At 40.3% G+C, this 552,851-nt stretch overlaps 11 protein-coding genes across 18 annotated transcripts; 5 read left to right on the top strand and 6 right to left on the bottom strand.

Moving 5' to 3' along the window:
* Positions 1-57,389: 57,389 nt before the first annotated feature.
* Positions 57,390-65,369, top strand: SLC24A5 (solute carrier family 24 member 5). Its single transcript, XM_069867024.1, has 8 exons — positions 57,390-57,567; positions 58,989-59,072; positions 59,162-59,265; positions 59,586-59,686; positions 60,483-60,766; positions 61,483-61,689; positions 64,384-64,485; positions 65,047-65,369. Exons 1-8 carry the CDS (start codon positions 57,501-57,503, stop codon positions 65,367-65,369), a joined length of 1,272 nt encoding a protein of 423 aa, XP_069723125.1. The 5' UTR covers positions 57,390-57,500.
* Positions 65,370-65,741: 372 nt separating this feature from the next.
* On the bottom strand, positions 65,742-83,148 carry MYEF2 (myelin expression factor 2). The gene is made up of 17 exons (XM_069867025.1): positions 82,901-83,148; positions 78,148-78,377; positions 76,883-76,935; positions 75,620-75,627; positions 75,408-75,501; positions 74,347-74,538; positions 73,527-73,680; positions 72,986-73,035; positions 72,837-72,900; positions 72,599-72,700; positions 72,343-72,393; positions 72,202-72,270; positions 71,821-71,919; positions 69,641-69,712; positions 68,233-68,441; positions 68,073-68,124; positions 65,742-66,245 (listed from the first exon to the last, which is right to left on the bottom strand). Exons 1-17 carry the CDS (start codon positions 83,086-83,088, stop codon positions 66,082-66,084), a joined length of 1,851 nt encoding a protein of 616 aa, XP_069723126.1. The 5' UTR covers positions 83,089-83,148; the 3' UTR covers positions 65,742-66,081.
* Positions 83,149-90,577: 7,429 nt separating this feature from the next.
* CTXN2 (cortexin 2) lies at positions 90,578-96,247 on the top strand. Of its 4 annotated transcripts, XM_069866959.1 has the most exons (3): positions 90,578-90,817; positions 94,503-94,630; positions 95,812-96,247. In XM_069866959.1, exon 3 carries the CDS (start codon positions 95,866-95,868, stop codon positions 96,112-96,114), a length of 249 nt encoding a protein of 82 aa, XP_069723060.1. In that variant the 5' UTR covers positions 90,578-90,817; positions 94,503-94,630; positions 95,812-95,865; the 3' UTR covers positions 96,115-96,247. The 4 variants fall into 4 exon arrangements, with proteins under 4 accessions (XP_069723060.1, XP_069723057.1, XP_069723058.1 ...); XM_069866956.1 differs by lacking the exon at positions 94,503-94,630; XM_069866957.1 differs by lacking the exon at positions 90,578-90,817 and having other exon boundaries at positions 93,918-94,630.
* On the top strand, positions 91,330-146,559 carry SLC12A1 (solute carrier family 12 member 1). 3 transcript variants are annotated; one of them, XM_069866954.1, is made up of 27 exons: positions 91,330-91,343; positions 101,972-102,556; positions 107,071-107,205; positions 107,419-107,494; positions 112,247-112,342; positions 113,742-113,881; positions 114,335-114,445; positions 115,373-115,484; positions 115,973-116,100; positions 118,958-119,042; positions 120,757-120,908; positions 122,512-122,619; positions 123,406-123,529; positions 124,456-124,557; positions 126,425-126,580; positions 128,298-128,397; positions 128,484-128,595; positions 131,467-131,607; positions 133,488-133,594; positions 134,406-134,488; positions 137,077-137,220; positions 139,147-139,278; positions 139,508-139,619; positions 140,716-140,802; positions 143,152-143,287; positions 145,587-145,654; positions 146,389-146,559. In XM_069866954.1, the coding sequence occupies exons 2-27, from the start codon at positions 102,146-102,148 to the stop codon at positions 146,522-146,524; spliced, it is 3,294 nt and encodes a 1,097-aa protein (XP_069723055.1). In that variant the 5' UTR covers positions 91,330-91,343; positions 101,972-102,145; the 3' UTR covers positions 146,525-146,559. The 3 variants fall into 3 exon arrangements, with proteins under 3 accessions (XP_069723055.1, XP_069723054.1, XP_069723056.1); XM_069866953.1 differs by lacking the exon at positions 91,330-91,343 and adding an exon at positions 98,919-99,082 and having other exon boundaries at positions 101,961-102,556; XM_069866955.1 differs by lacking the exons at positions 91,330-91,343; positions 112,247-112,342 and adding exons at positions 98,919-99,082; positions 112,973-113,068 and having other exon boundaries at positions 101,961-102,556.
* Positions 146,560-153,173: 6,614 nt separating this feature from the next.
* Positions 153,174-161,047, top strand: DUT (deoxyuridine triphosphatase). Of its 2 annotated transcripts, none has more exons than XM_069866431.1 (7): positions 153,174-153,279; positions 153,772-153,919; positions 156,152-156,243; positions 157,295-157,339; positions 159,264-159,338; positions 159,781-159,851; positions 160,300-161,047. In XM_069866431.1, exons 1-7 carry the CDS (start codon positions 153,243-153,245, stop codon positions 160,354-160,356), a joined length of 525 nt encoding a protein of 174 aa, XP_069722532.1. In that variant the 5' UTR covers positions 153,174-153,242; the 3' UTR covers positions 160,357-161,047. The 2 variants fall into 2 exon arrangements, with proteins under 2 accessions (XP_069722532.1, XP_069722531.1); XM_069866430.1 differs by having other exon boundaries at positions 153,210-153,279; positions 153,757-153,919.
* Positions 161,048-186,303: 25,256 nt separating this feature from the next.
* On the bottom strand, positions 186,304-330,401 carry FBN1 (fibrillin 1). The gene is made up of 65 exons (XM_069866952.1): positions 330,224-330,401; positions 315,920-316,002; positions 314,903-315,001; positions 308,026-308,121; positions 306,360-306,455; positions 277,953-278,150; positions 274,571-274,696; positions 270,067-270,192; positions 268,494-268,652; positions 265,008-265,166; positions 263,626-263,766; positions 262,948-263,067; positions 259,598-259,723; positions 257,365-257,487; positions 252,370-252,492; positions 250,929-251,081; positions 250,643-250,696; positions 249,641-249,766; positions 246,570-246,695; positions 245,797-245,916; positions 244,711-244,848; positions 243,585-243,635; positions 240,892-241,017; positions 239,896-240,120; positions 238,067-238,192; positions 237,850-237,978; positions 237,241-237,366; positions 237,008-237,133; positions 236,060-236,182; positions 232,298-232,423; positions 231,367-231,492; positions 223,012-223,134; positions 222,072-222,194; positions 220,203-220,328; positions 218,527-218,649; positions 217,814-217,936; positions 216,790-216,954; positions 216,318-216,386; positions 216,081-216,206; positions 215,582-215,704; positions 214,788-214,946; positions 213,863-213,934; positions 211,759-211,884; positions 211,004-211,126; positions 208,120-208,245; positions 207,258-207,374; positions 206,719-206,847; positions 206,330-206,449; positions 205,752-205,877; positions 203,602-203,751; positions 202,051-202,116; positions 201,194-201,310; positions 200,728-200,847; positions 199,235-199,357; positions 198,685-198,816; positions 197,968-198,093; positions 197,215-197,421; positions 196,505-196,630; positions 196,174-196,296; positions 195,174-195,290; positions 194,258-194,386; positions 193,308-193,427; positions 189,781-190,012; positions 188,639-188,813; positions 186,304-187,581 (listed from the first exon to the last, which is right to left on the bottom strand). Exons 1-65 carry the CDS (start codon positions 330,373-330,375, stop codon positions 187,192-187,194), a joined length of 8,580 nt encoding a protein of 2,859 aa, XP_069723053.1. The 5' UTR covers positions 330,376-330,401; the 3' UTR covers positions 186,304-187,191.
* A 17,189-nt stretch (positions 330,402-347,590) lies between these two features.
* CEP152 (centrosomal protein 152) lies at positions 347,591-371,389 on the bottom strand. The gene is made up of 27 exons (XM_069866692.1): positions 371,362-371,389; positions 369,567-369,689; positions 368,771-368,871; positions 368,451-368,517; positions 367,887-368,231; positions 367,255-367,420; positions 366,377-366,517; positions 365,635-365,774; positions 365,138-365,338; positions 363,559-363,706; positions 362,243-362,334; positions 361,318-361,481; positions 360,693-360,897; positions 359,805-359,918; positions 359,549-359,679; positions 359,234-359,362; positions 358,952-359,087; positions 358,230-358,409; positions 357,434-357,706; positions 356,831-356,962; positions 355,901-356,551; positions 354,173-354,338; positions 350,509-350,590; positions 350,316-350,422; positions 349,396-349,552; positions 349,025-349,128; positions 347,591-348,784 (listed from the first exon to the last, which is right to left on the bottom strand). The coding sequence occupies exons 2-27, from the start codon at positions 369,651-369,653 to the stop codon at positions 348,222-348,224; spliced, it is 4,782 nt and encodes a 1,593-aa protein (XP_069722793.1). The 5' UTR covers positions 369,654-369,689; positions 371,362-371,389; the 3' UTR covers positions 347,591-348,221.
* Positions 371,390-373,935: 2,546 nt separating this feature from the next.
* On the bottom strand, positions 373,936-402,552 carry SHC4 (SHC adaptor protein 4). Its single transcript, XM_069866795.1, has 12 exons — positions 401,956-402,552; positions 394,881-394,951; positions 389,298-389,361; positions 388,314-388,433; positions 386,637-386,690; positions 384,038-384,089; positions 383,509-383,635; positions 381,471-381,648; positions 380,136-380,196; positions 378,592-378,771; positions 376,909-377,162; positions 373,936-376,162 (listed from the first exon to the last, which is right to left on the bottom strand). Exons 1-12 carry the CDS (start codon positions 402,523-402,525, stop codon positions 376,007-376,009), a joined length of 1,887 nt encoding a protein of 628 aa, XP_069722896.1. The 5' UTR covers positions 402,526-402,552; the 3' UTR covers positions 373,936-376,006.
* A 7,485-nt stretch (positions 402,553-410,037) lies between these two features.
* On the bottom strand, positions 410,038-438,648 carry SECISBP2L (SECIS binding protein 2 like). The gene is made up of 18 exons (XM_069867169.1): positions 438,474-438,648; positions 429,206-429,384; positions 427,512-427,836; positions 426,871-427,006; positions 426,343-426,572; positions 426,204-426,228; positions 425,322-425,437; positions 423,575-423,706; positions 422,950-423,033; positions 421,756-421,923; positions 421,475-421,616; positions 419,704-419,873; positions 418,380-418,512; positions 416,712-416,874; positions 415,851-416,071; positions 415,083-415,237; positions 414,249-414,468; positions 410,038-413,294 (listed from the first exon to the last, which is right to left on the bottom strand). The coding sequence occupies exons 1-18, from the start codon at positions 438,489-438,491 to the stop codon at positions 412,621-412,623; spliced, it is 3,291 nt and encodes a 1,096-aa protein (XP_069723270.1). The 5' UTR covers positions 438,492-438,648; the 3' UTR covers positions 410,038-412,620.
* Positions 438,649-446,513: 7,865 nt separating this feature from the next.
* On the bottom strand, positions 446,514-468,711 carry COPS2 (COP9 signalosome subunit 2). 2 transcript variants are annotated; one of them, XM_069867003.1, is made up of 13 exons: positions 468,560-468,711; positions 459,214-459,327; positions 458,059-458,136; positions 457,356-457,481; positions 455,934-456,023; positions 455,738-455,815; positions 454,721-454,895; positions 453,490-453,668; positions 453,308-453,360; positions 450,566-450,663; positions 449,123-449,205; positions 448,046-448,104; positions 446,514-447,268 (listed from the first exon to the last, which is right to left on the bottom strand). In XM_069867003.1, the coding sequence occupies exons 1-13, from the start codon at positions 468,611-468,613 to the stop codon at positions 447,124-447,126; spliced, it is 1,332 nt and encodes a 443-aa protein (XP_069723104.1). In that variant the 5' UTR covers positions 468,614-468,711; the 3' UTR covers positions 446,514-447,123. The 2 variants fall into 2 exon arrangements, with proteins under 2 accessions (XP_069723104.1, XP_069723103.1); XM_069867002.1 differs by having other exon boundaries at positions 455,934-456,044.
* A 1,704-nt stretch (positions 468,712-470,415) lies between these two features.
* Positions 470,416-519,590, top strand: GALK2 (galactokinase 2). Its single transcript, XM_069867001.1, has 10 exons — positions 470,416-470,507; positions 473,608-473,696; positions 475,067-475,190; positions 480,182-480,272; positions 483,082-483,228; positions 495,999-496,097; positions 498,825-498,977; positions 503,878-504,088; positions 512,253-512,454; positions 519,111-519,590. Exons 1-10 carry the CDS (start codon positions 470,470-470,472, stop codon positions 519,316-519,318), a joined length of 1,362 nt encoding a protein of 453 aa, XP_069723102.1. The 5' UTR covers positions 470,416-470,469; the 3' UTR covers positions 519,319-519,590.
* The last annotated feature ends 33,261 nt before the right edge of the window (positions 519,591-552,851 follow it).

A 552,851-nucleotide genomic window follows, 5' to 3' on the forward strand; every position in this document is an offset into this window, starting at 1 on the left:
TTATCATCATATTACTGCCTCCCACCATGACATTCTGCATCACCCAAGTGCTCCTAAACCACATCCATCATTTAGTCTCCATGCTGGAACTCTACGTGATCACGGGATTCCCACCACCCCTGTGTTCACTCTGAAGTCCATCAATGTTTTCCTCGTACCGCTGAGCCCCACATGAATTCCAGTCAATGGGACCGACCACCACCACTGTAATTACTCTGCTCAGCATTGACTTATACCATTTTTTGTTAAGGAATTGCTGGTGTTTTCCCTCACCTGATCAAAGTACAACGTCTGCCACTGTTGGGTTGATCCCATAGTCAGCTCTCACCTCCTTATCCATGGGCTGAATGCTAATTAATTAATGCTCATCTGACTCTCATTTCTGTACTGTTGTGTTTGGGGTATCTACCACAGATACTAAAGCATAAATGGCGTAACTGATGTTTCTTTTCTTCTGTCTCCTCCCCAAACCTAATCTTTTTTCAAATAGCTACTAATCTTACTTGAAGTTCTCCTTTCTCCATCTCATTTCCCCATCTATCTTGTCTTTCCTAAACATTATAACTCACTTTCTGTAGTTTTGTTTCCCATGAAATTTTTTCATTCAGAACAAAATGAAATTTGTGCATTGCCTGTCTTAAGCATAGAATAAATAAGAAACATGCATGTGTTTCACATTAAACTGCTATGAATATTTATTTAGTTATCCATTATAGCAACCCATATCTCTTACTTCCTTAGGTCTCTTATTAACTATCCACTAGAACTGGAGGACTCACTACTTTTCACTGATGAAAATTACGTGTTGTGTCTTAGTGTAGCATTCAGTTCCTGTCTCCCACTCAAATCAGAAACATCAGAAACTATTTTTTACCAGATTTGCAGCACAAGGAAAATTTCAAATGTCTTTGCAAAGCCCAGGATGAGGAGTACAGCTGGTACAGGCAAACCTTTTAGATTTTGCAAAAAGCTTATCAGCTAAGCTGTGATTCTGCAGACTAAAACAGATCTGAAGTCCATTCAGCATAGACAGAATACCCTCTATATTTTCAGATAGCTGGCTCTTATTTGACCCTCTTCTAGATGGAATTATAAGTGTATAAATTACTGAATTGGGTTAAAAAACTAACCTCAACCCACGTCTTCCCCCAGAATTAATCTCAGAGTTTACATGTCTATTTTTCCTGAGACTTTCTTACTGTTCTCATCAGCTTCTTCCTGTGGGGCCTGCAAATACACTCCAGGAAAGAAGCTTGCCAGGATATAAGAGAAATCTCACGAGAAATTCTGTTGCTGGTTCATTTCCAGGGAAAATCTGCAGACTCAACACATGCAAGTAAATTTCTCCAAAATGGGGAGACAATACCTGTGATATCTCCAACAGCAACAGTGATCCCTGAAAGTTGCTCCTAATAGTCTCATTTATCAGACCTCATTTGGTTGTGAAAATGTCATTTCCAGTCTGAGCAGCACAGTCACAACCAAAGCTTCATCTAAAATAATGAATATTCTTTGAGTTCTACAGAGTGCTGCAGATAGGTCACTAGGAATTTAAAGAAAATTAGAGGAAGAAAAGCCTTTTCTGTTCCTCCTTCCCTTATTTTCTTGGGCATAAGACCTAGGTGTTTGTGGGTGTAGCAGAAACTGGTGGTTCTGCTTGGGCCCAAGTCTGTGGTTCTTTGAACCTTTCCTTAGCAACACCATTAACCTAATTAGCTGCTAGGAAGAAGGCATGTCTTCTGAGGCTATGTTTGGGGACAAACAAGGACCTCAGAATGACCACCACACTATAAACAGGGAGCTCTTCAGCATACTCAACTTGAAACTCCAAAGCACCAGCAGAAAGGAAATGGGCATGAGAAGAAGGCAACTAGAATCCAGGAAAGTTTTCCTCAGGACTGAGGCTGAAGTTGGGTATCTCTGTCTGCTTATGATCTGCAGCTCAGAATACTCTTGCAACACCAGAATGCCATACTTCATCTCACCAGGATGTAGTATTTGATAGGAATGGTTGAACTTGATGATCTGGTGGGTCTTTTCCAACCTGGTGATTCTATGATTCTATCTAAAGAAAAAAAAACACAAAAAGAAAACAAAACCCCACCACCTTTAAAATGGGTCACTGGGGCATTACATAAAATTTCCAAGTAGGAACCACAACTCAAGCTTCCCTCATCCTAATACCAAGACACTCTCTGTCCCCTTATGCGCTGTTATTTCACCTAACAAACTAGACCATGCACAGACATCCTTTGCTGGATCCACCTCCATCAAGCATGAGGTTACTGCTCACAGCTGCCTTTACTGCCTTGCCCACTGTCCCAACCTAACACTGTAGATGATACCCGAGACCAATTAGAAAATGCTCCTGTGGGCAGCTCTTAACCTGATTGAGAACTCTCCTGGCTTCCCGAGTGCAGAGACAGAACGCTCAGCAGAGTGCCCAGCGCTCTCACTGTACACCACACATGCTACAAACATCAGCCAAAGTAGGCTGCTCAGCAGAGACAGATGGAGGAATTTCACAGTCTGCTCCTGATCACGTTTGGATAAGTCTCGGGCAGTGGACTGCTCCAATTTGGAGTTTCTAGATGTTTACAGTGCATTTTGAGCAGCTCAGGAATGTCAAGACTAAAAAACACATTCATGGAACCAAGGCAGCTCTAGGGCCAGGTGGAAATTGAGCAGGATCAGAGATTTTTCTTTCTATTTAAATCCAGCTTTAGGCACTGACACCTGTTATAAAAACTAGTCCCAAATCACATACCTTATCTGCTATACTTGGATAAGGTAAGACAAAAGCTTCTTTCTTCAATATTCTTAAGTTATTTGCATAAAATACATGCTAAATAATTCAGAAGACCGATTTGTAAAAGATGAAGTCTTTACAAATAAGAACGTCTAGAAACACATTTCATGGAAAACACTCTAGAGTCCTAGTTCTTCTGCTATTAAGCCTCAAGAACTCTTTTTTTCATCATTACTGTTCAAGGAAGAAAGAGATTTTCATTTCTGAGACAGACACTAATCTTTCAGAACACATCCCTTGGACACACACCTCAATACACCATTAGGCAAACAAGCTCATTTTTTCCATGTAATATTTTCCTTACTTCTACTTAGTGACTTTTGCCCGGTTGCTAGCGCTAAGCGTAATCCATTATTTTACTCTCAGCAGTCCAAACACAGCATTTTGACTCACAGTAAAATTAACATCTGACCTAATGCCCACTGAAGCCACAAGAAAAAGATGCTCTGATTTCAGTGAGGTGGCAAACCAAGCAGACAGCAAAGCGTTGTGCAGCTATTTGTTGACCAAATCCTAGCAGTGTGAAATAAATACAGTTTACTTCAGGGGTTAATTTTATACTGAATCATAGGAGGTTAAACCTTTGACACAATCAAAGAAAGGCAGCATATCCAGATCAATCAAATCAAACAAAAGTTCTGATTTATGAACTGTAAACTAGCACGACCAAAGAGTTTACTGAATTGAAAAAAAATGCCAGCCTTTTACTCTCTTTTAACGTCTTTAAAATGACTTTTTGTTGTTTTATAGTGGGATAACTATTGAGTTCACTGGGTCAGAGACCACATAAAGTTGCCAATCTGACTCTCACTACTGTAGCCCACGGTCACAAACTCATAGTTTCAGCGACTGAAAGCAGTTTGCGTGCGATTCCCGGTGAGAAATTCATCGCGGCTTTGCAGGCCCCCTGCTCTTGGGTGTCTGTAACCTGGATCTCTGCAAAGTGTAGCCATCACACTTCAACAATAAAACTTCTAGGAGTAGTTTGATTTTACACTGCCAGCTACTACTTCATTGCAAATACTTCTGATACATTACGTATTCGTCTGAGAACATTAGCACTTAGATAATTGACTCTTCTGCTGGGTGTCCGGTTTATGCTCTTCAGTGAAAACACACTGCTCCCACGGAGACATGCCTTGCATATAAGCAAATCAAATCCCTAAATCTCTTATGTGGTCTGTAAATTAAAAACTAGGTTGTAGCAGTTAAATGAATTCCTTTTTCCCCTCTTTTTTTTTTTTTTCTTCTGTTTTTGGCACTTTCTAGCAAAACAGTTCACATACAATCATTCAATGGCTGGAAAGTAGGCTTGGCAGAAGGAGCAGAGGCTCAGCATGGCTCCAGTCAAGACAAATGGCTGAATTATTGTGACGTTAGTAAACAGGTAATTAGTTTTGCATGTCATTGTTCACTACCTCAAGCTCATTACCCAAGTCTTACAACACACCCTTTAAAAATTCAGACCTGTTTGACCTGCTACCAGCTACAGTGCATTTCAAGCACTCATGGATAAAGTGCAATCTTGTCAAGCTGAAGACACCTGCTCCCAGCAGGAACACTACTTATGAACTGCCAAGTCTTTTGTTTCAGTACCTTGAGATGCAATGATCTTTCCATCTGGAATAACCAGCAACAACTTGGCTGCAACCACTGTAAAGCAGTCTTTGAATATTTATTAACGCAGGAAGCATATATAGGTATAAAAGCAGGATGTACACAAATACAAAATGAGAGAAGACTATTTTTGCTGTTCGACACACAAGCTTTTGAAATAATTTTTCTTTGGATCGGCTCCTAGAAATAACTTCCAGCTCTTTTTTTCTCTATCACCAGGTCTGCCAGAGTGAAGTTCATCCCTATATATGACTTAGTTCACAACCGACAAATTAACTCAATACGTCTCCCCTTTCTGTTACACATGCTCAAATTTTGTCAACTGTCGCAGATCTAGGAGTGGATAATTCATGCTATGGATTAATCAAGCTCTCTCCTTGTCTTTTCCCCAAAGCTCTTGCTGCAGCCCAGTGCTGTACCCAGCACAGTACGCTGCTTTAGGCTCCTTCTGCCAATGTTGTTAAAAGCTGCCTCTACTCCCTTTTTCACAGCTTTGCAGGGGAGTGTATGCTCAATTATTTCTCTTTGCTCAAGTGTTTGTTTGATCTCATTTCTTCATCTATTTATTCTCCTGGCAGTGGACTGTGTTCCTCAGTTTACCTCTAGATTAACAACCAGTTTCACTCTGTTTTGTTCCAAGAACTTGCATTGGATATTTCTTCCCTTCTTGTCGTTATTTTGTGAGGGTACAAGTGGTAATTTAAGCTAATTACCTTTTAGTACTGCAGTCGTTAAAAAAACAGTAAAAGCAGTTTAGGGCTTGGGTGAGGGTGTCATAGATTTTAGGTTTATTCCCAGCATTTTTTTTTGCTTCAGCACCTTCCACAAGGACAATGAAAAGCCTGATGAGGAGCTCAGTGCTCCAAAGGCAGCTTAATTCAACAACACATTCCTTACTATCTTCTCTGCCCTTAAGAGACCTCAATGAGCAAAGTCCATTCTGTGGCACTTAATCATACATATGCAAATGATGCATTTGGAATTTGGCACCCACTGTGAGCCTATTTTTCTTGAGCTGTTATTTTAAAACACACTTTAAATCAATTTTGCAGTAAACATGGGGTATGTTTCAGTAACAACCATTTTTCTCCTGATTAGTAAATTACTGTTGTTTCCAATGTTTCATTCTAACTACTACTTGCTCAGAGTCACAGGAAAACAGAGCACTTAGTCAAGACAAACTTCCCTTTATTTCCATCTCAGCAAAGCAAGGTCTAGATTACTTTTGGAAAAACAGTTTTCAGCTGACAAAGTGAAAAATGTTGCATAACGGTAAGAAAGTTTTAATAGAAGGATTACCACTTTCTGTTGTAACTAGTTTAAAAGTCCTTTAAGACTTTCTGCTAAGAACAGACGATTATATTTGCAGTATTTATGTAATTTCTATTGGCCGCCTGTGTAATAATTTATGAAAGTTGTGACAGCACAGTGCTTTAATACAGATTAAACTATATTGAGAGAGGAAAACACAGCAAAACGCCAGTGTGCTACACAGAATATCAGTCCCAGGATCACTGAGAATTTTAAAACAATATGGTTTTAAAATATAAATTCTGTTTTCCCATCCATTAGACAATCTCCTTCACGCACGTATTTCTCTGTGTGGGTACGTATTACATCTATCTCTTTTACAAAGCATTAGCTGTATTTCAGTCCTCCATTATATGGGCTTAGGAAGACACGTGTAAGTCACTCATATCATCCCCATGTGGAGAAAATACCTGTCCCTAATGTTATATCCTTGTGAATACAGAATGGGCCACGTGTCCTGAAACTGTGCTAATTGTGTGCATTTCTATTTGTAAGTCTGGGACATCATAATAAAAGTCTTATAGAAAATTGAAGGTTTTAACTTTCTAGTTCACAGCACAACTGTCCCAAACAACTTCAAACGGCCCATACAGAGTGACTGTGATTGTATCAGGTTATCACAGTGTGAAAAGAGCGAGGTCTGTCCTATTGGATACCTAGATCACAATATTTATCAATATCACTGCTGTCATCTACAAGCCTGATAAATAGTGGAAATGGATTTCTCGTGGAGGATTAGCATTTAGGGCAGTAGCTGAAGAATAAGTTAGGTTCTACTTTAGTTTGAGGCTGGTCAAGAATTTTGCGATCCAGGAGATCAGTAAGCAGATCAGTGAGCCGATTGGAAGTAAAACAAATGCAGCCGATGACAAAGATTTCATATTTGTATAACTGTAGATGCACACCAAAAATTACACGCAAGCATACAAAACCTGTCGATCTGCCTTTTGCGTTTGCAAAGTCCCCATTTTAATTAACATCAACTATAATTGTATGGTAAACTAGGCATAATAACAGTAATTAAGACCTTGGCCTCTTAAAACACATCAGACACAAAGAAAGGCAAAATCCAATTTGGAGAAATATATGGAGCATTCAAAGGTCGGTATTGAGATTCTATCTAGGATACCTAAATAAACAGGCGAATCAACCCTAGTTAACAATGAAAGCGTTTTTCTTGAGATCTCAAGAGGATTTCCAATTATTCACAAATGGCTAACCGTGCGCTCCTTCCCCAGAATTATAAACAACTCACCAGAATACAGCAAGTTTGACAAAATTGTCCGACAGCCCATTAACCGTACAACTGTGCTAAATAGCCAGAGACAGGTCTAAATCTGCCAGAACCAGCGTCTCTCGAGTCTGCAGAAATACCCGCTTGTGTCTTGCCACCATCTGGACCTCGCAAACTAAGCACCAAAGCGATGGGCTGGCACGATCCAGCTCAGGAGCGGCCCCTCTCCTTCTTAGGCAAATCTTTAGGGTTAAAGATGCTCGCACTGAAAGGCAGTCAGGCTCGCTTGAGCGAGAGAGATATTTTTAGTCACAAAAAATTTATTTCTTTTATCTCCAAAGTCTATTGCGTATGTAATTCTAAACATTAACTAAACATAAGGACAGTTTTAGTTGTTTTCGGTTAAACCTTCTAAGGCCCAGTGGCTGGGATTTTATGTACGTACAGGGCTACAAATAAATCCACCTCACCGAATTTTGAGTTCATTCGCCCAAATTACATGGCATACAGACCCAAAAAGGTGATCCGGAAATGAGCAAACATTTAAATAAACAAACTGAGCATACTTTTTAAAGGAAAATCTTCAAAACTCGACTGAAGCCTTTCAAAAAAAGCATAACAAATTGGTCAAGTAGCCTCTATTTAAAACATTTCCTTTCTACAAGTGAGGAAGAGGAAAAACACCACACCCCACAACTTTGATTTTTTTGGAAGAAAACTTAACACTGCACACTTTGAGTTAAAGCAATATATGGGAGTGAAAAAAGGGACAAAATGACTACAGCCTATATTAAGAAAATGACTATAAAGGATTTTTTTTAAAAAAAACCCACACTATTGGTTATTTTTAGCACTGCACTTGTTTGCTTTACTAGTATGAAAACAGGATTATGAGGCCATGCTTATCTCCTTTTTGTACTGGCTGAATACAAATACTTCTTTAGATCAGTGATGCACCCTTCAAGCACTGAGTTCTCTGAAGCTTATCCTTTTTGTAATACCCCTAGAGAAAACTAACATACAGAGCATTGTTTTGAGGCTTTGTTGCAGCAACATGACGCACTCTGACTTATAAGTCTGCAAATTGTTTTTTGTTCACCTAACGTAAGATGATTCATAATCAATTATGGTTCTCACAGGAAAGGCTCACAGTTGTCTTCAAACCATCACAGAAAGAGCCATCAGGAGCAGTGCTTAGAGTTCTTCTTTAAAGTCTTATGAAATCAACCTATTTCCACTCATTATCTCCTGAAAAGGCAGAGCGTTCAGCCCGCTTTGAGACTCACGCTTGACACCGACACCAACGAAACACAAAGAAATCCTTCAATTATACCTGAAGTTTCTTCTCAAGCCATCAGAGAAGTCCTACTTAGTATTCAGCTCTGGAGTGAATATCAAACATCACTTATCTCTGCTCTAGCAGGATCATACATAAAAAACGTGGGTCAGGCTTGCAAATTCAGGGTTTTTTTCAGCTACAGAATATCATCCCATGTTTACTTTCTTGAGCACTACAGGTCTTAAGAACAGCCTTTAGAGTACTGGTGATGTTTCTGCATCTGCATTCAGTTATTTACAAACTTGGACTATTGAGCATTCTTTAATCACCTAAATCCATTCACTGCTTCTCTGATCATGACCACCTTATCTCACTAGAAGGATCTGGTTTGTAAATTTAACAGGAACCAAGTTCTAGTTAAATCCACAGGACTAAAAACTCCTGGAAATGGGCCATGGCTTTAAGGTCTATGCATAAGATCCTATACCAGATGACAGGCACTCACACAATGGCTTGTTTATGTGGATTAATCTTTTTCCCAACTTTAAGAAGCATTTCTTTATTTATTGGCAAGTGCTAAGCAGTGATTGAAAGGAACAAATACTGCCCTTTAGGGCCCTTTGGCCTTCCTCCAAAGACATATTACCAATTCCTTTAATTATCCCAGTGACAGGAAAACTTGGTAAAATATTTAAAAAGCAGAGAGAGGAAAACATGTGTTTATGTTCGTTCAGGACCACTTGAAAACAGATTATTCTGAAGATGGAAAAAGAATCATTGGACATCTAAATAATTAATTTCAACAAATCCATTAAATGGGAACCAGTGTAACATTTTGACTGATTCAGCACAACCAGTTTCCACTGATCAGCATCTAAATCGCTATTTCTAAATTGCCACTTACAGGAATTTTGCCATCGCACAGTGTACATCACCAGTCAGTCATGTGCCCCACGCACCAGGCACAGAACTAAAATACAAACAGTCTGGTAACACCCTGGCTATGATAAATTAGATAAAAATCATGCAAATAAACCCAGAACTTCTATCATTTCCATCTCTGCAAGCAGCTCCACTGTTTATAAAATATTAAACCCTGGATATTTATTTTAGATTAAGATTTACAGCAAATTTTCTGACATTGTTGAGCTCTAATAGGTTTCAGTAGTTGAAAAGCAGAAAGCATTATTTCTCAAGTGTTGTTGTTTGGCTAGAAGATGAGAAAATTACAAGCAACAGTCAGGTTAAGATTGCTCTTACTGGTTGCTTTATCAGAGCAACAAGGTGCAATGAGAAGCAGCTTTTGCTGGCTCAGATGAGTCGCATCAACTCTCTGCTGCAGAGAGCATAAGAGTCAAACCCAGGTAGTTGCACAAGATCAAAAGTAAAGACGCAACTTCTTAAACTATTAATTGACATTTCTTCACGCCTATTTTATTTTTCTTGGAGATGAGATGCATTTGTAGAACATTTATTTTTATTTTTTTTAAATGTAAGTGATACCAGACGTACTGCAATCTCTCACGAGTCAGGCTGAGCAAGGTTAAAGAAGGGAGCACCTTCAAAGACGTTGCTGCTGTAAGTGCTCTACACAATCTAGTAAGCAGCACTTTTTTGTCAACAGTATAACACAGGGGTCTGTGATGTTATGCTGACAAACAGGGAGCTGTGATTCCTCTATATGAAACATTATTTAACCTGCATCCCAGCAAATTGCTTCTCCCTAGAGTTGCAATTTCTCACACAAGCCATAAAGGCACTTCTAAGCCTTTAAGTTCAGACCCCAATTCACATAGTACATTGTGTGGGAAAAGAAGCTGCACCTCCCAATTTCCTGTCGGGTCCCAGCTGACGATTACTTTCTCTCCAACTACATTCTCCCAGTATTTTGAGTTTAACATTGTGTTTTCCCATTTTGATTTCTATCACATGTTGGTTAAAGCACCGTTTTGCAGAACACAGTGAAACAAACTTGTCAGAGCTGTTATAGGTTGTTATACTTACAGTTTGCATATTGATTCCTGTAGCACTTTGAGATATTTCAGATACAAGGTTATCACAACATAAAGTTGCTTCATCCGTCATTTAAGGTAACATTAAAAGAGGCAGAGTTCAGTCTGGTTGCTTATCCAAACTTTTCTAAGTCTTAGGTGCCCAGAAATCCAGAAGGAACAGGCTTTTTGAGAGACTTTCAGTACCACTTAATACTAATTCAGACAAACTACCATATCAGCCTGTCACTGCAATCATGTGGGATGCTAATAACATCTATCATTTCTGTAGAACTTCATAAAGATGAATCACCGCAACACAGTCCTTTGCAGTATTATTCCCACTTTATTACTGGGGAAACAAGGTGTCTAATATTACTTTATGCCATTAAGTGACCTGATCTTTTAATTTAAAGAAGAACAGCAATAAAAGATGCAAAAAGTATTACTGTAACTTTCGCAGCTTTTGTTCGATGAAATGCTGTTTAAATATTTAGATCCTACAAATTCTTCTACCGTGATAGCACATCGTTAAAAAAGCAGGCCACTGAATAATCAAAGTGACACTCTGTTTTGACTCTGCTGTGACTTTGCAGCAATGTTTCAATTTACTGCAATTTTGATCATGGTACAAAATTCAGCTGAATGCAAAAACAAAGACACATGTCACTGTTCACTATTTTCTCATGCAGCCTTAAATGTGCAATCCTGTCATTTAGATGAGGCATCAAGTTCTTGAAATCGGAACAATTCCCCAAAGAAAAATAATAATGTATGCATTCACTATGTACGTTTCACAGACTGTAATACAGCCTATTATTTAATCTACAGAAATACTTCCTAACGCCTAGTTTCCATGAAAGGTCAATGGTGTTGGAAAATTTGGGGTTGTTTTTATTTTGATGGGTTATTTCTTCGGGGGGGGGGGGGGGGGGGGGGGGGCATGTTCTTTGGAAAATTCATTACTAATACCATAGGGACTTAACTTTGCGGAAAGCACTGTATGAAAAATATTTTTGTATATCTATCAGGACTCTTAAGGACCTAAGCCCAAAAGATGCTACGTTAACCTTACTAATCACAGATGCCAGAAAGAACAAACCCCATAAGCGCTCAGCACCATCTTGGACTCACTTCCAACGGAACATTTCTATGTCAAATAAACAGCATACAGTTTGGAAAAAAAAATTACACAGTAAAATAGTCTCTGTAGAATTAATTGAGTGCCAGTTTGGCCCTGCAGAGTCATCTAAGGAGAAATTGTTGAAGAAGAACCTGCCACAATCCCACTTCCAACTCCAAGGAGTCTCAACCTAGGACATATCCCAAGATATCTCGGTATCTGTTTCACATTAACTATGTTCTAAATTGTGAAAGATGCAAAGGTTTGCCTATCAACAAAACATATCTTCCAGTCAAACACTGATAGAACCATCACAGTTCCATGATTATCACTGCAGAGTTGGGATTTTCTGGTGACAAGACAAGGACAAACACTATTCTCCCCAAACCTTTATTCTTTTCATCACCAAACAATTGCATCTTTTGCTCTCTACTCAGCACATGTAAGACAAAGTAAGTAGACACAGAATCATAGAATCAACAGCAATTTCAAATAACCATGGGTAATAAGTATATTCATCCTTCAAGACTTATCTGCATGCACACATACTGCTGCTCCAGGACTACTAGGAGCTTTGAAGAATCAAGATAGAGAGGTTGAAGATAAGCCTCTATTAAAGACAACTAGGAGTAATCCATAGTAATGTCTGTTCCTGCTTTCTAGCCTGAATCAGACCATGACAAACTGTAGTTAATCCTACGGAGTCCCAGTGTTGGGCATCTTCACAAAGTTATCCAGTGAACAGATGCATCTTTGCAATGTTACTATAAGAGAACGCTCTGCAGCTCCATTTTTGTAAGGGAGTCATTAAGGTGCCTAGAGGGGTTAGCTTTTGACAGCTGAACTAACATGACAGGATAGAGTTTCAACTTGTCAAGCACCTTTACACTCACCTCACCACCAAACAGGAAAATGAGTACCTCTCGGTTTCTCTTCCATTCTGGAAGAGATATCAACAATCAATCTATGTACAAGAATGAAAAAAAAAAAAAAAATGCCCTGCAATCACAGAGTGAAGCCAATCCTCAAATGCTGCATATGGTACTGTGTTAACTTTGATGTCAATTCTTTGTGGCAGGACACATCCTCACGCGTAATGTACTTTCTAGGCACAACACTAAAACCGGCCAGGGGTATTATTTCAATTTCTAGAGAGGGCAGTTGATACAGATGAGAGTCGCTGCTGTTAGCAGATGAGACAACAGCACTGAGCCACACATTTTAACAAGGATGCAGGATACTTCTGGTAATTCACATAAAAATTACATGCACAAGAGGTGTGGAACTGGGCAGATGATGGCAATTGAACATGAAGACCACAGCAGAACATTTTCAAAGTGTGTTTGGAGACATTAGAATAAGAGGCTTTAAATACATGGATGGTGAGGGAGCTCTTATTTTAATCACCCTCCCAAGGATTCTGCAGTCGTTGTCTGGAGCTAAATTTTGAATCTATAACAGCATAGATTGAGTTGCATTAGACAAAAACTCCTTCTATCCACAACTAGTGTTTTGTCGTGTAACATTCATCTTCCCAGCAGGCACGGTGCTTGAATTTTTTGCTCTGAACCTGTGTCATTGTCACAAATATACAGCCATTTCCTTATAACATGAACAATGCATTTTGGATTGCGATCTTCCACGCTGTTATGAAGGAAGGAGAGTTAGACATCCAAAATTGTGCCATTTCTTAGTTTCATCCAACAGAAGACAAGCTGTGGAGGAAGGTTATGGTTCCTTTGCATGAGAAAGGATACTGTTCACATTCTTTTTAGAAAAGATTTAGTATGTATGATACAATCCCTGGTACAGGTATAGAGAACACACATGGGCCTTCTTTTACAGGGCAATGGGCAAATCTAAAGATGCAGTCTGATATCATTACCAAGATAAGCAGCAGTTACTGGACAGCAGCCAAGCAGATAAAGCTACAGTATTATCCGAAGCAATATTGGTACCGTCCTTCTGGAACAGTGACTTTACCTGCCACCAGCAGAGAAACACAGTAGATTGAGTACTACTTTAGCTGCTTCATTCACTGGAAGGCTGCTCTAATTGTGTAGCTATGAATCCCCCATGAAAAGGGAATCCCTGGGCAGAGAAAACCAATTTAAGAGACATCAGATACCTGTTTCCATCTCTTCCTTGGTAGATTGGTCTTATTGTGAGTGGTCACAGGAACCTGACCCATCCCCTTGGTCTCTGGCCATTGCCTACACTCAGTCCTCTGGTAGACTCAGATTTAAATGCCAGCAGCAGTTGCACTGTGTCTTTGCTGGAAGATGATCCTTATAAGATCAAGATAAGAATGTCTCCCAGTGGTACAAGCGTTACAGAGTCTCCCTTGAGACAAGCTAGAGATCTGACTTGATGCTTTAATGAAAAAGCAGCTTAAGTTTAATAGTAGCTAATGTAGTTACATTTAATAAAAAAAACCACAATAAAGAAAAAAAAAAAACCAGAAAAACCCCAAACCTCATTCCTCGCACAGTATTTTCTAGAACTTGTTCTCTTACTATTCTGATTTCTCCAACTATTTTGCTTGCTCTTGCTCAGTTGGCTTTTTATCTTGCTGGAACAAATTTAAGACTAATTAATTGCTGTTATTAATATTCACATATTAATGCAATGCATTTATTATTCAAGTTGATAACTGCCTCTCTTCTAACAGTCTTATTTTAGAGAATGAAGATCCTAAGAAAATCAGAATGACACTGTTAGAAGTCAAAACGTTACTTGATTTATTTCCAGCTATTTTGGACAATTTCAGTGTCCAAAAACATTCCATGTGTTTGAACAGGAGTAGAAATTACGTTGCTTTCTCAATCCCCATTAATTTCTCTCCCTTACCAAGTTGCCAGTGTGGCATTTCAGAGAGATCTTCTCCAAGTCCCTGCTTCTACCTTCAAATAGAATTTGGACTTTGAAAGTCTGAGAACAGAGTGGATTAAAACACAAGGAGAAAAACTGATGCTGAACCTACGGGAGAAACCATGCTTACAGCAAATGGAGAAAGAGCGAGTCAGCCTGCCAGAGGTATCACACAAGTCCTGCCTCTCTCTTACAAGGTAGAAAAGGAGAACGTTTACCTTCAAGGGGGAGTGGTGGGGAGAGCTTGTGTTGAATTTTATGTTTCCTAATCACACTAGAAACCTGGGGACTGGTCACCACATCCCATAGAACAGGGAGGTGCTGCCACCTAAAGGTGACAGTGCCAGGGAGGCGCAGAACCCAGAGTGACATGGGATTTGCCACGCTGACACTTCATTCTGTTTCTTAACTTTATTTCTTTATTCCTGCTGTTCAGAGAGCAATACAGGTACATAAATCAGCGCCTATTACAAAGAGAAAAAAATAAGAGGTCTTGCTTTGCAGCCTTTAGGAAGCAAGGATGCGCTCAAGGGAACGCCAGACCTCTTCGAAGTCTCGCAGAATAACACGCACATTCCCATGCTGCGAAGAGTAAAGTTATCCTTATAAAAAAGTCCACAAATCCTGATCCAAGACCACCATGTCAAAATTCAGAAGGCTCAAAACACATCGCACTGCTGTGCTTTTGGCTTGAAATTTGCATTTTTAGCTTTATAGGGGGCTGGAGAGCAGGTCTTACGAGGAGCGGCTGAGAGAGCTGGGGGTGTTTAGCCTGGAGAAGAGGAGGCTGAGGGGAGACCTCATTGCTCTCTACAACTACCTGAAAGGAGGTTGTGGAGAGGAGAGAGCTGGGCTCTTCTCCCAAGTGACAGGGGACGGGACAGGAGGGAATGGCCTCAAGCTCCACCAGGGGAGGTTCAGGCTGGACATTAGGAAAAAATTCTTCACAGAAAGGGTCGTTGGGCACTGGCAGAGGCTGCCCAGGGAGGGGGTTGAGTCACCTTCCCTGGAGGTGTTTAAGGGACGGGTGGACAAGGTGCTAAGGGACATGGTTTAGTGTTTGATAGGAATGGTTGGACTCGATGATCCGATGGGTCTCTTCCAACCTGGTTATTCTATGGTTCTATGATTCTTTGTTCCATGGGACATTTATAAGTATTAGCTCTTTATAACAAGAGCTTGAGAATGGGTAAACTGAAAATAGTTCAGAAGAGGCTTGAAACAATATAAAAAGAGCTCAGCAAGGCTGAGGAGGAAAGTAGTCCCCTACCACAGCTCTCAGAACCAAGAGTTTGCCACGTAGTTACCATACTCAGGGAACACATTTGGAAGGGCTTCATCTTACAGAGCTCTCGTTGAACTATGGGAAGTCTCACCTCTTGAGTCTGAACAGTTTACAAGTGTATATTCTCACAACCATGCAATACTAAGAGTAAATACAAAACCAATTTTTTTTTTTAATGCCAACCATAAACACTTTTTGACTAGGGATACAGCAAAGCTACAATATCTGCCAGACCTTAGTCCCTTAAGGCATTAGGTGGTCTCTAGAAAGTAGTTGTGCTCTGAATTTCTCTGTGGGTTCTGTCTGATGAATGGATATTTTACATAACACTAGTAACCATCGCCAGAGTGAAAGAAAATAAAACAATCTATAAATGCAGAGGGCACTTCCTCACATTGCCAGTTCCAAACTAACACAGCCTAATTGCTCTGTTCTGTGTAAATAGTGGCTGAGCTAGGACAGCTACAGGAGTTTAGTCTGCTATAACAGCCTCGTCTTGTGCTCCAGAAGCAAACAAACCCAGCTCTAGTCGTAATTTTTACAGGGGCAGAGAGATGCTCAAGGTTGAATGAGACCTACACGCAAAGGCAACTTGGACTTCACAAGCGCTGCAGAGACTAATGGCATTATCAGCACTCCTGCAGGGAGACAGGCTTGCAGCAGCCAGGTCTGCCCAAAATCCTGCACATGCCTAGAGCACCCTGGAGATTCTCCCCATGGGCGCATCCCTGGGATAGTCTGCGCAAATGCCAGGACAGCAGTTCACAACATAGAATCATAGAATCACCAGGTTGGAAAAGACCCACTGAATCATCGAGTCAAGCTATCCCTATCAAATACTAAACCACGCTCCTCAGCACCTCATCCACCCGTCCCTTAAACACCTCCAGGGAAGATGACTCAACCTTATGCTTACTGGTTTCGGTTCACTACTGCAAAAGATGAAGAAACATTCAATAAAATATGTTTTTTGTCCCACACTTCAGTGTGCTCCTCTGTGCACCGCTTATAAAAATATCTGAGACCAATAGACGATTGTCACCCACATGCAGCACACTAGGGATCTCCATAGCTAAAAGCATGTCATGCACCAACTTGAATAAAGCACGAGGGCTTGCTTCTTAGTGGCTGCAATAATTCACTCCTTCTGGATCAGACACAGAAGATTAGTTAAAATACCAGCAGGTTACACATGCAAATTACGTCTTTCTGGGAAAGGGATTAAACCTACAGTATTTATGGGGTTTTTATACTCATACACAACCTTCATCTGACTGCATTTATCAAGTTCCAGACAAATTCATCAGTGCTTTTAATACACTAGCAAGGTGAATACATGCATCCTACTAGGGGAAAAACAGACATCATGAACCTAACTACTGACAGGTGAACCCTAGATTGAGTCAAACTGCCAGTTGTATTGGCATGAAGCCAAAGAAGAATCAGGCTCAATGCATAGAAATACAGCACATTGAACTTAAGATAACTAGTTCTGCCTTGAAAAATTCAGTGATAGTTTTCTCAAATTAAACACACCTACAATGCATTGGAACAAAACAGCAGCTTGCACAACACCAGTGCTGAAAAGAGCTTGCAAATTTTGGTAAGAAAATTCCTACTTAGATGCCATCCTCACCTTGTCCAGCTGAGCAGAGCTGGAAAGTAGCTTTGCAAACCAAATGCAAGAAAGTGAATCAATTCATCTCAGCAGATATAAAAACGCAGCACTATTACACTGGTCAGAGTTTCCCCCATATGCAACAAGCAATACATTCTATTTTCAACCTAGAAGATTTATTTCCAATTATGAAAGACAAAATGAAAACTACAGTCCCTGATATTGCAAGCAGCTCTGTACAGACAGACCACTGTGTTTGCATAAGTCTCCTGCCAGAACTACAGCCAAAAAAACTGACAGAAAGAGCAAAACCAACTTCAACTTATTCTTAGTCTGAGCTGGGACACCTGGAAAAAGACCATCTCAAGAGACATCCCTGTAAATTCACCTAGCAAAACAACTCCCAGACAAAAAAAAAAAAAAAAACCCACAAACAAAACAGCCTCTCCCCACTCCCCTAAAGAAAGAGATTTTCTTTAGTTTCCACTTCTCCACACACCATGTATTCAGACAGACATAAGAATTCACTGCTGGACCAATTCATTGTCATACATCTCTAAGTGCTTTTATAATTTATAACCAATTGCAGAAAGGAAAACATCCTTGTTTGATTCTTATGGCACCTAGTTTAGCCAAAAATCAATTCTTCTTCATCCCAGCAGCCAGTCAGTGTGTGATCTAAAGCTCCAAAGAGCTTAACCATTCTTGCTTTGTAAGTTCAATGACAGGCACTAAAATATCAAAACTTCTTTATTCTATCATTTAGAACTATTTAATACCATGGGACCATCTAAGCGGTGTTATTGTACTAAAAGATGGCATCAGCGTTTTCCTGTATAGCAATGTCCTATCACTAAGGTCTTACCATTCATCCCCAACTGAGGGGCAAACTTGATGCTTGGTCATGACTGTCCAGGATTCAGTCTCCCCCTTACAGCCTGGCATCTTCCGAAGTACAAGGGAGACAGGCACTTCAAACAAAATCAGAAAACCTCCATTCATCCAAACTTTAGAAATGCTGTTAGGAAGTCTCAGCAGACAGTGCAGTTCTTTTGAGAAGCAAAACCTAGTGCAACCCTAAGCTTTTGGAAATAAGAGGCTGCTGGAGTTGGGTGAGATCTACATGCAGAGACAGATCTGGACATCACAAGCACTGCAACAGCCCACAACACAGCATCAACATTGCTCGTGTGGGAAGATGCACAGATGCACGCATGCCAAACTGACCAGGCAGGAGCTACCTCAGCTCTGAAAATCATTGACACGCGTTCAGGGAGGGTGCACCCAAGTTAAATAACAACAGCTTACAGCTGGTGCTCTCCTTGGACGGCCTGCATAGGAAATCTGCTTCTGCTGCTGAAGAGCAGATCTTTAGTAACTAGAAAGTGTAGGAAGTGATACTATCTTGATTTAGATTGCTTCAATATTTCATCAGTACAGACTAGCCTTGAGAGTCTCAGATAAATAGCCAGAACTTTGGATTTTAAGATCTGGATGCAGCTGAGGGATGGGGGAAGTGTTCCTACATTCTTTTTGTTGGTACTATCAGATACTAAATTTGAGCATTCCTTGTCAGTATCATGCAATGTGTTTCTTCTCATCCCAGCCCACTGTACAAACGGAGCAAAGATGACTCATCTGAATAATCCCACAATTGTGATGGGGAATATTTGTTCTGTATGTACGTTTTGCAACATGACTTGAAGTTTCAATAAATCTGTACATAACATCCATGTCAGCTGGTAAAAGAGTGCTTAGAGGAGAAGAAGCAGCATGAAGAGGGAGACTTTCTGCTTTAATACTTGGATTGTGTCTTGAGGCTTATATTGTCTAAAAGACCTTTTATTTTGGCAGTATGAACCAAGTTAAAACACTACCACATTTTTCAGTGGCCAGAACTAATGCAGCAGACTAAGACACGGCAATACAAAGCAGCTCTGCAGTGGTAAAAGCGAAACTGTGTTATTCACTTCACAGCTATATCTGTAAAACGGGGTAAATTCTGCCCTCGGGTAAAAGGCAGGGAAGATACCGAGGGGTCTCCAGCTGGCTCTAATAGGCCCCCAGGGGAAGTCTTATCTTCAACTCAGTTGAACCATAAAATGGGATGAAATCGGACCAGAAAAGACGACAGATTCCATATCTAAGCAGCTTGTTATGAAATTCTGCTACAAAATTGCAATATCAATTTGGGTGTCAGTATTTTACAAAATAAAAAGAGCTAGAAGGAAGAAAAAAATGCAGCTTGATTGGGATCAGAGAAAAACGGCTTCTTAAAATGAGATATTCTTCACTCATTCATTTCCACAGCCTGACCTTCATTAAAGGTTTTTGAAAAGTTTAAGATTTCAAAAATCAAGTTCAGATACATCATTATCAGTAGCTTTACACTTTTAGTAAAATCTTACTAATGTTAGGAAAGAAAAATAGTTTTACAGGACTTCCATAATCTCCTCACATGAATTTGCTCAAAGTCTTAGATTTCAGGGTCTCGCTTACACGTGCCTCCTCAGGCACAATTTTCCTGTTGGGAATCCAGTGTCAGGTTGCATCGTCTAATATGCTCATCAGGCACTGGAACAGCTGCCCAGGGAGGTGCTTGAATCAACATCCCTGGAGGAATTTAAAAGACAGGTAGACGAGGTGCTCAGGAACATGGCTTAGTGGCAGATTGGAATGGTTGGACTCGATCTAAGAGGTCTTTTCCAACCTAGTGATTCTGCGATTCTATGAATACTGTGCTCTTGCATGCAGGTTACACCTTAAATGGATCTTCCAGGTTAGGTCTTGGCGGGCTAGAATGAAGATATGCCACATGTCCTTCCATTTAAAAGGTAGAGTTGAGGTTTTTCTGATGAAAGCTCAATAGTGGCTTCCCTGTCCGATGCCCTTACCCCATCCACTAAATGATCTTGTTTTCAAATATGCCTGAGCGAATTAATATTTGCGTGAGGAACATAAAATAAATGAAGCTGTCCATTCCAGAATTTGTAATAATGTTACTTCAGAGCTCCAAAATAAAGGACTTAAGCCTCACAATGTATTTAAAAATAGCAGCAATGGAATAGCATTTCAAAATAGAAAAACCTGAAAGCAGTACTTGAGACACTTACAGATGACCCTTTCAGCTATCACCCCTTTGAGACAATACCTGGTGATGCTTTAATGAAGACTACTACTTGGTTGACAAATTACCTATTTATTGTACAACCCACATTAAGTTTTTCACTTTCTGTTCATACTTTTGGAAAGAAAATCTCTTCTGATGCACACAGACATGAAGTAGAAGAATAAGCTAGTACAAACTCTGTCAATAAATACACACTTTGAGAAATGGCTTCCTAGTTTATAGCAGATTTATAGTTCTATCTCAAGTTTCCAAAGTTCATCTGAATCTCCAATGCAGGGAATTTCAATGTATCAGTAAATCTTTTAAAGCACGAAGAAAACTCACTCAAAGAAGCAACGTCCCTTATCAGTGGAAGAAGTGATAAATCTGAAATAATATATAATTCATGATGACACATATCAAGACATTACAGCAAACGCTGACACAAGACCTATTTATGGCTTTGCTTTGCTAAGTGTATTCCCTACAGAACCATCTCCTCTCTTATTCTGAGCCAAACACCTGCTTTGATAATGCACATATCTTCAGAGCTGGGAAAAAAAACAAATCTAATTGAGCAACCATTTCTCATGGTAGAAAACAGGTGGCCCTCAGCCAGCAACATATAAAAGTAAATGAAAATTTAAGTGCAGATCGAAAAGAAATGTGGCACAGTATGGCTACTTCAAAAAATTTATGGCCTCAGACATCAAGCTATCCATAGTCTAAAATATGCTAATATGAACGTTAAACTGTCCTTGACTGGGGAACAAAGTCTTAGTTTGGTTCCTCCACAACCATTTCCTTAGTTCTCATGGTTTAATACATACATGGATTCACAAACTCTGAAGAAATTAGTCTCCTCAAACCTTTCTTATGCGGTCCGAGGAGATGCAGACTAGAAAGGTTTACAGAGAAGTCACACAAGATTGAAGAAGAATAAAACCAGTAATATTCATAGGTAGGTAAACACTACAGTAGTTATATCAAAGTAGTACAACAGGAAGAGCTGTAATATCTACAAACAGGAGTGGAACAATAATTTTATGCATACACACATTTGATGTATACGTACACATGTACTTGTTCAGCTTAATTAGGTTAAGGGCTGACTGAATCTGACAATGCTTCTCCGCCCTTCCACCCCACTCCAAATAACTAAGAAAGCAGAAAAAGATCATTCTCCAAAGACACAAGACTGAAATGCAACAAGCAGTCTGGCAATTCAGCCTGCCTCATTCTATATCAGACTGCCACTGGGAAGGTGAAATTTCACTCATCTTCCTGCTGAAGGCACACGTAAAAACAGCTTAATTTAGAAATTTGCATTCACCAAGCATTCCTGCTCCCCAGTGCCCTGGGCTGCCTTGATGGCCTTTTGCAAGTGAGGAATCAAAAGCTCTGTCGCATCTACTGTAATCCAGTCCAGCTTCCCCTTAAGCTTAGTGGAAGACTGGTTATTTCTGGCAGGCACAAAGTTTGGACATTATGTGCTAAACCAAATCACAAGATATTCATGTCACTGCAGTAAAAAACACCTTGTCAGGGCAACAGAAGCAGACAACCCCTTTCTTCTGTTTGATATTACAAAATGAAGCCAGGCACGAGGGGTCCCTACCAGGTGAGATGGATGTTCCGACATTCACAGACACGTATTCAGGTTCAAGCCCCTGCTCCATCAAAAGATCAGGTTGCTGAGGCCAAGACACTGCTCAGACCACGCACCGAAGGTTCCTCAGTCAACCTTCCACCTGGGACCTACCAGAACTTGGCTCTTTGCTTGCATACAAAAAGCCTAGAGCTTGAAGTTTCAATCACCAACTGCTTTCATGCATTTAAATTCAGTATTAACTGGCATACCTAAACTAGACATATCTATTAGGTGATCTAAACATGGCCCTTAACCCATCAAGTGATCCCGTTTTCCATCTTTATAACAGCAAATGGTAAAAACAGTCCATTAGTAAGCGTGTATCATTTAGATTCTGTGATAATGGAGGTTGTATAATAAAGCTAAGATAAGAAAAGGCTAAGACATATGGCAGCAATGAAACTGTCTCCCTCATTCAGAAGCAGAAAAATCTCTCAGCTAAGTACATCGGATAACTCTCACTATAATAAAAATACCTGCTGATGCAATTTTAACAGTAGATTGCGACCCATCCCCTTCCATTCCCACGTGTTCACAGTTTGAAAGTGGGACAAGATGACATGTATCAGTAGAACCCACTCTACTTTTGTCAATGAACCATGAACAAAAGAGGAACCTTAAACTGTAAAACCAAAAATCAGGCCAGTGTAACTTGTTTGAACCAGCCTGTAACCAACCACAGAGGAGAAAGTGGAACTTGCCTGCATCTCAGCTAATTTTAATGTGTCCCTGGAAAAATTCACCTTACCATCTTCTTATCTAGTCAGTTGAACAATAAAAGGAAATAAAGTTGATCCTGAATAAAATGTGTTCTGTATTTAAGCTGCTTGATATCATATTAGGAATTTTAAACACAAAAGCTATGCATCAGCATATTACAGAATAAAAGGAGCTAGAAAATGAGGGGGAAAAAGTATTTATCTGGCATCTATCAGAACAGAGGATAGAGTGACAGATGGAAAGCGGAATCAGCTCCATACACTGGATAACCTTGTCTGTCACTAGCCTCAGAAGCACGAAATGTAATTAGAGGGTTCTAAACCTTAAAAAAACAAAAAACACAACCAAAACACCCAGTATTAACAAATACAGTTTCGTTGGCAGCAATAATTTCAAGACAAGGACATCATCTAATCTTAGTGATTCTGTTCTTCAGATGCATTATTCTATTCCTTCGCCCCCTTTCCTTATAGAATAAGGAAACTTTTCTTAAGGAGAAAAAAAAAAAAAAGCAAAAGCAACTATTCTCTTGACTTCCCACAACAGAGGATTGTTTCTGGGTTTTTTTTGAGAAAAAAAGAGACAACACACAAAAAACTCAGAATAATTTGGTTAAAATGAAATAATGTCACCACGAAAATGAGTATGACAGATTTGAAGTATAATGCCTCAAACCAGTTTAATTTTCAGCAAACATTGTGCAGATGTTACATAGCTGACACATTTCTTACACCATCATAAAAATGATAAAAGGCCCACAATGGAGGTATTCAAACAAACAATAACACGCGATCACCTTCACCAAAGGCTAGGAAAGACTTTTCTTTTTTTGGATAGTTATTTACATGCAAGGAAATGAACTAAAAACTAATCTGATATGAAATAATTTTGAGATAAGTACAACAATAAACAGTGCAAAGACATTCAAGCTATTTTACTACAGCTTCACTGCCGTGGGATGCTTCTTTCTTATTGACTTCCTTGTCCCTCTGATACAATAGAGCCGCACTAATTCACACTAACGACTGGGAGGCTGATCGCAAATTACCAGACCTTGCAAATTACCAAGTAAGCCAACAAACACTATTAAAAAGCCCAGTCAAGGGTATCGCAGCACATCATTTACTTTGTTCTTCTATTTTTCAGAAGTGTACTTCAGTCTCCCCACACTCCACAGCTCGCCAGTGAGAGCGGCAGGCGGAACCAGCACAAAAGCCCCCCCACCGACAACATCTGTTTATTGTTTTTTGCAACCTTTTCCACTCAGCCTGGTTGAGAAGCTACGTGTGTATTCCAGGGGGCATTCAGGGGTGGTTCCACTGCTGCGTGCAGGAACGTGCATCTATGTGGTGTGGTCACGCTGAACACCTGCAGATGAGTAAGGTGCCTTCCAGCCTACAAGTAGACATCAGGCGCCCTCTTCATAGAATCATAGAATCACCAAGTTGGAAAAGACCTACAGCATCATTGAGTCCAACCATTCCCATCAATCACTAACCCATGTCCCTCAGCACCTCGTCCACCTGTCCCTTAAACACCTCCAGGGAAGGTGACTCAACCCCCTCCCTGGGCAGCCTCTGCCAGTGCCCAATGACCCTTTCTGTGAAAAAAGTTTTCCTAATGTCCAGCCTAAACCTCCCCTGGCGGAGCTTGAGGCCATTCCCTCTCGTCCTGTCCCCTGGCACTTGGGAGAAGAGGCCAGCTCCCTCCTCTCCACAACCTCCTTTCAGGTAGTTGGAGAGAGCAATGAGGTCTCCCCTCAGCCTCCTCTTCTCAGGCTAAACACCCCCAGCTCTCTCAGCCGCTCCTCATAAGGCCTGTTCTCCAACCCCCTCACCAGCTTCGTTGCTCTTCTCTGGACTCGCTCCAGAGCCTCAACATCCTTCTTGTGGTGAGGGGCCCAGAACTGAACACAGGATTCAAGGAGCGGTCTCACCAGCGCCGAGTACAGAGGGAGAAGAACCTCCCTGGACCTGCTGGCCACGCCGTTTCTGATCCAAGCCAAGATGCCATTGGCCTTCTTGGCCACCTGGGCCACTGCTGGCTCATGTTCAGTCGCTGTCAACCAACAGCCCCAGGCCCCTCTCCTCCAGGCACCTTTCCAGCCAGACTTCTCCTAGTCTGTAGCACTGCACAGGGTTGTTGTGCCTCAAGTGCAGGACCTTCAGCCAACAGCAATCAGTATTTACCACAAGCAATTAATTATTGGTAAGGCAGAAGTCACAGCAAAGAGTTTAGACTGTATATGTCACTACAGCTTACCTGTTGATTAAGTCCAACTGTAGCTAAGTCTATAAAAAGGTTAAAAGTCCATTTGCAGATTAATCTGCAGCAGGTTGAATAGGGTGATGGCTAGCTGCATCTCTCCTGTTTTGACACCACTCTAAAGGTAACTATGAAAGTTTTTCTGCATGCAGTTATTATAACTTGTAGAAAATCGGGGCAATACAAGCAAGAAGGGTTGTGAGACCTATCAAGTCTGCAGTTTTGCTGCACTTGTGACACTTTTACAGCATGCATTTTGCATCAAGGATTTAATCTGTACATTTAATTCAAGTAGGTGGGTTTTATTTCTCCTCCCAGCTCTCTGTTGGATTTTGGTAACAGTAAGAAACCATGACATACGTACAATTTCTGGGTTGGTGTGTTTGTCAGCAAGATGGCTTGTACTGCTCAGCCCTAACTGGAGGGAGGTATCTACCGGCAGTGGGTTAAAGCTCAGCTGCATTGAAGCATCACCTCAGAAATCTTTCACCAGCTCTCCCGTAGATGGGATGAAGAAAGAAAGAGTGAGTTTTCTTCTCTTTTGACAAACCTAACAGCTACAACATCCCTTCTAGACATCTAGTCTACCACTGGACACTGGAAATGAGGCTGGTATAAATCAGCCCAGCAAGCAGCAAAAAGGTGCTTTGTGTTGAGGACCTTGGAATTACTAGTTGGCTCTTTCAGAGGCACTGCTCTCAACTTGCATTAGAGCCCAGGGCTCAGCCTCTCCCCTGCCCTACCTTTTACAGCTAACTTGTTCCCCAACAAATTACTATTCTTTGTACTACTTCTTTGTGAAAGGACCACATTAACCTTTCTGCTCTTCTCCACTTCCAACGCAGAGCATCTCACTTGAAGAAACCTACTGCGCACACTTCTCCTTTATGTCTTTCTGTTCCAGGGCCCAGACCAAGACTCCGGCTGTTTTTAAAATTTCTTAGCCCCTCCTAGGCATGTGAGGAGCTTTCTCATCTGTGTTCCAGCTTCAGGAAAGGAAGAAAAAATAACTGAAGCCACAAAGCCAAACTCACTCAATTATTTGCTGTCTCCCTCACTGTTTTGTGGGGTTTTTTTACCTCATTGTATTCTCAACGTGTACTTTTTTCCCCTTTTGACCGTTCCTCTCTTTGACCAGTATAAAAGAAGAGGTATTCTACCATCTTAGTTCTTTCACAACATCCATGCAACTCTGCCTTGCCCGCCTTCTATAGTCCCTATCAGGACAGGCAACTTGCCCTTCACCCATCTTCCTACTGTTTGACTCAAGTTTTTAAGCTCAAGGGGACCACCAGGAGGGCTTGGGAGCCTCAGGTCTCCTGGTCCTTGAATCACGTTGCAGTCCTCTACTAATCTACTGCATAGATGCTAAATACGCTTTAACATCTATTTTTAGAAAAGAAATTTCTGTGACAAGTGCTTCCTTTGTGCCTTCCTTTTCCATCTCCTTAGATACTCCACTTCCATTTGAGTATGTAGCACGAAGATTCAAATTAAAGCATTTTAACACTTATTTCAGCCACTTCCAGCAAAAAATAGCACCTGTAACCTGCCACCCTATGTCCAAAAAGCAAACAAATCTGGGATTTGTAGGACCAGGAGCAACATTGAGAAAGCAGTATAAGGCATTGCCTCAAGCGAATGAAATGAGGGGTAGAGGTTAATCCCTCCCATCAACCCAACCCAGTGGACTAGTCTAAAATTCCCTCTTTTCCAGACTGATAGTATGGCTAGGATACAATTGATATAGCTCTAGGTTTTCTTTTTCTTTCTCCTTCAGGTTGTAGCCTAAAGTAATTTTTTACACTGGATCAGAGTGGGCTGTTAATAGCTAGAAAATCTCTTCCCTAATCTCATTACCCATGAAGTCTGATCACTTTTCCTCTACTCTGAGGTAACTTACAACTAAGCAAAATTGGAAAAATTCAAGAAATATAAAATACTAGTGTTACTTTGGACAAAAAAAATCTCTCCCAGTTCTGTCAAACCCAGAACTTCAGCATCCTTCCCAAGAGATCCTGGAACAGATCTTTATTGTTTGTGTGCTTTAAGATTTGTTTCTTGTCGTTTAAGATTAAGATAAAATTTTCCCAAATATGCTTTAAAATTCAGTCATCTTATGACTTCAAAAATAGCTGTAGAAAAAAAACAAAAATGCAACACCGACAAATCAAAGGGCAAATCCTGTATATTCTAAGAGTTTTTATGGGCGTTCTGTGCCCAAAGTCATCTACACTCAAAGCCAGTCCAGTGAGAAGCCCCTCTTCCCCAGTATCTGGCAGCATATACTTAAAACAAGCTGTCACACATTTCCTATGACATCCCTTTTACAAACGCATTCCTATACACTTGTCACTAAAGCCCTGCACACTTTCAAAACAAAACAGCCCTACATGATTCTGTCAAAGAAATTCTCTTGCTATGATCTTCCAGCAGCTGTTTCCTGTAGGTTGAAAACATCTCCATTTCCTTTATTCCATTATTTTGTTCTGTCGTTTGTTGTATTTTTACATCAACAGCAATATCACAAGGTGCCAACGCTGAACCCAGCTTTCAGGGTGAAAATAGTCTCTTCCTTATTTCTCTTTCTTATATTTTGTTCACCTCAAAAAGAAAAGCCAAGAGACTCCTCTTCTCCTTCACCTCTTCTACAACATCCAGTCCAATCACAGGGGTCCTCATGGGGAGCCAGTAGGGGAACATCCCTAACCTATGTGACACTGCATTCACTACAACTTCAGACAGACACGAAACCTGGTTTTGTTGTTCCTTAAACTCTTAAACCTGTAAGCTTGCAGGCTTTTTTTCCTCAGAAGCCCACCACATGTCAACAGATGACTACTGTTTTCTTCTTAAAATGCAGCCAAGGTCTCTCCTTGGCAGCAAGGACTTTACTAAAGAAGCAGCACTGAGCTATTCCTCTTGCATTGCCACAGCGCTCTGAACTACTACTGCATTTTCATGCAGCTATAAGGGGAATCTGAAACCTCTGGGAACTACGATAATACAGATTAATATCATCATCTATTTACTGCTAACAACATTTAAAATACATATATTTATTCTATTTTTTTAAATAAAATCCTAACAGGGATTCCACTTTATAAATGGGAATTTAAATTACAAGCAGCAGCTTATGAACTTTGCGGTCAGCAGGTTAAACAGTAGACACATGCATTTCTGTAGCAAGTGTTAAAATCAGCGTGGTTTACCATTCCTATTTAATTGGGCCAGATCCTTGGCTGGCATAGTCTAATGCAGCTGTACTGACTTAAATTAGCCTGTGGAAATGGGTGTAGCCTCAGCTATTCCAATGCCAGAAGGTGTCCACTATGCATGTTGAGGTCATTTCTTTTTTACAGCACACGCCTGAGGAGGATACCTATAAATTCCTTCATCAAACCCATTAAAACATTCTTTTTATACTACCCTAGAGTCTGGCTTGCTTGTAAGGGGTATTAAAATCTGGTAAAACAAAAGGAAAATGCACTTTCATAGTTTATACAGCACGCTGCTCGCTATGTCAAACATTCATATCACGGAAGGCAGAAGAGCCAGTGATGGCTCCCAGTCTAATCCTCCCTTTTCTCTCATAACGTTCCCTGTGATACCCACACATCTCCTGCCAGCCACTCCTGAAGAGAGATAAGAGCAGCCTGCCGCAAAAGGAGCCCCAACTGAACAAACCGTGACTTCATTTCACCCTGCAAGCTGCCCAGCAGCAGTGTAGCTGTTGTGCAATTGTCTAGATTGCTTCTTAGGGGATGCCTGTAATAGATATTCTTGTTTAGCCATTTCTGCTTTGTTACACAGTTGGACTTATTCTGAGAGAAGGCTACTGATACCCCAGTGCTGCAAAGGGAAGCTTGGGACGCACAGGCTCTTATAGCCGCCCGACAGCCAAAGCAGGACAATTGGGGTGCAAAGAGAATGATTTCATTCACCTCATAACCTAAACTGAGTCAGGTTTAAGGAGTGGGTTGGTTACTTTTAGAGCAGATGGTTACGAACATAAGAAGGAGATGGAGCTGTGGGAACGGGTCCAGAGGAGGCTACTGGGATGATCCGAGGGCTGGAGCAACTCCCACACGAGGACAGGCTGAGAGAGTTGGGGGTGTTCAGCCTGGAGAAGAGAAGCCTCCAAGGAGACCTTATAGCGACCTTCCAGTGCCTGAAGGGGCTGCAGGAAAGCTGGGGAGGGACGGTTTACAAAGGCTTGTGGTGACAGGACACAGGGTAATGGCTATAAACTGGGGAGGGGCAGATTTAGACTAGACCTAAGGAGGAATTTCTTCACTGTGAGGCTGGTGAGGTGCCGGCCCAGGCTGCCCAGGGAAGCTGTGGCTGCCCCATCCCTGGAGGGGTTCAAGGCCAGGCTGGATGGGGCTTTGGGCAGCCTGGGCTGGTGGGAGGTGTCCCTACCCGTGGCAGGAGGAGTGGAACAGGATGATCTTTAAGGTCCCTTACAACCCAAATTATTCTATGATTCTGTGACAGCGTAGGTCCTACCTGTATGTTAAAGTCTGACCTAAAGTCTTTGCAGCAGTATAACCTTCCAACATCATAACAATACTGAAGTTAACCTGGAAAAGTTTTTTTAAATATATATTGGATTCCTGATATCCTTGAGGAAATTATTTTGACCTTATATTGCTAAAAATTCTCCCATAGTTATACAGCCAGAGCTCCTTCGTGGCATATAAGTTTATTAAAAAAAATGCCTGTTGCAGATTCTCTGATCAGAACCCAGTAATGCAAGTCAGAGGCTTCTGTTTAGCTGATTCAGTGATAGCTCTCTTCAGTAGGGAGAAATTACTTTTGTGTAAGAAGCAATACCCAGCTTGTTTCAAACCTCAGCCTCTGGCAAATCTGTCATAGCAGGAGACATTCCCTGTTTCTTTGACAGATTGGCCTGCGGCTGAAAGTTAATCTAACATGTCAGAGAAAGTACACAGCAGGTAAAGAAAAAAGCCAAGGCTCACCCTCTCAGCATTTTACATCAGGGCATATTTGAAAGAAATGCTCGTTTATAGACAGTAAAAATATAGCTCTAAGGCTTCAAATTAAAAGGAAAAGAAGACAAAGATATGCTAGCAATAAAAAACAAGCATAGGGAATGAATATGCCAGAAGCTGTAACCAACACTAAGGATAAAAAAAAAAAATACCACCACCAGCTAAGATCCAAGACTGCTCATCTTTGTTATTACAGATCAATTTTCTTTCTCCTTATCACTCAGAGAGTTGCGTTAATAACTGGTTTCAACTATCACGATGCCTTAAAGGCAAGAAGTTTGGCTACAGCAACAATCCAGCAAAAAAATAAATAACAATATCACACTTGCCAATGCTATCAATACATAAAACAATGACAACAACAAAGTTAGAGACCACTCCGCTCAGCGGCACAAATTTGCTTCAGTTTCTCTGTCCTTTCTTGCTGATAAGGTCCCAAAGTTATATAAAGCATCATCCTTAGAAAGGCACAAACATGCGAACACACCAAAGCTTTTGCTTTAAACCGTACCCCAGATCTTAGGCAAAGTCGATATAACTGCTGCTGGCTAGCACTAGTCTTATAAAGCCAAAGTGAGCCAGAACTACATTCGCTGCGGGAAATCTAGTTTTATCAACAGTCTAAACATTTTGCAAGAATAATACAATGATTGAACTCCCTTGATGAGTACTGAGGCAAGAATTTTTTTGTTATTTTGTTCAAGCGATTTGATTTTCAGTTGTACCGAAACTGTAAGATTGTATTTATGATCTTACATTAGTAAAATGAAAATACTGAATGCCTGAAAAACTATTTTCCATTCAATGAAAAAACTTATAACTGGGGAGAGAGGGCTGGAGAGAGGAAGGGTCTGATACAGAATGAAAACACATTTAGCAGCTGGAGATTTTCCCAGGGGGTTGTATTTCCAGGCAGCCACATCTAGACCATTAAAATAGGATGAAATACTGCATGCTTATTCCTATTCTAAACATGTAAGGAAAATTTCATAAAAACTTCTTATGTTGCCAGCTTTCTTGGGCAAAGCAATGCTCATCTGTAAAGTGTTTATATTAAATGGCTAAAACTGTGAGAAAGGAGTGTGATAATAGTTCATCTCTATTATATTATAAACTGAAAAGAATACAAAGAATGAAGCAACTCACCAACCAGTCTAAAAATTGTGTTAAGGCTCTAAATCCCCTTTCTCATTGTCACCTGAAGCACCATTTTCCACTTTTCAGCTATTTAACTTTCTATTCCAATACCTTGGTGGTTTTTCTCCTAATCCATTAATGCCAAAATAAGGGCAATTGTTAAAGAAAAGTGTGGTTTGTACCAGACGTCATTTGATGTCGTTTGGTTATATTTCATTCCCTGGTGTGGTGCAATGAAAGGTCAGCTCATCTCTACAGCTCTCCTCCCTACTGGACACTCCTGCACTCACACAGCTATGGATAAAGCACAATTCACGTGGAATTTTGGTTCTCAGCACAAATCGTTATGATGGAACAACAGAAGCAGCAGACCTGGGCTGTATCTGGAAGAAGGCAGCAGAGCCAAGCTGGGAGATGAAGTAGTCAAGAAGGCTAAAGGCAGCAGGAAGTATTGGGAACATCGAGAGGAGAAGGCACGACACCTCAAGCCCCTTTACTGCCTTTTCCATCCATGCACATCCTGGCCAAGTGGCACTTCAAGTTCCTCCTGACCTCACGTGACAAGGTAACTGCCTGTCCCACCTCCTGTCCCTGCTCCTCGGTCCTAAGTGAGAGGAAAACTGCAAAACGAAGAATTGAGTGAGTCTAAACAGTAACAGCGGAATATCTGTGGCTCACACAAGCCTGGGAAGACAAGCCAGACTCCCCACAGAGGTGGGGAATCAGACCAAGCTGGAGGAGGAGCAACACTCAGGAAGAGCATCCCTCTTCTGCAGGGCACCTTCTGCCCCAGACAGTCCTATCAACCACACCACCCCATGCCCTGCCACCTTCTCACAGTTGCTCTTCTACAGTGCATCAGTTGGGCACCTCCCACTGTGTTTATAAGTCTCAAATAAAGATATGAGTGGAGTCAAGGAGAAAGGAAGAAAGTTAAAAATATTTGAGAACCAGTGTCTTACTGGTTTCTACAATGACTAAATAAATATTGAATTCAATGCTTTCCAAATTTTGCTTTAGCATCTCTGAGGATGATTTCATGAAGGGTTGAAAGCACCCTGAAAACATAAAACACTAAGCATTGTTCTTTTTATAATGTACGTTTTGAAAAATCGGCCAGGCTCACATTAATCTAATACATTGCAGTTTTCCAGCCTGATGACTTCATAATGGGTATCTCGGCCTTTTGAGAGCCCCTTTTTTTAATCCTTCAGAGAGTATATAAGTGCCATTGCATGTGAACTACCAGCCTCAGAAAGGAGGAGGTTCCAAAATCATGTTTTGCTGCTAGCAAGCTTCTCCTAATGAATGCACCAATCTTCATCCTTCCCATTATGATTTTTCAGGGGAGTATTTGTCAGCAGGCATGAAGAATCACATCTGCTTTTACGTGCAGTTTGTTCCCCTGAAGCTTTGGAAGACGATACAACATGCAAACTAAAAATCGTGAGATTTCTTCTTCAGATAATATCCATATTTCTCTCTTTTTAAGTTATCCGCCACCATAGTTCCCATAATAGTCATGGAACGAGTTCCACTTGCATACTGTGCGAAACAACTTTCACAAGCTAAGTCCAAGCTTCAAGAGACAGAACTTCACAGGCTTTCATAGCACAAAAAGTCAACTTCAGTGCCTCTTTTAGACTAGTCCTCCTGTGGTGCACTCGTAGTACTGTACTGACAGATGATCTGAACGAGCCTATATCAGAGATTAGGGATTTCTCGAACTTCATTTCATACGACTGCTCAATATAATCGCTGAATATTTTATTCGTACTCCAAGAACGACAGTCTCTAATTTCGACAGTCATCAGCAAGCAACAGGATCACATTATCAGCTAATCGCCCCTGCCAAACTTCACCATCAGACAAGTGAAAATACAGGTGGTTCACATGGAGAGGAGCAGATATTTCACACTAGGCTGAAATCTTTGCTGATGTGCGCGTGTATTCCTCTGCAGCGTACTGCACTAATCTAGGTGGAAGCCACAGCAGGGATAAGCGTGAAAGCTGTTTGAAGAACAGAGGTTTGGTTTCATGAAAAGTTCTGAGCTTTCACACTTAGTACTTTCTGCCAAATCTGAATGGAAATCTATGAGAGAGTTTCCTGTAAAACTACTACAGCTCGATCTAACTGTCTGTTTTTCACTTCAGTTTTACAGTCTACATGCATAAAAAAACCCTTTACAATGAAAAGCTGCTTCTAATTTAGAGAAGGGGGAAAGAGAGAAACACAAAGAAATAACTTCAAATTCCCAAAAGGTAAAATGGGGATGACATCACCAGATGTTTTTCCTAATTTTCTTCCAAAACAATGCCCCCAACCAACCTAATTTGGCAAGACATTTTGGTTCATATGAAACACTTATCTCAGGAAAACCTGCTTCTGTCAGAGTTTTCAACTGGCTTTGGCAGGTCTACCGCTCCCCAGAAAGGCTGCTACACGATTCTAATGAACACTGTGGCTGTTAGTTACTGGAGAGAAGAAACCACGTAAGTTACATAAATCCAAACGAGCAAAAAGAAACTAAAACAAGACCCTTCATCTAGAAGCTCAGTCCGGATGTGATCGTTGGCTGTGCAGCCCTCCTGCCCCACTGGGAGCTTCCAGCCACTGAGTGAGAGGAAAAAGAGAAGTTTTTGGCCAGGGAGCTTCACAGTGTTCACAAATGCTGCAACACAAGGGCACCTCAAGGGGGTAACCACTGAGTGCAACCTCAAAACCTAGTATTTTTAAGCTCTAATCTACTTCAGAATGGACTATAGCCTCTTGCGCTTTATGAACAAGCTGTTATCATTTTACATATCATATATACAATAGGCACAATCTAGTTACTGTGTCTCTCTTCCCCATGTGAGGCAGAGAGTCTAAAACTTCACAAAGGTCCTTGTCCTTTCAATCTGAAATACCATCAGCTTTATAGAAATTGCTGCCAGCTACAAAAACAAGTCAGATTGGCATCAATAGAAATAAAAAAATATTTCCCCTTAGGATACTGTTCCAAACACTCCCAGAAAAAAAAACCTTTTTTTCTTAAGGCTTCTTCTCGGAATGAAACAAATCTAGAGCTTTGTCTTCTGTGGGTTGGTATTTACAGCAAGAGCACAGGGGCTCATATGAGGAGTCCTTTGATTCCAGGGGAACAATCACAGTGCTGTAAGCACTGCACATATGACTTTGCATGTGTCCGAGTAAGAAGAGCGCAACAGACGTGGAAAGATCATTGCAATAGGGAAAGGATCCTGTTTCTCATCTGAATGCACAGAAGATGTCACAGTGCAGCTTGCCCTCTGTCTCAACACTCCTTGATTTTGGTTTCTAACATCACAGGCTAAATCAATTTCCCCCTTCTGGGCCAGAGCTGGAAGAAAACCTTAAGTAAAATGTCTTTGTCATAAAGGATATTACTCCCCTGCAGTGCCAGATGGGTCCACAGACATGCAATTTATCCAATACCAGAAGGTGAATATGAGGTTAGCAAAACCATTTTCTCACTACTCTCTTAAGCCTTTCTTGCTTTTGGTATCCCAAGCTAAGGTTCATGATTTCACACTTTTCTCATATTGCAAGAATTAAAATCCTGAGCAAGTCTACAAGGCAGGAAGTGAGGAGAAACACATGTTGAATATTAACCTGAGTTAGCTTTCAAAACTGAATCGTTAAACAGAGCCTCTCTGCAAACACTCTCAATCGAAAGCAAAAGTATTAACATAGTTGCAATGGGAACTCAGTCAAATTATAACCACTTTGATTCTGAATAAGAAATTAACTAGATTTGCATGAGCTGAGCAGTCCATAACTAGCAGCGGGCAAGCTGGCAATAGGGCATCCAGAGGAACTGGGGGAGGGTTCTCTACACACAAGGAGGAACTCAGTATGGATGCCACATGCAAGGGGTCTGCACCATTCGGAACCTGCCCAGAGGAACCTAGCAGCTTTAGAAGCAGAGCTAGATGTACCTGTAGAGAACAGAGCAGATGGCAACTACAAAGTGCCCCCCTAAGACTTGGCTTGCACTGAAACAGGGAGCAGGCATCGCTTCATCCACAAATATGGGATGGGGATAGAATTCAGATGGGTTATACCAGCCAACGTTACAGCTTGTAACCCAGTCTTCAAAGTATTCAAGCTGGCTGTAGCCTCCACTTCGGGTCATTTAGGAAGAGAGGGAGTTTGCAGAACTTCATGACAGTTAGGAACAAGTAATTTAAGACCAGATCTCTGATTAACTGTTATTCCTCCTTAGCTACACAATTCCCTCTCTATTGATACAGCAGACAATTCTTTTGCTGGAATTTGTTTTGTCCAACTCAAGGGTTTATTATTTTCCAGAATCTGCAGAAGATGGAACATCCACATAAGGGGAAGCATGAAGTCTCAGCAATATCAAAGAATCTGCATTCTCATCTGCACACAGGAAGAACTGCACTGCATACTTCGCAATATCAAGAATTGGAAATAAAAAGATGTCAGAGATTTTATTTAGACTCCCACTGCTTCAACAAGAATACACCATCTACACGGTTCCTAGCCCACCTCACCTTTTTGGCTTCTGAGAGTCAAGTAGCTTAACACCTTTCTCAAGCAGGGAGGCAAGTGTCTTTGTTGTCTAGAGTCTAGAAAATTAAGAGGATAAAGTAAAACTATTCTTTCATTTAAAAACGGCCACATCTAGGGAAATGCCATCAGAGATACAGTAGGAAGAGCCCACTGGGTTATGCTCAGATTTTGCCCAAACCTGGAAGGTGTTTTTGCATGTCTAAGGTGCAGGTGTGTTGCTGTCAGAAAAAACACACATCCTGTGCAGGTAAATAGCACACACCTGAATAAATTTGCTGCTTTTCATCAGCAGGCAAAATGCATTCACCCCAGTTATATTTTCACTGTTTTCCTGCAGTTTTGGAAGAACAGTAAAGAACTAGTGTACGTTCTCTTTAAGCCCTATTGCTTACAGGGCTTACAGTAGTCAGAACATCAGAAGTCTTGACTAACCTAGTCCAGTTCTGCCTAGCCATGACAGGACACTAATTAAATGCAGGACCTTCCCTCCATCCCCTCAAAAAAATATACTACTCACACACAATAAAACGATAAGAGGGAAGGACAGCAGAAAGGAGACAGCTAGGAGCAGGCTACCCCAGCTAAAGAAACACTTCTTTTGCTTACAGATCTCTTCCAAATTATTCTGGGAAGTCGGCCAGATTAATTACCCTGGTAGACCACACACAGCTCATAGGTAAGCAGCCTTTGCCTTGATAAAAATGACTTGAGTAATGAAACTCTCTCTCTTGAAAGCATTGTTAAAGGTGCCAGGCTTGAAAAATAACGCTGCACAACCCCACCTTTCGTTCAGCTGCTCTGTTTTGAATCCTACCAGTTTAGGATGCAGCCTATTGCACCGTGTTAACAGACTGCTGTTGGAGGGGGAGCGCAGAGCTGTAGGAGAAGAATTACAAAACCTAGCCTGCTGGCTGGCTGACTTCCAGAATAGAGTCTCTTTTAATCAGAGACACATGTATGCATTTCCCACCATACTTCGAACCTCCCTGCCAGGTCCACTTTATGAATAAGTAAGGTATTGAGACCAGCAGGAATCCTGCTTTCAGAAGGTCCAGAAACGGGGGAATTCTTGCAAATCTCAAACCCTGCCAGGTAAGGGAAGCCAAGGGACCACACAACGCACACTGGATAAGGGCCAAGGTTACTGTTAACTCAACAAGCTCCTGGGGAGGCAGGATTTGGTCAGTCATTCACTTCAGGGTTGGTTTTCGGAAGCATCCTTTTAATACCACACAAAGGACTACAACTTGACTGTAATGCAAAGCTGTGCTTTCTCTGGGGACTCAAAGTGCTAAATAACCTTGCAAGTATACAAAGCAGCACAGCTGTACTAGCAAGGCCTCCCCAGAGCCTCCCTATGGCAGTGATCCTGTTTCTCAAAGGGAAACAGACAATGGGCACCATTTGATTTGGTTTGGGTTGAAGCTACTTTAAGGTGAACCTCACTGTTCTAACCCTTTGTCCTTACACTAAAGTTCATAGAACACCACATACAACCCAATGTGAAACACACGGATTTGAATTAGTTTGATCTAAAAGTGAGTTCTTCCAAGGTGTTGGACTGTGAAGCAGAGAGGTTGTGTTTCCTTACACCAGCTCTGCTCCAGGAAGACAACCACTAGCAAAGGGACAGTAGCACATCGCTACGGGGCAACGACATCTAAATTGCTGCAGCTCTTGGTTTGGGCACCCAGGAGCCACAGCAGCCAGCCTTGTGTCAGTGAATAGCATGGGTTTGATGACTCTGCAGTGGCCACAGAGAGAGACTGCATCCAGCCACTCCAAGAAAGAGAAATATTAGAAAACATCAGGTAAATTTAGGGTCCAATAAGCAGCTGAGATAAGAGGAAGACATTTAGTCCAAAGCAATAACCTGCAGTCTTCCATTAATAAGAGGACTTAAACATCTTCCAAGGTTGCCTTCTTCAACACAGAAGAGGGTTGCTGCTGGACCACTTCTCATCTTTATTTTCCACACCTTTCAGGAATGATTTCCCCTTGTCTATCCAAATTCATTTTCATGAAGTACTTGACAGTCTAGCACAAGCTTGATATATTTAGTTTAGTTCTTGCTAATTACATCACACCTCAACAATTGATTGTACCCTAGTCAAATAAATCCAGAAAGAAGTTATCTCGGTAAGAAATTGTTTGCAGCAAACCAATGAGTAAAACTTTAAATCAATGTTTGTAATACTTTCCTCACTGCAGGTGAAATTGAAGGCAAATTAATTAAGACTATCTTGTTAAAAGCTGAGAAAAATCCTCTGCCAGACAGGAGGCTTAAGGGTGGGTGGAAGAAAGGACATGATTTATGAAACAGGCAATACTGCTCTTCTGGCTACTTACCATGAGGGGGTAGCAGGTGGTTCAGTGGAACAAATACAAACTTCCTAAGCTTTGTTTCCTAAGGACAAAAACTTTTTCTCATGCCAGAAACATCCTTCAAGAAAGTCTTGCTTAATAAAACTGAAAATGCAGTGAAAGCCCCTCTGGTCTTCCTGACAGGGCAATGAAAGTTTTAACTCAAAGAGTTGCTAGTAAACACTGCAGTGAATCTCAACTGTCAGGAATCGAGTTAAAATAGCCCCCTTCAATCTCAAAACTTGAGTCAAGGTTAACAAAAGCTGAGCAAAAGGCTCAACAAATACAGATCCTTTCTGGAATAAGGGGAAGAGGAAAAAAAAACAAAAAACCAAAACAAAATCATGCCAAAAAACCACCAAGCCAAAACCACAACAGAGGCCAAGCTAAGCAAGATAAGGCTTAACTTGAACCCTGACAACAGTCAGGCACAACCACTAGCAACACTACACACCTTGAACAATAACAGAAGCATTTGGCATCAACCCACCACTCAAGGACCCACTTTCACTGATTTTGAGTGGAAAATCCAGAAGCAATGGAAATATTAGACTCTTGAGCTTCCATCCACAGACAAGACTGAGAAAACCAGTAAAAGCACAACTGAGTACAACAGTTCTAAAATAAGATAAAGATGCAGGCTTACATGATTTGTTGTTGTTAAACATCCTTTTAAGAATATAATAAATCTTTATATTCAGAAGTCACCACCAAATAAAATTCATTTTCTCTCTATATATATTATATATATAAATATACGTACCTACATATAAGCAAATCCCTGTCTTTGATACAGGATAACTTAGAAATGAGAAAGGCAGGTGCATACACAAGAAATTCTGACAGAATCCTGATGCACCCTAACATGACTAAGAACTACACAAAACACAGACCTCGCTGTGCTCTATACAGGTTCAGAGTTCCTCACAAAGCCCTGAATAAGCTAAACCACCAACTCCTCTGCAACACATTGCAGGATTGAGGCCTATTTAAAAAAAAAAATAATAATCTCTAATGAAAAGAGTCTGTACTATAATCTCAACTGGAACCAAAATGAAATCAAATTTAGATCTACATAGTACAAGTACTTTTTTTTAGTCAGAAAAAAAGGCAAGGCTTGGTTACTCATTCAGACATGAGATATATCACTACACATTAATGGTGGAATGAAGGGAAAACATGATATATATACCACCTCTGAGCTCTAGGATTCTAATCTCGCAGTTAACACCTGAATACACACTTTTGTTTGAAACTACCTTTAATTTCACATTGTCTACAGGAGCTAAACCCACCTGAGCTTGTTTCAGAAACAGACACCAGCAGTGAGAAAGACTGGTTTCCTGGTCTACTTGGCCACTGATAGTTAATCTCATTTCCTGCCTTCCCCCCCCTTATTCTCTCAAACCGGGGTTTCAGAGGATGACGGATCATTTAATCGGCTTCGCATTGTTTTCAATACATCATATTAAATGAGTGGCATGTCAAGAACTTAAAAAGATACATTGCGCAACAGAAGCAAGGATGTTTATGCTTTATTGCTACAAGGCTTTCTGTCCAGTTCAGAATTTCTTTCCAAATATTAAAATCTCTGATAGAGCACCAGAGATTATTTGAGAGAAGGCAAAGATGTTTATGAAACACAGCTGATACAGCTGGTGTTTTGAAACAAAATATAGTAAGTGCTTCTAAGTAAATTGCCACAAGTTTACAGCACTCGGTATGTAGCGTTTCAGAGGGGCAATCTGAAAAGCACAAGAGAAATCAGACCAACATTTACATTGCTAGTTACTAATCTCAATAACAAGCCTGCATGGGTTTTCATTAAAAATAAACAAAACCAACAAACCCACACCCCACAAAACCACCACACACAACACAGAAGCTTTAGAGCTGCTTTATCCTACTCAGATAAAGGGTTTGTCAGACTCAGGTAAGACCTTGCAGCAGAGTCAGATTTCTTCCTCAGTCATTTGCAACTGCTATGGAGGAAAATAAGTGAACTGGTACCACTTTGGCCTTTTGTTCAACTTTACAAAAGAAGGAAACTTGTCCATATGTCTGCTGTAAATATTTATACGAGATGAACAGTCCGCAGGCAACAGAAACCAAGCAAGACAATTCTGTAATACACAACTCACTAAGGCTGCACGCACTTTCAAAACAAGATTCTGAGAAAATAACATTTTGGATAGATTTAAAGATATGAACAGGCATTCAACTACTACAATTTATATTACAAGGGAAAAGAAATGCAAGTACAGCAAAATAATTACTTACCAATACTACTGACTGCTTCTGCCTTAAAAATTAATTACCTCTAGGAAAGCGTATTAGGCAATTTCTGTCACATATCCACTGGCCAAATGGGAATTAGCCACAAACAGTCATCTGCATTAAAAGTGGAATTTTTTTTTTTTTTTTTCTCCAAAGGTAAAGCCAACCACATAAAAACTACAGTCACATTTTAGGTAGCAGTACTGCTGCTGCTATTTTGCACCATGAGTTTTTCATCAGTTCTCAGCCACTTCCAACTGTAAAGAATTCATAAGGTGACAGCAAGTGAGACTCCCCTGGACATGTAATTAACAAAGCCCTGGTCCATCTAAGTTACAAATACAGATTGTACAGAACAGAGTGAGAGCATGCGAGAGAAACAGAGGGGGAGAGAGAGAAAGAAAATGAATTATAAATGCATCTAATTTGGCTATAATACAAGCGGCACATGTGGACTGAGAAGAGACCATGGCCCACAGTGTGTGAGCTGTCACCAAATTGCATTTTGTTAATAATTCATATCTGTAGCCAGCAAATTAAGCCAGCCAAAGTGCCATCTTCCCAGGAAGCTACGCTGACTGTGTTCAGATATCAGTTAAACAGCTACAGCTCATTTTTGCTTAATATGTTTTCTTCTAAAATTTTGACAGCTGGTGGAATGCTCTAGCAGTTTTTAGCCAAATTATTGCAAGGTTTCAATTTTCACCTTAAACCCTGCAGACAGGTGTGTAATAATATTATGCTAATAAATAAATAGTGCTTCCAAGGTCAACAGAGAAAAGGGATAATGAAATATATATATCAAAAATATAAAGAGAAATCACAAGTTCTAATTTATTTCACATTGACGCTCAACACTGTTCGTCAAATAAATGCTGTTTTGCTTTCATTTCTGCCATTCATTTCAATATCCTGAGGTATTGTCACCAGCAAGAGAGCAAGATTAGTTGTGATGGAACATTTGCTTTCTGAGCTTTCCAAAATTCCTTTAACGTCACCACTGCAACTTTGGGTATGCAACGGTAGATATACCTGGAGCAAATAAAAACATCAGAAAAACATCATCTCTTTTACATGCACAGCCTTACTGTATAGTCAAGTAAGCTAGTTAGCCAAGATCTAAATATTTAAGAGTATCTGCCTGGGATTGTTTCTCTTTCAAACAGAGTATTAAAGTACACACACAGATAAACTGCTAGATCCACAGTGACCTCAAAACTTAAGTATTTCATTAACAGAGTAGATTACATCCCTCCAGGAGCCGATATGACATCAGAACACAGTTCTTTCTGCTACAAACACACAGGACCCATCATTTCAGTTAAAGGTGGATTGTCTCATAATGTCAGAGCCTATGCCACATGCGTATATCAAGATTCCAGGCAACAGAAGGGAACAGTATTCCCACACTTGTCAGCTTATAAATCATATTATTGTCCAAACTCAAAAAAAAAAAAAAGCTTTACTATCTCTATTAATCCAGTAAGGCTTAAAAAGTCTAGGTTTTTACTACTTAGGCAAAGGAAAAAAAATGGAATAACTACAAATGTTCATAAGCACAGCTGCTGATCGATTAGTAACCACTCTGCTCACACCTGAGACCTGTCTGCAGTTGGATACAGCTCCCAAGCATCTGCATCTCTATTGGCAGATTTGAGATTAAAGACTAAATGTCACCAGGATTTTGTTTGTAAAATTTTCTCTTGTGATATATTATAATTACATAGCACACCAAACGCAGTGCAGGGGAAGAAAATCAAAGTAGGTACTTGAATGCATAAATCTGATAATCTTTTTTTATTCAGTATGTGTGTTCTAGCTCTATAAAAATATATATGTGTAAGCGTCCGTATCTATGTAGATGTAGCTATCATCAACATTGGAACTAAGAGCTTATTTTTTCCTTCGAGCTGATAACAATAATTAAATATCATTTGCACGCTGCACTTTTATGTACTCCAGTAGGAAATGCAGAATGAGGCAGCATGTGACAGCAGCAAGCTTTAGGGAGACAGGGTTACTCCGCTGATAAATCCACCTGGACTTCAACAGATGCCATCGCTTGCCAAAGCTATCAGAAAACACTTGATCATTTGCTCCCGTTTTGTTTGACACACATAGTATAATCAAGAAAATTATTTCTCGAGTAACACTTATCTTTAGACATCACAATTTTTATTGCATAGAACATTGACGCTGTCCTCATTTTAAAGGCTGTAGATATGGGAGGGAATTGCTAAACTCATCCAGCTAGGCACTAGCAGAGCCAACAAACTCTGCTTCCAAGTCCCATCCAGGAACGGTGCATTTGTTCACCACACGACTCGTTGTGCTTTGCGTGGCCACTGTCTCCAGGAGCTGTGAAGTACCTGCCTGCACACGTGTGCAAACTCACACAGCACATGTCTGTGCAGCAGTTGTACAACAAAATACACAAAGTAACAGTAGAGTGAGCTGCCTGAGGGCAAGGAGAACAGATCTGCTCTGGAACAAACAAGACAACACACACGTGCCTGGAGCAAACGCCAAAGGGCTGCGATACACAGCACCGCTTCAGACACCCACCTAACCCCCTTCACTTGCCAAGGGAAGGTTCCTAATAGCACAAACCCTAGAAATCACAGCAGATGTAGAAAAGTCACAAGAAATGGTATGAATAATTATTTCTTCCCCCCTCCCAAATCATCACAAATCTTCAATACAGGAAACTATTCCCATCTTATGAAAGCCAAAGTATACTAGCTACGGTTACCAGAACTTTCACCATACACTGGGGCTTTACCTATCATAAGTCTCTAGTCTCAGCACTGGATTTTGAACATGTGGTTGGCACAACTTCTCAACAAGATCTGGCTGATGATCTTAACACCCTCATTCTGCACGAGTTCCAGCTAAACAGAAACTGCGGCCACTGCTCTCAGCCAAATGGGAGTTGTGCTCATCACACTGAGAGCTTGCTGCGTTGAAAAAGACAAGACTGCAATAACCTTAGGCCTCTAAGACAACAAATACTAATCACCAGCTGACACCAGCAAGTCGTGTTTTCTAGCAAGGGGCTTTCATTTTTGTACATGTCATCTCAAGAATCATCACATTTTTAATTGCTTCATACACTGCAATGATAGTGCCAAGGACCCTTATGTTGAGCTTGTCCATCTTGACCGTGCTATGCAGTAAAATCACAGGGAGATGTTGCTAACTGTGCCTAAACACTACCCACAGTACACCCGTCAGAAAAAAAATTTCAGTTTTTATATAAAGGAAGAACAAATTTATTGTGGAAAAAAAAAGTAAACTGTAGAACTTGATTTCTTCCACGATCATTTTCCATTATCTGATTCTTTCCTGTTTGGCTGCACACCCAACTGCCTATAAACATCAATGGGAAATACATGACAACAACTTAGGGAGAGGAGGAAACAACCTTCACCGACTCACAAACCTTCCAAACAGCTTTTTAAAAAAACCCTCTCTCCCCTTAGTTTTGGACAATCTATGTGGACAGAAGTTATCTAAAAAAAAAAAAAATAGTTCTATGATCAACAGTTTGCACCAAACCACAAACACCTGGATAAGAGATTCTATCAACGCCAGAAAAAAAAAGTGATTACACCCACAAAAACACCCCGAACCAGCAAAGAACAACGCGGTTGTTCTACATATGTATTAGATTCAGCTTGATTTATCACAAGACACCAGAGAAAGGTGGCATCAAAAAATATGGAAATGCACAGTCAGAAATGGGAGAGCAAGCTCTCAGTGGACCACGTCACACAAATGTGCAAGCTGTCATGCAGTTGTGCAAGATAAAAATACACACAGGACACTCCGAGGGAGGATACAGCTCACAGGTGACACTAAGGGCATCCACATCATTGGGAAAACTTTTCCTCAGTGGGTACCATTTCAGATTAATAACACAGGCAGCTATAAACCTCTCTCAGAGTTAGATCTTTTACTTCTCAATCCCAATAAAAATTACACTGTTTCATATCCCTATGACTGATATGGGTTTCACAAGGATCTAATACTCTGAAAGATGTGACAAAGTGGGAAATATCTGAATCACTTTACAAATATTTCACAGAGGTCTTCTTGACTGTTTGAGACAGCTTGCTGTAGGTGAGATCAAAGAGGGGTACACAAGGGATCCGACGGGAAAGAATAACTGTGACCTAGATAAGGAGCATCCCAACAAACATCCAAACTACAAGAGACAGGCTATTAGCTGTGAAGAAACAACCTGCCTGCAGCCAGCAGTTACATGGCTGCTTTTCCAAAGACGAAGGAAGAGATACAAGAAACAAACAAGCATAACAAAATGTTGGTCTGTTAATTGAAGGGGTGACCGTAGCCAACATACTGACACTTTCATAGCACGCAGCAGCCGGCAACCAATCCAGCTTGTGGGAGCTGGAGTCAGCTAGCATGCAAACATCACACAAAGGTCAAAGATGCTGTAAATGCACAGAGGCTCTTCCTTTGGTTGCTTTTTGTTATTGGGTGAAGAAATAAATCAATGTTTTAGGCTCTGCGTGGACAAATCACTTTGCTTACCCAGCTAGGAACAACTGCTTTACCAAGAGACAGCGATGGACCTAGGCAGGCGAGAAAGGTAGCCTTTGATACAGTGCAAGAGCATATTAGCACTAGAGACAGCATCGTATCACATAAGCAACAAGGCTTGTGACCCAGAGGCAGTACAGCCACGCAGAGCTGAGCTCAGCCACAACCAGCGAATGTACTGCCACCAGGCGCACCAAAGCTAGGTGGTGCAAGCCAGTCCAAGCCACAGCACATCCCACGAGCCGGTCAGGAACCAAACCATGGGCATAGGCACCCAGTTGAGTCCTTGTAACTCTCTCCATACCCGCTGTCATAGAAAGGAGAGAGCAATATTTAGCTCATTTCTTAGTCATTTTGAAAGATGTGCAAGAAGCACATAGGTATTGGCTGCTCTCTTCCCTACCTGCTTGCCTCCTGCAATGAAAAACGCTTTATGCAATGACTACTTTGTAGGTCCCTTGGCACAGCAGCAACATGCTACTATTTCACCAACAGGATCAGTCAAACACATCCTAGAAATCTCTGGAGTACTTCTCAGTGCAGCAGAGATTGACTTTTAGCCAGTTTTCTTTGTATGCAAACTTGCATGATACAAATTTTATAAAACAAAGTGTTCCTTTTAAAAAAATATATATATACTGAGTTCTATTGGAATGGACTTCCTTGCCGTGTACCTCCCTTACCATGGTCTTTGCTACTGGGTCCAGGGCCAGAACAGTTCTACTTTCCAGACTCCAATGTTGTTTATCTCTGGATGAATATCAGAGTGAGCAGATTGACAAAGGACAATGCAGTGAAACCCTCCTTAAGAGCGATGAAGGTCACAGCATTGCGTGGCAGCAAGTTTTCTGCTCTGCCAGCAGTACTGGAAACACTATGACATGTTCCGCATAGCTAATGATGGCAGTTAACATTCACAAGTTCACATTTGCAAACACTGTCCCAGTAACATGATGAACCACACATGCGGTTCCTCGCAAGGAGCTATGCTTTGAAAGTTGTCTTCTCTGAACAGCTGGAGGAATGCTGGTGTCCCAGTCCTCAGGCCATAAAACATAAGACTTACTGACAGCCTAAAAAAAAAGCTCTGTTGTGGTACTACTCAACCAAGCCAGCTTCTTACAAGCCATTGCCAGCCCCATGTTGCAGGGAGATTTTTATGCTGTCAACTTAATAATGCAATAAAAGGCAGAGGAGAGCTTTAGTTATAAGTATCAAAATATAAAATTCTACCACAGATAGTGCAAGGAAGATAAAGTCTCTTCTCACAGACTAGAAGTGACAGCCTTGCATTAGAAAGCAGCAGTAGATATTCAAAAGCTCCAGGAAAACCTGTACTAAAGGCACCAAAAATCAAAGTGCAGCTGCTCTTTTTACTGTTTAAATCATTATATATTAGCAACAAATCTTGTTGTTGGCCAACACTCAGAAATGGCATATGGCCAATAAAAGGTTCAGTGGAGTTTTCCATCTGTCACTGAAATCAGCTATGGCTCCAGCTCATACATAGTAAGTTTAGTGTCATAATTATTTGTGTACTAGACGTCAGCCATTGAGTCTAACATAATCATTCGACTGCACGGTTTGCTAAATATACTGCCCAAGCAAAGCAGTACATAACCGCGTAACTGAAACGCACGAGATGCATTTATAGGATATAACACTAGCACTAACAAGAGGTAAGGGTGCTGCCTTGCCACAATAGGTTATGCAAATAAAAACACACCAATGTATCCTCTTGGTATAGAATAAAAAGACAATAAAAGGAACTATGCTCGTATTAAAATCAAAGTCAAATGCATGCAAGATAGCAAGTCGGTGAGCGGTCACATCTTTTTTTGTATCCCTGCTTGCTTATTACAAACAGTAAGCATATGGATTTACTTTATCATCTTCGCTGCCCTGCCAGCACAAGAAGGCTGACAGACTAAGCTTTAAACTATTATGTTTCACTATAGGTTCAGGAAATACCTTAGTAAGAACATTGTCTGAGGGTTTTTTAAATTCTTCCGACAGCATTTTCCATTAGTTTTTAGCAACGATGGAAATAATAATGACATTTTTTCCTCCCTCCCCCAATAGCACTCTTGTGCTATGAATCCTGCACTGATGGGTCTTTAAGGCTGTATTTAGATCTGGATTTTCCAGACACCAGGATTTATATTTCAATCAGCCAAGAGTCACAGTCTGGTTGGCCCCAGATTTGGGTGCAGGCACAAGCATATTTCTATTTTCTATTTCAGGCAGAAAAAAAATAATGTGTAACATTCCCAAACGCCAAATCTTAACAAAGGCGGTGGGGGGGAAGAATTGTTCTAAACTGTGCTGGAAGTCAAAAGCAAGAACATTTCTGCTTGTGAAAGTTTCCAGCAGTACTCCCCCTCTTCCCTAAGCCTCACTGCTTTGCATCTGCTCCAAGAGAACTGCCAAAGTAGTTCAGAGCTACTGGGTCTGACCCATGGCTGGCTTTTAATGCTTAGAACCTGGGAGCATGGTAGAGACAGACATAGAAATTCACTGAAGCTTTTTATAATATTTAACAATCCCTTCGTGTTTTGGTCAGAGCTGGCACAACTTCACAGCCATAAGAAATGGACTTAAGGCTCCAAAGGATGATAGCAGTTCACACAAACAATTTTTTACTGCAAACAATGTCCTATCTGTAAAGCCATTTTTCTCATCAGAACAAGGAGGATAGTAAACACAGATTTCCTTTAAAACACTTAAAGAAATTTAATCTTTTTTTTAAAAAAAAACCTCAAATAATGACAATAAATTCAGTGCTTAACTTAGATGCCTAAACAGTAGTTATATTGATTAGCAGTGGATCATTAGAGTACTCCAGACACTCACGTGAGGCTAGCAGACACCACACATCCTATTTCAAGGTAGCTCACAGAATGCAGATAGGATACCCCCAAGTACCCAAAGGTCAAACATCCGTAATTATGGAACTAGACAGGAGTCTATAACACATTCAAGTTCTTGGACAACAGATATTCTCTTAGGCAGATCCAATATTCAATATCTCAAGGACAATTGAAATTTTTTAAGGTCTGTTTAAATTTGCATAATTTTCTTCATTGCTCCTGTAAAACTAAATGAAATCTTTAAATCAGAAAGCATATGCAAAATAAAAAAAAAATCCAAAGAGGGCTTTTAAAAGTTTTGAGTCTTATATTACAAATTGTTTGTCTTGTCTTGAAGGTTAGAGACAGAGCAAGGTATCTTACCAATAGCATCAACTCATTAGACAGGCAGAGGTTGAAGCTAGAAAAAAGAGTTCAGCAGGAGGCAGCTTAAAAGATCCCAGAAAGGAACTGAAGAATACACAGTTCATGCTCTAAGGACAGTGTCGCCCACCTTACATTGGAAGCGTCTTCAAAACCTGGAACTGTTAAACTCAATAGAAGGGTCAGAGGGGGCATGTTGAATGGTCAGTTCACCAGAAAAGAGGGGAAAAAGCATCCTTCTTCACATAACACATACATAAGTACAACATTCCCTCACAGAATCAAAATAAGAACAGTAGGGATTTTTTTTTTTTTAATATTTAAGGAAAAAAAAAGTTTTTAATTAAAAAAAAAAAAAAGCATCTAAGAAGCGGAAACTGCTAATGACCAGTTCTGGGACAGCTGAATATTGCCAAATACTCTTCTACCCTCCATCCATTAGCAGAATTCAGTTCAGTGCCGCTAAACTCCAGCGGAGCACAGATGTACATATTCAGCTCTCCTCTAGGACACACTACTTGCTCCTTCATATTGACCAGAGGATTGTATTTGATCTCTCAGAGTTTTAACAGGAAAACACAAGAACCCACCTAAAGCCACTCCTTGATTCCAAGTGATTTTGCCTTGGCTTCAGTGGGCTTAAACACCATAAAAGCACAACGATAGGCTCCACACAGTCTTAACCCAGTCAGCTCAAGTTCTTCAAAAGCTTTTTTTTTTTTTTTTAATTTAACTAATACTTTATTTCTATTTAACAAACAAAAATTTGTTTCCAGCTAACAGTATTTATATAGTTGAAGAAAGTTTGTCAATAGTTCACAAAGCTGAAGCTGTCATCACCGCTTCCCTCAAACAGATGAAAAATTATGGTGTAAAAACTCTGTCCATTTAACTACAAATTTCTATGTGGCAGATGAAATTCAGCAGCAACAAACTCAAGAAAGGAAAATACTAGCTTTACATTCAGAGTAACCCCTGAACCAGCTATTCACATTCAAGTTGAGAGTGCAGAGGGCCAGGGGTGGACATAACAGATTTGAGCCAAAGCATGTGAAAACAATTCACTAGATCCATCAGACATCATCCACAGAGTGCCTATTCCATTTCTAGCTAACCTGCTTCCTTATTTTCCCATCCTTTTTTAATCCCTGCTGGTGGCTTCCAGCCCATTATGCTGAATCAGCTAATTCGTTCAGCCAAGTTTGAGCTGAGAAATCTCTGGCAGTGGATTGGAACATCTGAAAATGATCCAGGAAAAGGTAAACCAGGAATTGTTTTTTGAAACTGTTTATCAGCAATCCAGTCAGTACTGAATCAGCTTTCTTGGAAAGCAGGAACAGGAGAGCAGCTGGAGGCTGGGCTGCCATTTCCATCCCTTGCTTCGAAGGAGAATAGACCATGGAAGAAATCATGTAAACTTGAATATATTATGCATATCATCTCCATGATTGCTGATTATGTTAATTAGTGGCAACTGGCGAAGTTGATGGAATTATTCTTCTAGCAGCCAGGGAACAGACACATAAGCTACAAGCTTTTGAAATGGATGAGAAAATCCTAAATTATAGAGTATCCACAGTATGTGAGAATATGAGAAACTAGTTTTAGTGACATAAGGATGTAATAATTGTTCTGTCTTGAGGGAAAGAAGTTTCAGCTCTATCACATCAGTTCCTCTGTCAGCACAACATCCTTCTTGTTAAAGATACAGTATTATCTATATATTCTGTGCTAGCAATTAAGACATCAATACGTTCAGTTTTTAAGGCCTGATAGAAACATAGAAGTTGCCTTAGAACATTAAAGAAATTACATTCCAGCATATACACCAATGACAGAATTACTTTAAAATGTGTGAGCTTTTAAATATTCTCCATTTCACAACAGAGCTTTTTAAAGTTAGCACTGTGGAAGAATAATCAGGAGAAACTTGCCAGCCGTTTATGCAAGTTTGGGAGAAGCTAAATCCTCCGACAAAACACAAACTGCCTTTCTGGTGATGAGATCTCATGAGGAAGCAGTGGGGGACTGCACCAAATCTCTCTAGAGAGAATCTTTCTCATAGTTAGCAAGAATTTTATGCTTCAGTTGTCTGCACTGCTCAGTTTGAGCAGTAATAGTTCTGTCATCTCCTCAACAGAAGCACAGAATTGATTTTGTTCCTTCATCCTCATGTAAAGCTTGCAGTGTTTCCAGAGGAAAGGCAGGCGTCCGCACACATTTATATCTTATATATTAGTCTGGATATAATTTACATTAACTCTACCCAAAGTATAAACTGGGAGAACCAATTTATCAAGAAGTTCCAGCTGAATTCCAGCCAGTTTTCCTAAACTCCAGGTTCACAGAGCTATCTCTGTAGACCTTCTGTTTGGCATGTAGCCGCTCAGCTGCATTTTACCAGTCGTTTCTGCTCTTCAGTTTGTTGCTCTCCCCTTTCCATTGCAGGGGGCACAAACAGGCTTGTGCTCCAGTGTCTAGTCAGGCTGCCACAAACACCCTTGGCTCCAGCTCCTGAGAAAACTCTTCTGCACTCCCCCTTTACCCCTCCTCAGCAAAAACACAGCCAAAAGCAATCAAACTGGGTTTTTTTCCCTGCTGGCCTCACCCCTAAGGCTGCATAGAGGAGAAAGGAGGAAGAGAGAATTTCCAGGAGCACATCACAACATGCACGAAGTAACAAAAGGTTAGCAACACAGATATTGCACTAAAACCTGAAGCTGCTTTAAAATACAGGGAGTCTCTTCTAGACTGATGCACAGTAACAAGCCGTATGGTGCAACACAGTCTTTTAGCAATCAATTTCTGAAACAGAGAAACATCCCCAAATCAAGACCACCTATTACATTGTAAATAACTTAATACATGCTGATGTTAGCTGGTGAAACAGCTTAGTGGCCTATAAGACAGAATTAAACGCATCTCTTCCCCAGTACGTCAATAATAATTATTCTTTTAATGCTTGTTCAGTTGCAGGAATACATGAAAAGAAGCAATTGCACTGGAGAAAACATGATTTGATGCTATTTACATACAGATGCTTACATACGGGGAGTTTGCTTTATCTCCCAAGACATCACTGAGGTTAAAGAACTGGCAGGCAATAACCATAAGAATAATATTATAATCATGAGAATAATAATTTCCATTTTATTTATGTAGAATGTAAATTCCTAAGTACTTGCAAACTCAAGGTCAGCTGAAAGTTGCCAGAGCAGCTAGACTGTTACACTGGCAACACAGTGGAAATAAACAGCAAAACTTTAACAGACCCAGCAGGCTTGCTGAAACCACAGAGGCTTCGACACACAACCTTCAACTCGCATCTTGTCTCCAAAACGGATCAGGAGGGGCACACCAAAAGGCAGGCAGCAGATGAAGCCAAGCCTCAAGACAGGCAGAGTGAGAGCTAAAGTAAAAAAAGCCATAGGAAACACAGACTTGAAAGAGTGGGGGGAAAAACCCAAGCATATACTCCAGTGTCAGTACAAGCACAAGTGTTTGTTGAAGAGGCTGCGTCAACAGGAAGAGGAAAGAAAATACATGGAAGGGAAAGTCAGAGAGACGGACCAGAACTTCTAGCTGCACTCACTCTTAGTAACTGCAACACAGCTGGAGGGAGCCAGACAACACAAGTGAAAAGCTGGAAGCTTCCTGCATTTAGCTCACAGATGCATTAATGTGCAAGTCTAATTACGGACTACGTAGAAACATAGACCATTCACAGCTTCAAGTTGCGATAGAACCATAGAATAGTTTGAGTTGGAAGGGACCTTAAAGCCCATTCAGTTCCAATGCCCCTGCGAGGGACACCTCCCAGCAGACCAGGCTGCTCGAAGCCCCATCCAACCTGGCCTTGAGCCCCTCCAGGGATGGGGCAGCCACAGCTTCCCTGGGCAACCTGGGCTAGTGCCTGACCGCACATGCAAGGTCATGTGGTGCCGTGCATCACACATGCAAGGTCAGAACATAAAGGCCAAGAGCCCTTGAATAAATTTGACTCACAGAGGGTAATGCTGGCTACTATATGCCACTCCTCCACAGCTCAGCAGCTTTCCTGGTTCTCACCAGGGATTGCAGTCGAGTTGTATCTTTCAGTGGTCTTTGCAGCAAGAGCATTAGGTCTTGCATACTTCAGGAAGCTAAAGGTCAGAAATCAAATCTTTCCCTTTGACATTGTTCTAAAGCCATGAATATCACCCCTTCCTCATAAGATGAGTCATGAGATGAGCTTGAAAATAATATCGTCATATGTTTATTTGCCTCCAGCATTAGATGTCCAGATTCCCATTGTCAAGCTTTCTCTACAACTATTTATTTGAAAGAAAGAGAAAGCAAGCTAGGAATCTTCTGTGGGTAACGTACATGAAGCTGATGCTTTAAGAAAAACAGCAGCCGTCATAAGAGCTGGCAATTCTCAAATCGCTGGTTATGGAGGAAAGAATATTAAACAGCTATCATCAATCTACCCAGATCTAGGAAGTGAGCCATGAAATGCTGACAAAGGAGAATATCTGGTCTGACAATGATAGTATATTTATCTTTTAAATGAAGAATAATGGAGTTACACTGAAGAGACTCATTTTAACTTTGCAACAGTAAAGTATCTATCTTATCACCTTAGGCTGATATCTGAGCACCTCAGGGTAAAAGAATTTATTCTACCAGCTCTTTTAGAAACCAGCATTTTACACAGACTGATACTCTAGCCTCCAGAGAAGCCACACGAGCAGCACAAACAGAAGAAAGGGAGTGGGGAAGCCAGCCCTCTGAACAGTGCTAGCAAAGCCTCCAATGGCAGCAGTAGGCTTCTTTTCTGCCAAATAGGGCTAGTACTAAGTTATCACAAGAACATTTGGGTTTGGTTTTTTGTTTGGAGTTTTTTTGGGAGGAGGAGGAGGATGGGGGCTGTTCTGTTTTGGTTGGTTTTTTTTTTTTTTTGAGGATGAAAACATCTTCACTTACTTTTATTCCCCAGCACACCGCGACAGGAAGCATAAGCAGTGAGACATGCACAGACCACCACATGAGAAAAACAGAGCTGTACACAGGGTCCCAAAACACAAAACCACAAAGAAGGGATAACATGAACCCTAAACCATGATTTCAAACAAAAAGTCACAACTTGAGTTCGAGGAAAAACTGCAAGTGCATTTGCAATTAAGAAAGCCAGAAAAACTCAGCATTCCTATACAGGTCCAGACATCTAAACCCAGGCTAGCTGCAGATCCTTTACTAAGATCTTTACCTCCTTTTTGTCCTCCCAGCAAGACTGGATCCCAGCCTACACAAAAACATTGTTTTGTTGCTTTAAGCTGGTCACAGATTCACACTGCTACTCCCATTTCTTTTCTCTCTAAGGGCTAGATCCTGCCAACAAGGACTCACACTTCACACCCCTCTTAGGTTCTGATAAACTCACCTGCTTTTTTTTTCCTCGCTATGTGCTGTCTGCTGACATTACAAAGAAAGTCTGAGAGAAAAGCCTCAAAAAAAAAAAATGCAGTGCTTTTCACAAAATGCCTTCTTAGACTTTCACAGAAGTAGTGAAGTCCTAACCTACTCACAAGGAAATAAGTACCTGCTGGGTGGAGACCCAACAGGTGATCCCAATGCAATTTTCTCCCACCTGCCCCCTAAACAGGATACAGCTGGAGTTAGACCTCTAGACAGCCCAACATCCTTGTGCTTTAAGGGGCAGAAAGTAGCTCCCTGTCCTCGGTGGAATGAGATGTTCAGGTGTATAATAGCCTGTTCGTACCAGAATATGTTCACTAGGAAGGGAGCTACGGCTGTAGTGGTTTGGTGCTATCTCAGCCTTGAAGAAGCTTGTGCTTGGGCAGCTATAAGAGCCCTCTAGCATGTTCCACCAGTGTTAGCAACCTGACTAGCAAACAACCACCCTTCTCTCTCCTTCAGAAGCTCCAAAAAATTTATTTATTATTTTTACTACAAAGGAAAGTAGGGCTTTATCTTAACAGCAGCCAAAATATGCAGAAGACCATGTGAAATCTGCATTATTAGTTGACCCACCTGAGCTTTGCAGAGTGCTCTCTTAGACTGAAACAGCCCAGGCCAGGCAGCCAGCTCTGCTGAGGCCAAAACACACTCAGGCTGTCGGTATTTTGTGCTGGGTCAAGCATGCAGATACGTAGCGCGTGGTTCCTCACGCTGGGGGGACTGTGAGGTTTTTTTTCCATTTGTTGCTCTCTTCGGGGCTTGGCAAGGAGGGTGTGGGCACAGCAACCTCCCTCACAGCTTCTCAGTAAAATAAGTGGGCTTCAATCTTCACTAAAATCAAAGCTCTGGCTTTGCTTCAGCTGTGCATGGAGAGGAGATGCCTACAAAAAGGAATTAGAGCTTGAACACAGAGCAGAACCAGAGCATAGCAAAACCTTCAAATCCTGAAATCATATGACTGAGCTTTCCTAGCTACACAGCAAGCATGTTGCTGTACCAGAGAACCGATTCCCATTAGAACAGCCGGCTTGTGAGTAACTTAAAGCAATAAAGAAGAAGAGTAAGCCATCAAAACATACCTAAATTTAAATGAAGCAGCTGATATTAGAAAAGCGTGCTGAGGTTTTTAAGAGTAGCCAAATGATAAGCTGTAAGGAAGAGAGGCGATGGCAAGGAAGCTGCTTACCTTGATAACAAACCCCTTTCTGTTTACCTATGTAAGGAAAGAGTCACCCCTAATTTAGACTGGAAAGTTCATACTGTTTTACTCCAGTGCAAAGCGGGATTCCGAAGAAAATCCTTAAATCTTTCAAAACCAGACTGATTTACTTTTTCCTGTAAAGCAGGAGAAGCACCAGCTGCCGTAGCTCTGCTGCAGTCTACTTTTCAGAGAGCAGGGAGAGCTTTTGAAAGGTAGTTGTCATCCCTAAACATTTTGACCATTAAAATCATCCTTGTTCTGGTAAAAAGCATTCTTGGCCCCAGAGGGGTCAGAAATAGGCAACATCAGTTCCTGCAACATTTGTTATTCCAGATTTTTTTTCTCTGGGAGCTAGTGTCCATATTCTATTGGTGGCTGTACAATCTGTTTAATTCAACCCAGAGGAAAAATATCTACTTTCCCACCTTATCTCATCTCCTGTATCCTAGAGAGGTTAATCTTGTATTAGCCAAACACCACGGACGCAGGGAACAAGAGGAGTTTAGAGGGATTAAATGCAATGAAGCAAAACACCATTTCGCAGTTTGGACTTCTAAAAATGTGAGCATCAGCCCCGCACCTAGAAAATGATTAGTTATAACGTGGGCACCTCAAAATGTCATTCGGTGTAATGGGGTTGAAAATGGTTATGGAGACGCGCCTGATGGAAACACAGCTCCTTCTTTTCGAGAAACCAGTGACTGGGGAGGAGCAGGGGGAGCAACTTTACAAAGCCATCTTGCTAAAAGACTGTATTTTACCATTTAATCCTCAATTATACACATGACTGCGTTGTGGAAAGGTCACCAGACAAAGGGGTTCAGTGAACGGGGTCTGAAGGGGTGGATTGTGTGGTGGGTCCCAGCCTTGCTCTCGCCGAATCATTCACCAAGACAGCGTGAACACCTCCTGCCTGAGCGAGGGACGAACCCTCTGCTCGCACAGCCTGGCACGGGAACGCCAGGAGATCGGTGGGAAATTGTCACAGAAGGGAAAAAAAAGACATGGGAGAAGGCTTAAGTTCTCCTTCTGCCTCTCCAAACTCCCACAAGGTACCTGGGTGGCTCGGCTTGCACCTAAAGTGCCCTTGTGATGGCCAAAGCCTCGAGGTGGCCAAACTTTCCAGGGGAAAAAAACCTTTGAGGTGGCCAAACCCTCCAGGGGGACAAACCTTTGAGATGGCCAAAGTCTTCAGGTGGCCAAAGCCTCCAGGTAGCTAAACCCTTGAGGTGGCCAAACCTTTGAGCTGGCCAAAGCTTCCAAGTAGACAAAGCCCCCAGGTGGCTAAAACTTTGAGGTGGCCAAACCCTGGGGTGGCCGAACCTTTAAGGTGGCCAAACCTTCAAGGTGGCCAAAGCCTCCAGGTGGCCAAACCTTTGAGCTGGCCAAAGCCTCCAGGTAGCCAAAGCTCCCAGGTGGCTAAACCTTTGAGGTGGCCAAAGTCTCTAGGTGGCCAAAGCCTCCAGGTGGACAAATTTTTGAGGTGGCCAAAGCCTCCAGGTGGACAAACCCTCCAGGTGGCCAAAGCCTCCAGGTAGACAAACCTTTGAAGTGGCCAAACCTTTGAGGTGGCCAAACCCTTGAGGTGGCCAAAGTCTCCAGATGGCCCAGCCTTCAAGGTGGCCAAACTTTTGAGGTGACCAAACTTTGGAGGTGACCAAACTCTCGAGGTGGCCAAAGCCTCCAGGTGGCCAAACCTTCGAGTTGGCCAAACCCTCCAGGTGTCTAAACCTTCAAGGTGGCCAAAGCCTCCAGGTGGCCAAACCTTTGAGATGGCCAAAGCTTCCAGGTGGCCAAACCATCAAGGTGGCTAAACCTTCAAGGTGGCCAAACCCTCGAGGTGGCCAAAGCCTCCAGGTGGACAAACCCTCCGGGTGGCCAAAGCCTCCAGGTGGCCAAACCTTTGAGGTGGCCAAAGCCCCCAGGTGGCTAAATCTTTGAGGTGCCCAAAGCCTCCAGGTGGCCAAACCATCAAGGTGGCTAAACCTTCAAGGTGGCCAAAGCTTCCAGGTGGCCAAATCTTCAAGGCAGCTAAACCCTTGACGTGGCCAAAGCCTCGAGGTGGCCAAAGTCTCCAGGTGGCCAAACCTTTGAGGTGGCCAAAGCCCCCAGGTGGCTAAATCTTTGAGATGGCCAAACCCTCGAGGTGGCCAAACCTTCAAGGCGGCCAAAGCCTCCAGGTGGCCAAACCCTTGATGTGGCCAAAGCCTCGAGGTGGCCAAACCTTTGAGTGCCCAGACCCTGGAGCTGGGCGGGGCCCGGCGCGGGGTTGGGGGGAGAGGGGGGTGGAGCGGGCGCAGCCGCTGCCCCACGTGAGCCGCGGGGTCCTAGCGCCGCCCGCCCGCCGGCCGAGCCGCGCGGTCCTAGCGCCGCCGGCCCGCAGAGCCGCGCTGGGGGAGCGCGATGCGGCCGGCGCTGCTGCCGCTGCTGGCGCTGCTGCTGCTGCGGGCCGGGCGGCCGCGGGCGCAGGTCCCCGCCGCAGGTAGAGGCAGCGGGACCAGGGGCTCCGCCGCAGGTAGAGGCAGCGGGAACCAGGGGCTCCGCCGCTCTCGGCCCCTCCGCGGGGGCCGGGGGCGATGCCAAGGCTGTCGGGGCCCCGAGCGAGCGTCCTCCGCGGGTGGTTGTGACCCCCGCAGCCTGGGGGGTGGGAAGGGATGAGGATGCTCAACGCCTTTGCGCTCCCTTTTCAGAGAACGGGACGGGTTGCGTCTCTTCTTCTTCGTCGGAGTTCCCTGCAGGATTTTTCACGCCGCAGGAGAGAAAGGATGGAGGGATCGTTATCTATTTCCTAATTATACTTTACATGTTTCTGGCCGTGTCCGTCGTGTGCGACGATTACTTTCTCCCGTCTCTGGAGATCATCAGTGAATGTAAGTGCACAGCCTTGTCTTTTCCCTGTAAAACTAAACTCTTGGGCTAGAATATTGTGTTTTAAAAAGCTTCAAAATGGGAGCGCGCTGGAGACAAAGAGTTCAGAGCCTCTGCGCGCAGTTGGACCCAATACAATAATTACTCTGGATCCGTATCGTGTTGATACATTGCATAGACATACTCTGATTACACCCTGCACAGGCGCTCGTTTAAGTTTTGTCTTCCTCGTGCCTAAAGAAAAATGTTAAAACTTCCTCGGTATTAACTAAAGAAACCAACGATAGGATTCAGGGACAGTGGCAACATGGTCAGTAAAAGCTAACTGAAAAAAAGGATGGTGGTGGTCAACACAACAGGAGATGGACAACACAGACCACCCCAACCCAAGAAACTGTAACTCTCCCTGTATCAGAACAAAGAAATTTAGTACCTTGCTCAAGTTTCTCTATTTTCTTCCAAAACGGTGAAATATCAGGATGAGCTACTGTTTACATACTGAAGGTATGACAGAGAAGGGAAAGGAATGCCACAGTTACCACGGTTCTGAGAAATCTAATTAACTTGTAATAACTCCCCGGGCTTCTGCAGACCACAGCATCAAAGGGATGGTCTTGGCTGAGAGTTCGGTTTTTCATTGCCAAGAATTACAAAAAAAATCCTCTAGGGAAACTCATCCCTGAACAATGGAAAACAGTCTCCACACCAAAACACTTGCAGAAAATGTAAGCTTAAACATTGCTGTGGAGTTGGCATTTCTTTTATTGATGAGAAATAAGCATTTGTCAGACTTTTTCCATAGTTAGCCATGCATCCCTGTTCTTAGTGTGCAAAACTTGATCCACAGTGCAAGTTACATTTCAGAAACAGTCAACTTACCAGAACAAAAAATCTCATTTCATTCAAGCAAGACACAGACTCTTAAACTGTCCAAACGAAGTGAAAATTTGATTTTAAGATTGCAGCAGCGTATGAATTTAACTAGTACTTCTGGTATGTGACGACACAGTAGCATCAATTTCCCTGGAAGACAGATAGACTTGACATGGATCATGTAGTAATGTTACACTAGAGTCCAAGGAATTTCCCCACATTTATTACCTGTACGGAACAGAGTTAAAGCCCACATACGTATACCTATTTTACATTTTAGGATCACGCTCAAAGCTTTCGCATTGTCTGTACTTCTTTTGTGATATTTAAACTAATTTCTGTACTAAAGTTAGAAATAAATTAGCTCAATAAATGAGGCTATGTTTTCAATAACCAATTTCAAGTAAATGCATTAACTGTATGAAAATAAGCAAAGTTTATTCTATTAAACTGTAGTAGCTTCTAAAGCTATATACTAACGCAAGTAATGGGTACATACTACTAAAATTTGGTGGTTTTTCCTTAAGTACTTATTTTGTTCTAACCTCAGGCCTTGGCCTCTCTCAGGATGTTGCTGGAGCAACTTTTATGGCTGCTGGAAGCTCTGCTCCAGAGCTCGTCACTGCTTTCCTAGGTAAGCGACGTATGTTTTGACTCCTCAGGATGGAGAATTCCTTTCCTTGCATGCCAAACCGAAACATACCAGTGTCATTTTCCTTATAGGAGTCTTTGTGACAAAGGGAGATATTGGCGTCAGCACCATCCTCGGATCAGCAATTTATAATCTTCTTGGTATTTCTGCAGCTTGTGGGCTGTTTTCCAGCGTGGTATGTAACAACTCGGATAGTTCTGCTCCTAAGAGCCACATGGTTATCCTTTTCTGATTTGCCAACAAAAGCCAAGAGAGACTTACTATGACAACTGTCAAGTTTATTATTTAGTAGCAAAACCAGCATGTATTCAGTTTTCAGATAACTTGCTATGAAAGTTTTTAAAAACACTAACTTGTTAAATATCATACTTAAGTCATTCCTAAGAATCTTATTTTTTTACATAATATAGAAACAACATTGATGCAGCATTTACAGCACTTAGTGAAAGTATAACAGACAAGTTTAAGAAAAGTAAATTAATCTGTGATCCGCAGGTTTCAAGGCTATCCTGTTGGCCGCTGTTTAGAGACTGTCTGGCATATACAATTAGTGCAGCAGCAGTCCTCGCGATGATATCCGACAACACAATTTACTGGTAAGAGCACAAGTAGTGTTGAATTCATGTTGACTGGAGATTAGTGAGGCAGTGCTCTGACAAACAAGCAAAAAAACCACAAACTCCAAACTTCAAGCAGCCTGAACTGCCATTCACTAACAAACATCCTGTTGGCTTTAAAAAAAAACCTAGAAAGTCACAATGCTCGTAAAGATTATTACCTAAACATCCAAACCCTGCATATTTATAAAGTTTGATCTGCATAGGTTTGTCTGTATAGACTTGACAATTTCTATCATAACTGTTCTGGCACAGCTATTAGTCTTCATAGTTTACTCCTTTCGAGCCTTTTCTTTGATAGCATCACTGTTAGGAAAAACATTTGTTTGCCAGAAGCAGATCATGATTTTCCATCAACACTGAAAATCCTGTTGCCTCAACAAGTCAATCAGGTCCAGGACCAAGTCTCTGAAGTTTCCAGCTCAAAATAGCACATACCATCCCTCTCTTTAACCATCACACGAAGAGTCAATTTTGCAAACAGCAAGAAGATTGTTCAATCAGCAGGATGCCCTGGAAAGCACGCAGGTCTACAATACACAAACAAGATTCTGCAGGAGAGGGAAATTAATCAAACTGCTGAAAGACAGAGACACTCATGAACTTCCATGACATCACCCATACAACTGCAAATAGATGCTTTTGTGTGTTTTGCTTTTGCTGCTCATGCAAATTCTCTTTCCTTACACCAGCCCTTTTAATAAGTTAGAGAGGTGGGTGGGTGGAGGGGGGGGTTGTGTTACATGTTATGTAAAATTGTATTTTTTCATTCTAGGTATGAAAGTGCATCCCTATTATTGATTTATGGGTGTTACATTCTGGTACTATGTTTTGACATTAAAATCAACCAATACCTCATGAAAAAGTTCAGTCCCTGCTGTACGTGTTTTACAAAAGCTATGGAAGCAAATGCTGAGCAGCAGCCACTGATTGGATGGAGGGAAGAGAGTGGACCTCTAATTCGTCCACAGTCAAGAACAGATAGTGGCATTTTTCAAGAGGAAGGGGACTACTCTCACCTTTCCACGAGCTTGCATGGGCTTGATGAAATCTCTAAAGGTACAAGTATTACAGCTGTCTCTAGCACTCTGCATGCCTGTCTGCACCAGTTCTAATAGAGCAGATTCTGAGATAGAATTAATATTTTGTTCACAAAAGAATTCCAGCGTAGTAGTTAAGTAAATGATTTATCTTCCACAGAAGAACATTATGCAAAATCAGAGCGGTGGTATTTATATGAAGTTAGTTGTACATTTGTGGCATATCACAACAGCAGACTTCTATCAGTTTTTGCTCTACCCATTTGAAATTTCCCAGCAACACTGCTTGTAAAAAGCAGTATTAGCTAAAAGACACGCTGGTGCTGTACTAATATATACTGCTTGCTTATGAAAACGGCATGTTTATAGCCCAAAATATGCACTGTATCAGAAGGAGTAGCTGTTATGTGGCCATAGATCATCAGTTTCCTCTCTGCTTAGGCAAAACACAGCAGCTGGTACTTACTCTTGGTTAAACACTTTGTGTAAACCTTTCTAGAAAAGTTCATTTTTCATCCACCTCAGTTGCCTCTTACTGACGTGTTAATAAAGAACATTTGATTTCAGAGCTTCTTCCAGTGTGATGTAAGTACTGGATAAGACTACAGCTAGAACTTGAGGAAGTAGTTCTTACCTTTTTTCAGAATTCTCACAAGTAGAGGCCAGTAATAATACCGTATGCTATGGATCTGAACTTAATGCTACAGCTTAAAAAAGTTACTTTTTCTTCAACAGATCATCCAAGTGTCTTCACCATGCCTGAAGCAGATATGAAGAGAATTTTGTGGGTATTATCCCTTCCTATTATTACACTACTCTATTTGACTATACCAGATTGCAGAAGACAGTTTTGGAGGAACTGGTTCATGGTGACATTTTTAATTTCAGCAGCATGGATTTCTGCAATAACTTATGTTCTTGTATGGATGATAACAATAGCAGGTAGGTACCTAAAATGCTGCTGTTAGAATCACTGAAAAAAAATGGTTCTCTCTCAGTGTTTGGCAAAAAAACAAACCAAAACAAAGAAACCCCAAGCCAAACAAAACCAACATAAACTGCTTAAGTTTGCAACTTTCTTCCATCTAATGAAAACCACTCTAGAGTTTAGCTGCTTCAGACTGCTGACCATCACAGCAATAAGAATTCATATGCATACACAAAAACCAGCCTCTATTTAAAGAAAGACAGTTTCTTTAAACGGCTTCGTGAAGTGAAACAATTAGATCCACAGCTATAAACTTGCCTAGCTGAAGTCTGACAAACATGGCTTCCACCAAGACCAGAATTAAATGTTCAGGGTTCTGCAAAAGATCCATTATTTCTCTACCTGTATTTTTCTTGAACAGTAAGAGATTTGGCATTAAATTACTGCCAAAAAAACCCTGCAAATTTGTGTATTATTTTATTAGAACTATAGCACCATGTGTTTATTAAACATTTTTGGTGCACGTGTATGTATCTCTTCCTAATCTCCATCATAAAGTGAAGCGGTAAAAGAATTCATTTAAGTGAGAGAAAGGGTATGAACTAATATTTTTAAACAAATGTTCTTACACACATTAAGGTATTAAAGGTCTCCTCATTTCATTGTTTCTCCAGTCAGCTTGAGAAAAATCCAGGTTTTAATTTTAAGAACAAGCAGAAAACAAATCTCTAACAAAAAGAAAATGTTACAAAGCTTGCCATTTCCACATTATAGCTCACTAATCCTACTCAAGTATTCTGCTAGTTCAGCATCTTAAACTTGTTTTCAACTTAAGTGCAATGAATAACTCCTTGTTCAGTGCAGAAACAGACCTACACATTTCATAAACCTTTGAGAAATTACCAGTAGATCGTTAGATGCAACACCCACCAGGTTCACTCCTTGGTCAAGTAATTTTCCACTTGTATCTAAAGAGCAAGGGTTGGCTGGCTGGACGCTAGAAGCCTTTGAAACAGAATTCAAAGGGAAGTTACGGCTACTCTACTAGACAAAGCACTAACTCATATGAAAGCAGGTACACTGGAGATCCAAACAGTGTATTAGCGTTAGTGCACTTTGAAGAACCATCACAAGCAGTACTGGGCTCTTTGGCCCACTACTTCTAGGTCAAATATGTTCTATGCTAAAAATTACACACACATCTTCAAGTTCAAGTTCTTTCACAAAGGATGACTCAAAAATTCTATCATTGCATAAACAGCCTATCGGGAAGGTATCATAGCTGGGGACTAAATTTTGATGGTCAAGAACAAACCTAACTTAGTATACCTGTTAGTTGCTAGCAAACAGAATTTGACTACTCATAGAAAGATACTGATACACAAAATTAACTAAAGGCTAGAAAAATAAGACCATTCTCTCTCTATGGTCAGTTGCCACAGAAAAGCCCTACGCATTAAAACAGAAGAGAAATCTACCTAATAAAAAGAAAAAACAGATTCACCTGAGTTTAGATTCTATCTTATAACATTCAGAGGGCTACTGTTGGATACATAAGGCTGGTTGATTCATGCTTCATCTTGGTTTGCTTGGTATGAACCCTTATTTTCCAGCCTGACTGGTTTATAAAAGATAATCTTGTTGGTCCCTCATCCGACAAATCTACATTAGGGGCGATGGAAGAATAAACACCAGTACAAATTCTGCAACAGGATCATGTTAGTCCCTCTGAACCATCAAATATTGCAAGTAAGAATTCAGACTTGAACAAAAACAATTAATGTACTCCTTAACAAACAAAAATGTAAGTAAACCTCATTACTTAGTTTGAGCAGAGGTATCAAATACTTCAACATATTCTTGCTTGAGAATAGTACTCTGCTAAAAAAATTTTGAAGATCTGAACCTGTTTTTAATTGAGAAAATAATACGCTGGCAGGACATGTGGGGCTAAAAAAATATAGGGAAATATAAGCTGCTTTTATATTAACAATATAAAATTTTTCTTAATTTAAACCAGTATTTATCTAAAGAAACTCACAGTTCTAAAGGACTGGTTGTACTTAAGTCATAGAAAAATTCTGCATTTTGATTCTTCCAAATCCAACAAAAGAACTTTAATTGAAGTGCAATGGGAAAGCCATGTTGTCAAGATGTTATTACAGTATTGTATTGACCTTAATGACTCAGGATCCTCCCCAAGAAAATTCACATGCTTTTTTCCTCCCCCTTCAAAAAGAGGGTGATTGTAATAGTTATTGCTTCGTGAGATTTTTGAGCACTAATGATGAAATACCCAAAACTACAGAAAACTATTATATTTTCCAGAAATTGGGGGTGGAAGGGAAGGAGTAAACTGTTAAGACACTTCAACTCATACTGTATCTGAAAGAAAAAACTCAGAACTGGTATTGCCTTGACCACTGGAGACTTTTCATTCAGGTCTCTTGAAGAAACTTGTTAAGTAGGATGGTTGCTGTACTACAATTCTCTTTATTTGGTTGAAAAAAGAAAGAAAGAAAAAGGACGTATTCCTTTGTTGTTGTTCTTAACTAAATATGAAGTGTTTGAATTATGAAGTAGTTAAGTCAGCTGACAGATTCCTTTTGAAATCACTATATGATTAGTAAATCCAAAGCAACTTCTTTGGATGCAGCTTAAACTAAAAACATACTTGTATTTTTCTATTGTTAATTTATCAACTGCAGGTGAAACACTGGGAATTCCAGAATCAGTAATGGGTCTCACATTACTGGCAGCAGGAACAAGTGTACCAGATACAGTTGCAAGTGTGCTGGTGGCTCGAAAAGGTAAAGATTTTAGTATTCGGGCTCATTCCAATGGATGTGTTTAAAGGGTACTATGATAAAGAAGAATTCTAGTCAACATTTCCAGAAATCCAAGAAGTAATATCAGATTTTTTTTTTCTCCAGATTCTAGAGCTTAAGTATAGTAATAACAAATAAATAGCTTACCTGAAGAAGCTGTGACATTTTAAAACCTTTTAAAGTATCTCAGAGAAGTATTCTAGATTAGTTTGATTTGTTGTTAATCAAGCATTCTTAGAGTTATACTGCAAATCACAATTGTAGGTCTTGGTACTTTAAACACGACTGGGTTTTCTAATAGCCTGTCTAGCTTATTCTAAGTGCAACTGTGCAGATGCTGGTGATTTAGGGAGTTTTTTTTTTTTTTATGCTTGTGGTACCCAAAACCATGATCTGTACAATCATGACTATAGTTCTCACAATGAAAAGCCTGAAAAGGGTGCTCTGTGAGAAAATGAGGGCTAACATTCTGTTCCTCCAAAACAGTTTGGCAATTTCATATGATACAATTAAGTAGACTTATTTGTATTTCTTCTTTTACAGGAAATGGAGATATGGCCATGTCCAATATTGTAGGATCCAACATATTTGATATGCTCTGTTTGGGGATACCCTGGTTTATAAAAACTGCCTTCATAAGTACAACAGAGCCCATAGAAGTGAACAGCGGTGGTTTGACATACACAGCCATTTCTCTTCTCTGTTCTGTTTTTTTTATTTTTCTAGCAGTTCATCTGAATGGCTGGAAAATAGATAAAAAACTGGGAGCAATTTGTCTTGTACTGTACTTAGTATTTACTACGCTGTCAATTTTATATGAACTTGGCATCATAGGGAACAATCCTACAAGGGTCTGTGGGAACTAGTTTTAATCATTGATTATACTGATGAAAAAAAAAAGCAGGAGAGAAAGTCCAGTTTCTTCATTTAGTCAAAATAAAAGAAATCAAAACTCCCAATGGGCTCTAAATCTTATTTACAGAACTAAGTCATGTCATTAAAGTACTACCAGGTAGAACAAAACATCACAGCCTAATTGGAGCCCTTTCTTTTAGAGTCAAGAATTACAGTAGGACTATAACACATGTATAAAACCAAAGCTCTGAAAAAAAAAAAAATCTAGTTTTTACATTACAATGTTGATACACACTGGGAAAAAAAAATAGAAATCAGAAAACACTGAACAAATCCCACTATGCAATCTTGAGATTAACAGAGAAAATGGCTTATTTTATTAAAAACAGTATAACCATTCATTTAAACTGAATGACTAGAGACACTTGGCCTAATTTTCCAAAGGCGCTGAGCATCCAAAGCTTCCGTGGTCTCGGGGACCTGCAGGTGCTCAGTGCCTCTAAAAAAAACAACAAAAATCAGGCAAATTGTCTTTAAAAACCAAACATAGTAAGATTCGGTTAACAAGTATCACAGTATATTAAACACTATACTGTTAAAGGCTGGTGGGATTTAAAAGTTCCTTTTTACAGCTTTTGTAAGCATACAATGTTACTAAAAATGACTTACTAGGATAGAGAAGCTAAACAGACATAGGAATGTTCCTGAACACACAGTTTTAAATTATGCATTGCGATCCAAGCGTACATCAATTTCTCTGCCACTGATTTTAATGCCGTTCATTATCCTACAGGCCTTTTCAGCAGATTCTGGTGAGTCAAATCTGACTGTTCCACAGCCCTTTGATTTTCCATTCTCCATTTTTATTTCTGCAAACATTACATGACCTGAATAAATAAGTTAAACAGGAGTTATTTCAAGTCTTCAGTACACTAACAACTTAAAGAACTTAGAAGCAATAAAAAGCATTTTAAAATATAATCTAGGGGGACGTATGAAATTAGCACTTCCAAACTGATGGTTTATTCACTTATTCAGGGAAGGTGATACAGGTCAAAACAGCAGTGAATAATCCAAATTAAGATCCACACCCAATCTTTCCTTCACATTAGTTATAGATGAAGTATTTGGCCTCAAGTTTGAAACAAAGTGCCCTATAAGGCTAAGGGAAAGTTCTGCAATTCATTTACCAACACTGCCCAAAGTGTGACTATTGACCAGCATTAACTGAATTACTCTTCAGTCCGGTCCACCACGTTCATCATAGCAACATATCAAAGCACCGCAGCAATAAAGCAATTTTCTAAAGAAATTGCAGAGCAGAATTACATCATTTAAAATATTAAAGCTGCCAACTTAGGAGAGGAAAAGTAGCACGCACTGTTCAATTCCTGCAGCATTTTCCTGAGGTTGGACACTCAGCTCTTAAGGCAATAATTTTATACAGGTGTCTTGGAAGCTCAGAGAATGTTCAATGCTGGAGCTAAAGAGTTTTTGCTGATAGTATGTTGTGAACACACCACTTCTGAGCCCCTAAATGTCACTAGGATTAAGAAACACTTTTCAAAAGTCCATAGCTTTTTCTTTTTAAACATCATATAATAGAAGGTTGGCCCTTCACTGGAAGATATTGAACATACGGAGATATGATCGTTTTATTTCCTTACGCTACTGGCCTGAACACAAGCTGTTGCTTATATTTGCACTTGCAATTCTTAAAAACAATTCAATGTAATTACTTCATCTGTTAGCTGCCAAGGAGATAATGAAAAAAACCTCAGCATTCTGAACTATCTGAAAGTTGCCCAGGCAATCAAGACTTGAAAAGAAAAAGAGAACCTGCTTTGCTACATCCTCCAGCTACAAAAAATAAAAGCCAGAACACCTGAAAATTTTCCACAGTTGAACTGCGAGTTGCAGTTCACATCAAATCTGCAAATTTATGAAGACTGTCTTAGGCAACAGTAGTATGTTTTAAATTACTTGTCTTCTATGCCTCTCAAGAATAAGAAAAGCTACCCTGTAATTCAGTTAAAGCTTTCCACTCTGAAAGTTCATTTTCAAAACAAAACAATTATGTATTTCTACACCCAAGCTTCATTTTTCAATCACTTTCATGAAAAAGATTTTTTCTGAATTCGATAAAAAGAATTATTGGATATTTGTAACAATCCTTTATCTTACATAAAAAAGGCCTTTATTTCTTAACATAAAGGGGAAGCATTGCAGCCTGCAAATATGCTAATCAGGATAAGCTATTTGCATAAAAGCAATCTGCCACTTTGGCAAAATTACTAACTCTGATTTGATGCAGCACCATTTCTGGAAGCAATACATAACCTGGACAGACCCACGCCCTTGCATGCCTTTGTCTCAAAATAAACGCTACATTATATACTCTGTGCTGGCCAGGGATACATAATACCTGCTTCAAAAAGAAAAAGCTCAAAGTTCTTTAAGGAATGGAATGGGTTAAAATTTATAGCAGATGAGCACTCGGAGCCAACATAGGCTACATTGTACCTTGGTCTCATGTTATGCCACACCTAAAAAATATTTATACAACTCAGGAAAGCTGGGGGGTGTAAAGATTAGGCTAACCAGACTCTTCTTCAGGATAAGGCAACAACCTTGTCTTACTGTCCTTATCAGATGAACGCCATTTAAAACATGAATTTGGTGGAACTGAGCAGGGATAAGATTCTTATACATACCACACTGACTGAATTTCTCCTTTAACTTCTGCCAGGTCAAGTCAAAAGGAAGCTAGGATAAAAATGCATTATTAATAACACAATATTACACAGGAAAAAAGCATGTGATTAAACATGCACACAAAGACGGCTCATGGTTTCTGTGTATTCAAATGCTTACATTTCTCACAAATATCTGGTTGCCTTTAGAGCCTAATCTCTCTCTCATGCCACCTCCCATGGGGCCAGGCACAAATCCTCGATCGATATCGATGTTCCTGTCCAGGCCTCCACCCATAGCTGGTCCCATTCGTTCAAAACCAGAACTCATCCGATCCACCCCCATTCCCATTCCTCCAGCCATGCTGTTCATACCACCCATTCCACCACCTACACAGAGAAAGAAGAGGATGATAAAATAAAAATCTCTTTAGTAATAAACACAAAACTATTTAAAAAAAAAAAACTTGCATCAGGAGAAAAAGAACTTTAATGTACTATAAAACAACTTCATACATGCACAACGACTTATCTGGTAACATGGCTAATATTTTAAGGCAAAGTATTAGGAGATACAAAGCATCAGCTCTACAGTAAAAGTAAAAACCAAACTGCACGTGGTAAATTCTTGAAGACAAGAATTAAGATTTAAAGGCTGTCTAGTTCAGTTAATAAAAATCTGATACCCTGTACCAAAAAGAGATCAAGTAAATAACTGTGGCAATGTTAAGATACAAACAATTTACCATGTACACTATTGTTTATTTTGCCTCCTGCATTCACATTCAGCTTTACTTATTGTAGCCACACCCCTACCTAGTAGCACAATGTTCTAGAGAAAGTGTATTTTCCAGAGAACAGATGTTACTGCAAGTACTGTGAAGAACATGGACTTTTCTATGACACATGCAATGAAATATATTAATGTATATCACACAAAGAACTAAGATCAATAGCATTCAAATATACTATTATAATCTTTCTGGATTCATAATGAAAAATTAACGTAAAGCAAAACTATCAAGATCATTCATGTATGTCTCAAGATTGCCACTAGCAAGATATTTCTTTTTATCTGCTCTAGCCTGAGGAACTCAGACATTTGCTGTAATATAAATTTAGTATTATTAAACTCAGTGATAATCTGAAATTCAAGGCCAACATTTTGTTTATTTATATATTTTATTTATATGAGATAGTCTATTCACACGAGATATTACTCGTATAAAAGTTGAAGTTCAGCTTCATGAAGTTACTCACATGAAGTTCAGCTTCATGAAGTTCACACAAATAAGTGTGCCTATTTGTCTTTTTTTTCTGCAGTACAAGTTTTCTCATCATCCCAATCAGAACATAAAATCATTTTAAAACCAAAATTAAGGGCAAGATTGTATCAGCAAGTTTTCCTCTTAACTTTGATGTTAACAGAACAGCTCTAAAAACTATTAAGAGTTCAGTCACATGCAGCAGGAATCTATTTCTTCCAACACTGGCAAGATGCTACACTACAAAGAAATCTACAAACTACAAGTACACCGTATCATTACACTGCCTATGCATTTATACTCTATTAAAACAAGTTAACCTACTCATTCCAGATCTTACTGGGCCCATGCCAGGCGCTCCCATTCCTCCTGCAAAAACACCGATCATTGCACCACCTAAACAGAAGAAAAGTGACCACTGGTTAGTGAGAACAAAGCACTCTGTCAAGGCGCACAGATCTCAATGTTACCCAGCAGTTCCTTTCTACAGAACACTTTAGCCTGTGCCTCTGTTATTCAAACTAATCAGGAAGCATCTAGGAAGTAACATTAGCTCCTCCTACTCTATTACAGGACTTAAGCTACTCTGATTTCTTTCCAGCTTTCTTCCCCCTCTGACAGTCTGCCAGCAGCACAAACATCTTAAAATTAAATGAGCTGTTTCCCCACATTGGGAACAACCTCAAAACTGAAGGGTTCATCTTATTTGAACCTCACAGTACTAAAACAACTTTGTTTCTCTAATTTAAGAAACCTATACAAAAGCTAGGAGCAGCTCTTCAAATGTCTTTCTTGACTGCATATGAAAAGTGAATTGATAGAATTTAGTGGGGAACAGGGGAGAAAAAGGGAATCCATACTTCATAAAGCTATTTGGTATAACCAATGATTCACCAGAACGGTATCAGATACTCATTCTAGAGTGGAGTAAAAATTTTCACTGCAGTGCTAATACTGAGGAAAGTAATCAAAGGGAGCTTCTAGGACCGTAGAAGCCTCAAAAGAACTACATTCCTGCTACTGCAGAACAGGGTGGAACCGTCAGCTGCACTTTTCTTGCTTCGTTTTCATACCTTAAAAAAACAGCTCAGCTTTTATTTATGGTAAAACAGATCAGACCAATAATTATTGTCTTTAGGCTAGACACCATTGTTCTAATACCTAAAAAAAGGTCACTGCTGAGTCTTGTACTAGATTTGTTTCTCCACACAGTTCAAAACAGAGAACTGTGGGAAATACTTGTCTCCTCTCAGACAACATGCTGTCATAGCCATATCAAGACCTCAAAAAATATTGACAAGCTTGTTTAAAAAAACTACTCATTTTCAACACCAGCAGGATTACTCCAAGTACTTCTGCCAACAGTCTGCACGTGAGGAAGATCTTAATACTTCTTCATTAGGCCTCAGAAGGTCTTGCAATGAAACACTGAGTCAAATTTTGAGATTTCTCTTAACGTGACTGGGCTTTGCCCTTAAAAATAATGGTGAAGAAAAAGAAAATTCCCACTTTTACAAAGCCGGAAAAAACTTAGTTGTTTGTGAGTGGATCCCAGTTACATCCACACTATTTTATGGAAAAAGAAGTCTCCTCAACACTTCAAGATGCACTCAAAAAAATCCGACAAAAAAAAGAAAACAAAACACCAAAAGCTCAAATAATCCCAATAAGCAAAATGTCAGCTGTTTCTCACCTTAAGAGGCATCCTTTATTTGTTGGCTTTTCACCAACAAAACATTATAGGCATGGAGATGCCCTATGAATCAACCTTTGATGATATAAAACTGGGAGGAATGGCTGATACCCCAGAAGGTTGTGCTGCCATACAGCGACATCTGGGCAAGCTGAAGAACTGGGTAGAGAGGAACCTAAAGAAGTTCAACAAAGGCAAATGCAGAGTCCTGCACCTAGGGAGCAATAACCTCATGCACCATTTCAGATTAGGGGTTGGTTTGCTAGAAAACAGCTCTACAGAAAAGGACCTGGGAGTCCTGGTGGACAACAAGCTAATCATGAGTCAGCAATGTGCCATCATGGCCAAGAAGGCCAATGGTATCCTGGAGTGCATTAAGAAGAGTGCAGCCAGCACGTTGAGGGAGGTTTTCCTCCCCCTCTACTCTGTCCTAGTCCTGCTACCCGATTCGTAGCATGGATTTGCAAGAGTAGGCTCCCTGAAGTTACAAAGGTGGTACACAGGTAGCTTCAAGAGCACCAGAAGCATATATTTTAACGCCCAAAAGACTTAATACCTCACAAAGTTAACAGCATGAAGCTAAATGCTTTCCTTAAATCATTACTCTGTTTATATTTTACAAATGGAAGAAACGCGTACACTTTAACCTCCCTCCCTAAGCAATGGCTATAATAAGTACTCAGATTACATCATTATAACAATGACTGGGGACAGAGGAAGATGACCAAATGAAACTAAGTCTCCCCTTCTTCTAGTAAAACTCTTTCAATACAATGTTGCAGTTTGCCAAAGAAAATTTAAGTTACAGTACCCATCCTTCCAAAAGAATCTCCAAAACCACGGTTCAGTGGCATGTCACCACGACCGAAATCTCTCTCCATGTTTCCTCCCATTCCACCACGGAACATTTCTGTACAGAACAAAGGAAAAAAAAAGAAATATTCTATTATATACATCTAAATCAACGTTAATGCAATACGTGTTTCACAGTTGCTTGTTTAAAAAGAAGTGTGTTTAACGCACAAGTCAGAGGCATCTATTAAATACGTAACACCTACACCAGCTCCTATGCCTCTACTCATGCATGGACTATTTCCTTCAAACTCATCTACAATACCAATCCGTAAAAGAAGGGCTTTTAATAAATAAAAACTAGCAAACTAGTAAGTGTATGGGAACAGTGTTCACCTACCTCCCATTCGGTTGACTCCAAATCCTCCCATATTAGGCATTCCTTCCATTCCACGGAATCCAGCAAGTCCTATAATATAAGGAAATGTTTTCTACACAATATTAAAAAAATACTTAAGGCAAACAACTTTACTGCACATACCGCCTCCCATTCTATTCATTCCGCCAAATCCTGGACCGTCTATTCCAATACCTTTAAACCAAAAAGAAAACCACCATTTAGAAGACAGACAAGAACCTAATGTCTTTTAAAAATGTGCAGAGACAGAAAACATCTAAAAAGCACTCTACACAAGGCTTGCTTTGTCAAGAGTATGTCATTCTCCCAAACACAGAAATGACTATTCAAAACTTAAAGTTCTGTAAAACTCAAAATAAAATGAAGAATGCCAATTTACCTCCTGGACCCATGCTCCCCATTCCACTACCCATGCTCAACTGTGTTGCACTGATGGGCTGTCCACCTGGTCCAAGTCCCATACCAATGCCACCAAGACCACCTTGAAAACAAAAACAAGTATCACAGAAAGAAAGATTTTCTTCTGTATCATAAAGTGACCAAAGTAAGCAAAAGTACTAAGCCATTACAAGACCCAGTATCAATATATTAAGTAGTAGACAACAGTGTGCACTCACGAGGTAATTGTGAGCTTTTGCTGTCTGCAGCACGGAAGTCTTCATGAGGAACCGATTTGTCATCCTGGTAAAAAACAAGGATGTTACACTATGACCCTTTCAATGTTTTGGCAGAAACATGTAAGGTAGAAAAATTGTAACTAACTTACCATTTTTACATGCATGGGTCTATCAAACAGGAACTGCCCATTGAACATAGCTGAAGAAATACAAGTCAAGGAATTGAACTGCAGAAGACTATTTCAGAAGAATCGCTGCAATAGCTTATATTATTTTGGTACTATTTTTAGGAATCTAATCTTCCCTTACCTAATCTTTGGAACGCCAATTCAAAGGCCAGAAGAGACTATACAAGCCATTGGATATATAAAAGTTAGTTCCGTTCATCATAGTCCCACATATTTCAATCTCATTCAACGTTACTCGGAACACCTTTTTTGAGACCCTAGCAGTAAACTCAGTCGCTATTAAAAAATGTGATTTCATAGAATCATAGAATAACCAGGTTGGAAGAGACCCACCAGATCATCGAGTCCAACCAGTCCTATCAAACACTATTTGCACACTATTACACTCTATTCCCTATATACAAGATAGAAGGCAAATAAACACCATTTGCAAAACTGTGCAACCACGAGCCATAAAAGACTGACCCATACTCAATCAACTACTTTTCAAAACCAAGGATACATATTGCTTGAACAGCTTCAATTGCTTGTTCAAAGGTAACTGTTCCCATTCCTCTGCTCTTGCCATCTTTATCTTCCTTGATGTCAGCTCGCTTTACAGTTCCAGCAATGCTGAATACCTCCTTCAGTTTCTTCCAGCCAACTTTGAAGTCAAGCTTACAAAAAGAAATACATTAATGATTTCAGTGCACATTCCTCTTCTGCCATTACAGTTGGAAGAGTGATTCTGCACTGTTTTAACTCTTCAGCTTTACCAAATGCTTGATGCATGTAAATAGCAAGGACTTTGTAATATACACACTCTGCAATCAAGTCCAATAATATCAACCAAAAGTAACAATGTATACTACAAACACGTATTTTACTTTGATTAACATACTACCATTAAGAAATGGATGGGCTGTTGTCAGGAGCAGCTGTACTCCCACAAGATCCCTTGCAGACATAGTAGTCTTATGCAAATAAAGAACAATCAAAATTCCAACAAATGTAACAGTTTCAATTAGTCTAAAGCAACCAGCGGGACAAACTGAAGTGTATATTTAATCAAAAGAAAAGCAATTTTGAATGGACAGTGAAAAGACGTATACAATATTTTTTCAAATCAACAGACGACTGTGCATTAATTAAAACTGCATGTCAGTGTCAAGAGTGCAATGCGTCTTTTATGTCCAAAATCTGAATATATATACAGCATTTTAGTATAATATAATTATTAATTTATTTCCAATTTCCTCTTTATATTAAAACTGACCTATGCAGAAATAAGATGTTTTACAAAGTTCTAATATTACAGTTGTAAAATACAGTTTTGAACTTACATTAGCAACAAAAATAGTGGACCCAAGCCTGCCCGCCTGCAAGTTACTGATAACCTCAGGAGGAATGTTTGGATTATTGAGAATAGAAGGTGGTAAATTCATTATTCCAGTCGCTACATCAGGTCCATGTCCTCCTGGAAACTGTCCTCCTCCACGCTGTAATGCTCTACGAGCATGATCACCTTCAGGATCCTGGAACATAGGCAAAAATAAAGCCAACTTAACCATCAAGAAGACTTGCAACAAACAAAAAGGCACTATTTGAAATTGTACATAAACCCATCAGAATTATCAATTAATATCCTCATCCATGTCAGAGGGATCAAGAACTGAATTAGCATGGAGACCTAATTCCCTCACCTCTAGAGGTGGGTCCTTTCAGATGAGGGTTGAGGCATATTGGCAAAGCACTTGTTGAGGAAGCGTGCACTGCCACTTCACATGCTGTACCTAGCCTATGGACAAGTAGAAAAGATTTCAATCTAAAGGACTGTCAAGCCTAGAACCTCCTTCCAAGAACTGAATTAATTTAATTAAGTTTTTCTTTACTTATTAATACCATTATTAAAGTCGTAACAGGACAAAAAGAGCTGCATCAGACACTGTCATGTACTGCAATACTACAATGGAAATGTTGACACCAATTTCACTTTCCAGCCAGCACAAGTTCTCTGCCTCCAGCCCCATATTTGTATGTACGTAGTAGTCTGATACTCAGCTCTTTCTCCATCACATTTTGAAGCAGGAAAGCGATGTAAATACAGAATCATTTAGGTTGGAAAAGCCCTGATGACACTAAGCTAAGATATGAAGTTAGAGACAAAGCTGTTTTAAAGAAAAACAGTATTATATTTAGATTTAGGACACACTTTTTGTCAGTTTACTTTGCATGGTATCAAGACCTTCTGCCAATCCAACAGACACTTCAGCACATAAAAAAAAATGTCATTAAAAAAAAATCAAACTAGAAATTACACAGCAAAAATGCTCAAAACACCGTATTGCCATCTCAGCATAGTATCTTCACTACTTCAAATTAAAAACAGCAGTAATAATCATACCTCTTTAATATTCAGGGGTCTTCCACTAAGATCGTATTTATTCATAGTTTCTAATGCTTTCTTAACAAATTCTTCATCTTTGAATTCAACCACACTTAGAGGAGAAAAAAAACAACCACATTTTGAATATTAAAATACAGTTTTAAAATGTTAACATCAACAGAACATTTGGATAGTAGTGTGTTTCTACACACACAGAAAAAGAAACTTACCCACAACCCTACATCCATGATGGTTTGTCATCATATGTAAAGAGAAAAAAAAATAACTCAGTTAGCACATATCAAGAGCATTTAAGATTCCAGTTAAAGATCCCAGCTCACTGTTAATTCAAGTTATTTTCAGCTTCAAAAGCCATAATTCATGTTCTTTACTGGTAGCCAATCTGAATTTCTCCTGCTTTCTCAACATACATACCTTTCAAATGCAAGAGAATTTATTATCTATTATGCTCTTTGAGCCAAACCAGAATTAGAAAAATGCCACACAGATCCATGTAAGGACAACTGGGGAAAGGAGGTAGGGGTAAAAGGGTAGAAAGAAAAAAAACCAAAAACATAGCCAAAACCCAATCAATCAAGACACTAATTGTGTCATTAAAAGCTGCCCACTGACTACAAAATTCCTGCCTACATCAAGAATACCAGTACGATGAACAAGGAGTCTGCACACCTCTTCGGTATTACTAGCATAATTGAGAAATTACTTTGGAAGAAAATAACCTTATTGACTGCACCAGAATCCTTCTAATAAAGCAAAGAGTTGAGGATTGCTTTAAGTAAAGCAAAGCTTGACAGCATGTTTTAGTTTTAACAAGCATTAAAGAAAGTAATTTACAACAATTGATACAACCTCAGAAATGACTCAAACCTGCATTTCTCATGTTCTCACTGCAGGTTCAGAGCTACTATTGGCCAAACTTTTGACTATTCCTAAGAAGACAAAGGAGCTTTAACAATCTTCACTCTTAGTGCCTCATTGCTGGCACTCTGTTGGCTACCAACCATCTCCATCCATTTAGTTTTAAGAAAGCAAATACATGAATCCAGTGTTTAGAGTAGCAACCTTATAAAGCTGTCAAATCAGGCACTTCAAACAGTATATTAGCTAACATTTTATACTTGTTGGCCCCAAGAAGAGAATACTATGCTAACAAAATTGAAATAAAATCAGTGGTTTACTGAACGTCCTTGATAAGAAACAGATTTATACCAAAACAAAGATGTTGGCTAAAAGAAGAATTAAGTAAATGCCATTTGCTAACATTTACAGAAGTATTTTGTCCTTTACAGCCAGCTAGTTTGAGTTGCATGGAAGTGTCAGACTACTTCTAATACAGAATCCTCAAAGCTATCTTAGCGAAAGTCAGTGTAAAAATGAAACTTACTTTCCAATAACTGGTACAAGTATTATACAAAAATAAAACTGCTGAGGAACTTTTAAACCTCTAGCAGATTGTTGCCCACGGCACTTACCCTTGATTTTCCTTCAGCATCCTTAAACAGCTCCACGTATGTAACCTCACCAACTACATAAGACATACAAAGGGAAAATACCAAGAGACAATGCATTTAAACACCAGTATCTTTCTTTTCTGTGTCCCTGTGCACAACTCTACAGAGAAGCACCTATTATTCACCAACAATCAAAACCAGACCAACGTACCTCCTGTCAATGGCTATATAATTTAGCTAATTTTCAGAAATATGCAGCAGCCACATTCACAAAAGCTAAGAACAAACAACTAGATTTAACCTAATTCATGCTACAGATCATATTTTGGCCAGTATGATATAGTTGGTGAACAAATTCAGATATACACAGTCCCTTAACCTAACAAATGAAACGTCAACGTTCACTGGAAAGTGTTACATTTATCATCCTACTCACAACACCTGTTTTAAGGTGACTTTCTACCTGAATGTCTTCAATCATAAGTTTGCCTTCAATAATAACCAAATTTACACATCAAATATTTCACAGCAAGCCACTCACTTTCTAAAGTAGGAAGATTCAATAAATAAACCAATCGAATGGTCACGTCACCTTACAACAGATAAACCAGCAGTTACAGAAAGGGCGTTTTGGCATTTTTCACAGCCTAAAAGCCAAGTGTGCTTTGCATTACTTTTGAAGAATCGACTTTTTCAAGGAAAACACAGAACTTTTTACAGAATCCATATATTAGCATTATTTTTACCCCAAAGTTGAAATAAAACATTCGGGGTAGTAAGATTACTCTATCAGAACTGCAACAATAATAACAAGCTTTTAACACAAATCTCCAGACAAACAGTCATGGCAGTAGTGACAATGCAGACAAAGTTAATTCCACAGCCAAATTCCACCAAAGAAATACAAAACAACTTTTAAAAGACGTCCTTTATTATTCGTGTTAACGCACTAAATGTGTTGCTTAAATACAACAGCCCTTAAAAATAAAAAAATCTACTAAGACTACAACTAGACGAAACACAATCTCTTTAAGAAGGCATGAGGTCATGCATATACTCTCTACTGTCACACCAGAATGGCAGAAGATTGTAAAGCACTTCATTTACCCACCCTACTCTGCAATGCAATTGTCTCAGATGAAAGAGAGGGAAGGGAGATAGATGTACCAAGTAAAGGCCAAAAAAGAAAAAAGTTGTCAAATCAAATCTGTGTGGCTCAAAGGACACTCACATTGTACAGAAGTTCTACCCCTTTCTTGTGAAGTGTATTATAAGGAATAAGTTACCTTTCTCTCTCATAAGATCTTTAATAGCTTGCCATTTCATGTCATATGGGATGTTGCTAATAAAAACTCTATTACGATTAATAGCCTTCTTCTCTCCAGTGCCTGCATTCTTGTCCTTTGAATAGGGGTGAAATCTATTTTTGTTTCCAAGAGAAGGGATTGCCTTCGGTTTTGCAGTATGCTTCTCTTTCACAGGTGCTTTCTCTTCTTTTGCTGCCTCATCATTATCCCTACATTTGAAAACAAAATTAAAAAAAAAATAAATCAGCCTTGAGTTGGATTATCATACCTCATATATTTATATATATGTGTGTGTACCTTCTATGCTATTAGAACTGCTAGGATGTTAAATATTGCTTTTCAAATCAGGAAAAATAAATCTACGTTACCGGCATAACTCTAAATACGTTACTTGATCTAGAACAAAAAACAGTATTATAATAGATTTACTCAGTACTCTAGAAAGCATCTCTTGCTACTTCAGTTACATTTCAATTCCAACATATCTGTCAAGACTCAGCAAGACTGTACTATGAAACTACTACAAATATCAAAATAAGACAACTCAGCTGAAAAATATTCTACAGCATCCATACTTTGGTGCTTCAACCATTTTCACATCAGACTCACTAACTCCCACAGTATTCAGCACAGAAGTGAGAGTTGAAACAGACCAACTTGTGGAACAGTTTAGTATACTTCATTCCATGTAATACTATATAAAAGTCAACTCTAGCAGGTTGTAAATCAAATTACATTCTATTTACCATATAAATAACTTCTACTCACAATTTGTGCCGGACTGCTTTTAGACAAAAATTAAAATTAAATTAAAAACAAAAAAAAGTGATCTTTCATTTTCATTGCTTAATACTACTAGAATTTGAAAACTTGCTAAATATACAGCAAACAGGCATATTAAGACATGCTCTGCATCTAAGAATAAACTGATTTCTGGCCCTCAAGTCTCAAAAATTTAGCAACCACAGCTGCTTTCCTTTTAAAATCTTCTTACTGTTAAAGGAAAACACCGGAAAACTTGCTTCCTCTCCTTAAAAACAGCCCAAATGTCAATTTTGATAAAACTATACCCTTCAAACAGATTAGAGGAAATATCCAATGCTCTAGCACTCTCGAAAGTGTTACAATCATGACGTGATTTTGCAAGCCAACAGAGGATCAAGGTGTCCAAATTAATACTTTAAAAAAGGTGAAACACTGAACTGAAAGAATCCAGCAATAAAGCCACATGAATGTGATCCACTAAACAGACGCTACTTAGAGATCTATAGTAACACCTAATTCAAATCTCACTGTAGTTGTAACAAACTTAAAAAATACTTTTACACAAACATTTATTTTAAAACGCCAGCATCAACCACTCAACAACTACAAGAAGATGTCCTACAGGAGTGACAAAAATGACTGTCCATGCATCCTCTTTCTTGAATTACATCATTTCCTTTACAATTTTTTTCCACCATCCGTAGGGCTTAGTTTTCACCTCATTTTACACTCTGGAAGGTTTCTGATGTAGGATTAGCCAAAACAGGTACTTCCATTTTACCAGCACAACATATGGCAAGATCACCAATTTCGATTAACAGAAATTAGCAACTACACAGGGCACTAAAAACACTAACAAAACAGCAAGCGGCAGTCTTGGGACTCAAGAGCACATGCAAGTAGCCTGTCGTTAAGCTAAACATTTTATCTGCTCAAGCTCAGGCATTTTTCAGGAAGAATAAATTCAAATACATCCATATTTGTCTCAGGATTTTTTCACCAAATTTTGAAGTACTCCTACAATAAGAACTTCATAGCCCATGTGTTTACAACTGGATTAAAAGAGAAACAGCAACTGAGAAATGCAAAGACACTCCTCTGTACTAAGTATTTGGAAAATGCAAAACATTCAAAGTCAACAACGCTTTATCTGGTTCAAGCATCCTTCAGCTTCCCTCTGCACCATCCCTTCTCTACACCATCCTGCCTGTTGTGGCAATAGAATTCCTGTGTGGCTGTGTAATGAAGTAAAATGGGGAGAACAATGCAGGGAACTGGAAGGAACCAGAGGGAGATGGGAGAGAAAGAGCAGAGTATTAGGTTTTCCAGTCATAGAATCACAGAACGGTTTGGGCTGGAAGGGATCTTTAAAGGTCACCTAGTTCAACCTCCCCTGCAGTGAGCTGGGACATCTTCAACTCAATCAGGTTGCTCAGAGCCCCATCTAACTTGCCCTTGAGTGTTTCCAGGGATGGATTAGTTCACTGCAATCCAATCACAAAACCCCCGCCAATAAAAACCCCTAGTAAAATCTGAGTTCTTTCTTAAGTTTTAGGACTAGAGTAATGGATTCTCTTTATCCTATCAAGCTCTTTCCTGCTTAAAGGATTAGGCAACAGCCCCTAGGTACTCAATGTAGTGTACAGGAGAAGTAAACTCTCCAAATATGGAATCCACAGGCTCTGGAAGACCTGACCGTACAAACCAGTAGAGAGCACAGAGGCTACAAGTCTGGCATAAACTCTTAAATCTGGGAAACAAGAATACACTTAACTTACTCTGGGGAACACAGCTAGTCTCTTGAAAATACAGGATTTGTTACAACAAAGCATACTCTCATTGATTAAAAAGAGCAATTTTTACATCTTGATAAAATAATGTCTTTGAACTTCCATAAGTCTTGTAAACAACAAAGTTTCCATATATAAATACAAAACTAGAAGCCTAAAAAATACTAAGCAATAGATAAAACAACATAGAAGCCTTAAAATCTGATTTTTTTTTACAGAAACTTCTACTCCTCTGCTCAAGCGTCCATACAAATACTAAGATCAGCAGAGACAGAAATGCAAGAAGCTCACAACATGCAACTTAAGTACACAGGACAGTTTAGCTTTGTTGCACAGTTGAGCAGTTCCACTGCTCAATAAATACAGGGAAGTGTACAAGCTGAGACCATGAATCCTCTCCAATTTAATCTAAGCACCAAGCATACCTGGTTGCTGAAATACATTTCAACTGCACACTGACAGCTTAATCCTTTGTACAGGTATTTTGAAGAAGACTAGAAACCGTATGTCAAAGATTAAGATCTGAAACTCTATTACCAAGATTTCTGTGTTATTTTCAAACTTAAAAGGTGCAATTTCTACCACGCAGAAAGCCCAAGAGTTTGCATTTGCTTCTGATTAGTTTTGGAGGGAAAAGAAAATTGCTGTCAGAAGGAGGGATATAGAGAAATTAAGTCATAATTTTAACATTAGCAACCTCAAAAGGCAATAAAGTGTTACATGCCTCAAAGGTGTACAGGGGCTACAATCCTCCAGTGAAAATTCAATCATAATTTTTGTAGTTTAGAAGCTGAGGTCCAGCTTCAGGAAAAAAAAACAAACCGCTGTTTTAAAGTAATGTGAAACTTACAACCCGTAAACTATTCGAATTTCACAGGGAGTCAAGTAAAGGCATGAAGCATGCCTTTGTTCCTCCAGCTTCATATTTAACTTCATCCCATGTGTATTTTTTAAACACAACAGCATCAGACCTGGGCTGCTTAGAACATGTCAAAACTTCACAGAACTCAACAGCTTTGATATGCTGCAACACCAGGTCTACTATAAATGTGTTTTCCCTCCAAGATGTGAACGAGACAAGAAGAGTTATTGAAATTCCAATGACAAGAGGTCAAAACCTAGTTCATGTGAAGAATGATGACCCTCAAAGCCTGACATCAAGAATAGGCAAACCTGTAAAAGCTTATTCACAGAATTATGCCAGACAGCTGGCACATCTGGCTGCCTTACACAATGTTCCTCTTGGACCTACTATATAAGGCACAGTTTACATATTTGGTATAGAATCATAAATTCACTAGGTTGGGAAAGATCTTTGAGATCATCAAGCCCAACCCACTACTACCCACTAAGTCCACTACTTAATCATATCCCTGAGCACTTCACCTACCCATCTTTTAAACACCTCCACAGATGGTGACTCCACCACCTCCATGGGCAGCTGTTCCAGTGCCTGAGAACCCTTTTGGTAAAGAAATTTTTCCTAATGTCCAATCTGAACCTGCCCTGGCACAGCTTGAAGCCATTTCCTCTCATCCTTTCACCTAGGAGAAGAGACCAGCACCCACCTCTCTGCAACCTCCAATTCAGACAGCTGAATGTACATAAATAATATTAATGCTACTATTTACAGGAAGAGTTTGTGCATGTACGGGGGGGAGGGGTTGGGGGGTGTGTGTAAATCACTATCTGGCTGCCTTACCATTCTCACGTAAACAAAGATTAGTAGATTAGATTCTCATGTAAACAAAGATTAGTTCCCTGGAGGTGTCCAAGGCCAGGCTGGATGGGACCCTGGGCAGCCTGATCTAGCAGGATGCCCCTGCCCACGGCAGGAGGGTTGGAACTAAATGATCTTTAAGGTCCTTTCCAACCCAAACTATTCTATGATTCAAAGGCCTTACAGAACACACCACTACGGCGAGCACCGCAAAGCCGAACACCCCACAAGGCCCCGGAGCCGCTGCAGCAGCTGAGGGGCAGCTCTCCCCCGCCTCAGCCCAGACCGCGGCCTCCTCCGCCTCCTCCGGGAGCCCCGCGGGAGCCCCCGCCGCCCCGGCCCCGAGGAGAAGGAGAAGCCGCCCCAGCAGCCCCGCACCCCTCGCCGGGCCAAAGGGAAGAAGGGGGAGGAAAAGCCGCCCAAGCCCCCGCGCCGCCCGCCCCGGCCCCGGACACACGTTTTGACGCCATTGGCGCTGCCCCCGCCGCTTTGGGCCGCCGCCTCCCCCTCCCGCGGCGCCGGCTGCTGCTGCTGCTGCTGCTGCGCTGGCGGTTGTGGCAGCGGCTGCGGGTGGCTGCCGGCGGGCTCCTGGGCTGCGCGCTGAGGCGCGGCGGCCGCGGGCTCCGGCTTGTCGCTCTCCGCCATTTCGTGCCGGGCCGCGGCCCTTCGAAACGGGCCCCGAGCGCCTCGGCCGCGCCGGCCAAATCTCGCGAGAGCGCGGGGGCGGGCGCGCGGGCGGGAGGGGGAACGCGTTGCCATGGCGACGCCGGAGCGTTGCTAGGCCAGCGGCCGCCATGGCCGCCTCTGGGGCGGGGCGGGAGGCGCTGCTCAGCGCTGGGCTGCTCAGCCCTTCGCTGTTCCCATAGCTTCCTGAACTTCCCACGTGCAGCAATAAGCATACCTCTTTCATATAGAATCATAGAATAGTTTGGGTTGGAAGGGACCTTAAAGCCCATCCTGTTCCAGCCCTGCCCTGGGCAGGGACACCTCCCACCAGCCCAGGCTGCCCAAGGCCCATCCAGCCTGGCCTTGAACCCCTCCAGGGATGGGGCAGCCACAGCTTCCCTGGGCAACCTGGGCCAGCGCCTCAGCACCCTCACAGTGAAGAAATTCCTCCTTAGGTCTAGTCTAAATCTGCCCCTCTCCTGTTTATACCCACTGCCCCTCATCCTATCACTCCAAGACTTTTTGAACAGCCCCTCCTCAGCTTTCTTGTAGCCCCTTCAGGTACTGGAAGTTGCTCTAAGATCTCCTTGGAGCCTTCTTTTCTCCAGGCTGAACAACTCCCTCAGCCTGTCCTCACAAGGGAGCTGCTCCAGCCCTCACGTCATCCTTACAGCCTCCTCTGGACCCGTTCCAACAGCTCCATCTCCTTATGTTGAGAGGTCCTCCAGGGGTCTCCCACTAATTTGTTGATAGTTTCTAGTGCGTCCTTAATAAATTCTTCATCTTTGAATTCAACCACACTGAGAGGGGAAAAAACTAACCACATTTTGAGTATTAAGCTACTTAAAGAGTATTAAAATACAGTTTAAAACATTAACATTGTAAATTTGAAAACAAAATTTGCCTAGCATTTCCCCACATTTATAGTCTCCTTGTTCCTTCAAAATTCAGCGTAGTCACAAGTAAAGTTCTCCTCCTGCCTATAAGACGTTGTAGGATCTTTTCCAAACGTTTCGGTACCTCCAGCATTATTAAGATCCTCACATTCAAGAGGAAATGAAGACTCCTATATTCTGTGGACCCAAATCACCCCTCAACCTGTGTTCAAATAGCTTGCAGACCAAACGTAGGGACAACTCTTATACCAAACCTGCTGAGGGGTGCTGGGACGCTCTTCTAGTATTGGCTAGAAAGCTATCAGCTTGTGCTTAAATTCTCCTCCAACCACAGATGTCTGATTATCTGTAAACATATAAAGCTTTTGGGGCAGGTAAAGCTGTAAGTTCCATTATAGTTAGACCACTGGAAACATCTAGATGGACATTTGTGTTCTTAAATACAAATAACAATTAAATATGAATAGTTGTAACCCTACTATAAAATTTCAAAATTATGCAGGTCCACACCATAGACACACAACACTAAACATTTTTTCTTCTCTATCACTCATCCTGAAAGAGATAGAATCTGTGACATTCCTCTCAGTCTTCTGTGTCTTCTTTAATCCCAATTTCTTTCTGTCACTTGTGGCCAAAAATAGGTTTTAAGCAATATTTTTAAAAGAAAAAAAAAATCAATCACCAAACAGCATATCAACATTTATGTAGGGAAAATGATTCACTCCTCTGCAGTGAATTTAGATCAGCGGCTTCTGGCTCCTGACCCAAAGGATCCATGAACTTCTTTTAAGAAAACCATAAATGGAGGTTAAGAACACCTGACCAGTACAGAGGCTCCACATCTCTATTGGCGTGTGTTTCTGGCAACAGACAGTTAAGAATCACTGACCTGTACAAGTGTGATTTTTGGAAGTAAACTCCTTATGAGCCGCTGGGGCCCTCTTTTGTCCAACTGTCCTCATGACTGTTAAACCAAGTGTTGGTAACACCTGGGATTTTGGAGAAAGCCTGAAGATACCATGAAACACCCTAATAACCACCATCCCAGATGAAGGTAGAAAGACATGTCTTAGAGTCTGATAAGAGGTGTAATAACTTCTGTTCACACATTAACCATAATTAGAGAAATAACTTGATATTTGTGATAATAATCATCACTGAAATGGTTAATGTTTACTTGAAATTGCCGTCATTACATTTTACAGCTCTCACTTCTACAGGATGAAAGGAAATAATTCTCATGTTCAGATTTCTCAACCCTATTACCAGACCTCTGTTCAATTGTGCTTTGCAGAGCGCATCTCAAATATTGGAATCCTATACTTCCTAATCCAGTATTATAGCACCAAGCAGCTGCCACTGAATTCCTATGCCCATGGATGTTAATAACAACAAGAATTATTGACTTTCTTATACACGTTTTGCCTACTTGTTCTGAATAATCTACTGCCCATTTCAACTGTTACCATCTCCAGTTTGTATGCCTTTTTGGCCCAGCGTACACACAGTTTTGTACCAGCGAAATTTGTTGTCACTCAATGTGTTTTGTAATAAATAATGATACCAGTACAATCCCTACAGCGACACACTGTATGGATGTTTTTTACTAGAGTTTCACAGGGGCACAGCTTAGCTTAAAGCCTGGAGGAGTGCTCCTAGCTTTACCCTGTCCCCCTCACACCACAGCTCCTATATATAGCGTTCTGCTTACCTCAGTTGCCTGTTTCAAGATCTTTATGGGAGTCTCGCATCCCTTTTTAGATGTCTCACATATAATCACTAAGTATTTCTGTATTCAGTATTTCTGTCTTCAAAGAACAATAATAAAAATGAGAGAGCAATGCCACAAAGAGCTGGTAGGGAGCTGACGGGTGAATTGGGATTACAAAGTGATTCTTTGGTCTACAAAACTGTGTTGAAAAAGGTTTAAGTTTTTCCCTGGGAAGATTTCTGTGTATAAAATGATTACAATTAAAATTTAAAAAAATCTACTTGGCACATCAAGTGTAAAAAGGAAAAATGGTATCCTTCTATGCTTGTATTTGTGCTGTGAATGTCTCCTTTGTTACACATCACTGGTTCCTCCTGAGAATATTTTAAAACTAGCTTTTGATACACAGGTTTCCAACATCTCTTCCGCTGCTGTTCATGTCCTGCCAGAAGACAAACGTGCTCTCTGAGAAATGTTCCTGTTACAGGGGGATCCCTCATTTAGTAGAAAACTGTTAAAAGTGTTCTTGGCAAGCAGAGAGTTGACAGCACTAATTTACATGGGGAGTTAAGATAATGGAATATTATTAGTGTTCCTGCATGTCTATGTAAGTAGAAGCAACTGTAAAGGAACTACTCTTGGAAGTCTCTTGTACAAATAGTTACAGAGTTAAAATAATTACATGCGTTTTAAGTATCAGCATTCTTTTCAATACAGTATTTCTCCAGTAAATTCAAGTGTCAACTTCACCAAGAAATAGGTCAGTGCTCTCAATTTGCTAATGATCAGATAGGTATAACCATCGTTTTAGAAAGGAGCATTTTAGTTGGTATTTGCAATATTGTTTTTAATTTTATTTCCAGTTAAGTCATGATCAAGAGCGTGCACGTATTTGTCCCATAACAGGACAGGCTGAGAGAGTTGGGGTTGTTCAGCCTGGAGAAGAGAAGACTCCAAGGAGACCTTGTAGCGACCTTCCAATACCTGAAAGGGGCCTACAAGAAAGCTGGGAAGGGACTCTTTATGAAGGCTTGTAGTGACAGGACAAGGGGGAATGGCTTTAAATTGGAGAGGGGAAGATTCAAACTAGGTGTTCAAGGCGAGGTAGAATGGGGCTTTGAGCAGCCTGGTCTGGTGGGATGTGTCCATGCCCATCACAGGAGGGTTGGAACTGGATGGTCTTTGAGGTCCCTTCCAACCCAAATTGTTCTGTTCTATTTTTCCTGGTTTGTTTGCTATGGCACCTAAATGTGCTTGGCATTTTCTAGTCCCTGTCTCTTCTCTAGAAAGCCCTTAGTATAGCTGGAGAAAGGTTGCTTTAACAACAGATTTGCTTTGTAAATCATTTGACTTTTACAGCTCATTTAAAGATTCCTTTTTGCACAGCCACAAGTGTTTCCAAACCAGTCTGCCTTGCCTGAGGCTGCACCCAACCTGCTTTACTTTGTTCTAAAAAGAATTAACCCTACTCTGCAACTGATACCCTCTTTTGCACAGCTGTAGTGGACCTGAAGTAAAGCAAATATTATCTTCCCCAAATGCTCTCTTTGCAATTAAACAGTAACTTTCCAGTCTGAGAAAAGTGCTGTTTGGTTTTTTTTTAACTTTGGAAAACAAAACACTTTATACTTCAAAAGGGCAAACTATCAAATGTAACAGCCTGTCTGCTGGCATCTTCCAGAATCACTGCAGCAGAGCTCAGCCATTTCACAACTAAAGCCCACCTAGTGCACAGACCTTCACACCTGCAGCTGCGGTGCTGATTGCCTCTTCCACTTGCTCCCATGTCCTTTCAACACCTTCTCTGTCTTCTTGTTCTCCTTCTGCCATCCTGAATAAGTCTTCAACAGCACTAACTGGCTCAGACACCACCACATCCTCCAGTTAAAACATTGTGTAGATGCCTGCTGAGGCAATGAACTGTGTTGAGGCATTTGTTCTGGTTGTTGTATATTGGTAATGAGAAAAACTATGCAGCATCCTATGCCCACAACATGGGATCAGTCACATAAGAGACCGGCTCTACTTGATCTGCAGAGATCTAAACTCCTTTTTCCCCACTAAAGGCTTAAATGTCCCTAATTCTCATAAAAGTGGGCTTTTTTGTGTCATGCAACCCTTGACCACAGTTTAAGAGCCTCAAACTTAATCGTGTATTTTTTTACCCCTGCATAACACCAGAGTTCTGGTAGCATTTTTACTGGTCCTATATTGAAACAAATCACATTACCCTCTCTTCTCCCAAATCATTACTCTACCTGCTGAAGTACAAAATAAAATTAACTGAGCAACCTGGGTGCATTTTGGTCCTTCCTTCCATAACACGTGGTCCCTAATGACAGGCTGAGTGCTCCTAACGTACCCACCTCCTTTCAGAGTGAGGAAGTAAACACATACCTCTTGCAGGTCTACAGAGAAACCAGCCCATCTAAGGCCTTAGGAGCTCTCTCCTTGTTGGCCAGGGTCTTGCCCCAGCCCCAAGGTGGAAGAGCTGGGGACACCTGCTCTCCTCATGGACCAAGTCTCCTGTCACACTCACACCAGGTGGCACTGTTGGTTTTCACACTATGCATGCACTCTTCCACCTCCCCAAGACTAACACTGATGTCTTGAGGGCTTCAAAGCCGTGATTTTCAACCTTTGTCCCTTTTTGAATGCCTCAACTTCTTCTGTTTAAAGAGTGGGCCTATTCAGATATTTAACATGGGGAGACTGCTTTGTAGAACTTGTTTTTCTGCCTCATTCCTGGCAGTCTCCAGAGGAGTACCCTATGGACCCCAGGACTGCAGACCACACATTTAAGCCACTGGTAAAGTCAGTACCTACTAAAAGCATGGCATTTAGACAATCCCAAAGAGAGATTCAGATATTTTAAAACTACAGAAAAAGAAGGTGTTCATCCCTTTTCAGTCGCTGAATTAAATTTCATGAAATAATTCCTTCTTGCAACTCCGATTGAGACATAAATTAATATATAATCCTTCTTTGAGTATGCCCCTCTTACTGTTTTTATCTTCCCCGTATACTACTGCCTTCTGATGGTGCACATTCTCATGAACTTCATTAGACTTGCTTAGATGTGCTTAGGAGGGGAGTTTCTACTCAATCTGTTTCTTCCGTGCACAATATTCTTCACTGTCTCTACCCTCATCAGCCCATTCTAAATTTCTAGCAATGGAAAAGAGAGTTTGTTTGCGAAGGACCACTCAAAGAGCTGTTTAAAGCTAAACTGAAAAACAAGTTACAATGGAGTTAGTTATCCCTCAAAATGTTTACATTTTCTTAACCTTCACCACTCAAATGATTCTTAAACATCAAAAAGTACTAACCAGCTAGTAGCTCTAAGAGTTCCCTATTGCCTTTTGCTCATTGGCACCCACCTGGCTTTAAATGTCTTGCCTAACTTTAAATTAGCCCAGTTGAATTTGCAAGGTATACATACCAAATAACTAGATAATTATAAAACCACTAATTCCGGTCAAGGGCTCTCATTTGAGGACACACAACACTCCTAAAATAAGCATCTAATCAATGGGAAATACAATTGAAGCCAAATGGAAGTAAAAGTTATTGCTCTGTTGAATACAAAGAAGTGGAGCCTGATAAAGAAATGGAAAGTGAAAACTAGTCCTCGCCCCATTTGTCCATGTATCCAGAACAGCCACATGTCCACTGCTATTCCTGTGTAAGAGCAAAGCTAGTGACTTTCAAGTGAAAAATCAATGAAATACAGGAAAACACCTCCAGGGATGGGGCAGCCACAGCTTCCCTGGGCAACCTGGGCCAGCGCCTCCCCTGGTGGAGCTTGAGGCCATTTCCTCTTGTCCTGTCCTCTGTCACTTGAATCATAGAATTATAGAATAACCAGGTTGGAAGAGACCCACGGGATCATCGAGTCCAACCATTCCCACCAATCTCTAAACCATGCCCCTCAGTACCTCATCCACCCGTCCCTTAAACACCTCCAGGGAAGGTGACTCAACCACCTCCCTGGGCAGACCATTCCATTGCCTAATGACCCTTTCTGTGAAGAATTTTTTCCTTATGTCAAGCCTGAACCTCCCCTGGTGGAGCTTGAGGCCATTCCCTCTCGTCCTGTCCCCTGGCACTTGGGAGAAGAGCCCAGCTCCCTCCCCTCCACAACCTCCTTTCAGGGAGTTGTAGAGAGCAATGAGGTCACCCCTCAGCCTCCTCTTCTCCAGGATAAACACCCCCAGCTCTCTCAGCCGTTCCTCATCAGGCCTGTTCTCCAGCCCCTTCACCAGCTTTGTTGCTCTTCTCTGGACTCGCTCCAGAGCCTCAACATCCTTCTTGTGGTGAGGGGCCCAGAACTGAACACAGGATTCGAGGAGCGGTCTCACCAGTGCCGAGCACAGAGGGAGAAGAACCTCCCTGGACCTGCTGGTCACGCCGTTTCTGATCCAAGCCAAGATGCCATTGGCCTTCTTGGCCACCTGGGCCACTGCTGGCTCATGGTCAGTCGCTGTCAACCAACACCCCCAGGTCCCTCTCCTCCAGTCAGCTTTCCAGCCAGACTCCTCCTAGTCTGTAGCTGCCCAGGGTTGTTGTGCCCCAACACACGTTCTATGCTTTAATAATAACTGCTATTAGAGCTGCCGGGAGCAACCGAGGCCACGCCGAGGCTTGGAGCCGTCGGGACCGAGCGAACGGCATCCCTGTGGCCGGGGACCCGCTCGGGAGCGGGAGGGGAGCGGCGGGCGGCTCCGCAGCGGCCCCGTTACCGATGCGCCGCACGTAGAGGGTTTTGCAGGAAGTTTCCACTCCCCTGTTCGATCCGTGCGAAGGAGGAGGGAGAGGAGCTGAATAGCGATGGAAAGGGGCGGGCAGGGGAGAGGAGGAGGCGGTAGCCGCCGCGGCCGTGTTTAATTTTTTTTTTTTTAATGAGAGCGCTTTGAGCATCACCCGGTGCGGACGGCGAGGGGAGCCCCGGCCGAGCCACCCCCGCCGCCCGGGACGCGTCCCCTGGAGCCGTGCGAGCCGTCGGGGCTCTGAGCGGGGCTTCGGAGAGCCGAGGGAGCGAGCCCGGAGCTGCGGGAAGCTGCGCGCTCCGCCAGCATGGGCAGCGCGGAGGAGCAGGGTTGGTACCGCGGGCGGCGGGGCTGACCTTGCGGGACACCCGCACCCCCTGCGGGGACACCGAACCCCTAGCGGGACACTTGAACCCCCTGCGGGACACGGACACCGGGGGGCAGAGGGAGGGCAAAGCCCCATCCGCATCCCAGGGATGCGGGGATGCTGCTGGGCGCGCCATCCTGCAGCAACAATTGCTTTGCGGGTGCTCGGTCTCCATCCCCCGGGAAGCAGGCGACGCTTCTCCACGTTCACCAGTTAAGGGTGATGCTAATGAGCGTTTGATTTTCCTGCGTCTGTGTAGTATCCAAATCTAGACCACGTATATAAAAGTCACAGCACAGGGGCTCTTGGCCAGTGGAGATTTCCAGGCTTGTGTATTTACTAAGGATAAAAATCTCATTTCTGCAATTCATTGCATGACTGAAGGTTGGAAATGTCACTGCCCAGCTGCTGCTGCTCTGCAGGGAATGTCGTTTGTGTGAAAAAGTGTTGCCTTCATCCTGAGTTACCATGCTGTGGAAACACTGCATGTTTTTGTGGGGCGGCTTCACTATCCTTGCAAAACAGGTAGCCATGCCTTCATTTGCTGGGAATCCATGCCCTGGCCTTCCCACCTTACACCTCCCTGTATGCTGTCCTAGAAACCTTACCCTGAAGGGAGTCTTCTCCCCAGCTGTTTAGAGGATAGAGGCATGCGATGCGCGTGTGCACCTGACAGGTCAGCTGCGTGGTCACAGAGCTGATCCTGCAGCATTTCTGGCCGTGTGCTGGTAACTCAGATAGCTCAGACGCTTTGGAGAATTCTAAATTCACGCTGATTTTTATTTCATTAGCTCTCCTCCCTTGCTAATCCTTTCACCCTGCCACCTCATATGCCCAATTCCTGGGATAGCATTCCTGGAATATAGTCCAGTTTCCTCGACCAGATAGTTAAGTGCAGATGAGGTGCTTCTGAAACTCCCAGAGGATGCTTATTTATGTCCCTAACCACACCAACACCTTTTCATGTCAAGTTTGCTGTCACTCAAACACAAGCCTGGGACTGAAGCTGTTTGAAGTACCTTCAGAATGACCAGACCCATGAACCAGCAGCTGGGCAGCAGACATCCAAAAGGAGAACAGATGGCAACTGATTTAGTCCATTTTGTTACGTGCTATCGTTTATGAAGTGAGTTCTCAGGCACCTGAGGTTTAATCATGCCGGAAGACTGAATGCTCCCAGCTTGAGCAGACATTAAAGGTACTCATTTCCAGTACTGAGCCACTAAAAAAAAAACCCTATAGGGGGTTCTTGGAGAGAAGGACTGAAACCTGAATTATGAGGATTATTGAGGAAGTCTTTATGTAACATACTGGCTACTTTCTTAATCTTCTCATTATGTCTGAAAACATGAAGGTGAAGGCTAAGTCCGAAAGAAGTGACACCCAAACCACCAAAAAGCTGGGTCTGGGATCTTCAATCCACACCAAACACCAGCACAGTTGGGCTGGTGATGCTGGACTAAGAACAGGGCTACAAAGATGATCAGAGGGCTGGAGTACCTCTGCTATGAGCATAGGCCAAAAGAGTTGGGGTTGTTCAGCCTGGAGAAATGAAGGCTCCAGGGAGACCTTAAAGTGACCTTCCAGTACTTGAAGGGGCTACAGGAAACCTGGGGAGGGGCCGTTTTACAAGGGCATGTAGTGACAGGACAAGGGGGAACGGCTTTGAATTGGAGAGGAGAAGATTTAAACTAGACACTAGGAAGAAATTCTTCATGATGAGGGTGCTGAGGCCCTGGCCCAGGTTGCCCAGGGAAGCTGTGGCTGCCCCATCCCTGGAGGGGTTCAAGGCCAGGCTGGATGGGCCTTGGGCAGCCTGATCTAGTGGGAGGTGTCCCTGCCCATGGCAGGGGAGTGGAACAAGATGATCTTTACAGTCCCTTCCAACCCAAATCATTCTATGATTCTAAGAATGTCAACACCTTTCTTCTAGCTGCCTCACAATGCTTAGTGCCCACGGTGTTCCCCTTCACCCCCAACAGGTGCAGCCAGTACCTCTGCCTCATACCTCCATTCTCCTTACCTCAGTGGTCTATGTGCTGAGCCATTTTGCTTATTCCTGTTTTCTCTAGGACTATGATTGTTTCTTTTGGCCTCACAAGGGCTTCAATGGCCTTTTATTTCACAGGAGGATGTTAAGGAGCCTTTCTTTGTGTCAGTCTTCTTATATGGGCAATGAATCGAAGGATGAGCAGTGTCTTGACCTATAAAAAAGTCAGGAGAGATCAGTCCGAGGTCAGCCCCTATGAAATGACTCTGCAGATTCTAACTGATAGAATGCCTGCCCCCATCATACTGCCCTGAGGGTTATCTTCAAGGATTTTTGGATCCAGGCCATGTTAGTTAATATTCACAGTCTTCTGACTCACAGCTTGACACATACACTGCAGCAAATGGAAGGATATCTGACTGACTGGGAACGGACATCTAACCTGTATGCAGCACTGAATTGTGAAAACAGCAAAAAGGCACTAAAGGTACCACAGTTCTAAGGATACATAATCAGAGCAAAATGTTCGTGAACTTTAAGGCTTCAATTACAATTTCTGAAATTCAGGACATGGAAGAGAAGAATACAAAGCTGCATGTTAAGAGTTTCCCAGAACCGATTCCCACCCCCGCCAAGCAAAACATCCACCGTGATCTTGTATAGCTGTTTCAATCAAAGCTAAGATACCTGCTTCTTACCACTCCAGGTTTTGTCAGTCAGCTTTTTCACAGAGATCTGTCCCATAACATCTCACAAGCACATAATGTACAAACAAGTACCACTAATTCTAGCGTGTAACCTGCAAAATTGATAAGACTGGAAATCATGTTCTTACAATATGACTCTGTGGTGAAGAAACGTCACCACAAATACACCCATGTTTTTCTAGATTGAGCTTATATGCGGTGTTCTCCATGGCCAGCCTATTCCTCAGATTTCTCTCCATGCCTTCTCCAAGGTAGCAACTAAGTTATTTGAGTCTGGTTTTCCTGGGTAGTGTCTACATGTCATTTTCACATAATTTTATTAACCCAGTCTCCTAGAAATTCTGGAAGTTAATTTTTTTCCTTGACTGGGTCTTGTTCAACTGATTTGTGACATAAATTCTGATATTGAACTTCCTGTGGTTTTTTTTCGTACATGAGGTCTAACTTAACAGAAAAATTGGAAGTATGCCCAATGAAAATCTGCACAGCCGGTGGGCTTTATCTGTGATATATGTTCAGAAAATAAATACTGAATGTTGTTGATATTACTTCTAATTTCTACAAGCTACATCTGGATCTTTTCTCCAACTTAACAGAAATTAAAACAGCATGACCCAAAGAGCAGAATATCATTCAATACGATGAGGTATCTCATATACAGCTCTATAGAATAAACAGACCATTGGTTGCTGTGCTCTGGCAAATGTGGACAGACTGTACTAGGAAACCATGTTATTTAATACCTGCTATATTGAGGGTTATCACAGAAAGACAGGCTTGTGCCTTGCCTTTCTAATCCTTGTTTTAAAATGTTTATTCTTTAGGATAATACTCCAAAATCCCACAAATTTTGCTGTGAGAAAGGAGGCACCATACCAAATAAAAGTTCTGTCCATTTCTGTTTTCTCAAGAATACCAAATCTTATTTTTACTTTCTCTGTTGTTATTAGTTGCAGGCTGACTCAGGATATGGCCAGTTTCAGCTACAACTGCAGTGCCGAGTACAGATGCTGGAGCTCCCTTTAAACTGGCAAGCAGGCAGGTACCTGAAGCAGTGTAGCCATGGCAGCACAGAGCTGTGAGTGGCCTAATTACTCGCTGAAAAAAAATAAATGGATACTGGGAATTCCCTGGGGGAAAAGACAGTTGAATTGGTAACCGAAAAAGTTTTCCCCTGAGGTGAGTTAGTTAAATAGGTGTTAACAAGAGCCAAAACCCCCCAGGCTCCAACCTTAGAGTAAAAATGTCTTTGTCCTTTGGCACTTCTGATGTCTCAGTCCTTCCAATTCTCCTGCTGCCTACAGAGACAAAAGAAAGATGATTTTAATATCTGATCAAAAACCTGATATAGAGCAAAATTATTCCCACCCCTAACTAAAATCTGTACAGAAGATCTTCTTAAAAAGTTAAAAATGAAAGTCTCTCCTGGCTGGAAACACACAGAGCTTTCCTGGTGGCAATGCTCAATAGGACACACATTAGGGTGAGTCCCAAACTCCATGAGGAGCATGTTCAGACCTTGCCTGTAAAAATGACAGGATGCGTATGTATTTAATGGGAAAGACTAAGGAGAAGAAAGAAATGAGAGCAAGATTTAGGGAAAGGGAATTCTATTATCTCTTCTCCCACCAATCTTTCCTAATACACAAGAGTGGACACGTAGAGAGGAAGGCAAGGGGCAGTTTTACCAATACGCTCACTTTCTTACTAGCTCAGAATGCACACAGCATTTTTCTGAGCCCAAGACTTCACTAAAATTCCACACACAAGGCTTTATTTGCCCAGTTGAATCTGTTTATTTAGACTTATAAACTAAACTACACAAGCAAAATCCATGTTATTTGGCTGTAACTCTCTTTGAGGTCAATGTGAGTTTAACTAGTTTAAGGACTGAGGTGTAAAGCCATTTCAGAAAACAACACGGTTTCTCCAGGTGGAGTCTTTGGTGAGTATTGCCTAATCAGGATCTGTAGGCTTGTGCCCAGTCTGACAGAATGCTGTTTGCAACAGGCATGTGCTGAAATTGCTCTGTTTTGAGGAGTAAGAAACCCAGAAAATTGCGAGTTCGCTGTCTCATAACGGTTAGTGGATGGTGCGTATAGGCTAAAAGTCACAATTTTATCACATTAATTTAAATGTGAAGAAACAACGGGACACTACTAAAATCCAAGCTGGTTTTCATTTCCAAATGTTCACACGCTACAGTTCAGATACACACGCCCCATTTAGACCTAATCAAGATTCTACTTTTCTATGCAGGCAAAGAAGCAACAGAGGTGAAAATCCCACAGAGTCGCCAGGATGTGAGGCCCAATGATGAGCAGTAATTACTGCAGCAACACTTCAGCCAGCATGAGTGTCAACGAAATGTCTGCCTTCCCTCTGACATTAGAGCAAAAAACTGGCTTTGCCTTTGTGGGGATTTTGTGTGTTTTCTTGGGACTTCTAATTATCAGATGCTTCAAAATCTTGCTAGACCCCTACAGCAGTATGCCTTCTTCTACGTGGGAGGATGAAGTTGAGGGGTTGGATAAAGGAACATTTGAATATGCTCTTGCATGAAAACTCACAGAATACCCTGCCTTAAATTTGATGTTGATTTCATTTTGGAAACCAACTGTTCTTACATTTGTTATACATACCTGCGTTTTGGAGATATGTTGGTGGCATCCATTTTGTTAAATAAATATTTGTTGCAAACTCAAAAGGTATTTCGAGTTGCTTTTATTTGAGGAAGGGTGGAATGGCAGATAAGAAACGGTTAACAGCACAGAAATACTACAATAAACAATTCACTATGAAGTTATCATGACCAGAAAGTATTTTCACAATCACATTATACCTGCCTCTTCAGGAAGAATCTCATTTCTACTGTGTCTCACGAGAGGCTGGAGAGAAAAGTGAAGAACTAAAACAGGCTCATGAATGGTGCATGCTGAAGCGGTAACTCCTTCCCCTCCTCATCTGCCACAATTTTCTGAAGCTCATACACTGTGCTTGTACACTGAGAATACAAAAGTGGAGGGCAACAAATGGTTGTAGCCCCAAGGAGGCGCCTGCAAGAGGTGTGTGTTTGTGTTGCTGAGATGAGAGTAACAAGGGTTGGGCTGTGCACTACCAATAACAGGGAACCAATGGGAAAAGATAAAGATCACATCAATTACTAACTCACCTCTCACTTTCCAAGAAGAGCAGGTGCTGTACCTCTGACTGTCTTTATAAGGAAAGCGTATGTTGCTTCTCCCGTGTGAAACTTTATGTGGTCCTCTGCAAACAGCGTGTAGTTCTATTTCTTCCTGCTCAGACAAGGGGTTTTTTTTATAGGCCTCCCTTCTCCTACCCTACAGCAACAGAAAGCCAAGCAGAATTAGTGGAAGGGAAACAAACATCGTTAAGGAAATTTTTGATTCTACAAACACTCAGCAATACAAAATAAATCAGCTGCTCAGAACTCCAGTCTGAACTTAGTCCACCACAGTTCCAGCCCACTAGTGTCTCACATATTGTTAAAAATTGTAGGTGAAAATTAGAAGTAAACGTTAAGTACTCAGTCTTACAGTCTAGCTGAACTGGTCGAGGCATGCCAATTTTTTACTCCACTTCAAGGAAGACTCAGTTCAAATTGGAACATAAACTGTCTCATTAACGACTCCCGGCAGTAATTACACCAGTTTGGCAAGGCCAAAGCAGAGACAGCTACGCTACGTACCCATTCGAACCCAGGCCCTGGAAGAGACGGAGATCAAAAGCCAACTGGAGATCTCTGTACTCTCCAGCCCTTCTCCGCAGCTCATTCTTCTGTTTGTGCTCCTGCAGCAGTGCACAGGGTATGACCCAGAATGTTCAAGTGAAGAATTGGTCATAGGAGATCCTATCAAGGCAGGAGAACTCACAGTGAAAGCAGAGACTCAAATCTGGATATTCAAGGTCACCCTCATCTACACAGCTGTTTAGCAAGTGTGACAGTACTTGACAGACATTCAATTCCATTTTTAAGAAGGCTGGCATCAGAATTTTAAGCACTGTCACTTTTGCTAAACAGCTCTGTTCGCAATGAGGAGCAAAGACAAGGAGATCAGTTACAGCAGTTGGTTCCTTTTGCATGTATTCAGAAAAATACATGTTGTCCCTTTTGCCCTATATACCAGGCAGAGGCAGCCAGTGGAACAGCAGACCTCAAGTGCCATTTGGGACATGAAATACTTGATTACACAGGGAAGGACATGGATCTGCTGTCTGAAGAATATAAAAGAGGAACAGCCGACACTAATCTACACTGGTCACCTGAATTATAAAACATGAACAATATTGTGAATGTAAGAGCTTTTAAACTGCTTCAGATTCTGCATAAGAAAAAATGCCACACCCTTGGAGATTCAGTATGTTGCTTTTATCCTCGTTAATTTAACCACAAAATCAAAGGTAGATACCAATACACAGATTCATGTGATCTGTTATTGCTGGATAGGATCACCCACTGCAGAGAACTGACACTGTCATTCTTTTTACGTAAACCTAATCAGCTGAGCTCTGTGCTTTCAGGTTAGAGTGCTGAAGGTACTGAAGTTATCTGGGTTACGTATAGTTTAGTTATCTCTGAACTACACGGCAAACATACCCAAAGAACCCAAATACTGTCTTACTTCTTTTGTTCTTGACCCAATCTATTGCTGGAAGCAGTTATCAAATTCCCTTATGATTACAAAGCTTCATGGACTCAATCTTAAAGGCCTTTTCCAAGCTAAACAATTCTGTGATTCTGTAATTTCCTGCCCAGTGTCCTCTGCACCCCTAAAAGTCAAGGCAGTTGCCCTTCCCAGAAAGAATACACAGAATGTAATTTTTCAAAGGTTTGCCTTGAATATACAGAGTAAAATTCCAAGAAGGGTTAGAAGCAAATGGTTCAAAAATGCATGCAGGACAAGAGGACCCACCCATGACTGATCCTGGTGACTCCATTGGAATTTTTTTCCTGCATGAAATCCACTGAGCAGAAGCCTGAACTCTTGTTATCTCTGTTACTATACACGCAGAACTGAAAAATAGAGAGATCATGATCTGTGCACAGAATCAGGCATAGCTGGGAAATGGAGATAACAAAAGTATTTTCAGGCCCCCTTAGAAATTTTGCAATGCCATAAACCCAGTAATTGTAATGGATAGGTACATTTGCTGGTTAATAGTTAACAAGCTAGAAAGCTTCTCTAAATCACCATCTAGAAATGTTTTGAAAGAGAGGGATTGGATGGTCTATTCTGTATATTAAGCAGGAGAAAAGCCTGGCCAATAAGGCAGAGTCTGTAATGCCTCAAAGAGAGTGACACCCAATATGCATGAATAAAAGAGTCAGATCATCCTTCCCTAAAAACACAGACTGAGTGGTAAGTTAAATTATCCTGAATAAGGTAAACTTGATTATTTGTGCACAACACTAGAATACTAAATGCAAAATTAATGGCAAATAACAGTTGAGAGACCTCTGGAAATCCACTGTGAAAATCAGTGTCTTATTTTCAAGAACAGCAGAAAGGTAAGAGACTTTTCTTTTCCTAGGAAAGTAGTAATATTATGGAAATGAGGCAGCGAAATTACAGAATAATTTTTATTTAGTAGCAAAAGTCTCACTCTCATCAAAGACTCAGGGTTTTATTCCGTCATGGAGATGGAAATAAACCTAGTTTCACTGACCTTAATGACAAAAGATTTGGTTTTGCTCCTTCATGCCTGAAGATGAAACACTTCCTTACAACATTAAAAGGCCAAAGGAAGCAAAATGTTATCTATGATCAGAAAGGTGTAATGTGCAATAATAATAGTAATATTGATCATCCAAAACCAGTAGAAGAAAAATAAACTAAACAAACGTAACATGTTGCTGTGAAGCTTACAAAACATTAAGCAGGAAAACCAACATATATATGAGGAGGTTATAAAGTAGTAACATAGCAGAGAGGTGACAGCAGGAAATTATCTATAGCTGATGAAAGATGTGAGAAAATATGCTTTAGCTATATCTCATACTGAAGATGGAGGACATTTGATTATCAGCTCTTCAAATTACAATTTTGATATGTGATTTTAGAGAAAATTTACATTGCTGAGGTATAAATATGGATGTGGTATTTTATCTTTCAGTGCCAAAGGGCCAAATGCATTTCACAAAATCTTTGAGAAATTTAAATTGGAAAAAAATCTCCAGAGGTCATCTAGTCCAACCTCTTGTGAAAGCACAGAAGAGTAAAAAATGCATCTAATGGGCTTACTTACCCAGATTTTCAGTTTATATATATTCCTTTATGTAGACGTATTTTGTTTTTAAGCTCTCTGCTTTTACATACACTTGTGGAGTTTCAGTGTCTAAGCACAGTCTGCTTTAGTCACTGTGAACAGACCTGGACTCCTACTAAATTATAAAAGTCTTTGCAATCACGCTTCCTTATCTCCTTAGAAGTATGTTTCTAGATATATGGATTGCCATTGTTTCAATAGCTCATCTTAGGGAAATCTAGACCATTTAATTTGCTGCAAAGGTACTTAATCCACTAAAGGCCTTAAATATAAGTGCCCCTTTTGCTTGTTGGGTATTTGGTTGGTTGGTTTTTTTGAGGGGATCTGTGTGGGAAAGTGGAGGAAGGAAGCAGATTGTACAGCTATCCTATATTCACTTCTCTATAGTCTCAGAGGGACCTAGACAGGCTAGAGGAATGTATCAACGGGAATCTCATGACATTCAACAAGGACAAATGCAAATCCTGCACCTCAGACAGACTAAAACCCTGCACGGCACAGGCTGGGGCCTCACTGGCAGGGAGCAATTCTGGAAGGGACCTGGTGAGCAGCAGGCTACAGAGGAGTAAGCTCCGTGCCCTGGGAGAACGAGGGTGAGCAGTGTCCGGGGCTGTGGTAACAAGAACATAGGCAGCAGATCAAGCAACGTGATCATTCCCCTCTATTCACTGCTCATCAGACTTTACCTGGAACCCAGTCTCTAGGTCTGTCTACCTGTCCCCCTGACCGACCCATATCAGAAAGATGTTGATAAACATAGTAATTTATTTCCTCCATTATAATTTAGGAAACCCAATGCTATTTTTGGATCCGTTTCAGTTGTCTATTTATTCCTTCATATTACATTAATTTTATTTACATGAAACCTGACAGTTTTCTATATCTTAATTGCCTATAGACTGTTGCCATCCTGAAACTACTGAAAATGTAAAGTCTAGATTTTGTAGTTAATTTTAAAACATGTATTTGATTCAAGCTTTTCATGCAAATTTAATTCTAGACTATGAAAGAAATATACATGGTATCGTAACACTTAAGTGGAACCTAAAGAGTAAATGGACATGGAATCTTGTGTCACATCTCTTGTGCTGCCTATACTTTCAATGGCTTCAATTAAACATTGCGTTATTAAAAGAAATGCTGTATTTCAAAATCAGTTTTAGGTTCTTAGAACCTAATCCAAAGACGAATTTATAGAGATGGTGTTGTGAATCCTGATTTAAGACCGTGCTGACGATGCCAATTTATTGCAAATAGGTGATTTATATTGCTTAAAGAATCACTGTAAAAGGTATTAGCAAAAGTGGTTTTAATATGATGTTGTGAATGTGTGGCTTAACAAAGTTCAGTGGCAAGGTTCACTCTATTACTGTACAGCACAATCTTTTCAACAACGATTCAAAACTATCAGGGCAGAAATCAAAGCCACTCAGACAAAATCAGAGTTTCCATACTACAATGGTCTGCACAATACCAGTTTGCCTACCAAAGATCTGACATTGCTAAAAGGTCTCTCTGCCTCGAGGAGCAACCTTGAGAGGTGTCCCAGTGCAAGGGGAGATCACCGCCATGAAGCCACACTGCTCAGCCCAAGGAGCAAAAAGAAGGTTCACTTAGGCTGTCGTATTTATGGAATAAAGCAATTTGCTTGTAGGCAAATGACATGCAATGGAAAAAGTACACATGACACTTCTTGAGCCCACAACTCTCTTCGTTCCTTGATAAATGAATCTTGGAGAAAACACCTGCTATTCATGTGTTAATAACGTGATGGGTGTTCTAAGCTCATAGGCACCAATGTTCTGTGTATCGCTCTGTTTCTTTGTGGGTTTTCACAGAACAGATTGAAACCAGAGGAGTTCGTGGCCCATGTATAGCTTAGGTTCTTACCTCCTCTGGAGCCTGTACCAAACCCCTGCTCGCTTAGTTAAGGAATTAAGCACATCCCTCACAGACTGAAACATCCCCACAAACTCAGCCTTCAATTCAAATATTTTTTCATGCCATAAGTCATAGGATGACTATCTCATGGGTATGTGGTGAGGTGAGGGAGAGCTTATAGCGGAAAATTCATCTAACTGTGCAACTTTATAGAAATGCTTTTTTTTTTTTTACAGCAGAAACGTAATAGACAACACTGGGATGGTTGCTTAGACATTTCAAGAAAAAATTCAGAACTTTGTTACTCTAAGAGCAAAGATTTCATATGCAACAGCACTAAGTCCTTTGCTGTAGCTACAGCTTACTAGCTGCAGCCACAGGAGAGTAAACGGATCAGTGATCTGAGTCAATATCATCCCTGAAGATGTCAATGAATAATTCGCCAAATGTATTCTTGGATCCAAATGCAAATAGGTTTCAAGTTAACATAATTAATGAAAGCCATGACAACAATGAAACACCCCAAGAGGATGTGGTCTCTGACCCACCGCATTACGAAGAAACGTCTTTTACTGACGAAGCACATAACAGACTGAGAATCAGCTACAGACCAGGAAAAAGAGAATTGTACGACAATTTCTTACAAAATGGGGAGAAAACAGAAGCTAGTTTACATCCCTATGATACTCACCCTAAAATGTATTATCTACAAACTTTTGGCCATAACACGATGGATCCAGTTCCCAAAATTGATTATTATAGAAACACTGGCAGCGTCAGCGGGAATAAGCTCAGCAGACCAAGCTTATTAGAAATTCATGAACAACTGGCAAAGGTAAGTGGAAAGGAAAGATACAAATTTTCTCTATTCCATTTGCCGGCTGTTAATTCTGATTATTAATATGAGAAAGTTCTTAAATTCATGGACCTTGCCCAAGAGAGAAAGTAGAAGTAATCACTTACCATATTTCCTTTGGTAGCTGCAGTATGTTTTCTGCCCTGCTTAAAGCAAAGATTTTTATTAAAAGCTGACAGTAATGTACTTGATTAGCAGAAAAAACATACCTTAATCTTGTCTAAGAGTATAAAACTATTGAATCTCTTCTGTTTCCCTTTAAGAGTTGGGATGGCAGATGATGAATGTCAATTCATAATTTAACCAAGCTACACAATTCACTCTTACTCTAGATTTGAATTGAACATCAATGCATAATTAAGTTTCACAGATTCCTTTGTTGTATTCATTAATATGTATCTTTAAGTATATATGGGAGGCTGGAGCACGTCCCACAAGAGGACAGGCTGAGAGTTGGGGCTGTTCAGCCTAGAGAAGGCTCCGAGGAGACCTTATAGTGACCTTCTAGTACCTGAAGGGGCTACAGGAAAGCTGTAAAACACTGGAATAAGATGATACTCTGCTGACTATGGTAAATTTAGACTGTTCCCCCTTAAGCCACAATATGAAGTCTTCTGTAAAAAGCAGAGGAGAGACATAGGATACACCTACTTACAGAATTAAAATTAAACATTTCTTGAGATTCCTAATTGTGCACTTGTCAGGGTAGGGCTGGAAAGAAAGAAATCACCTCTATAGTCAAACTCAGACTACAAGTGTCAATATGAAGCCAAAAAAGTCTATTCTTTTTCTGTGCTGAGCAACAGTGAAATGAGAAATCTCCAGAGAAAACATGCTCTCATCACCATTCCGCTCAGTTCTACATAATTCTGAGGTCTGAATAATTTGGACCAGCATCTGCTTTTTCGATGCTGATCCAGATCTTCCTCAAGCTCCAGTTCTCTGGAGATTCACCTGTCCTAAGGAGAATTAATATAAAGTAAATGAAATCAAGGAAAAAAATAGCCATTAGGAAATTAGGACCTTATTCTTTAGGATCTTATTAAGACAGCTTCATAGCTTTGGCCTGACTTATTTAAATTAAGGTCTCCACAGGCTTACATAGAAAGGCAAAACAGGCTACCTGGGTCATCATTTATTTCCAAAAATGAATGCAAAGTGGATGTGACAAGGAAAGAATATGAATTTGGTATCCCTACTCATTTGCTGATGCGTAAGCTGCTACTCAAGGGACTAAACATATTTCCATTCCCAGAAGAAACTTCCACCTATAAAAATAGATTTTATATATATATATTATAACATTACATTATATAAAGCTGAATGAACATTTACTGAACATGATCATATTAAGGGATTTTCTGTTTTGACCATTACCAGAATATTCAGGGGGTTTTGCTGTTGCATCTCTCAATGGTTTGTTTATTTTAAGCAAAATTAGATTAATTTGCTTAGAGGTTTTTTAAGGCTTTCAATTAGAGAAGACTAAAAAGAAGGCAGATTCCATCTCAGAATAAAATGAAGGGAAAATTGCTTCACAGGTTAGGACTGATAGGGAAGAAAAAAAGAGCATCATCTAGCTTGATCGTTCCCAGGCTTTTTTCAGTATCTAGCTTACAGAAGGATAAGCTTATGCCTCTCAAAATAAGAAGGTGAATGTCAGAAGTAATGGGATTTTTGTTATGCTGGCAAACTGCTGTGCCCTTATGAGAGTTGTGGCCCTGGTCTGGGAGCCACTAACCATAGCACTGGAACAAACGACCTGCCATTAGCATGGCTGGAGTGTATTCCTGGCTGTCCCACTTTATGACCTTGGACAAATCACTTCAGTCTACAGAGCTTGTTCTGAAGAATAAACAAACACAAAGTCATCAAATAGTAGATTAGTAGAGAAGAGAATTAAGGTGATATGAAAAGGCTGAGCTCCTATCAGGAGGCAAAAGCAGTCTGTGTGGCTGGATGAGGTGACCATCCACCAGCCCCAGCAGGCTCTCCAGCCACCAGTAAGGAGGGGATGGAATGCCACGTTGAGTGTGTATGAGGATTAGACTAATAGCCTAAGATGCAGTTCTGGAGAAGATGCTTTATTCCTATTTACTTTAACACTAAAACCTGGGCTTACCACTCCACTGCCCGAGAGGTTCCCAACCTGCGCACCCCCAGCTTTTTTGAAACCCAAATTACTGAAGTCAACTGTCCTGTCAAAGCCCACTGCCAGATTCTGATAAGAAGTGACACGTTTGACTTCAAATTTCTAAACATCACCTTATGCTTTGATGCTGGGTTTAGCATTAGAAGACAAATATTAATATTTAATACTCTTTCTTAATATGCAATTTTTCAAACGTCAAAATGTAAGGCAGGCTGAAAGAAACTTCAAATATCTAGTTCCCACACTGCTGGAGTCAATGTGTGTCATCTTTTAGCAAGACGTGTCAGGTTTTGCACACATTAAGCCACAAAACGCCAATTAAAATCCTAAAAAAATAGTCTAAGTGCTATTTCACAGCTGATGGCTGGTGATAATTACTTGGGCTTAATATTTACCCTACATAAGAAATCATCCAACCTTTCTTCATCTTGGCTATTCTCCATACTTGTTATGGAGACTTGATGAGCTCATCATCTTTAGCCCCAGAGGAGATGAAGACTGAACTATTCTGAAACAAGGAAAGGAATTTTTTTTTTTTTTTAAAAGCAGTTAAATTTTTATTTTGGTAGCTTCTCAAAACATTCTGTCACTTTTATTCCACATCCTTAATGCATGAGTAGCACAGGTACAGCTACTTGGTAAATAACCAATCATTCACTAAAGCACTCCAATTTAAAATGCATTTATGGAAGGTTTAAGGCCATAATTTATGATAATGGCACAGAGAGCCCAAATTAATTCAAAGTACATAAGAAACAACTTGTTTCAAGTACAAAGACCAAACCCTTTTACTTTTTTTGTCTTTGAAATTCTAACCATTGTAGCAAAAAAACCCCTCATATTATTCTGCTAATCTCCCTTAACTCACTTTAATCATTTACTGTATTTTGAGCAAACACACCTATTATTATTTTAGGGTAAGAATGGTCAAAATTATCTAAGTAACTCAGGAGCTCAAAGTCACAGGCTTTCAATAGATCTTGTACTCCCACTTCATCTGAGGCCAAAAGGGCCACAGGCACCAAGTTTAATCCACGTCGAAATGTATTATCCAGTCACTTATTTCTCATTTGTGAGCACGGTCCTGGATTTACCGTGTCAAAGGCATCTACAACCTTACATCGTTGTGGCTAGAGCCCCCAGCCATGTGGGGGAAAACCAAACTTAGCGCAAGTGTCACATACAGTTGATCTTTATGTCTGTTTTGGGTTTGTTTGTTGGGTTTCTTTGAGTCCATGGACTAAATACAGAAATAGTCTTGAAGCTTAAGCAAGATGCAAAAACCTCATATGTTTCACAAAATTGCAGATATTTCCTTTCCTTGACCTTTTTAGTCAATCTGGAAATATTTTCATCCCCCTCCAAACCCTAAAACATCTTGATTCCTCTCTAGAAGTGACACATGCTGCTGTGGCAAGGTACATGGTCCTTCCTGAAGGTCTTTGCAGAGGACCCAGATGATACCTGGCAATAGTTAACCTAATGCCAACTCCTCACAAAATCAGTCACAACTTTGAATAAAAAAAAAAAAAAAGAAAAGAAACAAAGCAGGAATGACGAGTATACACCTCAGTACCATGACTAATTCCTATTCAAGTCACAAGACATATCACAATGCTAAATTGCTTCAAAAATTCCAGGGCAGAAGCACTGAAGAGATAAAATACAGATTTATGTCTGTAACTGGATGTGAACAATCTAAAATTCTGGGCTATTTATTCTGGTAACATGGCAATTCCTAATCCTATCTACTATGGTTAGACCGGGGCTGGCTAAACCACATAAAAGATTATTCATTTACTGCATTATTTACTGCATTTGCTGGCATTTCTCTGACTGCTTTCAAGAATATGTTACGTATTTGCTGTGGCAATTATGTTTGTGCTTTATCCAACAGAAACCACCACAGTTCAACACATAACTTTGCCATGCAGCACTCAGCTAGGTCTGTTTTCACCAGTGACCAATTATCCCTGTTTCTACACTTAGCATTATTCATAAATTGTTGCAGCAACACACAGAGGCCAGCCACGAGACCTTCATTATGTTAGACAATTTACTAACACATCAACACAACATATATATATTGAATACACCTTACAATAAAAGCAATTTAGTATCCAATAACAACGTATTTACTCTGCTTAAGCAATTCTTTCATATTTTCTCACGGTTAGCAAGCCCACCTGCTGATGCCTGGTGTAAGCAGAATGCTGCACTCTATTCCAGAGACAGTAAACCCAGACCTTCTTTGGAATTCTTTTATTCCAAATCTCTCTTACGGAGCCAGGTGTCCTCTGCTCGGCACAAAAATGTATTTGTTTTCTGTTTGATCCTTCAGAACATAGCCGTGAGCACTGGCTCAGTCGAGAGAGTGGCTAATGGAGAAAGCGCCACTGGAGATGAGACAGCAGTTGGCAAGGAAGAAGAAAACAAAACAGGATTTGTCAAGTTTGGATGGGTGAAGGGGGTCCTGGTGAGAAACTTTTCTGCATTTCTGTAAAAAAAAAAATAAAAGAAAAATAATTTTAAGATTAGTTCTGTAACACTAAGGTCTTTGAAGAAATGTGAGATGAAGGTGGGTGTTTGGGATGCCTTTTAAAAGCCTGTAATATACACTATCACCCTCCTGGTCGTTAACACTATTTTCAACGTTGCACTAATGCAGTCCTTTTTGTTTAAAACCTAGGTAAGATGTATGCTCAATATTTGGGGTGTGATGCTTTTTATTCGCCTTTCCTGGATTGTAGGTCAAGCAGGAATTGGTATGTATCTTATTTAATATCATTTTCAACAGTGAAAGGGATAAAAAGTATAAACTATACATGATCATGATTAATCTATAATCTGAGATGTGCATTTGCATGTTGAACTAAATAATGTTTTCAAATGCTTGCCAGGGTAAAAGATGTTAATCCTCAAAACTATTGGAATTTTCCAGACTTGCAGCCAAATTACTGCTTAGAGGCACAGATCTGTTAACTATGCATACGATCATCACATTTGAGTATTTCTAAGCTTTAGTGGAATTTGTATTTAGATCCTGTAACAGATGTAAACTTCATGACTCGGGCCAATTTCTAATATGTGTGCACAGAGTTAACCTTTAAGAGTTCACACTTTGCTTATCTGTGAATCCCAAACCTTGTCATCTACATATTAAAAACAACGCTTCTTCACACTTCTCTGCAAAGATGAAAACAGAACTGGAAGGAGGTCTCGTCTCATCAGGATTTTGTTATTTTTAACTACAGCACAGCAGTAGATACCAGTGTACTATGAAACCCTAAGTTTTAAAAACTCTGCTACAGCTTTCATGTAAATTAACTAAGTGCACTTCATTGTGAGCTGTATCTTTACTTCTTTGTTGTGCGATTTAATTCATCGAAATTCCAGATCCCAGTCCTGGGAGACTGGGCCCCGAGGCCTCTATCCAGGATGTTGTGGAGTGTTCAATGAAACCAGTGAGAGAGGAATGTGCTCACAACAGCAAGAACATCCAACTGGAAGAGGAGCTCTTATTGAGCTGCAATGGATCAACCTCTTATTGAGGTGCAATGGATCAATAGTGGTTGTGTGGTACAACTCCCTCTGTAGAGCTGCTGCTCTGGGGAAGAACAGAAATATGAACTGTGATGGCAGTGTCCCTGCGTGCTACGTGACCATACAGTCTAGAATAACGGGGCCCTAACCTTTGACTGGCCCCCAGGTGTCATAAAAAAACCAGCAAGCCAAAAGGTGGATGGGCAAGTGTTAGGTTGACAGTTGGACTCAATGATCTTAAAGGTCCTTTCCAACCTAAGAGTCTATGATTCTATCATTCTCACAGAATGGAAAGTAGATACGAGCTAAAGTCCAAATACTGGCCTCGGGGCATCAGCTCTCCTGGTCTTGGATAAAAGTGAGAGCTCAAATTCAGACTGAATATAAATATTAATCTCTTCCTTGTTAATGGAAATAAAATGAAACACTGAATCAAAACATGTCCAAAACTTTGCATGGCTGAAGTCTCATTTCCAACAAAACACACTAACCTCACAGAAGTTTCACTTAAGCAAGACTGAGCTTTTAAGAGAGAAACAAACGGAATGCTTATCAAGAAAAAAAATCCAGCCACAAACCTGCAGAGACACAAATAGGAAAAAAAAACCACAGAACCAAAATAAACTAAAAAAAACCCAATAAAAGTTCCAGAAGTAAGCGGAAGAACTTTACCTACTTTTGCCATGCTCCATGCGTGGCTCCAGCACTGTGCCTGACAAAGGGGCGCTTGCTGATTTTATGATGCATACCAAATGAGAGCGTACAGCCCAGGGCGCTCATAAGGATATGCCTTGCCATGAAAATTCTGCATCTTAATATTGCCAAGACTTTGCTCTGGGGTTTCATGCAAAATTAGTTTTTAAGGGCAGTTTAGTAACTTATTGAGATCATCAAGAAGTATTACTTTGTTTTGAGGTGTGAGAATAGCCATAGGCAAGAGTAATTCATTTTAGAACAACTTACTTAGCAGCCATATGCCTGGGTTTCAATCTAAACTTTAATCAGATTTTAACATTAATTTGCACGAACATCAGTTACAGCCTTTCTGCTTTCACATTTAATTTTACCATTTTAATTCATTGATAAGCTGAGCCTCTTCTTATGGTTTATTTCTCTGCTGTTGCTTTTTAAAATTGCATGCCTTATGTAAGGGGGTTAGTTCTGAAAATGAGACATCAAATTCCATTTGAATAATTTCTCAATGCATTTTCTGAATGTCTTATAAGCAATGAGCTTTAAGTCCCTAGCCAAGCTGCTTAAGGAGAACAGTGATGGAAGCTCATCATCACCAAGGCTCGGGGATTTGACTGGGTACTGCTGCTAACATGGAAATTAAATGAGTCAGTTAAACCACCATCTGAGCACCATTTATATCCCTATCATTAGAGGGCCGAAGAGAGAAAACCCAATTATTTCCATATCTTGATGGGCTGTCTTGGGCAAAAGCTCTTACAGGGAAAAAATATAACATTCCAATAAGGTTCTCTGTTTATCACCAGCTGGGGAAAAAAGGGCCAGTATGGTGCTGACAAGGTTCCAGATCCAAAACTAGACTGGTATTTCCACCTAACATCTGGGGACTCCCCAAAGTCTGTATATGTACCTACATATGAAATGGTTAGCCAAAGGCAGGGAAAAACAACTTAACTGAAAACCTGGCCTCGAATCTTACAAATATATTACATTACGTTATGTTACAATGATATTTCGTCTGAGTCACTTTATTTTATGCACTTCTTAAATGTTAAAATATTTTTTTAAATCAACATTCAAGACTTTCTAAACAGATATTACTCACAAAATAAATTACTCACAAAATAAATTACTCATCAAATAAATATCTGACCCTGTTTACCATATACATGTTAACAACATAAATCATGAAACTCGATGATCCAGTGGGTCTCTTCCAACCTGATTATTCTATGATTCTATGATTCTATAATACAATAGAAACCCTGGAAAAATACTCCTTAGGATGCACGTGCACTTCCTAAATAACTTTAAGACTACTTTAAAAATAATATGTCTAACTTATTCAATTTAATAATTAATAGCTGATTAGAAGTCACATTCAGGCACTTCTCAGGCACAAAATTTGCATGGTTTAACAATATCCTTCTATATAATGGAAGCTGACCAAAAGGAATGACCGTTTGGATTTTTTTTATACAGACCTGCATACAAAATGGGTGCACAACTAGTTATAGTAAGAGTTCAGAAATCAATTGGATAAACATGATTTAATAGAGTCTCAAATCACTTTAAATATCCTATGCTACGTTATATGTCATTTATATCACACACATGACATTGCTCTGTCTTAGGGGATTATGATAACTTGCCTGTAATTTAAGCAGCAAAGAACATTCATTCAGATATTGGAAGTCTATAAGCATCCAGTATGAACTAAAGTCAAGAATCTGATCTGGAAGCAAGAAAGTAGAAATACAGCAGATAAATCAATATGTTTGTAGTACTTCTAGCTAGACGTCAGTTGTAGGATCCAAGTTTCAATTTGAACAAGCCCTGGTCAATAAACATTGCTTCAAGTCAGGTATAATCTTCAGTTCCACACTGAAGACCAATGTACTTTATGGAAAGAGAGCCATTGCATAAGCTTTAGCAAGTTTAGATAAAACTAAGAAAACGGATTCCACGTTTGGCACCAAACCGTAATAGTTTCTTTTTTTTCCACTTTTTCCCCTCCTCTCATAGATACAAATGGAAATAGAATCAACAAAGTTAAGAGAAAATGTCGGATAATTTATTTACTTGGCTTGAAACAAGAAAGTATTCTGGAACTAGAGAGCCAAACCCTTCCTGGTAGTACCAGAAAATATAACAAAAGCAATGACCACAACTGTAGCTTGGGAGGTCCAGTCTGTACACAAAGAAAAACTTCTTTGCTCTGCAGGTGCTCTAGCCCTGGAACAAATAGTCTGTGGGATCTTTGTCCATGGAGGTTTTCAAGACCCAGCTAGCCAAAGCCATCGCTGATTTAATTCCGTACTGGCAATAGTTCTGCTATGACTGGGAGGCAGTTACAGACCTTCAGAAGTCACTTTCAACCAACGTTTTCTGACTCTAAATTGCACTAGACACCTCCTACTCGTATAGTTTCTAGTTTCTAGCACAGTTTCACAAAGTTAACAGAAACCTGACCATCTGGCCAAAGATTGGAAACAGACTTCAGAGGAGGCTTACTCAAACTGAAACCCAGTTCACCCATCACTAATCACCTATCACTGATCTTCAGATGTTTGATTATATAATTTTGTGATATCAACTGAAAAATAAAAAAAAGATTGTAAGTTTTGTAAGTTCACTTACCTTACATCGGGCACCTGTTAAAGCAAATGGCATCTAAAAAGCAATATTTTGATTTTCAAGTGTTTGCCCTGTGTTAGGGTAAAAGTACTTTTAGCAGGGAAAGAGGGAGACAAGGAGAGAATGGCGAAGCGCAGCACTCACTAGCTTGGCAAGTAAGGATCTAGAAGGCTCGCACTCAGATCTTCTCTTTCTACCTGTGGCCTGGTGTGCTATGAAGTTATACAGCCAGACTTTCTGTGATTCAGCATTTAATTAACTGGTGAAAGACAGCAGTATTCTTACCAGAGTTCTGGTTAATGTATCGATCTCTTCGCTTAAACAGCTAGAATGTATATTAAGGGCAGATATAAGCATCCATGACAAGGGACATTTGTCTGCTCATTTCCTTCAGCCTTTCAAAATCATGAGAGTTTCTGGCCAGGGTACTCCTATCAGAAAGAATCACTGCTTGAAGACTGATGGGAACAATTTACTACCATGACATGAACAGTTTGGAAATGTTCTGCAAACTGCAAGTGGTCAGCAAACCGTCTTTTCAGTTTATTGCTCTGATTCTGGCCTGAAAATTCAATTTAAAGAGAGAATGATTTGTAGAAATCATGGAACATGAGTAAAATATTTTATCTTCTTATTACTGACAGGTCTTGGAGTAATCATAATTCTTCTCGCCACGATGGTAACCTCAATTACTGGGTTGTCAACTTCTGCAATAGCAACTAATGGGTTTGTCCGTGGAGGTAAAAATCTTAGGGTTACTAATGCTTTCAAGCCCAAAAAGGTCTTTATGTATTATTTTCGTATGAGGCAAACCAGAGGGACAATAAACCAAGTGGTACATCTAAAGGAACTGGAAGGTAACAATTCTAGCCACGTCTAATCACAATTTATAGCATTTTTGAGTTATGACTTTTAATAAATCCCAGATTTCAGTTCAGTCTGTGGAGTACATTTCAGATGTTCCTGCGTAATGCTGAACCAGGGATGGCATCTGGATTCTCATGGAGTTCTTCTGCTACCTTCCAGCAGGTCTTTCTTATTCAGAGCATTACAGGTTGGATATCCTTGGACAAACTGACAATGAGGCATCTCTTCTTCTCATTTTAAAGACCGACGCAGATCAGTGGATATCTTCTATTTAATATCTTCTTTATAAAGCTCCTTACTTTTCAGCCACTCCTTGGAAGATGAGTAAATAATTTTGCTGGAAAAGTGCACGTCAGGTATTTTATGAAATAAAGATTCAGTGCATTTCAGAGTCTTAAAGTTGTAACTGGCCTGCTCTAACCTCTGTGGAAAATGGCAAGTTCTTTCTACGTCATTTAAGCAGAACAGGTAATTGAATACACTCTCTTTTTCGGATCTTTCAGGTCTTGGAATCATAGTTATTGCTCTGAGTGTAGTAGTAACAACATTAACAGGTATCTCCATGTCTGCCATTTGCACTAATGGAGTAGTGAGAGGAGGTAAGTGAATACGATCTCATGAAAAATACAGAAATCAGCAGATTTAGAGTAGAAAAAAAAAAAGTGGAATTGAGATAACTGTCATAAGCAAATCAATAATAAATAAATATATTTGGAGCGATTTCTCTCAATGGATCAACAGTAAATTAAAATGTATAAAATCCTAAACACTTCCTCACAATAAATATTAAGTGCCAGTGAGATGAGATGAGATGAAATAATTAACTGACAAAGTAATATGCTCCATTTATAGTGATGTGAAAAAAAGATTAAAGAAACACTCCATCACTATGCAGGAGCTTTAATGATGTACCACAGAATATGATCTTCCGTGCTAACACTGGGATAGATCCAAGTGAGTCAGAACCTGTCTGGAAGCGAGGTTCTCTCTGCTCAGTGTTACTACATTATGTATCATGAAAAATTATTTGCAATTTGAGTTTTGCATGCTAATATGCACTAAAAAGATTTCTGCAACAGAAAGAAAAAAAAGTCTGAAGGCAGAACCAGTACAAAGCACTTTTTTTTTTTCTTGGTGTCCTCTATTAATATAGAGCAAATACTGATTTTGTTAGGCTAAAAATAATACCGCAGGAATCTCTGCTTATGTGAGAAAAATGAGCAAAAACTGAACATATAATTGTGCTGAAATAACAATCGTGTCTGTCTGCAGGTGGAGCATACTATCTTATCTCGAGAAGTCTGGGCCCAGAGTTTGGTGGATCTATAGGACTTATCTTTGCTTTTGCGAATGCAGTAGCAGTTGCTATGTATGTAGTTGGATTTGCTGAAACAGTCGTAGAACTTCTTAAGGTAAATGTAGATGTTTATATGGTACAATTGGTTTGGGGTTTTTTTGTTTTGTGGGTGTGGTGTTGTTGGGTTTGGTTTGGGTGTTTTGTTTGTTTGTTTTGTATGTTTGTGTCAGTGATGATACTTTTTAGCAGAGGTTTGAGAGACACGTTTAGCAGAGAAGCAGCTGGTCTGTCTAAACGTGCCATAGAGTGCTTCTCCACTGTTTCTACCTTATGAATATAATGCATACATTTCTCAACAAGAATCTCAAAACCAGAGAAGGAACAGACATCTAATTAAAGAGCCAAATAACCTCAACTACAAAGAGCCAGCTGGAACATGAAACACATATTTGGTCTCACAAATCTCTGAAACTTTGACAGTTCACTGCTCTTTATTTCACCTTGTTACCTAATCCCATTAGTTGGGCAAAGAAAGCCTGGTTCTAATTCCATTTCTTACTGCTTTCAGGAGAGTGATACGCTGATGGTAGATGAGTCCAATGACATCAGAATAATAGGAACCATAACTGTTGTGTGTCTTCTTGGCATCTCTGTTGCTGGCATGGAATGGGAAGCAAAGGTAAACCTTTAAAAGAACACAAAGCAAGCAGTATATTAGACCACCATACAGCATTTGTGCACAGCATGCTACAGAGCAGGTGGAATTTTCAAAAGGACTCAGTTTCAGTTTAATCTTTCTAAAAGCAATAGCAGTTTAATCATTACATTCAATGAAAGCACAATGACTCCATGCTTTTCCAAGAACGTACATTTAAAAGGGAAGAGGAAGTTTGTTCTGCAGCTTGATTACATTGATTCGAGTAATTCATGGCATCATTTAGAGCCTCGGATAAGTGCCCCTTTTGCCCTGATTTTTGATGCAGCTAGACAGAATGAACAGTAGTAAAAATAGTATATGTTTTTATCACAGTACTCTCTCAAGTCCTACTCAGCAGAACAGCTTTAGTTGCTATCCATTCCTTAATTTCTAATTATTTTGGCTATTCCTTCACCTGTAAAAAACAGTTCAAAATGTAAATTCAAATGGAAATACTTTTGAGGGTGGAATATAGCTATTGAAATCAAGTCCAGACTAGCACCCTTATTTTTACATTCTGCTGTGATGGAGACTAGAACCACTTGTAAAAGAGATCAGGAAAACAATTAGATATTATAACCTTGAAGTGACAACCACTGCAACTAAACAAATTTTATAACAACATAAAAACCTCTTATACTTGATATTAATGCATTAGCTGTTCTATTTTGCCTTTTCTTGTAAAGAAACTAACATAAAAGTAAATTATAACTATATATTTCATAATCCCCTTAGTAAAAACTATCTGCTGTTGTTATCAGCTGATTCAGCTATCTTGATTCTTGGTATTTTTAAACACAATCAGTAATCTGCCGTAGGGAACACAGACAGATAACTTACTATATAGCCATCTCCACAGCCAATGCAAATTAAAATCATCAGGAAAAATCTTTTTGTTTCTATTAACAGGCTCAAGTTATTCTTCTAATTGTTCTCCTTATTGCCATTGTGAACTTCTTTATTGGGACAGTCATTCCTACCAACAATGAAAAGAAGGCAAGAGGCTTTTTTAATTACCAAGGCAAGTAACCCTGCTCTCTATTGTAAAATAACACATTTGTATTCATTTTGGCTTCATAGTGATTCCACAGAAAAAAAGGTCACAAGATCAGGACCCTCCACTCAAGTTTAAGCAAGCTTGCAAACCAAGAGAATTTATTTCATCTGTAATTTTGAGTCTGTCTCTCTGCTGCTGAAGCTGACAGCACAGTTAGCTGCAGCTTGAGTAATTTATATATCAGCAGAGCACAGACAAACCTTTACACAGAGCTAAGTGCAACTGCTGTAGTGACACTCCTGTCACTTCAATATGGATCTGTAGCTCTGAGATGCAGACAGGCACGTCCTGCTGGGGACCAGACTAAGGAAATCAAACTCACGTTGCTTATGATACGAGACAGATACAAACCCAGTTGTCCAAATGTGAAAGACTAACTTATTCACCTCCTTCATTAAGTAACTTTGGAATCAAATCCTGGTGGTATGTTTCATTTTCACCTGTATTTGCAGCATCAATATTTGCAGAAAACTTCGGACCAGATTTCAGGAGTGGAGAAGGATTTTTCTCGGTGTTTGCCATTTTTTTCCCAGCTGCCACTGGCATTCTTGCAGGAGCCAATATCTCAGGAGATCTGGAAGTACGTATTTCATTAACTTCATAATACTAGCTGCAGGCTGGAAAGAAGAATGGGAAAACAAATTATGAATCAGCACTGTATTCTGCTTTAGATATCTGCTTAATATTTGAAACCATCAGTTGACCTTTTCTCATAATGTATTATGGCTATTTACAGAAATTACTGCATTCAGGTTTGGGTTGCTATATAATTTAAAAGCATATTTCAATAATTTGTAATAATATATCACCAATGGTCCATTAGTAGCACATGGCATGAGAGAAATTACATGTGTATCTCTTGGTGCTCTTCTTTTGCATAACCTCCTAAAATTTCGTCCCTAAAAGCTCACCTGTAAAGCTCATGTTTGTATTCACAGGAATAGGTGGAGATCGCCTCTTTCTGTTCAGGGTCATAGCAAGGGCAGAACAAACAGATCATTTAATGAAAGCAAGTATGTCCCAATCCCATGTCACTACTGCTGCTCAAAGGAAAAGCTGCAGGTTTGCAGCTGTGAAAGAAAAAAACAAGTCTGAAAAGAAAGAGAAGGGGGCCCAAAGGTGCCCAGTTGTCTTGCTGTGGCCATTCTCTCAGGTCCCCACTTTCCTCTTGCAGTGTAACAGTTGTACGAGATGATATTTCCAGTGTCTAAACATACTGGTATGTTAGAGACAGGAATTTAGTTTTGAGTGCCCTCTAGTTTTCATAACTTTGCAGTGTGTTTTTAATGCAAAAAGTGTTTAAAGCTAAACATAAAGACGAAGTAATTCAAAGCTCAGCAAAACGTTTGGTTAAACATCTCTAGTAAGTGTGAAGCAATGCAGTACTTCATAATATTACAAGAAATTCAGAAATGCACCCAGGGTATCTGTAGCACAAGTCTTGCAATCTAATATGGAAAAAAACCCAACAACAAAACCCAAATGAAAACCCGCAAACCACCAAAAAAACCACCCCAAAACTAAAAAGAGGGGTAAAAAGTCAACAGAAAGATGTGGCTCACACCTTGATAACCTTTTTTGGCTTTATCATATAGATCCATTGTCTCCTATACCTAAGGATTCAGACAAAGGTCTGTTATTTCTGTATTGGCACAGAAGTCACAATTTCACCAGATCCTACCAACCCTGACATGCAGCCCCATTCCCACACCCCCCCCCCAGCCCCGAGTTGCATGCCTCATCTCCTTTGTTTTCAGAGGACTGCTTTAGAAGCCAAGCACAGAGAGAAATACGTAGAAACTGAGCCGCTAATAGAGTCTATGAGATTCCATTTTTAATTAAAAACCCAAAAATCATTGTACTTCTGTCCACTGAGACTGAATCAGCCTCACGCAATCTCCATCCTTTTATCAAACAAAAATAATTCCTTTGCCATACACGTTGCTCTCTATACATGGCAAGCTCCTAAAGCAGCAGCACTTCTTTCACAAGCTATTTGAAAGAGTCTGAGCAGACCAAGGGAAGCAGTTCTCCCATTGGCTCTCCGCAGTTGTTTCCGTCTGGCAATAAGCAGATTTCCATAACCAAGTCCTCCAGGCTGCAGATTCCCTACTGAGCACGTTTAGAGGCATCAGACAGGTCTAATTAAATTAACCAGCCTCTGCAGAAGCCCAAGAGCCAAGCTAAGAAGTATTTAAGAGGTGTAAATTTGACCAAACTTACTTTGGAATTTGTGGCAAATGCCTACGCACGTGCTTCTGTAGCTGCTACTCACTCAACCATTGGCCTACTCCAAAGCCTACTTGCAGAAGCAGCTTGTCTTCTGAGTGACTTCAGTGGGGTTTAAGGCAGATCCTAGAGTGCTAACAGCATATTAAATGTGTTTAATTATTGATAAAAATTAAAAGTAAGAAGCTTTAGTGCTAAGATTTAAGGTTACGGTGCTTAAGACTGCAGCATGTGGCTGCAAAAAACAATGACCTAAGACATGCACATCAGAACCGTATAAATTAAAGTAACCGTGATCCGAGGGCAAAAGGTCTTATGCAGCTGAAGTGACTTCGCAATTATTTTTCAGCTCAATAAATCCTTAACTCATTTAAAAATTGTATTAATTATTAACACAGTTAAGTCATTCATCCGTGTTTCACATGACACTCCAAATCTGTATTTTGTTTTGCTTCCCATGCAATGAGCATAGCTATAAAAATATAAAAGTCTGTGGCTTAAAATGTATTCCATGCATCTTTGATTTAAACAACCTTGCTAAACTAACTAGTATTAAAATCCCCTTTAAAATTACAACGTATAAAGCAGATCTTTGGGCTCTTTCTTACAGTGGCACGATCAAAGCTGACATTATTGTGAGGCAGTCTATAAGCATTATAACCCAGCCTTATTAAATTATCTAAATTAAAAGTCAAAACAATGAAAGGAAGTAGGCTGTTTTCAAGACACAACTAACAATTACTAATGGTTAATCACAAAAGGATTGTATTCTGTACAGAGTGACCATCTGCATCCATCCTACCAACGAACCAAAACTGGTCCAGTCCTGTCATCCACAGGAGTTCGATGGTTAGCTCATTAACTGTTTGCCCATTATATCATTAAACGTCAAATGAATCCCATAGCAATGCAAAGAGAGTTTGGAGCTCCCAGAAATCCAGAGCTCGCAACTCTAGTGCTGCTATTAATGTGACCTCTGTTCTTGCTAAGTGTCCATCACTATGTCCACGATAGGATCGCGGCACCACAGAACGACTTCACTATCTACATGCCAGCTCAGGAAAAGCTGGTGCAGGTCTAAGTGACAAAAATCTACCCTCTAAAGGGATTTTCATAGCACAGTGTGGCAGGACTCCCCAGCACACAACTGCAATCAGAGTGCAGTACACGAACTCACAGTGTTTTTTGGGTCACTGCTTTCTTTTAAGGATCCACAAGGTGCAATACCCAAAGGAACGATGCTGGCCATTCTAATTACAACAATTGCTTACATTGGCGTTGCAATATGCGCAGGTAAGTACAGAACCTCTGCTTTGTGTCTTAATTTACACAGTTAAAGTTTTCAAGCCTGATGTGCAAATGAATGATTAACCTCCCTGCTTTGTTATCCTGAAGATTTATTATGTAGAGATAGTTGGTTTGATTTTACTGTATGCAAAAAACACAGGGGAAAAAACCCAGCAATCAACAGAAACAAAGGTCTCTGTCTGGCAGCTGGATTTTCATATAATTTGTATGGTTACTTTTGCATTTGATTCAGTAACAAATGCCACTAGCGTACGGTATCGATGAGCATGGTAAAGATTAAAGGAAGCTCTGATCAATCTACTGATCTTTTGTTCCTCATTCACATTGAAATTTTGCATGGCTTCTACTTGCTCTCACCATTCCTACTGAGCACTCATGAGTACCAGGTAACACACACATTTTTTACGTTATATGTCAAAGACAGAAATCAATTGCCTGTCACAAAGAAGATGCACTACGTGACTAGGTGCTCTACAATATTGGAAGGTGAGGTAACAAAACGGACACAAGATAAAAAGGAGCTCTGTACCAAAGGCATGAACTGTGATGGAGGAATATGCAATTAAATTCTCATTATAAGGATGTAATAAATCTCTGCTCAAGAAAAAGATTTTTCTCGTTCTATTTTAATAGTATTATAAGAACAAATGTTGTAAATGATGCTCTTCCTTATGAGCAAATACCTCAATGCTGCATGAAAGTCCTGCGGGCATACTCTCTTTTCTGGGAGACAAATCTCAAATCTTTCTGACTTTTGCAGTTCTTTTACTTTTCGCAAAAGGCAGAACACTCAGCTCAAGCTGCAGCTCAGATTATTGCATTATTTGGATCTAAATTTCCCCTGCAATTACAGTTGAAGCAGTTGTTCTTTACTTTCTATTATAAATCCGTGTTAGTGCGTTGTTCTGTTCTCACAAGCAATAGCTGTAATTCGATTTCAGAGCTGTCTGCTTTTCAGTGCAATACCTTTTATTTTCTTTCTGTTTGCATATTGGTTTGCTAAATAGATAATGGCTACTCTGAGACTCTCAATAACAATGGTTTTTATATATTTGAAGATAATATACAAACTTAGATCTTGGTCGCTAAAGATGTTTACATCAGCGCTCTAAGTTAACTCCATATGTTTATTTCTATTTCTGAGGGCAGAAAGAAAAAGACAGTATAAATATTAATAGAAACCAAAAAAGCTTCTCCTGTTGGAAGATTTTCTCACTACATTGGTATCAGGAGGGCTATGATAATTTGAACAGCTGAGAATCTGGGTCTCTAAAGCAATTGTGTATCCTTGTTAAACGAAAAAAAAAAAAGTGTATAGTAGACCCAAGACCCTCACTGACCCATTTCCTTTGAATACCAGCACTTGTAAAAGTGGTCACAGGCATACAATATACTTCTAAGTTAGTTGATTTATTGTTGATCTCCATCTGGTTATCTACTCTCAGAAAAACGCTCATCCTTATTAGTCAATTGGCTGATTATTTTAAAAGTAACAGAAGTAAATCTTTGCATAAAGACAACATGAGAAATTAAGCCACCATGCAGGGAAGTAATGTCTGCTCAATGAAACATCGCTCTTTGGGATAAAACTAAGGCAGCAGTTGTGCAAAATGTGTGCAGTCTAAGAGTTGAAGCCTGGCAAGAACATTTTTCCAGTGTCACAATGAAAGAAAATAATAATATATCATTATTTCCACAGCCTCCTGTGTTGTACGAGATGCCACTGGGAACATCAATGATACAGTTGTACCTGGAATGAGCTGCAATGGATCATCTGCCTGTGGCCTAGGCTATGATTTTTCCAGATGTGCAAGTCAGCCATGTGATTATGGGCTGATGAATAATTTCCAGGTTTTAATGAGATACTATGTATAATCCTAAGAAACGTATAAATACATAAGTACGAACATGCAAAATCATTATTTGCTGACAACAAACTGCAACAGGACTTCCACTTTTACATAAAAAAAAAAAGTAAAAAGCTGTAGGAGTAACGAAAGGGAAAAATCCCCTGCCTTCCATATTACCTTCACCCTGCCCGTCACGAGGGTTCTCAGCACTCTGGTGAGGTATTTGACTCCTTTCAACAAGTACCACGAAGCAGTATGAGCTGTAACATCTTCAGGCTCAAAATCTAGACTTAACAGAGACCTCAGGAACTCCTGCCAGATGAGCAACTCATCTCATTGCTCTTGACACACAGATGCAGTTTTACCCCAGGTGTGCTGTGCTCACTCTTAAAGGTTTGTGTCACAGCACAATAAAAACAGAGTTCTGACTTCTTTAAAAGAAGCTCTCAAAAACAGTTGAGTGAAAAATCAAGTGAGAAGTAATGGGGACTTTCTCCTAGGCCGCCAGAGAAAGACTGTCTACCATTTTTATTCTTCAAAATAAAGCTTAGGCAAAGCATCAAAGTAAAGCTGTTCTTCTGCAGCCTCGCAACCACAGCTCCCAGATGTCTGTTCAGCCCCCATGCTCCACGCTCTGTGAGAGGAGCTCACCACCCACCTGCGCTGCTTTTCAACTCGTCATTCCTAGCTTTTAAAGTCACTTGCTTTCTTCCCAGCTGGCTCTGCTAAATGACAGGGCTGGGTAACCACCTTAAAAGAGATATGCTGTCCCTGCCACAGACTACTTTTCCTTCCTTTCTTGATCGTTTGCCATCCTCACTCCCATCTCAGTTCAGCTGCCCAGGCCCAGGGTAACCCTTAAAATCAGTGACCTCTACAACAATAAACAGAGCTTCACTCCCTGCATTTATCTTTCCCAGACTGAAGTCAGAAAAAAACCCCATCTCTTTATCTGTCAAATCTCCAGAATGAACTGGTTTCTTTCTGGAGTACTTCCTACACACTGAAAAGCAACTGCATTGGTCTAATTCATCTTTCAGCTTCCTTGTCTGATGCTTCTCAACAGCCCTTTTGTTTCTGCGGTCGGAGAGGCCAGTGGAGCACCTCAGGGAGGGCTGACAGTAACCACCAGTACAGTTTGCAGCTCCACTGTTATACCAGCACAATTAGGCATTTTCTCCTTTTAGCCGTATTAAGTAATTAAGGAAGAAAAAACCCAACCCAAACCAAAGAATATGCCTCCAACTACATTTCATACTTTGGTACTTATTCTCGCCTTTCCTATTTTCCCTTCTTGCTACAAGCTGACTTAGGCATCAAGTAGAGGCTGTTACAGCAACAAGTTGGTAAAGCAGGTGAGAAAATCACCCAGAGCACTCACCTGCCACTGCAGACAGCTGCATACTTGTGTAACAATCTGGCTATATCTCCATTTCTTTTTACTAAAATAGGAGTAAGAGTATTCACTTACTTCATGGATGGTTTGTAGTATATTGAATTGAGAACCCTGAAAAGCAGAGACACATATAAACAGAGCACTTAAATGGGTCTGTGATCCAAAAGTGTATCCAAATGCAAGCATGACTATTTTTTTTTTCCTAAAGGTGATGAGCATGGTGTCGGGCTTCGGTCCTCTCATCACAGCTGGCATCTTTTCTGCTACTCTGTCATCAGCTCTAGCGTCTCTCGTCAGCGCACCCAAAGTTTTCCAGGTAAAATTAAACTATCCATTTCCTTATACCCTTTTTTACTCCGAAGACATAGAATTGAGTTGAACTCTGGGTGCTGGATGTGATATACATTTAAACAACACTGAAACATGTGGGAAGAAGAGGCAGGTAAAAGAGTACGCAAAGTGTGTTTCAACAGAAATAGGCACATCATACAGGGGTGAGCACTTTAGAATCACAACGTTCCCTTGGTCAGCGCTCAGCTTTGCTGCAGGAGCAGGGGCTATACATATGCATGGTATAGATAGCTCCGAGGCTCCCTTCAGGGCCGCTTCTATCTCCTTACAGAAAACCAACCTGTAAGTACAGGGTTGCTAGGAATATGCAAGAGCCCTCAGGACCATGAGATTTAGATGCTGGTAAGTGTGTCTCCAGAAGCTGTCTGGGCAGCAGCAATGAAGGCAGAATAGGAACAGAGGGCGTAGAACAGAAAGAAAACCTGTATAACTTACACCAAGCCATTGATTTGTGCTGCAGTTTCCTCCAATTTAGATTCTATTTAGCTATTCGACTGATTTTTTTTTTACAAGCATTGAATAAGTATTAAATGCCTGCGATTCTGTTTTCTGGCTCTATAATAATAGAGTAAGATATTGGCTTATCACCTTATTTGAATGTTTATGTGCCATAGCGGCAGAGGTACTTGAAGCATGAAGATAGATTTAAATTTTGCTTAGCAAAAGCCTAGCAAGTTGTCACTTAGAGACGGTGAACTTCTGATGCAAGAAAGCACTGCTTAACAGAATTCAATTCTGATTTCTCTACCAGGCTCTTTGCAAGGACAACGTCTACAAAGGGCTCCACTTTTTTGCCAAAGGATACGGAAAAAACAACGAGCCCATCAGGGGATACGTTCTCACTTTTGTGATTGCAATGGCATTCATTTTGATTGGTTTGTATATTGTTCCACAACTGCTACAATCTCATCTTCTGAAATTACATAAACTGATATTTTAATGCAATTATTAGCTATGGTTGGAAAAACTTCCAGCCAAGTAAGCTCTGACAAAAGCCCAAGCATACTCAAAGCCCTGGTGGCAAGTCTGTTATTCTTAAAGAAGGCAAAAAGAAACCCGCAGGGACTCTAGTAGCATCTCTGTGCCACTGCAGCTTAGTTTTCAAAGACATGGGGTAGGTGCAGCTCCTGTTCACTCTGCTGGAAGAGGGCAGCTCTTAGAACTGTATCAAATAAGGCAAAGTCACTTTGAAAATCGTTTTCCAGTTCATATTGCACATAGCTCTGAGGTAATTTTGAGATAATTAGAAAGTTCACTCTGCCAAGCCTTCCTCACAGTCAGCTCCAGAGCAAACACCAGTTTGCCAGCATTGGTTGCAAAAAATGCCAGCGATCACATTTAGGAATGGGGGGATTTCTACATCGTTTTATCCAAGAGTTGAAATTCCAGCTAAGTAAATGGGAACTTTAGTAGAGTGAATTCAGATTGTCATTTTAAAAGCAAAAAAAAATGCATTTTAGCTGTAAGTCATTTGTGAAAAGCATCTGTCCTCTCAATTATGCATTTAAAATACTGAAATTTACACCAGATCTACATCATTAGGAGACAGTCTGCAGAATCAGAGATCAAGTAAAATCTTGCATAGCACATAATATTATTAACACCAGCATCAGCAGACACTACTTAATATGAATGAAGGTATATCAAGGTGGCCTTAAATTAGTACCACAGGAAAATCCCCAGGCTCTCCCTGGATGACAAATGCAGGCAGTGTCCAGATTTAATGCATTGTGAGCAAAAGGCTATCCGACAATCTAGGAAATTGGTGCCTGTGTCTGACTTGTGTGTGTGTGTCTTGCAGCTGAACTGAATACCATCGCTCCCATCATCTCCAATTTCTTCCTGGCTTCATATGCTTTGATTAATTTCTCCTGCTTTCATGCCTCATACGCAAAATCTCCAGGTGAGTCTGCATTCACCAGTGATTTAAACGTGGGCTTCACAGCCTGCTTTCTGCAAGTTTTTGACTGTATGTGAGAGAAACCCGCAGTACTTGTAAAATATCTAATCTATGTGACCTGAGGTTTTATTGCTTCCATTGAATATGATGACATTTTATTTATCTCCAAAAGATAAAAATAATGGCTCTAGTCCTTACATTCCCTACAGTTGTACAGGATAAAAAAGACTTTGGTCGATCCCACTGGAGCAGTAAAACTCCTCCTCAGGTTGTTTTTCTCCCCTCACTAGCACACAGCATGGGTGAATAAAAACCTATGCAAACTCTAGGCACATAAAGTAAGGAAGGTGTAGTGGGGAGCCATTATGCCCTTCTCCTCCACATCTACCATGAAAATAACAGGAAAGATCGTAAGAACAGGAATTGTGTTAGAAGTGATAAAGCCTGGAAGTGAACATGTAGACCAAGAACAGCTCCACCAAACTGCAGCAACACAGCTCTGCAGTGGCGGGTCTCCGAACTGTAGGGCAAAACGCAATGAAGTCCAGCTCAAGGATTACTTGAGAGCCCCTGTCTATGTTTGTGCAGCAAAGGAACATACTGTCTTTCAGACTTGTGTTTTGCCACGGCAGAAACATTCTCATCATCTTCAAGAATGAAGGGGTGACACCCGAAGGACCAAAGTCAATCAGCTGAGCAGCACTGCTTTTGGTACACTGGAAAGATAATTTCCTGCTCCTGTGAATCAATTACACAATTCAAGAAGCAAGGAATACATTTTTGATTTCCATTGTGAAGAAACTGCAGTAGTGACATAAATGCCTGCACCAACTTCCTTCCTGTAGATCTGCATGGTGCGATTTGTTCAGAGGGCAGAAAAGAGGAGCGCTCTGCTAATTACCTGCACAGCTGAACAAATGCAGATCTACACTACAAGGCCTTGGAGCTGAGTAAAAATTACCTCTACAGACTTTACATGCATGCATTCGATGCTACTCTGCCACTACTTAACATTTCAGACCAAACTGCAGCCATTTTTCTTTTCTCGTTTTCTCCAATTCATTTCTGCCAATTCACAGTGATAGACTACAATAATTGCAAGGCTGCAGGACAGCTAATTTCTTCACAGCAGGACCTTACCATTCCCTCATGACAAAGATGATCCAAGATAGGGTTGCTCAGCCTCTTCTCGTATCTTCCGTGCTTTTTCCCTCTCTAAAGTAGCTGCTCCGAAGAACACCTGGCAGAGACCTGCAGACCATGGAGGCTCACTGCTTGCTTCATCATTTTAATTGCTAGCAGGGGGTGGATTCAGTATCGCAGCTGAAAAGCAGCAGGAATAATATCTTTTTAAAGTCAATTGCAAATGATTTTATTTTTCTGTAGTGAGGCCAGGCAATTTTCAAGTTAAAGACAGGTGCACTTAGAGCATGGGGATAAACTCTCTGCTCAGTAAGTGTTTAGCTTCCATTAGTAAGTTTTATGTATATGCATCAAAAGGACACAGTAGCCAATTACCTAGAATTAAAGGAAAATCTAATTTCAGTTCTGAACCAGTGAGCTTTAATTTGGCAAAAATACATATGAACAGAATGGCTACTCAAAGCCAGGCTGGACAAAGCAGTAGGAAAGGGTTTGCAGTAAAAGGCTTGTAAGAGCCAGTAGTCTATAGGCATGGAAATCTACACCAGCCAACATCTGAAAGCATTGTTGATAGTCATGATGCCTGAGGAACTGCACATATCATTCCCACTCCTTGTGACAGAGCCTAAACTAATTGCCCATGGCTTTGGATGCACAAAGTCAGTGCATCACCATTTGATCAATATATTTTATGTTCTTTCAATTTCCTCAATTCTCTTTTAAACAGGTTGGAGACCTGCATTCAGATATTATAATATGTGGGTGTCACTTTTTGGAGCCTTTTTGTGCTGCGGTGTCATGTTTGTCATCAACTGGTGGGCAGCACTCATCACTTATGCCATTGAGCTCTTTCTATATATTTATGTAACATACAAGAAGCCAGGTAAGGCCACAAAACACTATTATTTTGTGCATATGCTATGCAGCCAGGCTGCGTTTTATAGGAATTAATTCTGCTTATAGAATTAGACATTACTTTTTCTCTGATACCTTTCTTTAGAGGGAAGACTGGAACGTCCCATTAAATCTCACTCTATATAATACAGATTAAGATGATAGTCTGGTGAATTTTTACATGTTTAACAAACACTTCAAGCACGGTCAGGGATTTGTGTAAACATGCCAGCACACCAGTTTATTCTTACCGTGTCTTTACTACATTTGGGCTTTTGCTTGAGTATCACTGATTTTTTTTTTTCCATCCACACAAAAGCTTACCTGAATTTTGCTGTGCTCTTACATGACTCATCTGGGGTCTTCATTTAAAATTTAAACCCGCTGCCCGTTATACAGTTAAAATGCAAGCTGAATTACTCATGAACTGATCACCCTCCAGCACCTCCCTGCAATTCCTCAGCAAATTGAGAAAGATGGGCACATTTTTCTGCTGGAAAAAAACTGCTTAGTAGCTCAGCAAATCACAGGAGCTGTCCTCAGAAATCTCTCTGCTAATACAATGCAGCACCAGTATGAAGCTACAATAGTCTGGTTATCTATACCCAGGACAAAACTAAGCCAGGTCCAGATTTCCACGCTAACCACCTGAACTACTTCTGCTGTAGAAAAGAAAAATGCAAGTAAAAGAGGCAAGTTCCCCAGCAGGAGATGTGTTTTCATTGCGGCTCACTTGGGATAGCAACACCTGGTCTGAGCCTATGTTATTCTTTTTTGTGTATGTCGCTGCACTGTTGTGTGTCCTCCCTACCTGTGCTCTCACACCCACTGGGGTGGTCCATGGTTCTCTTTCTGTAAATACCATCAGCTGTAGGAGAACACATCTGTCACAAGACAGTTGTCAAAAGCATGTGAGGATTTCTGCCCTAGTCTATTACCGATGTCCTTGCTGCAAAGCACCAGCTTAAAGTTTGTTTAAATTCACTGAAGACACCGTACAAATGCTATTTATCTCCTGCTCTCTAAAAGAGGGACTGGTTCAGCATGTATTTACCAGCAGCTGAAGGGTTCAGAAATGATTGATATTCCTTAGAAAAAAAGACCTTCACATAAAACCTCCACTTAATTGCACTAAGCATTAGCTTTTTGTCCTGGCATAACACGACTTGATCTGCATTCATGTAGATCTCAAAGTGCTGAAAGCTGTTTCTTATCTGTTCCCATCCACCAAACAGCTGCATAATAACACGAAATGATGTATATGCCAAAATTGGTTTTGGAGGACAATTTTTGACCTATATAGTAGAACAGAGCTAATTGCAGCTAGCAATGTTCCTTCCTAATGATTTAATTTGAACTTCCTGAAATTCCACACCAAATCCATGAGTCAGAGCTTTCCATTTTATACATGAGAAAAGGATACAAAGTTAATGGAACAGAGAAGAAAACAGTTTTTAAGCAGAGGAAGTACATTCCCTGCAATGTTTGTATAAAGAATGAGATTATTTATTTGCATGTTTGTTTTTGCATCACATTAGCAAGACCTGTTCTATGATGAAGCACAAAGTATGATAGCTCTGTATCTACTAAGCATGAGAGATTATAACCTGCTTTGGTTCACAGATAACATGATTGCTGACCTTTGCAATACAACACAGCAAAAAGCTCACGGTTTAATACGCATTATTTGTCTTTATTATATGCAGAAGTAAATTGGGGCTCTTCTACACAGGCTCTTTACTATATTAACGCCTTAGACAGTGCTCTGGCATTAACTACAGTGGAAGACCACGTGAAAAACTTCAGGTAAGATTTCCAGTGAACAGTAGAATGGCTTATTCTAAATAAATACATCACCCAGTTAAATACAACCTCGTTTTTCCTCCTAACAGACCCCAGTGCATAGCATTAACAGGAGCTCCCATGATCAGACCTGCTCTGCTAGACATCACACATACTTTCACAAAGAACAACGGGCTGTGCATCTGTTGTGAAGTGTACACGGTAAGGTCAACTCATAGAAATCTGAAAATTCAGCACCAGTAGGTGCTGCAGATCTCCAGTACATATTGCACTTTCACTCAGCACACAATGTTCCCATTGGTGCTGACGGGCATCTGTGCAGACCACGAAAGAGCTTTGCACTGAGAATGAATTTTGTCATAAGTCTTGACAAGAAAGCAATCGGCTGATAGAGAGCCTGCTGGCAAATGCCTCATTGAGATGCATTTCAGAGTTCACAGTGGACAGACCAAAAAATGGCTTGAAAAAATAAAGCATTACAGGAGAAAGATTTTATTTTTTAACACAAACAGCAAGGCTTAAAAAAAAAAAGAAAAAAAAAAAGAAAAAACCAAAACACACACAAACAACAACAAAAAAAAGCCAAAAACCAACTTGAAGGATTATAGTGCAAGAGTCAAATTACCTAGGCACTTTCTTCATCTTTGTCACAGATTTGCAGGGTTGGGGTTTGGCAAGTAATTCAGCTCTCTTTGCAGTGGTTTCTCCAACACTGTAACAATGTTAATTTTGAGGATAAACATGTTCTTCTGAGATCTAAAGAGAGGAGCAAAGTAAATTTCTAGTTATAAATACACAGGAAATCACGTATCTTAAAGGATGAAGATGTAGTCTCTCATTAGAACAGAACAAAAATAGATGGCATTGTAGTGTAGAGGATAAAACGTATTTTAAATATTACAATGACCTTTTAATTTTGAAAGGGGAAAAAAAAACCCAGCTCATGGCACCAAATGGGGCTGCAGAATCTAACTAATAGAGTCAGTCCAGGCAAGATAATGTATTCCCCTACAGGAGCATAGGAATAATTCATTTGATGCTGCCACATTGCAGAAAGGGAGTCGAGAAGATCTATGTGTGATTCTTCCCAAACCAAATGAATCTATAAAGAGTGAATGGTCCTAATTCTTCTCTACTGTAACTATTGTTAGCTTTCCCATTGCATTCAGTAAGTGTAGAACCAACCCCAACAAGATTCTGAGACTATGCAGCTTCCTAAAGTTGAGTTTCAGCAAGTTTTCTGAATTCCTAGGTGTTTCTCTAATATTAGTACTTTCTATGGAGAACTGAGATTTCATTCTTGTCTATACTAAGTCTGTTTTCCTAATGTAAGCATATTAATTTTTTTTTTCTTTCATTATTATTTCTTCAGCAACTTAAGCTCAATTTAATATGATTGGTAATAGAAGTGTGAGACAGTGAACCTTTGTGATTTCCAAAATTGTGGTAGAAATTAGATGATAAAATTCCTAAGGCCTACATTGAAAAGCATTCTACAATATACATCATAACAAATACAGTAAGACTATTTAGCCACAGATGCATATTTTGCCTCAAAAGCTGACAATGCTGAGACATCATGCCAGACAGAATATATTCCATTCCTTTTTCCCAAAGGGCAGCAGGAAAATTCCCAGGGACATGGTGACAGATAGTTCAGAGATGGGCAAAATAAATAAGGCAACAGAACATAAAGATGATTTAAAAGTTATTTGTCTCTGAGGTTGTGGCTGCATGTTGGCTCAAACAGCCAGAGTTTCTAGTAAAAAGAGCTATTCTGGTTTTACTCCCTGCCTGCACTTAAATATTTTACAAGGTTAGTCTTCATTAAGTCTGCAAATTCACTGGACTCCTTGTACAATTGCACAAACAGCAACACTGCTGCAGAGCAGGAGCAAGGAAGGACACAGAAAGGCTATCGTCTGATAGAAGGGTGGGACTGTTCCCTTGGCCAGCAGAAACACATTGTGCAAGCCAGTTGTGAAACTATCCTCAGGTGCTCTCCTTAGAGAGTCGGGAAAGACGGGTAAGGCATTTTTTTCTTCTCTCCTTGCCCACAAGGGAACTTCAATCTTATTGTTCTACTTATTATTCCCAGCTCTTCATGCTACTCGTCCAACAGCCAGACTCAAACTTTTCTCAAATTACACCAATTAAATCCAAACAAACTCCAGTATAATTAAGATCACCAAAGAACGCAGCACAATCTCATTAAAGGAAGATCACATGGACTCCTCCATCCTTCCCCTTGTATTTTCCAAATAGCCATCAGGAGTTCAGAAACATACAAAAGGGACAACACCTGGGTGAGCATCAACCCACACTACTTTTGATCAGCTTCCTAAAGATAACAGGAAAGGGAAGAAACAAAGCCTAGCAAACCTTAAACTCAAACTTCAGAGCACTGATTTCTGAAATTCTTGTCTGGTTTTTTCAGATACATGTTTCCCAAACTTATCTCAATCTTTCTAAAGGCCACACTTGCAAACCTCATGCTCCCCATGGGCTTAACCTTCTGGGGACCCAGTGCCAGCCCATTCTCTGCCGCCAAGTCAGTGTATCATGTCTTATAACTTGGATATACACATGGGTTTTGTCTCATTAAATTACCAGACAGCCACCAGAAGAACCTGGTGGCAAAGGCATTTTTATCTTTAATTGTATGGCAACAACCTTTCCTCTTAGAATTAGCAGACAGGAGCTTAACCGTGTATATTTAGATCTGCTGAGACTTGTTTACATAGTCAAGTCAGGGAGGAACTTTATTCACGCTGAGATGCTTCATCATACCTTAGATATTTTTCTAAGATGTTACAATCCAAACTAGTCCTTCTTTCTGTCAGAATCACTATATTTAAGTAGCATTAACAGCTTCAGCCCTCTCGAACAGAATGTGAATTATGTTAGCTGCACAGTTCTTTTCAAAGGGCTGAATCTCTGTGGATCCTTTCTGGAGATGTATTTTTCTGACTCTCTCGGTTCTCTCCCATAGCAGACTAGGTAACTCCTTCAAAATCACTGTGTGGTGTATAATACAAAGCCCTCTTAATAATATTTTATTGTATCATGCAGGGACCACGCAAGCTGTGTGTTAAGGAGATGAACAGTGGAATGGCAAAAAAGCAGGCCTGGCTCACAAAGAACAAAAGAAAAGCCTTTTATGCAGCAGTGGCAGCTGACAGCTTCAGAGATGGAGTCAAAAGTCTACTTCAAGTAAGTGTTTTGTTTACAGAACACGTAGAAGAGCGTTACATCAAAGCATCCCTTTATGTAAAGCATTGCTGTTTACTTCTTAAGAAGCCCCATGTATATATGGATAGTGTTATAAACACAAAGGGCCTTCTACGGGTACATGTATTTATATTACAGGTTATTTCATAAAGAGATCTAGTTCTGGGCTATTGAATTGCAAGACAAGGCAGCCTGATTCTCTCCTAAATGAACAAGACATCATTATAAAAAAAAAGGCATCTACAGGGCAATGTATGAATGTCTATGCAGTAAACACTTGATACACTTAAAATCAATTCTACTGTTTGGTATTATACTGTATAGTAAATATCTGAGACTATTTTTGCATTCATTGAAAACTGCATAACATACATTTTCTCAAAAATAGAAAGAATGCCATCTAAATAAGAGAGACTGCAATATTTTTCTATTACTCTAAGAAAACAGCAGATCATTTCCAACAGTCCATTTAAAATGGCCTTAATGAAGGCACAGAGGCACTGTTTTCATATTTCTCATCTTCCTCTCTCTCACACATATATGAATATTTAAACATACAGGTTCTGAGACAAAAATGTAGAGAAAATTCCCATTCTTTGCACAAAATACACTGTTGAAATGACATCAGTTCAAACTGAGGAGAGAATTGACTAAAATACTCTGGGTAACAGTCACCCACTGGTAGCCTATGAGGGCTCTTTGTACACTTGCTGAATAGACGGTACAATTGAGCAAGATAAGATATTATTAATAAAGATCCCTTTGTTCTATCAAAGAATCACAAAGACATTTCATCTTGGGTTTATACATTGTCTCAGTAGGAGATCCTTCCGCTGCTTTTGAGAACATTTACAGTCTGATGATCTCTTCTTTTCCATTAACTACTGAAGCACTGTTGCCAAATTCAACTACTGGACCACAAATAATTCCCTTCCAGCCAACAGAAGGATAACCATATCATCATTTTAACCTAGGAGCATATGCGTTCCTTTGCCAAACAATTACTCATTTCAATGTAAATACTGCAGATCTATCAGTGCTACTCAAAAAAAACTCCAAACAAATCCACCAAGGTTCCAACAATTTTTATCTATTTTCTTTTTGGTAGTAGTAAAAATTGTCAAATGTAACAACTTGACAAGCTGGTGTATTTGTGGGTCCTTTCCCAAAGGTTCCCAATACATTGAGTGTTTAGATTTCTATAAAAGTTAGGTTAGCTGAATCTAGATCTGACAACCCTCATTTATTCAGGTTTTAGTATCCAGGACTACTTTTGGAGGCAATCCAATATTTTGGCAAACCGTTTGTTCTTCCTGCTTATAAACTGTAATTTTTTCTATAAAGCATGCTCATTTAATTTGGGATTACCTCTTGGAAAAATTACAGCAAACAGAACAGTGACATTTTCTAAGTTTAAGGCAAAAAATTATTCTTGAGAGAACATGCCTGTTCTGCATATCTGAGGTGCTTTGAGAGTCTTCAGACCCAGTTCATCTATCGAGCATTCCAAATCTGATAAAAGCTTTACGCTATTATGTTAGAATGAGCATACAAACAGTGCTTGAACTCTCTCTTGATTCCAAGTTATTGAACCATTTTAATGAGAGCATGTCAGAAGAAATGCAAATGAATGCTAATTTAGCAAAACTACATTTCTGTCATCTAAAATCATTTATAGTTGGAATGATTTAGAGCTAATCTTTCTGCTTTATACACGGGTATGAGCATGAAGGACATTCACGGAATGCAATCTAGTTTTAAGTGTCTCCAGAACATTACTTCAGTTATCTTTTGCCGTTATTTTTCATTTACAGTAAAAGCATGCGTGTGTACCTTCTCATGCAGTGTTTTAATATTTTTAGGCCTCAGGCTTGGGTAGAATGAAACCAAATACCTTGGTGATTGGATTTAAGAAGGACTGGAGAAACGCCACTGCCACGCAGGTTGAAAACTACGTGGGCGTTATACAGTAAGTCAGAGTTCAGCATCTCCTTTTTCACTCCTCTTATTCCATACAGAATTTGATGTGTAGGAACAATGTAAGAAAACACCTACAAATCTGTGCTCGCACATGCAAGCTCTGTAACAGAAGTTTCTACCCATTAAAAAAGGCACCTTGGCTCACACACCCCTAGTAAGATCCGCTTAGCCAACATTGAGCTAATGTGAATTGACAATGGTACATAAAGAAGCTTCCTTGCTGCCAGCAGTGCTTTTGCAGAACTCCATTTTCCCAGTTTTAGCAGGCAGGAGCTCAGAGAAAAACAACCCTAACGTATATACTTGGGGAATAAGAGAACATTGTGGAATTCTTCTTTCAAGCCTAGGAGACAGAGCAAGAGCCTTGCTTCAAATCTCATGTGTGTCCAAGGCTCAGTGGCTCTGTGGGTTGGGATTTAGCCAAGAAACAGTCATTTAGAAACAGGCTTCTCACAGATTCTTGTTCAAAATTCACCTGTTAAGCTGAAGTGTGTTAAAGGACAACAAAATCCACCCCTAGCTTTATTATTTCCTCAGAGAAAGGGGAAAAATTACCCAACAGCAACCCAGTTCCTAAAATGTGTTGTTGGAAAGACCCATTTCAGGAATAGACTATCTGTTCCCATGCTCAATGATAATCTTGGGCAATTCCTTCTGCAATTTTACCTAGAGCAGCCTAGTACATGGCAATAACACCTTCCTATGAGCGCTAGTGCTTTTCCTGATCTGCTCAAATTAGCTTTCCTCCTTGACATGCATGACGTGAAAGCATATTTATTCTTCTTTTTCTTGCTTTTCAGTGATGCTTTTGATTTTGAGCTCGGCATGATTATTGTTAGAATTAGCCAAGGATTTGATATATCTCAGGTTCTCCAGGTTCAAGGTATGTGATGACTCAATAGCTGAATGCTGCTTACATGCCCAGCACAAGAAGGAATGTAATCGATACTCTTAGACTCACCATCTGGTTTCTAGGTTAGTTCCTACACCCGTAACTTCTACAGTTCCTCCTCATTCTGCAGTTTCAATCCTGCCTGAAATCCTTGCTGGCAGTGACAGGAGACCAAGCCTCACACATTAAGGGGCTCTATACGCCAGAGAACTCAATGCTCAAAGAACTTCCAGCCCGGGACTCGACTAACGCAGCAAAATCAGCTGTGCCACAGCAACATCAGCTGTGCCACAGCAACCACTAATTCTGTGGCGCGTTTTCTTCCTGTTCTTGGCCCACTTTCCTCCTCCTTCCTACCTGCCGTCTCTGGGATTGGTGGGAATCAAAGCTGCATTTTTGGTGCCACCTCTGTGGGATCATAGAATCATGGAATAACCAGGTTGGAAGAGACCCACCGGATCTCTGGGGCCCAGAGAGTTCGTATCAATGCAAAAATGTGGAACCTGCAGTTTTCACACTTTGTTCATTCTTCCTTAGGTTAGCGCTGCATATCTCGGGAGGAAAGGGAAAACCCTCCAGCATAGCACAACTGTTCAGGGAGACATGCTACCTAGGTGGAAAAGGCAGAGGGAGGCAGAGCATGCAGGCAGTTGCACCTAAATGAAGGGCTTCCAAGAGCTACATACAACAGTAGCCTTCATTTTTCCTTTTCCTCTTTAGTACACAGACATCTCACCGGTTTTCTTAGGTACCCTGGGGAGGGAATGACTTCATATACAAACCCCATCAGAACAATTTGCCAGGTTTTCAATCAATTTTCTCACTCCTTGTTAGTTTGAGCAGACAGATACAGCCTAAGCCTGGACGTTGTTCCTAGAGTCGCTTTCCCTCCACGCCAGACAAATTTTTTTGTGTTCTAAATGAATTAGACATCACACAATCCATAAACCAGGAACACAGGCTGGGATGGAGAGACTGGCAACTCTTTGCTGCCGCCTGCTGTAAATCTGCCTCCTCCTCTAGTTTCCCAGAGACACAGACCATGCTCAGGGACTGCAGGGCACAAGAACACACAGAAAGGGCACGAGTAGCTTAGCTAATTAAAAACAAAATTAGCACCCTATTAAAGAGGACGGATTCTAGGATGAGGCAACCCTCAAAAGCAAAGCACCTCTCAGAATTAAAAGGCACCAGAGACTCCTTTAAGAAACAAAGGTAGATGATTACTCACCCCGCAGACTCTCTGTCACCTTGATGTGCATGAGAGCTACAGCACAAAACTAAAAAATCCAAACTAATCAGGCTTTTTTTTCTCCCCCCGTTGATACCTCCAAGAGATCTGCCTGTTTCTTTGCTTGCTGTAAGTCGGAAACCAACTACTTCGAAATCACAGTCATTAGAACATCAGTGAAATGACAGCAAATACCAAACAGCTTTGCAATCTTACAAACTAAAAAATCCCTCAAACCCGCAGAAATGTTTTGAAGCAGATATAAAATCTCTGTAGTGGGGAGAAAAAAAAACCAAAAGACCATTGTATTCTATTGTATTCCATGCTACAGCTTTCCCTTTAATGGAAAAGCTGAAATTTTAGTTTTGAATAACCATTAAGTTAGTGGCTATCACCATGTCTAATAACCAGAAGCACAAGGCTGCCATGGATTCTAAAGTAAAAGAAATTATATTCTTTTCTGCTGGCAATTGAGAGTGCAAAGAGCTAATAATGTCTAGCTAGTAAGGGTTTGGGGCTTTTTTAAACACATAGTCTTAAATGAATTTACCTCATACTTAGCCCAGGTATTATTCAAATAGAAATTTTCTTCATGAAAAACGCTTTCTGCAGGCAAATGCCTGTATCATATTAATTAGCGTCTCACCATAATATATTCTGCAATAACATGTGGTACCTTTTTCTCAGCAAAAGTCTAATATTGCTGAGATGAAATTGTTCTTTTATATTACTGAATTTACAGAACTGGACAGCTAAACCTTACATCTTTGTGGCAAATGCTAAAAAAAAATAAAAATGCTAACAATATTTCAGCATAGAAACTGACGGCATATTCAGGCCCCTTATATATTTCTCAGAATTTCAAAGTCCAAAGCCATGTGACCTTGTTCTTAGAATAGAGACCCAAGGGCAAGAACTCCATACATCAGCTTTTCACTTTAGGAAAACAGCTCTACTAATGTGTTTTCAAATTCTTGAGTAAAGAAACCAAACAAACCCACCCACAAACATAACTCAAGAAATAGAATCTCCTGTAACTAGAAAACATAGTAAGACTGACTTTGATCTGGAAGAGGAAATCTGAGAGCAGCTGCTTAGCACTTTAGTATACACCATGGCTGTAGGCATGGGCACCGTAAGTTAGGGCTTATAGAGATTAATTCAGCTTCCTCCTCCCTGCTGGTTTGCGAGGAAAAATCTTCTAAAAGCTTTTCCTCCCAGCAGCTTTACATTATGTACAAAGTACCACAACAGCAATTCCATCACCACTGATATAATTTCAGTAAATTATTTCATTTAAAATAAAAAGTGATGTGTTACCAGTTCCTTTACTTCTCCCAATATACAGAGGAATTAGAGAAGCTGGAGCAGGAAAGATTGGCACTGGAAGCTACTATTAAAGAAAATGATTTCGAAGAAGGGAAAAGTGGCATCTGTGGATTATTCAAAAAAGCCACCACGCTCACTATCACAAAACGTGAAACAAAAAAGGGTAAGTTCCAAGATGACAACGTCTCCCTGACCCTTCAATGCATCCCATTTTCGCCAATATGCAAACTGGACTCCAAGACCAAAACTCCTGAGCCACACAAAAGCCCCTGGCAAACCTGCCCCAGCTGCCAGAACAATGCAATGGAGAAAGGAGTGAGCATCTTCTGCTGGTAGGACACACAGTCTCATACAACACAACTACCTGCTTTCCTCCCTCATTTGCTAGACGAGTTGCTCAGCTCAGCTGATGCTGAATTCTGTTTGTCAAGAATAGCACCATGGTTAGTAAAGTCTGAGGAATACAGAACAAGCTGGGGGTTGTTTTGTTGGTTTCTTTTGAGCGAGCACTTTCATTTTTTTTTACACAGAGGCCTTTTTTCTCCTCTCTAAAGAAAACAGGAACAAATGCACAATACTCAGGGAACAAGTAATCTCACGTTATTCAACATACACACACAAATCCAGTATCCAGCTGAAAATCAGGTAAAAATAGCACTGCTGCTCTATATTCTATGCGTAATTTCATAAAAACGCACAAATGAAGGTGGTAAAAGTACTGAAAGTACATATACAGCATGCTGTCAAATAACTAATTAACCCATAATTTGAATATATAGGGGATGAAGAGAAAATTACATTTCAGATAGAGTAAAAAGATGTATATATACAGACAGAATTAAAGGTCTCATTTCACAATTGCTAGGCTGCAATGATAATGATCCACCTGAAGCCATGATTGTACGCAGACAAGTATTTTCAGAATTTTCACCTGCAGAGACCATTACATCTGGCTGTGCATGCAGCTCCTACAGGTATCAAGAAGATCTACAAACTGGAAACATAAAATGTCGTTATTCTTTACTTGGCAGACTTCAGTTCACTTTGCAGGCTTCAGTAAATATATTTTTATAACAAATACCACAAAAATGTGCATCCCTCTTTCAACTACCCTTTTCAATTTAGTCCAGAAAGGCATAAAGGAAATACATATTACACGCTTCAGCTCTATATACCAGACAGATGATGTTAATAAATACCCCCACCTCTCCATTTTGCTTATACATTCATCCTCCCAGAGCTGTTGCATCTTCCAACATAGACGCTATTAACTATAGAGGAAAGCCGATAACTGCTTTAGAACCGTCCTGTACACGCTCTAGAAAGAGAGGAAAACCAAACAAAGCATTTTCAGAACCTAGCAGATCAGAGTAAAAACCTCTAAAAAAGCCTGCTCCATTTAAAGTACTGTTGTGACACCGTCTCTTTGAAATCATTGAAAGAGAGGTAGTAATAAAGCCACAGGCTTCAAAAGATGAAATGAGAAAATACATTTTTAGTACATAGGCAAGACTTTACACTTTAAAGCCAGTCAAGCAAACAGCAAGAAATAATGTTTATTTTCAATTAACAAGGACCCTCTCAAGCATAGGGAAGTTGCCATTTCTACTTACGTTTCCCGTTTTCCAGTCTTGGCTCCACCTGTGCTCTCGTTGTACCCTGTTACCTCTTTGTCCACTGTTACTGTGCATTTCAGGGTGCCCTGTATTTTACAACAGCCCACTGAGCTTGTACGTGGTGTGGCATGATGCCATTTATTCCCAAAAATCTATCAGGTATTTCCCAACTGCTGTTTAAGGCCTCAGTGAATTTTAGGTTAACTAAAAAGATCCAGAGAACAAATTATCAGATAACTCTTTTGAAAATGTTATAAGTGAGGGACAAAGTATTACAGAAGCTTTAGTTTCTGTGTTTATTAAAAGTCCATAGCACCTGCACTATACATTTTTTTAGATCTAAAGGATAGAAATATCAGAAACAGTTGATTTTCCCAAAGCTTTCTTGAAGCTTTCTCTCTACGCGGCCCCCTAAAGCTATTCGTTGCCTCACTTATCAGAAATCCTTCCACACTTTGTCTTTCTCTTTCCAGAGCACACCATTAACACAATACAGTCAATGCACGTGGGTGAATTCAATCAGAAGCTGTTAGAAGCCAGCACTCAATTTAAAAAGAAGCAAGGAAAAGGTACAATTGACATCTGGTGGCTGTTCGATGACGGAGGTAAGGAATTTGAGGAAAAAATCTCAGAGAGGGAGATTTTTGTGTTACCAAATACAAATATAGACTTGGGAACTTGCACGAGACAGTTTTCTTTTAAATTATGTAGTCACTTTTCTGTCTGGCTTAAATGTTTTAAGATTAATTTACATCACACCCTTCTCTCAAGGATGGAATTTTTACCACACAATGTACTAATTTGATCTTCCTGCAACTTTATGTGTTCTTCTAGGTCTAACAATCCTCATTCCTTACATTCTAACTATCAGGAAGAAGTGGAAAAATTGCAAATTAAGGATCTTCACTGGAGGAAAAGTCAATAGGATTGAAGAAGAAAAACTAGTGTAAATATGACTATATTTGTCTCACTTTTTAGAGTTTGAGTTGACGCTGAATATAATGAATGTGCAGCAGGAATCTGGGAATTCCTCAGCACAACTGGCTTGTATGATGGGCATCACGAAAAAAGAAACGTACTTGATAGAAAGGTGTTGAGCTTATGGCATAGCCCTCAAGGTTCAGTGTAAATGGTGATTACCAAACGAAACTCACATCCAGCATTTTCTCCCATTAATAGTTCATATTCCCTACACTAAGAGCAGCCTGCACTCTGCAATAAGAATATGATCATTTTTATGGGATTTACAAGAAATTGTCCAGTTAAGAGTAAGTGAAATAGCGTATGAAGCTTCTCATATGTGAATACTATAGACACACCTCACATAAATGTGATTAATCATGGTAAAATGTAAAGAAATAAAAGAGAAAGTTAATCAACTTTAAGACTAAGTCGACTTGACTTAGCTTTTTAAAGAAATTCTAGATTTCATAATCATCATCTAAGTTCCCATCGATGCTTTACCCAAAGGCAAAATTGACCTAACAACACCTCTCTAATTTTAGCACACACATAAAGCCATAAATTATTCCTCCTGCCAACTGGAGGTGAAAATCAAAGTATTGTCTTTTATGAAAATACGTAAAGAAAACATGTGAGTAGATTGATATAAATTCAGAAATGAAAAAGATTGTTTAAGTATTGCAGGATTTTACACACTCCATGCACAGAATTTATATAAGAAACCTTCTCTAAGTATCAGAGAATTCTGTCCAACTGTATTTTGAATATTTTGTCTTTATAATTCAAGCCTTTCCAAATACAAAGTACCATTTTTTTCCCAAAATGTAAACACCTTTCCCTCTGCTATTCATTTACCTTTTTTGTGGTTTTCATCAATCATCAGTTAAATGATCATACTACAGCAATCACATCAATCCAGTTCTGTAATTGGAAACTGAAACATTACAGCATTTAAAGTAATTTGTCATATAGTTAAAGATAATGAGACAACTGTGTTTCATATCTTAACTCATTTATAAGTGCTCTTTGATGCAAGGCACTCAAATAGAGTGATAAAATATTCTCTGTTTTGTTTTCAGGATGGCTTCACTTCTAAGCAAATTCAGAATAAAATTCGCTGATATTAATATCATTTGTGATATCAATATAAAACCCAACAAAGAGAGGTAAGAAATATTATCCAAACCCATTACTTAGCAGCAGGCCTTTATCAGAAGCTTGTTTCTTTTATGTTTAGCATAAAAAAAACCCAAAACACGCCACAAAGTATAACACCGTCACTTTATTGCAATCATTTTCCAAGTACCTGGAGCAGGAAAAAGAACCTTTTAACAACCACTACTGAAAGGGTCAAAACTAGAGGCAGCCTTTTTCTTTATGTTGTAATAATAAGACTAATGAGACACCACACTTATGAACCACTAAATTTAATAGGCATGTTATGATGGCTTTTCATATCTATTTAGGTTGCAATAGTCATCACTTCATATTATTCAGTCACAGTTCTTTTGTAAACTCACTATCTCTGCCAACTCACCCGTCTGGGTTTTACCATGATTTCATAAACTTAACATTTTTCTGGCCAAATACAAGCATACTTACCCTTTCCCAGAAGGACAATATTATAATACTTCCTTATCACTCAAATGCAATGAATGTTTAATGTTTTTAAAAATTAACTTATCTACAGAATTGATGTTCATAGCCAGATGTTAAGAAGTTGGTAAAATTGTGCTCAGGAAGCTCCACCTCCAACTATTTTAGTTAAAAAAAAAATAATCTTCAAGTCCTTGCTTTCTAAAACATTTGTCTATAGAAATCACCCATTTCTTCTGCTCTATGTAGACAAAAGTAGTTTGCTCAGGGAATAACAGAATCCTAACTCAGTTCACAATATTGTTCTTGGTCTTAAAGATCCTCTGAAAATATTCTCACCCTGTTATGCTCTCTTCCATCCCTTCCCTTCCTCATTTCTTGATAGGTCTATAGCTATTCTGTAATCAAAGGGCTCCTTTCACACTCAAAGCCCCTCCTGAGTTCAACTGCAAACCCAGGTTAGTCTCTTAATCCTTCTATGTCCATTTTCTACACACACACATAACTTTGCAAAAATATTAGATTTACCAGTGTTAATACAGTGCATTGGAGATTTTTACTTAAGAAATGCAATTAAAGAATATAAAGATTTTATTACTAGATATCTAAAGTCACTTATTAGTGCCCTATGATCTCTCAGTTAACATTTTGTAATTATATAAAAGAACTGTGCAGAATACTTCTTTTTTCCAGTACTATGCAGTGATTTTACTTAAATAAAACTATAAAAAGAATCATATCTGGCATTAACGTAAAAATTAAACACATTTGCTGCATCAAGACTATCTGAACAGAACAAATGAATATCGTGCCAGATGCTTGCTACACCACTGTATCTCTCCCAGCTGGCATCCCATTTATTTCACTAACAATTAGAGGACTATCACTATTTTACATACTGAAACAGACACCAAGGATGTTTACATACTGTGGCAATTTAGCGAGAGCAACATGAAATGCTGCATGTCACAGCCTTGAACCCATCTCTTGACCTCCTGGCCACACAACGAAGTCCAGCCTGTGCCCAGTCTCCTGTTTCACTGCTCAGTGAGGGCTGTCAGCGTAAGGTGCTCATAGAGACACACGATAATACATAAAAAACTCCCTGAGGCCTCTCTGGGATGATAGAAACTTTCAATAAACAGGCAAGCAGGGAAGTACAGAAGGATGATAAGCTTCTCCAGACAATGACAGTCAAAAGCTCCAAAAAACCAAATTGAAATTTAGAGAGAAAATCTGTGGAAAAGTGAAGTGAATACAAATCTCATATCCCATACAGCAAAAAAAACCAAACTCTATAGCCATTTCCTTCACCTCCTTACTACAGGAGTTTTATATCACCTGTTTCTCTGTTTTATTAGAACTGTAACAGTAAAACTGTATCAGTCAGGTGATTGTCCCAGTTAATGCTAAAACCATAATGAAAGCTCTGTATATATGAGGAGACCCATATTCATTGTTAATGTTAGTAACCAATATACTGTAGTTTGAAATTGCTTGGAGGCATTCAAGGCCAGGTTGGATGGGGCTTTGAGCAACCTGATAGAGTGGAAGGCAATCCTGCCCATTACAGGGGGTTGGAACTGCATGATCTTTAAGGCCCCTTCTGATCCAAACCATTCTATGGTTCTATGAACCCATTTTTGCTACAACCAGAATATGCAGAAAATTCTCTGCAACTCTAATAGGCCAAATGTAGTGTTTACTGATCCTCAAACTTTGAATTCTCCTCAAATAACCCCAACATTTTGAAGTGGCAGAGATATAATTTGGGGCACAAAGTAGCAAAGAACAGTTAAAGGTTTTGCATGTTTTTCAGCTACAATTATATCAGTGGGTCCTGCCATAAACAGTGTCTGTGAAATAAGTTAGTGGGTTCGTACCCTGCAGCAAGTCCTCCTTTGTAATTCCTGTTTCAGCTGGAAATTCTTTGAAGAGATGATTGAACCATTTCGCCTCCATGAAAGCTGCAAAGATATAACAACTGCTGAGAAATTAAAGCGAGAGACTCCATGGAAAATTACAGATGCAGAGCTGGAAGCATTCAAGGAGAAGGTAAAGCCTTGCCTACCTTTCTATTATACATCTGTACTTTTTCTTGCACTCCAGATGTTTGAAGTGATTAGTAAGAAAATGTGAAATACCAGATACAGAATTAAAAACATGACATGTACAAACCTGGTTTTGATATTTACAAATCGGATTTACATTGTAAACACTGCAGAGGTGTGTTATGATTGCATTATTCAGCACTTTGTAAGACTTTGGCATGTTTACACAGTATTTACCATGCTGAGGAGAAGCTCTACCTACACTAGAACCAGCCTGATGAAAATTACCTCTGAACCAAAAGACACATAGTACTGTGCTGAGCCTGAGCTAATAAGATCTCCTTGGAGGTTTATTAAATGGGTCCACTGTTTTTAGAGCTTGAACCTCTTAAAAAGAGTGCAGTGCCAAACATTCACCATTTCAGAAATCTAGAACTGTATCCAGAGCCTACAACTGGCTCTAGGAATTTTTCCAAAGGCAAGATTTAACATGGATTCTTATCGCAAAAGTAGAGTGAAGACTCAACTTGTCCACAACGCAGGAGCCATCCCATGGTTCAGAGGCACTAAGGTTGATGTTGGCTGATCCACTGGGTGAATTATAGCCAGGCTGCTCTTTAATTTTGTCGGAACACACCTTTTTATCAATGAACTGTCAGGCTTCATCAGGCCAGTGCCAAAAGGATACTGGAAACCCTTCCATCTTTGAGACAAGTTCTCCTGTTACTCACAAAGAATTGATCTAGCAATCCTATTTATGGTTCCTGTTGGATTAACCTTAGTGCACTGAGAGTTTAGTTACCTCCACTTTATGGTGTTGGTTACTTCCTCAGCAGAGCAAGGATTGTGAGTCTGTGCTCAGAGCTGCCAGAGGTCACAGCCCGACTTATTAACATAAGCTGAAATCAATGGTGATAACACACTATACTACCAACTGCAGCAGCTGGGAAGCAGACTGACTGCTCACTGTATGACCCTCTTCGTAGATTTGATAACCAGCATAGAGCTTTGATAGTCAGCTGTGGGCACAAAACTCCTGAAGTATTCTCTGCATAAATGATCAAAATTTGGGAGTCAGAGCTTTTATAACACCTCAGTATAAAAGACAAAGGGTATATAATCCCAGGTACACACAATTGTGTGCAGAACCAGTGAGGTACAACAGGAAAAAAATACATGATTAAGCTTAGCCTTGTCTAAGTCACCAACTAAAGAACCAGGAAAAAAAAACCTCAGGTTGAAAGCAGTTAGCAATATAAAAATGCCAAATCTCTCTGTAAAATAAGAACTGCAACAACAACTCTAGCTTACACACTGGGAAAGACATGCCCCTTATCTTCAGAAGTAAGACAGTTCTGGGAATTTTATGGAGGACATTAGAACATATTTAAAATTCAAAAGAAAAACCTGGCAGTGCAGATAAAGGGTGATGTTACAGGATGACTCTCATGAGATAACAGCTAGCTAAATTATGAGGATTCTTTCTTATATAACATGTGTAAAAGAACAGCAAAATTTCTGTAGAGAAGGAAAAATTAAGGTCTGAATGGAGAAAAACCAGCTTTTTACCTTCTCCAGGGAAAGAGAGAATAATTTATCAGACTAGTTAAGATGCATCTATCTCCCCTGCTGCAATCTCCCTATACACAAACCTGTCCTGGTCTCTTGTTCCCTATGACTTGTTTAAAGTTCTAAAAGCTTTCAGGGCCTGAGCCTGACCAGAAAGTAATCTTGGGTGAATCTCTAAATAACAGCCATTTATGCAATTTGTAAAAGTTCATACAAATATGAAATACAGAAAGCAGCTAAGTCTCACTCCAGACTCCTGGTCTTTTGTTTAAAAGGTGAATTTTTGGCAAGATGCTCATTTACACATGGATGTTCAGTCCTACTGGCACAGCAGCTAGACATAGAAAAGAGATTAATTAATACATTAAACACCACCAAATAATAGCACTAAGGAGTCTCTGCACACTTCCCAAACACCTATACTCCATAGCCAAAGAAATACTTGAGTACTATGGCAGGTACTGTCAGTACAAAAATAATACCTATCCCCAGGAAATCTCACAACGGTGAACAGTGCTGGCCCCAGGTGACTATAGTCAAGGAGCACGACTTAGCCTCACATTTTACCATCTCTAGCACTCTGAACCACAGAGAAATCCTGACTTTCAATGCTGCCAAAGCAACTGCAGCAAGTCCTGTGGGCAATGGGTAGTGTAGAAGTCTGTAAGGCACCAGAACTGAGCATCACTGACCTAATCGATTTTTCCTTTTCCCTCTGTTTTTCTTTTAATCAGAGTTACCGCCAAGTCCGTCTGAATGAACTCTTACAAGAGCATTCAAGGGCAGCTAACCTCATTGTCCTGTGAGTTGCAAGATTTTGGTTCTAACTTAAGAGAATAATCTAATGTGTAAAGGGATTCTGAACTAGAGCAACAGAACATTTGTGTTACTTCATTGAAGGCAAAAATAATCTCTATAATGCCTTTTGAAGGACTTGCATCTGGACTGACACTTCTCTGGGACTACACTGAATATTAATCTTTTCTAGTAATTCTTCATAGCTTAAAACAAAGTTCTACTCACAAAAAGGTGACAAAAATGTAATCTTCACATCCAAATCTACATGTTGAGTATTACATCTGCTTACTCAACTGCAGAAAACATACATTTTCCTTTTGTTTCCCCCAACTATTAACAACTCAAAGTTAGAAAAATTATTCTCTTGGTCTGCACATAATAAATGGGGTTGTCAGCCAAGATCTACTTGGAACTATGTCAAACTGAATAAGAATGATGCATTTGTATAAGAAAAAGAGGCCACTGATAAAATTAAAAAGGGAAGCGAGAAGCAGCCACCTTCAGAATAAATTTTAAGTTAGAGCCACGTTTTTATATACAACTTCAATAAATTAATACTTGTGACTTGCAGAAAAACATCTTTAGCTCTATTAATAAAAAAGTAGCTAATCAGGTAATGTTTATCATAACTGACTCATACTTTAACACTCCCATCTAACAGTATTTAGTGAGATGCATATTATCAGGACTACCTCTGTTTTCATAATGTTAATTTTAATTTTCTCTTTGTCTAAACAGGAGCCTCCCCGTGGCAAGGAAAGGAGTAGTGTCTGATTACCTGTATATGGCTTGGCTAGAAATTCTCTCTAAGAATCTTCCTCCAGTCTTAATGGTCAGGGGCAACCACAAAAATGTACTGACTTTCTATTCTTAGAAAAAGATCAGTGCCTAGAATATCCCTTGCTTGATCTCAATGGCAGTGACTTACGAAAGACTAATTTATTTATCACAGAACTAAAACTTAACTAATTGACAGAAAATTTGTCAAAAATACAAAGCAACACAGTGAAGAATTAGCCAAAAAAAAAATGCGATTGGTCCTTGCTGGTGACACACCCCAGTACAGGCAAAAGAAAGGAAATGCACCTACATATATATATATATATATATATGTGAGAGATATATATATAGATCACATGAGATGGCAAATATTTTGAATGCACAAAGAAGAAACTCCACTGATTTTATAAGGTATCTAAAATGCCTTAGACATTTACCTTAGAAAGCCAAAATTAAAATCTACAATACAGAAAGCATTAAATCTGTAAGTAAATTCTTATCTCAAATTGTCTCAAATTCAGCTGTCATAGTTGCTAATAGACACAGAGAAGGATCAAAATCAAGTGCGCCAACTTGGGAGAGAGCTAAAAACCTGTATGGCATCCATCAGGTCAAAGCCATAAACTGATACAATGCAAGTAGAATACCTGTGATGCCATTTAATTATAATATTGCCTAAATATATGCCTACAGCAGGTGCTTTTACTTAAATTGTTCTGCTAATTTATATTAATTCAAATGCTTCTAATTAATTGAAAACCAAAAAAGTTACATATATAAAAGGTAGACTTGAGATATATATATCTATATACACTTGATAAGAACAAGACAAGACTTGATAATGAACGTTCAAGCTCTGAACATGGTATGGAATGTATGATTGCAATAATTAAATGTGATAAGTAAATTTGACAAATAAATTAGTGAAATACTACATATTCTGACAACTTTTGCTACGTTATGGGTTAATACAATCTGACATTATACTTTCGGATAATATGTACATTGATTTATATGATTAGAAAACAAAATAAAATCAATTAATGCCTTATTTTTTACTTACATAAAATATTTATTTTTAGACTTTCTAAATAATATTAATTATAAACTAACTTGAAATAAAGGAAATCCATTCAGTCGTATAATTTCTCTACCTTCTATTCTGCGGCATTATAGTATTTTATCATTTCAGCTATCTGTAAAAGCAGCTTCTCTTTTTAATGAGGGAAGCTATAACCTAGGTGTAAGCATTTTTAAAATTAAAGACCATTAAGAGGTGCAGCTAACTTAATTACTGTAGTTCTGCAACTCCTTTGCAAAGAGCAACTGAAATCTAAGACACAGAAAAGCCAGGGACCTTGAATTTCACTAAATGTTTCTTTTAAAGCAGGCCTCAGATACCATCTTTGCTTGACTTATTAGTCTTGAACTTGTGGAGGATCTAGCACTCTATCTCCAAAAATGATGAATATTTGATATTCACATTTTTTCCAAGTTCAACAGCAGCAATTCAGCAGAACATGGTAATGTAGCCCAATAATCCATGTTTTATTTCCTCCATCTATTAAAGGCAGGACATGAAATACTGATATTTTCTCATAATGTTCTTACTCCACTCCCTCTTACACATTTACAACCAGCTTGAAGGATCACTTTGCAGTTTAACTGCATGACACAGATATACAAGTTTCCTGGATACACTTAGCCTTCCCGCACAGCTCTGAGCAAACCAAACCAAGCCTCACATTTTGCACCTGCAAAACAGGGAGATTATTCTCATCCTTTGCAGAGACGATACAGTAATACAGGAGCTTGTTACACGCTGTCAGGTCATTCCGCCTTTGTAGAATTGCCACGGCCACCACACTTTCCACCTCACTTCAGACACCAAGTAGGTATGATCTGCATAAGGTACCCAAACAATCATCAGAGATAAAAAGAGCTTTTAGGGAGGCTCCACTTAGGCCTTCTGTAAGTGGGTTTCTTATCACAATCTATGGAAGGACCTGGAGGAATTACACACCTGCATTAAGCCCTTCGATTACATACACAAGTGGGGATTGTTTCCTAAATGTTCCAAGTATTTTAATTCTCAGTCTACAGGGAACATGGACCAAAACTGATCCAGGGGACCTAAGATGATTTATTATCAGTTTTACTATGAGCAGCACAAGCTCTAGATGCAATAATGCTTACCTGTCTGGAAGTAAAATTATATTTCCATGAATTCACACAGATAATTTCAACACAGCAGTTTCCTAGGAGCTCCTGTTTCTTGTTCCTCACCACAATTTCTGAAGCGTGTACACAACCAATTTGAGGAGGATACTAATTATGGACTATAAAACTGCAATTTCAATTGCAAAATTTTATTAGTCCACCTACCTCCTTTCCCACTCTGTAACAGATATGTCCTCTTCTGCATACATTATGCATATAACAACTGCTGAATTTTAATCACCATGTTAATAACTGAATTCTAATAACAAGTTTGACATCTCCAGAAAAAACATGGCTCTAAAGCTGTCTAGCACATATTGAGCATACATCACACTACCAACTCTGCAGGTTTATATAATCTAGGGTTGATTTGATCAACCATGACAAAAGCAACATAGATGGGGTGACCAGGGACATTAAAGCGTGAAAACACCGTTGCTATGAAGGAAGAATATTTTGAGTTTCCCTCAGAAGTCTAGGCATCCTGCACAGCTAAGCTTGTGCCTAAGTGCCTGTTAAAATGATCCACTAATGCTCCCTCTTTCTCATAAGTGAATCTTACCTTTCCCTCAAAACCTTAATGGAGCTCGAGCACATATGAAAGGCAGCATTTTGTCATAATTCAGAGAATTCATTCTCTTTTAAGTGTTTTTTACAACCATTGGCAAGTTGCCCATCTTGATCACATACCCCCAGGGCATGATATTCCATAACAGGAATAGGTGTCTCCACCTAGTGCTCCATCCAGAACAGCAGGCTTCCAACCTGTCTTTCACTATATTCTTCAGTCCCCAGCAGATCAGTTTTTGTTTGAGGATTTTGTTTTGGTTTTGTCTTTTTCATTAATTTTATTTTTAAATCAGCAACTCAATAGTGCGAGTAGAAAAGCTACATAACCAAAAAGACACCACATTCTGAGGATAAACACTGGCAACTGCTCAAGCCACACTGTGCAAAGAGGATGCTGCTATCATACCTCACACCCAAAGGAGTTCTCCACTAAATTATCATAAATACAAGGCTCCAACCACCTGCACAGTAAATCTCACCCATCTTAAATAGCTATAATTTTCATTACATCTTTGAAAAGTCCTACCAAAAGCCTTTCTGGCTAGGCAAAATATGACAAGCTGCCCCTCATTCTCAGAAATGAGAATTTCACCTTCCTCGGAGGTGTTTAAGGGACAAGTGGACGAGGTGCTGAGGGACATGGTTTAGTGTTTGATAGGAATGGTTGGACTCAATGATCCAGTGGGTCTTTTCCAACCTAGTGATTCTATGATTCCTCATCCTTGCCTCTTTTTTCTGCGATTCCACATGCTATCTCAAGACCTTCTTAAAGGCAAAAGCAGTTTCAACAACTGATTAGCAGTCTACAAGTACCACGCACTGGCAACAGGTAACATGATTAGCACTGCAGGTGCACACATAGGGCAAAGAGCTAAAGTTTTAGCTATTACTGCCTCATTTATCTCCCCATATCTGTTTGCTACCTCCTCACTGGACTTTAATAAACTGGATGAGGATCATTCCTGATCCTGTTCTCTCTCCTCTGCTACCTGACAGTTATGTTTGTCAGACAGGCAATAAACCCTTGAAGTGCTGCAGCTGTTTGCCAAATAAGCAACTCGGCCCCTTAGTGAGAGGTGAAGAAAATCAAGGGTTTGTAACAATGTGGTTCAGCATATATCAGACCACACTTCAAACATCTTTTCTGGTACCTGGTTGGCACTGCCCCTTGGTAGCCATGCAGGCCATCAAGGCTGCGTGGCCAGTGCTGATGAGGGAACACCTCACACTGGCCTTGACTCTGCTAGGGAAAACATAGCTGACCTAGTGCAACAACAAAAAAACACGGCAAGTTTTAGCTCACATTCTCCACAAAGAACAAGAGCAATAACCCACAGTCACACCATTGCTGGAACTTCATCAGAGGAAACTCATTTTCAGACAAAATAAAGCACTGAGGTTGTTCTGGAACAGAGTAAAAAGCAATGGCAAAATTCCACTGCCCCCCGCACTGCAAAACAAACGAGCAGAAATAGACCTTAATTATAAATAAACACCCTCACAGCAGCCTTTTAAATCGCAAACCTTCATCACTGTGAGAGAGACAGCTGTTCTTGGTGAGACTGGGGTTGGGAATCCCTCTTTTAAAGCCACGACTTTCTTCTTATAAAAATGCTCATTCCAACATCAAGATTTCAGTGAGAAGAATTTTATGGATTATTATCCCTGAAAGAAACTCTTATGTTTCTGTACACAACAAAGCAGCCTCCACTCCTAATCTCAGCAAAAGGCAGATAATTTCAGTTTACCTCACTATTGTTTTTCAAAGTCAAGAGGAAATCTCCAAAGGAGAGCAGCACTAATCAGTAATCAGGACTGCAGGAATGTTGACAGAGCAAACAGCACATTCCCAGGACCAAGGCAAACTAACTTGCCCAGCCCTTAAGTACAGCTTTTTCTTTTTTTCCCCTCTGGTAATGATCTGGGGAAAACGGCATCAATTGGTTGAGAGCTTTCTCCTTCTTAATAAGTTTGGATGAGTCCAACTATTCATAGGCTTCCAGGCTAGCTTAGACATAGTGTAGAACCCAGCCAGGCCATTCTTCAAATCAGTCTTTTTCTACACTATAATGCAGGAAGTTCTCCATTTATCATTAAGTATTCATTTGATACAATCTAAATTCAGAAGTCATGAAATATTCTAAGTAGCTTTTTTACACGGCTCTATGCGACATACACATTCTCACGCCAACAGCGCATGCCATTAAGACAACGTGCTGAACAGAGCTAAAAGAAACCCCAAATTGGGGCATCCTTCAAAATACTTTTCACAATTGGACTGCAACGTGCAGCGATGGTTTCACTGCCATCTGTCAGCATTTAAAAAATTTAACATAGCAAGGAGACAACCATGTAAGCTTTGATCTTTTAAAAAAAAAGGTCACAAAGAACAGTTGTTCAATAAAACTTAGACTAGCATACAGAACTCCTACAGGCTGCAGCAATTTTGCAGAGAGAAAAATCCATCCACCAGCACGGTCAAGCCCAAACCTTGCACCCATGAACCCAACAGATACTCAGCACGAGCACAGAGAACTACAGAAGAATTTAGGGATGTGTTTCATAGATGGGATGGGAAAAAGAGGGCTAAATAACACAGCTTGGCTGAGAAGGAGTCATCCAATTATGAACTGTCGGTCTTTAGCTAAACCAATCGTGCATGGACGCGCAGCACGGGAAGGGGTATAAAAAGTCTTGTAAAATCAATAAAGATGGTCTTTTGGCCCACAACTTCTACGTGTCATGGATTGCCCCGACCGCGACATCTGGCGACCCTCGATGTGATCGCGGCACTTGGACCATAGACGGTGGACTGGAGACCTGTGAGGACTTGGACAACGGATCTGCAGAGCCATGAGTACCCAGAGAAGCTGAGTGGTAGAGGAGGGGGGCTCTGGAGCTGCAAGCTGAGCGGCGAAGGAAGACAGTTTCCAACGCTGCCGGCTGACCGGTGGGGGAGAGTCTCCAGAGCTGTTTGCAGAAGAAAGCACCTGGACTGAGGTGAGCTGCTGGGAAATACGGGTACTTCCTTAAGTAAGGAGGAGACAACGATGGTTTCCATGTGGAAAAACGATCCAGCAAAAATGGGGTGTTAAGTTAGAAGAGTCGGACTTGCGAAAAACGCTCCTATGGAGTAAAGAACAGGGATATGAAGCAACTACTGTAACTTCCTTTAAAGTTACTATCTGGAAGGAGGCAGGCGATAAACCAGACCAAACCTCCCCTGGTGGAGCTTGAGGCCCTTCCCTTTCATCCTGTCCCCTGTCACCTGGGAGAAGAGCCCAGCTCCCTCCTCTCCACAACCTCCTTTCAGGTAGCTGGAGAGAGCAATGAGGTCTCCCCTCAGCCCCCTCTTCTCCAGGCTAAACACCCCCAGCTCTCTCAGCCGCTGCTCATAAGGCCTGTTCTCCAGCCCCCTCACCAACTTCATTGCTCTTCTCTGGACTCGCTCCAGAGCCTCAACATCCTTCTTGTGGTGAGGGGCCCAGAACTGAACACAGGATTCGAGGAGCGGTCTCACCAGTGCCGAGCACAGAGGGAGAAGAACCTCCCTGGACCTGCTGGTCACGCAGTTTCTGATCCAAGCCCAGATGCCATTGGCCTTCTTGGCCACCTGGGCCACTGCTGGCTCACGTTCAGTCGCTGTCAACCAACACCCCCAGGTCCCTCTCCTCCAGGCAGCTTTCTAGACAGACTCCTCCTAGTCTGTAGCTGCACAGGGTTGTTGTGCCTCAAGCGCAGGACCCGGCATTTGGTCTTGTTATACGATTACTGAGAAGCAGCTTAACTCCCCTTTAGCTTAAATCAAAAACTACCCCCCTTTTTGTCACAGCGCCCCCTTCCTCTGTCAGAACGGGGCGCTCCCAGCACGACACCAACACCCCCCGGGCAGGGGAAGGGGGGAGGGAAAAACGGGGGTGGCCGTGTCTCCCCGGCTCCGCCCGCCGTGCAACCACAATCGCGTCCCCCGGCAGAGCGGGGAGCTCGGCTGGAAGGACCAGGAGGACCGAGGCCACAGCGCGATGCTGCCCCGGCGGCTGCCGCGGCCCCGCGGGCTCAGTAAGGGCCGGGCCCGAGCGCTGCGGGTGGGGGGAGATAAGGAGGGGCCGGGCGAGCCCATCTCACCCACGGAGGGGGGGGGGGGAGATGAGGAGGGGCCGGGGGAGTCCATCTCACCCGCGGAGGGGGGGGGAGATGAGGAGGGGCTGGGCGAAGCCATCTCACCTGGGGAGGGCTTTCATGCCATCATGAAGTCTTAGAATGGTTTGGATCACAAGGGACCTTAGAGATCATCCAGTTCCAACCCCCCCCCGCCGTCCCACTAGGTGGGTTGTACGGGGCCTTGGGCAGCCCGACCTAGTGGGCTTTGGGGAGGGGTCCGGGCGACACCATCTCACCCGCGGGGGAGACTGTGGGTTGGGCCCAGTCTGCTCCCTCCCACTCGCGAGGAGCGCGGGCGCGCACCCCCCCCCCAGTCCCGCCGGCAGTGGGCCGTGCCGGTTTGCGCGGGCTTTTTCCTCTCCCCTCACGGCTCAGCGATGCCCGCGCCAGAGGCCGTCCTGCAGCCGTCCCCTAGCAAGAGGCAGAAGAGCTTCGGGCCCGGGGCACCTGATGAGCGGCTCCGCTTCGCCAAGCTGTCCGAGAACGCCTTCACCCCCTCCAGGGGTTCTGCTCGGGCCGCGGGCTACGATCTCTACAGGTGAGGGCTCCTCGGCCCGGGTCGGCGCGGCCCTGTGCGAGGCGGGTCCTGTCACTGAGCGATGTGATCAGTTTTGCTGAAGCTGGTTTGTCTGTTTAATTATCTTGTCCTATAAATCTATCTCGTATCAAGAGATAATATGCAGACAATCTTCAGACATGGATAAATAACCGGAAAGAATAAGCACTCTCTTACCGTTGCAAGAATTTATTGATATAGAATCATCGAATAACCAGGTTAGAAGGGACCCACCGGATCATCGAGTCCAACCATTCCTATCAAACACTAAACCATGTCCTTCAGCATCTCGTCCACCCGACCCTTAAACACCTCCAGGGAAGGTGACTTGACCACCTCCCCGGGCAGCCTGTTCCAGTGCCTAATGACCCTTTCTGTGAAAGTTTTTTTCCTAATGTCCAGCCTAAACCTCCCCTGGCGGAGCTTGAGGCCATTCCCTTTTGTCCTGTCCCCTGGCACGAGGGGAAGAGCCCAGCTCCCTCCTCTCCACAACCTCCTTTCAGGTAGTTGGAGAGAGCAATGAGGTCTCCCCTCAGCCTCCTCTTCTCCAGGCTAAACACCCCCAGCTCTCTCAGCCGCTCCTCATAAGGCCTGTTCTCCAGCCCCTTCACCAGCTTTGTTGCTGTTCTCTGGACTCGCTCCATTTATATGGTTCTTTGTCTAAAACTAGTATATATGCCTACTGCTTCTGTAAGATGCTATGCCCTTTTTAGAAGGGCATCCAATTCAGCGCTGAATTGTAAAATAAAAATATTATTGCTTTTGCTTCAAAGACTTTGTCCTTTTCAATATTTTACCAGTGAATGAGTGTTTCTCACAGCGAGGCCCCACAAGATGCCCCCTAGAAGAGGAGGCAAAGAGGTTCTGAAATATCTGCAGCTAGGCTGTGGTTTGCATACTGCTTCTGAGATCAAATGCCATCACTACTTATATCTGAATTCCACTGTGACCTCTCTACCTTCTTTTTTTTTTTTGTGTTACTTAGCATAATCAGCCTGTTTTTCCTCTTCCTTCACCTATCTGACTTCCTTCCTGAAGCTTTGCTTAACTGCACTTGACACTTTTTCTTTGTATTCCTTCTGTCATATCAGGTTTGGTGTTGTTGTTCACTATATGCCTGGGAAAAGTCCCCCTGATAAAAAACAGAATCACAGAATCACAGAATAACCAGGTTGGAAGAGACCCACCGGATCATCGAGTCCAACCATTCCCAACAAACACTAAACCATATCCCTCAGCACCTCATCCACCCGTGCCTTAAACACCTCCAGGGAAGGTGAATCAACCACCTCCCTGGGCAGCCTGTTCCAGTGCCCAGTGACCCTTTCTGTAAAGAACTTTTTCCTAACGTCTAGCCTAAACCTCCCCTGGCGGAGCTTGAGGCCATTCCCTCTTGTCCTGTCCCCTGTCACTTGGGAGAAGAGGCCAGCACCCTCCTCTCTACAACGTCCTTTCAGGTAGTTGTAGAGAGCAATGAGGTCTCCCCTCAGCCTCCTCTTCTCCAGGCTAAACAACCCCAGCTCTCTCAGCCGCTCCTCATAAGGCCTGTTCTCTTTCAGTCTTTCCCAGTGTTTAAAAATCAGTTCTTCATCAAGGTCAAGATATGTTTGCCTTAAACAAGTAGAGCAGTGTCCTTGTGGTATCGTCACCCCTGCTTTTCATTAAGCTTCCTGTTGGGTAGTTTCAGAAAGTTCTTAAAATGTCTCTAGTTTGCACTTCCCAGCAGAATCATGCTATCAGTGAACTTCTGACCTGCTCAGAAAAGACAATATTGTTGTCTAAAGTTTAGCTTTATAGATTACCTTTTTTCATTTCAACTAGTTCATCTTCTGTAGAAAGCTAATCAGAAGAGTGTATTATCCTTAAAGTTTCTGCTTTGCACACAGGCTGCACAACCCCATACAACCAGTGGTTAATGTAAAGTGAAATCTGTATTTTTTGTCTGTCTTAGGAGTTAAAAGCCGCTTTAAACTAGCAATCCTCAGACTATGCTGTTCAAGTGACATGACTGAAATCTTAACCTAGTACCATCGAAATGTGATAATCTGGTGGTTTAGAATCTGTTTTAGAGTTTTGCTAATCTGTAAATATTTTTATATGAATTCCACGGTATAAATTCCCAGTAAGAATGATGGACTAATTTTGTATCTTAAGTGACAGAGAAGAAAATTTTCAAGATATTCTATGTAAACTAATGTTTCTTTTTTAATGTAGTGCTTATGACTGTGTGATACCACCCATGGAAAAGGCTGTAGTCAAAACAGACATTCAAATTGCACTTCCTTCTGGATGCTATGGCCGAGTAGGTAAGTCAACAGGCTATAAAAAGGCTGCAGAGTCATTGCAGAACAGGTCTGACACCATCTTCATGTTTAGATTCTGCCTAAAGCTTTGAGAAGTATTGTCACATAGTTGCATGATTTATTAAGCTTCATAATAGATGTTTCTTATCAAATACACTTGAGGTTTGGTGTATATCAAGTGACAAAAAATGATTAGCAAAAATTTTCATAATCTTATATGCACTTTTATGGGTTATTTAATAGTACATTATTTCTCTGGAGTTTGAGAACTCGAATCACAAAGACCAATAGGTAATGGGCATACAGAAAATACACCCCTGGGTGCTTAAAAATTAACCCTAAGGTGAGAGTATTTGTGTTGTAGAATCTGACCGTGTTTTGTGGTAGAACCTGTGCGAGATATTTTGTTAATTTTTGCGCATTCTTTTTCTGAACTGCATATAAATTCTTAAAGAAAAAAAACAATAGCCACTCCAATGGAAGAGCATGATCAGAGCTCATCTAGAAGAATGTGTGTGCATTTCTCTTTTGCCAGACAAAGAACATTTTGAAGAGAGAAATATTATAGCATTTCAAAGTAGGCTACAATAAGTTTAAAAAAAAAAAACCAAACAACTGCACGTAAGTTAATTTATCTCTGTATAATATTTCTTAGTAAATTGATTGCCAAATACTGCTTTTCTATCCTAACTTGAACAGATTGACCTAATAATCTTGAATTACTCCAGATCACCGGTAGCTACCAAAAGTATACCTAGATTAGATATTTGTCGTCTGCTCCAGCTGCCTTTCTTAGAGAAACCTACTCTGTAATTGGTGGTCTAAAAGATATGCTTATATCATTTAAAGATTGCAATTTCATTGTAGCCTGTAGCAGCTGTTACTTTGTTTAGTATATGTTAACATACACAATAGTTCCTGTAAAGTCATGTTTAATTAGAAAGAATGTGGAAACCATTCTTGCTGCCATGACTGTGCAAACACTGACAAATATTGTGTAAGATTTTTAAAAGAAGTACATCATTATACTTACAAAAAAATTCTTGTTTTCTAGCACCGCGTTCTGGTTTAGCTGCAAAGCACTTCATAGACGTTGGTGGTAAGATTTTTATTCTTTTTACTAAGACCTTATAAATCTTGATTGCAGAATTGCTTCAACTTCAAATTATAATACATGTAAATTAATAATGCTAGCTGCATTGGCAGTCTGGCAAAAGGAGATAACTGGGTAATACCTCTGAGAACCAGTGCATCATAATTATTTTAAAACCCGCTAAATTATAAAAATTACTGATTTTTTCTTTAAATAACCACTTTGTACTTTTGTAGGCAACGCCTGATACAAAAGGGTTTTTTTTATTTAGGCTTTAAAGCTGACAACTTGTGCTCCTCTTTCTCCATTTTGACTAAACACTTGTGGTTTTTTCAGTCTAGTATAGGCTCTGAATTCCCTACCCCGCCATGACTGTTGTATACGTGGTCTACTACAGTGTAGTCCTTTAAAGTGACACCTCTAAAAAATTTTTTGTTCTTTATATGAAAAAATACAAACACAAGAAGACAATTTACTGGAAGCGCTCAGCAGGGTGACCTAGGATCAGATTTTAAAGCTGACAATTGACAAATTGTGAGTAACATCTATTACTAACAGCTAGTGGCATACTTCTTATTAAAAAGCAAAACAAACCCAAAGTAATTGTTACACAAATTTAACTTGTCCTGCAGAAGTACTTTTGTCACAGTAAGAGTATTATCTATTTAAGGAAAAATAAATTGCCAGAACTCCTAAGGGTCATGCAGAAAAATTGGGATTGTGCAAGAATATGTTCAGAATTCACATCTGCGAGGTGTGGATGCTTTCCCAGCAACTGACACGCCAAACTTCTGACAGTAAGACAGAATGTCAGACTGCCGATTCCAATGCATGTTGTTTTCCAAAAATGTCTTTGATTATTTCCACCCAATACACATAATTTATAAAACTGCTTTAGTGCTCAGCAACACATATAATTATTGCAACTTGCTGTTCCAGAACAACAGAATGCTAAGGTTGTTAACATGTTTTGTCAGCACACATGGTTACATAGAGTGAGTTTGTGACCCTATACAGAAGGAAAACTGTTCAGGTCTTCCCAGATCATATTTTCCTGGATCCTCCAAGGATCCTGTATTCTTTGCTATAAATATTAGAGTTCGAACTCAGAATCCACACACTGGTTAGACTGAGTAAGGCTGTATCAGTGGAGGTGTGATACATTTAAAGAGAAAATTATTGGTAGTACTTTGTATGCAGGAGCCTGGAGATGTCTCAGAATGACATGTAATTTTAGTATTTGAATTATTTCTACAAGTAGACTTCAAAACACATGCTTTGGTCCGCAAGGAAGCCTGAACTCCAGTTTTTCTACTGGAGATGTGCTTTCTGTTTCTGAAAACCCCCAAAGGAGGAGAATATGGTTATTTTAATGTGTATTGGTAGATAGTGTTCTGAACTATTTGGTTAATGAAGTAATGTAAAATTTAAGATCAGACTTGTTTTATGGTATTTATAATTGAATGTAGCTGAATGACAATGAGTTCCTTAAAGATTTACTTCTGTTACCCTGCTCAACATACAGGATTTGGATCTGTGCAAATCCATAGCTTTCAAATTAAGTTAAGTTAAAGTTAAGAACAGATTTCTGCTTAACACTCAAAAGAGCTGAAGTTAGCAGAACATACGGAGGCTGAGTTTAGTCCAGCTGTCTTGATTTCAGCAAAAGCATTACAACTAAAATTAGTGGTACAGTGGCAAAACACTTGTTGATATGCAATAGTGGTTTTCATTTCTTTTTGCAAGACTGATGAGCATTTTTATATATTTCAGTATTTTCTTATGTATTGTTTAATTGTGCATGAGTGGTATAAAGGATGTCAAAATGAGATGCTGCAATCATCTACTAATTTAAATCTTATCTAATCTATTTCTCTAATCTGGCAACAGTTATTAACTGAATATCCCTCTTAACTCTTTCTTATGACAGCTGGTGTAATTGATGAAGATTATAGGGGAAATGTTGGTGTGGTACTCTTCAACTTTGGCAAGGAAGCTTTTCAAGGTAAGTGTTAGGCTTCACAGAGGCTGTTTTCAGCCACCTCACTGGAAATGGAAACCTAATTTTTCTTTAAAAGTCTGTGAAGAGTTAAAATTAGTAGAAAACATTTTTCTACTTAAAATTAACTAAAACATGGAAACTTAATCTCCATCTCTGCATTTATACATATTTATCTCAGTATTTAAACATAAAGACACTTAGGATGCCACAGCAGGAATGAGAGGAGATGACTTGAGCAGGTACTGCTGCTCAAACGTCATGTTAAAAGGACCAAGCACAAGTTCACCTTCTTCTGTGTTTTTCTGGGACTAGTAATATCTGCTTAACTAAGTTTCAACTAAGTGTTTACACTTCAGTACATTCTGATACTCTCGAAAGGGGACTTTCTAAACTTCGTATTGATTGTTCACTTTTTTGAAGGAACTAATATTTTAATCCATTGCAGTTAAAAAAGGGGACAGGATTGCCCAGCTCATCTGTGAACGCATTTTCTATCCGGAGCTGGAAGAAGTTCAAGTAAGTTGCAGAAAGAAAATATTTCTGCTATTTTTGATAATTAATAGTTTAAGATAAGTGTATATTAAGCCCAAGTTTATGGTACAGATAAATACTTAGCTACTTAAAAGCTTTAAAGTTACATCAAGTGTTTAATCTGCATTGCTACCTGAATAAAAACCTTGATGCTTTACATGCATTTACATGGGATTTTTTGTGTGGTTTCCAGAGTTAACAGGTACTTGAGAAACACTTCAGTATATACTAGAAACAGTTGTGTCACAGTGTGGGGTATGTTTAAACTTGAACAAAAGAGTATTCTAAAAAGTCTCAAAAAAATTTTGTTTAGTTTCTCAATTACAGCTATTGTTACGAGTAAGCGTACCTTCCTCTGTGACAGACAATACCTGTTGTATAGAAACAAAAGCAATTTAAGACACTAAACCAATTTATTATTTATGTCTTTCAGGCTCTAGATGATACAGAACGTGGTGAAGGTGGCTTTGGTTCTACTGGAAAGAACTGAAAATTATTTGAATACGATTTCTGTATTTTTTGTTGTGCTACTTAAATTTTCATTAGAAGTAGGATTTTTGAGAATGTAAAAAGTTTTATTCAGACTTCTCTCCATCTGTTCTGTCTAGTTCTACAGACAGTGAATTCATCCACATTATGGGGAAGATGTTCACGACTGACCTGATTGATTAGTTGATGGAGTATTTCTTATTTTTACACGTTCAGTCCTCACTAGCAAGAACTTCATTGTTTATGTACTAATTATGCCCTAATAAATTAAAAGAAAAATAATGTAGTGATTTGATATTATCTTACTCACCTGAACCAAAATGGTCGATTGTTCCCTCGAAAGTTAGTGTTAATCCTCTGAAAGCTGTCTCACCTGTAGCTCAGTATTTCATGGCAAGAGCCTGTTTCACACAGAGTTGGTGATAATGCAGGTATTGATAGGACTTCTGCCTCTGACCCCTAGATCAGAATAAGACAAAGACATTTCATATTGCATCTTCTGTAACCTGTCAAAATACTTGTGCTTCTGTTGAAAGCTCAAGTTCTGTCTTTGATCCCAAGCTGATCCTCATACAGCCGATTTCTCAGTCCTATTTAAAGAGTAGGCAATACAGTGTTTAAACTAAATAACACAGCTTATCTGGAAATAGCTTCTATGTAGTAAATAAATGCCATGAAATATGTTGTTGAAATATTTGTTGACAGATTTGTTAAGAAACTGTATGGAAGAAAAATTCTGACTTACTAAAATAGTGCAAAAAGTGCTTTTTCCAGTTCTGTTTTGACCAGTTAAAGTAGAACTCCTGGAATCTGTCTCAAATTGTAATGCTTCTTTAAGTGTGGGAATCTTAAATGACTCAAGCTTTCAGGTGAAAGAACATGCTCACAAGAGAAAGGACAAAAAGGAATTTTGCCACTTCACAGAAAAGATTTAGAAAAGGCTGTGAGGCTCTAAGATGTTTTTTTTCTCCGCATCTGTCTGTATTCTCTGTTTTGGTTTTCTTAGCTGAAAGGTCACAGGTCTGAAATACTGTGATTAAGTAGTGTCTCAGCAGTGGAAAGCTAGGCCCTCAGGTAGACTAAAACGTTTGCACCATTCTTCTCTTTGGCAATCTCAGATCATAATAAACCTTGTCTATGACTAACCATTGCCAGGGAAGCAGGCCCATAATGTTGCACAGTTTATATATTTTACCTTCCCCAAGGAGCTGGGAAAAGTGTAATATGACAGCAGTCAGATGACTTCATTCACAGGATAGTCGTTACACTGACTTGGCAGTGCTGAAACAATAGGTATATTCATCCCCAAAGGAAAAAAAAAAACTAAAAGCCACTGCAGGGGATGCACCAGCACGAGTCCTTTTAAAAAGATACTACAGCGTGACCTCACTTGGAATAGCAACCTACAAGATAAAAGTTTTGTTGATACTTATCATTTGTTGTACCTGTTGGAAACTGATGTACTGGAGAAGCATGAATTGACAGGACCATGCCAGCTGCAAGCTGCAAGCTGGCATCATCTTAGATCTAAGTGTCGCTACCAAAAAGAGCTCACTCAGTTTGAAAATTGCTATAGTCGAGGTCCTTCTCACTGTTTCTCCATACTTGCCTAGAGAAGCATCTAACGAGTTTAAAATTACTGCGAGGCTCTTCCCTGTAGGACCTTATAAAGTCTGTCTTGCCTGAAACAAGGGAAGTGCTTTCAAGTTCACCTCTGCACTTAACTCTCCCTGTGCATCAAACCATTGCACTAGGGTAACAAATTCTGATGTGGTTTTGCTTCAATGTGAGCAGCAGATCTATAGAAGACAAACCTTAACCAGGTGATAAGTTGCACACCAGGGTATTGGAAGTTCCTGAGTTGATACTTGCTACTGCAGAGCAGGACCTGTATTGAAACCTGTAGAAACTTTTTGGTTTGGTGGTGAGCAGAGAATTCTCGTGGCAGTATTTGCTTATTTCTGGTTCAAACCATGCAGCCTATATATCTTCTCCCTTGCTTTTTTTTTTTCTTGAAGAAAGTCCTGTGATTTCATTCATATGAAAAGCAAACCCTCCAAATTACTACTTACGCTACAGAAGTATTTTACCTTGGTATCTGGTAAATGTACACAGGAGGCATAGAACAGTACCTGTTGCAGAACTTAGTTTTTAACTTCCCCTGGCTCCTACACATACAACTTGCCCCCTCCATATAAGTGAGGAGAAGACATTAGACTGGCACTTCTTCAGCAAGTTTTAAATAACCCTCTTCATAAGGTATATTTTAAGCTTTAGTTGGCACATTTGATCCTCTTTTAAGCAAAAATCAGTATGTTTACAAATTTGTGTATCAGCAAAAGAAAGAGAGGACTGCAAAACATGTTGATTTTATTTATCACTTTATCTGAGAACTGTCCTGCCTAAATTAGCTAGTTGTAAATTCGTTTTGTACTCAATTAAAAACTAAGCGTTTCATTGACTGAACAACACGCGTGAGCAAGTAACCTCATGAGAGGCTAGACATTTACATGCATCGGTCTCCTTTCTTGATAGGTTCATGGCTCCAGGACCTGCTACACAGGCGTGATTCATAATCTATAACAGAAAATGGCTTTTAGAGGAAAAGGACATTACTAACAATTTGCTTCCTTTCTTTTAGAAATGGATCTTACTTGTTTCAAATAGAGAAAATCCAGCCTTGAACTCCAGGTGAATTGGGAGGAGAATGCTAACTTTTAAATTAAAGTGCTTGGCTCCAGATTCACTCCCATGGTTTGGGTTCTATTTTGAGATCTGAAAGGGTTTGGGTTTCTGCTAGACTGAAATACTGACAACGAATTTTATTTCCTTGGCAAGGCAGAAGCTGAAATGGGTCTTGAAGGAAGAGATGATCACTATTATTTGGACTCTCCTCTTACAGACAAAAACCTTACAAGCAAAATTACGGTAATGATACCATTGGTCTTTAGTCCTTTTCTTGGTTCCTCAAAGCATTAACCTGGTCTGTAATGACTGTGAATTTAAGCCCTGCTTCCTCAGTTCAGCTACAGCTATGTTACTCCATGGCATGTTAAGAATGTTTTGGATCCATTTAGTGTTTTCAGTAGCTCAGCCACTAGATGGCACTTAAAGTTTGCTTTCTTTTCCGCTGTTTTTCCAGAAGTATTTTTCAAAGATCTGTTCATCTGTAATTAAGAGTTGATGACTCCCATTGGGACTATGTTGGCGGAAAGCAAGATGCAGCAATATTTGAGTGAAAGCAGGCAAAAGTATAACCATTAAAGGGGGAACAATGACTATAATTTAAATAAGATTTGGGTGGTTGCAGTGTTTGCATAATCCCTTCTGGCATGCAAGAGCAGAAGAGAAGCCTGTGGCTTTGCTCTCCTGCTGCGTTTTAGCAAAAATGGAAAATTGCAATGAACAGCAACATTTTTCCTATCTTTCATATTCACTTTCTTCTTGCTCCCCCTTCCTCCATTCTTTCAAGCAGAATGCAGGCTGCTAAAGGATTGCATTGTAATGAAAGTAATCTATAGCTTGGTAAACTCTGCAGTGGATTCTCCAAATCAGATTCTTCTTGCTGCATGTTCAGCAGGATAAAAACTAAAATTTTCTTAATCTGTGTTAACCCAGTAAAGGCAGGTACAGTAACCGGAATTATGTGAATTTTTATTAAGGTTCCCTAGTTTCCGTGTTGGTTGCTACTCCTGTAATAGTGGAGTTCGGTGTTCTTGTGTTTGTCTTCCTTCCTCACCCACCTCCCCCCCCCCCAACTTTTCCTAATTTATTTTTTTTTAAATAACTATCATTGTATTTTGGCTTAAATATGGTTAAATAAGTTTTGGTATTAAGCAAACTTCTGTGACCCTGCCTATTTCCTGTCCTGTCAAACCTTTCCTTGTAAGAATAACAGTGTCCTTTTATTTGGTGGAGTGTAGCATGATGTTTTTGGCAGGCCCAACATTTTTGACTTGCATAAATTTGTGACCTCAAGTGCAAGAAAAATGAATGCTTGCTTCAGTGCCTCATGGTTTCTGCCTAAGAAGAAAAGTGTCCACATCACTAACCATTACAATTTCTGAAGGAAAATTATCAGCACACTTATTCCACCTGAATGCACATGACTGCACTTCCAAAGAAAAGAATCTGAATTAAAAATAAGTATTTTGCACCCAGTTATGTAAGGTACCAAAAGTCTGAAAATATGGGGCAGACAGTACTGCCTTTCTGGTTTCTAGAATTGGCACACATGGCACTTCCTTCACTAACAGCTATTTGGAAATCTCCTCCTCAGCAAGGATGTGATTCTGCAGAGGGTAAATTCGGCTCTGCTGCTGGGCAAAGAATTTCATTGCATAATTAAAGGTTGCAGGATCGGGTCTGAAGTGAAATAACGTAATTATTTTCCTAAACTTTCCCTCCAGTAACAGGATGGTTCTTTAGCTCTTTACCACTAAAGTGATGCTTTTCACCTACTGTGTTAGAATACAGTGAGGAAACCTTTTACCCTGCCAAGTCTGAAAACTTGACAGATTAATTTTATAATCTGAGAGCCCTCATCCAGAAAGTAACTGTTGTATTAGTGCGTCCAATATGCTTACATAAACAAATGTGAGCTCTATATGCATACTTAGACTTTGATGTTTCTTTTCATTGTGCCACAGAACTGTAATACTAATTACTGGCTTTTCAGAAAACATTGTAACAGAAATTTTGTATTAATTACTATTGCTTGCAGCCTTAACATTTAAAGCCAACATCCTTCAACTGAAGTTATCCTCTGACCACTATTGATTACAGCAAAGGAATGTTTGATTTTGTTTTGTAATAGGAAAAGGAAAAGCCAGTCATGAATGTAGTATCTTTGGCCAGATTCTTTTAATGTGAGTATTTTGTGGTTTATGGATTTCTAGTCCGAAAGGTTGTCTCCAAGCTTCCAAGACAAAATAACTATTCGTCCTAGTTGGACTGTTTTCCTTTGCAGCTAAGCTGGTTGTGCCATGCCTAGCAAGCAAGGCAACGTGTTGAATCCAGTGCTGCCCTGCTAACACACCTCAGTCCTAAACAAAACCTTCCTGCTTGTACTCGCTTGCACTCTGGTCACTGCCAAGATACAGGTTTTCACAGCAGCAAACGTAAAACACCAGTCTCCTTTTCCTACATTTCCATCCAGAAGTTACTTCTGGCAGTGAGGCAAACTGTCAGCTTTACAGGTAATTCAAGCTGTTTAAATTCTGCAAGAATAATGTGTTTTTCTTCCATCCTGCCCTACGACAGCGCGTCAGCCACACACAGGCTGGCAGCAGTGAAAGAAAAGGAGGAGGTCTTTCATTAAGGAAGAAAGTAGGATAAGTCTTGTTCTTACCTTTCTTCTCAACTTGCATTAAGGCATCAGCAATGAGAGAAAACCACAAAAGGACTTGTGACATTACAGCAAACCATGGATTCAGCAACAGAGAACTCTTTGCCCTCCCTGGACATGAAGAGGAGACGACAGCTGAGTCAGATCTGAATAAGAGCTCCCACTTCAGCATCTTGCTGAGGTTTTTTTGGTTTGGGGTGGGCATTTTTATTTTATTATTAATCATATCAATTACACTATTAAAAGTTCTCCAGGAACAACTGGATAAACCTCACTGCCTGCAAGACTGCTAACAAATGAAAAGGCAAACTGCTGCTCCAGGGAGGCAGCAAGGTACTGGCATTTTTGTCGGATCATCATTCCTCACCCAAGTGCAGCACTCTAGAACTTGCTCTCAATTTCCACCCAAGAGAGGCTTTAAGAGCAGCTTTAAAGAGGGCTTCACGTATCTGGAAGGATCATATATGTTGTGTCTCATCTCAGGTCACCTGCACAGAACCTCCTGACTGCTGTTAACTTTCCCCAAGTGCCAGCTGAGCAAGACTGACTAATAGTCAAGCCAGACAAGCTTACTCCATAGTACCTTAAGGCTGGAAGTCTGCTGTGTGGGAGAAGTAGCCTCTGTTTGCATGTACTTTATGTGACCTTCAAGGTGCTTAACATTTTTGAGAGAGCCTAGACTGAGCAGAAAAACACAGCTCAGGCACTTCCGAGTAGTTTGGTTCCTACAAAAGATTCTGGATTTTTCAGTCCTGTCTGCTCCAGGGCACCTGCTTGCCAGCATGACCTGCTTATTTATTTCTATGTTATTACTTTCTTCTAATAAAGTTGATTTTTAAACTATGAGAACCTGCATTAATAACAATAATAACAAATGGGACTGCACCTCTGTCCCCCTGCTCCTGAAGTTTGCTATTTAAAAGTTTGGAGCATGTGTTGCAGGCACAGCTATGGATGTTTTAAAATATGCAAGTGATCACTGATGCCAGGACTGCATACAAGCTAAAGAAAAATTATTACTCATTTGCAATTATTCCAAGAAATTTTGAGTAGCTGCCAAAATAACGGGATAGCTGGTTGAGGAAAGGTATAGGGTCTTTGAGCTGGCACTCAGGGTGAAGACGTTCACGCAAAGCCACAGCCATGGTTGTCTAGAAGAGTCAGCTTTATTCTGGTGTTGGGCTTCTGTGCAACAACCTGCACTGCTAAAGCAGTGTACTAATGGCCTCTGCCCAGCAAATGGGTGACTCCTTCAGCTTCCATTTTATTTAAGCTATTGGAGGACAGCAGGTATCTCTAGAGCCGCAAATCAACAAAACCAACGCGACATCGAAACCAAGGATGTCTGGCTGTGGTAAGATTGTTAGGCATGACTTACTGGTAGTTGAGAGATAACTTATTGGTGCTAACCCAGTTTGGGAGTGATACTGGGGTTTATAAGAAATACTTCAACTGTGCAAACAGGATTGATGAGGAGAAAGCAAAGGCTTACCTCAAATCTTAGGGTCACTTAAGGTTTCCCTCAATAAAAGCTTTCCCCTTCATGGCTTTGCTCATTGATCTCTACCATCTAATTTGCCAAACTTTCATTTTTCAGGTGTGCCATGAGCTAGCAGGCAATAGTAGGAGTGATTAAATAAATAGCTGAAAGAATAATGTGAAACTTGCTCACTTCTAATGAACAGTAGAGAAGCAATTTAAGCTCTCTTTAACTGGCACAAAGAAAAAGTGCTTATGAATTATGCGTTATAATAAAAATTAGACCTAAGAGCAAAACTCATGGTTTAGTAAACAAAAGCATATGCCAATAGCCCAGGAAGCTCCAACTCCACTCTAAGTCTGTTGAGTTGCCTCTTCTACTGCTGTCCTGTGATAAAAGTGCATTACATAGTCTCACTGGCCTGGGCACATTCCTAAAGTCTGGTGCTGTTGCTGGCAAAGTTGCATTGTATTCCTGCATTACACAAAGCACTGTGCAAATGCTAAACAAAAGAAAATTACATCCAACTGCTAACAAAGACGTGCTGGGTATTCAGATTCCCCCATTTTCCCCATAGCCAAAGTGGCAGTCAGACAAAGTCTTCTTCTGAGTTCTTGCTCATTTTGTGAAGCGCAACCCAAAAATCACAAAAAGTACTAATCATGCCATTCCATAGATCTACAACTAATATTTTTGAAGTTATCCTGCATGCTCAACACAATTTTCAGTGGCTGAGAACTGTGAACCATTATAACTCTCAGTAGAATGCTAGGGGTACCAGCACTGCCTTAAAATTATCTCCATAGTCAACGCTAACATAGATCTTCAACAAAAGTTTGAGAACTGCATGCTTTAATACCTATGGAAGTACTTTATTCCTTATGACAAAAATAATTAGATTCATGTTTGTTAATGCGTAATACCCAAGGTCAAAAAGCACATTCCTGTATTTGGCCAGAAACTTTTTCTTGCATGATGTCAGAAAGTTGTGATTGATCAACAGTAGGTGCCAAGGGATTTGAATGAAAACATTTGGAAGACTTAAATCAATAGCTGGGAAGAGTCCTATCTATAAATGCAGTTGTTTTTAGTAAACATCTGTCGAGTGTTTTTAATTCACCTAAAGAAAATATGCTGGAATTAATTTTTATGGGTTTCTGGGACATGAGAACGCTAATTGCCAAAGAACTTCAGCACAATAAAATGAGTGAGAGTAAGACAGAACACTTCAAACACTAGTGAGAGCAAATCCTGAATGTTTGCAGAATGAAATGCAATTGTTCAGAGTTTGTGCACTAGTTAGTATTGAAAGATGAGAAAATCTGTCTAAGGAGTAATTACTGAAAGAGACAGCTGTGGGGTGGGACATACTGTTAGCCTCATATAATCTGTATCAAGAAGTGATTCATATAGAATTACATCCGAGACAGATAAAGTATGGTTGTAAGGCTCTGTCTTCTTCTCTCAGCTCTCCTTTTCTCCATCAAAAAGAAACTTAGAATGCTTCTGTTATTTCACAGACTGAAAAGTTGTTCCTAAGGGCAAGAACTAATCAGCTATGTCACAGTGTCCCCAGGGAAGCTGTGGAAACTGCTTTGGCTTGATGCAGACAAAGCAGCACACCACAGAGAATAATCCTGCATCGGCAGATGGGTTGAGTAGATGACCTAACGGGTCTTTTCCATCTGTAATTTTTTTCTGTGGCTTTGATGCTGAAGGCCCTGCTGACATCCACAGTGCTATTGCTTTCCTGGAAGCTTTAATAAAGATCTGGTTTGGAACTCGGAATAACTAACACCACTGAGCAAATAACTCTAGTATGGGGTGACAGGCAATGAGAATGCCTAGGGGAACGTGCCCCATCACACTGCTTGGGTTTATTCTGGCCCTTAACACCAGGATTCCCCGAAATATTTGCATCAATATATAGGAACTGCAATGGATGTCAGCGTGGTGCTTACTTCAATGCAGAAGAAATATAGCGCATGGTCACTTACTGTACTGATTACCCAAGATATTATTTGGGTTTATAAGCTTCCATTTCTGGCCCAAAGACTTCAGTTCCATAGGAAATGCAGGAATTCATCTGGAGATCCTCAGCCATCAACAATTGTGTCAGTATTTCTTCTCCCTTCTTCATCTAAACTGTTACTATCAGAAGCCTGCTTCCTCTTCACTACAGCATATCCTTACGTTAAGATTGGTACAAGCTCACAAGAGCCACTTTGTCACATTTATTCTTCACCTGAAAGACCAGACTTTCTACTTCACCCCACTGGAGCTACTTCTGGGACAGACACAGTTACAGTTCTATCTCAAAGATTGCAAAGATTTGCAATCTCTCTTGACACCCAAAACTCGAGCAAAGTGACAAGGCTCAATTTTCCCATGAGTTACATCACTAGCATCTAAGGCAGAACCAGTTTGTGCAGAGTTTCTTTTGGTCCACAGAGGAGAGCTCCTCAGCCAGCAGTCAGTTTTCAAACAGTCTGCAAAGTCTAAGGATATTTTGCCAGTGCAGTAACTAAATGAAACACGGTAGAATGTAGCCTGTGGCAGCCCAGATCCGAATCTACAAATCTAGCCTAAGGAGCCATGGTGGTACGAGAGGAATATTATGACTCAGCTGGAGCAACTTCTCAGATCTGAAAGAAACTTTGCCCAATGGGAAATCACAGCAGGTCACAGCTCCATTTCTCATGAAGTTGACTACATCTGTTCCCTTTTATGCAAGAGAATCACTTCATTAGGACCCTATGTAACCTTCTGTTGGGCAATACTGGGCACTCCTGGTTTCATCAAATGATGAATCAGTGGGTCCCGTAATTGGGACAGTAAAGTTTTGGGTGTGTTCTTGAACAGGAATCTTGGCTCCAAAGGACGTGTTTGATAGGATAGCCTTAGCCACAGCCATACATAAATCCAAATACTTCTTACAAAGTGTACGTGTTTACTTACATCAAGAAGCATAAAATTAAAGCCATCTCTTTTGCTGTTGTATGAAACAAAATAACCTCAACACCATTATATCTCTTGGAATTCAAGGGGACCCACCCTTCCAAACACGCACGGATCTCACTATGTGGCTCGGGAGGGTATCTTAGATTCCAGACCTTCCCAGCTGCTGCAGCCCTGTGAAGAAACCTTCTCCAGAGCTGAAAGCTGATTGCAAGGGGTCCATACAGGCTAGTATCCCCAATATTTAATGAATCGAACTGCACAGGTATGCAAGGCAGAGCAGAATTTGGCACTTAGTAACAAGCACTTTTGGGCACTGGAACAGGCTGCCCAGGGAGGGGGTTGAGTCACCTTCCCTGGAGGTGTTTAAGGCACGGGTGGACGAGGTGCTAAGGGGAATGGTTTAGTGTTTGATAGGAATGGTTGGACTCGATGATCCGGTGGGTCTCTTCCAACCTGGTTATTCTATGATTCTATGATTCTATGAAATAAGTTGCTAATTTTAAAAGTCACGCTGGTATCGTTTTGTATTACTTCACCAAGTTATTACTAGGCTTTATCACAGTCCAGTTTTCTTTCTTTCTAATTTCCAGAGTAAATTTGAAGTGTGAATGCATTAGAAAGCATGAAGAAGCACTAGACTGTTCTGTTAGTACTGAAGGTAGCTACAAGTTTCAAAATTACTGTGGGAGAGTCAGGCCTGAGGTCAGTGGCATTCAGACTGGGATTTAACAACAAAACTATTTTTAGAGTGAATGAACAGAGAGCAATATTTTGAGTCTTGGGTCCTCAGATGTCACCCTTCTCCTTCCTTCAGTCTGGATTGACATGGGGATGTTGGGCTGAGATTCTGGTAGTTAGGGTAGACTAAATCCAGCGCTAGTGTAAGAGGACACCAGGACTAAGAATTACTTCTGCTGTGAGTCAGGATTAGTTTCTTTTACTCATTATCCCACAACAATGAAATCATCTTTTCCAGTGACCTGTTCTGTGTCCTGTATAACTTCTAAGCATAGAGTTGAAGGTACAGACTGGGCAGTTGATCAGCACAAATCCACTTTCAGACTTATCCCACCTAAACCTAAACTAGGCATTAGTAAACAGGTAATTGAACATAGTGTCAACAGAAATCTTGTTTAACTCATCAGTCTCTCACTACAGAGTAAAATTCTTAGTGGAGAAATAGTTCCATTTGTTCCCATTCTTACTTTAATGTAATATGGCTGATGTATTTTGTCCTTCAGAAAGCACTAGAGACTATGGCTTCACAGCATTTTCTTTCCGCTAAGTGCCTCACACAGATGACACACCCTAGCAGTGCTCAGCCTGAGCTTGGGAACATTAGGCTGTTCCAAAAACCAGAGTTCCCACATAACTACATAATTCGCTGCTATCGAGTTACTGGGCTAGCCACAAATTGACTAATGTAATACTCACTAAGGATCAGGAGGCTGTAGCACGAGTGTTTAATTTCCAGGGCAGGGTGGTTTGTCCTTTAGTATCACAAACACTTTAATTATCAACACACAAATAAGTACTAAATCGCCATCTGGCAGCCACGTGCAGTACAAAAAGAAAAGGGAATCTGCACCCTTTAACGTGCAATGATGTACCTAAACGTTAGGACCCTCTGAAATTTGTTAGCCAAGTTCATGCCACTGATGCTTCCCTAGCTGTAAGGAACAGGCCAAGGGCAGGAGAGCAGCTGAGACTCAACGCTACAGAGCATTGCTGCCCTTAGTATGACTGAAGAATATCATTCTCAATTTATTTCTATTTAACACCTCTGCCTTTCTCCCACTTTGCAATTACCTCTAAACGTCAGAGCTACCAGCAAGATCTAGTTCATACAGTTGCTCAAATACACTATTTAGTTATTTAAGCTCCTCAAGTGCCAGAAGCATATCTCACCTTTTCCCACCCCTGTATGTGGCATCTCCAGACGTTCACTGTTTTCTGTCTTCATAGCCCGAAGATCAGGTGAGACTAAAAAGTCAAACCAGGTCCCAGAGCAGCTGCAGACACAAGGTCTCTTCCTGCCAGCTCTGCAAAGGAGAAGCAGCAAGTGCCTTTTGGTTTGTGTTTGTACTAAACCATGCAGCGGTGAGAGTTAATAGATCACTTTACATTTCTATCCTTCCTGGAAAGAAATTTGGCTTTATGCCACCTACTTCCTCTGACCTGAAGGGACCAGGTACTATGGAAAAGGATGAAGGAGTTTACCGGCTGGGCTAGGTGGCATAATTTGGGGCACGATTTCATTCCCTAAAGCAATAATTCTGATGCCATGTAACCGTCAGGAAACAGTATGTGAAATTACTGTAAAAAGCAAAAACTGTGCATTTAAAGGAGCAAAATGGAGATAAAAATAATGCATTGATTTTCAGAGTCCAACCTGAGATGTATCTAGCTCTACATAAAAACCTCTGTGGCATCACAGCGCAAAGTGGTTGAAGGACTCTGTTTTTTTTACAGCACTTTAGATTAAAAAAAAATAATAAAAGTAAGAAACACTTTCCTAATTAGCTTCTCTAATAAGAGGGAGGAGTGGAAAGGAACCCCTGGTACAGCATTGATTGAAATTGTGTCAAGTGCTGCATAGCTGGACTCTTTCATGGTGACTATAAGCCATAAGGTAAGTTTGATACTCACCTAAATGACATCCAGTAAAAGTGCAAAGCCACTGGGCAGCTTCAGCCAGGCTGAACCAAGCGATAAATGTCTAACAGCTGCTGAATTCACAGATGCCTTTCAGGAATGGAGTCAGTGAAGCAGAAGCTGGATCGGTTGCCACTCAACTGAAAGGATGCAGCACGAGCTTCACCTGCGTTAGACCACAGCAAATGAGAAGGAGCTGCTGCATCTGTGTGTGAGGACTAAACCTGAATGAACCTTGGCTCTTCCGAGACATCAAAAAACTCCATGTATAATCCATACCTTTAGGGTGCCAGACTGCTCTTATTTCAGATTTCAACTCCTACCTCATAATCAGTGTTGGAAGAGCTCCGAGTATCAGCGATCCCACAGTGTAGTTTGGAGATAAGCTCACCTGTGATCAGTGGCAGGGCCTCTCTGAAGTAACTGTCAAAGAAAAAAAGTTGCTTGAACTTGTTGGTTTTCTCCAAAAATGGAGAAAAACTTTTTGGTCAGCTTAGCACATGGTAAGATATGGGGAGAGTTGGCAAAACAAGAAGAAACTGGTGAAATAGCTGTTAAATAACAATTACGTTCCATAGCTCTGTTTTCTGGAATAAAATGCTGATCTTACTTGTTCATTTACTCAGGTAGATGGGAAAATATAGTCACTAGAGGTCATATGTGCTGGGAAAGCATATAAGCAGGAAACAATTAAATGGCTTTAAAAGAGTTGGACAGAATATGACATAATGAACCAAGTCCAACTCATGAACCTGTTTGAATTTATAGCTGGTTAAAACCTGTTAAATTATGGGTCATTTGAGTTCTCAAGTGACAGGTCAGACCTGTGGAGTGGCAAGCGTAGCATCATTATTGAAATAAGTGTTGGCAAGTATTATAAGTCTGCCCTTATGTTTAATAACGTTTAATTTTATAAGCAGTTCTGGATGATATCAAGTAGCTATTCAGTCAATCAAATGCACAGGGAGAGGTGACTATAGGGGCTGGATTACTGGCGCAGGGTCAAGGCACTCCTGAGCCAGTGGGACATCTCTCCATCCGTAGAAATTCTCATTTCTTTGTTACTTATCCTCTGGCTCAGGGCAAAACTCTGCAGAGCTATGAATTTCTGCTTCAGTGCCAAAGTATCTCCGTCAGCCTCCCCAGCTGCACAGCACCTACCTCGCACCCAGCCTCGTCCGTACGGCCCAAGCGACACTCCCAGCACATCTGTCCGAGCAGGACCCAGGGCTCTGGTCTGTGCTCTGCTTTCCTCTCCCCCGCTGGACCTACAGGTGGCTGTGCTGAGCCTGGGTGAGCTCCCAGGGGCGCTTTGGGAAGTCTGGGCTGAAATCTTGTCCCAGTGAAATCCACGGCAGCTTTGCCATTGACTTTGGTGGGGCCGGACTTCATTCATAAAGTGTTGACTGTTCTAATGGATTTACCAGCCCCACAGGCAGCCCATGCGGAAGGGTAATAGATCTAACGCCCTTGCCTCTTCGTGAATTCCCTGGCTCAGGCTGAGGTCTGCGGAGAGCAGCGTCCCCGGGCCAAGCCCTTTATCTGGGAAACCTACCCGGTCCTCGGCTGTAACCCCGCGGCTGAGCGGGGCTGACTCGTGTCTCCGCTGCGGGAGGACAGGCTCGTGCTGACGTGCCGTCCAGCTCTGGGAAAAGCCAAAAGCCCCGTGGAAGCGTGGCCTGGGTGGCTCCGCATCCCGGCGAGCTGGTCCCTCGAGCAATAACAGCAAAGGCAGAATTTACCGGCTTCCACCGTGGCCAAACTGGCCCTTGGCAGCGTTGGCACAGAGGTGACCCAAGTCACCATCTGAGCCAGTGTCCGAGCAAGAAAAGGGATGAAGTCTGGCCCTTTCCAGGGCAGGGAAGCTGCTGCAGTGGCCAGCACTAACCCCACGCTGCCGAGGGGACCGTGGTCTGAGTGCTGCCTGCCATGTGAGCTGCCCTGGCGGGGTGTTCACTTGATTTAAAAAGAATAAAAGAGGGAGAGAGAGAGAGAGGGAATCCTGCTCCATTGTCCTACTGCAAGTCGAAAAGGGCTCGAACTAATTCAAACCAAACTCAGAACAGAAACTCCTCCCAGGCAGGGACATTTTTCTGTCAAGTCTCTTCCCTGGGAGAATTTTTACAGCTGAGCAATAAACTCTTGAAACAGAAGTTAAGGGCCTCGCTAGCTCCAGGCTTCTAATAGAAGGAGCAGCACAGAGCACCGGGCACTGTAATCTGTAGGAATGTGTCAGGCTAGCAGGAAGCTGGAGGTACCGGGGGATGGAAGGGGTTAATCACCACAATTGCCCAACAAACATTTCCTAATATTGTCACTTTTTACCCACAAGTTGCGATTTCTCCGTTACTATAGAAGCAAGATGTTGATACTGGATTCATTTTCTGGGTTTTATTCCTTTTTGTCATTTTTCCCATGAACTAATAAGCCACAGTGGATTTGAAAGTATGAGCAAATGTGAACACTATACAAAGCACTTTTATGTTCTATTGACATTTTCTTCCCACCCTAATAATTTAGAGCTGTTAACATAAAAAAAAAAATAAGATGATCATACTTCCCATCACTTTCATTTCCCAAGTTTATGAAGGGTGAATCATGAGTAATTTCCCATAGTTATTGTTTGCAGCACACACATGGTCTCAATTACCAGGATAAGAAACATAGAGACGGTATTGGTGAGGATAAATGATTTATCTGTGCATTTCTTTCAAAATTCATTTTGCATGCCATAGTTTATATTGCTCTGATCAACCATCATCTTTCTTATTTCATCCTCTAAACATAATCCAACCATTCTGAGCAGGACCCTGGGTCGCGAGAGATCAGTTTGCTGACATATTTTTGGAGCGGAGAAGCACACACAGCGTGACCCCTCCACCCAACCTACTTGCCACTGAAGGTATCGACCCACAAAGGGCAGATCCGGACAAATCTAGGCTAACAGGACACAAAATAACTGCTGGCTTTCACTCTTATCCTCACTTCCAAGGAAACAAAAAGAGGCATCAACTAGTATCAGGATCCATGTCAGCATAGAACATAACTGCTCCTCGAATCCTGTGTTCAGTTCTGGGCCCCTCACCACAAGAAGGATGTTGAGGCTCTGGAGCGAGTCCAGAGAAGAGCAACAAAGCTGGTGAAGGGGCTGGAGAACAGGCCTGATGAGGAACGGCTGAGAGAGCTGGGGGTGTTTAGCCTGGAGAAGAGGAGGCTGAGGGGAGACCTCATTGCTCTCTACAACTACCTGAAAGGAGGGTGTGGAGAGGAGGGTGCTGGCCCCTTCTCCCAAGTGACAGGGGACAGGACAAGAGGGAATGGCCTCAAGCTCCGCCGGGGGAGGTTCAGGCTGGACATTAGGAAAAAAATTTTCATGGAAAGGGTCATTGGGCACTGGAACAGGCTCCCAGGGAGGGGGTTGAGTCACCTTCCCTGGAGGTGTTTAAGGCACGGGTGGACGAGGTGCTGAGGGGCATGGGTTAGTGTTTGATGGGAATGGTTGGACTCAATGATCCGGTGGGTCTCTTCCAACCTGGTTATTCTATGATCATCGTCTCTATTTCCCTGGTAAGGAAAACCAGCAACAATGTTGGCTTTACCTTAGAGGTGGCTGCAGAATGAATGATGCATTTCTAGCGTGGCACTGACACACCGAGCTCTCCTCCACGTACCCTTCAATTGCTACAGGCAGCTCCGCAACAAAGCCAGCTCATCCTCATCAAGGAAAGTCAAAAAATGCACTCTGCGGTTCTTATGCTCTAGAGATTTGTCCGTGACCACCCAAGGCTGGTTTAGAACTCCTGAAGAGTCTAGTGAGACTCCTGAGAGTCTCCTGAAGAGATCCAGTGAGTCTTTTCCAACCTGGTGATTCTATGATAATTCTGTGCATTAATAGGTATTTTCTTTCTAGCAGGTGGAGGTACCTCACTTGCTGGCCTGGCTGGGATGGGCTGGTGGCACCGCTGAGACTCGCAGCAAACAGAGCGTGGCTACTTGCAGATTTTGGAGCAGTGAGGGTTTAGCTGAAAACAAAGCGGCATTTCTTTCCCTTTTGCCTGTCTCCCCATCTGGTGGTTGAAGCACAATGTTTGGCTGCATCTCCCACGGGACTGCTCCTGCTCAGAGATGATGCGGGACATGAAGTATTTAATGCTCAGGAGGCTGGTGGAGCGGTTCCCCTGCGTAAATCCTTTACCAATTCTGTATTCTTAAAATGAATTCCAGGCTGGTCTGTGGGGAACAGAAGACTGTGCTGTTCTTTAGCACAAATGAGCCCAATACAAATAATCGGTCTTTCTCACCAGAGGATTATGCAACTCCTGCCAGACTTGGCCTTCAACCTGGGTCTGGTGGTCATGTTGGACCCACAATTTCCTCCCATGGTTTTATCCGTGCTGTCATTGTGGAGCAGAAAACACTCTTGTTCCCAGCATATTCTGGGAGTCTGTAGCAGGCATACGTATGGGTGACAACATGATCTTTAATAAAATCAGTCTTCTAAATGACAGAATCTAATTATGGAGCAAATTCATAATGGGCAAGTTCACGTGGAGGTGGCTTAGTTGAAGAGCAAATCTTTCAAATGCAGTTCTGCTTCCTGTTATGCAGCATCCTTCCTTTGCTCCAAGAACATGTGGAGTGAATAGTTTTCAGTCTTTTTTTTCTCTCTTTCATTTCATTGCTGTGTGCTGCTTATGGTCTTAATCCATGCAACGCAGAGATGATACAATATTTAAAAGTGAAGACCAGGTCTCAGGACCTACGCCCATCCCTCACTCAAGCTCTGCTGTCATGGCTTGAGTCTCCACTTGGAGTTCTTCGTGTGGTATCATGCCAAGAGGAGAAACCATCGCTGGTCTAACACGGGGCAGCATCTCACTTCTGGTGCTTTGATGTAAGACCTCTGCTCACAGATAGAGGGTCTCGGAGCTTTATATCTTTTGTCACAGCTACTTCTTCCCAGAGCTGCGAGGACATTGGGAACTTGAAAAAATACTGGGACATATTTTGCAGGAGTGGATTTGAGAATTGGAGACAAACCCTTGATAATGAAAACTTTTAGTGAAGGAGATTTATGCCTTTGGCAAGTACAGCTTAAACACGTGGAACGGGAAATCTGTTAAACTCTTCATCTGTTAGTTACCTGGGGCTTTTTTCAGATTCAGTAAAAGAGGAATTGCCTTTAAGGGATTATTAATCTACACTCAATACTTGCTAAACTCTCATATTGTTCCGGTCCCTACAGGCCTTAGGTTTTTTTCTGTTTGGTTTATTTTGTAACTACTTACCTGCCAAAGTCCCGTGGCCATCCTTACCGTTGTTCTTCAAGTGCTGGTTGGCTCGGGAGCGTCAGCTGATGGAGAAGACTTTTCACCAGGGCCAGTAGCTTTGTGGAGTTGGCTACTGAGAGGGCGGGTGGCTGTCGATTCACATCAAAAAGTCTTTCGAGCAGCTGCCCTGCAGAGCCAGCGTTGCTGAGGCGCTCGCTCCCTTTCTCCTCTCCTCCAGTTTCCTGTTGTTTCAGCTTCGCACTGATGTGAATACAGATTGACAGGGCAGTTCCCTTCATATTCCTCGTCTGCTCGGTGCTGGCACCTTCCTCCTCTCTTCCTGCCCATCCCTCCTGTGTTTCTCAAAGCAGCAGCAACTTGTGCTCTCACCTTCTCCTCTGGACTCCGTACTTATATTCCCAGTTCAGTTGTTCATATTTTGCCCGATAGTTGAAGCCAGCTCCTGCTCAAATATTTTCCATCTCCAGTTTATGTTTGGCACAGAAAGAATCTCATGACCAAGGGGTTTGGTGATGATGTGTATTTTTTTATTTAAAAAGACAAGTTTATGTCTGGAGATCCCTTTAAAGTGCCTGAATGAATCTAAAGAAATCTGCATAAGAACTATTTTCAGCCTTTTTCCAAAACCTGGAACCCTGTTAGGCACCTCTAGGCTGGAGAACTGGCACCACATGGCTCTGAATCTCAGTAATTCAGGTAGGATGTCCGCTTCCCCACTCTGTGGTTGGATGTGGGTCATATTTAAATGCAACATAGGGATGAGAACCATGGGCCTTGTTCCTCTGTGTAAGTTCCTTAGCTGAATTTACCCCTCAAAATGTAAACGTGCAGTATGGAGTGGATCTTGGGACTCACCTCTTTGCTCTCACTGCTTGATTTTTACGGTCAGCCTTCAAAATCAAAGTGAAACTCAGCCAAAGTGCCGAGATTTCCTGGTTACAGGTTGAAACCAAGCAAAGAGTCCACGGTTTGTATGGTTTCAACCTAAGATCATAAATCATCCGTTATTCACCTAAAATTTGTTCCAAATCTAGTCAAAACTTGGCCTAGATTTGCCTGAAAGTTGGCCCAGGATGGCTTGAAACTAAGCCCAGCTTGAGAGGAAGGTTCATGAACCTCAACAAACCTGGCCTGAGCCTTGTGATTGTAATGAAACCCAAAACCAGGGGAGTTTCACCTGGTTTGGGTTTGGTTACAGACATTTCTCACGGCTCTAGTATTCATTATGATTACAATAACAACACATTTATACAGAGCTGCAAGCATACCCACAACACTGCAAACTGAAAACATCCAGACAGCTTTACTGGCTGAATAACCTACTGCACTACAGCTACAGTCAAATTCAGTCCCACATGGGCTGCTCAAAAAAAAAAAATCATTTATCCTGGGTTGTCAAAGACAAAAAAAAAACACACAAAAAAAAACCACATTAAAAAAAGATCACCCTGGAGCACCTCACACAGAAATGATAGGAATAAAGAATCAACCTCCAAAGAAAACTAAGCAGTAGCCTTGTTTTCCTGGCTGGTTCAATCCAGCAGCCTCAGAGACGAGCCGGGGGAGCTGGCAGAGCCCAGACCTTCCTCACCAGCTGTGTCACTTTTGATTATCTCCACACAACCTGCTGACCTGGATACCTACCCAAAATCTTTTTCCAGCAGAAAAATCCCGGGCACTGCCCCTCTGCATTTCTTTTAACCGGTGCTGCTGCATCCATAGTGGCAGCATCCTTGGTGGGGAACCTACAGGGAAGGTCACTCCAGGGGTGTGGAGCATGGGGATGTGACCCTGGCTTTCTGAAGAGTGTGGGGAGTAGCCAGGGCTCCTCCAGGCTCTGTCTGGACCATGTTTTAGTGCAGAGGGGCAGTTGCCACATTTTCACGCCTGCCAGGGCTGTCACGGCTCATGAGCCCACGTGGTTCCTTATCATTCTCTCCAGGGATACCTCAGCATTTCAGGGCTGCTCCTGGCAGAATGGCCATTGCCTATGGGCTCTCCCAAACAAAAACATCTGGTTCTTGATTTCTGCCCTGCAGAACAAAGATGACAAACACATCCTGACCTCACAAGGGTGTAGCAAGGCTCAATAAGCACGTCTGCGAGGCGCTCACATCCTACAGTCCTGGGAGTCATAGAGAAGCTCATAAACAAACAAACCTGAAGAAAGCTGAGGTATTTGACGATTTTTTTTGTCTCAGCCTTCACCAACAAGGGCTCAAGCCACACCACCCAAGACTGAGAAGGCAAAAGGAGGGACTGGAGAATGAAGAACCAACCACTGCGGGAGGAGATTGGGTTTGAGACCATCTAAGGAACCTTAAGGTGCACAAGTCCATGGGACCCGATGAGGTGCATCTGCAGGTCCTGAAAGAACGGGCAGATGAAGTTGCTAAACCACTGCCCACCACACTGGAGGATTTGTGGTAGGTCAATGATATTCCAACTGACTGGAAAAGGGGAAAAAACAGAACCCTCAGTTTTTGAAAAGCGAAATAAAGAAGATGCAGGGAACTACAGACCAGTCAGTCTCACTTCTATGTCTGGCAAGATCATGAAGCAGATCCTCCTGTAAACTATGCTGAGGCACATGGCAAACAAGGAGGCGACTGATGGCAGCCAACGTGGCTTCACAAAGGGCAAATCATGCCTGACGAATTTGATGGCTTCTACCATGGGGTTACGGAGGTAGTACATGAGGGAAGAGTTACGGATGTCGTCTACCTGGACTTATGCAAAGCATTTTATACTGTCCCACATTATATCCTTGTCCCTAAATTGGAGAGACACAGATTCAACAGATAGACCATGCAGCAAATAAGGAACTGCCTGGATGGACTCACTCCAAGGGTTGTGACAAACAGCTTGATGTGCAAGTGGAGACCAGTGACAAGTGGTTCTCCTCAGGGGTTGGTATCGGGACCAGTGCTTCTTAACATCTTTGTTGGTGACATGGACAGTGGGATAGACCCCACCCTCGCATTTTGGCAAGTTTGCTGATGACACCCTGGAGGAACGGGATCCCATCCAGAGGGACCTTGGTGCAAGGTCCTGCACCTGGGTCAGGGCAAACCCTGGTGTCAGTACGGGCTGAGGGATGAAGGGATTGAGAGCAGCCTTGCTCAGAGGGACTTGGAGGTACTGGTTGATGAAAAGCTTGACATGAGCTGGCAGTGTATGCTCACAGCCCTGAAAGCCAACCATATCCTGAGCTGCATCAGTAGAAGGGTGGCCAGCAGGCTGAGGGAGGCGACTCTGTCCCTCTACTCAACTCTCATGAGATCCCACCTGAATTACTGTGTCCAGCTCTGAAGCCCTCAGCACAGGAAAGATGTGAACCTGTTGGAGCAAGTCCAGAGGAGGCCACAAAGATGATGGGAGGGCAAGAGCACCTCTCCTATGAGGACAGGCTGAGAGAGCTGGGGTTGTTTAGCTTGGAGAAGGCTCCGGGGAGACCTCATAGCAGCCTTCCAGTATCTGAAGGGGGCCTACAAGAAATCTGGAGAGGGACTATTTACAAAGGCATGTAGTGACAAGATGAGGTGTAATGGCTTTAAATTGGAAGAGATTTAAATTAGACATAAGGAGAAAATTCTTTACAGTGAGTGTGGTGAGCACTGGCCCAGGTTGCCCAGAGAAGTCACGGAAGCCCCATCCCTGGAGGTGTTCAAGGCCAGGTTGGATGGGGCTTTGAGCAACCTGATCCAGTGGGAGGTGCTGCTGGCCATGGCAGTGGGGTTGGAACTGGGTGATCTTCCAACTCAAAACATTCTATGATTCCATATGAGAGCCAAGCTGGGGCAAGGGCTGAGCCTGCGCTGCCACCATGTGCAAAGGAACGGTCCAGCCCAAGAGACAGGAGAAGCAGCCCTTCCTGGGTACTTAACAAAGGTTTGGCACAGTGTGACTTCAGCCTAGAAACACCGAGATACATTTACCTGTCTAGAATCCTCAGAAAAAAAAAATACACCGATTCCTACATACACACGTGAGCGTGGGTCTAAGCACGCGGAGGACTCGGCTGTGCACCAACAAGCACCAACAGGACACGCTCAGCTGGCAGAGGTCAACACAGGCCTGCAGCCCAGCTTTGCCTCCACCACTGCGCCGCTCAGGGGCATCTTAGAAATAGAAAGGAAAGCCTAAAATACAAACCCAAACACTTTGCTGACCTCTCTGGCCTCAAGGTTCCTCTGCTGAAGTCAATGGGAAGCTCCTAATTGAGGAGTTGGCTTAGGCGCAATATTCCTCAAAAGCATTTGTTACGAGGGTGTGAAATATTTGGCAAGTTTTAAGGACAGCACAAGTAGATTGTTGGAATTTGTCAGGGCTGAAGTCATCGGCATCTTCATGGATTTTGCTGCACAGGAAGATGGTCTTATCTTCAGGCGAACCAAAGCACGTGGTACATTTCAAAGGGACCAGGCATGGCCCTCTAAGTCTTTCCAGGGGCACCAAGGACCTTGGTTACGTGTATACTGAATGCAGCAGCGCTGCAGAACCCTGCTGCTGACCTCCTCCACCTTCCCAGCACCAGCAGTGCCTTTGCCTGCTCTGAAAGCAGCGGCGGTTCGTCTCCCTCTGCAGGGACAGCTGCTGGCGACCGCAGTGCCTGCACGGGTCCTGTGAGTGACGGCACAAGGCACCAGAGCTGGTGCAGGACCAGCATCTGCGAGTGAAGCAGAAGCCACGCGCGTTGGAGCATCTGGGGCCACCGAACAAGTGCAGCTTTCTACACCCTCCCCTTTTCTTTCCTTCTTGCTACTGCTGCAACCTCTGCAACCATTGCATTTTCATTGTTGTAAATGATGGCACGCCTTTCTCCAAATTACAGCTGTCTGCTTGTCCTGTCTTACATTTTCATAGAATCCCAGAATCATAGAATCACCAGGTTGGAAGAGACCCACCAGATCATCGAGCCCAACCATTCCTATCAAACACTAAACCATGCCCCTCAGTGCCTCATCCACCTGTCCCTTAAACCCCTCCAGGGAAGGGGACTCAACCCCCTCCCTGGGCAGCCTCTGCCAGTGCCCAACGAGCCTTTCTGTGAAAAATTTTTTCCTAATGTTCAGCCTAAACCTCCCCTGGCAGAGCTTGAGGCCATTCCCTCTCGTCCTGTCCCCTGTCGCTTGGGAGAAGAGGCCAGCACCCTCCTCTCCAGCGTCCAAAACCTGATCCCACAGGTTAATGTGACACCTAGGACTAACGCTGCTGACATGGACTGCATGGGCTTAAGCAGGCATCCAACACGCTCAGCCCACAGGCAACAACTAGAAGCTCTGGGATTTTCTGAACACAGGAGTTTTAGCCAAGTGGTCTTCTGCCAAGATTGTGATAATATGAGGGTTTGCTCCGAGCGAATATTCTGGTAGGACACTGCCAACCTGGATTTACTGGATTAACCTGCTGTATATCTTGTGTTGGCCTTAGCCGCTGGCCACTCCCACAAACACGAAGCCAACGAAAGCAGAAAAGCTTGAAAACTTGTTCCAGGGAGAGGGTGAAGTAAGCAAAAACCTAGGCCCAGTTGTCCCAGCTTTGGGAAGCTGGTGTGTCCTCCTAGCTCCTGTCCTACCTGGTGCAGGACTGCTGGAGGACACTGGGAGGGGTACACACAGCTCCTGAACACTGGCTTCCTCTCTAGAACTCAAAATACAAAATTTTCCTGTCACAGCAGTGAAGTTGAAAGAAGAGAAGCTGCCTCCTTTTTGATTGATGCCTACTCAGGAAGTAACAGCACTGAACGCAACGGAAGCTGTACACCTTACTCATTTTGGCAGAAGCCATCAGATCCGTGAGAGCACTGTGAGGCTTTAACAGTTCAAGCCCAGCATCAGTTTAAAGGAAGAATCCTAAAAATTCCTTCACAGCAAATGTCAATTTTTAAAAGCCGGGGGAGGTGGTTGAGTCACCTTCCCTGGAGGTGTTTAAGGCACGGGTGGACGAGGTGCTAAGGGGCATGGGTTAGTGTTTGATAGGAATGGTTGGACTCGATGATCCGGTGGGTCTCTTCCAACCTGGTTATTCTATGATTCTATGATTCTATGCCAGGTGCCAGCCCCAGCCCCCTGTACCACACTTACCTGTTGTGATGCTGCTGGCAGAGACTGGAGGTGCCCAGACTCGGTCCCAGGAAGGAGCAGGCAGCGGTCATGGCAACGGCCACGGCATCTTGCTCTTCAAACAGCTCAAGGTTGCCCGTGCTTGACCAGATTAGCTCTTCCAAAGCACAAAGCTGAACTTGAATCGCAGCGTAGAAAATTTATCTTAGAGAAAACTTGAGCTTGACCCTTCGTGACCTGCCGTTAGAAAGCAAACACTTTGGGTCCTTTGAAAGACAGCTTAAAAGGGAGACTGTACAAACAGTCATGTCCTGCTAAAACAGGTCAGCTGTCAAGCTTACAAGACACTGTTACAACAACCAGAGAATGATTCTATATGCACAGCAACAAACCATCTTTGTTAAACTCCATTAGCCAAAAATTATATTTATTATCCATGCATGTACCTATGCCGAGTCAACTACAATGGAGGGAAGCCAGGCTGGTATTACAATTAAGGACTTCATCATTTCCTTCAATTTGAACAATATCCTTTAATTGCAACATGATACATGTTCATAAAGACCTCTACTTCAGCCTGTCTAGTGCTTGGAGTCATTCCAGGATCCCACCATCAAATCGAATACAGGAAGTTATTTTACATCACACTGTAGGTCACAAACCACTTTTTAATTTTAGGCTATCACACAACCTTTGGGCTTCACTGAGACTTCAAGGAAACTACAGAAATTCAACCTAATGTAAATAATTGCACAAATACAGCAACGAAAACTGACAGGCAAAAACTACGCACCAGTTAAAGGGCACTGCTGCAAAGAGACAGACGAATAATTGCACAACAAAACAGACTCTCCTGTGCAGATCAGTACAGCAAGACTGGATTTGCCATTTTTAAATCACTAAGAGAGATGCTGTCAAGATTTCTTGTTTCTGCAGCATAAGAAAGGTGACGTGCAGAACTGTGCAGGAAACACTGAGACTGCTGGAAAAGGCAAGGAACCTTTGGCACGATAAGGTGTTTAACAGAAGCTTAAGCGCTAACGCAACTCTACCAGACAGAGTCCTGACAGCTCTTTCTGAAATCCTTCTTCTCACTTCCGCTCAGTGTTTAAGGGCTGGAGAGAAAATACTCAAACCATACACTTAACTACAAACCATACGGTCTTGTGTACTGCCTTGGCATTAAAAATCACCCCCAACCTGCTGAAATTAAGAATGCCATTTACAACTGTAAAGCTCTATTTCGCCCCAGTTACGCAACATGCGGAAAAAACAGTGTTAAACATTTTGGCTCACTAATAAAATCCACACACGATCTATCAAAATTTCCATGTAACCCTCTGCCCAAGCTCCTTTTTATATAGTTATATTTGTTATGCAAAAGAAATCAAAGATAGCTGAAATCTAATCACAGAAAATAATACAATTTGGGGAGAATTATACAGTACATGTCCTTTCCAAAGCTGTCAGAGCTCAATATACGTTCCCTCTGTCAACTACAGCACTGTCCAATCAGCAGTTTCAGCACCACTGCTTGCTTCATTTTTTTCTTCCAGATTTTATAGCATGACACCTCAGTACAATGTTCTGCTGCTGCTACAAGATCCACCACGACACTTAGTTACACGAGAACACCCACATCATCAAATAATTTATTTGATACTACAATCCGGCTACAAGTTGTGATGGCTTTGTTATTGGTTTATCCCTTTGTTATCAGTCTTGGATTATTTGACAAGAGCTGTTGACGTGGGTGTGAAAGAATGGAGTATCTTAAGTCAAGGCAGTTTCAGCACAAATAACTTCAAATAAATCAAATGAGTTTTCTGTATAACACTTTAACATCCACTTCTGCATGTTTTGGCTATCAAAGATAGTTATTGGCAGGATTATTCAGGTCAAGACACTGGAAATGCTCTAATGCTTTCTGGAGCTACACAATGATTTGGCAGAGGTCCACTGCTGTCTAGATTTGAGAAGGTTGCTTTGTTTCTTCCGGTCTTCCTCTGTATGCCGAATGAACAAATGGCAGCACACCTTCAAGGAGAAATCACCTCCACACACAGATTTACAACCAACCCTGCTGACAATGCCTGGAACACAAGAGCTCAGTTTATCACACTTTCAGCAAGAACACAAGGGCACAGAATAAACTAAAAAAAAAACTGTTTTATTGTGACATTTATGACATTGAACCCTTGTTGATATGAATGACTACGGGTACTCTTGACACGTTACATAATGTCATGGTGTAGGATGGCACTGATTGTCATCTGACTTTTGAGCATGTTTAATGGTCCCTACTGACCTCAGTGCATTTTGGCAAGTCACAGAAACTCCTTCATCAGGTTTGTGTATACAGTTAACAAGTAGTTGGTCTTATAAGCACCATTACAAACCCTCACATTAAGGGTATTATTAATCTAGTTTACAAATGCTTCATTGATAAAAATAGCATGATTACAGTATACACACACTTAATTTACATGTTATGTATTATAGGCATAACTGAGATAAACTACTGAGCTAACTTTGGTTGATTGAAGTATTTAGACTGAATAATGGCAATTTTGGCTTCTAAGTTGTGTAAATATTACAGTGCATTTATAAATCTAGGTTGAAAATTTACTAGCACCAAATGGATATCATAAATGGCTGACCTAGTAAGTTGTAGTTGGAGAAGCGAAGTTTAAGAATTACAAAAATAGAGCTGTCCATCAGTTGAAAGCACGTTCTTGTACCTCTGCTGAAATGATGACGTGTCTCAGCATCAGTGGCCAACTTCCAATGATAAAAGTCCCAGTTTTCAAGATTCAACATATCAAGGTAGCTCAGCTACACTTAAAAGCCTGAGAAAGTGGTTGTTCTGAGCTAGGGTATTCATCCTGTACCTTGTTTATGTAATAATATTATAGTGCTCATTCATACAAATGTACTCATGTGAGATTGTACCTATGATATGGAGAATCTGATTGGGAGGAATATTCAGTCCTACCTATCTATCTTTGGTTTAATTATTTGGTCTTTGGTTGATGAATTAATGAAGCAATATCTGAATTTTCATTTTCAGATTATCTCCCAGCTCACCACAGAGGTAGTCTTTGTCATGTTTCTCTTCAAGCTGGTTAAGTTCCTTCTTTTTATAGAGCGGAATACTACTGATATGTAATGAATAGTTTCCAGGCACTGGCTTCTTCTTTGTGAAATGAAGGTAACTTATTCCGTCCTTCTTATTGATTCTAAAGAAACCATCTTCATTTCCGGAGTCAATTAAATATCGGTTGTGATTTGTCAGTGTTGTGAGGGCAGGAAGCAGTTCCAGGATGCGATCTTTGTTACTGAGATCCGAGATGTTGATGGAGAAGACTGCTGCTTTCTCAACATCCCAGCTGGCGAGACTGATGGGCGGCTCCAGCTCTTGCTCATCCTGCACAAGAACAAACGACGTTAGTTGGCTTTGTCAGAGAGCATTCCACCTGTGCCTACAGGTATGTGTTTCTTACCCAGCTCGTTCATTAGTAATGACTGGGTGAAGAAGTGAGAAGTCAGAAGTGAGAAGAGCACAAGACAACTGTGCACTCGGTGACATTTTTCCTACAAGCTGTTCACACTTTGTTGAAGTCTGAATATTATTAAGGTGAGTGATAAGGGTTAAATGCAGTGTCTTGTGCTGGATGTTGGCTTGGATGACCAGACTGGGCAATTCTGATTTTATATTGCAAAAAGTTGAAAGTAGCCAACATGAGACTCTCCAGGTAAGGCAAGGAGTTTGAATTTTGCACAAGAGGGACTACAGTAACATTACACGTTACAAGATCATGCTTCTACCACAACGTCTGCACTCACACTGACAGGTGTGGTGCTGAAAGCCCAGCTGAAGAACAAACAGAACTGCAACCACCTCCATCCCACTGTCTCTCACTTTTGTGATCAATTCAGAACAAACCCCACCAGAGGGAGTTTGGTGAAGGATTTACTTTAATGCATTTTTTATGAAACATTTGCTAAGCACTAAAGACCTCCCCCAAGGATGAGTGAAAAAGGATGTCTGTCCTTTGCAAAATGTGTCACACAGCAGGCTAGTTTACATGTAAATGTAAGTGCTGAAACCACTTACTAATATGTGGTTAATAAATAAAAGCCAGTGACAACAGCCAGGAAGAAGCGGAGTTGTGTGGGCATCACCGTAGATAAGCACAGGCCTGCTTTGCTGGTGAGGGGACTGCTCTCTAAACAAGATTTTAGTGTTTGAAGTGATATAGACATTAGGTATGCAGGGGCTTCAGAGGACTTTGCCTAGTGATGGTGAATGATTTCAGAAAGCCTCCTCCCTCCCCAGAGTACTTGATGTCCAAGACCAGCTCTTTGGTCTACTTTGGGGTGTACATTTTTCCTGTGGGATCATCTCCGGGCACACCTCCTTCTGAAACTGGCTTTCACAAGACAACCACAAATCCATCCCCCCCCCAAAAAGGGTCAATTACCTCTGTTTCATTTGCAGTTTCATTAGTGCTTCTGCGCTTCCTTCCTCTCTTGTGATAGCCATTGATTTTACATTCATAACAAGCTTCTGGAGAGAGGGAGTTGTCATCTACTTCTCCACTGAGCGAAAGCTCTTGTCCTTGACCTTTGCCTAGCCCCACTCCAGAAACACAGTGTCTGAGGAAGGAAGAAATTAAAAATTAATTCCGATTAGGCACAGAGCTTATCAAAAGCTGAAATTGGGGGATTGTGAACAAAAATGATAAAGCACTTATGTTGCACTCATTTCCTAGGAAAAATTGTCACTGAATCATGATGCAGCTACCTCTGATTTCAAGAATCTGGCTCCACGAGCCAATATTTAACAGTTTTAAAAACACAAGCTTAAGCTCTGCAAGTTGTTAGTAATTTCTGTTAACCAACCTGGAACTCATTAACAGACCCATTTTCAGAAACTGCTGAAAAATCTGAAAAGCAAGGTCTTTCATAATGTGTCTCAAAGATTTCAGACACTTCTAAAATTTAAGCACAATCCTTCTGCTTTTCATTTGAGTTGCTTGTTCCTACATGATGCACAGCCTTAACACTCCCAGTGGGGCAGGTGAAAATTTGTTTTCTTGATAAAGCATACATTTATTTAAAAAATTATTCATTTGAAACACAGAACAATACGGAACATAGAAGAACATAAGAGCAAACAGATATGTTATTCCAACCAGTTGGTGAAGCCACTTGTGTATCATTTGTCTTTGGAGCTGGGGGGTGTGGTGAGGGTTTTATGCTTTTTTTTTTTTAAGGGAGAGAAGCCATACACCACAAATCATGGTGAGGGGGGTGAGCTCCCATGTGGCAAGCTCAGAGAACTTGGCCAGGTGCTGGGGTGTGCAGGAGAGAGGGGAAAGCAGTAGCTTAAAAGACATAATTAAACCTGGTAGCTCTGACCAAATCTCATTAGGCATTAAAACCACGTCACTCCCTCCCTTTGGTTTCCTTTCCCCTCCAGCATCCACCTCTTAAGCACCTCCAAAATCCTATCCCTCTTTCATTGATGACAATCTCCCCTGGTTCTGCAGCTCCTCACTACAGAGAAGGGAGCGGATTATGTCCCCTTTAGGTCTGTTAGTTTAAAATCAGAATCCCTTACCCTTGTCCTATTCTGAAGTAACCAGGTGGACATCCACAGACGTAGCCACCTTCAGTATTTGAACAACCATAACTGCATGGGGCTTGTGCAGAACCGCATTCATTGATATCTTGGCAACCTCCACTAAACTGTTCATACTGAAATCCGGTAGGGCACATACATTTATAGCTTCCCAAAGTATTGTGGCAAGATGCTCCTCCACAAATGTGTGCACTGAGACATTCATTTTCATCTGGAAAAGAAGCAGAACAGAGCACGTTAATTTTTACTCTCAGGTCTAGTCCAAAACTCCCCTTTGGTTGTGCCTGACTATTGCTAAACATGCTGCTAGATCAGACAGACAGAAATGGAGAACAGGGCTTGGCTTCACCCTTGGCTAAGGCAGCTGTCATCAGAAGATGACTACAACCATAAAGGAGCAACATTTGGGCTACTCTGCAGATGATGTTTCATGCCAGGTCAGCTCTGGAGAGCAGAGAAGCAGAGGAGGCAACTTATTTTTTTTGTTCCAGAAACAACTGAGAAGAATAAAACTTTGTACAGTCAACAATTTGTTCCAGTAATCCTGTGTTCATAATACTATTCAACATTAAAGGAAAAAGAGTAAGGAATCAAAGTAAGGAATCAAGCTCTGACACCATTTCCAGTCACTGAAAATCTTTCCCTACGCACATTTAAATATTAGGCACAGGAACAAGCAGTAAAGTAAAAATTAAATCAGCGCTAGATATGAAAAAAAAGACTGTCACATTCTGAGCCAGCCTCTTTCTAAACTTCTAAGTGCAGCACTGTAGGAGTTCGAGGTCAATCCAGGCTTGTTTACTGTAAATGATTGGTTTTTATAAAAGTAGATGGTTTCTTTTTTTTGTCTGCTGTGGCAAACGGCTTTGAAACATTCTGAATGCTATTGTTACTTGCCTTCTGTGATAAAGTAACTGCACATGCACATTGCGTGTGTGCACACGTGTGAGAAATGCCATCTGGACACTCTATGGATAAAACGTGAAGCACAGAGCAGCATCTCTGACTACAGCATCCAGGTTACAGGAGAGTAAATCCTAGCCCAGAACATGACCATCCTTTTTTCCAAACACATATTCTTTGTCTAAAAGCAATGCATTTACTTCTTGCAGCCTGATTTACAGCACGGTGCAGTACAAAATTGCCTGGGCAGGGGATGCAGTCACACACAGCACAGGACATGGGAGGAACCAAAGCATTCTTCAGCGATTATCTAAATATGTGTTGTAGCAACATCAAAAGTCCCTGAACACTTCATTAAATAAGCTAAAAAAGACAAACTGTTTGCAGAGCTGCGATTGCCAAGGAATATAAAGGAATTGTCACGGAAAATCCTATTACATGTATTCTTCCCCTGTGCTACACCCAGGAGATCAAGATAAGTATCTTAAGCATATACAGTTAGAGACCTTACAATGTGAACATGTGGAGACCACAAGGTATTAAAAACTGGGGCTGAATTCTGTGTTACCAAAGCCTGTAGGAGGTTCACCATTAACTCAGAGCGATGTTTCAATGTTTGTCATACTTAACATGGCAAAAGCATCAACATCATAAAATGCATGTTTGGGCCACAGAAAGGTACTGCCCCAAGAGGAGAGACAATTGCTTCACCTTGCTTCACAGCAGCAAGAGCATGGACACTAGTGATGCTAGTTCCCATATTTTAGGGGATTGTTAGAGCAAAATACGAAGAAAAGTGAAAAAAACATTTACAGGAACCTCGGACTCTGCACAAACTGTAGTGTCAGGCACCAGCCTTGCTCTCCCCTGTCTGTGCTCTGCAATACACAGCTCCATCACGCTCAGCTTCAACGGGATGACAGATGCCATAAGGATGGAGGAAACCAAGCCTCCTTCCCTGCACTTTTACTTTCCTGCCTGGAATGCCCCATGTCCAAGAAGGTGGAAGTGCTAGCAGAGTCTTCCCTCCGTTGTGGCTCTCAGTGTAACTTTCCCTAGTGAAGTTTCTGGTGATCAGTATTTGTGGTGCCAAGGTTGGAGCCTTTTTTATCAATGAGGGAAATAATAGTGCTTGCACATTTTGAAACCGATATTCCCTGTATAAAAGCTAAATGGCCTCAAAAGATGGACTAACAGTGTACACCTGTTTGGAAATAGGCTTAGTTAAATGCTCTCACCCAGGGAGACTCGGAAACACCCAAGATACTTAGCAAATCTGAGAGCTGCACTTATTCATATTCTACAATGTCCTCCAGCAGCCAGACCTGGTAGTGCTGGGTTGTTTTTCTGTCATCCTCCTACAGATGAAATTCTAATTTAACCCTAACCTCTGCTAATTTAATTAATATTCAAACCCATGATGTGTTTCTACTCCCACCCTGTTCTCCTGTATGTAACAGGCATAGAAGCAGAAGCAAGCAAATTGCAAGGATTGCATAAAATGTCAGGAGGTTTGCTAAGTATAATTAAAAGCAGAGACCTCCCTAGAGCACCACAGTGATAACAAGCAAAGGCATTTTTATGTTTCTGAAAGAAAAGAAAGCTAAACAAAGTTATGTAGCCCTTTGTTCCCAAAGAGGTCATCAAACCCATCTCTGGGTATCCACACAAGGCTAGCTTGTACAAAGCCCACTAAATGTGACTAAAACTACACATAACACACGAGAGAAAAAAGGTTCGTGTTTCTCTTGTTTGAATATGCTACATGCTACACTGCTGAAACATGCAGAGATTTTCCCCAAAACTTCTGCAGAGGACCCAGTTCTGTCTGCTCAAGTCATATCCAGCACCGATGCTCTGCACACACAACCACAGTTATGAGGGCTCAGAGACTTGGGACAGAACCAAAGTTTAGATAGGGAAGAAATAAGTACTTAATTCACCAGTGTATTCACGTCTTAACATAAAGAGCACTAGCACTTGTTATTTTATAAGCAGAATTTTCCTGTAAGTACTTGATATAAACCATATCCCAAAGCTGCAAGAAGCATCTTTAGGCAGACAGCAGCCGCTTCGCTCAAATACGACAAATGGTCAATTCTGTATAAAGAGAAGGCTTAAACACAACAGCTTTCCTGTAGGCAATGTAAGAATGATAAAAGCACAGATCAAGTAGGGTTTTAATAGAATTCTAGTTGCTTTGAGCCAGAAGATTAACTTTACAATTTAGCAATCCAAACTTGTAGTTCTGAGTCTGCCAGGATCAACCCACCATCTGCCCTCAGACAGGACCCATGTCTGAGCAAGAGGCTGAGTAAAACTTGCTTTGTTCAGACCACAAAACACACAAGTAGCACAAGTTCCCTCAAAGTCAAGACAACTTCTAGGACCGACAAGGACAATTTTGTGCTTGAACACTTGCCAAACCAGGACATTGGCTAGTGGGTACTCCACATCCACTCCGCTTTCCACCAGAGCACACGTTTGTAACTCCACTGAACTTACCAAATTATAATCAGAAAAAGAAAATATAGCAAACTGCACTATCGCCCTTCACCTCTTGCTGCTAATAAATGCAGTATGTATTTTAAAAAGGGACTTGCCAACACATTGGTTCCATTGGTAATGCTGGAGATATCCTTGTGGGCAGCTACACCTGTATCCTCCGATTATATTTTGGCAGCCATGCTGACACCGGTGGTTTCCATCACATTCATCAACATCTAAAAAGGTGAAATAGACTGAGTTTTGGGAGAGAAACTCAAAAGAGGCTGTATTTGAAAATTATGTTACAAATAATCATACATATTCATATATACAGATCTATATTTCAGAAGCTTCTGAAAAACCTGACCAGTGATCGGAGACCACTTTGGACCTTTTGGATTTGGATTTCTGGCTCCACAGCAAGTAACTTTGGGCTGAAAACCACTGAAAACTCAAATTCAGCCACAATTTTCAGAGTTTCTGCATCCTGCTATGGAGCAGACAGTAGACAGCTGTTTGTATACGGGCCCCACAAAGCTTTCCTAAGGTTCCCAGCTTCAAAGCAGACAGTCCATTGCTTTTACCCAAGCATCCAATCCAGGAATTCCAGCGTATCTCTTCTCAAAGCAAATCAAACTATCCCAAGAGAAGGCTCTAGAGCATCTAGGGGTCCAGAGGAAAAATATCTGTAACCTGTAAACTCCCTTTTTAGCAGGTTGCCTCGGAGATGCAAGACTGTGTCCCTGGTAGGTCCATCAGAAATCCATGTGGGATTCAACAGCAGTCACTGAACTTAGAACACTTAAAATAAGATATTTCAGGGTAAACTAAAGTCTCCTCAGAAAATATCTCCTCAGAAAACGTTCAGCTCTTTAGCATCATGAAATACATCTATTTATTCAGGCCTATGGAGAGAAATATTGCCTTGTTGCTGAGTTTCCATACCCCACTCCCCTTCAATCTACACGTTTACTCCATAGCTTCCTCCTTGGATGACAGTACAGCTGAGAGAAGACGAAGGAAAGCTAGAGAAGGCCCCGGTAAAGGCACTGCGTGTTGTACTTACCTTCACAGCTAAGCCCAGTCTGATCGAGTGAGAAGCCACGTTGACACTCGCAAACAAAACTTCCTGGTGTATTCTGGCAAATGCCCTTTGGCCCACATAAATTGATTTCAGTAGCACACTCGTTATTATCTGAAGGAAACCAAAGCCTGAGTGTTACTTTTTTCCCCCTTGTTGTGAAGATGATCACTTAGCAATGCTAACAATGAACAGCTTGTGACAAGGGATAAGGAAACATCAGTAGCGTAGCTGTCCTACTGCCCTCTATTTTTAAGTTTGGACTACAGAAGAACTTACATTACCTTCTTTTTCATTTGAAAAATCTATCTATCTATCTACTATGGGAAGGGAAACACCCCTTTTCTACACCAAGGATATGGAGCTTGATGATCTAGACTTCAAATATCCCCAGACTCACATCAATACCATAGGATCATCAGACTGCCACAAGCAAGATCCAACTTGCAGATCAGAAAGAGTGTTTTGGAGGAAGTAGTTCTGTTTAACATTTCCACAGACAAAAAGCTGGGGGGAGTGTTTAAAGGACAACTGCAGAAACTTATAGTTCACGTGTACTCTTTCAAGAAGCTTTGACGTGACCTCTAACGTGCATCCTGCAATGAACTACAAAAATGGAAATACAACTCTCTTTTTGCTCAATGAGCAAGAAAGGGTAAGGTGAGAATTACAAATTGGTGTTTTCACTGTCTGATTCTTGCAAGGGCAAAGTTCAAAGACGCAGATTAGGAAAACAAGGGAAAGCAGGAGAGAGGGCCTCACTTCATCTGCTCTGGTGGGACTGGGATCAGAACCTGCCCTATGTTTCCATTTGATTTCTCAGGAAGCTCAGTTCACTTCCTTGCTACTTTGCTTCTGGAAGAAGAGTCAGTAATAAACCCCAAATGCCCATGACACTTACCAATGCAGGCTGTATGGTGCTGAGTGAATCCAGGAGGACATTTACAAGTGAAACCTCCAATAGTGTTCACACAAAGGAACTGGCAGTTGTGCTGTTTGGTTGCACATTCATCAAGATCTAAAAAAAACCCAAGAAACCATCTTTCACTAATGCTCCCTGAGGAGGATCTGACAGTTCAGCTAGACTCAGAGAGAAGCGATTGCAAGTAAATAACATATCAAATAAAGCCCCACATGTAATGAATGGAACTTTGGAGCTACAGTAGCATCCATGCTAATGCTGGACTACAAACACCACTCTAAATTAGTCTGAAAGATGCTGCTAAATAATAAATGTCTGCTTTCACTGCAGGCAATAAATGGGAATTCAGAATCTTTACGAGAAGCAGTAGCAGACTGCAAAACAGTATCACACTGACACATTCTATTACTCCAAAAGAAATATTTAAGTGCTAACAACAGAGTACACTGTCATTTCCCATGCCCAGCTTAGAACTGCTGCTCTAACTTGCGTGGTTTCAGTCAGAACTTTGCTACCAAGATATGTAACTAAATGAAATAATTAACATTTCAAAACCTCTCCTGTGCTGCTGTTCCATATTCTGTGTGCTCCAGAGGTGGCAGGTAAAACTCTGTTGATGCTGGACAATGCACTACAAATCATGCTCACCTTTGCATTCACTAAGATACATTTATCACTGAAAAACATGGCTTAAACCAATGTGCTTACCAAAATAAGACCAATCATAAATACTATTTGTTACAAAATCTCTTAGGATAGCTGCCACCAGCATGCAAAAGCTCCTGTGGATCTACAATTCATTTAGATTATGAAAAACCTGGAACACCAGCTCCATCCTGTGCAGGCCACTTCCACCATCTTTAGTGGAAACATTCACATGAATCATGAAGACAGATTTACAGCATTTAAATGCCCTTGGATTGATATTTGCCTGTGAAAGACTGAGTTTCTGTAGTAAATTCTTTTACTTGATTTTTACCTTTGCAGCTTCTTCCATCTTCTTGCAGGATGTACCCCTTAGGACACGAACACTGGAAGCTCCCCTCTGTGTTTTTGCATATGAAATTGCAAGGTTTTGGAGACTCGTTACATTCATTCAGATCTAGAAGAAGCAAAACCAGACACCTCAGTGCTGATTCGTGATACTGCTTTTCAAAATGCTCAGGAGATATCAGAAGGAAATAAAAATCCCGAAAGCATTGTAACAAATGACATTTTCCTTTCTCATTTTGAAAATCTTTGTATTTCCTTCTTCAAGTCACTGCTTTAGCAATAAACTTTATATACATACACCACTGCAAAAAACCTACCTATACAAAGAGTGCCCGTTATATCTGTAGTATAGCCAAGGTTGCAATGACAACGATAAGATCCCCTCTCATTGATGCATTCTCCGTTGCGGCAGACATCATGAATAACCTTGCACTCATCAATATCTGCAACCAAATGAGTGTTAGTTCACAAAGGAACAAGAACTGATTTTATGCAGCATCAACAGATTCTTGTGACCTGACTTGAAAAAACCCACACTCTACATAAAATAAAAAAAATTACATAACATAATGAAATATTGCACAGATTAGGATAAATATTAAGTGGAAAAATATGGAATGGAGCATTAATCTAACTTTCAAGTGCAATAAACAGCAGAAGCAAAAAACGGGAGCTGATCATGTATTAGTCTCCATAAATCAAAGACCACTTTGCCTTCACACACACAAATAGCTCTTAATGTGTACCTACAGCACACTCTAATGTGAGACTGCAAATTCCTATTCAAGCACGCGTCAGTCAACCAGCATGCAAAATAAGTATCTGCCGAGTTGGGATGGATGCCCCTGGCTATGCACCCTCCTCCCAAAGGGCTGTATTCTCTCATTGTGAAAACTCTCAGAAAATTTTGACTGATACCCAAAATATTTAGAGCCTCACAGTGTTCAAATATGCAAAAGGAAAGAGTCTATAATTTATCACTGAATTTGTCATTGCCTAAGAGGGTCTTTAATAGAGAAGTCAGTACCTGCTCCATTAGACATGTATCCTCGGCCATGAGGACACAGCTTCTTGAAGGCTACGGTGCCTGGGAAGGGGCAGACCTCACAGTTTTGCCCCCAGCCTCGGCCACCATCGCAGCAGCATTCAGACTTGGTGACAGCGTTCCTGTTGCTTGATCCGATTTGACACATACTTTGTAAGACTTCAGTGAAGCAGTAGCCCTCCCTGTTGTCTGGAAGACAAATCATGCATCACAGAGAATCCTAATGGTGACGACCTCCAGAGGGTCATGAGATACTAGGAATTTAGTCAGAAAAATAAAAGAAAGGGCATACTTGACCCTGGGACTGTGGAACTGAGAATGAAAGAGTACCAGCAGTAAGAAAGAGAGCACGATGTCTAAAGGAAACAAAGATGACAGGAAATTTAGCAAAAAGTGGAAGACAAATTACATTGTGCTTATAAAAATATGATTCTGTTTGAACACAGAGAAAAAGGACTGGCTGAAAACCAGCACCAAAGAAAAGGCAGAGTAATTCCAGGCTGATTCAAACCACCAAACAGTCAGCTTCATAGCAAGGCAACCCAACTGGACTGACTGAAGCAGACAGCACGGGAAGAGTGAACTTGTGGGAGAGCACCAACTTACAAGGGTCCTTCCCCAAAAGGCATGTGATTTCAAGAGCACATTTACTCACTATATATTTCAAAGTTTAAGTTCAATCACAATTTCATCTGTCAAAGTCATAGTTCATTAGGGTGTTAATGTGCCACTTACCAAGACATTCATTCTGGGCATCGCTGACGGTGAATCCCTCGTTGCATTCACATCTGTAACTTCCCACTGTGTTCACACAACGGCCATTCTCGCAAAGCCCAGGCTTGGTCTGACATTCATTCTCATCTGTATTTTTGAAATTATATGACAAAAATCGAGTCCATTAAGTGGATTAATGCAGGTTAGAGAAGTTTCTATGGAGTTCTTAAGCTGTGCATTTTACCCTGTTAAAGCAGGTTGCTTTTGGGTTTTTTTTAATAAAAAGTGTATTTCATTCAATTTTCAGAGGAAAGATGACCACCTAGCTTACAATATTATCTATTTTCCTACTATCTTTTCTCTGCAATATATTCCTCATAGGTTTTCAAAACTTTTCACAGTTCTAGCTGCACTCCTGAACACCAGCCAAAGTTTAAAAACAATTCGGATCTACTCCCATTTGTGCTAACAGAGATAAATGGTTCCAATTCTCTGCTTTCTTCACTCCAAGCAATTCAGCAGCAGCAGTAAAAACTGCTTGCAAAGACAGCCATACTTGCTACCCACATGTGTGCACACCTTAACAACTAAGCAAAACTTGCACAGCACCAGTAGATTCATTAAACAGATAGTCCTGTAAATCTTCCTCCAAGTTTCTTAACACTTCCTTAAATCCAAAATCTTCAGCTCTGCTGAGGAGCTCTGTCTCAAGAGCTTCAACACTTGAGCATCACTTACCCATACAGCCTTCCCCATCGGGCCGGCGCTGATAACCTGGTCCACAGATACACATATAGGTGCCAATTAGGTTTTTGCACTCCATCTGTTTTGAGTCACAGTCATGAACTCCGTCTTCACACTCATTCTGATCTAAAACACAAGGTTTAGACATAGAGACATGTTCCTGGAAATTCACAATAGTAAATTCAGACTTTGGAATTTCAACTGTAGTCAAACTCTACACGTATTTTTATTGTGCTAAACTAATCATAAGATACACTAGCCTAGAGCAAATTGATTTCTCCCAAATGCCCATTTCCAGGGCAAACCAAAACCATTTCATCTGATATGACCTCACTTTATGCAGATGTATAAGTTTATGGGCAGGACAGGGATAATACACTCAACTGCATAATGCAAACCACAGAATTTCATTCTGAATTCTTTCTGACTCAGTTACTTCCTGGGATTAAAACTCTGGCCCAATAGTGCAGTGAGTCAGAGCCCTGTCCCTGCAGGAACTTGAAATCATTATCTCATAACTGTCAGAGTCTGGTAGGAGCTTTACCTCTGCACATTCTCCGATCCTCTCGCAGAACGTACCCCGCGGGGCACTTGCATTCGTAAGATCCAAAGGTATTCACGCAGCGGAAAGCGCAGAGCAGAGGGTTCTGAATGCACTCGTTGACATCTGGATTTAGAGCGACAAAGATCGTTGGGGAAGTGAAACATGCTTGTATAGAACTCTGTAAGCCTGAGTAGGCAGGTTTTAGGTACAGGCAATATCCTAGATCCCACTTTAGCCAGGACTAAACTTTAATAGTTGGGGGACCCATGGCTCTACTGATTACAGATTTCTGTATAGAGGCAGGCACCAGACATGCCAGGATGTTTGCACAGCTACCTGTGTAATAAGTTTCAATAACTTCAATGGCAAGCAGCCAATGGAAATAATTTCCAGACCCATGTTGCCAAAACACTGTCTGAGTTAAAACTGTATCTTTTCGACATCTAGGCTTAGTTTTTATGATTGGTTATTTTTAAATTCTAGATGAAATTATTCAGCTTCTTCATACACTGAATTCCATCAATGTCCTTACCAGAAACATTATTTTGAAGTGCATTTACATATGCTTGGGGCTACTTGAGTAATTACTGCTATATAACGATGTTTGTGCACTCTGCTAACTCTTCCTCTGCAATTTGAGGTTTCACCCAGATTCCACAGGGAAGTGAATGAAGCTCTAACTGTATATAAAACTAACGCAAGCTGATGCAGAAGTAGAAGGCTTCTTTTGTATGGGCTCACAAACAAACAGACTGTGGCAGATAATTTAAGAACAACTATGTCAGGTCAGAAGAGTGTGTCAGAATGTCCTAGGACATTCTCCTCTCTCTGGCTGTAACAGAAGGAGAAGAGTATTTAAAACAACCACACCACGTACGCAGAGATCCTTCCCCTGATACAGCCCCTCAGTTTCAAGGACTTCCACAGCCAAAAGCCACAACCAACCTGTCAAGCTTAATTTCCACTGATGGATTCCCACATAAATTTGTACAATCTCTTTCTGGGTCAATTTATACTTGTGGTCTCAGTAATATTTTGCAGCAGAGAGTTCTACAACTTAGGTAAGTATTATGCATATAAAAATGTTTGCTTTGGTTGTCTGACATATTCCCTCTATTTTTGGTACCTTTACCAATTGTGGCTTTATAAATTTAAACCACGTATCTCTTCAAACACATTTTCCATGCTGAAGAACTCTAGTCTAATTAATTTCCCGTGTATCCCTCCTATAACTCTTATCTTTCTCACCCCTCCCGTGTTGGTGTATTTTCAAATTTTTATTTTTTAAATGAGACACCAAAGCATGAAAAATATCCAGCGTGTGGGTACCATGGTAACTGTCTAGTACTGTATTTATATTTTCTATTTTGCTCCCTGTTTCTTCCCTAACAAACCCAGGCACCCATTTTCTGTTGTTTTTTATTGTTTCCAAAATCAGGAAATTGTTTTGGCACACAAGTACAATGACAGCCCTGAATACAGGGGAATATCACCTTCACAGGTCATCATTGGTCCAGGCTCAAATCCCTCGACGCAGGTGCACTCAAAACCTCCCACCACATTCCTGCAAGTTCCATTTCCACACGGGTTTCCAACAGCACATTCATCAGTATCTGCAATCAGTTAAATGAAGGGAAGAATACATGGTTATACTCAATCAAAAAGGTATAAAACCCATGTTGTTGATGTACAACCAAAAAAAAAACGAAGTAGATGATCCAGGAACTCACTCACACTACTGAATTTATCTCACAGACTCCTAGCATAATTTGGGATCACTAAAAGTTATCTGCGTCAACCACCCAGCCAGAACAGGGTCAACTTGGAGCCACTGGCAGGTTTTAAACACCTGCAGGGATGGAGACTCCATCCAGAATAACACAACCCCACTACATCTTACTGCCATACTTAGCAATTCGGGAGATTCTTTGGAATGGAAGATGAAACAGCGACACTTACCCACACACTGAGCTCCTTCCAGGATGTAACCATAGGGACATTCACAGCGAAAAGACCCATCTGTGTTGATACACTGCCCAAATTTACAGTTGTCTGGATCAAGGCACTCATCCACATCTTAACCAGAAAAACAAACAACACGGTAAGTGCAATTGACTTCAAGTGCTTTTAGACTTCTCTCAAAGAACAAGTGTTGTTCTGGCAAGAAATAGTCCCAAGATCACAAAAGAAATACTGATATTTGAATTTTATTATCTATTAGGATGAACACACAGAATGTGTATTGCAGGCCAGCTTTCAGAATGCAGAAAAACACCCCGATTCTAAATGTCAGATAAAAAAAACTCTGACTGGGAATATAGAGAGAGGAGTAGATATGAAAAGCAGTAGTCATCCAGCACTCCTTAAATGAAAACTTTTGCCAATAAGCCTAAAGTGCTGTTTTTCTTGGGAGAGAACAGAATGTACTGAAGGGATCTAGGAAACTGTGGTTTGCACTTCTGGAGTGTTAAAAACATTTACTGTAAATAGGCTACACATATTGTATAAGACAAGACAGGTATACTGTGCAATCCATTCTCTAGATCCTACATAAGTTTCCTAGCAAGTCTGCTCAGCATAAATTAAAAAGCCAAATATGCTACTCAAGAAGAAGTTTACTTTTTGATACATGAGGTATTCCACCTTGAATTTAAAATTGTTATGAATAATTGAGAAAAAATACACAGAGGTTTCCACAATTCATGGCTTTGGGAAATAGTTGTAAAGGTATCATTCTCAAACGAAAGGGAGAAAGGCTTAAGGGTAGAAAATAGCACACTGATATGACAACAGCATCGTGCAGTTCATGTGCTTACCCAGTCTTGCATCACCAGGTCCAACAAGGATGCCAATTCCAAACGGACAAATTTGTCTGAATGCCTCTGTAAGAAAAAAGAATAAATCCAACCGTAAATTAAATTCTACCTTGGCAATCAGCATTACCCGTGAGCTCCACAAGTAACTGCTGATACCAGTTCATCATCCTCGTGTTCGGGTCCAAAACTACAGCGTGTAGTCGTATAAACTTATAATTTAATCTTCTATTCATGTAAAAACTGTATGCTCGCTTTCCATTTCATCTGATCTCGTGTATGTATAGATCAGTGAGAAACTCAGCCCTGTGCAGCTGGACAGCACAGAACTTGCCTGTTGCTCAGGTCTTCAGAAGGAGACTCAGGCATCACATGTGCTTGAGCTTACCAGCATGCACTCAGGTAGCACACAATGGAGAATGTGCATGAGATACCAATTGAGCATCTCTTTTAATAAAAAGAAACAATTCCACCATCCATGACATGCCAAGACAAACTTCCCAGAGACCGATATCTTAAAGCTATGTCTTTTTTAAAAGTTAAGAAAAATGGCCTTGATATCATCCTTTGAGAACACTTTGGACTGTGAAAAACATATGTGCTGACACTTCAAGGAAATGCTGCTGTGTATAACATGCTTCTCCACTGACTTTGGTTCAAATGCTCCAGGGCAACAGAACGCAACGTGCATCGGCAATAGGCCTAGGAGGAATTCTCTTGTCTTCCCTTGGCTTTGGTAAGTATTGCGTGCAAAATATCTCCATGACTTACTAATGAAACGAACTGTATTAATGTATTGCTGAAACCAATGATGCTGTTAACCACATTTGTCAGCATGAATTAAAGTCCATTCAGCAAACTCCACCATGATGGCACAAAAGCCTGTTGGCTTGCTGGATGCCTAGTTACTCAGACTTACGAAGGACCCTAACAAAGCAAAGTGTTTCTTTTGCAACAGTCTAGGGAGGCTTTCCTTCATCAAGGCCAGCACTTTGTCATTCCCTGCTCTTTTTGCAAGTCGCTCACATTGATAAGATTGCAAATTTAAGTTTTCTTAATAGCAAAATGCAGTCATAAAATGTAACAGGGCGATTCAGACGTAGACCTGGTTCACCTGTTTGTTTGGAGGGGTTTTTGAGTGGTTTTTGTTTTGTTGGGGCTTTTTCCCTTCCTATCCCTATTTACAATCAGATTAATTCCATTTGTGTCTTTCCACTCACAGCCCATCAAGGACCTACTTACTCCTTTCCACTTTCTGCATGCGACACCTCCAGAGGAAAATACTCAGCACCTAATCACACTAACAAATAACAAATTCACCTAATCATACTAGCAAAAACCTAAGCAAACAAGGAATATGCTTGAAACTGGACTATAAAAGGACTAAGTTTTTTAAGACTGAAACGGCATCTCATTTATAGAGAGCAGTGACAGCTGTTAGGGTTAAACATCTCTAGAAAAAATATTTTTCCTAATTCCTTTTATATGAATTACAATCTTCTTTCAGCTCTGAGAGGCCATCATGACAGTAATGTAATCTCGTTAATAACGCACCATCCGCTTCCTCCGGGCAGAGTTCACAGGGATCTCCCCATCCCTGTCCCTTTAAGGCGCAGCAGCACTCTTGTTTGGAGTGGTTACGGGACTTTGGCACAGAACACTTTCCATCTTCAAATTTGGTAAAGCAGTAACTTACTCTCAGATCTGCAAAGACAAAAACTTGTTATGAGCAGGGTGACTTCAGCACAGTTTTCACTTAGAGGTGTTAATTGCAAAATTACACGAGCACCCCACAGCAAAACACCCAACTTCCACTGAATCTACCAAGAAGGACCATTATTGCCTCTGGGGAAGATCTGAAGAGGCGCCCTATTCCAGTAAAGGAAAGATAAGGGATAGTGTGTCCTACTACAGCCATGGAAAAAGGAGGAGTTTTTCTCCTTTGCCCAACAGAAGTGGAAGGGCTGTACTTCCCTCTAATCCTCACTCCTCACTGTAAAAACTGAATATTGATTTATTTATATTTTATTAGTAGTAAGAATCACTTGACTCAAAAGATTTTAAACAACTTTCAACTGTAATACTGTGTAGCATTAAAATGAGAGGCAATTTACAGCAGTGCTTTTCTTACTTCTTCTTCCCTGAGGTACACGCGAAGAACACTGCCCCAGTGACACTACATTCTACTCTCCTAAGCTGGTTAACCAGGACACTGGAGCAGAGCTGAGCTCACAGACCACAAAGATCCAGCAGGCAGAGAGCTGGCACCTCCCTGTGTTGACAGGGGAACAGCAATAGGGCAGTTGTGGAAGCAGCTGCTCATCCAGTTTTACAGCTGCAGCATCAATGCTGGGCAATCTCCAGATTTTACAGGAGTCCTAGTTAATGGGGTGTTTTAAACAAAACTTCGTTTGGCCTGAGATACTTGAAAAAAAAGAAAAAAGAAACAAACAGTTGTCTTCAGGGGATGGGGAGAAACAGACTTGAAGTTCGTACACACAAGTGTACATTTTCCTCTGATATTATGATTGAAACAACTGTCTGTCTTCATAAAGGAGCGAGATGATTAGACTGCATTCTTCCTTACGATTTTGTTTCTTTGTGATTTTTTTCTTCCTTACCGGAAGACTTAGACTGAATAAACCTCAAAAGCACAGCTAAAAAGGCCATGCTGCTTTTTTGAAGTTGAGTGAAGTAACTATGCCAAACTGCATGGTGGTTTGGAGACTTGGATGAATGTTTCAATGCAGGTTGGATTCATTTTTACCAAAACCACAGTTTCATTTAGCCCACTGTGAAGTGAAGAACTCACTATGGTGTCAACAAGCATCACTGTTCTGTGCCAAGCATAACTACAGAGGTCCTTATAAAGGTCTTAATCACCAGTAGTTCCCACTATGCACACCGTGTATAGGACATTTAATGGTGTATCTATTTAATAATTTCCAAAGTCTATAAACATGTTCCCTAATTTGCTGCGCTTGTTATTTATCCACAAAATACATTAACTTGTGGTTTTCCTTACTAGTTGATCAGCTTTTAGCATCTGATCTCTGTCTTAATGTCCATGTTTCGCCTCTGAACGGTGTATATGCTAACCTAGAAGGCAAAAGATGCTCCAGACTTTTCTAAGCAGATAGGTACTTATCGTCCACCCAACACTGTACACATTTTTTTTAGATTTTTCTTTTTAGATATTATTTTCTCTTCATGTTGCTCAATGTTTTTTCCACCCACACATCTGCGGAGAGAAATAGCATATAACAAGTGTTTTGGAGAATTTGGTAAGTCCTAGGAACAGCCTTATTCCTGGAAATGCTGCCTTTAGCGGTGCACTGCAGTAGTCTCCTGTCCGTGTTTGTGCTCCGTCTATGTTAGATATGTCACTGTCTATACAGAATCCAGGTAGCCTCAACAATTCTTCCAGGGGTGCAAGAAAGGGCTGCAGGGCAACATAATTTCCTCACTTAAGCTGGTCCATTTAACGCTATCTTCATCCCTTTTATTGCAACGTTCTCTTTAATGACAAACAGATGTTAGGGCAAGACAGAATCTGGCCTCAACTACAGAATTATCACGTTTTCCTTGCGAAAAACACTGTTCAAGTCCAGAGTTTTCTCAATATATTAGAAACAGGCAGCTAATAAGGCTTTCATAAAACAGCAAACAAATTTTGAAATGCCAGAAAGCAGGAATGAACGTACCTTGGCATCGCCTTCCTGTGGAAGACAACACAAAGCCTTCTGGACACAGACATTTGAAACTGCCTGGAGTGTTGCTACATGTGCCCAGGGCACAAATTTCTGGCTGTTCCACACACTCATCAATGTCTGTAAAAAAAGCAATTAAAACGATGAGAAATAAAAAAGTCTGCACTGGCAGCTGCACTACAGAAAAAGTAACCTTACATCATCACTGATATAAAACAGATTTGAAAAACAAAAAGGTCAAAACAGAACACACAGAATGAGGAACAAGAAATCCAGGTGCAAAATCTAGCGTTAGTTTTCAAATCCTCATGCAGTGGGCAAAGCTCAGCAACACGCAATCAACCAAACAACCTAGGATTTGATTTTTCTTGGGAGCAGATCAGCGAGTTCTGGTTCAAACAAAAGTTGGTGAAACATTTTCTGGGAAGTAAGTGACTTATTAGTGGCTCGAGTTCAGAACTGTGCACCGCCACAAAAGACTAAACATTACTCAGGTTTAAATGCAGAGGAACGTGGTAACGACTGTGAGTAGCTAGGAAACAGGATAGAAGAAGGATCGGCTCTATACACACCTTCACATTTGTCATTCTGCAGGATGTATCCAGGAGGACAAATACATCTGAACGACCCATCCAAGTTCTGACATGTGCCTGGTGAACATTTTCCAGGATCCAGTGCACACTCATTGACATCTAAAAGAAAAGAAAGACAATGCATTTGGGATAATTGCTGTTATCTCACTAAATCTGTGGCTGAGGCTGCTTTAATCCTGATTCCATCAAACTGATAATGAAACTTCCCAGGAGCAGGAGGAGAGTCCTCTTCTCATTCTCTCATCATTGTTTTTGCTCTGCTAGTTACACTGATGACCTTGTGATGATTCTATCTGACATCATCTACTGCTTTACTGTTTAGTCAAGGTTTGTTGTACATTTTTTCTACTCTAAAAGAAAACACTCACCAATGCATGTCCTTCCATCCAGAGCCACCTCATAGCCATCATTGCAAAGACACTGGAAGGACCCAATTGTGTTTACACACTGACCATTCCTGCAGAGCATTCCATTTCCACTTGCACACTCGTCCACATCTAAGAAAAATAACATTGAACGCTATGTCAGAAACACCTGCAACAAGTGAAATTGGTTATGTGAGATTTCTGTTTCCACTCTATTGGGACAGGAACTTCTAATATGTAAATAATCCCCCTTTTCAAAAGTAAGTGAGGAGAAACATCAATATTGGCCTATGCTGTATAGCTGTCAAAGCAAGAGTAAAAAGAGGAACAGTATATATGACATGCAAACATTTAAGCAGCTACAGAAAAGTAAGGAGCATGTAATCAAAGAGGCCTTTTCAGACTGAAGAAACCTGGTTTTGTCTTTATGATACAGATCATGCAAGGTGCAATCCTAATTCAATACAGAAAATGGTTTTAATGGTACTTCCATTACAAGCAGACAGTCTCAGAAACACACAACTAGGCTCAGCACTCCTTACCTATGCAGTCATTGTTGTGTGAGAGGATGAACCCCAAATTGCAGCGGCAGTTGAAAGAGCCAATGGTATTTCTGCAGGTTCCGTTCCCGCAGGCATCTCTCTCACACTCATTAATATCTACAAATGAGAAAAAACAAGCAGTAAAAATTTAAACACTGATGGGGAAAGGAAAGCCTGTAGCTATCCCACAGGCATGAGAAAAAAATCCACTGCCAACAGAGTGAATAGAAGGAAAAAGATTTTACATAGCTTACATTTACAAAAGTAATCGAGGATCCAAAAATCATTTTTCCTACTGTGGCTCCTATCTCACCCTTCCCAAAGGAATTTTAACCTATCTTGAATCATAAGCATTCTGAAATCTCATTAACTTGCTCAGAAAACAGACACTACACTAACAGCTGTGAATGGGTTAAACACAGAACTTCCTTCTTTATGAAGATGACAATGTCTTAACACAATTCTCTGGAAAGAAACCTACCCTTCACTTACTCAGTTAATAAGCAAGCTGTATATAATTGCCTCATTGCAATAGTCATCTATTAAATTCCCTGCCTTAAGGAATAAATGGGACAAATGCTCCACAGATTCTAAGAATGGAACATTTTTCTGAAAAATGAAATCATCAGCAGTTAGCTTGACAGGATATAAATTCTTAAAGGTTCAGTCTCCACAATGAGCTGTTCTTCATTTATTATCATCTTCCTAATTGCCAGCTCTGGTTTTTTTGCACCTTTGCTTTGTGGTAAATGGTTCACAATCTCAGTTCTTGTAAAGCATATCTGTCTACTTATGACAGAGACAAGAGACTTATTAACTGTAGTAATGGAAGCCTGAGTACAGCTTCATTTCATATACTTGCCTATACACATTGTTCTGTCATCGTTGGTCTTGAATCCATTGTGACAAATGCAGTAGAAGCTTCCAACGGTGTCAATACACTGCCCGTGGCTGCAGATATTGGGAATTTCTTGACATTCATTCCGATCTGAAAACAAAGGTACACAGTGAAAGTTAAGGCCTCTAAACTATAGGGCTGGAAAGATGCCTTAGCAGCAACCATGACAGTGAGAATTCAGCGCACAGCCCTAACTTAAAGTAGTATTTTTAATTTCTTAATGACAAAAAAGTATTAGTAAGTAAATCTCAGAAAAGGGGCTATTTGCTTGTAAATTACCTGTTCCAACTTTTGTGGAGTCGATTAAAAATTTAGTGTAAAAATTAAATTTACTAAACAAACTCTTGCTGGAGAGAAAGCATATCACCATGGCTTTGAAAAGCAAAAATTAATGTCATGAAGTTGTACAAGGAGATTTCCAAGTGCTCTGGCACTGACTACGCAGCGGACAGGCAAGCCGCATATAAATCACAGCTTGTATCCTTTTTGTGGAAGTAGCTACCTGCTATTAGCTACCCTTGATTAGCTCACAGAAGTCATACAAAACAGAAAGGGAGATGAATCCCAGACTTCTCTCTAAGCTTACAGAGACATAAAATGCATTGTAGATTTATCTGCTCATTGAGTAGAGATAAAATGGGTACATGTACACAAACGTGTTGTAGCATCCATGCCTCATGCATGCGATGATCCTGTAAAGCAGACAAAGCTCTAACAGCAAGAACAGCCACTGCTCTGTGGGGTTAGAAAATATTTTGCCAACAGCAGCAAACACTCAACTGCGCGATTCTGCAGAGAGAAAGCAGGAGGCAACTCCTGCCAGCACGCGATATGCTGCCTTACAATAGCAGGGCATCTCTTACACTAGTTCAGCAGCTCACTGCTTCCCTGCTACTCTGGTTACAAATTATTTCAGGCAGAATCCGGGATTTTAACAATAGTAAGTGGAATAAAATGTCAAAGAACAAAATGTTTACTGTCCAGTACATTTTTTTTCCATAACGGATCAGAAGCATGAATCAAATGAGGTCTTTCTGTTGATCTCATAACCAGCAAGAGCTGGTTTGATTGAATATACTTCCTGGGGGTTTGCCCACTGCAGCTCCAAAACAGAAGAGCTGAGATGCTGCCATAAGCTTGTAATAGAATCTATCAGACTTTAGGGTTCAGTGATTTTTATTCTACATGCAATCTAAGCACAGCAGACACATTTTCTTACCAAACCATCATTCAAACTTCATTGCAAAACTATGATTCAAGTTGTTCCTAACTGCAAAGACTTTAATGTACTAAATCTTGTTTCCCTGCCTCCCCTGTCCCTTTTCTACTCTCCAATTACCATATGTATAATCCAAATAGCCCCCATCCCTGTGATTACTGTATATCAGCTGCAGCCACTCGTCATTTTGGGTAGGTGTTCACTGAGGACCAATGCTACTAATGATCCTGCGGCTAATTAGAGTCTAAAGGAGGCAGAAAGGAAATCATGCTGTCTTAAGAACTCCTAATCTTCTCATCTCAGGAGAGCAAAGACAAAAGAAAAACTATGACTCTCTTTGGTGCTCTGTGGGCAAAGGAATAGTGAATTAAAGTCCCAGGGAAGTCACTTCTTTGGGGGTAAACAGAGAACACTGTAACTTTTTAAAAAAAAATGGGAGGCAGAACTGTCTTCAGTGCCAAAAAAAAGAATTTAAATGAAATATGATTTATTATACCACAACAGATTGCACCAGAAGAACGCTATTTTGACAGTAAGATAAATGCAGTACTCCCAGTGCTAGTGTCTGTGATACATCAGTTTTCATTCAATAGCACATAAACTATTGGGATGTGATCATTTTCCATGCAGTAGCACGACTGATCCAATACTGCAAGGTGCTTAGTACTCTCCGCTCTCAGCAGAGCAGTTGGGAATTTCCTTCCTTTGCTGGATCAAATACTTTATCAACCACTTTATTTTGACTCTAATCGTGTAACTTTATTTTCACTAAATACAAAGTAAGAGTAAAATACAGGGAAGTATCACTGCTTGTGCCAATTCACATTGGGTATTGTAACCCATATCAGAACCTTCCCTGGCTCTTCCTGTACTGCTGTAACGAAGCCAGAACAATAATTACATTAGGAACATATTGAATATTTACATGTGCCACTGCATGGCTTAACAAAAGAAAGTTTTAGTTCTCATAGTAGTGTTCTGGTTGTTCGTACACCTTTTTCCCTCAAGGGTCACATGAAACAATGAAAAACAGCACTGTAGGGAAAAGGCTACTTCCTAAAACTCATGTACTTAGAAGCAAAACCCAAGGAAAAACGTTATCAGTTTCCTTTGTAATTATTATTTTGTTTGGAAATGTATATAATATTTAGAGCTGCTTGGCTCACATCAGTCTTTAAAATCTGTACAATCCTTCAAGTAATCAAGATAACATGAATGCCTCTCTGGGCTATGATATTAGAAGAGCAAATAGATTAGAGAACTGTAGTCCTATTCAAAAAGTATTTTAAAATAATATTCAAGGGCCTGTTGAAATCCACAAAAAAAGCTAGGAAGTTTAACAATAAGCTTAAGTTAGTTACTGCATATGGCCTAGCAGATAAGTCCACATTATCTGCAGAGACCTCGGCAAGCAGTGATTTATTTGTAAAAATACAAGTGGCAAATAAAGTGCTAAATCGTATCTAGCAAATTATAATGAAAAGCAAAAGAATTCATGCAGAAGAAGGTCCCTGTCAGAGGACTTGATCCAGTTGGAAAATACTCAGGAAAGAGTTTGTTATTTTAGAATTTTTTTAAATTTTACTACTTTTTGCAGACCCTCACAACAAACAAGCCAGAAATACTCACCTACACAGCGGCCAGTTGATGTAAACCTGTAGCCAGGTTTACAGTCACAACGGTAGCTACCAGCTGTGTTGACACATTCTGCATTTTGCTGACACACTGGTCCATTTTGGCATTCATCAATATCTGCCAATACAAAAAGGGGAATTTCACTGTTATGGTAAGCTGGCACTAGAAAGATGTCAAACCTACTTTGGTTTTAGTTTTCTTTCTCATCATGAAAAAATAAATTTACTGATGGAAGTAGGTGTTTGGTCACATCAAGGTATCTCCAAGTAATGATCCTAAACCCAAACGCCTCATTTGTAAAATTCATTCCTATCAAACTCATATCGTTGTCTTCAGTTTCTCTATTAAACTGAATAATACAATGTCAGGAAATGTTTAAATTGGAAAAAAAGTATCATGTGTTTATATTTACAGAAATCTTTGTTCCAACAGAAAATAATTTTGGATTAAAAAAATTGTGCTCGTGATCTGACTGAAGACTGCTACTCTTTTCTTGGCTTTACTGTCAAATGTGAAAAACAATTTCTTTCCATGACTGACTCATACTCCTTCAAGGCCTTGGACATCTGATGGAAAATCTGCTATTTTCTACGCAGAAGAATTCAACATGTCTTAATTAGTGCAGACTTATTACATTAATACCAGATTTTTTTCCTCATTAAGGATGACTTGCAAGCATATCAGATTTGCCAGCGTCTGGATTGCCATCTGGCTAAATCCCATTTCTCTGAATAAGACCAACGCTGTACCTTCACAGATCAGTAGCTTGTCATTGTAGAAGAAACCCACAGGACACTCGCATCGGAAGCTGCCAACCATGTTTATACAGATCCCATTTTCACACACTCCAGGAATCTCTCGGCATTCATCAATATCTGTAAGAAGAAATTTTTTTCGAGTACTTGTGAACAGCACTTCATGAACTCTTCCTCTACAGAATATGTCCTTACGCTTTTTTCCTGAAGAGAACTATCAAATACATAACGTGAGCATCAGAATGTGCCCAACGACAATAGACAGTGAGTCATTCCAAACTGTGGAAATGTAGGTAGCTCCTATTTCATCAGGTTCTGACTTTTCACTGTAGCCAAGACAAATCCTGCCACACAGGAACATGAAGAGTAGAGCATGTCTCTCTCCATGTCTCCCACCTACAGCCCTGATGAACCTCCTCACTCTCACTGTAGTGACTGGGAAAAGCCAAAAAGAGAGAATTCAACTGTCTTTGGTTTAATTCAGAAAAGCATGACTGAATGCAAACAGTTGTCAGAATTAGTTTTGCACTGTTTCACCCGTGTTAATTTGAAGAGACTTTCATGGTTTTATGTAACAGTTTGAAAAGTGCCCATGCCAGTGCTGCCAAGGTGCTATTAATTAGATTGATTAAGCCAGGCAGCCAGGGTTTGCCAATGCTGTATATACACCTGGGTTAAGTAACAGATTTTGGCAGCTAATAATCCCAGCTGCTATTACAATTATGTGTCTTGCCTACTGGGTCCTTAAGTTACGCGTCTTTTAATATTCTGAGAACAAGAAAGAGTTCAGAGACTCCTCCAAAGCCAAGCCCTTTAGTAAAAATTGCCACATGCATTGATGTACACAAGACACAGAATACAGTCGGAAACCGTCATCTAATTTGAGTTTCCATCAGATAATGTATTTTATGGTTTTTATTTTGCTGCTGGATCAAACCATTCTTTCCTACATTAGATTCTGTAATTCGGAGTCCTCTGATTATATAAGGGAAAAGTAAAAGTAGAACTGCTTCTATTTCTGAAACAACCACCTGGAGTAAATATATGGAACTTTAATGCAAACAGAAAAGTAACATCATGCAAGGGCTGTAAACTAAATATTACAGGGTACACAGACAGAAGGGACAGAAGCAACTCCTGTGCAAAAGCAGCAGGCTGAGTGCTACAACCTAGTGAGCCCTGCCAAGACCCCAAAGTGGCAGGGAGAGCCTGTGATCTGTACAGGTTCCCATGATCCGAGGTCTCCCTGCTGATGCTGATAAATGGCACAATTACCTCGAGTAGACTCAGCAACAACCTGGGCTAATGCTAACAGCTAGAAGGGGGAATTTTGCTTCTCAGAAATGACCTGGTCAATAATAAATAGTGTACATTTCTGTAACTTACTTAAAAATTACATTCCCCACTCTACTAGAAATATTTCCATCTAACTAGCTGAACACTGCATCACAGCAACAGCTGAACATTAAAGCACCTGGTTACTGCCTATATGCTGCCTCTCTCCATTACAGGGCACATTATCTGCTTCTTATTTGCATTTTTGTGTGAATAAAACCAAAAGGAAGTCCCACCAGGGATTTAATCAACTCCTTGTCTTAGAACTCTTCATTCTCTCCCTCTTTTTGTTTTGCAATTTGTTACCCATGATTCAAATGTTACACACAATAACATATGTGTGAAATATTCCAGCTGAGCAGAAAAAAGGATTTTTGTGTCAAACCAATACGCAGGGGACTGATGTGAAATGTCAGATTACATTGCTGCTTTAGTCTGAAGGAAAGACACCTAATTTCTCTCAGACCAAATGCTGGTTGGCGCCACTCCCAGACCTCTTATTCTTGGTATCTGTGCCCTCCTCATTTAGTCCCAATTAGAGTTTCTTTGGAGCTTTATGCTGCCTTGATTACAAGCAGCAGTTTTTACTGTTGCCAGCTAGGAGGAGCTAGGCAGAAAGTTTGCAGGCTCAGACTTAAATGGAAGGCTGAACTCCATTACATTTTAGTTCCTCCCATGAAAAAAAAATTGGGAAAACAAACCTCTTCTCTCCCCGGCATAGAGGTAGCAAGAAATTCAGTTCAAAATAGAAATTACAACTCACCAACTGGTAATCCTGTATAAATGTCAATGAAGAAGCCAGGCCTTTGACTTCCACAGAGTGTGGAGAATTCATCTGCAACAGGATAACAAAGCAGGGATTCTAGTATTTGGAATTAAGCAGCAGTCAAAAACTCATTACATCCTTTGCCCAAGAAAATTCTTTTTCTACTCTTTCAGCAGCTGCAGGGCACACAGAGGTAAGTAGACCCTTCCCCAGGGCCCACAGAGGTAAGTAGACCCTTCCCCAGGGCCCACCATGTGTTGTGCTTAGTATGGGTTCTCAGTCAACGACCCCTGAAATTACCAAATAAAAAGATGTAGAGGCCTCAGATCACACGTTGATTTTCCTTTGCATATGCTTATCTCTGTGCATTACAGTTCTTCTGTATGAGTCCAGATTTGACTTTTAAAAACCTGAACTGTAAGTTGGGATTTATTCTAATAAGTGTCTAGAAAGTTTGTTCTTGAAGCAAACCACCCTGAAGCACAGTGAGATGTCCTGGGGTCAAGTCTGAAGAGTCTTACCTAGTGTAGTGACCTGTGTGTCTATACGCTAGCCCAGAAACTCCTACCTCTTACATTTAACTGCTTGATATGGATCATTCTCAGAGGAGACCAAGGTACCTCTACAAACCCACGGCTACCACAAATGCCGTTTGTGGCAATCAGCAGCTGAGACACAGCACAGCAGACAACATATTGTTGGAGCCATGCCAATAAAACCTTGGTCCAGGCCACAAGACTTGATCAAGAAGCATTTGCAAAGACATAGTTTAATCAATATAGAGCATGAAGTCTCACAGACAGGGAAACTATCCCAAAGGAGGCATAGTCCAGCACTATGAACACGAACCACTCCACACAGGCCTTCCTTGTAACTAGGGCTGATCACCTTTAGACAAAAAAAAAGGTAATTAAAAACGTACCAGTGCTCGGGATAGGACACTGTTCACAAGGCTTATTCCACGCACGTCCAATGTTGTACGAACAGCAGCACATTTTCTTGGTCATATTAAAGAGCAGCTCACCATCACAGGTTTGATTGTCAGCATAGTAATTTCTGTAACACAGACTTCTTCTCATGTCTGGGAAAATGGAGAAGAACCCAGGGCAATGCATTAGCAACTCTTCTGAAAGATGATCTACTTGATGGGTTTAGGAGATATTTCCTTCAGATATGTATTTTTAGACCCCTCTCAAGCAGATGCTGCAGCACTGTAGACTACTACAGAACAGCCTGTCCCTAGAAGATGTCCCTAAAAGTAAGAAAATGTGTTTGCTATACAAATATTCAAGAGCAACCAACACTGCTGTAACACTAATTGAACTCATCAAAGGATTCAATATTAGCCTTTTGCCCAACACTGAAAACTATGAGCTTGTTTATAGTTCTGTACGCAGATTGCGACTTCATTCTGTGAAGCCTGAGGAATTTTAATAGCATTTAACATGTAGAAGCTTTTAAAGATGAAGTGAAACTTGGAATGGTTGAACGTAAACAGTATCAAGTTAAAGGAGAAATTCTGAAGAGGCATTGCAAGATCTGTATTAAAATTGATCTGCCTTGCTTTCTTTAATAAAAATGATGAAAGAAGCTTGATCTTTCATTTAACTAATTCTTGTATAACTAAATTAAGAGAAACAGTTCTGATTTGTGCCCAGTAACACCCTGGCCCAAAGCACTAAACTAAAGATTTAAGAAACACAAAACATCCCATACCCATACAGTTGTTTCCTCCATTGACCTGCATGTAATCAGGAGGACAGATGCAGGTGTAGTTCCCAACCGTATTGTAGCACGTGCCAGGTCCACAAATACCAGGTGTATCACACTCATTCACATCTAGAAGAGAACAAAAAGGCAGTGCCACAGAAGCTTTAGTGATGAGTACTTTCCTCAGACACACCGCTAAGGAAAATTAAAGGGGTAGCTTTCTCTTAGCTTGCCAAATAGCTATTTTTTATAGCTGGTTGGTAAATTATGTTTTATTTAAAGAAAATTGTTGGGGTTCCTGATTTTGATGAAAATCTGACCATTTTAAACAGAAATTTGCATATATTTCAACACAGTTAAGAAGGAATTTTCTCTCAGTGCAAGACTTCAACTTCTTCCACCACCAAGCTTTACACTGCTTGGACAGATTCATTCTTCTGCATATTGACCTGTCATCATTTTCTAAGAATAAAGGCAGAAGACTAGTTGAGTGAAGGCTACGTACCATCGCACACTCGAGTCTCTTCATTCAAGTAGTACCCTGATGGACACTGACACTGGAAGCTACCAAATGTATTAATGCATTTTCCTCCTTGGCAAAGTCCAGGCAGTTCTTGACATTCATCAATATCTGTTCAAACAAAACCACAAACATTTCATTTAAGCTTTTCCATGAAAACCAATGCTTACTAAAGAGTTTCAAAATTTTAGATGTGTAAGTATAGGAAAATGCAATTATTACCTTCTAATATAACTGTAATAGGGTTCGGTCGGAATCCTTCCCCTCCAGGGCAAAGAACCTTATATTCAGCTGAAAACAAAATAGATTTATGAACCTAAGATAGTAGAAACACTTTCAGCACAATTATTTTTGAAAATGAATCAGATTATTACACATAATTTAAATGTAAAGTAAAAAAGTAATCAGATACAAACATCAGGTTTTACCCTGTAAAATCAAGTGCCATTGTATTTCATAATGTAGTTTTTTGTGTAAAAGCAAACTTGCTCAAAAGTGATAATAATATTCTAAATAAATAATCTTTTTGAAAGACTAGTAAAGTTGTTGGTTAAGACCAGAGGAAACCTGTCCAATGCAGATATACATCAAACGATTACATTGGTATTTGAGTTATCTGCCTAAATTAGAAGAAAAAAAAATAATCTAACAAACACATTGATTATTTGTGTTTAACTTAGGAAAGGTGACTTACTTGTGTTCACAAGTGGGCAATGTTCACAGGGAACTCCCCAAGCTTTGCCCAGGGAGCAGCAACAGGAGGCCTTGGAAACACCCACTCCGATTTCATTGCTGCAGAAGGTGCCACCGTTATCTCCACGAGTTTTAATGTCCAGGTAACAGTTGCCAGATCGTGTATCTATTCAGAATGCACATAATGACAAACCCATCTTATGAGAGAGGAAAACACAACACATCATCTCAGGATAAGAGATACTTTCAGGTGGCTCTTGTTTCTTGTAGAACAGCCGAAGAAAGTAACCTGCTGTCCAGGAGGGCCCAACTTTTCCCACTTAGATAGGATGGTTCTGCCTCATCCCTTGGCTTTGCTAGACTTTTCACAGAATAGGGAATTTATTCTGCCTGAATAACTGCAGTTCAGCCAGGCCTTTTCTCGTTTTGATTCACATTTTCACCTACATTTGTACATCCTTCCAGTTCCAGGAACCCACTCCTTTCTCCTCAAGGTTAACAAGCATGCAAATGTCTACCAACTGTTAGAAATTTCAAATACATTTGCATCCTCTCAAACAAACAACCGCCCCCGCTCCCAAATATCAGAGAATTACTAAGCAGTTAGAGCTTAATACAAGAGCATTTCCATCAGTTGTGAAGCTGCAGCAAGGCAATCCAAGCTCAATGCTCCGAGAGCACGCGTGGCTTTTTGCTGCAACTTCATTCGTCTGCGATCTTGGGGCCAGCTCTACATTGGCTTAAGCTTCTTGAAATTTAGAATTGTCTTATGCCTGCTGTAAATCGTGGGCAGCTGTAAGAATGCCCAAGATGTTGGTTCTGGCAGCTGGGCACTTCTGGCACACTACATCACACTGGACGTACTTCCACTGCACTATCACAACTTCTAAGCTAGGGTCAGTGGGGTGAGAGTTGGAGAGCCTGTTCCAGCCCTCGTACATGACTTCAGGCTTTATTCATAAGCTCTTAGCCTTGCAGTCTTTCTGTGCATCTTCACTTGTAAAAAAAAATGAGTGGTCGCTTACCAACGCAGCCAACTCGGGTGGGATTCAGTTCAAAATCTGGAGGGCACTCACAGGTGTAACTACCAGCAGTATTGATACACGTGCCACTAATGCAGGTTGTGGGATCTGCACATTCGTTAACGTCTGCAAGAAAAACAAGCACATGGTAAACAAATACTTGAGGACAGTGGAAACCATCAAAATACTATATGCTGACCATCAAAAACCCACTAGTCATGAGATGCTGATCTCCAGAAAACTCTAAAAAGTACACACACATTTGAGAAGAACTGAGATGAATTCATCATTTTATAGGGGAGGGAGGGAAGCGTTTTCCCTGGAAACCAATCTATGAAGTAAAATTCACATTAAAATACTACTAAAATACTTCAGGGAACATAGATGGCAAGGCCATAGCTTACCATCCAGTAGTGTGAATGGCAACTACAAGGCACAACACATCTTCACCTGGGAGATACAGACAGACAGACGCATTCTCTCTGCTCTGTTTCTCCCCTTCTTCTCTTAAGCCAATGAGATATCAGAGGTTGACAAAGAAGAGGAAAGAGGATTGTACAAAAGGCAAGAAGTAGAATCCTGTGCTATCCAGTAGGGAGGTCTATATTTTCCTACATCCAGTCTGATTGGTATAGCTGTTTAAAAGAACCTCCTAAAGAGCTGACCACGACGCTAACAGAAAATTAGAAAAGCATGTTGTTCAAAACCATCTTTACCTGTGCAGTTACCACCGCTTCTGTCCAACTCGTAGCCCACTTCACACTCGCATCGGAAAAGTCCAGGGAGATTATGACAAGTACCGTAGACACATATGTTAGGAAGTGAGCACTCATCAATATCTGATAGAGGAACAGGAGGGGAGAAATATGAGGCTTCCTTATCTTCTTTAGATATAGACAGAGATGCAAATAGCCTCAGAAAATACAGCAGCCAACTGTTCCCATATACCATGTAACACCAGGAAAAATAACACGCAAGATTTATGTTTGGAGCCTATAGAACCTAATCCGTAACTTCTTTTTATGCAAAAGACTCTCTTAAATATTTTTGGAAGCCATGCCAGAAACAATCTAAGCTTATTAGTGAGCTAATCTGACAAGTAGCAAGATTAAACATGGCAGGAAATATGCTTTAAAAACTGAAGTTTACTCTAAATCAGCAGTCATCTGCAGAAAGGTGGACATCAGCAAAGGAAAAGCTTGTGCCCAAAGATGAACTTAACGTTCGTCTTTAAGTTTCTGTACGTGGCAGATCTGAAGTTTGGCAAGCGGAGCTCCCTTTTGTGCAAATCACTGCACCTGATTCAGTATTAGCTGAATTCCATACACACTGCACAGAGAACAACCAATCTGATAATCGGATACAATAAAAAAGCGCGAGTTTACAAAGGACCTTAAAATACTACATTTAGTGTACACATCTGAGACATCAAGGAAAGTCTGTTTTAGCAACAGCATCTAGGCTCTACATAAGCTATTTAAAGTTAGCTACAAAGGCTTGAAAGTAAATTGTTTCATGAAACATTCTGAAACTTAATATTGTTTTAGTTTACACAAAAATTCACTCTCATAAATTATTTCTTTTGGAAGATTACTAAAAAAAACCTACACAGAATTCTTTTCAGTGGAAAAAAATCCTATTTATAGTCATGTACTTCTGAACTCCATCTAATACCAGTTCTATGAGTTATTACTATGTCAGATGATAAGGCTGCTTCTTCTTGACCAACTTAACTTATTAGCTTTATAACAGCTGAGGATTTCAAATGTTACAATCAAATATATGACCTTAATCATGGTGGTAACATTTTATTATTTGATTTTTGTGAATCTTTGCATATGCAAGGCTCTTCTCAGCAAGTTGTGAACAGTTAACTGACAACCCGCTTTCAAATCTCAACAAATATTCATGCTTTGTTTGTTTGGATTTTTTTTTGTAGCAGTATAAACTTTCTGCAAGGCTTTAAGCTCTGATTCTGCACCTCACAGAAGCCCTGCAAGCAAATTTGCTTTATTTATTAGCTACCAAATAGGTGGTTTTCAGTTTCACATACCCCAAGGCAAAGTATTTTTTTTCCTTTTTTTTTTTTCTTTTTCCTGTTTAACTGTTATGAATAAAATGAAGATCTGGGTACAAATGACCACGACGAAATGGCAGCTGACATTGCCATTTGGATCACCAACCACAGCCACAAATAACATGTCTTAAGATAAGCTCTGAAAAGCTGTTCTCTCTCTATACAATAGGTAGGTGAACACTTAGAAGCCCATAACAAATGTATAAACCGAAAAAAACCCAACTCTTAATTTTCATGCAGTTCTCAATACTACAACAACAACTGCAACCAACTGTAAAATTTTTCAAACATAAAGTGCTATTAAGGCAGAATTACCTTCACATGCTTTCCCATCTGGACTTGGCAGAAAACCCATATCACATTCACAGCGGTATCCTCCAGGGGCATTGAGGCACTGCCCATTCTCACAGAGATTCAAGTTTTCTGAGCATTCATCGAGGTCTGTAAAAGGAAGAGAAATTGCAGTTTTATAGTAAACATGCTTCTCTCACCAATAGTTGTTCCAGCTGAAGCACAGCCTGCTCCAAGGATTTTAGTTATTATATTAGCTCTGAACACTTGCAGAAGACACTGCAATCTAGTTATGTGCAGAGGTCATTACGTGTAACAGCTTGGTGTATTTCTGACATGTTGAAAATACAGCTTCTAATCATAAGGAAAATCAGAGAGGCACAAACCCCCTAAAGCAGCTAAAGTTAACAACAATTGGAGGCAGTGCACAGGGTTAACTTTAGACTCAGAATGAGCAGGTGAATTTTATTATAGCTACTGTTTCCACTACAGCAAAGCCTAGAGGCAGCAACTGAAAAAGAGGTTTACTGTGCAATGAGCAAACATATGGTAACAGGCAGTTGCCATGCCAAACACATACAACACGGACAAGAAGTGGCACTGGGGTGAAAATAACTTGATCAAAATTAAACTGCATGTTAACCGCTGATGAGAAAAACAGCCTTGCCACTGGACTACACTGCTCATCAGATAGATCCAGGCCCTTACTCTCTAGCTGAAATGTTATACATTGCAAAAAAACACCCGACTTGTTGTAGCAGAGTCTGGCTAGAAGTTTGAGCTTGTAAAATCCAAAAAAAATCAAAAGTAGTAACTATCAAGGTGAGCGTTGCGTGCTTTGGCAGAGGGCTTACAGAACACTTGTGTGCCCTAGTTTGAGTCCCAGCCACCTTTTGAATCCATGAACAATAATGTATCCAAATTAAATTTACTGACTGCTGGAAATCATCATATGGGAAATTAACAAAAAGCACTAGGTTATGAAGGCCACCAAGGAAGTTGAATCGGATTCAAGGGTAAATTATATGCAGAGAATTAAACAGAATCCTAGGGTCCATTTATAATTCAGAATTATTCAAATTCAGCCTTAAACCTGCTGAGCCAGACCCTCAGATGCCATAAAATCCTGCTGGAGTTGATAAGAGTGGTGTTGATTTGCACTAGCTCAAAACCTGGCCCACTAGCTGTCTATCACGTGGCTTTACTCCAAACAGGGTCCCCCTCCACGCAGCATCACCAGCAACACTGACATCCTTAGTGTAACAGCAGGGCTCCTGAGGACTAAGGTTGCATAAGGTTTCACCAAATAACCTGTTCTTCAGAGCGGTGGCGGGGAGGGGGAAAACAACTCTCTAGGAATGTCTGATAATCACATTTGCAGTTCATAAAATGAGGTTTCAGAAGCAGCTACTACCTGCATTTTACACATCAGCACTGCATCCTGACACCATCTCAGAATGATGCAGTACGGGGCAGACAGCACACATTCACTTGTGGGAAGAACGAACATTTTTAGGCAATTTTATGAAGTAATTTTAATGCATCTGCCCCATTATTTAAATGTTAAGGTGGGAAGCCAATGGACTGGTTTACTAACTAGCCAAATTACATGACCAAGCACTGTTTTAATACTTTTGCCACCCACTCCAATCAACAAGAAAAGCTCAATGGAAACTTGTATTCATCAAGTGAAAAAAGCGACTGCTTTAGACTAGGTACAGTACACACTATTTCTTTCAAGTTATGGCAACTTAGGCTAAGACAACAACAGAAGATGACATTTTAGGGAAGAATTTCAAGTGATCCAAGTTATTTTTGTGTACTGACTCGTGGATTAACTTAGGTTGCAGGGGACCACTGGGGGTCATACAATGCTTGCCTACGAAACCTCACCTGTGCAAGTGAAGCCATCCCCAGTATAACCTTCTTTACACAGGCAGCGGTAAGAGCCCATCGTATTCTTGCAGTCAGCATGTGGACTGCACATGTGGGTTCCATTGGAGCACTCATCCAGATCTTTAAAATAATAAAAAAAGGAAGAAGTAACATTAGTTAAAAAAAAACACACCATGTATACAAACTTGAAATAGAGTGTGCCACACAGAAGCTCTACTTTAAATAACCTCCTGTAATAGAACACACACACATGTGGGGCCATCTGACCAGAAAGGCAGGCACAGCTTATTTGCATCTCAACAAAGAAGTGTGACAAGGTAACTGTGAATGAGGAAGCTGCAGGGCATTCTCAAAACTAAGACCTGTATCCCACTTTCACAAGGAGAACCAAGACATCTCTCATTGGCTGTAAACTGGAGAGGGGCAGATTTGGACTAGACATAAGAAAGAATTTCTTACCCATGAGAGAGGTGAGACACTGGCCCAGGTTGCCCAGGGAAGCTGTGGCTGCCCCATCCCTGGAGGGGTTCAAGGCCAGGCTGGATGGGGCTTAAGGCAGCCTGGACTCGTGGGAGGTGTCCCTGCCCGTAGCAGGGGGGTTGGAACTGCATGATCTTGAATGTCCCTTCCAACCCAAACTATTCTATGATTCTGCCCTCTATCAACTGCCTTCAAGGACACAGCATGCCTCTCCATGATCCAGTCTGTTTTCACCATCTCACAAGTCAAACACGAAATAACACTGATTTCATAGTTAACCATGGCAGAGAATTTGTCCTCCAATAGATCATGTCAAACCAACCTAACAAGTTCGATAATGATTTGTCTTTTCACTGTGTAGGTGTGGTACTGCTTTTGGGTTGGTTTTTTTTTCAGAATTGCTAGGACCCAGTTTTGGTCTGACTTACAAATAAATACAAATGCATACGACTCTTACCTGTGCACTTGATACCATTTCCAACCCAGCCAGGGCTGCAGCTACATTTGAAACTTCCTGCTGTGTTTGTACATATGGCGTGTCTATCGCAATTATGGGCTCCAATTTCACACTCATTGATATCTGTAAAAACACAGAGATGTTTGAAGTGCTCATGGATCAAACTTTCTCACATCCAGATAACCAATACTGGAATTTCTCAAGACAGATAATGGGAACATGAAAACAAACCTGCATTTCTTTATAACATGAGATTAAAAAATTAAGCAGAAGAGAAGTAAAATCACAACAAAGAAAAGCAAAAGAAACATGTAGCATATTTTAAACGTGGGCTGCCCTACTATCCATTTTTCTGATGGGCATATAAAGCAGTACTCCTGCAGTTCACTCCAAAGCCTGGTAACTTATATTCAAGATGGAACACAGTAACTCAGGTTTTCTTCTTTTTCTAATTGGTACATTCACAAAGAATGTGAAGCCATAGGGAAGAGAATGATCAACGTCCATAAAGATTATCCCTGCAGGTGTTCATCATCCTGGGATGTATGTTCGTCAAGCAGCTCTGCAATAGAGGTCAAATTTGATGACTAAGAGCTGGTGTGAAGACCTGTGCTCCCCTGACAATAGAGGTTCACCACTACAACAAACTGGCTTGCTTCTTGACCATACCTTAACACGACCAAGGGAAAGACTACAGTTCTTCTGTCCTGCAGTCTGCAGAGGGGGACTCGGGTGGTTCTACACTGCATGGTTTGCTAAAAGTGGTAACTTTGCTGCCCAGGAACTCCTGGAATGCAGCAGTCCCACAGCCATCATCCTATCTGCAAGAATGCTGATGAACACCAGCAGGGCAGCACCTGCAAACTCCTCCTACCGTTATCCCAGGGCAGTTAATGAAGCCAGGTTCTGTTGTGCCAGGTTCTGGGTTTGGGAGGTGGAGGATGCACTGTAAAACAGGGCAGCTAATGGACACAAAGCTCCCCAGGCATGCAGTTCATTAATAACTCAGGAAACCTAATACAGTGAAAAAAAGTCAGCATCCTTGGAGATACGAGGCAGCAAGTTATCCAGTCCTCAACATATGGATTCATGCCAGCACATTGTATTTCAGTACTTGCTAGTTTCACCTTATTTTCATTCTTGGGCATTCTCTGGCAATGTCAAAACGTATAGACATAAAAAAACAAATTGAACACCATTTTTCCTTGTCAGAAAACATTATTAATGTCCCATATAAGTACTTGAGAAATGTATAAACTCAAAGGCAAAGTTTTCAGAAATTACTATTGGTAACTGAAACAAAAGTGGCAGGAATTCTCTTACACAACTGAGCTATGGATTTTACAGTGCTTTCTGTAACTGAACTCTCTCTAACTGTGCTTTATTTCCATGCAGGATGTAAATTATCTAGAATTCACATCAAACTATTTAATATTTATACCCATTTTTTCACACTCCTAGGTGCCTCTCCTTTTGCAGTAAGCCAAATCATTTCATAGTGTACAATAGCTGATGGAAAGGGAAAAGTCTGCATGATTCCACACACAAAAACTGAGCTCAGACCCTTCTTGAGAACACAATTAGCAAAAGCATAAGCCATCAACCATGTAACAACCTTTGCAGTTCTCAGCCACAGACTTCAGTTTCCCTACCATTGCACCTAAAACCAATTAGCGCTTAAAAGAGGGCAAGAGAGCAAAGCCAGTGGAGAAAGTGTCCAGGTACCATCTTAATAATTCCCTTTGTAACTGCTTCTTAGGTATTTCTGTTCACCCTTCTTTAGACAAAAAGCTCTTTCCTCTCTCTATGCCTTATACATTTGTTTTGTCTTTTCACAAAGGCTACACGTGACTAAGAGCAGAAAATATACGTCTGGTATCCTACAATTAAATACTCAAGTCCAGAAATTGCTCAAACCCATTGTTGGTTTGGGGTTTTTTGGTTGGTTGGTTTTGTGTTTGGAGTTGGGGTTTTTTCATTTTGTTTTGGTTTTTTAAAGCCTATACAGTGGAATTGCACCCATTCTGGGTTTTCTTTCTAAAAAAGGCATTGCTCTGAATCAAAACTCCAGACATGAGTATTCCCATAATCTGGATACTTAAGTCTAGATATAGATCTAAATCTGGCAGCTGGAATCTACTATTAATGAATGTTGACTGCACCAGAAAGTCTGAAAACATGCAAATGGACACTTACTTTTTATAGCTTAAAAAAAGGGTCAGGAGTAGATAATCTCAGAGCATATTCGCCTTTAGCATGTGCAAAAACTCACATGAAGATAGCATCACCCTAAACAGGAAACTAGTGTCTGTCAAAAATCTTAAGGGTGGTCAGAAAAAAAACCTTGTTTTGGCTTGGACTGAAGGGAAAGAAAGAGGAATTTCGAAAGGTCAGCTACAGTGTACAATGACATAAAAAAGCTGAGGCAAATACTCTGTATTTTAACCTTTACATGCTTTTAAACCGCAAACTGTTAATCCACTGCTAACATTAAGATTGCACTGTATTTGATTATTTGATGCTTTGAAACGTACAAACAATCACATGCTTCCTTATACACTGCAGAGCACAACAAAACAACACAAAAAGCATCATCAGTGGAGAGATTTCTGCCAAGAAGTCTTTTAAACCACCAGCAAACAAACAGAAACTTGCATGCAACAGCTACACCGCATTGAAGTCGTGCTCAGGCTCAAATTTAAGGGAATCCAAACAAAAATTTTCAGCTCTACATAAAGCAACTGTGAACTCCATCCCATCCCACATCACACTCGCCCAGTAACACTTTGCACACCTGAGAGCCCCTACTAACATCTCTCAGTGGAACAGCAGCGCCACAACACTCGTGCTCTTGCACTGGACACTTGTTCCTCTGTCAGCTGTTTGACACACACACTAGAAAGCTTGGAATCTTCTGCAGGATGTAAGCATAAACCTATATCCAAACATGGGTACTTATTATGGGATCCACTGAAGTGCCATTCCACTTGCTCTGAACAAAATCCTTAAGTCCTTTGCAGCTTTATTTTCCCCCAGGAAAAGAATTCAATAGATTTTAATGCCTTTTGCCTAGGGAATGCAAAATATATTTTCCAATACCATCTTCCCTTAAAGAATCGTCACAGAGCTTATTTCATGAATGCATGGAAAGGTTTTCATACATTTAAACAAAAGGTGATAGAGGCACATAAAATACCACCACTGGTTTCATTCCAGATTCTACTTATTTTCTAAGCTATCTGCACTTAACTCAGATGATGTTTTGCTATAATCCCTACTCTCTCCTTTCATTGCACAGTTGAGTTATAAGCCTAAATTTATTGCACTGCAATTATTTCCAAGGCAAAAGAGATCTCAGACCAAACACGGTCCTGTGTAAACGGTGCAGTGAAATCAGTGGAATTTATGCCTGCTTATACTGGAGCTTAATATGGATTTATGTTGCCATAAGTATTGAATTATGGCTTCACAGAATGAAACAAAAAGGAGAAGTTGAGCTCTGTAGGGGAAAAATTAACTCAATATAAATATCTTTAATAAGACCAAGAGTCCAGATTGTGCTGTCTGCATGGCAGTACAAACAGTACTACACTCTTCAAATACTCCAACTATTTTTGTATAATTGTTTGAAGAGAAAGGCATTACTCAGTCTGAGTAAAGGTACCGTGACCCAAAGAGCACACAGGAGGACGCTCCTCAAGTCAGTGTTTCACACAATGATAGCCTATTCCCATCGACTTCAGGGGGATTTTCACTAAAGAGTAACAGAGTGAGTCACCGATTTATATCAACCTCCTCCTTATGTCTCCAGTATAAGGCTGTGACAAGCCAAGGAAAATAAAGACTTTCCAATCGGAGACTGACACTGCATCCTCAGCCGGTCCCATTGTGCCCCAGTCCTGCTGCACACATGTTCTCAGCTTTGTAATTGCACAACTCCCAGTAATACTAAGGGAGTTGTCTGCCTAGAACAGATGCGAATACGCATGATAAATAATATGCAGATCTGACATCATAACAATCCCAAGTACTCTGGGGAAAAAATCTGTCAGTCACCCTATTTTGTTGGCCCCTACAGTTCTCTTCTCTGGACAAGATTTTTTCTCTCGAGCCTTTGGCAAATAATAAAGCATCTCTCATTAATCACAGAAGCACAAATTTGTAGGGTTGTGGATGTGCAGGAAAAATACACATCACATATACCTGTCATGTTGGCACTATACTTGCAAATGCAGCAATAAAGGGAAAGGAACAGCTAGCCAGTATCTGCACAGTCTGGAACTGGATCATTAAACTCAGTCAGAGAGGAGCACGGGGATACATCACTATGTTCTCACCTATACTCTGGAAACACTCAACTCATTCCTCTGTGTTTGAACAGAATGAGAGTGAACTTTAACCAACAAAATTCCACACGTTCGTCACAGGGTACAAGATCCTCAAGGTACTCTGTGTACCACTCACATCTTATGTAAAGTGTCACCAGGGCTTCAATAGTCTATAAGGATTCTTAGTAAAGCATGAATTTAATTCAGCCTCTGTGTATAAATCATTACTGTTTGTCAGGAATTGTGCAAATCACAGAATCACTAGGTTGGAAAAGACCCACAGGATCATCGAGTCCAACCATTAATTAAACCCCTTAAGCATTTTCTGACTTTTTAATTTTTTTGGCACCCTCAGCTTATCTGTGCATTTTATCGCACTGATGTTTCCCTGGTATTTCAAGCCTGGGCCCGATTCCCACAGGGCCAGTCGTCTGGTGGAAGTCACAAGGCATTTCCTCCTCCTGGGTCGCTGCCCACGTAATCAGGTAGGTAAAAGAGAAGGCTTTTCAGAAGGAGAAAACTGTGACTTTCAACTTAGCACTCACACAAGTAGAAAAATACATGGAAAAAAATCCTCTATTCTCATCCTTGTACCTGTCAAATTGTTTTCTCTTTTGGAATCACTCTTGGATTTTATTCAGCATCCTGGATCATAAGCAGCTCTACGAGTTTCACATGGGGCAGTTCAGTTCTTGCCTGCTATCCACCCTTACAGCATCAGCCTGGGGCACAGCGTGTTATTGCTGGACAGATGCCTACTCACAATACGCTCCTTCTGTTAATACCCCCATTTGGCGGGCAGTGCCGTAATATTATTATCTTCTGGTATTTGGCCTCACACAGCCAGCTCCCAGATTCATAAGGGGAAATGTATTTGTTTCACTGATACCAGAACTCTCTTGTGCCATCAAGACTGAAACACACTGTATTATTAGTGGCCAGAAGCCAAAAGCAGGGGAGAGAGGCAAGCACATTGTACAAGCAACAAAACTTTATGGACCTATTTTTGAGGGCAACTAACAGGGCTCACCTCTTCCTTTCACCATATCAGGTGTCCTTCTCTTTATAGCTCTACTATCATCAGTCACGTAAGCACGGGGTGGGCACTCACTCCTCCTTTACCCATTATCATCATCATTACTGAATGATAGCAAGGAACGTTCAAGACCAAACTCTGTAAGCTCATGCCCTGCCCCAAGGCGCAGCTGAACATCCTCCACTAGCCTTTCTCCAAACAGCACCAGCATGGCCCTTGCATAGTCAGGGTCTGGTCTCAGCCCTCCAAATCCCTGAGTCTGCTATGCAGACTTTTAGAGCGCATTTATTTTTGATCTGATGACTGTCTCAGGCAACTTCTGTCCCCAGGTTCACCTCGTTTACTTTGACTTTGCGAAGAGGAAGAGCACCCTAAGCCTTAGCAAGCACGACTCCACCAAGGAAGGTCCGTACCTGGCAAGGATGGATGGGAAAGAGTCATAGAGAGTTTGTTCCTCTGTGAAAATATCAAAGCAAGGAAACCTCCACACCAACAAGGAAATATTGCCAATTTACAGGCAATATTCCAGAGTGGTGATGAATCACAAAACACAAATGCAAGGGCCAACACATCTCTGCACAAGTACACGTATATTTTACTGACAGAAAAAGCAGAGGCAAGGTATTTGTCACAAAGCTGGGCAATCTCAAAGCAGAACAGGTGAAAATGCTGCATTCTTTTCTCTTGTACCTACGTACCATTGCCTGCCTAGAAAAATCTAAAACTAACTGCTCTATGTCAGTCTTGCCACAGTTTGCCATGTGGATGGAAATCAAACCATTTGTAGCACTTTACCTAGGAAACCTGCATCCAAGATGTTTGGGGTTTTTTTGCATTTTTTTAATTTAGATTTTTGTTACTAAATTGTCGACGTTCTTGCTGAGAATCAAGGAGGGAAGGACCTAACATCTGTGTGGGATGGGAATGTAAGTCAGTGGGTGGATTCAGAATACTGTTAAATGATTGGGGAAAAAACATGTTTATTTGTTAAAATGGAAACAATCAGTAATGACAAAGGAGCTGAAATATTTAGACAAAACTGTAATGGAACCCAGAGGACATTATTTAGTTGTTCTCATAAAACAGAGAACCTCTAATTCAAAGCATTGTACAGATCATTGTATTTTCTTTCACAGAGGAGTTCCTAAAAACTGTGGATGCTTTTGAGCTATTTGTAAGACAAGAATTGAATCCTGTGGTCAAGGTGCTGTTGGCAAGGTCCCTCCAGCAGACGTCTTGAAGGATGCTCTCATGGTCTGCACTACCTGAGACTGGGAACTTCAGCTCTGCTCTAATACTGTACAAACATTAGGTGGGAAATTCAAAGGTCTCCACCAGTAAATATGACTTTTTAAAAAACAGAATGTGAGGACATGCACACTGTAGTCACAAGGGACCTGCATTCACTCGCTCTTTTCAGAATGAAAACAACCTAGAAAGTTCTTGCTCTACTTCCTCCCATTTTATTTAAATCCAAAAAATTTTGATGATTTATTTTGAGTGTGGTCCCGTCTCAGCTGTATCTGCATAACTCACAACTAACACCACTGACCTCTCTCAAATTACTGAGCCCCTCGACAGCATCTATTGTAATGAAGGCACCCTGGTGATTTTCCTGGTGAGTGCCATCCTCCTCGGGACACTGGCATATAAGCAAAAGCAGCAAAGGAGTGGCTGAGGGAAAGATAAATATGTGCAAGGAAAAGCCCACATGGCAGGCAGCGGCCATCCAGAAGGCTGGACTTGGCTGGAAGCAGGAGGGAGGGAGGGATTTCCCTGCCTCTCCATTAACAAAAGATTATTGTTTGGGACATTTGCCACTACCCTGCATCACCACCACCATGGTGGCTATTTCCAGGCACTCCCCCAGAAGCGATACTTCAGATTCCTCCCCTGCCTGCCTGACCTTTCTGTGTCTTTTGCCTTCTAGTTGCTTCATTTTCCCTGACTGCTCCTGCTGATCCTTCATTACGCTGGGAGGGATGGCTGTGCCATGTGTAACTGAGCAGCACAAGGGTTTTCAGGTCCACAGTACTGAAGGTCTTCGTATAATTTAGCACAGAAAGAGAGAACATCGAAATGTCGGTCCACGGGGGACAATTTGGGATTTCTTGGATTTAGATCAGTTCATGTGTAAGTCAAAGGCAGCTGTTACTAATGCACAACTATTCACCCACAGTCCAATATGCAAAGTACAACTCCAACCCTCAGATTGTTCCATGAAGGCTGTAAAGAAACAGCTTCATTTATTTGGGGCACTACAGAAGTATATTATTAACTAACTCTGTACAATAAGGGCAGACTAAGAATAAAAGTTTGTTTCAAAGACATTGCCAGAAATGTGCTTAGTCCAAGTCTACATTAAAAATTACATTAAACATATGTTTGCATTTGTATTTGGGCAGAGCCTAAGACTCTCAACACCTTGGCTTGAGACACCATCACTGGGATTATTAATACCATGCCCTCAGAGACTGTATATTTGAATCTCATTTCTGTTTGCTGGCAATACATGAAATAATGCAAATTCCGATTTCGCTGATACAATGTAGTTGAGTAGCTGTATTGTTGCCACTTTGTAAAAGCTGAAAATTTATTTTAGCACATATTCCAAGCCATCTGTGTTTGCCAAAATAATGCTTGGAACAGATACCTGTTATTTGCATGCATAGTATACAATTAACTAATCCAAATGCACTGAGGTCCTTGGGAGTCTGTTGAAGCACAGGCAATGGCATCTTCTATTCTTTTAGACCAACAACAATGCAGGAATAAGCCCATTTATGTTTCCAGTGTAGTACATTTTGTCACTTGTTTCAGCAGAAATGGCATCACGCTGAAGTTCAGCAGAACTCAAGCTCAGGAAATTTGGATAAGAGATAAAAAATTTAGCACAAATAAGTGAAAAGAACAACAGTGAGAGGAGCTTTTGATCACTAGAGAAAGGGACAGGCAGACTCATGAGTTTATTCAAGTCAGTAACTAACTTACCCGTGCAACCAGTTGTGCCTTTCTTGCCTGAATATCCCATATCACAATGACAGATAAATGAGCCTTTTGTATTCTCACAGGTTCCACTGAGACAGATATTTGGATGCAGATCACACTCATTAACATCTGAAAAAAAAACCACGAATTCAGATTTACTAAGTAAAATTATTAGAAAGTAACTGACAAAATTTGTTGAGATATGATGTTTCGGCACAAAATGGATCTACGTGTGTAAACACAAAACTGCTTAGGTTAACTGTTCTTTACCAAGTGTACACTTCAAGATCTGGTTTAACACTGCTATTACCGCATCTGTATTAACACACTTTCAATTTCCTTAAAATAGAGACTAAGATTCAGCATATCATCCAAAGAATGACTGTGATTCTTAATTAATGCTTTCTATATATATGTGCGTGCGCATAGAGATTTATATTTGCATGCATAAATTATCTAGTTTTGTACAAACATTTCTCCTCAAATATGCTCCAGATTTTTATTTTAAACATGAAAATTTGGTTTTGGACAGACACTGTTTCACGACTTTGTTCTGCCAAGGTACAGCACTTGCACATTGTTTTCTCTGAGAGACAGCACCAGCGATTTATCTTGCTAGAATTTTTCCACGGTGTCATCCACCAGCACTTGGTTTCTGAAAGCATTTTTTCACCTGAGCTATACAAAACCCTCACTGGAAAATGACCCAGAAATATAACGCTCTAGATCATCAAGTTTGCATCCCAGTCTACAGGGATACAGATACCTGCATTTGATAAACAGCTTGTGCAATAGGGCTGGTCCTATGATCTGGTGGCCAAAATTAGAGCATAAGAGCAACACTCTAAATATTGTCTGCCTACTTGGAAATAGTGCCTTAATAAATAATCTTTCCCTAGTTAATGCAGATTGGAAAATTTGTACTTTCACTTACCTATGCAAGTCTTCATGTCTTCAGATGCCATAAATCCATCGTAGCAAAGACACCTGTATTCTCCCGGGATGTTTGTACACTGTCCTCCATCACAGATGTTAGGATTGTCTTCACACTCATCGATATCTACAGGGGAAAAATCAAGATTAAAATATGCTACCTTTATGCAATGCAACCAACAATAATCATGGCAAGCAAACATTTTAATCCTCTGATAAACATGATGAAGATTGAATCCATGCAAGTACTGGAATAGTACATTGCAAAATTGTCCTGATCGGCAAATTTCTCATCTCCAGATAAAGTCAGTGGCAAACATTCTGCTCTTACTCCAATGGGAACAGGACCCAACTCCGTAGGTAAAAACAAGTCATTGACAAAAAAAAAAAGACAGAACCTTTGTCACACTACATACATAAATGGAAATTATTGGATTTCCACCATTGTTGAAGTCAATGAAAGCTCTAAAGTCAAATTCAATGACAAAAATATTGGACTTCAAAGAGCTAATAAAAGCCATCATACACTCAGAATACCTCTGCAAGTCTCTAGAGTGATGACCAACTGGAAATAGAGCCAAACTTGCGATGGGAGAAGTTACAGTACATACATCTATTTCACTAAGAGATTTTATGGGTTTTTTTTAGCTTTTCAGTTGACTGGGCAGGCCAGCCATATAGTTACATCCTCTAGCATGTAAGTTCTTTTCTCATTTCATGAAATTGGCCATCACTGATTGGGGCCAAGCTGCAGAAGCAGACACTTTATTATATTAATGCAGCCATGCTAAGGTCTGGAATCTTTCAGAGTCCCTGGGGTTATATTAGTGCTCCTTGTAAAAATCCCTAGAATCTCCCTGTGTCAGCACCAATGCAGAGCAGCAAGAGCAAAAATCAGAAACTCTGCATAGTGATACCATGGGAAAAAAATCAGCACAAAAAGGACAAGATTCAGGAACCCGCTCCAATAGGAAGGGTGTAACTCATTACCAGACCAGTCTATTGTGGATTGCAGTAATTATGCAGCTGCAGAAAATGAACTCACTTTAACTTAAAATATTATGTTCATTATTCTTCTGTATTTCTAGCAGCGAGTGCTTGTGTGGACACCCAGCTTCTGCAAGGAAGAAGGCTGACCAGTCCCTGTTCATCGTAACAAGCAAATAATGTTGGCATGGACATTAGCCTGGAAATGTTAATTTGGGATGGAATTTGAATTAACATGCAAAACTAACCTCTAGAAATGGGGATAATAATGACAGAAATAAAGAACTTTATTTACTAACCTGTCATTGTACTGATTTCACAGTTGGGAGAAAATCAGCTGACAATGAACCTGTTGTTTCTCTTAATTGAGCTGATTATTTATGCATAACCTCACCAATTCAAATGTGACCTGCTACTGAACTGAACAGCATTCTTACCAGCTCAATTATCAAGAAATATATTCCATAATGGCTTCTAGCTTTGTGTGATGTTAAAGATAAAAGACACATTCACACAGAGAGCAAACTGAAAATGTAAAATAGGTGCTTCGCATACTCAGGTCACAGTGCTACTATGTCTTGTACCATGCATAAATACCTAACACAGTAAAAACAGATATGCAGCACAATGAGTAAAAAAGTCACAAAATATATTTTTGCAATTTTTTCACTCAGTTTGAGAAGAGGTAAAATTTATTCAGCAGCCATTTATACATGTAATTAACATCTCGTCAAGAAGAAGCGGAAGCCTTTTTAGATACTAAAAGGGTGGTGAAGGTGATCCCTCACATCTCTGCATATTTTGTCTTGACATCTAAAGGTCTGGTGTTTCTGGTATTTAGAGCTTTTTAGGTGTTGCCTATTGCATTCAAGTCTTTTTTAATGAAAATAAATACCTAATAGCTATTACTGGCTAGCCTATGAATGAAATTCTACTTTTCAGAGTCAAGGCTGAATACAACTATGCAAAAACTCACAACTAACATCAGATGGTTTTTTATTCCTCACCCAGGCTAAGATCCGACTACAAACTTCTGTGGACACGTTTAAAGTCAAGTTAATGTGTGGATTACTGAGAATCCCTCCCCCATAGCAAAAGCAACTGTTTCCTCGCTTTTTGATTCTGTGAAGGGAAAGACAATCATTTTCTACTCCAAAGTTTAATTTAATACGCAGGAAGGTGCCGTAATGATCCACTCTGGTTCTGAGTTTAGAGATGTCTTTGGGTGGCAAAGGTAAAGCACAGAACTGTTTCTAGCCAGAAGAGTTGAGATCCCTGAGACTGTCCAAGTATAAACTTGGGACAAGTGGTCCCCAGTCAAGACAAAAAGATGAAAACAGAAAAGTGGCTCAGAGAGCCATGCTCCCAGCCTCCTCCCTTCCCTTTCATGTCCCTCTGATCCTGTCGCTTGGGTTTAGATTTTGGCTGAGGCATAATTTTCATCAACTGGTTTTACTTCTGCATTGAAAAAGTGCTCCGAACATCAATGTCTGGGCAAGGCTTTGTACAAACTTGCCTTTTATAGAATATCGACCTAAAGCAAACTACTTCTAATGTAAATATTTTAGGTTTTGATATACTTAATTTCAGGGTCAGTCAAATTTGCACTTTCTCTAGTTGATTTCTTTCTTTGAACAAGGACCCGATGCTTGCTGAAGGCTGGCTACTTTACATCTTTCTGACAGTATTAACCACAATTCGAGGGAAAACTGCATGTAACTATGCTCTAAAATGCTTTTATCCTTTAGAATGGTGGCAAGTGGCCTCAGGATAACTGAGACCCTGGGTCAGGGGTCTATAAATATTTAACCATTTTAAATGTGTGCTCTCTCTGTTCAGTATAGAATAATCTTCATTATTTTCACTATACAGGCAATTCCAGTCTGAGGGATTAACCCTGTTCTATTTCTCATGCTCTTCAAGGAGCTCTTGGATGGAATTGGCAAACAGCTGGCAAATATCCACATGCCCCAGTGGGCCAGTGGTTGTGCAGCAAGAAGAGAAGTGTAGGGGAGAATCAGTTTCCAGTAACTTATGTGGAAATCACTGAGTACAATTCACTTACTGAAATTACGACTCTGAGACTCCCAAAGGAGAACACTCGGCCATTACAGACCTCTGAAAATTTTCTCACAAACCCTGTTTAGAGTGCAACAGAGCTGTTTCCTAAGAAAGAGTCATACTATTCAAATTTCAGTTTGTCTGAAAGCCATTCAGTTTTGAAGCAATGCAGTATCCTTGCATTTGGTTAAACAAAGAATTAAAAATAGGAATTTTCTTGCTTGCTTAAGAGCAAATACCACACAACCACAGAACAGGGCAATTACCTCTGTTTATAGCATTTCTGTCTATTCTTTCTCCAATATAACCACACAATACACATGCACACTATTTTTGCTTGTGTTTATGATGACTCTTTCCATTGACCTCAATACATTTTGGATTTGGATTTAATATACCTTAAGAGAGAAAATTTATCTCCCTTAAGGGGAGATATTGAAGTATTTAGAGGGTTTTGTTAGTATATTCAGAATGAATTTGTACACTTTCTGAAATTATGAAGAATCAATTCCACTCAAAGCAACTCAGTCTGCAGTTGTCCAATTCCAATACTTTTGAGATGTTTACTTTAGAAAAAGAACTTCACTTTCCATGCATTAATTACTTTTTTTTTACAGTATTTTTGCTACAATAGCTTCAATCTTAAAAACAATTTCTATTTTTAAACTATTGAAATAAACCACTCCAGTGGAAAAGTTCCCAAAACCTCTCTTACCAGTGCACGTCCTGTGATCTGGCATGAGTGCAAAGCCTTGTTTACAGCTACATTCATAGCTGCCCTCTGAGTTTGTGCAGAAGTTCTCACAGCCACCGTTCATTATACTGCACTCATCGATATCTAAAAAGGAGAAAGTTACAGTTAAAGCCCACAACACTTTTCCTCTAAAGCATATTTAAAGGACACACTTCGAGTCATCTTTCCCAAACAGCATTACTTCCAGAATCTACATTTGATATTTCAACACATCTTAAATATTCAAGCGTTTGCATATATAGGCATTGGGATGGACCATGGACGGAAAAAGCTGTTATCTAACTGCATTTGTAAATACCTCTCCAGTTCTCTTTCTACATATAAAAATACCACCGTTAGGCCACCACAGAGTGATGAAGGCAACAAAGTCTTCATAAAGATCAAGGGAAAAAATTATCCAATAGGCAGAATTAAAGCCAGTGGATTTTTCACGTATTTCTAGGCTAATATAAAGTGTTTGCATATGAAAGTGTGCACAATATGTGGTTTAAGCTAAATGTCACTTACAAACTGTGGCCTTAAGGAAACAGTTAATGGAAAGACCCTATGTTCAAGACAACTGCAGATTAAAATTGTAAAAACTCAACCACTCCATCCAACTGATCCTAGTCTATGTTTTGTCAGTAACACTGATTTTTAATAAATATAGAACTCAGGGTTTACAAGGTATTTCCTCTTAATGATCAAACTTTGAAGTCTTAGGCTATTTTATGCATCATGATTGATTAACTAAAGAAAATAACTGTTACACAGTTAACTGTACAGCTACTGTAATCTCATTCATTCCTCAACTTTGACAGACTCAGTAGATTCTTGAATCACAGATAAAAATGTCTTTCTACATCTACTAAAAATGAAATGTTTTATCTTTCCTATTCACTAAAGATTCCGTGGAGAGTTTGTCCTTACCAACACAGTATAACTTGTCAGGTGTGGACTGGTATCCAGGGTTGCAAGCACACTGATACTTTCCAATGAGGTTGACACAACGTCCGTTTCGGCACAGGTTAGTGCTTAATTCACATTCATTAATGTCTGTTGCAAAAGAAAAGAGGAACATGTTTTAGGTATGAATGAAAGCATGCACCACGACAGCAGTATGAAAAGCTGTGCGCAATACTCATTTTTCTCCCATGTCTCACCTATACACGCAGAGATATTTGGTGATATCTGATGGCCTGGAGGACAATCACACCGAAAACTTCCCTCTGTGTTGATGCAGGTGCCACCTCGGCAGAGAAGGGGATTGCGCTGGCACTCATCGATGTCTGTGGGGAGAAGAGAAGGCACATGACTGCAGGGGACAGCACTGCCACAGCGGCAGCCCACCCCTCTCCATCATCTGCTGCCTAGATTGGCTCTGGAGCCTCTTCTACAGCAAATCATCCCTTACACCACATCGCAGCTAAAAAAATAACAGAAAATAAATGCATAAAAGCTTCTAAATTTTAACTTACTCTAACCCTGAAGTTCAGGATGGTGTCCCACTTAGCAAAATGGGGAATATGGGGATAAATCTAATATCCTAAAATCCTGAAACTTGTTATTTATGCTTTGGCATCCTGTAAAAAAGTAGTCACATTTGGGGTGAAAATCAAGCTAAAGTGAGCTTTAATAAGACTCTCAAAATGAGAGGGGCCTAAACACAGGCACAGTCGAACCTTCACGAAAATAAAAATATAAACAAAAAACCAAACTATTTATAGCATACTAGGACTATTGGACATCTATGGTCTATAAAAAAAACATACCCATGCAGTTTTTCATCATCATAAATCCACTTTCATAGCCTTCGAAGCATTCACATTCAAAATCTCCAGGAGTATTGACACAGATGCCTTGGCCACAAAGATCGGGAGAGATGCGGCATTCATCAATGTCTGTAACAAAACACATTCACAGTATTTTCAAAGGAGTTCAGTTTGTCCTTTACAAATCAAAATTAAGAGAGACATCCGTGCGGTTTACCTGTGCAATTCCTCTCTTCAGAATCAAGGGCAAATCCACTGTCACATCTACACTTAAAACTGCCAATGGTGTTCCTGCATTTTCCATGGGTACAAAGACTGGGGACCATTTTACACTCATTGATATCTAAAAATGAAACAGGAAAAAGACATATGATATTATGACTTCATACAAAAGCAGCATGAAAAAGAACAATACTAACTTCGGAGTTCATCCTTTCTCATGATAGTGACCCCTCCTTCTGGGGAAACTGGAGACCACACGACATAAACTGATATTGATTTCCACTCAGCCCAACAACATAAACTCTCTGCACTGGAACTACCAAGAGCACCGTCAGCCATAAAATGGTATCACTCTTCCTTTTTGTCCTGCAGGATCTGATCTGCAGCTCACTGAACTCAATAGTAAGATGTCAGTGGGCAGAGGATCAAACCTACAAGGGCAAAGGCTGCTTCCTGAAGAACCGCTCTGTCTTCTGGCTTCTGAGAAAAATCTGTTACTTCCATGAGTCACAGAAAACATAACGAGCATAAATAAAAGCACATGTCACTTTTCTTTATGGACAATTAATTGCTTAGTAACTGCTTATAAAACTAAGGCTGAAACTAACAAGAGCAATTGTCATTGATAGATACTTTCCCCTCCTTTCAGACTTCATAATGCTTAATGTTTGGGTAACCGGCTTTATTTATAAACATATTCACATCCACTTAGGCTTCTGACATGGTCCAGCTTAACCTCACAAGTAACTCTGGACAGACGGCTTTCAATACATGATGCTAGGGTGTCACTGTGTGATTCCCATTTAATGCTTGAAGCTATTAACAACAGTCATCAGAACATTTGGTTTACAGTGAGTTAAATTCTACTAATTTGAGCTACCATCCTGGAAACATTGTCCTCTACTTCTCCAAGCATCTCCACAAGAAACTCCCAAAATTATTCATCCTCCCTTGCTTGTTCCACATTCGAATTAAAGTTATTGCAACCTGCCCAGGTAAGAAGGATTGCTTTTTCAATACATCCAAGACTAACTGCTCAGTTTGTTCCAGTTCTTGTAATATGAGTTGTCAGTCACAATTTAACCTCTCTAGTGGAGATGAATCTAGTGTTTTGAAGCTGCAGTATTACGTGGTATTTAATGCTCTATGACTAAATGATCACAGAATCACAGAATCGTTTGGATTGGAAGGGACCTTAAAGATCACCCTGTTCCACCCCCTGCCATGGGTAGGGACATCTCCCACCAGACCAGGCTGCCCAAAGCCCATCCAGCCTGGCCTTGAACCCCTCCAGGGATGGGGCAGCCACAGCTTTCCTGGGCAACCTGGGCCAGGGCCTCACCACCCTCACAGTGAAGAAATTCCTCCTTATGTCTAGTCTAAACCTGCCCCTCTCCAGTTTATACCCATTGCCCCTCATCCTATCACTACAAGCCTTTGTAAAAAGTCCCTCCCCAGCTTTCCTGCAGCCCCATCAGGTACTGGAAGGTTGCTCCAAGGTGTCCTCAAAGCCTTCTCTTCTCCAGGCTGAACAACCCAAACTCTCTCAGCCTGTCCTCATATGGGAGGTGCTCCAGCCCTCGGATCGTGCTTATAGCCTCCTCTGGACCCATTCCAAGAGCTTCATATCCTTCTTATGCAATCTTATGTTATACTCTGGCTTTAATTTCTATGAAATCTAACTAGATTTTCAAATGTGCCTTAAGGTAATTAAGATGCCCGACTACCACTGAACTCTTCAGACCCACAGGAATTGTCCAAGAGAAGAGTAAAAGGAAAAGCCAGCAGGATTTGCTGGCAATGAACCATAAACAGATCACATACCTTTTGAGAAAGGTTTCCCAGTTATCTCTATCTTCGTAGAGAACCCAGATCCTCTTGGACAAAGAGCTTCAAATTCAGGTGACCCCTTCAGAGGACACTCCTCACAGTCAAAGCCCCACGCTGCCCCCACTGAACAGCAGCAAGCATCCATTCGGTGTCGGCCTGGTATTTGTCCAGTGCATTGCTCATCTTCATGCTGCAGGTAGCAACTCTCCAAGCGAATGTCTGTTGGGCAATTGAACAATATGTTGAGAGAGAAAGAGAAAATTTAGTTCACTGCAGAGGAATTCTTTTCCAGGACCCCTTCAAAGGACAGTTTGCTCCATGTTTTTATGGAATCAGAGGAGCACAACAAGTACATTGCATAATTTCTGACAGCAAATTATTAATGCGGAACTCTGAACTTATGAGTTGAAGTAAGTTTAAAGCACCATTCTGAAAAATGGCACAGAACGTGTGAAGTAAATTTTGGATAAGAAGAGGATTTTAAGCATTCCAGTTTACCATGCCTATATAAGACCTTTTAATTGCTACAAGCTATGCCTTATTCTGAAACAAATCTTAGGCATTTAACTGTCACAAAGCAACAAAGGTGCTTTGGATGAACAGCATACAAAACTTCAATATTCTGTTGCACCCTCCATTAAGATATACAGTGTGGCTAGGAACATCACATCTCTCCTCGGACGCTCCAATCCCAGCCCATAATCATCCCCACAACCACTCTTCCAACCTTGGTGATTTCAGTGTGGCTACCAGTGAAGTCTGCTAAAAGCACCACTGATCTGTAGGGAACTAAATTAATACTATTCACCAGCTAGCAGATGGTGATGGGTTTTAGCTACCACCATTGGAATCTGTTCTTATTCCAGCTGAAACAAGTTCATGTCCCTGATTGATTCCATTTGAAAACGGAAGAAAACATGCAGTGCAAACATTGCTCTCCACATCAACTTGTTTTTCCCTAGCAGACCTGTAAATGAAATTAATACCTACCAAGACATGTCCGTCCAGAAGCATCTAAAGTCATTCCATTGGGGCACTGGCAAACAAACGATCCCAAGGTATTGACACATTGCCCATTTGTGCAGACTCCAGGAAACACCTCACATTCATTTACATCTATTTCCAAACAAAATGTGAATAAAAGTAATTACTAGCACGCTAAACATCAACAAACAAAAAACATACGAGCATTCAAATGTTTTGGGTTTTAGAATAAAATATAAAATCACAGCAGTTTCCATGGCCGGATAAAATTCCAAATATTTAGGATTTCGTTGCATGTTAGCCAGAACCAATTAATTAAGGAAACTGCTGATGATTAGAAATAATGTATGTTGCTATTTGCCATTCCTACATAGACTGAAATCAAACTCAAAAGTAACAAAAGGTTAAATCAATTTAAAAATTGATATCAATTTTCATACTCACTGTGCGCCAGATTTCTGAAGCAAACGGGCAAAAAAGACAAAGGTGAATGCATAATGAGACGATGCGTTATTCCAACTAGATTAAATTATGCTGTATTTTTTTAATGTCTTTTTAAAATTATTTTCTTTTTTATGTTTGTGTCCTACCAGGCACACCTCTGCATGTCTGGAGACTACAATTGCATTTGAAATTTGGCCCTATGACTTTGTCACCAAGTAGTAACTTTACACAGATTAAAATAAATTCCTTATGACTCCTCACTTAGTTCATTAAACAAAGATTATATTTCTATATTTAAGTGGCAAATTTAGCACTTTTGGGCAAGCACAATTTAATTAACTGTGTTAGCTTGGTCTAAGCATAAATAAATGTTCAGTAATCTAAGCGTGGGGTCCTCTCACTAATGTCCTTTGTGAAAAGCACAACTGCTTTTAGGAAAAAGCCTCCAGTATTAAATGTGGCCCAAGATGAAGCGTAACAATTGTTAAGACATAAGAGGATAGGAACAAGAAATGAGAAAAACTATAGCTGAGCTGAATACTTATCTAGAGAATGACCAAGAAGGGGGTAGGCTGAACTCACTAAGCCTCCAGACAAAACTCCTGGTGCAAACCAAGTGCAGCTCTCAAAGTGCATGGAGCAGGGGGAGAGGATAAACGTGGGGTGGGTATCAGTGGCCTCTGCCCTTGAACAGATATTGTAAGTAAAAGGTCCATATTGACTAGAAAGCAGAAAGTAAAGCCAGTGGACTATTAAAAACCATTAAAACACAGTTCACAGCCTGTAAGCCGTATTCCAGCTGACAATTCCAGGGCTCACCCGTAAACTAGAAGAACACTGCCAAATTATTTTGCTTATTTCCTTGCACAAGGTCCATTACTCATTTTACATGGGCTGCGTATGGGAAAACTGAGTATCACCTTTTGGGAACTAAACTTACTCCCTTGTCCTGCCTCTCACTTGCCAGTAAATTTCCTAGAGATCTTCCCCTGTCTTGAAAAATGCTTATATTGGTTGAAACCTAAATATGGCTTCAATATACTAAAAGCAGGGGAAACTACTCCGAATAATCTGGGGCTATCTAGGTCCCACTGAAATGACAAAGATTAAAGCATGTAATAGATGTAATCCAAAGTGCTGGTAAAGGAAATGCTGAAAACAGTTATGTCTACATCTTGGAAGCATAAACTTTCCACCCCAGCAGTGTTAACTATGTTCTAAGACTTTCCTTGTGAAGAAAGATAGGTGGGGCCACTTGTTTTGGGTTTTTTTTCCCCTTTTCTTTCACTTACTCCAGAAAGTGTTGCTGAGGTCAGATAAGTTATGTACAGTGGGTCTGCAGCACAGACATGCCAAGGTATTCAGTCATCATTTGGAAAGAAAAGAATATGTGTGAGGGTGTTCCTCTATTTTTTTTGTTTGTTTTATTTTATTTTTTGTTACAGGAAAAAACAATGTTTCTTTATGGAAGCTACATAAGGGAGTAATTTTTAAAGAATATTTTAACTGCAGTGTCATGTCAGATGTTGTCAGTCAGGATGACCCACAGCAGTCTGAGACTCTCTGAGCTTCTGCATATTATGGAAATATGCAGTACTTTGCCAGGGTTTCAAAACAATTCAAATGTAGATGAAATAGGGTGGGATCTTAAATTCTCACAGAATAACATAGAATCATCTCATACCAGGCAAAAAGCTACACATGTAAAAAAATCTTCAACCGTTCCTTTAGTCAAAATTTAACTGTGTCCTGATGTCTTTTTGGTTTTTTTTTTAAAGAAGACAATAAAACTATGCTTTGGAACATATCTGATTTCATATAATGTTGCATGGAAGACGGCCAAGTTAAGGAAAAAAACCTTTCATTAAATATAGTCTTCAAACATTCTTTTTCTAAAGCATAGTAATGGCTTGTCATACTATTGCATCAATAACACCATGTTTTATAAAACATATAGGATGCATATTTTGCCCTAATAGGTTACTCGGTTAACATCATTTGAAGAGAGAGAACCATCTCCTTATCGTGGAAGACACTATATTTGCAAGTGTGTACTTTGAGATAAACTGTGAGTATGCAGGAATGTTAAACAAACTGAAACCAACTTCATCCCTGACATAACTCTAATGAAGTCAATGGAACTACACGAGGTAAGAATTTGGCACAGTGCTCCCTCATGCTAAATTAACCACTTAAATCAAAACACAGGCATTTTCCATTCAAGCTCTGATTTATGTTAAGGCAACAATAAATACCTTCACACAATGTTCCTCTTATTCTTGAATATCCCCTTTGACATATTGGGTCTGTAAAACAAACAGAAGTGAACTTTTAGAATGCTATAGTCCAAAACTCGCCATTAACTTATTGTGCAAAACTGATCATGTGAAATACAACCTAGAGCTTATTGCTATGAGAAGTCTGAGTGCTTAGTATTTTCTGAAATAATAAAGAGAGAAGATGAGGCTACTACTTAAACTATATACAGTATCAGCCACTATCCTTTTTTGCTTCCCACGTGTCTTAGCTAGCTAGCCCAGAAGTGGTTGTATGATTCCTGCTTCACTCAAAACAATTAATTCATTTAACCTGATCACAGCACATTACAGCCGTATTTACCACGGATGGATGAGGATGAATTCTGCTAAGATATACAGGATGAATTTAACTAAAGATTTGAGCAAACTAGCAGCTTTCAGCATACAGAAATAACAACCCACACACATTTCTGCGTTCATCAGCTCATCCCTGAGTTCCCAACTCATCCCACAGTTCAGCCTAATTATCAAGGGAATATGCAGAGACCTCAACTCATTTCTTGATCAACTGTATGATTTTCTGGGCCACCAGTTACTCTACAAAGTATAATAACAAGGGCTGCTCCCTCTTCTTCCCCCTTACCACACCAAAGACCCATTTGTTGGGAACATTTTCTTGAGAGCTCTGGGGAGTATGTATCTATTGCCACCTCATTAGGAACTTAAGATCACTAATCATGACAAACCATGCTCAAGTAATGCTGCAAGTTACAGACTGTAGGTGTGGTCCCTTCCCTTCAGAACTGAAACTTGTAAAATGTTTACTATAAAATCAAAAGTTAGACTCCTCTATAGCTTTTTCTATATAGCTTCTTCTACGTATATATCTTCTTATATGTTTATATATATAGGTTTTTATACAGCTGCTTCTTCTTCTACAGCTACATACGATACCTCTCAAACATTGACTTCCCTTTTTCCGACTGAATAAGGAATGAGTACTTGATAACAGAACAAGTAAAAGTTATTTGTCCAGCCTGTGCCCAAATTTCTATGACAATAATCTGGACCAAACACAGAACAGAAAAAATCCTAGGTTCCTGAGGAAAATTAATTCTGTTACCTCGTTCACATGGCGTACACGGGCTTCCCCAAGCAGCCCCTAGTGAGGAACAGCACTGGGACTTCAGAGTTGCTCCATTGATATTTATTTCACATCTTCCATTCACTATGTTCTGCCAACAGGTACCCTTAACAGTTTCTGTTTGGAAAAAAAAACCCAATATATTGTCAGGCATATTTTTTAGCATTATATATTAATATATTTGCAAACACACTTGAATTTAACCATGAAAAAGAACCATCCTTTCATTATAACTTACCACATCACATCTAAATTTATTGTAAAAGCTATTAATGTATCCTTCTCCTTGATGGACTATAGCCTGAAATCAGCCCAGTAAACAGTCCTCGCAAATGCTTATTGACCTTAACAGTGAATACCTCAACACTATCAAGATCCAAGTCATTGTATTTATTATGACTCAGACTAGTGGCACATGCAGAAGAAAGGCATAGATAAGAACCCTTTCTAGATCTTCCATTAATGTATTAGATACCCTAGTCTGAATATCTGATCTTCTCACATAGGGAGTGGCAGGAGGGAGCTAAGGATCAGACACAGCTTTAGTTCCAGTGCTCCTCACTGACTAGGTAACAGCTATAAATTAGTGTCCCTCCAGAACAGGTAAGGGAAATCATGAGTCCACAGAGTATCTGAATCACAGCACTGTCTGTGGCTGCTATTAAGCTGCTCTGTACACAATTTGGTCATGCTCCATGTCAAACAGAAAACTGGCCTTTGCAGAGGGTAGTTCTTAACGAGACCACGTGCACCTCTCCTGCAGGAAGAATAAGTGGGTGAGCATAGTCCTGAAGAAGTATTCTTAGTATTTCTTTATTTGTTACAAAAAAATTTCATCTATCTCAAATTTGACATGGAAGCACATTGTGCTCCCAAGTGCTGGTCACACCTTATGTATCCACAGTGATGGTAAAAACAAACACTTTCTGAACATTGTTTCTGTAACATTTTCCACTAAATTTATCTACACAAGTTATTTTAAAATATTTTCTAAGCTTGGTATACAATGCTTGTATGTCACCGGACATTTTCAACCAGCAAACATAAAATCTTCAGAATAAATACCTATGCAGATGGTTTTGGTTGTATCCAAAGTACTTTCAGGAGAACACTCACAAACAAAAGAGCCTGCCGTGTTTTTGCACACCCCATTAACGCAGGGGTTAGATTCGCACTCATCAATATCTAGAAGAGAAACACACTGCAGTTAGTGCCAGGAAGAGTTAAGAAAAATACATATAGTCTTTTTCAGCTTAGGAAAAATGGAAGAAGCTTTCCTCATGACCAGTTTTCCTGATACTCTGTTTCTCTACTACGAACTTCTTCATAATAAACTCATGATGCATGTGTCCTAAACACACACACATCAGAACATTAAAACATTAAGCTTTGAAGTAGCATCTCATTTTTCAGTGATATTCAGCTACTGCCCTGCTTTGTGCTGATGGACTCTGTTGTTTAAATGATCTGATACACATCCTGTCTATGGCTCAGAAACAGTTCAAACCAGGACCCATCTGGCCCTGTTCTCCATACAAGATAACAGATTTGTAAAACAAGGTTCTTCTCAAGTTTTTCTCACCCTTGGCACACTGTGGATCCACTGGTAGCAGCCATTAAGGAGATGCTAGTACAGACCTCCTACAGGCTATTCCATGAGCATCTAATGCTTTCATTTTGGCCTTGTCTCTCCTCATTCTCATGCTTCCCAATACAATTTCTTTATTATTTTTTAGATCTACACATCATACTGTCATCGAAGTTCAAAGTATTTCTCGCACAACCTGAAAACAATCTAAATAAATCAAACTAGGATGAAATACAGTTTTATCAATTACCTTCACACGTCTTTAGGTCAGGAGTGTATACAAATCCTTTTGGACAGGTGCAGGTGAAACTTCCAGGGGTATTTCTGCATTGCCCGTTGTCACAAAGCAACATGTTCAGTGCACATTCATCAATGTCTATATGGAAAATCAAGAACTTTTTAAGAAAGAAAATATTTCTGCAGTAGAAGCCAGGACAGAATCTTCTTCCCAGCAGCCACATTCCATTACATTTTGCATATGTGAAAAGAAGGACACAAATGGGAGAGAGACAGAGAATACGCACACACATGACTCGCAGTGTTTTTCAAAGACATTTAAAAGATTTCTAGACTCTTTCGGCAGACTTGGAATTATTCAAAATAGAAATGACCATTCCAAATAAACTAACACCAAAGATCCCACTTACTGCACCTTCCTTCTTTATGAAAACTATCATTAAAATAATGGAAGCAATAATAGTCATATGCATGCAAAGCACACAAATATTACACAGAAAAAAAATTAAATGTTTTATTTTGCTTTTTAAATAGGGAAAAATGAAAAGAAAAAAACCTTCTCTGTATGTTTTTGTTGACTTGTTTCCTGAGCTTTATTCTTCAGCGGGCTGCATTGCTTTTATAAGAGCTCGTACTTCATTTCTACACATACTCCTAGTATGTGACAGCCACAGCATCATGGTTCAAAATAAAGCTGGGAGTCACAGTTTCATCTTGCCTGCACTGTGGAACAGGTCTATGCAGTCTCTGATTCCCTGCACAGCAGCCCCCACAGTCATGAAAGAATTGAGGAGATGATTGGTTTGGAAAATTCTGCTGGTCATCTTGGTCTTTACATCACCATATTTTCCAAGCTGGCTCTGACTGTCATAGCTGTTAAGGTTAACAAGGCCAATGCAGGTCTACAGTTGCTTCAGAGGTGAAAAATTTAAACAGAAATGCTAGTGCTAAATTTCAACAGCCCTTAGGAAATCTTGGAAGAGCTGTGATCATTACAGAGAAGTTGCAAGAAGGTAGCAACGGGCCATGAATGGCAGGTGAAGACCAAGAGAGACCCCAAGAGCAGACAGGAAGGATTGGCTAAGTCAGACAGGGCTCAGAAAGTGTTGAGAGAAGTTGGGAAGACTCAGAGGGCCAGTGCAGCAGCTGGGAGCAGCAAAAGTGCTAGGAAAAGCAGGAGATTTGCAGAATAAAACAGACCATGTGGGAAGCTTCACAGGAGTTCAAAAAAATTGAGAGAGGGCCAGGTGGAACATTATGGAAGAATGGGAAACAGCTGTGATGGAGCAGGGATGTGGGCCGCAACAGGGTGGGCTGGGAGCAGCTGGAAAACTCACAGATGGATGGGGAGAAGAGACAGGATACCATAAGCTAAGGGCAGACACTGCAATGGGACATGGATAATTAAAGCCAAAGAAACAAATGGGAAAATGGGATGAATTACAGCATGACTTTTATCAAGGAGAGATCAACTCTTATTTTTTTAAGAATAAGACAGTGGATAGTTTAGACTGGGATAACACAGATGACTTAAGCTATTTAGGTTTAAACAGAGAATATAGAACCCAAATAAAATTATTACGTAAGCTGGAGATAACAGGAAGGAATTAAAGTACTTTAAGGTTGTATCAGAGCTGGCGGAAGGAAAGATTACAGTAGGGTATATTAAACAGGGGAGTAATCATGATGGAGAGAGGATATTAGCAATGCATTTCAGGGATCAGACTTGGGACTGGTCCTATAAAATATTCATTGCAATGCAGAAATAAAAAATGAATGGGATCAAAAACTGTGGACAAGACTTATCTGGAAGTTACTACCAATACAGAGAATCGTGTATGATTAAATTAATCTTGACAATGTGAATGAGAGAAATAAGACAAAATATAATCATCCAAGTTCAATCACTTGCAATTAGGGACCAATAATAATAATATGCTGTAAACCAGAACTCATCAGTTAAAGGCAATTGAGAAAGCTTGGGATAGAACTCCCAATTAGAGGTTGATTTTGATCTCAAAGTATAACATGTGTTTGGGAAAAGACTAATGCACTCTAGTATCAGTTTAGGCAGGATATTTGTTGGGGCAATGGAGAATTGCTGGCCCCACAGTACAAGGCACTGGTTAGACTTTATCAGAAGCCTGCAGACTGGTCAGATCAGTTGTGCTCAGAAGGCAGCAGCCTCTGCTTTTTTGAAGACTGAGAGTGTGGATTTAGATAGTTTAGCCAACAGAGATTGAGAAAGCATATGATGATTCTTTATAAATACTTTGGGGATAGGTGCTGACATGGTGCTACGTCAAAGGATAATATTACTACAGCATCAACTAGCTGCAAAATGGTCACAAATAAATTCTAACAGGAAACCAGAAGAAATTTCTAATCAGTTGTGCAAAAGAGGTCTGGAACAATGTACCAACGCAGGAGTGGAATAAAGGAATCCAAAAACATATAAGTTATGGGCTTTTGACAGGACTGTATGATGGAACAAGAAAATTACCAGAATTAAAATTTGTAACAGGAGTCTGCAAGCATCTGATGGCTTTTTTTCACATCCCAGATAGTGTGCGAAGGAACTGCACTGCTACTTATTTGAATTCTTTTTATCCCATGCCACAGTGCTTTCACTGGCCACCTTTACGGAGCAAAAATAACTTATTTCTCCTTTTCTATGATGAAGAATTTGACTTTAGATTCTTTTCACCTGTATATGACAGGAAATCAGCCCTAGCTAGGGACACCATGCCACTGGATTCTGCTGCCGCTTCTAGTGACAATAAATATTCCTGTGTCTGGCCAGTACACTTAACACAGTTAAGCCAATAGCCCTGTCTGGAAGCTGAAAGGGAATTTTCCTCAAAGTCAGAATTGGGAGAAACTATCTAAGCCTTCTGTAGCATGTGGGATGCTTATCTTCTTATGATCAGTTAGGAGTTTTATTTAAATAAAACAAGAATTCAGCAAAAATATCCAGAAATATCCGAAGAGCAGCTAGCGGATCTGATGAAACCCTGAAAAAATAGGTGAAGGAGGATAAAATTAAGCACCAAACTTGAAAATTAAAAATGGGATGTTTCATACCAATGCAGTTTTTCCCAGTTGAATCCACTTCATATCCAGGGTCACACAGACATTTGTATGTTCCATGCAGGTTCTCACACCTTCCATTTGGACAGAGATCAGTATCCAGTAAGCATTCATTAATATCTACATAAAGGTAAAAAAAACCAAACCAACAAAAATAAAAACCCAAAGTCAGTCGTTGAAAGGTTGTGGAGGGTAACTCTCCAAACCAGAAAAAGATATAATTTCAATATCACTAACATTGTCTCCTCTGAATTAACACCTAAATATTCACACTCCAGAAAAAAAGCACCCCTTTCACACTGATGTAGGACCATCTCCAGCCCAAGAGACTTGGAATTGTAGATAAGAATTTGGATATTAAACTGGGGTCTTGTATTTATAGATGTGCATGTACTAATACCCCTCCTGATTCACAGCGTTTCCAGAGGGCATCACTCTCCAAAGCATGAACATCCCCAACCGTTCTAAATGTTCATCCCCCTCTGTTGCTGGCCAATCTACTAGTGACCACTGGCTGACAGAGAGTGCAGTTTCACAGTTTTCAACAACCAGGCTTTTATTGCAATCATTTGCTCCTTTTCTTTAATTAACGAAACTGCCAGCCTGGCCTTTTTGACAGATGAAAACGTGTGGGGATTCTCAGTGCTCAAAATGACTGAAATCATCCTAAAGAATAAAGCCAAAACGTGCAAATATGACACACGCATGATTTCTAAGTCGTATAGCTAATAACATTTCTCACAAATTTTCCATTATTTTATAACAGCACTCACATACATTCCATGGTGTAAAACAGAGAGAGTGCACTGGTGAGATGGCACGTTCCACTCATTCCATCCTAAATTATTGTAATGTATTGCAAGCAGCCATTTGAATAAGCCTTCCTCGCAGTCTTTTCTGCCATCACCCACACCAACAAGTCTAACAAATCAAGGATATAAAGGTAACGCTCTTAACCAGAACTGCTTTAGAACGAATTACATGAGGTGATCTTACCATTTCCTCCTGCAGTCATGCCCGTTCCACTGCTGCAGAGAGCCTGATATTCAGCTGGAAAAATATTAAAATACTTACTTGAATAATCTTTCTTAGCTCATTGCTTTCAGCACACTCTTCCAACATACAAATTAGCAAAGTCCTCAAAATATATAACATGTTATACAACAACCTAACCATCCTGATTCAAGGTGCAATGTTAATACAAAACTCTATTATGCCTTTCTAAAAACAGTTTATCAACATAAAGCTTAGAGTAGAATATGTACCGGTAAATACGCCGTACCTGAGTTTTGTGCTGGGCAGGGCTGGCAAGGCTCCCCAAAGGCATAGTCAGTGCTGGCACAACAGCACTCGGATTTTGTAACTGCGCCAGTTAATGGTCTCACACATTGTCCTCTCTTGTAGCCACCATAGCACGTGCTTCGCATATGCGTATCTGAGAAAAGAAATCTCTCTTAATCCTGACACAGCCAACTATTCAGCTATAAATTACAACAAGTATTAAATCTATCTCGGGTGTCATAAACACTGTCAAAATAGCTGTCAAAACAAAACATGTTTCACCATTTCCCTACAGTTTTCATCCACCTATACCCTCACTCTATTCAGGACAGGAAATTCTTCTTCCACATGGTCCTAAGAGTTCAGACAGAGACTGCTGCACTTAATGACATAAAACACATTAGTGAACTACTAGAGGAACAACCAATACTTAACCTTGAACTAGCAAGAAGCCATGGGGAAAAGGGACAGAGTCTTTGCCATGTGACAGGGTCATTACACACTTGTAACTTGACTGGGTCAGTGGCAGGATCTCAGAGCCAGGACCAAGTACATCTCAAAACTTCCAAAGAAAATCAGAACTGTTTACTTTATTCTAAGAGTTGGAGGTCTGATTTCATTTTAACAAGCTCCCTCTCCCCCTCTCTCAACCTTGTTTACTGTCTCTGATTCATCAAGGCTAAAATCACCACTGGTGCAACACCCTGGATTAGAGCCACACTAAAAGTTTCGTTTTCATTTTATGCCTGAAAAAAAGGGAGAATGTGAGAAAAACTTGCATCAGATCACAAAATATGTTGTCGTTACAAAAACCTTTCTTTGCTTGTAAAAAACAGTCAGTAATGACACTCCAGTGGTAAGATACAAATTACTTATCTTCTCAGGGATGACACTGCTCACTTTTTACAAACTGGCTCACAATGGCTGTCAGACATGAGAATTTTAAAATCAAACACCTCAAACATCTGTCACTTGTAGAGAAAAAGGCATAAGTGGGAAATCTGATATGTCCCACTTTAAAAAGAGGTGAAACTGTAATTAAATCTTTAAGCTTAGTGACAAATGAAGAATTTTACACCAAAAGGAATGGAGCAAATTCTCCATTAATCACAACTGACACAGCACTTCTCGCCTCCAACAGCACTACACTGTAGAGACTACCTGACTTTGTGATTTGGCCCATACATTTTTTATCTTTAAATGCAAAGGAAAAGAAAAAAAAGAGCAAAATGGACGATTATAGTACATAGCCTGAGCTGTTAGTGTACACTATGTCAGTGTTTCACTTGGGATTATGAGGGCACCTTTCTGTTCCCTATCCCTGTTTTCCAGCTCAGGGAGCTGAGTATCCAGAAATCAAGAGGTCTTACTATTAAAGATTGAGGCAAAGGAGGCATTAACATTGGTTAATTGTGATTCATCATAAATTAAGCTGGTCTTACCAACACACACGCGTCCATCAAGTCCTACTGCAAGGCCAGGGAAGCATTCACATCTGAAAGAGCCATCAGTGTTCACACAGCGCCCATTCATGCATATTCCAGCTGTCTCACACTCATCGATGTCTGTTGGAGAACAGGATGAGCTTTATTAGAAATTAAATTAAAGAGTGTTTGATGCTTGGCTGAAACTTGCGTTTGCGCAGCTTATTTTCAATGTATCCTATAGAAAAATATCAAGTGTAAATGGAAACTAGTTCAAATAAAGGTTTTATTAAGAGTAACTACCAATTCATCCTGTGAAATGGAAGAAGAAAATGCAAAATTCAGGACAAACAGAACGAAATCATTTCTCTCTCCTTAGAGAAGTAAAATGGACATTTTCCTAAGTGGTTCCCAAGAGGTACATATTCCAATTTAAGAGTCATTCAGGCACAAACATTGCTGGAGAAAAGAGGAAATTGTGACTGCTAAGACAAAGGATTTCTGCGGTGTGTAACAGGGCATTCCCTTTCTGGTTTAAGAGTTAGTTTATGCTGTACGAAATCAGTCCAGATAGCAAACTGAATCTTTCAAACCACACCCTCCCCCAAGATACCTTCCCAGGGCCACCAAAGAATTTCCCTTCCTCCTGCTGCAGGTTCAGTTTTTGGAAGTACATCTGAATATCCACCCTGCCTCCACATAGTGTTTGTCTGTTTAATTTGCATAACAATTGGGTTTTCCTATCAGATGCTCATTACAGCCCGTCTTATAAACTTTCAATGCACAGACTGCACTCCAGCCTTGAAAGGAATTTGTTAATGATTTGAGCCTTGAGCAATAGCAGAGCACAAGCTACCATCTTTGCCCAACAATAGTACATTGAACAATAAGGCCCTTAGGAATGAAATGCAAGAATGAAGCCTTATAATACTACACTACCACAAAGGGATGTCAAATTAGTAAAAAATTTATATAGGCTGCCTATCCTGTTCATAGTAAAATCATTCTCTAGACACAGAGAGCATGCCACTATTTTATAAGTGATTAAGAAGTGCCTAAAATACTGTTTGGAAGTATGTATAACCTTTATGAAATAATCACTTCGTAACAGCTCCCCATAATATATACAAGAGACAGCGTGTGTGACAATATCCTTTTTTCTGACCTTAAAAGGGCAAATTGAGAGTGAAACACCTCTGTGTTTTACTTAGTTTGTGTTGTTTGGCATAAAACGTGGTTTGCATGATCCAAGATTCCTTTTTCAAACTGCATTTTAAAATAGAAGTTAAGTACATGGGTTTAATTCATTTCTACTTCATCCTGCGGGCTTTGTTCTGTTTCAGGCAAATCTTAAATGCTTTTCCCGCTTTAAATTTAGTCCTTACTCAGTGTGAGTAAACAGAGCTGGGAATACAAAATGTGCCCACACTGTTTAATAGCGTAAATAGCTATTTTGACAGACAACACTGAACTTCAACAGATAAAAGTTCTCCTAAAAAAACAAACAAACAAAAAAAAAATCAACCCCCAAACACTTTCCTTTTTTAAGGTTAGCTATAGAAGCAGAAAGGCAAAGTTACTGTTTGCTTGTCTTCATTTCCCTGTAGGTAATTTTTTTTTCAAATATTTTGTAAGCTAATAATAGGTGAAATGTGAAATCCATTTTCTTTTGCACCAGTATATGAATATATTGAAAATACTGTTATAGATGTTTCATAGAAAGGTAAAGTGGGTCACTTAGAATTGCACAGATAGCTGAAAATGTTGCTCCATAAAAGAGGGGGCAAGATGCCTCTGCTTTTACCAAGGCTGAGATTTTGCCCAGTAAATCAACTACACACACAGGCACAGAGTCCAAAGTTCTAACCTTGACAAGGCTCTGCTGTCTCCTGTGGCATCACTGGGACAACTTCAAAAAGACTCACCTTTCTTATTTTTGCCAGAATACCTCAACCTGGTCCTCGAAAACCACCCAATGGACTCATTCTCCATATCCAATGAATTTTTAAATTTTCTGCTTAGCTGCTCAGCAGTGCCAGCTGGGTACACTAACTCCTCTAATTTTAACCAGGAAAAATTTACTCAAGACTACTAAACTGCTGCTTTCGGTTGCTTTGCAATAGCTTTCAACTTGGGGAATTCCTGTCTGGTCTAAATATGAAGCAATGTATGGACCAGAAACCATGCTTTAAACCCCTGCCTGCCCGATGGAAGTATTTCTGAAAAATCGTTAGCGAATCATCAGCAAAAGAAGCAAATAGTGAATAGGTTCAGCATGTCTTGCATTACGGGGAATGCACAAGACTATGGTGTAACATTCTTTTTTGGCACTTTACTTCATAAAGCCAGAGCGGAATATTTTACCAGACAGCCAAACATATGCCCTGTACTTACACTGAAATTCCAGTTCTTCAGAAGTAAGTGTCATTTACAGTACCCCCAACTTTGGATTAGAAATACTTCTTCATCAAAATTCAGTTTAAGCACATCAAATGAGGTTTACAGGACCAACATGTTGCACACTGCAATTCTTATATTCCTTTGTGGATCTCCGAAAGAGTTTGGCAAGAACACATGTTCAAGTTCATATCAAAATTGCTCAGGCAGGTAGCCAATTTGCTACAGAAATGTCAGTTTGTGCACACACACACTCCCAATATGCCTGAGCACTAAATGCATGCGCAAGCATGAGCTTAGGAGTTTAAGCTTGCATAAGTTCAACGCATTCACTTCACAAATAAATTCAGGCTATGCAGCGCGAACAATGAGTGTTTCAAAGGCTAACTGTTCTGCAGGACAGAAGTTATTTACTCCGTACACGTGGTGTGCACAGAAAATACTCAATAAGGATAAACATTAAAATGTACAGGAAAAGAAATTAATAAAGATCAGTCTTTTAAACTTTTAATAACGTGACTAGAGACATTTACCAGAGAGTTGTGCTCTCTCTAGCCACTACATTCCTAGGAATTATTTCATGATACTTCTGGCAAGTGGAAGAAAGGAGACAAATATATAGTTGGGGAAAAAGTGTAATTTGGGTGTCAAGGTCTCAAAATGTGGTTTGATTTTGACCCAATAGCAATTTTAACACATAATGAATGCTTGCACACTTATTCATCAAGAACAGGGCTTACTGTAAGTGTTGAAAAGCAGTGGGAGAAATCCTTCATTTTACCGTAAGATCTGTTTCAACCTTCAGCAGACATCAGTTGATTTGCCTGCAATTTTGGATAATTTTCAAACATTCTCCCTTTGATGCACAGAAGTAACATTTCTCTAGGGCCAGAAACCCCTTTCTGGCTGTATCCACGCTCATGTTTAGCCAGGAGGCATGTAACAGAGGCTATGGAGCCGAGTATCACTGTTTTTTAAGTAGTCTGAAGCAATTTACAGACAATCTTCTTGGATAGCATTTCAGCGCACATACTGATGGGAAAAAAAGCCCCAAAACGAAAGCCACCCCCCGCCCCCGCAAAAAAAGAAATAAGTACCAGAAGATGCTTAAGACAAAAATCAAGACAAGCATTTGGGCTGAGCTTGCATCAGTGAGTCACATCCCTGATAATGACACACGGAGCAGCCTTAGGAACATGATTGGCTGATGTGCCAAGGTGTGATGGGCATCGAGTCTGAGATGAAGTCAAATTGCTGTCCCACACACAGGCCGGCTGGAAAATAAGTTTTGGAAAAGCACATACATATACCTACCACTCGGAAAACAGCTAAGAATGGAAATAAAGCTGATTGCTCTAAGTGTGTGAAGGCTGCAGCCAACACAGCAGGTAGTGTTAAGACAAGGAGACACTTGTATGGATCTGTATATTTGTTCATTTGAGAAACTAAAGAACAATCCACTCTCCCAATGAAAAAAAGCTGTTACAAAGCAAGAATGGAGTCATTTCTCATTAGCAACACACGGTTCCCCCACCTGAAGGGTGCATAGCACTGCCCTACTGCAAAAGTTATAAAATGCAAGAGAGGTTCAGGATATTTTACTGGATTTATTGGCCTGGTTCGGATCTGAAAGTCTAAACCTAGACACCATGAAATTCAGGTCTGAGATGTTCAAGAAGCAACAGGATCCAAATTAATTCACCTTTCATGTCAGTAACTCTCAAAACCAAATTACTTATTCAAACATTTACTTTTATTATTGGTCCACAACAAGATGCTGCTGTGCAATCCAGTGTGACTTTTCTTAAAATCTGCCAAACTGTAAGCAAGCACTTCTGCTCTGCCTTCATTCCAAGAGTTAAGAGATTTTAAATTTTTCAAAAGAAAAATTCTAAGTAACTTGGCCCAGCATTTGTTTATTCCTTATTTCAACTTCTGCTTTGGCCTATAAAACTTGTTGAAACATGAAGATTTATACACACAAAACCTCCAGTTCCTGACGAGACTGAACGGAAACTCTGATGACATAACTAGCAACCAGAACGCTGCAGTGTCTCCCACAGGGGGTATTGCTGAGCTAGTGCAGCAAATTGAAAAGACAATATTGCTGTAGTGCACACGACTGTCTCTTAGTAACACAGGGTGCTGGGCATTCCTTGGAGGTGGCATATTGACTAGGAACACCCAGACGGGAATGGGGGTAAGACCCAAAGAAGGCAATGGCCCAAAATGTTTGGGTGGCCAAAGGCAGAAAACTTTAAAAAGCCAAACACAAAAAGTCAGATATACTGGAGCCAAACTGTTGAAGACCTCATAGGCCAAAAAAAAAATTAAAAAAATAAAAAAAGGAGTTTAACTAGGTCAGATCACACAGTTCTTGATCAAAGAATATTTTCCACTGGCTGGTGAGGGCAGTTGCTCAACACTGTGGAGAAGACTGAGTGCTGTTTTGCACAATGACAAATCATTCTAGCTGATTAAGCAAGCATATCTGATGAGAAATCTGCCCAACATTTCTTGTCCCCAAGGATCACTGTAAGGAAATAAGGCAATTCTTGAAGTTACCAGAGGGACGTGACTCACAAGCTCTGGGAACCTGTAATCTATTGTGCCTACCTCTGCAATAGCGTCCATCAGATGCTAATTGGAAGCCTGGTTTACAAATGCATTTAAAACTGCCGTCTTCATTGATGCACATCCCATTGAGGCACATGTTCCTTATGCTGCATTCATCCATATCTGAAAATGTACACAATAAATGTAATGATTGTAATGTTTAAGAAAAATAACTCCTACTTGTTATAGCCAAAAGAAAAATATAAATTCCTCTATTAGTTGTTAGAGTTATATGATAATCAGAAACATACATCAGGACATACTGCAATGATTTTTTTGTTTTTACAATGAATCATCGACACATAAAGCTACGTATCCAAAAAGAGCGAAGAATGAAAAATATATGAGAAACTGGACAGCTTAAGAACTGCCAGTTGGTAAAAACCCTTACAAAGTGAGAATCATCTGTAACTGAGGAGGATTTGCAATCTTGATGTAAATAGGAGCCAGGTTAGAAGCAGTCTCCCATTTGAAAGGGAAAACACAATATTATGTCACTAAGAACACCTAACAGGGGAAGAGTGGGCATTTGTGAAAACTTTCATAACCTCCATTGGATGAGTCTAAGATTTATGATGTGGGAGACTTACTAGCACTGTGCTCAAGTGTGCATTCTATGGGCACTTCCATCATCAACTTTCATTTAAAATAAAACCTACCTCTTCCCTGGATTCTGTGTGACAGGTCACATAAGAGGGTACTTACTAATCATAGCTTCATATGAGCACTATTCACCCTCTGATCTAATGGCGTAGCATGAAGGACTCAACTAGGAAAAAGTGGAGGTCCCACACACAGCTTTTCTGAACCCTGCAGTTACTCACACCAAAAAAAAACAACCCAGGAGGCAAGTAGAGAGAATTCTACACTTCTACACTTGATTTAAGTAAGCTCTTGTATCGTCTTAAGTCTTTATTTCATCCTGGAGCAAATGACATCAGTTTTGGATGTTACATCCAAAAAAAATCAGCACTATTTACCAGTTTCCTTTAAAGGACTACAGATAGTTACATTAAGTCATGGCACAATGCCATGGGCTCTACTGATTAGTGTGTGTGCATATGTATTCCTAAGAACAAAGCTCAATGCATTACAATGCCAGAGATGAAACCGTTTCATAAGTGGATGCAACAGACATTCTGGCAACGTATGCAATGGAATTAAAAATGTTTTACCAGACTGCCGATGTCCTGGTTCTTATTACTATTAGCACACGGTATTTGGTGGGAAAGGAATAAATCAGAATCGAGTTTTTTTCCAAAATATAGTCATTTCCAAACGTATTTAGTCAATACAGTTCCATAATAAGATATATTTTAAAAGCAGCTTATAGTGCTAAACTGTATTTAAAAAAGAGTTGGGAAAAACAGAGTCTTAAAATGTCTGTCTCTACCAAGGATTAGCAGAATCACTACTAGCACATAAAATCACTGGATCATAATGACATTACAATATATTCAGAATTGTGCTTTTTCCTTAATATTGCAGCTGTCTTGGACAGAAATTACACTTCTAGACATGGTGTGTTTTCTTTTTACTTACAGGCTAAGTCAGACAAAAATAATTTATGATTTAGAAAAAAAAAGTCATGTATCTATCCCAACCAGGAATTTTGGCATTAAGACTTTGAGCTGAATCACTGAGATAATATTCTGCCAAAAATGTTTCTAAGAACAGTGCTTGAAATTCCTTTAACGTATGAATAGATCATTGGGAACCCTCCCAAGGACCTTGGGAAGCATGATAAAGAGCATTCTTCTTTTCACCCCCTATAGTAAAGGTCTGGGAGGTAGGAACACATCAATTATGTTTACAAATTTTTCTTAAAACAGTTTTTATGGGTCAGACCAGACTGCATCTACATAAAACACATTGCTAGTCACCCAGCAAGATCCCGCAAAGCATGCCGTTAAACACGCTGTAAAAGCAGGCAGCATGTGACTTGAGCTCCGTTTAAAAATGTACCACTCCCATCAAAGAAACTGCATTTTGCGATAGTGGTATGTGCTGTTTCTCCTGCTGGACAGACATCCCGTTGAGGATTGCCAAGCCAAGGCTCCAGAACTGGCTGCAACAGTTTACTCGCCCTCCCAGATACAGCAAAAGGTATTTAGAAATTTGATTCCTTGCTCCTTTCCTTCCCCCCCACCAGAGGGCCTTTTCTTTTTCATTGACATGAATAACCTCTTGCAACTGTAATTACTGACACAGAGTAACTTCAGAAAAGCCTTACCTTCACAGTTTTTCCCATCAGCTGCCACTTGAAAGCCAGCGTTACACACACAGTGAAAACTGCCATCAGTATTTATGCATCGTCCATTATTACAGATACGACCATTCTGTAAACATTCATCAATGTCTGCAAGCCAAGAGAAGAAAAATAACGTTTTGGGGTCTTTCATTTTACATACTCATGAGGAATTTTCCCCATTCCTCTAGGTTTTTAACCCTTCAGGGAAACTATTTTCATAACTGAACATTACGGATCTGGAAAATGTCCATCAGCTAGAAATTCCAAGTTGCTATTGAAAGAATTTCAGTGAACGCTACCCAGCTTGCTCAAACAAGAATCAGACCCTTTCAATTGTTTGGGTGTTTTTTGCATTTTTGTTCATCGTGAAAATATTTTCACTGAAGTTTAACTTAACAATAGCTAACTACCGAAGGAAAGACGGAAGAAGCTTGTCTTTTGCTGCTGTTTTGTAAGATAACAGGAAAGTTTGAGATTTTCCCACCTCAGAAGATATTTCTCCTGCTTATTTTGTATTTGAACCATCAGCTCTTCATTTCCCTGTCCCTGCAGGAGATGCCTGGCAAGTGCTTTGGAGGACCTGAACAGTGATATCGCACGAGGCTGGCAGCTCTCCCTCTCCTCCAAACGAGGGGAGAGGAGATGCTGAGACAGACTGTCTAGACATTTTTCAGATTGCTCAGTGTTCTCCATCAAGGCCTGGACCATCTCCCAGAGATTCCTGCACACAGGGGACTCTGCTCACAGCAATCTCGACCAGCCCATGCAGACCTATCTATCGTGCAACCACACGGTCTTCCCAAATATCCTTGGGGTGCCCTTCCCCAGGCCCTCTCTGCAGAAGGACATTGCTGCACTTCAGGAAAAGGCAGAGCAAAGGGCACCTTCCCAAATGCCCCTGCTTTCCAGACACCTGCCTGAGAGCAAACTCATGCCTCTTGAAACTGTAGACCTACACATGCCTTCTTAGCAGCACAGTAGTTCTGGGAAGCTGTTAGGAAACTCCTGAAAATAACTGTTTTACGTGATAAACCTCCCCTCATTTGATAACAAGCATCATTGGTTGTCAGGGCATAAAAATGAGTTTTCTCTCTGCTCAGTCCCTTTCCCTCACTTTTGAGGCACTCAGTTGTACCTGAGCCCAGCTTCAGCTACTCCACCAGCTTTCTTCCTTAGGACAGGCAGAAATGCAAACTATCTCAAGATTTTTCTGGCTTTTTAGAGTTCATTAGGAGTTGTACTTTTATGCATCTGATGCCGTCTAAATCACAGTGCAGAAAATCACAGATTTAGCACAACATTGTGGATTATTCCCTCCAAACCCCAGAGAAACTTACAAAAATCAAAGCTTCCCTCACGCTGAAATGACCATTTATTGCTGCCATCTCCACCTAAGGTCTGACCTCATCCTCTCAGAAACATCAGCTGGTTTACAGTAAGCACTTCACTTTCAAAGCTTTGACTCCCATACGTTCATAGCTAATCACTCTAAAATTTCACCTGTTTTGAGATCCATTTTACATCCCCGCTTCTGCAATTGAAAAGTAGTTTTTGTTTTGATCACTAATCATAATGCAACAACCTTATTCATCCATCTCAAATTAACAGATTCATTCAGCCAAAGTCCTATTAGAATGATAAGGGATCCTAGTAATAGTTGAATCAGTAGCTTGTGATACAGACTGCGATGTTCAATCACCTATGAGATTTATCATGCAGAGCAAGGAACATCTGGTCTTTATGGACACTTCATTTTTCAAGAATGGATGTAAGGAATACCTTTGCAAAAGCGTATCAGCAGACACAATTGTTTACGCAAAAAAACAAATCCTCAACAAGCAGTCATGCAAAGTAATTTTACAGCAAATGCTGATTTTGGCAGGCACCATACGCTATATGCATATTTTGCCAAACGCACCCTGCTAGCCTTTCCCTTTTCCCTAAACTGGTCCTGAAAATTCCTTCAGAAAACAAAGATTCTGCTCATCGTAGCATTTTCTGAACAGCCTGTCAGGCAAGCACAGTTCCCATCAACTGCAAAAGAACTGCTAAGTGACCACACTTTAATGCCATTAAGCTACTGGGCTTCTGACAACCATGTGTTTGTGTAATGAATCAGTCAAATTAAAAGCGTGTGACAAAAATGACTCATGACTAAATTCATCACTGCTCAGACTCCACTTCAGCACTCCTTCACCACTAGTCATCTCAACTATGAAGATGCTTCCGCAACATGGCTGTTTGGCAGCAATTAGGTCAAATGCTCCCAGCAACACGCTGCAGTGGTGCTGGCTCTGCATCTCCTCCTGGATGGGAGTAAGCCTCTGTACCACAAATACCTTTCTGATTCACAAAAGGAAGGGGAAAAAAGTATTAAACACTGATACAGATAGCTTTCTGGCTATTTAGAAAGTCTGTGCTTTAGAATGAGTGCATGCTCAAGGAACCCTCCTCTTTATGCATAAAGCAAAATATGAAGACAAGCTGGGACTCCGAGCATTGAAACATCCTGTTTCACTCAGATGTTTTATTTCTTACGGAATATCAAAGTAGTCATTCATTCTCCTGCCAGAAGTTTCTCATATGACTTAACTATAAAGGATTGCATCCACCTTTACAGTCAAATTCCCACGCCAGGATGGTCTGAGAGCCACTGAACCCTGACAGAGCGCTGATCAACTGAGGAGCTACATATTTCCCACTGCCATAGGAAGGTAGGATGAAGACCATCAGAACCATTGTTGAGTCTGGTCTTCAAAACATCAGTAACAGGGATTCTACAGCTTCCTCACTTAGACCTTCCTAGTGCTTCACAACTTCTCCATACCTAATTTAAAGTTTTCATCGCTGTAATTTACGTCTCTTTCTGACAGTGAGCAGGGACAACATGCAGGCACTGCACTCGTTTACCCACTGGAAGGCTTATCTGGGCCCTCACCTCCCTTAGTCTTTTATCAGCCTTCTATAGGTAAAGGATTGCTCTAAAGAAACAATGTTTAATTGTCCTTGAGGTCCTCAAGAAGCAAAAGAAAAAATGTCTCAATACTTTAAAAAAAAACAACAAATAAATGAAAATATGTTTCTTCCACTTCAAAGACACAAATGGTGCCAAGATACTTTCAGCACAAGACAAAACGTCTTTCTTCATAACTTAGTCTGTGAACAGCCAGCTCAGGCAGGTTAATCATGTTTACGGCCCCATATCTGATTTTTCATTTTTTTTTTTATAAAGACCCTCATATTTACCAGATCCATAAAGTTTTGCTTAAAAACTATTTTCACTCCTGGTGTGTATAAAATAGTAGAGATACGGCTGTAAAACCACGATTTACCTCGGCACTCTGTCCTAGTTGCTGTGCTCTGATACCCTACACGACACTGGCATATGTAAGATCCCTGGGTGTTCACACAGTCTCCACTGATGCATGGACTCTTCTCACACTCATCAACATCTGTAAAACACAGACAATGTATTTTTATTAAGACGTTGGTTAAAAGGCATTTGGGTGTATGGGGGGAAAAACATATGCTTCAATCTGAAAGTAAAAGGGACACCAGACCCTAACGAGATACTCCCAATGAGCTGAAAGAGGACTTGTAAATCTTATTGTACATATATAAAGACTGCTTTTATATTTTTTCCTTTCCCTTTTTGTTACAATACATCATCTGCATTCTCAGAGAGTCGGCAGTACTTTAAAGAGGTCATTTTCAATCACTAATAAACAAATCACAGTCACAGGTTAATAAAATAAGAAATCCTTCTGTATAATTTCGTGGACTTTACAAGATTAGTTGAATACTATCTTAAAGGTAAAACTGCTGTAAAATTAAGTCTGCAGTTGAAAGCAATTAGTTCTTGGAAGTCTTATTTCCTGGGTGGGTTTGGTTTTTTTTTGAGGGAGGGCTGTTTCATTTAAGAGCTCAGACTTATTACATTGTGTGGAAAATAATTTTTTTTCTTTAAAATAAAACTCCCCCCTTGCAATTTACAGCAGAAAACCACGTACCAATGCATTCTCCTCTAACATCCAGTTGGAATCCTTTGTTGCACTCGCAGCGGTAGCTCCCAGGAGTGGGAACACAGCGTCCGTTAAGGCAGAGATGTCGGAACAGTTGGCAATAGTCAGTGAAGTTCACCGGCAAGATCACTGAAATCACAACAAATATTTTAATAGCTCGTCATAATCATTTTGGGTAACTTGTCCAGCGTTTTCTATGAAAACTCAACTTTACCTTCCATTATAATGTGTATTACACAGTAAAATCAGAACTGGGAGAGAGAAAGCAGCACTCAGACTCTTGGAGATTTGTCTGAAAACAGCTAGCAACCACTGATTTTTTCCATTGTGGCGAGGCTGATCCCATTTTCCTCTTTTTCAAGACAAAAGAGGACTGAGTCTGCTCACACCTAGTGGTAAAGCGGGTATGTGGCACTTCATGGACTCTACTAAAAGCCTAGAGCAGCAAAGAGCTGGCAGACCGGTCAGTTATCTCTATTTTCATAGACAGCAAAGTGAAAGGAGGGCAGGGATAACCCTGGAAGGTATGCCTATACGGTCCTTGGCAGGCAGACGTGAGCTGGCTCTGTACATGCTCACAGTTAACATACTTTGCCTCTTAGGCTTATTAGCTCAGCTTGGTGCTGAACCAAGACTAAATAGTTTCAGCTGGTGCCAGTGCAAGCAGAGCCTGCTTGCATCTGCACAGACAATGGGTGAAATGAGCTTGTGTTGACTTGCAAAAGAGTATGTGGCTTTGCCATATGATTTCAAGTGGCATCCGCCTACTGCAGACTATACAGGCATGTAGCAAATTCCCTAAGGAAGGGACAGAATAAGGAATATATCAGTATTCTGCTCTGGCAAAATACTGGATCTAGAAAAACCTAACCTATGCCATGCATAACACTGAAAAAGTCCTTTCTTCGCATTGAATGAGCCTCAGTGTCCAGCAGACCGTATTTTTATCAGTGTGTTTCCTACTTGATCAAGCAAGAGTGAGGAAAACAACATGAAAGAAGCTGCTTTCTCACAGCCAGGCTGTTTAATGTTAAGTAACTTTCACAGCTTAGTCAGAACACTATTCACATTCCCCAACGTTGACATGCAGCAAAGTTCACAATAGCTTTAAAATAACAGTAATGTAACTACTACAACACGTGGGCCTCAGTATAGACACTGGGGAAGTAATTTTTGAGTCCTGTCTTGACAGGGAAAACAGTACCAATGATGTACACACTTGCTCTAAGATACACAGTAACCAGGTTATGATTACGAAGGATAACCAGAGACAAAATACCAACAGCTGAAGGGAGCACATTGCTCCCAAGAACCACATTTTTAGCGAAGCTAAATGCAAATGCAGCAAGGAAAGATTATTTCTTTCTTACCATGAGATGGTGGTACCCGAGATGGGTAAACAATTTCTGGCTGTTGCGGAGGGTAAACAGCAGGAACGCGTGGTGGAGGGATGATATCAGGACGGCCTGGAGGAAGGTCAGGTTGGCCTGGCAACAGAGCAGCTACTGTGCACAATTTGCGATACTCATCTGAAACAACAAAACATGCTCTTTTAGACCCTTGTAGCCTATTTAATCCACCTCTCCTCCTTCTCACAGTGTTTCAGAATGGCAAAAACAAACCTTAAATAATCTGGAAAATCTGAGCTTATGTGTTTTCTTCATAGTAACAAGCTTTCGTCTGTGAATCAAGTCATTAATCCACTGGAGGATATCAATACTACCTGTCAGAAGGCTGCCAGTAAAAAGATAACATAACTGACATTTGGGATATGAAACTGAACAGTGAAGCAGGGACTTGATCTTAATCTATTCCGTCTTCTTCCAGGCAAAATCTTTGATGAACTCAGTGGGAAGTTTACCTAACGAAGCACTTTTGGAGTTGATTCCAAGTTAATTTAATACAAAGCTTGCCTCAGAGTTAGAAAAATACTGAACAGGGAAAAAAGCCCAGTTTCAACTGGATTTCTTAAAAGTTTGCCTCCTAAAGCAAGAAATATAAATATAAGCAATGAGGCAAAACCAATTAGAGAATGAATGCACTAACACTATTTCCCTGTGAAAATGAAGTTTGCCAATAAAAGCAGAAACCAAATGAGGTGCAGTCGAAGGAATATACGAAGAAAAACTGAGTCAGATCCACACCGAGTTCATCCTTCCCCAGACGATGGGAAAATGATCGGTTTCACTGTAAGAACAGTTTATGCTGAGTATTACACGTTCTCTTATTGTTTATCACTATGAGTGGCACCTGCCCTACTGCCCCACTTCTCCTCCTGCCCTCCAATCTTTTGTCTTCAGGGTGCGTGGATTTGCGACTCGCGATCCAAAGAATGCACACAGAGTATCACAATTAAAGACTGCATTTCCAGCTGACCTAATTCATGTCCACAATTCGGGAGTACACAAGTGGCTATTTGTGCAGCCGATACCTTTGAACTCCAAAATCTTAAAGTTTATGGCACAACAGGGGAGAAGAATTATATAATGAAAACGAAATGCTAGAGATGCATGAATTCCTGAAACAATATAAAAAATGAGAGCTGAAAAGTAAACTCAGTGTTGCGTGAACTAAGCTGGATATTTCAGCCTTCAACACTAGCATCTCACTTGTATTGCCACCTGTGAAACACATTAGAAGCTCTTCCCGAATCACAGATGATTTGTTAAATAAACACGGCAGCCTAAATTTCTGCTTTTCCTGATTATGATCTTTGCATTTATTTTAACATTCTTTCATGTGTCACTGCATTTCCCTCTATTGTTGCTTAGAGTGATTTTAATCTTTAAACCATTCATAAGAAAGTGCTATTGTATTATATGTTATATTTTGCCTATTTGGTTTTTTCCTAGATTTCTATTTTGCCTATTCATACGTAAGCTGAATCTGCTCTCAATCAGTGACCTAACTGTGATAAAACAGAGACATTCAGAAAAATAAGTGTGTGTATGCACATACACACATTCCAATATGCAAATACCTGTTAGCACTGGTGGTTTTAATTGTCAATTCCCTAATCACCCATTCTCTACTACCCAATTATGAGTCTTTGCCAAAGAATCTATACTATAATTCCTTTTTACTCTAGATTGGTGATACCCAATTATCCAAAGCCAATCCAACAGGAGCCTAGGCCTCCCATGCAAAAAGAAGTCACGGCCTTGGAGCGCATTGGTTGAATGCAATTAGCACATATTAAGAGATTGCTGAGGTGAGAACAGACACACACAGCTGGATGCCCAAGATACCACTTTTAAAGTATTTATGGTGTCAGTGGTGAAGCCTGTCATTCCACATAAACAATTATTGTTGTGTTATACAAAGGAATACAGCATAAGCCTTTTTTATTACGACTTTAATCTCCGTGCATAATTTCTAGCAATAAACAGTCTATTTTATAGTAACATCTGGGTCTGCTGCCCACATTGAAAGTGCAACCATTTGGTCACATTATGCAGATAGCGTTCCACTTTACACTGCAGTAAATTTCCATTTCAGAGCTAGAAAGACCTTGGGTCATCGACAGCTCTAAATTCCTCATCTTGCTTTCTCAGTATACATTAAGGAGTAACTGAACTTTATTAAATAATTACAGTAATACTCAACACACATGTAAGGCCTTTGAAATAATTTCAAAGCACTTCTGAAAAGATTAATTTACAGCCTCAGTTTATACCTCAAGTTGGAAGCATGGGGTGAAGAAAAAAAAGGAACAAAAAAAAAAAAACAAGTAGCACATAACCATGACCTGGAAGACTTTGCATGGATTTATGAGTCAGGAAGTCCCAGGTTCTAGCTCCTTTCCACCACGTCTCAGCCTGCAGCCTTGGCCAAATTACTTCACTTTTCCACCCAGTTTGTTCACCAGTTAGATATGAATAATTAGAAAGCATGTAAAGAAAACAGGGACTGTATTAATACTGAAACCTTTCTCCTTGTCTTCCTATTTCAGATGAGCATCAGTAGATTACATTAGTTTGTTTGCATTTTTCTAGTCAGTCTTGGACATTTAACATGTTTAAATATTATTAATGAGATAGTGACAGAACCAGGAAGAGTCTTCCAAGACTTCTGATCATAGATCTTTGCTATGCTATTATGTGGTTTCACTCAAAGGATTAAAAACAAGAATAACAAACACTCCCATACACAACCTCAGACAATTTCTTCAGAGTTAACTGCTACAGTGTCACGACCCCATTCCTCCCTAATCTCTGCACCTCCACTAACCTCCTCCTAACGTTTCTTAAGCTTTTTGTGTTCTGCTTTTCTAAAGCATTTCATTGGGTCTCCGGTACTAAACAAGATCAAAAACATCTTCCCTCTACTCCCTCACACTTAGCTTCACAATCTGCTCACCATCTTCTCTAAACTCAAACCTCAAATTATCCGGGGATCTCAATACACAGGGAGGCGATAAAGTATAGTGCATTTTGGTAGCAGACAGAAATCATGTTCTCTGTCAAACTTCATGAAATAAGCGGTAGCTCAAAAAGCTAGATATCTAAGAAGAAGAAAATCACATTTTTCCATTGAGAATGAACTTCCAGAGAGAATCGGCATCTATTAGAAGGCTCTGGAGGAAGTAACTTGAGCCTGAAGAGGATGTTGAAAACAAAATCTGCATCAGGTAAGGTCAAAATAACCAGGCTACAAAACATTCATTAGCAACAGATACAATCCTTTGTTTATGTCTGCTTGCTCCTGGGGTCCTGAGCAACCTGCCATGATCCCTTCCAGCCTCCACCATTCTGTGTAGCTCTTTAAAGAGAACATTACTGATTGAAAAAAAAAAAAAATAAAGGATGCCTATTGAGTCTGCAACCGCGCTCATAAGAACACAGGTGGATTCATACCAGTGGATCTGATGGGGCACATTTCAGGAGCGGTGGCTGGACTGGACGACCAGCACCGGCCGCTGTCACAGCAACACTGCATCTTGGACAAAGGCTGGGGGAGCTGATTGCCACAGCGCCCGTTGGTCAGAGAAGAGAAGCAGTATCCAGGACGCACATCTACCAAGAGAAAGAAATAGATATCATCAGTCGAATAAGGAAGGTGACTTTCGCTAAAGGGAAAGGTCAAATTTTTCTTAGTTGATTATGTTATTGATGACATAGAGCTTGCAACATTTCAACAATCAGAAAACAAGAGGCAGAAAACCAGAAAAATCCAGGTGATATCTGGGCCGCTTTGGATAAAGTTGTTAACACCTCCTGTGAGAAAGCTGAAGGGGAATATGGAACAGGAATGAATAAATAGAGGCAAAACTAGAACAGAATTCTGCATTGAGTAGTTAATAAAACGTGCCTCTGCGCTACCAAAGAAAAATTGCAGTCATCTCTTTTAAAGACAGTGGCAGATCAATTCTGTTTAAACTCTGATTTGAAAGCCACTGATGCACAGCAATAAACACACAGCATTACAGCTCGCAAAGCTTCAATTCATTTTTCATTAGTCATGGCTTCCCCAGCTGAAGTATGTAGTGATTTGACAAGATACAGCCTTGCAAGCAAGAAAGAGCAACACAGCTTTAACTGGTGCCATCGCTTTGTTTATGGAGATGGGCTGGCTTATTGTCTGAAAGGGTAAGCACGTGCTGTACGAAGAACGTCTTGTACCCAGATTTCATATGCTCAGCTCCAACAACGTTGCACAGAGATTCCCCAGTTCAGAGAAGGGAGAGAAAACATGGATATAAATAAATAAATAAATATTTTTAAAATCTTGTGATGCAATCTGAAGCTCCGAGCAATTGTTTCACAATATGTCACATCATGTTAATCTTAATGTAAGCTGTGGTGTGATTTGATGCTGCACAACAAACTAGACCAAGTTTTTTTTCTAAAGAAACAGTATCTCAGTTATCCAGGGCATAATGGTTTCATCGGTTTAGTAACAGCGCTTTCCAGAGTTTACTAGCTATTCCAGTGGACATTAGAAAAAGCAGTGGAGTTTCTTATTATTTGGAGGAAGTTGATAAACAGTGATTATGTTGGGAGATCCTGTGATGGTTCTACCTTTTATTAGGTGGAACCCTGAACATGGAAGGGAAAAGCTCTTTAGGGTGATTACCTTCTTTCTCAAGTCTATTTGCTTTTCTAAATGACTGCTGAATTTAACATGAGCAAGAGTATCAAGGAGATCCACTGAAGTTCTGTGCCTTTTAAGACAATAAACATGGCATAACAGAAAATCTGATATTAAATAAGAAAAACGAAAGGGAAGGTCACAACAGAAAGGGAAGAGAAAACACATCCTACAAAGGGAAAACTCATTTCAGAATACATATGTAGGCACATGAGGTACTTCTAAGTAAAAGGATTTCAAAATCCCAAGCTGAAATACATTTCGGATACATTACCCATTTTCGACATTCAGAATGGTCATGACAACCTACTATCTTATTATTTACAGGATTCTACTCACCTATGCACTTTAAGCCATCAGGAGCTGTATAAAACCCTGGAGGACACTTGCAGAAGTAACTGCCAACTGTGTTTGAACACTCTCCTCCATCACAGATTCCAGGAACGGTGCTGCACTCATCAATATCTTCAAGGCAGAAAAAGAGAAGCAGGGCCAGGTTAGCTAAATTAGTTCTGCCATGAGAAGAGGCATTTTATAGTTACTATTAATGACCAAATTCAGTGTGGCCTGAGAACCTTCCTAACTTATGTGCTAGGGGCATCATCAGCAGTTTTGAATCAGGATCTCCTGTTAGGCATCTTATAAACACAAGTGAAACAGAACCTAAGAAAACACTGTATCTGTAAATCACAAAAAAAAACCAGAGAGCTTGTTTACCGCTTAATAATGATGGATCAAAATCTTAAACTGCAGAGGGGATTTACTAACTGCAAGTAAACAGTAACCTCTCCAGATTGAATTCTGAACACTAGAAGAAAACTGTCATGGGATCTGTAATGACTATTGCGATCAGGGGTTTAACCATTGTTATCTCCAGCAGCACAGCATCTCCTGGCATCACACTGAGGCAACAGTTCAATAACAACTCAAAGAGAAGTGTAGCACCTACTGAATTGTCCAACCTTCTTACTGCATTTTGTTTTTTCTTGGAATTCCCTCATATAAAAGCACTGTGCAGCTCGGCATTGCTCAGTTAAGGCAACCCAACAGGTTTATAGCTCAAAGCAGGATGACTGCAGGCAACAAAAATTACCTTCCCTGTCTTTCTCCACTAAGCGAAGTTCTGACGTTTCAACAGATTTCTAGACAGAAACTGCAATACCTACTGCCAAAGTCAGGCAATGTCCAGAATTCACCTTAATTTTTGTCAGTGATTTTAGAATAGAAGTCTATGTTGTGATTTTCTTCACTAACAAATCTCAATTCATACACTAACACATCATCATAGATCCAATGCCAAAAAGATTTTCAAAGTCTGCAGAAAAACTAACAACTATTTTCTTATACCTGGTCATAGCCACACACAGGAACAAAGGGAACTTAAAGGGCTTCTTCCACAGCCAGCAGTTCGTTACCTATGGTCATGTGAATAACAACCTATGCCAGCCCAAACTGCTCCTTAACTACCATCAGTAGCCTGCCTGTGATGTGTATTTATTTACTTTCCCCCTGATTTCCAGTGACTGTCTTAACAATGCAGCTGTGTCTGCTTAGCACTGCACTCATCTAGGAACCTGGAGTCCAGCTGAGATTAAAAACAGCTCGCCTTTTTTTTCCATAGTACCTACAAGAAGAATCAGCAAAGCAAAGCAGAAATGAAGGTTATCCTCCAGTGATCGATGACAACTGCTTGTCACAACCATCTACAATCACCCCGTTGCTCTCCTGACAAGGAGAATTCAGCCAGAAGTAATGGCATCATAGGACTCTATCCAACCTCTCCTCCAGAGATCTACGCACAGATAGACACGTGGCTGTAATAATGATTTCACCAACCACAAAAAATTTCTGAGGAAAAATACTGCAGCACCACCCAACTGCCAAGGCAAGGAGTGAACAATACTCCAGTCATTAAAAACGATTGGAGGAATTTAAATGTAATGCCTGAATTGGGATCTGGCCCCAACAGATGGGGGAAACACCCAAACTCCCACAGGACCATAAATGAGTATTTCAGCAAGTAGAGAGGAGCTCAGTTCTACTTCTCCTGTGAAGATGGTAATACAAAAATTCAGTAATATAAAAAAAATCTCAATTCGTCTTCCCCTAGGAAAGTATTGGATGCTCCTGTATCTTTGTGGGCTGTTGCCTTTGCAGGGAAGAGGTGGAGGGACTGGAGTGGCATATAGATAACCAGACCTCACAGACTGACCCACCCTAAGCAGCGAGGGGCCTTGAGTCCCCTGTGCACACATTCTTCCCCAGCATCTTGCAAGCTGTCGTGATGCGGGTCACATTCCTCACTTGGGTGTGTGAGAGGGGTGTGACTTCTTGTTCAGTGCTACTTCAAGGGTGTTGCCAAATCCTCGAGTCCGAGTGCCCTGGGAGCACTGCTAAGAGATTTCTGGCTTCTGCTCCAGGATTATACTCCACAGGAGTCGCAAAAGTCTCAGTGACAAAAAATGTGGAAATTGAATTTTGGTCTGAATAGGGCCCTTAATTAACAGAGAAAAATACAGTCGTACATGGATCAGACTCAAGCATTTTCTGACTCAAATTCACCAATGTTTATCTTAAAGTCAATGTTGACACTGTTTATATAGAGTCTGACCTTTTTAAAAGCAAAATCATCACTCTTTATTTTAGGGTTGAGCCTAACCCAAACAGTATTTCACTATTTATATTAGTGCTGACATTCACATAAGCAATATTACCATTGTTAAGTATGCACGTCTTACAAAGGTAAGAATACTCTACGTACTTGCAGACCTAAGCGTCGCTCCAGAAAAAAAACACTCCCTACAATCACCACAAGGAAGTATTTACCTCAGCATTAGTGCAACTGGAAGAGCAATGGTGACATGAAGCAGTGACATAATGTAACACTTAAAATGTAATTTTCCACCAGCTATGCTGATAAAGAGAAATTTGGCCAACACACTTCATTTTCCATCTTGTGTTGTCTCATGGTACCCAATGATTTCTATCATGATCTTACTTTAATGGGTACCCGCTGAAGAAACAGTACTGGTGATTCAGCACGTAGCTCTCAGTTCTACTAAATCCGTGATCTAGGACACATTACACGTGCCAGAAGTCCTACCTGCTAGATAGGAAGCTAAACAATGCAGATTATCAGACGTCAATTCCTATGTAACGGAATTAATTTGCTATAAGGAAAATACCTTTAAACTCAGAGGAGTAATTTTAAACAGCAGAATGGATATTCTGTTGTTAGGTGGCTACACTTTTAAATGTTGAATCCCTATCCTATTTCATGCAACTGGCATAAGGATGCTGCTTTTCATTTTTTTAGTTGTATTAACACCTACACAGCTCTAACAAAAACTGTTTGGTGCATGCAAAATGAAGATGTACGAAATTATGTCTCCGTATCCCGAGGTTCAAAAATTTCCAGGTATGGAATTAACAACAGGAAGCTTCATCCTATCTTTGCAGCTAGGCAATCAATCCAAACAGATTTCACAAGATGGGGTAGAAAATTTGTGGCAGGATTTGAGAATGAACCAAGCAATCCCAGATTCAGTGGGGGATTTGTTCTTTGTTTGGGCTTTTTGTTTGACTTATTTACATGATTCAGCAATCAAGAAATACCAGGGGAATGTTTATACAATGCAGCCTATGTAAGCCTACAGTTCCCAGTTTTTTAAAGGCATACATTTGGTCCTTCTCATTCACTACCTTGGTACTTCATCCACAGAAAGCAACACCTGCAACATTGTCCTCCCATAAAGCTGAGTTACATTAATTCCTGCTAAGACCACTGTCAGTCAATATGAAAACCATGCTGCGTACGATCTCTTCTGAAATTGCCTTACCTAACCTCCACTTAAATTATAAGCTTTTGCTTGAAATAGGGATTTTTCTTTTGAAAGTGTAAGTTTTAATTCTTCCAAAATTACAAAAAAATTTGAGTGCTTCCTTAAAAGCACCTAATGCAAGAAAGGATGGTGCATGCACACCTTACTCTCACAGTCACCCACCTTTGTGATATTGAAAGCTGGCACTCCAAAATCAGTAACCATTTATGAAACTTGCCTGCTCAAATTAATTTAATTTTTGTCTAATGACTGAAAGGAGAATCAGATGTAAGAGTTTAAAAATTGTCCAGACTTCACTGTAAAGAAGATAAATCAAAACTGTGCAATTGACACATTTGAGTACTACGTTCCTTACGCATACCAAATTCTCTTAAAGCAAAGGAGGCATCTGTGCCTGATTATTCTATTACAAAGAGAAAAAATACTATGATTTCAAACTTAAAAATTAGTAAGATTCCATAATCACGCACTGCAAATTTACACACTAATATCTAACACCTGTTGTACTTCAATAAGGAAAGATAAAATGTTTGTGCCTCTTTAATACCTGCAACTGTCAGATGAGTTTAGAGCCCAATCCTGCTGTCTTTGCACAGCAGTGTCAAGCTCCCATTAACATTAAATACAATTTACCTGAGCAGGGGGCAATGTGCTGAACCTTCCAGCTGCGTACACTTTTTGGTTAAAAGATACATATTGAGACTTCTGCCTCAAGTTAAAAATTATTTTTAGTTTTAATGTTAAATTTGTTTCAGATGTACCTTTAAGTCTGCAAAGTGTTACACAAATAAAAGGCTGGAAAAAGCTGCAGGGCCAATATTTAAGATTCTCTGGTTTAGAAGGAGAAAGGACCGTTATTTGTATTTGTTGTGAAGAACGCTATTTGCATATTCGAGGCAAGGGAGACTGGAAAGTTTATTACAAACTTCTAAACAAAGTTGGTCATAGAAAGAAGACTTCCCTCCCCTTTACTTTCAGAATAAAGTTCTAAAAGTTCTTACCATCACATTTCTGTGTCACTTCATTAAACTTGTGTCCAGCTGGGCATTTGCACTCAAAAGATCCAACAGTATTAATGCAATTTCCCCCTTGACAGATCCCAGGGATGGCTTGGCATTCATCCACATCTATCATATGAAAAGGGAAAAAAACACCCACTTTTAATTCATTTCTCAAAAACAGCCATAATAATATGTCTACACAGAAATTAAAATATGCCTAAATCCATCCTTCACCCATCCTAATATTATGATACTTGCTTGCAAAGACAGACACTAATTTCGTAATTACTCTACGCAAAGTATGATTAAGTACAGTACTCTGAATCTTTTTTCTGCAAGCAATCACATGGTTATTATTGTTACAGACATTAAGCATCTAACTGCTATTGCTTTATTTTTCCAAAACATCTGGGGAATGCTGTACAGAGAACACAGCCTGCCAAAACCCAGGTTCCTTTAAGTATCTGGAGCTGGGCACTGAAAATTACTTGCCCCTTTGAAAATCTTGGCAACTCTGTAGAGCCCAGCAGCACAGAGATGCAGGAGTGCAGAGGAGCAGTGTGCGATGGGCATGGAGAGGCATGGGGAACTGCACAGTCATTATTGATGGAAATTATTAACTCTTCAATCCAGTAAGATCAGCACCAATGACCTTAACCAATGGTTAGGACTTAATTCAAGGAGTTTCATAGCCATAATTAATGTGTCAGGAGGAATTACTAATGACTTGCTTAGGCGCTGATAAATTTGGAAGGGTTTTTCCCCCTTTATGTCTCTCTCTTTGCTTTTTATTTTTTTCATTCCAGAGAATGAAAGAACAAAGATGATATCACAGGCTAGGTAGGGAGCTCAAGACAAACATTTTCAAGAGGCCCCAGTTTTTGGCTTCATGGTTATTTTAGCACAACAACATGTGTGTCGTCACTTAGCTGCAAAAAGTGTTTCTATGGCTTAGTAAGAGCTAGAGAAAAGACACTAACAGGGGAGGAGCAGCACTGCAATAGGAGACACTGGAGGTCTGGCTCGCAGTCCCTAGGGGCTGCCCTGTGTCTGCTGCTGCCTTTCCTTCAGCAGCAAATTGAGCACTCCCTACGCTCCAAGTGAAATGCCTGCGTTTCCCCCTCTTCCCCAAGAAGTGGGTGCTGGTAAAACCCCATTTCTTGAACTCTTGGGCTTCACACTAGGCTCGGTTTCAATGCAGGGACACAAGCTGAAGGAGACGATGCTTTCAAATCTCCTCTTATAAATCCCAGAGAGACAGCTGCAATGTGTCTTGTAGTCTGAAAAGCGAAGTATTATGTCTGTACAAAAGGCCAAGAGGCAATTTCCCTGGGAGCCACAAGTAGGAAGTTTCAGTAACGCCAAGGGGCATATCTGTCCCGCATCGCAGAGCGTTACGTAAAGATCCCCGGGCTGGGGGTGCAGCAGCCGAGCCGCAGCAGTGCTGTGCCCCAGCTAAACCCTGCGCTGGGAGGTATGAAGAGCTAGCACAGCCCCAGCCCCCTTTACACCATCACATCGCTGCTGGGACTCGAGCTACAGCAAGCAATACTCTGCTTTAATAGCAGCAATCAGCCAGACTTCACGGCATTGCATTTAAAAAACAATTGAAAAAAATAGAAGTCATGCTCCTGAGTCACGATGTCTGTTTCAAAATCCCACCTTTTGGCCTTCACTTTCCTCCTCTGTAAGTTTAAAAACCTCAGCTGTGATATTAACTTAACTTTCAGCCAGACAGACAAAGTGTGGGCAGTGATATTCTATTTACTTTTTAAAATAAACTTGCCCCCCCGCCCCCATTTCATATTTTCTGACTTCCCCACACAATAATAATGGTTCCTTTTCCTCTTCAGAGAACCTGGATTTTATTTAACCTGCTTTCCTTTATTTAGATTGAATATGGATGTGAAATCCCTGAAATGTCTTCAGTCTGAATGGATGTTATCTGATTTCAAAAGGCCTGGATTTGGTACAATTGCATGAAAAATAAAGCTAATACGTGGTTCCATAGAAAATCTGTTGAAATTATGAACACATTACAAGAGAAGGGAAAACTGGAAAGTACAAGTCAAGCATACAGGGCCAAAACTGTGTTGGCACCACAAACAGATCAGCATAAATGTAGCTGTATGCTAAGAAATGTGCAGCAGGCAGAAGCAGCCTTACTCTGAACTGCACAAACACGTTGGAGAGGTCACTGCAGCTTTCTGTGACACAAACATTAGGGATATAACTAGGTGTGGCAGGAGCTCAGGGGTGTGGGCCACATATTTATGCACATAAGATATCAGAAGGATCCAGAATCTCAATTCACAGATTTCTGCACAATTTACTTCTGACCTTCAGGGAGGAACAGAAAGGTTGAGGTCAAAATATGCACATATTAGTCAGCATACACAAACACGCTCCTCTTGAAGTTCATCGTGCCTGTCTGCAGGCACCAACCAGAACTTGGCCTGTGACAGAGGATATCTATATTTTTTAATGCAATGGAATGCCTTGAAGTCCTTTGTAGGAATTTTATTCTTAAATAAAATTACTCATAGATTCATAAACTTTATCTTCCCTATTTTCAAAGATATTGTAACTAATTAGAAAACGTTAGACAGATTGAAATAAACTAGCCCCAAAGATATGGTCCTGGGAATTTATAATCCACATCAGTTTAATACATAGCTGCCCCTGTTAACTTTCTCCTGTTTCCTGCCAGACATCCAGACAATAAAAGAATTTATACAGCTGGAAGTATTAGAATAAAAGCCAAAAGCAGTGTAAGGACTTTCTATGGTAAGGCGTGTTCAGAAAAAAAGTAAGCAACATCTGGGAGGATTTTACAATTTGAAACAAATGCAAACGCATTTCCAAAATTGTATAAAATATATAATAGGGCATTTCAAATGGCACGACATGCACTTTCCTCCAGGTCGGAGCAGGGTAGCTCAAGCGATAAGACACCCCAGATGAATCCAAAATCAACAGTTTTTAGCTAAAAAAATCCCACAGTGGATAAATGGAGCCATATTGTCACAGATTGATTTTTACGTGTTTTGAGTGCTTTTTTGAAACAGAATAAACTCCTCCACAGAATGATCGAGTGCTACACTCAGAAATACACCATTACAGAACCAAGGGCAAGGGCTGCTGGCAGCGAGAAATTCATTAAGACGCTGGCTGCTCTCACATGACCTAAGTTACTAATGTACTCACTTGAACATCAGGCACTCACTGAATCATGAAGTAATGCTTCTGACAAGGTTTTTCCATCCTTCACACGTATAGCTGAGAATGGCTTAGGACAGGTTTTTCACAGCAGTGTAACTCAATTAAGATTAAACCAGTAACAATTTCAGCAGCTCTCGGGGAAGCTTTGCCGCTAACTTACCTTGACAGGCGCCAGTTCGGATGTTTGGAATGAAACCCCTGCGGCAGGGATGCGGCTGGGCAGGACACATTTCACAGGGGTGGCCCCACGCCCTCCCGACTGTGGCACAGCAAAGGGTTTTTGTGCAGACGATTCCACTGAGCTGTCCCTGGCACATCTGGTTGGTTATCAAAGTGAAGCAAGGGCCAGTCCTGTAATCTGCACCAAAGACAGGAAACCTAATCAGCATGACAATAAAAACACGCCACAAAACTCATAACAAAGCAAAACAACAGCACGTTTAGGCAAGTCTTCTGCACATACACTGCCCACCAGCCCAACAATTTTACTTAGGAGTGACCTGCAGAGGCTTTTTCTCAAGTTTTCTTCTCATTCAGATCCACTGAAAATAAGCAGCTCTATAAAAACATCGTGACTATCTTACCAGGAGCTTAATGTACCTAAGATTCTGCAGGTCCCCTCTGCTGCTTGGTTTAACCTCCAGTCCTACTCTTTGGGAGGTCTTTTCATCATTTTGTTTTAAATATTCAGTGCATTAATTAAAATAATAATGATAAAAGGGTTAGGATATGTTTATTTCCACAAGTGTTGTTCTTGAATGAGTCTCAAGGGAAGAGAATACAGACTGCAGGAAGTTTTTTAAGAACAGTTTTCACTGTTATTCAGACATAGGCTGTACCAGATATGTGGGTATGTTTGCCTACAGCTGAATGGAGGGCATGTGGAACACATCTGCTTTGATTTGTTTATGGGAGGACAGGCCACTTAACCAACAGACAGAATTAAACTAAGATGTTAATAAAATACTAGTAGGCTTTATTTTGTTCCATTCTCCAAGGGCAACAACCAAACAGTGGTACTGCCAACTCCTGCTGTCTCCTGGACATCCGGGGTGCACACTCCAGTTAATTCTTCACAAGTGACCCTAAAACGTTTTGTTTGGTTTTTTTTTTTTGCTATGGTGCAGCAGGACAGAGACCAGCATCCTGTAAGCACAACCTGCAAATTATGAACCTGATGCTTGCCTATACTGGAAGAGTTACCAGATGCCTCAGCCAAGGTCACTAAGTAATTCACACTGCCTTATAGTCACGACATTATAAATCCCTCCAATTTTCACGCCACTTCCAAGCTTTGTTAACAATAATGTTTCCACTAAACCATTGACAATCAATGTTAAACAGGGCAGAAGTAAGAACTGATGTCTTTTCCATCTTCCCTGTCTCTCCTCACCAGGTGCACCCTGAAATCTATCATTTAACCCATCTTCATTTCAATCCAGGGTTCTAGGTCTATATGCTATAATTCTGCTGATCAATCAAGCTGCTTTTTGATATAATAATTAAAAGGGATTACAGAAGTCCTGGAAAATGAACAGTAGCACTACATTGTTACTATTACCTTCATCAGTTATATGTTTTTGCTCTCAGAAAGGATATCAAGCTAGTTTGAAAGACCTACTTCTGATAATCTTGTACTGAATGGCAGTAAATACCATGTACTCTTCATTCATGTATTACAACCTATAAGTGCTATTTTATCTTTAACAGGTCTGTTTAACAGACCTATAATCACCCAGATCATCTCTCTTCCTTTTATTGGAACAACAATAACTTTCTTCTAGTCTCTGGAAACTTGTCCTGTATTTCCATACTTATGGAGAAATAACCTGCATGATATGAGAACCCTTCACCTCACTTTTTTTCAGTCCCCCTGGTTCTTGCTAGCTGGACTAGCTGCAAAAAATATGTAAATTAATGATATTTACTGCCATCCTTAAATGCTATCAGACTGCAAATATGCAATTTCTGTTCTATCCCCTCCAAACAGTACAGCTTCATTTACTGAACTCTTCTGCTTTCTCTTCCATAGCAATTCTGTGAGCCTCATCGTGAAATGGGTCAGAATCCTGATAATATCCTAAGATTAACTTTGTTACTTAACCACTTTTCATGGTCTTAACATTGTTGGCTTAGTATTTCTCATTGTGTCCCTTCACTTCCCATATTAGTTCTCTGCTCTGCAGCTTCTATCAGGTTTTTTTCCCATTTTTAAGCATTTTTGTAGCTGCTTGCATCTTCCTACTTTTGTTAAAACTTACACTGCCCTCTTGTCATTGTAGAAATGCAGCTTTGAAAGCATGTAGTACAAAACCAAATATTACCAGCTTGATCTTATTTCTTCAGCACACAAATGAATACAAATACGTCATGATCAGTTATATCTATCAATTAAAAAAATATAGTTCTTAAGATTGATTCTTTAGCCTTGAACAAAATGACACCTAAGAGAACTACCTACTTTACTGTAGGCAAAACTCCAAATATCAGAACTCCTCATATAAAACCAATAGATGACAATTTCTTTAGAAACACCACAGCTTTGTGTCGCCAGCAGGAAATGGCCAGTGTACCTCCTCAGAATGAAATCCCTCATTGTAGACTGTCTCTATCCCATTTATATATAGACAGTTTAAAAAGAAGTCATTTTGTCCTCTGTCACAGCGGGAAGCGTGCGCCAGACAGTAGTGAATAACCCATCTTATGGTAGAATATGAAAGGATCAGCATTTACAATTGTTTGCTTTCAGGCTATAAATGACTTAGCAGTGCTAATACAACTTAGAAATATGGTGAGCCTAATGAAGTTAACTTAATAATCTTTCCACAAGGTTTCAGTAACAAGAAGTAGGTCAAATATGCACTCAAAACCAAGAAAATCCAGCTCCTATTTGTTATCCAAGTTCATAGCAATTTAGTATGGAGAATTATACTTTATTTTTCCCTAATCCTTTGCCTTGACAAATTTTATTCTTAATATTCAGTTTTCTGCTGAGTAGAGTTTTTCTTGTATTTTCTTAAATAGAATCTTTCACCTTTTCTTAAGTAAGGTTTTTTTGTGTTCTTTACGAAAAATTCTAAAGGCCAGGAAATGCATAAGAAAAAGATCATTTGTACGTACGAGCTGACCTACGGCCACGTAGAACACACTTCAAGAGACTTAATAAAAAGAGCTCTAAAATTGAAGCATTCTTAATAGTGAGTTTAAGATTTTTTTTATTTATCACATGACAAAGGCCTATAAGAACTAAAGGGAACTGGGATCCCATTAGCACAATGGGAAAACAAAAGGAATGGTAACACATGTAAAGAGATTTCCTTGAGTTACAGCATTTCCTTGAAGGTGTTCAATTTTATGAATTAAGCTTATTTCAGAAGATGCAATAAACCCTAGGGTCTATGCTACAAGGCACTGACTTGGGATATGAGCTTAAAATTCCAATCTTCATTATATAACAGCAATGTTTCCTTATACGTTGATCTCATTTGCAATTATTTAAACTATTTCAATGAGTAAAGCTCAAACAGTAGGGTCCAAGTGATCAGTCAGTAGTTGAAAAATATAGCCAGCAAAGCAATTACACAGTTTGGTTTTTTCCCAGAGGTAATTTCATTTTAACTGGAGAATGTTGAGACTTCAAATTATTTTAGTAAAATGATTTTTAAAGATCTGCAACTGATAATTCAAATGTTTTAACTCACTTCTAATGCAAATTTCAGCATGTGCAAGCAGTTTTCAGTAAGGCATTACTCACTGTTATCTAACAACTTTATCTGCTTCTTCACACACTTCTTAGCTATTTTGATAAGGAATAATTCCACAGAGAGCCTCAGACAACTGAAAAGACGGCAGAAACTGTAAAACCACATTGAGTTCATACACCATCAAAAAGAAGGCAACAGAATGAGGCTGGTTTACACCATGCAAGAAACCCAGCTTATTAAGCCCCCAGGAAAGAATCAAGATGCATTTTGATCTAGAGCTTGTTCCTTTTTCAGCCACAATCATGAAATAATTTCAGTTATCTTCTCAAAAGATCCTTTATGTTCCTAAAAGCACTGGAGAGGCTACTGAAATATGTAGTACTGGCAGGCTTTGATCAAAACCAAGCATAGCAATAAATAAACATAATTGTTCCAAGTGATGCTGGACAGCACCAGAGACTCGGAGCACCAGGATAATGCAAGACTTTCAACACCGGATAGACAGCTTAAGCCCTCAGTTCATGTTAACCTCCGCTTTCAAGCACAATGTAGATTTTACTGTAAAAATACAATTTAAAAAAAAATTGAACTAACGGAACCCAGATTAAAAAATTTTGCTAGTGCAAGAATGCTGGATGAAATTCTGGTCACTTTTTCCTCCAAGCTTCACTCCTTATGAATCTCCTATAAAGATTCTTTATGTTTCAATTTAACAGCCTGATAGGCACCTGCTAGGGAGGCTGACAGACTCTGACACACTTGTTAAAATAAATGGAAACTGAATGGGTGCAAAGGTTGAAGGATGGGACCCTCACAAGCCAGCATTTATCTTACAGTGCTCAAGAACTCAGTACTGAAAACACGAAGAAGCCATTTCTTGACATCATCAAGAAATGGATAACAACAAAAGGAGTGCTGCTTTTCCAGTACTCAGCAGACAACATGCACAGCTCACAGTGCTGCATGCTGGCTGAGGAGCAAACCCAGAACGTTCCTTGAAGGGAGGAAGCATCCATACAACGTCCTGAGATGTAAGGGACCCACAAGGATCATCAAGTCCCACTCCTGTCCCTGCACAGGACAAACCCAAAATTCACAGAACGTGTCTGAAAGTGTTGTCCAAATGCTTCCTCTTCACAGGGGTAAATTCTGCATGAACCCCCAAATCCAGCCAAGACTGCTGTGCAACTGAAACCACCCTTAGCAATGAAAACTGGCAAGTTTCCCTTTCTTTAGTACAGAGGAAAGAAAGGAATATTCCATTATCACACAAAGAATGAAAGAAAGGTCAGAAAGGGCTCTAAGGCAAGTGAAGTACCTTTAAAGCTGATCTTTATTACAACTTACTTTCCTGCCTAGCAGCATTTTTGTTTTGTGGGTTAGTTGTTCAGGAGTTTTTTGCCAGCTGGGGATAAAAAAGAACATTGGAAGTGAGACCACACAGGGTAGAAACAGAGTCTTGTGTCTGCGAAGCCCATGCAGCGCTGCTCACGTGTGACCCGCTGTACTTGCTAGCTTATTCCAGCCATCAGAAAAGAGAATTGCAACCAGTTGCACCTGAGAATGCTCTTCTGGAAACTGGACTCACATGGCCAAAGAATAACTCTAGCTAAAAGGTTGGCAGTCTGAGTTTCAAGTAGCAGAAGTCTTTTAACGCAGTATATGACTTCAGGCAATTCTCAAACATCCAAAATGTGTATTTGTAATGGGGAAAAAAAAGAAAAGAATTTTTAGCAATTCTGTTTTTCAATGGCACTCCTAAAATGCAAAGAGAAATTCTAAATAATGACAGAACTAGTAACTAGGCGGTTACAAGCTGAAAAAAAATACTTGGTAATTAAAATGCAACACAGAACAGTATGAGAAAACAAGCTTCCATCTTTCCCTGGCCTGGAAGGGCAGGTGCTGAGAATGCTATTGATAAGAAAAGATATCACACCTCTGCTACAGTGGGGGAAAATATGCCTTAAACACAACTTTTAAATTAGCAAAAGTAGGATTAGAAAAACAGATGATAGGATTTCCAAAGGAGTTTCCAAAAATGTCTGATGGCTGGACACTTAGATATAGGAAAAATTAAGGGGGGGATATATTGACTTAAGCATCACCAATAAGAATGATATGAGAATAACATCCAAGCAAATTATGGTTTTGGAACGAGTATAAAGAGAGTGTTTTAAGAAATCAGCTTTCACTGGGCCATGAATGAAGACTCTTAAATGAATCCTAAAAATACACAAATATAATCATATTTACCTAAGCTGATTCAGATGTTCTTGCACAAACAAAACCCCTATCACCCTCCTTGAGTTTAAAAAACAGGAATGGAAGAAATACATATCAGATATTCTGATATAAAATCTGAAATATTGTATTATAATAAATGGTGACACAATGGCAGCATAGCTATGATAAGAAAAGCCAACTCTTAAAATTTTAGTTCTTTGAGAAAGCCATGTTTCTTGACACAACTGGAAACCACCCGACATGTCTCACTTCACAAACAACTGTGCTGTTAATGGAAAAATACAGTTTCCATCAGTATGTTTCATTGTACCTCAATTATTTCACTCTCTCCAGAGAAACCAGCAATACATTTCAAGATGATGGAGAAAACCATTATGTGCTTCATGTCAGGAGGCAGAATGTTCTGTGCCTAAAATGAGAATCTTTGCAGTGAAATCCCAAGAATTACAGACAATTTCAGAGCAAGGCATGGCCAAGCTGACTGGAGCAGTAAGCACCACCATAGCACAGTTACAAAACACGAAGCTTTGGCATTTCAGGCTCAATTTCCAACTGCCCCTCAAAGTTTCCCCTCAAAGATTCCAAGTATTTTCAGACATACTAAAATCTCCTGATAAGGACAAAGAGAACAAGCAGAATGCTTTACACACATACCCCTCCAAAAAAACTAGTGCAAATCTCTGTGTCACTGTACCAGAGAAACAGGGAAGGGCAATGCACTCATAACTCCATTTTCACCTGCAAAATGTTCCTTTCAGTTGCTTGTACGCTGTCATGTAATCATGTTTTGCATACAGAACTTCATGACTTCTAAGTGCTGGTCATAAAAGTGAACGACCACGCTCAGGAACCTATGAGATAACTGTCGTCTATCTCATCTATCCTAACAGGGGACATGTTGCACTTCTTGGTTCACCGACTAAACCAAGACCAGACACACAACACAATATTCCCATGTTAGCTCACTGCACTGACTTCCAACCATTTAAAAACTCCGACACAACAATTCTCCATCCACAGGTGACACTGCAATGCCAGTTGATAAACGCATCCAATCACAACACTCTCTTTTCCACAGGGGCCATTTCCTTAAATAATTACTCACTATTAAGCACTCCTTGTCCTCTCCTCCCCCAGCCAGACACTATTACTCATCCCAGTCAGATCCCAATGTGTCATCATTGGAAAGTACATGGCAAAGATATCAGAGGGTGTTCAGAAGGAAAGAAAATAAAACTTTATAAATATTTTAGAGCTTATTTCCTATGATGTCTAACACTTCTTACCAATGAGGTTTGGTAGGTTTAACTGTGGTATGTGAAGAAATTATCACCATGCCACTTCTGTCTGCTCCCTTCCAGTGCCAGAGATGGCTTAACATATTCACAGGACCCCTTCTCAGCTGCTTCAGCATTCGGTGCAGCACGGAGCTCAAATTGCTTAAGATTTAACGCTGGCTAGTCCTAAGATGCACTGGAACTAGGGAATCCAAGTGCAACCATTCAGGCAGTGTTTCTGGCAGGGGTGTAAATCTGGCAGCAGAAATGTCTCAAAATACCACAGCTGTGCTGCGGACAGATCACAGCTCCAAGTTGCCTCTCGTTATTTTAACAAGAGTAAAAAACATCCATGGAAGCATATCTAACACTTGCAATAACTACGTTCCATTGGTATCATAACTCCTCATTCTGTATTAGTCAGCCACAAAAGTTAGTTAATGCCTCACATACTCCAGACCCAGGAATATTACCCTCTAATTCGTGATTCCGAAGACCCCGTTTCTGCATGTCTTCCTCACCTTTGCTTGTTGCAAATTGTTCTCATATACTGACTTGCTGGCACACTTCAGCCTAAATTTATTTTCCATTCCGTAAGCTGCTTCACAAACCCATTTCTGCAGAGATGATCTGTTTAACATGTCTATCTAGCAAATATTATCTAGTCTTCCTACGACAGTGGTTAAAGAACAGGGCTTTTAAATAACAGCTTACTAACCATGTGAGACTAACATTATCAGCCGTATTTCATGTACAGAACAATACAGACTGACCATTTTCAAAAGTATTTTGGCAATCCATTTTCCAGAACAAATATACAACTATTTTCATGCCAATTTTGTTCTTGCAACTGACCCAGTTCTCGAAGTCTCTAACTGAAAAGTAATGACATTACAGTAATAAAATAAAAAAAATAATGTTCAAAAAATTATTACATTGGAGTGATTTGTTGCATACATTTTAATCCAACATGCAGACTAAGCATTTCACCAAAATCAAGGCTTTAGCTCTGTTGTTCCCAATTATATGCGGCAGCAGTCCAAATACAGAAAATTGTTACCACATTTTATTCTTTTCCATGATGAACAAAACAGTAAGCAATGCAGCTAAATGCAGAATAACTTCTCATTTCAGAATAATCGGTTACCTGACAAACTCTAACCCACCCTAGTTTGCTGTATAAGCAACAAAGGAACATTTCTTTGCAGATTTTAATTTTTCCAATTTCTTCCACAGGCTAGCAACAATGAACTAAAATTCTGAGTTGACTTTCATCTCTCTTTTTGCAAAAAACTAACTAACGTTGGTGACATATTTATTGTCAAGACCAGATGATTATTAAGGAGAACGGATTCAATTGAAGAACTCTGGAAGTTTCACTTAAAAAGAGCAAGTTGGCTGAGGTTTATTACTACTTTTTAAAAAGAGTTCTTAAGAAGTGCCACGTTAGAGAAACTCTCTTAACATACCACAAAGTATTAACTATTAAATAGCAAGGTAAGGACAAAGCTAGCAGACGAGTTCTCTCTATTTTTTATTCTTTGGCTCCAGAAGAAGCTGACTATAAAATAACTGAGACTACCCAAAGGTAGTGCGAACTGGGAAAGAAAAATAGATCCTAATGACTTACAGTATATGAAATAGATCAATATCCAAAGAAAGGGAAAATGCTTTCAGATAATGCAACACACTGGATTTAAAGAGAGAGTGCTCACATTTAAAAAGGGGTGGTACAGTACATTAGAAATAACCTTTTTTTTTTTTCCCCCTAAAATATATATGTTCCTCTGCAGTGTCATGAAACACAATACTATTGCAGAGCACTGGAATCAAACTCAGTCCAGACCTCAAAACAGGTTATAAATAAAAAGGGGAGGTGCGAGGGAGGAAAGGACCCAACTTCAGTGCTTCAGCTAAGTGAAATACAAGCAAACATACAGCAGGAATGGAGAGGAGTCCACTTACTTTCAGTGTGGATCACTTAAAGGGAAGGCAGTAAATGCAATAATGATGTTTTGGGTGTTGGTAAGTACATATTATCATAATGACACATGGACAAATAAATTTCGTAGTCAACAGAATGCAGAACTCCTACAGTCCTGGCAGCTCTTTAAGAAGGTAATTAAGGCAATCAACAACGTATCACAGCTGCCAGGAGTCATCTGGCTTGTTGTAAGCAAGCTCCCTCTTTGCCGTAACCCAAAAGGACCAGCACTGAGAAATTATGGTGGTGGCAAACTTCCACCAAAGGAAAGCAAGGGCCATGCAGGCTGCATTCCCGTAAAGACTCTTCTCCAGATGGCAGGCAGCTCCCTCACCAAATTTCTTCAGCCAGGCACTTGCCCAGGTTTTTATATGCTCAGGATTTCTCATATACATAGATTTTCAGTGATATAATTTAGTTATGACAGATCTTATATAATGTAAATACTGATTTTATTTTTTTTTCAACCTGGAGCCTTTGGAATAACTAATACTATTCTTTTTGAGAACAGGGTCAAGTTCTCTTCACACTTGCATGCTGCAGACAAGAAGAGTGAAAGGTCTTCACTGACTCGCCTGTTAAAAAGTGCACTTCATTACATCACTATTTTATTTTTTAACTTAAGATATTGGTTGAGAGTAATTACAAATTCTTATAGAGGATTGCTAATTACCACAAATGCCTTAGGCAAACATGGGAAACTTCCTGTGCTTTTACTCAAAACACAAGCAGCTCCATATTCTTAGCACATTGTTTAACATTTCTTAATAGCACCTGTGCTGATGCCTTTGTCCTTTTCTTATTCATCTCACTTGCTGTGTATACATTAGTGCAGTGTAACAGGTATTGCAGATGATTTATTTTTACTTCAGCACTGAAAACTGGCATCTCTTCTACTCATTGTTGGGAATGTCAGGTCCTAAGATTTCATTTGCCTTCACAAATGGAGCAAATAATTAAAACTTTGGACACAGTCACAAACTGGAGTGCCTTGAACATGAACAATCAAGCCCCAAGACCGAATTCCTAATAGATTTCTGCTTCCTCCCTATCAGACAAGGCTTGTTGGTTTTGTAGGTGTCCAAACACGGATATCCAGCGTGAAGTCCAGGTCACAGCTACAAGAAAAGGGTTAGACTGATTGACTTTGATGAGAGAATAACAATTCCTCGGGGAATCCCGTTGCCTGTGACTACATGCACACACCCACACACAGAAAACCACCAGCACCGAGGGGGGGGTGAAGGAAAAAGAGAGATCCACCCAGCTTCAGAGGTCTCTTTCCAAAAGCTGGGCCATACGGGCTCAACCAAAAGTGACACACTCCAATTGTATTTTACTAATTATATGCTCATGGGGAATAGCATCAGAATCTTGGAAACCATATTTGTACTGAACGGTCCACTACACCGATTGCCACATAGTTTTGGATGTTCCCTCACTACTTATTTTAGAGATTCTGGGTCAAGAAAACAAGGTTTCTCTCACCTCTCTGCCACATAAATCTTAATGGTCCTTCAAAGCTGATTTTTTTGTTTTGTTTTGTTTTGCCATGACAATCACAATTTTTATTTGGGGCATGTGGGAGAAAGGAATTGAGGTTCAGCAAATGAACCACGTGTCTGTCAACAGCTAACGAGGGCACCGAGGGGAACGAACAGGTCCAGCCCCTTCTTCACAGTAATGCAGATTTCATACAAAAATAGGAGATCCCAGTCGAAGGGGGATACGTGCAAATATATCCCCACATAGTTGCACTCCCTTTTTTTTTTTTCCTCTTCCATCTGAAGTACAAAAGATTAAAACACAAGTTTCCTCATGCTCTGGCTTATACAGAGATTCTCCAAAAGATAAGGAAATACTCCACACAATAGGAATCACTCAAATTTAGGTCAGCAAACTGCAAGCCTCACTAACTCCCAATACAGGAGTACTTAACCTTTGAGTAACACGGGTGCGTTAGCCTGTCATGCGACCCGAGCCTCCCTTTCTCAGTTTACACCGCATGGTGTAACACGCTACATAGCTACGCATCACTGCTAATGCATCATGACATATGAGTAGTACCAGAACCTAAAACATGTGAAAATTAGAGAGCCACAGAATGCAGAAGACCTTTAAATATATTTTCCATTCTTAAAAAAAAAATCATTAAAATGCCTTGAAATTAAGTGTTGTATTTATAGGTTTAACTATGCTCTTTATAGATAAAAGAATAATTTATGTATAATTTTCAAAGCCCTGATACATTTGGCTTCTGTTTACAGATAAAAGTATCTGCAGAAACTGCTGTTGATCCAGATGCCTGTCTAATACATAATACTTCACGGCCTTACAAAATGCTGCGTATAAAAGGATGGAAAGTGCTTTTTGGCCTACTTTCTACACTGACATACTGACGAGGGATAGTCTTGTGGTTGAGACACTTGGCTGGGACTGAGATGACCTGGGTTCAGTTTCAGACTCCGACGCAGACTCCCTGTACGTCCTTACAGAACTGAATTTAATTTCCCTCTATATTCGCTCCCCACATGTAACGCTGGGCTGCCAATACTGGATGCTGTTGGGTTGGTTTTTTTTTTTCTTCTTCAGACTATGCTGCCCTTGGGACACAGGCTTGTGTGTTTTGTGAACGATAAAGGGAGCCTCAAGCTGAGTTCAGGCCTCTTGGCATTACTGTAATAAAACGAGAAAATATCATTCATGTAATGCTTTTTGTGTTAAGACCCTTCGAGGTGTCTTTTGGTGTTTCGGGGTATTTTTTGTTTTGTTTTGTTTGTTTTAATGTTCTATTAATTGTCAGTTTCTAGTAGAAGACTAAAGGAATTAGCTCCTGAGATTTTCTGTGCTGGGTGAGTGCAACAGCACCAGAACACATTCCACAGAGGAACTCATGCACAATCAATTAGGTCGCCTAATTAATTTTCCAACTCAATAGATGCTATGAACTATTTTTTTAATTTTTTTATTTTTCTGCAGAAGTATATCTATACCTACTACACATGTGTAAAAGCAATCCAAAAACTTTTAAACTCTTAGAGGAGAAAGGACAGATGATATTCACTTGAAGGGAATGGGCTGCTACGTGGGAACAATTCCCTCTCACGTGGGATTCATATTTCTGTCATGAAAGGAGAAAACACATACAAGGGGAGAACAGTATTTTCTAGTTGACAAGGTTGTGTAGTTACCGTTAAGGACTGACTTGTTAATCAGTATTTAGAGTGATTTGTGATACTAGATACCCCATAATTAGGGAGAATGAAAATGTTTGCTATGTGAAAAGTAAAAGAAGCACTTAGAAAATAAGATTTGAATTAAACAAAGACACAAGGTATTTGCTGGGATTTTAACGACAGATGACATGAGGTACACTACAGCATCTAACAACAGAGATCTGTTTCTCTAGTCTTAACTCAGACAAAACTACAATTGGCATCAGCAGGAATTGTGTCTGATGAAGGACACTGGAACAAACAGTGAAACAAGCAGGAGAATAACTACAGAATTCTGTGTCTGCTCTCACAGAGCGTTCAGCAGCAAATTTTCAACTGTCATGAATTTTCCCTGCATTCCTTGAATTTTCCCTGCATTCCTTTCCTGTCATTGTGATCACCAGGAGGACTCGTTGCACACTAACATAATGAAGTGGTTGTGAGGCTATAGTTGTAATTTTGATGTCTGGATTAAAACAGTGAGTTGTGACATTTGTAACAGTCCGAAGGGAGATGACAATGAGTTATAGAGAATACACAGATACTCGATAATCCACAATTATGGGAAGGATGACAGAGAAGCATGACAAAAAGTGCTTCAGTTGGGATTTTATCTCAGCCATTTCTATATAAGCAAAGACTAGATTTCTAAGGGAACTTATGAAAATGCCAATAGGAAATAAAAAGTTATAAACGTAACCATTTCTCCAACCTATAGTACTAACTGGTATTCTGTTATTAACTTTTTCAAATAGCGTGGTTGCTACATCAGATGAATGAACAAAACCAAGACAGCAAACTCTGGAAAAGTTGCCTGTAGGTAGGGGAAAGCCAGAGCAGAAAGCCTTAAGGGAACAAGTGTGAAGGAAACAAGGATACAAAGAAGCAAAACAGCAAAAGAGCAGAGGGAAGAAAAACAGGAAGGCAGCAAAGGCAGGATGGATCAAAGAGAATCTAACAGTTGAGTGGGAGGCACAGAGACACAGAGAGATAAACACTGGGAGCCAGCAGACAGCATCTGTGAGAAGGAGAGACAAGGAAGGGGAAAGGCTGTCCAGCCAGACCAAGAGCTTTACCAGCCAACTAGGAGAGGACGGTTTGCCAGGACAGGCCAGCCAACTAACTAGGTAAAGATGAGGTCCAGAGAGCCAACTAGGAGAGAGCAGCCAGGCAGACAACGCGATTCCAGGAGAGGAATCCACACAGCGGTAGCAGTCCTGGCTCCACCTGGGAGCTGGGTGACCTGCAGCAAGCAGCATGCTTTGTAGGTGGGGAAAGGGCATTAGCAACGCCCACCTTCATCTCTGAGAACCAAAAGATGTCTGAGAACATCACAGCAATGTGATGAGCATCTTACTGACCCAGCAGACCACTGTATCCCACCTGGCTACGCAGCCTAAAATATAATCCATGAGCTAGCACACTAAGTATGAATAAACAATGATTACACTCCATTTCCCAAAAGGTGTTTTCCTCCCATCTGTAGAGTTGATTTCCATACTCTTATTCTGCTTTGACATTTTCAAGTTGATAAAGTACAAATTATGCACCCCGATAATATTTGTATAGATTAATGTCATAATCCTAAATCTGGAAAAACAAACAGCAAGCCAATGATAAACAAGGATGTGAGTCAAAGGGGGTTACAAACCACATGAAGAATGGCCTCATCCAGCACTGACAACATACTGCCTGTTGGTTAAATTAGGCAGCTCTTACCTATCCATCCATCTCAGAGAAATAAATTTAAGTCTATAGGATAAGGATTTCTAATAGATAGTAAATACTTGTGCTGCCTACTGAAATATTTTTTACATGAAAAGAAAAACAGACAAGTGATTGGAGCATATTAAACCATGGCAACACCTAAGTGTGTTCACATCATTAGACTTAAAACTCATCTTTAAAAAATAGAAAATAAATGAGCAGTAAAAGATACTTATTTAAATTATTTCTGAGAAGAACAAACTCCATTTCACTGTCACTAGACTGTTAACAGCATCCTGTTCACCATACAGCTACTGAGGTGGTCCCGTCAAGAAATCAGGACTCGCAGAAAAAACAGAAGTGAGATAATCCGTGTGTGAGCAATGCTCACGTTACCCTTCTGGATACAGGATCTGAACCACACTGCTGAAACTCTTGAGTATCTTTTTCCTTCTAACTTCACGGGACTTTGAATGAAGTACTGAGCCACTAAGAAGCTAGTAGTCCAAATCAACTTTGCCCCCTTAAGCCTAAAGCAGATTCACAGCTGAGACAACGGATACTTCAGGAATTAAGTCAACTTGTGCTTGGGACTGAGTGCAAGAGAACGATCTGTGACAGGCAGCATCCTGGAGTTCCCACAACTGTTAAGAGGAGAGAGAGGAAGGGAAACGGGAGGGAGCTCCCATCTACTGCTGAGGAGCAGCAAAGATTTAAGAGGGATAAGCATATAGAGTATGACATAATACAGTTTAAAAGTTCCTTTGTGGGAGCTCTGACATCTGTCTAAGCTACAAGGTTTAGCAAATACAGTGCCAATTTAAACTCGTACTTAAAAGTAGAGGAAATATTTTAAGTTTTTAATAGAACAGGTACATTTAGGAATCAAGGTGGTCACCAATGCACATGTGCATCACTCTCAGCAACGATAATGGAATAACAGTCTGCTCTGAGTGGTGTCTAAAGTTTCAGCTGTTCGTAAACCAGCATTGAGGGGAAAACTTCCAGGTGACATTAAAAAAAAAAAAAAAAAAATCTCATAAACCAGGAGAAAGCTCATCATTTAAAACAATCCAGCGGAAGAGAAAACTTCCTCCTGCTTATCAGAGGTATTTTGCACTATATCCAAAAGGCAAATAAGATTTCTCCCAGAAATTGTGTCTTTTATCCACTGACAAGATTTGATCATGTCAACTCTGACTCCCAATTCAAAGCCTACTGAAGTCTTTGGGATTTCCCTTTCTTTGATGCGAGTAGGTTTTGGATCACATCTAAGGTTGCTGAGGAGTTTGACCCAGGCTTCACTTCTCTGAACAGTACAAAACTCTACCTTTGAGTTTAAAATATTGCCCAAATGTTTGAATATACAACCAATACACACAGGCACACGTGTGTGAAATGCATGTATAACCTACCCACTGGACGTAGAAAAACGAAGGGTTGTAGAAAAAACACAAGCTATTCCTTGCAGGGTTTTGGCAATAGTTTACAACAAATGGCAAATCATCACTGCTTTTGATTTTCACTGTAAAGTTACCCATCTTGAACTCTTTTGGTATTTCCTTAGATGCAACGGGCAGCTGCCCAGGAATTTAATTTGTGGCACTTAAAGTAGAGTCACTACATAATATTTTATAAGATCACCCAAGTATTTATTAACAGGGAATAGACGTTGCATGTGCGTAACCACAAAACTCATCTAGTTTGTTTATATCATTTCAGACACTAAAAACACACAATTCTCATATCAAAAATTCTGTCAACAGGCAAACATGAAGAACAGCGGCAGTCTCTAAGTAGTGGGAGACGTCAGTAAAAGCTCCTGTAGTTGCAGTCCAGACAACTAAAATTTAAGTGTCAAAACCATCTCAAGTCTTCTGAGTAAGTCTCTCCTCCATTATATGGAATTCAAAGGAAGTGTTACCATGTATTTCAAACAGGATCAGGATACCACTCCTGTTATGTTTTGGGGATAACCAAATCGTTGCAACAGCAGCAAGACTTTGCATCAGAGTAACAAAGAGAAATTCCTCCCAGCTTGAGACTGAAGCGAACTTCAACAACATAGGCTGAAGAAAGTTGTTATTTCTATTCAAAATTCTAAACAGCTGTTTTCAAGACAGATTAAAAGATTTTCCAATGTTTGGATTCAACTCAAGAGCTTTATCTAATGCATACTTTGCATTTGAGTATTTGTTGAATTAGAAATTTAATAGAGCAGCTGAGTATTTTAAAATCTTTTGGAAGATGTGAAAAAGGGATGTGAACTCTAGCACACCCTGTAAAACATAAATTTCTTACCAAAAGAATATGTTATTCATGTGCTCTGTACATTAGGTCAATTATTACTCACTTTCTTTGGAGAACAACCAAGTGCCTCCACCCTTTATAACAGAGCACTATAATCAACTGTAGTAAGAATAGCAGAATTCTTCTAATACACATTGGTGGCTCAGGCCTTAGCTCAAGAAGGCTTTAACAGTAAGGGACTAATAATATGGATTTGCCATCATCTTTACTTTTTTTAATTTTTTTTTAAGAGGGTAAGAAATTGGTATTTTCTTGAATAATTTAGTAAATAATTTCAATTTCATTAAATGGGAAAAAATATAAAAAGGAATACTTTAAATTGAGCCTCCAATTTAAATGCTTCTGTTATTTAATGATAAATTCCATAAACATTTTGATACCAATACTTCTTCCACCACACGCCTTTCATTTCTGCTAACCCAGTTTAACCTCTCATATTCCTTGCAGTCAGCAGCTGTACAAAGCATTTTTTTTGTACTGACATCAGCGAGTGACTGAAGTGCTAGTGCTAGATTTAAAACGCCTTCTAAAAACATGACTTCTTGTATTGAATTTGGAACGGAATTTGATACAACTTGTACTGTTAGTTTAATATAGTATCACCTTTCCCAGAGCCATATCTCGTTGGGTTCCTGCTGGGCCCTGAGAGCTGAAACAGCACAAGGTTTAATGCATGGCACTTCATTTTGCCCAGCCTGGCTCAGGCCAAGAGAAGCATTTCAAATTATTTAGATAACCACACAGATTAAATACCCAGCAAGATAGCTTGCTAAGTCGTTTATCATTTGCCATTCCTGGCCTGTGCTTGTGTCTAGTAATGTTTTTACTAGAAGAGCCATTCAGATGAATGGAATGCACATCTCCGTTGGGTTTCCCCTGCTCAAGCAGCAGTCTAAACTTCGCAGCCTGCCTGCCTTCAACACTCTCTTCCTGAGATGCAGGAAAACTATTTGGCTAGATTCCCTCTGACATCATCTTTCCACCTATCTTCCCCCTCACCTGTTTCACTTGCTTTTTCTCCATAAGCCACTTGTACATCTACCCAATTCAAGTGTATTTAAACATGACCCTCTCTTTATTTCAGTCCCTCAAATTGTCCTCTTATTACTCTTCACTCCCCACCTCAAGAACCAAGTAACTAGAATGATTCACACCGGGTGGTGCAATTCAATTACAGACACAGTATCTGCAACGTTAAATTATATCTTATCTTAAAGGTTACTGGAGCCCAAGTAATCTAACAGTGACTCTCTTTCCGCACCTATCTACCACTTACCTCTTTTTGAACAGCCCGTTTCAATCACAGGTCTTTTTGCCTTCAAAGCCTGCAGTCTGGAAGTCATTTTTGACCCTGTGGTTTCTTTTGAAGCCAGTATTAATCTGACTGTAAAGCTGTCATACTACAATTTTACGAATCTCTCCAAGTTACCACCCATACTGTCCCACTGGGACACGAAGATTCTCATAAAGGCTTTCATCGTATCCCAGCAGGACAATTACAATTCATTGCTCACTGGTTTTACTATTACTTCTTATAAACATTTCAAGCTCAAGTAGTATTCTGTCACTGCACTGCTCAACTGAACTAAGACGTCTGGACATATTACTCTGGCACAGAGACTAGTCCAATGGCCCTTGAAGAAGCAATTCAAGGTGTCCCACTTCCACTGCACTTGAAAGAAAGTGCACAGCCTGCTCTTTCCGCTGTATATTTGCTGCTTCTCGTCTTGATGCAGTTCTCAGAAACTTAAGCAAGAAAAGCAGCTTTTGAGATCCTAAAATCTCCCATCACTGAGGGATCAAATTTCCTCCTAAATCAGGTGAAATTATCAGTCAAGTAGCTAATGTGTCTCCCCATCTTTTTGTTTTAATTGACAAGCAGGTAAGTACAGCCAGTGCCAGGTACAAATAGGCAGATTCCCCTGACAGTGTGTCCATAGCTACTAGTCTTACTAGGAGTTAAAACCATTCCCTATCCCACCCCTCACAAATCACTGTAATTCTGACAGCTCATTTTGTATTTTTAAACTAACTGTTCCATTTTTAGAATTTTATTAGGCAAGCACATTAGAAATTATCAGCATACTGTGAAACATCATTTCACAGTACTGAACCAATTGCTGCCACAGGACAAACGCCTCTGGATAGTAGGACACAATTAGCAGAAAAAACAAGACATCCAAGCCCATGCAGGCTTTGACAATGTTAGGACTGGATTTTCCTTAAATGGCTAGCAGGTCTGAATGATACAGTCGGAGGCATTATAAATCACAGACTAACATATATTATAATACATTTTCTAGAAGGTGGCTGGACACAGTCCTAGGCAACTTGCTCTAGCTGATCCTTCTTGAGCAAAGGGGTTGGAATAGGTGATCTCAAGAAGTTCATTCCACCCTAAGCAATTCTGTAAGCTGAACCACTGTTAGAAACTATTCTCTCTCCCCTGCAATTCCTATGGCTTTATTTTTAAACAAATGAAAATACATTATTTGATAGAGAGGAGTCATTCTACCAAATAGTAGATGTGCATCTTACTGTGCTGCTTTTGCTGGAGATAAATTGATATCCCCAGCTTTGCTGAAAACTCATCTATCAATAGATCCAACCAATAGATTGTAAGCAGTGAGACCAATGTAAATGGAATCTGGGGAAAACCTGATGGCTTAAACTCGAGACCAAAAAGCACCAGCATGTTACTGTAAAAAAAATGCTAAATCTATTAAAATACCACTGAATTTATTACCACTGCTGCAATGCCAGTGAGGACCCTTCTACTGCATCAGCACAGTGGAGCAGGGGCTTTGTCCCATGCTGTGTGTAATGGTGCAGGATGAAAGCACCAGCCACCACTTCCCCAAGGACGCAAGAGCTGTGAGCATAAAGGATTCCACTAAAAAGGATTCTGCTAAGCTCCTGCTTCCCTATGGCTCTCAGCAACTCTGTGTTGGAAGAAAAAGCATCAGAGGGTCACAGCAGAAGATTCAGCCCAAAGAGTAAGGAGGAAATGAGGATAGTACTGAAAACTCCTGGTGAGGACAGGGCCAGCATAAAACTTGACCAAGATCATTTGGTAAGCCAGGCTTACCTGAGTTAAATGCTTTTTAAAAATAGAGCCACACACTGTGCAGAGGCCACTTTATCAGGACAGGACCTCTAAACTGAATTACACCACCACAAAAAGTAATTAAGGCTGTGGCACAGAAGACTGCAGTTAGGTTAACCTACCCATGCTAGTTTAGCCAGGATAATACCCACAACAGACACACTGTAAATGCTTAAGATCACAATCAAAAATCAGGTGCTTGCAAGAGTTCATATTTCTTTTCTTAAAATATAAAACCATATGTGTTTACATGTGCGTACACACACACATGCACTTTTAATAAATGACATGCTTTTTTAAAATTACATATCCCTAGCCTTTACACATCTTCTTACAAAGAGAAGTATTGAATCTCGGTTTCTTTACATAAGGAAATTCTGCCTTTTTCCAAAAGGAGGTTTTTTTCTGGATAAGAAGTGCAAAGCTAGGCTCTGTTTTACAGCAGAGCAGAATTTGGAGAGTGATCTTTCTTAGGGCTCCTTTCTTTTCAGACCTTATTTAGGCCTCTTCTTTTCCTACAGCGTTTCTCCAGAGTGCCAAACCGTACAAGCTGTCACCGAAAAAAAAATAGAAAAACCACTCAGCCATTATTTGTGAACTTCTCAAGGCCAATTGGAAGTGTGAATGTGACCATCTTCGCAGCTGCTCTTAGGTAGTTGTTTCCCCACAACTTTTTGCAGCTTTGATGCTGAGATAGGAAAGGAGATACCTTACTAAATGTTAGTTTACTTCAGAAAAGCTATATTCTTAACAGAGATTTCATCAAGTCCGTTGTAAGTTGCAAGGAAACTTATATGTGAGAAAAGAGTCACACTGACCATTTTGAGCACCTCTGCTTAAGATGTATTTTCATTAGTATTTCGCAGCTGACCTACATAAAAGAAATGTTTTGCTTGGAAATGCCCTCCTCAGTTTATCCTTGCATTAGGTATGATCTATGATGTTTTTAAAAGGGGTTCTCTTTGCTTTGCTAGCGCTGACCATCGTGAAAGTTTTAGATCACTTTAAAAAACAAGGAAACAATAAACAAAGAAAAAATTAAGTCTGCAATACAAAACTGACTTGAGGTATCATACATACTGATATTTGATTTTTTTCTCTTGCAACTGACAAAAGTTTTGAGCTTACCACCTCAATAAGAAAAAAAAAAAGTAGTAATATAAAATATTCATATAAAATTTCAGGGTGATTCACAAGGAAAACATCTGTTTTCACTGTAACAAATGAAAGAATTTCAGGTAGCTGTGGTTGCTTATACCAAAATATATTCCAGCACAGAGAAAGAGGAATATATTTCTCTATGAAAGGCTAAGAGGGCACTGTTAGATAAGTTCTCAGCTGCATTTACTCATTCCTTGTATCATGTTCCACGCCAGGAGTCAATGTTTTGAAAGCACCTTTTCTACGGAAAGCCCCATTGGAAATTAGTCATGCTCAACTGTTTTTATGTTCTACAAGTTCTGTAATGTCCCAGGAATCGGAGGATGGCCAAAATTAGAAAAATAGGTCTGTTACAATGGTAGTAAGAGAGCAAGAATGCTTTGAAGACACTCGTCCTGAAGGCCTCAAATGCAACGCTGTACTGCAATGACAACCAAAATCAATAAAAGCCGACTCAATCTTTTCATGCACAAAAAAATACAGCTTGCACCATACATCAGACTGATTCTTCCCAGTTCTCCCTGGAGCTCTGCCGAGAGCACAGGTCTAGCACTGCAGGTCGCTCAGGGAAGTTATATCTTTCAACTGCCTGCATTATGTATATAAAAGTCATATATGTAGTAACAATATCCCATAACCAAGCAAACAGACATCTCTCTGTGTATATAACTTCAACAAAACCTCTTGATGAAAGCACAGGCTTCTACTCTTCATTCCTTAAAGCATTGTAAGGCAGATCACAAGTACCACATGCAAGCAAAGCCAGCACAAGGTTCAGCCCATCTGTAATGAAAGCAGAAATGAATTTCTTGCACAGCAAACACGTTGCAGGCTGCCAGTACACCTGGAGGTAGGCGCCAGGTTCAACAACAAAGCTGTCTGCAGTACCAGAAGTCTCAGTGATTCTCATGTGAGCCCCTTCAATGCCCTACATGCAAGAAGCAAGTCTTACACATTAGAGCAACGCGGCTATTTCATTCAAATGTTTGTGTTTAAATTATACTAAAATAGGGGCTCTTCAATTTGTGTTTAAATTTGTATGCATCTCCACTGCTACAACTAAAAACAAATCAAAACAAAATAAATTATGTGATTGAGAGCAACTCTGCAAAGAAGGACTGGAGGGTGCTGGTTGCTGAGAAGCTCAACATCAGCCGGCAACATGCGCTCGCAACTCAGGCCAACCGTGTCCTGGGCTGCATCAAACGAAGCGTGGCCAAGAGGGCGAGGGAGGGGATTCTGCCCCTCTGTTCCTCTCTTGTGAGACCCCATCTGGAGTACTGTATCCAGTTCTGGAATCCTCAACATAAGAAGGAGATGAAGCTGTTGGAACGGGTCCAGAGGAGGGCTACAGAGATAATGAAAGGAATGGTGCACCTTCCCTATGAGGACAGGCTGGGAGAGTTGGGGTTGTTCAGCCTGGAGAAGAGAAGGCTCATAGGAGACCTTATAGCGACCTTCCAGTACCTGAAGCGGCTACAAGAAAGCTGGGGAGGGGCTGTTCACAAAGGCTTGTGGTGATAGGATGAGGGGCAATGGGTGTAAACTGGACAGGGGCAGATTTAGACTAGACATAAGGAGGAATTTCTCCACCACGCGAGTGGTGAGGCCCTGGCCCACGTTGCCCAGGGAAGCTGTGGCTGCCCCATCCCTGGAGGGGTTCAAGGCCAGGCTGGATGGGGCTTTGGGCAGCCTGGTCTGGTGGGAGGTGTCCCTGCCCATGGCAGGGGTGGAACTGGATGGGCTTTAAGGTCCCTTCCAACCCAAACTATTCTATGATTCTAATACCTTACTGCACATCTAAAGGTCAGTGCCCTCAGCAGCCAATCAAGAAGGCATGGAAACAGAGAAAAGGCTGCTAAATAGTTGATTGAAAACTTTGGATTTGTTTGAGTGGAATCAAAACTCATTTGGAATAAAATGTAAATGCTCAGCTTCACGTACAAAAGTTGGAGCCCCCACATCTCACAAGAGACCTAAGCCCATATGTACTGAATCATTTCTGGATCTTGATTAAGCTTTAAGAATAAATCCAAAGAAACATTTTATAATTTTCTATATTTTGAGATACACAAAGCATACAGCAAGCAGCACAGGACCATTTTTATATATATATATATATGTATGTATATATTTGCAAGGAGCAGAACAATGGATAAAAGCCTTCGCATACTCAACATACTAAAAATGCTTTTTGGCATTAAATAACAGCCTGAGCTTAGTACTGAGTTGTGATCCAGAGATCTATTGATGATATTGTTAAGTATTATAAACCACCCTAAATCACACACAGTAATCCTGCAGAGACTGACTTCTCTACCATTAAGCTGCAGCCTCAGTTCTATCAATTAAAAAACTCCTCATGCCTTTATCTCAATATCTTTTATAGAAAAGATAATCCAAGACACTAATATTGAATTTTTGTTTTAAAACTGAAAGATGTCAAGAGCAACAACACACTAAATTATTAAAGACAGTAAAACACCACTCTGTTATGGAATATATTTATCTTCCGACTGAAGTAATTTTTCCTAATGTTTTTGGTGGAAATCGGTGTGCAAGAATCCTTATTCCAGGCCTTCAATCTTCACCATCCTCTAGTTTGCTGCTATAACACTGTACATGCATTCATGTTACAGGGTTGCAGAAACTACATGTCTATGTCAACAGATGTGATTCTTGGAAGACAGCTTCAGAAATCGAGTTTATTCAAATGTTTGCCAGCTACCATATGCTGCAATACTACTTTAAATGCAACATAAGGCTTTGGGAACATACTTTCACTGCTATCTACACTTTGTTATTTACTTTCTATTTAAACTAAATACCAGGGATGGGGCACACGAAGGGGTGCAGTGTCTTCTGTGTGAAAACATTCTACCCGTTGTAATATTTTGAAAGAAAAAAAACATACACAGCTCTACACTACTCTAGATCACTTTCAACGGCTGCACTTTCTTAGAGAGGCTCTGGGAAAGATATTTTTACATATGGCATTAATTCTGGGAACTTTTAATAATAGCCAAATATAATTAAAAATTATGCAAAAATTCCTGCCATGAAGGGAGCAGGACAGAAACGACTCTGTTTGAAGAAAAAGCAATCATTTGCTCATATTCTGAGTCCAGAAAAAAAAAAACAAAACACACGTGGTACATTTTTAATATTTGAACTACATCAGGCCCGATTCTGCTCCTATGCGAAGCGAGTGGCAAAACTCCAAAATGCAGCAGGATTGAGCCCTTAATGTTGTCACAAGCATTCAAATAAACAAACAGGGCTGTAACACAATCTAAGCTTCCACTGTGTTCCTCTAAACAGATCAAGACAGAAAAAGAAAAGCACGTTTCACTGCACTTTTGCAATACAAGGATAACAACAGTGTATGATTTTATATTATATAGAATTGACCCTCTTGAGGTATAATCATCTAAATATCCAAAGAGAAACAGATTCCAAGAGTCAAGTAAGCTCTTATGCACAAGTTTGGAGGACACAGTTGTACCAAAGCTGACAGAGATGTCTGATCTCTCAGAGCTTCCAAGAACACTTCTTCCTCTGGACTTAATAAGTGCACGACGTTGGGATGTTTTCACATGACCCAAACGTGGGCATCTCACATAGCCAGCTAAATCCCCTGGGCTCTTTTACAGACAATAAAAAGCATTGTTAAGGTTGACGTTCTGAATCATCCTCAGGGGAATATAAGCTAAGTCTCTGCTCTCATCAGAGACTCTAAATGGAACTGCTGAATCTGTAGCTCACTCGAGTTATCCAGCATTAAAAGTCAAATAGCGTAAAGGCAGCACCCCGTTTTCAAGCAGCAGCAGAAGTTTTGCTTTGCTTGCATCTTCATTTTGTTACCCGAGATTCACTTTCATTAACAATATGACTACATTATATGCTAAAAGCTGAGTCTTAACCAACTCTGAAAGCTTGGGCCAAAATCCAGCAAGGCCCTTAAGCGCTTGTGTAATTTTAAGCACACTGACATCTCAGGTTTGAATTTAAATGCATGTCAAAAAGCCTATCACTGGATCACAGCCAGAGAACTCAGCACCTTCCACAAGGAATCCTTGACGTTTCAGTCTTACTGAGCCAATGTCCATGAAATATTTTCCTTTCTGGACTATGTATTTTAAATGTGTCTTAAATTGCTATAGGAAGCATTTCCAACTCAACTACACTTTCCCTGTTGAATTTATGTCAAGTTCACCTTTTTGATTAATAATATCCCATATAAAAGCCAGGACTGTCATACTTATGATCACCTGCATATACTTGACAGTACACGTGAGTGTCTTCCCCTGCTCTGGAAAGGTGGAAAACACCATAAACAACAGTTTAGGAGCTACTGATACATGGATACCCCTTCTGACCATGCTACAGTTATCAACCCATCTCTGACTTTGTAGCATGTCAGAAGGAACTCCATCACCAGTGATGGAGTTATGGAGTTACCAGCCAGTGATGGAGCTCCTCCATTGATTATAATGAAGCTAAAAATTCCTTTAGCTCATGTTTATAGTATTTTATACTATTACTAACACTTCTAAGACACACAAAAAGCAATTTGTGTGCCAAAACTGTCCAAAGCCAGCTGCCACCCTCTCAAAGAATGACTGAATAAATATATGAAAATGCTCATGCCACGAATTTAATGAAGTTTGCTGCATCAGGAAAGCAGCAGGTCTTCCTACCAGATAACACGCTTTCATTGCGCATGTATTTGAAGCTGTTGATCTACACAGAAGTCTCGTAGATCTTACATTAACAATCATATGGTCAGCTAATTGGTATCAGATGAAATTTATGGAAAAAACTACTTAAAAGTCGAGACGCAGAACTACACAACTTCCCTCTGGATGTAAGAAACTGACTCTAAATTTGCTACAGCCACCTGCAACATTTTAATTGTTTTCCGTATCAGATTATTGGAATAACCCCCAAGAATCTGGTTGCTTCAGCATCGTTTTATTCAAGACAGTTGTAAGCTATGACATATGCAGCAAAGGCTGAAATATTCTCTGGGCTGTGTCATACGTGCCACAAGCAGTCGGTGACTGTTACTATTAGTTGACGCTTGTAGAGAAAAGCACTGCATGATACACAGCAGTAAATTACTTAGATCACTGTTAGCTTGTGGCATGGCATAACCTAGAAGTCAAACCTCAGCCAAACAGATGGAGAATGTGCATGCCACAAAACCATACCACTTCACATTACATTTGTAGCCAGAAATGGTGTTCCCAAAACTATTTGCCTCTCCAGAAACAGCATAGTTTAAGAGACTATTTCTCTTGAGTTATTTCCTCCTCCTGCCCCTCCATGCTTTGTGTTTGTTTTTTCTTTCTAATAACGACACAGTTTTACTCTACAAGGCATGAATCTTTCGCTTTACTGGAAAACATCCATCCACATATATATCAGAAGCCCACCAGGGAGTGTCACAAATCCACATAACTTTCCAGACCTACATTCAAAATACGGACCTCTTACTTAGCTGACAGATGTGTAAAATCATATGGAGCCAGACAACTCCCAGATGACCACACAGGTGCATGCGCTGAACAATGCAAGTTATTCTGACTAAGACCAACATTAGCTTATACTTGAAAAGCTATCTTCAGAAAAAGCTTTTCTGATGGAATAATGTGATTCTGGAACCACAAACCACCACACCCTTTTTAGAGAAGAACATATTAGCTCAGCTAGGTAGAGAGGCTGCAGGAAATCTCTGTGAACGAAGCCAAATTTCAGAGGTTTTCTAGGAAGATATGACTATCATTTGGCCTCGATACTGCAGTAAACATTAGTCAGCTCATTAATGTCTATTTTCTCCTGTATACTACAAGATCAAATGTTATGTTCCAAGTAAATACTGCCTAAGGACGAGGCATATAAGTTATAGATCTCCACCTCAATTGTGCTCAGGAACATGCACTTGGTGACAGCATGATTTGGCTCAAATGGCTCTGTGTCACCAGTTTCTCACTCCACCCGACACAAGGCAGGAGCCCTCAGGGATAGGACTGAAGCTGTCAACAGGATTCAGCCTTGCAACTGGCCTGAATGAGGTTGAGGCAAACTGGTCCCAGATAAGGCAACATAAAAGCAGCACTGAAAAACCCTATTCTGAACTTGCACTTTACATCGCCTCACCAGACTGAAGGTTCAAACCACTCACCCATGGAGAACAAGCTCAAAATTCAAAGCCCTTACAGTAATATTCAGCACATTCTTTACCTATAAAGCCTTTATTCTCTTCAAACTTTGGATTTTTATCCTAATTTTCCATTCATCTTACACTTCTCCAGCAGTGAGATCCCAAGATGCAGCAAAGAGGCACTTTTCAGAAAAACTTCACCATCATTTTGAACTACTTTTACAACATGTGAGTGGACACCTGGCAAGACTTCACACAGTGCCAATGCAGCGATTTTATCAGCTGTAGCGTGTGCAGGAAATACTTGCTTCATCCTACCGTCTGCTCTAGCATAGAATGAAAAGCTTTTATCCCCTAAGATTTCTTGTTCTGCATCACCCACGTATGCTGCCCAAACGAAAAAAAAAACCACCAACCGTAACTCCAAGTGCAGCACGGACAGAAGTGATTATCTGACACACTCCCTGACAGAAATTTAATGTGCTGAGCACATCCCCTACACGCAAACCCAAAATGATGTTACTGATGTCTTTTCTATTCCAGGTCCATAGTTATGTAATGCAACCTATTGTATGAGTGGTACGTATGAATTTACAACTAAAAAGATCAATTAATAGCCCTAACAAATGAAAATGTTTTATTTTTAATATTAAAAAAAAATCAACAGAAGGATTATAACTGAATATTGTTGACTATATCTTTCTCGAATGAAACAATAAATTGGTTTAATAAACCTAAAAAAATCCATATGTGAGAGAAAACATTTGGTATAGCTGTGCTTTCATCTGGAAACAGCTGTGATTATCACTATGGATACACAAACAAAAAGATAAAATTGATAACGACAGATCTCTGCAAAATGGGAAGAAGAAATTAACCAACTCTGCCAAAACAAAACATGCCAAAGACAGCGACAAGATGCTGCTTATCACTGGTAAGCAAATGTACCAGAGAAACAAAGAGCTTTTCTGATGACTTAGAAACTGAACTGAACTTCTGAATAAAAACACTTAACAGTATTTTTTATTTGCCACTTCTTCCATTGGATTGTTTTCATAGCAAAAATGTAAGGAAAAGAAAGGATTAATCAGTTGCACGTGTGTTTCAACCTGGCCTCCATCCTTATGAAGCTCACAGATTACTAAAAACGCTACTTAAAACTTACTTCTAGTCTTGACTCTAACAAAAATAGATCAAATTAATTCAGCTATGGATTAGAACAGGTATGCCTTGAAAACCCTACTGTTACAGTACATAAAGGGGGATTTTTGCCCCTGGAAAAGAAAACGATGCTTGGTAAACCTACTGTGAAATGAAGAACTAATCATTAAAATCATACCAAACAACACTTGTGATACGTTAAAAAAAAAATTCACAGAAGAAGATAAGATTGAATGCTTGTTTTTAAACCAATGCTAAAGTGGTTTTTTTTCTCATTAAAAATGCCTAAAGGGAAAGTTGTTACCACTTAAGTTCATGCAGTTCCATAACTAGTATCTCCACAATCTTCTTAGACTGGAGTTTTCCTTTCTGGAAAGCTTCCTTACACCGCTAAGAACATTAGTTCTATTTTACCTTATTCATAGACTGCAATAAAATATTACTAGTTCACATTACTATTGAAGTATTTTTAAAGCTACTGTTAAGCAAGCTGGAACATCAATTTTTCCCCACTATTTTAGGAACATACCTCTTTCACACTGGGGTCCAGTAAAGCCATACGTGCAAGCACATCGGTTCGGAGCCACACATCTTCCTCCATTCAGACATCCGTTTTCACAGACAGCTGTATCAGAGGGAAGGCAAAATTAATCTTTATTGAGCTATTTCCAGAAAGACATTAAGGTATGTACTCGACCAGCTCAAGCAGACTGGTAAAAATGGTAAACATAACAGTGCAGAGCCTACTTCTGATCTTTTTCTATTTCCTGGCCTCATTAGTATCACAAATTTATCTTTCCAAGGGAGTATAATATAAACACAGTAACAATTACAGTTTTTCTGACCTCTCAGAACCTTTCTCTTCAGAACTGCTAGACAATTTCATAACTTCAAAACAATATCTCTTCCAAATTTCAGCAAAGAAACACTGAAATAGTAGAGATTGCAGACAGAAGGTGTAGAAGGAAAATTTCATCTCTGAATCCTCAAAATCTTTCCCTATTAAGAAGCAAATTTTAAATGTATTTATTCCATCTACCATAAGGGAAAAAAATAACCCAGTATAAAAAGGCAATTTGCTGATGTAAAATGATTTTTGCTGTCAACTAGGATAGCAAACTGTAATCAGTACCTGTTTTGACTAAGTCAATCCAAGGTATCCTTCCTCTCTACAATGCTGTCACTAGATTCAGAACCTGATTTTCATCATAATAAACTCCAAAAGCAGAAGTTCTCAAAAAAAAAACCCAAACAAAAATAATATCCACATGAAGAAAGGGCTTTTAAATACAATTTGATGTTCATTGAGTAATATTATTCTTTGTTCCGTTTCACATGCACTTCACTAGAACGAAGGTTTCCATTTATCCTCTTTTATCCACTTGATATTTCACAGAGAAGTCAGAAATACAGTTCTTAATCCTTTCACCATGTGATCCTCTTCCAGATTATTAGGGTAAATTCCTAGTCCCACTGAAGTTCATGTGAAGTGTGCCATTGATTTTGACAGAGCACAAAAGGTTTTCATTAAATGAGCTAAATACATTTTCTCTGTCAGACCAAGAGTTCAGTAGATAGCAACACGACAGCCTTGGTTAAAGGCAGTGTCTACATCCTTATTAGAGTTTCTTCACACCATTCCAGCCAAGAAGAGCAAGAGACCACCAGAGACAGCTTGGGAAAGATTTCAAGCAGTGGATCCAGGAACGCTGTTGGCTCGGGATCGATTGAGGAAGTCAAAAATATGTCAATCACCCCTAATAAGACAACATCAAAATGAGCAGAATTCCTGAAGCATAATAGCTAAATATGAAGCAAACCCCTGAAATTAAAACAAGACTTTGTATTAAAAAGCCTAACTTTCTATATAAGATGAAAACGGAATCCCACGTAAATTCTAAATGCACAGCCTGTTGCTGTAGTGAGTGGTAAAGCCCTAGAGGTCAATGGGAATTGTGGTAGTGTGAGAACTACAGGATCAAGTTATATCCAATTATTATGAATTCACATGATGTTTATTTTAATAGTCCTGATCAGAAAGAATTCACTCAGCATTCATTACAGTCATGTGTTTTCCTGTAAAATTCCACTGTACCTGATCAAAAACAAGCTCAACATCAGCTGAAATTCGGTGCTAAATGGTGCCAAATCCACACATCCCATATTCGTGTCTACATGAATAAAAGTGAACTTACGCTGTCCGCAGTGTGTTCCTGTGTATCCCTTCTGGCAGAGGCAATGGTCATCACTGCAGCTACCTCCGTTCATGCACCGGATGTTACAGTGTTGTACTTGAAAGGAAAAAAGATTTTCCTCAGTTAAACTAGTCAGAAACATTCAACTGTCTGCTAAGGGATGGGGTGTTCTTTAGAGATTGAGTCAATTAACTAGAAACCAGTATTAGAAACTAATTATGCATATTTTAGGACATATACTTAAAATGTACAGAATAAACAGTACAGAAAACAACACTGATTTACAATTCCTAAAGAATATAGAACATGGTGCAAGAATTTGATTCTACTCATGTTCACTGAAGTCAAAAGCATTTCACAAGAGCATAAATCCACAGAATTTGTCTCCTAGTTTGCAATGACAAGAAAAGGCTGTCAGTAAGGTGAAAGTACTAAACTTCTGGCAGATACCACCAAGAAGAAAGGGAGTCTTACCATCTGGGCAACACGGGATGGAAGTATTGAAGCGAAGCACTTAAAGAAGCTCCTTAAGACAGCCCAGTTCTGCCAACACACACAATACCAGAAGCTGATCTGCCCCAGTAGGGCACAGACAGCACTTCCACAGCACCAACAACCTTCCCCTACAAGGAGCATGGGCAGGGGAGCAGCATGCCCTTGAGGCTTGCAACTGGATGATCTTTAAGGTTCCTTCCAACCCAAACTATTCTATGATTCTACGATTCCTCACCCACAGCCCCATTTATGATGATTAACATGACGCTTAAGTCCTATGTCAGTAAAGCGTAAAAGTCTGTGCTGCCTTTTTCTAGTAATACAGAAAAATATATTTTTTAACTAGAGGACAGGAACAACTTGGAAGTATGTCACGCTCTTCGTCAGGCACAGAGAAGCAGGCAGGGCTTCTGACAAAGTGAAGTCCTCTGTAGAGGTCCTGCGGTCCAACACAGCTGGGAACTAGGGCAGGCACTCCAGTACGTAGCTGGGAAATTCTCTTAACAGGAACCACATGAAAGGCTCCTCCTCATAGGATTATGGTCAGATCAGCATTTCAGCAGATTGTGATGGAGCACTGGATACCTACACCACGCTGTCTGAAACGCTGAAAACTGAAAAACAGAAATTGCATGTCCCGCCAGAGCCTGTTGCTAACAGGTGCCATGCCAACCACTGATTTTTTTCCTGTTGCACAAAGCCCTTAAGCATCATTTGGCTTTTTACAGTTGAGAAGTATGTGAATGGAATTTTATTTTTATTTTCCAGTAGAAATAATAATCTTAACTGTATTGCCTTCTATAGCAATATGAATCCACAAAACAGAAGTTAAATATGCAACTGGAGAAAGGGTTTAAAGCAATCTAGCATTTAAAAGAGTACTACTCTAATTCTTCAATTATAAAGATAAAAAAAATCTTACATTTCTTAAGATTTTTAATAGTTACAACACATCTTTGTTCTGCTTTGGATGTACTTCAGTACTTCAGGCAACAAAAATGTACTAACATTCCTCAACAAAAAATAAAATTGTCTGCAAATACAGAGTGAATATCTGGTGAAGATTTTTGGACAATGTCCTAAGTAGGTCAGAAAAAGGTGCGTAGTTACTTTAAAATGTGTAGTTCAACTTAGCTTTATACAATCTTAGAAAAACAGAGGGGATTACAAAAAGCATAGGAAATTATATCATCCGTCAAGCAGGGAAGGATCACAAACTGATTTCAATTAGAGCAAGCTATGCCAAGAGCTAATTTCCATTCCCACATGAAGACCAAAGCCATTTAAATAGTTTGAACTACATTCGAGATAAAAAGGTTAACAGTAACATATATGATGGTTTTCATATTATTTGTTCAAATATAAGAAAGTGTATTTCCCCATTTTGGGATAAGGAGTGGTTTTACACATCACACATGCACACACACAAAGTTTCCATAATTTGTCTTACTGCTTCTTAAAGGAACGTTTCCAAGGTAAAATATTTCTTCCTCCTTTTTAAACTAAAATCTTTATGGGAGACTGCTGGGACAACCAGTCACCTTATTAAAATGAGCCACTTAAATCAGTGAGCTTTCTCCTTTATTACCACGTAAGAAAATCTGTGAGATACAGTCAGTAAACTAATTATCTACTTTCTGCCTTCTTTTGAGGGAATGTTGAAAACAGTATTTCCAAAACCACACAGACTACTCTGAAATATTACCCTTCCAAAAGTTTATAGAAACACATACAAAGGCTGTCTGGAGCGCAGATGATGATTTTAAGATTGCATTTTTGAAAAGTAGCATATTAACGCAGGTCCAAAGTCTCTTTTCTCAGCTATATCAACAATTCCATTAATGTCAGCAGAGATATTCCAGTAAATGAAATAACCTGTTCCAAGGTATCACACTGACAGAGAGTCAAGGAAAAGCACAGGAATTGCCATAAGGCTGGTCAATTAATGCGTATAACCTTACCTTATCTCAGCAGGCATAGGAAATGTTAACAACATTAATAATTGATTAAAAGCCAGAATTTATCAATTCTCTTTCAGGTCCAATTTGTAAACACTCTGCACTGAAAACTCCTGAAGTCAAAACAGGAATAACTGCAGGAACACAACTCTCTAAACCGGCGAAAGAGCCAGCGAGACCAAACGCATCCACACGTGCTTCGTGTGTGGGCAACGTTTGCGTTGTTTATCAAAATGAAACAACAAGCTCCGTGCTTAAGCGTAACAGTTCCTGACTTTCTCAATAAACCTCCGCGAAACCAAATAAAGACTTGGTCACCCCAAGAGCACTATCGCACCGCAGCCGCTCACGAAACGTTGAGGAGCTCACCGAGCAGCGATCCCAAGCGCAGAGACGTGCGGCGTGAGGGTCTGCGATGCTCGGGTGGGTCAGGCAGCAGAGCCGCTCGCCCACGGGCGCTGCGCGGGGCTGGCCGGTGGGCAGGGGAAGGAGAGGCTGCCTCTCGTCTCTCTGTGCCCCAGCTGAGGAAACACTCCCAACCCAGGCCCTGCATGACGCAGGGTTCTGCCTGCCAGCAGCTGTAAACAAGGAATGACGGTCTCATCGCATCCCAGATGCTCAGCGTGCTTCCTCTGTCGAGTGACTGCCTCGGGAGGGACATGGCACACGAGCCTGCAGCCCCACGCAGGGCACCGACAAAACCCACAGCAGCCTCGAAAACTCTGGAAACGAGTCAAATTCGAGACCTTGAACCACCTCTGGCAGCAGAGTCAGGGAAGGATGTAAGGGAATGGGTTGTATGATGTAGAATGTAAGGGAAGGGGTTGAGCTCCGTGTTTTACTGCCTTTTTACTGGATGTCTCCCACACTACCCCAAGGACTGGGGTCCAGCTTCCCCCACCACAGCACGTGGTCCCTTGAAGAAGACCTTGGTCCTCGGGTGGTGGCTCTGAAGCTGCGAGCAGGGGGAGTGGAGCAGGACCCACGCTTCACTCAGGCAGCATAACCAGCCTGCTGGGGGACACAGGCACCTGTACCCACCAGCTGCCACCCCCAGCACCCACCACAGCTCCCGCTGCCTCTGCCACAGCTCCCTTCCTTCAGACACAGCCCCACCAGCAAACGCCTTCCCCGTCAACGCCAACCCAAGCCATTCCAACTGAAACAGGTGGGAAGCAAAGCCAGCAGCTGTGCTGAGAGACACATCTGACCCACAACCCCGGGGGCAGCGGGGTTTGCCTGATGCTGAAGCAGAGATCCTTCTCCTCCTTCACCCGCCCTGTTCCATAGGGGCCGAGTGGGAACTCCAAAAACACAGCAGGATCAAAGATTGATCCAAAGCATGAACAACCGAGGCCAAACCAGCCATGTGCCAGGTAGCAGCGGAGCAGCCACCACAGAAGTGGTGCAGCACAGGCTCTAGGGCATCACCCTACGTGTGCACCTGCACCAGCAGAGCCACTGGGGGGGATGCTACACACACAGCAATCTTATCTCCAAGCCTACTCTAAGCATACCCAAAAATTCACTAATTACACAGAAATAACCACTACTCTGCTAGCAAGTTCATTGATGTCACAAAAATCCTTGCTGAGAAAACCACCAGCTGATCTTTTCAACCACAAATCAGATTCCTGAAGCTGACTCGCAACCAGAAACGTCCCAACAACTGACCTGCATAAGAATCAAACTTGAAGGCTTTATTTTGCTTTCCAATTTACGTGCTTTCCAATCTGCATTACTTGATTCTGGCAGATAACCAGACTTTAAGAGCCACCGTGAATTTGGGTTCTGTCTATGGTTGTACATGCTATAAAACCTGTGCCCACTACTGATTCCTTAAGTCCTAGATTCACACATAGCTTACAATACCCAAAAGACAACTCAGACACACCTCGTACATCAGAAGCTATACATTAATCCTGAGAAATCATGGTATTTTCACTCATATTCGTTACACATATTTTGAATGTGACAAACTTGCGTCATCTCCTTTTGATTTTTTTTTATTATTTTAATAAGAGTTTCTTCTCATGTGTTAAAACATATAATTAAAATAGTTTTGTCAATGTATATTCTGACAAAATGTTAATTGTTACCAATGGGAGTTGAGAGTAACCTGTTGATGAAAAAATGTGGTTCTTATTTGTGTTCACTTAGCTCCCTAATAGCAGATCTAAGCCATTGTGGTCTTCTGTGTAAGTACATGTTCATGGATTTTGTCTAGTGTCAACAGAGAAAATTACTTATAGGAAGTGTACGCTCCAAGTCCTAATGATGTATGGGGTCATTAGCATTGCCCAACAAGAGTGTACAGAGGCCCTTTTCTCTCTACAACAACTCAAGACACTTCTGCTTTTAGATTTGGCTTGTTTTAATAGATAAAGGTGATGTGACCACACATACAAAATGAATCTTAAATTTTTGCACTGATGAAACAAGATATAAGCAGGATCTTTAAGCCAGTGGCTAAGTCTGTTTGTGAAGCGTTAATACTTATAGCCTGTACAGAAAAGTAACATTTAAAAGTGGGCAAACCTATGGAGCAATTGATGGAAAATAATGTCTGCGCTGATTAAAGTGTGTGATTCGTAGAATATTCATACCTAGGGGAAGTAATTGTCAACAGCCAAAACATCTGTGTCACCTAGGCTTTAGAAACTGGTTGATTAAGACCTGTAGTAAAGTCCTTCTACACCCAATTATCTGTGCAACTCCAATGAAGGCTAAAAGTATGGAGATCAACGGCAGGATATTTCAGAAAAGGAACCAAAAGAACTGTAACTTTAGTCATACTCTGTTTTTCTTTTAAATCTTGACTCATAAAATACTTCAGTGTGGCCTAAGAAAAAAAAATGAGGTAATACTAAAGCCCACTCATTCCTGCTTTTTACAAAGGTGCCAAAACATGTAACAGATGTAGGGATATATCTTTCCTTCTGTAGCCTGAAGGGGACTAGGGAGAAGGTCATACTTTCCTTTACTGGCTTACAGGATTAAGGCGCATGCACCTGGTAAAACAGTAGCTGCAAACTATGGCAGGAAGGCAACAACACACACGTTTGTGCAGCATTTTGCACCCTTCCTCCTCCCAGTCCTCTCTGGCATCTCCAGAGCTCCATACCTTCCTTGTGCTGGCCCCTCCCTAACAGACATCACACGAGCCTGAGAAAGGGGTTGAACCACAAAGAACAATATTTACCATTTTAGTACATGCCATTCGGTTACATTCCACAGTTGTTATTGTTTTCCCACTGTTATTGCATGGAAAGGATGCTAAAGCCACAAGCTGGAGTGGTCAGCTATGTGGGAAAACTCTTATCAACTAGGACAGCAAAAAAAATGACAAGGTAAAAAATACAGGGGCAAAGTAGACCACCCACTGAGTCTGGAAAGATATTCAGAATTAAAATTTGATCACTTTGCATAATATTACAGACCTCAGATGAGTGCACCCTCCACTGAATTCAGTTAAGACATTGTTTGGATAGTTAGAGGCATTTGGAGGAGCAAGTTTCCTCCAAGATTCTTCCAGAAACTTCATATTTTAAATAAAAATCAAAACTTTCTATGTTCTAAGAGACAAGAATATACTGAAACGAAAATACAGTGGAGATTACAGCTGGCATCTCAGATATGAACTGAGATACCACCCCAAGCAGAATCCTACTTCATATAAGATACTCTACCCATGATTAGCCATTAAGCTATCTGGTTTGCTGAATTAATTTTATTTTACTTTTTTTTTTTCTGGATCTGGGGAACCTTTCTTGGAAACCTGAAATCCAAGTGTTTCTAGGAAAAGTCCTCTCCCTGAAAAGTTTCATTTCTAAAGCATCTGTTTTTTTTCTGATGAAAACCTGTTCCACTTAAAGACCTACACCTGAACACCACCTGAATAAGGTCAGCAACGTCAGGTTCAGAAGACGCGTACTGAGCCTAGCAAGGAAATGCCACAAAGCTTGTAGGTCTCTGTATGTAAAATACAGCATCTGGCTTAGTAACCTCCAAAATGAGGGCAGAATTACAAAACAAGTCAGATTCAGTGAATTGTCAACAGTCTTCTCTCTATCATTACAACTTTTGCAATGTAGATGTGCGCGTGTCTAGTACTGAATAGAGATAAAGCATTTTCCAGAAAGCAAGAAAAACAGGAATTGGTGTAATATAAGCTGGCAAATGAACACAGTTTTCAATAAAACTAATTTTGTTTTCATTAAGCAGAAAAAGAGCATCCCCAATAGCTAGTGCCTGAGTCATCCTTCAGTTTCATCACAGGAGGCTATGCTTTTTCCTGTGGCAAACGTATGTCTAGTGACTCAGAGGTTATTTGTCTTAAATATTCACCGCTGAACTATCTTACATACCTTAGTAGCTTCACAGACTCAAAAGAGCAATATCAAAGACAGAGAAGAAATACTTACTTGATTTTGAACCACAGGAGGGGGCTATCTGACCATTTGGGCACGTGCACATGTTTGGTCTAGAGCAAAATCCATCCCCACAGGAATGTCTGCAGATTGCTATAAAGAAAACATAAATGACTTTAAAATGCGTTTCAAAAACCCCAAACATAAAAAAAACACCTGACAGAAAATATCCATTCAGCGTCATTACATAAGGACTTACAAACTCATTAAGTTGCATACAACAGATTCCAAAACAGTTCATACTGTTCATCCGCATCTTTACAGGGAACAGCTGAAAGCTGGACCTTCACCATCTCTTATGGAAAGGTCCAGGAATGTGCCACAGGCCACACTAGATACAGGGTGATTTCCTTGGAAAAGTGAAGCTGTGGTCCATTTCACCAGCTTAGAGGAAAGCTGGCACTGAGGCAGCATTACAATGCTCCTGTTATTTCCACACCAGACATGCACAAGTGTACTAATTCCCATCTGACAGCACATCGCTTCAGTATCTCTGGAGAGGGTCTTATCAGCCTTAAGCAAAGCTCCCTTAACAATTATTTCTAGTACACTGCAGTGTTACACATGAATATGCTTACAGCACTATAATGTATCCATGTATATAGTTATATTCCTAAATATATATTTCAGAGATGTGACCCAAACAAGCAGAGCAAATGCACTTGTTTGACCTATGGTGTCGCCTCCTCCCATTTACTTTAATATTTTAACATATTCCACAGCAACTCGCTCCTGAGAGTCCACGCATCCCTTGGATCCCTTTAGCACAGACTTAAGCAGAACACAAGGATGAGATTAATCCTCTGTTAAATGCTGGTAACACATCACTATATCACCACCCACAAAACTTTGAATACTAGCTTAATATATTTAAAATGGTAAAGAAATGCTGTACAGCTGCTACTGAAACCATATAGAAACATATTTCAGTTCCAGCACACAATTAAAAATACCCTGACATTGAGGGACAAAGCTAAACCTCAGTCACAACTCGTAGCTGGATTAACTTACGGACTATGCATTGGTTTCCACCAGGTAAAGTTTTCCATCCAGGGCAACAGTAAGCATTGTAACGTGATCCACATACATTTGGTCTGGAAAGAAAAAAAAAAGATGAATTCTTATTTTTACTCAGAAATATGTTATAAAAGCAGAGGCATAAAAATGGAAAACGTAAATCACTGCAATATGCACTTCAATAATTAAATCTAGAAGCGCTGAATTTTTTTTAGAACTGTGTGCCTCTAGTTGCTGGGTTTTTAGGTAACATATGCTTTTACAAATTGGAGATTACATTATAAACACGAAATCAAATCAGTAACATCTGAAAAACAGGAACAGAAGAGGTAAGCTTTGTCCCCTATCACTCCATATCTGGAAAAGCAGCACATGGGTTTTGAGGAAAACTTCCATTTAAATACAAAATCAGGGTTCACAGCCATCATCATTAGTGAACACTGAGGAAAATTTTAACAACCTCTATTAATATTGCAAGCAGCTACTCAACAGACTAATACAAGTGAAGTTATCTATAACTTTTTAGAAGCCACTTTCTTGAAATACTGCATACAGATTAGAGACAGATTTAAAGTGTTTATTGTTTTAAGAAGGGGTTTCTATTATTATTTTGTCCTTGGTCTTTCAGAAAGTTCTTCATCCCTAGTATTGCAATGTCTAAGTAAACAACAGTTACCTCATATGGTGAGGCAATTTAAGACAAACAATCTCGATATATACAAACATTTCTTTACGCACATTTTCCAACCAACAAGACTTTAATACTATATTTATTCAGAGATCTGCATTGTTGATGCCATTTCAAGTATTCCGATTACACCCGCTTCAGTGACACCTAGTCCTTTCATTAAGTGCTTGGCCAGAAACTCCTTCAGTCAAAGGGAACGCTACCCTCACCTTCCCCTGGTTTTAATTATAGAGCGGTAACCAAGATGAACACGAGCAACACAACTAGACTCGTTGCAGGGTCCTTTTCCCTTCCTGAAACTGGTGTTATAGGCTCAAAGTCTTATTCATATAATTCCAATGTATTCAGTTTTAGTAACGTCAGCTACTTCCCTGCAGGGCTATAACCATGTAACTTTCCTAGAGTTCCCTGTTCATCAATGCCAAATGTTGCTCCACAATCATCTGCCAAGTTAAGACTGGCGAGCAGACAAGTGAGATTGCTTTTCACCTTCTCCAGTTAGAAGAAATAATGGAACTTATTAAGACAGACAGAATGGGTTTGTTGCTACCTGTTACAAGCCCCAGGCATAAACCACCAATTTCCAAAATCTAGGTTGGTAAGAATCTAGAAACAACTGACCATAAAGTAATGTTTAGGTACTCTGTCAAATTCCAGTTTCAGCAAGTATGCAGCTTTGGGGACGACCTGGTCCAAGTTAAGAGTTAGAAGCAGGTTTTTGTGCCACGGGGAAACCCGATTTTTAAAATGTGTTTCCAAAATGGGGCTTTGGAAAGCCTAGATGTGCCAGCAACCAATGAAGCCAGAGACCTCGGGAGCCTTGAGGCTTCCACAGGGTAGGCCAAGCCGTACACCCAAGAAGCTCCGACTCGGATGTGGCATGTTTAGCTTTAAAAAAAAAAAAAAAAGTAGCCATCAAACTGTACTTCCATGGAACAGTTTGAGCCTGACAAGTGCATTTTCCAGTGGAACACTTTTTCATCAGAAAGCCGCTGTCTAGCTTATAAAAGAAACCTATATTAAAGTCTGGACGCTACTTCTTTGAGAGGGAGGAAGTGTTCTTTACTGGTGCCTATTTGTAAAATATCTTTAATAGTAATTAATCTTGAAGGTTAAATTCATTTATATTTTTGAGGTGATCAGATACAACAGCAATAGGTCCCCATAAACAAACAAATAAAAAAATAACTAAATAAAGTATTCAAGGGAATAACATTTTACCTTCTGTGAAATCATGGAAGCCATCAATCACATTGTAAAGGGTTCTATTGTGGTACTTACTTTAAGCAGTTACTCACTGTTTTGTTTAATAGAGCATATTTTCCTGCTGATATTATAGGCTATGAACACTAGAGAACTATTTTACATTCTTATAAAGCTGCTTTCCTGAACAGCACTACAAACAGAGTTCAGTTATAAAATCCTGTTTGCAATGGTAAAATAAGCAAAAATGCATCTATACAGCCCAGAGGAGGGAGAAAGCATCTCGGGAAGAAAGTTGTTTCCACTGCAGTTTTAAAAAGACAAGCCTTTCATTTTATTTTAGAGCCACTTACAAACTCATGAAGTAGAAAGGGATTTCTGTAATGGTATGGTGCTCAGACACAGCATGAATGATGCCCAGAGTTTCATCAAAGATGTCCAACATAAACAAGAAATTATGTCTTCAATTAATGATATGCAAGTATAAATTCAGAAGCAAAATGAGTCGAGTAATTATCAAAAGACGTTAGTCATCAACTAGAAAAGTCTCAGAACAGCACAGAGAAAAATGATCCTCTGGAAATAACTTATGCTTGAGAGTGATAGATCTGGCTGACAGCACCTGTGTGCACCAGATGAGAAGATAATTCTTCTTCGGGAACAATCGCACGGAACCTCCACTCCTGTTATGAAGTGCCAAGGTGCTGAGGGGCACAGTTTAATGGTTGATAGGAATGGTTGATAGGACTCAATGGTCCTGGGGGTCTTTTCCAACCTAGCAATTCTGTGAAGTAAAGCTTGGTCGGTCCTTTCCAGCCACAGCCTGGGCAGGACTGCAGCATCAGCTCCTTTGGAGGCTCTCCCAAACTGCACGCCATGACCCAGCCACTGGAAGCAGATTTGTAGAGCAGGAACGCCACTGTAAAATGATGCCAAATCACAATAAGCACAGCAGTGCCTTCTCTCCAAAGGGATCTGAACAGGCTGGACTGTTGGGCTGAGACCAATGGGATGAGGTTTAACGAGGCCAAATGCCGGGTCCTGCACTTGGGGCACAACAACCCTGGGCAGCTACAGACTAGGAGAAGTCTGGCTGGAAAGCTGCCTGGAGGAGAGGGACCTGGGGGTGTTGGTTGACAGCGACTGAACATGAGCCAGCAGGGGCCCAGGTGGCCAAGAAGGCCAATGGCATCTTGGCTTGGATCAGAAACGGCGTGACCAGCAGGACCAGGGAGGTTCTTCTCCCTCTGTACTCGGCACTGGTGAGACCGCTCCTCGAATCCTGTGTTCAGTTCTGGGCCCCTCACCACAAGAAGGATGTTGAGGCTCTGGAGCGAGTCCAGAGAAGAGCAACAAAGCTGGTGAGGGGGCTGGAGAACAGGCCTTATGAGGAGCGGCTGAGAGAGCTGGGGGTGTTTAGCCTGGAGAAGAGGAGGCTGAGGGGAGACCTCATTGCTCTCTACAACTACCTGAAAGGAGGTTGTGGAGAGGAGGGTTCTGGCTTGTTCTCCCAAGTGACAGGGGACAAGACCAGAGGGAATGAACTCAGGCTCCACCAGGGAAGGTTTAGGCTGAACATTAGGAAAAAATTCTTCACAGAAAGGGTCATTGGGCACTGGAACAGGCTGCCCAGGGAGGGGGTTGAGTCACCTTCCCTGGAGGTATTTAAGGGACGGGTGGACGAGGTGCTGAGGGACACGGTTTAGTGATTGATGGGAATGGTTGGACTCGATGATCTGATGGGTCTTTTCTAACCTGGTGATTCTATGATTCCATGATCAGGTAGTGAGGGTACGTGACAGCCAGAGAAGTGAGGAAGATGCTCAAAAGCCTTGTATGAAGCTGGCAGCGGGGAACACCACCCAGCCCAGGACAGCAGGGGCACCTCCAGCATCGTGGTTGTCCTCTCCGGGACAGACACACAGCCAGAGCCCCTGCTGCAGCCCGCCTGGGGCTGTGCCAATTCTGTACATTCCTGTCCTGCCCTGCCTGTGACCCCTCAAGGAAATTACAGCCCTCTCCCGAAGAAAGCGTTGCCCGTCTGCAGCTCCCACGGGAGGAAGAGTTTTTGGCACCGCTACGAGCAAGACTTCAGGCGGAAATTTTGTCAGCAGCGCTGTCAGGCACCGGCCAACGCTGGCGTAACCCAGGCTGAATCAAACCCAAAGCGTGGGTCTCGAATACATTAAACAGGGAGACCAGACAGAGTGGGCAGAGAGAGCGGCTGAGAGAGCAAGAGAGACAGCTGATCACCACTTACAGCTGCCCTGAGACGCAGGGATACCGGGAAGGGTTTCCAACCCCTCCCTCACTCCCTTTTCCTCTCCCTAGGAAAACACACAGGGACTCTTCCTTGCAAGAAAATGTTTAATGAAGGACCTGTATTAACTATTTTGGCTGCAGCAGCTAGCATCTGTTTAACATAATGTAGAGACCCAATTTTCTGGCAGAATTACATAATTTAAAGGAACATCCTCAGCCAACAGTTATTTTTAGAGAATCCTCTGCCTGTTTTTCTTCTTACACGGGTGGTACCTGCGAAAACTCTACCCAGAATTATTCCCTGATCATCTCCACACAGAATTGGAGTGGTGATTCCATGCTTGCACTGGGAGTTAAGACGAACAAACTGCACCTAAAAAAATGGTAGGCTGGTGTTAAAAATACAGTTGTCCAAGTCTGAATATAACCAGCACACTAAGAAATAGTAGCTATGGCTCCAGAAATTGAAGAGGAATAGCTTTTACTAGTCGTTTTCCAGAGACACATAATCAGATCTATACCTTTTGCTGTAAAACAGCTTTATGTACCTTCCTAAACTCCTCAGCATCTCAGAGTAAATGCTAAAAGCATAGAGTAGCCTAGCTCTGCTGACTCCACTGGAGCTTTACTCCACTCTCCCACTGAATCAAGAATTTCCATTGTTAGAGAAACTTCAAACCTGAGTGGACATGGCTGCAAGCAGACTGATTTCAGCTCACCTTGCTCAGAGCAGCGTTTGGACCGCATGGCCTTCCGAGGCATCTCTCCACCTAGATGACAGACGCCAGGTACTTCGTGCACAAATTTGAGGTGAATACAGGACTGGCGCCCACTCCTCCTCCAAGGAGCAGCAGGCATGCCATAAGCATCCTCCCCAAGCCACCTGCCATCTTGAAACACACCACTCTGAGAGCCCAGACAAGGAGCCGTGTTGTCCTCTGACCTCACCACTTCCAGCGAGCACAGCCAAAATCTATGAAATTTAACTATGTGGATGGGATAGAGCAAAAAACACAGACACAGGTCTGCATCTAACATGCATAAGCCTCATTTCCAGGTACCCCAAAAACTTTAAACAGGGGTTGCTTCTCCGTTGTTTAGCTAAATATTATATTAGCTCTTTTTCATCGCCCAGTGAAGATTATTTAAAGGACTCTTGAAGCTATTTATTTCAACCCTATCAAAGAAAAAACTCAGAAACAATACTAGACTCTGAAAACAAACACAAAATTAATCTTCTATTATTCTACGAAAGATAAAGCACGCAGTTTTCTGCTTTTTACAGACAAAGGTTTACATCCAATATACTCATTTTTACCATGCAATAAGTAAGCCTCCGTGTTTGTGCCACGCAGAGAGTCTAACACGATAACTATTTCTCACTTTGACAGTAAGGATACCGCTGTCCCAGAACCCTGGCTCAGTTCAACTAAAAAAATAACATGCTGAGCAGCTCTACGGGTGCCTTTGGCTCCAGCCTATGAGCAAGTCAAGAGTTCAAAATGACATGCAAGTTTCCTGCAGCAATACTGAACACTTTTCTAACCCTAACTTCCATCACACTGTGACAGCTAAATACAGCAATCCAACAACAGCATTTGACATTAAGTGAATTCTTCCGCACTTGCTCTGAAAATCTGCCCATGCCTTTTGCAGGGACAGACTCATCTAACCTGACAGCCAGGCATTGTTTGCATTCATAGCCAGGGACAGATGTGTTTCTGGCATGCATCCCCTCATTGTTCCACTTGAGAATGTCAATGGATCCCATTCAACACCCAATTTACATGGCTGTATAAGACATGTAAAGTAGAAATATGTCACCACAAAAACCTATCTGCTAGGTCTCCAGCAGGTACTTTCTTAAAAGTAAAAAAATAGGAAAAAAAGAAAGAAAAAAATTCAGCATACAAGAAATCATAGCCTAAATGGCATGCCGTGGAAAATAAATGTAACTGAGGGCTAGGGCAACGTTTAGCTCTCCAGATATCACTTCCACCAGGAGAACAGAGAGAGACAAGGTTATACCTCCCACACCACTGCCCACAGCCCCCATGTACCTGCTCATGGCTATCGGTGCAGGTAAACCTCTAACATAATCCCTCAAGAGATAGCACACAGGCAAGCTCAGGACCTCCTCCAGCCTTCGCTGTGCACCGAGCCTGGGGCCAGTCAAGCCCCAAGGTTATCCAGCCCCTCGCCAAGGCCTTCTCAGAGGCTGGGGGATGAGTTGGTGCTACCCACCTTCCCTATCTTGGAGCAAACGCAAACACTTGGGGAGAGAGTCGCATAAATCTGACACTTCTATCAATACTTGTCAGTGAACGCTCTTAGGTGTTAAGCAATGCCATTAACTTGTGTTTTAAAGCACTCTCCCTTAAGCTACTGGAAGATTTATTTTAGGGGAGATAGTAGCATTTCTCCTCCTAGCTTCACAACCCGCTGCATCCTCCCCTTTGCCTCTCTCCTTGTTGGGACAGTGACACTATTTTCAAAGGTCAACTACTACCTGCGTGTCTGCCGTACGGCAACAGGAAAATCCTGACAATATGGACCATACTTCTTCACTTCACTTTGTTCGTAGCAGCCAGGGAAGAGTAAAAGATGAAATATCAGAGGGAAAAACAAAGGAGAAAATAGAGAGGAAAAACATGTTCCTGAAAGCAAAAAAAATTTTAGTTTGAAACCTCAGTTGAAGATCACTGGATATTCTGATGTCCTCCAGCAAAATAAGAGAGAGAGGGAAGCTTGAAAAAGAGGATGAAAATGATTAAGACTGTAGACAAAAGAACTGTGGCTTTCATTTGGTATTTCTGAGGCTTTAATGGTCATGAATCATTCCATAAAATGAGAAGTAGAAAGGAAAACAACAGATTCTCCAGCAAGTCAACACTGAAAATATTCTTCCAGATAAAAGCTAGAACTCCATCCTATTTCAGTGAAGATCTATAAGCAAAACCAGAAGGCAGGCTACATTTTACTTCCCAATGTACATCCCAAAGAAGAGCCCAACTTCACTAAACTGTCACAAAAAGAGAAAAGTATTCTTCTCATGCATATCAACCTCAGCATGAACGAGGCTGTTCAGTAGGTCAGAAATCCTTTAAAACAAACAAAAACCCTTAAACAAGCAAACAAAAGAAAACCCTGAGGTGGGAAAGTCCTAATCGATGAGAAAACAACCAAAGGAGACATCCATAATACAAGACCGAAGAACTACAAATATATTTTCCAGCACAGTGCAATGGTCAGTCAGAAACACTCCAGGCCACAATTGTTCCATTCTACAAAAATATTTCTGACTCTAGAGAGTAAGACCAAAGTGACACACATGCATCTATATCCCTTCATCTTTAAGGCTCAACAGGGGGGTGAAGAAGAGCAGCGAGATGGAAAGTGATCCTAGGGTAAAGCAAATAAGCTAATAATTAATTTCTTACTATTTCTGTATGTACACATCCAAGGATCCCTAGCTCCTAAAGTCTTGTTTAAGAAGAGATGGCCTCCCATCAGCCAACGTCTACTACATTTCCATCTAGAGGAAGATTTCCTGGCGATACACGTGGCTAAATCATTTGGACCTTGCATTTTGGGTAGTACTATTCTGATAACTATTTTGCTGAGTCCATGATTGTATTTAAAGCGACCCTTGTCAAAACTTCAAAACTTGTACTGAAGTTCATATATATAACACTCAACTTTGCAGGATGGAAGATGAAAAACAATGAAAAAGACTGTCCTAAGTGCACAGCACTGCTGAACAATGCACCACAGGAAAGGAAAATCAACATACAGGAAAACAGAAGCTGCAATTTTATTCAATAAGGATCACTGTAAATGAAGCAGACAGATGGATGGTCCCTGCCAAACCCTAACCCAGTGATCCTCCCGTTGCTCCCAAATAAACTGAGAGCAGCCCTACTCTTATTGCAAGTCTTCATCCTCAAGCCCAGGAGAGCCCCAAAGGTTCTGGCACAGCAGCGTCAAGTTACACATAGAGTAGCTTGTCCAGTTAACAAGGCAAACTTCTCCAGACTGAATCTGGTGAACAACATGTGGAACCATCACTACACACAAAAGGTATTCTGTGCTGGCTAAAAACAGGAGAGAAGACTACTTCTATAAACTGTAAGTGGGCTCTTGATTGAGGAAAGTGCAGCTGTGGTTAGCAAACCAGCCACGTGCCGGATTCTTCTTCTGCCTCCTCCCAACAATTCCCTCTGGAAACCCACACTGCATCTTGCAAATTACTGTGCACCACTGCAAACAGATGCACGCTGTGCAGGTGCTCTTCTCCCCTCTAATACTTTATGCCTCCACTTTCTAAAGGCTGAACAACACTCTTCCTCCCCCAATAGAAGCTCGACGGATGACCAACAAACCGACATCAGAAAAAGTCTCCAGAAAGACAACACCACACAAAAGATTAGACAATTCACAAATCCACGGAAGAAAATTATTACCTGGAACACAAGAAACAAAGTACAATTTATAACATCTCTTGTTTTCTGAGCAAAAGCTGCAGCATAAAGTCTGTTTCTAACCTGCTGAGCAATTGTCGTAGCCACAATCAGCCTTACACAGGAGCCTTCAGGATGGAAGACAGCAATGTACCTTCCTATGATGGGACATGAAGTGGCAAACCCAAGGTGAAACTCTCCACTCACTGTACACAAAGTACAAACCCATCACAGGCCAGCTACTACTCATCCTGCAGCATGTGGGTCAGTGTATTGGGGTAGCCTGATATAGCTCAGCACTACGCAGATATACATAAATAAATCACAGAATCATAGAATCATCAGGTTGGAAAAGACCCATTGGATCATTGAGTCCAACCATTCCTATCAAATACTAAACCATGCCCCTCAGCACCTCGTCCACCCATCCCTTAAACACCTCCAGGGAAGGTGACTCAACCACCTCCCTGGGCAGTATTAAAAAATACAAGAGGGGAAATAAGGGAAATAACTACATCCAATCCTACCTCTCTGACCTTCAGCGCGTATCTTTGGCAAAGTTGTGCCTGGTGATAGAAAACTTCCTTCATCTGCGTCTCCCTCAATTTTACAATATTTCCAACACAATCGTGTTTCACACAGTATGTCAAGAATGCTGCGATACTGTTCAGTGTAGCCCTATTTATGACTTACTACCATCAAATAGAAAAAAAGTATTTCTCTAACATATTTGGGGCTATAGTAGTGATCTCCAATTCAAATTTCAAACAACAGACACACGGCACTTCAAAAATCATTTGTGTCCAGCTACGATACGAGAAAAGATGGCAAAGAGGAAGATGAGCTAAGCGGCTGGTAACGGGATCGCACGTGCTTAAGACACTTTCCGGACTACAACAGTACCCATCAACAGCTTTAACCACAGGATTAAGGCCATGCCTTTTAAAGAGATGCTGTCTGAATGACACGATAGGGAAATTTAAGCGGAGAGCAAAAGGACTGCACAGGCTTGGAGATTATTTACTTTTTACTGTTTTCCTTCAGGCTGAAGAACAACATGGAACTATAACAAGAATGCTAGCATGGGAGCTTCGCCTTGCTACTGGTTCTGGATAAAGCAACCCAGGGCACGCTACTGTCAGACTGCTTGCATTAAATGCATTTAAAAATTTACATATAGTATGTAAATATACTCCAAAATGCAATTAAAATCTACTGTATCAGCCAGGGGAAGGCATATGTATCATCACAACAGAAAATAACATGTTATTCCCCTCTTTAAATATTACCCCTTTAACAAGTGTTAGTAACAGCTATTGCCAGCCACAAAATAGATTCAGTGCTGGCTTTTTGCCTGGTTCTGTCACCTTTCCCTACTCCTCACCCATAAATCCTGCTCCCCAAAGAAAGTCACACCTACACAGAATTGCATCATGCAGTCCTACTGAAAGAAAGGAAGCAGGTACATGAGACACAGTGCCAAGATCTACGAACTCATCTCACTCTAGAATTAGATTTCCAAGGATAATTTAATAACCAAACAATAGTACCACAACCACTGGCACGTAAATTCAGAGAGGCGCAAAATCTTAACACTGCGTGTAGTTGTCAAGGACTTCGGGTTTTACATTAGGATGCACTGGCATAAGAATTCTTCATCGTCCATACAGGCTTTACCCCTGTCTCTGACATGTCTCAGACATGTCTCTGCCCATCGCAGAGGGGTGGATGATCTTTAAGGTCCCTTCCAACCCAAGCTATTTCATAATTCCACGATTGTATGATTCTACCCCGCAAGTCGCCAAGGACTGGAAGGAGGTCGGTCGTGCTGCCCCTGTATTTTTAATCAAGATTTTTATTTCCAAGTATTCAGGCTGCCTCCTGCTCACAAAGTGACACTGACAAGGTGTTGCACCAGCAGCCGGCCAGAGGCATGCAAGCCAAAAGTGGTAAGAAAAATGTTTGAGGTTTTACAGTATAAACCAATATTTACTGGTATGGAAAGTCTGCTTAGCTTCAGCGGGCATTTAGTGGTAAATATTGGTTTAAAACGAAAACCAGAAGCCTTAATTATATAGTTGAATACTGGAATTATGTTATAGATTTATAAGATCTATTTTATTTCAAGAAGCAGCGATGCACAAAAAAGGGTCAAATCCAATGGAGTTTACTCAAGCAAGTGTAAACCAGTGGACTTCATTTTGGAATATCAAAAGAAATTGGTAGAAAAAAAACTCAATCCCTGTTGAATAGCTTTAATCCAAGAGTTTTGTGAATCATTTTGGAGCCAACTGTTCCATTCTGCAAGATTCACTATCATTTCAACTTAATAAAACCACAGAAATCATTCTTGCGCAAACGCATTTAACTAGTGTCTTAATCAGTCACATCCCAATTCAGCTATCTTGAAGAAATTTTAGTACTACAATTTCTGCTGAGCTGTTTGTTAAGCAAATAATTGCTTTCTTCAGCCCTTATACGGATGAGAGACTGATAAACATGATAAACCTGGCTTAAAATACTATTAAAAACTGATTGATTCTCATTACAGTTCGTCATCTTTGTCCAGCATCATCAGAAAATGGGAAATCCTAATCCAAATCACCAGTAAATCACTTCTAACTTTATATTCTAATGACTGAAACACATTTAAATGGTTGACTGAAAGTATTACATTGCTCTAGAAAAACCTTCCCATCGTGGAGAGTTTTTCTATTTCTTCAGAAGTTGGTGTTACATTCTTAGGTGCTTAAGGAACAGCAGAATAATGGCTTGATGCCTTATAATTCAATACATCATCATTTGTGTTAAGGTTTTGGAGATCCAGAGGATAAAAGCATCCGAGTAACAGCTTATTACTTTAAATTGCTGAATCACAGCGGATTCCAGCAACGTTTCCATGAATGGAGAACCCACTTATATTTTGAAATAATTACTGCCTTTGTTCCGATTGCTTTCTGATCACTTCAAGGCACCAGGTACGAGCACAAACACGCTGCCTTAGATCAGACACTGAAGGCACTATAAGGACTTCACTGCCACTACTTTTGTAGCTGGACCAATTCAAGCTACATGACCAGCAACTTTAAAGTCTTAAAATGAGTACATAAGAAGCATTTCCAAATAATCTGTAATTATTAAAGTTAAAATCTACTTCTAGAATCATATTATATGTTCAGACAGCTCACTGGCACAAACAATGAGGCAAATGTCACAAGGACTAACAGCAAACATCTCCTGCAATCAACAGCCTGCAGTAAAAACATCATGAGAACTGAAACAGATCTCAGAATTCCTCGTTTTAATATACAAGACCAGTATTCACACAGAGACTAACCTCAATATTTTTAAAAGCTAAGATTTTCAATAGTCATTATCATCAAACGCACAAAAAGTCTAAATGTAAAGGGTTTTCTCCAAAAATGTATCCCCATGCTCCAACAATCAGAGCAGGAGTTCAGTGCAAAAAGAAGAAAAAAAAAGTCTGTCAACTACAATAAAATGGAAATAAAGTTTCCCAGCATCTGTTATGACTTGGGTTACAACTCTCAGATTCCCAAATGTATTTGCACTGATGAACAAGTTAAAAAAATAGTATGTCTTCTTGTAAAATCACATTTAGTGTTTTAGTCCTTCAATAACAATGAACTCTCCTTGTCTAATGTATATACAGTTCCTGTACATTCAAAATATGTTTTCCATCTGGCTTTCCAAAGAATTAGATCCAACCTTGTCTGTTAAAATGACAGGCGCTTTTATTCAAACTGTACAGTCCAGTCCCACACCTAAGGAAGTGCTCACAATTTCTAAAGTGTAAATATCCATCAGGATTCACCCAACAATGATAAACATGACTGTGCCTTAATAACCACCTTCAAGCGATTTGGGGACTCTACACTCAGCCTCAAGTGAGAGTTAAAGAAAAAGGTCTAACAAGCAACCAAGCTGTTAATTTTATTTTCTCCTTACTGTATCTCAGATCGTCTGGCAAATTATTATATTCTTGTTCAGAACCTGCTTCCCAAGGGGATTCATTCAGGTGTGTAATATTCCAACTAACTAAGCAAGATAAAAAAATACCTAAAACTGATATTGCCATTATCTCTAGATTTACAAATGACTAAGTAGATATGAAACTCAGCAATAAACAATAAAAGAAAGAATCATTGCAAAACAAATAATCAATTGAAGGCTCCAGTTAAACCTAAGAGTCAACTCACATGACTAAATATTTATCCTAACCCATTTTGGCTTAAAACAAAAATTTACGCTTGAAATATCACCTTTTGAGGCACTATTATTACCTAAACAGCACAGCTTTAGAGCAACAGCTACATAGTCAAGGATAAAATCTCTCCACTAAATATGCCTCTAACTCCCACCAAGTCCATCAAGTCAGCAGACCTGCTAGATGGGACACAGAAAATAAAATAATAAAATAAAATATTATGCGTCGGTTTGGTACTAACTCAGAACTCTACCACGAGAAAGTTTTTTAAAACATCCTGAAGAATAAGGGTTCTTTCTAAAAAAGACTGCTTATAATCTTTTATTGCTTGCAGTTAGTCCTACTTACCCACTTACTAATATCCTCACCCCCTAGAATAGTTTTTGTCACAGGAAGGATCTACTTTGTCCATTTCTCTTGTGACGAGATATAAAGAAAATAAATAAGTGAGTCTGGCCCTACATAATCAGATCCTTGAAAGACACAGGGATAACTTGCACCCGTTTCTGCAGCTTGGGGTCTAAAAACATCAACCTATTCCAATCAAGCACTAAAGAGTAAATAAAGTAAATATGAATTTAAATAAAAATACTAAACAAGTATGAGGAATTACAGCATATTCATCAAGGCCTCTAAAAATAAAGTTTGCTAGAGAAAACCAGGAAAAGAAAGAAAATATCTTGCATCCCTTACTGGAGCATAACAATCCCCATATAATTTTTGCTGCATGTGCCCTCTGCCTGATGAGTGAAAAATCTGGCTACGGGCTGAAAAAGGAAACCACTTTTTTCTTCCAATATCACAAGGCTTTTCACCTTTACAGCAAACTAAATTTTCAGCTGCGCACACACAACGCCTTTCAGCTGACTTGACGATTATTTTTGCAAGGTAAAGGTGCTCCCTTAGAACTTGGAAAAGGGTTTGCCTGACACAGATTCACCCTGCAAAAAAAAAAAAACCTCAGCAGAGCATGTACCACCATGTTTCGTAACGATTTTGAGGTCCTGTACGCTCGGGCTGCCTGAGAGCAGTCCTGGAGAACTCTGATACCCAAAAATGTTGCTTTATTCTTGCCTGGAGCCGCTCGCAGGTCACCAGAACGCCGGGAAAACCAGAGCGCAAAGGATGCTCATCCTAAAAAGTTTAAAGTGGGGACAGGGCAGCGGACGGAAAGGGCACGGGCTGGTCTCCGGGCCCCGTCGCTTTGCTGATTTTTAAGCAAAGCAGAAATTTGGGGCGAGAGAGGAAGGCACAAGCCCTTTTAATCCGGAGCCGCCCCAGCTCCGCGGCTCATCCTCCCGGAGCATCCCGGAGCATCCCGCAGCCGGGAGCATCCCACAACCTACTCCCCCCTCCTCGGCAGGGGCACCGGGGGGCCTCTCCCACGCTGAAGAAGGACGGACAAGGGCGCACAGACACACGGACACACGTCGAAGCCGCTTATTCCCCGCACCTACCCTTTGAGCGCATCGTGCCCGCCGCCCTGCCCTCGCCGCTTGGCCCGGCTGGCTCGGCTCTCCTTGGCGCTCCCCGCTTCGGCAGCGCCCGGCTGGGATGCCCAGAGCACCGCAACCCCCAGGGCGAGCCCCAGCAGCCGCCCCCGCCACATCGCGTCCCCCGAGCGGCCGCCGCCTCCTCCTCCTCCTCGTCCTCCTCCTCCTCCTCCTCTCCGCCGGTCCCCGCTCCTGCGAGGGGAATAAGGGGGAAAAAGGGATTAAAGGAGGGAAAAAAGGGGACTAAAGGAGGAAAATAAGGGATGAAAGAGGAAAATAAGGGATTAAAGAAGGGAAAGAAGGGATTAAAGGAGGAAAATAAGGCATTAAAGGAGGAAGGGAGAGATGGAAAGCGGGCGCGGCCGCCCCCCCGCTCGCCCGGGGGATGTGGAGGGGCTGCCCCGGCTCCCCCTTCCCTCCCCCGGCACCCACGGCCGGAGCCGCTCCGGGGCTGGATGCGCCTCCTTCCTCCCCACCCCCCCAGGCACGAAGAGACCCTCCTCCCCCTCCCAGCCCGGCTCGCAGCCCCGGGAGAAGCCCCCGCGGCGAGGGTCGCACCCGCTGGAGCCGCCGCTGCCGCTCCCGCTGCGCCTCCAGCTGCGGCCGCTGCACCCACCGCCGATCCAGCTGCGGAGCCAGATGCCCCCTCCCTCCTCCTCCTCCTCCTCCTTCTTTTTCCCCTCCTCTCTTCCCACCCTCTACCCCCCCCTCCTCTTCAAGTATCGCCCGCGCTGCACTTTCTCGCGAGAGAGAGGGGGGAATAAAAGCGTCCCCCCACCCCCGAACGCCGCCCTGGGGGCTCGGGGCGCACCGGGGGATCCCGGGGGGACCGCGGGGTATGGGGGGGTCCCAGCGGGGTGCGAGGGACCCGGAGGGATGCGGGTTCCCGGGGCGAGATGCGCGGTCGCAGTGGGATGCGGGGGGACCGCGGGGGGCGGGGGGTCCCGGAGGGATGGGGGGCGGGGGGGGGTCCCGGGGCGGGATACGAGGGGACCGGAGGGATGCAGGGGACCCGGAGGGATGCGGGTTCCCGGGGCGAGGTGCGCGGTCCCAGTGGGATGCGGGTTCCCGCGGTGAGATGCGCGGCCCCTGCGGGATGCGGAGTGCCAGGGTGGGATGTAGGGGGTACCCGGAGGGATGCGGGGTTCCCGGCGGGATGGGAGGGATGCGCGGGGTCCCGGGGGTGGGGGCGCAGGGTCCTGGAGGGCTGTGCAGTCCCAGCGGGATGCGGGGGGGCCCGGAGAAATGCTGGGACCCGAGAGGCACCCCAGCCTGGAATGCTGCACGGGACTGGGGGGACCAAAAGAAGTGGAAGCCTCTACCTCCAGCTAAAAATAAATATATATATATATATGTCCTAGGGGTGCAGCGTTTTGCATCTGTGTAGCAGCTCAAGAAACAACATCATGGAAATGGCCTCAAGCTCCGCCGGGGGAGGTTCAGGCTGGACATTAGGAAAAAAATTTTCACGGAAAGGGTCACTGGGCACTGGCAGAGGCTGCCCGGGGAGGGGGTTGAGTCACCTTCCCTGGAGGTGTTTAAGGCACGGGTGGGCGAGGTCCTGAGGGACATGGTTTAGTGTTTGATGGGAATGGTTGGACTCAATGATCCGGTGGGTCTCTTCCAACCTGGTTATTCTATGATCATCGTCTCTATTTCCCTGGTAAGGAAAACCAGCAACAATGTTGGCTTTACCTTAGAGGTGGCTGCAGAATGAATGATGCATTTCTAGCATGGCACTGACACACCGAGCTCTCCTCCACGTACCCTTCAATTGCTACAGGCAGCTCCGCAACAAAGCCATCAAGGAAAGTCAAAAAATGCACTCTGCGGTTCTTATGCTCTAGAGATTTGTCCGTGACCACCCAAGGCTGGTTTAGAACTCCTGAAGAGTAACAAACCAGTACAAGCCTTTAAAAGATAGAAAGTATTAATACTGAAATAATTTGGGGTGCGGGAGGCACAGTTAATAGAGTTCTGGCCCAGGTTGTACTCTCCAGTCAAATAGGTCTATAATGCCACAACCCCATTTCCACACACCCAGAAAATATAAAACCAAAAAAACAGCAAACTTTGTAAACTGGAAGTAAATTACATTTATGCATTCTGATGCTTCTCACATAAATATCTTGGCAGAAGTGTTGGATTTCCTAATTTTGCAGGCATTCTCGATTAGTCTAAGGCAGGTACTGATGGTGACTGGTTCTGGGATTATTGAATTGATGTTGCAAAAGCTCAGCCGCACAATTTTACAAGCAAGAAGCTGACCACTCACCCACAGCAGCTGCCAAACCACCCTGCCCAAAGATGACTGGATGGTTTATCATGCACCACTAACCTACTATTAGGGAAAAGATTTCCTAGTACCAATCTCTGTTTATAGCTGAAATATAATGATGACACAAAATGAGATAGATGCTGTTTGAAATACATAGTTTAAATCAGTTTATAGTACTTTTCATATCGTGCATATAAATATGTGTTATCCTTCTAAACATACCGAAGTATTTAAACAAGCACAGGAGAGGCTGTATTTGTGTGTGCTCACCACAATAACAGCATTCTAATCCTTTTGGCTGATTCTTATCATCCAGGAAAGTGATGGATTCTGCAAATTACAAAACAGGGGTTTGATTTTGGCTGTTCCAATGTCACTGATTAACAGTTTAGCATGAAAACTTGCAGGCAAACAGTTAAAATACAGGTGAGATGTAGATGTGTGGTGAAATACCATGATTTGTTGGCCCAAGAAATCAGTAAGGGGTTCAGAGTATGTCTGAATTAGGCCCAACCTTACTTCACTAGCTTGTAACGTGTACAAAATTAATCAAGGGAATTAATTCTGGATGCAGAATGTTACTGCTGTGTGGCTTGCGCCACAGAGGTAGAAATTAGGGGTTTCAATGCATGTGAAATATTGACTTTCCTGTTACAATCCACATGGATAAATAGGAATTTGGTTTTTTTGAAAGTATTTCTTGTTTCTCTGCCACCTAGGCAGAGAAAGGTAGGGCTTTTCTATGTCTATGCTCATTGAAAAGACAACATAGAGTTGTGTAAAGGATTTTGTTTGTCTTTTGCAGTAGCAAAGTAAAATATGCTCAAAAGACAGACCAGGACAAGGGTGGTAGTAACTGTCTCTACTCTTAAGAAATCCAGGACACAGAGTACATTGGTATGCAATACTCTTTCCTCACTCTCATCTATGTGTACAGCAAAATTTAAACATTTATATAGTGAATATAGAAGGTAAGTACGTTTAAACCAAAGCACTGCAAAAAATCTTGTCAGCTATTTACTAATTATGTTTATAATGCAAAGACACAATTTACTAGTAAACAAAAGTGAGTTATGAAAGGAATTCTGGGTTACTATTTACTCAAACATTCTTTCCGTTTCAACATTTTCTGTTTCAACCACTTTAATTTTCTGGATAAGCTACCAGAAAAATATCTACTCTATGTCACAGGTTAACGGGAGGATTTTTGTATATCTTCTAGGGCATTTTATGATGTATTATTTGGTATCTTGCAGAAATGTGGATTACACTATATGAAGTAATGTTACATGATATGTGAGCTGTCCGTTCATTAATCTAGTGAAATATGCAGCACATCATCAGCTTCTGGTGTGTCATTGTAAGGAACATGCTTATATATCAGAAGAATTTAAATTATTGACAGCTTTAAAATAGTGCCCACCTGGGTTCCCAAACCACTAGAAAAATACACTGTTAGGAGCAGAAGACTTAAAACAGATTGGTCTCTGCTGCTGAGCAGGGCTACTAGTAAGGGTGACACACACGCTTTGCTGCAGCCACTTGAGCCTCTGCAAACATTTGGACTCTGAAGAGCATCTGGACAAACAGATTCCTCTATGGCCTTCAAAGCACTTGTCATCCACTCAGAAGTTTCACTCAAGAAGCAAAACAAAGAAGCAATTCTGATCACCCAGCCGATCGCTGTCTCCCATGACAAACAAAAAGCTGAACTCCCGGATCAACCGAGAGCAAGAAGCTCGGTGATATTTCAGCTCCTTGATCAAACCCAGGAAGAAAAGACACCAGGAACAAGGCATCAAACAATTGCTACACGCACAATGGGATTTGCCATAACACATAAACAACTGTTTTCCCACGGTGTTGACCCTTCCAGATAATTTTGAGGATCTTAGACCTGTATCTTGGAGGATGTAGATGGCATCAATTGTGGGAAGATCAGGGGAAGGTAATTATAGGTAATTATATCAGGGAATAATAGAAAACACATAGACTACCTTTTGCATTTAGATAGCAGCTTGGAAGCAGTGATCCTAAATATTTACATAAACATACACACACTTTAAATCAAGGCTTACCTGCCCGTGCATCAAACACACAAATCATTTCATACAGTGGTTTAACTATTAAAATTTAACCGATTGTCAGAAATACCTGTTTGTCCTGCTCTTTGGTTTTCATAACAAAATAGAACTGAAGTTTTCAGTGCTGCTGATCTTGGCGTTCAGTGATGCAAAGTGCTGGTCTCCCTCCTTCCTGGCCTTCACCTTTTCATCTCGCACAAACATTCTTCCCTCTCATCCTGTAGGGTGCTTATCAGAATTTTCATATTTTAGACAATTGACTCGTTTTGAACTGTAGCAAACAAAAAGAAATCTCACCATATGGAAGCACTGTGATAGAGTTTGAGAGTTTATTTCAGTTAGGGTTTTTTATTATAATTTATGTGAACTTGTGGAGTAATTCTATTTTTTGATCTGCACATTCACTCCAACCCAAATGAGCAAAAAAAAAGTACATTCATCTTACATATTTCTTAATAAAGAAAGCCTTGATTACGCCAATGAAAACAAATAGTGTGGGAAAGTTTTGGTGTGTGTATTTTTTTAAGTACATGACAAACACAAACAGTAATTACATCCAGACAACCAATTAACCAGTTTAAATCTAAAAAAAAAAGAAATACGTAACTCAAAATAAAACAAACTATAATGCATTTTCCTTAATACTGTTTGGTCAGAAAAGCTGTGATAACTAGCTATGAAATCCATTAATGATAGCTTTTAGGGAACAAATTCCACTTAAGATTTATTTCATTTTTACAAATGGTTTGATTTTATCTTTTTCATCTATCAGCTGATCTTATAATGATGGAGGAAGAAATCCAAGCCACATTAGAATAGAAATCCAGAATTTGTGATACTGCGCAAAGTGTTGAGGTAGTATTTCTGTAATATTATAAGAATTAAAGGAAAAGTCTCTCTTGCCTTAAACAATATCAGCCTACGTGCTTCTGGGAAAAAATCCAGCGTTTTATCTCAATTGTATTCTAGATGACCATGAATCTATTACATTTTATACAGATTGAGAATATCTCTCCTATTTATACATGTAGGGAATAGTTTTAGCACAGAATTTACGTTCTTTTAAACAAAACAATCCCTTCAATTTACAAGAACAAGGCAAATTTTGGTAGCACCCCACCAAAAATTTCAGGAGTTAAACAATAACTGGATTTGTCATTACTAAGATCTCAATGTTCTTACTCTAAAACACCTGGATTCTTCAGTATCAGTGACAAAAAAAGCACAAGGAAATTTGAGCAATTCCCTAAGTCAGACACACCCTTCTCGGTACCATTTTTAGAGAAGTTCTGTACCAGTCATACATTGGCAAATGTAACACTATATGTACAGATAGAAAAAACAAAGTTTGACAATAGCAATTGTTTTTATTTACATATAAAAAGTTAATCCAGCCTCAGTACAGGAGAAGGAAATAGAGATACTACTACTTTCTGTCAGCTGTAACCCTGGCAGACTTAACAGGAACGTTGCCAGAGCAGCAATTTCATGCTGAGTTTCCTCAATCTTACATTTGTCCCAGATGACCACTTAAATCCCACCTGTCCTCTTGAATCCCACCTGTAAGCTCAGAAGCAAAGTGGAACAAATTTAATGGCTTAGCGAGACATGCCAACCGCCGGGTAAATTTTCAGGCTAAGACGTTGAGCAAAACGGATACAACTTTTTATTAGTACATTCCAAGTGGGTGGAAATCAGTAACTAGGAGTCTCTTCTTGTAGTTCTCATTTATGCAGAACTCCCTACTGACTCGAACAAAGAAAGCTGAATCAGGCCCCACATTCCTTCAGACATTGTGTCAGCAAGGGATTGGAGCGTCTCTGCCTCTGTTTTCCATCCCAGTGTTCCTCTAGCTAGGAGATGTCTTGGTTGATAGGGAGTTGCCCCATGATGCATTTGAAATAATAAAATAGGTAATAAGAGACCAGGGATTAGACCCTGAACCCAACACATTCCATTTGCAAGGCCCTTCCTCTGAGAAATAACACTATGACAGCATTGCATACAGCTTTCATAGAATCAGTGACGAATTAAGGTTGGAAGGGAGTCGTGGAGGTCATTTGGTCCAGTCCCCTGCTCGGAGCAGGATTAACCTAAGAGTAGGCTGCTCAGGGCCTCACCAGTCGAGTTTCTCCAGGGATGGACAGTCGCGTTTCTAGAGTAACCTACTCCATTGTTTTATAACCTTCATTGTGATTATTTTTTCTTAATAATTAGTAGGAATTTCCCTTATTAGAACGTGTCTGTTGCCTCCCATCTAGAAGAGTCAGCTCTGTCTCTCCTATATCCCGAAGACAGCAGGAAGATCCTCCTTAACCTTTTCTTCTTAAGTGAACCCTTGGAGAGCGTCGCTTTAGCCTCTAACCATCCTGGTGGCCCTTTGCCAGGCCTACTCCACTCATCAATGGTTGGGCCTTTTTTGTCTTGGTTTTGGGTTTTTTTTCTGTACCAGGGAGCCCAGAGCTCGATACAATATTGGAGAAGCAGTTTCTCAAGTACTAAGGGAGGAGAAGAATCCCTTCCTTCCACTGTCTAGTCACGCCCCACAAATGCGGCCCCGTATGCAGCCGCCAACCTCCACTGCAAGGGTGCACGACTGACTCACATATGAGCATGAGTAGTCTCCAGCTAGTCAGTAGCTCAGAACAGCTTTGATCTGCACTTCTCTTGATTCAGTAACTTCCCAAAGGCTGAATTCATTTCTTAAAGTTTTTTTAGATGCCAGTAAATTGAGACAGTCTCATCTAGAATCTGGGATTTCTTACTGGGTACAAAATCATTTCGGGACTTTTTCCCTCCCTGGCTGTTGAAAGTATGAAAATTTACTGAGAATTACCAGGGCGCTGTTTTATCAAGTTCATGAGGCTCAGCAGCTGGTCTTCATTGCCTCAAAAAGCCCATCAGGTCTCTTATACACAACACTGGATGGAACACGATCCATTTCATAGTGCGTACATCTTCAATCATAGAATCCTGGAATAGTTTGGGTCAGAAGGGACCTTAAAGCCCATCCAGTTCCACCCCGCCATGGGCAGGGACACCTCCCACCAGACCAGGCTGCCCAAAGCCCCATCCAACCTGGCCTTGAACCCCTCCAGGGATGGGGCAGCCACAGCTTCCCCAGGGTCCTCACCAGCCTCATGGTGAAGAAATTCCTCCCTATGTCCAATCTAAATCTGCCCCTCTCCAGTTTATACCCATTCCCCTATGTCCTATCACTACAAGCCTTTGCAAAATACTGCCTATCAAATATTCCTGATGGCTTGCAAATTATCAACACCAGATCCACCCAAAATTGCTATTGAAATGGGTGATGAATGGGGTGGAATTCAAAAGAGGTTGATCTGCTCCATTTCTTTTTTGAAGGGGCAGGTTTTGACACTTTAGGTATTGTAAATAAAAATCTTGAAAACTGTTTTTAGCTTTGTGGACTTTCAATATCCTCCCAAAAATATCACATAACTTTAGACAAATAAGAAAAGAGGTCGAACAGGCACAGCCAGCAGAGGAAATGTCATCTTACAGCTGTAGGGAAGAGCCAAGGAAAAACACTCATGGGCAGGAGATGCTTGGGAAAAAGGACATCTCTATCTATCTATCTATCTATAGATATCTGGATATATAGCAAGGCTGACTTTTCCCACTCGTGTTCATCAGTAGAAGGAAGGAAGCCTAATTTTATGGATGAAACAGTGGGTGATGTAAATAAGGAGATTCATGCAGCCTTTTCAAGATAAGGAAATCTTTCAGTGGCTCCAGTCTGGACGCATTTTATGATAAACTATTGGGAAAATAGGGTTTCTGTGCACTGCAATGATCTGGAGAAACTTCATTTGGCACTACAAGCTGAGTCCAAAACATGAGATAATTTTCTTCCCTCTGCTTATTTCAGTGGACTTGGGAGCATGCCCTGACTTCAGTGTGGTGAACGCTATCCCATCAGCTACGCTGAGCTAGAGAAGGGAATTTTCTGGAAAGAGTGTATTACATGGATCCTGATATGTTAGGGAGAACTGGAAACAACCCCTTCCCTTCAACTGGCTACAAAGTCTTTCCTCCTTTTCAAAATACACAGTCCTCCCCACTCTTTGGTCTGTACACAAGGCTCTTTGCCTACCTGAGTTTGCTCCAAACAGTAAAGCAGCAACAGGTCTGTGCAGTCTTGCTGACTAAACAGCTGGTCTTGCATAGGGAAAATACAAAGAGAAATCTTGGCAGTGTGGTCTAAAACAAAACAAAACAAAAAAAGCCTTTTGAATTTACTCCAACTTGTAAAAATAATAAGTCTTTCGAATTCACATATGTATCACGCTCTAATACACATGTTCAATGGTGACAAATTCAGAGCTAAATACATTACAAAATCAACTGCACCATTATATTATTTCAGTGGATCAGTGATATGCATGTGCTGACAGCAGTCATTCCCCACGGAATCCTGGGAAAAGTTGCTTTTTCTAGGGCAACTCAGCATTCAAAAAGCTTAGGTCTAGTCTAAATCTGCCCCTCTCCATTCTATACCCACTGCCCCTTGTCCTGTCACCACAAGCCTTTGTCAACAGTCCCTCCCCAGCTTTTCTGCAGCCCCTTCAGGTACTGGAAGCTCCCTATAAGGTCTCCTCTGAGCTTTCTCTTCTCCAGGCTGAACAACCCCAACTCTCTCAGCCTGTCCTTTTACGGGACGTGCTCCAGCCCTCTGATCATCTTTGTAAATGAGATATTTTTAAGAAAATAGTGGTAATTATGCCACTGACTAAACCCCATAAAATAGGAAAGGTTAGCCTTGTGCTTAGTCAAATCCCATCCTCGAGAAGAGAGCTCTTCCAACACATTTAGAACTATATTGTGTGTTCTGCTAACTGTGATGGAAGGGTCAGAGTAGAAAGAAAGTCTTAAGAACTTCTTGCACTCATGTAGAACGCAGATGGGATTTAACCCAGGATGATGCTGGGAAGTACAACGGTGTGTTAATCTGCAAATCCCAGCTATAAACCTATCTGAGCCTGCACTGTTCAGCTCTGATCCTGAGCTACCAGCAAACAGCCTTTTTTTTTTCTTTTTGAGAAAAAGCTGTCTGACAGCTGCCAGGTGTAGAAGTTGCTGGTCTTCAGATGATCAGCAAAAATATGCTTGCTCCACAGTTGCCAGTACTTCTGCAAGAAAGCACTCAGCAGACAGCGTGGGGATTTAATTTATAAGGTTGTTCATATTCCAGAAGCCCTCAGAAACCCCAAGTGAGATTGTGGCTCTATTGCGCTGTACTAACAGCACAGCAAGCAAGTTTCCATTAGCCATTGCAATTCGATTCTGGGTCTCAGCAAACTGTAGCCGAGGTGGAAAGACACTACGACAACAAGGCAGAAACATGTCACCTATAGGATGACTCCAGAACTTCATTTACCATACCTAGATCTCACACCTTTCAAATATGACAACTTGCATAGTCGTTTCTAAGACCTATTTTCCTTGTGAACAGTCTGATTTTTACAAAACTACAAAAAGGGATGAGAATAACTATGGGGGGGTGCAGCAAATATTTCTTCTCAATCCTACCATTTCTTCTGGTAGTAACAACGGTGACCTTCCTAATAGAAATGAAGAGCCGACATCGTGCAGTGTTTTAGTGCCCTGTCATGTCCTGCAATCCTCAGGAAGCTCCAGAGCTCCTCGCTGACCTCAGCCACTCTGTGTTTCTGTGCTCTGACAAGCAGGGTTACAGGGATCACGAGCTTCACAGTAGAATCTATTCAGTATCTTCTCTGATACTTCTACTGAGGCACAATGTTTCAATAGATTTTCTCTGTTTCAGGGACCTAGAATCATTTAGTCTGAATCCATACTGGCCAAGGGCCCTGTTCTCCTAAGCACGAGAACCCACAAGTCCTACTTTCACTCACGTGTTAAGCTGCAGAGCTCTTAAACCACCACACGTGCATCTTGGAGGGAGGTACAGGACCACATGCATGCCTGAAATTGCAATGTTCAGGGACCACTAAATAGACTTGATGCAGAGAACTCACAAAACTGAACCTGCAGAGAAGAATAAGAGCAATACGACCAAAGGAGGCAGGAAAACTTGTTCCAGCCATCAAACTCCAGCACTGCAGTGCTGGAGTGGCAGAGCTGTGGAATTCCCAGGTAGAACATCCCCATCGGATCCTTCCCTTCCCAGGCCCACGTGTTCCCAAAGGCAGAGCCCGCCAGCTCATTTGTGTAAAGAAATCCCTGCACTGCCTGCCTGCTTTTTCTAGCTCTACAGATCATTTTATTTCCACATTACGCATTCTACCTGCCTCCTGCACGTGTACATGTGAATGATTTTGATTGTTTGACTGTCGACGCTGCTGTTCAAGAGAAGAGTTAAGAACAAGTAAAACTCCCTGGCTCATGAATTGGACACAACTTCCCACGGGGACTGCTCAGACATCCGCAATGATAAATAGAGTCAAGGCCTCTACTGGCTTAGCTCATGTTTATTAGAACTATCTGCTAATGACCTAAAGGGAACAATCTTGAGAAACGTAGGAAATAGTTTCCCCAGCTATTGGTTATTATAACACGCATCGCTGACACAGGCAAATAATCTCTTGTAAGAGCACTGCAGGAAGACAGGAGTTACATTTTAGGAAGGATTTTACTTTTCACATTTGGTTTCCTTCCAGCTTGGAAGGAAAGTGAGATACTTAAGTTTTCCACAGAAGAAAAATCATGCGGAAAAAAGGCCAGATTGGTTTCATTTAAATTTTTACTTTTGAGAGTCACAAAAGTTTACAAATGAAGATTCATTTTAGAACAAAAAGCTTCACTCAAATAGTGTTAAAATGTTTTGTTTCTTGGAACGTTTCCATTTTTTTTTCATAACTAAACATGAAGACAAACACAATTTGAAAGGTATTTTAATAGAACTGTATTTTCAAATGGAAAACTATCAACATCTTCTGTATTTACTTTTTATCCCTCTTATTCCCTTTCCTTTTCTTTCAAATATTATTCCAAGGCACTCTAGAAGAAAATGGAAAAGCTATGAGTGCGTAGTTAGAAAAGAGCAGAAAGGGAATCCTCTATCCTTATTTTTCTTAATATCCTCTCTCTGAGCAGAAGGAGGAGGATACAAGCATTTTAGGAGGTGCCCTATCTTCTCCCCATTAACAAGTCATTTCAAAACTTCTAAAATACAGACTTTGGGAAGCAAATTAACATTTAGCCAGGAACTTACCCATTAACGCTTGATAAACGAAGCTCGCACTGCACACCTACATAGCACCAATTACAACATCTTGAGAAAAGAAACCCACAGGATTACTGGAAAAAGGAGAAATTTCCATTATGAACCTACAGGTTCTCATCTCTCATGTGCTGATTTTAAAGCTGGGGGTGCAGTTCAGCCTTTAATTTAAGTTAACATACAAAGAACACTTTTTCTTAGAGTTACATTGGTAAGAATCCCAGTGACTGAACTGGTTTCTCTATCGAAAGAGATGATGAGCAGAAAAAAGGAGAAGATACCAGTAAACTTATGGGTTTTTACAGAATATTAACACCATCCTTAAATCTATTGTGACTGAGTTATGTAAAAGTATATATGGTGTAAGACCACTAGAGGGGAGTAAAGTAACTTAAAAGTGAATGTTTCCTCTACTTGGCTTTGCTGTACAAATTGCATTTGTACATGTTAATTAACAGCTATAGTAAAACCAGAGCATTAAAGAATGGCATTTGCTTAACATTCTAAGAAAATTTGATTAGATAATTACAGTATTTCTGTACCATTGTCCCCTCTCACTAGGCTGCAGGCTGACAGGGAACATTCGTCATGTGGATGAAGCCAGAACACCAGGGATGGCGTTCGGCCAGAACATTTGGCAATAAACACAAATTTCTTTACTTGTATTCAGATTTCCGAAGAAGCAATGCTATATGATGGAAAAAGATTCATTTTATCACGTGTGAAAAAGGCACTGGGCTTAAAAACTTGCTTGGTAGGTAAGGACATACAAGAGACAGGAAAACAAGAGCCTTGGTTCTCACATAGATCACTTCCCAAGTCTACACAAGAGTGAAACATTTACCCAAGCAACAAGAACAGAGAGAAAAGCATGATTAATTTGGAAGTGTGAAGGACTCTGCATCAGAATGCTGGGTGAAATCTCACTACAGCTGCAAGTAATGTGCTCCTGTAGCACTGCCAGGTTACCATCGTCTCCATTGTAACCCATCTACGCCGTGGGAGACGAGACCGCGCAGGGAATCTGCACAAAAGAGCAAACGTTTAAAATAAATTTCAATGGGAAATCTTAGCAACTCCCACAGAACAAAGGGAAACATGAGAACAGAGTTCCAACAGCAGAAGAATGGCTTTGACAGCAAATTTTAAGGATGAATGACCGAAATATATATACATTACTGTGTATCTCGATACTTCTGGGAAGTATACCCAGCTTGAGATGTTATGGGAAAAGGGACATTCGACAGCACTAAGTAGATCTCCAAATTCCAGTGGCAAGTACCAGCTACAGAAGTAAAATAAGAGGCAAGGGGGTAACAAGATAAGAAATCCTAAAGCAAGCCAGAGCTCTCCTTAGTCGCATATCCACAGGCTAAGTTGGACTTAATCACAGCAGTCCTGAAAGGCATTTGCAGTCACCAACAAGATGTTTTGCAAAGACAGTAATTCTGTAGAAGAAGGGACAACCACTTGAACCTGTCTGAAAATTATCAAGCGCGGTAGATCCAAGGCTGGTTTAATTTTTTTCCATTTACCATTTGCTGTCCTTTAGACTCCTTCCACTTTTACACGCAACAAGAGACCTATAAATCTTAAAAGGTGACTCATGCAAAAAAGATTGAAAGAAGTGGTGTTATGAGAGAAAACTGAGAAAGAAAATAGTTTTTAAGCATGACATCAAAGAAATCCTTGTTCTGTGTTTTTAGTACACTGGAGAAGCACTAATGAGCTTAAACTGCAGCAAAAGATGTTAAGGTAAGACATAAGGGGAATGGAGAGACAGTCTTCCAGCAGCAAGGATCATACTGGATTTGTCTGGGTAGTTGTAGGATCTCCATTCCTGGAGATCTATGAGAAGACATTGGACAAACATCAGCATAGCTGGTTCTGCCTTGCAGCAAGAAAAAGGACTGAATACATTTTTTAGAAAGGTAAGGGTGGAGAAGAACTGTGATATTATGTAAACTGTAATTTATTAATATAATGTAATATCATAAATAGGAAAACACAAGGAAAAATAGTATCTGCCACTCCAGAGAAGAAAATTATAAATATTAATCTATTCCCCGCCTCCAGCAAAGGCTGAACAAGAGGATGACAGGAGCCACACACAATTCTTAACACAGTTCAAACAAAGAAAAATGAAAAAAAAAAAACCATGCAAAGCAAAAGGGCAAGAGAGTTCAAGATTAAAATTGGGAGGGAGAAGGAGGGAGAAGGAGGGAGAAGGAGGGAGAAGGAGGGAGAAGGAGGGAGAAGGAGGGAGAAGGAGGGAGAAGGAGGGAGAAGGAGGGAGAAGGAGGGAGAAGGAGGGAGAAGGAGGGAGAAGGAGGGAGAAGGAGGGAGAAGGAGGGAGAAGGAGGGAGAAGGAGGGAGAAGGAGGGAGAAGGAGGGAGAAGGAGGGAGAAGGAGGGAGAAGGAGGGAGAAGGAGGGAGAAGGAGGGAGAAGCCAGAGGAAAACCTGACCAATATAAAGAGAACATTTAAAACAAGTACAAGGGAATAAATTAGACTAGAAAAGAGGAATCAAAGAAGCGTATAACAGTAAAGCCATCAAGTAGAAAGAAAAGGTAATTTAGTAGTTGAAGTACTAGCCTAGGATTTTAAAGACTTTTTTTTCATTCCTGTTCAGGCTTCCTAACTTTCTGAACAAGCTACCTATCTTCCCATGGCCTCAGATTAGTTACTCACATAATTATTCTTGTGCATAGCAGCTTGCTATAATAGTAGACAAGGTTTCAGACGTGTCTACCAAAAATAAGGAATGTGGGAATTGCAATCTACTCCACGCAAGACCTCCTCTTCTTTTTTTTTAATTAATAGCTACAGTTGTTGCTTATTCCAACTGAAAGAGGCCATTGAAGAGACAAACTGAAACACTAGAACCTGACATTAATGTATTAGCTCAAAAACATCCTGTGCATTCCTGTTCCGTGCATCACATATAAGCATCTTATACACACTTACCTATGCAAAAGATGTTTAAGAGGTACATAAAATATAAATTTTATTTACAATTTAAACATAGTGAGAAAAAGTCATCTCGGAAATAGCTTTCACCATATCTCTATTCCAGTACAAAATACAGTGATGCACTTTTACAGATAGGTTGTTCTAAGCAGGCATGTGCAGACACATTATACCTGCAAGATAAATCAGCTAAAGAAAATATAAAGAAACATCCAGCAAGGAGAATAATACAATTGCATTCTGCTATTTTGCGGATGGAGGTGGAGTGTGGTTAAACAATGTTTAAGCTAAATAGTGCCAAAGTGCAACATCACTAGAATAAAATCAGGTCTGGCTCCTATAAATGCAGTATTAACACAAGGAATCACCTGAATCAAAAAGACATAACAGGTTATTAATTTTTGATTAAAATAAGCAGGTCCTTTCAGCAGTTTAAGTTAGTGGGTGAAAATACATGGCAAACATTTTAAGAGATTCACTTACATTTACATTCTGTTACAATCTTGGCTAAGCTATGCAAGTCCAACCACGACATCCCCCTTTCCACCTGGTGTTGACCATCCACTTCCAGGAGCTGCCACCCCTGTGCTAGTGTGTTATTGCTTCATTCTTTCCTACTGATGTTAGGTGGAGGGCTGAGGGATGTTTTTGACTAGGAGTTGTTGATTCTTGGGTTAAATATCTCCTTGTTCCTCAAACTTTACTCACCAGGGAATGGTTGCTGCCATTTGGGTATGGATCTTCCCTCCAGGCCACTGCAGTCGATTCTCATTAAGGAAAATATAAAATCCCATTGGTAGCTCTGGACCGTTGTAGAGTTCTCAGTGCAACAAGACACACAATAAACATTAGGTGAGCAAGGATTTCACTTACCTACATTCACATTCTTGCATGGATTCCTATTTTGGTCACTGAAGTTGTCTGGCACTGTGAAGTGAACTGAAACAGCAACAAAATCTGGTTGGGCAACAAATATCCATTTTTAAATAGTCTCCCTTTTACGAGCCAAGACTGGAAAGATTCCCACCCCCCCTTATTTTTCCCCATCTATGTAACGTCCTCCTGCTCCATAAGGGAGGAAGGAACACCTGGAAGAGCTATAGAGCCTGCTGAAGAAAACTCCCCTGGTTGCCTCACTGTAGCTGGGATCTGCTGCACCTTCAGATTTTGCCACAGCAGTCAACAATGCAGAAGATGCCTCCTCATCAGTGTGGGATTGCAGCTTCTAAATCAAACACGTTAAAATCATCAGCTGGTTTAAAGCTTTACCAGGACTAGGATCATTCTGCACAGAAAACACTGAGCTTTTAAACACAGGAATATTTTTTTTAGAGGTACAGAGAAACATCAGTAAGAGTTCTGCGTACAAACAACACGGAACAAGGCAACAGAAATAAAATTAAACTTACCGCGAAGTTACATTTTAGAAGATTTTCAAAGCAGTTTGCACATTGGCACCAAGTGTGGCATTTGGGAGACCAACTACAGAGCTCTTAAACCCACCTTGGAGGAGGGATTACTTGGAGAAGTATATTTGGTGCACGCCAATGAGATGAGGAGTCCTCAGCTGCTCTGTCTGAATGGTCAGAGATGTCCTACAGGGCAGCTACATGGTTGGCTTTACAGATATAGGCTTTCTTCATCTGGTGAAGGTTTCTGGACTAGCCCAAGGAGCAAATTAATCTAACATATTGGTTTAAACACTTGTACAAGTACCTCTTACACGGGAATAAATGTGCTTCTTTTTCTACCTTATGCAATTTGGGAAAACATTTAGGCTAACCAAAAAAAATCTCCACGTGAGGCTTAGAGGACAACTAGTAAAAACTTTCCCCTGCAGACAAGGCCACAGCTATTTCCTCAGCTAAGAGCTCGGAATTTGGCCCTTGAACTCAACCGCTGCCCATGTTTGTTTAGGCACAAGCAGTCTCTCGTGGCCTCAGTTTGCTCCTACTAACGATGATAAACCCACCTTCACTGAAAAGGAAGTGGGGTTGGATTTATGGGCAACATTAAACACCACCAAGAAATTCAGAAGTCTCTCATTAGAGCGCCTGAGAAAGTCTTGAGTCACAAACCTGTCCTGCATACCAAGAGCTGTAATGCATTCTGCATTGCCAGTTGGCCTGAAACATAAACAGGCAGGATGTTTCTCTAAAAAGAAGTTAAACACATTTTTCTTCAGAAGGGTTCTGTGGAATCTTGTACTATTTTCCTCTTAAAACTGAAAAGATTCTCAGACTAGACAGTGCTGTTCGATTCTGAGAGACCAAATGAAAACCCTTATAGCAGTTAAATATTGTTATATGAAAGGCATACATATCATCTTTGAGAGAATACTCAGTCTTTTTTCTTCTAATATCACAGAGTAATAGTAAGAATAACCTTTCAGTCTTCTGTATTACTGTTGATATGAATTGCTGGCCCACAACCACATATATTAATCAAAAGATGTATGATTTAATCCCACCCTGCGTAACCAAACAACAGAACATCTCTTTTCCTTCCAGTATCACCAGAAATGAAATGCCATTCCAAATAAACCAAAAAGCCTAGGAAAAAAAGATACATTTTATAATTCTCTTCAAAAATGTGAGTAGGCCTTTAAAGTAGAAGTTTTCTAAGCACCATGGAGACCATTACTACATCTTCTTTTTACATCACTAACTCGTGCTATTTAAGAAACACCTGCAAAATGGGGTTATTCTAATTTATACATTTCTTCGGCCAGTTCAAGCTATTTTGCTGTACGAAAGGGACAAATACATTAAACGTGATTTGTTAAAATAATTTATTGAAAAAAAAAACTTGTAAAGGTTTTTGCAAGCTGAAGGACACAGGAAAATGGAGGCTGTCCTTGAAAGACCTTGGCCGAGAGAAGAAGCAGCATGAAGAAGTCGTGAACAGTTAATTCTTAGCCAATTGTATAACACCACTCTTGCTAGTTAGCGTATATAAAGGAGCCGTTAAGCCTAAATAGAGGTCTTCTGCTCATCAGGCAGTAGTCAGTGCATCAGTCCCCTCAAAAACTCAAGTATTTTTGCTTTTATTACGGACACAGGAACAAAGGTTTACAGAGGGCCCTTCAAAGACAATTAAAACACTTCAAACAAATCCTAAAACATCTCTAACTGAGCTCTGAAGGGATTTCCATAACTATTTAAAAAGACTACCACAAGTTACAGTGGCTTTGCCTTAGATGAACACTGCACACATCTGTATATACATCTGTATATACAGATGTGTGCATAGAATTTATTTTTATATTAAGTTTAGCTTTGTTGAGGATGCAAGAAAGGCCTATCACCACGTTCCAGATGCAGGCTTCCATTCACAGAACTCCATTCACTGCAACTTCCTTCATCCCTTTCTGGAGTTTCTTAAAAACAAAATTCCTGAGCTCTTTTAGATTTGGTTTTCCATTTTCCACGTGACTGGATACATTTTATCTTCTTTCAAGACCATCCTTTCATTCTTGCTCTTAACTCTGTGATGAGTTGGCCCAGAGACGTTATGGCCATTCGTAGAGCTGGGTGTACATGTATCTTCTAATGTTACTTGAAAAACAGATGGAAGAGTATTCTGATGTGCCATATTACTAGCAGCACACAGGAGTCCTTCGTCTACATTTACAGTGGGGCCATATTTTTCTCTTTTTCCACCTTTGTTTGAATACAACTCTGACAGAACATCATCTCTTGAAGCACCATCCAGATGTAGGGAATTTTTCCTGTTCTGAATATCTGAAGTCTCTGTTTCATGAAGTGTATGTTGAGTTTCAGTCTGCATTGCATCAAACTGCTCTCTCAAGTCATATGGTACGTGTTTTGGAACCACTTTATCATTGGCTTTCCTGGTAACGCTTTCACTACATGATTTGCTTTCCATGTAGTTTGACCTAGTCTGAAGCGTGCGATCTGTTTTTGAGTACTCAGCTCCAGGTGGTAGCTCAGAATTCAAGAGGAGAGCTAGGAGAGGAAGGGAGAAAATAGATTAATGAGGAAAACATCAATTTTAGAAGAAAAACTAGGTTCTTTTGTTTGTTTGTTTTAAAGAAGAATTGTAAGCATTGTCAAAATAAGCAGCATATATTTACATTTCTACTGGCAAGCTTATAAATAAGTAGTACTTAACTTTCCACCTGCATTTTCATTACTACTTGCATTAAATCAATATGATCAAAAGAACAACTACAGATTCCAAAATACCTGAGCGGGCATATTTGCTATGGGGAATGTGTCGAAGAGGCGTTTCAAGTCCTTTAGCCATTGTAGCAAGCTTACTGGCAGCATTCATTATTTTCTTTTCAGCTCTGCCAAGAATTGCATAACATGGAAAAAAAGAAAATAAAGTTTAAGGGTAATTCCTTTTCAATTCTGCATTTTTCTTCAAGGTACTGTCAGCGAGAGTTAAAGGATACTGAGAAGCCAGACTGCTCAGCAGTGACTCCACACCAGTCTAAGCAGACTGGCAAAACTTCAGCTCAGACACCATTTGCTTCAAGGTGGACAAACACCTGACCAATGTCTACACGTCTCTTTGAAATCCAACAGTAATTTCCAAACATAGTTGAACTTACCCTTCATATGTCCCATTATCAGTAAGAAGTTGTTGAAGGCAGGTCAAATAGTATTTGCGCATTTTCCGTGCAGTTTCTTGGCGCTCTCTTAAAACCTCTGATTTAATCATTTCAGCGGCTCGCTCCTTACTTTCACGGATATAACAAAGCATATCACCTACAAACACACTTCATTAGTACCAGTTTTCCCTTAGAGGGAGAAAAAGCCAATACCACAAACTGGGATTGTCTAGAAGACCTGAAGCAAGTCAGCAAGGGCCTGGATTTACTTGCCAACATTCCAGGCAAATCCTCATGCCAAGCGTTGCCTACTGGATAAATGCCACTGAAGACGAGAGAAGGGCAATACGAAGCATCAGACAGGGATTTAGCTGTCCAATTCTGCATCTTCAGCAGCAACAGAAAACACTAGGCACAGGGATTTGGGAGGAATGTTGGCTGGTAAAATGTGGGTCTAGGAATTTTGATGGCTGTGCAGCAGACGTTTGGGGACCTGCTGCACTCAAGTAAGACGTGGCACTACACTTAACTCTCTCTCCTCGGCCAGAAGGTTACTGATTAAGCCAGAGGCAGGATACAGCACAAGAGAAAAGCAGATTCTACCTCTGAACAAGCTGCAGGGAAGGTGCGTTTTTTGCTGGAGACACAAGAGCAGATCTCAAAATACACCTTACCACTTTAGAAGACATAATACAGTGCAACAAAGCAAGGATGGCATCACAAGGCTTCACTCATCTCAACTGATCTTGGCTAAGATTACCGTGACAAATCTATTTCTCACATTGATTCTAGTAAGAAGGGAAAATGTACTTCTCACACAATGTGGCTATGAGATTCCCGTGCAAGTTGGCCGAAGGAGGACAAAGTGACCAAGTAAATTATTTTGCTCTCCTAACTTTAGCTAAGATTTTAGTACTTACACTTAATCTTGCTCACAGTTTTCATGTACTGAGCACGCATTTCTTCCAGCCCTTTCAGAGAGTCACAGGATGTACAAGGTTTTGAGACGCCTCCCTTTGACAGTGACCTGAAATGCACGTAAGTCACACTGCACAAGAAAAGCAGCCTGTATCTTAAAAAAAAAAAAAAAATTGGCTCATCTAATTTAAATACCTTGATGGTGTTCCCAGGTCTTTCAGTCTAGTCTTCACCTCTGAGTTTTCTGCAGTTAGAGCTTCTAGAACCTTCTCATTTCCTACAAAAAAAATAGATGCACCATAATTCACTGCACTTCTCTAAATTCAACTTGATTTCACCAGAAGTTATTACATAAACTGTCGTCTCTGGTATAAGAGCTCAATGTCACAAAGTGTCATCAGCAAACGCAGAGTTATTGTGGTAACAAGCACAGAGGAATTGATCACAATATGCTTCAGTGAAGCCTGAATAAAAAAGTCATCTCATATGGTAATTAAATAAGATTAAAGTCCTCATATGCCATTACTAACATCATGCTGGAGGCAAAGCTTGAGAGATAATGTAGTAATGTAAAAACCAAGCCACCATCCTGAAGTATAGAGAGAAACAAGTCATGGCCTTCAGAGATCCTCAGTTTGAGGTCCAAAACTCATTTTGAGCATTTGAGAGCTGTATCCGTGATGATCTTCACAACAGCAGTAGCCTCTGTTTTCATTTACAGACAACTTATTATGCTTCAATCTTTCCTCCAGTCCCCAAGGAAGTTTACATGCTATATAGTTGCAACAAAAGAGCACAGAATAACATTATGCAAATCTGTGCAACTTAACTCACCTGGTCTTGCTCATACATCTGCGAGCTGGCAATAACCTTTCCTTTACAAACATAGAGCATTTTACTCATCTCACTGAGCACAAAATTTATTACAGCAGGCAACAGATTCTTCATTAAAAAAAAAAAAAAAAAAAACAAAAACCTACCCCACACAACACACGCAAACCACAGCCTTTAAGAAGTCACCTACTACCTCCCAACTCTTCTCTCCAAGTTGACCATTTGCCAAACCTGCTTACCGTGTCCCCAGTGACCTTTTGCTGAGGCGTGCTCGAACAATTCTACAGGTCTACTGACCCTCGGGACACAGTTTGAGACCTGTCCTGAACCAGGGCCGTCAACAAGTCCAATCACTGCCATGCTCTAAGGAGAGCCTAAAAAAATTCTGTGAACGCTATTGTGTACAGCTTCAACTGATTAAAACACTCCAGGGAGGATTATTTTCTTGCACAGTCACCGGCATGCTTTCCTTCAGAGAAAAATAATTCTCTCTGTTCTGCTGCTTGAAACAAAGACCTCTGCTGGCTTCAGTACAGCTGAATAAGGGGACAGAGTTCCTCAGTTAGCAGCTGAATGGGAACTGTGCTCAATATGGCATGTTATACTCAAATAGGAAAGAAAAAGTTCCTGAGTACAGGAACAAAGCAGAGCAAGCTTTCCTCCTACAAATCCTCTCAGAAATTCTTATTCCTACCAGAGACAGATGAATCAATATGAACTCTGGGTGAAAAGCCTACATGCAGGGCCCATAAAGAGACTCAAGTGCACGAGTAGTGACAGGTATGGCAAAGGAGTTTAATATGCCTTTGATTTTGATACATTTTACTGCAAGGTTTCATCCTCATTTGTCCAGATTTTACTATGGCCAGAGACTTCTACAAAGTTAAATAAAGTTATAAAGGATGGAAGCTATTATCCTGAAAGGACAACAGAGGTATATAACGCTGCAGCATCCACAATAAAACAAGTATCAATATCAAGTCAGATAATATTGCAAATTGAATAAACTTGCAGCTAAGTCTCAGGGGAAGTTCAGTGTTCACAGGAGGTGATATGGATTTTGGGGCCACCCTGCTCTAGAGGCAGTACAGCTCCAAAGGAGACAGCTAAAGACCTCTGTGGCTTGTACACACATGTAAGTATACGTGTCTATGTGCACACACATGCTTTATCTGTATAAACCTCACAGGCAACAGGATCCACATGTACCCATATTCAAAGAGTATCTGCTACGTGTTCAGTTTTCTTCTAGTCTTTTCCTGATACACACAAGAGTACTAAGGCAATAATAAATGTTTAAAGCCAAGAGAGTTGGAAGAGTTTCTCAGGGAAGGGAAGATCAGTTTGTTGATTTTTTTTTTTTTTTTGGTTGCGGGGGTTGGGGGGGGCTGTTTTGGGCTTTTTTAAGTAAACACACACCTCCCTTCTATCCACTGAAAACTAAATGATGCAACAGCCAGCAAGGCAGATCTACTCAGTTTTATTTGATGACTAACAATGCTAACCTTGGTTTTGCTCTGCTGTAACTTCATTGTCCCTCACAGCAAGCTGAAGATGTTTGAGGGCTATCTGCAGCTTTCTTTTCAAGTGCTCCTGGAAATAGCGTTCACAGCAAAAACCTTCCTGAGACCCAAGGTTCGTTTTTGCATGTTTCTAACCTGTAACAGTCATTGCTAAAAGTTATACATCAACCACCGGACCAAAAAAGGAATCAAGCCCTACCCTACTATTTCCAGTGCTCTACTTAATCTCTCTCTTGCTAGGAAAGCATACAACAGATTAATTAAAATAATCACAAGAGGCTGAAACCCTGTTACAGAAGTGCAGCAACATCTTAACAACTCGTTGGGCCCTCACAGTCTCAATGCACTTGTATCAGTGATGATTTGAGTTTCCAGTCAGTGACACAAGACTTGTAGGTTGAATATTTTTTTCCCCTTGAAAAAAAATGCAACAGTCAAGCTGAGTGTTTTTGAGTCAGCTGAGAGAGACTCTTCCAGCTGGGAAGCCCCACATGTGGCTGAGTATAGTTAAGTTAAAAAATTCACAAAGACTGGGCTACTTCCAGGCGAGCAATGGCTGCTCTCTGTAGCCACGACTGGCAGCTCTAGAGACAGAAGAGCTCTGCTGCCTGTATTGTTTTGTGTTAATAAATGGTTTGTTATTTTGGTGTTGAAGGAATTCAAGCCACACTACAGGCATAGAGCCAAACACTCTCTTGGGTTTTCTTGCTTTATGTTTTTCGGTTGCGTAAGAACTCAAACTAAACAGAAGGCCCCAGAGATTTCTCTGCCTCCCATGAAGTTCTTACCCAGTTACAATGCCTCCAGCTTTGCCATCGTGCATGTGACAATTTTGGGAAGAGCTACAATGCTCAAGTAAATCACCCAGTGACTCACATTTTTTCAACTACATTCTTGATCCAAAGAATCAGAGAAAATACCATGCCAGGTGAGGTATAACCCTTGATGCAAGAATATCTTTTACATGAATGCAGACTTCCTTGTCTTGTCTAATATCAAGAGCAAGTTGTATAACTATAATCAAAGCCCTGACTTAGCATCTTCCGTATACAAGACAGTTTAAAACATACCCAGCTCATCATGATCAACACTGGGTTGCTTATGAGCTATTACACCTGAGGTATTAGTGTTCACATCCACAACACCCACAGAGTATTTACACCTGCAGCACATACAGCAGCTTTCTTCACTCTTGAAGAACGGCTTTCAAAAGCAGAAAGCTACTAGCACTTAATAAAATCAAACCTCAGAGCCTAGCATCAAATCAGTAAGCTGAAGACCAGTACCTTTTGTTGCATGGTTTGTGACTTTAACATACTACAATCTTGTGCAACATCAAATGACCTCACAGTCAGAAGAAATGCATCTTCCTTTATCACCCAAATATTCACTAATTAACTAACTTTGTATTAGAATCATCTGTCAGACATCTACTAAAGACTGCTACTAAGAAGATTAATTTGATGGCACACAATCTCCTAGATTAAAAACAAACCGAATACCTTTGTCTGTTCCAGTTTCCTGCAAGGGTGGCTGCCTTCTTAGCACTTCTGACAGGTGTCCAACGTTGTGCACAGCAGGTCTTGCCCTGTCTCCAGCTTCTCCTTCACCACACTGCAGGCAACAGTATGCTGCTTTATTCACATTAGTTAGTAGCGCTTCGTATTTCTGCAATTGAAAAACAGTTCCTGAAAACCCAATGCATAGCAAAAAATGGTGTTCCACACTATCCTAAAGTAATAAGTAAAAACAAGCAACCCTGGCCACCAAGTAGCTTTAGAAGTTGTAACACAGCTGCTTTAAACTCACAAAAGAACTGTAGATTGCAGTTCAAAGTGGAAGGAAAACATGTACGCTAGCATAGAGAAGTTTTACCTTGTGTACTTCACTGCAGCAGAATCCCTGGCTACCTTAAATTTTATTCTGGAAATGTCAGTATCCTTTAAGATTACTGAACTAAACAGCATCTGTGAATAGTTGGAGGTAAGTTGTTTTCTAAAAGGCATATATAACCAGCAGAAAATGGGCTTGGACCCATTTAGAGCTTCTGCGCTACTATGGGTAGCAGAGGAACAGAAACTTCATCTAGAAAAATTTAACTCCTATTTTGTTATTATGGTAGCATAAGAGAGGACACTACTAGAAATTACAAAGATTTCACTAAATTAGGTGCTTCAAGCCAACCAACATTTTGGAGTTCAAAGGCATATTAAAAACAGTTTACTGAGGGACATTCATCTATTACAGAAGGTGCATTAGGCATAAGAAAAAAACTTCTGATTCTCTTTACCACAGCAATACTAGTTTAAAAGATCACTTCCTGAACAGAAACATATTACCACTAAAAAAAAAAAAAAGTGTGACATTGTCATAAGAAATCACTTCATACTAATTTTTCCCCATCACACTTTTTCTTGAAAAATGAGACAGTTTCTTTCTCTGTTCTGTTCTTGGATAATTCCCCAGCTGCTAAACGATGGGTGGCAGTGCCACTTCCAGTGGGATCCTCTCTATAACAAAACCTTAGATTGCATTGCACTGCAAAAAGAGTAACTTGTCAAAAAAACCCAGAAACAGAAGCTTTTGGACAGAATTCTACATAGCCCCTAAACTCCTCTAAGAGAGGGTACATTGTTTCCCCTCATTGGGCAGATGAGTTAAAAAGGATTTCCTAGAGCCGTAAGTTAAGCAGAAGTATTATTCCCAAGATGGATCAATTTATCATTTATTCAGTTCTACTACAGATAATCTGCAAAAAAGGATTGACTGTTTTCATCTTTATTTTTATCAGAAGGGGAATGAAACTGAGTAACGTGATCCATGATTCCTGTCTAATCACATTACAAACAAAAAGCAACTATGCAAAAATCTACGTTGGGTCTTAATGATACAAGCCACCCAAGAAGTCACAAGGAGCCTTCAACAGGCTCCCAAACTTATGATGGTGGATTCATTTATTTAATTTACAAATCTTGGCATAAAGAATGACTCCTAACCTTGCTTTCTCCTCTTTAAAGATGTCAAGGTGTCAAAGCCACACCTATCCTTTCCCTTTTCACTTGCTAATGGCAGATTGAGCCCTCTTTGACAGTTTTAGATAACTGTTGTTACAAAAGAACCCAAAAGTTGGATTCTCCTAGATACATATTTTATCCTAGGAGAAGACAGGTATGAGCCTGACTTCTCAAATCCCTTTTTGGGTTGGCAGTTAAAATTCACAGAAATATTACCTCTTTCCATTCTTGCTCTTTATTTTCCAGAATTGTGTAAACTGTGGTTCTGTAGGCCTTTTGTAAGCAAGCCTTCAGTTTGTCTTTGCACTGAGGGTTTAATTCAACACGAGTGTCAAAACACTCATCCTTCCAAGAATGCTTACGATGTGTGCACTTGACTAGTTCTTCGTGGATCTCACACAACAAGTACTGGAGCTCAGTCAGAGTCTTCTCCTCATACAGATTAATTTCATCCTGCAGTCTCTTTGTTTCCTGAGCTTCCCATTCTCGCTGCTTTTGATCTAGCAATATCTTTATTTCTGCCTCTTTCTGAATGGAGAGATCATTCTTCTGCTTTGCAAGATCCTCCTTCGCTGTTGCAAGTACCTCTTTAATTCTGTTTTTATGATCATCTAAGAAAGATCGGTAGTCTCTTTCATTTTGCTCCTGTATCTGCAGGATTTCTTCTTGCTTTTCTTTGTTCCACTGAGCACGAGCTTTTGCTAGTTCAGCTTTGATAGCTGCAGGGATTTCTTCTTTCTTTAGCTCCAATTCCCTCTTGAGAGAAACTACCTTTTCTTCAAGTTCTTTAATTCTTGGTCCAGATTTCTCTGTACTCTCATGTTCTTTTTTCCATTTCTCTTCAGCAACTGAGAGAACTAGGGCTAACTGGTGAGTATAGAACACAGTCACTAGGAATATATACATACATTTATATATACATAAAATATAACCATGGGTCATTATCAATCTACTGGAGATGACTTGCAAATTATTTAATAAAATATAAATCTGCATAAGTAAAAAGCCCCTATCAGAACTAGGGTACACTAGAAACATTTCTCCCTAATGATTCCCCACCTATGCCTGCATTCATTCCTCAGCAATATATGGGATCTGGGAGACTGAAGAGTTTATCAATACTTATATAAAAGTATTTTGGGCTACCTGCTTTGCTGCAGTCTTTTCGTGTTCTTTTTCCCATTTTTCTTGTTCTATCTTTAGATTTACTTTGTATTCTTTGAGATCTGTTAATTCTTGCAACCACCTGGCACGAGCTTGGGTTAAAGCTGCATCTACCTATAAGAACATAAAAAGCCCCTACTTCAGTCACCACCACCGAATACATTTTTATTACTATTTTTATGTAGTAGTGAAAGAACAGACTTTAGCTTGTCTGCTTATGTTTAAAGAAATTAAAATAATCAGACAGCAGTGTCTGATGCATTTAATAATGCAAAAATGATACCAAAATGATGAATATTAAATTTATTTTTCTTAACAAAACGGTATCAACTCTAAATAATTTCTGCTCAGCTCTGTTTAAAATGACTGCAAAACTTGTCCAACTGTGTTAAAAATTAATAGCTAGAAAACACAATGCTATGGCTTATTCAGAACATTTTTTTTTTTTTTACAAAAATATTTCTCATATAGCAAATGTCAACCACTAAGCAGAAAGTTAGTGGAAGAGAATACATTTTTTTCAGGTGACTTAGTTGCACATGGCTGTTTTACAGGCTCCAGGCAGACAGAACAATTATTTGTTACCTGGCTGGTAAGATTTTTACGGTATTTATTTTCCAGTTCTATTTCAAACTCTTTAAAGGCCTCCTCAGAGGCCATTTTTTCTTTCAGAGCCTTCTGGATCTGCAGCCTCTGGTCTTCAATAATCCGTTCTAACTCTGTAGCTGAAGCTTCATCCACAACTGTCACTTGGTCAGTTTGGCTGCTGCAGTCATTATATTCAACTACAGTTCTTCTAATTTCTTCCAGCCTACTTTGCCATTCTCTTTCTATTTTTGCAAAGACTTGTTCTTTGTTCTAGGGAAAAAAAATATTTTTTAAGAAAATTTCCCTAGTGTCTAAATAGCTCGAATTTCACTGGTATTTAACAAACAAAACTCTATTTACAACAATAATCTCCTCTAACAGGAAAACAGAAAATCTATGCTTAGAGAGCAGTTTGCTGGAGAACAAGTTGTTTTTCCTTAACATCACAGATTTCTTCTATGGGATAGGATACACACAGAACTTTTATACGATAATATAAACAACAGAAAGCATAACCACTCATTCAGGTATCAGAGTGGAAAACTCCAGCATATTACCAGCTTCAACATACAGGACATTCTGCATGTCACTTAACAACAGGGGGGTGTCCAAAACCTTAAGCATGTGCAATACATACTGACTCCTTCAGAGGTTCCTAAAGTGACAGATCGTTAAAAGCCACCCCAAAGGGCAGAATAAGAGTTTATAAGTCTGTTTTCAGAAGGAGAACTTCCATGTAGAAAAACAGACGAAGAAAAAAAAATTTGAACCTGCCCTGGTCTATATTCCACACCTCTTTTTCTTCCTTCTCCCAACGAACTTTGGCTAGTGCAATTTCCTCTTCAACCTGCTGTTCTTTTTCTTTCAACCACCGCCTCTTTGCTGCCATCATAGAATTACTGTGCTTCTCTTCAAGTTCAGTCCTCAGAAGCTTAAGAGAGTTTTCTTTTTCTTCTAGTAGCTGTTTCTTGAGCTAGGAAAAATAAATAAATAAATGTAATATATTCTCCGAAGGATAATAAAGTGGTCTGGTACAAAGTGACAAGAATACATGAATCACCATCCCTGGACGTGTTTAAAAGACATGCAGATGTGATTAGGGGCATGGTTTAGTGGTGGACTTGGCAGTGTTAGATTTATAGTTGGACTTGATGATCCTAAAGGTCTTTTCCAACCTAAACGATTCTGTGAAGAAAGCTTGTATTGTCATTGAGGTTTTTGGAAAATGTCTCACAAATAAAACCTCACACTGCTGACTGGACAGTTATCAAGAGTCAAAATTAGGAAGTTGACTATGTGAAAGTGAATAGCTATTGGAAATATTCTACAATATTTTAAACCCCAGAATACAACAGCAGGTTAATTTAACAACCAATAGGTCACATTCCTTTTCTAATACAGCTGCCATCTCTTCCAAGTACCTTCCCCCTAACATCTACAAAGTTAAATGCTTATGCATATTACATCTTAAAAACAGTCTGAAATGATACGGTTTACAGGCATTTCCGTTAGTACCTTTTCTTCTTTCAGCTGCTGCTCTTGCTCAAATTTCTGCCTTAAAGTAGCTTCCAAGGCATCCTTCTCCCCACAGACTCCAATGTAACATTCCTTCACCGTAGTCATCTCTCTGTTCAGCTCCTCTATGTTAGCCCTTCACAGGACAGATTATTTATTATCAATCAGTCTTTACATTCACAGGACAGCAAGTCTGTTCTACAAAAGAAGTGTAACTAGCACTGAGGGCCAGAGATGAAATACAAAACTTTAGGCAAAAGTGGAAAAAATGGTAAGTCTTACTTTAACTGCGACATTGTCTCTTCATAAGCTTGAATAAGCTGCTGTTTTTCTGCAGCACATCTCTCCATAAGATCTTTCTCAAAATGTGCTTTTGTATCCTCATGATGTTGCTGATAAGTCCTTTCACACCTAAAATTTCAAGAAAGGAAAAGAATGCCTAGGTTTCTTCCATTTTTTTAAAGGGGGTTCAACTCTTCCGTAAGTAAGAAACTAGGTTTCTAATGCTGACCTCTTCTTGTACCAGATAGCTGGTACAGGATCATAAGTGCAGGCTAAAATTTCACAAATAGAACTAAATTGAGTTAACAAACTTACCTGTCAATGGCTTCTTGTTTATCCTGATCAAAATCCTGAACCATCATTCTCATCTGAGAACAGAGATCTTGATTTAAACTTTTCAGTTTTTCCTCATTTTCTTTCAGTTCTTTAATAGTCAAACTATGGTTCTGGACAAACAAAGGTAAAGTAATAGGCGGGTTGTACACAATCTTTTCTAGTTGCAAGTTTTAGCACAGAGGGGTTTTTTTTGTGGTGTTTTTTTTCCCAGGGATAAGCACCATCTCTGTCTTACCTCAACTTCTTGCAGCAAAGCTTCATTAGCCTTTCTGAGTCTCAAAACTTCTTCCTTAAGAGTCTCAGAGGCTGAAGGACTGGCCACCATACTATCATTCCAATTTGTGACAGGCTAAAAGTAAACAAGAGTAAGATGTTAAAGCTGTCAAAAAAATTTGTACTTGAAAAAAAAAAACAAACCACAAAACACAAAGGAAATTATTGCACTGTTATTCTAGATGAATTCTTGAAACTCATATCATCATGAAGGATTAAATCAGCACACACACGATGTGTTTGCAAGCTGAATTACTATTATCGTCAGAGAGAGCACACTTCTCAACCATATTATATTCCTCTCCCACATCCAAGTCACAGTGTATAGATTACAAGAGCAGATGCTACAAGTCTGATGAATTTATAGAGCTAAGGTGGAGAGAGAGGCAATATCAGATATTCCTTGTTGATCAAATTACATAGTGAATGCTCTCTGACGGCGATCTGTTTAACCTTCCATTTGTATAACCTAATGATAATATCAGCTTTCTCAGCAAAATTACAAGGTCATTTTGGCTAAAGAAAACCTACTTTCCGCAATCAAATTTACTTCTGAGAAATACAGAATGGCCATTACGTGCTATCAAGCAAGTAAGCACCCTATCAGAACTCACCTAGTAACACTCACGCTGCCCAAGTTCTGCTGTTCTGTTTGTTTCTTTTTCAAAGATACAAACAATGGATCATCCAAGTTACCTTCCTTAACATCAAAGACAGATCTATGTAGCTGCTATGAATACTTAGCTGTGAGAAAATTCTTTGGTCCATTTTCATAAGAAATATAAATGTTGGTTTCATTCACCAAAATCTAGTGCATCTTTACTTTTAAAAAAAGTATAAAAGAACAAACCTCTGACCCTTTCGATGCTTTTTCTGCTTTCAACAACTGTTTGTATTCTTCTAATGTCTTCTGGCAATCTTTAAGATCATTTTGTAATCGAGTAATCTGGCTTCTCTTCATTTTATTACTGCTCAACAAACGTTCCAACTCAGCTTTTAATTCTGCAATTATTTCATCTTTAGAGAGCTCTTTAACGATGTCTCTGTTCAGTTCACTGTTAGGGAAGACATAACCAGTTCAATAGTTAAAAGACAACAAACATTTATCTGAAAGGTGGCATCAGCAAAGAGAAGAGCAACTAATGCTCAAAAATACAGATGTATAAGAGGTACCAGTAAAAAGAAGAGAACACTAATACAAAAGCCATATGCTTTTTCATCAAGTTGCAATTAATGTACAGAAAATAATCCAAGGAACAGCAACACAGTCCCTATAAAATCTGAAGATCATCTAAGCAGCTATTAGGCATCCAATTTATGGTATCAGTTGTTTCCCAGATTACCTGGCAATACAAACAGTATTTCCAATCTCTACCGAATACTACATGTTGATCCAGTAAGATCATCTTTTACACATCACCTGTATAATTTCCTGAGGATTTTAGATTTTTCTTTCAGTAAGAATCACTCAATACCTGCAGAACTTTGGTTTCTTCCCACTGATTTTCTTAATTCCCAAATCGACATAGGAATCACTCAGATTTGCATGCAGCTCTCCACCTGCATCATTCAAAAATACTCCAAGCTTGGCAGCAGATTCATACAAAGAGATTTCTTCCTTCAGTTCCATTAATTCTTCCTTGAAGAGATAAAAATATTAAACTAAGCAGAGAAACTTCAAGCAAACTAATCAGGCCCATGACAACTCTTCCAAAGAAAACAAATACACAGAACTGTTATTTCTAAATATAGTTGTATTTAGCTATACTTACTTGAATAATCTGGCATTAGTTTTATTTATTTACACTATCACTATTGATACCTCCAGCAAAGCATATGTTAAAACTACAAATTATTTTCTCTTGTTCAGTATATTCTATTCTTCATATTATAGTTCACATATGAAGTATTATTTCTTTTGTTTTTACTTCTTTTCTCCTGCTGCTCTTGTATAGTAAAATGGATGACAACAGAAAAGTGCATAGAAGGAAAAATAGCCTATTACATTAGCACTCATCAGGATGCATAATTTCCAAGATTACTTAAGCAGTTTGAGTCAAATATATTCCATTCCCTTTTGCCGATAAAAGGCAAATTTCAGAACACATCTCCAACTATCCCTGTAGTCTAAGTTATGAAATACCCAGCAGATAGAATTTACGTTTTTCATTTTCTATAAGCAGGTTAGATAGATGTGTATCAGATTTGTGCCAATACATATAACTCACTGTGTTTTAAAGAGGGGAAAAAACAAGTCCAACATACAACACTGGGGGATGAAATAGTGAAAGAAGATGAGCTTGTTTCATCAACAAATAGTTTCAACTAAGCAACCTCTTAGCTATAATGCCCACCCCCTCTAAAACCAAAACAGTAAAATATTTAATGAAATAAGTTTACCTGCAAAGCCTTGTTCATGTTATTGCTTATCAGGTGTGCAGACTGAGCCTGTTGCAATTGAAATCGTAACTGATTTGTCTCCTGCATGGAGCCTATTGCAGGAAAGAAAAGGGAGACAAGAGGAAGTCATAAATATGCAAGAAAGAGTATGCAATCTGAAAAAAAAAAGATCACTGTTCAAAATAGCAATGTAGATTCTGATAATAGGCTTTAGTTTTGTTTCTATTTCCCTGATATCATAACAGAAAATAAAAAAAAAAAGGGAGGCAAGAATACTTTTGCGTGAACTGAGTTGGTGAAAAACACTACAGGTCTCCAAATCAAACTGGAGTTTGTTTTAAAGTTTGGCGGCTTTATCTTTTTCAGAATTTTTATTAGTGGCTTTAAAATAAACACCATAAGGAGCAAGATGTGCAAAGAGTTTGTTTTTCTTGTAGCTCACCAGAAATAAAAATGGGCTTGTGCAATTGTGCCAGAAGTTTAGCAGGAACAGGACCACCTTCCTCCCCAGGTGAAACATTTACCTTCATCAGCTTACCAGCTTATTACTGATTTAAGACATTTGATGAATATAGCACAGAAAAAAAATGGCATTTCTTAAACTGGCAGGTGCACTTCTTAAAATTTATAATTACTTGTTTACCACAGAACACAGATTCAATATGGTTTTTTGCGTTCTCTATCCTGACACTCAGAATCTCTAGAGAAATTTTTCTTCCAGACTACTTCAGTTCTCAAACAGAACATGTTCTTAAATTATGATCCAGGAAGACAGACATTTTGTTCAGTTAAGATGTTTGGATTCCATGAAAATAATTCAATGTGTAAAGGTAGGCACAAATCAAATACATAAAGAGCAGAGTATTTCACATGCTTTTCCTCCAGATATACCAGTTCCCAGTCACAAAAACAATTATTTTCTTATGGAGATTTTGATTTAGGATGGTAATTCAAGTCAAACGCCTAACAAAAATAAGCAGCCTGCTCATAAAGGCCATTATTTAGTCCAAACCTAAGTTTACACAGCACAAAATTAATATAAAAATAGTTTAATCACTGTTGTTCGGGGTTTTGAGGGTGGTTTTTTTTAGGTGGGGCAGAGAGGTATGACTTATTTTATTTTTACTGGTTTTTTACACTTCAGCCTAGGCAACTAAGCTTCATTAGGTCTGACTAATACACTGCATAGGAAACAGTGTAGTACACATTCAGCTTGATGTTGACTCCATTTCAACAGGAATTTAGATGCGCAATTACATACTTAAAAAAGTTGGAGCCATTTCTGCAAGAAAAGAAAGTATGAGTTAAAGGCTGACCTGTTTGTAGTAAGTTAGCACACTGCTTTTGGCTTTCTTCTAGGCTTCTTGTCAGTCGATTGATTATTTCAGTTTTTTCACATTTTGTTTCTTCCAGCATTTTTTCAAGTTGCTTAACATGCTCTCCTAGATTTTTGCAAAGCTCTTTCTAGGAAGAGAGATTATTTTTACTCATGTTACAAACACCCAGCCATCTAGGACAGCTTTGAATATAGAAGGACTCAATATGTACAAGAGGGAGGAGAAAAAGAATCAGAAACCTAAAGAGGTAGAGGCCAGCTACATGAATTACTGTACAAATACTACCCTTGGTTGAGAAGTCATCTCTCTCAACGAAGTTATCACCAGGAAACAGTAAGTATACTTGTATAGAAACATATATGGATGTGAACCATTTCATACTTCCTCGGGCAGTTAGTTTTCAGCACATCAGACTACCCCCTGTAATTAATCACAGTCTCCTGAAGCAAAATCAAGCCTCCATAATTTATATTAAGGCTGAGCTTAACTCAATATGGTTTAAGTAGGCTTAAGCCAAGCTAGCACTTTCCAATGCTCTGCAAAAGGGGAACTGTACTTTTTTCACATGCTGTACAAAGCACACCTTCATATGGCATTAGTCAGTCACCTACACAGACCCAGGAGCACTGTATCTCGCGTCTTTACACCTTTTAAATTTTCTATTTTCTCTCAAAAACAGATCTATCCCTAAATACTCTAAACACACTATCACAAAACTTTTTTTGCAGTAGAGGCAAAGCTGTGTTGCAGTACTAATAGACAGAAATTTAGCAGTGCATTCTTGTTTCCAAGCAAGAGCTAGTTACCTCTGCAAGCATACAACTCATTTTTTATGCATATTTGAGACAAGAATTATAGGCTCAGAATTAAAGTAATTTTAATTCCATTTCCTTTATGTGAAAGAAGGGGATAATTTATTAAGGTTGCCTAGACTACACTGCTTGAATACTTCCAGTACAGTAACAGACTCTTATTACATATCAGGTAGAATAATTAAAATAAGCTCTATAACCTTATGACACAATCCATATCAACCTCCATCTTAAAGCCAGACTTTTTTCCCCTTCTCCCTCCTTTTAAATCTGTACTTCTAAAATAAAGTGATTGCTCAGCAGTTAGGAGTCCTTGATCATTTTAAGACTAAAGCCTGGTGACAGACTGTTTAATAAACAGCTTTTCTTGCAGAAAAAATATCACATAATTTCTGAATTACTTCTTTTTCTTTTCCCCTCAGATTTATTTGCCAGTACTCTTTCAAAAAGAGGTTGCACACAGAATGAAAGCTCAAGAGAGAAACTAAGACAATGAATTCCTGCCTCCTCTGCATCTGTTATGAACACACACACACAATCTGAGCTCACAACTGCCTGGAGATATTTATAAAAACATACCACGTCTGCCTCATAATATTGAGGTTCATGTAGCATTTCCTGTCTTTTTGCTTAGCACTTCCAGAAGGAGCTATGAGAATTATATGTCAAGAAGTGCAGTTTAAGAAACATGGGGAGCTCTACAGCCTCTCCAATACAGCACTTAACATCCTAAAAGAATCCCTCACCTCGTCTCGGAGTGCAGATGTTGTAGTATCAAGTTTCTGCTCTAATGACAATACTTGCTTTTCATACTTCTGCTTAAGCGCTGAAACAATGGCCTCGTGTTGTTCCCTGGCTCGCTGAAGGGCATCTGATCTCTGAAGTTCTAACAGCTGCTTCTGCATGCTTTCCATGGCTACCTCTGCCACTTTGGATTGCTTCAATATCTGCAGGAACAGTATTAGAGTAGCTCCCAGTTACATACATTTCACTTTAGTTTCCATATTCTGTATATCAGTTCAGCATTTTTTGTGCAAAAGCTGCTAAAAATCTCCAGATAATGCCTGGATTCCAATGCAAGCTATTTTCCACCAATGCATCCTATTCATTCATTACATATTCAGCTTCTGCAATGATCATGAACAGTGTTTCAAGAGACTGCCATTTATGTTTAATGCAAATGCACCACAAATATAACTGTGGAGATCTTCTAGAGCTAACAGGTTAAATACATTTAGAGTACCTGCTCCTCATTGGTAGTAAGAGTCTGAATCCGAGTTTCAAGGGCCTTTATTTGACCTTCAAGATGCACTTCCCGTTCCTTTCCATCCTGGTAGAGTTTCTGAGACTCATGAAGACTAACAGCCAAACCATCCTTTTCATCTTGAGAAAGACATAATAATTGTGTGAGACAAATGGCCAGCCACCCAACAACTTCATGGAACGTGACTGTTGAGGTCCCCTGCGCTACAGAACCATTCGCTATGGGCTCGCTGTCTCATACTCAGACACAGCAAAAACATTCAGTGAAAACAAGCCCCATTCTGTCAGCACTAGGAAGCAGCATCATCCCTTACACCACTTAAAGAGAGAAACAAAATAATTCCCCTGGAGGAAGACCCAAAACACAGCAAAATGGCAGACAGTTGAAGTTTTCCACCTCCTTTGCTCCTTTTGCATTCTAAATTCTTTCAGCTCACAACTCCTTTTTGTGTGTTTTTAATGGCTGGCACATGGGGACTCTGGAATAAAATGGTGGTCTTGACAATGCAACAGAAGTTAAGACAGTTATGCAGTCAGGCACTGATTCAGAGAATTTTCTTTAAAACAATGTTGAGGGACAGTTAGGTCTGCATAATCCCAGATCAAGTTTATAAACGTGATCATTACTTACCAAGACACCACCTAAAGCAAAGTTTCAGAATAAAAATTTGCCACATATGAATAAAATATAAGAACTGGAGATCTGTACAAAAACATTTTACCTTTGATCATTGAAAGCTGATGATTCAGATACCTAATCTGCTGTGCACTCTTTTCTAGCTTTTCGTTAAGTTCTTCCAATTGTCTCTCTCTTGCTTTATTTAGAACTTGAAGCTGAAGAATCTGCATATTTTCTGAAGCATCTGCCAAATTTCAAATAGCATACAGACAAGTCAGCACAGTCAATTAACCAAGACAGTCATGGTTGTAAGCAATTCCTGCCTCAAGACACTTCTTTCATACAGTGCCAAATTCACTGTTAGTTCACAAAATCACATAGTCTCTAATTCATGTTTGATTCACATCACTTGAGCTGCTCTGGTAGCAATGGCTGAAGAATTGTAGAAACTACCAATGCAATTCAAACCTAACAGCAAGCCCAGACAAGCGTTTACGTGTTGTGAATTCACACAGTCTTGTGGCAACTATAAATTTTCAAGACGCCTAACAAGCAAAGTAGTTATGTTATTTGAAATGTACCTAACAGAAAAGCCCAACATGGCACCAAGCAAAGTATGTTTCCTAAGATAGAGCTAGTCATTATCTTCCACTATCAGAAATGATACAAAGTGCAAGCAAGACTTAAGATCAAGCCTTCAGAAATAATTTTGTTCGGTCTCACCAGTCAAAACTGCATTATTAATAGCCTGAAACTCATATACATCAACCAAATGAGAGCTGATTTCTAGATAAAGTGGAAAATAAAAAAACCAAACCAAACTAAAATGTAAGCTTGGAGCAAAACAAAAGATCATAGACATCAACATATTTTTAACTGTCCTCTTACTGAAAATCTACGGAAATCAACAGTTTTTCTGTCGCTGTTTTCCAGTGGACTTCTCACACAAACTTATTACAAGCCTAATCAGCAAACGCTTACTTTCATTACCGCCCAAGAATTCCTGTTCCGAGTCTTCAAACACCTCATTTCTCCTGGCTCCTTCTTGCATCGCTGGAATTTTTTGATTAATGCCATTTTGGTATGGTTTATAAGTTACTTTGTAAGACTCTGGTGACTGGCCACGCACATCAGTTGCAACAAACTGCTGTTGTGACAATACACACATAAGAGGAAATAAATTAAAATTATAATTGTAGTCTTGTTTGACAAAAATATTTTTTGTTTCACAGGCTGACAGTGAGAGCTCCAAGAGCTCTTCATTTTCAGGCTTGAATCCAGCACACCCTTTAAGTGTAACAAATTTTCATGAAAGCTTCCACTTTAGGAGTAGAGTAAGCACACACTGAAGTGAACAACCACCATTTTACCTCATGGAATTCTACCTAGCAAACAAGAGCTAAATTAAAAAACCCCGAAACCATGCACATATGAAAATCCAGTTATTTAACACTCTGTTGTTTTAGCATGCAAAATAAGACTACAGAAGCCTCCCATCACTGTTTAAACAGATCATAAAAGACTGAAAGCATTTAGAAATATTACTACCAATAGTTAAAGATCTGTGAAAATTTTTCCAAAAGAGGCAGAAATCACATCAGCATCTGAAATACCTTAACGTGTTCCTTTGGAGCATCTGGAAAATTTAGTATTTTACTTTGTTGACTGTTAAATTCTGATTTATGGCCATTTGTATATGGCATGAAGTTTTCTGGAAGATGATAGACATTGTTCTGTTGGTAGCAACTTGGAGCATTAAACTCATCTCCACCAAGATACACATCATCAGGATCCCCTTGACTGTTCTGGCCATAGTAATCTTCTTTAATGTCATATAAATGTCTCTCCTCTTCACCATTACGTAGGCCATTCCAATTCTTTCCGTGTTTTTCAACACGATCACTTTGCTGGTCATGCAAGAATTGTTCAGGGTACAGATTTTGCTCTTGTTCATAACCCTATGAATGGATAAGACATTCAGAATTGCTCACTCAAAACACAGATTTTTCCCCCTCATCCTTCCCTTTTCTCAGGTTACCATCCCTCAAATCAGAAATACTTCAAATGAATAGCAAAACACATCACCTACATGAAAAATATTTCTCTAATGAATTTAAATAATATTTAGCATGTTATTACAAACAAGCACATCCTACTGATTACATCACTGCTCTCACATTTTGAGGATCACTTAGCAATGGATGATCATTCCACCTTCCATCATGATTCCCAGGTTCATGGGATCTGGAGAAAGACAAACAGCGTAACTACGTACTTAAAATTTCAGGGGGATTAAAAAAACAAACAAACAAACAAAAAAACCCCATCTCTTTGTTAAATAAAGTGACACCTGGTTTGTTTCTTATGGAACACAAACCATACTGCAAACTGCACTACAGCTCCCCTTGGATTGCTTTTACACACTTTATCAGATCAAATTTCGCTCTGTTCTCAAAAGCACAACATAAACAATTAAAAGTGGTGCAAAATGCCTTACTGCTCTTCAGTCTCGTGAATGCTACAGTCTGAATAGCTGGAGAGCTGGTCTCCACTGTCCTCTAGCATATCATGGGGAAGGTCTGTCAATAGTTGTTGCAACTGTAACAGAACAAACAACATTCATTATATCCTTTTTCAAAAGAATGCATACAAGTTCAGTCCAAAGAGAGGGACGGGTGAAACCAGCCCCTTGCACAAAAACCTGTTTTTCTTCCTCCATTGAAAAGTTTACAACACCAGAATTCACAGAGAGTTATACCACAGAATGCTTAACAGATTAGAGTAACAACCTAACGATTTTTCTGGCAAACCCTTCTTAACAAAACAGCTGTACCAAAAAAGGAAAGGGAAATTCTACCAGACAGACATGTCCCAGCACAGACTGCTTTTGAAGAATGATTTGCAAACTAATCATGCCAAGTTTTTTCCTCCATAAATCCCAGGCAAGAGAGGTCTGAACATTCAAAACTTTCAAATGAAAGAGAACTATTGCTTTCCAAGTATTTGCAATAAGCGAGAAAGCTGTCAAGAAATAAAAGACATCAGCCTTTTGCATATCATCTACCATATCAGCAAGGAATAACAGTCTTCCAGACACCACACACAATGTTGCAAGACTCTTAAGACACAGCATGTCAGTACCTCTTCACTTTTTATACCACTCTAGCAAAGCACAGTCTGTACTCTGTTCTGCTCCTACAAAGACATCATAATTTTTATAAAAAAATTTAAAAAGAAAAGTGGAAGAAGACAGATATACAAGCGTTCAGATTAAATAATTTGTTCTTTTTCACCTCTTGTTCTCTTGCATAATCCTCTTGATCATAGTCTTCATCTTCATGTTGAGTTTGTAGAGCTCCACTATCAAAGTCAATGGACATTGTTTTCTAATGAGGTTTTTGAATATCCAGCAAAACCTACCACAAGACAGGAAAGCATCACACATGAAGAAAAGCAGGGAGGGGACCAAAAAGTACCACCCTCTGTATTGAATTAAGTAACCAAACATACACAAAAAAATATTTTTTGAAACAAATATTGCACATTATCTATATAATTCACTTGAGCTCTTGTTTATTAGCATATTCAATGCTACTCATTTCTAAGAGGTTAGCATTTAAAACAGATCATTTGTGCTTTTCATAAGCAGACATTATGAAATCATTGTCACTTACAACCACACGTTATTTTCAAGTTCTATCACTGTATGCTATACAAAGACTGATACGTACTAATAATTACATCCACTTCTAAATCTTGCTTCATTTATTTCTGCAGTATAACTATATTTTGCCCTAAATACTGAAAGTATGCTGCTGCTTGTGCATTTAGATAAGGCTGTGATAAGAAAATAGGGTAAGTGTCATGGAAACAGGAGAAGCATCATGTCGGTTTCACATTTAACCACTTAATGAAGAGGCTCAGACTTGTCTGCACCGAGTTCACAGTAAGCTACGGTGCATAAACGCTGGCCCACATTTATTTGCAAGGTAAGTTACTCCCTGATGAAGGGATACACCCAACAGGCAGGTGTGAATGGGAAAGGACTGATTTTACAGAGTCTGAGCGTGCAGGTGCAGCACCTGCTGGAGCCTTCACTCAGTATCAGGCAAGTTTCACAAGGGCATTGTCCCCAAGTTAAGAAACATAACATGTCATATACTTTCCTGTCTTTACAGAACCCACCTGCCCATGGACACTCAAGGCTGGTGGGAATCATAGAATCACCAGGTTGGAAAAGACTCACTGGATCATCGAGTCCAACCATTCCTATCAAACACTAAACCATGCCCCTCAGCACCTCATCCACCCATGCCTCCAGGGAAGGTGAATCAACCACCTCCCTGGGCAGCCTCTGCGAGTGCCCAATGACCCTTTCTGTGAAGAATTTTTTCCTAATGTCCAGCCTAAACCTCCCCTGGTGGAGCTTGAGGCCATTCCCTCTTGTCCTGTCCCCTGTCACTTGAGAGAAGAGCCCAAGTCCCTCCTCTCCACAACCTCCTTTCAGGTAGTTATAGAGAGCAACGAGGCCTCCCCTCAGCCTCCTCTTCTCCAGGCTAAACACCCCCAGCTCTCTCAACCGCTCCTCATAAGACTTTTCTGCAGGTTGGAAGGGACCTTAAAGATCACCTAGTTCCAACCCCCTGCCATGGGCAGGGACACCTCCCACCAGACCAGGCTGCCCAAGGCCCCATCCAGCCTGGCCTTGAACCCCTCCAGGGATGGGGCAGCCACAGCTTCCCTGGGCAGCCTGGGCCAGGGCCTCAGCACCCTCATAGTGAAGAAATCCCTCCTCGGGTCTAGTCTAAATCTGCCCCTCTTCAGTTTAGACCCATTCCCCCTCGTCCTATTACTACAAGCCTTTGTAAACAACCCCTCCCCAGCGTTCCTGCAGCCCCTTCAGGCACTGGAAGGCGGCTCTACGGTCTCTTCGGAGCCTTCTCTTCTCCAGGCTGAACAACCCCAACCCCTAACACCGCAACCACGCGCCCGTGCAGCCCGCGAACAGCGCCTGCGGGGGGGGGGGGGGGGGGGAAGGGGGAGAGGAAGAGAGGAGACGGGAGCAGAGCGCGGCCCCCCGAGCCTCACCTGAGCCGCCTCCTCCCCCCACGGCTCCTCCGCGTGGGCCCCGGGCGCGCGCCCGCCGCTCGTTCGAACGCGAGCGCGCGCGGCCGCGGGAACGCGCCCGGCCCTCCGATTGGCTGAGGGCGCGACGCCACGGCGGTGCCTCCCCCCCCCCCCGCCCCACTTCCGGCGCAGCCGGAAGTGGGGCGGGGGGGGGGGAGGCACCGCCAAGGCGGTTGCTTGGCAACGCGCGCAGAGACGCTCTGGGGAGGTCAAGGCTGGGCCTCACGGCCGCGAAAGCTGGAGCGTGTACCAGCATCTCCCCAGTGGCCTCAGGCTGCGCTAGGGAGGGGTCAGAGTGTGTATCAGGAAAAAGTTTTTCGCAGAAAGGGTCATCGGGCGCCGGAAGAGGCTGCCCAGGGAGGTGGTCCTGCACTTGGGGCACAACAACCCTGTGCAGTGCTACAGGCTAGGAGAAGTCTATCTAGAAAGCTGCCTGGAGGAGAGGGACCTGCGGGTGTTGGTTGACAGCGACTGAACATGAGCCAGCAGTGGCCCAGGAGACCTCATTGCTCTCTACAACTACCTGAAAGGAGGTTATGGAGAGGAGGGTGCTGGCCTCTTCTCCCAAGTTACAGGGGACAGGACAAGAGGGAATGGCCTCAAGCTCCGCCAGGGGAGATTTAGGCTGGACATTAGGAAAAAATTCTTCACAGAAAGGGTCATTGGGCACTGGCAGATGCTGCCCAGGGAGGTGGTTGATTCACCTTCCCTGGAGGTGTTTAAGGCACAGGTGGACAAGGTGCTAAGGGGAATGGTTTAGTGTTTGATAGGAATGGTTGGACTCGATGATCCAGTGGGTCTCTCCCAACCTGGTTATTCTATGATTCTACGGTGGAGCAACCATCCCTGGGGGTGTTTAAAAGACAGGTCGATGAGGCGCTCAGGGAAATGGTTTAGGGGCAGATAGGAATGGTTGGACTCGATGGTCCAAGATGTCTTTTCTAACCTGCTGATTCTATGATTCTATATTGAAGTGAAGTGGTTGACAGGGGAGTTACCAGCCCTCGCCTCCCTGCAGCGAGGCCCCTCATGCTCACCAGTGCTCGCCGTGCTGGTGGCACACAGTGCCCAGGGCTGGGCTGCACAAAGGAAACTCTTCAAGGGATACAGCTTTTGGCCAGTGAAGGCACACGGACTTAGAGGTGCTGCCAGGCTGCACACAGGCAGCCTTCCCTGGGGCACCCAGGGATCTACAGCGCACAGGCAGCCTTCCGTGAGTGACATCCAGGGATCTACAGCACACAGGCAGCCTTCCCTGGGACACCCAGGGATCTACCAGTGCACAGGCAGCCTTCCCGGGGTGACCTAGGGATCTACAGCGCACAGGCAGCCTTCCTGGGGTGACCCAGGGATCTACAGCGCACAGGCAGCCTTCCCTGGGGCACCCAGGGATCTACAGTGCACAGGCAGCCTTCTCCAAGTTGCCCAAGGGAATCAAGAGTGCACAGGCAGCCTTCCCTGGGGGGCTCATGGAGCTAACAGCACCCAGGCAGCCTTCCCTGGGGGCTCATGGAACCACAGCACACAGGTAGCCTTTCCTGGGCCACCCAGGGAACCACAGCGCCCCAGGCACCCAGCTCGGGGACCCCCAGAGAACCACAGCACCCAGGCAGCCTTCCCTGGGGCGCCTAGGGTTTCAAGGAGTTGCTTTAATCTGTTTAGAAGTTTCTCCTGAAACTTCTTCCACAGAACTGCCTGTAGCAAGCATTCAAACAATACAACAGAAAAGGAAATCAGAAAGGTTTTTGGAAGTGTTTCTTCAGTGCTGAGGCAGATGTGTAGCAGCTCCGTCTGGTGACACGCACCTCAGCGGTTGCACATGACATTATAGGCAAAATTAGCTTATTTTCCAGGGGTTTCTAGTAAGAGTTAGAACAGAGATTAACAATTATTCTCAGTATTTTCACAGGCATGAAACAATTTTTTGTTAAAAACTGTCTAAATGTACCCGTCAATTCACATCAACTGTCTCAAGAACAATACTTTGGAAAACTTTCTAAAATTCAGATAACTTTGAGGGTTTCTTCTAGCATAGCTACTTTTTCTAAGGCTTCCATACAGAAGACGATAGTGTACTTCATCTGAGACAGATGGTCCCCAGAGGCTAAACCAGAATTAACAGCTAAGTGAAAGCACATAAATGTTAGAAACCAAAACCTGACTTCCTAGATCTAGCTCCAGAAGAATGGATGGAATTTATTGTAGGAAAATGGCTGTTGTCCATAATGCATGGGTGTGTTGTGTTTTAATTGCATCTGTAAATAGGTGGATTCTTTGCTTTCTCTCACATCAAGAGATTCTGAAATGCTTGTTTATTGCACTAGCACCCAATTATCTCCCCTTTTCCTTCACGCCTTTGCTACAGACACATACAAAATATGCAGGAACAACAAAACAAAGATTCTGGTCTTACTTTTGTTAGTGATATTCAAAGGGGAAGACTTAGACCATGTCATACTGCCATCCAAACATCACATGCCGACTCTGGATGTTTTTATGCATTGGTAAAGTGAAAACTGGTGAAGTGGAAAAAGCCCCCAAGTCAGTATTTTGCCTGGCAAACTCATGTAATGTTGACCTCATACTATCACAACTCCATAAATGATTATTCTAGTCCCAAGTAACTTTGATTTGTACTAAGAATGGAGTTCTGCCCATTTGCCTTCTGTGACCCATCATAAAACTCAGCTTTGATGCAAAAATCAAACCCGCCTTGTGCGGTTCTTTCTCTGTGCTCAACACGCCACAAAAATAGTTATTTTTGTCTCATTGTTTGCTCAATAAAGTCATGTGAAATACATTATGAAGTTTGGCAAGACGTAAGAATAGAAAGGATACCACGCAGGGATTTAATACTCCAGTTACAGGTTCTTGCCTAGTATCCTTGCAGTGGTACAAAGCTTGAGCATGAACTCTTGCTGGGGGCCTTTTCACAGGTGAAAACCTTGCATAGGGTAGAACTCACATAAGCTTGAGATTTGAGTCTGAAGGATTGAGGTATCGATAATGCCAGACTATTAGCAAGGAAATCAGGTACTAACATTTTAGACTTCTCACTGCTTCAGTATATGTAATTGAGTATTTTAATCATGTTATTACCAAAGAATTAAATACATGTTATGCCTGTTGGCTGAGGATAAGAATAAAGATATTTTTTTTCAGCTCTGTGCAGGTCGCAACTTATTTTCCCCTTCAAGAAAGCTTAATGTCTTCAATAATCTTATGTGTATATGACTCCTCCTGTTTCCTAGAGAAAAGAGCTCTTACTATAGTGTCCCACTGAGCATGAACACAGGCAAAAAAACCAGAATGTATTTTTTTATAGTCAAGTCTTCCAGCAGCTGCTGAACTCTACAATTGTCTGCCTTATGGAACAGAGCTGGTGGGCTGGGAGACAAAGGGAATGTCCCTGCTCATTCCACAATACATTATCTTAAAGAGACCCCTTTCTCAGGCTCTCGGCCAGATTACCAGTTCATTCCCCAAATTCCCCCCTGCCTTTCTTCAGGTACTTATTAAATCACTGTTCACTCTGAATATAGGAGTGTTCATATTTAGAGTATTTATTGTGGCAAAACAATTAATACGTTTTCTTTAAAAGACTTTTTTCCATGTTTAGGAACAAATGGACTCTACGTGAAGAAAGGGAAAACCGTATCTTGTTTTGGAAAGAACATTGAAGAATGGCACATGCAAAGTTTAAACAGTCTTTTAAATAGTTTTCTTTCAAAACGTTATTATTGTTCATAGGTTGTAAACAACTATGCAATCAATGAAAATATATTTAGCCTACCTTTAAAAAGAGATGTCTCCAGTATTAATCGGTAATAATAGTAAAATCATATGCAAGACGAAAAATATTAGGATCTAGCATGCTTGTCCTTTAACAAGTTCGATTCCAAAATTATATTACATATATTAATTTCAACTTTGTAAATGTTGCATAATCTCAAGTCTTTGAGTAGTCAGTGATAAAAAATGATTAAGAAACGGACAACCTTTCCATATTGTGAACGCTATTCATTTCAAATATTACTTGCTAGTAAAGTGCTGTTACAAGCAAAATGAAACTGTTAGTGTCTATCGAAAGCAGGTGACATTTTAGTAGTATTCAAATTGTATTTGTTTTGGCAAATAGTTAAAAGCTTAGACATGTTTGTTTAACCACCCAAAACTAATTCAGTATAAATAATATTAGTTTCCAATAATTCTATGCTAAAAGGCACATACTAATGTTCCAGCAGTTCATTCAAGTGAGCTTTTGCATGTAGAGGTTTAATTGTGCTTTTAAATAGTTACTGATTCAGTATGACCTTGAAAGTGACATTTGTGCATGTCTAAAATACCTTCTCACAAATGAATCTCACACTCCAAAGGTGTAATTTTGTTAAGATTATATATATCTATATAACTATGCTTGTTGATCTCTATAGATCTACATAGATATACACATATACATATATTCATACATACACACACAAAAGGGTATCTCCTGTAACAGCAGCAGAAAGTGCAGTCTATACTTTTTTGAATTGTCTTCATAAGAGAAAGTTCTCAGTACAGTTTTCAGATATGAATTGTCTTGGGATTTGTGAGATCCAAGGGATTATTTGTGATATTGCATGTGTCCCACATAGCTCTCTTTCCTTACAGGCTGCTTCAAGCTCACTTCACTTCCAGAGGAGATGATTGGCAAATTATTTTCCATGTGATACTGAATAAGATGACCCACACTATCAAATATATGGTCTTTGGTTCTCACCTAGTGGAAGAAGCAAAAGAATATATTTATGGTTAGATAGTTCTTATGGTTGGTGGGACATGAGCCTAGTGCATTAAAAGCAAAAGGCATTTAAGCTACGAGGAACACACTGCAGCAGGATCGTTAGGCTGTAGAGAGTGATTTAGACCTATCCTTTGACCTACCCTTACGCTGATATGAAAAGCAGATCACTAAGTTAAAAAGACTGCATGTAGAACTTGGCTGAAGCTGCTAAGGGAAATTAAATAACCATTCTTCTTTCTCCACAGAAGAGTGATAGTTTTCCCTAAACCCCCCCAAGGATTATTTTTCTGATTTATACTCTCCTCTGAGAGATGTCACTCAAGAATGCTCTTCGGGGCCTGAGAAGAAGCAAGGAGAACTGAAGTGACAACAAACCAGCTCTACCTTTTCTGTATCCAGAAGTGTTTTACTAATCAAATTCATTATTTAACGTTAGGGTTATTTTCCTAGCAATGTAATAACAACTCATATGACATATTAAGTGTCTGCAGTAATTATCAGCTCCTGGACTAACAACAATATTTAAGTACCTCACTTCTGTTCCCATGATATTTGGGTGCTTATAAGTTCTTGAATGTAACTTCCAAACCTACTGAAGTCACTGACTAAACTTAAATTAGCCTGGATGGAATCAGATCAGTTCCACCTCCTGGAATGCACCCATGTATTTTGACTGGAATATCTGAGCAGCCCTGAAATTTCAGTATATGAAATGTTCATACCTTGCCCTCAGGATCCACCAGGAGCAGATGCTTTGCTTGCCCTCCCTGAAGTCCACTGAGGACATACTGGCCGGGTGACGTTGTGCTCTCTCGCACCAGAAAATCTCCATCGTTGACTAAGAGGCTCTCTGCTGCTTTCCTGTTTAATTTGCCATGGTAACAATCTTCATTCCTTAGCTGCTGCTTTATTTGTGGCAGAACGCAGAGACCAGCTGTGTTGCTTGTAGTGCTCTGCTGAACAGCTTCCGGTAACTCTAAAATGAAATGAAAGGGAATGCATTGGACACTTCATGTAGAACTTCATCCTAAAAGGATGTGAGATAATATTTTTTATAGCTTATAAAAAATTCATATGTCTCAGTCTTGAAGCTGTGATCAAACTAACCTTACAGACTGTAATAATATGCACACGTGAATGCTCACAACTCTCCAGTGCATTAGGTAAAATTATCACACTATCTCCTCCCATACCTTAGATGGGAAAGCCTTGGGTCGCTAAGCAACAGGGATTGCAAAGAGGAATTTTTCTGATCCTCTGCTAGCAGTTTTGGGTTTCTATTTCTTTGGTTGTATTAAAAAGTCAAATCTTCTCTGTAAAAACAAGATTTTTGTTGGGTTTTTTTTAGCCACTTTTTTTTTTTTTTAAGATCTAGTTTTTAATTCTTCCTTAAAAAGCTCTGAAGAGATTGCCATGGATCATTCGTGGAGTCACGTTGAGTGGCTCCGGCTATGTGCAGGAATGTAAGACAACGTGGCCAACGTAGCCAGAAGGGAAGGATTACCGCATGGTGCATCTGCTGTGAAAAAATGAACAGTTACTGAATGTACTAACAAAACTGGGTGGTTTGGGATATAGCCGGTCCGACTGCAAATGATTCACAGGCAAGATTTTCTAAGGAAAATAAGAGGATACCACTTCTTCAATGGAATTGTGCAACCTAAGGCTCCTCAGGATACAGCCAGTTCCTTTTAGAGCATAATACAGCCCTGGGCTGGAAATGCCTCAATGGTCACAGTTTTCTTTTACTGTAGTTCTGTCACTTTCTTGTGTCAAGTCAACTCTGACAGAGAAAACACTCAGTGGCAAAGCATAAAAGGCAAAGCTAATGAAGTATTTTCAATAATGAGGACAATCAGCAGCAACTATACAGTTGTTTAAAAGAAATCTACAACTTTGTGTCTGTAAATCAAGACAACCTGACATACATGTAGTAGATACTACTGATCAGTTTAATTCACAAATTATTGGATGACATTCAATGGTTGCTTATGGAAGAATTTAGAAAAGATGGTCATAACGACCCCACTGTGACCTTGCACGCTACCACCTGTGAAGCAAAGGCATCTGAGGCCACTTTCACCTTAGAGTGGTTAAAATCTTCAGCATAAAGGAAAACCCTCTTCCTTGAGGTAGGTGCAGTCCCAAACTTCAATACGACCTTAAAGACTTGTTTATTATTACTTGTGGAACGCTACTGTCATCAATCAGCTACAGAAGACAAAAGGTTATTCTGCTTGCTTATCGTCCCTTCTTTTACTCTTGAATTTAAGAAGCAAAAAACTAACCACCCCGTCTTTTCTATATTCCTTATAGAGAAACCAAAACCTTTCTCCATTCACACAGATGACAAGACCCCCTCTTTCCAAAGCTTAGAAAGATATGGTATTGCAAAGGGAACCTACTGGCCTGACGCAGCGGGCTCCCGTGGATCGGTGTTGTTCCTGCACCATGGGCCGTACCGACTGTGGACTGCAGGGTCTGTGTGTTGATGTAACACGGATCATCAAAAAGATCTGTTTTGTAGGCAGGCTTCAACAACGTTGCCTCTTTTTTGGTCTTCTGCGATCTTTCACCACAATTACCTGCAATTAGTATATAGTATTCAGAGATTTCTTGCTTTCTTTTTTTCAACTCAAATTAAAATAACTGTAAAGGCCCAAATATGAACATTGTTGTTCTTACATACCCCACTAAAGTCTTTCAGAAAGAAAAGAAAAATTGGCAGACAAAGTCATTTTTCCTTAGGGCTAGAAGGCACAAGATACACTATCCAAAATGAGTTAGAATGAGGTTTTCAAAAATGTTCTGCGCTGGTTCAATTCTGCTTCGATCAATGTCAGCAGTAAACCCCCCACTGACTGAAAAGAAATAAACATATTTGACTCTGCGGAGATACAAACCATATACATTGTTTGTTGCAAAACCCTTTCCTTCCCTTCTGCACCACAAAAAAGGCTTGTGGGAAACAGAACAATTCTCTCTCTTGCTGTTCTGGTGGAGCAGGGATGATAGAGGAGGTTGGCTCTTTGTGGCTCTGCCTGGAGAGCCAAAGCCACATATGTCAGGTTAGGATCCAAGCCTAGGAAGAGGCTAACAAAATATCCCCTGCAGGGTATGAAAATAATAGCACTTCAGCTAGCCAAATAACACGCATACTTTTGCTCTTTAGCAAACGTTTTATTCATAGATAGATCTATTCATTCATTCTTTTATTTGTTCACCCGCTTCTTGTAGAAACCATTTGATTCTCCTTTCCTTAAATCAGAAATAACACAAGAAGCTGAACTATCCCCTGCCGACAGGGTAATGGATCGCTTTAGGGTGGTGCAGGTGGGAATTCAAAGAGGATCTCCCTGGGCAACAACAGAGATGAGCTGAGGAAATGTGCACAGGGCATCAGCTGTGGCAAGGGACGTCCAGAAAAGGATGGAGGCTGGCGATCTCCTGGGTTGCAGAGAGCAGGTTTTGCTGAAGATTTATCAATCCTGGTCACAAAGCCGCACAAGGCAGGGGAAGGGTAGAGTCACCCCGTGTACCAACCATCACAGGCTCCCTTGGAACAACCCTGATGCTGACAGTTCGAGTCTCGAATTTGTAGGGGGAAGGGGTATTTTCAGAGACTGGTAAGCAATAAAGTAGCTTCCTTTTTCAAAGGGTATGAAAGGGAATAAAACAACAAAGAGTATGAAAGAGAATAGAAAAAACAAAGAGCCACTGTACAGTATCATGACAAGTAAAATGAGTAAGTCTGCCGGCAGACATGAAGATAGATTAGTGGCCTTTAGAAAAGCTGTAAGGCTTTTTTGTCTGCCCTTCATCTGGGAAACTAGAAAGGACCCACTAAGAATACTTTTCACCATTGTATCTAAAACCAAAAGGCAGCTCTTCCAGGCAGTTTGCCTCAGTTAATTCTGCATATGCATGAGAAGGAAAGCAGAGCACATACCCGCAGATTTGTTCTCTTCTGGGCAATTTTCATATATACTTATGAAAGTCGAGCTGCCTGCCTGCAGAACAATTGTAAAAACAGTCACATAAAACAGTCCCTTAGAAACATCAGGTAATCATACAACATCCATGCTCCAGTTAGTTAGGATAAAGATAACTAAATGTATCTTCTTCACCAAAAAATGCCCATCTCCTCAAATATAATTTCATGCTGGCACTCTTCTTTCTACAGGGCATCACAAATTCCCAGAGAGACTGTTAACTGCCCAGTTACTTAGCTAGGATTCAGTATGCACAGAATAACTCCTAAGTAATAATGTTAAAATTTTTCTTTTGATGTTCCTTGCAATAAAAACAAGGAAAAATAACTACAGACATCATGGTGTGAAACAGTCACCAAGTTGCCCTGGTGGAAATAAAGCCTTTGCATTTACTTGTTGCAGGGTAAATCCTTGCAACAACTCCTAAGAGCTTTGAATGTAAACTTGGGATATACTCAAACACCTTTTCAGAGTAATGCTGGGAAGGCAGAGTCCACCGGCCCACAGCTGAGATGTGGAGTATGGTTGAAATTACCCAAGCAAAAAAAAATGGATGGAGCAGTAGCACAGGAACGCACAGGAACCTGGGATCAGCAACTTTTTAGCCAGCATCAACTGGATTCCAGTGGCGCGTGCGAGTGCACTCCCTCTGAGCCAAGCGGTGGTACCTGCTTCCCCAAGTGAGGAAATGCTGGTGCTTCCAAGAACTCACACAGCAGACTTTGAAGTCTGGGCAGCGAGTCTGAACTCACTGGTTTTACTCCCTGAGTGGTTTTTATTCCCCATTATCCCAGAGAAGAGCCGCAGATACATGCATGTTTTGCTGCTGTGGCCGATTTAACAGAGACTCTCGGAACTCTCCAAGGGTAATTAATGTTGCATATACATTGCAATCACTTAATGTTGTATGTATAGGTTGTAGAGCTTAATGGACAGGATGAAATATTTATCAGATCACAGAATCAGGAGCCAGGAGGTCCCAGATTTTGCAAATGTTCTCTCAGACAAGTCATTTAAAGCTGTATCTATTTCCTTCTCACAGCTAATGATTGAACGAGGGAATATTACTTGGTCTCCTAAAAGTACTCTAAGGACAAACCAGTTAATATTCAGAAAGTGCTTTGGGATTCAATTATGTACTAAGCATCATTAAATCTAGCCTAAAAAAAACCCTTTCCCAGGATAATCAGGGCCTGGCTGTGATGTTAATGCCGTACTTTACATCACAGAAACACTATTATTCATTCACATAATAGGCAGTGGATAGTTATCCCAGAAGATGATGTACTTACTGAGCAATACTGCTTTTTGCACTGTAAAAGACAGTTCGTTCTTTGGTCTGTTTGCACTTTCATTCGCATGTCTAACACTCCACCAGTGGGAGGCTCTTTCCCTGGAATTTCATTGTAATATTCATGATCCTCCCTCTCCTGTGAATTCCCAGCTGATCCATTAGTGTTTGCTGCCTCACTGAAAAAATATGGAGAGAAAAAAAAAAAAAAAAGCAACTGATGTAATCAACTGCTTTCTAGTGTAGGAAAACATCCCCAGTGTTTGCACTTCGCACAGTACGCACAGTACACAGATTAGCCATACGGAGGCTGTAAAGGGCTTTGAGTCTGAACTTTCAGAGCTGTTTCTTTTTCTAGTTACTTCTTCCCGAATTACAAATGGAGTCATCACTGGCATTTTCTTAGTACCAGGCAGCCCAGATCCCTTATCTTTGCCTTGAAAATGTAAGAGCCACCTACTGAAGCTTTAAGAAAATAATCTCAATGCACTGATCGTTAAGGCGTCCCAAATATATACCATAAAACCAATTCCTCTGGCTTCTTGTGTCAACTGTATAAATCTAGGGATTGCTAGGAGAGACACTTACAAGAGAAAAGTAAAACCTTATGGCGACTGTTTTAGAAAATCAAATATTGCCACAAAAAAAAAATATAGTTTTCCTGAGTGGAATGTACCATGATTTTAATAACTATAATCCATGTAACTGTTCTGTTTCAGCTTGTATAGAAGAGAGTGACACAAGGGAGAATGCCCAGTGTTTTCCTTGAGCTAAACCAGAATGATGATAGTTTAAATGTCCATCTGATACGCTGCAAAACAACTAGGTGCTTCCTGTGCTGTCTCCGGTCCCAAAGTAAAAAGCTCATCTGAAATCTTACTTCTCTGTTTAACAAGAATATAATTGAATAAAAGACCTCGAGCAGGAAAGAGATAAAGTTCAAGTAGTTGATTATGTGATATGCAGTGCAAGTATTTGATTATATGATTCATAGTTGTTTGGAAGCGGGTGACTCATTCACACAGCAATATCCGACTTCTCTGCCCGGGGACCATTCTCTGAGGCCGACTGTGGGTTAGGCTCAAGGAGGGAATCCAATTAGCCTCTTACATCTCTCTTTGCTCCAATGTACTTGTGGTACAACCTAGCAGAGTTTCATAGGAAAGCCTCTTCCTCTGTTTATTGCCCCCAGGGAAAACAGACCAGTATTAGCAGTGCAATAGCTTGAAGCACTATATATATACGACGACATAAATATAAACTGGAGCTGGGGCTGCAGTTCAGCAATAAAACTTGTTCTATTGCATCGCGTCACGTGCTGTACCAGCGACGCTGCCCGGACAGCGACTCCCGGTGCTCAGGATGCAGCTAAGTGACATTACAGCTTTAACTACTCATGGGAGGTAGCAAATGATCAAATTTGACATTATGGTAAAGAAAAGACTGAGAAAAATAGGCACGGCTAACCTGTGAGGAGAGCCATAAATTAGAGCAAGAATTGTGTTTTCAGGGCAATGGGAAAAGGGTAGCTGAAATGCAGAATTGTGGCTCGAAAATCAGTCTAGGCCCTGTATTTTAAGCAACGTGCAGGATGTGAGCAGAACAGCAGGAAGGTGAATTACAAGTGTTTTTTTCCCATCACAGACTTTCCACAACTGCAGCGAGCTTCAGCTTGGCATGGGTCAGGGCAGAGCTCAGTGTGTGTCTGTGCCGGATTTATAGAGCACAACTCACTTGAGCCAAATAATTTGAACATTCGTTCGACTTCCTTGCATCATTTAAGATGAGGCTGTATTAGCAAAGGAGCGATTCTATGGTGTTACGGTTGTACAAGTGTCACTGAAATCAGTGGAGTCTATCGGAATAAGCTAATTCTTGTTTATTATACTCTGTACATTCAGCATGTACTACATTTAGCCTATGTCCAGAAAGCATATCAAAAGCATCTTATTTATGGATCGGTCTTCAGAGTATATTGTTTTCCGGAAAAGTACTAAGGAGAACAAAACTGCCAGCTAGGTGGCTAAGAATGTACTGACCTTTCATTAGACGTAACCAGGCTGGCTGGGTTCTTCAGGTACTGTTTGAACCGGAGCTCAAATGCCTGCCCTATGGTGTTTATCACCTCCTGCGCCATCCCATTGGGGCATTCCAGTATGTGGCATGCTGCAAAGAGACACTTGGTTTTAATTAAGTAAATGCACTTTCTACCAGAAAACAATGCCACAAGCTCTATTGCTTACAGCAGAAAAGCTAGGCATGAAATTATGTATCTCCATAGATTTAGGACATTATAGAGACTGAGATTTTTGACATGTTAAAGAAATTGCCCTAGGTGTTTTTTAATCATAGAATCAGCTTTAGACCTGCAGATTCTCACTTGTTTGCTCAAAGAATACGACGTTTAAAGCCACAGGCTGCATCCCATCACCCATATCCATACAAGGGAGTCAGAAATTGTACAGAATATTCAGCTGCTCAGTGGCTTTCTTATTTTAAAAATCAATTACTTGGTACGGATAAAGCAATCATATAAATATGAATACAACCTCAAAATTGTTTCCATACCTCTCTGATTAACAGGATCTTTCGCTACATATGCAACATAGTCCATTGTATCCTGCAGGAAAGAAGATGACAAATGTCATTACAAACAACCCTACCACCACAACAAAGCAGCTGAAAGAGACATATTTTTAGCATTTAAAATCATACTTCTTTCAGAGAAAACAACCAGAGGTGCTAGCAAAGTGGGCTAAGGGAAAGACTGGTGATGCACTGGCAGCTGTCGACACAGTAATTGCACTGGAACCTTTTTCTTGTAACAAATGCACTAGAACATTTGGCGTTCTTGGGTTTTCATTAAAACGTGTTTTCAATTCCAAACTCTGCAACAGGAGTAGAAGCACAACTGGTGCCTCGTCAGCAGGCATCGCTGTGCTCTTCTGCTGCTCCCACAGAGCTCAAAACCTCCCCTGTGTAATGCACTAAGGCTACGAGACTGCCAGTCACAGCTTTTAGCTGGACAGCCCTTATCGATATTAGCAGAAGATAAAACAGTGCTAATATACTGCAAAGGACAAGCTAGAATCTTCCAAATTTGTAGCATGAAGATTGAGTTTCAAAGGCATCTTAGAGAAAAGCTGATCTTTAAAATATTGCATAATACAATAGGTATCTGACCTCAGTTGCTGGTGCCTGATTTTAGTCTGGCTACGATCAGGTTAAATCACTCTGGATCTCAAGGCTGCTGCTGACATCAGACAACCTCAGTATAATCAGCTGTCTGTTTCAGATTCTCTTTCCAGCCAACAGTGAAATAATCCTTTTTTTTAGGGAAACTGAAAAGGGAACTGGAATAGAAAAATTAACATTTCTAGTCATACTGCAAAAGCAAAGAGTCGCTTGATAATTCAGTGTTATAGCAAAAATGGTGAGGTAATGAATAACATTCTTTTAATTATTAAAGATGCATTTTGTTATTTTGGATCTTTAAGGCAGGATGGGGAAAATGCAATTCGCAGCTTAAAGGCGTATGGCTCTCTTGGGGGAAGATGCAATCAGCTGGCAGGAAACAAGCCCCCCTTTTGCAATATGCACAAGAACAACCATTTAATAATTCACAATGAATGACATGAGAGGCAGGTCTTAGGGCCAGCAGAACTTGTCCTAGATAATTTTTTTTTAAATCTCCTAAGTTAACAACATTAAAACAAAGCAAGCTAAACATTTCTTATGCATTTGTGAACTTGATTTCCTTCCTTTTCCTTTCAGTTTTTTTTTAAAGTTCATAAATATTTTAGGACACGCTTTTAAAATAGATCTAGAGAGCAACTAGAAACTGAAGTAACTGGAGCAGTACCTGCTATTTTTAAATCTTTGTAATGTTTATGTACATCCATGGATGACTTCGCTTTAAAATAAAGCCAGAATAGGTTTTATCCTCAGGCAGAATATTGCTACTCCTTTACAGCACAGAGCAACACTGAACTGCGCTTAGACCTTGAACGTGGGAGCAAGTGGAGAGACAAGTCCTGTGGAAACCATCACCCATTTCAGATGTAAAGGGAATTTTGGAAAAAATTACCTGAACAAGCTGCCAAAACTGCCCGTTATGGGAAGTGCCAGTAGCTTTATAGTTACCACTGCTAAGCAAGCTCCATTTTACATATTCTCCCAGTAAGAAAAGTGTCACCAGCTGCATCACCAAGGCAGCTTCCTGCAGTACATCCGTGCGCAGGCACATCTCCTGGTGGCCCTGCCATTAAGCACTGACCAGACCCAGCCCTGTGTAGCCTGTGAGATCTGATGGGATTATTTTACAAGACTAATGCAGAACAATAACATCAAAACCCAAACTAATAAAGGTAAACAAGCCTTAGAGAATTACTCATCCAACTCGCTGAGCAGAGGTCTGGAACCACGTTTTTCCAGGCTGGAAATGTTACGTTATGACAAACCAGACAGCCAGCATCTAGGACACGGTATGTGCTTCAAAACAAGGCAGCTTGAGCACATATTTAAATTGTTTAACTATCAAGAAAACTGGGATTTGGAAATGAAGCATGGTGTTGGAGTGTGAAATTCAGAATGCTGGCAGGGCTGGACTTGCTTAGATTTGAAGAGGAAATAGGGCACATTTATGAATGACAATTACAATCATTGCAATAAAGAATTTGAAAGAGAATCCAAAACCTCTTGCTTGAAAACATTCATGACTCCATGACTATGATACTAGAAGAAAACAACATATCTGCAGGAAGAAGGTGGTTATGCCACATCTGCCTCGTAGGAACTGTTTGACTCAAAACTGGTCTAAAATTGAGAGGTGCCAGGGCTGACCACTTCAGTCACCGGTATTGGATTCCAGGGACCACAGAACCAATGCAGTTCCTATATTTGTGTGTTCTTATTTCCAGTTACCAAATCTGAGGGCTTTTGAATGAACTGAGACTCACTGATGGGCAACAAGAAAGTTAACTCTATTCCATGTCTCCTTCCCAGTCTCAGTCCCTCAGTTTTCTTATATTACTGGTAATGATCCAGAAGAGCGGCGCACTCTGTGATTGTGGATAGGAAGGGATGAAGCAAAGTGTTTGCAGGTATTTTTATTCTCATAATAATTTCATTATACCTGCGGAAGTACATCTTATAAATCAATACTTACTGGGTCACCTCCAGAAGCAAATGAGATGGACTGCATGTGATGGTTGGCAATAATCTGAAAAGCATGACAAAGTAGTTAAACATGCTCATGGGCCACACATTTAGAAAACAGCAGGGCATATATCTTCATAGCGCAAGCAATTAAGTTCTGGACAGCCCACTCCATTAATACATGCAGATATCATTTGCGAAGGAAGGAGATAAAAGTAGGAACATTTTTGAGACTATCCATTCATGTTCGGTAATGTCTAGATCCCTGAGTAATCTTCCTCAAAGGGTTTTCAGAATGAATTCAACCGCCAGCTTCTAACCTGGCCTGTATGAAGCTAAAGGAGACTTTGAAAGGGGAAGAACTGGAGATAACGGATACGCTTACGAAGTCTTGAGATATTTATTCATTTTAAAATTACCAACGATTTTATTAAAATATTTGGTGTATATAATGGTGGTGGTTTTACAAACAGGCCCCACGGATACTCTCATCATATTCCCTCTCACCACTAGCACTGAACCTTAGGAATTACCTGGTAGAAATTCCACTAGCCAGATCAAGCATCAACTTTTCTCATTTCCAAACACTACCTCATCTCTGGAGATAAACTGTTCTTTATTACAAAAATCACGTTAAAAGGATCATACAGGTATGAACACAGTGAAAGGTGGTGGCCGCGCAAGAAGAGAATAAATATGATTTTCCATTTGCAAAGGTCTAGCAATAAAAGATGTAGAAAAAAATTCAAGATAGTGCCCTGCACACCCATGGGTGCGGTTGCTGGGCACATCAATGCATTTGGAAGCAGGTCTTTCCAGACAGTTTTGAGTCCTGTTACAACCAGGAACAGGTTCAAAGGACCATAGTCCAGCTGCCAGCCTGCTGGAGGGAAGCCCTTTGCTGCTGTACCTGAGAGGAAAGGAAACCTAGTGCCATAAACCCTCACTCCTCCTATCACAGAGGTTCTAGGGACAGGAGACCTCTGTGCAGGCAAAGCCCTAAGAGCTGCTTGAGGCATCAGCTCAGTGCAGTAACTCCTCAGAGCCAGTAAGCCAAAATTACCTCCCTGATGTTCTCCAGCTCCAGCTGGAGCAAAACCTGCTGCTTGCCCTGGGAGGGATCACGCTGATGAAGGAATTAGTGAGGAAGAGTTTTGTGCTGCCTGCCACCTGCCAAGAAGGGAGCACACCCCAGTTCCAGGGCTCCCACGAACACGTCTCGATGGAGCCCAGAGGCTTTGTATATCATAACTGATTATGCACATAGATTTCCCAGCTGTAAGATAACTTTGAATGATGCCAAAGCCAAGCTCTGACTCATTATTTATATCAATTTTTTTCCCTTAGGACTTGTCAAAAACTCCAGTCAAGACTAGTGCTTTGTTTATGAGGCACCATACAGGCAGACACACACACACAGAGAAACAGTTTGCCAAGTGCTTAAGGAACCCTCCCCATGAACGACACCATCAGAACCAAGAAGGGCATGCACTGCACGTCCAGTTCCTCCAAAATGCTTCTCCTTCTTAAATTCAGAGGCATCGTATAATTCAGCTTTACCATGCATGCACAAGAAGCTGAAGGGTGCTGCTTTCCCTTTGAAGCCCCCAGCCTTTCTTTCAGAAGCCACAAAAGGAGGAGAATACAGTAGCACGGAGAAAAGGACAACGATTTACATGTATCCTACCTGCTGCGTGTCAACATTAATTAAAGTGAGGCTGCTTGTTGAAACGGTCAACGTTATTTTCATGCCAGAAAACTGAAGGTTACTTTTGCCAAGTACAGAAGACAGAAACTTCACTGGAGGCTTAGAACAAAGAAACAAAAGAAAGAGGCTGTCGGTTGAGTCTGTCAGGGGCAGAAACATACCAAAGTCAAGTAAATTTTACAATATCTTATTAAGAATTTCAGTGGAGCAAGGATAGTGGCTTGGTCAAATGCAAAGAGATCATCTCACAAGTATCAGCTTTGAATATAATACTTGTATGCATGGGTTTTATGGCAATTATGGGGAAAAGGTTTTAAATAAAAAAAATTCCAGTGAGCTAAATGTTATAGCTTAGTAATTGAGTATGTGTAATTTTCCTGTTGAACTCGTTACCTGGGGATGAAGCATTTCTTAGTAAATCAAGACATTCTCTCCTGCTTTCATTTTTCAAGACCAAGTTCATTCCTCCTGATCACCACAGTTACAGAAAGGAATCAGTAACTTCCACTGGACACACCCAGCAGCAGCCACTGACATTGTCCCTCACTCTGTCCCAGTTATTTAGTAAGTGATCAGCCCACTAAACTGCCATTTTAGTTGTGTTTCATTTTTTATATATATAAACAACATCCCTTGACCCCTTTTGCAATCAAAACCAAAAACAACCTCTGACATTTTACCAGCCAGAACCTAAAAATTCTAAAGCACCAACCACTGCAAAGGCTGATAGGAGCAGGAACTCTGGGCAAAGCATTCATCCTGAAAAAAATAAGGTATCTCACAGCACTGGCCCCAAACCAAGCAGGCTAAACACCCTGCTATGAGCACTTTCAAGTTAGACCGAGTTCAGATGGATTAACGTGCACTAACCCCAGCATGGACTGAAGCCTGTTAAGGAGTCATGTCTCCAGCTTATGAAAAGCTGCTATGGAAAATCAATCATTCAGCTAAATCAGTATTTACCTTTCGCTTTTTTATAGCTCCATTTGTACCCGATACAGCTTCACACAGTCTGCTTATTGCTTCCCTGAAAATAGAGAAACACAGCACAAAGCGTCGGATCATTTCACATGCATCACCTGTAACAGGGCCAGTAACCCTGCAATTTATTGCATCATCCCACTTATGAACACCTAAATCTTCTGGAAGGTCTTTCACAGTTGTTTTTCTTTCTTCTTTCCTCCACTGTTTAAAAAAAAACAACACCCTTTTTAACAAAATACAGTGATTCAGCAGCCTGGTTTGGGTTGATTCTCTCTCTTCATAAAACACATTCATTTCACCTAATGAAAATCAACTAACCCCCCCGAAACTCAAACAATCTAATGCCTTCAAATCTTTTTTCTCAGTAACGTTGACAGGTAAGAAGCCTTCCCTGCCTTAATCCCTCTTGTTCCGAGCAGCAGGAGGGGCGTGCTGAGCGAGCCCAGCTGGGTGCCTCGATTGCCTTCCTGGTGTTTGGGGCTTCTCTGTTTTTTAAAAAAAATAGTGAGGAAAAAGAAAAAAAGGAGGTGCAACCAGCTTCTCCAGTTCAAATCTGAGTTCTCAGTTCATATCTTCCCATCTCTGGCAGGTATTTCCCAAACTAGACGTCCTTTCCCAGCCACCCACTATTCCTTATGGGTGTCTCCCAGTTAGAGGAGCAGAAAGGTGAGGTATAATGCAATTTATTAGTCTATACCAAAGACAGCTAAATTATTATTACATAGTGGCGCCCTGTGCCTGTTTTCCACACTTGAGCAAGACATTCCAATGTACGCTCAGGCAGGTGCCTGGTTTAGACACAGAGTGAAGTCAATAAAAAAACAGTGACTTATTGGGCTGGGATGTGCTTAGCAGGTTTGCTTAATCTTGCCTGGACATCCCGGACTGGCTTCGGTTCCCCCACTGGGTGATTCCATTTTGAGGCTGTAATCTCAGCCTTTCTCTCATGGCCGAGTCCAGACTTCTGGGTTTTCAAAGGTTGGGATTTTGTTTTGATTTTTAATGGGAAGGGAACGAGTTGGTTTAATTATTTGTTTACATTATTGGATTATTATCCAAAGAGCTAATTAGGAAATGAGGTCGTTAGGTAGTCTGTTTTCAGATCCTGGCACATGCGTGGGAGGAACACACCACTGGGCTTCATTTCCTGAGAAAGTTTTGGTTTAGAAAGGCTAAGAAATATCAGGACATCACACAACAGTGAGAGGCTCCAGCCAGATAAGTCCCATGAAGCAGAGGTGCCCTGGTAAGGAGCGTGGTCCTCCCAGGACCCTGCATCGTGCCCGAGGAGCTGATCGAACTGAAGGTAACACCAGCACAGCGCCCGTGAACCACAGCATCCCTGCTGCCTCCTGCTCAGTGCCCCACGAACACTGCTACGTACTTAAAGCACTGAAGATGAGTGATGCTACATCAAGAATTCCTGTGAGAGAACATCCTGAGAAATTAAACCTGGAGACCATCAAATGAATGGAGGCCTCACCCACGGCAAAATAATAGAAATGTAATTAATATGTTCTGAGTGAAAATAGCTAGGAAGAAGAGGAGCCTCATTGTGGGCCATGCAATATAGACCAGGAACACAGCCTTTCAAACACTGCCTTTATTTTAGCGTTTTAAAGAAAAGCACTGCCCTTTCCACAGCTGAGAATATGCTTTTGAAGCAGATTCCTGATATCCTTCTTGTTTAGCTTCTTTTTTATTTAGGTGTTACCAGTAGAAAAGCCAAAACTTATATGGGAAAGGCATCCTGCAGGATGATTTTGCAGATTCCAATTATTAGCTTGGAAAATGACAGCTTATCTTCTCATTCAATATTAAAGAAAATGAAAATCAGAGCCAGGACATGAAGGCTACCTGGAGCCTTCAAGTCTAGCTCTACCTAGGAAGAAAACCAGATACAGAACAAATTGGAAAAACAGGGAAGTCGTCTCTTTGGGTGATAAATGAGTTCTCACACTCTTCAGGCAAGCCATGTGGAAGTCTCTGCTTTCAGATCTTTGGTCACGCAATCAATCAGCTTGTTCCTGGACGAATGTGCAACCTCAAAGGTTCCAGCATTTGCTTGTCCATCTGAGATCTTCCAAATCTGAGGCAGCAGCAGCAAATGTGGCCTTGTTATTCCAGTCATGTCGCTGTTTTTTGCTTTCTCCTTCCTTGTCATTCATCCCAAAGCAAAATACTTTGTGGGTTGTTTTGTTTGTTTGTTTGTTTTTCTTCTAAATCACCCTGAATGAGAGTAACTCCACCTGCGTGCGCTGCAACAGCTCTTCTCAAGCCTCAGAGCCACAGAATGAAGTCGGGAGAGCTGTGAAGAATTTCAATTGTTCTTGTAGTTCAAGGCAAAGAAAATCTTGCTCCTCAACTGCTGAGGCATCTTCTGCCATTTGAAGCGCACTGTCTGGGGGCCTGCAGTGCCCACACGATTACATAAAACGGCCATTGTTTCATTGACACAGATTTCACTTTCTGTAGTGAATGAGGGAGAACTGGGTCAGCTCTTTTCACCATCCTGAAAAATATTGCTCTGAAGCCCTTTGGTCCCCTGGGCTGTCTCCAGCAGCAGACCTACCGCAGAGGCAGAGCTCCCACTCCCGGCCCCAGCAGATGCCCATCCATGGCAGGGGGAGTTTTCCAGAGGTTGTCCTGCTGGGCACCAACTCAGTGAGGATCAAGGCTGTGGGATCCAGGAGGAGAGGTGGGGAAGCAAGACTATGCCTCTTTGACTGGGACATCAGGGCTCCTGAGCCATAGGCAGCTCCCTGCTTTCTGGGCTCGGATGCACCGAACCAGGACAGCGCTGCAGCTGAATGCTGTGAGAGCTGATGGCACAGGGAATTTCTGGTTGATCTTCAAAAGGGCTGATGCAGCCCCCCAGGGCACTGCTACCTCTGCCTGCTGGGCTACCAGGCAGTCACCTGGCCAGGCCACTCGGCAAGGGCTTGGCAAGCTCTGGGACAAGAGCGAGTGACAAGGATAGTGCCATTTCTGCCATCCATCAGCTTTTTGATCAGCTCAGCAGTTCAGTCCACAGGTTTGCTCTGGGTCTGCGCCTCTGGAGCGAAACCCACAGCAGATCCTCCTCCCAAAGAGCGCACATGTGGGAGAGCATCGCGCTGGCAGTAACACTGAGCCACTTTGTCTATTGTTCCCCCAAATGAGAGTGAAAAACAAGAGATGGGCTGATGTAAGCAAGTAAGCATGCTGCTGAAGATTTGCTTTTAAGCATCTAGGGCTCTGCCTACACTATCTAACAGAAAGGGATTGTGTGTCTCAACAAAGTTGAAATTAATCTTCCAAACAAAGTCAGCCTTCTTCCAGCTTCAGATGCCCTTCGCTGTCGGACCATTTTCAAGTTTGCAAGTTAATGCCCTGGTCTGCAATACAATACCCTTCTCCCCGCAAATGCTCAAATATAATGATTAATAATAAGCTTGATTTAACAGAAGTGGGAGACACTTGAAAGGGAAAGAGCTAAAGGATCGGATAAAGTGTCTGTCAGGGTCCACACTCATGTGATGTAGGTAAATAGTATCTGTGATTTTAGAAATCAGAAGGCTGATAATGCAAATACACATAAAGCAAGGCAGGGAGCAGATATAATTAGAGACCCTTTCAAGATTGCTCTAAACCAGAAGATGCTTCTTTGTTTAGCGAAATGCCATCAGAGTAAAAATACTTTTTACCTCCAGTACACTAAACAGAGATGATTAAAATGGGATCATTTCCAATAACTCCTTGGTTGGTACATTGTGTATGCCGTCTATAAAATTACTCCCCCGGGAGAACAATAGAGGAATAATCAATGTTATCTTCGCTCCAGTCAGCTTGTAATTGATCGAACTTTAAAGTTTGCATGCATGAGCTCAGCACTTCAGCATCTGGTTTGCAAACAGTATAAGTTTTGAGTTTCTCATGCACAAAAGAGCCCGTTAAGGTCAGCAGTGGCATTTTTATATAGGTGATGGAAGTATTTCCATTGTTAAGTTTTCACATAGCTCTGGTTAACAAAACTTTACTACTGGGGCCAAATTTAAGCTGGCAAGCTCTGGTCACACAGTAATTCGTATTCATTCTTTTCCAGACCTCCATCCAAACCTCTGTTCCGTTAAGTGCAGCAGCACGTGTCCCGCGAACAGGAGATAACCTCGCTCTTTGGCCAAAGCTGTTGAAGAATACGGTGGCTTGATCTGAGCGTGCCGGTGTGATGGCTTTGAGCCAAGTGTACTACATGGTTCTTTTTGATCGATAAACTACTAGGAAGTATATCTGTATCTCAACCACTTCTTCATGTGCACATGCAGGAACTGGGTGAGTGCGTGCTTATGCTGATTATAAATGTCAACAACCACTGATTCTGAATATAAAACAAATCAGGCAGGTTTCAAGTGTGGTACATAGGCATTCATGGACCCAAGTTTTTCAGTTCTTTCCTTATAGCTGATTAATGTTACATTTCTACCTATTGGTTTCCAGACTTATCTCTTCACGTTCCGTTGTTTTCCCCAGGATCTCTGATGCAAACACTTGAAGAAGCAAAAGAGCATCTGTAAATCACCCACCAGTAGGAAGGAAGAGAGGGGCAGGCTCAGGAAGCTTTAACCACACTCCTGGCATCCTCAACATGAGCCAAGCCAGAAAAATAGCTGAGGGGAGGAGGGAACATAGAATCATAGAATCACCAGGTTGGAAAAGACCCACCGGATCATCGAGTCCAACCGTTCCCATCAATCACTAAACCATGTCCCTCAGCACCTCATCCACCTGTCCCTTAAACACCTCCAGGGAAGGTGACTCAACCCCCTCCCTGGGCAGCCCATTCCAGTGCCCAATGACCCTTTCCGTGAAAAATTTTTTCCTAATGTCCAGCCTGACCCTCCCCTGGCAGAGCTTGAGGCCATTCCCTCTCGTCCTGTCCCCTGTCACTTGGGAGAAGAGCCCAGCACCCTCCTCTCCACAACCTCCTTTCAGGTAGTTGTAGAGAGCAATGAGGTCTCCCCTCAGCCTCCTCTTAAGTGGCTGTATTTCAACATTTCCCTTGTGACTCCATTTCCACCTCAGCCTGGTCTTGGTGAGAATGGGGCCAAGCGATGTCATTCATCTGATAAAAATTCACTAAATCGCCTTGCTAGAGTGAGGGACGGATGGCACTTTCAGCATCAGGTGTGAAGCAGGGAGCATCCAGCCTCAGTGCACCAGCAGATTTACGCCGTGTCTCGGGTGAGCAGTGCAGGCAGCGCTGAGCCCACGTGCCCAGCCTGGCTACTGCAAAGTCCTCTCCGAGCTGAGGGTGTCTGTGCTGTGTGTGCCTGCAAGGGGAGGCTCTCTGCACCCAGAACAAGAACTGGGAGAGAAATTCAGTCTGTTTTCCAAACAGACTATTGTAATGCCTATTGTAACGATCAATAATTCAAATCATCGTTTCAGAAAAACAAAACAAAACACGCAAACTCCTATTCAGAATTGTCTCAGAGCTTGGCACACCCCCTGGGCTTTATGCAGAAATTGATTAGCACTCGGGCTTTTCATTCTTGGGCTGAATTTCAGTCTGATATCACCTACCTGGTGACTTGTGTTCGCATGCCGAAGTCCAGGGACCTCATTGACTGCAGCACTTCAATACAGCCCATGTACTGGGGAAGAGAGAGGGAAAGGAGGACTATGTTAATATTTAGCAGATAGGTATGAGGAGGATCATAGAAGGAAGCAAAGGTGATTTTAGTTCACTACGTATATGCAGAACCATAACCTAAATGGAAAATCACATCAGTCATACTAAAGCTGCTTCCTAAACAGATCTTGTGCTCCTGAAAAGTGTAGAGAAGAGGAATAAAGGTACCAGTGGCTTCAACAACATAGCACAAAAAAAAAAAAGGTAAAGCACTCTGGGGACAAAAAAATCTAATCTTTCCCCTTTTTCCAGTTCTGCTTATTATCACTGATTAGCCTGCAGCACTAAGCTGGGAGGAATACATGAACATCGGAGGGAGATTCCCCGGGAGCAGAGGGGCTCTGCAAGCCCCATGAGACCAACGCCCTCAGAGCCCCCACAGAGAAGAGCTCAATGTCCCCCATAGCAGCAGGAGGCATTACGAGGCACGAGGAAAACCACTGGCTCCACGCTGCCCCACGTTTGATGACAAATAACCTCTGCAGGAGATGAAGTAGGCAGAGTTGCAGTTCCAGCTCTTAAGAGCCTGCACTACAAACCGACCTGCTTTAACTGAGAGGCTGGCTCCTACTCTTCAGTTGTTTAGGGCAGAGCTAGGGGCTTTTTCAGTACTCATTTGGGATTTGCATAGGTCTAATTTTCAGGAACAACAGGAACATGACGGCGTGTCAGCCCATAGATTCCTTTGGCGTTACATACAAACCTATGGAACATTTTCATCTCAATGAAGTGCACTAGGCTAAGAATATCCACTGAGTTTCCCTCTCCCAAAACATATCGTACTAATTCCTTCAGCATTTCTGTTCATATCCATCCCTCTACTGCTGAAGCACTCCAACATCCCCAATTCACAAGGCTGGCATCAGTCGGGGTCTCTCAGTTTCCATCCTCTGTTCCACAATGAATTCTCCTGGAGGGAAAAGAGCTTTCAGGAGCATCCCGCAGTGCTCCGTGGGCTGCAGCGGCAGCCTGCCTGCGGAGACCTCTCCTGCAGAAAGTCAGGATGTTCTGAATGGATGGAGGAAGCACTCTTTGTGCAGAAAAAGGGACCATATTTACCTCTTCTGCTTCCCTTGGCCTCTGAATCAATTTTTCTGCTGGGCCATTTGAGGGGGGTGGGGTGGATTTAGGTATCTGTTTCAGCTTTGGAGACTCACACAAATGAACGCGTGTGTGCAGTCAAGCAGGGATTCCACAACAATTGTATTATCCCCGTTTTGGTTTCTTTCCAGATAGCGATGCAACCCTTGGGAGAACTCCAGAATTAGGTCAGGGCCCTGGAAGGACATCAATAAGAATCTGAAGGGTTAGCAGAACTGCTTCCCCCTAATGAACATTTAATGACTTTGTAAAGGACTCTGAGAACTATCCTACTTGTTAAAGATACTCCTGCTTAACAGCAACAAAGCAAATGTGGAAAATGCATCTAGAGCCTCAGCTTGTACCACAGTGCAGACCTCTGATCCTAGAGAATAAGGTCAAACATCCTGTGAGCTGGTTGGCTGCTCCTCCATCCTTTAGAAAAGAAAGATTTAGAGGAGTAGGTGAGTCATATGCTGATAAGTGAGTCCCCACTGCATCCTGAACAGATGCGTGGGAAGCTACTCTAAGCAAAGATGAAAAATCAATATTAGGTTTTTGCATAAGTGACCCTGAGTGAAGCTGAAGTTATCAATGATTCACAAAAAGACCTTTTTTTTTTTTTCCTTTAAAAGCCTGAGGAGGGAAGTACATTAACATGGCACCTCACCACATCTCTCATTTATTTTAGCTGCCGTTGGTTATCTAAACCAAGCACAATTAGTAATGGCTGAAGCTCCAGATCTCAGCAGGAGAGCACAAAGAACCAGCAGAGCCCCAGGCAGCGGGACACCCGGGACTGGGGGAGAGAAAGTCGGGGTTACAAAGCTGGGGAGAAGCCCATGGAGCACATGAAAGGACAATGTGATACCAGAAGCCTATTCAGGAAAACAAAAGGCACCCTCTGAGGAATAAAAAATAATTAACAAATAAACAAGGAAAATAGTAACTCCTCCATAGCTGCATCCAACAAGCAGCATGACCAGTGCATGAGAGAAAGGGAAAGGTAGGAGACAAGACAAACGCCTGTATCGGAGACTTCTCCTGCACCTGTTCAGGTGTCGCCCTGCTCCTCATCCTGTACACCCCAAACAGCATCTCCCACAAAAAGCTAATGGGCTCGCCCCAGCCCAAACTACCCACCAGCTGGTTTTGTAACATGAAAATAGCAGCGCTGGGGGTTCAAAGCTGGTGTCCAAGGAAGAGGGTTCCTCTTCCAAAGCCCCATAAAAGCGTGGCTCAGCTTCATTGAGCTGCTAAGGGCAAGCCAGAGGAGGCTGGACACGGGCACAAGGCTGCTGCATCCAGCCCCGGGGCAAGGGACACAGATATAACGGCAGATTTCAGCTACCTGCAGAAAAATAAGATGCCAATCCCAAAACAAGCCAGGCACTAAAGATCTGACATCACCAATGAAAGCAGATGCTGAACCCACTGATCTGTCAGCAGCAGGATGGAGAGCTCTTGCTAGAATGAGCAACAGCTGGAGGGGAGAGGGGAGAGAAAGGGAGAGGAGAGGGGAGAGGAGAGGGGAGAGGAGAGGGGAGAGGAGAGGGGAGAGGAGAGGGGAGAGGAGAGGTAAGAGGAGAGAAGAGGGGAGAGGAGAGAAGAGGGGAGAGGAGAGAAGAGGGGAGAGGAGAGAAGAGGGGAGAGGAGAGAAGAGGGGAGAGGAGAGAAGAGGGGAGAGGAGAGAAGAGGGGAGAGGAGAGGGGAGGAGAAGGGAGAGAGCTTGCTGGCCCGTGCTGGAAACGGAACATCTTGTCTAATGGCAATGTGTGCGAAGCTGTCCCCATTTCCCTGCAAAGTGCCAGGGAGAGCAATGGTGCTGGAGGAGCTTCATCTGTCAGTGTTTGAATCCACAGGGTGACCTGGTGCTGGCTGCTGTTGCCCCAGCCGCAGGGACGGCGGGGGAGGTGGAGGGGAGAGGAGGGTGGTTACTGAAGACATACACATCTTTTCACATCTGTTTACAAGAGATGATGAAGAGTGACTGCAAACAGGATGAGGGACTGTGTGGGAGTAGATGTGAAGGCACTAGGCAGGGCCTGTGTGAATAAGCTTTTCAGGCACCCTCTAATCCAGACCCACGTCTCATTTCATTCTCTGCCATAAGGCAGTTAGTGGCTCCAGCTCCAGCATGAATGACAGCCGGTGATTCACACGCGGGAATGATACAGGGAGCAGCTCATGGAGCTCCTAATCAAACAACACAGCTGCAGCTTTGCAATTTTACCTATCAGTTAACAGGCATTAATGCACGTCTAATGCCAAGAGCAGCTCCTACAGATTCCATGGCTGCCTAACAAAGAATCCCAGGGACAGGATTTGCTCGCAGGGGCAGTCATGTAACATGCTGCTGCTAAACAGCCCTTGTCCCTGCAAGGAAATCCTGTCACCTTCTCACCATCCTCTTACCTTGCAGGCAGGACACCAGGGTGGGTGCTGCTTGCAGAGGAGCTGCAGCTCTGCCAGGGCAGGCAGCGGCAGAGCAGGAGAGTTTCCCTTTGATTTGCTGGAATAACTCACCTCTAGCTTGCAATGGATTTGGCAGGAAGGGAGGCTGGGTAGAAGCAAGCACTGGAGTTATAAGGAGACAGGCCTTTGCCTTTTACACCAAGGAAAAACAGCCTGTGACAGCTGCAGTGTTGCCCTCCGTGGGGCTGGCTGCCAGGCTGGGGGACGCTTTCTCACACGTTGATTTCAGATGCTCCTATTTTTACCCCACCAGGAAGGCTAAGTGCTGGCTTTCCTCTCCATGGACAACACCGGGAGCCAGGCAGGGTGGCAGGGAAGGAGCAACACACACATCACTAGCTTTGGTGGGCAAGTTTTCTCAGCCTTTTATGCTGCCTGTGGTAGCTTTGGGGTTGAAAAGCCACTGTGTTCGCTGGGAAGCAGAGGCCACCGCAGCTACTCTGGCAGCGGCGCCGCATCCCTGCCAGCTCACAGGTTGGTCCACGCAGCCGACCAGCCAGCCAGCTTGGCTGCTCAACCTGCACCACCCAGCAAAGTTTTGCCAGGCTGGGGTCAGTGCTGTGTAATGCTGTTACAGCCACCAGCCAGCCTGCTAATTAAGAGCTCTGGCCCGGGTTTGCACCCTGCAAGAGAGCTGAGCAGCTCATTCATCAGCCTGAACTGCATCGGCTTCCTCCAGCAAACACCAACTCCTTTCAGAGATGAAAGCCAAGCCAGCAGAGCCTGGTCTCCCATCCCTCCCAAGAGGAGCAGAGAGGCAAAGGCAGCCCATGCCCCACCGCAGGCATGAGTCCCCCCAGAACACCTGCCAGGGAGCACAAAACCCAGGGAGAACACGCTGGAAAACAGACTGGACTCCTTCATGGAAGAAAAATGACTATTAAACACAAAAAAAAACCCCACTAGTGTTTTTTTCAGTACCAGCCTAAGACCCTGCACAGCTCTTTTCTGGAAAACGCAGCACCTGGAGCTGTAGTGACCCTTGCACTGTCACAGCAAGTCACACCTTACGTACTCATTCATCTAGTTTAGCCACTTGCTGATGTCAAAGTGTCAACTGCTCATGTTAACACTAGGATTTAAAGAAAAGTATTACACATAAAAGGACATGTATTAGTGTGATGAAAGAGTGTGTGTCCTCCCCTCCACCCGGAGTGAATGTCCAAGGGTCTCCTGCAGCTCCACTCACCGCAGCAAGCGCTGTGTGGGGATGCTATTGCCTTTCAGTCAACACAGAATCATAGAATCACAGAATCACCAGGTTGGAAAAGACCCATTAGATCATCGAGTCCAATCATTCCTATCAAACACTAAACCATGTCCCTCAGCACCTCGTCCACCCGTCCCTTAAACACCTACAGGGAAGGTGACTCAACCCCCTCCCTGGGCAGCCCATTCCAGTGCTCAGTGACCCTTCCTGTGAAAAAATTTTTCCTAATGTCCAGCCTAAACTTCTCCTGGGGGAGCTTGAGGCCATTCCCTCTCGTCCTGTCCCCTGCCACCTGGGAGAAGAGCCCAGCTCCCTCCTCTCCACAACCTCCTTTCAGGCAGTTGTAGAGAGCAATGAGGTCTCCCCTCAGCCTCCTCTTCTCCAGGCTAAACACCCCCAGCTCTCTCAGCTGCTCCTCATAAGGCCTGTTCTCCAGCCCCCTCACCAGTTTCTCATCAAACATCTCATCAAACCCGCCGTGCTGCCACTGCTGGACTTCAGGCAGACTCCCCATTCTTGTTTAGAGGAAGGTGAACACGGCTACTTCCCCGCGTTGCTCTTCTCCCCTCTAACTTGCCTGCCCTCCCGCTACAATTAGAAAAGGATTGATTTTTCTTGACCTTGCCCCTGTCTTTAGGCTTTTCTGCTTGTGAAACATCACAAGACACGAATTTTGCGTGGCTTATGGCTTTTTCACTCCTTCTGGCACTTTTTGATACCTCCTGCACACCAAACTGAGTGCTTTACACACACACTCTCTCTCTCAGCTCCTTGCCCGCAGCCCACCAGGAGGAACAGATGCACCCGAGGTGCTCCTTGAATGTCAGGGACAGGCACAAGGGCTGCAAAAGCCACAGGAGTCCCTGGCCACCTGGCCATTATGTAATTACATGAGCCATTTCTCAAGCAGGTTTAGATTGCTTTCTCTGCCATTTCCCTGTGGTCTGCACCCACCGGGCTATAGAGTGGTGTCTGATTTTCTTGGTAACGACAGTGTACAGAAAAAACTGGTTATTTCTCAAGAAGATAGCTTAGAATAGTCTTTCTGAGTATTTTTCATATATGACACAAACCAATCCATCCACAATACAAAAAATACCAAGAAAACCAGACACAACCCTATAGCATCAAAGGAGGAGGGCGGCTGCTGCATCCTGCCCGCTCACCTCCCAGGGCACGAGGCACAGGAGAGAGGCAGCAGTGGTCCCAGCAGCTCTCCCACACCCTCCGTGATCAATACATTGATAACATAAGCCAGCACGCAGCCAGTACCTGGGATTCTATGATTCTATGAAGCCGTTTTCGTGGGCCTCCTTTCCTCCAACGTGCATCTCATGCCAAACCAAGCCCTGTTTGAAATGCAGCTCAGCTGGCCTCCTCAGAAAGCCTAAAGATAGTCTTTTGGAAATGGATGTTGTGTTACCTCTGGGAGCGGCTGTGGTCTTTTTAACTCCCTCAGTTCGATACCACAGCCCTACACGCATCAAGAGACAGGAAATATCACAGAATCAGTAGGTTAGAAAAGACCCACCGGATCATTGAGTCCAACCGTTCCTATCAATCACCAATGTCAACAACCACTGATTCTGAATATAAAACAAATCAGGCAGGTTTCAAGTGTGGTACATAGGCATTCGTGGACCCAAGTTTTTCAGTTTCTTCCTTACAGCTGATTAATGTTACATTTCTACCTATTGGTTTCCAGACTTATCTCTTCACGTTCCGTTGTTTTCCCCAGGATCTCTGATGCAAACACTTGAAGAAGCAAAAGAGCATCTGTAAATCACCCACCAGTAGGAAGGAAGAGAGGGGCAGGCTCAGGAAGCTTTAACCATACTCCTGGCATCCTCAGCATGAGCCAAGCCAGAAAAACAGCTGAGGGGAGGAGGGAACATAAAATCATAGAATCACCAGGTTGGAAAAGACCCACCGGATCATCGAGTCCAACCATTCCCATCAAACACTAAACCATGTCCCTCAGCACCTCATCCACCTGTCCCTTAAACACCTCCAGGGAAGGTGACTCAACCCCATCCCTGGGCAGCCTCTCCCAGTGCCCAATGACCCTTCCTGTGAAAGCTATATGAGAGAAGCCAGTGGTTTGGGGCACTGGCTCCAAGAGGGGGAACGCGGCGGTCACCCTGCATCCACCTGCGCAATTTGCTTTGTCAGAGACTGGATCCCGTGTGAGACGCACTCACCCGCACGCCGTAGGTTGTCCCTGGCTCCCAGACGCTCTCAGTGCTCTGCACGAGGCTCCTGTCGTGCCTGCCCACAGCAGAGGCCTCCTCAGCCCCCGGCTCCGCGCACAGCGGGGTTAGGGCCAGCTTGGCCAGCTCAGGCTGCGGGTAAGAGGCTGCGAGGCAGCTGATCTCAGGCGAGGTTGGGCTGCTCGGGATGGTCACGCACTCGGCGAGTTTAATCCTCGGCACCTCTTTGGTCCCCAGGCAGAAGCTTTTCAAGCCCGGCAGGTTGGAGGGGTTGGCAAGTTTGATGTTGGCCATGCGGGGGATCAGGGCGCACAGGCTGCTGCAGGTGTCCTGCGGCCCCAAGGCCGCATCGTCCCTCAGCAAATTCGGCGGCGTCGAAGCACGGGAAGAGGAGGGAGAACCCTTGATGTTTAAAGACGGATTTTGCGCCCCTTCCTCGAAGGACGTGATGGAATCGTTCCTGAAGCGGCTGTACTTGGCCCTGTGCAGCATCCCTGGGGGGCTGAACAACCCGACATGCAGGACGCGTCCGGCGAGGCTCCGCAGGCTCCGCTCTCTCATAGCCCTGGCACGCCTGGAACTGGACGCTCTCTCATAAATCGGCTCTCGGAGACAAATGACACGGTCAGCAAGCAAATTGAACCATTTTAAAACCAGAAACCTACGGGATAGTTCTGCTGGTTCCTTCCCGAGAGGTTTATTTGCAACGGACGAGGCTTAAACCCGCTCGGACAGGCGGGAACCGGCGAGCAGCGATCCAGGCGGCATCCAGGGCAGCTCCCGCAGCTCCAGCCCCGCACCCGAGCTCCCACACTCACCGCGGGGTCCAGGCACCTACGAGCTTAAAACCCTTTTTTTTTTCCAGCCCGGCACGAAGCCCGCCAGCCGCCCGGCTCTCTCCATTTCCAAGGAGCAGAGCAGCCCGTATTTTACGTCCGACCCCGCGAATTCCAGCTGGGAAAACCCTCAATCCAGCCCCCGCTGCCTCTCGCTGCGCAGCGCCCCAGCCCCGCGGATTTTTATGAATGAACTTTAGTGGGTCTCTTTTTTTTTTTTTTTTTTATGAATGAGGCCGGGCGCGCGCGCGCAGCGCTGTGAATGGCGGCGGGGGGGGAGGGGGGAGAGGGCGCCTCGCAGCCAATCGCCGCCCGCCGCCGGCTCACGTGACACCCCCCCCCCTTCGCGCGCGCGGGCGGCGGGGCGGGAACCGCGGGGAGGGTCGTGAGGGGGAACCGAGGCGCCGCCATGAAACCCCCCGCACACGCTGTGTCCCCGCAGGGCCCGGCCTCGCTCCTCGCCCTCCTGCCGCTCAGCCCCCCTGGGAAACGCACCTGCTGCGGGAGGAGTGGACACGGAGGGCGGGTGTTGCGGCAGGAGTGGGATGGGGCCGCCCCTCGAGCTGGAGGAGCTGCGTGAACCTCCCTGAGGTTCAACAAGAGTGACCTGCCAGTGCCTGAAGGGGCTGCAGGAGAGCTGGGGAGGGACTGTTCACAAAGGGTTGTGGTGGCAACGGGTATAAACTGGAGAGGGGCAGATTTAGACTAGACAGAAGGAGGAATTTCTTCCCCATGAGGGTGCTGAGGCCCTGGCCCAGGTTGCCCAGGGAAGCTGTGGCTGCCCCATCCCTGGAGATGTTCAAGGCCAGGCTGGATGGGCCTTGGGCAGCCTGAAGGGTTTTCCTGCTTTACAGCAGCTCCTCAGCTGCTGCGTAGCTCGGCGATGAGGATGCTTTCCCACACCTTGGTTCAGGTAGAGACTAGTTCATGGCCATGAGCTACCTCAGGCCCCTGCTGGTTCTCGGGCCTCTCATCAGCCGCTGCAGGAAGAGGGGCAAAATAACTTCCCTGTGTCTTTCTGGGGCAGCAGGTGGTGGGTGGGCACCAAGCTTAGGGCAGCTTCCCAGGCCCTGAGCACCGGGGGCAACTGGGAACTCGAGCTGTGAGCAAGAAACACAGGCTCCTTTTAGGTGGTAGGCAAGGCTGGAGGCTCAGTTTCAGCAGCGCTTAAGGGAGCTTTGTTCTCAGTGCTGGTTAGAGGCCGATTTCCCAGTAGCTAAACAGAAATCTTGAGTTTAGCCTTGAGAAAAAAAGCTTTTTAATTTACAAAGGCATGGCATATTTCTTGTCTCTCCTCCCCCTTCCCACAATGGCTAATATTCCTTGGACAATGCCGCTCTTTGCTGTGTTCTGCTCTCGAGCTTGTCGTTCTTGCTCACTGCTGAAAACAGAGCTTGTCACAATTGCGTTTTTCTCTGGAACTTGCTGTAAAACACCAGCTATTCTTCACCTCCCACACTGTAACTGCACTTGGGGTGTGTGAGCCAAGAAGCGCCAGTTAATGGACTGACCTCCCTCACCTTCCTAGGAAACAGCATCCTCTCCCAAACCCTCACCAGCACTGGGGAGGGCAGTGGTGCTTTGGCCCCAGGACAGCAGGTGTTGCTGCCACGCGGGGCTGGAGAAACCAGCTCTTGGGTGATGAGTGAAAAACAAACTATTCTGGGATTGGGGGGTGTGGGATCACTGCTCCAGCAGGCTGCTCACAGCGTGGGGGCCACGGGAGGCAGATGCCAGGACATACACACAAGGTGCTCGCTAGCAACGGGAGAGCTCGAGGCAAATTGGGAGCCAGTTGAGGAAGAGAGCAACCAGCTCAACAGTCTCGCGCCGGGAGGGTGCGTGGAGTGTGGGGAGAAGCTGTCACCCACCCCCAGAGCACACCTGACACACAGCTGCACTCTTGCAGGAGCCCAGAGGAAGCTGTTCCGCACTTCTTGCATCTGGCATGACAGCGCTCAGTGTTTCCGTTTGAATTCAGAGTAAATGGGGGATTTTTTTCCCCCCCTGTATAAATAGCAACAGCAGAATTAATTCATGCTAAGGTGCACCGAGCTGGTCCGCCCTCCTTCCTCCTTGACACGCCTGGCTGACACTGGCAGAAATCAGCAAAGTGTTACAGAACAGCAGGAAAAACCCATAACCAGCAAGGGGGTGGCAGGGGCCTTTGGGAAGCCCTGGAGCACACTTATTGGCACTAGCAAAAGTCCTGCACAGCCACTGTTCCATTTCAATCGAGAAATGTGTTTTCCTATGGATTGATTCACTGTTTTACCTCCTACAGATACCTTCTTGTTCTGAATGAGTCAAAACAAGGCGTATTCAGCAACTGCAGCCCACCTCTTGCTTTTTAGGAGAGTCAGAGGGGTTTTGCAGGGGCTGAGGATGCAGAGCTGAGAGCTAATATGTTTGAGGAAGACAGAGGCACAGCCACTGCCATGTCCCTGGATAAAAACCTCAGGGATTAGACTGTCATTGCTGTTCTCCTGTTCTAGCTCTGAAGGATCCAACAGCGCTAATCCCAGAAAACGAGGGGAAAATTTACAGACAAGTTGCAATTTTCCTTCTTGGGAATGACACTGTTTCACTCAGCCCAATTTAACGACTCACAGCAACGTCACATTGTCCAAAACCACAGCTAGAAGACAGCAAGACCGCTGTGGGATAAGATAACAGAATTTGGATAAGACAGCAGAAGGCAGGGCTGCTCTGCTTGGGCCAAGGGAATGCAAAGATAACACCCCCCCCCCGTGCCTCAGGCTGTCGACAGCACTGGCGATGAGGTGAGAGCTGAACAGATAAGGAGAGCAGAGTGTGGGGAACCTGGGCCACAGCCTTCCCCCTTCTGTGAGGAGGAAGATGCCAGCCTCTGCAGGCTTGACAAGGACATACTAAACACATCAGAACTACAGTCAGAGCCACTGCAAGGCATCAGGAAACAACATGCTGCCCTAACACCACTGCTTTCTGGAAGGAGATCTGCACCCCAAGAGCTCAAAGATACCTTCAGTAGCACTTATTGGCCTGCTTCAGAACTTCTTGCACAGAGAACAAATGGCTGTGAGCAAAACCCAGCATCATGTTTGTTGTCCCACAAAATCCTGAAAGCAATAGCAGATCAAGCATCTAGTGCCTGGCTCTGGCTGTAAGCGCAGCCCTGCAGCAGGGGAGATACAAGGGCAAATTTCACCCAGAGTAGCCGAAGCTTCCTCTCCGCAGACTTACCCATGAAATAATTTCCTGCAACAGCACCGCAGAACTACAGTCAGCTCGGATAGAAGCTGGAAGCAGTCTTGCTGCAGTAGTAGCACAGGGCTTGGCATCCACATCGTAGCAGGCAGGGAACATCCTTCCTGCAGTTCAGCTGAAAGCTGTACTTTTTGTAGAGCAATCTACTAGCACATCAGTGGAAAGAAGAAAGCCTGTGACACAGCTGAACTACTCCCAGCGGCTCCTCAGCTTCAGAAACACCAAAGGACATACCCTCACTCAGCATCTCCCACTTCCAAACTTGCATGGTTGCCTTTAACTTGGCTGTAGTAAATCAGAAAGGGAACTGTGATATCAGGACACTTCTGATTGCTTTATTTTCATTAATTTGCTCTCTTCCTCTATGATGGACACTCCTCCCCAAGGAATGTTTTGCAAGAGCTTCTTACAGTTGTTGCTACCCACAGCTGTTTTGCCAGACATCCTCACCTCTTCAGTGCTCACCTCCTCCTCAAGACAGTCAATGGCAGAAGGGGTGCTTATCTTCTCAACTTCAGCTGGAAAATCCCCAGGAGTTTGGAACAACACTCTCAGGGAAGAGCCAATCTGAAGATACCCTTCCCTTGAAAAGTTTCATGAAGCTTCAGTGCTCTAAATAACTTCCCTTTAGGGTTTGTGTTTGGTTTTAACACGTAAAAGCTTCACCAAGTTCAGAGCATGGATATTTATCATCGCTTTACAACTCCGCAAGAAATGAGAAGCCTACTGTGTCATACAAAGCCTTACAGAAGCACAGTTGGTTTAAATTTGGTGTGGACACACATCAGCTTTCCCCATAAACACGGCCCGAGCTGCTGCCTGCGTGCATGGTGCTGCTGCAGCCTCCACAGGAACCTGAGCACAAACAGAGCTGCCACACCAACTGCAGAAAATGCAGTTTACTCTGTGCCCCCCTCTCTCATTTCCCTTTATATAAAGAGAGAGTCTGTTATCAGTGGTATACGATTACTAAATTCCTCTTTACTCATGAAAGTACTGTCCTTGGAAAACAACAGATAGCTGGGTGTTCAAGATAGCGTCCAGATGGACACCCACACACATCCGCCTTGCAAAAGCTCCTCAAAGCACCAGTGGAAAACTGTGATTTAGCAGCTACGAGCATAGTGGAGGCCCATAGCTGTTGCCAAAAAGCACATTCCAGCTTAGGTTTCCCTGCATTTTGTACTGTTTGCTAACTCATAAAAGACCCCAAAAATTAAAACAAGCTTCAGCTGCATCTCCTTAAGGGTTTGTTGTGGGGTTTTTTTAAGCAGTATGGAACAAAAACATTTGAAAGAAAATATATTACTGCCCCCACTTTTTGTACCCAGGGATCCTAAAAGCCAAAGCGAATCCGAAGAGCAAACTCTGTTGCATAAATAGCACAACTGGACTGAGTGGGATCTTCCCACACATTATGGACATGCAGATTCCCAAGCTCCCAGCCCTGTCACTAGAAACTTGGTATTTAAGAGCTGGGGCTGCTCGCGGGGAGCAGATGGTGCTCAGGCTGCTTGTAGGAACTTTAATGAAACAACAGCAGAAAATTTTATTCTAATGTTTCTTCTGTGTTTGCAGCAACGCGAACCAAGTGCCACCTATAGAGTTATTAAAATTCTCAATAGAGGCAAGGAACTTTCCTCGAGGGAACTACGAAGCGGTTAGCATTTTTAAAGTGGTGAAGAAATAGGAAAAATCAGTTTGTAAAGCTGTGCGGTAATGAATTTTCTTGTCACTTCCACAGTGCAAATCACGTGGTGCCACCTACTTTATTTTTGTACTTGCCAAAATTCCTATCAGGTTGAGCAGATGCAGGCAAAACCCAGACGTGAGGAGAAATTTTGACAGCAAGTGATGGCACCTACAAGGTAAGGTTTAGAACAGAAGCACTGTCAGCAGAAGACAACTGCAATAACAGAGTTGAAACATGAAGTTAAAGCACGTAAATAGAAAAGGCAAAATTACAGGATGAACCTGTGTCCTTTTGGAATTGCTACAAATATTCTTACACGTGGGCGTTGCAAAACCAGTTAATGACACTGCTACTAGATACACGGAAGCGTGAGCAGTTACCAGTGAGTCACTGGAGAACAGGGGACAACACACTGAGAATTTTGTGTTATTTTCAAAAGGTGACTTCATGCACCAGTATAACAATAAATGCAGGTCAACTTAAATTCTAACACATTAGCAGCATGCAAGAAATCCTCGGTTTTGGAGGCATCTGTGGTTATTCTTACTCATTTATTCTTAATAACATGTGATTTCTACCTCAATATTCTGGACCTAGTTCAGCCCAATGGTCTCTGAAAAATGGTAATGTCTATTTTTCTGGTCAATGAGATTATGGAGTCCACAATCCACTGGAGTCCAGTCCATAGAGTCACATAGACTATGCGGAGTCCACATAGTCTGCACTATGTGAAAAATCCTCACCTATTCCCATTTTGCTCTTCAGCCTTTCTGCCAGTGACCATTCCTTCAGGCTGGGTGCCCAGAGGGGTCCAGCTCCCTGTGCTGCTGCGATCCCTGAGCTGGGACCCAGGGTGCCACCAGCCAGAGGTGAGGAGCTACCACGTGGCTTCTCCACTCTGTGGCCAAGCACGGTGTGATGCAGCCCTCCATCTCCCGTGGTGCCAGGGCAGCATTTGCAAACACAGACTCAGGATAAAGTAGTTGCAAATGAAAAATATCGTGGTCCTAAAGCCATAAATTTCTACAATATTTTTTATTAGTTATGGAATAATTCCCACTAGTATTTACATAGTGCAAAAAAGCTGTTATTACTCCAAAAAGTACGGTAGACAGAACAATTATCCTTCATACAGCAAAAAAGAAACAGAACAAACCCCTTCATATTGTATTTCATGATGATTTTTCTACTGCTTTAACCTAAGTGTTACTATAAATTTTAAGATATTAAAGATTAAACAGCTTTCCTTATTAGAATCTATTTAAAAGTAAAATATATGAACTATTTATGAACATTTAGAAGGTGGGCTGTGCCAACTGGGTTTCTACTTTCAGTGTTACCATTCACTGGCATGGAAGTTTCAGGTTAGACATTCTCACATTTCTGTGTGTGTGGCAGGGTGGGTAGAAACCCCACATGAACTGTTTCTATGACTTGTTTTGGCTGGTTTTGTTTCCTTAACAAATTGTCACACCTTATTTTTAAACGGCAAACGTCAGAATCGACTCAATAGTTTCATTAGTTGGCACAACTTCACAGGAAATACTTAATGACAGTTTCAGCAAACAGCAGCTTTTCAAACAATAATACTTTTTTACATACGTATTTAAAGTAACATCATTAAAATTTAAGCTTGTGTTAAAGAACCGGACAGAACCCCACATTGTGTAAGCTCCCACCCACCCAAAAGAGCATAAAGACACCTCTTACCTTTACCAGAAGAACACCAACAAGTGCATTACTGAACATTTCTATAATGAATTTTTAAAACACAGGTCAGTACCCTCTGCCACTGTTTAGCTCCAATCCTACAACTACCTGCACACAACTTAAGCTGATAAACAGGCCACCAACTGAAGCCAGTGGAACTAACGCTTCTGAGCGTGTGTTTGCAGGACCAGGTCCTTAACCTCACTCAGACATTTTCACTTGGTCCAGCTAAGGACAAAAGTTCTTCAGTTTTACGTATCTGCAATCCACATTTTGTTATTATTTTGACAGACACTTAAAGTATTTATATAAATAGGTTGTATACATAGCCACCGCTATCACTTTTAAAGATCCCTACCCCTACCACAGATACGTTATGCTTTATTTTACCAGATAAATTAAGTGGTGAAATCATTTCTATAAAGAATGTCTTAAGAAAAGTAGAGTTTTCTGAATAATAATTTCCACAACAAAAATATCTATATACCTATAACTACAGAAACATCTTTTCTTGGGGACAGTAATAACCTGAATAACAAACTGCATACTTTTATACCGCAATAGAAATACAGCTACTTGTTTAAAAAAAAAATCACGGTATTGTAAAACATTTGTATGCTTTCCTTTTAAATTCTGGTGATAATAGAATCAAAATTACCACAGTGAAATACTCTCCTCAAGTGCTCTAAGTGGCAAGGAACGTCCCTAACTTTAGATGCAAATGGCTCACTCCCAGGAGAACTGCAATTCAATTTCATTCTCACAATTATTGCTCATTCCCAGCTTATCAAAAAGGAAGCACTGAAATCACTTTCCTTTGCTCGGTTTCAGTTTGCTCCTCTAAGGGTGATCTGCCACGTTTTAAAAAGAGACTAGTTCCTCATTTGCTGGCAAATTGAGAGATATTAGAAGTGCTGTATCACCTTCAAGAATTCTATTAAACCTGTAGCAAAATTGCAGTTAAATAGTGGGCTTAATATTACAAGACTTTTGATATAAATGTCAGAAAACTTTAAAATGACAGTCAGAGTTCAGAAAAGACATATAAAAAGATGCGCCTTTGATGTTAATACTTCAAGATCAAAAGTTATTTGAATCACCGGCACTGAAAAAGCAAAAGGAAGAACTACAAACACCTTGTTTTTTTGATGTTCTGGTGAAGCTTTGCCCTCAGTGTACACACTGATCTCAGCTGGCGTGGAGACGTGCTTACACATCCAAGGGCAAGTTTTGCTTGTCAGCAGTTCAAACACCTATCATTTCCTAAAGCAAACACTCTTTCAAAAGAGACAGTAGAAATCTGCCATACGTAAAAAGTTTTAACATTCAGGAGGCATCATTCTTAGTCTTTGTTTTCCTACAAAATGCCTGTTCTAACATCTAGGAAGATTACATTAAGGAACTAAGAACGTGACAGAACAGCCAGTTGTCCTAGCAGCTCTCTATACTGCTTATCTACATAGCATTTGCTATGCCTACATCTATCAAAGCGTTATTTACATAATACACAGTTTCTATTATTCTCATTAGCATCTAAGAAAACCCAGGGGTAGATGTCTTTTAAATCTGGAGTCATATTTTCCCAGTGCAACTTAAAATGCCAGCGTCCCTAGTGCTAGAAGTGTTGGTCCCATATCAATACGTGGTGAACTGAATACCTAGGCTATCAGTTTCTCGTGTTTTTCAGTGTTTTGATAAAAGTGGTCAAGAAAAATCAAGCAGAATTAAAAGAAACATGTTAACTGTAAAAGTGTTACTCATGTGAGTTATTCTTTGGCTACTCTTTGTAGTGAAGCTCCTGCTGCTGGCAGTTTGAGTACATCCCTTGCAAAAGGGCAAAGATGGAAAATGGACTCCTTAGATGCAACGTTTAGACACATACTCCATCTTCAATCCGAAATGAATTCATCATCAGTTAATGGACTTTGTTTCAATATTCAGAAGAAAACACAGAACAATTCTCTAGCAACATGTATTCAGGAAAGGCATATTTTTGTTTCTTTTACCTCTGAACCACTCAAATACTTCCCCACACTACAGGGCACTTCCCTTTTCCTGGAATAACTACTTCCTTATCAACTCTAGGGGTCAGCTCCTAAATGCTGCTACAACTGTGAGGATCGACAGAAAGAGGTCACTTTTTGAGCAGGAATTGTTAGGCTACATCCTGAACTCAGCATGAGGGTGGCCAGGATCAAAGCACATAGATATGCTGAACCACTACGTCATCCACATTTGCTGTTAAGCAATTATTCTTGCTCTTTGCATTGTTATGTAGATTACAATATGCAAAGCAGCATTCCTGAGGTAAGTGACAAGAAAGAAGAAGTCATCAGGTTACCAAGAGCAGGGAGAGGGATCACGGTTAGTGATTCATTTAATGTGGTTTGGGCAGACAGCAACTGTGGAGAATATGGGGAATTCTTGTTTTCTTTCCCATTTTTTTATGTGATATTTCCACCTTGTAAAAAGACACGCCCAAAATTATATTGTTAATTATTTCCCTCTGGTTTAAAGGTCTTCTGGAATGAAAGTTGTTATAGCTTAATATCATAACCATCTCAACTATCAGCAGCTTTTTAACAATGCATTCACTAAGATCTACTAAAAAGCTGCGTTTACCTTTGCGCAAGAAACACAGATTTCTCTACTATTTACTTTTCATTAAGACTGCAAATGGGGTTTTGTAGCTTTTTGTGGAAGAGAACCAAAATTTTACTTCTATTTCTAGATGGAACTAGAAGAATCACAGCCAAATACACTGACGTGCCTGACATAACACCAAAACACCAACTGAAAGTGTTGATAATTTGTCAGCCTTAACACAGGTGATCTGTTTGAAAACGAGCAAAATAGTCACACATTAAAAGAATTTTGCTGGTCAGTTACAAGATGCTTCCTTTTACAAAAGGCTAAATGAATACTTACACTGTCAGATTTTCCACACAGTTTCTGTTCTGGGAAATAGACACTGATTAAAAGCTAAGTTAGTTTTTAAATCAAACAAAGAACAAGACAGCTACAAAAATATTGTTGTGAATTAAATACACATATTAAATGTTTAACAGTGCAAAATGCTGAGATGAAGCATATGAAATAATGGCTGCAACCTTTTCAACAGTTAGTTTTAATATAATTTCTAAAAAGTTCCTGAGTTCCTGCTTATTTTTACGGCATGTAGATAGAATCTGTGTGTTCTTTATTCAAAGAACTGCAGATGACGGGTTTATGTTGAGTGTTACTTGCATGCTTATCATTTGTCCATTCCTCACCATCAGTGACCGGATCAGCCTGCTCCGAAGTCTCTATTTCCTCCTCTTCACTTGGTTCTGCATTGTCTTCTTCGGCACCACTAAGGGTCTTCCCGAGCTGAAGAGTTTCCATAGTTCTCTGGGTCTCTGAAACCCAAGATTCAATTCTGCTGTTAAGCTGAACCTCTACAGAAATTGGTTCATGGGCATAATCCTCCTCCTCTTCGTCTTCGTCCTCCTCCTCCTCTTCTAGCATTCCTGGTACAAGAGTACTGGTGGTGCTAGTCATGGAGGAATTCAAAAGGTCTCGGCAGCTGCCATCCAGTGATCCTGTCTCTGTACTCTGCTGTGAGGCCCACTCCAGATTGTCATCTGGTTTCACCTCATCTTTGTCACCTGGGGTGGATTTTCCATGATTTGTTGCTGAGGTAGTGCCAGTCGTAGCCAGAAGTGGTTGTTTATTAAGAGTGGCTTTTTCACTTTGACCATTACCAGCTTTTTCTGGTGCGGCAGTTTTGCATGAAGATTCTCTCTCATTTTCAGAGGTTTCTAACCCATCGGATGTTTCCACCATATTTCTCCAGTTTGTTTCTGTAAGTTTCAAAAAGAAGGAGAACATACTACACTCTTTCTATATAACAACACTTCTGGACATCCCAGATCTGTTTAAATACATATAGAAACTAATAATTTTGATATTATGCTTGCTAGAAAAATTCCAATTAGAAAAAGGGAGAAGAGAGGAAATGGACAGACAACAAAGCCATGAATAACTGAGTTTTTACATTATCCTGAGCCTGACAGTTTAAAGTCTGTGCACTTAGTTTCCTGTGTAAACTGTGGAAGCACCAAACATAACAGAGCATAGTCAAAGAAATTACTCTCAAGTATAAATCAAAAGCAGAAAACTGCCACTGTATTATGTCATATGTTCAAGGGTTTTTTGAGAAACTCTTAACAAATGAAATGTTTGAGACACTACAAAAAGAACTGACTAAAACAAAAATAATACCTTTTCTAATTCACCATAATAAAAAAAACAAGTAGTCTTTTGACTTCAAACAAGCATTCTCCCTCTTATCTCCTCTGTTATCTGGGCTTAAGCAACCAGATAAATTTGCCCTTTTATTCCTCATTCTATAATAATTCAGTGCCACCTCAAGTTTCAAAATTTAAGCTACACGTCCTATTGTCAGAGACCTCAATCATTTAGTTCCTACCCACTGTCCTTCGTTCTTCCTCAATCATATGACCAATTGGGTTTACTACCAGCTCAACCTAACTGGAAAAGCCACCTCTGCTGATACAAGTTACGTAACTAACGCTCTAGAGAATTAGAAATTAAAATTATTTTCTATGTAATTCAGGAAAGAAAAGTATCTTTAAAAAAAGCCTTAAATAACTTAAGACTAATTTTTCTTACCCCTGAAAATTATAGAATACTGTAAATTATGAAGAAATTACTACTTTTAGCTACGTTGTGCAATAAGCAGCATTTGAAGAACTCCAGCTTCTAGTCATGAAAATAAGTTTTAACATGCTTACCATATTCTTTCTCATTCACTTCAGATATGGGTTCGGAAATAACACTACAGAAGGAGATAGCACTTGCTGCAGAGGGGTTACGAGAATGACCCATATGATGGGGGGCTTTCTTGACGTTCTTCAAGGCTTCTTCTGCCTGTTCCTGTTCCATTGCAGCAACCATATCTCTGTAGGCTTTTCTGGCCTCTTCAGTCAGTGACACCAGCTTATTAAATAGGTCCTAAGTATGAAGGTAGTTTTTACAATCAGTAGTTCTTACTAGTAATTTTCACTTTCAGTTACACCTTTTAATCAAAGAATCATAGAATAACCAGGTTGGAAGAGACCCACCGGATCATCGAGTCCAACCATAAGGCATTTAAGGCATGCTGATACTTCTATGCCTGCTACTTCCTCCCTGGGAAATTGGCCTTCCCAAAATTTCACTCACCTTGGAGTATTTTGGCAGAAGTTAGCAGACACGCTTTAAAAATGTGTCTACTTTTCATCCTACATAGTGAGCCTTAAACTCATTAATGCCAAATACTTCTACTTCAATCAAAAATTAGTTCTCTGTATTAAATAAAACACCATTCTGTTTATGCAGCTTTGAGGAGTTGTACTTAAAGATACTGTTTTCCCTACAGTCTTCAGCCTCCCAGAGAATTTCAGATGGCATTTTAGTCTATTTGAAAGCCACAGAGATGTGACCGAAGTGTTTCACCACAGTCTCTCAGTTCTTTAAATACTGAATTTCAAAGAAAACCATACCCTAACATAGATGCTCTCTGTGCCAAAACAATTCTTAACCGCAAAGTGTTTACTCCAGACATTTAGGTGAATGGAATTACTCACCTCAGCACCCGAGTAGTTGAAGATACCCACTACACTAACAGGAACCAGCTTATTCACACAGCGGCCAAGAGCTTTACGTCCAAGAGCAAAAACAAAAGGAATTTCTTGTTCCCGTGCCATGGCTATCACGTTATATAGAGCCTCATCTAGCCCACCTTGAAGAAAACAGTTTTAAATACACATCTACTCAGTTACAAGTCATAGTATTGCTTTCAGTTAGTGAAACTTCAATACATACAAGCACCAGCTACTATGTTCTACAGGATAACAAGCTCCACATTTCAAATACAGTGAGTGAGTATAGATCAAGGCAGCGTTTTGTATTCTCTATTAGTCCTTCACACACATTAAACCAGAATTTCACTAGCTACTGAGCAGAGCTTTGCTCTTCTCATATCTCAGGAAGCCATTTCTGGTTGTGGCAAAATGCATTGTTTGGCCAACTAGCCCACTCATATTCCTCTTAGGGAATCCTCCTTAAGAGTACCCAGAGCTCAGGACTCCAGGTGTATCAAAGGCTGAATAGAATAAAGCTGAAGTCTATTGCACATACTATAATATCTATTATTATTCTTTATGTTATTCACCCCCCATGAGTAAGTTTCTTCCAGAACAGAGTAGAAGAGAATGAACATGGAGTGTCAATTGCACAATTCACTCTGGAACTGTTATACCATGCACAGTAACTTAAAAATGCTTCTACGCTTGCTAATCAGCACTTTTAATCAACACAAGAAAACTGTACACCACTTGTTTTACCATTTGTACCTTTTGACTGGATTTTTTCACAGTTGGGAGATATGATGACACACTTGATCTTGTTGAGTTTCATATGCTTAGTAACCTCTCGCAACCCCATAACAAGCCTTCTCTTTGCTTTAGCTCTCATGGGATCCTTTTGATAAATCCGTTCCTGGAAGCTGACAAGCTCTTGCAGTAAGAGTGTCACACACTCATCTATTTCTTTACTTAGAACTTGGTTGCAATATCTGTCAATTAGAAAACCCAAATTTTAACATAGTACATAACATTATTTCATTGAACCTCCTTTTTTACCAAATACTGTTTTGTTTCCTCAGAAAAGTCGTTGAATTGTTAAAATTACTAAAAGGGTTTAGAAATTAGCCTATATACTCCAAGTTAAAAATACATGTTGAAGACATTTAGATTTCCAGTAACATTCCTTACCTCAAAAATATTTAAAAAAAAAGAAAAAAAACCCTCCAATAAATGCCCCAAGCAACCGTTCATTTGGTGCTCCATAAAAATAGGTCAATAAAAGTTATGTATCAAGATTAACACAGTACTTCCAGCATTTTAAAGTATTCTTCCCTTCCCACCCAAAGCATACGTAGCCCTCCTTTAAAATACTTTTTTAGAGGATACTTCCATCTAGCTTATTTGTTGCAGCAACTAGACAAAATCCAGAGTATATACACATTTGCGTATATACATATAAATAGATAAACAGCAATCCATCTGTGGCAAAAAAGCAAATACTTGCAGCAACTTCTATTGGTGAAAGGGTAGCTTATGTTTGGTAAGCTCCTCCTAAGTCTACCAACAGTAAAAGACAGGGTTGACTGAAGTGTAAGCCTTGAATTTGCATTAATAATGCAGAACTCTTACTCTCTGAATCTCTTGCTGTGAATTTTGGTTATTGCAGAAGATGCCATCGGACTGCCTATTCCAGAACTAGCAGGTGACCCTTGTGACACTGGCGTCATGCAGTACGGAGAATTCTGACTTGCTGGTGAAAGGGAAGTATCACTGGGCATACTCAGTCCAGTTTCTGAAAGACAATTTTGAAACATTATAAAATGCAAAGATTTTCCCTTAAGAGAAACACTTCTTACGCATCTCTCCTTTGCTTTTTCTGAAAGCAAAAGAAATTACTTTCTGGAATTGTTAAACAGTATTTTTCCCTGGAGGGGTAGAAACAAAGAAAAAGAGGAAACAGCATATACCCACTCTGCATGGGTTGGGCAAATATGCAGTATTTGAATGCTCATTAAATAACATCCAAAGCTTAGTTTGGGAAAGGGACAGAACAGAAGGGAAAATAAATGCTGCCTAAATGCTACAATTACTTCCAGTAATTCTTTACTCTTTTTATATATATATGTGTGTGTGCGTGCGTGTACACTTTCTGGTTTGAGCTAAAGTAGAATCAGTTTTCTAACAGCTAAAACTCATCTGAGTAACTACTTTCTGAAAGTTCACTGCACGTTTTTCAGACAGTGTTTTTCTCTAGAAGTGATAACTCCTAACATCCCAAGCGGGCACTGGGATCCAGATAGGCCATTGATTATACTTATTCCTACAGAAACCAAGGTCGTTCTCCAGCTGGTGGAGTGTTGCTAGAGATAAAAAGGGTCGCACCTGCAGGAAGGGGCAGACAAGGCAGATGACCCCAAATTGACCACAGTATTCCATTATATATACATAATAGCCTGTTTAAAACTGAGGAATTGCAAGGGTCGTTCTCTCTACTTCCTCTTCCCTTGAAAATACACAATATTATATTTTACTATTTCACTAAAGCTGTTTTAGTTTTCAACTTGCAAGACTGCTCTCTTTTCCCTTTCCCTGAGAGGAGGGCATAGGGAGCCCTTTTGCTCATGTTGCGGCTGCCAATCAAGCTGGGCTGGGGCTAAGCCATGACAACAGAATATTTAACTAATTTATTCCTTGGATATTCAAGATATAAACACTTATTTTTAGCCAGGTGAAGCCAAGCAGGCAGTTAAGTTCTAAAGCAGTACATCTAGAATCTTGATAAGACACACAGATCCCCCACCACCCCACTAAAACACGTCAAAAAACTTTGGCATTTCCCAGTTGCTCAGAGCTGTTGCTGCTCATTGACAGTCCAGACACTGCAGCTGATTGACAGGTGTATGACAAACCTGAAAGCCTTAATTTACAGATTGCATCTTTTCAGATAACTTTCAGTTTGTTCATCATTAAAAAGCATTGGGAACAACATAGCATTACCAAAACCAGGTCACTTTGTCTGCTTATCAAAAATGCTATCAACTCTGACACGTCCTGGTAACATCCACTCAAGAGAAATGAGCTAAAAGGCTGCATGGAGGTTATGGACTTGGAACCCATACTGCACTGAGCCTTCCACAACTGATGGAAAGGCATTTTAGAAAAGGAGGGGTCTAAATTCTAGTATTCCAAGTAAAAGTTAAAAGATAACATCAATAACTTGCGTGGCATAAAACAAGACGGGCAACATTAAAGTAAGCAGATAAGGGGAGAAGGAAAAGGGACTAGAGAGAGACCAACCTTCCTGAGAGGCCAGCTCCTGAGATTGATCAGCAGTCAAGTTTATATGAACTTCTTTCTGATCATCAGATCCCAAAAGGCTATGGTCAGCTGATAAACGACCTTTCTTTTCTTCCCTCTCTTTCAAAATAACCTAGGATCAAAAACAACAGCTATCAGCATCTGAAAATGAGAGATACTTCTAAAGAAAAGCATTCATTTGACTGAACACAATACAAACTAACATTAACCAAGTTGTTGTGAACCTTCCTACTTGGTCCAGGATAGAAAGCCCTGAAATTGTTTCCTCTTTGACCACAACCTGTACTTCATTCTGTCATTGTACAGATGGCATGCTTCGTACTCTTACTTTTACAAAAATAGTAGAACAGTTGACAGTTTAAGAATTAAGTACTATGACAGCTTCTTTCCAATATGTAACACTCACTAATTAACAACTCCTTATCCCCATCCCTGTAAAAACACCTTATGCAAGAATACCAGTCACCTTTCTGATGCACCACAATACACAGAAACCCTTCTTTTACAGAGGGAAGTGCAAAAATAAGTAGCCATGAATATACTGGTATTGCTATGACGAGTAATAACAACATAAAGGCCTTGACCACAGGGAGTTCAGAAGACTTTTTTGAACAGGCAGCTATGAATCTCTCCAACTCAAGCAGATCACAGTGAAAAAAAGCTTGCTAGGGGTCTGGGGGATGACAACTTGGCCAAAGCTAAACTGTGTACAAACACAGCTTCATCCGATTCAAACACTTTCTTTTTTAAAGCTATGGTTTTTTGTATTTTACCTCCTGATTTCCATACATACTGTATCCTCTGTATAAACCTACTTTATGCATGCATGTATATAGATACCTACTTTATTAGGTATATACTACATATTTATTTATACTTTATTGTATTTATACTATTCTTTCTTAACTTACTCAAAATTTGTGGATTTACTTCAAGTTCTATATCTATCTCAAAAAAGAGTAGGAAAATTCAAGGTTAGCATCCTACACTGCATTACAAACTAGGATTCAACAACATGGAAAAAACTAAGCGAGTTTGCCCATATGTTCTAGTGCTTATAGCTAAAAAAATTCTTGCAATCTGTATTGAAATAGACTTGTACCACCCTCCACAAATTACAGGGGTGGGGAAGTTACATGCCTAGATCCAAGGGACAGGACATCAGCGTAGCAGGAGCCAGAGGAAGAAGTCCAGGACTCCCTTCCACTACCTTCATGGTCAGCAGTTCTCGAGTAGGAAAATAGCAATTTCTATTTTCGAAATACAATTGCAGATCAAGACACTCCAGGGTTGACACATTTACCTTTTTAAGTGCTGTAGGGCGTTTCAGTTTTGCAATCTCTCTTTCTTTTCCTCTTTTCACTTTTGGGGCAGTCGAATCCAAAGGATTAAGGCAACCCATAGATGGCTGTCCTTTTGTTAAGGACTTTCTGTTGACAGATTCTTTGGTATGAAAGGGAGCGGCACTGCCAACTAAATAGAAGAAAGATATTAGCTTTCCCAAAAGACATGTCAGCTTCATTTCAACACCACTTTCAGAATTTCCACTGATGAGTTCTCAAAATACATTTTCCTTCCTTGGAAAAATGCAGTTCATAATGACAGGAAAATTACGTCAGACATTGTCGCTCCCAGATGGTTTTAAGCTTTCTGCAACTTAGCCTCATGTTTTACAAAGCTATGGATTTCAGGAAAGGGATTAATTTAATACTGGTAAGGGATCTCTCAAATGACTACAGGTAGCTTTGTTAGTAAGATAAGCTGCAAATATTTATCCCAACATTGATTCTTAGTTGTCCAAGACTTGATTGGTTGACAGGACAAAACAGAGGAGAGCGCAGCATGTAGTTAAAGTATCTCCTGCAAGAAAGAGTAAAACAAATGCAGTCTCCAATGGAAATGCTAACTGTTCTTTGCTGAGCTTTGTTTGATATAACATTGTCAGCTTGAATTAATGTTTGAACATGGCTGAAACTCAAAGTAGGTAAATGAAGCAACATGCAAGAAGCAAAATGGTAACTATGTGCATAAGGGACTCTAGGCTACGTACTACTGCGCAGGAATGAGATTCACAGGTTATAATAGATAACTACAAAAATGTCAATTTTGTATTCAGCATTCAGCAGCAAGCATTAAAAAACCTAATTTAATGTTAAGTGTTGCTAAAGAGAGAGAGATCAAAAAAGCACAACTAAGCCACTGTATGCATTCATGATGGAACTATAACTTAAAATTCCGTGCATATTTGATCCTCTTTATTTTAAAAAAGCAACAGCAGAACTACAAGAAGGAAAAGAGAAAGTGATATGGATTATAAGAAAAGGCACGATTTCACAATGGAATAACTAAAAAGACTAGGATCCTTCAGACTAGAAGAGAGATAACAGAACTAAGAGTGACAGAGGACAGCAGGGAACGATTGCTTAGTCTGTGTAACAGAAAGGCTATGAAAGCTAACAAAATTATGAGTGGGGCATAAAAGACCCCTTACCCCCACTCTAAAGAAAAAAAAAAAAAAACAAACACTGTAGGAAGAGCTTCTCCACACATTATGGAAGGTAGAATCATGACAGAAGTCATGGATAGTTTAAGAAACAAATGTTTTTAGACAGGGATGGGTCAGCAGGTCCTCAACCATAACCAGCAGAGGCAGGAAGAATATCCTGGAGAGGTATCCCTCTGTAACACAGTCAGAGGTATCCTCTCTAAGCTTTCAAAGAGAATTCTGCAATATCCATAGTAGAAGTTTGGTTAGACCCAATACAGTTCTTATATATTCATTTCAGCACTGAACTACTCTCAAGATGTGAATCCTGAGGTTTGAATATTAGGCCTTATAAGAGAAGTTTGTCTTCAGTTGTACATGGACTTTCAGTATTGCACGCTGCAATACTGAGGAAGATAGCACAGCTGAATTATTCAAGAAATGAATTACAAGTCTTCCAAGGTTTTTATTATGTTGATAGTCAAAGAATAAAAGTTGACAGAAAAAGCATATTTAAGATGCTCAGATTGATCATTTCTATATTGTCACAAACTGCATTTGTAGCAATAGTCAAGCACATTAAAAATACCTGTGTACGAAAGAGGCCGGGTGTTGGTGATCTGACGAGCTTTCATTGCTTGTTGCTGCTTTTCAAGGGCTGCTAACATGTCACCTAAGTCTAACTGAACAGGGGTCTTGCTCTTCTTTCCAGCTGCTTTTGATAAAGCCTCCTATAATGTGAACATGACATGCTGATGAACACAAAAAAATAGCACCTGCAAAACATTCTTTACTCCTGCTATTATAGAATAAAGAGGAGGAACAACTAACTGATACTCCTCTTGGTAACTACTACTGGGGGAGACACACCTGAAGTTTTTTCTGTTCCATGCTTATTTCTGAATACTCTTGAGCTGTTGCAAGTGCTGCTGCCAAAGCTTTCTTCTTCTGACTTTTTGCACGCTTTGGTACAGAGGTTGTAATGGGAATTGGAGTTTGGACTATATTGATTGGAGAGTTCTCTGGTAAGTCATCCAACTAGGATTTTACACAAAATGCAAAAATACACAATGAAAGACTTTTCTCTCAAGACCATAGGAAAACACAGCACTTCAGTAACAGAACAAACCATTGATCTGGCTCCCAATTACTGTCTCTTCTACCTGTAATAAGCTAATAAATCTAGAAACATGTATATTTCATTTTTGTATGGGAAAACCATTAAATTTATCCCCAATTTTGCCTTCAGAAGGTTCCTCAGTATGATTGCTAAATAAGGGAGTGTTTTTCCCCCCACGAAGATTTCACGTAGGACTTAACTTTCCTGGAAAGCGGCCATGTAAAGTAGTCTATATGTGAGGTTTTGCAACAAAGTATTTAAGTAGATCACATATTACAAGCACATCTTTCCAACAGCTCTTCGTATAGCCTTAAAGCAGACAAAGCTTAGCTTATTTTCATTTCAAAATAAACTACACAAACTACAGTTATTTTGAAAAATTGACACCATTCCTACACATCTGCAGATTTAAAAATTTGAAATAAAGCTTTATCAAAGCATCAATACGGATGCAAGTCCTTTGAGTCAGAATGGGTAACAAGGACGCTGTACTAACACAAAGAAAGCTCAATAATCCTGAACACTAATTTTAATTTCAAAAATCCGTTTCCATCTACTGTCCATCCAAAATTCAGCATGCGACTTCAAAAATCACAGAACTAATGAGAAATTATCAGTGAGATAGATAAGGTAGGAGCTGTGATGATCCTTATGGGTCCCTTCCAACTTGTGACCGGCACTTAGAATCACAGTTCATCACATGCATCTTACAGTTTCACCTGTTAACAACCTTATTATCTTAGAAAAGGCTACTGGATTTTTTTTATCTGCTGGCTTCTCTGCATGACTTATTTTAATTGGCATTTCTTTAGCATTCAAAACTTGTAACACAAATACCCCAAGAATATCAAGTATTGTAGTGGAGATTAATAAAAAACTTAAAGAAATTAAGTAGTCTCAAAACAATTTAACTAAAAAATGCTTTGCAAAACAAAATTACTTACTACTTTGGGTGAAATCTTTTGCTGGATGTTACTACTTTTGCTGCTGCCATTGTCACTGTTTAGCTCTGGGAATTCATCTTCATCCTAAACAACACATGAAGTAAGGACGAAGAGAATGGAACCAGAAGTCACATGAAAAGCATCAACTGAAACAGCTGAAGCTAGAATTGAATCCTCAAGCCCCACATAAGCTAGAAGGGCTTCAAAGTGACACAAACAGAAAATTATGAAATAGTAATAAAGTCTTTCTGCATCTTAGTAAACTTTTTTATAAAAAGGGAAAGAGCAATTTATTCATGTTTTACACAGAAGAAATCCAATTATAATTAGGGGAGGAAGAGGATAAACCAGAGAACAGTAATTTTTTTGCAAGGGAGCAGAAAAAGTTACTTGAAAGTTGCTCATCTCATTTGCTCTTCATGAATAGTTCAAAATCCTTGCACTTTCCACAACATCCAAAGCTTTGTACACATAGTATGAAAACATCATATAATAATTAAAACTGTACACTGTATTGTACAACTCTTGGAGACAGGTGTTTTGCAACTTCTCCCTGTTGGGAGCATCACTTATTCTACACACAACTTGCATCACTATAATGCAGAAAGTTTTCATACGACGCTACCTCAAAATACAGAGGTTCAGGACTCTGCTCTGTCCTACTGCACTGGCTTGTAGTCAGAGGTTTTTCATGTCGTTTCTGCAAATTCTGCCTTCTTTCTGAAGATGTGCTGTGATCTCTGCATCTGAAACCCAACTGAAGATAATGAACATTATTGGCATTTTGCAATTTCAGTTTTTCAAGATGTGTGTGCACACATGGAATACGTTCTCGTGTTTTGTGGGTTGTTTTTTTTAAACTATCTCAAACACATTCCACAGACAGAATCAAATTATTCACCCTCCCTCAAGCCAAATGCAGTACCTCTATACATTCATCTCAATATTTCCAATTTAAAAAAATAGCATCCTCTTGGTCAAACATTAAGAAAGCCACTTGAGTTGCTGGTGACTCTACGAACTCAAACATCAACCAACATCAATCCTGAGGAACTGCCTGCAACCCTGATCAATCAAAAGAACTTTCTCCCACTACATAATTATTCTGCAAGCAGTTACTGACTTTTCAACATGCAAAGGCAGAGAGTTCCTTAAGGACTGGAGACCTCAGTGTGAAGGTATTAAACACCCTGCTATTTATTACATGGCAGCTTGGTGGCAGCCCACATGCAAGACTGGTTAGCTGAAAGTAATGCCCGATTTGAGTCTGAAATTCTGGACCTCCCATACTTATATATTTCTTAAGATTTCCTGCAGACCTGGTACAAATATAGCTTCAAAAGAAAATAGTTTCTAGGACAATTCTGCCTTGAGGTACAGTAAATCTGGCTGGCAAAACCTCATTTACAACTCTGTGCCAGCTTTGTTTTTAAATACCCAAAATAATTTTTTTAAAGTCTAAACCGCAACTGGATGAAAGGAAATCTGGTTCTTCCTACCCTCCCAATGCCATAAACCACAAATAGGGGTTTTAAAAGCTCAATTTGACTACAAGTTACAGAAAAATTCAGAACTGCTACAGTGGCAGATACAAGCATCAACAAGCTTCTTCATGTAATAAATGCAGAGATCCCAAATGGGAATACTCAAGACACCAATAATTCCATCTAAAAAAACAAGGCAGGACAAGCTAGCTATGTATCTATGCATACAAGCAAGTCTATAATAAAGATACCACTTAAAGCTCAGCTATTCCTGTCTGCAATAACTGAATTCAAGCAAAACCTATGTTTAAGCAAAAGCAGATAGTTCAGTCTTCTGTCTCCCTCCGCAGACACACCATGCTCTCCAATAAAAGTAGACTACCAAAATTTGGAAGGCCACCTTCTCCTCACGTTACCAATTACAGAAATCCTGTCCCCCTTAAAGGAGGTTTCACAGAAACATATTCAAGTTTTAGCATAAAACAATTCATTTATTAATCACAAAAATGCTAAATAATACAGTGTGCAAATACAAATTTTAAAAAGAAAGTTTCAAAGAAAACAGGAGAACAGAAGATTCTAGTTCACTAACACATCAGAAGTTTTCTTTAGAAGAAAGAAAAAACATCACAAGCCTTCTAAAGTGTGACTAGGTCAAAAATTGAACTAACTAGCCAAGTATATGAAAGTACATGACCTTTTATATATATATGACAGTGCTAGGCAAGTAGAAATGTGCACCCGGACTTTCGGGTTGAGTTTCTACACTTTTCATTTAGTTTTCATTTACTATTATTTATATGTTGATTTCATAATCTATTTCAAATTCCTTAGTTTCATACATTACAAGAAACAGAATACTTAAAGTCAGAATCATTTACAATATACCTGGGAACTATTTCTTTGCTCAGCTTGTCTTCCACCTCTAGAAAACGTCTGAGGTTTTTCAATCCAAGGCTTTTTTTGAGTTGCCTGGGAATTTACACTCGTCCAACTTACACCAGCTGAAAGAAAGAGCCATCTATGAAAAAATGAACTTGTGTGACAGAACGCATCATAATAATACATGTCACCAGAGCCAGGAACACAATTTTGATATAAATGAAGTTATCTGAGAAAGTCCAGTTCTTCTCTGACAACATTTACTTCTGTAGCTATTTCTACAAAAGCAAAATTGCCTTTAGTGAAGAGTTAAGAGGGCAGACAGTCAAATTGCCAACAAGTGATCATCAGGAAGTAGTCAGACAGAAGAAATTGCAGGTTTGCATCCATAACAATTTCAGTCCAGTCATAAATAACAGCCACTACCATTACCCACTATTACCAAACTAATCAAAATATTTGTTCACGCTACAGCACAACTTTAAAGTTTCAAAAAAAGCATTAGTACTTCTCAAATAGAAAAAGAGAATTCTTTGGCTCTGTTACTACCCAGTTACGAACTGCAGTCCAACAGGGGAAGGAAGCTTAAGAATAAAATACAATAGAAACAGCTTTGTCTGAAAGCTTCCAATGGAGCCTCTGGCTTTTTTAATCCTTTAATGAAATGTAGCTGCTGATCATTAGCAAAAGCTACTTATATACTTGTTCATTCGACAAGTTAAGTGGGTCTTGATGGAAATCACAGTAAAGACATATTCAGAAGTCTGATCAGTTAAGAGTAGCATGCTGGAAGTAGATCAAGAGATGGTTCCTAGCAAAATGTAAAGCAAAAATACAAAACTGACCCAGCCAAATCTTAAACAGCTCACCAGCTAAGACAATGCTTACTTGTATTTACTGATGGCTCTACAACCTAAAAAGGGAAAAAAAAAAAAAATTTAGTCACTTTTATTAGTCTGTATCCTACAGACTTTTATTAGTCTGTAGGATACAAATACAGTGAAGTTATTCAGTTATGTTTACATACATTCATTGCACAAGAATCTGTATTTCTTGAAGCCATGGCTGCAGCCTGGTTATTGCCATGCTTAGGACTACAATAGCCGCTGTCACTGTCAATGTCTGCTTCACTTGCACCCTGTTCGCTAGAGGACTCTGCAGCAGGGTGCGAAGCTCTTCTGCGCCTGCCTTTTGATTTCCAAAGCATTGTTGAGGCGCTCTCAGAAAGCGATTTATTAGCTATATCTGAAGGAAAGTCTGCAAGACAATAAAAACATAACTTGTGCAGGAATTGAGACAAAAACCTAAACATCACTAAAAAAATTAAAAACTCAACAAAGCTAAAGTCTTTGCACATGACAACCATTTCCTTTTAATAAGTATAAAGTCAGTGCTGAAACTGAAATAGCGTCTAGGTCCAACTATTAATAATAATTAAGTCTTTCAAGAATAGTCTGGTTTTGACAGTAGTGAGGTCCACCTTCCTTTAGGAAAGATGGCAACCGACACATAGTCCTGGTTATTTCATACACTCACAACACAAGAAAGAAATTACCTGTTTGCTGTGATGCATCAACCAACAAAACAATCTTTGATCTGTTCTCAGGACCTGATGAACTGGTCTCCTTTTGAGTGGCAACATTTTTCACCGGAGGACATTTATTTTTTATGTGTGTCTGTAACTGCTGCTGCTGTTTTAAGAGATTAGGCACACATAAGTCATATGATTGGACTTCATAGTTGTAATCAAGCAATTACAAGTTCTAATGCTCTCTACAGAAGCCACATCTTTTAAGGGATCAAGGGAACTACTCAAAAAGTATTTCATCCATTAGTCTCTAAGCAGTATTTCCTGCATAAAATTTGCATTACAACATGGAAGTAAAAAAAAAACAGGGATAAAGAAAGTATGGGTTTACCTCCTTTATTCTCTAAAGAAGTAATTCTAAGCTCAGACCAAACAAGCAGAGAGGCAGCAGAAGAGAGCTTCCTATGTTACGCCTGCAGCTTTATAAACTTACCAAGTACATTTTGCGGTATAAGAGTTGTGCTACTCTCCGATTAACACCTATTCTGCCCACCTTTCCTTCCACTGATACTACTGACATAGCTGTTCTTGCTCAAAATGAGATGCATGCCTCCTGTGCAAAGATATTTACTCCATGCAGTTCTGCATATCCTATTAAGCAGACTTACTTTTTGTAGGACTGGTCCCCTGTTACTGCTCCTGCTCCGCTGACTGGGTAATGGAAAAGCCTGCCCTGACGGATTGGGACGCTCAGTGCATTCTGTCGTAACTGTATTTACAGCATTTGCTGCTTGAAAAGGTGCAGAATAGGGTGTAGGGAAAGGATGATAGAAGCCCATGACCTGAGCACATGGTGCTGGCATCAGCTGATAGTAAGTGTATTCTGTAGAAACAGGTGGTTGCGCAGATATTATAGGATAAGCAAGGTACGGTCCTGCAGGATTTGGGTTGGGTTGCTGCCATCTGATGTCATTGTTGTATAATGGAAACTGTCTGTAAAAAAAAAACAAAGGAAAGAGAACTGCTCAGTAAATTTTTCCCTCTCAAGGAAATCCAGACTTCTACAATCCACTTATAAAAACCCCTAAGCAACAAACAAGCAAATGACCACGACTCCTAGCTTTTAATAACTGAAATTAAATTTAATCAGAACTTCTTAGAGATGCCAATTAAACAATTCAAAAACTCAAATTACATTCAAGTGCAAAATAAATATATTTCTTGATCTCAGCATTTGTATAAACTTATTAATTTCCAAATATTAAGCTTAGAAACTAAATGCAGGCATTTTCTTTGTCAAGTCCTTCGAACTCATTACAATGCAATTACTTCAGAAAACACGTACAACCTAAGCAGATACCTAAGGTTGCACAATATAAACTAGCAGATATGTGGAATAATGATAATTAAAAGCTAACTCAGGGCCAAAGTACTTCAGTATATTAAGCTGCCAACTCAATCTTGTTCAAAATTCCTATGAAAATGCAGGCCTTAAGAAGTACACATGAAAACAGGCATTTACAAATTTGCTACTGAAACCAAGTGTGGAGACTCATTCCTGTGTTTACTGGTGATGCAACATACCCCCTCGGAAACTATGAACCCAATTCTCTTTCTCTTCAAACCCCCAAGGGACCAGGAGACCAGATACATGGAAAAAGCAGAGGCCCAAATATTAGAGAAAAAGAATACGAAAAATAAAGACTCAGATTATTTTTACAGATCTGCAGCAGGCAGTTGTTAAAGGATCATTTTTGTTCTTTCCTCTTCAAGTACCACAGCACTATACTGCTGTCCTAAGCAAACATGGGGTGCGTTTTTCAAAACCAATCAGCAATCATTATTTATACCTTCAATATAAAATAATCAACACTGAAGTTGGGCATTCAGAGAACACCACCTTTGAGCTGAAGAGTTCTTAAACTCAGTATTATACCTATTTATGCAAAGAAAACTGGATACAGCTACACCCAAAACAAGTACCAGCTGCATACTGTTTCACCATGGCAGGATCCAAGCTGGACACCTGGAGCCTTGCTTCAGCACCAAAGATTCAGACACAGACCTCCTGGGTGCCCTGAAAGAGCACAGCAGGTGACTTGGAGAAGGATTTGTATCAGACCTCTGTAGCCAGGGAAAGAAAAGCAGCAAATAATATGAATAGAGAAGAGCAGGGGGAAAGAAATAAAGTACACAAAGATAGCAGACAGAGAAACGCCATCCTCACCCGTGAAAGGTCAGAAGATTAAACGTGGTAAACAAAACGAATACACAACCAGCAGTCACTAACTCCTCAAGCCTACCAGAAGTTTAAACTCATTAACAGATAGATCACCTTCCATGAACACAACCACTTTATTACCTATTGGATTGATTTTCCTGTACAAACGGATAACAAGTGATCAGGTAGCTGGGGATAGGAGTTGGTTCCATGCCATTAACTCCTCCGCTGTCGTTAGGAAGTGCCATTGGTATCATTAATGTTTCTGGACCCTTCTTCTGAGGAATAAATGGTTCTACTTCAGCTGACAGCTTGACATTCTTAAAGAGAAAAGAAACAATGTCTTCATTAAGTACAACCGTAAACAGTTTGGAAAAAACTCAAGTTCATAGGGTTGTATGGTAATTACCACCAACAGCAGGCAAACGGATGACAAGACTACAGGATTTCTGCACTAAACTGAAAGGCGCAAAACAGTTGGCAAGTGCTTGCTACATCCTTCCAATCAACACAGAGTATACTACAGATTAACAACATTTAGCATATTAACCTTTACATTTTCAAAGTGCAATACAAACACTAATTAATTCAAAAGGGACTGAAGTTCAGATCTTGCAGAGGATATACCAGTCTGAGCACAGAAAGAAATCAAATTAGTGCTGTAGGTGGAGCACAGTTGTGTAGGTTCTCATAAGTGAAACCAACATATGGCAGATGTAGCACTGCCTGGCATGCTCTACAAAACTGACCACATTCCTAGGCAATTATAAGAAAAAGTTTTTTTCACCAGTAAACCACAGGCTTAGCATACCATAGTTAACGTACCACAGAGGAATCCCACAGGTACAACACATCTGCACAATTTTAACGTATTTTAAGTGTTAAAAATGTGATTAAATCTTGCCATGAAGAAGGAATCAAAGACTGCTTATTCTAAGTTTTAAACTGTGCTTTCAAAGAAAAGTATCTCCTTTGATCCTGAGGGTGCCCTCAAAAGTTTCTTTATATATGACATTTTTACCCACACTTTTTCTCTAATACAGAATAGCTGGATCTTACACTCAAACAATGAAAAATGCTCTATTCAATAAGACAACTGCAGTTCCCAAGTACCCTTAAATTCTATATTTCATTATATTACTTTCAGAAAAAAAGCTTCTTTACTGTACAAAGACTTCAGCTTAAGTATACTTGGCTCACATTAGTATCTCACAGAATACTAACTTCTAAGAAGATTCTCTCTAAAGCAGGCAAGGACTCCAAAGACTTCTCCTACCATTTATCCAAGAAAGAATCCCAAAGGCAACACAAAACCTGTATGAGTACAAGCTCTTATTTTACAAAAAGGAGAGCCTGAAGATTTGATGTGCTGAGGGACAGTATTAATCCTTGCTACTACCTGAGTGCATCCACATCAGCAAAAGAGTTAAAAAATGAGAGCTCTCAAAACATCACAGCAAGGATTCTCACATTGAGCACGTACTTCTCAGACCATGTCCTTGCTCTGTATCAACCCCACAGTGCATCCAGAGACAGCCTCACTGTCCAATATCTCTATCTATAAACTTATTTAGAAAGCTCTCAAAATATATTTCTTAAAATAAGCTCTCCCCTTGTTTAGCAGGGCGGGTGTGGAGGAGGTGGGTGGGGCAAGCCCAAAAACATTTTGAAAATACAATTGCCCCAGTCAGAAAGAAAAGCTACTTTTACTTGATGAGTAGGTGCTGTAATGATCAGACTGAACTAGAAAAAGTGAGGTCAAGACCCACTCATGTAGAGCACTGGATCTTTGTAGTCTGACACACTTACATATGAGAAAATTTAATTACTGAGCAAAAGGCAGAATCATCATCAAGTAAATTACTAAGACTGTGAGTTACACTGTAATTCTCCAAACAAGTTGAAAACCAATTGGTATACAAGTACTTAGCTGTCACATACTCTTACAAAGAGGAGAGAAGAAAAAAACCAAACAAACCACAGTTGAGACTGTAAAAGCTTCCTAACTTTCATGTAAGTATTATATTCAATATTAACCCCTAACTACCAGTGACTGACATTATATTTTTATAATACAGAATTATTTTCAATAAGTATTATTTGAGTGCAATAACAGAATTCCCCAACAAGTTCAAAAAAAGAAACTAAAGATTATGCTCAATGCACTCTTTGATTCCAAATATGACGTTCAAACTAAGTAATTGTGAGGCCAATAATTCTGTAACAGCTATTTGAGTAACTTCTACAAATGGAATCCCGGTTTTCCTACAAAAAGGATTATCATACACCAAGCGTCTGCCTGTGTTTTTACTTTACCTTTCCATTATAAAATTTGATAACTCATACTTCTTTAATGCGATTTTATCCAGTATTAGCCCTAATTTTACCATTAGCCTTTTCCTGTAAGCACCAGTTCACCAAATAATTTCTACTTAAGCATCACTCATTTTTTCCTAATACTGTGCACCTCACTAAAAATGAACTTCTACAAAAACACAGGAGGAAGCTTCCTAAGTGAAACACTGTTTACGACAGGAGACTGTTCTCCGAACAGTGTCTGCAAGCACTGACCTGAGATCCAAGTTACATGCTTAGCAACTCTGATGTTAGGACATTCCATAAGTCTTGGTGACCAAGACTAACACTTACTTAGAATTAAACTGATAATTTAAAAAAATAGATACAAAAAGAGAGGTGAGAGCAAAAGTTGAAGTATACAATCCATGATTATTTTCAACCATTTCCCAGAAGGTTCTCTGCCCCTGGACTTATCAAACCGTGCGGGGAAAGCAGAAGCAACCCTTCCAACAAAACAAGCCTTTGCTTTGATATGCATTTTAGTAAGAACATCAGTCATTCACAGATAAAATTGTAGCACAAAGACCAGATGTTTTAACTGCAATCAAAAGAAGGAAAACAAAACATCAAAACACCCATAAATATAAGGATAAAAGTCCTCAGGTGCCAGGTGACTCGCACACCCCCTGCAAAGCTCTACGGCCACCCCCTCACCGCACAGCATCATACAGATAAACACTTTTAAGTTTTTTAAAAAAAAGTTAATCCTCTTCCCTGCATGGCTGCCTGCTCTTTCCCTTGGTTACCTGGGGAAACTGATGTGGATATACAAAAATCATTCCTCAATGCCATGTCACTTGCAGAATGGTCTCATTGCAATGACTTTTGGGATATTGTCTTACATCATATTTCATTTTTAGTACCGTGAGAGAACAGTTTATCACATCAAGTATTAAAAAAGGAGATGTAGCTGATCAAAGCAGGAACCAGATTACTCCCCATCAGCAAGGCTGCCACAGCGAAGTGCTTCTCGTCAGTTTGCAAAGATAATCCCTACCTTAGTTTTCCATCCAAGTATTTTTGATAAAATTTGACTTAACTAAATCTTTCCAGTAAAAATATGATTTCACATGTTAAGTTTTGGGGGTTTTATTAGTCTTATTAAAAATACAACAGAAAACATGCTGTTATGTCATTTGACTAATTTAGGAAAATTTAATTTGAATTATTCTGCTCAATTTTGCTAGGCTCAAAAAACTCAGATGCCCAAACTAGAAAGACAACTTCAACATTTCCTTTCCTGCTGCCCAGTCTCTTATAGAGGTAATGATTAACTACTGCTATGACAAAGCAATTGGCTGATACATTTAATTACCGTTCTCTGTACAGCTCACAACATATTCAGGTTACCTATAGAGGTAAAATAAAGATACAGCATATCCTGCAATCATAAACACATATGGGTGTATTTGCAAGTTAAATATCTACACAACTTTAATAGTGCTTGCTATTTAATGGAATCAAAACCACATTTCAGAAATCTTTTACATACGTTATAACTTAAACATTGGTTTCTTGTGCAACTTCATCTGTACCTACAGGTTTGTTTGGTTTGTGAAGTTTTTTTTTAATGCTTCCAAGAAACTTGTTTCACCAAGAAGAACTTTGGGTAAACCTCTGTTTTTAAATCTTGTATGTGCATATATACATTGGCTACAGAACCAAATACATCTATCTACACACACTAACTCACCAGAATGGTAACTGAAAACTTGAAAACCTCAATACAGCCATTTGAAAACATTGTGCAGGCAGAATACAAGCGGACCTCAGCACAACTGATAGATTTCAAGGCCCCATTTCCACTTCAGGGTAGAAAACAGCTCAAAGTGTACTGCCACCTGAACAAAATTAACTTCCTTACAGTATTTTCCCAGTCCCGCTAAAATACTTAAAAGTTCCTTTTTCCATAGGATGTTTCTTCAGATGAGGACACTAAACTTGAAGCAAAAAGGGGAAACAAATGCCCTAAGTTAGATAGATCAGCCTGCTGACCAAACCAAAACATCAACAGATACGAATCTATCACATGATTATCCAGACCTTTCAGCACATTTCACAGATGGCCTGTGGTTTCACTTGACACGTGAGCGAAATGAATAACAAGCCCAAGTAGTTTGCTCAAAGTTATCTTAGCAGAGTTTTTAAAACTATGGTTTTCTCAGCTAGGAGGAAGGGCTGGTAACGATAAGAATTATTTTGCAGTCCAACTCTTCTTTTTAATAAATGGCTTTTTAGGTCTCCTGGCTCCCAATACATTGTCAGAACAACATGACATTCCCTCAATAGTCTAAGATGAAAAAGTAAAACAAAAAGAAAAAAATATCAATTCATTAGTAAGTAAAGGTCCTGCTAATATCTCACTGCACTGGATAAACAAAAAATATCACCAACTGAGACTTACTACTCAGGCTCTGTAACTCTTAACAGGTTGTCTCTTGTGCTTCTTTGGCCAGAAACAAATAATAATGTCAAATAAAACAGTTTGGGTTTGTTGTTTTTCTTACTATAAATATCACATTGACAAGCTTAGGACTCAGTAGAAAATGCAACCAATGACAACTGAAAAACTCCAGAATAAGAGATGAGACCCTTTTTAAAACAGCATTTTATTTCAGAAATAAATCAAAGTGCATTCAAATATGTATGAATGCAAACCCTCAGAGACTTCATCCACCCAGCACAACTGGAGTGACAAGCGCAGATGAAAAGAACAGGACTGACCATGCCACTAGTTTGCAACAAGCGAAAAGAGTTAGATGAGAAAGACTTGTCAAATGTTAAAGAATTTGAGGGAAGGTTCTTACACTTCTCCTAATTCTTACAACAGGGCATTTGTGGTACTAATTTATGCACTAATTACTCTTACAGAATTGAGATTTACTGAAGCCTGCATCCACTCAAAAACTAATACTTTACCACTGACATCAATAAACACAGAGTCAGACCCTAAACAGTTAACAACATAATATATGGTTTTGATCAGGCAATCTAAAGACAAACATTACAAGTATTGCAAGACTAAGCAACTTCATTTTGGAGTGCAACTTTTTCATGTTTATTCAACCTTGCACATCACACCCCTAGACAGAGCCTTACTGAAACTGGCCTCTGATAACCAAACCTGATTCTAAATATAAATTTAAGTCCTGCTGAAACATCAGATTTTCAATCAGTTGCCTATTAATGGAAGCACATTCCTTCAAAAGACACCATGATTTATACAAAAGTCTCTTTTGTAGATAACTCTAGTTTCAATTTACGAAATGCTTTGCAGTGGGTCATTATATATTTCAGTCCAACAATTACAACTCTTTCAAGACAGCGTATATACTGAAGCGATCCTTTGTTTCCTATATAAAAGCTACTGTAGTCACCAACAGCTGCAAAGACAGAAGATGACACAAGCAGGAACAGACTGGTAAACTTTGTCCTATAGTTATAGCACTGTATGTTTAATCTTAGAAAAGTTTTTGTTCATTGTAGCTTAACGTCATTCAGCATTTTCCATTAAATAGGATCTCTGTCAGCTTGCTCTCTTGGAAGAGAACACTTGGATATCAATCTTACTATTTTCAGGGTGAGAAAATAGACACAGATGCCACATTTCAGAGAACTATAATCAAATCAGCTGGTTTACTGTCTCAAAATCTGGAAACAAGAAGTCTCATCATTAATAAGATAAAAACATAGCTCAAATAACTATTTTTTATTAGAAAAATAATCCTGCTTCTGATTTTTGGATTCATAATTTAAGTCATTTCAGTAGTTGGACAGGTCACATTTCATCTATTTTAAGAGAAACTTTACAAATATGGAAGTCATTGCTTCTATAATTAGTTGCTTCCAAGTGGCAGATACTTCAGGAATGGTAAATATGCAGTCCAACTGGAAACACAAGCAGCAGGCCATTTAACAAAGCACAACATTTAATCCTCCCTGTTTAGATTAAATATAGTAATTTCAATGCAATACTTAAAGCAAATACACTACAAAGCCAGTCTTTTCATTTTCCCTCAGCTCATAAGGGAGCCATGCTTAGTTCTCATTCCTTTCACAGAAGAAAGTACCACGCTCAGAATGTAACACAGCTAAGAATTAAAATTGTTCACTTATATGTAGAAAACAGGTGACACAACATGACAAGCTGGCATTTTTAAACTTAAATCCAGAATATTATAGGAAAAGAAGGAGGGAAATAAGATTTAAAATATAATTTAAAATAAAACTTAATATTTATACTTACAAACTTTGTCCAAAGATAAAAAGCTACCAAAAGCTTCACCGATCTGGTTTACAGGATTCAGCAGTACATACAAACTTCTAAACTAGGCTACAATGCAATCAAATATTACTACTGATAGCATACGTACTAAAAGTCTTAATACAAGCCATTAAAGTAAATCAGCTTCCTCATCTCTACAAACTAGTCAAAATAACTTGTTCATCACAAACTTAAGATGTTCATATATCATACCAATAACATGTAAACCTACTAAAGAACATATGCTATAATAAGGTAATAAATAAAACCACAAACCCTGAATTCTGCACTTTCAAGGTTCAAGAGAAAGAAACACGTAAAACATACAGCACAAAAAAACCTGACCTTTTCCAGTCTGTTTCAGGTGGAAATTCTGCCACTGAAGAAACACTGAAGGAAAACCATAAGCATAAAGAGCACAAAACCTTGATTTAGATCTACAGTGAGCATGTTATCAGGCCACTGTTGAACGGTCAAGAAGAGCAGAGACCAGCAGAACAGGCTGCCTTTAAGCAACACTAACACAAAGCTCAGGTCACTGATTTCGCAACTTCACCTGATTTCTTACCCACAATAATGGAACCAAATGTCTTAAGCACAGGGCAACGCAAATATACAACACTTGGAAAAATCAAAGCACAGCAGAACCTTTGAGAGGGGAAGTTGTTTCTCTTTAGTTTTCTACCACAAACAGCTTCAGGTGAAAGAGTGCCAGAGGTCACATGCAGAGTTTTATCTGTTGTAGGAAAACAACCTACACTTAACTGCTGAGACACATACACTTTTTAATGGGAACAGTTTCAGCTCCAATGCAGACAGAAGTACACTCCCACACCCAATACAAGAAGTATAACACGGCCCACCACAAAATAATTGTTTTTAAACAGCTTTTTTTCATTTTTTTTTTCCTATGGCGGCTGCCAAAACATCACTGAGCATACTCTAACAACTGAAGTCATACCAGATTTAAGCAACAGAAACCTGAAAGGCTATCTACAAGTGACACCTTTTTATTATTTAGGTGTCCAAATGCTAAGATACTATTCTGGAGGAAAGGGGAGAAGAGATTAAGTACTGTTAACACACATCTGTATGCTTTAATATTCATTTATCATGTACTGTGCAACACAGCTACAGAAAGGAACATAAAGAGAGAGCAGCACCAAAACTGATGCAACCTTACTAAACACTTAAACTGGTAAAGATGATTGCATTCAACTCTTAAAGCACAAAAGATTCAAACCCAAAGCATTTAGAGATCTCCTAATCAAGATGCTACAGTATAATAAGACAAAAGCAACAAGATAACTGAATAATTTAAAAACCTCATCAGGTATTGATTATTTGTCTGCCTTGAAGCCTAACAAGTGGATAAAGAACCAACAAGACCAGATACGCTGCAAACAGAATAAACAAGAATATGGTTCCTCCTTCTAAGGGCTTAACTGCACCTCCAAGTCAAAAATATTACACTTAAGATAATCACACAGGCAGAGTCAACACTTTACAGGGTGAATAACAAAATCATTCTCAGCTTTTATGAGTTGTTTACAACAAAACAGAAAAGGAGCGTGTGAACCTCCAGTAATGGTAAGCTCCAGCAACAAGGAACAAAGTATTTCACAAGTGCACTGCAGTACTAACTACTGGGGGAAAAAAAAAAAAACAAAAAACCCCAAACCCAAAACAAACCCGCACCAACACCTAAAATTTTAAAGCAAAAGGTAAAACATATTAGACTAATATAAGATATCTTTACTGGATAAGGTCAGCTTTTCTACATATAGATAAATATAAGAGCACAGAAAAAGTGAATTTAAAGTCATAACCACACCACAAAACCCAGTAAGACAAACACAGTGAGAGGTATTTCCTAAGAAGATAAACTCTTCACAGCCTTATATATATGTACAAAACGAAGAGTAGTATCTTTACAAAGAGCATTATTACACAGATCTACTCTGCTTCAACAACTTACATTATTTTATTAACCCTACTATTAGAACCTCTGGAGATACCAAAGCTGGCAACTACAAAAGAAAAAAAAAAAACAAGCAATATTCAACATATCCTGCTGAAACAAAAGCTTAAATCAGGTTATGGATGGAAACACTCATTTCAGATCTATCTTTCAGACGTCCTGAGGGTGAAACACTTTATTACAAATACGTAACAAATCACACCAACTCCTCAGTCCCAGACTGAACTTCTTCATACCGACACCTCGAAGGGTCCTAAAGGACGGTGCAAACCGATTCCCCTGACAAAGCCAAGAAAACGAACGGCGGCTGATGGAACCGGCAGCTCTGCCCCAGCCCCTCGCCCCCACCTGAGGCCGCCAGCCGCGTCCTAACACCGAGGGCTCCAACCTGAACCCTTCTACTTACAGTATTTCAAGAACAGCGACACAGCCCTCACGCCACAAAGTTCTCAAGACGCCCCTAAAAGCCTCCGGTGACCGGGCGGGTTTAAATTAAGCGTCAATAGCCGCAGCCCTTCCAAAAGCCCGGAGGAACGAGGGGAAGGGGAGGGAAGGGGAGAGAGGGGAGAAGGCCAAAGCGGAGCCTCGCCCCGCGGGGCCGGGGACGGGCAGGGCCCGGCCAGCGCCCACCCGGCCCCGCCCCGGCCGAGGCCTCGGGGGGCCGCGACGCCGGGGAGCGACGGAACCTTCCCCGCACCCCCGCCAGGCCCCGCACCGAGCGGCTCGGGCCCCGCCGCCGCCGCCGCCGCCTCAGGGGAGCCCGGCCCCCGCCGCTTACGGCGTCTCCTCGGCCCGGCCCCTCGCACCTTGTCGGCTTTGTCCATGGCCGCGGCGGCTCCGGGCGGCGGCTCTAATGAGGCCGGGCCCGCGCGCGCGCCGCGCCCCCCATGGCGCCCGGCGGGGCCCCGCACGCACCGCGCGCCGCCGAAGCCGAGCCCGGCTGCGCCACGGGCGGGGGCGGCTGGACGGCGGCCGGGAGGGGCCGCGCCGCGCAGAGACTTCGCGGGGCGGGGCCGGGGCGGGGCGGGGGCGCGGAGGCGGCGGGGGGGAGAGGGAGGGGGAGCGGCGGGGGCGCGGGGGCTGGGCGGGCTGTTAATCATAGAATCATAGAATCAGAGAATAACCAGGTTGGAAGAGACCCACGGGATCATCGAGTCCAACCCTTGCTGTCAAACACTAACCCATGTCCCTCAGCACCTCGTCCACCCGTGCCTTAAACCCCTCCAGGGAAGGGGACTCAACCCCCTCCCTGGGCAGCCTCTGCCAGTGCCCAATGACCCTTTCTGTGAAGAATTTTTTCCTAATGTCCAGCCTAAACCTCCCCTGGCGGAGCTTGAGGCCATTCCCTCTCGTCCTGTCCCCTGTCACCTGGGAGAAGAGCCCAGCTCCCTCCTCTCCACAACCTCCTTTCAGGTAGTTGGAGAGAGCGATGAGGTCTCTCCTCAGCCTCCTCTTCTCCAGGCTAAGCAACCCCAGCTCCCTCACACCATTTACCACCACATAAAGGCGTGTGGGAAGGGGACCAGCGGCTACGGGTATAAACTGGAGAGGGGCAGATTTAGACTAGACCTAAGGAGGAATTTCTTCACTATGAGAGTGCTGAGACCCTGGCCCAGGTTGCCCAGGGAAGCTGTGGCTGCCCCATCCCTGGAGGGGTTCAAGGCCAGGCTGGATGGGGCTCTGAGCACCCTGACCCAGTGGGAGGTGTCCCTGCCCATGGCTGGGGGTGGAACGGGATGATCTTTGAAGTCCCTTCCAACCCAAACTATGACTCTATATGTCAGAGGTGCAGCCCCTGAGATGCAGCTTTTGTTTGTTTAGAAATACAAGAACATATTTCAAAAGAACACAACGAAAGAACACAAGAAAGCACACAGGAAAGCTGGGAAGGGACTTTACAAGGTCATGGGGTGACAGGATGAGGGGAATCGGTTTAAAGTGGAATGGGGGGAAGATGCAGATTAGACATTAGGAAGAATTTCTTCAATGTGAGGGTGCTGAGGCCCTGGCCCAGGTTGCCCAGGGAAGCTGTGGCTGCCCCATCCCTGGAGGGGTTCAAGGCCAGGTTGGATGGGGCTCTGAGCACCCTGACCCAGCGGGAGGTTGGAACCCCCCCTGCCCATGGCAGGGGGTTGGAACTTTATGATCTTTAAGGTCCTTTGAGACCCAAACTATTCTGTGATTGTACTTTGCTGCCCTGGTTTTGATTCGTGTTTGATTATCGAGAGCGATGCCAGCCCAGTCCATGAGACGGTGTTCACCCCTGAGGCTGCTCACTGCAAGGGTGGGAAAGCAGCGTGGGTGCTGCCTAACAATGAAAGCTCCCACACGCCTCTTCAATGCGGAATATTCCTACATCTCATTAAGCTAACACACGTCTGTTGCCCTGGGTTTAATGGAAATCAAACACGGTTTATTTACAACTTGGTTGATAATATTTTATCATCATTCCTAAACCATGGGAAGGGGGAGGAAAAAGGTAGAACTACACTAAGTACCTTTGTAAAAAAAGAAAAAACAAAAACCCAAACCAAAACCTGCAAATATTCTGGAGCAGACTCTTGAACATTTCCGGGTAAAATACATTTGTAAAACATATTAAAATGTATTAATACAAGAAGCAGATTTCTGCTTGATAGAGGTTCTTGTGAGAAATAAATGGCAGAGTTAAGAGGAAAAGTAAGTGAACCGGTATCTGAATCTGAGATAAAAAAATGTCTCTGTGGAGATAGCTTGCTAGAGCTTCCTAGATTTAACCTTTATGTTATTATTTAATTATTTAACCTTTCCAGATTAATGTTCATTAAAGAATCATCGAATCGCCAGGTTGGAAAAGACCCATCGGATCATTGAGTCCAACCATAATTATGATATGTAACAATTTGTTCAACTTTCTGAAAATTTTATTTCTTGGATTAATCCACATAATCCCTTTGTATTTTCTCAAGAGTTGCTCTTCACCATTCAAGCTTCATACGTAATGTATAGTATTATGAAGATGGCTATTCTATTGCACAGTAAGATCTCGTCTTGCAAACAGATGACACAGGGAACTTGTGCAGACTGTCACAGCCTTCTGTGCTATTCAGTTGACACCAGCGGGATCACCCTCTGACTGTAACTCCTGCCTAGATGTCTGCAACATTATGTATGTTCTGTGACTTGTTTTCATGGGGTTGCAGCCAATAAAATCATAAGTCCAATGGAGAGTCATATGGAAAGGGTGAAGTCGTGATCCCAATTAAATTTAACTGTAGGATTTCTATTAACATCAGTGAGGGTCGTGTTTTGCTACAAATGAGGAGAACAGGAGGGCTGCTGCAGCACCCTAATTGATACAGAACCTCACCTTAACTAGAGAAGCTGCAGCATTTGTGCACCTAGGAGCACTTCTGCATCTTGGCCCTTTGCTTGTTGAGATTAAATGGTCAGCAGAACTAACACGAGTGTTCATAACCCTAGGAAACCATTTCAAGGCAGTAACACAGATAAATTTAAGGTTATGATGTTATGTTCCCAGGGGCTTTTACACAATCGTATTTGTTACTTCAGCGCAAGAAGTCATGAAAGTAAAACCGCAGATTAAGCTCATTATAGCAAGAGCTTTCAGCTGATGCAATGGAACAGCATTTCATCAGTCATTGATGAACTTAAATACGAGATGTAAACCTACAGATAAATAATTACAAAACATAAAATAAGCCACCTAATCTCCATAAATCAAACAATAAATATCTACCCAGTGAAATGTATTTTATTCCCCACAGTTGAGTGTGTTACGCATATTTGTGCAAAATTAGCTTGACTTATTTAAAACCTAGTGACTTTTCAGCTTCCAAGTAACGTGGGAGAACTTGCCTGACTGGACAGAAAACAGTGAAAAAAATCCCACTGAAACAAGTGGAACAATTGTTGTCTTGTAGTAGCACACTAGCATTTTCGTGTGGAATGAAGCTTAATTTGTCCAAATTGGTGCTGACCACGGCATATATATTATGGCATTTGCTTAAGATAGTTGCTGTATTTTTAAAAAATAATGACTCATTATGGCAATGCTGTTCATTATGAAATCCTTTTTTTGTTCCCAAGATACATACCAACAGAAAGGTCACACTTGAAAGGGCTGTTATGCATACTTAAACAACAATAACAAGAAGTTCTAAGATCTAAATTGGGCGGTGATTAAACAGACATCAGATCTACATAAATGTATACAATATACATAATACAGAAAGTCACGCTGTGTGACCTGAGTGGCCACTCAGGTGAAAAGAAACTCAAGTCTCCCATAAAATTTAACTTTGTATTATCACCAAAAACATACCCAGGCACTCGGAACCCATTATCTTAGATCCTCTCTCCACAGCTATCGCAACTATGCCAGGGTATCTGCTTACATCATCGTCTTTATCGAGTGTTGTGAAAGAGAACTCAACAGTGTTACAGGCCATAAGGAGGCCACAGACAATATCTTTAGAACTCGTGTTCAAATTAAACACACTGGTAATTGCAGGAGTTTTGAATATTCAGTCCTAAGGTCCAGTTCTCAATGCTGGCAGCTTGTAAACAATTATTTCTATTTTTATATCGTTACATGGAGTATAAGTGAATAATTTGGAAGAAAACAGGATGCTTGAACTTAGCAGGTGCTGACTGCAGTTTTACTAGTAAATGGTTGGTTTTATTGCTACATCTGCTGGATAGTGGAGACATCCTTCCTGAGTACAGTGGAGGACATCGGCTAAACCAAGAAAATCTAGGTCAACACAAAAATAAAACATGGAGTCTAAACCAGAATATCTCAGCAGTATGGAAAGGCACTTGAGAACTACTGTATTCAGAAATCAAATCACAGGATTAGAAGAAATCGAACAGCCCATGAGACTACTCATGCTCTCTGCTTACATAGACTCTATTTACATCTTGTGGGTGTGAAGCCCAACAAAACACGTAAGGATGCGATTAAGCACATCTCGTTGAAGTCACGGCAGCTTCTTAGACTGCAAGTTGAACATACGTGTAAGTTTAATTGCACTGGCTCAGTGATGCCCCCATGGTCCAAGCAGGCTGAGACCGAGCTCCAGGGCAGCACATCTGAACGCAGACCACAACCGCGCCAGCGGCTTCAGAGGCTGCCACAGTGAGAAGGTAGGAGAGGCAGCCGGAACGAAGCCGACTCCAACAGCACAGCACGGTTTTACAGACAAGCACAGAAAGTAAAGGCCACCTTGGCAAGTAACCGTGTGTCTGACGTGGGGAGATAACGACATGTAGCATCCTGCACAGGCAGCGAAGGGGAGATGCAACAGGGAGCAGACCGCAACCGAAGTGGGAACGTGAACTGGGAACTAGTCCACGAATTGGAGAAACACGATTGTGGTATCAACACGCAATTATTACCTGGCAGCAGCTAGAGCGGGCCGAGCACTCCCACTGAGAGCAGCTGTGAAGTGGCAGTAGAGCCAACTGGGACAGATCCTGCCTTGCAACTCTCTTTAATACTGCCAGGGTGGGATTAGCCTTTACTCTTGCTGTAATGCTTAGTTATTACATCTAAAATGCAGTGCTAATTATGCAATTATTATACTGCAGATGCAGTTTGCAATCTATCTTTCCACAGATTTAGAAGCATTTAAGGTAGTGATAATCCCTTCTGTCAATACCTTAATTAACACTGAACTGTGACTAGCTGCAATGTAGTATTTTACCTAGTTCTCTCGTCTGGTTCTAAAACATACCTTTAGCACTTCAAAAATAATAAAGTAACAACTATACTTTTATTTTAAAAGTCGGTATTAACATCTTTATATTGAAATTTAGTTCAAATAACTGCTGTATTTTCAAGAAAGCCAGGGGTACTGTCCATAGCGATGTCATTTTACTCTTAATCTATACATCCACAGTTCCTGCTCAAGGAAATTAATTTGCCACTCCTCAAAAACCAAAAAAAAAGTAAACATAAACCCACAGTCTTTAAATGCAGACATGTTTTATAGCTGACAATGACTGAGCAATTACAAAAATCACAGCGTTTATCAACAGACTACAATTCAAATACCTTCATTATATTATTCTGACAGGCGCATTTCAGCTGCCTTGCCTTTTTTCTGTTTTCTTTTTTTTTTCCCCCAATATATTCCTAAGCCTATTTAAAATGAAAGGAAAATTAAATCCTCACTACATCATGGTTTCAGATCCAATCCAAAGAACTTTGAGAGGAGAAAAGAATGCATTCCTCCAATGTTTGATCAATAACAATAAAAAAAAAATCTAAAATATATGCAGACATAGCAGCCACATCCTCCCAGATTTCATTTGCCTGATGTTCAGTTTTAATGCATAAGCTGCCAGCAACTTAGAAGAAGGGTTTATATATACATAGCTCAATCACTTTGTAATCTTACATAAGATTACAACAGCCATTAAAATGTTCTGTTGCAAACAGTGTTATTGGCACTAGCCAAGGTGTCTGTTAGCCTTGTACCAACGGCAACTAGAGGTGCATAGAAACATCTAAGAAGTTGTGACGTGTAGCTCTGAATTAATGACAATTGCAGAAATTTAATGTTTGGAACAGAGATTGGAGAATGCAGTGAGGCTGCTTAGCGCTTCTTCAACAACCTGCAGTGCAGTAATGTTATTTTAAAAATTATTCACCCTCGTCTTTCAACTGTTTCTTCACTTTTCCTGAGGAGCTAGAAATGACACCGGAGACAGATAGAGCTACCAGGGTCAAAGTGGGCTACAGCAACCAGTAGCAATGCCTGCTGCAGTTGTACGACAACACAGCTCCTGTGGATTTCCCCCTAGAGAATTCGATCTTCCAGGTTAAGAACTATGAGAACTCGGAGAAGGGGCAGAATCCCTTAGGGATTACATAACTCTTCATTATGCGCCTAGAACACAGATGCTAAGGCACTCTATGCATCAGTAAGAACTAAAGTATGCCAAAACACACCATAATTTATTAGAGGTAGACTGACGCTTTGTTTTGTCTAAAAACACATTGCTAGCCCTCACTACTCAAACTAATAGTCCTTCACTAGTTGGACTTATCTTACTACAACTAGTCCTTCACAACAAAAATATAAAACAAGGGGGCTAGATGGATAGGACAAGATTTGCTGCAGCATTCCCATTTCCTCCCTGAAAAATCCAAGCATGCCTCCCTAACAGCCACTGCTGGGAAGGGAAAGGTTACAACAGAGTCAAGAATGCCTTTTTTTTTTTTTCCTGAAAGTTATACTAAGTTTATGCACAGTTCTTGTTTTCCCTCCTTTAGCAAAGAGTAGTTGTTGTTCCTTCCCACAGCAAGGGTGGCAGGAAATGGCAGGGAAAGGAATCATACTGAAATAGCTGTCACTGTCCCCTGTCCCCATGGCAAGGAGAACCTTGCAAGATTGATTGTCCAAATTAAAGTCTCTGAATCTGTAGCTAAGGGTCCCACTTACTATGCATTAAGTTCAACTTCACATCACCAGGTCTTAGTGGAATTTTCAAAGTAAAAATTCTGTTATACATCACAGTTCTGTAAGGAAACCAAATACACTTTGGTAAATGTTATCTACAGATTTTATGAAGGAAAAACCCTTACCTTTGTTTAAAATCTAAGTTCAATTTATATTAACATTTTACCGTTATTTTAGGTAAGCTGATAAACACCTTCTGGTAAAAATTGCCATCCATGAGAGAGGAACACTCACCCAAGATTCAGCACCTCGCTACTCAGGCAGCACGTTAAGTTTTACTGTATAAACACTTGGAAAAAAATCACTTGCTTTGACAACTGCAGAGCAACATCATTTTCTAAGGGACAAAACCATCCGTCAGATAAAGTTATTTTTATCCCATTTAATTATATACTGTTAGCAATTTAAACCCTGTACTAGAACACTTAAGTTTACCACACTGTCTCACATGAATGTGATGGATGTGTGTCATTTATCGGTGGTCTTCATTATTTCTGGGGTGGTGGTAATTGCTCTACATACATATTTTTCCTTCTACTATAACAATGACTGTGTGTGGCACTGCTTTGTGCACCGTTACACCATACTTTCAGGTTTAAAACAGAGCATTTGCCGCTATGGAAGAAGTGACCCTACAAAATGTCCTCTATTTTCCTGAGAGCTACAGGAGAATTTTTCCATCATGCCCAGACAAGGCGATACAGGAAGACAAGTTGCTGTGGTCAATACTGCAGCTCTATGTTTTATACGGGTATGATGATCCCAAAAATCTCAGGACATGAAAGGCACGTGCCAACTATGTGATAGGACGTCAGGACTTGAACAGCAGCTCTGAAGGGACTCCAAAACAATCAAACATTTCAACAGATTCCATTATTACTGAGGTCACTGTACTAGGTCCCCACTCTATACAGAGTCATCTTATATATACTCGATTTGGTCAAAAAGATCACAAATTAGGCAATGATATAGCAATCAGGGTCTGCATTTGTATTCCCAGGGTACCACTTGGCAAACCTGTATTCTTAAAGTACCCAAATAAAAACCAAGCATATTCCTGAGAAATTCCAAATACCCACCAACATCAATTAGACTGGACTTATAATAGTTTGGTACCTTGCAAGACAGAAGTCAGTTAGTAAGACTGCTAAATGTTTGCTTTAAAACTCTTTGGTATTTACATTTAGTTATGCCAAGGGGGCGAAGGGAAGGGAAAAAACCCAAATTAAAATTAACAGCACACATACCGAGGTCTGGACTTAAAATCTCCTTATTGTCCTTTATAAGTGAGGCAAGAATGAAGTAGTATCTATTTTTTCTTTTAAAAATAACAAAGTAAAAATCAAGTATAATAAAAGCACATCAAGAAACAAACTGTACCATTTCTGAACTGCACTGTTTATTTTGCTGCTTGAAACCTAAGTGACAGTATGCCACTATAATTATGGGGTTTCTTCTAAACCTTTACTACACTGCAGGTACAGAAATATACGGACACATTTTTGGAGAATTGACATTTTGCAAAATGCAGCAAACATTTCAATTTATACATGAGAAAAGGAAGTGTTCAAAAGGGTATGCATTTCAAGTTATTGCAGGTTATTTCTGTGAGAGAATTTCTGCAGGTAAAACATGTTTAAATTTAACCAACAGTAAGGTGTCAGTGTATTTAAAATGACAAAAATCTTCTCTCTGTTCATTCATTGCCCTTTGACAAATTACTGGGATGTTGGATGTTTAGGGCAAGATGTCAACACAGCATAAATCCCGTAGCATTTTGGTTTTCTTCTGGAGATTAAAGCTGTTTTTTTTTCTTGGGATAAATGCAGCAGCAAAACACAAACCAGCTGATCAAAAAAGCACTTCTGCCATAACTCCAGTAATTTCAGGGCACACCAACCGACAGTAGTTTTGCCATTCCCAGTTCTTTTAAGGTTTACATCACTGCACTGTTGCCTTAAGTACGTTTGTAAAAGCTTGTATTCTGTTAGGCCAGCTTGCTGACTACGGCCTGGTTGAGAGAATTTAGTTGGTTGGTCCATTTATCTAATGCAGTATACCGTGCGCCACCTCTTTTCTGATGATCCAGTTCTAGGAGCTGGTTGACTTGATCAATTCGGCCATGTATAGTGCTAGGAGTAGATAAGTAAATAAATATAAATTGTTAATGCACAGGCAAACAGGAGCTAACAATAAATCAAAGGTAAAACAAGAGGTCTTCTTACAGAAGAGAGACAAAGCCTGTTTCAGAATTCAGCACTTTTATAATACATTGTCTTGGGTGGCATTGCCTGTTTAGCTGTCATCACAATTGGAAATGAAATGAACAAATTAATTGGGCAATGCATATCTTCTCTCCCTAGCTATGACCCACATATGAAGTCTGAAGCAATATGAGGTAAGCAGTTCTTAAAAGGCAAGGAATCATGAGATATGAAAATTTATGTAAAAAGAAATTAAAATATAACCCCATTTAAGGATTATATTTTCCTGGTAGATACGAGTTACCCTCCAAAAAAAGATTTTACAAATTGTAGTTAGTTTTTTCCAGTCAAGGAGAGCAGACTACTACATTTTTCAACTTGAAAACGTACTCAAAAATATACATAGGTATAAGCAGCGATCATGAAGGATAACATTCTTCATAATTTCATAATAGTTCAAGTGATTTATTACGTAACTCAAAAGTAAAGTAAAAACATGCCACTCAATCTCTTTTGATAATTTTCTTGGCTCACGTCTGTCTTTACTGCTCATAAGCCAAGCAAATCCAAACAAAGTCAGCACCATTACCTTTCAGTTCTAAAATAACTCAGTATTGTCACAATGCACAAAAACTTTATTTCTTCTTGTACGCATTGATTATTTTAAAGTAATCAAAGATCAGTAATCAAAAATAAAGTACATACTTATCCAATATGCACTGCACAAGCAAGCTTTCGACATCAGCTACATCTATGTTTAATTCCTAAAAGAAAAAAAAAACTCATTATGCTGCTACTCTGTTTTGTAACATTAAATTCTTCCAATCTTTGTTTTCATATACAGAATTTAGTTTCATTTCTGTTTCTTACTGTTCAAAAGTATCAAATCAAGAATTATCTATTAAGCAAAAGAACTCCACCTGAAGTATTTATGGCTGATTATCAAGAGGTCGCTGACCTCGCAGAAGAGGCTGAGAGGCTAAAGCAAGATTTTTGGAAGCTTCGGAAATGAGCTCCATTGCTGACTTAATGAAAAAAAAAAACCCCAAACCAAAACAAACCACCACAAAACCCCCAGGAAATGAAATGAGACAGTAATTATCCGAAAAGAATGGGTCTGTACTCAAAACCATTTAGAGGGCTGATTGCATCTTCTGGCTCAAGTGAGTTCTACAAACGTTAAGGCTAACTTGAAATAAAAAGCATAGAGATTTCTAAGGAGAATTTAAGCATAAAAATTGTGCATCTCTAATACTTCATGACACGTGTGGGAATGCTGTGAATTTTTGCAAGAAAAATCACAGACAGTAGAAGGGAAGAGTCTTCTATTGTCACTGGGTTTTGATTTTGTTCTTTACAGATTAGGGAACAAAATCAGTGATTCTAGTATAACAGTTAGCTTGTTCTATTACCACAGTTCTGTAACTCCTAACACAGCCATTTAAAGATAATCTTCTGAACAAACAATTTGGATTTTTATGTTCGTAGAATTTTATGAATTTCATTTTTATATTTCTCTCCAGAAAAGTGCTTTTCTGCTCAAAGTAGAATATGGTAATTGAATATTTTTGAAGTATAATCGTAGCTCATCTAAAAAGCATTGGAACGACACTTGAAATTTACATTTTCACACTGCAAAGCTGTCAGCAGTGCATCAGTACTACTTTGTGGTTTAGATCATACTTCAGACGTTCCATTTCTGGAAGCATTATACTTGTTTAAGAGCTTTTATTTACAATTATTAATTTACTTAAACAAATGCAAGGCTCCAATGACACATACCTTAGAAATAAAAGGAATATGTATTCTTGTGTAAGGCTTAATTAATTTTATAAGCACTTGTGTTCTGATGTTTCGCAAAAGCTCTGTGAGGGAAGAAAAAATACATAGTGTAAGAACAACTGTACTGAAATAAAGATGCAATACAGCTCCATATGGAAATTATACCCTAAATACCATGACCTTTTAAGTTAATAATTTAGTGAGGTGGGGAAGCACAGTAATATAAAGGGACCCTCGTTTTCCAGGGATCCAAGCAATCTGCAGCTCTGGAGATTAACAGATTAAGAGTTGAAAACTGTTTAAATATGGAGCAACATATTGCCTGGTGAAAATCCAAATTATTCAAACTAACTGGATAAATCATACAGCTTATTGCATGGTATGTCTGCCCCTCTAATTTATGGCAACAGTGCTTGCCTTGTACAGCAGTGAAAAGAGTTATTCTTAAGGCTCTGAAACTTAAGTCTGCATGCATTTAATTTCAGGGATAATATTCACAATTTAAGTTGAAAGATCAAGGCCTAGTAGTATAATTACGATGAGGAACTGAAGGAGTAATATAAAATGGACTCTGCTGATTTTGCTTAGATAAGATCCTGCAGCAATTGTTTTAGAAATTTTTACATTATTAAAGAAAACTTGGATAAATATAAGTATAAACTACTATTGTAAATTAACAGAAAGAGCCAGAACCACTTTTACCTAACTACTTACACAAGCACTGTTTATATAATGAAAACTGACACTGACAACCAGATAATGTATCTCAATAAAACTAAGGAGACTAAAACAATGAATTAAAGTATGTAAACCTTGCAACCACAGACATTCCAGATCACTACAGGCTGACAAAGAGGAGAAACGTATTTTTTTATTTTTTTTTTCCCCCCTGGATGTCACCATCATATAAAGGGTGAAACTCAAATTCTCTTCAATCTTTTGATTTTTGTCCTCCTTCTCTTGCTTTCCAGTTGTCATACTTTCCTCCATAAGATCCATCTCTCTAATCTTACAAAGTCTCCCTACGAGACTTTGAAGCTTACCAGTAGTCGACAAGTAACAGCAGTAGAGGGGTTATATTTAGTTTCCCCTGCTGTTTGCCATGTTCTCTTTTACAAAAAAGAAGTGTGAGAAAACCAGGTCTCTGGATTTAACTCTTTTCTTTCACGTAACTACGCAGCTAAATGATCTTGCAGTGCCACGGTAAGCCTACTCTTGGCAAAAACAGTAGTTATGCGAAAAACTGGACACTACATTCAAGTAAAGAGACTCTGAAATTCCCAGATATGTGACAAACACAGGGGGTAACTTGATTTTGTCATGATAGCAGAACAGAAGGGCATGAGTTGGTGTGTTCCCCTGTTTTATTAAGTATAGGAACCCCAAAACCTAGCAGCTTACCAAGCAGAGCAAAAAAAAGACTAAAACAGCCTGGAAAAATACCTTCAATGTGCTCCCTTATGAAGGGATCGTCCATGATGTTGCTGTGATTTGTTTTCAGAATCTTCTCAAACTCAGTGATGTCATTATTCTGATAGGCACTTCAGAAAAGACAAGAGACTGAATTATTATTTTAAAAAGTTAATTAGACTCCTAAGACTGTGTTCTACATCTTCTAAAAAATGTATTAAGTGTTGGTGGCAAATAATTATATTCTGAACGTTTAAAAGGAAAAACTATTTCAAGATGAGATGTAACAGAAATGACCTTTCTTCTATTTAAATTTTGGCAGCATTTACGGAAGTTTAGTGTGAACATTTAGTTATTCCCAAGGGTATTCTAGTTTCAGAAGTGTTGTACTTTAAGAAGTTATTCTTTTAAAAAGCCTAGACCCTAAAAATAGCCAAGTTTGGAAAGTATCATTATTTGAATTTCAACTTCATGAAACTATACTTTATGGAACCAATAAGAGCTCAGAAGAGTTTAGAGGACTGCTTCTGTTCCTACAATGTCTGTCTTAAGCTGACTTCTAAAAATACTGGAAGATGTAAGAAATCCTGACTTCTAGAATTAACCATCAGTAATTCTGGCTTAACGTTACCTTTTAGATTTTATTTATAGCTTTTTTTATGGTGTATATTTTTTAACCAGTCACTCTTGTTATCTGAGAGAGTATTACAGAAAGAGGGTGGGTTTAGACACTCACTGTTCAGTAGTGGCACCACAGCGTCATTTCAGGTAAGAGCTGAAACCACTGACACAAGACCTTTTTCTTTAAACATAATGGTTTTCCTCTTCAAATCTATCGTACTTTCTTACAGGAACAGTCAGCTGTAATAGGGACTGCCTACCAACTAATCAAACTGACACAGTAATTTAGTTATTTTAAGCTACAGGCTACCAATATTGAACCTAAAAGAGAGTGTTCAACACACAGTTTTAACTTCTGTTTAATCATAACATCAAAAATTTTAAAACCAACATCCTTTCTTTTTCTATAGTCTCTCTACATTTTCAAATTGTTTTCAAACTGGTCAAAAAATCAACATCCTTTATTATCAGTAAGGGGGGCAAAAAATATCATAAGATCATAAAATCATAGAACAATTTGGGTTGGAAGGGACCTTAAAGCCCATCCAGTTCCCCCTCTGCCATGGGCAGGTACACCTCCCACCAGACCAGGCTGCCCAAAGCCCCCTCCAACCTGGCCTTGAACACCTCCAGGGTTGGGGCAGCCACAGCTTCCCTGGGCAACCTGGGCCAGCACCTCACTGCTCTTATAGTGAAGAAATTCCTCTTTATATCTAGTCTAAATCTGCCCCTCTGCAGTTCATACCCATTGTCCCTCATCCTATCGCCACAAGCCTTTGTAAAAAGTTGCTCCCCAGCTTTCCTGCAGCCCCTTCAGGTACTGGAAGGCCACTATAAGATCTCCTCAGAGCCTTGTCTTCTCCAGGCTGAACACCCCCAACTCTCTCAGCCTGTCCTTGTAGGGGACGTGTCCTTATTGGGAAGGGGGTCCACTTTCATGACCCTCTCCGGGACTCACTCCAACAGATCTATGTCCTTCCTGTGTGCAGGACTCCAGAACAGAATGCAGCACTCCAGGTGAGGTTTTATGAGAGAAGAGCAGAGGGGCGGAACTTTAGGAGTTTATAAATGGAGTTTGTATGAGTGGAATGGACTGCACCACATGAAAGCAGTAATTTTACTCCACAATTAAAAGGAATTTCAGTTAAGTATTTTTTTTTTTATTCTAGAAGTCTCTTTTTACCATATATAAAACACTCAAGTTCCCAATGTAGAGAAAAGGAAGAATTAAAAATATAATTGTAATCTTTGGAAATTATTTTATCTTCTGCATATTTCTTATCTACACTGCTTTAATTGCATTATTAATTTTAAAGAAGCAGTTATACTCAAATGTCAGGATAAAAGATATAAATTAGGAATATGAATAAAATCATATCGGCTAAGGCCATCTGGAGTTCCTTCTGTCTCAAAATTCACATGAAACTATGACAGGGAACCATGACAGTGAAGCAGAAAAGACATGTTTAAAACGGAACTATTGGAAATAGTCCCTTTATAAACTGCCAAATCATTTATTCATCATTATGTCAATAATGGACGAACTTCTTCACTTTCCAAAGCAATTTCTCTGTGTGCAGTGGTGCAGCACCATAGCAGTATCAGAGTAAGGTTTGTTCCAACACTGTGTCAATCGCATATTTCTAGATCTGAGCAGGCATTACTTCTTGTATAATGAAAAGACAGAAAAAGTTCTTATGCATTGTTCATTTTTCAAGTTGGTAAAGCAAAGGCAGAACAGAGTGTAAGGAACTGGTTAGCCTCACAGCACACTAAACAAAAACTGCTTCAGTTCAGTTTATTTTGCCCAATGATTTTATTACCCTACAAGTTCTCACATCACAGTTGCTTCAAAGAGGTAAAGAAGCATTCTTTTGATTTTTACTTATGTTTGACGGGTAGGGGAGATGACTTGAGAGTTCAGTTTCATATTCCTAAATTATGAAAATACTCCAGTAATCATGACATATCCATGCATCTAATTATTCTGTTGGCTTTGGTATATGATGCCAGTCATCTCAGTTTCTCATGTATTTATGAAATAACTGTATTAGCTGTGCAGAGAAAAGCCATCTCTAAAAACACTCCACTTCTGCTTTGGATACTACACCTTTTTAGTTTTTGTTGTCTTCTCCAGAAAAATTAAAATCTTACCTTACTAAATTCGTCATTGCTAGAATCTCCGGATCATTTTTGTATGGTTTAGCCTACACAAAAAAGAAAGCAGAAAATGAATGTTGAGATTTTAATATTTCTTTTTAATTAATTTTGTCTTTTGGGTAATTTCCCTATCAATCCAGAAAAGTTGGGGGGGAAGAAAATGCAATAAAAAATACCTCCTGAGAGTCAAATGGATTTATTCCAGATTTCATAAGCATGTTTGCTAAGACCAAGTATTTTAAGCAAGTAGTTCTTCTGGGGCTCCCTGATTCATCATAATTCTTGAATGCTTCAAAAAAGTCAGTATGTGCCTTTTCAAACTCTCCTTCTCTTAAGTGCATTTTGCCTCCACATTCTGAAAAGACAAACACAGATGAAGAGAAAAGGAACACTGCGTGCTTGTTGCTGAGTACAATAATTGTACTCAAAAGTTCCACGCTTTCTAAATAGATTACTGAAATATTTTCAGGAGCCTTTTCATTTTATGATATCGCTAGAAAAAAAAGAAAGCATTAGGGCCTTCACATACAGCACTGCCATTTGAATAAACCATTCCAAAGAAGAAAAGAACTCTACCCACACCACAAATCTAAAAGAACACTAAGCCTCATTGACAATTATTATTTAACCTTATATTAAAATACTGTAAAAACCTGGAACAGAATTTATCTCCATTTCAAGGGCAACAGGCTTCGTATATTTATGATTTTTTGCCCCAGTCCATTGAGCAAGCCACACAGAGAAATCGAGAAATACTCTACATCTTTTATTTCTGAAGTACCCACTGTTGTGCAAGTGCCTACTCCAGTGGAAGGGGAGAGGCACAACGATATTCTGGAGGAAGTTTTTTTTCAACATGGCCTGTTTCCACTAGAATTCATGATTATGGAAAATAAATAATAGTTTCAAACACATCCTAAAGCCCTTCAGTTCCTGATGAATTTTAGAGAGGTGAGACACCAAGCACAAACTTACAAAAGGGGATTATAGCAATAGCAGTCCCTTCCACTAGCAGTCCTGTCAAGCCTTTGCTTTTATCCTTTGCAAATGCCTTTCCATTTATCCTTTGGTGCCTGCCATGGTGCCAAACAACTCAAGTCTTTCTCTTTCTCTTGCTCTGCTATTGCCTCTCTCCTACACTACGTATAGCAAACTGTCCTGCCCTTCTGACCAGTGCACCTGCTGCTTAGGCACCAGACCAGCAAAGCTAAGATCTACAGGAGGCAAACATGAAGTAATGAGACTGCAGCTCCCACAGTAATAGTCCTTTATTCACATACAGTTTGACTGTATCTGAATCTACAGGATACTGCATCTTTACAGTCAGAACTGAAAAAAACGTTAGCAGAATTTCATAAAACTAATCTATGCAACAGAAGCGAAATGAAAAATACAAGATGAACTTGCCTCTGATAACTCCCATGATCAGTGGATGAGGAATGGCTGATTTGATGTGCAATGACTGTTCGTATAGTGCTTTAAGTTTTTTGTTATTTTTCTGTGCTGTGTACATTTGAATTTCCAAAGCATAGATTTCCAACAGTTGAGTACCTTTTTTCAGATCATCTTCCCCATCATCAGTCTAGGATAGATTAAATAAGAAATACTGTGAAATTTTAAGAAAACAGTGATTTCAGTTTTACAATAGAAAAAACTTATTACTAAGTATTCTCAGTAGTTTCCTGTCAGAAATAAGGATATTCCTGAAACTTCAACATTGTGATGTAACTATTAACACAAAACATAATACTCAAAGAACTTATCACAGGCCAAGTTATGAAGCCCTTTATTTAAAAAGTCAGTATTTTTATTTAGTTAAGGTTCTCCTTACAACATTGAATAACTTGCAAAACTTTGCTCTTTATTCTTTTCCACTTTCCTTGAACCACATTCTCTCAGTACAGAAGCATATGCAATGATTGACACATACATATATAAATATATATATAAAAAATACATGTGACTCTTCTGCTGCCTATTACAGAACCGTACCCCAGATGTTTGTAACCTATTTCCACGCTGGAAGAAGAAAAAAGAGGACACAAACAAGCACAGCAGGCTGCATGGCTAATTTTTTTCTCCATCCAAATGGGAAAGTAACAGCTGTACTTTCAGATTTGAGTAAAGCTCACTTGGAATCTTCACTATATTTTAAAATAATTGCCTGTGCATTATAGATTATTCAGATGTGCTTCTCATTCGCGTGTAGCTGACTAAAGGAAAACTTAATCAGCAGTTGTCGATTTTTTAAAAATCATCTTTTAGCAAGGAATAACACATCATTTTTCGTTCATGCTATCAAACAGATAGCAAATAAAAGCAGGCAGAGTATTTCTTCCCTCTACAGCATGCCTCAAAGGCCAACCACAGATGTTAAGAAAAAAATAAATCAATGAGCTACAGCAATTTGGAATTTAAAGGTACCTGGCATGACTGATGCAGCTGACGCAAAATCTTCTGTAACTTTCCATATTCTTCTCTTTCTAAATATAATTTGCCAAGCTGTAATGAAAAAAAAAATGAAGTACTAAGGTCTATTAAGCTTTCACAATAATAATTTATAAGCGTTAGCTGAAGGTGTCACAAACAAAAGCAAAAACCAGCAAGATATATATTTTACCTTTGTATTTGTCTTAAACCATAATCTATCATTCTTGGCATCTTTCAGAGCTTCAAGCGTTGTTTCATAGAATTCCTGAAGCAAATCCATCTGACATAAAAAATCAGAATTCTATAATTGTAAACAGCAAATTTGTACCTGTTAATAAAGTCAGTCTGAACAAACTAGAAGTGCATGCTTGAACTTCAAAATAAGAAAGCTATCTGCATCTTATTTAATGTTTGCTTTAAAACTGCAAAGATCTTCTAAAGTAACAGAACTAAGCACATTTACTTTTCTTACATGGAATAGATATAATTAAAAAGTATTCAGATTTTAGGATTTGCAACCATCTATTGTGGTAGTGAAAAATGAAAGGCATCTTATACAAGTCCACCTTATATAACCAAGTAAAAAATGCTTATGTTGCGTAACAAAAGACAAACACTAACAGGCAACATTGTTCCTGCTTAAAAAAAGAAAAACAAAAATAATTCACATATCAAGAAGAAAATATGATTTACAAAGAGAAATCACCACGGGAAAAGATGCTTTCTCCTTTCTATACCACCAATTCTGTGTGAAGGAAAGCTCTTGACCACATCAAACTGTTTCTTTTCATGAAATCCAAAAATACAACATCCAAAACAGAAATTGAAGTGCTGAGATTGCATTAGTATTGTTTGTGACCACTGCTGTTGTGAGGATAACAGATCTGTGACTATACATCAAGTTAAGATACCTAGTTTGTCCCTCCAGCTCTGGCTCCTCTGCCAATAAGGCATAGTCTAAGACAATCCTTTAGACCTTTGAGAGTAAACCATCATTCAACTGTTAAACTTTCATTTCCTATGAGTGGCAAGACAATATGGACTGTGATAATGACAGAGGAGTCATCACTGAAGACCAGTGATCCTCCATACGCAGGTGCTACTTCTAGGCAGTCAGTTAGGGGACCTTTCTACTCCATGTAAAGCTTCTGCAACATCACCAAAGAAAAGGAGCTGGCCTGTGTATCTAAGAACACGAGGCTAGCTTGAGCAGCACAGGCAGTATTTAACACAAACACGTCCTTGCAAAGTTTTTTAAAAGTTCCCCTTTCCCCCTGCAGTAAACACAAGTATTGTTCAATTACAAATGGTATTTGAGAAGGCATTCATAGTCTGTACCTACTATGCTAAAAATTAAAAAGTATTTACTTATTACCATAGAAATCTCAGGTAAATATTGCCAAAACCAGACAATTTGCTGAAAAGTTGTGTATGCTGACAGAATCCATTAAATGTGGGAAACACATTTTAACATACAACAACAAATTAATACCGCAAGTGTTCCCTATTAAGATAAAATAACCCAAAGTCAACAGGCTACCATGCACTAAAAAGTCCACAGTTAAAAATGCAAAAACGAAAACCATGAAGATGAAAGAACTGATGATCTAACCTGTTTGGAAGTAGAGATATAATCAAGAATAGAATTGATGGATTTTTCAGAGTAATTCCTCGTAACTGCACTCCGTATGTAGGTCAATAGCTGTTTATATCTGTTCATCATTTCAGGAAAGTTGGTCTAAAAGAAAAACAAAATTACTCTTTAGTTTCAATGATTAAAAAAAAAGTCATATCTTGCAAATATTCATACAGCAAAGAAAGCATAACAAACACTATGCAGTAGTGATTGTTCTTAGGAACTTTTACATCACCACTTTATTCATAAGCAGCAGAATATGAAATAACTTCAGCAAGACTGCGTGGAACAGACACTCAAAATACTTAATGAAGAATACAGAACTGGCTATGTAATTATTTGGAATGGTTGCACATGTAACAAATTTTTCACTGATTTGTTCTACACACATGTAGAAACATTACTGGTTTCAATGCTACGACACCTCAGGATAGCAAGGACTGAGCCTCAGACTTTCACAGTGCATCAGCTGACTACAGCAGCTATTTTGCATCCATCTTGCCTTTGACTTGCAACCACCACATAATTTCCCTGCCATGTCTGTAGAAGCCATTTAAGGCCGCAAAAGACAAGTCCTGGCAGACTTAATTGTCATAGACATCACTTAGAGTAACTTAAGATCTCTGGATCAAACCCATTTTTACACCATTTACTTTCAAGTGACAACAGTAATTCCTACCAATTTAAAGTTTATTTTAATCATCTGTTTCAGCGCTTTGAATCCCCATTCTCCTTTTTCACCTTCGAGTTCCAAAACCTGAAATAGAAGTTTTTAAACAATACTTAGAAAAGCTTTCAGATTTCAATTGATCTGTATCGTTTAAAACATGCATATCCCATACATGCCTTTTCCCCCTGCTTTGTTCCTCACAAAGTAACGTTTCACTCTGCCCTGTTCTTCAATTTTACTCTTCCCAGATATTACTGAGGAAGTTACTGAAGGGTGTATTTCTTACTAGTTTTCACAACTTAGCTGATGTAGGGAGGGTGAATTGTTATTTACAAACTTTGTTGTTGTTGTCTAACACCAAACACTATGCTTTAATGCCACTCTGTAATTATATATACATACATACATACACCAAAAAGAGAAACTAACACCGCCTGCAAAACTGACTCAACCCACCCCTTGACTAAATTAGCCAAAAATTTATACTTCTGAATCATTATAGTTTCTTCACATACCAGAAAGGCTTCTAGGCTACCATGCAACGTAGCTAAGAGAATGTTTTTTAAGTAAAAATTTTGGAAAGTTTTTTAAGTCATGTATATAATACTGATACCCACGACAAAACCATGACAACTATAAATAAGCCAAGAAACGCAAAAATCTATTTTTTTTATTTATTTAAAACATTACATTTAACATATTCGTTTCTGGTGGCAGTGTTCAAACAACAAAAATTTAAAACTGGCATGAGGGAAAGAAACTCCATATCACCCAGTATTCATACATTTAAAGCTCTGGAGTCAGACAGAAATCCAAATACTATACATTAGGTGAGACACTCGGGAAAATGCCATCTCATTTAAAAAACCAAATGGATCTGGCTTCTAAAATTTAGAGATGAAAACATATTTCAGAATGTTTGATTTAAAAACTCAATTTTGTGATAAAATAGGACCACTCCACATTCTATTTATACTCCCTATGAATGACCCTGAAAGGCAGTCTGGCCAGGAGTCTAAGTTGTCCAATGATAAACTTAACACATTAATAAGTTAAAATATAAACATTACTCTTAAAATTCCAGAACACAACTCAAATGGTAAGCATATACTTTAAAATGTAAATTAATATAAAAATAAGTGATAGAATGTAAAGACAGCAAACCTTCTGAAAACTGCTTAATGCTGCTTTGGGATCATCTTCCTTCAAAGCTTTGGAATTGTAGTATTGATTTTCCAGATCCACATTTGGTTCAGAATTACTGTCCTCGGAATATTCCTAGATTTTAAGGAAAAAAGAAAAATACAAACCAAAAATTAGAGAAAAAAGGATGGTTCAGAACATCTAAAATGCTGTTGAAAACGGATAAAACATAGTACAACAAATTGCTCACGCTGACAGGGAATGCTTGTATAATCAATAGAAAATATTCAGTTTTAGAGCATGTAACATTTATGGACTGTAATGGTGACTATCTCCTTCCCATTACTAGGCCAGCCTCACCATCCACCAACACTTGCCCATCAACAGATCTCTTTCTGGACTAATGAACTCATTACTGTACCAACTTTGTCTCTATGACAAGTACAGGCTGTATTATTAAAATCCCACCAACTTTGGCATTTAAGGCCAGGTGCCTAATAACATGTGTCATTTCTGTATGGGGAAAGAACATGCTGGCCACTGGTCTTCAAAAGGTACTCTATTACATGACCTTTGCTGTGCACAGAAAAGACTGGCTGAGCTGCCACACGAGTAATGATTGAGCAACAGAAGATATAAAATGCTCCCATGAATCTCTTTCTAGTCTGCCTTTTCATGCTGTAACGATTCATACTTGTCTACAGAAATTAAAAAAAAGAATAACAACGGTAACAGCAGCTGCTTCTGTGCTGAGAAGCAGGAGATGATTGAGAAAATGCTAAACATACTGCCAAAGAGGGTGGGGCATAGGCACAATAGTTTAATCAAATAATTACCCATCATGTACACCAAACAACCTGAAGAATTTACTTCTACCAATTATTATTCTTTTTTAAAAAGTACTCTGAGGCTTTTTCCAATTAAAAAATGTAAGCACTTTATCTTCTTTTGCTGAAGGCCTGTGTTGCATGTCTGAATCACAAAACTGTTTGAGAACCCAAATAATAAGTTTCAGTTGAGGTGTTCACAAGTAAAAAATATTTCATATCTCTGCATTCTCCAGCCAACCTCTCTCAAGAGAGTGCTTAGCTATTGGGAGATGCACTGTTTAATAGAACCTGTTTAAATCTCAGAGTTACCGTCATCAGAGTAATCCTCCTTTGTAACGACATAAACAATGCATAGCCAGGTGCCCTTCTTTAAGTTGGAATTTCTTTTTTTACTGTACTTCCTCATCAAGCACTTACTCTTTTGTTCATTCCCACACTGCTAATATTAATGGACTACTTCAAAACCATGGGAAGAAATAAAAAAAAGATGAGGCAAAAAAGGAGTGTTAAATTAAGTCTCTCTTCCCTACAGTGCAAACTTTCAGTTTTCTGAAGTTCTAATGGAAAAATTAATTATGGGAGCTCACAGTTGGCCCAAATCTTATTGAACATGGTCCTCGAGACATTTATCCTTCAACTTGCTAATGTTTGTTTCTTATAAGCAGGTGAGTCATTCATCTATGTATTTACTTATACTCACACAAAGTATTAGTATTTAGTAAGAATCAATGGACTGAAAAGCCTAGTGAATTCCACAACTCTGGTTCCTGAATTCCCATAAAACTATGAAACTTAATATTGAAAGCTGCAAAGACAAAAGGAAGCAAGTGTCTTATTTCACTGGGCAGGCTTTCATTTTGGTTAGCTTGTTTTTGTAAATTCTTTACCCTATCGATCCAACATTGATGGAGCAGCTACAAGAACATGCACCTGATGTCAACAGCTGTAAGTGTATCAGCCACCTTATGAAGACACAGGCTGCCAAAGCTTGAACAATATGGCATTTATGATACATGTAATTAGCAGACATCTTGTTTATACTAAACTTGAACAATGGGGAATATTTTTGGCAGAAGTATCTATTTGTAAAGATAAAAGGAGAGCAAACTAAATTAATTCATTTTAGGAAGCGATGTGTGCTGTTAGTCTAAAGCCAGAGACATCCGAGTTTTCATCTGGCAGTGATTCTGGGTGTGGACTCATGCAGGAAGCCTTCTTTTCACATCAATTTTCACAGTGCTACTTAAATATCCCACAAAGCTATTTTCAGAATAATATTAATACATAATAAAGAACAAGTGTTAAGTCTAGAGATCATTTTATTCTAATGGAATCACTTTGAAATGCATCAAAGGCAGTGCTTTATATTTATTTGCTTCACATAAAATGTAGGATGTTGATATGGATTCAAAGGTGTAAGGGAGATTGGGCCTTCCTACTTCTGGAAAAATGTAGTGTAAGGTGCTTACTTTAAAAGACATATTGAGACTGTGAAAAAAACTTCAGAACCATGAACTAACCATGAGACGATACTGTGAATCTGTAGACAATCAAAAAATACCATCAGTACAAATGAAAAAAAACTGAAGTGTGAGTACACAGCACCTATCTTCGAAATCCATCTAGTTTTCCCTTCCCAAGAGAATCAAATCTGAGAAGTAAGGGTTGTTTTTTATAACACAAGAAATTAGAAAGCCTTGACACAGTTTTAACAAATACGTAGTTTAAAAAAACAGTGAAGACATTATTTAAGCATTGCTCCACTGAAAATCTGCACTTTCTAAATGCAGTCAGTTATAAACAGTCCCCTTTTTAGGGGGAAAAAAAATTACCAGTCTAGCTCAACTATAACGGAGATAAAACCTCTGATGTAGCTTATTCTGCCTGGAACATAGTTCTTTCAAATAATTTTAATAGACATTAAATTAGTACCAAGGAACCAATTTCATTTACAAGCCTTTATTACATTATATATAAAGTCTTCACAAAATTCATTTCATCTAATAAACAGCTTTAGAACACTATGCCTCAGCTTCTAAAACAAACACAAGCAGAAGACAATTCACTCCAGTCAGCTTTAAGCATTCCTTCTAGGGCAAGGAACCATTTGCAGTTACTCCAGCTGCAAAGGCAGGTTAAGAGCATCTAGCACTCACTGACCCTCTCAGTTAATCTCTGGTCCTAGCATCCCCTTTCCCCTTCACTGCAGTGATTCAATATTTTATGCCATGAGTCCTTGATGACGGCTGATCCTGCTTAGGTTGAAAGAACAGGCCCACCAGATGCACTTCTGAGGCTGGTGAGCTACGGCACAGGAGCAGGTGAGCCAGCAGGTTAAGAAAACCAGCTGTGGTTTCAGAAAATTAGCAGGAGCCTTAGTCAATGTGGTCTTAAAAGATTATATAGAGCTGTTGAAACACGGCACCTCTCCTGACAGACAGACTAAGGGTCATGAACTCAGAGATCATAACTCTATAGCAGTGACATTTAACATTAGATTTGTGGTATTCTAGCATATTGGAGCCGTACGTTAACCCAGTAAAGTTAAACAAACACAAACCCATAAATATTTTGTGAAAACTACCATTGCTGAGTTACTAATTTTCTCATCTCCTCTCCTGCCTAAAGTACCTTTCTAACCACTAAACCAAAAGTGAAGCGACTATCTAAACTTTTGCTTCTCTGAGTATCATTCTCTAAGCTGCACAGAAACGCAACTCCTACTTTGCAAACCTTTAGAAAGTAGCTATACAGAGGATAGCTTTCCAGACAAAAGACACAATACAAAGAGTTCTATTTCTGCAGAAATCTACCCTTCAAGGACATTCTTAACAATACTTACCACTGCCAATTTTCAATTGCTGGTAATTTTACAAAATTTCTACCACTGCGTTGAGTAAAACTATTTTTTTTTTATTTTTATGAAGTGCAATCATTTCCGAGAATAAGCCTAGTACAAATGTGATTTTATTTCAGCTAACTCTGTTCTATAACCACAGCATTCAGGAGGTCTGCTAACTCCAGGATTTGGAGTGAAGACCTGATATTTTACAAGAGCTCTAGTGATGGGGCTTTCGGGGTGGTGGAGTGTGGGGGCGTGTGTTTGTACATATGTGCATGCACATGTGTGTGTGAAAAACAACACAAGAATGCCCAAAGGAGGCCAACTGAAAAAATCTGCAAATAATTCCTTGCTATATAAATATACATCCTTGCCACCTGAATTTCTAAAATATTTCACCTTCAACAAACACTCTTCACAGCTCACATGAACAGGCTGCAAAAGCGACCAACCCAATGCCATCCTGGCACCAAGTACAACTTTCCTTGCATTTGCTCTTCCTGGACCACTGGCCCCCAGGCACCAGGACAAAAAGCAAACAACAGTTTCTATGTGCATTTGCCAGTGGTATCCAGGCACATAAATATAAAAAAAGCAATCAGACTGGAATGCAAAAAAAGTAAGGGGGGGAAGAACAGAGACAAACAAGACTGAAAAGCACAAGAGTGTGATTTGTATAAAAAGTCTGCAGCCATTCAACCGTGCATTGAGAGTCCTGGTTTTCTTTTCCACGTTCCAGGTCTCTCTGCTCTTGTGCTCCTACTCATGACTCTGCAAGTCATCTAGTGCCTGCTGGCTCACACCATGAATAAGAAGTCTGTGACGCCAGCTATTTGCAATGGGGTCGGTACAGTTCCACAGAAAGACAGCCCTCTGCCTGTTTTATTTTTTTTTTTTAAGCAGAAGTTCAAAGATGCACAGAAATTAGACAGGAGGCAGTAGAAAGAAAACACTAGTATATGACATGTTAAAGAGTATAGAAAAGAAGTGCCTCTTCTTTCTACCTCTATCACGTAGCTCCCCTATAGTTACAGTCATCCCTTTAGAAAAGTACAGTTTTTAGCATAACCCAGATCTAATTTACTTTTGTTTAACACCAAAAAGCATATCAGATTCCAGGGAACTCTGTTTTGAACAGAGTGTTAAATAACACTCCCCCTCAAAAAAACCAAACAAACAAAACAAAGCAAACAAACAAAACAAACACATCCAACTCAACCAAAAAAACAAAAACCAGAACTCACTGACACTTATCAGTGCCCAGACAGGTAAAAAAAAATGACTAATTATTTTTGTGCTTTTTGCATCAATACCTCCTTCTGAGACACGATGGCAATGAACAAAATAAGCCCCAATTCTATTAACTCCATGTTTAAAGATTATTCTGAAGAGAATGCAGAAAATAAAATATCAGGACACACACTGAATCCATATAGAGCATGAAATAGTAATTAATTTGAAGAACAGTATATCCTATGTCAACATAACAAAGAAACAGAAGAAGGTAAAGTGGATCTGCTTGATTTGCTATCTCTCTAGCTCTAAATGCTTGTTTTTGCAGCATTATCACTTTGTTGTTTGCAATATATATGTATTTTTTTAAATGATGGATATACTGAAACATAAAGAGTTGGGAAGAAGTGACAGCATCTGCACGAAATGTCACATGTATCTTTTAAAAATGCATCAATATAAGGTCAGAAAACATCCCTGTCTACTGATGAGATTGCTTATCTTATATAGAAATACAGATAAAATCCTTTTGAAATAGACTGTATTTCTTCCTGTTGAAAAGAAAAGAGCAAACCAACTTATGTCTACTAAGCTACCTTTCTGGTAGCTTAAAATAAAAAGGCCTCCTATTCCCCATTACCAACTCGGCCTGAAAAGGGAAACCCTGAGCAATCTAAAAATACGCTCCCCGTATTTGAGCCACAACAACCCTCATGAACCTGTAGCTGCCTCACTGGGCGGCTAGCTCTTCACTGAACTGAATACAGTTCTTCTACTAAAGTCACTAAAACAATATGACTCCATACCATAGAAAGACATGTTGCTCAGCAAACATCTATCCTAATCCTCAGATTAATTTTAAAATTGAATTTCATAACACAATATCTCATTAAGAACACCACTGATGAATTCCCTATTTATTTAAAGCAAAACAAAAAAAATCGAGTAGATGTATTACAACAACTGTCAATGTGCTGTCATTGTGCCTGGAACCATTAGTTTCTGAAGAAAGGATGAGTTTAGTCTCAATGTCAATTCTAAACATAGCTTTTTGTATAAGACCAAAAACAAAAATGGAATTTACAATGGTTCTTTCCTCTTCCTCAGGCTGAAACTAGTAAAAAGAACCTGGACTGAAATAACATAAGGCACTTAACGGCATCAAACTAGAAATTAAAACCAAGTGGTTTTCATAACGACCAGTAAACATTATTCTGTTTACTGAAGCATGAAGTGGAATAATCCATGTTATAATCAAGGCTGTCACTGCACATTACTGGCAAATTGTGAATCTAGGTCCATCCACCCACAAATATAAACAGCATTTTTTCCCCTGATATCAAGACCTCCAACAGATGAAGTTAACTTCTACAGGAGCGGCTCAGGTCATTTACATGCAAAACCTTGAATTTTAACTCAATGAAAAACTAAGCAGAAACAGCCAACTATAATAATCTGCGAAGTGGTAGTCTGCAGTTGTTTAACAGTGCAGTAATTACTCTACTTATACAAAAATTTATAGTGAAGCTGGGAAAGAGCTGGACTTTCCGAATACCTGTTCACATTTCAGTCCAAGTGCAAAACGTTTGCTTATCTGAAGAAATGTACCTGACTGCTTCTACATTATCAGCAGGTCAAGAGCACATTTAAAGAGGAACAGCCATAATAACTTCTAATAAAAGCTTACAAAATGAAAACTTTTTGGGGAGACATCTTCTCACTACGCTTCTTACACTAGTAACTACCCAGGGGGACCTGAATCTACTTTCATCATAGTGTATCAGTAATTGTTTCTACCTCTCCTATTCAGTACCAAAAATATTCACCAACATTCACAGGTGCATTTTTATTTTCAACTCTGTATTTATCAGAGTATTTTGTCTGTACCATTTTTTTTTGTTTCAAACCCTCCTGCAGCAGCCTTAACACTGAACTTGAGAACCACCTTAAGGTCTTCTAAATTAACTAGATTTACATCAACATAAAAGGAAGAAATTGGGCCCTGTCTTCAGAGCTATCCACTATCTTCCAAAACAATTTTGCAGAGCACTGCAATTACAGTCTGAGGCATATTTGAAAACAACATCCAATCACGGTTTGTTAGTCTAAGAACGCTGAAACTAGTCTAGCTGGAGTATCTTTATTCTTAATTCTGGGTTTATTTTTCCATCAGTTATAAAACCAAATTAAGTTTTTTAAAGTGTTTTATTTGAAGACACAGCTTAAGCATTATTTGATGCTTTACATGGGAGTTACTGAAAAATACATACTGATAAGAAAAAAATAACCTGCTCCTCATTATTACAAGCACTATTTTTAAATTTTTGAAAGTCTGGGCTAGTGGTAATTAATGATGATGAAATGTTCCAGGAACAGTAACTACAGTCAGAGGCTGAAATTTGTCATAAGCAAGAAGTTTCAGGAAGGTTTTCCCAATGAATAAGAAAGTATTTCGGAAAAAGAAACAAAAGAGAAAGAAAACATTAGACCAGCAAATCACTCTTGGTAAAAAAATGACATACGGCATCATGAGCTTTGAGCCGCCCTCCTAAATTTATATGTAGCAGCTGCATTTAAAGATTAAAAAATGCAATTCCAATGGATTCTCTGTATAATCAGCTCTCGTGACAGATATTCAGCATGAATTCCGCTCTGTTTAGTATCCCCTTTGATTGTATGGTATGGGAAAATAAAGACAGCATTTTAAAACGGAGCACAGGTTTCAGTGTTTATGAAAATGAATGGAAATTGATCTTGGAACAAACTGGATCAACAAAATATTTTTAATAGAATAATCTATTTCCTTCAGAAAGCTTATTTCTAAAACTTTGTGAAAATCATTCACGAAATGAAGCGGAAGGTAAACAGTTCTTGGAGCACAGACACAAGCAGCTCAAAAGGTTAATATGACAACACCTATCAAACAAACACTCTTACATGAATTTAGAAGATTCAAAACAACATCCAGATGCTTTCATTCTATATCCAATGTCATCCAACCATTCTGAGTAGCTCATATCAAAATTGGCCCAGAAACTACTTCAAACAAAATCAGTCAGGTGTTTTAGGTGAATTTATAGGTAGAAACACTTATCAAATACTTTGTTAGAAAGCAATTCTTGCAAGAGCAAGTGTTCTTTCAGGGGAACTGCAGTGCTGTACATACAGGTTGAGCTGAAATGAATGAAATAAACTTTCAAACACAAACCACACACAGCTTTTTTTAAAAACATCTCTGTTCTAAAATCCTTTCCAAAGTTCAGAAAAGCAGAAAAAAAATCCAAACAAACAACAAACCAGATCTCAAGCTCCAATATAAGATAATGGCAATAGAAACACAGCACAGGAAACATATTTGGTTTCAAATATGACAGGCTGAGAGAGTTGGGGTTGTTCAGCCTGGAGAAGGCTCTGAAGAGATCTTACAGCTAACTTCCAGTACCTGAAAGGGGCTACAGGAAAGATGGGGACGGACTGTTTACAAAGGCTTGTAGTGATAGGATGAGAAGAAACAAGTATAAACTGGAGAAGGGCAAATTTAGACAGGACATAAGGAAGAATTTTTTCACCATGAGGGTGGTGAGGTGCTGGAAGTGCTTTCCCAGGGAAGCTGTGGCTGCCCCATCCCTGGAGGGGTTCAAGGCCAGGTTGGAGGGGGCTTTGGGCAGCCTGGTCTGGTGGGAGGTGTCCCTGCCCATGGCAGGGGGTGGAACTTTATGATCCTTGAGGTCCCTTCTGTCCCAAACTATTCTATGTCTCCCTGATTCAGTCTACCACCCTCCTCCAAGGTGGTTTTACTCACCGTAAAACCCGTTTTTAAGAATTTAAAGGAGATTCGCTACAACAAATCCCCATTGCTTTACCCATTTCCCAAAAGGCGACTGGCAAAGAAGAAAAACCTCAACCGCTGCTCTGAGCTCCGCCAAAGGCAGCAGACTCGCTGGGATCATAGAATCATAGAATCACCAGGTTGGAAGAGACCCACCGGATCATCGAGTCCAACCATTCCCATCAAACACTAAACCATATCCCTCAGCACCTCGTCCACCCGTGCCTTAAACACCTACAGAGAAGGAGACTCAACCACCTCCCTGGGCAGCCTGTTCCAGTGCCCAATGACCCTTTCCGTGAAAAAGGTTTTCCTAATGTCCAGCCTGAACCTCCCCTGGCGGAGCTTGAGGCCATTCCCTCTTGTCCTGTGCCCTGTCACTTGGGAGAAGAGGCCAGCACCCTCCCCTCTACAACCCCCTTTCAGAGAGCTCCCGGCGAGCCGCCGGCTGTGCCCGCTGCCCCTTCCCCTCTCCCGCACGCTCCATCCCGGGGCCCCTCGGAACAACTTCGGCCGCGGCGCCCGCCTTCCCCCTCCTCACCCCCCCTCCCACCCACCACCCCCCCGCCTCTGCCGGGCGGCGACGGGCCCCGGCGGCTGCCCGGGCTGCGCTGCTCCCCGCGGGCGCCTCACCAGGTCGTAGTCCTCCTCGTCGTCGCACATGAAATCGTCCTCCATGTCAGACATCTTGGCCGGAGGGCGCGGGGAGGCGGCGGGGCGGCCCCTGCTCCCACAACCCCGCGCGCCGCCGCCCAATGGCGGCCCGCGCCGCGCGCCCCGCCCCGCGCGCGAGGGGCCCGGCGGGGGCGGGGCCGGGACAGGAAGGGGCGGGGCCCGCTTGGCGGCGGGCGGGGCCGGGAGGGGGCGGAGCCTCGGGAGCTCCTGCCTCATGGAAACCAGTGAAACGGATAAACAGAAAAGACCTTGTTCTGGGATGTTTAAGGAATCGGGGCAATGAAGGATGCAGCAGGCCAGCACTTCAGGAGCCAAAAAAAAGATGGGAGGTCAAGAGAACCTTTATTTAACATCTAAGGGAACTTTTCACACCTCCTAAGGGAACTTCCGAGGCGGCAGGTGCCAACAAAATAGGGAGGGCTGCTTTGCAGACCTCAGACTTGATAAAGGACTGTGGGGAGCACGTGCGAGGGGAGGGCTCCTGGTGTTATTAGTATTGGGAAATGTGAGTAATATGCAGAATTTTACAGGACTATAAAATATCTATATAGAATCATAGAATCAGCAGGTTGGAAAAGACCCATTAGATCATCGAGTCCAACCATTCCCATCAAACACTAAACCATGTCCCTCAGCACCTCGTCCACCCGTCCCTTAAATACCTCCAGGGAAGGTGACTCAACCACCTCCCTGGGCAGCCTCTGCCAGTGCCCAATGACCCTTTCTGTGAAATTTTTTTTCCAAATGTTCAGCCTAAACCTCCCCTGGTGGAGCTTGAGGCCATTGCCTCTCGTCCTGTCCCCTGTCACTTGGGAGAAGAGGCCAGCACCCTCCTCTCCAAACCTCCTTTCAGGTAGTTGGAGAGAGCAATGAGGTCTCCCCTCAGCCTCCTCTTCTCCAGGCTAAACACCCCCAGCTCTCTCAGCCGCTCCTCATAAGGCCTGTTCTCCAGCCCCTTCACCAGCTTCGTTGCTCTTCTCTGGACTCACTCCAGAGCCTCAACATCCTTCTTGTGGTGAGGGGCCCAGAACTGAACACAGGATTCGAGGAGCGGTCTCACCAGTGCCGAGTCCAGAGGGAGAAGAACCTCCCTGGCCCTGCTGGTCACGCCGTTTCTGATCCAAGCCAAGATGCCATTGGCCTTCTTGGCCACCTGGGCCACTGCTGGCTCATGTTCAGTCGCTGTCAACCAACACACCGAGGTCCCTCTCCTCCAGGCAGCTTTCTAGACAGACTTCTCCTAGTCTGTAGCTGCCCAGGGTTGTTGTGCCCCAGGTGCAGGACCTGGCACTTGGTCTTGTTAAACCTCATGCCGTTGGACTCAGCCCAGCGGTCCAGCCTGTTCAGATCCCTTTGGAGAGCCTCCCATCCAACCTGGCCTTGAACACCTCCAGGGATGGGGCAGCCACAGCTTCCCTGGGAAAGCACTTCCAGCACCTCACCACCCTCATGGTGAAGAAATTCCTCCTCAGGTCTAGTCTAAATCTGTCTCTCTCCATTTACACCCATTCCCCCTCATCCTATCGCCACAGGCCTCTGCAAACACTCCCCCCCCCCCAGCTTTCCTGCAGACCCTTCAGGTACTGGAAGGTCGCTCTAAGGTCTCCTCGGAGCCTTCTCTTCTCCAGGCTGAACACCCCCAACCCTCTCAGCCTGGCATATTTGAAACAAAATCTGTTTCCCGTGCTGTATTTCTCCTGCTACCCTGCAGCGCTGCAGCCCAGCCCCCTCTCTCGGCCTGTCTCCAGCCCCGGAGGAAGCCCCACTCCCCGCCCTCTCGCCGCCGCCTCCCCGCCCGGAAGGACGGCGTCTGCCTGTGTCCGTCTGTCTGTGTCCGTCTGTCCGTCCCGTGACCGCGGGGAGCGGCCATGGCAGCGCCCGGGCCCGGCACGGTGGAGCCGCGCAGGTGGGAACGAGCCGCGCTCCGACCCGCATCTCCGCTCGCCCCAGCGCTCCCTCGTCCCGCAGCCCTCGACCTGCAGCCCCTCGACCTGCAGCCCCTTGTCCTGCAGCCCCTCGACCTGCAGCCTCCTGTCCTGCAGCCCCCTGTCTTGCAGCCCCTCGTCCTGCAGCCCGCTGTCCTGCAGCCCCCTGTCCTGCAGCCCCCTCGACCTGCAGCCCCCTCATCCTGCAGCCCCCTCGTCCTGCAGCCCCCTGTCCTGCAGCCCCCTGTCCTGCAGCCCCTCGTCCTGCAGCCTCCTGTCCTGCAGACCCTCGACCTGCAGCCCCCTGTCCTGCAGCCCCTCGTCCTGCAGCCCCTCGTCCTGCAGCCCCCTGTCCTGCAGCCCCTTGTTCTGCAGCCCCCTGTCCTGCAGCCCCTCGACCTGCAGCCCCCTGTCCTGCAGCCCCCTCGACCTGCAGCCCCCTGTCCTGCAGCCCCCTGTCCTGCAGCCCCTTGTTCTGCAGCCCCCTGTCCTGCAGACCCTCGACCTGCAGCCCCCTGTCCTGCAGCCCCTCGTCCTGCAGCCCCTCGTCCTGCAGCCCCCTGTGCTGCAGCCCCTTGTCCCACAGCCCTTCTCCTGCACCCCTTCTCCTGCACTACCCTCGACCTGCAGCCCCCTGTCCTGCAGCCCCTTGACCTGCAGCCCCTTGTCCCGCAGCCCTTCTCCTGCGCCCCTTATCCTGCACTACCCTCATCCCACAGCCCTTGTCCTGCGCCCCTCGTCCCGCAGCCCCCTGTCCCGCAGCCCCTCATCCCACACCTCTTGCCCTACACTACCTTTGTCCCTCAGTCCTTGTCTCTCAGTCCTCGTCCCGCAGCCCCTCGTCCCGCAGCCCCTTGTCCCCCAGTGCACTCATCCCGCAGCCCTCATCCCGCAGCCGCTGGGTCACTGCTGGTCCCTTTGGCCTCGCCAGCCATACAGCTGCTCGCTCCGTTCCTCTGTGGCAGGAGGGGCAGTCATTCATTCATTTTCTCTCCTAACTTTTTTTCTTTTTCTAGAATTTTGGGGATGCTGAGTATCCTTTTATCTCTTTGGCTATAAAAGAAATGCCTGTGTGATTGCTGTGCCCTTTCCCCAGGGAGTCCACACTGGGATGTGGAACTAGGGTGCACAAAGGAACCTCTTTAACCGTGTTAGCACCAGAGAAGGGTCACGTTCTTAAACTTCTGTTACTTGCTTTTGATTGCACTGTTTAAGTGTAAGTCACATGGAAAGGATGAGTCTGGCGTTTCCAGACTTGGATGTGTGAAGTCGCGAGGGATGCCTTTGCTTAAGGCTTGGGACGATCATCTTTGATGTAGGTGCTTAAAATGCATCATGCGAGTTGCAACATCAAGGCCAAAGCCTGTAAATAGCCTTTCATCAGGGCTGCTTGTAAAACCCGCATTAAAAACCGAGCTCAGTCAGTGCTTAGATAAACATGCCCCGTGACTGCACTGTTTGTCCACAGTCTCTTGGTACCAACACCACTATAAAAATATCTGTGAAACAAAGAAGCGTTCTAATACAGCAAGGAATAAAGTTAACACATAGAATCCTGCCAGCAGATCCCCCCCATGGACTAGAGTATTATCAATGTGATCTAGAAAAGGGGATTGTACAGTGAAATGCAGAAATTGCTCCTGCTAATTGGAAGAGTCACTCCACGGGAGATTACAAGAAGGGGAAATTATAGAGGGGCCTCATACGGCTGTGTTACTGGGCACCGAAAAGAAGAAGTACAGAAGAATCTGTTAAAACAAGTCACAAGAAATGATACTTTGTAGCTTTCCATCTAAAGGAATCTTACAAAACCTTTTAATATATGTAGTTGGACAGTAAGGCAGCTTTTACAAAGAAGTACAAACTAAATAATTGACTGTGAAATTTTGTAACATCTGTTTCTTGTTGCTGTGTTCTTGCTTGCTTACTTACTGTCTTTGCATTAACTAGGATTCCAGTTCTAGTTTTAGACTAAATGTGGAAACCTTAGCAGGATTCCTGTTAGTGGATTTTTGCTAGTAGACCAAAAACCAAAAAAAGAAAATTTAATTGACCACATACTTTAAAGGCAACAGAGTATGCTGGTGAAGTATTCTAAGTCCCATTTTAAAGATTATATTTTCTTGTATTCTTACTGCTTTTTCATCATTTTAGCGTGTTGCTTGCATTAATGAGAGTTAACAGGTTAGTGTGCAGCCTAAATTGCTATAAGGAAGTTTTGAAGTGAATCACTGTCAAATTTCTTATGCTTCACTAAGATAATGGCTTAATCTCTTCTCAGTCTTTTTTTACCCAGTGTTCTGTCGTGACACATTAAAGCATCTCAATTTTGCAAACGCAGGGCAGAAGCTAGATACCCTTACAGTCTTAGGAAATAAAGCAACCTGCCAAATTTTTCTTTGCGTTGGAATTTTCAGGAGCACGTCTAGTACCTGCAAATGGACAAACTGAGCTGTTGCTGTAAACCTGTAGAATAAATACAGTCTAAATAAGTGACAGGGATAATGTGAGGTTTGGAATTTTAGTTCTCTGTATATACATTTGTACAAAAATGGGGTAGTGTCTGATATGGGGCTTGAAAAAAAATCAAAACTTAGAAGAAAATGAATTTACTCAGGCCTGGTGCGGTCAGATGTGACTCTGAAAGGAGTGCCTCTGTGTGTGTATGTGACAAATCCTGGTCCACGTTGCCAGATTCTTCCTCATTGGCAAACAGTTTGACAGAGCTGTGGCGTAGGAGAGGTGGGTGGAGGCTGTGATGTTTGTTACCCATGGCAACTGCCTTCCCTGCTTCTGTCTAGAACCAGCCTAGACAGAGCGCTTAAGTAAAATAAGGCTCCTTCTGTCTTTTTCAAGTGGACATATACATTTCTTATTAATTAGAATATTCTATATAATTGTCACAGTTAATGTTATGTGAACAGCAAAAATAAGCAGTTTAATGTCGCTCCTGATGTAACGGAGAAAACTACATGCTTCAAAAAGTTGAATCAAATTTACTCCAAGAAACATTATAGACCATAGAATTCCTGCCTTTTCTACAAATATAGCACTTTTAAATGTTTCTAACCTGCCTTTCAGATTGCAGAAGCTGAAGGAGATGTTTATATCAAAATTTGGATCAGCTCCAAAGTTTTATGTTCGTGCACCAGGGCGAGTCAACTTAATAGGTAAAAGAGAACTATTAATCGTCTTTTATTTTATTTTATCTGCCATCATGGAAGCCTAGTAGTTTAAAACATAGCATCCTAATAATATTGATCTTGCTTAAATATTTTGCAGAGAAGTTGCATGTGATAAATGAAAAAGAGAATATAATACTTTACTGGCTTTTACTACACCTCAATATAAACAACTGCACGCTCAAGTATCAGTTTTAGAAAAACCATTTATGGACAGTAGTGATGGTTTTGAAAATTGGAGTAACTTGCCGGTTTATGATTGGATACTTTTTTTTGAAAGGCTTTGGAAATCTAATCTAAAGCAGCTCATGAACAGCGCATCCACAAATTAAATCAGTATATTGTTTTCCCTCTTCCATTATAATTTAAGTTACAAAATACAACCAGGCACACAGCTGTGCATGTGATAAAGCATTAAATGATTCTACTATGAGCTCCTCTTCTTTACTCTGCCATAGAGGTGTGTGCACAGAGCTTAGAACAGTTGGTTGCGATTCATTGGCAGGCTGCAGAGATGCAATTATTTCTTGATTTAGGACTTGTATTTCTGTGGCAGCCTTTCTTTGAGATTTTTCCATCTTAGCATTGTGCTCTCTCTAGATCTCAATTTCTTGAGTATTCGTAAAGTAACCCCATGCATTTGAAGATATTGTAGGTAAAAGGATCCTGCAAAATGGAGCTGTAAAAATTAATTAGTCCGTTGTGCGATTAATGATGTGTCATACAGATTAAATAGACAGCATATGCTAACTGGGAGCTGTTCCTAAGAGAGAGGATGTTTACTACATACATTTTATATTTGAATGTTACTTTATGTGTTCTAAGTAACTGTATTAATGATTATTTAAATATATGGATTATCTTCTTGGAAAAAAAGTCCAGAAATTTTATGAAAAAAGCATTACAAAATTTCCCCCACAAGGCTTATCTGGTGGCTAATGAGTCACCCGTGTGAGTGGAGGAAATCACATAACGGGGAGTCATGTGTGGCCTTTATCTCTTCCAGTCATCAGTTAAATATGACTGATTTCACCTAAGTTTTTTGTATTGTGACAACTGTGTACAAATACTGCGGCCATCATCATTGCTGGACAATATCCTATGTAGTGTTTTTAAAATTTTTTTAAGTGGAGGTTTGTAAACAGATGCAACAGATAAAATCACCAGAGAAAGAAAACATTCTTGTGTAGTAATATGAAATGGAAGAAATGCACCTTGAACTTTAAATAATCAGTGTTGAGGCTATACTCAGAAATCGTCTTACACAATAAGCAATGCTGAACTCCTCTAGAAGCCCTGTTACTGCTGTTCTAGAAACAATGACTCCAAAATATTTTAATTGTTTGTTTTGTTGGTAGGAGAACATATAGACTACTGTGGTTACGCTGTGCTCCCTATGGCCATAGAGCAGGATATACTGATTGCAGTAGAACCCGTGAAAACTCAAGTTGTGCAACTGGCAAATACCAATTCTTCATACTTGTAAGTAATTTACTATTTTTTCACTAATTTTTAGGAACCTCTCTATGCAATTGCAATACTGGTTAACTTTTCAGAGATCTGACAAATTTCCATTGCAATATAGAGTTTAATTGTGTAAGATGAACGATAAAAGCAGATGGAATCCCATTAACGCTATGCTGTGCATATTAGTTTAGAGCAATAGGTTTGCTGCTTCTGCCTCCCACCTGTTTGTTTATATTTCTCTTATGAGGCCTCTGTTTTTTCAGTCTTTCTAAAAGTGCAATCCTGTCTTCCCTTCTTTTAGCTCATCTTTCTTGATATAATCCCCACAAACTGGCAGCAGTTCAGTTTCTCCTGGAGAAGGGAGTGAAGTGTTTTGCAATCAATTGCTGCACATGCAAGCTAACCCTCCCCTGCTCTGGAGAACCTGGGGCTGTATTTTCACAACACCATAGCTTTAGCAACAATCCTGGCACAAAGGGCCTGCATTCCCTCTTTTTCACTTCCTCCACAGCTGCTTCTTCATGGAATCAGAAATTTATATTGGAAGGGACCTTTGGGGATCCCTTGTAACTGTCTTGATGGCCTTCTGTTGGACTCCCTGCAGTTTGACAACTCTTGTATTGGGAAACCCCAAAACTGGACACAGTATTCCAGCTCCGGTCTCATAAGTGCTGAACGTAGGGAAACAATCCTGCCATTCTTATCAACTCTAGCCATGTTTTAATACCTCCTTCCTTGTAACAAGACTGATATTTGTGTGGTTGCTTGGCAGTTCAAGTCAGGTCACTCATTGATATGAAATTTTGTGGGCATTTTGCAGAAATCAGAATCAGCACAAGCTTCGTTTATTCTCATTAAGCCATTGGTTTAAGGCAATGGTAGATTACTCCCTGGAAGCACAGTGAATGACTGAACAGGGACAGGAACATATTGCCAGAACTATTGAAGCACATATTCCTACTTAAAGCTCAGTTTGTTATACAAACATGTTCTGAGCTGCTGCGTGCTACTAAGGCAGTGGAAAGGAATTTTTACTTCCATTGTGTTTTTCACTCACTGTGTGGTGCGTGTTTTCACATTATAGTTGGGCTGAATTAAGAGATTGCTGCTGCCAAAAGGCGATGGTTTGCTTCTTTTACCCCTAGTCTCCCTGTCTCTGCTTCTAACATCGATTCAGCCTCCCTTTTTCCTTGTTAATTTTCTGTTATTTTAGTGAACTAAAGTGCGGTGCACTCAGTGCTAAAGCTCACCTGGGTTAAACAGTGGGAACAAGTGGTGTTGAGCAGAGGGAAAAGAAATGAAAAACATGAGTGAGATCTTTCCATTTCTTTAATAGCAACCTATACAACAGGAATTAAGCTGTATGGCCAAGCCGTTCTGCAAAAGGCAACAGTTCCAGAATTATAATAGCTTTGATTAGGAAAAGTTGTTATAACGGATGCTAAATAAAGCAGTAACCAAAAAGTAAACATTTTCGCTTGGTCTTTAAGCTTTGGCACATGACATTGCAATGGAAATGGCCTTGTCCTAAGGTACATGCAGTTCCTACGAAATCTATAATTACAGTCTTTGAGATAAAATTGCATACACAGTCACTATATTTTTATATCTGCCCTGGTTTCAGTTCAAAATTACATTTTGTGATAAACATAAATGAAGAAGAGATCTCAAAATACAGTATTAAGCATCTCTGTTTTGTTGAGGCACTCTTGCTTGCAAACAAAGCTGAAACATGCCTGTAATTTCATAACAAAGAAATATTTTTCAACACTTTGACTGTTATACCACATAACGAAACTGTTGACAGTATATCTTTTTTCCCCCGCCTGTTACAGTGAGAGATTTATGTCTGTGGTGAATGCATATATATACAGGCCTTTGGTGAACAAGGACCGTAACCTCCATAAAATCACTATTTCCTATTTCATTCTTGTTTTGTGAACAAATAAAACGAGTAAGAGTTTTGTAGCCTACTTCCACCCTGATAGTTCCTATTAATTTTTAGGATAAACAGGACAGCAAATGTGTTTTTCATCATAAAACATCCCAACTGATCATATGCTTTTAATGTTATTTGGGGTAAAATGGTATTCAAAAGTTAGTCTTTTGAAGTTCCTGACACATCTCTTTCACATAATATCTTCATAATTGAGAAGTATGTATACAGAGATTAATTGACATGGTACTTCTCAAAATGCCTTTAGGAATACCAGAGGATGGTAATTATCAGTTAGTTTCCATCTCGTGGCAAAACCTGAAAATCTTGTTTTAAAAATCAGATTTTTTTTACAGAGGATTCAAATAGATAAACTGACAGATTGACAGGACAATGATGTTCTGTGAGAAAAAGCCAAACTGGCCCTCCAAAAATAAGGATGAGTTACTACATAAGCAGTAAAAAACACCTCAACCACATGGTTTTTTTTCCACAATAGTCAGAAAGCTGACCTTTTCTAATTATACGAAAGAATTGGTAAGCTTACGTCTAAGCCTTGTAGGAGGGACAAGCTTTCCCAAGAATCACTGAAAACAAAAAGTCTGGAACAAACATTATCAGAGTATTTTTATTTTATTTTATTTTATTTTATTTTATTTTATTTTATTTTATTTTATTTTATTTTATTTTATTTTATTTTATTTTATTTTATTTTATTTTTCTAATATCAAATTGCCTACCTTCCAGTAGGAAGATCGAAGGCAAGACTGAAAATTTACTGATATAAGATAAAATTTGTGCATTTAGGAAATTGGTTTTTGTATCAAATTGAATCTGATAACAAAAAAAAACAGGCTTAAGGATTCTGGGGATCTTGACGGTCCCACATTCTGTGTTTGTTAATTATGTCCATATGATACATGCCAAAATAAAAGCTAGGTTTTTTGTTTTCATTTTCTATGTGAGAATATTGCAGAAATAAGCAAATTGCATTTTTAAGAGGCCATTATTTTAATTTATCTTGAGAACCAGCAAATATGATCATTGTATATGTCTTCTTCATTGAAGTTTTACTTTGTCTGATTCTATAAAAAGAACTCTCTTTTTAAGGAAAGAAGACTTAAAATTTGTTTTCTGTTACTGACTTTTACACACTGATTTCCATCAACCTTGCTTTTTTACAATAATAATTTAGAAGTATTTTAGAAAGCAAGCATAAGCAAACACAGGATTTTTTAAAAGCTTTATGACTTTTGACCAGTATTTTGTATTTTACAAGCACTTCTGGGTTTTTTATTACATTCAAAAGCCATAAGCAAAATGGTGTTTTGTTCTCTGGGAAATTGTTCCAGATACATATGAATCTCATATTGGAAGAATTTACAGCTATTCTCAAACTTTCCTTGTATTGTAATCTTGAAACTTCCTTTCAGATATTTTGTGTTACTCTGTAAACCCCAGTAATACTGAACACTAACTTTATATAATTCTTTGATACCGTGTTGTTGATTAATTCCTGTATGTGGCACTATTTTGAACAGTTCACATTGAAAGACAGAAGCTTATATGTTAAACTATATACCAGTTTCTGATACTTGTTCACTGTATTGAATGTTGACATTGAATGTATAACTGACAAAATGGTAATTCTAGGTTGATATTTAAATTGTAAGATCTGTCGTGTAATGTTGAGCTTGGAATAAGTTGTAGACTGGTAATACAAGCATAGCAGCTCGCTTCAGCATAGCTAGTGTGAGACCATAGGAGGAAGAAGCTTGTGGGTCTGTTTTTACACTGGTCATCAGGTTTGAGGGTTGTGCAACAGGAAAATTGCAGCCTGTAATTGCACCAGAATAAAATGTTCAGGCACCATTTGAAGGTAGTTATATAATTATAAAGATGCTTTCTACTAGCGTGTTTCTCCATAGGCAACAGAATACAGATAAAAAACACCTTCACATTGGTATTCACTACAGATATTAACTAGAGATAGTAATTTGGATAAAAATAGAAACAGCACATCACTAACCTAGAGAGTTTATGGATACAGACTGGGACTAGCACGAGAAAAAATCCATCCTCTTAGGAGTTGCAGATTGTTCCTTGCTGTTATAACTTCTTGAGATTTTTTTTTTTTATTATTCCCACTAAACCTAAATATTTGGAAGGAATTCAGCTGCCTCTGTTCACAGTGTTTGGCAGACCTTCCCTTGTAAAGCACATCTTAGCCTGCAACTTTTGCATAATTTTTGTTAGCTTTTCTTTATATTCGCAATGCCTTTTCTCTTTCTATGGTGGGCAGCTGTTGTCATGACATCAAGCAGATATAATTATTGGGCACTCAACAGTATAGGCTAATAAACAATCTGCATTTCTTGGTCATCAATGCATGCTTCTCTGAGGTCTGTGTGCATCACACCAGGCTCATTCTGACAGCACCAATCTGTAGCATTAGTTTCTTCAGGAACATTCAGGATTACCATCTTTATTGTTTGAAATGAAGGTGGAGTAGGAAAACCATTATCAGAATTATCCTGGAGGAAACAGAGAAACTATTTTAAACTAAATTATTTCCATTTTTTTTTATAACATACATAGTATAATTTGGCTGCATTAGGCTTGTTTTAGTGAAATGCCATTCAGAGCAAAAAAAAAAAGAAGATGACTTTCTGAGCAGGGATTTCCAGAGCCTGAAGCGTATTTAGCTCTATTCTGGGTTTGACAGATGCAGTTAATTTAGGTTTTCACTTCTCTAAGTGATCAAGAGAATGTAGACTTAGAAGGTCGAAGGCATGCTACCTTAATTAAGGAAAGGCAAGTTTAATTTTGAAATTAGTTTAATAAATTTCATAACTTAAGCGAAAGTTCTTATGCTTCCATTTAGCATATCCTCATAGAATCGATTGATAAAGATGTGTAAAAAAAAAACCAAAAAAAGGCCAAACCATTGCACTGAAAAAAATGAACATGAAATGGTTTTGTTCATCAGCAGGTGGCAGTGATCAGCCATGTTTTTTCCAATCTAAATTTACTGACAAGTTGAAGCCTCAAGGTTTTTCTGTTTTTGCAGGGATTTCAGTAGTAGTGTTAATAACATTCAGATTAACAAAACCAAACCTCAGTGGCATAACTACTTCCTGTGTGGACTGAAGGGTATTCAGGTAAGCCAAATCCATTTAACTTATGAATTTAAGGTAGAAGTAAAATACGACATGTATATCCACCCTCAAAATACTTCCCTGCATTCCATAGCTCTTCTTGAAATGCAGTTAAGTAATTTTATGTAAAGATTTGAAGAGTAAATGTGAGCAGGTTTGTTTTAACATATTTGCAGCGTGCTATTTTATTTTTTAATAAATGAATCACAATAGCAAATATTTACATATTTAGTAAAAGCATTAACAAAGTCATTATCCAGATGACATTTCTGTGTTTCTGATGTTAAAAAGAATGCTTTCCAGTTGAATCACCTAATTAAAATTTGCCTTTAAAAAGGTTTGGAAGGTTGTCTGCCAGAAACAAAGATCATAGTTTAGTCCTTTTCTTCCTAAGAAAACATTTTTATAAATGTGAATTTCTATTAATGTTGGAAAGCTGCAACTTGTGGCACAACAACTGAGTGAGTCTGACTTATACGGTAGGCAAAAGAAAACATAAAAAGTAGGTAAATAGTGCACAGAAGAAATATTCCAGTAAGAACTATTACTTATCTAGACTTTCAGTGTGTGGAATTTGAATGGGATTTTCAAAATTTCCTGAGTTAAGAGCACAGCTCTGCAGGAAACAGCAAACTTACGGTAAAGGCAGGAACTCTGACTAGACAGACATTTTCTTGTCTGCTCATTTGAGCTTTATCTTCTCCTTTGTGGGCTAGCCCGTCTCCAGACTGACTTGGAAACTGAACTGCTTGTGAAACCAACAATGTTGTCCTGGGAGGCAGCCTGAATTCACAACTGAGGCTTCCTTCCTGCTGCTTGCACTTGATTCATGGCCCTTTGAGGAAAAAGCATAGTGACTTCTCAGCTCCATACCAATCCATTGATATTTCTGGAAGCATAGATGGGATAAACAGTGACGGCTACGTCAGGAACGGGTCACCACAGCCAACCCAGATTATGTGTAAATGTGCTTTTTAAAGCACATAAGGCTTGCCTCAGGATAGGTGTTCTAGATGACCCTGTAGTACAATCCAGTAGATAAGGACTGAAGGCAGCCAACAAAGCCTGCTCCAACCTGCCACCACAGTCTTCAAAATACAAAATTTGGAACAATCAGTGCCACAATCCATGGTTCCTAAACAGACCCTTTCCTGTATGTTTAGACCCTAGGAAATTACTTATGTTTGCAGTAACATGAGTATTTTCAATTTGTTTTGCTCAGTAATACAGGCATTTAAATTGCATTGACTGCAGAGATATAGATTTGGTTTCTTTACAATATATCCTTTCTTATATTAAGGTTAGCATGACCAATTGACTTTATTTATTTTGCAGTCTGCTACTGAGATTTGTTTCCCAAGAACAAACTTTCAAACTTGAAGGTTAATTTGCAAAGCAGGTTTGCAGACTCTAGCACTGGCAGAAAATAAGCATAAATGGTCCAGGCTTAAGAAACACTGAAATACAAGAACTCTGAGGGTCCAGCGGGATAATCTGTTTATATTAAGTTGAACATGCTATCCTTTTGGGACAGAACTATTGCAGAACTTGGCAAAGTCCATTTTCATTTTTGAAACTGAAGTACATTTTCTATTTAAACATTGCGTGATAAGTTTGCAAGCCTGATTCACATTCAAGACAATCCAGAAACTGTGGATCAGTTTCTGGTTACTCAGGCATATTTCTGGTTTTGAACAAGCTTGTTTAGTGTTCTTCATGAAGGGTCATGGGCAGCAATAGTATTTCCGGTATGAATTCTCTTATATTTGTAGAAAGGGAAATCTAAAATAATTTGAAGTTATCATAGAAGACATTATTTATGTATCTCTTTGTATCTGCTGATCTCTACCACTTGTTTCCGGGAAAATATAATAAGCACCGCTTTATGGAAACATGGCCTTTTTTTTTCTGATTATTGATGCTATAACATAGTTTATTGATATATAAATCAGCATCAGAATGTAGCTAATCATATACCACCCATATATATTCAATGATTTTGTAATAAGTACTGTATGTTTATTTCAGAATAACAACAGTGAGAAATCTATATTAAAGCGATTATAAATAAAAAGATGAAGTAACTACAGAGTAATTAGAAGAGTATGTATATGAAGGTTTATGATGTCAGGATTACATGTATTATCTCTGATATCTATTATGTATGTAAAAGCATTTTGACCTATTCTAAAAGTGGCGTGACAGAGACCATCACCACTGGTCTTTGTACCTCCTAAAGCTTCAGCTGTCAGTGTCAGACCTGTGGGTGCTTCAGGAGACAGAGTACCTGCCTTTGCATACAGCTACATGGCTACTAGTTCCCCATCAGCGTGATGTGGCTCCCTAATACCACATGCCAGCATTAGAAATGAAGCATAAAGTGGACCTTGAGCTCCTCAGGATGCCTTACGTGAGGAGTTGTGGAAAAAAGGACAGAAGTAGGGTATAAAATGATTGCTAACCTCTGGCACTTTCACCATGGCAGCTCAGAGCAGAGCCAGTGCTGCAAAACGCACCCCTGAAGCTCGGTAAAAATCACTGGGTGTTTGGCCCGTTCTGTTTGGAGAACAGTTGTGTCAGCTCATATATGTTTGTGCGCAGGAGTTGCAGACATACCTTTGGCTGAAGCCCTACCACTGGCTTTGTTCTTAAGTAATAGAAAGAAAATTTTCCTTTATTTTGGAGATACCAGAAGCTGATTCTTGGTTCCAGCAATTCAGTAGAAAGAATCTCTTTCTAAGTATCAGATAATTGCAAGCCTGAGCCTGTCTGTACTTGAAACTGAGGTTGTTTATTTTTTTTTCATTGTTAGGAACATTTTGGTCTTAATAACCCAACTGGAATGAATTGTCTGCTAGATGGAACCATCCCTCCAAGTTCTGGTCTCTCTAGCTCCAGTGCTTTGGTGTGCTGTGCAGGACTCGTGACACTAAAAGCTAATGGAAAAACCCTCTCTAAGGTAATTTACTGTAAAACGCTAGAGCGTCAGCAATAAAATTCTACTTAAAATTAAATATTGTTAATGCCTGTAAACACTAAAAACACGATACAATTGTTTTTGCAAGGAGTTGTTGGATATAAACTTAAGATATTGCACAATTGAGCAAACATCTTTGGCCAAATTTTGGCAGGATTTGAATTTGGCAAGAAAACAAGCTTACATTAAAGCTGAAAAAGGAGCATTATTGTAAGCCTGTATTTTGGCCAACCATCAGGTCCATGCCTGGACCAGATGTGCTATCTGCAGGCCAGGACAGAGGATATATGTGCTGAAGCATGTGGACCACACCCCCGAGGCCTTTACCCTCTCCCTGAATGACTTTTCATGGCTTTAACAGCAGAGCATCTGTTGGCGGCCTGTGGAACAATTTCTTGATAAATTATATAATCGGCACAAAGTAGAGGTAAAATTCTTCCATCAGACTTTTTTTTTCTCTTCACAGTGTTTTTTGGAATGAACATATTTACAATCCAAAATGTATTCCTCACTTTTTTAAACAAACGCTAGTCTAAAAACAACCCCCAAGTATGTGACCTGTTAGTACTACAACTTTTAGTAGAATTTGGCTCATGTAATACAAATTTCTGGAGGAGTCATGGTGTTTGAAGGTACCATATGGGAATGAAGTTCTCTCCCGTAAAAAAGCCTTGTTAAGTGAAACTAGGATCTTAAATTAGAACATTGTCAGGAAGAGAAAAGAACAGATCTAAATGTGACTGTTCTGCATATTTGTGCCTATTGTCTAAGGCAGACATTCTCAAATTGTGGTACAAAGCCAACTTAAAGTGGTACGAGGTGATGGCAACTGTTAACTGTGCTTGTATACAAGTACTTATCTGAGCCACGAGGTAAACAGAGCCACGCAGGAGGTTTTTGCTGATTAGCTGGGACTTGCTTGTCCATGTAGCTGCAGCTGCAGCAGTCCAGTCAGCAGCTAAGTGCTCCATCCTTGCTTCAGGAAGGTATCAATCAGGGTTAAGGCAGCAAGAAGCAGACTTGGTGAGGCAGGGTGGCTTTTTTACATAGGGGGATGTGGCTGCAGTCACTGTCACGCTGCTTTGTGTTAGTGCATGTGTGGTCAAAAGGTAAGTAAGGGATTGGACACTTAACAGAGGCTCTGGTTTGTGAGGGAAGTACATGTAGTGCAATGGTAGATTAAAACATAGAATTTAGAATTCCACTTTGATGAATGAGACTTTGCAGTAAGAGGGTTGGAGGTGATAGACCTACTTTTTTATACATATTTACCTGGCCTGGCAAGAAGCTTCTGGTTTTGCATAGATGGTCTTATCACAAGTCCGCACCATCTCTGATGGTGGTAAGAAGTGATCTGAGCTTGGGAACTACTGATCAAAATCACCAGAGTGCATGTGTTCAGGAGCTGGGTATCTGCAAAATTCGTAAAACTGACAGAGGTCAGAGAACCCAAATTTTACTAGGTAGTGGAATTCTGTGTCTGGAACACCAGAAGCCGGGTTTTCATTATTTCAAGAAATACTGCACAGCTTTCTTCAGAGAGTAAATGATACAGCGTGGAGCTTGAGCTGAATTTACACGTGGCTTGGGAGTACTGGCCGGCATTAAGCCAGACCTGTTCTAAAGAAAGGTGCAAAACTGCTTTTGGCATTTTCATAGAAACTTGTGGAGGAACAAAAGGAAGACAGAGACTGCACTGAATGTCTTTCCTTCTCTCCTCATGTGTCCCGTTCAATCAGCCTAAAATCTCTTCTGCTTGCTGGTTGGAAGATGTGCTGAAAGTTAATCTTGTGTCTAAAATACAATTGGGCAAACATGAGAAATGTAATTGCACGGTTTTGTCAGGAAATGAGGCTGCACTTGTGATGAAAATGAGCAATTAATGAAAAGATGAGAAATCCTAGTAGCCAACATAGGAGCACAGTTAAGAACACATCCAATGTTTTTTGTGCCTGCATAAAACAAGACACCTGGTTGTGGTGGTTAAGACAGAGGATGACAGCTCTGGTGACTGGTTACATTTGTCCAGGCTCCACGTTTCCCCAGATCTTACAGGACAGTAAAAACAAGTTCAGTGTTCTTGGCTAATTTATGAGTTAGCATTAGAGACCTCTTCTATCTAGCTAAATCCAGATTCTCTGTTGCACTGAATTTATGCTTAGCCTTGCAGAACTGTCTTGTATAAGGCAGAGCTAGTCTGAGTATAAATTAGAGCAATCTAGGCATGTAGCCCTCAGAAGTATAAAATGTGCTCTGGCCACTTCTTTCCAGCTCCTAATGCATCCTGTGCCGGTGTCGAATGGTATCTGTGCAGGATCCAGTCATGCTGGCTGTGTGTATCAGCTAGGAGCTCCCCCATGGCAGGGAAATTCTTAGCTGACCAGAAATAGGGTCTTTCCAGATCCTTTCTACTAGAAAGTGAACCAGGACCTTGCATTTTTAGGGCTCTGGATATTTATGTATTTGTTTATTTTGAAGGAAGAAACATCGTTTTACCTCTCCCCTCCATTTTTTTCTTTTTTTCAAATGCTTAAGAGTTGTGGAAATTGTAAATGGTAGTATTTATAAGTAACAATATTTTGTCATGGCAGTAATTTTATGAGAAAAGATTGACTTTTTGCCCCTCATTAGTCTGATGGACTTTGCAAAATCTTTATACTATGGTCTGTAGCAGCAGACACAGAAATGTTTGGCTTTGGAATCAAATTTGGCTGAATTGTAGGTCTTCTGTAGCCAAAGTTATGAAAAATTGACCTCTGATTGAATGGAACATTTATCTGTTTTGTTTCTGTGAAACTATTTTTATGGGAATATTTGAGTTACACGCTCTTTCTCTTGATGAATGTAAGTTTAAAATAGTAGCTGTAGAATAAAAGTTGTTGAAATTTAGAGCTTTTATGAGATAACACTTCCAGTGTGAAGTTTGGGCCTGTGAGATTAAGAGCCAAAAAAAACCAAGCTGAAAAATATTGTAAAAGCATGGCTAGAATTTCATGGTGGCTTACTTTAAAAATAGCACTTTTTCGTGTTGAAAACAAAATCAGAAAAAAAGGATGCTCTCAGTAATTACTGTGTGTAGCAGCCTGCAATGGGGCATTGTTTCAGCGTGCATACAGTATTTTTTTTAAGAAACCCATCACACACATACACAATAGTTTAGGGAAAATACCAGTCCAAGACAATTCAGCCAGATGTGCAGTGCTAACCAGTTGCAGCAGTGCAATAGCATTCAAACAACAAGATGGAAAATGTAGAGTGTGATTTCTAAAAAGAATCTATTTTTCTTCTCCAAACAGGACACCAGTCTAAGACTGTGTTGGCATCACTCAAAGAAGAGCAATGCTCAGTATTAGCTTTTGATTTTAAAGTGTTTTTTATTTTACTGTTACAAAATCAATCTTTTGTACAACTTTTCATCAGGAGAAGATACATTTTTTAAAGGAAATAGAATAATGCTCTAAATTATCCCAGCTTTGTGTTTCGTGAATTAATGAATAGAGAAAATCACTTAGTACTTTTGAATGACTAGATTTACTTGAAAGATGTGATGATAGTGTTGCTGTCCAAATGTTAAGTCTTGTGGCACTGAGTTCTCTTCACCCACCCTAACTTTTTTTTTGTTGCTCAAGGCTGGGCAGCTTGCACATACTTATTGGGAAAAACAGATCAAAAGCGAATAGGGTTTATTTAATTTGATGTGAAATGTTGAGCATGTGAAGTTGAATTATATTTGGTTCTATCTAAGCTGAGAAAAATCAGCTAAAAAAAAATTATCTGACCTAAGTCAGATAATGATAAATAAATGACCTAAACCTAATCTGCAATGGCATGGTGTCGATTGGCTTCAATTTTCTCATATGGCTCAGATGAATTTGAGGGCGGAGTTTTCAAAACATTAAACATTGTCCTGTATTTAAACAATTACAATACTCATAATATCATTGATTTCAGTGGGAGAATAGGCCAACTGGAATCCTTTCTACTTTGTTTCTGAAGCATGTATATAATAAGGAAAGGGCTTTTATTAAATACTTTACCACTTCCTAATAGTTTTTCTGATGTGAAAAAGGGCATGAACATTTAGCTATCTGGCAAGAAAATCTGTGAATATTCCTGTTGATAGTGTGACTTTGACATTAATAACGTGTGCTGATAATACTGGTTAGGATTATTTTATAATATCTCTGCATCAAAAATGCACATTCAGATTATTTATATGAGAAACTCAACTTGCTTCCACAAAAAGTGGTACATAGATATTGTAGTTTAAAGTACTGTTAATATTGAGAAATGCTGAAGTTCCTTTGTCCCTGAGGGATTAAAAACCAGGGTTCTTGCTAAGCTTGTGCGTGTTTGTAATCAAGGGGAAACAGAGTACTTTGGAGCAGTGGTAATCAAAGACCATAATCTCTCATCAACCAAATTGATAACCTTCCATTCGAGCATGTTAGAGGGCAGGCAAAGTCAAGCTAAGATTGCTGTGCTTATGAGGACATCCAGATACTATCTGACAAATATTTTCCCATTTCAGAAAAAAAAAGTAAGCATAATTGCCTTGAAAAACATATATGAAGTTTAGCTAATTGGGATTTTGTATGCAAACTGGAAGCAGATGGTAACTTTCAACAATCTATTCTTAGTCAGGACCTGGTATTAAAAACAAGGACATTCCTGGTGGTAAAAATAATGTCAAAATTTGGGCATCACTTTACACCTTAATAAATGGAGTGCCTTATATTTCAGAAGTTATTTTTGTACTTATATACATATGTATAAAACACGCAGAAGTGGAAAAGAAAATCACCTTCTAACTAGACTTTAAATATGCCTTAAGTGATGAAGAATGTTTTCTTTCTACAGTAAAACACTTGTCTATAAATGTTTCTTCTCCATTTTCAGTCCTGTGAGCTGGGAACCAAACCCTAGTGTAAAATTTCATAGAAAATCTACTCTAAATTTGCCATAAAATGATGAATGTTACTTGTTGTAAAAGGAAGGAGCAGACTTAGTTTGACTTTTCAGGCTCAACGGGCCAAAGTGTTCATGAACATGCATTGGGGAACCATTACTGTGTTGCTGTAGGGAGAATAAATGTATGCACAGAACTTCTAGCTCAATAGATATTTAAATGGTCTAGTTACTTAAATTTACATGCTGATGAGACTTCTGGAGCACTGAAAATGAGTCTATAAAAATAAGTCATATTAACAAATGTATTTTCTTTATGGATCCTCCCTTTACGAACAATAACATTGAAAATGGGAAGAAAATTGGGTTTTGATTTTAAGATTAGTCATCATTACATTGTTATATATGGAAAATGTAGCATGTTTAATTTACGCCAGAATGAACTTACATAAAACCACTGAGGCAGATGTAATTTAATGCTATCATTTTATAGAGAAGGTTGCTTTATTTTGGCTGCTGTCTTTCTGGATTTGTATATATCAAGTTTCTGGATAATGCAGGCTGAGCAGTTCCAAAAAAATACTAAGCAACACTAATTCTGTTTTACTAACAAATATTTGCCTGTCTCTCACTCACTAATTGTCTTACGCTTTTAAGAGGTTTAATCTTACACACATTTACTTCTTTAAAGGTCTGTGTGAGATTGGAAGGGATTGATCACTGCCATGGAACATATTGACAATGACAGTTATATAGGGACAAATTCTGTCATGGTTTACATACTGTCCAGACCCACTGCATGAGTGAGAATCAGAGCACTTGACTCCCTCATCTGTTCTCACTCAGATAATTCTTTAGCTTTCTGGTTTTAGGAAATTTGTGTTAAGTATGTGATCATCTGTTCACTTACATTATTTCTCAGATACTGAAACACCTTTGTACATTTGGGCCTTCTTGTTCATTCATAACAACATCAAGCTAAGAGAAACTAAAACAAATGATGCGGCAACAGAGAATCAAATGAGCTGTATTGGGTGGTTCATACTTTATCATGCTGCTGAAGTATCAGGGTGTATATTACCAAATATAATACATTGCTGGATTGTGGCTGGAAACAGTCAGAAAATTATTCTCTTATCAGTTCTTCAATATTTTTGAAAGACCAAAAATACTAAGTTGAAAATCAAAACCTGAATTTTAGGTGTTTCATACTGGAAAGTAAACAAGCAGAGAAAAATACTTACTAGTGAAAAGGATCATTTTACTGAAAACCCACTTTTCCCATTAAAGATCCAAAACAAGGTAACATGATGCAGAGCTATTGATGAGTTCTTATGACAAGAAATCTCTTCATCTAGGGTAACTACACATAAAGCAACTAATAATAAAAAATCACAACCCTTCTTTGTCAGACTAAATTATATCTCCACTAATATGATTTCCTAGATTAGACTTTCTGCATGCTGGATAGGAAATCTTGCGGCTCAAAGATAAAACAGTTCTAAGTGGTAGTAATTCCTTTCTTTGTAACCCAAGATTGACTTGCTCCTTATCAGGGAGAACCTTAAATTGTTTCAAACAAAAAGCAGAGGTAGTTAGTGGATCTCTTAGATCAAAGGGTAGCCTAGGTCTGCACATGGGGGCCAAGTGCCTGGTAGCCAAACTGGTAAGCACTGCCTCCTGCAATAGGATACATTCTGAGCAGACTTTAGATTTAAGCTTCTGAACAAGAACAGCCTGAAAAAATATATTTTGTACATTGTTAGTTTTAGATTTTTCCAACTACTCCAACTAAGGGTTCAGTTTTGAAATCCTTGAGAGACAGCAGCTTCCTTAACTGGACTATACCTTCATATAAATTTCTTAATGCTTAATTGCTTGTTAGGCAAGTGAGTGAATTGTATGCACTGAGATTCTACCTTTAATGATGTTGCTTTCTATCGTTTTAATAATGTGTATTTTCATTTAATACATTGTATCTTTTTTGTTGAATAAACAACAAAAATGTTAATACTCTTAACTCACTGATAATAAACAGCTCCCATGGAAGCGCAGCCAACCTGGCGCGTGTACCTGCCGACGGATATAAAAGCACTGTTTGTGTTTGTATGTATCCTATTGGGTCTGGCATCCAAGAGCTGCAATATTTAGTGTTTCTTGACAGATCACCAGGGAGATTTAACTCACCTACCAGCTACTACTGCTGTCGTTATGCTCATTCCTCTCCCAGTTTCAGAAGCTGAACGGACCAATTGTACAAAGTAGCTTAGGGTATTGCTAGACTAACTTTAGATATCGTACACTCCTTTCCAGCTTCCCTGCTTCCTATTGTTCTCTTTCACAGACCTCACTACAGTCAGCAAAAGGGAACAATTTACTTCAGCTGTGCCACTGCAAAGCAGGTTTAAACAAAGGGACTTTGCTTAGGAGTGGCTGACGTGGTCACATAATCTCTCTTCTTAACTACGGTGTCAGGACAGTAACCTCAGTGACAGGAGTAGAATAGTAGTGCTGAACTGGTTGAGGTTGTGTTGCCATATGTCTATGTCAACGCTAATTAACACACATTTTATGTGGTTCGTTTGCCACGTAAAACCAGCAAAAGACGCAGCGATATTTTCTTTAAGGTAGTCTAAAGAAAAGCTGTAAGTTTGCCCCTCTCTTATCAACCGAGCTAGTTAAACTGGAAAAGACTGAGGGAAAAGCCACATGGATGATCAAAGGTACAGAATGACCTCCATAAAAGCAAGCTATGAGTCTTTGGAAAAAGGCTTTTGAAGGAGGAAGTAACAGAGCTCCATAAAATGATGGAGTAGGTAGGAATCAATTGTTCGTTGCTCTTTACATTATGAGCCAGAAAGTATCAGATGAAGCTAGTCAGGTGCATGTTAATAATCAATAAAAGGAGGTGATTCTTCACTTGAGAAGCTGTAGAAGCCCTTGTTACTGGATGTTCTACATGTTAAAATTTTGAATGAGTTAAAAGGAGTATGGACAAGTCCATGTGTAAGGAATCCATTTTTGGTTACTAAAGTGTGCAGAATTCAGACACAGCTCAGGAAGCTCTTTATCAAAAAAATAACATTCTGGGGAAATATCATCTATGCTGGGCCATTGGTCATCAAGAGCCCATTTTCAGGCACAAGATAAAGAACTAGAAGTAGCATTGGTTTTACACACAAAGGCTGCTTTTACCTTAAATATAGTCTATGTTTTTATTCTGACCCTCTTAATGAATTTTAGCTAGCTGACTACCCCTAACTTACCCATAGACATTATATCTACTTCACTTCTTGACTAGGAGGGTTTTCTGGGGAGGTGAAAGCAAAAGAAACATCTGATATAAGCAATTTTTTAATTCTTAAGTTAAATGTATTACTTTGCTTTTTTAATAGTGTAGACAACAGCTTAGGACTTACTGTCTGCATGATAGTTATTATTGACAAATGAAGACCTGGTCTAGCCAGTCCTGTTGGAACAACTTCCTGGAACAATAACAGAAATTCAGAGGGCATTGTAATATGTGGATCACAGAACAGTTGGGAGAAGGAAATTTTTTATTCATCTGATTAAGTAATTTTTTTCTGGAGTCATAATGCTACTGTTCAGACCCATGTTTACTTTGATGTTAATCTCCTTTTGTTCCACTTTTCATTACCATGATCTTAAAAGGATTTTAAACCCACCCTGCAAAGATTTCCCTGAGACCATGTTCTTTAAAGAAATATGCCACAATACTGGAAATAAGGAGGGTTTGAATTCTCATTTCAGCTTTGTGACTGATTCACGTGACGTTGAACAGATCACATAAATCTCTGTGCTGTCTCTAAATAAAACATAGCAGCAGCCTTATAGGAGTGCTCTTTAAGTAAAGCATGTAAAATTCTATGAAGACTTAAATTATGATTTATTGATGTTTTTGAAATACTGCTCTAGGGATGGAAAACCCATGCTAATAAGTCTTGGGAGTGTAGAACAAGTTATGTTCTGTGGTTTGCTGATCTTTTGTACAGATCAGAATACGTGGGATGGAAGTGTATCTATGTGCAGATGGGGTTTATTCCTTCTGCGTGTTTCTCATGGTGCTTCACGAAGAACAAATGTCTGCTTTCACCTAGTTCCACAAGAATGCCTGTTTAGGACTTCTGCGGAACTCAATAGGGGCACCGTTGTTTATCTTACGTGCGTTACAGTTGTACTTTGAGCCCTGCTCCCCCCTGACCTACCTGCCTGGCAGGTGATGTTTGATCCCATAGGTGATGATGATCCCATAGCCTGGGATGCGGTTCCCCTAAACGTGGCTATGAGAATGCTCTGAGCGAGTTGTCTGCAGCAACTGCAGTGCAGCCAGGAGGAAGAAGGTGATGGGCACCTGGGTATTGTTCAGACATGCATGTGACAAATTATGTGGTCAAATCTGGGATCTGAGCAGCTCTGTATTTTTGCAGATGAGGTATACACTGCAGAGAGGTTAAATAACAGATGATTCAAACAGCCCCTGCCCTAAAGCGCTTCTGGGTATTGCAAGTTGAATGCTCTGAGATAGGCAGAAGTTATTTCCTTTTATTAGATGGTTCTAGTAAATTTTTTCCTTGGAGATATTTTCTGTGGAAGCCCAAAGTCAGGAAATTTGTGTAGCAAAATTGTTTTTTTGCAGTTTCTAGTAGTGAAGTCACACATACTTATAGCGTTATTGTCTCAGAATCCCAAGTAGCCAGTGCTAATTGCAAGGAGGGGGAAGATACTCCTCATTTTATTGAGGAAATGGAACCATGGTGATTTAAAGGGACTCTCCCTGAATCATTAATAACTTAATGCAGAGCTAGAAATTGAGCCCAGACCTCCTGACATTTGGTTCGCTGTCCATCACATGACCATCCAAATATCAACTACGCACACGATGCTCTATGGCTCAGTCTCCGCTTTAGTTTTCAGTGCTACAGCTCAGTTCCTCTGAACTTTGCCCTTTCACTCATGTTAGCAAAGAGGCACACATCTGCCATTTGTCTCAATACTTAGTAGACCTGCTTTCTATACAGATGCCGATTTCCTCTCCATTCACATGCTTCTCATCCTAGTATTAGAAGGCCAGCCTGTGTCAGCAAGGGCCTGTTTAAATTAGAAACCAAATAACGTTTCAGGGATGCCTTGGGCTGTCTGTGGAGAGGGTTCTTCTCAACCTTTGCCAGTTACAACTTGGTGGTCCTGCCAATCCTTGCTGAGTTTCAAAACAGAAGTTGCTCAAGCCTGAGCAGCGCTGTTAGCCCCGCAGAGGCGGCTGGACAGCTGCTGAGCTGGGACGAAGCAAGGGCACAATTCACCAGACCGTGCAGAGGAACAGGGGAGTGGCACTGTCCTAATTGGTAACATTCCCCCTCTGTAAGACTTCTCCTGATATTTATTTAATAAGCCCAGGCTCATAAAGTCTAAACGATTTAAGCAATCAAGTGGTAGCTGATGTGTATATGGAGATGACATGCAGCCAGACTAAGCGAAGGGTGAAATGCTTAATTTCTGACTTCGCAAAGCTTCGTCTGGCAGTTGCAGATGAAATAATAACTCAGGCAGCTGTGCCCAAGGGTGGAATATATATTGTGCGTACCTCAGGAGCTGTATGTCAGGCCAAGTCTGCGCAGCCACAGCTCCTATTTAAGTGTGCATGACCACTGTGCTGGCGTGGTCTTTTTCAGCCAGTGTGGAAAAGTCTCAGTTGCTGCCAGTGAGTTATATTCATGACCTCCAGTCTGATGTCTCCTGCCAGTGGCTACAAAAATCAGGGACGTGGTATTGCTCTGTTCTCAGAGGGTCAAAAGGCAGGTTCAGCAGAACTGGCTGAAACATGCCAGCATTTCCACCTCCCAGCAACAGATGTTTGTAAATAGGCACACCTTCACACGTAGAGAGGAGTAAGCACCTAGAGACTGCTGAGTGTGAAGGTTTGTTCTTTCTTTTCTGTATTTTAGCATTACATGGGGGAAAAAAGCATCATTACACTCATTAGCATTTAATTCAGAATGATTTCCAACGCTTAGTGGAGCAGAGACACATGGTGGATGTTAAACTTTCATTGATGGGATGAAGAGGTCTAAGGTTCAAACCAGAAATAGGACTCGTTGGAGTGGATGTGGGACACGGGAGCGAAAATTAATTTTGATGAACCTGATCTTCAGCAAAATTCGGCCATGGGCAGATGGCTTTTGTTAAAAAGGAAGAACACCAAAAGGTGTGATGTTCCTATACCTTCTCAAGAAATATAAAAGAAGCATTATCTCTATTTCAGGCCATCTTTAAAATACACAAATGAAAGGCAGTGCAGAAAATGAGAGTATTTGTGGTGCTCGTGCTGTCTATTTTCTCATTAATGGTCTTTTTCATGTGAGTGATCGTTTACCATATCTGATTCAGAGATCCAGTCTGCATAGTTTTAGAGTAACTTTAATGTTATTTTGATAACTTTTGCTTATCAGCCTGAGGCTTATTGACCATAACTGCATTGTGAGCTCAGTAAATTGGTTGTTAGCGTATTCGCAAACAGTTCAGCTTGATTACATTGATCTAAGCACTAATTTTACAACTTTGTCTGTGGTGCCATTACAATAATTGGGCGAGCAAGCAGGCAGGCACCCTGCACATACCTCTCTCTCAGGGTTGTGATTTACTGCCTCTATCTGCTGCCTTTTACAGCTGTGTGCTGGCTAATATCCCTGCCTTGCTGGTGAGCTTGTTTCAGCCCTGTGATGCTAAATCCATAGGGTGGAATCTGACTTTGCCACCAGACTGAAAAATGGACTGCAGCTTTTGTAAAGTTGTCTCTCATCTTCCCTTGTGCTTAGAAAAACAAACTGAGTCATAGTATGGGGACACGTTTTCCTTCTGACCTACTTCCTTTTGACCAGTCTTTGTTTTTTGACCATTCTCCAAGGTTTGTCTTGTGTTTTTCAGCCTTGTGGCTGAAAGCTTTACTGTAAATTATTATTTGTGACAGTTATGATAGTGATATTCCACCCTCCCCCAGTATTCATTGACCTGCAGGTATCCAAATGCACAGATACGCCTAAAATGTCACAAAAGAATGCGAATTACATATGGTAACAAATTAGTTCAGAAAAACAATGTAAGCAGAGTACAATATCTCAAGGAGAAATGACAAGCGCTGCTGATTACAGTATTTACAGAGAGAAGGGGTTTCTGAGCTATGTTCAATACATAATTTTGTCTGATTATGGAGTCAGTACATTAAAATAGTACAAAGTAACAACTTGCCTTTTTCTGTAAGCTACCAAGATGCATACAGAGATGGATTCAACTACTGAATCAACAAGATATTGGCTGTTGGGATGGAGGACTGAGGTGAATGAAGAAGGTGTGACAGCTACAAGAGTTAAGCATCTGAAAAAGCATATCCTGAAAAGCATCTGGTGGTAGTGGGTCCGGTGGAGGCTGAAGAGTTGATTCTATTTTGCTTCTGAATAAAAGGAAAAAGGGGCCATGTGTCATCCTGGTTGATATCAGCTTACAGTACTTGGTGCATGAGAGAGAATGGATTCAGAGCTCTATCATTATCTCCTTTGTTTTCTCACTAGTTCCTATGTAAGAAGTATAGAAGTATCATAGAATCATAGAATAGTTTGTGTTGGAAGGGACCTTTAAGGATCGTCTAGTCCCTGCAGTGACATCTTCAACTTGATCAGGTTGCTCAGAGCCCCGTCCAACCGCACCTTGAATGATTCCAGGAATGGGGCATCTGTGACTTTGGGCAACCTGTGCCAGTGTTCCACCACCCTCATCATGAAAATAATTCTTCCGTATCCCTACGAAGGTTCACATGTTAATTTTTTTTTCAGGTGGAACTTGCAGAAATTTGCACAAAGAGCGAACGTTATATTGGCACAGAAGGTGGAGGAATGGACCAGTCAATCTCTTTTCTGGCAGAAGAAGGAACTGTATGTGGATCTTTGTAATCTAAACTAACAATATAATATTAATTTATGTAAACAAAAACATGTTCATATATATCTAGCAGAAAGACAAAAAACTGGAATAACTAGTAAGTAGTATAATCACTATTGGTATGCCAATGAAAAAATCTGTGTATAAAACTGGGTACAATTCAGTATGACAAGTTTGAGGGAATAACATGATGGAAATGAGCAATGGCAAGAAGAAAGAAGTGGAAGGAAAGATGTGATAAAGGATGTACTCTAGAAGAGCACCAGGTTCCACACTCTGGCTAATTCATCACTGAACTTAGAATATTTCCCATATAATGAAATCTGAGTGGTCGGTATGCCTTGTATTCAGTGTAAATGGGATAATTATTACAAAAATGCTTTCTTGAAACTTCTTATAACCAAACAGTTCTAGGAGGTTTTGCCAGGTCCAGTTACAAAGACAATGGAGATTTTTGTCCCCAGTTTTGCTAATTCCAGACAATTCTGTGGCTGGATTCTGATGTAGAAGGCATTTTGCTGTCTTAAAACATCGTAACAGAAGGCGGACTAGCAATGATTACAAGACCTGCCAAGTTATTGATGAATGCTTGCAGTGGAATTTACAGAGGAGTTCATCAGCTGTCCCAGAAGGTGCAGAGCACTGTGAATGGTCAAACTTAAAACCTGCCAAAATGCTTTTATTAAGATTAATGTAGTGTTTCTTAACAACCTTTGCTTATAATTGTGATATTACATCTCTACAGCTTTTGTACCTTAATGCCATACCTTGGAGGAGCTTATACAGGAAATAAGCTGCTTCCTCGCTTTACACCATTCAAATCCATCATAAGACACAAGCATTTTTAATTTCACATCACCTGTACCTGCTCTACAGTTTCCCTTCACTCTTACATTGTTATTGGTAAACACGCAGCTACGTGAATACTGAAGGAAGCATCACACTTTCCTGGAATACACATAGTTTCTTATAGAGGTGGAGGCTTTTCTGACATATAGAGGTGGTGATCAAAAAGGCAAAGAAAACGTTTGAAAATATTAGAAAAGAAACTGTGAACAAACCAGACAATATCCTTCTTTCAGTGTACCTGCAGCTGAATGGAATTCTGGCTGCCCATCTCAAAGTAAAAACTACTAGAAGAGGAAAAGTACAGTAAAGAACACTGAGGCTGATCAAAGCTATTTTTTTATATGAGCACTGACCGAATAATTTAAAACTTTTTAGCTTGGAAAACAAGTATCTTTGAAGGTGATGTTTTTAAGCTCTGTAAAACCCCTAAATTGGTAAGATAAGGTAAATTGAGGATTCAGTGTTTTTCATAACCAGAGAATGAGTAGAAGCACAATGTCGTTAACAAGCAGCTTGTTAAAAACAAACCAGGAAGTTTGTGTGGGTCTATTTTTCCTCCAAAACATCCATTGTTAAACTGAGAAACACTGTATATTGTGGGAGGCAAAAGTATAAAAAGGGTTCAAAAAAGACCTTCTTGGATACTCTGATAGAGTATAAGCATATTTGTAGCTTACACATTCCAGTGTAAATATAACTGCCATAAGCTTTGCTTATGTGAAGCTGGAAAAACATACCCCCAAAAAAGATTGCTTTGTATGTGTCATATGTTCCCTCTAAATGTTCTGATAGTAGCCATAAATGGACAAGGACACTGGACCAGCTTAGTGGTGCATTCTGATCCAATGTGGCAGCTCTTAAATGGTATATTTAAATGTAAGCAAGCTTTGTCTGTCTTGATAGTAATTTTGTGATGTGGTCCAGAATCTCAATGGCAGGGAGTAACACACATGCTGTACATAATGTACAAGCAGATTTGTCGTTGTTTATTTAGCATTCTAGCTGCTCAAGGAACTCTCTGGGGGTGAACAATGCCAAAACCAGTAAGACGTCCCTGCTTGCAGAGGAGTTGCAGTCTATTCTGAGAAGCCAAAGCAGGGCACATGATTTACAACTTATCCCAATGAAAAACCAGATGTGAATTTAATCTCTTGATTACATTACATCCCGAATTATTTAATTAATGGATGCCTAGCTTATTCCATGAAAAGGTCACAAAATGTTGGAAACATCTTAGCCTGTGTAAGGCATCCATGAGGCAAGACAGCCTCATGTCAGAAGGAAGGAAACAATAACTACATTTTTTTATATATAGATATAGTTTTATTTCATTTCTCTGTTTGATTGTCCATATGTAACGTGATCACTGTCTCCAGTCAGTCCTGAGATTTTGGTACCGTTCCGTACCTCAGGGAACAAATCTTGATGAAGTGGAAAATTGGAAAACTAAGGGGAAGTAATGCAGCGAATGGACATCGGTAAAGAGGGAGGGAACCTGAAGCTCCTTGTTTCTAGTAGCACGCATGATAGCTTCAGCCAGGCCTGGTGCTTTTCTGTAGATCAAAGAAAAACTGTTGTCTTAAACAGGCAAGAAAAATAGGTTGGGTGGGGTTCTGTGAAATGCTGAAAAAACCCATAGACTTAATGGAAACATTTTAAAATCCAGCTACAAGGGAAAGGTTTGAAATGTATGTGTAACTTGGCCAATGAGGTTAAACCTCTTTTCTCGCTGTTTCGTGTCAGTTTTCTTTCCTTAACTGTCCCTGGATTTTCAAGAGAAAAAGCATGCAAATTTGCATTTGATTTATAGAACTAAGTGCACTGTTAGCCAGTAGTAAATTAAAACTAACCATTCATTTTTCTTTCAATAGGCCAAGTTGATAGAGTTCAGTCCTCTGAGGGCAACTGATGTTAGACTTCCAAGTGGAGCAGTGTTTGTTATTGCTAACAGTTGTGTTGAAATGAATAAAGCAGCAACTTCTCATTACAATATTAGGGTAATGGAGTGTCGTCTGGCGACAAAGGTAACGTATGGCTTATGTCAAACTCTAATGAAACCTTCATCTAAATATGTGCTTTTTTCCACTTCTAACCAAGTGTGTCTTTGACACCTGGCTAGGTGCTACTTTAAGTAGCATTTTTCTTTCCAGAACCAGACACCTCCATCTCTGCAGAAGTTCAGATTCCTGCTGAGTTTAATGGAAGTGCAGGACTGTGCCCTTATATAGAAGGTTATGTGATTTAGTTCTATTCAATGTATTTTGTATTATATTTCAATGGAGGAAATTAAGTCTAATTTTCAGCAAAAAATATTCTCAGTTATTAAGATAGACTGTTTCTAATTAAAGCTGAATAATGACTAATGGAAAGCAGTCAGTGTGGTCACATGTTTATATGTGTATATGGCAGTCGATGCGTATTTTCTAGGATTTAGAGGACATCAAAGCTACTAGTTAGAGGCCTGGAAGTAATATTGGAAATGCTGAATAGCAGCCTCTATGTCAGTGTGAAGTTTAAAAACAGGCTTGAATCAAACCCCAACATTTAGGCTGCTTTTTGAGATTACAGCTTGCAATTATCTTTAATATGTATGGAATTCAAACATAAAAAAAGTCTATGTTCCACTTTAATTCTGGATTTTGTAGAGCATACATTTAGGAATATGTAGAGATAGGGTTTAATTTGAGTTTGTTGTAGTAATATGGCGGAGTTTTCTTTGATTAGATTAAGTGAGGAGTAAGCATAAAGATTCAAAGCAATTATACCCAACATAGTGTGCTGTGTGAAAGAACAGTATTTAGGTCACAAAATCCAGAGGAAAGTTTTAAAAACTGCAGCGTGGAACTTCATGCTACAAATCTATTTGGCCAAAACTTAAGCAATACTCAGAAGTACTGAGTTGAGTTGACCGGATACTAACAAAATGTAATATAAATTACTGTGTTTTCTTTTTTGAGGAGGGAGGGTAAACTTCAGATGACTTTTTAAATGGGCTTTAAAGCACTTTAGGCGTTTATGAGATATGGCAAAAATAAGAGCATCAATGACTATAGTTAAAGCTGTTGTCACTGAAGTTAATAAAAAGATTCCTAGGCCATTAAGAATATAAAGATAACGACCTGCCTGTATGTTGCTTCTGGTATAACTCATAAACCTCTAATTAAGGATAGTTAATTGACTAAGGATGTATTTAGGAAGAGAACCTTCACAAATGATATATTCTAAAAGGCAAACTAGAATGAGTGCATGAAGGTGCAGACCTTTTAAAGTATTGTACCATGTACCAGATTTTGTGAATTGAATCAGTTTTCTAAACTGCTTTAACATATTGGTCTTGTGCAGTAAATGGAAAAAGTGGTAAGGAAAGACGATTATTTATTTTTTTCCACTCCTGTTAGCTAGGATGCAATCTCTAAAAAGGTACCTTTAGCAGATGCTTGATTTTAAGGAGACTAACAACATACACCTGTCTATTTTTAAACATGCGCTACCCAGATGGAAAGTTGGACACACTATAAAAATATATTGAGCCAGGAAAAGACTGTCTTTAGGAACAGGTCACAGCGGGGTGAAGGAAGGCAGGTATGTAAGTGGAAGCAGGGAAGTCTTTTAAGCACCATTAAGCTGATGGAGCTATGAAATAACATGCTGGGCCTCGCAATAACGCTTCGAAAGAAATTCACCTTGGTAAGTGCCTTAGGATAGGCTTTTTCTTCCTCCCTTCCTGCTTTATGTTATGATTGAATTTCATACTGTTTGCAGAAAGTTCTGTGTAAGCAAAGATGCCAGCACAATACATCCCTCCTGGCATAAGCGCAGAACATTCTGATGTCAGTCTGTCCTACAGCAAGCGAGTTCTTGATCATGCTTACAAAATTGTCTTTTTCAGGTTCTGTTCCTTTCCCTTCCCTTCTGGACAGTCATTCTTTTGCTTGCTGGTTTGTTTTTTTTTTTTCTTTTTTCTCTATTCTCATTTTACCCTCCGCGTGCTTTCCTGTACTCAATTAAAAAGTATGTTTAAAGACGCTTATGCTCTGCAGAATGCTCACAATTCCGAGGGAAATTAATTTGTACTTTATACTTCAGAAAACTCGCACAGTAGGTGCCGCAAGATGAATACGAACATTAGTGAATGCTGTGCTCTCCCCTGCTTCACTGCATGTGGTTTGCTTCACTGTCAGCTATAGAGCAGTGCCAAGAACGTTTGCAACTGGAATGCCATACAGTTAATCAGCTAGTGTTTGTAAAACGTGGAAAGATGCTCAGATGACATTATAGAAACGTAAAGTCTAGAAAAGTGATGTTGCTATACAAGGGCCAAGTATTCCTATACTTAGTCTCAGACTTTATTTTATTTGTCCCATTATTTACTAAGTAGGTTTTCCTCTCAGTTACTTGCAGTTCTCCAGTGTTCCTCTGTTGAACAATAAAGGACAATAAGGCCTACAGATGCTATATCCTGGCACTTAAAAGCCAGCTGGATGATGTCCATATCTTTAATTCATCTAATCAGAGAACATCAAGAAAATATCCAACTGTGCGATCAGTATTGGGATTGCTTTTGCACATTAAATAGATGGGATTTTTTTTCCCATTTCTGTTCTATGTCCCTTACAATATGGGCAGCAAGATTGTTTTCAAAACCCATTTCTGTTTACCCATAACATTTTTCCCAGTGCTATTACAACCAAAACTTTGCTGTAAGCAGTACAAACATTTCCAGAAAAGCCCTACACGCTAGAGTGATGGGGTCACTTTCCATTTGGAACATTTGACCTGTAAGGCCCTATTGTATTTAGCTCACCTAAAATATCTCCCTCGAAGTATAGAAATGAGAACAGATGTGACAATACACATATTTCCACAGGGGATTATTTATTAAAAAAGGAAGTAGAAAACTTTTTTATTGCCTTATAGAACATTATTTTTTTTTAATTCTTAGTTCTGCTTAACTTCTGGTAATAAAGACTAGGGGATGCTGAACGTTAAGATTATAGTATGAGGAATAAAAACTTCCATTCATTTAGCGCCCTGAAGCAGATTTAAGAGCATGGTTGCAAACATGCATGAACGTAAGGGATATTGAATACATAAGTGAAACAAATGAATCAAGAATTATTGTAACTTATCAGTAAGTAAGCCAAAATACAATTACATAAAAACTCTGGAGTTCTAGGTACTCAGAGCCTTCGCAAAGCAGGCCAGAATTGACTTAATCAGTCTTTTACGAGAAAAGTTTCTCACCTTGCTTTCTGCATTAGGCATTAGACAGTGCTGCTTCTTTCTCTACCACTGAATATACAAAACTGTGTTTTAGATGGCGACAGAGTCATATGATTAGGATTTCAATTGGATTTTTATTTGTTCTGCTCCACTAAGCCTCACATAAATCTTAGTGAGTCACTAGATGGCATCAAAAGTAGTTAATTTTTATATACTGTAATAAAGCAAAACTGGAAAAGCCCCTGCAAAGGCACTGTTGGAGGAGAACTGAAGGGTGAGAATCTATAGCAGATCGTTGGGCAGCAGCTCTTCTGCTTAAATTTCATGCTATGACTTTGCACAAAGCAAAGCAAATACTTTTCAGACACGTATGCAAATCCCATGATGTTTTTAATCCAGGAAGTTAAATGGGTTTTCTGAGTTGAGACTTAAATGGGTTTTCTGAGTTGAGACTTAAATGATTTCAAATCAATCTCACTCAAACCCAGTGTTTATTGAAAAGAGTAACAGAACACACTGGGTAAAATCTTTACTCTTTTGATAAGAGGTTTTAACACTGATTTGAGTAGGAAAAGGATTTCATTCCCTGGTCTGGCTGCCTTGGTTTAAACTCTCTGCAAACATACAGCCTCATCTGGTATACTGGGAACCTTAATCTCTACTTAAATGGTGCAGAATTGGAGGTACATCACATACTTACAGTAGAACGCTGCTAGCACATACGTGCTAATCTGTTGAAATTAAAGGTGGTACGCCAGTAGGATCCCACAATGACCACTTAATTAATATTCTTCTATTATTAATAACATTAAAAATATTCCACCTCATGAGGGAAGCTCAACCATTTTCACTAGGCACACGAGAGCACTGACACATGTAGAAACTTTCCAGAGAAAAGCCTCTCTGACATATTTCCTTTTAGGATTACAGTGTGTTGACGTAACTACAATCAATTGCCAAAACATCACAAAGAATGACATAATTGTCTGGAGCAGGAAAACCAGATATATCTAGAACTAATTAACATCATAGCAATCATGTAGGAATGGAGCAGATTCTAACACGTCATAAACTTCCCATAAGGCTCAAAAATTCCTTTAAATTGGATGTTAAAGAATGTACTTAAAATTTACTTTAAACTTAGAGATTGAGAAAGGTTACAGTTAATTCTCCCAGACAAATCATATGCCTACTTTCATATTTTTAAGGCTATTATAAGAAAAGGTTTTAATGACAACCTCAAGCATTCGTAAGAAAACTCTAGGAGTATATTGGAAAGGCAGAACAGTTTTAAATATTAGAGCAAATTCTAATAGTGCAGAAACAGACTCTTAGGGACTTTTAGTGTTACAATAACATAGTATCTGTATAAGCAATTGCCTGAATATGGTTGTAAAAATTTAATAAGTGCTTAAAGTAACAACATCCATGGAAAAGGATAAAATGCATTGTGATATCCCACAAATAACCCAGTAGGGCTTTTACAGACAACATCTGATCAGGGGAAGAATATCTGTTATTTGCAGACCTTTTTTATAAATAAGTATAATGATTATCTGCTCTGTACTGACAGAAAATAGCTTCTGATGGTTCCCAATTTAGAAGTGAAACAAGCAAATGGGTCTTAAAGGTGCTTATAGACAATTAAATAGTTTTAAACAGGAAGACACAATATTTTCTGTTTCATTTTTTGACTTTTAGCTTCTCTCAAAGTCAAAAGGCTTGGACTGGAAAAAAATGTTGAGACTCTGTGATGTGCAAATCAAGCTAGGAGTTAGCCTAGAGGAAATGCTGACCATTGTCGAGGAGGTATTACATCCTGAGCCTTACAGCACAGAGGAAATTTGTAAATACCTGGGAATTAGCCTGGAGGAGCTCCGCTCTCAGATCCTGAGTCAAAACACGCAAGATGGTAAGAATATATAAAATGGTGGGGTTTAGTGTACAATGTTTGTATTATATAAAAAGTTTTATGTATTACTAAGTATTGCAAATGGAAGTCTTGCCAGAATACTTCCCCAGATCTTGAGTGATGGTTTTCATTCTAACTTTTAACTTAAAGTAGAACAAAACTTTGTGATTGACCTGCTTGTAAAATGGTAAAAGTAGCAGATCACTTCCTAGTTTAGATTAGCCTGTGCTGTTTTAGAGTCATCTCCAAATAACGCAGGTTTTATTTTAGGGAAAGGTCTACACTAGGTTTCCTTTCTAGGCAACAGCTTTTATAAAACCAAACGCTTCAGATGGTTACAGCATCATTAAAATGAATCCTATTTGTTCTCCCTTAAGTGGTGTTAAAGACAGATGGAGATGGTGTTTCTGATTTTTAATTCATAAATATACATTTGCTTCATAAAACATGCACTGGGCAACAAGTCGTACAGGTATCTCCTGAGAAAGAAGTTTCTGTCACTGGTTTTTCTTTTTTCTTCTTTAGGGGAATGTTGGTGGAGATGAACAATTTACTATTTAAAGTATTTCTTATGTATTATCACTTACGATTATACCACGTAGTCATGAGCATTGGCGTGCATGGAAAGGATCCTTAATGCATATAGTAGGGTTGCTAATAACAGTGAATAATAGAGCATTTATTAAATAATTAATAACAGGTTTCTGATTGAGATCAGAATCTTTCTTTAAGAACTTAAAACAATCCCTGTATCCTTGTTTCCATTTTGTGGCCTTAATACTTCTACTGTTCTGTATCCCTGCCAGTCTTTCCCAATTCTGCTTACAGGGGAGTATGTATTTGATGTATATAAATCAGTAACATATCTATGGATATCGATGCTTATATTTAAATAATCTGTGTATCTAGAATGATTGTAAATTGTATATATTGACCGAGAATGAGGTCCTGAATCTGTAAGCTGTTTTGCACCCCAGTGGTGTCAGAGAGCCTGAAACTATTTTATTGTTTAATTACGCCGCCAGAGGGTGCCAGCATGGAGTATGGTGTCTTAATCCAGCTCTTTATCTCCTCTGTGCTGTACATACATGAGGAATATACTGAGCCCCTCCCCTGCCCGTTGCATTGTTTTCATGGGAAACTATAAGGTTGTAAATCTTTGATGCTGTTCCCTCACTCTCCCATTCCTCAATCAATACAAAACTATTAACTTACAGATATTTATACTCCTTATACCTAGTTTATGAAACAAAATTCTACGGTTCTTTAGAACTGAATTGTTGATACAGGGTATTTCAATTCTTTTCAAAACCAAAGTCTGGATAAAAAGTTTAAACATGAAAGCTATAGAAGAAACTCAAAGGAAATGTTATACTGTGGCTCTGAATAGCATTTGCAGATGTTTGCTGAACAGAATCTCTTGAACTTGCATGACCATGATTTCGTTTGATAAGGCCAATTAAAATGGGTTATGCTGAAAGCCTCTTTGCGCGTATAATATGATATAGAATTAAATAACAGATTTCTGTAAAACGATATGCAAAGAAGAAACAAGGCAGACACAAAGAAGGAATCTAAACCCACTGTTTGTTTTTGTTGCACACTAAACAAATTACATTTTATGTTGGCTTTGGAAAAGCAGAGGCTCTTTGACAAAAATATTTTTCCTATTTCCCCTCTGCTTTCCCACTATATTTTAATGACAATGCTTGGCTTCTTCATTGGAGAGAAAACATACCAACAAATAAGTAAACTCTGCAGAGAATTTCAGAATATTGCTGAAGTTTTTGCCTAACATGAAGAAGGAACCATAACATTTAGTCCATCCTTCTTCCTTTGTACGCATTTTATCAACTTTTCTGATAAAATATTGTACTGTTAAGGGTAAGTTGTTTGCATGAGAATGACGATTTAGATAATTTACTGGGTTCTGAGTTTTCTGTGTGGCTGAATATAAACTGTCAGTAGTTTGACTTTTTTGATATTATGGAAAGTCCAGTGATAGTTACAAATAATGTTTTGTACCGGCGTTGTACCTGATGTTTAAGGATCTGAAAGTGCTACCTAAGTATTATTCTAGCCTTAAGTCTAGCTTCCCCCCCTCTACTCCTCCAGTGATGTTAGTGTATACTCACATAAAATTTTATAAGTGTATAAGGCATATCAGATGAAAATTCCACATCCCAAATAAAATTGGTATGGACGGGCTTTGGGCAAGTCCTAGGCCAGGTCTAGAAGCACAGAGCAACTTCTCATTCCTTTTATAGGCAGTTACTCAAGGATTTCTGCAGTTCCCCACTGTACATCCCACTTATTACCCAGGTTTGGAGAAGTACAGATGGTGCATAATGGCTTTCTAAACTTCTTGCAATTGTTCCTTGGACAATTCAAAATCCTGAGTTTAAATCCCCTTTGCAAATGTTTACACATAGATTGCACTTGTGGCTTCTGAACATCACTAGAAAAAGTAATATTTATTACTTTATAAGGTGCACTATGCCATAATTTTGGGTTGGACTGGAGTGCTTCACACACCACTTAACGTGTGGTGATTGTGAGACATTAAGTCTTTTTAAGCTTCATCACAGAAGGATACTGTCCTGTAAAACAGTGTATTCCTTTAATCAAGATTTTTTTTTCTTAAAATGAGGTGTTTTTAAACCCATTTTGCCTTTTCATGTATAAAATTATAATCCAATTTTGATATTTAAACCTGGGAATGAAATCACCATGGGAAGAGATCCCATACAGCTACCTGGAGGGTGCAGCCCTTTGAGGTCTAGGCACTGAATGGTCTAGGTCCATTGCAAAAGCCTTGCTAAAGGCTTTTCTTCTTCTGGAAGAAAAACCACTTTAAACCAGTAGTTATAATAATCTTGAAGCAGGTGTCTGCTAAATGGGTCACTGAATCCAGCAATGACTCGTCCCCCAGTTTATTTTCAGAAAGCCAGATTGCAAACAGTTACTTGAGCAGTCCCAGCAGAATAACTGTTCCCCACTTCGAGCAAGGGGTTCACAATCTGGCTCAAATTAAAGCCATCTGGCAGCATTTTCTTATGTACATTATAAGCCAGAAACCTTCACCCTCTTCATGTTCAATCAGCAGGATGCCTAACAGAGAAGAGTACTATTCCATATGAGTAATGGTGGTAGAAACTGTCCCCTACATGATTTTGCGTCGATGAGTTTTTCCTGTTGTGAATTTCTAACAGTCCCATCAGCCATGTGTAGCTCATTAATCTACAGTGAAACATATCTTAAGAAGCTGCCAAGGCAACTAGAAAAACCATATAGCTTGAGGAGGCTGGGCTTTAGCAAGAGGTCAGAGAATTGTGCAGGAAGCCGCTAAAGAAAGGAATCTGCTGAAGCTGAAGTTGTAACTAATAGTGAGAGTTACTGAGAAGCCACAATGTTTGATTATAAATTTAAAAAACCAACCCTGTAAAGGGAGTGGACAGGTTTGCACAATTTTTGTGAAGCTAGAATTGAAAATATGGCCATACAATTGAAAATACAAAGTAAACTTCTCCATTATATTTAATTGACCCACATCCCAGGATTTTTGTTTGTTTGTAAGAGATTTTATATGGATTTTGGACAGACTTTCATTAATGTTAATCTACTATGTCTTAACAACTTGGAAGGTTCTTGCTGCAGTGCAGTCTATTAGCGCACTGGAAAATGTCACCATTTCTATCAAGGGCATTTGATCGTTTGTAAGTGAATTGAACCTGCCTGTTCATGGATGACATTACAGAAATCCCCTGCAAAGAAGCAAAGCCAGGGCACAGAGAATCCATAAAGGGTCTACAAGGGTTGCTGACATTCTCTGAAAACCAGATCTGGGTTGGTAATACAAAACACTTAACAGGGGAGGAGATTCCTTATAGAAGATTCACCGTGTCCTCTTTGAAACTTCAGAAACACACTTAGTGAGTCCATGACCTGGAAGGTGGATTTCCAGCTCCAGTAGCAGGCTGAATATAGGCCTTAAAAACTTAGGAGCAAAACATCACTAAAAGCAGACCTAGATATAGCATTCCTTGTCCTCATTAAAGTTTTCTTTGGTCTCATTTTGACTTTTCAGGTTTACTGAATTTTTTTTTCTGATCAGCATCTGTTTCAATCCATAAAAGCTATCGCCTACCCTCCCTTCAGTCCACAAGAAACTTTTTCTGTGTGCAGCTGATACCATAAAAATTAAATCACAGTCTCAATACTGTCTTTTCAGAAATGGACAAAAGAGACCTGGAGATTCTGACTGCAAGTGTGCGTCTGAGTCTAAAAATCAATTCATTCCTGTATGGCAGTGAGCTACCGCAGAACGTGGCAGAGAGGAACAGTGTAGTGATTTTCAAAGGACAGTTTTTCAGAGCATGATACTGATCAGAGACCAGATCCTCAGCTGATACAAATCTCCATCAGTCCAAATGGCACAACGTCATTTTAAACAAGCAGAGCACCCGAACTGGATATTGCATAGATCCCCTTATGGAAGAAACATTGCTTTAGACGTGCCCTAGACAATTACTCTTACATCAATAAGGCAGCCAGCTAGTTTCATTGAACCTGAGGTTTTGGGTTCCTCTGTAGTCACAAGAGAAATGGATACCACAGGGCAATCCAGGTCGGGAGGGGGATGAATGGTTCTGGGACCTGCCCTTTTCACTGGAAGTTGGAGCAGTGGATACCTGCACCCTTAACTGGGAAATAAATATAAGCCGGAGAAATTGGGCCTTTATATAGTTTACTGGAATAGGAAAGCATATTTACATTTTCAGTCAGATTAAGTACTTAATTTCCATATGCTATAATAGATTTAAGGATCCAAATGCTTTTAACAATCTGGCATTAGTTCCCTAAACCCTAATTTTTTGCTCTCACTTGAGCACTACCGAGGCCAAGACCATATAACCCAGTCCTCTGCAAACTGGAAGGTTTATTTCGAGAGCTTCAGATTTTCCTCTTCCAGAGCGCTGCAGCCCTAGCTCGAATATAAACTAATCAGTTGTGTGCACTTTGGTTTTGTTTCTTTTAACCATGACAGAGCACGGCTTAGGAAATCTGTCCTTTTTATTTGTAAAAAGTGTGTCTGCATAGAGCACACAAATTTGGATCAGCTCCTGGACTCTAAAATCACAGCCTCCAGAGCTCTTTGGCATGTCTTATTAATACAGATTTTATTTAGGCTGCGATAATGCAAGGAGATTCCAACACAGATGTAATTTTTGGTAATATCATGTGTGCTCTGCTCTCTCTTATTATTTAGAGGTGGTTAGTTGGACTACCTATCCAAACAGGAAAGACAGAAGAGGATTTCTGTATTACCAGAGGCATTTGGTGTTGAAAACCGAAAATGTGAATAATTTCATTCTTTTAGAATAGGGCTTACAGAGTTCAGAGGTGTTTGCTGTCCTGAAGATACTTTTACCTTAACACTACGTTGCCAGATAAGAAAAGCAAACTCTAAAACAACCTTTCTGAAACACAAGTTTCTTTAATAAAATGCTGCCCAGAACCAGCCCGTAGCTAAACGGAATGATACCAGCCGTTAACTGACACTGATTTGGTAAATGTCCACAGAGGAGGCTGAAAATAACGAACAGCCACTCTTTCTCACTGGAGAACTGCCTGGAAGGATTGCTTTTGCGTCAAGAAAAAGCTAATGTCAAGGTAGCAAATTCTCCCCTGCACCGACGGACTCTGGTGGGAGCGAAAGCTGTCAAGGACACAGCTCAGATCTCCTGGCTGGCAGCCAGTAGCCAGAGCGCCCATTCTGGTTGCCAATTCATAACATGACGAGCACAACACAACCCCAGAGATTTTAAAGGTAATCTGGCCAGTAGAGCATTACTCTACCAAAGGGTGGTCTCCGAATCAATCACAGCCTTTGGCAAGTCTGCTGCCTTACAATTGAAACCAGACATGTTTTCAGTTCATTCCTTGGGTTACTACTGTTCAATGGTGATTTACAAGAGAGTGTGAGCTATGGCAATCTCTCACGCAACTTTAGATATTCTCTAAATGAATGCACATTTACAAATCTCCTTGCTCTAAAACAATAGCTTATATGAAAAGAATATTTAAAGAGAAACCGTCCTTAAATAGAGGCCAAACTGCCTTTCTTCAACACTCAAAGGCACTGAAGCATCACTCTGCAAAACACAGTGCAAGTAACTCCAGCAGGAACAAAATTCAGTGGGATAAAATACACCTCTAAATGGGAACCCAAAATGTGCTACTTCTGTGTGATACTCTCAAGATGATGTTTCCGGGGGGCACTCAATTTTCTAATTTCTGTCCTAGTTTGAAATGCATTCAGAACGCCTGTTCAAAAGACAGTAACGCAGGGTTTCTTGGTGGCAGGCTGTATTGGATTACAGAATAAATATCACCAGAAGCAATATCACCAGTAGTGGAACACAGCTATGGTCAGTGTTTCTCTACCATTTGAAACTACTTGTGTGTCTCAGCACTGTATATTCAGCATTTACAGTTGTGATCTGTGCTTACTCTGAAGAAATAAAAAGGAATTATACAGGTGCTGATGAAGTTTTAGTCTGCAAGTGTTGCAATCTGGAGTACACACAAGAGACTGAATCCTGGACTCAATTTTACTTTCAGTCTTTCAAGGAAGATTTCTACATATACTTGCAAATGTAGATTGCTGAAATCATCACAAGTGGTTCCAGAACTTGTCTGTCTCCACAGAACAGCCAAGTAGGAACTCCACGTGTCTGGGTCAGATAGCAAGTTCTGTTTTGACTACAGGACTTGTCTCCTCTTTTTACCTCTATTTAAGGTTTTCATCAGCCATTTTAGAAAGCAAGAGAAAGACCACAAACCGAAATGAGGAGAGAGACCATGGTCTAAAGGAGAATTTACATGGAGATGTTGAGGTGCACTAACAAGCGTGTGCTTGGGATGTGATGAAATAACGAAACACTGCAATAGGTGTTCCATGTGAAGTCCATTTACCTAATATTTGCCACCCAAACAGCTCAAGTAAACAAATTTAACCATAAATTAAATAATGTCATCCATGCTTCCAGTGAACAATGCTTCTTCAATAGCAGCTGTGGTACTAAACCAAACAGAACTATATTGGGAAAGAAAAACAATGAACTACAACGTGCGCTCAGGAAAGGCCGATCAATTCTTGGATATTAGTTGCAAACCGAACCCTCCTATAAATAGGAGTCGCTTAAGGAACCGTTAACCACAGTCATCCCCCTCCTTTTTATACTCCACTATTCAGGCTTGGTGGAGGTCTTTACCCTGACAGCCACATACACACACACACTGTTCTCTCCTCCAATATTCCCCTACCCCAAAGTCACTGCTTTTTAGCCAAAATGCCTGGCCTGTGATCTTAATAGGTCAACACTAAGCAGCACCTGTCGGGGCTTGACATTTCTTCACATCCAGGCAGGCAGCACCGACACTCTGGCTGGTAATAACCACCAAAAATAAACCATGAAAACCAAGCAGAAATCACCTGTGCTCTTCGCTGTTCTTTCAATCTAGGTATTATTTGCAGTCAGGGTCAGCCTGTGTCAGTGTGAAAATGTTTCAGAGGGTTTCCTTACCTTGGCACCAGGAAATGTGGGTAATAGCACTTTTGTTAATCTCGGTTTCAAAACAAAAAGAAACCACAACAAACCAAAACCCAAACCAAACCAACAAACAAACAAAAAAGAAAGAAAGAAGTGGTTGATGTTTTCTTGTGGTTTGTTGTTTGTTTTTTTCAAGCAAAGGGCCATCCGCAGAGTTACGTAATGGATACAGGGCACTGGGTACCTCTGGTGTGCTGATGGCTCAGTTTTGCTGCCGTTTGAGGACCTGAAAGCTTTCCCTTAATGCCCTAATGCTGTCACTGCTAACTTGAACTTGTGGCCTGGGTCTGTAAAGCAACGCAGCAAGGAACCCAGTGCATGTGCATGAACTTATCAACACGGAAAAAATTACATTGTATTTTGATGAACTTAAAATACTCTTTATTAGGGCTTTTAAAGAAGATGTGGGTGAGCTTTTGCAGAAGACATTTAGCCTAGACAGTTCTAATGTAAAATATTAATTACTAAATCCTAATAATTCTACTATGGTTTTGTATGTTCCTTTTGCAGTGAATAGCAATGGGTAACAGTATTTTCATTTTGTTTAGTCTCCACCTTTAAGTTATACCAGCGCGCAAAGCACGTGTATAGTGAAGCTGCCAGAGTGCTGGAATTCCAGAAGATCTGCAACGACGCACCTGCCAACGCAATCCAGCTGCTGGGAGAATTAATGAACCAGAGCCATATCAGCTGCAAGGAAATGTATGAATGCAGCTGTCCTGAACTGGATCGGCTGGTAGACATCTGCCTGTAAGTTTTGACCACAAGGAAGAGTAATCGCCTGTTGAGAATATTGTTTGAAATGATGAGAAAATATGACATTGCTGGCTATTGCAATTTTAAAATGAAAGTATTCTTGTCTCTTATTACAAAATTAACCTCCTGCAGGGACATTACATGGTCAATTGTTTCCCTACTGACATCTGTGTAATACTTTCAGATGAAAGCTGCAGTTTATGGCTTTATTACAGACTTTGCTTTTAGACTGACTCATCGTCACAAGTGTTATGTTAGACTGTTGGCTGTTCTTTTTTTAAGCTGTAGAAGAAGTCATAACCGGTTTTCTTAACACATTGTCTTAGTTGTTCTATTTGAATTCTGTTACTTTTTGTTTATTTCTTACCCATTTCCGAACTCCCACCATGGGAATTCCAGGGCATGAGCAAGCTGTTACATCCTTAGGTTGCCTTGGAATCATAATGGTATATTGTGAAAAGCTATTGCATTTTTTTCAATTAAAAAAGTATGTTGCCTGGGATATCAGATAGGTTGAAGAGCATTTTACCATTTAAAAAACATGAGCGTGTTAACTGTTATAATGGCTCACACGCTGCTGCTCCTTCCCTGTGTCTGAGCTTTCCCCACATTAGTCAGTCTCCATCGCTGCGTCAGCCTCATTCTTTTAGCTGGGTTCCCTGACTCAGTTTGGCTGCCATAAAACAAGCCTTCTCTACTCAAGTGTCACTTTGTCCTTTCTCTTCTCCCTCTGTTCCTCCGCAGTTTCATATCCTCTAGCCAGAATTTGAGGAATGGCATGAAGTGAACTGGAAATCACAGGCTCTTGCATGTAGCAGGCTGTTATTTTCATAACTCTGCTAGTTGATGACGAGATCTGGTATAACCATGTACTAATACAGAAAGTAAAAAACCCAGTACTTGGTGCTCACATTCTATGTAGTGTTTGGTCCACACCACAGGACCCGCGTTGAAAGAATGTACTTCAGTCCCTCTTCATTGTCATTTTTCTGGTACATTTAATCATGGGACAGACATCTCATGCTAACTTTTATCTCAATTCAGTGCCTGTAGAAAGAATTCAGTGGTTGGTGATCATTTTAATAATGGCTTGGGGGAGCAAGCAGTCTCAAAAACTCATCTGAGCTTTTCTGACAATGCTCCATCCCTGCCTCTGCCCCGCCACCTCCTCCCAGCTGCTTCCTTTATTTACTTCATCGTGGCTCCTTGTGATGCCACCTTCATACTTGTGCTCATCTGTTACGGTTCCTGCTTCTCTTTGAAGAAGGGTGTGCTCACTTTGGGAAACTCTGCCCTAAGCCAGAGCGTTACTGCCCTGCCAGAGGGGAAATGTAGGTGCTATAGGTGTGTGTGGGCCCGCAGTCAAGAAATGTAGTTTCACTGTCTTTTAGAAGCAAATACTCTATAAATCCCATCCTCTCTATATATCTTTCAGTCTAGAAGAAACAGAATTTTTTTCTGTTTGAAGCTAAAAAGTAAGTTAATACGTTCCTACCTAAAAATGAATGTTACAAAAATATTTCTTTACCAGCAACTGTTTCCCCCCCGCTTTTTTAACTAAAATTAGTCCAGCTTTTAACGAGAACATGAATTTTACAAACATGCAATTGCCATATGATTGCTTTCGTCTATCCTCATGCAGGTTTCATAAGTTGTAATACCCATTTACCAGGTTTTTAAATTGATAGAGTATGATACAGATTATTATTTAGTTAAGTCTGACTTCTTTTGCAGACAAGATGGATCGGCCTCTGAGCCAAAAAACCTACAAACTTAAAAACCGAACAGAAGACTTTTGGAAATTCACAGATTATTTTGCATATGGGGTACACGTGCTGCTTTGTGATAAAACACAGAGAAGCCCTGATAGCCATTGGATAGTCTGAAAGTAATTTAGCAATACAATTTTTGTTCCTTCTCATGGGAGCCAATCCAGTACATAACTCATAGGCTGTGTTCAGTTCATTGTATCACGTAATCATCACATGATAGGGGACACTACAACAGTCACTCGGCGGGACAATTTCACCATGGTTATCCCAGCTACTCAAAGAAAACTGATAATCTGTGTATGAGAAAAAAGAGAACTGTCTCCAGAGTCAGCTGAAGACAGAAACTCTACTAAATTATCACAAGTCTTGGGCTACAAAGTCTTGATCCAGTGCAAGGTATTAGCACTGCCTGTTCTGTGACACCACTGATGAGGAAAAGCCTTAAAACTTAGCATCTATGTTATTTTTAGGTAGAGTAACTACCCAGTGTTGATGCCGCAGTCAACAGCATCTGAAAAATGACTTTTAAGTACCTTCACTTAGGGTATCCACCTTGAATCATACTGATAGGGCTTGCTCTGAGAAGTACTAGGAGAAAACTATCCTGTTTCAAACAAGGGAAAATGAATATGTATAAACTGATAAGATCTGCCCCTTCAGCGCAGAGTTACCTCTGCTATATATAAATAAGCTAGCATGGATGCTAGCAACAGTTTATTGCAGCGTGAAGCTCAGCATGGGGATGGAAATTCTCTGTTTCTTATTTATGCCGAGCTCTCTGCTCTCATGGCTCAGCATCTGCTGCTCTTGGAGCATACTTGGGTATCGTGACACTAACTTGCAGGCAGTAGCACAGCCACAGAACCCAAAGGAAAGGAGTATACAATTAGGATTATACCAAATTAAATTAAAATTAATCCAAGCATTTCAGTTCCAGGGACCAAAATATAAAAAGTGAAGGAAAAGAGTGATATGTGTGCCCATGCTACATCAGATCTGTAACTTACCAGCAGATGAGCCTAAAGCTAGTATGAGCATAGCTAAGCACCACAGCGGAGTGTCGTTCACGTGAAATAATTTCTAATCAGTATAATAAAATTATATAATCTGTTTTTTTTGTTACATCCATTGCAGAGAAACGAGTAAATTATTTGTTCAATATTCTTTACAGTATTGTCCCATCAAGAGTATTTCGTAGGAAATTTCTTCAGAAGTTTGGTATTATTGAATGTTTTTTCTGATTCTGTGATTAGACTTCTAAAAGTATGTAGCTATTCTAGATGCTTGCAGCTTAAGCCAGCATCTAATTTTTGGAAACTACTGGAAAAAAAAAGTCTTAACTTTTCAAGTTGTACATTAAAAAAAACTAAGGGACATAAAATCACCAGTCACTCTAGGAAAACTTGGCTGATGCGATTATAGAAATGGCCAGAAACTACATAAATTACATTCTTTACTTACAATGATGTACAGCTGCCCTGTAACTTTAAAATGCCTTTCCAAAAATACATTCCACAGAATTGCCCGAGTCTACTGCTGCTCTCTCCTTACAAGGTTTAAACTGTGAAGAATAATCTGCATATCCAGATGTTTTCTGTTTTGCCTAGATCTTTATGTTTTACTGTACAACCTCTGCCAAGAGAGAAAGGGATCCATACTTGCTGTGGTTTGTAGTGCTGAAAACTGTAACCACTGGTTGGTCAGTTGTTTTTCAGTTTTTGCAAAGACAGAAGTACTTTCTCTAACCTATGTCATGTTGCTATAGCTGCTTTACTTCTCCGGTTTTAAAGCAAGTAGCATAGAAGATTTACTAAACAATTAAGAAAAAAAAAATTGGACCCGAGCTCTTGAATTCATTAGGTGCTTTTGAAAAATCTCTCGGAATCCTTAAGCGTTGCAAATAAAATTATTTCATTCCCCTATTCTCCATCTTTTAGTGGTATAAATCCTGATAGTTTCGCCATGCCCCTTACAGTTGAAGATAGCTGAATCCTCTCCCATCACTTTAAATATACAGTTTTTACATTACATCCAGGTACACTGTGGTAGCTGAGACAACTCTGCATTTTATCAAGACTCTTATCGCTGATTATTTTCTGAAGCTGCAAAGCCTGGAGTCACAGCACGATTAAAAATTCTACCAAACAAACAAAAACTACCCTACAAAAAGAAGCGTACAGCTCGCTCAGAGCCAGAAAGGCTTAAAGATGCTATTCAAATGCACACTAAGCTACAAAATGGTATAACCCCCCGGTTCCCATTTATATATTTAAATCTTATCATGTTAATTCCCTGCTTTCTGACTCACTGTTCAAAATATTGAGCATTTGGAATTAACAATGCTGCTCTGATTTTTTTTTTCACAGCTTACAGCATACTTATTTTTTTTAAATGAGATACTGTAATGTCTTACCCATCACTTCCACGTTCCAGACTACGGAACTTCAATTTTTATTCTTTCCTTTGCTGCAGTACTCATGCCCTTACTCTCATTTACACATACACCCTTCCTCATAAAATAACCCTCTTTTTTATCCAGTGAACACTGGAACAAGATATGACATACAAAGACTTCAAGAAGCAAAGGCTGAAACCTGGGACTGGGAACCGATAGCTCCCAGCACGGGATTACAGATACATTTTCTTTCTTGTGTGCTTTGTCTCTCCATTATTGATTGTCCTCACAGCTGCAGCAGAGCCCAGTAGGGCACAGGGCACTTGCACATACACAAAATCCACATTGCCCGCTGTGGGTAAGATCCACAAGATTATTGTCTGCTCATACTCCTCTTCGTAAACGCACTATTTACTTGGCAGTCATCTAGTTTAGGACTGAAGTGATTAAGACCCCCAAAAAGACTGTTTCAGACCTCTTCCAAAATTAACTTTCTCATTTTTGATCTAGATACCATGCACCACATCTCCAGCAGATATTTGGTGCTCACTTCTGAACTCCTGTAGCATCAGGCACCTCATTTTCAGGTGTTACAGGAGAGCCCATCAAAACACCAAGTTCCTTAGCATCAGGGCCCCATCATATCACCACAGCTGAAACTGTTAGCCACAGTGTTTTGAAACATAGTGACTTCAGCTCTGAAACAGGCATATTTTCTGTCTACATTACGCTTTATTTCAACTCAGTATTTTAAAATGAGTCAGTAGAAATGAGGCATGAGCATGACCACAGAGAATTATGAAATCAATAAAAGGTTCCGAACAATTCTGAGGGGATTTCAGTGCCTACCAAAATAAAAGCCAGACACCATCTGAAACATGAAGTTCTGACTGAGGTAACAGACCAAATGGGTACAAAGTCGCAGACTTTGAAAAGTGAATCGTGCCTTATAAAGTCGATGGGAATTTCCCTATTGATTGCAGCTGAGACTGGATTGGATCCTGCTCATTTTAGGAGGTTGCTCCATGGACCAGAAATGACAAAAATTGCATCACAGAATGAGTGGCTTACAGGAATAATAATACTAAGTAAAATAAAACACCAACGTGAAATAAAGAATTGAACATAAAATCGAGTCAATATGAAAGCCAGCACCACACAGACACGCTGAAGAAAGTGTTTCTGTTCAAGAAGATACATAAGGATGTTTAGAATCAAGCACATATGTAAGTACTTGCTTGAAGTATGACCTAAACCTCTACTAACCCAGCAGTATACCAGATTCATTTAACATAAAATGCACACATGAAAAATCACCACAGCCTACTCAGAATGAGCTGTCATTTTCCAATGTTATTCACATGATGACATCCCTCCCCCTCAGACACATTCTAGGACTGGAAAATCTCTCCGTGTATGGGTATTGGAAACACATCAAAAGTATTTGTTTACAAATCAAATCAGGTCACTCATGAGAATAAGATTTCAAATAACTTTTCTAAATCATCCTGTTCTGACTAGGTCAGAAAAGACCAAAGATATTTTTGACATGGTATTTTCCTACTTTTTCTCAATCTAAATAAAGCTCAGGAAGACAGGTAAGCAAACAAATGAAAATCATCCTACTAAATTCTAATGAGATGCTGGCTGAATCTTGCAGAGTAATGGCATGGGATTTACTGTAGGACATTTCTAACAGGCCGGTATCTTGAGGCTGGGAGTGATTTATATTTTGGATGTCATTTATTTGTCATTGTTCTTTCTATTCACCCTCTTTATCAAGAACATTTTTTTCTTTCTGGGTCTAAATTCTTACTTTACCTCTACTGCTGCGGATCTGTTAAGTTCATGAGATTCCTCTAAAGAGAAGTACATAACTCTGTCTATTCAGCATAAACAGATGTTTGAGTGCAGTGACTCTATGATTTCTTGAGAGTTTCTGAACTCTTCTTTTCTTGACTGGCACATTCAGCAGTCCTGCAGAAGCCTGTGAATCTTCAGCGTGTTTTAGATCTGTTCTGGAAGAATAGAGCCATTTGTCTTTGCCACATTAGAAAATGGCTTGCATGCCTACATCCTGTGCAACTGGTTTATGAACCCTCTTTTGTTATTTTTGTCGTGTATTTCTGTTTTCACTTCTGGTGTCTTATGAATGTTGCTAACACAATTCCTTTCTTCTCCCGCTTTCTTCATCTCAGCTGTGCTGTGATCCTTAAAACAGCTGATGCCGAACCATTATACAAGAAGGTGACTTTTGGAATTGTCAAAAATTAAAAAGTGTCAGCAACTCTTCTTTTTGTCCAACCTGGTAACTGCAAATTGCTGTAATGTCACATACAACAAAGCAAACTTCAGAAAATCCACGACACATGTATTTTGTTTAAAATATTCACTAGTTTTCTATAGGCATTTTATATATCATGAATTACTCCTTCTTGGTTTGTTTTACGTGATTTTTTTTTTTTTCTGTTACTTTGTTTTAGGCAATTTGGGGCCACTGGGTCACGTCTGACTGGAGCTGGATGGGGCGGCTGCACTGTGTCAATGGTGCCCACTGACAAGCTGGACACTTTCCTAGAAAATGTTAAAAAAGCTTATTACCAAACCGATGTGCAAAGGTTAGCACTGGAGAATAACAGGCTGTTTGCTACCAAACCCGGAAGAGGAGCTTTGGTTTTTGTTGAGGCCTAAAGAACATAAAAATTTTAAAGAAACTATGTAGGGTATTTAGAACTGGCAGTACTTCCCATGCCACAGTAAATGAATGCCTTTTCTGTTTTTCATTGTAATGAGCGGTTGCTATTATCAAAATATATTTCCGAAGAAGTGATTAAAAGAAAATTCCTTGATCATAAAGCCTTTTTTCATACTAAAAATATCTTTCAGTGTAAACTTGGATTCACAAAACCTGTTGTCAAGCAAAACTGAAATTGAAATAAAGAGCCATACTTCGTTACAGGAAACCTCTCTTCTTTGCTCTTCACTGTCCTAAAAGTAAGACCAGGTGCAGCAATGAACTGTTTTGTTGTCAGGTGGGAACCTTGCAGTGTTTACAGGGCTGTTCAGTGCTCATTCTCCTCAGGTGCTTTTATTCTTCATTTGCTGCAGTCCTCATGTCCTTACTCACATTTACACACGCCCCCTCTCTTATACAATAATGCTCTTTTTATCTTTTGTTTAGAGCATCCTGTAAAAAGGCAAGATGGAACTGAAGCATTCAGTGATTCTATGATTCTAAAAAATTGCAGGGAACTTGCTAAGTATTATGATTTTATGCTCTCCTCAAATAGGATTATGACTGTTGTAACAAATGATAATACTGGAGGCATACCTGTAGGCCAAATAAAACATTAGGAATACGTTACGTTAAGCAAAAAAACTTCCCTTCTAGCAATCTATCTTATGTATCTTTGCGCAAGAGTAACTCGTTATGAAAGTTTCAACAAAAAACACCATCTGTGAGCTATACAATATGACAACATATTCCCCTAAGTGAATGAATAAATAATGAAGAAAAGTTGGGGTTTGAGTTATCCAAATGCCATATTCTAATTGTTGAATCCTAGCTGTGTTTCTCCAAGGTAGAACATTTGTCCTGACCCTGCTTCCAACTGGAAAATTAGGTTCCCGTGCCCCCTCTCACAGCCCACAAGCTTCCACTTCTCTGATCTCTACAACGAAAACTCAAGTTTTTGCTAGTGTCATAATCCTTGCAGCCATAGCAGACACAGCAAGACTTGTCCTGTGCATGTTTTTGTGATACTAAGCACAAGTTAACATCCAGAAGACTGCACTGAGTTAGCGATCTCTCAGAAGACGTCCTCTGTACATTATCCATGCTTATTCAGGCCAAAGCCAAATTCTTACAGGCTACTAATTCTGTGAGAGGACTCAGCCAAATTTGAACACAGCAGATGAACAACAGCCAACACAAACTGCCAGATCTTTTCAGGAACCTCAGAGGAAACATGTAATCGTAATAATATCACCAGAGGAGATTTCTTTTTTCTGATAACTGGGAAAAGTGGAACAGAAAGCGCTGTAAGCTGAGTAAATCAAGTACTTGAGAGAGGAAAAGGGTGGGGTCTGGGCATGATAGAGAGAGATAAAAAGACAGGACTTAGAGGTAGGACAGCTAAAAGGATGCATTAGAGAAGGGGAAAGCAAACAATAAGGGAGACAATTAGCAAGAGGCAGAATTACAGAAAGGTTTAATCTCAAAACATTCACTATTTTTTCCTATGGAAATCGAAATTTTTGTAACCCAATTGCAACGTACTCTCAGCTAAACTTGCAAACACGGGATCCCCAAAATCAACCAACCATAGGTAAATATCTTCAAGAATCTCCAAGATAACCTTAGAGATTTTTAAGAAAATGATGTCACTGCTTTGTTACCAAATGCCTTATTGAATATAATCCTCAGTTTAATTCATAAAGTTCCCGTTCCTAATCCTGTTATAAAAATGGAGCACAATCCATCATGTACCAATCCCTTAATTAATATATTTGCATTGAACTGTAGTGGAGTTGGATTAATGGAAGCATTAATAAGAGTAGGGACTGAATAAAGATATGTTAGAGGATGGGTTTCTTCCTCCTTTTTAAGTTGAGCGTGACACACAAAGTCATGGAATCTTACCAAAACCATGCAGGCCAGTTTTTGGGCTGCAGTACATTTCAAAATTTTTCTGTCAATGAATCTTATATTCTCATAAACAAAGAAAAGGAAAACAGAAAACTGGCACAGTGAAAAAGAATAAAACAGAGCATTCTAAACTCCTGATTTTCTTTCCTTTTTTATTACTTCAATGGTTTTCTCATACTTTTGAAGAAATCTGCAAATAAACTTGAGACATAACTTTCGGTGAAACACGGTATTTGAACTATATACATAAAATCACTCAGGCATATTTTATTTACTGACTATGTATAGGAAGTAAACGTTTCTTTTTAAACAAAGTAAATGGAATGAACCTGTGTTTGGGGGCTGAAGGCTTTTTTCTAGTTTTTAAACCTTTTAAGGCATTTTTCTACATAATGGTAAAAATATCTTAAGTTCAGAGCATGAGAATGATACACCAATGATACACTGGGTGTAAGACAAGCAGCAAGGAAATTAGTAGTATTACTAGCAATAAACCCAGATTTTGGATTGGATGAAAATTTCTACGTACAAAGCAGCAACTCCTAAGCAAGTCTTTCCAGATCTTTTATTTTTAAAAGCTTTTCCAGACTTTGTTTTCCAAATCTTTTCTGTAGATAAAATAATGCTAAGCAGTGTATAAATACACATATTTATATATTTGGAAAAACTAACAAAATTCAACGACAGAGTATCTGCAGAGGCGATGCGTGCTATTAGCACAAACTGGGATTATCAGTGGAGTGTGAGTATTATCTTATTATAATGACTGACTGTAATTCATTCAACCATGAACTTATTCTTACTGTGCAGTAAATGTGTTCTAAACCTTTCCAAAAAGGATTTGGAACGGAGACGCTGTTAGACATCTAAGTGCAGCAACAGTGCCTGGTGCCATATTAATACTCTGCATTATCTTAATCCCGTTGACATGTACATCTTCATCGCTGTATTTGCTGACTGTGTATCTTGTATGTAGGAACACGCTCGTGCTCTGAAATAGGAGGAGAGTTATTTTACCATTCACTTGCTGGGAGGGGATCATGACTGTATATTTGCCATTTGTGCTCTTGGACACAGCACACAAAGGTATGGCAACCTAATATATAATAATTACTTACACAACATCTTTAGGAATATTGGTTCCTAGTTAATATGATCTGAACGCCAACTTTTATTTTAGTAACTGCTGTGTACTTACTCAGTGTAATCCTTCAGAAAATGCCTTTCTGAGTCCATGTGTCTCTTTAATAACATCTTGATGTGTTGGAGCAACTGCTGTGCTACACTTTCAGTCAAGTGAAAGATTTGTAGTTTAACTACAAAGTTTATTTGTTTGCTAAAGAGCGGGCAGATATAGTTAAACGAAGATACACCCAGAACAACATCCACAAGAGCTGCCTTGCTCTAAAGAAAGATACTTTGCAAATTATGGGTGTTAGAGCCTTTCTGATTCTTCTCATTATATGCTTCAAAAAAAAAAAAAAAGAGCACTATAAAAGGACATACTGCAACACATGAAAACCAGACTGAAAAGGCTTAGGCTTAACATCACAAAACCTGTGAATCACGCAGCATGTTAAATTATGTTTTAAATGCTAATTTTGTAATAGAAGGCCACGTGTTGATAAGAGACCAGTTCTCAATGCAGAAATTAGTACAATGGGGAACACAGACCAGCAACTGAAGGTTGCTCCCTGCGATACAGCCTCCTTTGACAGATTTTCCCAGTGCATGCAGGATTGGCAGAGAAAGAGCTGCCAAACGATATTGCTCTCACATCTGTCCTACCTCAGATCTTCAGCCTACCCAGCTTTTTCACCGAAAACCTCCCCTGAGGCTCAATATCCCTTAAAATAGAGACAAAAAGATCAATTCAGTTCATGATTTTATCTCTTATAGCCCACCCTCTGCTTTTGGACTTGTATCAAAAGCAATTAACCACAAGATTTTGCAAGATGCCACGGCCTCCAATAACAGCATCGTGTTTGCGAGGAGATAAAACCTGCCACGGTGCTGATGGCGGCTGGTCCCTAATCTCCTCCGCAATCTCTCATTCTTCATCGGGACTGCAGTGTTCAGTCTAACCAAGGTAGAAGAGATAAAGTCTAACTGATATATTGGAAACTGCTATTTCCTGGGCAGTTTTTTTTTTCCTCAGGTAAGGGATAACTGTTTTACCAGTAAAACCTGTAGATGATCGTTTTCTAGAGCCTCTGAAATCTCAGATTTGGTCAGTGAGTTGAGCAGAACTGAATTTACCCCAGCCCACACTCCCCAGCAAACAGTTCATTTGGTAGGATGACAGAGAAAGAGTTTATCCACAAAACTGATGTGCCCAAAATCTCATATGCAATTAAGGCACTTACGCCAAATTCAGCATATACGCAAGACTAACTAATGGAAAATTTGCAGAGGACTAAAAAATGGTGAAGTTAATCAGACGAGAAGATATTAAAGAGTTTTCAGAGTTAATTGAGCCATAAAATGTTCAAGATTGATTTCCAACAGCAGCGGCTCCTGCAGAAGCAACAAACTGGATGAGGATTTATACAAAAGCATTTGGTATATTTATTGGATTTTAAGTCTAATGCATTTCGAGAATTGCTATTGTCTCCTAAGCACTACTTTGTTGGCCGAAGTTACACACTAATATTAAAAGGAAAAAAAAAAAATCCTCTCCCCACAAAAGCATGTGTCTCTGCACTTGGCACACAAGGCTCAAATAACTCAATAAAGATTAGATGTACTTCAAACTGAAACACACTAGTGCCCAAGCAGCTGTCTTCTTTCCAGCCAAGCTGTGTGTGATTTGGTGTGGGAATATAAATACATTCTATCAGCCAAAGATCAAGCCAGATGTCAGGGCGTTCTTAAAAAGATCCAAATTAATTTTTCAGGAACACTGAAGCAGGTTTGTATGCAAGTCTCACAGCAGTTCCTGAGGATTATTATTAAAGGCCTTTATTTTTTTAAAACATACTTCATATAATGGAAAGGTTTCTTCATGTTGTTCTACATTTTCTGGTTTCTTATCTGTCCCTCATGTGAAAAATCTATAAATTTTTCTTGGCTAAGCTGTTCTGACTTTGAGTGGGATTTTTTTAGTTGTGTTTCTATTGATCAAATATCAGCAGAATTAAATTGTTCTGATTAAATGTTGAAGAGTTTTCTACTGGCTTTCCCTCTGGGAATATCTTTTCTTGTAACTGGCTTCTTCTTGTCCAGGCTTCTGTCTAGAGAAGAATTAAGACAAGACAACCCCATCCTTAAGGAAGAATTCAATGAGCCACTTCTAAGCAGCAATAGCAGCTGCAGAATAATAATTTTTAGTGAAGGTCTGAACCTAATTTTATGATAGAAATATGAAGCTCTAACTTCCATAACTGAATTTAAAAGTCTAACAGAAAACAGGAGCTAAAATCAGAACAAAAAGAGTATAGCAAGGATTTGCAGAATTTTTATCAGGTAAAGTTAAAGCTCTACAGTTGAATCACAAACTTAACCGGAGCCAAATACTAACTATGAATAGAAAGATTTGGGAAAAGAGTTAAACATCAAGAAAAATATACCTATTGTTCTGTTTTTCAGGTTATTTATGGTCAGGATATATCCATTTACATTCCTGTGCAACTCTTTCTACAGCAAATCCAAATACCAGCAGCAGAGCAGATGATGAGCTTTCAAAAGCCTTGATTATTTCTTTCTTCTCTTTTTCCATTTGAGAGAATGAAAGGAGGCCTGGGCAGCTTTTGTTTCTGAAGATCTATAACCTGATGATGGCCAATGGGGAGAGGGGGGCACTGTTGCAAATGATTTTCAGTACTTCCTCTAGAGGGAATAGGAGGGCTCGCGTAAGCTGCTTCAAGAGACCGACTTACAGGCCTCTCGCTATTGTGTTGAAAAATTCCAAAATTTACTGTCTTGTCTGAAATTCAGAAAATATTTAACTTTCTTGATCGTGAGATTTCAAGGTTTTGCCTTCACAAAGCTGGTTTTTGGTAAAACAAATTAAATGGTTAAATGAATAAAAATTCATTGACCGAAAATAAGTAAAGATTTGTAGGATTTCTTAGCATTATACAAAACTAGGAGTCTCTTGCACATAAGCTGCTCTTGGGGCCCTTGTTTCTCCCTGTCTCAGCTGTGCTCATTCAGCAAGAAAAATCTGCTCAGATCCTCTGGAAGGGAGAGAACATCCGTGCCAAGAAATGCTCATCAGCTCCCACAGCAAACTTGAGTTAGGAGCCTCGAGACCGTGCTGCACATATTACACTTCTGTTCCATCCCTAAGAAAATGGTAGTGACTTTGTAAGCTCTTTCAAGTGAGCCCAAGGGGTTGGGTTAACAGAGTTTGAATCTCAACTATCTGCTTTAGCTCCATGAGTGAGATTTATTTTATTTCTATGTAGGTGGTCTCTTAGTTCTTAAATGCAATTAGCATACAGTTGTTGCTGGATGGTTTTATTTATTTTTTAAAGTGCCGACTACTGGACTTGCTTGCATAGTTCTAGAGTTTCCAGAATTGACTTTTGTGCTCCACAAGCCTATTTTCAGGAAATATTTTGTAAGGGGGATGATATTTTGAACTCTACTTTTATGGTTGCAAAGGCTTCTCTTCTTTTTAACTCCCTTTGTCTGTTCATTAGGGACCATCTTTAATTCTTAGATGTGTTTTTTGGAGATAAGTTCCTTTCCTTTGAAATATTTACCACTAAAGAAACCCTGTTAAAAGGGCTTTAAGTCTTTAGACAAAATTACGCATTTATTTTATGAGATTCTACGCTGTGTAATGTTCCGAGTGGTGCATTGAAGTTTACATAGTTGTCTATTTTTAGGTTTTCTCTAGACATTTGCTGACATGCTCATTAGCTGCCTTCTGTTCAGTACATAAATGGATGAAAAAACATCCGTCTTGATTTGTTTTAGCTGCAAAATGAATAAGAGGTTTTAGTCTTTTAATCAAACTATGAAAAATTGCAACATCCTGGGTTTTTTGAGGATGACATGGATGAGTAGTATGTAGTGTTTCCAACTTTTATTGCAGTCTTGTTTTCTGTGATTCAGGAATTTATAATTCATACTCTCAAAAAATCTGAACATTTCTGAAAATCAACATCGTGCATACTGCAAATCGCAATAAACGTGTCAGCAAAAGTGGGTGTACTAACAGTTTATGGTGGCTAATTTGCTAATTGGTTCTTTTTATATAAATGGACAAATTACAACTGCCCATTGTGGTCACATTAAAGGAAGAATGGTGTGGAAATTTCTGTTCTCAATAAACCCATAAAGAAATGGACATAACTTATTTTCAGACAGAATTTTGCTCATAATATGAACAGACACCTAAAATCTGCTGAGAAAAACATAACTGGTTTCACAAGAACTCTAAAATTTTCTTTTTATCCCAATAGTCAGCCTAATAACAAATCTTACAATTTTTCCTTGTAAAGTTCATAAAAACAACAAATACAAAAACACCACACAGAATGTTGGAAAAAAGGGAGTTTCCCACTCTTATATACGATGTTGCAAAACTGTTGAAGTCAGTGTACTGCAACACAGAATCTGACACCTAAATACACTGAATAAGAGCTGCCCCACTGTAAAATAAGCTGCGTTCTTTCTAAGCAAGCTGGGACTATCCTATGCTGAATACTCTATAGTGAAAAGCAGGGGCAACCTATTTGTTTAGCGTGTTGTGTGCAAACACTTCAATATACAGAAGATCAAAGTTCTAGGAATTCCAGTCAGAATAAGTTTCAGGGCCACTCAAGTCTTCATAAAATGCTCCCAAACCAGTCAACTTACAACAATTTCATATGCATCATGAAAAGAACAGAATTAATTAGGAAATCTTTGCTTCTGAACCCCTTTGGTTTAAGATATAAACATAAAGGGCTCTGAATGTCTGTACTACATAACAGATAAATCTTCTCTGCATTTGGAAAGATAGATGCCAGAGAGAAATACGTCCAAATTCAGAAAAGACTCTAAACTTCCTCAAGATTTATACATGTTTGGATCCAAAGAGTATAGTTCAGGGCCATAATAGAACCAAGTCTATATATAAAGCTAGAATCCAGATATTACAGGAGTTTCATTTCATTTTGTGAGGTTTGATTTACGTTTCTTATTCCCCAAAAAACCCAACAGAAATTGAATAAAGTGACCAAGCTGAAGCACAGACTTACTTAAGACATTGTAAATCATACGTTAGGTTAAAGGATAACAAAATGAAGAACCAACCAAATTTTTTTCTGTATTTCTAAGTTTCTCTCTTAGGCAAACCACTTGCTGAGATTGTCTGCATTACTGTGGTCTGTCTCAGTCTTGAAAAGAGAAAACTGTCCCAGCCATTGTGGATCCTAGCAGAAAAAGGAAACACAATAAATGGGTGATACTTTAGCAACGCATTCTTCTCTGCCCTGCCCCAGCTGGTTTAAATCATCTTGGCAAAAAGTTTTGAAGAAAGTTTTTTAAACACGATACAGGTTGGGAGGAGAAAAGGATATGGTTGTTTGTAAAACTAGTCCTGCAAGTCAAGGAACATGGCACAGCACAATGTGTTTCATGTATTTTAAGACAGCAAGAGAACAAAGGACTTGGATACCAAAGTCTGAAGAGCACACGCTTGCCTTCTGGATCTGAACTGATAGAAGAGGACTCTAAAAATGAGAGAAATATCAATAAATGATATTACCAAACCAACTGTCTGAAAATAACAGGAGAAACGAACAGGAACTTTTACACGCGTATCAAAAAAATTTATGCTGAGAATGTTTTGGTGGAAAAAAAAAATCTTAGTTTAAAGATTTAAACTAAGTAGTATACTATATGACAGTGATATTGGTATAAGAAGGGATCAGAATTTCTGTCAAAGACTGATGGCAATGATCTAACGTGACGTGAGACCATTTTCCATTTCAAACAGGAAATCTGCAGACTACAGTAGGCATAAGACCAAGAGCATAAACACCTGGAAGTAAGCTTGAGTTATTGTAAAATCAATACAGGATTTCACACACAGTAATCTTTTAAAAAAAAAATAAAAATCAAGGTGTGTGATAAAGAGTTCTATTAAGAAAGAATCTAGTGGACCCCATTTTAAAATGCAGTTTACTACAATCATGCTCTTGCCTTAATCTGTCAAACTAATTCTTATCTACGGCTAAAGCGTTTCCCTTTCATGAACATTGAAAGCATTCAAATATGAAAGTAATAAAACCATATAAAGCACATAAAACCAATGCAGCACAAACAGAGCTTATAAAAGTCCGACATAAATGCAGCACTATACAAACCCAACTACAGTATAATCTATGCAACAAATTTAAAGACTACCTTTCTGTCTGACTTCGTCTACTTTAAAAAAATCCAAACAAATCACACCTAAAATTACTGCAAGTGCAAATCAATAGAGAAAAATCTCTTTGTGTTTCAGTTTCTTTTCTCAGTTACCTGTAGTGTTGTCTCAGATTCTGATATTGCCACTACATAGACAATTTTACCCTGTAGACTATTTTAGTAGCACAGTTTGTAAACATTAACATGGCTTTTGTTAGTGACCTACCTATAGTATACACCTTCTAATATCAGAAGTACGTAAAGCAAACCTCTTACAGTTTTGTATTCCTCTGGCATATCACTCACACGTTCACAATACATAATATATTTCTTTATCTACCATCTATTTTCTATCTTCAAGCAGATCTTTGCAAATTATGTCCTTTGCTAGCAAAAATATAAAGATCATAATAGTTTAACTTACTGGCAATACATAAAAATTGCTGTCTTCCTATTTTTCTGACATCCCTTTTCATCATGCAGCATTTTCTTCATAGGGTAGGATACGCATCACACTTTCAGTAAAATGTTAAACAAAACCTCCCCTTAGCACATTTTCCACAGTATTTTGCTAGAGAAAACGCTACGCAAAAAGATTTCACTCTAGATAATGAATCAGTTAATGAGAAATGGTGCTAAAAAGGTTATCCACCTTCTGCACCGTAACAGATTAAACTACATTATTGGGAGCATAATGATCTGTCAATTCATTGGAAATTAGACAATATTTCACTATTACCAGCAATAAAACACAGACTCTTAGCTCTATCTCAGATGTTTTTAAAAGGCTATTATTAATAATCTTAGATTCCTAGGGTAGTAGAAAGTAAATACCCAGTCTCACAAGACTGACATCCCTCTGCCTGCTTGTCCCCAGCCCACACGTTTACTGATCTGAAAAATGAGCTATAGAACAAGGGCATGTAACAAATTATAAACCATTACTGAATAAATGGAGTACGTAAGCATGATGTGCTGAACTTTTTAGATAGAACTTTGGTACCCTCACACTCGTTCAGAAAAGCTATTAGAGAAATTTGTTCACTTCTTGAAGGTTTTGAAATAAACAAGCATGAGAGTTCTAACTGGCAGTTTTACAGTAAGTTGTCAGGCATCCATGAAGACAAAGCCAGATCTTAACTGGGCAAATACATCTTAGCCACAGGTTATAAAGCAGACATAGATGTACAAAACTATCAAGACAGGAAAACAAAAAACTTTGGAAGAACAGCGAGAAAAGCTTTACATTTTTGCATAACAGGAAATCCACTGAACCAAAAAGAATTACAAATAACCACTAACATGCCTCATTTGCCTTAAAGAAACACAAAAGCCCCTAAAATGAAAAATAACATCATCGAATAAGAACCACAAAGTGAAGAATTTTATTTTTAAAAAAGTCTTTGAACACAGCAGCTCAGTGCACAGAGAAGATGATGGAGTTGAAGACAAAGAACTGCTAAAATAGAACTGGAATGAAGCTAAGATGAAATAACCTCCTCAAGTTCTGATGCTGGCAGACAAACACTATTCAAAAAAAATTTTCCAGCAATGACAATTATCCCATAGGGCTTTAAACCACTTTATATACTCACAAAAAGAATATGTGTGAGAATATTGTTCCAGACTGTTGAAAATTCGCAAAAGAGGGAAGAAGTTACCAAGCACTTCCAGATCAGTTAATTTGAATTCTTAGAAAGATGTTAGAAACCAAAGGGGAAGAAAGGCTACGTTGTACCAAGATTTTGCTGTTTCACGAGTAAACATCTACTTCAGGAGCCTGCATCTCACAACTTTTATTTTTTGCCTTTGCCGAGCACAAACGTGGATGACTCTACATAATTTATTTCAACTATGCCCTACTATGGGCATAGTCATAGGGATACTCAGTTCTTCAAAGTTTCAGAAGCGTTTGGGAGATACTGGTAGAAAAAGAAAGATCTGTGACAGTGAACGTATATTTGGGCAACATATGTAAAATCTGTAGTTAAAAGTAAGTACTCCCCCCTCCTTTTTTTCCCCACTTGTCCTTTCCTACACAGTAACAGAGGAGGCAGCGATCCCCTCCAGAAGCTCAATAATACCTTCAAAGTTCATCTGAGAACTCTCTTAGCAAAGCAATGACTTCAAGGAGTGCGAACAAGACACTGTGTTCAAGTACAGAGCTTCAGAAAGGCATGAATGTAGCTCCAGGTGACTTCTCTGTAGAGACGCAAGGTGGAAAAATTCTTTGGCCACATCCTAGTTATAGTAAACTCTTTCTGGAGAAGCTCTAATCACAAATGAAGAATAATTTTGACTGCCTCATAGCGAGTTATTCCATGACCCGTTATTAAAGTGGTCATTCTGTCTGCAGAGATGCAAATAATAAAACCAAATTAAGGTAAAATTGAAAAGGCTTGTTTTTTTCAAGCATAGCTCAGGACTTTCTGAAACCAATGAGTGTAAAAACACTTCAGCCTTAAGCTGTGAATTTAAGAAAGAAAATGAATAAAGTAATGTGCCAAATTAAACTGAATTATAATGTAACCTTGTTCACAACACGGTGTTCACAGACACGCTGTCTGGGTACAATATGTGTGTGCGGCATGGAGATCAGCCACTGCACATAGAAGTGACAGACATGACAAAAAGAAAAGAAAAAAGAAAGATACAGCACCAAGCGGGTGGACAAGGGCCTGAAAGGCTGATCAACAGAAGTAAAGAGATGTCACGAGTGCAGGGTATCCTCTGAGAGGGAAACACCCTCTTTCCTTTTTTCCTTACTGTAAGCACCCAGCTTTGAGGTGCTGCATAAAAGGATGGTCAGAGGCCACACTTAAATGCATCTCGACATTTGCTGAATTGTTGGCTTTGTCTCTGATAACATTATGATTGCAATTGGATCTGAATAAGGCCCCGCATGTCTGAAATCTGACGTTTTCCAAATTACATCATTTGGTTTAATTAAAATACTGCTTCTTGCCACAAACTTCTCATTTGTGTTACATGTGAACACTAGATACTCAAATGGTTGAGGAGTTTGAACTTCACAAAATGGTTAACAGGAATTCTTGTATAACTCCTATGACCTCACCCATAATCCTTATGAGCAATGCAAAAATAATAGTTCTGAGGCTTATTCCTCTTCCTTTTATAATCCTCCACCGTCGGTAAGTCCAGAAACCATTTAAACAACATAAGTGTTTAAAGAGAGTTAATAAGACTTAATTAAGGAAGCCTTAATCAAGAATAACCATGACTAGACAAATCCTGATTTTGACACGCTTCTCATCAACAGAATTAACGTTCATTTACAGTCCACTGATGGACAGTTTAACTAAAGGCAGAATATACCCCTAAGAATAATTTTATTGCTGACAGTAATACTTGGATTAAAATTAGCACAGCATGATTTTTAAACCCCAAATTGGGTCTGCAGAGAAGGCAGTTAAAAGGGTTGGATTTTTACTCACAAACTAAGCAAGCTTGATCTGGAAGTTATTAACAGATAATAAACGTAACCTTCTCCACTCACTCCCAAGATGCCATCTCTACAGTCACTTTTCTGAATACAGTTGTATTTTTACAACACGTCATCCTACAGAGAAGAGTCTCACAGGCTTTCATTTTATCTGATTTGTCCCTTACTGCTAAGGAATCGGTGCCTTCTCTTCAACAGGACTCAGTTCCTACCAAGGAGAAAGGAGAGCAATGAAAGAGAGACCAGCATTGTTGTATAAAGTGCTGAAACTTCTAACTTCTGAAGTTTTCCAGATATACAAGAATTATGAAAATGCTTTTCAAAACATGACCCCAATTTAAAAAGAAAGAAACAGGAGGGGTTTATAGAAGTAGTGCTATTGCCATCTGTGTCCAGAGATGTGATACAAGGTTTTCATAGAGAAGCTGGTTTACCATGTTAAGATCCACAACATTTTATTCTGCTGTTGAAGAGAGACGAACACCTTATCCTCTTTCCTCACTGTGTAAGGGTCTCAGAATTAGACCTGGTGCAAATATCATGTCACCTGCTCCTCCGGTTTGAAATTAGGTGCTTTATTGGTCCTATTATCCCTGGAGAAAAATTAATTTGTTAAAAGAAATAAGGTTGGGTGAATCAAGGAAAATTAAAGGGAAAGACATTCAGTACTGAAGGGACTATGTACAGGATAAGTATAGCACAAAACAAGATGTCAGATAGAGCCTTCACAGTAAAAATTGTGTGTTCCAGAAGAGGTAATGGGAGAAAGATATTTCAAAAAGTGACCAACATATAATTCCAGCACCAATGCAAAAGAACAACCTTGACAGTCATGAGATACTGCTTAATTCCTCTGAGTCTTCTCAAAATCTTGAGGGGAAAAAAGTGAGAAAAAGATGGCTTTCCAAAGAAGCCTGTGCAGCTAAGGTATCCAGGCTCTGAGTAAGAGTGGAATTAGATAATTTAAAGATCAAGGAGATTTGCTATTGGTTCCTTCTTCTTATTTAAATACAGAATATATAGATTATGTTTTCTGCTCATGATCGGATAAGAAAACTTTAAAAATAAAAATTAACATTTTGAGAGTTTATATGACTAACAGTCATCAGAGAGCCAAAAGCTGCATCTGCTTTACTACATTTGAAAATCTGACTTCTCTCAGTAGAAAAAAATAAGACGTATCTGGATTGTTTCTTGTTATAACAGAAGAATACAAGGACAGCTGTACCCAGTCAAACCAAAAGGTACACAGAGTGCAGTATCCATTTTCCAGCTCTGACCATCAATGCGTAAGGAAGACTAAGAATGTGGCAACCACATAGTGATATTTCTGAGGAAATCTCTCTTGGCCACAAGCATTTTGTGGCTCAGGAACCAGAGGTAGTCACTCTGTTTAATAGCCCTGTATGAGTTTTTCTCTAACTAGTTCAGTAATCTCTGAAACTTATTAAAACTTAGTATCTACAGAGTCCTTCATACATATTGTATGAAGAGCCATTTCTATTTTATTTTAGTTTAATCTGATATTCTGCTAGTGTCTTTGGCTTTAAAATTAAGAAATAATCAGAGAGCTTCTTGTAACATAAAATCTTGCAACAGACAGCTGAAGACTTTTACATTTGAAGACATCTTGCAAACAGAAAGCTCTTCTCCCAGACTGTCCTCTGGCAGAAGGAACGGAGGCTCCTTTAACTGATTGCACTCATTTAATATTCCCAGACTACTGGATAAGAATTTCCACATTCTGGATTCAATATTTTCAAGTTTTTATACTATAATCAAAAATTTTAATAGCAATTTTGTCAAATATATTAATGATAGACTATATTTTTCAGAGAGATGACCTTACAATGCTTTAGCCAGATGAAGATCAGCTGTTCCTTTTATAAGTCTGTGAATAATGAGCTTGTCTGCAGACCAAGATACCAAGATGCACAATTGTTAAAATGAACCTCACTTATTTCTGTCCTTAAATAAAGCAATCACACTTCACTTAACTCAGTTCTTAAGCAAAACAAATAGCTTGCAGGTAAAGTAAACTGCTTTTCTCAGTAGTGATTCACTCTGAGGCACTGACAGTATATAGCAATCTAAACTCTTCTCAATAGCCTTGCTGGGAGGAAAAGAGTCAAAAAAAGGCAAATAAAGTCAAGCAGAAGAGCAGCTCTGGTCCACAACCATTTTTCAGAACTCACCTTGACCTGTTCCTAGCAGAACTATTCCATTATTGGGATTGTTCGTTTTATACAGATGTTCTTTCAACAAAATGTTGGACATTCATAATTACGTCTACAAAAAAACAGAGAATAAACTATACAGAAATGCATCATCCTGAAAACAAGGGCCACTTAATGGAGTGACAAACTAGTCTGTTTCCCAAGGTGTATAGATGTGATCAATGTGATGTGGCACCCAAACAGGATCAATCAATTAGCAATCAAATAACATCAGAATGTTCTGGTAGCCAGTTACCAAAATTTAATATCTTCTTGCTGCTAGCACTGCTGCCCAGACTTCAGCTTCTTCAGTACCAATGCTGTTGCTAACAGTAGAAGGAATCATTACATTTTCCCTTGATTATTTTGTTTCTTAGCAGCAAATTTTACTGTACAAGTCATAATGGAGGTGAGTGATCACCTTGGTCCTTGAGAAAAATTTCTGCCTCCCAGTAAGTATGGGAAATCTTGCACGTGAGGTTATTTTAAATACGCCACATCATACTGGCACAGCTACTGCGCTGCTCTCAAGTGGAAAGTGGTTTCAGGAGCAGGGTTCTCTATGTCTAAAATTTCCAGAGACCACTGCAAATTACGTGCTGCATATGAGCAAATTATATCAGATGAGCAACACGTACTCTTTACCTCATTAATGAAGGTCTAAGTAGCCACATATCAGGGCTGCTGATGTTTCATCATACTAGAAATACCAGCAATATCTAGAGGTGCGTATAAAGTTTGTAGATAGCATTCAGTACTTTGAATCAGCTGCTTCTGAAGAACAAGCTTTTGGGAGTTTGTGTGTTTTCAATATTATTACTTTCATATCACCTTTAGTGCCATCTCCCACACACAATCATGAAATAGCATGGAAACTTGCCCGATAGTTATATTGTTCCTAACAAAATACAGCAGTAATGGTAAGAACTCAAAACAAAACTGATTGTATTAGCTCAGAGACTGTCTTTTTCGATATCTTACCCACATCTTATCTCACCGATATCTTAATGCGTGGTGGGAAGGTATGAAAAGCTGTGTTGCTAGCTGAATGACGTGAACGTGTCTTGAGTAGTATTCAGAACAGATCAGTTGAAGAGAAGACAAGCAGGCCACCCAGGAAGACCAACCTTCATGACTGGCCTCCAGAATATTTTTCCCCTTTTGCGGTGCAAGGCAATAATTGGATCAGAGTTTGCCTTTAACATCTGCTGCTGGTTGAGATCTCTCTGACTGGCTTTTCCAGCTTCATCTGAGATACATTTTGAACATTATTACTTCCCATGACCTAGTGTCAAAGTCTGATAGAGAAAGTGATCTGGTAGTGTTACCTTCCAGTATTTAATATAAGCTCTGGGTAGAAACAGCTGGAAACAATATCACATTTGCTACAATAAATTTTCAAAGGAATTTGTTAAAAACGTCTCCTATCTACAAAGAGCTGATATAGATAATAGACTTATAAATTGAAGGTGTGTGCAGAAGAAAAGCCACATGAGCAAACTGCTCAAGACGAGTACCTCATCAAGTTACATCGGACATATTCAGAAGTAAATTGACATCTTATAAAGTCGCATGGAAGACTACATACAATTTTACCCCAAACTCTGAATTCAAATTCTCCCAGTTAAAATAAAGTAGGATCAGATTACCTTGTGTTTCTCATATTTACTACTTAGTAATCATTAAGCTGAGAAGGGATTCTGCTATACCTCTGCACATGCAGCTGCCATTGATTTCAGTAAATGCTTAGCATGCAGAAACTTAGGATGAACTCTGAGCCTGCTCTAGTATCGTACACAAATTGTACTACATAAGCTTTCACTCTGCTGGTTTGTTTCCAGCTTCAATGAAAGCATTTTAGTCTCAAAAAATGTTTTTTATTATTTTGACTTAAAAACAGAGTATCTAGATCATCATTAGTCACTGCAGCATGCCATGAAATACACGCAAATGAAAGTAAGAAATGAAGAATTATTAACAACTGCAAGTGAAGCTTTATGACGCAATTTTGATGGATCTTGACCCCTTCCCACCATCTCACCCTCCCCCCTCTTATAAGATGCGGCAAATGACTGTTGCACGCGTATCTAGGAAATTCCTCTAGTAGTATGTGCACTGTCAGAGAGATTACATGGTGGGTGAATGCTTCCAGAACCTTTTTGAGCAGTATTCGCATGCTGAAAGAGAAAAATATCTCTTTATTTTCAGCTAGGGAGATACTAGCAAAATATTTCAAGAATCCAGAGCCGCAGATTTTAGGGCATAGAAGTGGACTCAGTCCACAATGAAAGTTTTCTCTCTTTCCCTGTTTGCCACCAAAGAACCTAAATAAAGTGGTTTGTATATTTTTGCACGATAAGAGAACAAGAGGAGTAGAAAATAAGGATATTATTTCTATTTTTTTTCTGATTAAATATTGCACACCCTGTGACTAACAGCAGGAACAGTATTGGCAAGAAAAAGCTGATGCATTTAGAACACAGTGGCAAACTTCTTCATGCACAAGTCTTGAAGAAAGGTCAGCGATATCTTATCATTCAAACAGACATGCATGCAAAAACCCCGCCCAAAAAACAGGTAGAGAAATTCCGCTCCCCATTACTGCCATTCAGATTTTGAGATACTTCTGAATGCTAGAGCAACTTCCAAGAAACTTGAAAAATTCAGCTCACTTCCATTTTTTAAATAAATGAAGAAACATTCGAAGACCTTTCTATTGTCCATTTGAGGCTTAGAAAGAGGAAGAAGCTGAGATTCTGGTTGTAATGAATATGGTAATTTTGAATTATCGACTATAGGGTAATGAGGATGTACTGCACTTCAATCCGTTCCCTGATTTCTAATGATGGAAAAGAACTGGTGCTGTTGGTGGAACCAATACCTAAAACTACCCTAAACCTGTTTCTTTCTTGAAAGTGTTTGTGCAAGCCTGGAAAATTTGGTCTTATGTCATTTTCCCTTCCAAAATATTGCAAAGCCTGCTTTTTTTTGGTCCCTGTCTGCGTGTATACCAGAAGACATGTTACAATTCCTAATCCTTCTACAATTAATTATCACCACTTACACAGCAATCTGAGTGCTTTTACAAGATCATCATCAGAGTTTATTAAAAATGTGCACCCCTGGAATTCATCTGTGTTGCACACTACAAATGTATTCATATTGTTTTGACACTTCAATTCATATCTAAATTAATTTTCAATACAGACATCAACATTTAAGCAACGATAACTTGTACTTCTGTAACTAAATTTGTCTCATGCTTGAAAACAGCACAAGTTGTTAACTAAAATATTGACTGTACTTGTCTTCAGTGTCAAATTAAAGGAAGAGCATTGTGATTATCAGCAAAGACTTACATTCCGGCAAATGACAGTATTAACGGCTGTAACAATTAACAGCTTCATTAGTGCAGTTACTGCTGCTTCTGTGTTGAGCGGGAAGTTAGAACTGCAATCCTTCCAAAGATGGACAATAAACCATAGATTGCTCCTCTTTTTTTTCTGTATAAAACTGCATCTTGCATTTAATCACCTAAAATACAGAAAGCTGGTTTTCATTAATAAAAATTAATGTCTAAAGTAAGGGTTATGAATGAGAAATCATTTGAGCTTTGGTTCTTATCTCTAGTACTTTCTCACTAAACTGCCCCGTGAATTTGGAACTCCTCAATTCCCAAAAACTTTTAGTTTAAAATTAGAGTGAGAGCAGCAAAGGAAAGAATAATTGATCATTTTAAAAATTAAATAAAATAAAATTTAATCCTGACTGGAAAAGCATCGTGCTATCCAAGGCTGAATACACTGATTGCTGTTGCCCAGAAGGCAGATCTTCATTTAAAAAGGAGCCTGGTTGCCACACACACAAATGTCCTCTTAAAATAGCAAAAAGCTTGAACAGGTGCAGTTGGGCAGGGAATTGCACGCATACACAGGCATGTAGCAGAGGATATAGCACAAGTCCAGATCTATGACACCAGACACTGTCCTACAATTTTATCTCCAAATATTTAGTTTACGTGTTTATCCGTCTGCAATTAAATAAAGAAATGAGGTCAAACTCCTGAGCTGACTCATCCCTTCAAGAAGGTGCCAGAACAATTTATCTCAGCAAACAACAAAACCGACTGAGTGCATAGCAGCCCAATAACTCATTTGTTACTCTTGTGCCTGAATTAAAACAACCACCAAAAAATGAAATAGAAAAGCTGCATTACACATTCATTAAACTGTGAGCAAAGACAAACCAAACATTTTTAACTTAGGGTACAAATAATTTCCCTTATTATGAAATATACAATGAATTCTGAATTAACTTGAATTTCCTTGGACTAAGCATGAAAACAATACATTGAATTTATAAACTTATTCTGTGATAGTGTTTAATTTTAAAACAAACCTGGTCTACTCCAAGACTAATTAATCAAAAGGGATTGATTTCTGACAGCTGCTATTGTTTGAAAAGTTAATATATAGGAATTTTATATTTGTTTGAAAAGGCATCTGTGTCTAGAATGTGTAAAGCTTTGATAAAGCAGAGATAATTTATCTGTTTTCATTTTGTTCAGTAAAGCTGCCCTTAATATTCTTATCTTATATTATAGGATGTCAAATAGAGTGACTTTATCATGCCATCAGTTTTTAAGCAAAATCACTAAAGTCAGGTGGGTTTTCTGTTCCAGAACAGAGGAATTATATGGTCCAGTATCATCTTACTTGTAGTGATAAAGTGAAAGAAAACTAGTTATATCTATAACTGCGTAAACTGAAACAAGAAAGGCTGTATTATACCACAATTTATAAATTGTTCGCCCATTTGAAAAATGAGAAATTTCACTATAAACCATACCTATATTTATATTTCATTCTATATAGATCTATTAAAATTTATTAACTTGCTTGACTTACTGCTTGGAGAAAGTGAGTTCATGCCAAAGATTTCTTGCAGCCTCTCCCCTATCCACCCTGCACCTTATTTACTCATTTAGTCAGCAAATCTCCAAATTGGCACTACGCACGCAGAAAGAACCATTTTAGCAAACCAGCTATTTCTTGAGGCAAAGGAAAAATTCAACTGGTTTCCGTAAACAACATAGTAGCATCTTCCAAAATAGAAGATGAAGCTAATGATTCTTAGTGGGGAGAGAGGGAGGGGAACTGTTCTGATAAAACCTGGCAAAAAGAGCATCTGTTCTGGTACCTAAATCAAGGAGAAGGCTGTGAAGAACCATCTGCCTGAGCTGCAACTGGCTGAGCAATATGTTGGGGGAGGACCCAGAAAATAGGTCTCAAAAGTCACAGGAGTTCCATAGCTTCTCATCATTTACTGATCCTTTATCCCATTTTGGGAACATGGTTTATTTGACTATATATATACATATACCATTCCTAAGGGCATGTACATAGAAAATGGTGCACATGTATGTTCTTTTGTAGATAGTACAGAAAAAGGAAATATATGATAACAAGAAGGGGAAACCAGAAAGCAAAACACACTCCAAGATAGCCTAACCCATTGCTATCATTCTGAAAGCTCCTCCAGTGAGCTCCACCTGAACTTAACTCCAAAATCTATGGCTACTTCATTTCATAGCTTTGGAAAATGTACATCTCTTCCTTACATCTCACTTTCCCCTGCTACGATCTCAAGTTACAAGGAATTTCTCTGTTATTTCTCCAGAATGCCTGCTGCTTGTAGATGCCTCTTGGGATGAAGCAGTTAAACTTTTCTGAAGACGACTGCCAGGTTTCAGAAACCATACATTTACATATTAGAAAGCTTTATTTCCTTTTTACTATTTACACATTTATGCCCAAGTACCCTGAAAGCATTTACGCAACTCGTGTAGCTGTTAAATTGTGATAAATATGAGAAAAATACTAGAGGAAAGCACTTGAAGTTAGACCACGAGGGTACTGAAATTAAATGAAGGATCCGGAAAGACAAATTTGGTATGTATTCAGGGTATGAGTTCAGCACCAGAAACGTTAGCCAATGCACACCATCTATAACTTGAAAACCATCCCAGGTTGGAAACTTGTTTCAGTACCCACAGCTTGAAGTTGGCTACTAGGGAAACCTACAAGTGCCAAACAGACAGGAGAGTGATCCTCTATCCCCTTCTTCAGTAGAAATAAAAACATTTTTTCACTCATGAAAGTCCTCTCAAAATGGAACATTCTAAAGATGAAATTGGTTTATAAAATACAGCTGAAATTATATTGTGTCAAAATAGGAATAAAAGTCAAATAAATAATAATTTCCAGTTCACCAAAGTAACATTTAAGACAATCTTCTTAAAATGCTTTATAATATCTGGCAGAGAAATATAATATCTCCACAACACGATGAGGGTTCCAAAGTACTTTTGCATGTAGTAGGTAGTAGGTTTTTCCATGTATCTATCACTGAAACATGTCCATGTCTACCAGGAATGTCACATCAGTTCAAATGAGAGTAATCAATAGCATTGTCTCTTGCAAACCAGTAGCTGAAAATCTAACATTTCACCAGTTTAACTAACTCAGTGTTTCAAGACGACGGAACAAAGCTATTAAAGACATTTCCTCTGCCAACACAGGGCTGCAACACTATATATACTCTGCACTTGTTCCTGGTTTGTTTAAAAATACAAACCAAAAACTTTAGTGATGAAAGATATTGTGGCTCCCCACTTTAATGTGTGGTCATCGGATATCCCTGACCCGATCTACTGACCTCAGGCACAGATTATTTACAGAAGTTCAGACGCAGCGTTTCAAAAGCTTAGCTCCTCCTACTGATATTTTATATAATTCATTCTTTCAGAACTGTGAGAAAAACAGCTTATTTTTCTCCAAAGAATGAAATCATAGCAGTGCTAAGACATTAACCCATTAATCAGTCATTGCAAGATAGGAAAGTGAGCCGATAGAGTAGTGCTTCTTGGAGAACTAGAGAAACGTATTGCTGAGTTTAATTTCTATACTTCCTGTGCTCTCTTACCAGGAACACAGACATTCAGGAGAATTCCACTAATGATGCCTGCAGTTACCATGCTCTAAACCCACTCCTGTCTAAAAACTGAATTTCCAAAAACTTTTTTATCTTTTTATGTCAGGCTTTAGCTTTTCCTAAAACCAGGTTGGGGCAGAAAGAAGTAGAGGTCATGAACTCCAACTTTCACTTGGAAGTTTAGTCTCTAAAATAATTAAGGTGTGACACTGTCATGCTGCCAAGAATGTCACTTCTGATTTGATCATACTCGTATTAAATTTGACCTTCCAAGTTAAAATATGCTACATCCTGTTTTAGTGAGAAGATTTGCTAAACCAGAGTCAAGAGAGAAGCAGGTATATATTAAAGTGCCAGTTCCAAGAAATAATTTGACGGCTGAATGAAAGGTTTAGGTAGAGTACTCTGTTATCAGAGCTTTCTCAAGAAATAAGAGTATGTTCTCCCCACCTCTCAAAGTTATTTCTGAAGGAGAGCTTCTTCAGATTATTCTGCAATACTGGGGAAGCCAAGACTGGAGATGGTATCAGAATGGATCTACTTTAAGAGGCAAAGCGAACATGAATGCAACTGAGATAGGCCCACACTTCAACAAAACCTTGCTTTGTCACATAACGTATTGGAGTCTCCCGCTTTGCTGGACTATTGCAAACTCATGTGAAAATTGCAGAGATATCATGTTACAGTTTTACATAATTGGTTAAGTAAGCATATGTGCATTAGCCAGAGAAAAGATAGCAGTCTCTCTTGCTGTTGGCTGAAACCAATACAAAAAAATGTAAAAAACAAGTCCTACCACTTGAAGGTTTTTTGGCAACCTATTCGAAATGGCAGGGCTCAGTTTAACTGCTAGCACACAGTTTCGTAGTAAAATAACCACTATCATTTTCTGGCGGTCTTAGCACATCAGCCAAGTACTGAATCAACTAACAGAGCAGAGGAAAACAAGTTAAAGACCTCCAACCCTCGCAGAACTGCATCGAATAAAAGGCAGAGCTAGTTTACTCGTGACCTAATACCGAGCTGCTTTACTCAATCTGTCAACTGATTGCTGTAGTTTCCACAACTGTCAGTTTTGCACTTTCCATAAGTACTAAAATGCTCAGACATTTCGGAGAAATCAGAAACCCCTGACAGTTCAAAGGGCTCGCCTACGTGAAAGTCGCATATTTCTCTGTTACAGGACCCAGAGTGAGTTCAATCTACAGAGAGATCAGTTGGCCTACATCATTAACACACTTCTACAAACAGTGGATAAAACAGTTTTAAATTACCAGAAGTTGCATCATTATGGATTATTATTTTAGCATTGTTAGCCTTCTATAATATGATGTTGCTCCCACTGGAATACTGATTAAAATAGGAACCAGATGTGCTTTTCATGACCAGATTGAAAAAGATAAACAACCAGAAAATCAATTCAAATAAAAAGGATGCCCTGGGGGTGTTTCTCAAAACTGAAGAGGGAGAGCATATGTATCTTTTAGAAGGGTGGGGCAGGATCTGAAAAACACTCAAAACCAGACCTCTCCTCTTTCACAAAAAAAAAAAACCCTAAGAAATATCACACAATCTACTTCTTCAGACACCTATTTTGATTATACCCCTATGCACCATTATCTCAAAATTTGGGGTACCAGCCAACAGTAAAACAAAGTAAAAACAGTGTTTTCAGTTTTGCTGAGAAATCCACAAGAAATAAACCCCATAAGGAAAGAAGACTAATTTATATTTAGACCTCAGCATTTCACAGGAATACCACTTTTGTTTACTGGCCTGTAAGTATCATACAAAGCTTCCAAAAAAATTCTCTGTCTTCAACACCACAGAGCCACTAAGTAGAAGCCTGATCTTCAAGCCAACCCTAGTGGGAGCATTTTTTGTGCTAAAGGCTGGGTAGAACCTTCAGTCTTGAAGACTCAGTATGACTTAAAGGTAACGTTTTGCAGAGTAGACCAACCGTTTCTTCAACATGCGTTAGAAAAGATCCACCTTTCCATTCACAAAGGAACAAGGATCACAAAACACAAAAGAAATGACAGGACCATCCTCAACCAGCTTCTGCTTCAGGTATCAGCGTGGCCCTCCTGAAGCCATACTTTTTTACCCCTGCACCTTTACATCTAGGCCAGGAATGAGAGACCACTAAAGAAAGTGTCAGTCTCCTTTGACAAGTATGAAGAAGAATGGATTTCTTCACTTGGGTAGAGAAAAAAAAAAAAAAGTAGAAAGGATTTATTTCCTAATTATCTACCTTTATTTCAGAAGAGCTAGAACAGAGAACAGGTTGGCCCGGCTCAGCATCAACTCAATGACTACCATCCAGGTCACACCAGGTCATTTTGCTGCAGCCGAGAGTCACTCCTAGCAGGAAAAGCATAGGACACACAATCAGGCCTGCAAAACTTGGCTTAAAATAGCACATCATATGGAGGCAAGCTTATTTCTGCTTTTCACGAACAAACTCTTTTGGGTATCAGTATCTTATTTTTTGACTGAGCAAAGCTTTGTCCCTGTGTGATGAAGTAGTTACTCTGTCTCTAGAAGTCCTCCACTGACAAAGCCAAAATACATTGAGTATTAAGTATATATATATACACACAAAACTTGGAAATTAAAGATCCCATGCAATACAGCCTAATACACATTTGATTTGCCAAATGACGTTATTTCTTTTAGATATGTCTTGAAAAGCATCCAACAGATGAAGAGGGGATTTATAGAAATTCCTTAATCCCTCCCTGTACCTTCTGATGTATTGCACTTGTTAGGACCTCATCGCTTTCCTATGTTCATCCCTGACCTCACATCTCTTCCTCATTATGAGAATTCGCAATTTTTTCCATTATTTCTTCTCTTCTGCTGTTTTCAATGCTCCTAAATTCCCTCCTCTGAAGCTGGTTCTCCGTTCTCTCCCACGTGCCAGCATGTGCTTATATATTAACAGGCCCCTTGGGATTCTTGAGGACACCCATCATTGCCCTCAAGCAAAAGTTAACAAGCTTGCATACTCAGACAATGACCTGCATGAGAAGCAGCACTTATGGATGTTGAAAATCTGGTATTGGATCAAAGTTCCATTCTTTGAGACATCATCTGCTATGTTTGGGATACTGGTGCCCATAACCATTTCAGAGATGGTCAGAAGAGTATTAAATAAAATTCTTCACCCCTAGCATTGAAGAAAGAGGCAAAAGTGCCTTGACTCAACATTGCAAAACACCACTCTGGAGACATAAGAAACAATATTTCCACAGAGCAAAATATTTGTAATGGAGTAAATGGCAGCTTTGAGATTGTTCTAAAAGTTTTGTCATCCTACACTTCCTCCTTCTCACGCTAGAAACTGTGTGAATAAAGAACCATAATGATCAACTACTTTAACATCAGAAGAAAACAGATTGCAAAGTCAAATTCTCTGAATTTGGCAAATACCAGAATTAACATTGTTCATGTAAATTTACTTCAACTTTTGTGTGTACACATGTGATAGCTCTTTGCATTATCACATATTTTTTCCCACAGCTGTACAACTAGAGACTCATAAAAGTTATTTTCTTATTGCTGTTTGACTATCAAAATCATGTCGGCACTAGGAATTACAGATAAAACCTCACAATCCTCATAGAGGAACCTAAGAATTGCAACAAACCCCAATATTTTGGGATATTTTAAGAGAGCTGTGTTTTCTCCCACAGGCTTCTCCATCAAGAAGTTACCCAAAGCTTTAGTTACAACAGGAACAATCGGGAAGGGCACAGACCATTTACTTGAGCAGAAAATCTGATCTGTAACTCCAGATTATAGAATACATGTTAAATTTGATAAACTATTCACCAGAGACCTTTTAGAGAACAAGAATTCATACCAGGCACTGCCAATGTATTGTTTATGTTGAACAATGCTATGAAACAAACAAACAAACAAAGGCATGATCTTCAGAGAGGAATTTCATTAAAATGTGGCTAACTAGCAAAAAACTGCTTGTCAAAATTCTTAAAAACACCAACAACTTTTCAGTAGCTTTTCTCAAATATTTATATGTTCCTATGCTGTGGTTTTCAGTCAACTAGATTGAAAAAAAATACTTGTTCAGCAGACTCCCATTGTCAAGGGATTGTGACATGGTGTGTCTCAGCATGATGTGGTTCAGCACAGTAATTTCAGCACTAGAGCCGATACACCTACTCACTGTGAAAAAAGTTTTCACAAACCCTTTTGTTTCTGGGGGGGTGGGGGGAAAGGAGTTGTTTGTTTGGCTTTTTGGTTTTGTTTGGTTCCCCCCCCCCCCCCGCATTGAGAAAGTAACTCAAAAACTCAGCCCAGTGTATGTATATATATGGAGTAAATATAAAATGTAATTTTCAGGGTATTGGTTATTTATCGATTGCTCTATGGACTTACTATTTGTGGTCAGTAGCCTCCTAAATCACTTTATTTCTGCTGCCTAAAGTGACTAATTAGAATTCTTAGGAACAGCTATTCCTCAAACATTTTTTTCACATATACATCACACTATTTCATCAGCAATGTACAGGGCAAGACAATCTGTGCCATTTAAGTCCTTGAAGTAAGGGTTTTATTCATACAGTCTGCTGACAAAATGAAGTCAGGAAAAGTTTTCTATTACTGCAGAAAAGGCTTCTGTTATAGTAGCATGCGCTCGAGTATCGTAGAGCTGAAGAGATGCAGAAGGTTCCAAATAGACTGATGCTGTAGATGCACTCAACCTAACATTACAGAAAGATAAGAACAAGTTACCACTACACTAGACAAGCTCCTGTCAAGGAATCAAGTTTTCCCTCCTCTTTTATGGGATTAGAAACTGGTCTGCCATGGGGAGAAAGGAATACACAGAGCCTTTAGTACTAGCTGCTTTTTCTGCTCTCTTCCTCTCCATCACCTCCTAAAGGTTCTACATTCCAGCTTCACATAACAGTAATATTCATTTCTTTGTTTGAGAAGTCTTTGTCAAGAAAGGGCTACGAAGATGATCAGAGGGCTGGAGCACCTCTGCTGTAAGGACAGGCTGAGAGAGTTGGGCTTGTTCAGCCTAGAGAAGAGAAGGCTCCAAGAAGATCTTAGAGTGACCTTCCAGCACCTGAAGGGGCTGCAGGAAAGCTGGGGAGGGACTGTTTACAAGGGCAGGTAGTGATAGGACACGGGGCAATGCCTTTAAATTGGAAGGGGGAAGATTTAGATTAGACAATAGGAAGAAATTCTTCACAACGAGGCTGCCCAGGGAAGCTGTGGCTGCCCCATCCCTGGAGGGGTTCAAGGCCGGGCTGGATGGGGCTTTGGGCAGCCTGGTCTGCTGGGAGGTGTCCCTGCCCATGGCAGGGGGGTGGGACTGGATGGGCTTTAAGATCCCTTCCAACCCAAACCATTCTATGATTCTATGAAAAATAAGTGTAAAAAACTAGCAACTGAAATTAATGTTAAAAGGGTAGAAATTATTTTAGTAATACGATAGTTATGATAAGCAAAGTAAGCCAGGAGTGAAGAGGCAGATCAGAACAACATCAATTCTGATTAAGATCTGTTTCAAAGCCTGACATTCATCAGTTGCTGACAAAATTCATTCCCTGCCAATGCCATGAGCCAGGCAAATAACCATCTAACAGAGCAACAGCTGCAAGCAGGAGACATTTAAACACTTGGAAGTACAGCTGTTCACAGATAGAAGGGATCACCCTGTCAATCTACAGAACTACACATACAGAGAAGAAGAATGGTGTCATTTACTTGCAATATAAGCTATCTGTTAATCCTCAGTCTAGGCATCTGTAAATCACAATCAGTTTGAAATCAATAGTATCACATCCTGCCTTACTCTCTTGTGGGAGCTCTGAAAGGAACTCTGCAGTTTTGACATAGCCTTAGTTTGCCCTGCTACTTTGACCGCAAAGGTATCTTGACACTTCCTTTTCTTCTTTTTATAATTAGAAAAAATGGCTCACCAGCCCATGCCCACATGCCTCAGGAATGACACTGGCATACTTGTTCTAACCCTGCACTCGATATCATGAGCTGCACTCAAATCCCTAGCAGTTTACATCCTCCTGTCACACCCTTTCTAGATCATCAAATGACTATTCTGGCTTGAATTTACATTGATTTAGTAGGATATCATGGACTTCACTATCAGTTAGCGAGGCAATGGAAAAAGTGAGGAAATGCAGTGGAGCTCACTCTGTAAACCAATTACCAACACAGATTCTCTAGCAAAGACACCCTTTTATTAGATTCCCTCAGTTCAGCAAATAGTTATCTACCATTCAAATGATAAACAGCTGGAAAACCTTACATTTTAGTGACTAAGTAGTATCCCTGCCTCTGACAGATGGATAATAAATAACACAATCATTACAGAGAATTGCTCTTGTTCGGAATCTACTGGCGAGTTTTAACTCTCTGCAAACAGCACGTTTTTGCAGGGGAACAGGGCATGTTTTTCCCAACATTATTTTGCTTTTAAAACACATGTTATAATAGGCCGTGTAATTAGCTTAAGGTTAGGAAAGGTCTCACTCCAGCTGTTTCCCAAAATAAAGTATTAAATACACACTAATAATCCAGTAGCATTTCTGCCATATACAGTCTCACATTTTGTTATTTTGCATTTGTTTGTACTCAGGCTCCGCCAGGGGAGGTTCAGGCTGAACATTAGGAAAAAATTTTTCACAGAAAGGGTCACTGGGCACTGGAACAGGCTGCCCAGGGAGGGCTTTCAGTCACCTTCCCTGGAGGTGTTTAAGGGACAGGTAGACAAGGCACTGAGGGACATGGTTTAGTATTTGATAGGAATGGTTGGACTCGATGATCCAGTGGGTCCCTTCCAACCTGGTGATTCTATGATTCTATGATTCTACCAACCTGCTTTATTTCTATACAAAGTAGGCAAAGAACAAGTCACTGAAAAAGTATCTACTTAAATCTCAAAACTTAAGACACTCACAAATAACATAAAACCACAGAACCATAAAAAAAGAAACCACGTGAAGACTCAGGTGAAGTCCTGGACTTGCTGAAGTATCTGGAGATGCCAAGAGCTTAGTTTGGCAACATTGGTTTGGTTGTCTTTGTGAGCATGTACTTCCATAGAGACTTTAATTTTTATCATTCTTTTCTTTACAATTTTCCTCCCTGATTTAATGCAAGAGATGGATAACTAGCATTTTGTAGATTTTGAGTATTTTATGTCAGAGCATCAACAATACTTCAGTGTAGTGCGTATCGGTGACCCTGGGTTTTTAAAATCACGTCACAGGAGCATTTTTACACCTACAGTATGTGTAATAGGGGCAGTGTGTATTGCATCTATCATGCCGATTGAGTTGGAGAAACTCTCAGCTGTCAAAGGCAGCTGCAAGCACACAGAGGCACCTAATATTTTGGGCTATGCCAAAAGATTTGCAACCTAGTCCCACAGGCAGCTGAAAAAAATTGCTTCTCCATAAAGCTTCATTTCACTTTAGGATTTTGGAAGCATTCTTGTTTTGTTTTCCTCATCTACTGACTCACAACCTCCATACTGACGTCCCTGTCTTTCTCTCAACTTGGCCTAGTTTCCTTTCTGAAGTTTCTCTCTTCAGTGCTGGCCTCTCTCTTCCTCTGCACATTCCTGCGAGTCAAATCCTAGAGCTCACCCACCCAAAGGATTTTTCCCCAAATTCTGGCTGATTGCTGTCTCTTCTCTTTGCACAACAAGGTCACTTCCAGACAAGATACAATCTACCTTACACATACTCACGTAAGGTTACCTACTAATAAGTGATACTGCAAGTCCTTTCATTATGCGCAGGAAAACATCTATGTAAGACGTTAAGTCATGTGCCATTATACTTACTGTACATATTTACTAATCCTTTTAACAGCCTTTTCTTTCTGACTTTAGCTGGTGTTATCTTTACATCAGAAAATGTAGTGCTTAGTGCGCTGTCATCTAACTACATGCCAACAGGTCATTACTGGAAGTCCACTAATAATTTCAGCTTTACTGTAGTTTAATTAAGTCAGAGAGGACTGTATAATTTGCACAATCTGTTCTTTTCCGTGACTATATTTTAATTAGAGGCATAAATAAATTTTTGAAATAGAGGCTAATTTTCCATTCTCAATCAAAAAAAAAAAAAAAGCCTGAAAACTGTCCTCCAAAATCTGCCTTCAGATGGGCTCCAATTAGATGGAACTAAAATTGTCATCTAGGATATAAAAGAGCAGCAGATAGACAAGGTAATAATGGATATATAATTGTGGCAACAAAGATTTATTCTTGTTTTAGATGTTATTCATAAACTATTTTTATATGGCCTAAAGAGCGTTTAGCTACCAAGTAATTTACAATAATATTTATGCTACATAAGGACCCATGCTAAGGGTTTCTAACTATTGCCATGCGGCACTAAAACCCAACAACTTTGGTTTAAAGTCTGATACAAAGATTTTTATCTTCCTACTCTCTTAATTCTGAAAGTTCTGGAAGATGTTGTAAAGCAGATTTGAAATGTATCAGGGAACAAGGAGAAGCAGGATGGCAGTTTCTTAGCAGGTATACATTGCCCTGAGGGGAAACTGGATAGAATGGAAGATTTTTAAAAAGTCACATTCATGACCCAAAGCCAAACCTGGGTGGTACGTATTATTAGAAAACAGGCCAGCCTGGAGATGCGGAAAGCATCCCTACAGTCATGTTTTCATCTAAAAGGACAAAAAGTAATTTCCTATGTGAGGGAAAAGGGAACAGACTTTATTAAGCTGTTTCTATTTGAACTGGAGGCCTATGCAAAATCTTCATAATTGGAATAAAAACTCTTGCAATTCGTTGCCATTTCTTTCTTCTCAGCATGTGCACTGCAGCAATGCTGTGGACAACTGTATTGACTAGGAGGCAGGAACCAACACAGGGGTTAACATAAAGGGGGCAGGTTTAAATATTAAAGGATGGCTTATGGCATATCTGTTCTGCAGATTTTCATATTACATGTGTTCCTGATACCTTAACACATTTCTTCAAATACAATCTTGCCAAAGAAATGTACAAACCAATAGCATTTTCAGTGAACGATTTCCATATATCATTAAGGACTTGCTTGGGACTGGATTTGCAAAGCCCTGGGTACGCACATGTGTAAGAAGAGAGAGGAAGGAGTGCCAGTCAACCTAAATATTCCATAACACTAAACCAGTTAAATTTGAGAGGGATATTAGTTATGCTTGTTTTAAACAGAGGTGCATTGGATCATTAGAGGATCAGAGATTTATGCAAAGAATCATGACTTGCATCAGCAGATCAAGGTGGCATCCTTGCATCAAAAAACATGCAGTTGCACTTCATAGAATCATAGAATCACCAGGTTGGAAAAGACTCATCGGATCATTGAGTCCAACCATTCCTATCAAATACTAAACAAATACTAAACACTTGTTGCACTGCAAGACAAAACTATGTGATTAAGTAAAACCGCAGTTAAAGCATTGCAGAAAAAAGGTCTTCCATAATTAGAAAGTGTGAGAATATGGATTGTATCAGCAGTTACTAAAGACTAACCGCATTGTTTACTGACTAAACTTAGAACTAGTGCTTTATTGAAAGCGCTTTACATTTATTCTAAATATATAGCTTCTTCATGAAGATCTGAACTGAAGCACCACTTAAAACACACACTTACAGCAACTGATTTATTTTTCCAGAGCCAAGAGAAACACATGACCATGCCTGGACCATAAGTATCTCCAGCTTTCAGGAACCAAAAGCTCAGGTATGTATTTTTTCTCTCCTATTGCTAACTGTCAGAAACAATATGTTAGCAAGGAAAAACAAAACCTAAAAGCAATATAGATCTAAAAGCGAAAGTTGGTATTGCACATAAAAGACCCAGAATGTTTACAAAAACATTTCTACTTGCATCCTACTTAGCTCAGTAAAACACAGATTACCTTTTATCCTTGACTGCTTTCTTTATAATACACAACAGATAAGCCTTTTGAATGCCACACATTTTTTTCATTGCTATCATTCTGAATTCAGACCATGGAATGGATCAGACAACATAGCGATACAAATCCAGCAAATGGACTGGCAAAACCCAGAACTGGGTTGAATTACTTCAGTCACCACTTCTTGTCACAACGTGGGTCATGAGTTGACAAGGTACTAGTCAAAAGGGAAATAGCTGTAATTAGAGTTTACAAGGGTTAACTTCATGAAAGCCACTTTTTGTATCCACTGCAGGCATGGAGCCCTTGAAAGCCCTAAGGACCATGCCTTTCACATAGAAAAAGTGTGTACATCGAGCCTTTTGCCTGAATAGGAAAATTAGGCTGAGCCTTCGAACAGCCCACTATGCTGAAATAGAGATAATTACAAGAAAAGTTGATTGACTTTGAGTGAAAATGGTTAAAAAAAGAACGCAAAGCAAGTGACAAAAGGGATTAATCAAAGCAAGGGCTGAGAAGGAAGTTGAGGGTTTTAAGGAAGGAAATTACTCATTCTCTGTGTGTATAGGAAAGGCTGAGTAACACAGGGTTGCCTGGTGTCATACACCTTTGTGCTCATTTTGGATCACACCAGTGAAAAAAACCCAATATACTCATGTCCCCCTCACCACAAGGTGGCACATATGTACACTCTATGATTTTTAACTGCCTCCACCACGGTTTAAGAAGTAAATGTTACCCGTTTCTACAGAGAGGAAGGAGTGAGATAAAAGCAGGGAATGATAAACTGCATTATATTATCAAGTACAGACAACCAAAGTTAAGTAAACTATCCTTAATATGTGGATAAGTTCCAAACTTTCCTTGTTACTACTAAAAGGTCTGAGGTGTATTCACACCACCAGCGTGGAAATTAAACAGGACAAGGAGCTATTGAAAAACTTCAATCTGTTTTTCAAATACATTTGCCAGAAACTCAGCAGAAATTAGTGGTGGAATGGAACACGGACTTTGGATAGCAGACTGGTGCCAAAGATGCAAATAAGCACAGAGAAGCAGAAAACCAGACATATCTACCCATTACTTTGATTTTCTGTGTTTTAAGCCTGGTGGTCACCCATTGGCTAGTATGCAGTATAAAGGTTTTTCCTTCCACTGGTGCCACTTTTCATTCTTGTGTTGTGAGTTTTGAGAACTGGTAACTGCGAATGCTAAGGAATGCTGTTCCCTAGCAGTAATTTTTCCTTCATGCTGATAAACATTGTGTTTGAATGTCAGGCTTTGAAACACCTCATTTACACCTGGTGGCTGACCAAATGAAAATCTCTGTGATCTTCTGTGCAGTTGGTCCTCTTTTCAAGTCCGCTGTGTAAAAACATACTGCATGACCTATAGTGGTCGCAACACACCCTTCCCCACAGCACATAATGGACCCACACGTTTCATACGTCCAGCAAAGAGGTACTAAACAGACTACAAATCCACCAAACTGCAGAAGAGATTTGAAAGCAAACCGAGATAAGTGTGTGAGTACAAAAGAGAGAAGGAGGAATTTAAGACAGAAAACCTCTGACCTAAATTAAAGCACAGAAACACTAGCTAGCATGCAAAGCAACTC

Source organism: Phaenicophaeus curvirostris, chromosome 12 (assembly GCF_032191515.1).
Source record: "Phaenicophaeus curvirostris isolate KB17595 chromosome 12, BPBGC_Pcur_1.0, whole genome shotgun sequence".
NCBI classification, from domain to species: Eukaryota; Metazoa; Chordata; class Aves; order Cuculiformes; family Cuculidae; genus Phaenicophaeus; species Phaenicophaeus curvirostris.

Coding starts and splice junctions, on each gene's coding strand:
- SLC12A1 (XM_069866954.1), top strand. CDS start 102,146: ATGTCAATGAATAATTCGCCAAATGTATTCTTGGATCCAAATGCAAAT. Junction 126,581..128,297: donor TGTAACATACAAGAAGCCAG/GTAAGGCCACAA, acceptor TATTATATGCAG/AAGTAAATTGGGGCTCTTCT. Junction 134,489..137,076: donor TCAGGTTCTCCAGGTTCAAG/GTATGTGATGAC, acceptor CCCAATATACAG/AGGAATTAGAGAAGCTGGAG.
- SECISBP2L (XM_069867169.1), bottom strand. Junction 416,875..418,379: donor GGAGCTGGCCTCTCAGGAAG/GTTGGTCTCTCT, acceptor ATTGTCTTTCAG/AAACTGGACTGAGTATGCCC. Junction 413,295..414,248: donor AGTGAATGAGAAAGAATATG/GTAAGCATGTTA, acceptor TGAAACTTACAG/AAACAAACTGGAGAAATATG.
- SHC4 (XM_069866795.1), bottom strand. CDS start 402,525: ATGAGAGAGCGGAGCCTGCGGAGCCTCGCCGGACGCGTCCTGCATGTC. Junction 394,952..401,955: donor GGACAACCTACGGCGTGCGG/GTGAGTGCGTCT, acceptor TCTCTTCCCCAG/TACATGGGCTGTATTGAAGT. Junction 380,197..381,470: donor GCAAAAAGCAGTATTGCTCA/GTAAGTACATCA, acceptor ATTGTTCTGCAG/GCAGGCAGCTCGACTTTCAT.
- CTXN2 (XM_069866959.1), top strand. CDS start 95,866: ATGATGAGCAGTAATTACTGCAGCAACACTTCAGCCAGCATGAGTGTC.
- FBN1 (XM_069866952.1), bottom strand. CDS start 330,375: ATGTGGCGGGGGCGGCTGCTGGGGCTCGCCCTGGGGGTTGCGGTGCTC. Junction 263,068..263,625: donor TGTTAGAGGAGAATGCATTG/GTACGTGGTTTT, acceptor TGTGTTTTACAG/ATGTTGATGAGTGTGAGAAG. Junction 198,094..198,684: donor CGATGGGGAAGGCTGTATGG/GTAAGTGATGCT, acceptor TCAAAAATACAG/ATGAGAATGAATGTCAGACC.
- MYEF2 (XM_069867025.1), bottom strand. CDS start 83,088: ATGGCGGAGAGCGACAAGCCGGAGCCCGCGGCCGCCGCGCCTCAGCGC. Junction 71,920..72,201: donor TGGAGTCAACCGAATGGGAG/GTAGGTGAACAC, acceptor TGTTCTGTACAG/AAATGTTCCGTGGTGGAATG. Junction 69,713..71,820: donor AGATTCTTTTGGAAGGATGG/GTACTGTAACTT, acceptor TCTTCTGTTTAG/GTGGTGCAATGATCGGTGTT.
- GALK2 (XM_069867001.1), top strand. CDS start 470,470: ATGGCAGCGCCCGGGCCCGGCACGGTGGAGCCGCGCAG. Junction 473,697..475,066: donor AGGGCGAGTCAACTTAATAG/GTAAAAGAGAAC, acceptor TTTTGTTGGTAG/GAGAACATATAGACTACTGT. Junction 496,098..498,824: donor TTCTGGCAGAAGAAGGAACT/GTATGTGGATCT, acceptor TTCTTTCAATAG/GCCAAGTTGATAGAGTTCAG.
- COPS2 (XM_069867002.1), bottom strand. CDS start 468,613: ATGTCTGACATGGAGGACGATTTCATGTGCGACGACGAGGAGGACTAC. Junction 457,482..458,058: donor TTAAAATAAACTTTAAATTG/GTAGGAATTACT, acceptor TTTTTCTTTTAG/ACCAACTTTCCTGAAATGAT. Junction 450,664..453,307: donor GCAATGACGAATTTAGTAAG/GTAAGATTTTAA, acceptor TCTTTTCTGAAG/TGCCTATCAGAATAATGACA.
- SLC24A5 (XM_069867024.1), top strand. CDS start 57,501: ATGTTTCTGGCCGTGTCCGTCGTGTGCGACGATTACTTTCTCCCGTCT. Junction 57,568..58,988: donor TCTGGAGATCATCAGTGAAT/GTAAGTGCACAG, acceptor TTCTAACCTCAG/GCCTTGGCCTCTCTCAGGAT. Junction 59,687..60,482: donor TCCGACAACACAATTTACTG/GTAAGAGCACAA, acceptor TTTTCATTCTAG/GTATGAAAGTGCATCCCTAT.
- CEP152 (XM_069866692.1), bottom strand. CDS start 369,653: ATGTCCATTGACTTTGATAGTGGAGCTCTACAAACTCAACATGAAGAT. Junction 368,232..368,450: donor TGCTAAGTGATCCTCAAAAT/GTGAGAGCAGTG, acceptor ATCCATTCATAG/GGTTATGAACAAGAGCAAAA. Junction 357,707..358,229: donor GGGAGAAGGAAGAAAAAGAG/GTGTGGAATATA, acceptor TTTTTTCCCTAG/AACAAAGAACAAGTCTTTGC.
- DUT (XM_069866430.1), top strand. CDS start 153,243: ATGCTGCCCCGGCGGCTGCCGCGGCCCCGCGGGCTCA. Junction 153,920..156,151: donor GCGGGCTACGATCTCTACAG/GTGAGGGCTCCT, acceptor TTTTTAATGTAG/TGCTTATGACTGTGTGATAC. Junction 159,852..160,299: donor CGGAGCTGGAAGAAGTTCAA/GTAAGTTGCAGA, acceptor TATGTCTTTCAG/GCTCTAGATGATACAGAACG.